The sequence below is a fragment of the Astyanax mexicanus genome, chromosome 6 (genome assembly GCF_023375975.1).
Source record: "Astyanax mexicanus isolate ESR-SI-001 chromosome 6, AstMex3_surface, whole genome shotgun sequence".
Lineage (NCBI taxonomy): Eukaryota > Metazoa > Chordata > Actinopteri > Characiformes > Acestrorhamphidae > Astyanax > Astyanax mexicanus.
In genome coordinates, this window is record NC_064413.1 from 30,640,683 (window position 1) to 31,217,398 (window position 576,716).

The window sequence follows — 576,716 nt, forward strand, 5'->3', positions numbered from 1 at the left end:
GATAATTTTTACTTTGATTGTTCCCTTTTTGCATCATATAAAATAGTAGGTTGAACTATGGTATCATATTTTGTTACAAGATGCAACAATGTAAAAAAGGTGATTTTTTTCAGAAATTCTGATTCTGAAAAGCTGAAATGAAAACTAAAAATGTCGAAAAGATGATGAAATACTTTTTAGTCTTTACTGTGCTAAATGCAAAAATAGCCATTTTAACACCCAATTCTCTATTTTTATAATTTAATTTAGCCTAAAATGGTCAGACAGTTGAACTGATAAAGGCTACAGTGAAACAGTGACTGTATTAAGTAAGTTACACTGCGATATTTAATTTCTATAATTATTTAATTGGTTACAATGTTTAACATGTTTAAACAAGAACTTGGTTAATTATTGTATGAATAAAATGTGATGCTAAAGTAAACTTGACAGATCACTGCGGCCCCAGACCCCATGTTACCAAATGAATCTTTCAATTTGACATTTGATTCAATGAAACAGGGCGTTCTATAGAGTCGAATCACTAAATTGAATCGATCCTCGCGTCACTGGTTCCTCTCGAGGAGGGGGCGGGACCACTGAGTGGTTCGGGAAGAAGCTTCAGCCTGTCACAGCGGGACAGGTACGACTATGAGGCTCGCCAGCGTGACCGCATCAACCAATCCTGTGCGAGCACGCAGGTGATGGGCGGAGAATCTGACCAATGGGGCGGGGAGTTGACACCCTGCGGAGCTGTTGAACAGGCTCGGCGAGAGGCACTAAGAGCGCAGAGAGAGTCACTATGAGTGACAGCTATTGTAGCCAATCAGAGAACACAGAAGCGGGAGCGGCGGACCAATAGAATAAATGAATCTGAATGGGAGAGGGAAGAGATGAGTCTGCTAGATTAGTCTGCCACGATAGCAAATCGAGCTATCAGAGAGATAAGGCTAACTAGAGAGTTTTCTAGTGTTTCGTCTTTCCGCTTTTGTTTTGAAGCTAAATGTCGGGTTATGTTCAGTCAGAAGGTGTGAAGCAGTGTTAGGTGTAGAGAGTTGGATAAGTGGGTGTGTTTATTGTAAAGAAACGCGCTCTCTTTTTTTGACAGCTAGTCAGCTTATCATTTAATTATATTGCCTAGTAATAAAGTAACTTGCATTAGCTAGCTAGATAAAAATATTCTTATATGACTCCTCGAGGCACATTCATACACAAGAATGAGCAGGCAGTGGTGGTGGAAGAGTTTTCCTAAAACAAGAAGCTATTAGAATTAAGGTAGAGAGACCCAAGGTGAAATATTATTTCAGTTAAAGTTTTCTTAACATCCCCTTGAGTAAAAGTACAAATATATGTGTCATTATCCTTTTTGTAAGACCAATAGTTTTATAGGATGTTACTTATAATAGTCTGACACTGTTGTCTTTTAAAAACACAGAAGGCAAGCAGTTAACATTAGTTATTTTTTTTATTTTTTATTTGGATCTTATTTAATAAAAAAAAAATGTGTTTTTAACACAGATTCACATACCCATTTTCCTTTGCTGTACTGCATCTAAATATTCCATCATTTATGTTGATATAGACACTGGGAATCAATGTCCAATAAGTTCAAAACTGGTTAAACAAAAGTAGACACTGATTGTTGAGTTTGCTTCATACACTACTTTTTTGATATGCTATATTATTATGCACAGAGTATGCACAAAAATAATGTTAATACAAAAAAAAAGGTCACACACTCCAATATTTTATTGGACCACCTTTGGCATTGATTGATGCACGCTTTGTTTGTGGCATTGTTTTGATAAGCTTCTGAAATGTCACAATATTTATTTCAACCCAGTGTTACATTAATTTTTCACCAAGATCTTGCATTAATGATGGTAGAGTCTGACCGCTGTTCAAAGCCTTCTCCAGCACATGCCAAAGATTCTCAACGGTGTTAAGGTCTGGACTCTGTAATGGGCAATCCATGTGTGAAAATGATGATCTCATGCTACCTGAACCACATTATTTTTTGTTTTACAATTACAGCCCCATGAATCCTTGCATTGTATTTTGCATAATTTAGTGGAGTAAAATGTAAGTAAGATAATTTGTATTTTAAATGTTATGGAGTTCAAATAGAAATTCACTTAAATTTAAATATTTAAAAAAGCTACATAAAAACTACTTAGGTACTGTCCATTACTGGACAAATCCTGCTATTGACTGTATCAGTTTAAACGTTTTACAGTGAGATTCACTGAAGGTCTTTGTGGTTCTGCCTAATCTACTGAAATGTTTACCACAAGCTCCGGATGGAGGTCTTTTCTGCACCACAGAACTCACATCCTACTTCAGAAATACACCACTCAGTGTTCATGATAAACGAGACAAGTGCTTTATGGTCTGAAGTAGCCGTGGTGGAGTGGTGAAGACAATGAACAGTGTTGTTGAAGTCTCTGACACAATGCAGGCTCCCATCCTTCTTTCTGGATTCGGAGAAGAAAGTGCCATTTTACAGTTGATACTGTTGTGTTTTTAAGTTTTGGCTCTACTAAATGTAATTATAGATAGCTTGTACTTTTTAAAGGCCCAGCAAAGTCACAGCAAACAGAGAAGGTATTATATTTTTAAGTAAAAGAGTTTGATTGTTGATGTATTTTTGTTAGGCCATACATCCATGCATGAACATTTTTGTAATGCACATTAGCATTTACACTGTCCTTTTATCCAACCTACAGTGGTTAAGCCCTGCCTATTCACTTTAAAACAGAGGTTTTTCACATAATTTTGGCCTTAAAGGCGTAGTAACATTACAAGCTTGTTTAACTGTAAATATAAAAGAAAATGTTGGGAAAATAGTAAAAAGAATTAAGTATGACAGGGTTGGTTTTGGCATTTTAAGAGGACATTTATTCAGTACCCCTTGGACAAGGTACTGCTCAACACAAGGTACCACAATTACCTACTCATTCACTAGAGGCAGTGTACTATAGCTCATCTTCCTGTCACACGTGTTTTTGGGAGGCGTAAGGAAACCCACAAAAACGTAAGGAGAACACACATAATTAACAGTGATTGAAGCGGAAGTTGACACAGTAATAAAACACAGTAATACCCTTCATGGCATCAGCACAACTGTTTCTGCTGAGAGTGGCACAGCCTGTTCACTGTCACTCATTGTAACATTTACATTTATTCATTTGACAGTTTTTTTTAAAGCAACCTACAACCCAGGCAAGTACAACAGAAAACACACAGCTCTGACTAAAACTTGGCTTTGAACTATACCTTCATGTAACATTTATCAGACAGGTGGCCTGCTGCTAGTGTGAAGGGATAGAGTGCATGTATCACATATATGGTTATATAGATGTACTCAAAGAAAACTCAAGCTCCATCCTAAGATGCATGATCTCAGCCAGCAGCATGCATAATAAGGTCATATTTAGTTGATTGATACTGGCAACAGAAACCCTGAATCCTAGGTTGTGTGTAACGAAGCAATTATTTCCAGTCACACCATTTATTAACTGCCACTGCAGCGTTACATCAGGGTTTCAGGGATTCACTGTAATGATACCTCCGAAAATGAAGGTGCTTTGAAAGGAAAGAAAGAGAATCCTGATGCGCTTTGATGAACTTGTTTAGTATTCGCTCAGACTTTCTTTTGATCACAGCCATGGCATATAGACATGGCTTATGTTTCTCTGTAATGCACACACTAACCAGGCTACTTAGTATTGCTCCTCCTCTGTGTTCATCTAATATACTGTAGATGCCATTTCCTGTGCTTCTGAACAGACCAGCCTGCAGAGAAAGAATCATTTGCACAGGTCATGGCATGTCTGTCCATCATTATCTCTGCCTTAGTTAGTGTTGTATGAAACACAGTGAATAGACACAGAAAATAATACAACTAGGTCTGTCAGGATTATTATATTTGTATAGACAATATATTATTTTACAAATGTAAAAAATAGAAATAATAGAAATCTTTTATTGTCATTTCATGATATTAGTGTAATAAATAAGTTACACCCTCAATTAAAGACTGTTAAGCTTTTAATAATTTAGACTACTCATACATTGGGATTGGAATATGTACATACAGTACACATGTTAAAAGTCAGCATACCAGCTCATTTAAGTTAATGGACTTTACAGGATATGAAACTAATTCACTCTAATGATTCACTTTTTTTTTATTGCCAGAGCATTTTATGTATTTTATTATTTTATTTTATTTATATTGAAATAAAAATAGCATTTCAAGGAACATATTAAAAATTATTTAAATGAATAAATCACCTACTCCAGCTTTGAGTACTCTTCAAAGTGTCTGTACTTAATCAAATTGCTTTTATTGCTTTTAATCCACCTAATTTTGCAAATAAAACATGCTGTTTGTACTCCACTAAGAAGTGAAGATCATACCCTAAACTTAAAGAATCATTTTATACATGTGTGATGTGGTCTCCTTTCAGAGCAGATGAATCCAATTCCAGGTTATGTTCATAAAGAGAAAAAAAGCCCTTCCGGTCACAGAGCTCTCTCCACCGTTCAAATGCAAATCCGCTATTAATCACGAAATTACTGCGGACTCTATCACATTCCTTTTTGGCTTTTGAGCTTGCTTCATGATTCTTTGCTTTTACTACGAGTGAATGAGCTACAGGGGTCTGAGTTTCCCCTTCTGAAGTCTACATTGCTCCACCAGCCGCTCACGTTCAGTAAAACTGAGCCGGATCCTATTTTAGAGGATGTACATGTGGCTTAAGTATGTAAAGACGTGTGAGGTGGCACCCGACATGTCAGTTTTTAGAATATACATTAGGCTTAGCAGGGATGGTGGTTGTAGTACACTGGTACCATTAAACATAACATTCTGTCCCTTCTCCACTCAGAAATGCTTCTGCTTTCAAACACTAGATGCACTTTGAAACTGTGGCAACCTTCTATTAACCCTGGCCCTATATGCAGATTTACCAGCCATAACATACAGGAGTAAAAACAACTCTGCTGAGTCATCTCACTGGCTTCTAATCCTGTTTTTAAATAAGCCAGACAAGTTTTTTTTTATTTTATAAACTGCATTTTACATTATTTGCATTAATCTGTGCAGCCGCACAGGTTTTAATATAATGCTAATTAAGTATATTTAAAAGCATATGCTCTTGTATTTTGACTCAGTAACAGTGACTAAAGTGGAGGTCAACAGAGTAATTCCCTTCATTGCACAACTGTATCTGTTTCTTGGGTTCAAGTCCAGATACAGGTGCAGTTGTTCATGTTTTCAGTTCTTACCTGTGCTTTACTTCTGTAAGAAATGTATATAAGTATATTTGACATTTAAAGAAATAACAGAGTAGAAAAACCTAATAACTTTATCTAGCTTTTGTTATGAAAGGATAGCACACACTTCCACTGGTAAATTATAAATCTAAAGGTACATGGGTAGTGCATTTCTGCAGAAAAACATTGTATAACAGTGCTGTACTGATATTGACTTTTCATTTCTAACCTGTCTATCACCTTTCTGCATGTAAATCACTCTAAAAGAGATTTTCTTCAACCAAGTGTGTTCAAGTGTCACCAGAAAAAGGCCTGCTGAATTAGGTGACTGTGCTGAAAACTATTTAATTCTGGGCTGTCCAATCTTAGGGTTGTTAGAGAACATTAGATAACACACCGAATATGTCAGAGTAAAGCTGTGGAGAAGTGAAAAGCAGGATAAGAGTAAGTAAGGGTACTTACAGTGAGGCTGAATATATGCTTTTAATTGAGTATAATTTTATTTTCACTTCATAATTACCTGCTACTTTGTGTTGGTCTATCACATAAAATGCTAATAAAAAAGTTCCAAGTGGTTGAGTGCTATAGGGTCAGCCTTCTCTTGACCTCAGCTCAATTTAAAATATTTGGAATGTGGTTTAAAATGTTGGCCCCATATTACAATAAAATAAAGCAGAAATTCAAAACTGCCAGGAAGAGTAGATAGGTAAATATCCAACCAGCATTCTGATGCATTTTGTCCTTTAAAAACTGGACACTCATGATTAAACATTAAACAAGCCAACATGCTGAATACACCTATTCACAGAACATTCAAATAAATAAAACATTGCCGGGTTCAATGTTTTGAACTGAAATACATTAACAATGTTTGATGTTTTATTTGAACTGTGTTTTAAAAGTACCCAAAATCAGTCCAGTGTTAATTTTTGCTTTGAATGGAGTAGTAAAAAGCCTGCCCTCTGCTGACTGCTAGTCGTCTACTGTGATAAAAGGTATAGGTTGTGGTTTGTTAATACCTTGCTTGCCAGAATACAGAATACTGAATATTGAGCATATATCAATCAGTACCAAATCAAAATTCACAGTTTCACTATTTGAGTACTATCAGGCTGATCTATATATCAATATATTTATTGCTTGTTTAAGAAAGAATAATTATAGGATTTGCAGAGGTTTGAAGATTTGCAGTGTAAATAAAACACTGGGGATGGGCAGAAAGCTAAGCCCTAAATCCATGATTTTTTTTTTTTTTTCAAAATCTGCCTGTTGCATAAAACTGCATGGTTTTTAAAGGTGTTATCCTAAAAAAAAGAACAGGTGGTGCATTACACCACGTCCACTGCATTAATGTCAAGAGCAGTCGATAAAGGGTTGAGTTTGAAGTGTAGAAGTGAAAAATATGTGCTAGTGGAGTCACCATTACAGAATTCAGAATTCTCCACTAGGCTCAAAATATTGGTCGGATATCATGTATGGACATCACATACCTGTGCATTGACCTTTCTATGCCTGAGGTAGTCAGATTCTTTAAGACTGTTCAGATGTTTCTTTAAGGTGTTTCAGATCATCCCCAGTCATATCTACAGAGAATCTTTAACCTCTGCCCAGACTGTGATGATTCCCACAAAGCAAAAAGGCAATTGCTAAATTAACTACAACATATTTGATTTAACCTCGATTTATATAGCTTCACACATTTCTGACTTTGATCAACACGTTCAGAGTAGTTAAACATTTAACACATTGCCAGAGTTTCTTTTGAACTCTATGTTCCTTAACTGTTAAGCCATCCTGAAAAATGTTAAAGAAGATTGAAGAATAAGTTTGAAGAAGATTTGGTAATGTGAATAACAATAGCCTATTCAGGAACGGTTAGCTTGTGTTTTTGGTTCTTAATACCTAAAATGTTGCTGCTTCCCCTCTGACAGTCTATTTTCCCATTACAGCACAGTGTTACTGACAGCACACTGTCACACTTTACAATTCCAAAAACCTAACTTGCTCTTATAGCCTACAAACACTGTGGTCAGGCAAACAACCCTTATATAAGATATAACTGTATACTCAAGGGAAAGTAGCCCTGGTGGGCAAGACTACACACTAATGGTGAGGGTTGGGAGACATGTCTATTGGGCAAAATAAATATGCCAGGAGCCATTAGGACAATTATGATCTGTGTAATGTTCTATGTTAGGTAGACTGTACCTTATTTTTATATCATGTATCAGTACTGTTCAATATAGGTAATATTTATTGAAAATATGCGGTGAACTCTAGTCAAAAACAAAAAAATCATATGTATTCTGCAGATTCTATAGTTTGTCTTCACTCTATAATTGGGTAAAAGGGTGGTGTAATTAAATCTCTCTGTGAAATTGGCCATATTTGTTTATTTTGGTTACAATCAAAATATTCTTAAAAAAAAAAAAATTCTTTGAGAGAGGAAATTAACTCTCCAGATTTTGCTGTACATGATTAAAAAGTACCCTAGAAAGAAATATGTGTTAGGCTTAGCACAACTTGAACAATCCGTTTAATAATCAAATGATCAAATCCTTGTTGACTTATTCCAAACCACCTAACATAACATATTAGTAGTATTAGCATATATAGTAGCATTTCTCCCTCAAACAAGTTACATATTTACCATTTACACATCACACAACAATCTGAAGTACCCAATAAATGCATTCTATGGCATTTTTCCAGGTCCCCCCAAAAAAGTGACATTCCCTGTCTGAATGACTGCCACCCTGTTGCACTGACATCACCAATCATGAAGTGCAATTCTTTTTTTAGACCTTTATTCATCCTGGCAAGTCTTAAGAACAATTTAAGAACAAAGTAAAAAGAGGCTATACCTACTGTCAGTGTAACCTTATATGCGACAATAATGTACTTTGTCCATTACAACATACTCATAACATATATTATACCACAATTTTTTCCAACCCTGCAATGTGATTGGCTAAGTGTTGTTCTATGAGTGCCATTATCAGCCGGTAATGCACTGTAATCAAAGCTCTTCATGTATTACTCCACCACATATAAGTAACCTAACAACGATGCAGCACTTTCAATCCAAACAGCGCAGCTACAAACAGAGCAGCAATGGAACAATTTTAACTCACAGAGTGTTTATTACCAAACAGATTGTATTTTCTCATCCTTTTAACTCAAAATCTTTCAATAAACAGCAATAATGGAACTGCGGTATAATCACAATAATACACTCGGGGTTCGTGCTGTAACGTGTAATATTGGCACTGCTGTGCTGCGGTTGTAGGCACGAGGCCATAGGCCAAGTTAAATATAACTTCTGGGGTAAACAGTTTTGACAAAGCTCTTTGGAATTGGTTTTTCTTTTATTAGTGGGCTATTTGTTTTTCTTTTATTACTATGCTATTTGTTTTTCTTTTAATAATAGGCTATTTGCTTTTCTTTTATTAGTAGGATATCAGTTTAGAAATTACAGAGCTTGCAGCTGTGTCTCCTAAACACCATGTTAAATATGGCCTAGTCTGGTCAGACAACACTGACAACAGTAACTGGCTATTAACACCTCAGCTAACTCTGCTCCTTCAGCTTTCTCAGGGCCTTAGGTCAAGTTCCCTGAGCCCAATTTACCACCTCACTCTAATCTAAGGATTAATGCTTTCTGTACAGCTGATCTTGAAAAGATTCTTAACTGTGCCAAACCTCTTAGCTGAACCGTTGGCATCTGGGTGCTGGATTGATTGCTGTCCAACTTTTAAGTGTGCACTGATTATCAGCTTACTGTAGTATGATTGTGATTGGACCCAGTCTGAATAATCTCTGACCCCTGACTCTTGTTGACCTTCTAGTATTCACTCTTTATACTTGCTGGTACTAGCCACCTATTTTATTTCAATAATGTTTTTTTTTCTTTTTTACCTCAAAGTCCTAATTTCTTCAGTCAGCTGTATTTAGAGTGAGCCTTTATTACTCATCATGAGCCCTTAAGACCCATTTTCCAACTATTTAATGTTACTTTTGAATATCAACATCCCAGAAAGCCATATTGCTAGCTTTAGTACTGGTGCTGAAAGAAATGACAGGATTGGACATTGGATTCAAATGACAATGGGCTGGGAAATTAGTATAGCAGCTGAATGTGGCTTTTAAAGGAAGGAAAGGTGTAGCTAACTGAATAGCACTGTGATCCCTCGAGACAGCTGCTGAGGGACTAGAATTCTGAGCTCACAATGATAATTTGACTTCATTACTATAAAAGACAAAATTGGCACCTGGATTTAACTAAGTCAATGATGTGGGGTTGCTACAGTTGGTCAGGTTTAGGTTCAGCAACAATATGTGCTGAAAGAATAAGGTCAGCTGACAACCTGAATATACTGAATATAGACCAGGTTATTACATCAATGGATTTTTCTTCCCTAATGCTCAGGTATATTCCAGGATGACAATGCCAGGATTCATGGGGATTCACTACAGAGTTCAGACCTTAACCCCATTGAGAATATTTGGGATGTGCTGAAGGTTTTGTGCAGTAGTCAGACTTTACCATCATCAATGCAAGATCTTGGTGAAAAATTAATGCAACACTGGATTGAAATAAATTTTGTGACATTAAAGAAGATTATCGAAACAATGGCACAGAGAATGCGTGCTGCAATCAAAGCTAAAGGCAATATTAAGAGTGTGTGACCTTTTTTTTGGCTAGGCAGTGTATCTATAAACAAAACTTTTTTTCTAAAAATTAAAGCAGCATAGAATGTTAAGCTGCCAAAAAGTAAATGTATGCTATTTATTCAATGCAGTTAAAATACTATGTTAAGGTCAATGCATTACAAAGCAACACTTCTTTAGTCTTCTAGTGGAAAGTTTAGTTATGAAGCTTTTCCAGTGTTTGTTTTGGCAGATTAGGTCTGAGATAGGCGCTCTGTATGTTCAAAATTACTGTGTTAATGTAAATCCTGCTGATAGAGGTCACAGCAATCTGGAAATACCATAGGCATGAAGGGTAGTACCTGAACTGCAGCAATATTAGGTAGGTGGCACCTGTCACACTGGAATCCATGTGAATACACAGAGCCAGGGTTTCCCAGCAGAACACTGCTCAGAGCATGACACACTCTCTCCAAGTTCCCACACTTTTCTGGCTTGTATTCTTTTCACAGTCTATCTTGGTAACATCACTTTGCCAGGTAAACAGTGACACATTCCAGAAGGAAAATGTAACTCATCGAAACAGATGCTGACTTTGAGACCTGCATTTGATAACAGCATAACCTGATTTCAATATTTGAAATTTTACTTCACCACTTAGCACAATTTAATTTATAAGAAAAATAAACATTAATCATGGTTTCAGTATTACCTGAACTACAATGCATATAACTGAAGAAGATTGTCTGTGGAGAGTAGTTGAATATAAGAAGATTTAGATCTTTCTTTAGAGAGACAGTGTGTGTGTGTGTGTGTGTGAACGTGTGTGTGTGTTCTCTTTGTTCAGGGAGCTGTTCCTTTCATGGTGAATGTGACAGCAGGGACTTCTGTGCTTGGGGCTTTTGATCTTCTGAAGGAAATTGTGAGCATCTGTGAGAGAACCAATCTCTGGCTCCAGGTATCACATTCATGTATTCATCCACTCATTCATCAGTGTCTCCTTGCACATGCTGAAGAGGAAGTATAGTGACATTACCTGCTAAATACATCTACATTTCTTATCAGTTCCTATGACACCTTGGGCCCTATTTTAGCAATCTATAGCACACTGGTCATTTGCGTTTTTCGCAGATTGATTAATTGATGTGTCCTGTGTCTTTAGTATTTATGAAGGCGCAAAAAATGGGTTTATTCTATAATAACTTATAGTTACTGTGCACATTTTTAAGTATATTTTATTTTATAGTTGATTCCTGAAGGCTGTGGGCAAGCTGGTCAACTTTATTAGTATAAGTTATACTTTTGCCTATTCTAGCTTTTTTATTTTGTGTCTCATTACAGTACTCAGTAGTACAGTCAGTTTTTCAATGAGACTATACTTCAAGTACAACCAACATGCTAACAGTAGCATTTTGTTGCTGTCCAGTGTATCTCAAAAATAGGAACTCTATAGATAAGATGTAAAGATTAAAACTTCTCAACTTTCAATGGAAGTAAATGTGAAAAGTTATTTTAAAGTTATTTGAGATTGAGATATTTGTTTTTCATTGGATGGCATCATTTTGTCAGTGTACCGATTTGTAACAACACCCATTACATTACGAACCTGTATAGTGATATAAAACATTAAATAATACAACAATCTCAAAAAGGTTTGAGAAAATGTTACATTTTCTCAACATCAACAACAAAAAAAACAACAGTCTTACTGCTCATTCCATTAGTCCTAATTATCTGGTCTGATGTAACTGGTATTCTGCACTGCTGTAGCAGAAAAATAATGTTTAGCATCGCTCAGATGTCCAGTGATGCACTCCATATTTCTTCACACATTCACATTCACACATTCAATTTCATCATTGATTACTGATTCATCGGTAAGATGAGGGCTGACAGTTCTCATGCTCTGAACAAGATTTGAGTGTTTATCTTCACAGCCTTCGACTTCTCTGCCACCGAGATCCAGACTTTCAGTCGAGGTCTCCTGACTCTTTTAGTAGGACAGACTCTGTGTAGAAACAGAGTGCAGCAACAAGACGTAGAAATGCACACGGAGAATGATACAGAGACTGTCATGACTTAGCTTGTTCTTAGTGTAGAACTGTGTGAAAACAATTACTTTTTGGAAAAGTCTTTGTTGCATGATTTTGGAAAAGTATTTTCATATACTGTATTTTTCGCACTATACAGCGCACCACATTAGGCAGACTATCAATGAACGTGAATTTTCTGGGCTATTTTCATACATAAGGCGCATTAGATTAAAAGGGGCATTTTAAGAGACACTATAGGGAACTTATAACTTAGCAGGTGTTGCCGCTGGGTGGTGGTGGGAGGTAGCTAACTAAGCTAAGTAAAGCTAAGCTAAGTAAACAAAACTGTGATAAAAAATATTTTAAAGTCAAACAAGCGCTGGATGGTAATCTAGACAATCTTATAGTGACTTATGTGACTTATAGTGGTAAAATTATGGTATATTAATTATAGTTTTCAGAATATATTCTGTGACCAAAATCTTCTTTAGTTTGTGTTTCACTGTTAAACAGTTTCCCATAAATTTACACTGAGACCATGATTAAACATCTATCTGCAGCGTTGCAAGTATAGAGACCCTGCAAGGTTCTCCCTCTTGAGAGGTTAATGAGAAATAGAGATATTATTTCATATATTTCAGACAGCCCTGAAGAGCTGATGTTGAAGCTGTTTCTTGAGCCACTGCTTTGGTAAGAGCTACCTCTGGTGGTGAGTTGTGGTTAAAACACCCACAGTCAGCTTTAAGCCTGGCATTCAAATCATTGAAAGGTAAAGTGAATACTATTGATTGATTTTCTCGTCATATTGGCATCATCTACAAGAAATGTGGGATTACATACATTGTGTAAATGATTTTTTAAATATTTGTTTGACTTTATAAATGTTAGAGTAGACTTTAACTTGCTAAATTGTAACATTGAAGGAAAATGAAACAAGACATAAAAAAATCTTTTTTTTTAATTGCCAGCTTTTTTTTCAAAATGAGACAAATGAGCTTCCTTTTCCTTTGCTATTGGGAAACAATGCTAGTAGAGTAGTTAATTCGCTATTAATAGAAGGATAAACAGTATATGAAATGAGGTTAAAAGCACATACATTGCAGATTAAAATAATGTGCATATACAAGCATTAAGAGCAGCAGCACTGTTGAAAATAATAAATTATATTCCATTCAAAATGAATTCTGTCTTTTTTTCTGCCATGTTAAAAGGCTGATTGTCATCTATATTTGCATTTTCCACTAGAAATGAAAACTTTACGAGCACCTTCCAATTTTTTTGTGCACCTACCAATTCAGGAACTGGTATTTACCATAATTTTCATACTGCACAAATGCAGCACAAGCTTATCTGCATCTGCAGAGTCATTTCTCCATAGTGAGGTTCATTTGCTAAACCTTTATTGACTCTGGTCAATAAAGAGGGCCAACAGAGGGCGTTTTATAGTAGACTGACCTGTTTTTGTAACTCCTCAAAATAACCATAATTACCGAGAGGCTCGTCTACGAAAGGAGTTGTGTAAAGTTGTGCGAATGACTGGAATAAAGCCTGACCACGTCTCTAAGCTGCTGCTCAGAACAAAGGTTATGTTTAGAGCTGGAGTTTTGGCAGAAGGAGCATTCGGTTAGCAAGTGGTGCCTGTAGTGCTCCCCACAGCATGCTCCTCACAGTGGAACACTACACACTGTTTTGGAAAGAGAAAGTTGGTCCTGAGCTCTAAGATCTAAAACTAGGACTGAAAAAGAAAGGAAAAAGTGTGTGCATGCTTTCATGCATGTGTGTAGTCGCTCTACAGATCTACAGAACTGAACTAGCAGTGAGTTACATGCTTCCCCCTTGTAGTATCTCGCTTTTATCTGTCTTATCTGTTTGAACACTGTGCACCATGCAGTGCTGCTGATCAAAGAGTGTGTGAGGAAGTACATCTCCATTGTGTTGAGCTAGCTCAGCCACACAGAGGCAGCCGACTTCATCATCAGGCCTCAGGTCAGCCTGCAGGATGTGGGCTCGCTGCTGAACTAAATCAACATGCAATAAGAGAGATGTGAATGTAGCAAAGAAGGGTGGGCTGTATTTATGTGGTCCAAATACACCAAACCACACACACTGAATTGGTATTGTTTTTTTTTAAGCTTAGTTTTAATGAGGTAGGACATCAGCACATCCAGCAACCTCCAGACTACACCATTGTTTTTGAGACCCCTAAATGAAGAAGTTTGGAAATTCCACTGGGAATGTGCAGAAATTCACCCAGCAGAGGTGCCAGACCTGTGGTTCCTTAATCTTTAAGAGACTATAAGTGCTTTCCAAAGACTAGGCTGCAACCAAAGTAGAATGGGTCCTTGATAGACTGTCCTATGAAGACTGTATCTCAATAGCCTGTTTGTCACACATATAGAAAAGTATAAGTAAGGTTTCATGGTGACATTGCATGCGAATATCAAGTGATTACACTGAGGTGCGAAACTCGTGTGCTGTCTCTTACAATTTTCTAATATAATAATTTTAAAAATAAGCTCTGCTCCGAAGGCTTTATTTTCCACAGATTTTCATGTTTCTGTTGTTTATATTAATAAAAATGTGGGTAACTGAGGGTCTGGAAGGATATATCAGTTGTGTCCTTCAATACTCTGACATCCAACTTGCAGTCTGTGTCCATTCTATAGTTCAGAGCTATTCAAAATGTAAGGCACACCCCCTAGTGGGGCGGTGGAATTGCAGGGGTACTCAGTCATAAAACTTTTTTTAATTATCTAATGGTAAATAGTTCAAAATATTGTCACATGGGTAATTTAGCATCATGTGTTCTCAACTGTTTGACATATAGTGACTCTCCGTGAGTAGCAGATATGCCAGACAAGTTCTGGACAAATGGGACAACTAATATGTTTACACACATGCTGCAGCATTTTGGATATTTACACATTATTTAGCCCAAGTTCTCAAAAAAGTTGTAAGTGAGCCTTGGGAGAAAAAGGTACCTCTGCTAAAGCAAGCGCTTTGGTATCAAAAATAGGTGCACCTTAAAATACACTAAAAAATACATTTAGGAGCAGGACAGGAATTAAACTTAGTCGAAGCATCTTAAATTGAGTTTTCCGCTGAAAGGAAAATACAGTCAGGATCCATAATTAATGAAGAATAATGAACAGTCACGTTTGTAAAATCCCCAAAAAGCTTGCTAAACGTCCCCACATGGAATCGAACTGAGACAGCTGCTAAACACTGTAGTAGAGCGAAAATGTGCAATAATTTCTTGCTCTCCACCCAACAAAGAAATGTATGGATAGATTGCTTTACTCTGGTCAGCTTGGTCCACTTTAGAACAGCAGCAGCATCCCGAGTAGAAGTGCCAAAGACTCACTCCAGGCCCATGAAGGCTATTCTGAGTTCAGTTCCACAGACAAGGCTATTTACAGACCTGTGTCAGCATCATGGCTACTCTCCCCCAGACAAAAATCCAGTGGTTTAGACCTAAAATAGTGTAGTAGAGGAACAATGGCAGCTGAGTGGAGGAGGGAGTGAGGTGGCGGGTAGACAGCAACAGAGAAGCGGTGAATCTGACGCTTTTCTAAAGAGTCAGTACAGTGTCTGTCTGAGTGAGCAAGGCTCACATTATTGTTGTGGAGTAAACGTGTGTGTGTGGAGTCTCTGTGTGCTGATTGGGTACGTCTGATCCACAAAGCTTGCAACAAAGCCCCGGCTAACTGCTAGCCGCATCTGAGGTGAAAGCTCTCTCCAAACAGGCTCACGCCTCAGGAGACGCACTCTAAAGCTGAGGTTTTTCTGCTCAATTAGATGACCATCTGCCCCCTGCCCCTATCTGCTACTGAGCGCATCACTTCTGGCCTTGTGGGATCTATGTTTCCAAAAGGCAGCAAATGCTGTCTGCTCTGCAATGGACTGAAGAGGGCTTTCTAATTATTACAAATTGCTACAGTGGCATTATTGCACTCTATGTCCAAAAGTGTCCAAAAAACCCTTCCAATTAAAAGTAATCTTTTTTAAGGTTCACTTGGTGCTGATATGGGTTTAATTGTGCACTCACAGTTTGTATAATATCCATGGAAATACGATGGTAATAGAATTGGATGCCCTGAAGCAGGTGTACATAAGCCTAAGCTGACCATGCCCAGTGGCAAGCCTGCATTAACTCTATCCAGGTGCACACATCCAATCACTCACTGATAGGAAGCCTATTTAACATAATAATTTCAGTTTGTTATCCTGAACTAATCATTTCACATTATTTAACATCATTAATTGGTGATGTCCTGATGCAGTCATATTCTAACAGCAATGTTCCAAAATCTAGTTTAAAGAATAGAGACTGCTGTTGCAGAAATAAACCCTCTTCTTAGCCTTGAGTTGGAAAGAAAACTTCCATTTTCTGGAAATTTCTAGGATTGCATGAGAGAGTGAAGTCTTAGTTAAGCTGGAGTTACACTACACGACTTTTAGCCTGATTTTAACCCAAATTTCAAGTTGTGGCACATCTATGCTAGTTGGCAGTCGGAGCTGACAGTCAGAGTGAAAGTCGGGTAGTATATGATGATAATAATGTTTGCTCGCTTGTCCCCTTATAAAACGTTTCGGTCTTTAGAAATTGTAGCATTTTGAATTTAGAGAATGTTATGCAGGAGTGATTAATTCAGTTCTTAGCAATACTACAGAAGCATTAAATATGGTTATTACTGAAGAATTTTACAGCACAACAATAAAAGGTCTGTATGGTATCATTACATATTTTTAAACAAAATATTCTTACCAAAATATGGAGTAATACAATTTGAAACTGTGGGATTTATGTAGTATGTTCTCTATATTCTTCCACAAAAAAATTTAATCTATAAAACACTTACAGAACATCACACAGGCCCAGTTATAAGTTGTGACTTCAGTTTAATTATCCAGTGAACCTCAGCTTCACACTGGCAGAGAGAGTTGTACTGCTGTACAGCTTTACTGGATAGATAACAAAATGATAGGACTTGATGTTATATTAGTAATATTGTGTTAAATAACTAAATTGCTAGCTGGCTAACAAGCTGAGATTAGTGTAAAGTAGTCAACTCAATCGGTCGTTGACAAGTGACATCACAGTGAAGTTCTATTTGTGTATAGCGCCATGTTGATGTTTACCTGGCAGTCAGCCTTATTTTACCTAATTTTAGTTTACTTTCCATTTTAATGCGGGCTTATATTCCATCTTCTAAAGTAGTTAATGTGATGTTTTGGATTAGCCAGGCTAGCACAAAGACGAGTTAATGTGTCTTGTTAAAACTGTATGCAGGTTCATTTCTGCTGAACTTCACGACTATATCAGAGCATGATAATTTAACACTGATTATTTATTTGTTTTGAATAAAATGTGTTTAATTCTAGGATTGACATTTAGGGCTCTATTGATGTTTTTTACAGCTAAAATGTGTAATATATTGGTATTGGGTAAATGGGATGAAAATATAATACAAGTGAAGCCTGCGGAGTCTGAACCTCTAAAATCTCTCACACATGAAGTTGTTAAACCCAATGCTTATGAATGCGCTGCCTTTGAGAATTTGAGTTTGAGAATATTTTGGGTTTGAAACCTGTTCTTACAAATAAATTATATTAAAATACATGAAGGGTTTTGTAAAACAAGTAATAGTTCACAAAGACAAGGTATTAGTTCAGGGGTCCACAGTAAAGCGTAAACAGTAAAGCTCAAGTGAAATTAATTACAGCTTACCTTCACTGTAAGGCCAGTGGGAATGTGTTGTTTTTGGTGCTTCAGCTGAAATGGAAAGAAGTCTGTGGGTTTTGTAGCCTGGTTTCAGAAGTGTTTACAGGTGTAAACTTCACACTAACACCACCTTTTAGTATTTATCTGCAGCTAATATTACTATAAATACTGCTGTCGTTTTGAAATGACAGATACCTGATATAGTCATGCGTTCTCCGCCTGACTAAACCAACTTCAGCCTCATGACTTTTTCTTTCTTATTTATATCTCGTTTTGTGCGCGCGCGTTTACTGGCGGGGGGTGGGTGAAAGCCCAGGTGAGACCACACTCCTGAGCAGAACTCTGCGCTGTTATTATCGCTGATTACTGAAGCTTTCTTTTCAGTCTCTTACCTCAGACAGACAGACGCTCATTTCCCGAGTCCGCCTCTGTCTGAGACCGAGATAGGACCGATTCCAAACGAGCTCGAGCCCAAGACGAGACCGAGACCGCGGTCTCCATACTACAACAATACATTTGAATGCATCTTTTTTAAGGGACTTGTTTTTTCTTTTACCTTAACTTTCCCGTTCCAGCAGTCCCGTCATGCTTCTACTGATAAATATTTACTCACTCTTTTTTTTATCGAACATAGGCTTGCCAATGGAGAAATTATCGTTTTAGCGCCCCCTGCTGCTCTTAGTTTTAGTTTTTGCTCTTAGAGTTCAGGACACTGTGCGACTGTCTTGTTTCTCGGCTGCATTTTTTGTCTATAAAACGGTGGTAGCAAGTAGGGTGAAACCCAGGCCGTTTTTGAAAGAATTCCTCTGCATGCGTGCAAAATCCTCTGCCTCTTCTTTCTTTATATATATATATATATATATATATATATATATATATATATATATATATATATATATATATATATATACAATATATATATACAATATATATATATATATATATATATATATATATATATATATATATATATATATATATATATATAACACTTTTATGCACTTTTGAAGGTAGTATTTTTGTAAGTTCTTTGTCTTCTCTACTCGATGTTAACAACACGGGAGCAGACATTTTGGATTCTGGCTCCTAAACGCAGCCGCATGATTGGTCTAGCGGGAAAACAATAAAAAAATAAAAAATAAATGCTGGATTATTTATGAAGAGCTTTTACTGTCGTGTTCTAAACCAATTGGTCATATTAATGGAGTAAAAATTGATAAGTGCCCCATACATGGGAACATCAAATTCAGTGGCCATTGTAAACGCACATGAATGAATGAGGTTTTTCTGCCCGTATTAGCAAGATACACAACAGAAATTTGGCATGATACACATATCAATATTGTATTATTGAAATAACGTCCTGGTTTGAAGATACTGTTAAAAAGTTTTAATACCCTGGTATACAGTATTACCATTATACTATCCAACCCTAGTCTAGAGTCTCACTGGAATAACTGGGGCAAGGCAGGTTGGCTTATATACCCACTTAGACAGGGTGCCAGTCCATCACATTTATTGACAGCTAGGGGACTCTTTAGTATAGCCACTTTATTTACCACAATAGACTCAACACAGTCAGAACTGGAAATAAGGATCAAAAACACAACTTAAAGGAGAAATCCAGTGTCAAATGGACTTTGGGTGTAGAGAAACAAGACGAGTAGAATTTTTTGTTGAATGGCTGACCTCTATTTGCTCTCAGCATTCCAAAATACAGCGCTTTTATAGCTGATGCTCCCAAAAGGATTGCAATACTAGAGATAGGGGCATAGTATTACCTTTGTAGAGAAACTGATATTTTTACACCATTAACAAGCTGAAAGAAGCTCCACACCTTATTGGTAGATTTCCAAGAACCCTGACATTTAAAACGTGGCACTGAGACAGTGGAATGAAGTATATTAAAAAAGAATAAAAAAAACTCAGACCCCCATGTTATCCCCAACTTATCTAAAGAAAGCCTGCTGCTTTGCAATGCTTAATGCTGGGAGAATTTATACTCCTTTAGCCCATCCCTGATATTTGATTAAAATGTATTCTCTCCACAGTGTCAATATTTCCCTACAGGGATAATTAAATGTGTGTGTGTGCAAGGTGTGTATGCTGCAAAGTAAGTAAGCTTTGTGTGAACTTTTGTGTGAACAGTTGGTGCTTAAACTTAAAGTACCTGTTCGCATTCATTAGAAGCAGTGTTAACAAACATTTGTACTATAGCGTGTTCAAGTAGTCCAATAAAATCCTTACTGGGCACGGTTCCCACAGCACCCTCCACACTAACGTTACATGCCCCAGTTCAGCCTGCCCTGCCAGTTGTTCCGCTGTTGTACTGCTGTCATTCTCTGTTTGATGTACTGGTGCTGTTTATCCCAGTCTGTACATGGAAAGTTTTGACAGTTTCTGTCAGCAAGCGTTATCCATAATGCGCTTAAAATGTCAGCAAGTTTGACATTCTGCTAACAGGTTGGTTTCCCAGACCACAGAGAACGAGTGTGAGAACGCACCTCAGTAACAAAGTAGTGTCTATTATTCATGCCTGAAGTTACTGACTACTCAGGAAAGGAATGTTCTTCGGGACTCCTGCAGCCCCGGGTTGCAGCTAGTGATTAATAACTGTCAGTTACTTCTTATGACTTATGGAGCAAAGATGTGACACATTTGTCAGGCTAAACGTGACAATAAAGCTGAAACAGAAATTAATATTGATGCAGACAAAGCGAAATAAGGTTGGCAGCAATATGAACAGAGGTTACATGTGTTTAAATTAATCTGCTAACAACACAGGTTTTTAAAAGAAGGTAAAAAAAAAGCAAATATACACACCAAAATCAAAAATAAAAAGCACCCAAAAATAAAAAGCACCCAAAGGAAGTTTTGGATTGTGGTGCTATTTGAAAGGAACATAAAGGTTACCAGGAACAATGACTGATAAAAAAAATAGACATATCAGTCAATATATATTGAGCTGCATGTTCAGAAGTATAGTAAAATGTATGCGCAATGCAACATGACAAACATCTCAGCACAGAGGTGTTGAGATTTCTAATGGCGTCCTGCAAAATCTGTTCCATGTGGCTAGAAAATCTGAATCTTGAAGTGATGCTAATATGTCCGATAACATCCTACATATTTTCAATCTGGGAGAGGTCTGGTGATGCGGCTGGCAATGACATAACATCTGTGTCTTCAAACCGAACTCTTGAAATAGCAGCAGTATGTGGACAATAAAGTAAAGGTAGGGACACTGATTGCAGGCCTTTATAATGTAAATTAGAGTATAAATTAGGAATCATATAAAATTTCAGTAGAAAAGTGGGTATATTAGGTCTCCCAGATCCTTGTATGGTGTGTAATATGTCCTTAAGAACATCCTGCTTCCCAGAGCCCTACCATATGACCTTTCTTAAACTCTTCCAACTTTTCGAATTGCTTTCATACTCCCCTCTCTGAGACATATATGCTTTTTGATGAGTGTATATAAAGAGCAAAACATGAAATGCAAAATGATACAAATCTTACAATTATTAGAGTAAACACTGTACATAAATGTCTTTAATCATAAAAGATTTACAATATATTACATAGAAAAAACATAAAAAGAAAGGCACATTTTGCTTTTGTTTTCCACATCATGTATAAAATAGTACTACATCTTTGGAAATTCTTTACCAAAATACTGATTTTCTGTACACATGATATTCCATATGCAGGGCTGTTTTCCCTTTTTTGGCTTTTGCAATGCGCTGATATTGGTTTCCACTGAAAACCTATTTACACTGTGCTTATTCTCTCTGGTATACATGTAAAATAAAAGTCTTTGTTAAAACGAAGTCAAACACACACCACTTATTCATACAGATGGAGTCAGACAAGATTACATGCACCCACACAAGCATACATACACACACATACTCAAACACTTAAGCACAAACACACTTTTTCATAAAAAAACAGTGCTGAATGGATCTGTACATGTCATATAATCTCTTGTGAATACCTGCTGGAGTTGAGACGTCCACATAAAATCATTGGTATTAAAAACACCAGCTATGCATAGGTAATCTGATAAAGTGCATTAACTCTTAGGTTATGAGACACAATAATAAAAAAAAAGCTTTAGGTACTTCATTTCCCCATGGCCTTCACCCTGAGGCCTCCAATACACTCCAGTACCCAACACACACTCACCCAACACACATTAGCTGTAACATACTGAATGTATCCGGATTTCCAGTTTCCGCTGTTTGGAGGCAGAGACTCTTTCTTGGGAATCACATGAGCTGCGCACAGATGGACCTGGTTGGCCACCAGTCAGAGTGGCAGACAGAACAGTCCAGGGAGGCTGTAATTGGTCTCTGTCTCTCTCTCCCTTCTCTGTTTCTCACTTGTCATCGCTCACGCTCACAGAACAGTCTTCCGGTATCTTCTCCGCCGAGCTGCTGCGGGTGGACAGCTTGTCCAGCTCATCGTCCATCTCCCTGAAGCGCTCGGCCACACACTGCGCTGTGAGCCGGGCCTCGGGGTCGTGGTCCCAGCACTCGTTGATGGTGGCACACACTAAGGCCACGCCCTGCAGGACACAGACAGAGCAGATCACATTTCTGTTCTGCAAAGCTTTTTGCTAAACTGTTATTGCCCAGTCCAGACCCCAGAAATTACATAAACACAACCCACTAGCATTAGCCATTAGAAGCTTAATGCAATGGCTACTCTTTCTTATTACTATTTATTTAGCTACAAGCTAACATAAGCTTGTGACTGCTAGTGAACAGAAGGGCCATCCAGAGGAAGTGCTGCTGCAGGTATCATCTGCAAGATGGACTAGGGAGAGGGCCATATGCAGTGACCAGCAGGAGAGCAAATGAGACATGCAGGTGCTAGCCAAATGCTAGCATAATGGCTAACCCTACCAAATTCTGCTTCAATCTATTAACTGTAGCTAGATAACCGTACACCGGGCAGAGTGAACAAAGAGGGTACCTTGAGAGAATAGAAACATTAACCAGTAACAACCATTACAAAAAGGTTCGTTTTGCAGTGTTAAAAGTTAGCCGAGGCTAGGCTTTGCTAGGCTATGAATTTAATTTGTCTGTGAGTCGCTGCAGTGATGTAACCAAGCCAATAAAACTTTAAAAGAGAAATTAGTGTATTTCTTTCTTAGGCAAAATAACAGGGTTGTAAATAGACTGCTGAACCAAAATAACATACTTACAACTTCATGTTTTATATTAAAGAACAACTCACTATACAGAATAAATGCATATTATGGCACATTTAATACAGTGGGAATTAAAACGTGCCATAAGGCCCTCTGACTATACAGCATTTTGCCTTTCCACCACTATTTTAACCCAAAAGAGCCCTGGTGACACACAGTATATGTCACAGACAGTACTCTGTCCTTTACTTTAAGTTACCATAAGTTCATAAGTGACATACTGAGCGCATCACAGGACAGTGTGTGATCCTGTGATCTTATTTACAGAATATATGAGAGCTGGTTTAGTGCTGGAGACAAAACTAGCTAATTTTAAAAGTGTAAATGTAGCTTCTACAGGTCTGTTTCTTTAAACCAATTCAAATGCTTTAATGAAAGGGTTTACATTCCATATAACTAGTTACACAAACTACTGACACTAAATTTTAAAATATAAGTTATGAAATTGTTGTTGTGTTATTTATGTTACATCAGGAATTTAATCTTTACAGTAGTGTGCCCACTTTATCACAGTAAGGAAAACATGAGTTAGCTGTTTAATTATTTTAACAATAATATTTTCATCATTTATCAATATTCAGAACTGGGTCTGGGCTTTTCTGGGTGTAGGAAAAAAGCATGTTCTATGTAGATGATGTGAGCTTAGTTTAACTTACAAACATTTATTTAAGCAGAGATGCCCAAGTGTGTTTTCAAGGCAAAATCATACAATTAGTCCAATACTGCACAATAATACATTTTTCATAGCCTATAAAACTCTGTAAATGGATAAAATGGGTTTTTCTATAAGTCTTTCTCTTATTCTAAAAAATAACTCTAAGATAACATAAAATAAGGATCCACTGTGCAAAAACACAAAATTTATATTTGGTGTCCATGTCCATAAAGTTTAATATATTATGCATTTCTATTTATATCAGGAGCACATAAGGGCTTGACTGTATTCAATGTGTCTGAAGTCCAGAATAGGAACATTTCTATACAGCATGTATCGAGGCTTGTTCCTGGATTTAAACATATCCTATATTTCAGTATTCTGTGGCATACAGAGACATACCCCTCACCTCATATCAGGAATCAATTCCAGTTTTTTATTAGGCATTGTGTGGTTGCAGGATGAATGTCCTTTTGTCATATTAGCATAAAAAATATAATATAAGTACAATATTTTATTAAAAATTGAATATGTTTTTATTATATTAGTCATTATCGTGCAAAACATGAATTTGTCACTGCTGATTTATTCAGTTTTTCTTAATGTTCAGAAACATTTTTGTTTTGCATTTCACTGTGATCCATCTGTGTAGAGAAACTTGTGGTTGTGATTCACAGTCATACATATGCAGATGCTTGGCTTTTGAGGAGTTTTAAGCTAACATGAACATCCTGAACATGAACATTTGTTTAAACGTCTTTGCATATTTTTCTGCTGCTAAGATACCAATCAGTAAAGTTATTACCAGGTTTCCAGTAAATGGGTATCAGTTTCTTTTTCAGACACTGATGATTCTAATCCCTGTTGTGGATTTCCTCCTGCTTTCCAGTAATCGTCTCAGTAAAGAGGAGGGCATTAGCTGCTCTCAACACAACAGTTTGAGCTTCTCTATGCAGTATTTGTGCTCAGTTTTGTGGTGAAGTGTAGTGTGTTGGTAAATGGCCTGAGGCTCAGCTCTCTTACCGGATGTTTTGTCCAGCTGTTGGGGATTTCGGGTCTGCCTCTGTCTCGGAGCACGTTGTCCTTCATGCTCTCCACACAGGGGTGCTCTCGCACTTTGGAGCCAAACGGAGGTTCATAGTCTTTCACCTCTGTAACACACACAAACATAGACACGATTAATTGCACATAGAACTACTCTTTAGGTAAAAAGTGCTTTTTACTCTACCAGATTAGATTAGTTTGGCTTTGTGGAAAACCGTGGAACTCTACTTTGGATGTAGCGTTTGGTTTGCTCTGGCACCTTCTTCTTACATGGGTAACCGTACAGCAAATACAAAACATGACCGGGGAAATCGGTTTCCCCAGCAGAGAGCCAACAATAATAACAATAATGAGAAGTTATGATGGTGAGTTGTTTGTTTTCCTTATGAAAACAAATTGGGGGAAATATGGCCTAATGGCTGGACCATGCCAAGAGAGCACGAAGCAGCAGTGTTCCAGGGTACTTTTCCAAAACCCTGTGAAATGGAGCTCACAGCAGCTGCAAGACCATTTTCTATAACTCCGTCCTGTCCACACACACACACACATACACACACACACAAACACACTCTGGGAAAAGCTTAAATAATGGCCCAGGGTGACAAATCCGCGACAAAGCAAAAGGATATAGCAGAACATTGGAACATGTGTGCTGTAACAATACCCAGCCAACATCGAACCCATTCCCACAACTGTAAGTGGAAGAGTGAGTTTATTTTGGAGAGTGTGTTCTCGACAGGAGACAGAGTGTGGTATGTGGTTTTTGCCCTGTGCTGCAGGCCCACGGGAAGAGGCCTGGCCAGCATGAAGTCCAGGACAGGAAGTGCAGGGCTGTGATTGGACCCCTGCAGAGAAGCTGACTCCACAAGCGGACGCATCCTGTTTTTGACAAGTGGATTTCCCCTGTTTCAGCGCTAAAACAAAATACTCCCACCACACTCGCTATTTCTGCCGCTGTGCTTCGGCTCTGGATATTGAAGTGTATTGAAGGTAGCATGGAAAAATCTTACCTCCCACACAGAGGGCAGCTCTACACACAGTGTGGCAGGGGAGCTGCTTTCTTGAGTTCACCTTAATGCAGGGGTGTCAAATCTGTCTACACTGGGCCAGTGTAACTGCAGCTTTTCATTCCAGCCAAGTAAAAGCACATGCCATCCGTTGTTAGACAATTCAACAGCTGATTAAAGCAGCAGTCCTTAAGATTTTTTTAAACTAAAATCAAAATCAGTACTGTTCCTGAGTGGGGAGAGGAAAAACTATTGTAATAAATGGCATCAGTGTGCTTCTACTGCCATTCCTGCAAATCCACATATACAGTATTCATTCTAAAAAAAGAGTTGTTGCTTTTGCTGTTTACCTGAGCATACATTATGCTACTAATGGTGCTGATACAAGAGCTACTGCGAACATAGAGAACCAATGTAACAGGTTTGTTACCCTTGCCTTAAGGACATCATATAAGGTGCAGACAGGTGGGAGTCAGTTCAGTTTAGGGCCCTGTCAAATCTGTTTAAATTATTTTTTTCATATTTGTTTTGTATTGCTTGTGCATATCAATGAATTTGTATTGATACCATAAATATAACTACAGGTGTTTATACACCTGTGGAAAATGCACATCTGTGTATCTATACATATATAGTTTAATTGATCAGTTTCTCCACAAGAGGGCAGATGGTAGTGCTAAAAGTTTTGATGCACACTATTTAAAAAGGAGTGAAATACACCTGCAATGAACATGAGCATGATTGTGGCCACAACATGAATATATAAAACACTATGCAATGGTGTAATGGAAAAGCGTCCAGGTGTTTCAAAACACAGCGGAAAAAAATGTATTTTAAAAGTCTCCAACTTTGTAGCATTTCATCATAAAATGATCTGTATTCTTTCTTTGTTCAAGTGGTATGTCTTCTCTGCACAAATAAGAATAAATCCTTCTCAAACCTACGCCTTCTGTTCAGTGGTTTTGTTCGTTGGAAGGCTGATTCACTGAGCCTAATTTCACCCTGCATACGGTGTGTTTTGCTGTCTATTGTGTCTTGTCTGTAATTTGTGTGTAAAACTCACAGGAAAACTAATGTCCTGATTGATAAGAATCTTTGGGGGTACTCTTGTGTTCTGAAAAATGCAGTTAATAACTTTTTTATGCACTTTGTTTACTCAAAGCTTGCCTGTTCAACATTATTCTCAGTAGACCATGGTGGCAAATTGTGTTTTCTTTGCCTTAGGTTCCACAATTCTGTCTGAGTTTTTCACATCACGAAAATAAAGTAAAGAAACAAAATGGATAAACGCTCCCTCCACCTTTTTTCTTTGCATTGAGAGCTGTGGCCTGAGCACTATGAGTGTACTCGCTATGTGAGGAATGCCGTGGTTTTGGGAACAGATGTCCTGCGGACTGAGGCCTCCCTCTTCAGGCCCTGTCGGCCCGCTCTGGCAGAGTGAGCTGGGGGAACAGCCTTTTCCCTTTTAGATTATCCGTCTGAAACCCCACAAGCTTGCCTGTCTGACTCTGCGTCTGGGAAAGTTAGGATGAAAAAACAGGGCTTGATCCTTAAGAGAGTTATTACTGTTGTTTTTGTGGCTTTATCAGGTATAGTTGCATTACAAGAGGCAACGAATTATAAATTTTCCATGTGTCAACAGGGTTTAATCAATACTAATGTTTTTTTCTGTTTCATTTTATCTAGACATTTGGAAACAGGTGAAGGATATTTTAATAAAATAAAATAAAATTCCAATACATTTTTAAGTAAAGTAAGAAAATACTTTAAAAAACTGAATCTGTTATAGACTGGTGTCCTGTCTAGAGGACATTCCTGCCTTGTGCCCAATTATTTTAACTAGGCTTTGGATCCATTGCAACCCTGGCCAGGAAAAACAAGGATAAGAGGATGGATGTAATGAACATAAAATGACAAAAGACTATCCTTATGTTACTGTTACCTCCACAAATTATTCATACCTCCACAACAGGTTGTATGGCTTAAATCCAAAAGAGAAAATGCTAACTGGTTTAATTGTTTAAAAAACTGTTCACTTTAAGAATTTCTTACATTTGAAACTGTGGAGGAACCCCTTAAGGTGCTTTGAGTAAGCGTACAGAAAAGGTTTTTAACAGAAAAATGGTCCAGAACTTTCTTAAAGAAGAAGACAAATAATAAGTAAAAGAAGAAGACAAGAAAAGGGCAGCAACAATGTTTCAGAATGCAGGGAACGTCTCAGAACTTTTAAAGGCAGTTCTGGCATGAAGTCAAGTACACTGAGCTATTTGAGAGTGTACAAGCAGTGTGTGTGATTGTGTATTAAAGAGAAAGAAGCCTGTACAGCACTGCAGTGAACCTGAAACCTGTAGTGATGGATGGTCTGGGCATATGGGGTGCTGCCACCTGCCTCACAGCTGCTGCCTTCCTCCCCTCCACCTCTCTGAGTAAGGGAGCAGTCTGGTGTTTCTTAGGCTGGCTGCCTCTCAGCGCTTTCTGCTCTGCTTTACTCTGTCCAAGCCAGGGCCACACCCCATGCTAATTCAGGACATGCTAACAACAACACAGCCAGCCAGAGCACAACAGAGCAGCGGCCACAGGTTTCCATCACTCCCTCGTGGTACATGCTGTGCCTGTCTCCGGGCAGGAAGCGCCTAGTGACTTTTGGAGATTACAAGGGAGCTTGAAGTTTCTGTACACACCTTACAGGACCTGACTCTTCATGTGTAGAGGGGTTTAGTTACTTTCAGAACTTCAGAACAGAATGTCTTAAATATTTCTGAAGCTCACGTCAGGATTAGATTTCATGTCTTGGTTTCCCATAGCCTCTTACTCACCTTTGTGGCATGTTTTTACTTTCAGCCAGCCTTAGAAGACACATTAATTGCCAGTGATGACAGATGCCTGGGGTCATTTTATAATGAATGTGTTGCGCAATGTGTCACACTTTTGTTCTACTTCAAATTTATTTATTTTGTTACCTGAGACTCCTTGTACAACTTCTAAGACATTGACACTGTTCCGACCTAATCTGAAATGGTGTGTATATTTTCAGTTTTAGGATAAGTGGAAGGTTCAGCGCAATTTCTACCAGGAGACTCCTATGCATGTCGCTCATATCTCCACCAACCACCAGCATCCTCCTTCATAAGATACATAATACTTGCACACCTTCTCTCCTTTCTATCCACTGCCCGCAGTTTGACAAGGCCTTCACCAAAGACTTTAAATTTACAATAATTTATAGCTTTCACATTGTTAATACCATTGGGATTTTTTCTTAAGGCACACTTGCCTCTGCAGTCTTCCTGGTAGAATCGCAATAGCATTCCTGCAATAAGCATTCAAAGAAAAAGTGTGTGGCTAAAACACTCTCATAAGAATGTATTGTAATGTGTCCTTCATTTTTTATTTTAAAATGTTCTTCACTTTAGATCAAATATTTCTACATTGATCCAATTTGGCACATCATAAACCAATAGCGAAACACCATAGCAACTGCCTTTCAAACGCTTTGCAACACCATAGCAGCCACCAAGCAACCATGTACCAACACCATAGCAACCACCTGAGATACCCAATTAGCCCCATTTGCAACGAACTTACAGTTTTTGAAGCAATTGCTCACAACACCAAAGCAACTACCTAGCAACTGATTAAAAACATCACAGGAACCACCTAGAAAACATCATAGAAACACATGCAAATACCAGATTTGCCCCAACAAAAACACACCATAGCAACCACCTGTCACACGCTCACAGGAATTGCACTCTATAGTGCCCATATCAAGAAAAGTCTGCTTTTCTGGAATAAACGTTTGAACTGAAATGTGAGCACTGTTTTCATTTTCTAAACATACATGTAGTGCTTATTCCTATGTCCACAAAGTGGACATTTTGGTACATAAACTCCTAAACCCATTATAAGAGCACATGTATGCAGGATAAAGACCGTTAGCTACAGCAAAATGAAAGCAAAGTTTGGACTCTGAAACTTTAAAGCTGGAATGTGACAGGGTGTCTGGCTGGAAATGTTGTGGGGTCTGCAGATAAGCCCATAGTAGCAAAGTAGCGAGGCTCCTGTCGCCCCTCTCAATCACACGGAGAACATGCTGGGGCATGTGGGTAACACAAGCCTGACACTGGGACGGTGTGCTTGACAGCAAACATACGCACATACGCACAACGGCACGCACAAGGCCCATTAAAATAGCTAACACCAAGGCAGAAGCCATGCCCTGTGAATGCGATGACCTGAGAGAGCCTGAATGCCAGCCGAGCTCATGGGAGATACTGACTTCCACATGGAGCATAACGTGCATCATCGAGAAGCTATAACAGCTTACACAGTATCTATCAAGCTCCTGTTTCAGTAACTGCACACTTATAAATAAAGGTTCCTAGAAAGGGTAATAATTTACACTATTTTGTTAACTTCAATTAGTTAACTATCCTGGAAAACTATCTTTTAAAAGATTTTATATAAAACTAAAAATGAATATTGTCTCAGCATGTCTCAGTTTCCAAACCCATAAAAAACAGTTCTAAAATGAAGACAAAGTGGATTTTTTTTACATTTTAAATGAGCTTTGGCCCAAAGAAGACAACATAATTTTTGAATGTGTTGACATGACACTGCTTTAACTCTAACACAGACTGGTATGTGATTTCTGAAAGTGTTTTAGAGCCCAGGAAATGTACTGAATCATTGCTGTTTTTAATACAGTGCCACCTGAAGGCGCAAAGATCACCAGCATCCAATAGTGACCCCCAGCCTTGTTCCTTGTGCACAGGGATCTCTCCAGATTCCCTAAATCTTTTGATTATTTAAGTGCTGTAGATTTTTTCTGTTTTACATCTTTGCCTTTGAGAAGCTCTGCCTGTCTAAAATACTCTTTTTGTATAGCCAGTCATGTGAGGTAGCTGCAAACTGTACCTAGTGCAGCTTTTTTTTTCTATTAGTACTGCTTTCCTCCAGCTCTTTCTTGAGATGTAAAATGGTTATGCACATTTTACACAGCGTCCCAACTTTTGAATTGATCTATACAAATCTATCGCTATGGATGCATTTTTTCTGCAAACATATATATCTCAATAAATACTATGTATTGTGGATTTGTATTTAATACTGAAATAATATATATTTTTTTACCACATTGCCTACCACTACACAGAATCCTTATTTAGTTTATGTAATGGCTAGAACTAGCTGTCCACTGTAATTTTTTTGCAATTTTGAAGAGATCATAGACATAAACACATATGTGCTTGTGCAACCACGCATATGCACACCAACTCTGAAGAAAACTAGAAGGATTCTTTTTCCCACCTGACCAAAGAAGGATAAGAAATCTGATGGTCGATTTCACATTCTACACATTCCTGACATTCCAGCAGCCGAGTGAACAGCAAGGCTACAGAAGCACCTCTGTTCTGCTTTAGAGTGATGAGGAGAGGCTTTGGAATAACAGGAAACGGCAGATCGGCCTAACCCGTATATGGGTTGCAGTGGGTTTACTGTGCACAGCTCTGAGACAATAGCCTGGCAGCAATGGCTAAACAAAATGCCACAGCCTAATGGGAGAAATAGCTAACCTATTTCCATCCACTCTCTCCTTGAGGGGCAATGAGTGACTCCATGGAAATAGAACTGCATTCTTTTAGGGTTGTTAGGGATGCTGGGCACAAAACTATGCTTACAATGGGTTTCTTGTTCTCCACACAATGCCACAAATAGCACTACATGTTGACACTCTCGTACTACCCTGTTTAGCTGGTGATGGATGTATTGATATTATTGAACTCACCTCCAATGGCATTACATCTGGAGGTGAGCTCCCACAGCACTAGAGCCATGGAGTACACGTCCGTCTGCTTGAAGGACTCAATGTTCTCCAGGTTGATTCTTGACTCCAGCACCTCTGGGGCCATGTACCTGGCTGTTCCAACCTGTAATGAGGAGACAGAAGCATGGGTCAATACATTTCCTTCCTTTTGTAGTCTAGACTCAACACAAGCGTTGATCTCCTTCTTGAACTTTAGGAGTTATCACAAGGAGGATAGACAGACTGCTGTATACAGTCAGGAGACTTTTCATCACTAACATGAATACAGTCTCATAATTGTATGGAAAAATATAGCATTTGTTAGCTATATTTGTTAGCAAAAGCAAATGGCTTGTGTTCATTAATTTTGTGATATCCATCAATAGTGTATCATATCATACCGTACATAATAATATAGTTATATATTTTTTTAAACCATATTCTGTCTTGAAATGATGTCTTATATTTTTTGTGTTTGAAAAAAACAAACAAACAAACATATAATTGCAAAAAAAAAAAAAAAAACAGAAAAGTAACAGCAACTGTGATTATGGATATTACTGAAACGTTTGCAACCCCGCAGAAAATGTTCTGTGGCCCACACACAAAAAATAATATACCATTTAAAGTCTTAACCAGTACAGCACAACAATCAATGTAGCCTATTTTTTTACTCAATTCTCTCCCTACTTCATCAAAGCACTTGCAATGCTCCAGATATTAAAAGTCAATGCCTCTTTTGATACATGTGAAGTCATCCACCACCTCTTATCAAACCGCCAACAGCAATACAAGACAGGTAACATGCTCAGAAGAAAGTGCCAGATCCTCAGATCCAACACAGTGGCTAACAGACACCTGTGCTAGCCAGCATCACAGTGGGAGTTATAAGGGGAGGGAGCGCCATCTAACCTCCCAGAGAGAGCATGGCAAATTGTGTTCTCTCGGGCTTTGGCTGCTACTGTATCAAACTTGACTGCCTTGTAATGAAAGACCCTGTTTTTAACATTTATTCATGATGGGTAAAACTCTTACAATAAGATTGAACTGTTTCACACAGACTTGCAATACTAATGCTAGCGCTAGTTGATAATCTTCTGTCAGCCATGTGACTGCATTATGCCAAAACAATAAGCACAAGTATCGTTTGTTTGTATTGTTTCTGCAAATAATTAATCTTAATTTTGCATAACAGAACACTTTTTTTGACATAATGTTGTCTAGCAGTACCACTGCTGTACCAGTGCATGACCTACAGGTTAAAAACCTCAGTTTTATGGTTTGACAAGCTTCACAGAAGCTTATTTAGTTGCTTATTCATTCACTCAACACCTCTGTGTCTTCACATTTGCAGCCTGTGAATCACAAATCAGCGCAAACACAAAGAACAAAGGTCACACACGCATCGAGACTAAGAGATGCCTGAGGGGACTTTCCCTGCAAGTCATAACACGGCCCTGCCCTAACTCTTACACTGACACTGTCAGCAATCTGAACAACTTTACTTAGGTAGGTATCAAAGAAGTGCGTCACCCTCAAGCCTACCTTCATCAGGACTAAGTATGTGTGACACGATTGCACAAAATGTGTCGGAGAACAACACCATGAATCGAACCTCATAGCAATGCTGTTGTTCGACCACAGTATATCTGGCCACCCACAGGGTAAAATCCAGTTGTGTTTCTCATGTAGACTGTTGTGGTGTGGTGTGCTAGATTGGACAAACAGAGCTGATTTTAGCATAGCTGTTATAAGACAATTAAATTTTTAATTTAATTTTACTAAATTGAAGTTTTTCATGGTCGTAGAGCTTGATGTCAACCCATTCTGCACAGAATTTCTGTGCTGTTAACCCCTACTGCACAGAATTTCATTTGAAATAGGATGTTAGAATTTTTACAATCATTGTCCATTTTATCAGCTCTACTGGTTATGTTGGAGCACTGGTACAAATGGATCAGGTACAGCAGTGCTGCTGGAGTTTTTAAACACCACAGTGTCGGGTTCTGAGTGGTCCAGCAGGCTAAGCGTTATCGCTGTGATCAGGAGATCGCTGATTCGAATCCTGTTCATGTAGCTTGTTATCGGCTACCAGAGTCCTGATAGAGCACAATTGGCCTTGCTCTCCCTGAGTGGGTAGATGGCGCTCTTTCCCCACATCACACCAAAGGGTGATGTCAATCAGCACAAGGCGCCTGTGAGCTGATGTATCGTAACTGAGTCCCTGAGCTTTCCTTCAAGGTCGCTGGCTAAATGTGTCAGAGAACAATAACAAAGAGGGGATGGCTAACTTCACATGTGTCGGAGGAGGCATGTTCTAGTCTTCACCCTCCTGGTGTTGGGGCATCACTAATGATAGTGGGAGTCCTAGTGAGTGGGTTGGGTAATTAGCCTAGTAAATTGGGGAGAACATAAAAAAATATCAAAAAATAAACACCACAGTGTCACTAATGGACTGAGAGTAGTCAATCAACCAACCAGAAATATCCAACCAACAACGTCCTGTGGGCATTGTCCTGTGGGAAGTGTCCTGTGACCACTGAAAAAGGACGAGAGGATGACCAACACAAACTGTGGAGCCACAGATGTGGCTTCTGTCTCTGTCTTTACATGGTGGGCCAACTAGGTAGTAGTGTTTAATAAAGTAGACAGTGAGATGACACAGTGTTTAAAAACTCCAGCAGTACTGCTGTGTCTGTTTCACTTGTGCACAGTCAGTGTCAGTGTCACTGCAGTAGGGAGAAAGACATATAGTAATCGGGTCTATATTATAATTGTAATATTGTGCAATACTGCTATCACAAGCCATATCCCAATGTAATCATGAAAAAATAAAGTCATATTGTGGTATTTTGTCTACATCATTCCACCCTACTATAAGCGCAAACTTGCCTGTCCGCTGTTGGCCAAGTCATCCACAGACAGGGAGTTGTCCAGCCGCAGGCCCAGGCCGAAGTCACACAGGCAACAGGTGAGGTCATTCTTCACCAGAATGTTAGAGCTCTTGAGGTCTCTATGGATGATAGGCACTTTGGGCCTTCCACACAGTGTGTGGTCACTGTGGAGATGGGCCACGCCCCGGACCAGCGAGCCGCCCAGCAGACGCAGGTCCTCCCAGCTGATGACGTGGCGCGTGAGGTACTCCTGCAGGTTCCCGCGAGAGTGGTAGGCTGTGATTAGCCAGTACTGCTTCTCCACCTTTCTCTCTTCGGCTGTCAGGAAGTGCAGCACGTTCTCGTGCTTCAGGTCAATGTCAGAGAAGATGTCCTTCTCATTCTTCCAGGAAGCATACTCCTCATATGGGAAGATCTTGACAGCTACTGTCTCAAACTGCTCTGAGGAGCTCTGTTTCAGCTTGGCCTTGTAGACCTCGGCAAAGCGGCCCTTGCCCACCTGCAGTTAAGAAGGGAACGATAATGGTTAGTTATAGTGTAAAAGAGCAGATATAGTGTGAATACTGTTATAAACCGGATATAATTTACATTTGAAACAAACTACATGTCAAAATATTTCTCCAATACTTTTGGGATAAGTTGGGGCTGATAAGATGGGATGGTGATCATTTAACATCCTTCCAATAATGCTCCAAAACCTACTAGAAAGCCAGCCCTGGACAGCATGATTATTCCATTGTGTTAAAAAAGAACTATTCTGCTACTTGCAGTTGTGAGCAAAAGTTTGGGTATCTTTGGTCAAATTACCTTTTTTGCTATTATATGTAAAACACTTTTCATTTTGGCATATGGCTTTTTTCATATATTTTTATATTGTTATTTCAAAGCAGCTATTCTTACCTGCAGGTCCAGTTCTATGGGCAGTGGCTCTGTGTTGTGGTTGAGGCTGTTGGCGTGTGTGGAGCTGCTGTCAGAGCGATCGTCGTCCATCATTATAGCACAGGCATCGCTGCAGTCCAGAGGTCCTTTGGGACCTTTGCGCTTCAGTGGCTTCTTGGTTTCCCACTGATTGAGCTTGCGGCGCCGTTGGATGCGGTACCAGTAGAAGGAGGCGACGACAAGAATGGCCAAAACCAGCAGAGGCAGCAGACTGACCAGAATCACAGACACCACTTGGTTCTCTATGGCTCCTGGTCCTATATCTGGAGACACAGACAGCAGATAGTTTTCATAAATACCCTGTTTACCATCAGTAATATTTATTTATACTGCAAACTGTGCCATTAGGAACAACTGTCATAATAATTATGACAGCAACTAGGCTTTTCACGATAATTATGTTATCAAGTTACTGTACACTATATGGTAATAACATAGAATAGCCTATTGTGTTACTTCCATGTTTGTTCATATAGGATAGTTGGTATTTTTAATAGGCATTATGAATGGCCAAAAAGCATAAGCATCCATGACTGTAATTAAACTAAAGGTCATTGCTCTTTAAAATAGTGTAATAGCATCTATAATCAAATAAAAGTAGTTAAAAGTAACAGACCAAGTAATTGCATTATTTTCTATTATATTATCGATATCAGTTGCATGTAATGGTTTTAAAATGAATATAATATAATTTATCACACCCATATCTGGAGCAATATATCATTCAACAAAATGCAGTTATTGTAGCAGGTAAACATCAACCAAAAAAGCTACAGTGCAGAGAATCTTCAAATATGACCTAACTGATTTTATCATGAAAGACTCTTTTTATGACGAAAAAAAAAAGAAATTAGTTATATAAGTCTGAAAAAAAACACTTTAATTGGATACTGGAGTACTGGTTTACTGGAATACTGATTCAATTAACCATGTTTAGCAGCTTTATTTATGAGAGTGTAGTTTGATACTGCTTAAGATGAAGAATCTACACTAATATGCTCATAATCCACATTCTGTTTGTGTTTTTGTGGGAGGTAGGAGGAAAGGGGCTACACAGAAGGCCTCTGTTCTGAGGGACTGTCTCCATCCTTCAAGGAAATTTGCCATGCCACTCTGTCAGCCTGCCAACCCGAGGTCTGGCATAGCACCTTAAGCTCTGCAGGTTGAGTCTGGAAGCAGAGGCAGACTGCTGCCAGCTATCGGGCAGAGAGTAGAGGCAAAGCTCAGTCTGTCTGCATTCCTCAATCACACACACAGAGACTAACACACACACACTTAAACATACACACATATTTAAAGCACTACCATCACTAAGAGACAGACATAAAACACTCTAAAATAGATACCCGTCTGCGGAAAATTTAACATGACAATAAAAGGGAACGCTGTCTGGAAACGAGAGCAAAACAAAGCAAACTTGAAATTAAAAAGAGCTCCATGGGACAGACTGAAATGTGCAGTCATACAATTATACACTCACTATGTGTGTGAGTGTGAATGTGTAGCTCTTTCTAACAAGCTAGGCAGTAAGGCAGTCATGTTCTCTAAAGCCCCTGACTCACAGGTTTACTCAAAAAAGCCTAATTGCTTCAACATTCTCAGTGGGTTCAGAATAACAGTTCAGAAGTAAAAAAAAAAAAAGTGTCTCGTTTCTCATTAAAATGAAGATCCTTCAGACGCAACTTCATGTGAAAACTATGAAGATAAAATGGAAGACAAATTAACAGCTGCAGAGAAGCTTCGTCTTAAATTAGGGTCAGGTTGTAATGTTAAATCACAGCTTAAAGCTGAAGACATGTGTCTCTTTGTGTCTGGCAGGCTGTAGAGTTTATACAGATTAAAATACAGATAAGTGATCAGATTCCTAGATTAAAGAAATTTGTCTTCTTCTGACAACAGTGTGGGATCTCTCTGAGCACTACAGTGCTCTGAAGAAGGCTTGGCTACATGTGCTGGCTGATCTACCAGTTATTTTGCCAATTAATTAAGTGATGTTTTTTTTTTTAGGTTCATAAATTAAACTGTATTTCAGTGAACAAAGTTATTATGAACAGATGTGTCTATCAGGATAATACTACGTTTCTCACAAGAAATGTGAGGATTGATTGACTATCTATTGATATTAGATGATTTTTAGCCCAAATATGTGATAGTTTAATCAACAATGAGAGTTGGTCAGCTCTTGTGACCTCATGCTAGATGCTAATATTTGTAGAATGTGTAAAATTTTTGTGTAACCAGATACCCATCTCAAGAGTACATTGCTCGGCCCAGTAAAGTGAATATCAGAATACAGCAGAGATAACAAACACCACAAATGAGACTCTGAGCTCCACAGTGCACTATTATCTGCACAGGAATGAACTGGCTCTCACAGCTGGTGATCAGTGTTGAACAACATTTTAAATGTGGTTAATCTCGAGAGACCTGCACGATGGTGCCTAATCAAGTTTGCTTGAAAACATTCAAGTTAATGTACAGCTTGTAGCATACTGGAGAGTTTAGGTCATTGTTATTTGTTTGTTATGGTTACAACTATGACTAGTTTCACAGCATGACTAGCGCTGTAAATGTGTTTATCTCTCTTTTTTGCAAGAAAACTCTCCCCCCTTCTTCTCTCTCTCTTTCTCTCTCTCCCTCTCTCTCTCTCTGTCTCTCTCACCGTCTCTCAGGCCAGCAGTGACTCAGTCATGTCTTTAGAGCATCTGCTGTGTGACTGGAGGCCTGGATTCCATGCTGTGGGGGAAGAGAAGAAAAATCTGCACGGACCAGACCTGTCAGACACACTTCCACACTCTTCTTCTGCCCTTTCTTCTCCTTTTCCCTCAAAATAACCTGTGATAAAAGATCAAGTGAGGATGAACAATCCATCCCCACCATCAGACTGACTCGGACACTTAGTAAGAATGACGCGTGTTGTATAATAAATTCTTGCTCCTGAGTAAAAGAGTACAACAGATACTGGTGAGGCAAAAGAAGCGTAAAGAGATACAGAAGCAAAAGAAAAAAAGAACCATTTAGTAATTTAAAGGCTCCTTTGAGTTGCCATATACTTAGTATATTTTCAATGTCACATGAAAACAAATCCTTAATTTTCAATAGTAAAAGTAATTTTGTAGCATTTTTATTGGTCATTCTAAAATTCTGAAACGATGTAAAAACTAATTATTTTAGATATCAATTATCTGAAAAAAATATAGCGTAAATAAAATAAGGTACGAGATACGAGGTTTTAGTGTAACAGCATTGATATAGAACCGCTGTCTTATCTGAATAACTCGCTTTTCTACAGCTTAGAATACTGGTGTTCGTATGCTGCTGCACACCCCATTAAAACAATGGAGAACAAAAAAAACAAACAAAAAATAAAAAGTAAAAAGATGATGAAAAGAAGTGAAAACAAACCCAAAGAGAGAAAACATGATGAAAATTACCAGCATAAAATCTATTTCCCCACTACAGTCTGGAACTGTGACCACATGCACTAACAGGCTGCAAAGGCCTAGTGTGAAATTTGTTATGTGTGAAGCTGTGGCTATAAAAACAGTGCTGAATGCCACTTTAGAAGAATAGTCCTGAGACGCTTCCAACAGCTATAAATCCAGAACGCTGCTGCAGTCCACATTACATTTGTCACTCTTCCTATTGAAGCAATCAAGTTTACAACTCCAAAAACAGGAAAATGTGTGTAACTGACACAGCACAGCGCAACACACTCTCTCTGATAAGCTTTATGGGTTGCTTATTAGAAACGAATGTAGATTTGGTGGAGCTCTGAAGAGGAAAAGCAGGAATATATGCTCATGATTCATTTAGTGATATCCATCTGTGATCCAGCCTGCATTCAGAGCCAGATTCATTTGGGCTGTCAATCAGGATCACTGTGAGTCAGTGCGCAGCTATTTGCAAGGCCCAACATGTGCTGTTCATGTCGTATTAAATTACTAGTATATCTTGATATATACATTTTGTGACTGGTGCATATTTAATTTAAATGGCTTACATTTTTTATAATCAATTTGTATTTTAATGTAGAGAAAAAAGAAGCATGCTATTAGTTTTATTTAAACAGCTTTACAGAGTGATATGATTGTCAGCTGTGAATACTTTTATATGATTGTCAGTTCCTAAAATTCACATTTTTTAAACTCACAGAAATCACACTCATTTTCCAAATCTTCTGTGAAATGAAATGCTTTAGATGTAAACACACTTATTCAGAACTGCCTGAACTGACGCTGATCTACAGCAATGGTCTTTTCCAAGGTTACGTATTGGCAGAAATGTGAAGATATGATACAGGGGTTACAATTCTATATATTGCAATATAATGTGATATACTGCAAATATTTAACTCAAATTTTAACTGTCATAGTGTAAAAAACATGACCAAAGACATTTATAAAACCTGATTAAAAGAGAAGTTTAGTTTTTTTTTTTTTTATAATGACAATGAGATCTAACAACAACGGATGCAACACTGCTCTCTAGTGGTCAAGGTATATACAAAACACAAAGTAAAACACTGTTTAACACCTTTACATGTAAACTAACAATTTATAATAATTAATAATCAATAATAATGTGTTTTTGCAAATCAATATAGGACAGTTCTAATGATTTTTTTCTCTGTATAGAACAATTGCTGATACTAAATTGCTCAAACTAAAAGTTAGGTTATAACAGTGAGCAGGTGGAGACAATAAACCTTTCGAAAGACTGAAGTACAAACACAAAATTCCAGATGTGGACACTTTTCCCTCACGTCAGAGGTGTCTGTTTGTTACAATATAAACACAGTCACTAAGTAGCAGTATTTTATCAGTGGAATTTTGGAACGTCAGCATTGTTGATATACTGGTTGGGCTCTAATTTCCAGTAATGCTGTGTAAAGTATCTGTGTGTTTATAGTGAAAACAAGAGCTGCAAATGTGATTTTCCTCTGATTATATTATAATTATAATTGTAGTTACATTTGTTGCTTAAACATGCTGGCCTTGTTTCTTCATAGTCTGCTCTTAATGTCTAATAACACTCCTCCATTAGCATTAAAGACTGTATAACTCTGGCTCCAGTCCATGTATAGTTATTGTGCTGAATATGCTATGGCTGGGAAATGCCAGGCATTTCTGGAAAGGTAAATCATGGCTCCGTTCCAGTAAATAAACATGGTCTTTCTGCACGTCCTCACTGAGGGAGGGAGTGAGGCCTCCTCCTCTGTCTGAACCTCGAGGAGCCTGGGCCACTCTCACACATTTTACACTTTACAAACCTGCTTTCTCAGAGCTCTACAACAAACCAGTGCACAGTGCACAACACTAAAAGCTATCACGATGCTCTGCGCTAGCTTCTGTAGTGTTTATGTTTACAAGTGTTTTTTTTTTAAGAACGTGAAGAAGAGTTTTGGGAATGTGAGACACACTGTGTACACCTCCTCAGTCCTGTTTACATTTGGGAACACTGAGTCAGAGCATGCCCAGTGCAGCCAGCTGCTTGTCTATGTGGTTGTGATGCCTCTGCTTTGAGTTAATAGACAGGAAACCACATGTCTGAGATCCTCCGCTTCATGGCCTCGCAACAGAGCCCGAGCCAATCTGCCTCAAACAGGCCAAAACACAGCTAGCTTCGCTGCAAATGGGATGTATTAAAATTTTTGTATTGCACACGAGGAAAGTACTATGTACAGACACAGTTTTTGGTCAAGAGTGCATAAACAAAATTACAAAAAATGTCTCTTTTTCCAGTGCAAACGCAGTTAAGTACATCATTTTGTTAATGTATTTAGTGTAGTTGTTATAGATCACTTCAGATCTCTTATGACCTGAGAATAAAGTATTATTCCAAAAATTAATAGCCAAGTTAAGTGCAGTTATAATCTGGTGGCTAAGTAATTAATTTCAACAATGATGTACACTAGGGGTGTGCCATGATGTATTGTACACAATAATGTCATTATACCTTTTTAAATTATAAAAAACTCCACATATTCATTATAGTGGTATTCTGTCTATGCAGCCTATGTTGGATTTGTTTTGCTGTGTAGTATAAAGCTTTAAGGGTATGTTTTGTGTATAATAGTTTATGTTATACAGGTTTTGTTTATACTGGTACTGCCATTCCATCTTAATAACTCGCATCACTATTGCACTATTGTTTTGTGTCCCTTGTGTCACGTATTTCTATATCTGTGACCTTGTTGTATTGTTCATTTAGTGTCTTTTATTCTTTTTAGTGATATTTTTATCTTGCTGTACTTGTTTTTTGGGAAGGAGAGCAACATCATTTCAATAATCTGTCCTGTACGTATGCAGTATTGACAATAAAACTACTTGACTTCACTTGTTTGCAGTTTATATACATGCACTAAAAAGTTAATTTTATGCTACATTATTTCTGTTACACATTGCACTTTTATACTAATTTTTATACAAAAAACTTTACAGATTGTTTTGTTTCTTTTTAATGTTTTATTTTATAGCAGTATTACATTCTTAACATTAATAAAATGGCATGATATGGTTTTAGGGACATAAACTCTTTGAGGCAACTATACCACTCAAACTATGAACTAACATGCATACTACAGTCAAGTTAGCTTTAGAAAGCTGGTGGGTGAGTGATTGTAATCAACAGAGCTGTATACCAAGTGACAGTAGCAATATGACTTTTCAACACTGTCAGTTACCATAGATAAACTACAGATTACAACTGAGCTACATATGCAAAGCACCATGCGCTGTTCTGAAACAAGCTACAAAAACACAACGTGGGCTATGACTCATTGCACAACACAGCACCAGAATGCATCAAACAAAATGGTAAATTTCGACATCACGACTGTATCAAAACCACTATGCTCACCCACACACTTACAGACACATGCCTACCCTATCTATACAGACTGTAGACTGTGGTGTGTTAGTGTTCACTGTGCTGGCACTAGTGGATCATATAAAGAAGAGTGCTGCTTGGGTTTATAAACTGCAGTGTCACTGCTGGACTAAGAACAGAAAAAATATAATACGTGGAAATTTGAAAAAGATACGAATAAATATAGTGAGAAACTTTAGGCCATTTTACCCGGGCAATGTAGCCTAATTCATACAGCAGTCTCATGATGAGAAAGACATGTGTAGTGCAGATAGAATGATGAATGAGAAAAACAGATCAAAGTAAATCTTACTGTGAGGGAAAACCAGGTTTTCATTGCACTCTTCGCCGATGCATGAGCAGATGAAGAGCTGACCACTGTCTGTTTTATACTCCTTCATCTCACACGTGGAGCTGTTATAGTCGTCCAGATGAACGCCATACATAGGCTTGGATGGGAGATGACATACTGTCTCAACTGTTTGGTTGCCCTCATACCTGAAGGAAAGCACATTCACACACACACACACACACACAAAAAATGATTAAAGGGATTATATAAAGAGGGAGGTGCGCAGTATAAACACAGTCAGTCTAGGATATTTTCACATCTAGGCAAACAAAATAAACCCTTTAGAGTCTAAAAAACTCTCCAACATTAATTTAGTTAAAACTTTTTGAAAACAATGTGACGAATTTATGGAAAATAACAAGTGTGATTCATTTGAAGGAATAGTTTAGTCACAAATCTTGTGAGGTTTGCTTTTTTTAGATTGGTTGCATTCATGCACATTTTAAACTTTTTAAATAAAAGCACACTCTGGTTTAATATCTCTCTTGGTGCAATTTCTTTGGGCAATAGTGAACACAGTAATTTTATTTGGATGTGGACTAAATCTACTGTATTGAGACCATGCTTAAGAGGTGGTTGTGGTCTAGTCGCAAACAACCAAGTTCTATTGTAGTGAGAACACAATCACTATAACTCGTCTAAAACACAGGATTTTCTTTCTTGCTCCTGCCTTAGACAGTTCTGTTCTCTCTTTACTTATTGTTTTTTGTGACATATTTTGATGCAACTCTTTCTTTATCATCTGTCCCACTAACAGCAGTCCTAAACTTTTTTTTTTAGTATCTGTGATAAAGTCAAACAGAAAAAAGCAAAACAAAAAAACTGTGACTTACCAGATTGCCACGCACACCTCATCACTTCTCTCACAGATAGATGTGATGCTGCAGTTGGCCTGGCAGGTGCCCGTGCCGTTACAGGAAGAAGGCTCCCTATCGCAGAACTTGCACAGCCTTGTCAACTTAAATATCCCAGGAACCATCCCTCCTGCAACACAATAGAAGTGCAACATACATTCAGCACAATCGAAACTGAGATGCAGCCCCGTGCCACAAACCTTTCCACCACAGACTGTCAAACTTACTGACTGTCAATTTCCCTGAATGTAAACAGTATAAGCATGAATTTGTTCCAAATCCAGTCCACACTTTTGGTATGCTCCAGAACTCTAGTTTCTCATTCGGTTAATTAGCATCCCACAAGCCTTAATTACCTCCTCTAAGCTTGTTGTGAGCCAGAACAGAATGAAATTGTGGTCTGGAGGTCCTTGGGTACTGGATAAGGATCATGTGCATTCAATATCGTAAGTTCTATCTTCTGGAAGTGGCATATCGACATGCTGGAGGGGGGCACAAGTCTGTAGAGCTTCAGTATGGCGTGCTAAAGTGATCAGTATGATCTTGCATACAGATCTCCTTGGCCATCTTTTCTATCTCTGACCTGTTCACACATGTCCTCCTCTGTGGAGCATATTCAAGCTCCCTCAGGCACCACAAAGTGAAAAACAAAGATTTTGAAATGGTTCTTGACATGCATGTATGGCATCTATAAACCTTTAAAAGACTATTCATTTATCTCATTTATTAAGGTGGTTGTAGAAAAAAATGCAAAACTTTCAAGACAATGTATGATTTGACCTACCAGAAAGTTATCCCAAACATTTTTCCTCAAACTGCGAATATAATACTGCACTGCCCATATATGCTTGGTCTCCTGGATTGAATATGGATGCAATTTCTGCTAAAATCACAGTCATTTCCACCCAAATACACTATCCACTGATGGTGTTAATGCTCTACTATGACACATTTCATACACATGTGACACTCTGGTTTGGGGAATGCTAAATACCCTCATTTACTCCAGAAATTCAATGTCCCATCCATCTGGCCTCCACTATCAGGCCTCGCTTAAACGTATTCATGGTAATTCATGTATTTTTTCAATGAGCATGCTCGTCAGTGTTCAGCCTAACTCTCAAGATAACAATGTATACAGGTATAGGTGTTCCCAAGCCATTCCCTGAGATAACACTTCCTGATCAACTTACAGTACATACAGATATCCCATTAGTATTTTTAGGCTACATATATCTTACTAAAACATGTTTTTTACTTCAAGACAAAATTGACAACCATGCCCTACTCACACACACACACACACACAAATACACACACAAACTTACAGCATTTTTCTTCTGCTTTAACACAGAGCTAATGACCACACATTAGCTCTTACAGATACCACTGACAAACCAATTATACTGAATGAAGCAGTCTGAATCAGGTGTGAATAAGAGGTCTGGTGTGAATCGTTTCTCTGGCAGTAATAAATGCCAGGAACAGGCAGGGTTAATCAAGACAGCTCCAGCAGCTGACCACTTGTGTCCATGTGTGTATACGTGTATGTGTGTGTGCACGTATTTGTGTGTGGGTGGCATATGCAGTCATTAAACAGTGTAATGTAGCTCTCTACAGCAGCTGTCAGCTTGTGTAATAAGCATGCCTCCCCTGATAAAAGCCTTCCTCTGCTCTGATAAAAGGCTTTCCCTGCTTCTGGCTGGCGGTATGGGAAGCCACTGGGGTAAAACCATCACAAGAAATGGGGTCCAACGTATATAATAAGATATATGGCTACTGTAAGCAGTAAACTACATTAAAACAGTGTGTAAAACACACACAAATAGCATTCTTTCCAAGTAACAAACAGCATCAAGGCAAAAGAAAATAGAAAGAAGCACATGGAGCTGCAGAGGAAGCCTCTGATGTAAAAGGAACTACCAATCCTTAATATTGGTACAAACTACCTTAACCCAAACATGTACAAAAGTTTAAAACAATTATATAGAGCCTCTTTTATACATGCAAACGTCAAAACTAAACTGTGTAAACTGTTGTGAGAACATCTAATGTGGACAAACAAAGTGACTAAGTGAAACTAAGTGCGCACCAACTATCAACAGTCATACCAATAACACAAATTTTTAGGACTTTTAGGGTTTTGACCCACAATTAAATGTAATAAAATATATTATTGTCATTTTAAGCCATTTTCTGCCAATTATAGTATAATTAGTATAATAGCATAATAATGTAATTACAGCCTTTACACTGGAATTGCAATATAGTGTAAAATGTCATAAAATATCATACATAAATATAAACTGATATTTTTGAACACATGCCAGCTCATTCATGTTAAGCAAAAACAACTGACCATATTGAGGTCACAACAAATGATTGAGATCATGTTCATTCTTAATATAATTATTGTGACACGCCTAACAGATATTACCAGACAGAGCTGTTTGTGTGAATACAAATGTCCAAAGACCTTATTCTGCCAGCCCTCTAGTACAAAAGTGCAGTTAATGTCCGAATGTAGCCTCTGTGGAATTGAGAAGGTGATTTTTCACAGAATTCACAGTATCATGTCGTGTCTCCTGCATGCACTACACTGGCACCACCCCTTGTCTAAACTCTTGTGAGAAAATATGATATTCACAGATATTTAAAGTCTAATGCGGACAAACAAAGCTAAAAAAACATTATTTTAATTTGTTGTAAACACAAAATGTAAGTGAGCACCAACTCCATATGTTTTTGAACACAACAGATTATGTTAATGTACCTCTGTAACTACCTAATTTTATTTCAGAATTTATCCTGCTACTTCTATCAACAGTCATATCAATAAACACCAGTGACCCAGTTCCACTGGCAGCCATACATGCCCGTGCCAAAACAGTGTTTCCACCATGATGTGGCATGCTTTGGATCATGAATCCTTTCTTTTCTTCACCATATTCAAGATAATCTTGATTCCATCTGTCCAAAGAAACTGGTTCCAGAACTGTGCAATTTTAGATGTCTGTATCGGTCTAATCTGGCCTTTCTGTTCTTGAGTGGCACCAGTTATTTACATTCATGAAGATGTTCTTTGATTGTCTGATATTTATTATGCCAGGTAGTCCAGCCTTTGTGCATTTGCTAAGCTTGCCAGTGCCTTCTTTCTGTTTTTAAATGAATCAAATTGTTGATTTGGTCTAATAGGCTTCTCTAATAGGTTTAATATTATTTTAACCTGGATCAATATTAATACCAACACAAATCCACATTTTAAAGCAACTCTACACCTTTTCAATAATCTGAAAAGGACATTTGCAATTTTATCAGCAATTTGTGAGTGTAAATTTTGCAATGTTTCTATAATGCAAAAAGCAGCTGACATTTCCAAAGTGCTAAAACATACAAAGCAGTTCCCGCAGGAAACAACATATAAGGATATGACATCAGTGATACTCTAATATAATCCCACATTCCATTACTGTAAGCATCACAACATCCTTCATGAAGTCCAGTTTGGCTCCATAACCATCCTCTGAGAAATACACTGGCGGGGACTTCTTCAGGGTAAATTCAGGGTGTTAACAAGAACATTGCTGAACACCCCACCCCATCATTACAGACTTTTTCCCAAACACTCCAGTGTATCAAAATCAAAACAAGTTCAATTTCTCTTCCAAATACACATGCTTTCCAGTTTTTTCAAAAAACTAACCAATCCAAATCCACTTGGCTTCTCAAACCCAATCAATCATACTATATCATTTTGCAATTTGTAGACCAAGCTTACTCTGAGCTGAGGGAAGCAAGGCAAACTTAAAAACAACTGATATTGATCAGACTTGATCCCAGTCCACCTTCTTGCAAATTTTTATCATAACAAGGTGATTGAAGCCGAGTAATTTTTAAGGGTGTGTAATAATCGAGAGGAAAGGTTTTGGTGTGGTCCTTTTACCAAAACAAAAAGAATCCTTAACCAAAGAAGAATCACCATTGGCTGTGGAGAACTTTGTGAAGAACCTTTTACAGGTTACAGGTGTCTTCACTTGATGACAAGAATCTTTACCAATTTAGGGTTCTTCCCATTCTAGCTACACATCTTTATTACAAGCATGGCTTTTTGTGCAATCAAAATGTGGTTCTTTTATGGAACTAGAATCGCAAATATAGATATTTCTTAACTAATTTACACAAAATACGAAAAAATAACCAAATTCCAGAGGGATTATCGATACTTTTTTCACCATTTGAAACAGCATTATTCTCTGTAGTTTGCTAAGGCAGTGAAATACCATTTATAGCGCAATTGTCTTTTGTTGATACTGTATCTAAAATTGCCATAAAGCATACTGAAATATGGGTTTTTAGTCACATCATCCAGTCCTGTCTATGACCTGACAGTAGATTAGCCACAGCTAATCTACTCTCACTATATGAAACTCTAAAGAGATCACTTCAGACTACAGCAGGATCACTCTGTTCTCCCTATGTCTCCCCCTTCCTTTCATGTGTCCCCTCTCTACTCCTCCCATTAAAGGATGGACCAGGTGACCTGCATGAGGAAGGAAGAACAGACCAGGCGGAAATTTGGCTTTCCTTCCACAGCTAGAATAATAAAGCTGGATAACTTTTACTGCCTCTGCAGAGAGGTATAAAGTTACAATGAGCTGATTCAGATTTAACTTTGACTCTTCAGGAAATTATTCAGTACAAAATTACCATTAATATGCAATATAATGAATACATGGTGAACACATGTTGCCATTACATGATGATAATACAATAAAAAACAATGGAATTATAACAGATATAGTTAGGCATATACCAACATGTTTGGCCACAACCAAACCCTCCACAAAAAATTTAACATTAACATGGCCAAATACCAAATATCAAATACAGTCTCTTTTTATAAAATTGCATGAAATAAATAACCTAAACGTACTTTTGTCTTGCAAAGAAAACAACTGTTACATAATTACTTACATAATTACCCTACAACTAGACTTCATTCCTGTCCAGGAAACCGACCCTTAGATGGTTGATTTAAATATTTTTTGAACCCTGAACATTGTAATATCCAAACAGACATAGCAACAAAGCACTTGAAATAGTTTAGTAAAAATCATTTTATCAAGTATTAAAATCAGTTTCCAAATAATTGGTGCATGGGTAAATTTTGGTAAATTTGAATAATTTCAACTGCATTTCCACACTGCTGCACTTAATGTTTTAAAGTGTCTGAATGTCTATGGATCATGTGGTTTGTGCATGTGGTTTGACTTCAGCAGGAGCACCACCACAGCATGCAGGGTGATAGCAGCCCTACGCGTCATCTAAGCCCCATCACCCCTCATTCAAAAAAGCCACATCTTCCCTCGCTCCCCTTTGTGCAGGAAGAGAATGTGGATGGAAGCCTCTGGATCAGTGGAGCGGGCCAAGACGGGATTGTGCCCGCCACGAGTAGAGGAAGACTAATATGGTCAAATCAGATCCAGCCACTTTGAGGTTACGTGACCCTTCTTCTCATCCCTAAATAGCTGTTCCTCAGCTCCGCACCCAGAGGCCCACAGAGGCAAGAGTAAACATGGGCTCAGACTCACACCCCCTTCTCAACTGGTCTGAGCCTTACACTACTCTGAAGGCCTACAAAAGAGCTCTTTCAGCCTGAAACCTCTGCTCTGCTGCCTGCACTGAAAACCCATTCACTCAGAAGTCCATCACTACTAATCTTCTTATGGGACAGCATAGAAATGAAGTCCAGTAGCCTCTTCAGGTTTCTCTAGATCATATTTTCAACAGGTGAAAATATGCGTTTATGGGTGCTAGCTGGCTTAAGGTGCAGCATTGGCAGAAATGCAAAGTAGGGTGTTGGCGTGATATAAGTTTTAAGATAAACACATCGAAAGAGCTGCAATAACATTGTGAAAAACAGCAAACAGGGGGAGCACTTCACACTGCAGACTGTGCAAATATAACACAACTAGGCTGGAGGAAGAGCGAGGTAGATCAAGGTAGAGTGTGATAGAGGTCCATAATGAATACACACACCAAACACCATACTTTCTAGCCTTGGAAAAACAAGTAAGTTAAAGTGAGGTAGAGTGAAGTAGAGGTCCAAAGTGCATGCAAAAACCAAAGAACTTCTTAACAAGGGAAAAACAAGTGAGGTAAAGCATGATAGTGTGAGGCAGAAAGAGGTAGATATCCACAACCAATGCACAAATATAACAACCTCTTAGCCTGGGAAAGAAGAGTTAGATAGAGGATGATAGAGTTAGGTAGAGATCCACAGTGAACGTACACACCAAACAACCTTTTAGCCTGGGAAAAACGAGTGAGGTAGAGCATAATAGAGTGAGGTATAGGTCCACAGCGAAGGTACACACCAAACAACCTTCTAGTCTGGGAAAAACAAGTGTTTAAGAGCATGATAGTGTGAGGTAGAGGTCCACAGTCAATGCACAAACTAAACAAATTCTTCGTCTTGGAAAAATAAGTGAGATAGCGCAAGGTAGAGTGAGGATGAAGTCCACAGAGGTCCAAGTGTTAAAAAAATGAAGTAGTTTAAACAAATTAATCTTAATTTACCACGATTTACATCAATATCGGGCTATTTATCAGTGGTAGTGTACAACATATTTTCGTCCAACTCGTATATCACTACTGCAGTGAGTGGACATCATGCCGCCTTTGAGTAGCTTGGCAATTGACTCAGGGGGTGTGGTGCTGTAACTGTAAAGGCCTAATAGTTCAGACAGGCTGTGCAGAGCTAATGATAAGTCTAAAGGGTTTGGATACTGTCCTAAAAAGGTCAAAACAACTGACAGAAACGGTAGGACTTTTATCTCTGAAAAACGTATGCTTATCAACATCAGTGCAGTCAAGTTTGCATTACAGACAGACAGACAGACAGACAGACAGACAGACAGACAGACAGAGGGTGAGGCAGACAGACAGACTAGCCGAAAAACATGTAGATAGCCAGATGAGCAGATATAGCCAAGCATACACACTTTATCAGAAAAGTACCAAACTGTGTAGTTCTGCATCCTTCACAGGCAGACTGCATGACTGCACGTCTGTGTATATCCTAGCTCTAAATGGTCAGTGCTGAAGGTGGAAAGGGAGAAAACAGGTAAAGCAAATGGCAGTGTCTCAGCGGAATGCATTACGCCCACAGCCAAAGGCTCTCTGATGTAATGAACTATGTGTAACGGCTAAAACAAACAAGAGCACTGCCACTGCTACTGCGCACAGGCACAGCTCAGTGTGTGCATTTAAAAACATAATACATCAAATGAACTGAGCAGTGCAATACTTTTCCATTTCTCAGAAATACAGGGTAGATCTGGCTGAATGCACGTGTGGACATTTTTACATCATCGTGAAAAGTGCAACTGCATCTAATGACAACATATTTACAGCCTGTAAATCATACAACTCTCTTTGTTCACTTTTTTTGAGTGATGATTGGGTAATTATGATCTAGGAGCGAGGAAGCACCTGTCAGGAAAAGGCCAGTTTAGGGAGAGTGACATATGGAAAACCAAGTGTTGAAAGAAATATCTTCTGACAACCAAAGCTTTGCCCATAATGTACTAAGACTCCATTCATTCCTAGTCACTTTAAGTGACTAGTATTTGGATTGTACACTGATAAGATTTTAGCCACATACATTTACATTGATAGTCAAATGAGATTCTGTTAGACTAAAATACATCTGCTGTGTGGGACATAATATGCAAATTCATCCATTGCACTGCACTTGTTATTGTAGTTTCAGTTATACTGGGAGGAGTTTTGGTTGTGTCTTGTAGATACAGATGTGTGATCTTTGTACTGCTTTAGACCACCTCCCGAACAAGTTTGAGCAGTTGGATTTGCATTTATCTAAATTTAAACAGTTTTGAGAGCATTTACACTTGCATTTTTATGTGGTTTGGACTTATGCAGATATAATCCTGATACTCAAAACACATGAAGTAACCAGGTGTTAACGGTGTAATTACTGAACCTTCAAAATCCAATCTACTAAAACAAAAGAGATCCTAGATTCATGCAAATTGTTGTTTATTATAGAGTTTGCTATGACAGACTCTGTCTATATGGTCAATTTATCACTTACATTTAATAGATATAAACCCTGTAATACTAGTTATAATATTTTAGTATAAAAAAAGTTTGTCACCTCAAAATATGTGGTAACAAGCAAATAATCTGGTTAAATTAAACTTAAATAAAGACTCCAAATAAAACTATGCAAAGCAAATTTTCAGATTAGATTAACAAAAACATAAATTAAAATGAAACATTCACTTTAAATTAAAGGTGCAGGATATTGGAAAAGCACAATCTTTTTTTCTGTGATATGATATAAAAATACAGGTGTTTTCACTACATTTCACCAGAAGTCAATGATTCAACATGTCATTATATTAATAATGCACTCTGAATACCTAACATTGGAGTAAAATAGCAGCAAATGACAATGTTGGCATGATATATTGTGCAGACCAAGTTCAAATAAACTTGAACACTAATTTCAAATTCTAAATCTAAATCTAGGGCCTTTTGTAGTAGGTAATAAAGTTTCTGAAGATCAACATAATATATGGAGACCTTTCAAAACACAGCATGATGAGAGCCTACAATTTCATGATAATACATTCAAATGCACAGTGCCTACACTAAACTGTGCAGAATGGTTTGTAATAGAAATATTTTAGGAGCCATGTAGGCAAAAGAGAACCCATCAGCCTTGTCTATCACAGACAGGTTGCTATTTAAGAAGGGAGCTGAGGCAGGGAGGGCCTCATTTGATATAATTAGTGCCTAACTCACCTGTAATCATGGGGTAAAGAACTGGAATTAATGACAAGGGAGAGGAGAATAAACAAACAGCTCACACCATTTGAAATAGGGACAGGGCGTCTGGCTGGAGCTTAAATGTTTTCCTCTCTATACCCTCAGAACTAAAACCTCCCACTAAATACAGTAGAGCAAGAATGTAGAGGTTGGCTAACCTTCAGCATCACCATTTCTATACAAACACGTGAGAAAAAACCTGTGCTGCACCTACTATTACTATACAGATCTAAATCACAAACACATCTGAAGGCAGTGTAAAAGCTAGGGATATATTAGAATGGGTCAAAGCTTAAAGATAAGTATAAATTCAAAGAGTAAAATTAATTAATTGATAAATTCACTATTTGACATTATTTTACTATTAAATTATATTTCTCTGTGAAATACAAGACTTCATTGCATTTAATTTACTTAGAAAGTCGCAAGTGGGAATGATGTCACGCCCCAGTTGATTTGAAATAATTTTCAAAAACCAGTTAGCTAAAGACATATTAACATTTTTTATGGCAAATGCAGCCAAAATAAGTACTACTTTTTGTTATTTTTGTTAGTTTTTAAGCAGTTCCAGGTAAACAATGCATTGTACAACATTTTGCACAACCAAACACTATAAAAATATGTCCACAAATAGAAGCTGGACAGTGCTGTGTGTAGGACTGTTTTAATGAGACACAAATACACAGAACCGCTATAAAACTGTATAAAACTACTGCTTTTACTATTGTTGATGTGCGGTGCAGCAAACTTGGATTCCAAACTTAGGACTGGTGAGGGTCTACTAGCTTTCCAACATAAAACACAACATTAGTATCTAAAATGTAACTATTAAAATAGTTTCTGGAATTTTAAAGGCAGACTCTAATTTTAAGGTCGCTGACTGAAAATAGGTTTGGGTGAACAATTTAAAAAAGGCAACACAAGACAGACATGTCTATGTATACCTGCGGCGGAAACGCCTTGGGTGTTTTATTATTAGCCTAGCATGCTGAATAAACCCCCTCATAAACAACCTCCTGCCCATAGCATGTAGCTGCAACTCAGCACTAAACTCCATTACTCCAGTGAGCACCTGTGGAAATATGTGACTTATTACTTATGTTGCGCAACTTGGGCTTCAATATGAGCTACAGGGAAATAAGCAGCACATAGTATCCATCTCTGAAACATGTCCACCATAGGCTTATACCTACTGGACACAGTAAAACCAGTCTGTTTATAGAGAAGAACATAGTAGGTAGCTGTGCACTGGTTCAGAGGTGCTCTGCTGCAGTGCTTAACAGAACTACTGTTTACTGATTTTAATTGAGAAAAAATATGTAAAAACATTTAGTTAGGTTATTTTAGCACTTGGCCTGTCACAATAATTATATGGACATATTTTTTCCTGACCTTTGTAAACATTTCATATATTACAATATCTGAATATTATTAATAATTGTTTTGCCCTTTAAAAAGAAAATAATTAAATGTGTTATTATGCTACTACTGTAATTTATTCTTATATGAGCAGCATAAAAGGATCTTTAAATGCCAATAATATTGTTTAACAAAATAATTCATGGAACATTATATTGTCCATAAAATCAATTATTATTACACGCATCTTAAACACTTTAATTGGTTGCTATTGCATTTTTAACAGTTTCTTTGAGTATTTTAGCTATATAGTTGTGTCCAGTGTAACTTAGTAATTTTTTAAAAAACATCTCTTATTAGTGAACTCCACACCTGGACTGTTTTTTTTCCTCTTCAGCAATTTGGAGTATTTCCAAAAGATACAAAACTTTAAATATATTTGTGAGGTAAACATAAATGCACAAATTTTACTTATTTTTAGTCATACACTTTTTAAAGAAGTGTCTTGTTATGGTTTCAGCACCTGCACAGGTTTGTTGTTGTTCCTTTTGAGAAAATATTTAAATATGAGTATATTTGAGAGGAAAATGGGGTCTAGTTTTACTCAGACTCACTTTAAATCATGTATATTTAGTAGAAATGTGATTATTCTGTGGTTTCAGCACCTGCATGCATTTGTTGTTGTTTCTTTTGAGTACTTCCAGAAGATACATAAACAAAAGTATATTTGAGATTCAGCACCTGGATGAATTTGCTGTAGTTTCTTTTGAGAAAATATTTAAATGTGAGTATATCTGAGAGGAAAAGGGGTCTAGTTTTACACTGACTATAAACTTTAAATCGTTAACATGTGATTATTATTCTGTGGATTCAGCAGATATAGTGGTTTGTTGTTGTTTCTTTGGAGTAATTCCAGATGTCTAGGCGATGCTAAGTTTCCTCAAAAGTTTCTTTAATCAAAACTCATTTTAGTCACTCGCGTTACGTTAAAATATGTTTTTTTGGTGGATTCAGCACCTGAAGTGACCATCTGTTGGCCCAAAAAGAGCAAAAACAGCCCTTATTATAATACCACAGTTGAGCCTCTGAGCTCTGTCTACAGCTCCTGGTGTCTTCTTCCACTGGCTAATTTCTCCTGCAGTTCACTGAAGTAAGTTAGGTTAATTAACGAGTTACTCAGCTCCTGAGGAGCTTCTATCGCCTCATACTTTTACAAACTCTTATTAAAGCTGTTTTTTTTTTTCAAACTGCCGGAGCTATCAAACACATGAAGACATGAACAGTCAGTTACTTCAGTCCAGCCTGCGCTCTCTCGCTCTGCCCAGCTCTGAAGCTGAAGCTCTCTGAGGAGAGTACGTTAAGAATATGAAGAATATGAAGAAGAAAAAGTGTCAGAGAAGCGGACTTACCGACTCCAACCACGGACACGAACACAGCGGCCCACCACAGCACCAAACACCGACACGACTCCATCACTCAACTTTAGCCCGTCCGAGCCTTCATTAATAAGAGGCGAGCCGTAGAGTTAGTAGTAGTGCGAAGTAAAGCGGCGCGCGCGTGTGTGTGTGTTTGAGAGAGTGAGTGTAAGTGTGTGAGCGCTCTCTCTCTCTCTCTCTCTGAGGAAAAGCTCCTCGGCGCTCTGTGGGCTGAGCCACTGCAGCCCCACACAGGAAATCTTTGAGCTAGGGCAGGACTTTTCCTCCTCCAGCCACCCTCCCGCCCTCCGCAGCTCCACACTCTCTACCCAGCCTGTAATTACACGCCCCAAAGTCTAATTTAGAGAGCACTACTTTAAAATGACACGTTGACGATAATACACACACACACACACACACACACACACACACTGGAATGCAAATGGCAGTGAATTTCATTGTCAAGTGGCTGTAGCTGCAAATGAATTAAATATGTAACATCAACTAAATACAATCCTGAGAGAGTTTATCAGTTCTTGAGAACTTTGAGCATCATCAGAGTTTGACCCAGCTGGCACACAACCGACTTTTAGACATTGAAATGCGGTTGAAATATGATTTAAGTAAGGTTGAAATATGGTTTGACTGTTGTGTAATAGTGGGTAATAGGCCTGTCACAATAATTGCAATATCGATTTATCGTACAATGAGAGAAACATGACCTCTATAATTTTTGATAATCGTAATATCGTCTATTGTGTTTATTTGTATGTTTGTTCACACATATAACAGTAAATAAAGTAGGTGAATAAATAAGTATATAGTTCCCAAACTAATTCATCATTTAATAAATGATTCATTAAAATTTTGTTGTCTTTAAAAAGTGTATATTTGCTTTTTTATGCTATCCTGTTATGAAAACAAAAATATTGTGTATTGCAATAATTTCTGGGACAATGTCGTCCACAACATTTTTTTCATCATGACAGGCCTAGGGGGTAACATTCTTTATACTCTGTAACTTCACTACAGTGATGTAAGATTATTTTTAAAACTCTGTTAATCATAGGATTTTCTAGTTTTAGTGAGCCATGGTAACATTGAAATGCCAGCTGGGGATGAATAAAGAGCTAATAAACAAAACATAGAAAGCAAAAGAACACATGTGGCATGAATAATTAAGTCACATAATGAGACATGGGGTGTGTGCCAATTGTACACTACAAAGAATACTGTATATGCTATATGCCAATCATATAGACTTTATAATATAGCAGAAAAAATACCAAATACCTTACATCACCAAAAGCCATGCAGGTGTATTTGTTACCACACAATGACTACCGGTACCTACTTTATTTTCATTCAAATTTAACAACAAAGAAATTTTGGTTTTTTTGGTATGTCTCAATGTTGAAAATGTTATATGTTCAAAATATATTTCAAACTGTAGCTTTTAAAAACAAGACAAACATACAGGCAATTACAGTACATTTACACAATCAGAAAAAAAATTGGCAAAATGAATGAAAACCATAAAAAAAAAACAGTATTATATATATATATATATATATATATATATATATATATATATATATATATATATATATATATATAATGTACCATGCAAACTGGACACACCCATAGACAGCTTAAGAATAATACGAGAGAGTGAGACAGAGTGTGAGAGAGAGAGACACCTACAGTATCAGAATGTAATGGCACTTTTTAACACTGATAAGACACACTATTCACAGTGAAACAGTGATAGTGTTAATGACTGGCAGCAGAGTGTACTTTTTATTTTTGTTTGTCTCCTTTATTTGAAGCAAGAGTCAGAGAGTGAGAGTTAGCAAAAGAGAAAAAGAAGGAGGGAGGCGAAAGAGAATCGGAGTGAGCAAAAGGTAATAAGAAAAAATAAATGGAGAGAGAGTTAGAGAATGAGAGAGCTAGAGAGAGGGAAGAAAGATCAAAGAAAAATACATAAAAGAGAGGGGGAAGCTAAGACAAATGGCTAAACAGAGGGAAAGAGATACAAGAGAGGTTGAGAGACTCAGAATGAATTAATAAGAAACAAAGGTAATGATAAGTAAGAAAGAAAGCAAGAAAGAAAGAAAGAAAGAGGGGAAGTTGACAAAAATGTGGGGTATCCTCTCTCTCTGTTTTGGATGAGCAGTCCTAAGGCTCGAGCTTGGCCAGACAGACAGGCCCGAACATGCTACACACACACCTGGCAAAGCGCCACCCAGCCTGCCTCGCACACCCTGCCGCTGAAGATAAAGGCAAAAGAGGAGTCACAGAGTCTGCAGCACTGAGCGCACGCCAGCAGACAGCAGCACTTGATGTGGAACCACAGGGAGTCAGAAGGCCACATTGCTGCACATGCTGCCGGGAGCTCTGAGGTCTGCTGGTGCTCGATTGCAGTTTGGGCTCGATCATGTCGAAATATTCTCTGGTGTTATATAACAGTACTAACAGCACATCTCTTTCTCCCTTTCCATACACACATTTCAACATGGTTTTACCTCCATCCCTCCACCTACGCACACTATTTACACAGTGTGTCCCAAGACTCAGCCCCTAACAGAGTCACACCCTCCCCTCCCCTCACTCCATCACCTGTGGACTCATGTCCACAGCACTCTGTGTTACTCCTCATCTCCATTAGGACCCATTAGTCTCCACTCATTATTCCTCACTTCAGCTTATTCAACTCCACTCTCTGCCAGGGGTGCATTTCTCTGAAGTGAGAACACCCTCTTGGCACAAGTGGAACAGGTTATGAAAGATTCTGGGAATCTGTTCGGACAGACAGAGACGGAAAGACAAAAAGAGTAAATAGAAACATCAAAAAAAGTTAACGAAAGAGAGAGAGTAAAAAGAGAGAATATGGGATACGTTTTTTGGTAGAAAGATGCAAAAAGATTGAACTGTGAAGCATGGCGGGGGTAGCATCATAATGTAGGAACTTTTTTCTCAGTGAGTACTGGAAAGCTTGTTACAACTGAAGGATGCATGTGTGATGCAATATAAAGGTGGACACTATCAGAAAGCATCATTAAAATAGAAAACTTCACCTTTCAGCTGGACAATGATCTCAAAACCCAGCTCAAAATAACAGTGGTTGAAAGTTATCATTCATCCAATATACACAAGCTGGTTTAAATATTCCAAAAAATGAGAGAAAAAAAAAACACTTGTAAACAGTAGACAATGTTGGTAAAACTCACTCCAAAAGGGACAGTTCTACCAAATATTATGCTGCATTCTTGTCACCTAAGAAGTGTAAATTTCAGAGCTGGGAATGACATCACGTCCCAGTTGCCATTTAGATAAAACAAATAAAATACTTTATAGATTATCAAAACTTGTTGACAGTCCTTTACTGGTGTTTAATGGTGAATTAAACCAAAGTATATCCCACATTTTATGTTTCCGTTAGCATTGTCTTTTGTGTGCAATATTTTGCTCACCCAAACACCTTGAAAACAAGAAAACATGTCCACATTTAAATTTGGACATTGGACCGCACTATATGTATACAAAACAAAAATAGATAAAAGTGGTAGTAAATTGTAAAATACTACTGCTTTTTTTTTACTACAGACGATGTTCAGTGCAGCCATCTTTGCTCTTGGTCTTGGGTTGGTGAGGCTCTCGTGGCTTTCAGAGTAGGAATTTTGACTTTTGACCAGTTGGAATTTCACACCAGGAATTAATTGGAAAATGAAAGATCAAATGAAGCACAGCATTAGAGGTTAAAGCAGCATTTTCATTTTCCAATTTTTATTTTTGTATTTATTTGTTTTGTGTGAGATTTGCAATCCAGATAAATATGATGATGGAAAAAGGGATTAACTAATTTTGCAAGGCTTTATAAAAACAAAAAGAGAAATAGAGATCTATTATTCGTAAAAGTGAAGCCTAATCTATACACTTTTATGAATAAAGGTGCTACAAAATTCAAAAAGTTCTTTAAGTGACTTAAAACAAACAAAAAAAATAAATTCTATGCATTGAGACATCTTTATTACAAACCATTTTTGTATGTGGTTCTTCTATGGCATAGCTTAAAGAACCATTTGAAGCTCTTTCATTTTTAATACTGTAGTTCCCCCCATGGTCCCTGAAAGTCTCCAGATATCAAAAGAGAAGGCTGTATTTAATAAGAACTAGAATATCATTCCCTTTCCCAAGCTCCATCTCCTCACGCGCTGAGTGAAGACGTTTCAACCTGACAGGTAAATTATTAGCCTCTGATGACACATGGCGGTTTTATTCTCTTTCAGCAGGTGCCCTCAGGCTGTCACACTGTCTGTAGAAACCAGCCTGACATTTCACTGTTGATGACAGTGCTGCCACAAACATATCTAAACATATCAAGTGTAAGCTCTAAATGACTGGGAGGAGCAAATGCGCTACTCCTGTGTTTCTATTACACTTTATTTCATATCAAAGCTCTCCTCTGAAGGAGCTGTGAACTTTATTCCGGTTTATTCTTGGCACTCAGAAGCTGCATAGAGGAGTTGGGTTTCTGTTGGCGTGCTTTGCTTTGACACAGGCACTCCTCTAGTATCATCTGATCCAAGTCACCAAAGAAACGACGCATCATTCATACACGCCGTAGGTCAGAGGTGAAAGCCAAAAGAAGCACTCTTACTTACCAGTGAAGGATGAGTCCTATTGTTCTGGAGGATTGTGATAAGTGGTTCCTGCCAGAAAGTTCACTTGATCCTCCGCATTGAATCATCACTGTTCCTGAATGGTTCTTTACTTAGTTCTAGAATGTTAACACTGATGTTCTTTACACTTAAAAAAACATTCAGTTTGAAACTTCAATAAAAAAACGTCTTTAAAGGTTCCCTAGGATAGAGACCTAACACTAAAAAACAGGTTGATCAGAAAAGGACCAAAAGGAGGAGAAATTATTATTTCTTACTTACTTCTGAGCAATTTGTATACTGGGCAGCACAGTGGCTTGGTGGTAAGTACGTTTATTGGTGGTAAGTCCCTATCTGGGTAGAGTTTCCACATATTCCTTGTGTCCACATGGGTTTCCTTTGAAGATTCTGGTTTCCTACCAAGGTCCAAAAACATGCAGATTAGATGAACTGGCCACTTTAATATGCCCATTAATTGGTTATTCTAAATTGCCCTGAAATTAGTCACTCTATCAAAATACTAAATGTATTTTGTTTTTTGTGATTAACTGTAATTCCGCAAATGTTGTTCTAAATCACTGTAGGGTGGGCTTTGATTAATTTTAGCAAATGTCAACCCCCCTCCTATGCCTTTGTGTGTAAATATGTATGTATGTCTGTAAAATGTGTGTCTCTTTGCCCAGATATGGATTGGGGTAACACTTTATTTGGATGGTCCATGTAATGATGCTTAACTGACATTCAACTAACATTCAACTGCATATCTGTTAAATGCAATTAAATAACAAGGCTCGTAAAATAACTTTTGAGCTGCCATATATTATACTTAATATCAATACGTTAAAAGAAATGTAAACTACTCAATAAATGCATTTCATTTAGCCAAATAAATGAAATTATACACAATAACAAATCTAACTTTTTAGTAACATAAAAGGCCCAGTCTGTTATATTTTCCTATAATCTAACATACTGTACGTAGACACCCACTACCTCTCAAGCTCTTTACACAGAGGTTGTCAGGTAGTCACCCCCTCAGCGATTCACTGAATTAAGCCCACAGGATCTCCGGGAGGCTAAACAGTGAGGTCTGGCATCCCAGACCCACCTCTTCCAAGCTCCTCTTACAAACCTATAATTAAACCTCAAAACCACAAAAGTGATTACTGTAGGGAAAGGGGTGCTTATACTTTTTGTATGGGACACAGTGGCTGTGAAGGGTCATGAGCAGAAAGGAAAACAATATAGAAGTAAAGAAAGCATGAAAGTAAAGTTTTGATTACAAATGTGAACATTTGTGCTTTTTAGCAACACCATAGCAACCACCTGGGAAACCTCAGCAACCATCTAGCAATGGCTTTCTGAATGCAGTAATGAATGCAATCCTCTATAGGTTAAAGTTCTGTAGTGGAGAACATGAGAACAGTCAAGGGCAGGATAAGAGGCAGTTTTATGCAGCAGCATACAGGTCCATTTATTCTCATTTCATAAATTATGTCGTCTAAAGTGCAGAAACTACAAGCTTACATTTGTAATGAATGACCACATCGCTTTCATATTACACCAAGAAACATGAACTGCATGGAAATAACCATTCCAGCGAAAGAAAAACACAGTGCCCTGCAAACTCACATCTATATTACATACAGAAATGTTTTACACAGAGAACAACACAAGATGATGAATGGTGGGAAGTGGGGAAAAGTTTATTGGAGGAATAGAGCCTGGTTCAGGGACATGGAGGTGGTGGCTTTATGCTGTAGGAGGGCAGAACCTGGATACTATGGTTTACTCAATATGCAGGTCTGGTACCCTGAAAACGTTATTGGTGCTGCATTATAAATTATTTTAAATAGTTTTAGTAGTGTAAGTAATTACTAAGCGATCTCACAAAATCTTATATAGTTTTATTCAGGAGAAAATGTAAACGTGTATAGTAGTAGTTTCAGAGATAATCATTGTTTAAATGAATCTATAACCATTTTTATCTAATTGCCTACTATCAAAGTTTTTAAACCATCTTCAAACAATTGAACTGTCACAATAAGTGTAAATTCAAGTCATGTTTTTGATACTGTTACACTGGAGCTACAGATATAATGGTCTCCCAAAAAAGGCCTGTTACTGTCATAATAATTTAACTGAATTAGCAGACACTAGATAAAGAAAGCACAAATTGTTTTTTCTTTATGTCAGCAAAATTATGTTTCTGCAGTAAAATTTAAAGTGGTTATATCCTTTTCCCTCTTAACCTCCTACCAGAACAATATTATATTTATGAGATAAGCATGCACAGTGCCGGTATACTTGCAAGAAACTATATTGCCAAAAGTATTCATTGACATTGGCATACAGACTGCTTCTATAGTCCAGTTGTGAAATTTCCTTACTAATAAATATTCCACAGTCAACTGTCAGTGATATTACAACAAACTTACTGTAGAATCAATTTCTACACACCTCCAAACTTCATGTGGCCTTCAGCTTAGCTCAAGAACAGTAGAACATAGAGAGACTCATGGAATGTGTTTCCATGATTGAGCAGCTCCATCCAAGCCTTACACAATGCAAATGCTGGAAGACATCGTAAATGAATTTCCTAGGGCAAATAACAGTAAGAGTATGTTAGTATGAGTATGTGTATGTTCCCTAATATTTTATATATATTAAATAATAACTGATTACACATGTTGTGGCTTTATCACAGCCAGGTTAATAGGTCTATAATACTTTAGTGTCCTATAAATCCTAAAACATTCTCTGTATGTTACACTGATCTGCAGGAGTTAGAAAGTATGTTTAAGTGAACCTTCCCAGCTGACAATTTTAGGTTAATATAAAGTTTTCCTGAACATTACAGTTAGAGATCTTAGAACATATTTATTTAACAGTTGTAAACGTTCAGGTAACATTTTTATCTTTCGGAATGTTACTTTTACCATTTTCATAGTGTTAGTATTTGTCTAACTGGGAACATTATGTGAGAAATGTTTTTAAATGTTGTTACTTATTTATTATGTTCTCTGTTTTTGGATTATCTGATCAGCTATGGGTGCAAATATATATATATATATATATATATATATATATATATATATATATATATATATATATATATATATATATATATATATATACTGACATTTCTTAATGTCTCTAGCTAATGTGCACCATTCATTTAAACTGCATACACCATCAGCTACACACACAGTAACGACTATATTCATATGTACTGGATACACACATAAATGTACATATTAGATACACACAGATTAGCTATTATGTACAAGTACACACACACACACACACACACAGAGCTGTTGTTCCCAGAATACAAATCCGTTCTTGTCCCATAAAAATCCTGCATATAAAAATATGGGAACAGAAGTTGTGTTCATACTGAGGGGCCTCTAGAGAGAGTGTGGAGACTCATCCTGCAGTTTTTAAACTCCACTCTGACACAGGGGTCATGCCACCACTCACTCATGTCCTCTGTCAGGCCTTCAGGCCAGAGATGAAACACACTCAACTTACTGACTTTCGACTTGTGCTTAACTGACTTTATAAATACTGCAAATTTCGCTGCAGTTCTGCTGTTAAATCGTGATTCATCACATTTTTCCTTCTTATCACTAAAAACATTTAATAATGGATATTATTTAAATCTAATATAAAGGAATTAATGTAAGATAATCACAGAGGTATTTTATGTATAGTTAAATAATTTGTTAAATTGCATCTTTTTGAACTTTGAATACAGATTGCATCAGATGAAAGTAACAGCATCAATAAAAAAAAAGAAGAAAAAAGTAATGATTAAACAGGTAAAAGGGGAAAAATGGCATCCCAGGAGCAGTAATACATGCGGGGGTATCCATATTTAATCCATATTTTAATATAGATAAAATGTAATTTACCTTCTGAAATTCTGCATAGTAGTAACTACATAGATAAAAAATAATAATTAATGCTAAAACACTAATATATCACCACGCTCTGTAAAAAGAGTAAATTATGCTCTTTTTAATCTGTTTTTAAATGCAACTCTAAACACTTAAAATTTCCAAGCAGAATTACTTTATGTTATGTTATATATAAATAGTAAACTTTAAATCCTTCAGATTTTAGAATTTCATTCAAAATGTATGTTTTTTAAAAGCATCATTCAGTATTTACTGTCATACAATACTTTTTATCCAATTAAAAAAGTATCCAATTAAATTGGTATCAGTGATATGTGATAGCAGCACTAAGTAACCCAGAACACTCTTGATATGAACTTTAAGCTGAAACCTTTTTGGTGAGCTCATTTTAGCTTCAATGTTTTGAGAGCTCTGGTGGTTAGCAGGCCGTTGCTTCTCTGCAGACACTAAAGACCACTTCTCAAACTACTTCAAATAAACAGAGCAGACTATTGTTCTCTGAGTTTCTCATCTCATCTCATTGTCAACCGCTTAATCCGTGAAGGGTCGCGGGGGGGGGCTGGAGCCTATCCCAGCAGGCATCGGGCGGGAGGCAGGATACACCCTGGACAGGCCGCCAATCCATCGCAGTTCTCTGAGTTTGGGAGAGAGCAAAATAGACAGTAAACAAAAGAGAGAAGCTGTGTTGATTGATATACTAAGTTGATGCTTTGAAAGCCATGCTGGTGCTTTGTGCCTTCCACCAAATCTTAATGAATTGTGAAAAAAATAATCAGAGGAAATCAGATTTAGATTTCAGCCACAGGCAGGTTCTGATTATGCTGGGTAATTACAGGCACTCTGAATGTGATCAAAACACATGATAAGTTTAAGCACAGGATGGTAAGAACATAACCGAAATGTGCTCACAGTTAAACAGTTTATAAATCTTTTAGCATGTGGTTAGATCACTCAGTCAGACTTTCATCACTGGAAGCTGGGTGGCCACTTCACTCAGTTATCACTCAGCAAAACCAATGACTAAACATTTTGGTCATCAGTAATTAGGATTCAAGGATTCAAGGAGATTTTATTGTCATTCGCATCACATGTGGTACATGAGGTGGAACGAAATTGTGATCTCACGATCCAGTTTTACACCCAAAGAGCTGTTATTAATAGATATATAGATAAAAAAAAGAATACAATAAAAGAAATAGAATATACAAAATAGATAGATAAATATCCCAAAGAATTAAAAAAATAAATAGAGAGTAGAAAGGTTCAGCAACATGAAGTCCAGAGTGCAAGTGTGCTATAGCAGCATGATAATGTGAATTAGAGCAGTGGAGATAAAGTGTCTCAGTGCAAGTAAAGTGACCATGTTGGTAAACAGTAAACAGTAATTTGTCCTTGGTGTCAGTGCAGTGTGTTTGTTAAGTGGAGTTTAAGAGTCTTACAGCTTCCGGAATGAAGCTGTTTCTGAGTCTTGTTGTTTTGCACTTAATGCTCCGCAGCCTCCGGCCTGAGGGGAGTGGGACAAAAAGTGCGTGTGCTGGGTGGGTGGGATCCTTCCTGATGCAGGTGGCCCTTTTCCTGCACCTGGAGGTGTAAATGTCTGTAGTGCTGGGGAAGCTAACTCCAACAATCCTCTGTGCAGCCTTCACCACCCTCTGCAGTGCTTTCCTGTCTGCAGCAGAGCAGCTTTCATGCCACACATTGATGCTGGAGCACACGACGCTCTCCACCACACATCTGTAGAAGGAGGTGAGGACTGCGCTCCCGAGTCCAGCTCGTCTCAGCCTCCTGAGGAAGTAGAGCCGCTGATGTGCCACCAACATGTGGATTTTCCAACCCGTGGAGCTAACCTGCTCGATTGTGTGTATACTAACATTCCCGGTTCGTACAGAGCAGAGCCCCGCCCCCACTACGGCTACTCTGATCATATCACTGTCAAGCTCATCCCAGCATACAGACAGCTCATCAGACGTGCCAAATCAGAGAAGAAGCAAGTTACAACCTGGCCTCCAGGAGCCATCTCTGCTCTTCAGGACTGTTTTGAGCACACTGACTGGGACATGTTCAGAGAAGCTGCTACCTCTGATGACTCCATCAACCTGGAGGAGTACACAGACTCAGTGACTGGCTACATCAGCAAGTGCATTGAGGATGTTACTGTCTCCAAAACCATCACAACCCGCCCCAACCAGAAGCCGTGGATGACTGCAGAGGTGCGTGTGCTGCTGAGATCCCGAGACAAGGCCTTTAAGTCAGGGGACAGGGCTGGCCTCCGAACAGCTAGAGCCAAGCTCTCCCGGGGGATCAGAGAGGCAAAGCGCACCTACGCAAAGAAAATCCACGCCCACTTCCAGGACACTACTGACACTCGGCGCATGTGGCAGGGCATCCAGACCATCACCAACTACAAGTCACCCCCCCCTGCTTGTAACAGTGATGCCTCCCTTCCAGATGCACTGAACTCCTTCTACGCAAGGTTCGAAGCACAGAACTACACGACAGCATGGAAGACTACACCTCCTCCAAACGATCACGTACTGTGCCTGTCCTCAGCTGATGTGCGGAAAACTCTACTCAGAGTCAACCCACGGAAAGCCCCAGGACCAGACAGCATACCTGGCAGAGTGCTCAGAGGATGTGCAGAACAACTCACGGATGTTCTCACGGACATTTTCAACATCTCTCTGAGTACTGCAATCGTGCCGACGTGCTTCAAGACGACCACCATCGTCCCTGTGCCGAAGAAGTCTCAAGTGTCCTGCCTTAATGACTACCGTCCCATTGCACTTACTCCCATCATCATGAAGTGCTTTGAGAAGCTGGTCATGAGGCACATCAAAAACCAGCTCCTGTCCTCACTGGACCCTCTGCAGTTTGCGTATCGTCCAAACAGATCAACAGACGATGCCATCTCTACTGCGCTCCACCTGGCTCTCACCCACCTGGACAACAAAGACTGCTATGTTCGAATGCTGTTCATTGACTTCAGTTCAGCATTCAACACCATCATCCCTCAGCATCTGATCGGAAAACTGAGCTTGCTGGGCCTGAACTCCTCCCTCTGCAACTGGGTTTTAGACTTCCTGACTGAGAGACCACAATCAGTCAGGATTGGAAACAACACCTCCAGCACCACCATACTGAGCACTGGCGCCCCCCAGGGCTGTGTGCTCAGCCCACTGCTGTTCACTCTGCTGACTCATGACTGTACTGCAAAGTACAGCTCAAACCACATCATCAAGTTCGCTGATGACACAACTGTAGTTGGCCTCATCAGCAAGAACGACGATTCAGCATACAGAGAGGAGGTGCAGTGGCTGACGGACTGGTGCAGAACCAACAACCTATCTCTTAACGTGGATAAAACCAAGGAGATGGTTGTTGACTTCAGGAGAGCTCCAGGTGTCCACCACCCACTGAACATCAACGGCTCTGCTGTGGAAATTGTGGATAACACCAAGTTCCTCGGTGTTCACATTGCAGAGAACCTCACCTGGTCCCTCAACACCAGCTCCATAACCAAGAAAGCCCAGCAGCGCCTCTACTTCCTGCGGAGACTGAGGAAAGCACATCTCCCACCCCCCATCCTCACCATGTTCTACAGAGGGACTGTAGAAAGCATCCTGAGCACCTGCATTACCGTCTGGTTTGGGAATTGCAACACCTCAGACCGCAAGACCCTACAGCGGATATTGCGGACAGCTGAGAAAATCATCGGAGTCTCTCTTCCCTCCATCGCCGAGATCTACACCACACGCTGCATCCGCAAAGCCACCAGCATTGTGGACGACCCCACCCATCCCTCACACGGACTCTTCGGTCTGATGCCGTCCGGCAGAAGATACAGGAGCATCCGAGCCTCCACTACTAGACTCTGCAACAGCTTCATCCACCAGGCAGTCAGACTTCTCAACGCACAGAGACAGAACTGAACACCCACCCCACCCACCACTCACCCAACACACTCACACAAAACTAAACTGTACACCCCCCTCTCTGTACACCTGCACTCTTAAAAACTATAAACTCTACCTCAGTAACTGCTGTGATTATATATGTTCTATATGTTACAGTATGTCACACATCTCTGCACCTTATCCCCACTATACACTTATTATACCGTATCGGTACTGCACTGTCCTGTCTTTAAATTGTCTCGTCCTTTGTATTTATTGTATTTATTGTTATTTAGTGTTATAATTTTATAATTTTATGTTGCACTGTCGTCACTCCTGCACTTTATGTTGTCTATTGCTTGTTGTTCTATGTTGCACCATGGTTCCGGAGGAACGTAATTTCATCACACTGTGTACCTGTACTCAGATGTAATGACAATAAAAGCCTCTTGACTTGACTTGACTTGACCAGAGTGGAAGTGTTGTTGCTCCAGGTGAGGTTGCTGGTCAGGTGCACACCCAAGTACCTGTAGCTGTCAACCACTTCCATCGCAGATCCTCCAATGTGTAGGGGGAGGTGGGCATGCTTGCCCCTTCTGAAGTCCACAATCATCTCCTTTGTCTTTTTTACATTGATGCAGAGGTTGTTTTCTCTGCACCAATCCTCCAGGCAATTAGCATGGAATTACCGCGGTTCTGTAAGGGGCACAAAGAAAGAGAGACAGAGAGAGTAAAATTCCCATTTACCAAGATGCTGCAAATGTAGAAAATATCTGAATGGGAATTGGCAATATTTCAGAAAATTGTTTTAAAAAAGTTACATACAGTTCATACAGGGTGTTACAACATTTCGTGTTTTTTTTTCATTTATGGATAAGGAAAACAGTGCCTTTTCCAAATATGCATACTCCCAGTGATAGCTGATAGTTCCTAAGCTTTTGGTCTACTTAATCCCCCAAGAGCAAGACCACTCACTGCGAGAAGCTAAAATGGCAACCACTTCCCCCAGGAACCCCCTAGAGATCAACCAGGTAAAGTACCCTTATTTATATTTATACACTTAAAGAATCTCTTTAATTTCACCAGTAGTATTGGTGATGTGGCTAGGTCATCATCCCACAGTTGAAGAACACTGCGGGTTTGGGTCTTTCTTTGTTCTACATACATACCTAAAAAAAAAAAAAATAAATAAATGTCTGAAGGGTTCTTTGTAGTGATCCAATAAAATACCCTCATTTGTCTATCTTATGATTGTTTCTAATGAATAGTTTCTTCTCTATTACATAAATATAATATGTATATATATATTTTTTAATGTCTTAAATGATGACCATGAAGAGTTTGTAGCTATCCGGCCATTATCTATTATCTTTAGCTCATGTAGTCTCTTGAGGAAAGAAGGCTGTAAACGTGTGAAACGTGCTTTACCTGGAAAGTGAAGAGTAGCGTGTGGTGGCTAGAGACAGGAGTACGCATGCTGTAGAGATTCTGTCATCTTTGGCTAACAGTGGGGATTTTCTCTGTCCTCCATCACCCTTCACACTCAGTCTGTGCCAGTGACCCCCGCTGAGTGCGGAAACAGGCTTTTCCAAACAGTAAGCAGTTTGTGGAGGAGGCTGGAAAGCTGATCTGAATGCTGCAGACAGCAAAGCAGGAAGAAGGACCTTCTAGCTTCTGGACGGGAGGTGACCAGTGTTGACTTCTTACTCTCGGACCTAATGATTGCTTGTTACAGAACATTTAGAGATAGTTTATCACACACAGATTACATCCAAGTGTAGATTAAAATGCATTTTAATGAAGAAACACTATTGGCATTGCAGTTTAGTCAAGTCTGGTTTAATCCATGTTCAGGAGACCATGCCTTTTAAGAACATTATCCCTTAGAGGTAGGGTGGTCGCAGAAATCTCCTCATTATTTTTTTTAGCAATTGTGTTTAAGAGGAAATCTAAATTTTTTTCTGAAAATACTCAATGTTTTTTGGGAATAGTTAAATGTATTACACATGAAGTGATGTAAGAAATAAACAAGTCTAGCAAAAGTTCTGCCAGGAAACTCTAATGCTACGTCACTTAATTTCCCAACCAATCACCAGCTTCAAATAATGTGCCTAACATAATCCATCTTCTCAATCCATCTCCAGGGTGGTCCAGTCCAGTTGCCCATGCAGGGGCATTCCAAGGGTCCTGACATGACGAGACCTAAGGGCCTCCACCAAATACTTCAACTTACAATTCTGTTATGTATCAAATAATTTAATATTATATGTGTATTTTTTATGAGTGCATGAACCAACCTGGATAGAACGCCAGCTAGGAAATTTCAGCCAGTTACAGATACCAAGTCAACACCACCTAATGCACAGTGCTTTTATCTTCGTCCCTGAACCCAAAAATCACAATGTTTGTTAAGTATAAACACAAATTTGGGATATGAACCATGCCTCAGTTACCTGAACTCCTGATCTTTAGTCCTATATCCTCCAAAGACCCGGACTTTTCCTTTTTTTTGTATTTTTTCTTTCTCCTAGCTATTTAAGATTAGTAGGACTTAAAACTAGTATAAAAACTAAACTGTTCTTGCAAAAAACAACTTCTTGTACAAAAACATCGTCCTCATATGGGGACAGCAGTTTATTTTAACATATAACATTATCCTTGACATTTGTGATCAGTAGGACCCAATTTGTCCAAAGACAAAATTTTAGTTTTCTACATTAAGTAAATAAACTAGTTTCAAACATAAAATTCAATGCAAATTTTCACCAAGCCTATGTTTCTCTCTGGACTGGCTGTAGAAACTTTTGACTGGGATTCTCATCATCTTGTTTTTGATCAATTGAGTGTAATGTCATGTGACCACTAGATGGTACAGATAGTGTCTCTATTTGAGGCCAATGGGCCAATGCTTAAAAAATATATAAAAGTATCATGGTGCACAGAAGCAGAAATGTAATGTCCCCATACGAGGACTGAGGTTCTCAAGAGGATATATACCTCCCAGATGCACCTCAGCTTTGTGACTAACAACCTTGCACTCACCTCCCCGCCACCTCCCTTATCTTCATCACTCACCTTAGCAGGGGCTAAGCTGATTATAAATCTGCATTATAAATCTGAGTTCATGCCCCCTCATCACTCAGGCATCACTTAAACCAAATCTGCTTTGGTTTGCAGTTTGTAAATATCAGTGATGTATAAATGTCTGCAGGTGTCTGAAAGGGTTAACAACAGAACCTATCACTCTAAATATGTGTTAAACTGGGGCAAAAGGCTTTCCCCCGCAATTATTTAAACCAGTATCACGTCTGAGACTGGTTCTATGATTGGAGGCAGAAAGCTGCTGTTCGATGGCGGCTGGTGGAGTAAACTCAAAGTCTCAGCAAGTCTTCATGCCATCACAGCTGCAGTCTTTGACCATAGTCTATTGATAGTGAGCCACTCCCAGAACATATGGAGGGTTAGGCCAGCTGTTCAAGTGTGCCATATAAGCCCAAAATGAACTGCACACAATTTCCGAAACCATAGAAACCATTCTATAGTGCAAGTATAGCTATTTCTGATTGAACTCCCCAACAGTAATTAGGATCAGAGAGCATATGGGAGAAATGAAGCAAGATTCTGCAATCTGTGAATGTGCCTTAACGATCTCAAGGCACCCATAAGAAGCAGGGCCCTATTTTAGCAATCTATAGAAGAGACATCAATTGTGCACCACACAGCTGGATTTAGAGTGTGTCTGTTTGTCTTTGGTATCGTAAGGGTGCAAAAATATGCCTTACTTGCTCTTTGCTTATTTGCACAGCAGTACAGATGTTCTTCTGTATTGTAAACATCATCTGCAATTTTCTTTAAACAATTTTAACATAAACCTACCTCGATAATTTTTGGATATGATAATATTCTTATGTCTACAGTTCTGATTTTAATGTAATTTTATTTCATTTTCATTTATCTCTTAGCTTCTATTGCTTTTTAGTGCTTTTTATTCCTTTAGTACTTTTAACTATATTATTATTATATTTATTGTTTTACCTTCTTTCGTAGTGTAATATTTGTCAATAGTCTTTTTTAATCTCTTTTAATTTTTAAATGTCGTACATGTGTTGTCCTCACCGAGTCAAATTCCTTGTATGTGTAACATACCTGGTAAAATAAAGTGTCTCAACAGAGGAAACTGACCTGTGTGTTTACACTGTGAATGTGCTTTTTTTCTGTCCCAATATTTCTAACTAAAAGTTGTAATTGCATTTTAATTGGGGCGATCAATGTATTCAGGCATGTATTTCTGATGACTGTGTTTATTAGCAATGTTAGCCTGGCATCGCCCATTCAAAACTACAGAAGTACACTTTAAATATCAAATACAGATTTTCTGATTAAATGCATCTGGTGTAAGTGATGAATTACAGTCATCAAACTTTTTCTTTAATGTCGGGAGACTCAACATACCACCAGACAGTTATGTGGGTTAGGACTACAGTGTGGTGTGTGTTGCAATGATCCTAATAGATACAGGAGGTCTCAAACTAAAAGAACCCCTCAGCTTGTGGATGTGGATGACGTTGCTCAAAAACCCCGTTTTCAGGGTTGATCCAGGGGAAGCTCTGCTGGGATGGGGTGGAGTATTTCACTGGGACAAACCCCAGAGAAACCCCTTTTAAAGGGGGGGAGAATGCGGCAGCTTGGGTTTGGGATCTGGCAGACGCTGAGCGTCCATAATGAGGAGCAGGTCTGTCATTAGAGGATGAAAGCAGAGGCTCAAACCAGAGAGGGGATAATTACAGGGCCTGCTGACGATGGTTGGAGATACAAGACCCTCACTGTGAGGAAGTTCAGGACTTAGTGTTTACGATTTAGAACAAGAGCTTATAAAATGTGGTTGAAGTGATGTACATAGTTTACAAAAAGTCTTCTCTTATGTTCTGGTACAAAGAGGAAAGAGCTCCTTATGACAAAAGACGTACGTCAAACATTCCCAAAATCTGCTGAAGAACCCAGAGCAGCATGACTACAGGACCTACATGAGCTATAATGCAGTCCGTCATCATACAGCCGGTAATAAGAGTTTTTAAAGGGGTCGTGTCCTTCATTTATTTGCATTTTATTTTCCCTCTGGGGTTAACTGTTGATTTTATGTAACAAAAAACATATATTTATATTTTGTTTATGTATTCATACAGTATCAATCGAAAGTTTGGACACACCTTTTCTTTTTTAATGTGTTTTCTTTCTTTTTATGATTTTTATGAATTTACATTGTAAATGTAATATTGAAGACATTAAAGATATACAGGAACACATGCAGAATTATTTTGTAAGCAAAACGTGTGAAACAAAACAAGAATGAGTTTCACATTTTAGATTCTTCTAAGTACCACATTTAGCTTTGAGGACAGATATGCACATGCTTGGTATTTTAATCTCAGTGTCTTCATCAAATCAAATCAAATCAAATCAAATTTATTTGTATAGCGCTTTTTACAACAGGTGTTGGCACAAAGCAGCTTTACAGAAACATGATTACAGGACAAAGAATCAGGCAAAACATTACACATAGAAAATACAGAATACAGAACCCCCAGTGAGCGCGGAGGCAAGGAAAAACTCCCTCAGAGCTGCAGGAGGAGGAAGAAACCTTGGGAGGACCAAGACTCACATTAAAGGGGGGACCATCCTACCACTGGTCAAACGGCTTTTAAATTAAAATTTAAAAAGTCTTTTATACATCCATATAGGTTTTATGTACTCAGGAGTGTAATAGCGCCACTAATGGCTTGGATGTAATCTGTAGTGGAGAGTAAGATGGTCGATGAGCAGCTGATCTGTGGTGGTGGTGGAGAAGAGCTGACTTCAGAAACTTCCATCAGTCTGGCCGGACAGGAGACGCGAGAGCCTGAGGGTCCAACATCGGTATCGGGTCAGACAGGTGGGCAGTCAGTAACTCGGAGGAAGGCAGAGAGATGGAATTAGTTTTGACTGGATTTATGCAAAACTAAAAATCAGGTAAAAAACTAAAATTCATCAGGTAGAGTCACCTGGAATAGTTTTCTCAGAGTCTTGAAGGAGTTTCTGGAGGTGCTGAACAATAGTTCAGGTAATTAGGGTTAGATCAGGGGATTGTGGAGGACAAACACTTTTTTGTTTACTGTGTAATTCCTTATGTGTTCCTTAATTGTTTTCATGGCTTTACTGTTAATCTACAAAGTAGAAAATAAATTAAACGAAGGAATAAAGAAAAACATTAAATGAGAAGGTTTATCCAAAGTATTGACTAGTACTGTATATACAGTATATGCAATTTGTTAAGATTTCAGGCTTCATTTTACTTATTAAATTTGTTAACTGTTAAATCTTCAGGCTGTTTTGCAGGTGGAAATTAGATATAAAAAATATTTGCAGAAACATAATAACAATAAGTGAAATTAAAGTAAGAACTTTTTTCTGCTATATTATACTGTTTTACAATTCATTCTAATGCATGTTTTATTATTTTAAAAAAATCTGTTGATAATAATTAATTTTAAAAATGCTTGTTTTGCTTTCACTGTGTTTGATGTCTTCGTATTTTTCCACATCGGTTTTGTTTTTTAATGTCTGATGTCGTATTTTATCCCTGCTCATGTAAAGCACTTTGAATTTGCCACTGTGTCAGAAACGTGCTACACAAATAAACTCGCCTTGCTTGTATTCAAGTAATAATGCTTAAATATTACCAAATATATATTCTCAATACTTAAATATTACTCACTGATTTTTAATAGAGTGGTCAGGTTTACAGTAATTAAGTAATTGTGACATCGCTGCATTCAAATGAAGCTGCTGTCACGGCCCAAAGATCCCCTCCTGGCCGATGAACAGGCACGTCCCATCTCTCCACAGCGCTCCAGGCAGCAGAGGGCTGAAACTGAGCCATGGTGTGGCTGTGGGACAGGAAATCCCGTCAGGAAAAGCAAGGATCCAATAACCTCTGGCCCAAAAGTACAGGCCCCGTCCCAGCCCAGCCACTGTCAGCTATTACACCATAATGATTTACTACTGCAGAGGCCTCCGTCAGCCCGTCTTATCTGCTGCAGAGAGGGGGAGGAGGGGGCTGTAATCTCTGCCCAAAAAGAATAACAGCTGATAAGTCTTTTGCTGGGATGTTGTGCTTGTATGTGTGTAGTGGGAACACACACATGGATGACATTTATAAAGTAAAAACCCCGGGGGGTGTTATGCTCTTAGCCCCCACAGGAATGAAGTGTAACCAGATACAGTAAGTTGTATGCTGAAATACTAGATCAACCACATGTTATGTACTACTCTCTGTGGAATGGTAAAACGTGTGATACGGTGCCTCGTTCAAATATGCCGAGGTATTTCCTCACCACAGATGCAGGAATTCAGTGAGGAGACTGGAAGCAGACCAATCAGCAGTCACCTGGATGGAGCTATTGCGAGACCGCAGCATTCCTCATTCTGCTCAGAATGACACAGTTCTAATTAAACCTTAATGGCATTTCCAATAACACGTCAGGCTACAGTGAGTTATTGAAAGTGTGAACGCTTGCCATTTGTAAAGTCATTTATTCACACTTATCAGGCGGGACATTTAGAATGAATTCTGTCTTTTCAACAACAGCTTCAACAGTCATTTTCTAAATAACTTTAATACAAATGGCAGTGTAGTTCTCTTAATTGAACACATTCTTGCAGTGGCTGCTGTTTTATTCAGCTGAGCTGGTCTCTCATTTCAGCTGTTGTTTCAACTACATCGACAGTGGTGGCTCAGAAGTTGTGCCCTTTCCAGTGAATAACCATAGAGCAACTATTTCTTACTTTTCTCTACCATTTCTTATTTTCTATATTTTTGTAAGCTGTAAATTGTGTTTTCATAAATGATCAAATCTAAGTCTAAATAAAGCAAATATTTGCTTTAAAAAAAACAACTACTTGTCTTAATAAACAAATTATTTATATTGCAATGTGAACAAATGTATACATACCATCTGTAGATTCTCTATAGTTATGATATTAATAGATTTAAAATAATATATGTGTTTTAATTATACAATTGATTTAAATGATGACAATATCTCAGAGCAATTCATAAATTACTTTATTACAAATGCAGAGATTCATTATTATTTAACTGGTCAAACTTTGAATTTTCATCTTTCTAAATTTCTCACTTGTAGAGGTCAATATTCAATAAGTTTAAGGAGACAAAATTGTAGAATGATTTTAACCATGTGGCAAAAAATGTTCATCTATACAACATTATGAAAGATGTCCCTTAGAGTCATTTGGTAAATGTATTGTAACTGTGTTTCTTGTATGTATACGCATTTACTGGTTTTGGAGTTTTTGTGTAATATTTATAGAATTTTATATTTTTCTAAATTCTAAACTCTAAATTCTAATAACTGATTGCCCAAAAGGAAGAAATAGTTGATGATATATATTTATTCATCGGTTGGACTGAGTGGTAAGAGCACCAACTTATTAATGGGAGGATTGTGGGTTCAACAGACAGATTTTAAAAGTTGGCATTAATAGACTCTTGAGCATGACATCCTAAACCTCTCGGCTCCCTGTGCACTGCAGCAATGGCTGCCCACCGCTCAGGGCACATGTGATCAAAATTCAAAACTTGCTGTGTATGCAAATTCTTAATATAAGGTGAAAAGTGAGTCAAATGTTCTCTTTTCAATCTTCTTCTTATCTGTTTCCTCCTGGTTAGGGTCATGGTTATGAATGAAGAATGTCTGACGAATAACTGTATATAATTATATTTTAAAAAGGCTTAGTAATAAGTGAACTCTCCAGTTGTGAGGTACTACAGTGTTCTTCATTACATGTTGGTTACAGACTGAGTAGCTGTGGACTCTCACCACCATGTAATGATGCTCATTGCCCTGCAAAAGCCCAGTAAAGTATGGCCCCGCATAGTGATGATGTCATTCCAATGGGCCTATGCAATCCCCCAAGGGGCAGTGAAACACAATGCTCTCACTCTGTCATTCAGTGACTAAGTGTGCAACATACACACACACACTCTCACACAGTCCAGAGCGGACAGGAAGTGCTATGTTTTGCCTGCCGGTTGAGGGCGAGGCCAGTGAGGCCGCGGATGATGTTGTTATCTCTGGGGAAAGACTTAAATAGGACCCTGCAAATAAGCTGAGGATGAGTCAGGAGTGAACAAATGTTTAGGTAAAAAGGGATTCCATGGTTCATTAGCTTCATTCTGTGAGGTAAAGAGTCTACACCAAACGAAGCCACAATATAACCCTAATAATCTCTGTTCATTTTCAATTTTGTGTAACAGGAGCAAATTTTCTAATAAAAAAAACAAACCTTATGTTTGTTACTTAGGTAAGTAACTACATTGAGGTATATAAGACATGGGATAGAAGTTAGTATCACAGAACCTGATCTGACCTGCAGGATATATGTGTGTGGACCTCCTGCATGTTCCATCCATCTGACTCCCATCATCAGGCCTCACTTAAAAGCTTGTTGTTGTAAAAAGTACCTGAAATGGTGATAGAGACACTCAGCATCCCTATGACTGAACAAAACGTATATTTTCTTTATTATCCCACAAGACTAGAAAGTGTTAGTACGTACAGCTCTGGAACAAATTAAGAGACCACTTTAGTTTCTGAATCAGTTTCTCTGATTTTGCTATTTATAAATATATGTTTGAGCAAAATTAACATTGTTGTTTTTTTTTATAAAGTGCAGACAGAATAACCCTGTTTTTTGATCACAGTTTTTATGCATCTTGGCATGTTCTCCTCCACTAGTCTTACACACTGCTTTTGGATGCCACTCCTGGTGCAAAAATTTAAGCAGTTCATCTTGGTTTGATGGCTTGTGATCCTCCATATTCCTTTTGATTATATTCCAGAGGTTTTTAATTTGGTAAAATCAAAGAAACTTATACTTTTTAAGTGGTCTGTTTTTTTTCAGAGCTGTATGTCATTTTACATGTGACAAATAATTATACAGTATTAAAAAGGGAAAGATTAATGTATTAAAATAGTCTAACTATGTTTAGTGTAAATGTAAATTTGTGTAAATTCAGTATTCAGTATTACTCTAGATTTTATTCATACAAAACTTTGTATCTACGTTTATGATTAAATAAATATACACTTACACAAACGCATAAATAAGTGCAAGGGTTTTATGTGAAGAAATGTGTACTAAATAAAATATAGATTACAATAAACATAAAGAAAATGATGCTTGCTCTGTATTATGTTGCATTGGTAGTTGGCAAATGTAGACATTTTGGGATTTTGCCATTTTACAGGCTGCAGTTAACAGTATTCAATATAAAATGTATTTGTTTTTAAAGTGATCACTCTTAAAGCTGTAGAGGCTGTTATTATTCAAATCAGCTAGTTCTAGAGGCCACTGCTGATACATACAGTATCACATGTCTGAACACTTCCCTAACCATCATGTTTAGCCGGAGCCCTTCACTTCCCGTTTTAACTGCGTCCCAGTAATGATGCAGCAGTTTCAAATGGTCAAAAAGGCTGCATGCCGACAGCACGTCTAAAGCCACAAATCTGATTGAATAAAAAACAGCAAATCTGCATTGCACTCAGCTGTCTAAACACAGTCAAAGACATGCAGCGTGTTTAAACAGCTGTAAACAATGCAGCAGGACCGCTCCACCATTGAGCGGTGTTACACCGGACCACGGGGAACAAGCTTCAGACGAACAATGACTGTGCACATATTGACATTACACTTTTCCAGGGTGACATGCCCAGGCCAGGCGCCCGGCCAACACAAACATTCTCCTCAGAGTGAATCACTGTTTCCAATCACACCAATCCATGCTGTTGGCTGCTAAAGACAGCTAAGGGCTAGGATTTAAGTCAGAGTCAATTAGAGCAGCTCCCATCTGCAACGGGGTGTGGACAGAAGAAAAACACAATCAATTTGCCAGCGCCGAACACCAAGGTTCATCACGTAGACAGCTTCACTCATTCTCCTGCAATGTTTCTTCTGATTAATATGGGGAGAGGCCTCTGCTCCAAGCCTCTGAGGAGCTCTGCGGAGTGCTGAATATAGTGTTAAACGCCTGTAAATAATTCTGCTCATCATTTCAGCGACCCTGTTTATTAATATTATTATTTACTTTATATAGTATCTTTCAAGGCCTCAAGAACACTTCACAACTACACTAAAATGAGTACTCAAGCAATTGCTACTGATGTTAGAGTAACCAATTCCAGTGCAATATACATGAACCAGTTAACCTGATCTCTATGGAGATTTCTGGACAATGAGAGGAATATGAGGAGTGAAAAGTTAAGATATAAAGTGCAGAAAATGGGAAGAACTTGGAAACTCAATCCAGATAGGGACCTGAACCCGAGACTCACTCCAGTGCTGAGAAGTGAACATCCTAACCACCAATCCTCTGTGGTTACACCTGTTTACAACTACTGATGCATCATCACTGGGATGTGGTTAAAATGGGAAGTGAAGGGCTTTGGGTAGACATGGTGATTTAGGGTGCAAGGAAGGTAGCCAAATAAAGCATGTCAGTTAAGGTGTCATGTCAGGTAAGCTAACCACCCTCATGCTTATACTGTAACTGGTGACTTCATGTATTTTCAGTATCAGGATTATACTGTATCTGGATAAGACCAGGAGACGAACTGAGAAGTATCTGAGCCATGCAAAAAAACAAAAAAAAAAAAACACAGACAGTGTAGTTCAAAACCTGGACAAGCTCCAAAACCTGGACTCCAACCCCCAGCATGCATCTGCCTCTATCATGTGTCTGGACTTAACCAATCAGCTGGCCTTCTCACGCTCATCATTGCTGGAATTCTAGGATTGTTTTCAGCTCTATAAAAGCCTGTCTGTTTTGCATGTTTTTTGGAAGTGCCACTGTTACTGTATCCAGGGACATACTGAGCGTTATATTACTGTTAGTATCTCTGTGTTTGACCTGTTTTTTTTTTTTTACTATTTTTTTTTGTCTTGCCCTATTTGCCTTGTTTATACTGTTCTGTTTTTTTTTTTTTTTTTTTTTACTATATTTCTGGTTTACTCTTTTGTCTAGTAATTTGGCTTCGGTGCTTAGGTTAACTATCTCTCTGGTTATGACCCTCACCTTTTTAACGACTACACACTCTGTTTTTGTCTTTTTTAGAAAAGCCTCATCTCATTTTCACTGTGTGCATCTGACACCAGTCTGTCACGGTAAAAAAATCAAATTTCATTTAACTTAAAACTTTAGAAAAGACAGCTACTGAGTGTATGTTTTTAAGTTGAAGCTGATAATATTTGTTACAATGTGAAAAAAAAAACACTTTCCTCACTCAGGGTTGATATCACTTCTCTCTGCACTTCTGGTATACTCTGTTCTGCACACACAGTCTGAAGGAGGATGGGGCAAAGACTCAGATCAGGTGTGTTATCTGAGAAACCTAATGGCTTTAATATCAGCTGCTGAAACGATATGAAAATCAAGACTGAAATGGCATCTGTTGAAAGAGTCAGTAGCTCAACAGCTCAGCGGAGTGAGAAAGACGAGAAGAACTCAGCATAGATGAATATGAGGCCTGTAAAGAGGGGAGATCTGAGAGAGACACAGTGATTGGTGGAGAAAGAAAGAGAGAGAGAGAGGAAGAGGCTGATTGAGAACTAGAGAAAGTGAGATTAGGTAATTAGAGAGAGAGAGAAAGAGAGAGAGAGGAAAGAACACATTCTGATGATCCGTCAGTACAATATGATCTGTTTGGGTCACACCTAGAATTTCCCTGGTGAGACGTTTCCTCGAACCGCTCTCAGGATACAGACCAACTGTGTATGGGAATGAGAAAGAAAAAAAATCGGGTGTGTATCTCCTCTCTCTCTCTCTATCCCTCTCTCTATCCCTCTCATACTTACACACACAAACATATGCAGTGATCTCGCAACGCAATCTCAAGGCAAACAGGAGAGGCTTATTTGTTCACTGGAACACACAGAGGAGATAAATAACATCATATTTATTCATTCAAATGAGTGAGACCATGTGTTTGTTTATGGAGGGCAAAACCATTTTTATGTAGCTCCAGAGAGAAAGAGAGAGAGAGAGTGAGGGAGAGGAAGAGAGGGAAAGAGAGGGGGAGACAGACTTTAGTGTGAAGGAAGTGGATGAAACCCTGTCTGAGGGGCTACAGCGTGCTGCCGTTAGCTTGGCATCTGCAGACCAAGTGTTTGAACAGCTGGGCTGCAGCCTGATAGTCTCAACAGACAGTAAAAATAGTGTAATATTTCACTAAAGTCACTGACTTACACAAACCAGAACTGTCAGCCTTGGCAGGCAAAGACCTGGAATTATGGAGCAATTTACCAAATTCATGTTCAAAACTAGGGCGTTGTAATGGCAGGAACCTGGCAATAAGGTACATATTACGATACAGGGGTTACGATTGAATATGTTTTGATTTATTGCGATAGTGATCAAATGCATTATAGATTATAGATACTAGGGTTTCAAATAATTTGAAAAAAGCTGAAGTCATTTTACCCAAGTAAAAGTGAAAAAGTACTGATTTCAAGTATAAAAGTAAAAATATTGGTGATGATATTGTATTGTGAGATGCCCTGTGATTCCCACCTCTATTTAGTACAGTAAGTTTCGCAGTGCGTGTTGCAAAATTTGTGTCAGGCAGATCTATCCTGGCTCTGATTGATGAACGACGGGATGTTTAACAGTCTGTTCTGGCATTAAGTTCTGTATGTCAGAGCTGAATTGCTGAAACAGTGGAGCTGTGTCTGATCAGTGACATCTGATGTTGTTTTCTAAGAGCTGATTGATGGGTAAAAACGTCTTTTCAGTGTATGAATGTTTGTATACTCATAAGGATAAAGATGCAACAAATGGTTCTCTAAATGATAAAATGAAAACGCTTTTGGTTCATTAAAGAATAGTGTTTTTAATAGAGATGTCTGAGAGTGAAGAACTATTTAAAACCTTAACTTCTTCATTATTATTGTTTATTAAAGCTCAGGTTTACATGTAGGGTGGATGCTAATTTACAATGTAGCAACATATTTGAAAAAAAAATACAAAAAATAAGGAATTAGAATAATGACAAAACTCACTTTTTTCCAGCATACTGGTAGACCAAAAACCTATAGACAGATATATTTAGTTCAGTAAAAACTATGGAGACTTTGAGAAAAATCGAAATAATTAGAAAGGGTTTCATAAAGTGTACCCTAGAGGAAATGCAAAAGTCATGAGATAGCATTATGTGAATTAATCAGAAAACACACCTGAATAAGTTAACTTGTAAATTAGGCTAAACACTGGCCAGTGTGCTCATGACAAGATAACAGGACTGAGTGGGGTCAGATAGTGGAACATTTCATTTCTAAAGTTGTGGGGGTATTTAACATTTTTCGACCCAAAATGTCATGTAAATACTGGCAATAGATCATAAAGGGCATTACCTCACACAGTACAATAGATGGTAATGATTGTGACTGGCAGCATCTGGCAGGAATTGTCCATGCAAACAGACAGCAAGAGAATCCGGCAGAAATTACAGCCGTATTCAGTGCAGGATGTGCACATACATTTTTTAGCTGGCATGATACATTGCCAAATTCTTATGACATGATACTGATTCGTGCCATATTAGTTGACATGTGGCATGTCAGTCAAAATATTTTTAATTAATTAATTTTATAGGTTCTTTACATGCTTTACTTGACACATCTCTATTATAAACAATGTTCTTCTGTAGAATCTAAAAAAAACTTTTATAGGCCCTTCTACTCCAGAGCTACTCAACAGTAGCCTACCTGCCCTTTCTGCAGGCTTGCTTTCAGAGCAGCAACCTTTCTCCGTTTTCAAAAAAAGGTGGAGTGCACCCAGAGTGTGCGAGTGTGTGTGTGTGTGTGTGTGTGTGTGTTGAATCATGCAAGGCATCGTAAAGCATGTTTAGTGCAGTATGTTCTTCAGTGACCCTAGTCCACCCTACCAGCTCTACCTCAGCGCTCTGGTATGCAGCGCTCATAGCCTCCTCCTCTCTCTCTCTCTCTCTCTCTCTCTCTCTCTCTCTCTCTTTCTCTCTCTCTCTTACTTTACGCATTCATCTTTCCACCAGACAAGCAGCCTTTTAAATCAGTTTATTCCACTTCCTGATTTTATAGCTCTGCAGAGAGAGTAGGGTGTGCTCACAGACGGTACGGGTTGTGTGGCAGAAGGTGACTTGTGGTCAAGTGCTTCACATCTTAGTCATGCGAAGCAAACAGTCTTGGAAATGTGCGAGATATAGGAGCAGAAACGAGAGACAGACACTGTGGAAGTGGGAAGGAGAGAGAGAGAGAGGGGTAGAGAGAAGGGTGTGAGAAAAATAAATTCTTCTACATGTGTGTGCGTGCTGTGTATGTGTGTGTGTGTGGTCAGTGCAGGGGGAATTCAATAAGCCCAAAAAGCCACCGATCGCCACAATGTTTTAATGGGTGTTCCTTTAATAAGCATCAGCTCCACAGTCTAGACTCCTTACGACTATGTGTGTATTTACGGCAAAAGAGCAGCATATGGACACAGATAAAAAAGAAGAAGGAGAAGAAGAAAAAATGGTGGCCATGCCCGTTACACAAGAGCTAGGTAGGCGGAACAGAAAGCATAGGCAGAAATCCACACTGAACTCCTGAACTCTGAAGTCTGAGGATCCACCGCAGCTCCGGAACTGCTGGGTTTTGAGCCGAGAACTGCAGATCACAAAAGCCAAGCTTGATCAAACCGTCTGCATAATTCAGGAGGACAAATCTGCTTTAATTAGTGTCAGTCTTTAATGGTCAGGTGACTCCTTGGGGTTTGCCAGGAGAGTCAACCTGCTAATTAAGCTTTTTCGCCCGCTTCACTTTCTCACCACCCCGACGTTGTTTTCAGAGCATGCAGGAAAATGAAGTGTGACAGGCAGAGCTTTATTCAGGAGTATGTGTGTATGTATCAGTACTTGGCCTGTGCAGAATAAGACCTGCTAAAAAAGAACCAAAGAATTGTCTCACAGTAGATACAACTATTGAAAACATGGACAAATCTTGGGAAATGAATCCAAAACTGTCCACAGTATTTTTAAATGCAACAAAAAATGCAACCAGAATCTGTGCAGTGGTGAGTACTCATTTGGTAGTCCCACCCCATCTCTCTTTATCCAAACCAGGGCCCTATTTAAGTGATCTATAGCACAACAGTCTTCTGCATGGCTAAAATTAGGCAGCTGACTGTTGACTGTTATCATGGTTTTAATTTGTCAGTGGCGCACCTGTATTTCCCGCTGTCAAGATTGAAACCCATCAGAAATTTACCACAGAACCAGAAGCAAAGCAGATTTTTCCACTATAATAATAGTGGGCGGCCCACCGGTAGACACCCTATCCACCCTCCAACCCAACATCACAGTCTAACCACCACAATTGAACTAAACAATCACAAATAAACACCACCATAAACACCACAGCAAACATATGCCACTCATTCATGTTTAGCAGGCCACACTGAACTCATTTATTCAAATATATTCAACTTTTTTATTTGTCTTTAAAAGTGAGAAGGAAACAACATCCTCTGCTCTACCAAGCTTCCCACTGGGAATCCTTATATCTCATATCCTCATATCTCAATCATATCTGTGACTTCTGATTCTAAACCGATCCACAAAGAAGAAAAGCTCTACTAAGGAAAGCTTGACTGAGGTCATCTTATTTGAAAGGCTAAGAAAACAAGTCATTTTTACATTGATAAGAAGCAGAGTGGATTACACACCACACACATGGGAATGGGTACAGGGACAAAGGGACAGTTACATTAGAGTTTAGGGCGGAGCTGAAGTACACACACTCATCCTCCCTGTGATGCTCGAGCCCTAATTTACAGCAGATGTGCTCCTGAGACACTCATTCAGGCTTGACTTACAAACAGTACAAATCATAGACTGTATATAAAGATGGCCGCCGTGCCGCCGTTCCCATTCATTCAATGAAAATGAAGCCAAAATCTTCCGCCATTTTGGCGATTCAGAGACCAGAGTCTGCACAGTAGAGACCAGAGGAGGGAGAAAGACTGTGGAGAGACCGCCTACTCATTTAAATAACCCCGCCCCTGAGGGCTGCCTCGCGGTCACAGACTGCAGAGCGGGGCGGAGCGGAGCTGACGGTCTGTTATTGGTCCCGCCCATAAGCAACCCTTTTACCATAACCACACCTTTTTTGAATAGAGCCGAATAAAGTTTTAAAAAACGAATTCTGTGGGGATATAAAAATTTGACAATATAAGCGGAGGTTACACTAGCTGTTGCATTTAAATAATGGAGGTAGAATTACAGTATATTAGAAAAAAAACGTGACTGAAAGTTGTCTGTTTTGCCATTGAAACCTATGGGGATGGGTGGAGTTACACAGCTTTCTGCAGCCGAACAGCAGGGGGCGCCCGACCTGTGGTGGCTTCACTTTTAAGAGACGATGCTCTGTCCAGCTATATACAGTCTATGGTACAAATACATATGAACCAAAGAAACAGTCCCCCTTCCTGAAATTCCCTTCCTGAGGTACAGGAGGACAGTGCCAGTACATTGATAACGTCTTCAGGAGCCCAGTGTGAGTGAGCAGCTTCCACTGGGACAGCTCATTGTATACAAGAGTCTTACATATAAAGGAGCTAAAAAGGCTTCTCTGGAGCAATGCCATAGAAGAAGCACTTCTGAAGAGCCTTTGAATGGAGATTCTTTCAGAAACACTTTGAGTGAGAAACACTTTAAAAAGTAAGAAGGACTTTTCCAAAAGTTTTAAAGATTTTCTCTATATAAACAAAATGTTCTACCTTATTCAAAGTATTTCCAAAGAAAGAAAAAGTTTAAAACTCTTTTTAGATTTTAGGCCTGAAACATACTTCATGCAGGACACAAACTCAACCCAAAAACAACCCATTTCATAACGCAACTCAAGTGCATGCTGCACATTTTGAGCTTAGGCACAAGTGGGCGCTACAGCAAGAGTCAAGCTGTCTTGTACTGTTGGCATTCCTTTCTAGGCAGATGTCATAACGGTTTTCCTATTACTATTTACTGATTTGTCCTGTATCGCCTCCTTAAATATTTTTTACCTTAAATACATAAATGTCTTTATTCCTATCAGCAATATTTGCTGCTACTCTCAAAAACTATAAACTCTCTACCTCAGTAACTGCTATGATTATATATGTTCTGTATGTTACAGTATGTTACATATCTCTGCACCTTATCCTCACTATACACTTTATTATACTGTATCGGTACTGCACTGTCCTGTCTTTTAAATTGTCTCGTCTTTTGTATTTATTTTATTTATTCTTATTTAGTGTTATAGTTTTATGTTATCTTTACTCTTGCACTTTATGTTGTCTATTGCTTGTTGTTCCATGTTGCACCATGGTTCCGGAGGAACGTAATTTCATCACACTGTGTACCTGTACTCAGATGTAATGACAATAAAAGCCTCCTGACTTGACTTGACTTAAAAATGTTTATGTTTTTTATGTTGTTTAATTTTTAAATGTTTAACGCATGTCGAGTGTGTACACCAAAACCATATGTTTAAAGCACGTCGGCTGACATTTGTGTTTCCATGTTGCTGCATTCAAGTTGTGTCGTTTTTATTGGAAAAAAAAAGTTTTCCATAAGAACACATGAATTTGGAACACTGGATTTTTTGATACCACACAAAACTGTGATGTGAAAATATGGCCGGACAGTTAATCAACTGTAGGATTTCAGATAATATAATATGTACATTTGCATGACAGCTCTAATGGTAACATTGTTTTTAAACATCTATAATCGACTCAGATTTTTTAGCTTAAAAAAAAACATAAAAAAATACAATTAATAAAACTAGTTGTATGCATTTTTTCTAATTTCCCACACAAACAATATGAATGGAACTGTTCAGATGAATGAGTTTCACCTTTAACAAACCACCGAAAAAAAAAAGTTTCATAAATCAGTTTTTTTTAAATGGTTGTTTTTATGAAGGTATCTCAGTTTGTACTTGTTGGGTGTTATGTTGGTTGTCCTGAAATTTGCCTTGATCAAAAAGCACTTGAAATACTCCTTAAACGACATGCTAGATTAAACTGTTTAGGCTGAATTGGTAAAGGCATGAAAATGCACTGGATTTTGTGACATCATAAAAACACTGATTTCAAAACAGGCTGGTTTTGTAGATTTAGCATGAACTGTATAGACTAGTGAGGTAATGCATGGTGGTAAACCTTTAAGAATGTGTAGTTTAAACAGTGACCACAAACACTTTAACTACAACAATATGGGGATAGTTAAGATCTCCATTATATGGGACCTTTAAATGTTTTTCTCTCCCAGTAAATACAAACCATTAACCGTTAACATTTTAAACTCTTGATTTTAATAGTGTATCCTGAGCTTACTGCAGATAACAGCAGTTTAGCATCATGCTTACATCATCCACATCTAATTTGTGTATAACACAAACTCTAATGGCACTTTCCCACTCATTTTGACTATGGTGGGTTAATGCTGGGCAACCCTGGCACTGGTCTGCAGTAATCAGCAGGCTTCTACTGGTATTTGGCGTATCAGTGGGCTTAAGTTAACATTCCGTTTAATTAGCTCATTACCACACTGCTCAAACATCACCCTCCCCCAGGACTATTACACAGAAAATACTTAATACGCTGCCAGTGCCAATGGAATGTTCCAGCAACTTGGGAAAACACACTGCACACACACCCTCAGTCATACACACACACATACACACACACACACACACACACACACACTCCTATGACGAGCTGTATGGAGTTAAAATCCAAAGATGAGGCAATGGCGAAAGCCGTCCCATACAATTCTGTGAGAAAACAAACAGAGGCCAAGGAAGAGCTATAATTCTCTCATCTCCTCCCTCTGTAGAGCTCTGATCCTGAACACTCACAGCCTCCTCTACACTCGTCCACATGGGAAACATGCACCCCCCCGGCCTCACACGGTCTTGATATAAAGGGCTGGAAGACCTGGGGTTGAATTTGCGTAAGAGTTCCTTTTTAAAAAAAAAAAAGGAATTCTCATGTTTTTTTTTTTAAGTACTTTCTATTTGTTGTAGCATGTTTTTCAGTAAGATCTCATTTAATCTAGTAATATAGAATCTACTAAAAATATATATATCACTAAAATTGTACACCATGCATATTGCACGAGTTATTTATACTGTATTTATACCATGTACTCAAAGAAGAGTTGAGAAAACAGTGACTGTGTTCCTGAAGCCTAGGCTGCAGCTAAGGTGGGTTGCATTTTTTTATCCACTACATCATAAACAGCTGTTCCAAAGCGAAGGGTTCTTTGTATACAGCAGAGAAACGCAGCCAACATCGGAGCTATTTGAAGAACTAAACTGATGTGTCTTTTGTGGCTCTCAGGTTCCACAATTTTCCACAATGAATCCTCCAGAGCAGAGTTCATTTTGAAATTTAAAATTTATTTCAAAATTTTATCCCATTTTCTCCCCAATTTACAAGACCAATTACCCAACACACTAATTTGGACTCCCCTTATCACTAGTGATGCCCCAACACCAGGATGGTGAAGACTAGCACATGCCTCCTCCGATACATGTGTAGTCAGCCACCGACCTTTTTTTAAAACTGCTGTTGTTGCAGCATTGCCCAGTAGCATCACAGCGTGTTTGAAGGACAGCGCAGCAACTCGGTTCCGATACATCAGCTCACAGATGCCTTGTGCTGATCGACATCACCCTTTTTGGAGTGAGAGAGCGCCATCTACCCACCCAGAGAGAGCAAGGCCAAATGTGCTCTCTTAGGGGTCCAGCAGGTGATACAAAGTACATGAATGAGATTCACATTTTTATATGATTTAAAACTATTTATTTGAATTTATTTCTAATTTTAATCCCATTTTCTCCTCAATTTACAAGGTCAATTACCTAACCCTCTCATTAGGACTATCACAAGTGATGCCCCAAAACCAGGAGGGTAAAGACTAGGGTATGACATCTCCGATAGCAAATTACATGAAAGAGATTCGCATTTTAAAATGATTAAAAATGGTTTATAAATTACTTATGCAAAGAAATTAAAAAGCACAAAAGTATGGTGGCCCAGCGTGTAATGTCAACGAACTGTTCCATATGTCTGGGTTGTATCAGTAATTTGTACAGATGCTCAAGAGGTACTGTAAACAATACAAGTGCATATTGCATGATTCCTGAAATGGTCTTTTAGATACTTACAGTAGGTATACTACAGTATATTACCTACCTTATTCCCTTATATAACCACAGGTGTATAAAACCAAACACCTAGAGTAGTCATGCAGATTACTTATACAAACAATAGTGAAAGAATCTGTCACTCTCAGGAGCTCCAACGTGATTCAGTGATAGGATACAATGTGCAACAAGGATGTGCCAGTCATGAAATTTCCTCACTACTAAATATTCCACAGTCAACTGTCAGTGCTAATATAACTATGAATGACAGCAACAAAATGTAAGGTCACATAAATGACAGAACATAGTCAATGGATGATGAAGCACATAGTGCAAAGAGGTCACCAACTTTCTGCAGAGTCAGTCACTTACAGACCTCCAGACTTCTTGTGACCTTCAGATTAGTTAAGAACAGTAAATAATAGAATAGTTTCATGTAATATTTCTTGAGATCAGGCTATGTTGTCACGCACATGTTATGATAAAAACAGCTGGCTCAAAATACACTGGGCAGGTGCTGAAGTGCAAGTGCAAGAATGTTTTTGGAGTTAATGTTGGATTTTTGTGAAGAAATAACCTAGACAACTTAAGCTGTGGATGCACAATAATTTAAAAAATGCTTCAAATGCAATTCTACTGATCTGATACTAGCAGCAAAGCGTCCTTCTGTACTGGAGAAGCATAAAATCCTCTTTTTTCTACTGAGTGGGAGTCAGCGGAATGCCCTTCTCCTCTGCCTGTGTCAATACACAGCTCTGCGCCTACTCGCCACACACACTCACACACACACACAGCAACACTGTTTATGCCTGTTGTCAGGGCTGGAGCCATAGCAACGGCTGCAGCCATCTGAGCCTCCGTTAAGCTAGCCATATCTGGATAGAGAGCATGGAAACATGAGGAAAAAATACGAGCGTCTGCATAAAGTTCCACATTCCAGGGAAATATCAGAGGGGAAGAAAGAGAGCGAGAGGAAACAGCAGGAAAAAAGAAAGAGACTCAGAAAAGAGGACGTCGGTGCTTGGCCTATTTGTGTGTCTGAAGAGTGAGTGAGTAAGGGAGAGAGAGAGAGACAGTAAGATAAACCTTAATGACCTTCTGAAAAGAATCAAAATCAATGAAAGTCCATGTGAAGTGGAAATTCACCACGATTCTACCAGAGCCCAGTACACTTCCCACAGTTCAGCCCTGCGGTGGGTTTTTGAATGGGCCGAGTGAAGCACGCAGACGGCCCGACTAGTGGGAGGTCTAAACTCACCTACTCACCTCCAGTTTCCCTCTAATGGAAACACAGCAAGCATCCAAATACTCTTACACTGACTTCACACACACACACATCCACTCAAACCAGGCTCTATGCAGGAGAATGTGGGAGGTTCAGGTGTTGTGCAGCAGTTTTCATATTGAACATATAATATACTGTAATATACTACCCACAGGTTTATTTTCACCATTGTTTCTGTATTTAGTCGTTTATATTAAAAGTCAATTCCAGGGCATTTAGGCCTAACAACTGTACAAATACATTTAAGCACAAGTTTATTTCCTAGCTGTGTGGGCCAGACTCATTGACCTCAGAAAGCAAAATGCAAGCTCACATTTTCCTAAACAAACCTGCAGATATATACAGTACACACACCAAGAAAAACTGTCTTTTTGAACATAAACTTACTGTCAGAGAAATGCTGCATTAAGGTTTCCAAAAGCAGTAAATGTCTAAAAAATTGATATCTGACTGATATGAGCAACTCTTGATATTTATTATGCTATACATACAGAAGTAGTGTGTTTCGCATGTGTAATGTGACCCTGTCAGATGTCTAAGCATGTAGATTGTAGAGGTTCCTAATGGTGTCCTGCAATAATCCATTCTATTCAGCTTGAATATTCTCACACAGTTTCTGCAGATTTTATGGTAGGAGTGGAGGGTTGATAGTAGGGCTGTGTATTGGCACCAACCCGATACGATACGTATCACGATACAGGGCTCACGATGCGATATATCATGATACTGTAAAAAACCTCATACAACCATATGGATTTAATCTAAATGGAAAAAGTTTAATTTGTAAACAATCAGAACGGTGGGAGCTCCATTAGACTTAATAACAGGTGGCATCCTATATCATGCCACTTTTTTCAACAGTTTTAAACACTCTGCCTTCTTTATTGTGGAAGCCAAAATGAGCCCACACTTCACACTTCATGGATCAAGATAGATCACAGCACTGCCACCTTGCGGCCGGGTGAATAAACAACACAAAAGTAACTACTGTCTGCCATCTAGCTGCCGGGAGTTTAATAAAAACACACATAATAAAAAAAATCGATACAGCGTTTTTTAGAATCGATACAGTATCGCGAAACGTAATATCGCGATATTCAACTGTATCAATATTTTCTTACACCCCTAGTTGATAGCATGTCCTATAGCATCCCACACAATTTTCAATCAATGCCATGGCGATGCGACAGGCCATGGAATAGTATCTGTGTCTTCAAGACAAGCTCTAGTGATGGCAGCAGTATGTGGATGTGCATTGTCCTGTTGCAATAGAGAAATGGAGTGTGCGTTCAGAAAAGATAGGTACACTAATTGCAGGATGTTAAAATAACATTGTGTAACAACAAACCGTTGACCTTGGCGCAGACCACAGTGACTGCACACACTAATTTACTGGTCCCTCAAGGCTTCTGCACTTACCCTATTGTTACCATGACCCTGATTTGGACTATGCCTTTGCCTCTCTTGCCCAATCCAGACCAGGCTCCAGGAGAAGGTCCAGTTACCCTTTTCTGAGCAGAGTATTTACTCTTGTTGTACTTGTGTTTTATTGAGGATGTTTTGGGTCATGTTTGTCAGGACCCCAGGCCTGTTCGCCTTGGTAGACCCTAGCAAAAGCATACATACAGGTCTTAAACAGAGCCAGGGGCATCATAAAGATAATGTTTATAGTAAAGCCACCAATATTCTGTAACGCTTAGTTCATCAGCTTCTTTTAACGCACATAGTTTCTCTAGCACTGCTGCTCACTCCCTGCTCTTCACTCCGTGCACAGTAGCATTTACAGACCCGTCCCAAATCACACCCTGCTGTCTCAACATGCAACATGCAGCGCTATAGAGTGAGAGCCTACAGGGCGCAAGCGTTAAGACAGACACAATTTTTGAGACGCAGCCCCTTACTCCACATACAGCCTCCCGTCCGCACACTGCATGCTGCCTGCTGCCAGTAACTGTATGAACAAATCCAGACATTTGAGGGAAAAATAAAGGAAAGGTCTGCCCCCAGAGTCAGCCATAGCGCTGTTTCAGGTATCTGTCTTTTCAGAACGGTAGCAGTAGTTTATAGCAGAAGCTGCAGATAAATATTATGCTGTTATTGAGTTAATTAAGTTAGACTAATATCAGCTTGTTAGCATGATTCAGCTATTTAAGTAAATACTGTTACTGACAAATATCATGCTCCCTCGTTTTAGTAACTAATCAACAAAGCTGTACATCAGTAATATTCTCTTTGTATGAAGGTGATGTTTATGGACGGCTGAAATTTAAAGTTTGGCCTGTGTAATGTTCAGAGGAGATCAGAGACCTCTGATACCTTAGATCAGAGGTCCTTTCACTAATATCTGATCTTTAGATACCCAGGCAACGCCCCTGGACAGAGCTGCTGCTGCTCAGCATTAAAAGGTGGTTCAGGCATGCGATAAGGTCGGCCCCCTTGTTGTCTCCTGTAAGAGGTGTATTGGTCACGACCAACTGGGAAAGGATGCAGGGAAAGACCCAGATCATTTGCTGCAGGGATTGTATTTCCCAGCTGGCCTGGAAGCGCTCGGGGATCCCCCAGCATGAGCTGGTGGAATGTGCTGGGGACAGGGGCGCCTGGGCTTCTGCGCTTACCCTATTGTTACCATGAACCTAAAAGGATAAACAAATGATCTTTATTCGAACAATTCTGAGAGGCTTTGGAGGTTAGATAACTAATAAAACAAATAAAATGTTTGTTAAAGGTAATTAATAGATATGCAATGTTCTTGACAGAAAAATTTCACATTTATTAATAGAAACCTGTGAAACAACTGCCAAAATGTCCTGTTCTAGCAGGTTTAACTTAACCCTCCTGTTATGTTCCGGGTCAATTTGACCGTTTTATCAACATATAATATGAAAATGGTTCATCTCAAATATTTGCAACCACCCCCTGCAAAAACAAAAACTAAAACAAAATTGCAATATTATATTTCAATGTTATGTAAACTATTGTTTTATATGTTGGTCTTTCAAAAGTAATAAAGTAATGAAACATTAAAAAAGTTTGAACACGTATTTTTTTATGAAAGACAAGTGAATTATCCTCAATGAACCATTACCTGTCAGAGGTAAGGAACACAGTTGCACTAAATATTGATAGAATAATTATTAACGGAGTTAGTAATGAAATATTTACACTGCCTGTTAGGATTTTTTGGGGTTTTAGACATCTTTTGGATAATTAAACATGCACCGAATCAAATTAACCCCGGAACACCATTGCTGTTCCTGACAAATGAACATAACAGGAGGGTTAAGTGCAGTAGTCAAGACCATGAACATTTCAAGAGGTTCTGAGGTCAAGCTATGTGGTGCAATTTCATACAATCTCAGATAGCCTTTGGTCTTCATTATATACACTTGGCCAATGTTGTGTTAATAAGGGCCTACAACCAGTGACCCCTCCTTTTCTAAACGCTCACTCCTGTGCAATATTCCAACATGGCAAAGCTTGTACACATACTGCTGCCATTTCAAGGGCTTGCCTTAAAGACAAAGATGCTATGTTATGGTGAGCTGCATTACCAGACCAATACCCTATTAAAAAGTGGGGGATGTTGTTTGGAAGCATTATCAATACTCCACCCCTACTGCAAAATCAGCAGGTACTATGGGAATATTTAAGCTGCACAGGAAATATTATCATAAGGCACTATTAGGAACCTCTACAACTACATGCTGAGACATCTGGCATGTTGCATTACACACTACTACTGTACTTTATTGCCCACATCATTTATTGTCCCTGGTAACCTATCTTATCTTTTTTGAATATCATTGCAATCCAACATGAGGGTTTTGGCTTAAGAAAGAACTGAGAAAGACAGAAAAATGGCAATTGAAAGAAATAGAGAGAGAGAGAAGGCTATATAAATTAATGAAGAAAACAGTTGTTCAGGCTCATTGAGACATACCGGAAAATTAACTGTGGCATCTTGGCTTCTCTGGCCATTTCTCTCCATGCTTTCTCATCCATAGATTAGTGCCAGAACCCAGAGACAATACGAGTGCTGGGCTTCATTGGGTTAGTCCAGGATGCCAGCCGAGGTTGCTCACAACTCAGTAAGTTACCATAGAAACATTCCCCCAGGTTTCCAAGACTCTCCCAAGTCTGTGGTCTGCAGGTAATCGCAAAAACAGCTCAGCCAGCTGGCGAGGAGGCTCTGGCGAAGCTGCCAGTCTCCCTCTCACACTCACTGCTGGCTCACTGGCTCTGTCCTAAACAAATCGCTGCACTGCCTTCTACAGCCAGCTCCTCAAAGGTCTTCACAGGCTGAGCTCTGAGCTCTCTCTTAGAGAAGCTTGGCCTGTCAAGCTCTTGGCCTGCTCTCTGTTCCACTATAAAGGCTGTAGAAGGTGAAGAAATGGAGTAATCAAAGGAACAGATGTATTAAATTTCAACGATTTATGAGGAATGACTCTTGGCTCATACAATATTTTACATAAGGCGCAGGTCATGAGGTCTATCAGTACAATATACGTACTGTACGTCCAAAGGTTTTATGAATGCCTGCTCATCTAATGTTTCAAACGCCCATTCCCATTTCTCATTTGTACATTTACTACATTTTATTTATGCTTTAATCTGACAATCTTATCCAGAGTGCCTTACAAGGTTGTTCCTAAAACAGAGGTGGGCCAATGTAATATTAGGAGTCTTGCCCAAGGACTCTTATTAGTTTAGAGCAGTATAGTTACCCAGACCAGGAATTGAACCCCAGTCTGTGGTGGTGATATGGTAGGTCATAAGCAGGCAGTGGTGTTATCCACTGCGCCACACCAATCACTGACCTCCATTTTAAAATATCACACTTTAGTGGAAAGTGGTTAAAATCCTTACCCAAAGAAATGGGACAACCCTTCAAATAAAATGATAAGTTTTCAAAATGCCTTTCTTATAGCAACTTCAAAGCAGCACTTTGGTCAAGTTTAGGGCATTATATCTCTTCAAATGTAAGGGAGGCAATTAGGAGAAGCAACAATTATATATTATAGTCCACTTCTAATTCCTAGATGACATGGAGCTGGAGTTAGCTATTTATTAGCTTCTTTTCAAAATTACCCGCTCTACTCTAAATCATGAAGCACATGAAGGACAGAATTTTTATTACATGTTATGAAGAAATGCATTGAAACTACATTACACGAAGATAATGCAATTGTTATTACAATGTATCACTATCTTTCTTGGTGATTTCTGATAACTCTCTCATTATAGAGGAACATGTAACCCCAACAATTCACCCTATCCCTCTATCTCAACACAAATAAGGACACCCAACCCTTAAGTGGTAGGTGTAATGGGTAAAATGGGACTGGATGGAGCACTACCACTCCAGACAAGACAGTAGCTGTCTTAAAGCATAGGCTGCAGCCAACTTAGTAGAACTGGCATATTAATATATTTTGGTATACATTCTCAAAACCTAGACTGCATTTCTCTGCTTCATACGAAGGGTCCTTCACTAGAGTAACCTTTTTTGTTGTAGTGACAGCTAGTTTCACTGCTCCACAGCTCAATGTTGGCTAATGCTTGTAATTGTTCATAGTGATCTTAGGCTAATGTGCAGCTGCTTCAGAGCATCCCATTCTACTGGCAATGCTTCTCTATGGAGATTTTCCAAGCTTTGTTTGCCATTGTCAGAAGTGGGTACACCTTAAAGTGGCTGAAATCACCAATAAGGAGGGTTGTCTTCATAAAATTTGACATATTTGGGCCTACAAAATCTTGTATTTGAGCTACAACGTTTTTTAGCTGTTAAAATATTAATGTTAAATGGTTGAAGTTAATATTTATCTTATTTCTTGATATAGAATGATGCAGCATATTGTCAAATGTTTAAAGTGTGTCAGGGCCTGAAACTGTGGGTTTGATCTTTGCCTTGGTTTGGCGTGTTTTTCCATTATTCATGTGGGTTTCCAATTGGTGCTCTGGTTTCCTCCTACCTCCCAAAAACACACATGGTAGGTGAATTGGCTATGCTAAATTGCCTCTAAGTGTGAGGGAAGAAGTGTGTGTGGGACTGTGCTATAGACTAGCACCCCTATCCAGAGGGCCCAATAATTCTGGGATAAAAATACAGCTCTGGAAAAAAATGAGGCCACTTTAAAATGATGAGTTTCTTTGATTTTCCCAAATTAAAAACCTCTGGAATATAATCAAGAGGAAGATGGATAGTCACAAGCCATCAAACCAAGCTGAACTGCTTGAATTTTGGCACCAGGAGTGGCATAAAGTTATCCAAAAGCAGGGTGTAAGACTGGTGGAGGAGATCATTGCAAGATGCATGAAAACTGTGATTAAAACCAGGGTTATTCCACCAAATACTGATTTCTGAACTCTTAAAACTTTATGAATATAAACTTTATGAATATAAATGCTCTAAATGACATTAATGTTAATTTTACTCAAATATATACATTTAAATAGCAAAATCAGAGAAACTGATTCAAATGAAGTGGTCTCCTAAATTATTCCAAAGCTGTGTCTGCAAAAAATATGAAATAAAAATGTAAATAAAGAAAAAAGTTCTCAAGCTTCCTGATAATTGCTTTGGCGAGCACACCCGACAGACAGACATGCATGCTTCCTTTCCCTTCCTACAGAGGCTTCACACTAAGCTTGTCTGGGCAGGTAAGAACAATCAGTTTTGACTGCATGTGTGTGTTTCTCAAATCCAGAAAAATGTTAGGTTCGGAAAAACTCGCATGTGGGAATAATACTGTACGTTCAGTTATTAGCAAAATTGAACAGCAGGCTGACTGAGTGAAGTTCAAACGGGTAGCAGCTGCCGATTAGGAGCTCCTGAATCTTTACATGTGGCGATCTCATCATCTTACTCTATATCCTGCCTTTCCTGTTGTGATCCTTTGAATGGTTCCACTTAGACAAGCTTATTGTGCCTTTGACTTGCACTCCTGTAATTTACCCAGATTTCCCATGGATTCTGAGCTGCGGCGAGATTGTCACGGCCAATGGGAAAAGAACAAGAGAGCCTCTGGAAACTGGGGGAAGGCAAGATGCTGGAAAGTGTGCTAAAGGCTGCTAGGATGGGCAGTCATTTGATACAGGAAGCTGAGTTGCTGTGTGATTTATGAGGGACATATGCTCCACATGTCAACAAGAGTGTTGTGTATACAGTCATAGCACACATACCAGAGCCCGGCACTTCTCTGCACCCAGCGCTCTCTCTAAAGCACGGTTTAAAGCTGGCCTCATTAAAGCACAACAGCTCTAGCTAGCCGTCCATGTATTTAGGAAGACGTTTGGTAAACTGATCTGCGGACTAAAGAATGTTTCTGCCTCAGGCATTAACACTTCCACAAACAAACCAAATAAGGGAATATTTAGGCTGTCGACAGAGATAAAAAAAAAAAAATCGATCTTCTGGAAAGGAGAACAGATCCTCTACTGTACGAAGAAGAATGTCTCTGGCTTCTTTGCTGCTCCAAATGTCAGATATGAAGATGAGTATTGTATGCGCAGGGCGGGGAGGCTGATGGGGTTTGAACGTAGGGAGGAAAGGGCAGCAGGTCAGCAGCAGGCCTGAAACAGTCACTTGTGTAGAAGAACAATCTCTCTATCGATCCGTCTCGAGCGAGTAGGAGGAAGCCAGGCGTGGAGGGTCATTGGCCACTGTACCATGGGGCAGGGTCTACTGACCCCTCATTCTTTCCGTTGGAGTGTCGTTTCTTTCTTTCTATGCAGTCTCTATACTTCACTATACTCCCATGTAGGGGACGGCAATTTAATGATATATTATCACGATCGATAACAATTCCACACTATTGCCGGTACTGAAGAAGGGAATACACTGCTTGCTGATCGTGCTGTACACGAACCCCAGAGCTTAAAACAAACTGAAATTACAATGTTTTATCACTTTTTTTGTACTCAACTTTAACATTCTTCTAATACTTAATTCTTCAGTGATAAAGAACTGTATAACTGCAGCAACTGCATGTATGTACACTATCTACACATTTAATCCAAATGTTTGAGATAACATTTGAGATGATACATGTAGTAAAGTCATGCACACAAAAAAATTGTATTGAAATTTACCTCACTACTGAATATTCAACAGTTAACTGTCAGTGCTATTGTAACAAAGTGGAAGCAACTGAGAACAAAAGCAACTCACTCAATGTAAAATGATGGTGGAAATGAATGCTAGCTCCATATTCCACCTCAGCAATGTGTGTGCGTGTGCATGTCCGTGCATCAAAGAGAAAGAGGGAGAGATAGATTTAATCCATATATTGGTATAAATAAAAAATAAGTAATCTACCTTCTAAACTGGACAGCACATAAAAATAAAGAGATTAAATTGTTTTTTGAATTATGGGAAAAAGCTGCAGCGAAAGCTGCAAACTTGAAAAAATGATTCATTTTTGTAAAGAAAAAAAAAAAATAATATATATAAACATATGTATTATACAAAGTGTAATGTGCACTGTATAACGTTACATAATTCCAGTCATGAAAAAAAAGAGTTAAGTGATGGTATAAAAGGACCATTTTGGGTTTCAGAAAGAACAATATTTGCAATGTGGCATATGTGACTAGTAAAGTGCACAGTATTTATAAAAAAAGTATGAAAAAAAAAGATTCAATACTTGGCTACATTCATGCCATAACAGTACAAACAGTTCCTTAAATCCAAATAATGCTCTTCCTCCAACTTAACTCCAGATTATGCTGACAGCATCATCGCTAATGCTGCACCCAATTAACTTGTTCTTCTTGTAGCTGTGTGAGCAGAACCGCATTAATTAATTCAACTCTGAAAACTGTAGCTGGCACTTTCAGAGTGTTTGTTGTCTCTGAAGGGAGAGAAGCTTAGTACTGCTGACTGGCTACAGTAATAGTTTGATTGGTTGATGTCAGAAAGGTCTTTATTTATTACTAATAAATAATTACTAATTAAGTTCAGAAGTTTAGGATTCATTTTGATGAGTCAATATATATATAAATAGAAAAAAATTAGAACCTCCAGACTCTGGTCCCTTGATTTCCAAATTAAATGCAAAATTTACTGATGGTCAGTTATGATTTGGAGAAACATGTCATCTGCTGGTGTTGATCCACTGTGTTACATTAAGTCTGATTTTTGGGTTTTCAAGCCATAATCATCAACAATAAAAGAATTAAACTTAAAAAAAGTAACTTTTCAATGTTATTCAAGTTTTTTGAGATGCAGTAGTCATACATTTAAAACCTTTTTAACATTTAATTTAAAAACAAACTTAAGCTATTTGTGCATGAGCCTTTTATATGATTTTAAAGCAAGCCTTCTTCAAACATAGGACTATACTGCTGTTGCATTTGTCTGTCACATCTTGTCCGAAAGCATATATTTAATCGAAAAAGTGCTACATATTGCAGTGTTTAAAAAACATCTGTACTATAAAGTTGTTGCAACATCAACATACACTAGCTCCATTCTCCATTCTGCTCTTACTCAAGTGGGCCTATGTACAGTATATGTGAATATGCTGCAGATTTAAAGTGCTCTGAATTTCTGCATCTATAGTCCCCTCAACTGGTCTCCTAGTGAAATTACACCCAGACGTTCCTACTACTGAATATACAGTGCACAACGGCTACTACTCAATACTGCCCCATTACTCATATCCATTTTCCTCTATTTAAATAATAATAAAAAAAAATCAATGACCATTATTTTAAAATATCTGTAAAATAATTACTATAGTGTAAGCATTCGAAAAGATACGATACGTAGAAGGTTTCTATATAGAATTCTCCAAATACAAAATCCTGGAAAACTTTTAAAATTGCTACAGAGCCAACTATAAAAATATTTTAATCAACATCAAGTCTTACTTTGTAGTAAAATCAGAACATAACATACATAACAAAAATGTATACGTTGCATTAGGTTACATAATACCATTTGTATTTGTTATGTATGTTATGTCGGTTGGACCTCAGGAAGAATAGCTGCTATTGCGAGAGCAGCTAATGAGGATCCAAATAAAACAATAAATAAATCTTTCAAATGTAACTAATGGCATAAAAGAACCATTTTAGTTCCATGCAAAAAAAAAATTACAATGTGATATGTAATCAACTTTATTATCTAGTCAATGTTAGGAATGCCTTCATCAGGTAAAACAAAACAAAAAAACATTAAGGCATCTGAATGGTCCTTTGAGTTGTCATGGTTCCATATAGAACCCCTGCATTTACTAAAAAGTGCTTAGAGTGCACTCTTTTAAAGCATTAAAATGGTATATTACCTGTTTTACTACTAAGGGTTCTCCTAGACTTCAGGAGGGGAAAAGTGAAAACTTTTTAGTTTTATATATAATTATCTATAGAAGTGTTTAACTCAATATAAAGAACCATTCTTGGTTCACCACTGGAGAACAAAGTTATATCTTATAAGAATTCACTACATGGAATAATATTTACAGGTGGTATATAAAGGCCTTATAAAGGCTATTATAAAAATATTAAAAGAACACCATAAAAAACCTATAGTGTGTTATTGTGCTGCAGTTCTGGTGCATCTGCGGTTATATTCATGAAATAAAAGAGATGCGTCATGTAAAAAAAGACAAGTGAGCACAGTGTTATTTTTGACCTTTTTTATTGAAAGCTTCATTGAAAGTAAAATAATAAAACAGAAGTTTAAACTCGACATCCACTGATTTACAGAAACTCTCAGGATCACGACTCAAACACACGGGAGGCATGAATGTGCAGCAAATAAAAAAAAAAAATAGCATCCTAGAACTGTTTTCACTTTCGTAATCCTTTCAACAACACTTGTACAAATAAAAAGATTTTTTTTTATAAATAGTCTTCTATTTCCTCTGTCAATAAGTTAATTTCTTATAGAGGTTTTGCTGTTTTGGCTGAATTTGGTAGAACGTGATTTTCTTCTTTTTTACTTTTTTTTTTCCCATGCTGACACTACATGACCCTCCCATTGCTAAAGCCGGAGGTCTTTGATAGGTCAATGAACACATTCTTACTACGTGATTATCTGTGACAGTCGAACAGATCTGAAGACACAATGTGAGACTCCATCCTAACGTCCAATGAAATGTGCAGTGTTACAAAAGAGGAGCAGGCTTCATCAGCAAGAGCACTGCAAAAGCCAGCAATGAGCTTTCTCAAACAAACGATTATTGGAAATCGTTAGCTCTAAGAATAAGACGTCCTTCGGAGCTGTGTAGAAGTGTGTGAATTATTTAAGTTGGCTGATTGTTGGGTTTTACAGTGTGGGAACCCCATTAGGAACCGAAGAGTACAGTACACTAACTGCAGGCGGCAGTACGGCAGAATGAGAAGTGCGTTTGCACAGGTTCGAGCAGCTCCCTACATATGTGCCATGTTTAAAGACTCATTTATGCTCAGTGTTTATTATGGATTGGGACAGAGTCATTTATTGGTCTGTACTTTGCTTTTATTTCTTCCGTATTTGTGCATGTTCTCTGGAATATCACTGGATATGGATATGGATGGAATGAAGCAGTACCATTGGAAATTGTTGGGGCAGTGGACCCAAGAGTTCCAACCAACATGGCCACTGCCACATAAACACTACAAAGAAAATACTCTGGTAAAAAAAAAACATTACAGATATGGACAAAGCCTTTGATTCGTATACATTTAATCTGCATTTAACCTGAATCCGCATGTTGCCTGAAAGCATTAAAATCCCGACTGAATGGAGCAGTATCACTGGAGTCAATAGCTTTCTTGTAGAAAAAAAAATCTTTTGACTCTGAACTGCCCTGTAGTGAACATACAGTACTGTTTATCATCCATTCCAAAGTAAAAGACACAGTGATGGCTCCAACATTTAAAACAGACATATTCATTTTTGAGCGTAAAGTGAGCATAAATGAGCCTTAAAAGGGGCTTTCGGGCCCTTTAGAACCCTTCATTACATACAATTGTTCTCTGATACGTGTGCTGTAAAAGCTGCTGCACACTTCCTAAAACCTTATGTTCCTTATGGTTGTTGATTAAGCAGCAGTATGTAGCATGTAATCTCTTTCCATGTGCCACTCTGGCCCTCCAATACTGAATGCTTGATAGCAGCAATTACATGATAAAATGAACTCTCCAGAAAGGCAGTAGAAAAAAAAATGAAAAGAATCAAAATCTTTAGCTAAAGACCAAGTTTCCTTTTTTAAAATATCTTAATTATCCAAGAAATGTGTAAAAACGTGTAGCTGTAGTGTGGCCTCCACATTGTATCAGAGCTATGTTTAGTGTATTCTTGACTCTCACTGATGAGGCGTTACAATGTAGCCGACATATTATCCTGGTCGAGACGCATGGTAAAAAGGATTCATCATATTCATCACCCCTCAAAAAGAAGCTCCCACATTCCCCACAGTCCCCACCCCCCACCCCAAGGCCCACAGCCCAACCCCAAATACAACATACTTTATTCAGATCACTCAATGGCAATATTTTTTGATGGTATTTCTCTCTACGGTACTGCATTGTCTCAATCTCAATCAGCAGCTAGCAGCTAGCTTTAGCAACATCAGAAAGGGGAGAACACACAAGCTGCGTTCCAAAGCCAAGACTGCAGCAGAGGTGGGCTATGTTTCTTGGCCGCTACCTCACTGAAGGCTTTTCCAAACTGAGGAATCCTTCATAAGTAGCCTAGAAATGTTGGGAGTGATTTTGAGGACGCAGCTGATGTATCCTTCACACTCACCACGAGTCCTCTTTAGACTCTTTAGACCATTTCTGTGACCAGTAGGCTACTGAGAAACTGTCTTCATAGGTCCTACCATGACGGCAGTCTCAACTTTGAATCGCAGATATAAAAAAAAAAAGACACTTGTCACTACAAGTCAACCAGCATAGCTGTTAACCTCTGCTGTTGACCTCTAATAGCTGACTCATCACCATGTTACCCAGAGCATGCCTGCTAAGGAGCAGAACGGTTTAGCACCCAGAGATCCCCTCTGTAAAGAGACAATGAGAGATGAGCTTAAAAAAAAAAAAAAACAACGTGCATCAACAAACCAACCAACAAAACTCTGATCATACTATGTGTAGAAGAGAAATAGCTTCCTACAGTTCAGAAAAGAGGAAAAAGACGTATAAGGATATCACTCCTCCAAAGAAAGTTACTTTAGAAGAACCTTGGAAATAACACTAACCGTGAAAGAAGCTGTGAATGAAGGAATGTGTTGATGTAGCACAATAAGAACGTCCACCTACATGTCACTATGTGTATTTAAACTCCTTGTAGAGCACATGTGAGTTAGTGTGATCAAATCATGCCGTCCTATTCAACATGAAATCAAGACTAACATCCACTAACCAAGCCTTTACTTTATTCTCATATGAAGATTAACTAATTTGCAAAGCTGATGTGAGAGCATTAAGGATGGCATATAGCCTAAAACTACGGGAATGTCAAGTATGTCTTTCTCTGGTTTACAGATTTAGCTCTTCATTGCTTTGTAACAAGGCACTAGACTGGAGTAACCACCTGTTTCCACTATGATACATAGCTGTTTCTCACCACTTCCACACAGTGAATTTATGATTTTGCTAGCAGTGGGATTTTTGCCAGATTTCAAAATGGTTTATAGTGGTATAATGAACCCACTGGGGTTGAAGAATAGCTAGTCAAGTCATTGTTTCTCGATTAATAATATATTACCAATAATACGGCACAGTTAAGAAACTCATTTTCTTCCTCCTGTTGTGTCTAACTGGTGGTGATTTCTGTGTCCATCTGTGTCCATTTTTGTAGAAGTGACCAATGGCCAGTTAGGAAATTACTAAAGACTTAGTTAACATTGTGTAATTGTGGAATAATTTGTACTTGATGTAAATTGCACCCGAACAGCCAATTAAATGTTTTTTTTTTTTAAAGAAAACTCATGATTTTAAGTGATTAACAAGTTTACCAGTTTCAATTTAGTTTTAAATCATATTTTTAATTATTCCAATATAATGTTTAGCTGACTAAAGCCCTATACAGGCGGGGTTCGTTTCTCAGGGGCTCCTGGGGGGTTCTCTGTGATTTTATTTCTGTCCAAAACGAACGTGGATGTGTTTATCTCAGACGTCCTCTCAGAACATTAATTCCACGATTGTCAGGAAATTTTAGTCCTGTCCAGACTCACATCTTTGATTTTCGTCATCTCGTGTTTAACAAATTAGCTTTTTTCCACTGCCACACACCTTAATTACACTTTGGGCGCGCATTTCCACGGAGGTCCACATAAACACAACAGTGAGTGGAAATGGGGGAGCTACTGAACGCGATGTCATGTGACAGAGAAAGCCAAAAAACTAAGTACAAGTGTGAAATATCTTTCACAGTTGTCCCCCTGAGAAACTAATCTTGTCCGGATAGGGTTTAATATTACTTAATATCATTTGTCCAACAGATCTTTATGCTTAGTCGGGCAGATCTTCAGCATAGAACCCGAATATGATACAGCGATAGCGTCTTTACAAATCAGCCATGTGTTATACATGCTTTTAATGAGCATTCCAGCACAGCACTGTCCTTAGTCCTTAGAGATTTCCTAAATGTGTCCACTGGTCAATTTCATACAAAACATAGGCAAACATCTGCCAAATGTAATGTAAAAAAATGAAAGAGATGCAAGTATCCACAAATTACAGATCTACCAATTGGACACGGCATGGCATATATTATCACAAAAATATAATCTGAAACATTGAGAAACATCCAAATTAAATTGTTGTCGTGTTTGTCAACCCCAAAGAGTTTAAAGTGGGACTCTTGCATCATGGCATCACCTACTGCACAAACTGTATATTCTAGCACACAAGAGCAAATTATTTATTTTTTTCCCCATCTGCGCCAAAGCAAAGCTGAAATTCATCTCTCAGGTAGTTGAAAGCAGTTGGAAATTCCTAACCTCTTCATTATATGGTTTCCTCACGGTGGAACAGCGTTAAATTGAGGTAGCTAACTGCAGAGAGTTTAAATACACACAAGTGAGCCTGTCCTACTTTGGTAAAGTCTGCGTATGACGTGTTAGCCACACTGGGTATGTAGAAGATTTCCTTGATGATGACGATGCACCCGTGCACAATAAACAAGACTGAAAGCGCTTGAGTCAGTGAGCCGGTGCTGCCGTGACAGAGATATACAGTGTCCACATGCTGAGCTGAGAGGAAACAGGGTCCTCCTTCTGCAGCTTCTCTGATGCCATCTGCTGGGGAGATGCCACACTCAACACGCAACACACACCATCACTCTGCATCCGAGTCTGAGTTCAGAATGATTGGCAGAAAAAGCTGCAGCAGTGGAAGGAAGTGGAAGAAACCCACAGCTACCCTCCATCCCACCCCCCCACCCATTGAAAGTTGAAAGTACCAGTTTGGCCATCAAGGTCAAACCAATACGTCAGAGACACAGAGACTACAACAACAAGGCCAAAAAATATCAGATAGAAAAGAAATCGATCTACTCCACTGTCTCTACGGGGTTTCTTCATCTTTGGTATAAAATATGCCATCCATGGGCTGCATTTGATCCACAGCTAAGAAAGACTAAAGAAATTGTCAACAATTTCCTATTACTATTGCTTTTTGCACACATTTTTCTTTATTTTTAATTCAAAAGCTCCTATCTACGTACTTTTGCGCTGCCAATATATTTTTTTGTCCTAGTTTTTTGTATTTTTTGTATTTTTTTTTTCTGGCAATGAAACAAGCAAAGCAGGCTGAAAACACCTTAAAGCTCATAAAAAATATTGCAGATAAAAACAATAATGCCATTAAAAATGATCTGCACTACACAATAAACTGCATTTCCCAGGATGCAGTGGTTAACATTTTTCTTTTTTTTTCTAAAAAAATGCAACTCTCTTTAAACACATCACTATAATTTGACTGTCCTCTCTTTTAACACAAAGTCGCCACGGATAATTTAAAACGTCTTCACAAGACCTCTCTCACTCCTCTGTACAGGTACTATTACAGGGTGCTACTCCGCCCCAGGCCTCGCATCCCTCCATTAGTCCATTCAGACAGTTTGTTGTTGGTGTTTTTTTTTTGTAGTTTTTTTTTTTCCATTTTTTCTTTTCAAGACGTTCGACTGGGAAAAGTCTTGGACGTTTCTCAAAATTAAGGCAACAAAGATGATAAAACATTGATATTCTCTAGAAAACTAAAATCTAACTCATAAAAAATGAAAAGTAAAAGTAGCTTAGAATCTGAGGAAGACTTTTTTTCACTCTTTCATTCTTTCTCTCTCCCTCTCTCACAGAAACATGCTTCCTCGTCTAATAGAAAACTCACTGTAGCTGAAAACCTACCTGCACATTCAGAAAATAACTGGAAAACTTTGTACTTGTTTGAATTTCATCACTTCATGAAGGAAACGTTTTGTAAAGTTGTAGATTTAGCCATTTAGCTCAAACTCCAGGACTGCATATCTTTCTCTTTTTAAACCATGATGGTGGCTTTTAAAGGCTCCTCCCACTTCATCCAGGTGTCTGATATAGTCTTCTCCTCCGTCTCCATCTTCTTTTTTTTTTTTTGGTGCTTGTGCAAAGGCGGACACAAACGTTTTCTGTTCAGCTTTTCCTTTCGTCCTCCTCGTCCCCAGCACAGTCCCCCAATCTCAAGGCAACGCAGTCACCCAAACACCCCCTCCTCCTCCTCCGTTATCTGACCGCACGAGGGAACAGGAAGAACACGGGCCGGGGAGGAATCAGCCAGAGTGGGGTGAAAGAGATTGAAACAGAAAGAAATGTTGAGAACAATACCGACTCTGATAAAATAGAGAGCAATAACACTTGAAATGGGCATGCACACTCTTAAAATTCAGGTGCCAAAAAGGGTTTCTGGAGTGATGCCACCAAAGAACCACTTTTCTATTTCAGTAGATGGTTGTTTAAAGAACTGTTTATGTAAATGAGATGTGGGGGATGTGAAGAAACTCCACAGAATAAAAAGGTTTGGCACCAATTCATTGTTTTTCTTAACTAAAATGTTTTTTGTGAAGAACCTCTGTTTTTAAGAATCATTAAAAACAACAAACATGGTCAGTCTTTCTATAAGTAGATAAGAAGATTCTTACTTAGCAGGCTGGTAGGAGTAGGTGGGTGCGTGATCGTTGGAGCCGTCCACACACAGAGGCTGCTGCTGTCCACTGGCATCCTGGGAAGAGGGAGGGACGCTCTGTGGAGACGCCTCAGTCACCACACCCTGAACAAGAAATGTATATATAGAGTCCATTTGAGAATCATGCGTTTGAAAATGTAAAGACAGAAAAGACCTGAGACCAAATCAAGCACTTGAATACATGCTAATAGGATTCCTTCATGCATTCAGTTGCTTTGAAGTACAGGTGCTACCACCTTTATGTTTAACATGTCCTTAATTAGGTCTGACTTAACAAGTACAGCTCTGGAAAAAATTAAGAGACCACTTACAAATTATAAAAAAAAAAATCTAATAAAAAAGTTTCTCTGGAATATAATCAAGAGGAAGATCACAAACCATCAAACCTACCTGAACTGCCTGATTTTTTGCCAGAAGTGGCTTAAAGTTATCCAAAAGCAGTGTGTAAGACTGGGGGAGGAGAACATGCCAGGATGCATGAAAACTACCACTTATTATTGATTTCTGGACTCTTAACTCTTTATGAATGTGAACTTGTTTTCTTTGCATTAGTTGAGGTCTGAAAGCTTTGCATTTTTTTGTTATTTCAGCCATTTCTCATTTTCTGCAAATAAATGCTCTAAATGGCAATATGTTTATTGGAATTTGGGAGAAATGTTGTCAGTAGTTTATAGAATAAAGCAATGTTAATTTTACTTAAACATATACCCATAAATATCAAAATCAGATAAACTGATTCAGAAATCTCTCTAAATGGTCTCTTATTTTTTTCCAGAGCTGTACATTATATGCCAAATTATTTGTGGACAACATATTTTCTAGTCCCTGTAGAGTACTGTACTACCAACAGAATAGGATACTCTGGTGCAGATAAACATCAACCTTTTGACACTATGCATGCCGAATACCAGTTGTAGGGGGAGTAGAGGGGTATAAAGCCCAGAGTATTGTGTTGTGGAGCAGCGGAATGATGTGTTAAGGGTCTGCATGCAGATGTCATTGCTGAGCCCTACCTCTCCTGTGGTACCTACATGAGCACCCCAGAGCAGGTGGCATTCTTTTTTCATTAGCACCATTCAATGGTTTCAGGCTCAATACCACCCCACACCACTGGGTGGCGAAAATGGAAACGATGCCACCTACCCTGTAATGCCTCATGTGCGTACCACAGGAGAGGTAGGGCTCAGCAATGAGTAAATGGATTTCTCACATTTTGACCTCACTAACACTTTTGTTGGTGAACATACAATCAAAATGTAACAGCAATGGTCCATTACTTAGTTACAGTCATAAAACACTGCATAGACAAAATTATTGGGACACCTGCTCATTCATTGTTTCTGTGTGAAGGAGTTCTACTATGTTGGAAACCTGCCGTAAGAATCTGATTGCATTCAGTGGAAAGAATACGCAGTAGCACAGTAGCACTGTCCACAATCATTTGGACATACAGCTCTGGAAAAAAAATTAAGAGACCACTTCAGTTTCTGAATCAGTTTCTCTGATTTTTCTGTTCATAGGTATATGTTTAAGTAAAATTAACATTGTTTTTTATTCTATAAACTACAAACAACATTTCTCCCAAAATATTGTCATTAAGAGCATTTATTTGCTGAAAAGATGCAGAGCTTTAAGACCTCAAACAATGCAAAGAAAATACATTTATATTCATAAAGTTTTAAGAGTTCAGAAATCAATATTTGGTGGAATAACCCTATTTTTTAATCACAGTTTTCATGCATCTCGGCATGTTCTCCTCCACCAGTCTTACACACTGCTTTTAGATAAGTTTATGCCCCTCCTGGTGCAAAAATTCAAGCAGTTCAGTTTGTTTTGATGGCTTGTGATCATCCATCTTCCTCTTGATTATATTCCAAAGGTTTCTAATTGGGTAAAATCAAATAAACTCATCATTTTTGGTGGTCTCTTATTTGTTTCCAGAGCTGTGTAGTGTTTGCCCAGATTGCCACTTTCAGCCTCATTTCTTATTCCACATGTTAATGTCAAGGAAATAAGTTGATTCAGTAAATTCACTAAATCTACTTTAATTATTCTGTTAGGAATCTGATTGTAACAGTGCGTTCTTGTCTGTTTGTCTGGTTCATGGCTGGTGGTTCTGGTTGTAAAGTCGATCGATCATACGGCTCTCAAATCAGATTTAAGGGCAGTTGATTCTGGACGGAGTCTCATTACATGGCTACCGTCTTTCATTAGCTGGCCATTAGCATTGATTTCCTAGCAACTGGATGACCTTCGTATTACTAAACTAACATAAGGCCTCCTGTTTCAAATACACGTCTGTCATTTCACTTTGGGAAATGATATAACTGCACAGATTTCATCACTGTATCCCTGACAACGGAATTCTACAGTGACACACATTCATGTCTATCCCTGATTACGATTAATATTTCCGAGAAGCTGTGTCAGAGCGCTGGGGGAAAATGAGAGTACTAGTGATTCAGTAATGTTCCAGACTGGTGAAAGTCACATAATTACAATTTCAGACACCATGCTTTAAATCCAGCTGGTCTTCATTAACTCTTCAATGACTGGAGTTATTAGTCTTGTTTGCCATAACATTGAAATGTATAGATTTACATGATTATTAACATTGTTGCCATGACAGGATGGACCCAAAACAGGAAACAACAATTGTAAATATTAAATGAATAAGCTGGAGAAATATGATTTCTGTAGTCTAAAGTCTTAGAAATGTGTTGAATAATCTTTTTTATTTTAAGTTAAGTTTGTGAAAGTTGTGAAAAACAAAAAGCACATTATTCTGATAATGCACACTTATTTATAAATTATGATTTCATTTAATTACATAAGGCACTTCCAATTTTAGGAGAAATTAAAGAGATAAAAACATTGCAAACATGTAAAGAATGGTGATTAAAACATAAACACCCATTCAGTATTGACTGAACCTTTAGAATCCGCACTTTCAGCAGAAGTTCTCTGTTTGTTTCATAATGAGCTGCACTATATGGCCAAAGAAGATAGAAGAACAGAGAATTAATAAAGTTCTGTCCTCGCTGTGCTCCAGGAACCATCTCTCCCCCTCAGGGAAAGCTTTCCACTAGATTCTGGAACACTGCTGTGAGGATCTGAGAGCATTAGTGAGGTTCAGGTACTGATGCTGGATGATTAGTTCTGGATCACAAACGCCACTCCAACTTATCCCAAAGGTATCGGATGGAGCTCCATCATTCCAGAGAATACAGTTCAGCTGCTGCACAGCCCAATTTATACCACTTTAGCTTATGCTTGGCATTGGAAAGGGTGCTTTTAGGCTTTATGAAGCTTCCATTTCTAATGTTCACTGTGTTTCTGTGGAGACTATACAAGTTATGTGTGCCTGTGATAGTGGTTGATGCAGCTTCATGTAGCTCATTAGATTTAGTAGATAGTATTCACAGATCCTGAGTTCACAATACTTTTGAGTTCTGATACTATGAGACATGAGATACACAGTAACCCTAATGGAACAAAATTGTAACTAATACACAATACATTCTTAGAACCTGAATGTAAAAATGACTTAATTGTGCAAAAATTATGCAATAGAAGGTTTAATAAATATAAGTGCTCTTAGAAGTGATTTTAAATCCACGCTTTTGGGCACCAATTTGGTGATAGGACAGACAATAATCAGAATACTTGGTTTCTATGCCCTTCTGGGATGTTGGGCCAAGCAAAGCCATACTTAAATCAAGGAATGGCTTTTGGTACAGATCAGGTTTAGACATTTGTTTTGTCTACCTGAATGGACAATTCTATCCAGACACAAACAGTCACAATCATTAGCACCTAATGTCTTCTATGATGTATATTCCTCGTACACATGTGACATTGTAGATTGAAGAATGTTAAATGCTCGTAAAACTTTGGACATTATATGTCCTATCTATCTGGCACCCATTATCAGGCCTTACTCAAACTCTGGTAATTTACGCTGTTTTGCTATGAGCGCAACATACAGCTCTGTAAAAAATGAATCAGTTTCTCTGATTTTGCTATTTATAGGTATATGTTCGAGTACAATTAACATTGTTGTTTTAAACAACGTTTCTCTCAAATTCCAAATAAAAATATTTTCATTTAGAGAGTTTAATTGCAGAAAATGAGAAATGGCTGTAATAACAAAAAAGATTCACAGCTTTCAGACCTCAAATAATGAAAAGAAAACAAGTTTGTATTCATAAAGTTTTAAGAGATCAGAAATCAATATTTGGTGGAATGACCCTGGTTTTTAATCACAGTTTTTGTGCATCTTGGCATGTTCTCCTTCACCAGTCTTACACACTGTTTTTGGATAACTTTATGCCACTCCAGGTGCAAAAATTCAAGCAGTTCAGCTTGGTTTGATGGCTTGTGATCATCAGCATTTTTAAGTGGTCTCTTTTTTTTTTTTTTACAGAGATGTATATACAACATGTACAAGTGCGGTCCCAAGCCATCCCCTGAAGAACATACTGCTATCCCATCACTTTTGGTGGTAACCTGCTCAGATGTTCATATTTAATATCGAATAATCTGTAAAACTCTACTGCACATTAGCTCATCCTCTACAGTTTAAAATCACATTTAAAGAGCAGCTGATGAGACGGCCGACAGTACACAGTATACTACAAGCACTGGCGCAGAGTGTGGCTTACCTCCACTGAGACGGCTGAGGCAGGCACCGCAGTGTACTGGGGAATGTAGGTTCCCTGCATAGGAGCTGCAGCAGCCGCCGCAGTCATGTACTGCAAACAGAGGAAGAACACTCGTCAGGGCCAGTCAGTGTAGAGGATTTACTGGACAGCGCAGTGCTGTTATCTAGCCATTCTTTCCCCCATAGTATTGCACTGCTTTGCAGTGACGTCAGCTTCTTTGTGCTTCTTTAGTGAATCCAGTTCAACTCTCTGTTTTTGATTAAGTCAAACGACCCCTTAAACCTGTGTCTTGTTATTCAGATATTGAGGCTATACATAATGCAACTCGTATGAATCATACAGTACACGTTACGCAACTGCTATGAAACTAACGTTTATGTTACGCAGTTATGAAGGTGAGGAACTGAATGTTGGCTAAATAGCAAGTCTTTAATATTTATGGATTTAATCAAGCTGTCAAGAAGCATCTGGCTGTGAGAATGAGGTGGATACATTACATTACTGCATCCTTATTGTGCAAAATAATAGACATAGACAATTGTAAGGTTGTACTGTAAACTGAGATGATGCTTGTGCTGTTATCACTCAGGTTTGTGGATAATATTTGGGAGTGCCCTCGTGTCTACGCTACCTCCTGGCTCTCTCCTTTTAAATTGTAATGGTTATGGAGTCATTTGCCACACATTAGTCACATTATCTGAGCTCCTTAAAACTATTATCTGTATGTTCCTTGCCACTCCAAAGTTTACTCACTGGAGGTTTTGTAGAATTTTCTGTTTTACTGGATTTCTGTAAAGCTGCTTTGCAACAATGTCAGTTGTAAAATGAATCTGGTCTGTGAATAGACTCAGTCTTCTCTGTGATGTCCTGTAAGTTCAATTTGTTTTGTCCAGATGTTTGGCTTGTAGTATATGGTGAAGAGGGAGATACGTACAGTGCCAGTGGTGCCGAGGGACAGATGGTTCATCTGCTGGGTGAGGGGCCCCATCATGTTGGCTTGCTGCATGGAGATGGTGTGGTCCATGGCTGGCGTGATCACAGCACCCTGTGGGTGGGCACAAAGGCACACACACACACACACACACGTACAGCACAGGTCAGACCACATGGAGAAGGTAAGAGGAAATTAGTACCCATTCAGTTTCATGTCTGCATAACCTTCAGAGTTAATGCCCATAATGTAATGCATGCACGCTCCCCACAGGCTCAAAACTCTCTCTCTCTCTTTCTCTCTCTCGCTCACTCTCTCCTTTTCTGTCTTTCACACAACGAAACGATCCAGATCACCCCAGCTGGGCCCTATTAAAGAGGCCAGACGTGTGTTGTTCCACTCCAACAAATGAAATAATGCGATCCAAATGCGCGTCATGCATACTTCTGCAGAGATGATGCATTGCTCACTTAGCGGCGGTGCTCACACACACACTGCGGCAGTGTTTACGTTTCAGGCATGCTGCTCCACGAGTGTTAACACATGTGAGGTAAAAGACAGACCGAGCGTCTGCAATTTGTAACTGCTCACCCCAGACTTTGGTTGCCTCCTTGCGTGAGTGGTGATTGGTCTAGCAGAACCGGGGTAAAGGATGCGCGCACACACACACACACACATTTATGCTCATGTCTTGCCCTGATTACGATTAATATTTCCATGGGGGCTCTTGGTCAGGCAGTTTGTCAAAAAGTCGTTAGATTCTGACGTTTGAGCAGAGGAAGGTCATGCCTGGAGAAACCACAGCTCTGTCCAAAGCATGCATTATTAGGAGTTTTTGAGTGAACCTGCTATACGTCTGTTTAGATCGTTTCTTCATGTGTGTGCTACACAGGACTTAGTGTTTGGTCCTTTGGAGCTTCTTCTGAAGTGTCAGTGTCGATTTGAGTTTAAATTTACATTTACTTTAAGCGTTATGCTTTTTGAATGATCAAAAAGGACAAATTCGAAAAAAAAAAAAAAAAACTGATGTCAAGTAGGTGTCATTTTTTATTCATCCAATCCACATAAGGCTGTTTAAATAATTATGTTGTCCTATCATTGCTGCATCACCTGCTGCTATGTGTAACAGAATGATGATTTTAGTGATGTGCTGCAGATGCCAAAAACTAATTTGGAGTATTGGGAAATTTAGTCATGGCTGCATAACACACCCTTTAAAACCTGAGCTGTTTAGAAACACACACTTCAATGAATGTGTTTATTTGGTTCGTGTAAAGATGACTAAAGTAGTGCAGATTTATGCTGTACAACAAAAGGCCTTGCGTCACTTGAAAAGTACACATGTATTTTGCTTGTGAGCATCAAGAGGCAGGTTTATATTTTAGAGCCTGAGACTGCCATGTCAGGTTTCTGACTGGTCAGGAAGCCTATCACTTACATGACTGCCAGTGCTGGATTTGCCTCAGGCTGTGTGATAGCATCTGCTGTTGCTGGCTGGGACTGGTTTGCTATGGCTTTCTGTAATCCAGTTGGAGCAGTTCCAGCTAGTAGGACTAACTTCATTATGACGTGGAATACGGGAAGTGGGTGATCACAATGTACTGCAAAATATCTACTGATAACTATTTAATATCCTGCTTATATTCACATGCTTTTTTTGTTTTACAGAGAAATAGGTTGTTGGGAGTGGGTTTAATGCACACACAACTTTTAATGTCTGTATACTTATAATTAACTTGTTGTTATCATATGTTTGATTCGCTGATATTAGTCAGATAAAACATTTTTGAATTCTTGAAGTTGGCGACTTTGTACTAAGCGACGTTGACAAGGGCCAGCCACATTGTTAAGGCCAGTCGACTGGGCCAGAGCATCTCAGACATGGCAAGGCTTGTGGGGTGCTCTCAGTCAGCAGTAATGAGTGCCTGAATGGGCAACAGGGTGTTAGGAGCCCAGGGCTCATCAACACTAGGTGGCATTGATGACTATCCTGTTTGGTTTAAACTGACAGAAAACTATGTGGTACAAGTAACAGAATTTTTTTAATGATGGTTACGAGGGGAAAGTGTCGGTATATTGTGCTTCTGACCATGCTGTCCATAAATGAAAGTGCTTACAGTGGGGATCCTGAGTGGAACACTTATCTAAGCTTTGGATTTATCATTGAAATATTTATAGTTCATTTCTAACAGATGCCACACTTTAGGCAGTTACAGTACTGCTTTATTCATTCCCATCATTCAGCCCTGTTTAGGCACAGAATTGGGAGTTAGTGTTCTCCTCCAAGTGTGTTCAATGTTAAGTGTGTGAACTGCCCTATCCGGACGGGATTAGTTTCTCAGGGGGTCCTGGGGTAATTTCTCTTTTATGCAGGGTCCTCTCTGATTTAATTCCTGTCCGGATTGACCATGTATGTGTTTTTCTCAGACGTCCTCTGAGAAAATTACAGGCTGAATTACCTACTGTTTTTCACACTTAGAATGCGCGTTTCCACGGAGATCTACGTAAACAAAACAGCGAATGGAAATGAGGGGCTACTAATGTTATGACGTGTGACCGAGAAAAGGCAAAAAACTCACTGGTCCTCCTGTTTTTTTCAATTGCAGTCCAGATGCAAGAGTTTAATCACTGATTAGAAGTGTAAAATATTTTTCACAGACGTCCCCCTGAAAAACGTATCCTCTCCGGATAACGCTAATGATGCCCAATGATATTTTGGCTGGCACAATAGCTTGGTGGTTATCATGTTTGTCTTTCAGTGCTAAGTTCTTCGGTTCAAGACCCTATCTGAGTGAAGTCTCCATGTCCTCCCTGTGTTTCTCCCAGGGTTTCCTCCCACAGTCCAAAAGAATAGAGAAATATATAAGGGTAACGTCTCATAACTTCTAACATTTCAAAAGCGGCAAGTTTGGCACAATGTCTTCAGAAAGCTTTATAGAAGACCTCATATGCTGTTATCCAAATTATTAATTAGAAACTGGAAATGAGGTTGAAATGGGACAAAATTGGGAAAACACCATACCAGGTTGCCCTGACATTTAATGACGTGAATAGCCAGGTATGTAGAAGGGATTCCACCAGAATACACTATGTCATTTATCAGGCATTCAGACATTAATGTGAATGTCAATTCGCCTAAACATTATTGTATATTAGATAGATCCCTTCATGGCAACAGATATTCATAATGGCTATAGAAACATGTGACCTGCTACATTGCCCACACTGTGTTCAGACATAGTTTAAAGAACATGAAGATGAGCTCAAGATGTTTATCTGGTCTCTAAATTTCTCAGATTTTAATTGGACAGAGTGACTGTGGGATATTCTGGAAAAGCAAGACTGGGCAATGGTAGTGTCATCAAATAACTTACAGGACTTAAAGAATCTGCTGCCTTTGCCATTGCTGGCAAAGGCTTAATTGCTTTAGGGGCTCAGCAGTTAGAGCACCAAGTTATTGAGGACTGACTTGAGGGTTCGATACCCAGGTTTGGCAAGTTGCTGTTGGGCTGTTGATGGCTTCCCACCAGGTGTGTATGATTACTGGTGTGTAGGTCTGTGTTCACTGCATGGATTTCAGAGGCTACATTCCCTCTGTGTAAAAAACATGGTGAATATGGTTGTCTCTTTTCTTGTCTTGTTTTCTCTTGCTAGCCAGTCGGTGTTCTCCTTCAAGTGTATTGCATACTGCTGTCCAACAATGTTGTGTCAGCAGCAGTTCAAGATATTGTGGTTGGCTGCCTTCACATTTCTTAGCCTTCATTCTGCCTGCAAGAAACTAGGAGCATTCCTTTAGAAGTCTTGCAGAGTCTATAGGTTGGATCTTTATAGTCTTTATCTTATTTTTTATACTGCAAGAGAAAAGAAGCATAGCTTTTCTCTGGTGAATGCAAACTTCAAGTTGATGAATTTTTCATATGCAGTACATTCAATACTCTTCACATATGTTCAATATGTATCATATGTGGCCTAGCTGTGAGCATCCTTGAACAGTCATATAAGTGAAACATATTTTCAGTCAGCTACTGCAGTGTTTTTTTTTCTTTCTTTTTACAGTTGAGTGTTTCTTTAAGAGCCTTCAAGAGCCACGCACAAATGTACACACACACACACACACACACACACTCATGCACACGTGTGCTCACCATGCTCACACACACTGTTCTCACTCGTCTCTGTGTGCGTGTGGTGCTCAGCTGTGCTCGTACTTTCATTACGCGTGTTTAAAGAATAAACTGTGCAGACACTCGGCGTCAGAAGAGCTGCGTCTTTAATCTAGGCGTCAGAGCTAAACTGCTGGAGCTGCACGGTGTGAGCTGTGCCTGTCATCTCCGCAGCGCCAGCGGCCTTCAGCTAACAGCTCAACCCCACCCCCGACAAGCTCCCATAATGAGAGGAGGAAAAAAGAGATCCACTTGGAATAATTCTCCACTCTCATTTACAGCCATATCAGTGAGGGACTTAGACAGATGATTAAGGGCTGTGGGTATGTGTGTGTTGTGTGTGTATTAATACAATTCCCCACAGGGCCTGCATGCAGAACCTGAGCAACACTGAGAGAGGATTTCTGCAGAAAAGAGGGAGCGCCTCACTCCTGTTTCTTTCTATTCCTACACTCTTTCAAATAAACGTGTTTATTTTTTATAAAAAGGTTTTTATGTGGCAGTGTAACAGAAGAACCACATTTGGTTCTGTAAAAAAACCTTTTCAATTGATGGTTTTTATTTTTAAATGACATATTTGTGCAACCAAATTTTTTTTTTAACATTTAACCTCTGCATTCTTATAAGAGGACAGTAAATTTTAACTTATCTTTACCACAATACTTAATTTTTTAAATTGTTGATCCTTTGGCCTCATATGGAGACACTGCCTGTTCCACTTAGTAATCGCATGACAACATTACAATCAGTTAAAAAAACAAGATGGGTGGAATCCCAGTCAAAAGTTTCATTGAACTATCATTGAATTTTATGTTTAAAATTAGTTTATTTACTTACTGTACAAAGCTAAAACTTTCAACATAACAAAAGCCAAATTAACTATGGGTTGGCCATGATCTGAAGCATACCACCTCATCTGTGAAACATGGTGGCGGTGTGTCATGGCTTGGGTATGGGTTGCTGCCACATGTACTGACACATTTATCTTTACTGATGTCTTCATTACTCCATATGTGGACGAGAAAGCTTAAGGTAATAGAAGTCCAAAAACAAGCACAAGCTGAAAATAGCTGCATTAAGCCCCAAACAAACTTCACACAATGCAGATGTTTGAATAATGCAGATTTGTGCATTTTATAACACAATGCAAGTGTAAGCTGCATTCTGAGTGTTGCCACAAGGAAGGCTGCACAGACAATCTGTTTGGTCCAAACATTATATTGCCCTGAAATGAGGAGGTCTGTGAAAACAATTTTGAAATTGCAACATGATAAAAAGCTGAAATAAATAAAAGGAATGTGTACTTTAATCGTGTTTGATTGCTTGTTCTTTTGAAAGTTTGAACTGTAGGATAGAGGGAGGGGTATATCAAGGAACAATTTGACTTTGTACCAAACATTACAGTGGGAACTGTCGTATCAAAGCCTTTTCTTAAGAAAGAATAATATATGTGTCTTTAAACCTTTAAATAACTTTTTTAAGTGCACCGAGTGGTCCAGTGGTCTAAAGCACTGTCACTATGAGCGGGAGGACGCAGGTTCGAAACCCCCCTCATGCAGCTTTGCCATCAAGCTGCCGGCGCTCAGAGGGAGCAAAATTGGCCCTGCTCCCTCCGGGTGAGTAGATGGCGCTCTCTCTCCACAGCACTAATGGGTGATGTCCACAGCACAGGGCGTTTGTAAGCTGATGTACCGGAACCGAGTCACTGCGCTTTCCTCCAAGTGCGCTGTGATGGTACGCTGCAATGCTCGAGCAGCAGGTCGAAAAGAGACAGTGGCTGACTTCATATGTATTGGAGGAAGCATGTGTTAGTTTTCACCCTCCTGGTGTGTTGGGGCATCACTAGTGATAGGGGGAGTCCTAATGAGTGGGTTGGGTAACTGGCTATGTAAATTGTGGAGAAAATGTGAAAATTTTGAAATAAAAATGATTAAAAATAACTTATTTTAATGGAAGGATTTTCCCCTGAACTGTGTCTTGTCTGAGATCCATTTAAACTGTACTCACAGACAACAGCCGGAATATTCCTTTAGCAACAGAAACATGACATACAACTTTAGTTTGACCTCCAACTTGGACTCCTTGCTGTCAAAATGATTTGTTGCTTGGGGTCCGAGACCTGGACACACAGCCCAGACTGGAAGGGGTCTCCAGTGACATCAGAGGAAGGGAAGAAACTGAAGCCAAGAGGAAAAGGAAGTGGCCCTGTTTGTCCCTCCGAGGCAGCAATACTGAAGAAAACAGACTTCTGAGGAGGATGTTTCATATCAATCTTGAATATGTTTTTTGCGAGGATGAAAATAACATGGTGCACGCGCGCACACACACACACACACACACACACACACACACACTTATTTAAGCATGGAATAATTTCTATGACCTGCACACGTTGTCAGCATTATTTAGTAATTACTCTCTCCTATTCATTCCCAAACAATCAGCCAACCCACTCACACACACATGCTTACAGCGGTGTACAGTGCAGTACCTGCCAAAACACAGCCACCTTCTCAAGCCCCTGCAAACAGAGCGCGTTGTGCAGAACGGCGGAGATAAAAGCACTAAATCTTTATTCAAACATTTGTTCCTTTGTCTCAGCAAATGGCTGTGACTGGCAGCGACTTAGGGAAGTGTCTCATTTCTTTTCTTCCCCACTCCGTCGCCGTTTCGCTCTAAGCGGCTTTGCAGTAATGCACTACGGCGGTGATTTGTTAATGTTCATTTCCTGAGAGGGATTTGGGGACGATTCACATAGGCATTCTTCTTCTGAATAAGATGTAGGGGGAGAGTGTGTGTGTGTGTGTGTGTGTATGAGCACTGCACTGCACAGTAGATGGACTGTATGTGTAAATGCATAAGTGTGTGTGTGCAGTGTAGTCAGTGTGTGTGGTGTGTGCTGGGAACCACACAGGCATACTGTAGTACTGTAGATAAAACTATGTAATGGTACCTTCATGGTGAACTGATGCAGAACAGGAGTGATGGTAATCATCAAAGGAAGAAACACACACACACACACACGCACACACACAGACAGAACAGAACAGAGCAGAACAGTGGCCGGAGACGACAGCACACAAGAGAGAGCCTCCATTGTCTGCTGATCTGCTTAAATCCTCATCTCCAGCTCCAGTCGCTATGGTCACGTGTCTCCAAGGTAACAAGGTGCCAAATGCACACAGCTCTCTATGGTTACAATGCCTACCTCTCTCAGACACTTTTAATTGCCTGCCTTCTCGCTCCACACAAGAGAGTGGGACGAAAGACAAAAAAAACAACCAAAAAAGCCCCAAAAACAACAAAAAATATTTTTTCCCCCCTCCGCCTTGTTTTCTCTTTCCAGGATTTTCAAACGAGACAGGGATCATCGCACGGACTCCGACAGCCTTTCACAGGAAGTTGCTTTTTTCTTTCTTTCCCTGGCGGCGGAGGTCTTATCTGTCGAGTTGCCAAATAATCAGACAAGAGGATTTTGTTACAAAACATATTCACAACACTCCCCATCAAATCTTCACCCTCTCTGAAACAAAAAAAACACCCAAGACATGCAGACACTAACCCTGCACACATCATTACCCAGTTAGACAGAGGGACAGACAGACGTCTGCCTTGTCTGTCTCTCTCTCTCTCTCTCTCTCACTTTCACTCTCTCTCTATGGCTCAATCCCATTTCACCCCTTGCTCCTACCACTTAGCCCTATCTCTCCGTTTTGTATTTCACAACTAGGGGTAGTGAGTCCTGATTCTTGTTGGGATGGAAGGGAAGAGTCAGGGCAGTGTCAGTGCTACATGGACCTCCAGATGAAGACCTTTTTAGAGGCACTATCTACACTCCACTCCTACACAATTACACAAAACCTGCAGAAACTATGTGAATATTCAAGCGGAATAGGAGGGATTGTCAAAGGACATCTTTAGGAACCTCTCTACAACATATTGACATGTGTTACACTACTTACTAATAAATAATATGACCAAACATTCTCCAGATCAGTAAAAATCTTGAGTCATTTATTTTTCATGGTCTTAACCTTCCTTTTTTTTGCAACTATTGCAACCAGTTCGTTCACACTTTGCCCTCATCACTTAGCCCTTCCCCTCCATTTTGTGCGTTCACACCTCGGGGTAAGGTGTGAGTTCACCTTGGGATAGAGCTGTAGGGTTAATTCTTAGGGCTACACGCATATGCATATATATGCAACCAAAATTGCAACCAAGTGTAGTCTTTAATGTACTCTTTAATGTAGTTATGTATTATGTATTATGACCCTTTTCTTTTATAACAGAAAACAGCTAGCAGTATGTCTCAGTAGATAGCTAGCTAAATCACTTATTGCACCTTAAATGGTGCATCAATTACATTCTGTTACCTGAGGCTGCCACAATATTTAAGGTGGAAGGGCAAATTTTATACAAGAACTTAAGTCACTAGTAGCCTGGTAATGAAGCATTGTTCTTTTTTATCTATTTATTTTGACGATGCATCAGGTCCATGGATTTCAAATGAGATTGGGCCCATGTCTCTCTTTCTCTCTCTTCTTCTCCCTCATTTCCTCCATGTGTCCCTCTGGATCTCCAAGCACAGAGCTTTGCGTTTTGATTTCTTTTGCAGCTTACGCTTCCCGAGCGCCTCAAGCATCTAAACCACCTGAAGCGGCTGACTGAACACTGAGCACTGGACTCTTAACTAACGATCAATCATTCGTCTACAGCAACATAGATCTGGAGCTCTGAAGCACAGAGCGGAGCTCAGGTACAAGGCCGGTATTCAGCAGGCAAACCTCCAAACGTGTGCTTGGTGGTTAACTTCCCATGCCCATACTCTCAGGAAAAAAATAAGTGTGTGTGTTTGTGTGTGTGTGTGTGTGTGGGCGTTTGCATGCATATGTGAGGTGAATTTTCCAAGCCTCGGGTGGCAGGTGTCCTTCCTGCATCCTTACTGTGTGGCCAATCAAGACGACACAAATGGGAGACACGGCGTGTTAGAAAGAGAGAGAGAGAGAGAGAGAGAGAGAGAGAGAGAGAGAGAGAGAGAGAGAGAGAGAGAGAGAAAGAAAGAAAGAAAGAAAGAAAGAGAAAGAGAGAGAGAGAGAGAAATGCAAAGGTTTGACAGAGACCAAGACAGAGAGTCAGCGAGTGGAGGAGGTCAGAAAGAGGTTCTGGATGTCTGATACACGAGAAGATGAAAAAGTCACACACACACACACACTTTCTCTCTCTCTCGGCCCTCAGAGCCACATACACATGGCCCCTGCACTTTCTCACATAAACACAAGGGGGCAGAGCCACCACTTCACTTTGCATTCCCAAGTGCTTCTCTGTGGCACTTGTCTACATTTTCATGTTCTCTCTCTTCATACACTTTATACATACTCACACACACACGTGAATGCACTGCACAGTATATTGGTCAGCCATATCATTAAAATCACCTGCTTAATACACACACATATATTGTGCTGCTAAAACATCTTTGACCTCTTAAGGCATGAACTCCAAAAGACCTCTGAAGGTTAACAGGACATCCTTAAAAACCAGATGGGGCCTCCTCTATAAATCACATCGATGAGCCACCTTAAGAACCCTTGAGCTTGTCGCCGGTTCACCGATTGACCTTCCTTTGACTATATTTGCTAGGTACTGACCACTGCACACAAAGAGCAACCTATGCTCAGAACCTCCAGTTGAGTAGCCATCACAATAGTCACTCAGATTTTCATTTTTGCTGCTTCCAACTGGCTGCTCAGGTCATTGCTGCCTACTATTGTATATCCCAACCTTTGACAGGTACAAATGTAATAGAGTAAGTAGTGTTATTTTTGGAACTAAGATCTTGGGTTCAAGTCCTTACCTGGGTGGAGTTTCTATGTTTCACCGCTACGTCCACAACTGAACTCAGGTTATATTGTTGCCCTGGTGTGTAAATAAGTGTACGTCTGTATCAACACATGTATGGATTGGCTCTCTGACGCAGTCCTCCAGATGAAAATTTCATTTCCGGTTGAAAATATGCTTCTCAGTGTGTATTGGCTAAAGGATAAATGTGTGGTGTGTTAGCTGCAAAGCACTCTGGGTACTAGACAGGAGCTATATAAGTATAGTATCTTTCACTGACTTTGTCTGTCAGTGTTATAAACAGGCTGATGAGTATATACAGCTATTAATATAGCTTTTATACACTAAAGGTGTGCAAATAAAGGTATTATTATTGGTAAAATAAATATTAGACTGGCTTTTACTCGTTGGAGCTATGAGAGAATAAAGAGTAGTTTCCAGACTCTGACATGGCCAGCTTCTAGTTGGACTAATGTCTTATTTAGTTGCACTGATGTTTTGCTGTTTTATATCATCTAATCTTGTCTCCTAAGTCATAACGCTACTCTGTTTAGTTCAGTTTTTTATTTGACAACATATTATGGTTATATACCGCAGTTATAGAGAGATATTTGCATATATTGTGATATAGGTCTGGAGAGGGTTAAGCTAAGAGGCTTAAAGTGATTTCATGATAGTGCTGTAAACGTGAATTACTGTGAGCCCACAAGCAAAAAATACCCCACTATCCCACTGTCCCTTTAGACAAAATCACAATCTTAATTTATTGTGATTCATACTGATCATGGGATATGTAACATTCATCATTAATCCCTCATACATACAAATGTCACATGTTTCAGATGGTTTTTTTTGGGGTGTTTGAATAAGTATATGCATTCATATCATCCAGCATTTTTGTTGACCTACCGCAATCTCTGCACTGAGCATAACACATGCCATATTGCACAATGTAGCAGTAAACAATAAAATGCAATACAGCATTCTATCTATCATACAGCCTCGTCACATACGCACGCGTGCATGCTGACACATTCACTCTCCCATACACACAAGCGCACACACACTAAAACAGATACAGCAGATGGAGGGAACTTACAGTAGGTTGCATAACGTACTGTTGGTGAGGCATCCAGGACGTACTCTGCACCTGTGGGGAGAAAAGAGCATTTCCTCAATTTTCCCTCCTCTTCCTCCTCCCTCCAAAACCCCCAGACCAGCGGAGGCAGCGGCCAGAAATACCGGCTGATAATTACAGTGGGATCGGAATGCCACGAGGAGCAATATTGTCTCCTAATTACAGCAGCGCGGCAGCAGTTTCATCATCAAAGCTCAGTCTGGCCCAAAATCTCAACTTTCATCTCCCTCGCCTCACCGCTCAGCTCATAAAGCCCTACACAAATATTCCTTATTATTGCATTTGTGCTGTAACAAACGCCTCTATTGTTTTCACAACACGCGAGGAACCCAACGAGCAGCAAAAAGGCTCCGCAGCTAAAGTAGAGATCTGCATGAAAAGGGGTAGTCGTAAAAGGGCTCGCCTAAATGTAAACGGTGAGTTATTTTCAGAATGCTGTGCTTTTTGGCCCTCAAAACTATAATAATAAACATTCTTTTTGGCTATTCATTGTATTTATAATATTTTAGACTACACAGAAATCGTATTTTCCCAGCTTAACCACTTTTTATTTTCACTTTTTACTTTTTACATGCATGCATCCACCCTGTTATAGCAAGCGGCATTTCAGGGTGGACAATAACAGGAAGGACGAAAGTTTAGTGAAAATTTGCATTTGATAAAAATGTAGTTAATTAGAGTTACAAACATTTTGAATTGTTCATGGTGTCCTGGTTCTATTTCAAAGATTACAAGTACAAGTATTATTTACTGTGATTTTCTTTTTCTGCGACAAGGTAGGTATAGCTCGGTATGGAAATAATATGGGACAATTTAAGTTTAAATTAAAGTGGCAGTATTATTTTGTTTCTAAACTGAAAGCAGAAGCATTTCTGAGTGGAGAAGGGACAAAATATTGTGTTTAATGCTACCAGTGTGCTAAAACCACAATCCCTGCTAGATCTAATACATTCATTCTTAAATCTGCAGTGCTGGGTCGCTTTTCACGGGAGTTCTTCTGGCCACATTATGCGTTTTATAGTCGTATAAAAAAACAAAGTAAAAAAAAAAAAAAAAGAAGGAGTGAAGTTTCTGACTGAGTGCGTCCTCTCTCTCTGACTGAACGTAGCCTGGAATCAGATTCATCCTCTCTGGAAGGAGACCGCATCACACCCGCCCAGTTTAAAATGATTCTTCTGCATGCTCGGTGCAATTACCCATTCTCACCAGAGAGGGCCCTAAATCCCTAAATGTATGAAAATACAGCATGTGTCTTCAGTCCCTTAAAAAAAACAGTATGAATGTGATGTCACAGATGTGAAAGGTTTCTTTCTTCATCCTTTTTATCTTTTTATAATTAACCCTCTATGGCATGGTGTTGCTCTCAGGAAACATTTCTTGGTAATTAAACAATTTCTTTATTGTTCATTTTTAATGTAATGTCTTAAGACAAAAATATTTTTAGCAACCAAAGCCACATGGGACGTAGTATCAGTAATTGATAAGATAAATATAATTTAAAATATAATATAATATAATAATATAATATAATTACCTTTACCTTTAAGATATATAAAATATGTGCATTAATATGTAATGAAATATATTGATTTGGTTTTAAATTACATTTTTTTTATTTACTTCTTTAAACAGTGTTTTTTATTTGTTGCCTTATGACATCATTATGCAGTCATGCAGTGCTTGTTTTTTCTTATAAATAAATTCATGCCACAGAGGGTCAAAATGCCTAAATTATCCTGAAGCATCTATAACATAAAAAAAAGAATAATTTTACTTTTCAGACAAGAAAAATACCCAATTAAATTTAATATTTTGTAATTAAAAAAATCTTTAAAAAATAGTTCTTCAGTGTTTGTATGAAATATAAACAAAAGTCCTGCAGACACAAAAGGCATCTTATACTGATATTGACCCGCGTGTTAAACTGTACATTCCTCATCCTTTTCCCCACAGTGAAGAAGTCTGTAAGAAAAGCTGTGTGGAGCACTGCACTGGTGTGATCATCTGGCAGTAAGTCCTCTAAGGTGTGTAAGCACACACCTCATCTCTCTCCAGCTGCTGAAAGATTCATGCCCTCACGCTTGCTCCCTCACTCTTACTCTCTCTCTCGCCCTCCCCCATTTAAACCTGCAAGGGATACAGTTGTCTCTTGTTCCATTCTTTCAAAGTTTAGGGGAGAAATAGAGGTGGCGTTGCATTGATTTCCCGTCAGCTCGGGTTGGAGTCATTTCTCTGTGTTCACTGCAGTGTGTGATTCAATATTAATTCACTGAGGCTGGGTGGGGTGTATGCATATTATATCACAATACTCAATTAGGGGATACTCTACCCCTGTGACAAACGAAGCAACATCAGCGAGCGTGTATGTTGTGTTAATGCAGGTGCTCTTTGGGGGTCGGCTCTCTGGTCCGTGTGTGTGTGTGTGTGTTTAGGAATGTGAATGTGAACAGGGTGTGTAAGTGTGCATGTGCAGATGTGGGAATGAACAGAGTACAACAGTACAATTTAACATATGAATATACTGTAATAACAGGCAAGCAAACAGTAGTCTGTAGCTGTTCTTTACATTGCGTAAAAAAAACATACATTGACTTCTTTTAAAAGTTGGTAAGTTTTTTCCTCTATAAGGTCACATGAGAAATAGCTGAAATAACAAAAAAGATGCAGAGCTTTCAGACCTCAAATAATGCAAAGAAAACAAGCTCATATTCATAAAGTTTTAAGAGTTCAAAAATCAATATTTGGTGGAATAACCCTGTTTTTTTTCACAGTTTTCTTGGCATGTTCTCCTCCACCAGTCTTACACAATGCTTTTGGAAAACTTTATGCCACTCCTGGTGCAAAAATTCAAAAATTCAAGCAGTTCAGCTTGGTTTGATGGCTTGTGATCATCCATCTTCCACTTGATTATATTCCAGAAGTTTTAATTTGGGTAAAATCAAAGAAATTAATCATTTTTAAGTGGTCTCTTATTTTTTCGGAAGCTGTATATAAGTTTTTAAAGTGATTCTTGAGATGGCAGCAGCACGTGAACGAACATTGTCCTGCTGAAATAGCAAACCAGAGTGTGCGATCAGAAAAAGTAGGGCCACTGGTTGCAGGACCTTATTAACGAATCTTTGAGCTTTCAAAGTGTATATAATGAAGACCAATGTTGATCTGGCATTGTACAAAATTGCACCCCACTACAGGACACCACACCTTCAAATCGTTGATTTTGGTGCTAACCATGTTACCTCCACATACGAATTGGCTGGTTGTCTCCACTAAGACAAAAGCGTGACTCGTCACTGAAGATGACCCACTGTCAATTTCCAGTCACTCCATAACAGTCTGGCATGACGCATGACCACCCACCAAGTTTCATTCATTATTTCGTTATTTTTGTACAGTGTTTGCATATAAATTGCAGTAAATGAACCCACCTACTCAGTAGGACTCCCCACTCACTTGCAATACACAATGGTAGGGTCAGGACAAGCGCATGCCTCCTCTGATAAATATGATGTTAGCCTCTGCCTGCAGAGCATTACCATGCAGCATCACTCGACAGCCAACACGCTCAGAGGAAAGCACCAGATCCCCAGCTCTGATATAACAGCCAACAGAGGCCTGTGCTGGTTGGCATCACATCGAGAATAACAAGGGGAGAGAGAGCTATGTACCTACCCAGAAAGAACATGGCCAATTTTGCTCTGTCTTTGTGATCCTTAGGCCAGAGTCTTAGTGTTAGTCTAAGTCTTTGTCTGCTGAGCCACCCAGAGCCCCGCAGACTGGTGTTTATGCTGGGCTTGAGAATCAAACCCAACACCATATTGTTGTTATCCACTACACTACGTTAACTTTTGCTTGTGTTTGAATATATGTGTACGTACAGTAGGTCTGTGAGCAGGTTGTGTGTATGTATTTATGTATGTATGTATGTATGTATGTATGTGTGTGTGTTTGTGAGAACGTTGAGGGCAGGTTGTCGTGAGGACAAGAGGAGTTGCAAGATCTAAAGGGCTTAGCTTCTTCCCAGCTCAGCACAGTGTGTTGTTTAGTTTAGCTTAAGCCAAATCAATTAAGAATGCTCATTGCTCACAGTCAATGTTTGCACTTCCTTCCCCTCGCTCCCTGCCCCACCCCCCACGCTCCTTTCTGTTCAAGGCTGGAGCAGAGTGTTAATAAGCTTTCTCAACATGGCAAACAAAGAGAGAGATAGAGAAATAATGTGTTCCGCCCCCACTTGTGCTTTGTGTTTGTTTAGAGTTGCGTGCATATTGTCTGAGTGTGTGTGGTTTTGCACATTTGTTGAGCAGGGCTGCGTATTGGCAAGACTCTGGAGATAAGATACGTATCACGATACAGGGTTATGATTCCATATTTTGTGCTTAAAATCTATCTATTAAAATCTATTTAGCCAATAAGAACACTACGACCTGAAGAAAGACCTATCAGGGAGTTTGGTTTCTAAACGAATCAAGTATATTAGCAAGTCTTTGGATGTTAACCGTTTATTAAAAATGTTCTCCATTTTTTGTGAGAATCGATATAGCATTGCAAAACAGAATATTGCAATACTTCAACATATCAATATTTTCTTACACCACGATACTTGAGTGTATATATGCATGTGCACACTCGTATTTATATGTGTGTGTGCGCCTGATCACAAGCACATGACCTTACCTGATACGTAGAGACAGGCGAGGCAGCGATGAATGGTGTGATTGATGTCTGGGCGATCATGCGGTTGGTGGAGATGCTGTATGGTGAGGAGTAAAACCTGTAGAAAAATACACATACACACACACACACACACACACACACACACACGCAAACACACACACACACACACACACATGAATCAGTCATGCCAGTCAATCAGAGTAAACAGGCTCTTGATTTACAGCAGAATCAAGTGGGCCTAAATGAGTAAAAAGGCTTGAGGCTATTGTTAGGAGAACCAATCCTCATCTACTCAGTTGCTGCAAATAATCTGCATATATTTAAATATTTACTGTTATGTTAGGCTTAGTACAGATCCTAAAAAATATATGGTTATGTTTAGAAATTAGCCAGTAAATGAGCCAGAACATTATAGCCATTATAATCATGACCATATTCTGTATAAAATAAACTGTGCAGATTTTCTTATAACAATGGTGCATGAAAGGATATGGGTTACAGTTTGATGTTAACCGAAAAAAGTCTGTCCCTGTAGTTAGATGGCTGCTGCTCTGGTTTTTCAGGTGGTTTCCATGATGTTGCTAGCTGGTTGTCATGGTGTTGCTAACTGGTTGGTAGGGGGTTGCTGTGGTGGTTGACCCAGATGGTCCCTATTGAGTTGTTGAGTGGATACAAGGTGGACATTTTTGTGTTGCTAAGTGATATTTCAGTCAGTAGACCATGATGTTTTTAGCGGCTGGTCCATGGTTGCTGCTTAGGGGTTACAAAGTGGTTGTTGTGGTTTCCAATGTGGTTGGTTTGATGTTTATAATGTTCTTTTTTGGTACATTGGAAAGATGCCAACACTTCTACACCCCATTCGTACCTATGGTAGATATTTTCTTTAAATCCTGATTGACTTCGCGAGGAGTTACTTAAAAAAATCCAGCAGAAAAAAAATATATAAATGTGAAACATTTTATTTTATAAAATATATGCATAATTTCTTAAATGACATAAAAGTCATATGTTTGCACAAAAAAAACACTAAGCAGGAGAACATGCCAAGATTAATGAAAACTGTGATTAAAAACCAGGGTTATTCTACCAAATATTGATTTAAAATATGAATTCTTAAAAAACTTGTTCTTTTTGCATTATTTGAAATCTGAATGCTCTGCATCTTTTTTGTTATTTCAGCCATTTCTCATGTTCTGCAAATAAATGCTCAAAATGACAATATTTTTAATTAGATTTTTTCAGAGCTGTATATATATATATATATATATATATATTTTTTTTTTAATGAATAAATGTTTTTTTTTTTTTTAGTTTCAACTCGAATAATAACCAATTCTCACTCTAGTTATATCTCACTCTAGTTAGGTGTGACCTCTATTAATTCTGTATGTAAGAATGTGTGATATGCGTAAGTGAGGCTGCTTCACGGTGCAAAAGTCTCCTTTCAGCACGCTGGCAGTGGAACGCTGGCCCGTGACTGTATTTATCATTGTGTACCTAGAGCGGACATGTTTCATCTGCTAGGCCTGTTGCTGTGCTGTATCGATTGGCGTGCCTGGCGGCTGAGTAATGGAGCGTGGGGAGCGAAACGCTGCCCCGGAGTTTCCACTACACACACCCAGCCGTCGTCACACACCACAAGCAGAGTGACAACACTGTGTCACAGTCGTCCGGATGGAAGAACGCAGCCAATTATGGGGATATAAATGCAGAGGGAAGGAGGTGGAGACGCTTGTTTATGTTTGTGTGCTGGAGGCGTGTGTGAGTCCGCTTTGAGTGTAAAGCTCGGCTGTTATTTACGCCGACCATTATCAGCAACGGCGTGTCATCAGTAAGACGACATGGCCCATTAAACAATTAGAGAGGCCTAATTGGGAACAGAGCATTGGTAATACTGGAGCGGGGGGCTAATTAGGCTACAGCATGATCCGATCATATTGGGAAAACTGAAATGAAGAGGAATGTGCCTAAAACAGACAGACACAGAGAATCAGGACACACAAACACTGTTTCCCGGCCCCCTGCAGTGTTACAGTGTACGGCTACACTGAAAATGAGGGCCACCCGACAACGCAGTTCCGAGTTTAAATAAAGGTTTATTGATCGGCGGATTGATTGATTGACTGAGCTCAGGGCTCACTAATTCACAATCTACTACTACACACGCTCCACAGGCTGCTTCTCTGTAGTAGCATTTGTAGTGAATACAATTTCTAAACAGTCATGAAAACATTTTATCACACAAAGTCTGTTATCTCATAAAAGAGGTTGCAGTATGAATCGCAGCAAGAGCAGCAATGGGTTTTTCTCATCCAGTAGGTTTTTGTGAATTTCAAAAAATTGCCTAAAAACCTGAATGGAAAATAATATTTAAAAAACATTATAATCATAAAAAAAAATTAAGCTAGGACGAGGTGAAAAAAACACATAAAAAAGTTTTTTTTTTAAAATAAACAATGATGTAATAAGCATCTCCTTTCCAGAAGAACATAATATTTCCTCAGATTGCAGTATATACACAATATCAATCAGCTGTTTTCTTTCTGCCACGGAAACGTGGCTACTGTTTCCATACAAACTACTATTTGTCAATTTAGTGTGTTTATGTCTTGCTTAATATTATTACCATATTATATGTTAACATTAATTCAATTTAATTCCAACTTTAGTGCCTCCACATTTAAAAACAACTGAATAAAACTCTTTATCATTAAATACACTGACATGTCAAAACTCTTGGGACAGCCTTTTAAAACAAAGAGTTTGCAAACATTAAAACAGGCATCTGTACACTTTTAATGTATCATGACAAACATGTGTTAGTTATAAATTACTTCTTTAACCAACCAATTAAATGCTTTGTCATATGGTGTGTTTGTGCATGGAGTTCATTTAGATGCCATATACATGACAATGAATGAGTCCCGACAGATTTTCTGCTAGGTGAAAGTCAGCTCTGCATAGACATATGTAACTGTAACATATTGAAGAGCTAGTTGTAACAGCCTCTAAAAAACTCTAAATACAATTCAAACTAATACCAGCATATGTTGTATTGTTACACCTTTTTGATTAATCTGTGCATATATAAACATCTATAAAGAGAGCTGGGTATAGCTCAGTAATTGTATTTGTCAGTGTATGTATACTTTTACCAAGAGTATTTTCTTTTTTCTCAGTCTGAAAAATCTCAGTGGAAATAAGTAAATAGCACATGCGAGATGGCAGCAAAACAATTACTGACCGATGCTGAAACTGAAGGATTTAAATAATATTTATTTTATAGCTTATGTATTTTGTGGCTAGATGTGTTAAAAAAAGATATATAATAAAAAGTATCATTCTGTGAGATTATTGGCTGGTTACTAGTTTTCCCATTATCTGATTATCTAAGTGCGTGTACATTCTTTATAAGCAGATTACTAACAAACACGTTCTGCAATTCTGCAATAATTGTAGTATGAACTGTGAAACACAGTCATTGTGATTCAAATTCACATTTACGTTTACATACACAGTTAATACAGACAACAACTAGTGCACAAAATAATGTAAAAATAAAATAGGACTGCATTTCTTATCCATAGTATAAAAAACATACTTCTTCCGGGTCAATCTTACAGCTAACTCTGTCTGCCTAGCAGTTCCGAGGAGTTTGTAAGTTGTGCAGGGCCTTGCTCTGTCTTTGAGTATGAATGTGAGTGTGTGTGTATGTGATGGTAAGTGCTGTGTCAGGCTGCAGAGGGAGAGGGGTTGTATCTGTTCCCCGGAGGGCACTGTGGCAGGCAGAGCTGAGGGCACCGGGGCCGGAAGAGCAGGCGCACACGGGCAGGCTCACATTTCCCTGACTCAAGCAGCCGCATCCAGCCTGCAACCCATACCTGACGAAACGCTTACACCCTGCAGTGCAACAGTGGCACAAACACAGATGGGACAGGACAGCTTCTGTGTGTGTGTGTGAGAGCGTGTGCGAGTGTTTGAGTGTGTGTGCGAGTGTTTGAGTGTGTGCGCCTGCCTGCAAGTGTGTGAGTAAGCCCTTGCGTGTGTAGTAGTGTGTATACAAGGGGGTTAGACTTGGGCATTAGTCATTACGCCTCAGACTTTGCTACCCTTGCTCTAAGACTAGTCATAGTGTGACAGCAAAGGGGAAAAATGAAGAAAAACTACTGAAACAAGGGCTTTTGAGGAAACAATGAAGTTAAAAAGAACAAACAAACAAACAAACAAATAAATAAAGATCACTCACCCGTTCTGCATTGCAGCAGGGTCGTAGGGCAGTGCCATTCCGCTCTGTAAAGCAAGACAGACATAAGAAACAGTGAGAGGCTGTTCTTCGTTCTTGTCCACCGACATCAAGGTGTGACAGGTGCTGTAAAATCTACTGAGTAATGCGGGCTGAAGAGCAGGGGTGTCTGATAGAGCCCGGCCAAATGCTCTTTATGTCTTTAAAAGCACAGGCCGAGCCTTGTAGTGGCGGATCTATTACCCAGGAGAGCCGATCGGCGCGAGCGGGCTCGCCTGCCTTTGATACGACGCAAAGTTATTTGGTATTTACAAGGCTGCAGGAGGCATTGCTCATGTTGACACTGCCGCGCTGGCTAAGTGAATGAGAGCAGAGGGCTGCGCTACTCGGCCCGCATTGGACCGGAGCAGATAAATAGGCCTCGTATACCGCAAGCTGCAGGGTGCCAAGCTCTCGGCAGGAGGGGAAAACACAGGGACTTGTGGGATAGCCCGTGTATGTGTAACTACTGTAAGCCCTCATTTCTAGCTGTATTCAGCCTTCTGTGCAAAAAAAAAAAACAAAAAAACACAAACACCTGTGTTAGCCGGGCCAGCCAAACGGCCTGCAACGCTGCCAGGCTGTGGTAATGGGGCTCAGGGTGGGTCCAGCCTTGGCTGGCATTTGGCATGTTTCCCCAGACCATCTGAATGCCCAGAAAATGCCAACGCTTCCCCCTTTCGGCCGTTCCTCCGCAGCCGGGCCTCTTCCAGAAAGCCAAAGGAAAGATTAAAGGACTTGAAGCGGAGGCAGAGAACTTAAACAGGGCCAGATGTGCCTGTCATTCAAGACAGCAGCAGCCCCCCCTGCCCCCACCCCCATCCCTTTCTCTCTACCCTCCAGCACAATCTAAGGGCACCCTCAGCAGCAGAAGACTCTCATCTCTCTCATCACCTTGCCTCCGCTGCCACTCTTTACCTCTCAGCTTTTGTCCGAGAGCCGTTGCTGCCTTGTTGAGCCGAGGGCCTTTTCCAGCCCGTGCATTGGCTGCTTAACCCCTCAAACCACAAGAACCTGTATGTGAGCCCACACTTCAATTCCTCACATACTCTTTAAAATATAGGCTCCTAAATGGTTGTCGGGTTAGATGTATAGTTCTAAGAAAAGCCTAGAAACTTTAAGTTGTAGAGAATTTACATTATGCTTAAGCTTTTTGCCACTTAGAAAAGGTTTACAGAAGTTCACAGAGGTTCACACGTGTGTATTCTCTCATCAATACAAGCCTTTAAAGCAACAGTTTTTAGGTTTTGTGGTTCAGGGATTTAGAGAACTCTTAGGTGAGATTGTGTAATGAAAAATCTGTGTTTTTAAGTTTATTGTTTTGCTCATTTTCTTAATTTATAAAATGCTGATAAAATGTAGAGAGCAATTACGTCCAACAAACCTACCAGAATACTGTTTTTAGAATTAATATATTAGACACTGTGGGACTGTTGGCCCCTTTTTTTGACGACTTGCTTTAGGGCATGTCTGTGTGTATTTGCTATTGTAACAACAGGATAAGTATGTATTGCACAGCTTGAACTGTGAATAAAGCAAGTACTAAATCTCTTAATTAATTATTGGTGTGTTTTGAGCAAAACATGGAATAAACCAACCAGCGTGTCACTTACATGTATGCATAACAAGCATATACATGCATCGGGCACACGAAGAGATAGCAATAAACATCTAAAGGTTGATGTCTGTCTAGGTTAATTTCAGTCAGTGGAGCACCTGTGTTTTTTGTTAGAAAGATATATATACAGTTGGCAGGGTGTATGATAGCCATGAGCATCACGATGCGTAGGGTCTAAGATAGGGCCGTTTACGTTTTTTCCTGCTGTATAAACAGCGCTGCTTGTTTCCACCTTATGTTTCTGAACTAAATTTAACATCAGGTTTCAAGGTGAGGTTTTGAGTCCCTTAAATAATTCTAAGGAAATAGAGAGGTAAGAGACAACACTTAAGGAATTACCAAAGGGAACTTCAACATGTAAGGAAACATTTAAGGGTTTTTGACAATCTACCTTAAGAAAAATCTTAGATAACACTTGAGTTTTTTTCTGCAATACACTTAACTTTAAGGGGTTGTTAAGGGCAACCTTAAGGCAAACAATGTCCTTAAGGTGTTATATTCAGCAATTGATAATAATTTAAATATTTTGTCTCCTTCCTTCCCTGGAATACTACTGCTTTCAATGTAAAAGAAATCTATAGGAATGTTTACAAGGGAATCTCTTTAAAGAACCCCTTCTTTGAACCTTACATTTATTAGATTGCAGACAGTATGAACACAAGATATTTCATGTCCTGTCTACATAACTGTTCACATCAAAATGATTAAAAAACATCCTGCATTCCTGAATTTCAGGCATGTGCCTGAAAAAAAAACTGGGACCATAAGTATTTACCATTTTGTCATGTTCTCACAACACTTAAAAGATACTTTGACACTGAGAATTCTAAGCAAAACGAAGTGTTTCAGGTGTTATCTTGTTTCATACTCCCTGTGAACACACCTGCTATATATAGTGCTCATAGACCTCACTGTACTTTTCTGCATTAATGCTGCATCACTGAAGAGTACTGACACACAATACAATGACAGACCCTGGCTTTTGGACTTGTTGATAATAACAGTCTGGATGATACTTTTTGTTACTGGTCCGGAGCTCAAAACATTAACTTCTTTCAAAAAATATGTGGAACACACATTCATTTTACTACAATACACATTTCCAGCTTTGATTTGCACCGCTACTATGCACACACTGTTCTTCTTCTTTATTCAATGAATCAGTTAACATTATTAGGGAGAAATATGTGAATTTCTTTCAATATTGTTTTTTACCTTTATAAACATTTTTCTCATGCATTTTTTTTAAGTTTCTCTGTCCCTCTTTTCTCCACATCAACCACACCTTTTGTACCAAATCATAACTTTAATTACCCATTGACATCACCTGTGTGAAATTACATCATTACTATTTTTTTAAATCTAATTTCTACAGCTGAATTGCCCCATCCCAATTTTCTGGACTGTGTTGCAGGTCTAAAATGAAGGACCTGTTGTATAATAACAAATGGAATAAAACTGGGTTCATATTGTCAGCAACAAATACATTTGTAAGAAGTAAATGTAAGAAACTTATTTATTGGTATTTAAAATATTTACTTATCCTTTCCATATTTTTTTCAGATTTTGGGTTGCAAAATCAAAAATGTAAAGCAGTTGCTTAATAAAAAAGACTGATTGAATGATTCACACAGGGTTCAAAAAGTCAAACTGTCTATCAATAGGGTCTGTATGAAAATCCACACTTTATATTTTTACTATTATAACCATGTACTGTGCAAAAGTTTACTATCACTTAATAAAATCTTAATTATTAACATTAAACTTATTACAGCATAACACTGAAAGTTAAGATTAATTGTTAGCATCCAACACAGGTGAGTTGTTGTTGGGATTGAACACATTCAGGAACTTGGTCTCAGACTGGCTAAATCTAGGACCAAGACCAAGAAGATGTCAACAACTTCCTTTAAAATGAGAAATTCTGGTATTTTTTTATGTATTTATGCCTATTTGCATCTGTTCTTTTCTATGGTTCTGTTATATGATGCTTTTACAACACAATATATGGTTTTAAAAAAACACAATACATGGTTTTAAATAGTATATGGTGCTGCTTTAAACCTGTGCACAGTACTATATTTGTCTTGTCATAAGTCCTGCATTGATGAGCTAAGCTAAATCACAATGACCACTAAAGATGTGTCCACCTAATTTTGTAACTGTCCACTTGCTTCAGTAAATACTATAAAAAATTGTGTCCAAATGATTGTATATGCTGGTATATTAATGATTTGCTACATATATATATATATATATATATATATATATAAATATATATATTGGCAAATAGGTAGTAGAAGCTTTGAAGTATTCCATAAAGTGAGAGTAATGAACAGGCAGTGTAGTGGTTAAAGGTCAGGAGGGGAGAGAAAGATGCTGAGGAAGCGTTCACCTCTCCTTCCCGTGGCCACGGCCTGCCGTTCTGGGGATACTTGGTCTGATTCTGCCGCTTCTTCTGTCCTCCGTCCGCAAACTTACACAGCAGTGGCTCCGTGGGGGCTGCAGATAGAGAGAGAGAAAGAGAGAGAGAGAGAGATAGAGAAAGAGAATGGAAGAGAAAAAGTATAAGTCAGCTGGTCTGCAGAGCGAGGGAGCGAGCGTGACTGCTAAAGGTCAGCAGCAGTAGGCCGCTGGAAGGGTGATGACCTCAGCAGTGCTGGGTGTAAGTCGGTCCAAACAAAAAGGAAATGTTACACCTCGGGAATCCGCACAAGCCCAGAGAACCCCCCGGAGAAAAGAAGGCAGCGCAAGCCCCCCTTTTGAAGTCTGATTCCCATCGCGTTTCTTTTCTCCTTCCTGCATTCATCCAGGCCCACCCGGCCCTTTCCCTCCCTCCCTCCCTCTCGCCCTCTTCTGTGCTGAGATGCCGGGGCTCCGCTCTTGGCATGCGCTTCCTCCAAAATTCCGACATCAAAACGAGCTCACTGGCGCGCCTTCAAAGCGCACGGCCTGATATTGTTGAAATAATAAGCGCCTTAATCGCGATGGTAAATAACTTAAACATTATAATGGCCGCCGCAGTGACGGCCAAAAGTGATAGCTTCACAAACGCAAAGCGCTATTTGTTTTCTGTGCTCATGCACAGAGTGCACATCATGCAGAACAAAAGAGTGAGAAAAGAGCGAGAAAAGAGGTGGGAGAACGCTCTTGCACAAGTTCAGACGGGTCAGTTCACACCACTGAATGTCAATCTGGAGACTGCAAAATGACTGGTTTCGAAACCACTGTATTTTAAAGCAGTTCCTGGAACAAACACTAAACATCTTTCTCTCTTTCTCTCAGGCTCTTTCTCTTTCTCTCTTTTTTTGTGATTATGAATTTGTATTACTCCTAGAATCAAGACAAATTCTTGATCTCGAAAAGGAAACGAGAGAGAGAGAGAATCCAGTTATTGGTGACACTTTTATAATTAGGGTACATTAATTAACAGTACTTATATATAATGTCTCAACTAATTATTACTTGATTCTAGTTAAGACGATATTTTAAATCAATGCACATGTTTTATTTAATGGATCTATTCCATTGCATTTTAACACTTTAAGCATTAAAATGTAGTAATACTTAATAATGTCAATTAATAATTTAATAAAAGGCTGAGACATTACTTAAATATTTCACAATGTGTGTATATATCATACATACTGTTTTGTGAAGTGCTGACCAGTGATGTTGTGGCAATAAATTGTAATATTTTTTTAAACACAAATGAATCATGTTACCAAGTTAACAGAACCTGGTGATGTATTGAATTTATTTAGATATATAAACACTGTATCACTACTGTCAAGGTCAGAAGGTAGGTAGATTTCGTTTAATTTATGCTTACAGATGGATTAAATCTCATAACTAACTTTTACTCTTATTACAATATTACAATATTACAATACAGTAAAAAAATATAGTCTGTTTGACATATTTTGTGTTGTAGGAATGATATATTAATAATATTATATATAATATTATATATTATACCATAAATTTAATAACATTTTTCTCCTTCCAACTTCACTATACTTACGTCTTCAGTTTAAAAGAACTGCTGTTATAAGTAGCTGCAGTAAATCCAGGAAACAATAGCACAATTGCTTTGTAAAATCTTTAACTCATGCTTACATGCTATACCTCTTTTACTATGAGCTCAGTTTTCACACACACACACACACGCACACACACACACACACACACACACACATCAGTGATGATTATAAGAAATACTGCCGGCAGTAAAAGATACTATTATGAGTGCCTGGAATACTTTGAACCCCCTCCTCCCCATGTTATTTTTTTCCTCTGAACAAATTCCTGCGAGCCATGGCTAAACTGATTTTGTTTCCCTAGCAACCAGAAAAACTCATTTCAAGCGAACAAAACTTTCAGTATGATATGATCTGGAAAAGAGCGCTGATAGATGCAGGAGAGCCGTTTTTTGCTCTGTGTGGTCCAGACAACTCCAGTGACTAATCCAGCCTCGCAGCTAAACGCCTTTACGCTCACCTCCAAAAGAACCTCAGCCAGGAAAAGAGAGAGAGAGAGAGCGCTCAGCAGCGTCAGAGCCTCAAACACTCTTTCACCTGCACTCCTTCAGTTACAAAGAGGACAAAACAAAAGCGCTGTCTGTCCTCTGGGACACGCTTCCTATTTCTTCCCCGATCCACATGCAAATGCACAACAAATATACGCTCTAAGCACTGTGTTAGCAGGTGTTCTGCACCCAGCAGATTCTCTGTGATTTACACTTTACACGCAACCTCAGGATTACATTTCTGTACACTGTGCACTGCACAACATAAGGTCACCCACAATTACTGCAGTAACAACAAGTGAAAGTGCTTTCAGCACACAGCTTTATCACAGAACTGTGGCATTTTATAGAATAAATAGTTACTAGTGGGGTAGAGATTTGAAGACAACACTGGACAGAAAAATGCAAACCAGGGATGGCTAGAGAAGAGGATTGAAAAGAAAAGAAGGGGTGGAATCAAAAAGGAAGAGAGAACAGATAAGAAAAAAGAAAATAAAGGATGGAAAGGGCATGGAAGAGAAAAGGAGTTAAAAGAGAAGAAAAGAGAATAAAAGAGAAGATGATGCAATGGAAAGGCATGGAAGAAAAGTGAAGGTGATGAGAGGCAACAGATGAAGATTGAAGAGAAAAGGGGTTGAAGAAGGAAGAAAAGCAAAGGAAAGAAAAGATGATGGAAGATAAGAACATGTAAGAGAATGGATATCTGAAATTAAGAAGACAGAAGACAAACAAAGACAAGAGAACTGAGGAGAAAACATAGAGGCAAAAGGGGGAGAAAAGAGAAGAAAATAGATGAGATGATGAAAGAAAAGAGATTGACAGAAAAGAAAAGAGAAGAGCAGAAAGGAGAGAAGGGTTGGAAAGAAGGTAAGAGGATAAAAGAAAGAAGATGGGATGGCAAAAGATGGAATATAAGCATAAAAGTTGGAATATATGGAAGAATGGAAGCAATAAGGATGGAAGAGAAAATAAAAGAAAATAATAGGATTAAATAGAAAAAGGTGAAGAGACAGGAAGACACGATGATAGAAGAGAAAGGAGACAAGAACAGACAAGAAGAAAAGAAGAGATGAGGACTGAACAGAATATTAGAGAAGAAAAGAGATAAGAAGAGATGCAAAGAGAAGATAATAAAAGAAGACAGAAGGGACTAAAGAGAAAAGAGGAAAAGAGAGAGGAAAGGAGAACAAACAAGGGTTGAAGAGAGGAGAGAAAAACTACTGAGAAGAGAAGAGAAGAGAGCAAATAAGGGAAAAGAAAAGACAGGGACTAAAGAGAAGAGAAGATAACAGAATGAAAGAGAAAATATATGAAGAAAAAAACAGAGGGAAAAATAGAGCATACAAGGATTGAAGAGAGGAGACAAGACTATAGATGAGAGAAGAAAATAAAAGAGAAGATCAAGAATCATGGATTAAAGAGAAAAAGAGAAGAGCACTGGACAATGAAGGATTGAAGAGAAGACAACAGAAGAGAAGAGAAGAGAAGAGAAAAGAAGAGGGAAAATGATTAAACATGGGAGACAAGGTATGAAGAGAGGAGACAAGGCCTGATAAAGAAAAGAGATGAGGACTAAATAGAAGAGAGAATGATTTAAGAAAAGAAAAAAAGAACAGATGAAAGAAAAGATGGGTGGATGAAAGAAGGGATGAGACGAGAAGAGAAGAAAAAGAGGTTGTGAATGTGTGTACGGACAGTCTGAGCTGGCAGATAAGAGCCTCTTGATCACAGCCTCTTGTGTGTGAGTGTGATGAGAGAGAGACAACCTTTCCCCTTTACCTGCATGAGGTGCGTAGGTCTACACCTGCAGCTCTGTCATCACATTCATATTATCCCCCCCCCCCAACACACACACAAACACATACACACACACACACACTGTCCTGCGCTGATAAGACCTGTGCACAAGCACTTCCATTGTGAGAGCCACAGAGAGAGACAGGGAGGGAGGCAACAGAGCAGATCGCAGCTTTGGCAGTACGTTCAAAATGTTAGCGCAAGCAACTCTCCCACTGTCTCCCCTGGTCCATCTCAAACAATAGGACAATGAGATGGGGAGAGAGAGAGAGAGAGAGAGAGAGAGAGAGAGAGAGAGAGAGAGAGGGTGATAGAGGGAGAGTGTGTGTTTGTTTCAGCTGAGAGAGTGAAAAAGCCAAAGCCTTCGCTTTAAACTCTTTTCCCAGCACTGTGGGAAAAGGACTAACTCTGAAATAACAACCAACACTGTCATAAAGCAGCGAGGCCAAATAACTCAGGGAGCTGCGCAGAGCTGAGCGGGGCTGAGCTCAGTTCCTGCAGCCCGGAGGAATAACCGTGGCCATTTTACGAGCTCAGTCTCTGCCCGGATTTCTCTAGGCTCGTTTCTTTAACTCAGGTTGCCCTCAAACTTAAACTGCAATCAGCAGTCATGCATAGTTCGTCTAAAACCAACCTGCACTACTGATCTCTGAAATCTGACCTACCATATAACGCACACATACACTCAAAGGCCACTTTATTAGGTACAATCCTTTGTGGTATAGATTCAACAAGGTGCTGGAAACATTCCTCAGAGAGTCTGGTCCATACTAACATGATAGCATCACGCAGTTGCTGCAAATTTGTCAGCTGCACATCCATGATGCGAATCTCCCGTTCCAGCACATCCCAAAACTGCTCTATTGGATTGAGATCTGGTGACTGTGGAGGCCATTCGAGTACAGTACAGAACTCATTGTCGTGTTTAAGAAACCAGTCTGAGATGATTCGCGCTTTATGACATGGCACATTATCCTGCTGGAAGTAGCCATCAGAAGACGGTACACTTTAGTCATAAAGGGATGGACATGTTCAGCAACAATACTCAGGTAGGCTGTGGCGTTGATACGATGCTCAATTGGTACTTATGGGCCCAAAGTGTGCCAGGACAATATCCCCCACACCATTACAGCACCACCATCACCAGCCTGAACCGTTGATACAGAGAGGCAGGATGGATCCATGCTTTTACGTTGTTGACACCAAATTCTGACTCTACCATCTGAATGTCGCAGCAGAAATCGAGACTCATCAGAACAGGTAAAATTTTTCTTCTATTGTCCAATTTTAGTGAGCCTGTGCGAATTGTAGCCTCAGTTTCCTGTTCTTAACTGACAGGAGAGGCAGCCGTTGTGTTCTTCTGCTGCTGTAGTCCATCCGCCTCAAACTTCGACGTGTTGTGCGTTCAGAGATGCTCTTCTGCAGACCTCGGTTGAAACATGTGGTTATTTGAGTTACTGTTGCCATTGTATCAGCTCGAACCAGTTTGGCCATTCTCCTCTGATCTCTGGCATCAACAAGGCATTTGCGCCCACAGAACTGAATCCACTCACTGGATATTTTCTCCTTTTCTGACCGTTCTCTGTAAACTCTAGAGATAGAGAGTAAATCCCAGTACATCAGCAGTTTCTGAAATACTCACACCAGTCTGTCTGGCACCAACAACCAGGCCACGTTCAAAGTCACTTAAATCACCTTTCCTCTCCATTCTGATGCTCGGTGTGAACTGCAGCCATGTCTACATGCCTAAATGCATTGAGTTCCTGCAATGTGATTGGCTGATTCGACATTCGTTAATAAGCAGTTATAAAGGTGTTCTTAATAAGTGGCCACTGTACAATAAGGGTACATTAATTAAGAGTATTAAGAGTATTGACATTAGCTAAGCTATTAATAATTATTACAATTGGTTTAACTAATGTCACAATTCATTATTATCTACAACATTTTTAAGCATTAGAATGTAGTTATGTTTCATAAAGTTATATCTAGTGTCAACTAATAATTAGTTAAGGGATTACTTAACCATTTAACAATGGTTTATAACTGCCATAAATACTGTTACTTGTGACCCTTATTGTAAACTGTTAGCTTGATATTTATGTAATCTGTATTGTACTGTTTGTATTGTGCCTCATTTCTGGACTGTAGAAATCTCATTGCTGTCAGGCAAAATTCTTGTATCTTAATTTAGAAAATTTAAGGACTCTTCCTGTAAATTTGGCAACTTAAAGGTACAACTTAAAGTTTTTAGGGGACACTGCAAATTGTGATTGCTTATGGAAGATGCACGTGTAGAATTTTGCACATTAATAATATATTTAAATATTATAATATATTTTCCTACAAAAACTATTTTAATCTTTGTTATGTAAGTGTATACAATTCTTATATCATACTGTTTAAGAATACCATGATGAATGAACCAAAAAAATGCTCCTAAATAATATAAAAATAAAATGAAACATTTTACATCAACTTTCACTATAAGTTAAAGTTTCCCTTCTACATTTTTCTGTCTTACACTTTCTTCTAAAGAAGGGTGGCCTTTTACAGATACAAGTTTGTGCATGGCACCTCATATATAGAGAGGAAGACTACTCTTCTCTACAGAGAGAATATAATACTCTAAATTTTGGTTTTGTATCAAAATGCTAAATATTATATATGAAAAACATGTCATGGTTTTGATGTTCTTTCCCTGCTAAAACTCAACCCTCTGGTTTTCATATTTATGTCCTGAAACTGTACAAAAACAAAAACACACACACAGCACTGGCAAGCAGGAGTGCACTGGGCTGGTGTGTAAAGAGGTGTAATGATGGCTGGGAGGTCGGCTGTGCTTTACTGGCAAAGACTTTTAATAAATCTCCCTGTTTTTCCAGTCTGCCCTCACTATCACACTTAATGAAGTAAACCATGACGTGATCTCTCCAACCACTGCAGGGCACACACACACACACACACACTCACACATATATATCTGCACTATCACAAACATGCCAAATGTTCTCATTAAACTGTTTTCAGCTATAAGTCTGAGACAGAGTGTAAATCCGACTGTTCTGAAAGAAGTGAAATGGACTGGCGGAAACATAAAGATGGATCAATCAAATTCTATGACTAATTTTATTATACTTAAATAATGAGCATATTCTGCTCCCATGACTGTGGAAATACACATACTTCAGATCCTTCAAACCTTTAAACCTTTAACCCTCAATCTTCAGACTGGCAAATTTACAGAAAAAGGAAAAAAAAACTTAACTTTCAGTGGAAGTCAGTGTAATTGTTTAACTTCTTGTATGACTTTTGACTATTGACCTATTCATCATAAAATGTAGCACAGTTTAAAGAACAATTGCCAGATTTACATTATGACAGTATGACAGATGGAGATGATACAATTGGAGATTTGTCAGCTGTGGGACGAAATAAACTTATCATCCAGAAATTGCATGCACCCAAAAGGGATCATCTGACAGGAATCAGGACCAAGATTGGCGGTTTATTGCCAAAAAAGGGTGAGTGCAGTTATATACGATGCCAGATCATCATTGGGTCTTTATTACAGGCACATTTACAGCCCAATTTTACATTGATGAGATATTGCACTGAGTGGCCGTTTCTTTATGTTAAGCGCTCACTCCTGTGAACTATTCCAAAAAGACAATGCTTGCCTTAAAGACACAGATAACACACCATGGTCAGTCATATCGCCAGACATATCCCTGATTTACAATGTGTGGGATGCTTTTGGATGCGCTAAAAATGTGCAGTAACTTCAAGAATACTCAAGCTGTATTGTATGGATTGTTGCAGGACACTATTAAGAACCTCTACAACTCAATGTTGACATGTCTGACAAATAGCACTGCAGTCTGTGTGGTGAATCAATGTACGGTAATACATGCATTTGCATTCTCCCACACAGTCTCACACACACACACACACACATACACACACACACACACAACCACAAACCCACACACGTAGAGGCATCTGTGGTGAATTGGTGTGACCGCTGAATTGAATCCCCCCTCAACATCTCAACACACTTCTTCAAAAGACTGGTGTGACCTACAGGACAGAGAGCAGTGGGAAGAAAACACCCTGTTCACATACTTACTTGCTTGCGCATGAGTATACCACTGCATGAGACACATTAATGTGTGTGTGTGTGTGTGTGTGGGTAAGTGTTTCTATAACATTTACCCAAGCAGACAGCTCTAACCACATGTATTTCCAAGCTGTTTATTAACTCTGGGTCACAGCACAGCAGATATTCTAATGGGGAGGGAGGGTGGGATGGAGTGAGGGAGCGAGGGATTTAGAGTGGGGGGTGGGGGGTGCAGATGAGAAGATGGACATGTGTTTCTCATCTGAGGCCAGCCGTCCAGCCTGCCAGCTCCCGCTGGGCTCCCACAGACCTCCAGCCCTCTCTGTGTGCGGCGTGCATTCCTGCAGCCACGCCCAGCCCCGGCACTGGACGCACACTGGATCCCCTCTGGACCAGCGCTGGGGCTGCGCGCTCCCAGCCGTCTCCACTTCGCTCTCAGTCACTCATCGTTTATCCCTCTCTCCCCTCTTTCTATCCCAGCCAAAACCAACTGTGGGCAGAGTGGTGGTGAGGGGATGAGCCTGGCTAACCGCTACAGCATTTAGAAGGGCTCTCCCACTGAGAGACGGCCTTTTAGACACACAGAGGATCAGTGCTTCTCTAATGCAAGCTTCCAGCAGAAAGAGATCTATAGTGTAGTTTTCCTCTTTATCAAAATCTAACGTACAGTTTTTAGAGTGCTACATTTAAAAGGTTCTGTTCTATACAATCCCACAGATGTATAGTACAGCTAGACTTCTGAATGGTTCTTTCTGAAAAGCCACTAAAAGCTAAATCATAGAATGTTATTTGTTAAAATGGCTACAAAAACATTGCCTAGTAGCGGAAACATTGTTTTACAAAAGTTTTATGATGAGGTTTTGAATAAAAACATATATTTAAAATTCATTCAAGATGGCGCGGCAAATACAGGATGTTTTCAGACAAAATAGGACTAAATAAAATTACTATTTCACTATTCTCAACATATCACATTACAAAAAAAGAAGAAACAAGTACAGAAAAGCATGGACAGGGCATTATCTTTTAGTGATGAAGCTACCACAGGTCAACTGCCTCTACTGGCTGGTTGCAGTATGATGTGTAGCTTCACCAATCGCCAAATATTACAATGACAAAACAGTCCACTCCAACATTTTCCATGTGCAAAAATTTGGCACGTTTTTAATTTGAGTTTAAAACATTATAATGCTGTATCACAAGAAAGTGGGGTTACATTAGAGGCTGAATTACATGGAGTAGCTGAGTTGTAATAAAATGGCCAGTGTGATCTTACTAGTTGTTAGCCAGAAAGCAAACATTAGTGTAGTTACACAAGCGGATCTCTGTTAGAACTCATATTCTTCTTTAGACTGAGTCTGAATACCATATTTAAAACATTTTTTTTCCTCTTTTAATCGTCATTGGCACACGTTGACTCTCTTTTCAAAGGTCAGTGGCTAAACTGGAACTTTGGTTCTTCTCATCAGCTAACAGAACTAATGGTGCTGAGCTCTGGTACTGTAGTTTGTTGAAAATGCAAATCATTTTGTAATAAAATACCTGTTTTATGCTTTTACTGTTGAAGCATTACACATACTGAACACTGTAGGTGCCCAGAGGGAAATTCCACTTCACCTCAGACCCTTTAGGCCCTTTCGGCTGCTCTGTGAGCTCAATGAAGGCAGTCTGAGATGCTTGGTCTGGGAGAAGGGGTTGGGTCTAATAATCAAGTTAGTAGGCTTGTCTGGCTCTGCCTCTGTTCTCTTTTACGCAGACTTTGGGTGCAGGTTTTACAACATGGCAGTCAATTTAAGCTTCATCTTTAATATAAGCAAACAAACACCAAAAATGTGTGGGGGTTAACTGCTGGTTTAGATAGTAAATATAATGGATGTGTTTGTGTTGTACTGTGGTGTCTTTCACCATCACGTAAAGTAATAAGTGTCAGTGGGTCTCTCTCTCTCTCTCTCTCTACGATAAATCTCAACAATATTTCCCATCAAACAACTCTGTCTGACTCTGTTTTCAGAGACTGAATTATATAAGGTCATTTTGGAAAATTGGTGGAATTCCTCTTTAATGAGCCGAGTCTAAAACCACTGAGTTATTTCTAAAAACATTCTTGAGTCTAGGGTATGGATGCTGCTTGGCAACCTGTACCACTGTTAACAAAATAAGCTTGTTTATTGGGGTTTTGAAGTTTTGTAATAGTTTTAGGATGATAAAGCTTTAAAATCTATAATACATTGCAGAAAAACAATCACAGTGTATATACCTCCATTTTTGGTTATCTACATTTGCATTGTAGATCCAAGTGCAATAATAAAAAAGCAAGCCTTACCACCAAACACACTGCATTTAAGGTCAACAGTGATAGGAAAAATATTAATTGAAAAGAAAACGGCTTGCTTCATCTTGAGCAAACAGAGAGGCTCAGATCTACTCCACTTCCATCTCTCTAGTGCAATGTCAAACAGAAGAAGGGCCCCGGTGGTGCTGAGGTTAGCTGCTGCTTCTGCACTATATTAGACAGCGTGGAGTCAGATTCAGAGGGTGGAAAAAATGGCTGTGTTTACCAACAGGCAGAACGGTGTTTGTCCTGGCACAGTGTGTTCTGTGTGTTCTCTTTTCTCTGCATGTGTGTGCGAGGCGTGCGTGGGAGGAGTGTGTGACCCTGACAACGCGGGTGTCTACACACCGCCCACACACTAATAGCAGCCGCTGCATGCCTCTGTTCAAGTGCCAGCGCTGCAGAACGCTGCGCGGGCCGAGGACGGGTGGTGCACACAGGCTACAACACACACAATAGAAAACACAGGCTTCAAAGCGCACACTAGAAAATACAAGGCCGAAAACACAAGACAGAAGACACATGCTAGAAAACACACAAGATAACACAAGACATGCTAGAAAACCTACTAGACAACACAAGACATGCTAGAAAACACACAAGATAACACAAGACATGCTAGAAAACATACTAGACAACACAAGACATGCTAGAAAACACAAGATAACACAAGACATGCTAGAAAAAACACTAGACAACACAAGACATGCTAGAAAACACAATAGAAAACACTAGTAAACAAGACACACTCGAAAATACACAAGAAAACAAGACACATGCTAGAAAACAAACTCAAAAACACAATAGAAAAAACAAGACACATGCTAGAAAACAAACTCAAAAACACAATAGAAAAAACAAGACACATGCTAGAAAACAAACTCAAAAACACAATAGAAAAAACAAGACACATGCTAGAAAACAAACTCGAAAACACAATAGAAAAAACAAGACACATGCTAGAAAACACACTAGAAAACACAATAGAAAACACAATAGAAAACACACTAGAAAACACAAGACACATGCTAGAAAACACACTAAAAAACACGCTAGAAAACACACTAGAAAACACACTAGAAAACACAAGACACATGCTAGAAAACACACTAGAAAACACACTAGACAACACACTAGAAAACACAATAGAAAACACACTAGAAAACACAAGACACATGCTAGAAAACACACTAGAAAACACACTAGACAACACACTAGAAAACACAATAGAAAACACACTAGAAAACACTAGTAAACAAGACACATGCTAGAAAACGCACTAGAAAACACAAGACACATGCTAGATCAGCGTTTCTCAACCTTTTTTCTATCACGGCACCCTTTAAATATATGCGAGATGTCAAGGCACCCCAGTTTACGGACGGGGGGGGGTGCTGGCGCAGTACTTCAGGTGAGAACGAGGGGTGTTGCTGGCGGAATATGAAATAAAATAGCGCGTGCATCACGTGGGGGGACAAAAACTTTACAGTGTGTCCCAATTTAGGGGCTGCATCCTTCAGAGGCTGTATTCGAAGACAGATTGCGTCACAGCTGCGCAGTAATACACCGCCTCTGTGGGTCGCATCCTTCAGAGTATGCTGCCTGTGAATTGGGACACACCCCGACACGAGCTGACTCTGGAAAGGAAATATGCACGTGAGGCGCAATATTTTGACGGCACCCCCGATGAAGCCAGACGGCACCCCAGGGTGCCGCGGCACCCTGGTTGAGAAACACTGTGCTAGATAACACATTTAAAAACACACTTGAAAACACATGCTAGAAAATTTCCCCATTGTGGAATTAATAAAGGATTATTTTATCTTATCTTATCTTGAAAACAGAAGACACATGCTAGAAAACACACTAGAAAACACAAGACAGAAAACATGCTATGAAACAAAAACAGAAGCTACAAAACACTCTAGCAAAAAAAAATAAAAAAAACACTAATTTACTTATTTGCTAAAATAATCTAGAATATTTGAGCTTCTAAGCAGGTTATCAAATTCATTAAAAAGACAAGCTACAACGCACATGCAAAACACAAGCTAAAAACACTAAATACTACACACACTAAAGAGAAAAGCTACAGTGCACAAGCTAAAACAAGCTAGGAGCATTCTAAACAACTAATACATCCAGTGCACTCATATGTAGGTACCTTACACAGATTAAATAAAACACCCCTTGCAGAGCCCAACAACCAACTTTTTCATACAACAGCTGGTGAGATGTGTGTTCCTGCACTAGATTAGTATGAGCAGCGTTTTGCTGTAATAATGTGTCTGATCCTGGTTCTATTCTGCACACATCTTCAATCATAAAGCACAGAGCTGTTTCTGCATAACAACAGTTGTTTATTTGTTTTTACTTCTTCCCCTGCGGACACGGAGGCGCTCATCTCACTGCTCAAGAATGCAACACATACGCAGGACATTTGCAAATACATCTGAAATACACACGCTTCCTTTATGAGGACCACAGGGCCTGTAGCAGAATACAGCTTTACAGCCTTCACATGTATTTTGTTACAATCCGGGATGGATGGCTCACACACAAATCTAATTCACGCAGTTTTCCCCCCCTCACATCAAACACAGTCAATCGGCACAGACGGGCATTGTTTTAGTTCTACTCTGGAGATATGAGGTTTTGTCAATTCAGTAAACAGTAAGCCAAGCTGGGTATGTGCAAAAATGTGGCACTTAACTCCGTTTTTTTTATTCTATTACAACTTTAAACACGTCTACAGTGCGTTTTATCTCAGTTTAACACCAATAGAGTAGCAATAGAGCCATAAAACAGTTAGATAGCTGGTTAAAATAACTTGCTAACTATGCTAATGAATAAATAACTCCCATAATCTCACCTCAGCATGTCTCTTACAGTTATTTCACCATCATGGCAAACAGTCAGATAAATGGTGGCTGATACAAATTCAATTCAATATCACAATCAACTAAACATTTAAATTCAATTATGATAATTTAATGATTGTTTTAAATAATAACAGACATGTTTTTTTTTCGTTGGTACAAGCTGTTTAAGTTGCTCAGTCGGCCTGGTTTAAAATGTTTAAAATGTGGTTTTACTCCAAAAATCCTTCAGTTCCGCAATGTTTACTGTAGTGTTTACAGAAAATGTTTGGCCCTAACATCCATATAGAGAAAAATAAATAAATAGAAAGAAATTAGGAAAGTTCTGTACGTGTGCCATGTGTGTGCCCTTTCATCATTTTAAGTTCATAGTATATCTGTAATTTATCGTAATGAAAAAGTTTGTTATTCTCATTTGTAATTACCAGTTGGATTATTGTAATAACAGATTAATCTCCTCTGTAACTGCGAGTTGTACCAACAGTAGCAAACAGGCTTATTTTAAATCAGGCAGATGCACAAACAGCCCAGAGGTCCTTGGGAAGTCTGTCTTTTGCTCAATCGCTCAATCAAGCCGATATAGAGCATCCCAGAAGGTGTCTGGGAGCTACTAGCAATTTGTGGGAGACTACCGTGACTTCTTGGACAGGTGGAATGTCTACAAAGTGGTTCTTTAGCACTTAGAAAACACAGCAATGGAATCATAAGGTCATGTGTGGGGCATAAATAAGTGAAGTTCTGCACAGTTTAGACCACCTGCAGAGACAGTGTAAGAGCTGATTTAGAGAAAGCTGAAAGCCTGGTTCAGCTTTAGCTCTGTCTCTGAATGCCCATGTCCTGGATTGGGCCTGTGAGAGACAGCAGTTTGCTCTGAGCCCGGATTTGTTTGTTTTGGGCCAAAGAGGGTAAATACCACTGGACTGTTTGACATCTCCTCTCTGTGGAGAGGGAGAGCACAGGAGATGTGAGCTAAAGAGAGAGAGAGAGAGAGAGAGACAGACAGGGAGAGAGAGAGAGACTGTGGGCAGAATACAAACACTGTATAATCAGCTTAGCCTCCCCACTTCCTGCCTTTTAATGGGCTTGCCTCGGTTTGCCTGCCTGTTGTTTGAGCCGAGAGATGGATCCTATAGCTCTGCCTTCAGAACACACCACTGTGATCCAGCTAACATATAAACACACACCTCACACACACAACAACCATCCGGAGAGAGACAGACAGACGAACAGGCAGACAGATGCATAGAAAGAGAAAGAGTGTTAGAGCAAGAACAAAAAAAAAAGAGACCTGTCAGAGGAAGAGATGCAGACAGACAGAATGAGAGACAAGGCCAGATGTGACAAACAGAGAGATCTGTGAGAGATAGAAAGGAAGACAGACAGAAAGCAAAAATAGAAAAAAGAGGTGTATGAATGAAAAAGAGCAACGAAAAGGAAACAGAGACATGTGAATAAATGATAAATTGAGGGAGGGAGAGAAAGAAGAAAAAGAAACGACATAAGAAGACAGAGAAGCACAAAAAAGAATGAAAAGAAATTAAGAGCCCTATCACAGAGAGAGAAAGAAAGTAAGAAGGATCACAAACCAATCAGATTCAACCAAATTACAAAAAAACTCTACGTACTACACACAGAACAACAAAACTACATCAGCTTTTATGAAGCTCAAACTAAATCTTATAGTTACAGAGAATTTCAGTGCTATTCGTTCATAAACATCATAAATGTCAGTACAGGGTGACAGACTACCTGACCACTCTGACTGATCCCAAACTAAGGCCCACCCTGACTCAAGTACAGACTCAATGCCCACAGCCTGGCCATAGAGGCCATCAGACATAAGTCCTTGCTGCCCAAAAAGCAGAGACCTGTGCCCGCAGTGCTCACAAAAAAAACCCTAAGTGTTCCAGTAAGCCAGAGCGATACTAGCTAACGTATCGCCCCATGTAGCTTGTTTTAACATACAAAGGACACAGTCTGTTATACTCACCTCTGAATGGTGAAAGAGCTAGTGCTTAGTGCGGATAGTGCTAATGTTGCTCCAGCAGTGTTAGCTGGGGCCAATAATACTTACCTCTGAACAGGGAAATAGCAGTTATGCTACTCCAGCCCTGAAACTCTTGTATAATGCTACACTTCAGCAGAGTGGCTTTACTGCTCCTTACAACCTGACTGGTAAAATTCAAACATAAGGTGCACTGGATTAAAAGGCGCACTGATGATTTTTGGAAAAATTAACAGATTTTAGGCGCGCCTTATAGTGCAAAAAATATGGTATCAGAGTAGGACTGTGCTCAGATCTAAAAAACTTAAATATATTCTTAAATATACCAGCACACTCCAAAGGAAAATGTCAGGACCTCTGTCCATGAGCTGAATCTCAAGAGAATGTGGGTTATGCAACAAGACAACGACCCTGAGCACACAAACAAGTCATTCCACCAAAGAATGGTTAAAGGAGAATAAAAATAAAGAGAGAAGGAGAGAGAGAGAGAGAGACAATAAGAGAAAGAGAGAGACCTTTCAGAGAGACACAACAGCAAAATGGTAATTGACAGAGACAGTTAAAGATAGGGAGACAGAAAGAGAGATATTGCGAAAGAGGGCACCAAAATATGAGCGACATGGCACTGAATAGAGAGAGAGAGGTTAGGGAGGGTGCGTATTGTCTGTGTCCTCTTCTCAAAAAGTGCTACTTCTGAGCCAAGTCTCTGCCGATGTATCAGGGGCGCGTTTACACTGTGTTTAGGAGGAAATACATTACTGTATTACTGTATTACTGTCCGCCTGAGACACAAAAGAGACCTGTCATTAAAGAATGAGCTGTCTTGTCCAATTCTCTTACTGGGAATAAAAAGAACAGTAAAAAGCTCCCTTCATTTGGCAGGTCACTGAGGATGAGGACGTGTGTGTGTGTGTGTGTGTGTGTGTGTGTGTGTTGGTGTGTTTTTGTGTGTGGGAAATCAAATCAGTCTGATTTAGACATGCATGAGTCATCCACCAGCTTCAATTAAAGCTTCATAAAGAAAAGCACATTAGGAGGTCTTAATGGACTCCCCTCTCACAGGCTAAACCCTGATGTTGTTGGCTGCTATCTCCTTCCAGGTCACACACACACACACACACACAGCTATTAGAGCACTTCAGATCAGATTCCTTTTCACCCAAGGATCGTTTTTCTTTCGCTCTTCTCGCCATTAGAATTCTATCTGGGATAAACGTGATAATCTGGGCTCGTCTGTTCGTCACAGCACAGCTGAATCAGTAACTTACGGCTGAAGATAAACACAGCATCAGCTACAGAAGTGCAGTTCATTTCGTGAAGGAAACACAGCATGACGGTGCAGCTTAAGTGGATCCCACTTCCAGGCAATTTTTAAGCTGATGATATGTGGTGACCTGGTGGTTTAGTTATTGCTAGATGGTTGGTGTGGTATCACAGGTGGTTGCTCTGGCGTTGCTAGATGACTTCTATTGTATCATGGCATTGCTAAGAAGTTGCTATTGCTCTTTTTTTAACCAAAACATGTGAAATCAACCACCATCTCTTTTCAAATTGATGTCAAATGCGCTTGGAGGAAAGCTCCAGGTGACTAAGTCCGATACATCAGCCAACAGACACCTGTGCTGGTCAGCTTCACAATGGGATTAATTTGGGGGAAGAGCTCCATCAACCCACCCAGAGAGAGCATGCACAATTGTGTTCTCTAACCCTGCGTTCACACTAGAAGACGATAAATCGCTCATGTCACCCTGCGTTTGTCGCTTGTCAGTCACCATCCAGTAATTTTTATTCCTGTTTGAAAAATATACATTTTGGAGGGAAAATATGGTGATAAATATGAGGAATCGCTTGGCCACTTTATTTTGCAGCTATGATTCCCGAGCTTGCTAGACTCTTGGCCGTTTCTGTATGGTAGGAAGGAAATGCAAAGGGAACCAAAATTCAGAGAGCAGAAGCTTTAGGACCTCGGACCGCCTTGTATGTGACAGGTTTAAAGAAATGCTAAAAGCCAGTCAAGTTAGAATGCCGTTTCACTGCATCATAATTAATTTGCATAAAGTTGAGAAAATTTCAACTCTGTGTCGCTTGTCACTCTGCCACTTTGACGCTTGTCGCCTCAAACGTGTCGCGGCGACACATCGCTCCCTGCCATAGAAAATGAATGGTCACCTGTCGCGTTGTTGTTTTCCAGTGTGAATGCAGAGTAAGGTTGCTACTTTGATCACTGATGGCAAAGTAATGAAATTGTTATAGTATCCCAGGTGGTTGCTATGGTGTTACTAAGTGATTTCTATGATACTCCACACTACAGTAGTGTAGCTATATAGTTGCGTGTTTGGATGGCTGTTACCAGGGTATTTATATCATTGCGAAATAAGAAGTGTGGTCAACACTTTGCATTCCATTCATTCCTTTAAGAATTCCATAAAAAATCTGTAAAAAAAAATCTGGTGCTACTTGGAAACTGTACCCCTAATTAAAACGCTGTATACAACCTCCAATCACACAATCAGACTAAAGAATCTAGAGGTGGTACAATATTGATTTATCAAAAATCCTGCAAGTTTGAATAAGAATATAATTGTACTTAACCTCAATCCCAATTTTTAAATACTGTTTTAATGTGTCTCAAATGCTGTGAAATGAGTTTAGCTTTCTTCTGCATTTCAGATGTTCTGTAAGTTATTATCACAATGTCAGAAAATGAAACGAAGACAAGTTCATCCTCCCCACAGCTTCTCATGTTATATTGATCCTTACTAAAAATAAAGCCCACCATCACATGTATATCATGTAGTCAGGAAAAGAACATAAGCTTTACGTCCTAACAAAAAAAAAAAAAACAGCAAACGTTTAGCCCTGCAGTGGAAATCCTCTCTTACTCTGTCACTGAGAATGGTCCATTAGTATCAAAATGGGGTGTCAAAATGGAAGAGAATTCATGTTCTGTTGGTGAATAAAAAAGCAGGATGCCAGTATGTGTTAACAGTGTGAGCCAAGATGCTTTAGAAATGGTGTCTCACTTTAAATTTGCTCCTTTCTAGGTCATTTGAGTATTTTCACTAAACACCTGGTCCACCTGCCCTTACAGGCCAAGGGTTGTGTGTGTAGGTGCACGTGTGTGTGTGCACACATGAAGTTAATCACAGTACACAGCTAGATCATGGCCAGGCTCTCCGAGTGCTCAGGTCAGAAATAAAGTGTATGTATGTGTGTTTGCATTTACACAATGAAACATATGTAGTTACTCCAATCAGACATCATGCTTTTAATTAGTAAAACTGAGGATGATACATCTTATAAACATGGGGGTGGTGGTATCACGGTGTGAGCCGGATTTGTTGCATTTTGTCCAGGATGGTTTGCCATCGTTGATGGAAAAAATAATTCTGAGTTATATCAGCAAACTCAAAAAGGAAATGAAAATAGTCAGGATCTCTGTCTACGAGCTGAATCTCGCGGACTGAATGAACACAAGACATTTCGCCAAAGAATGGTTAAAGAAGAATAAAGTGGATGTTTTGGAATGGCCAATTTAAAGTCCTGATAGCAAGCAATTCATGGGAGGAAAAACACCAGTTTAACAGAGTTGAAGCTGTTTTGTATGGAGGAATGATCTAAAATTCCTCCATGATTATATGCAGGACTAATAAAAAGTTACTGGAAACATTTAGAGGACACATCAGTTACTGAAAACTAAGATTCACACATTTTTTTCCCAACTCCCAGGTCAATAAATTAACAAGGAAATCTAATATTTTTTTGATTTATTTGATTTGGTTCTTCTTATCTATTGTTAGGAGTTGTGTGAGAATTTTAAGTAAGTTTTAGGTCACATTCATACAGATATACAGATATAAAATTAAGGAAATCTTAAAGATTCACAAATTTTCTAATGCCTCTGTACACATTGGTCTGTATTTTGTATGAATTGGAATCCGAGCAGCAATGTGAGAATGTGTGCTATGTCTGGAACTGTCGCCTCCATACCATGATGTCTTTTTCAAAACATCAGTGTGAAGCCAGAACTGTGTGTTCCAGCCTGACATGATCGTGGAGGAAGCACACAGGCTTGAAGGCCTTCCTGAGATTGAGGTTATGGGAGTAATATGTGCACCTTTATGAGCCTTTTATAAGCCAACTATTGGACTCACCAGCAGGGTCCCCAAAGCATATCTGACCACAGACAGACAAGAGGCACCATTCTTTACTTCCAGCATCCATATAAACCACTCTCTACCTCAGTCTCTCTCACATCTCTCTCTCTTTTTCTGTTTCCTCTGTCTATTTTCTCATTTACGCTTAGTCTCCCTCTCTCCTTCTCTCTCTCTTTCTCTCTGAAGTACTAAACTGTGTATTTTTAGAGCCTTCCACTTCATGCCTCTTACCATATTGGGAGTGGCAAATGAACTCCTGGGCAGCGCAGGCACACACACACATATACACACACACACACACACACACCGACACACCGACACACACACACACACACACACACACAAGTGCTTTTGGCCAGTCAGTATTCTTCAAACCCATTTCGCACCACATTTTACGGCCCCCTCTACTTTGGCCATCTTAGATTAAGTTTGGAGTGTGAATGAACAATTAGGCCGCTCCTGAAACGAGGGCAGTAGGAAATAACCTGCAAAAATGCACATGCAGCCAGTTCCTGCTCTATTGGGTGCAGGTGTTTTCTCTGTTCTCTGAATGGGGGGTGGAGGTGTATCATGGCCCATTACACACTGCAATAAGGCCAGGCAAAATAAACTGCTTCATTAGCACATCCCTCCAGCAGACCCCCCCCCTCCCTCCCTCCCTCCCTCCCTCCACACACCCTCTCAGACGTGTGAAGTGTGTGTCTTAAACACAGACTGTCCAAACAGCAGACGTCAGTCAGCAGCATGCTCCCAGCGCTCATTAACGCCTCTGACTAGACACACACACTCAGGGACACGCTCTCAGAGAAGCTGATCTCAGCCTGCAGGACCTTACCATAGCCTTACAGCCTCGCACATGCAGAGCACACTGCTGTGTTAACCCCTGAACGCTTGTGGATGCCATAATCTGCATACTGCTTGAACTAGAGTTTAGATCGCGCCCAAAAAATCCAGCCCAACCCGGCCCGAGCCCGTGCACTCTTTAGCCCGAACCCGACCCGACCTGCTCCATTTTTGAGCCCGAGCCTGATTTAAACAAGACATTTTGTAGTAAGTAGAGCATTAAAACAGAGCTTTTAAAAACATTTTCAGGCTGTTTGAATGAGCAAAATCTGTTCAGAATGATGTTAAAAAACATTGCAACACTAAAGAAGCATAGACTGATCTCCCTGTCTACTCTAATATAATTAACAATGTTTAAAAATATAAAAAAAAAATGGTGGGAAATCTCATTGTGTTTGGGCAGAGAATCTAAGCTCTAGCTTAAACGTTTGCATGTATTTGTCACATATTAGCCTGTGTCTGTCCTGTGTTTTTCCCTCTTTTGGTTTTCTGTGCTCCTGCCCTGTTTTCCTGTCTTGTGTTTCCAGCCATGTGCTTTTTTGAGCACATGGCATTGTTTTGTTATTGTTCTGTCTCCGCCCTAGCCCCGCCCTAGCCCTGCCCAAGCCATTAGTGTTGTCACCTTGTGTCTCATTTGTAACTCCGCCCCCTCATTACTTCCACAGGTGTCCCTAGTGTGTGCCTGTGTATAAATACCTCATGTGATCCATTGTTCTCTGTCGCACTTTTTGTTTGACCGTGTCCTGTTAATCTTTCCAGATCGTGTTTTAATGTTTTGTTTAGCCTCAGACCTGTTGTGTTTTTTGTCTTCAGTTTTCCAGGTTTGCTTTATGTAGTTAGTTTCTTTGTTATTTTGGCCTGTTTGTTTCAGTCTTTTAGTTTATCTTCTGGTGTATAGTGTTTGTTTCAGTAACCTTTTTCTTTATAGTTCTTCCTTAGTGTTTTGTTAGTTTATTTTGTAAATATGGAGAATAAACCTGACTTGCGCTTACATCCTGCCTCCTCCATGTTACAGTATTAAAAATGTCTTTAGAAAGGCCAAAATTATACCAGTGACACTATTAAACACAGTAACCTTTACAGGGCTGATGGGCTGCAGCATCAGCTGTAGCTTCGCCTCACTTCTGTAATGCTTACAATGGCTTCTTTCCAGTGATTTTTTTTATGTACTCTAATATGCCAGAAACCAATAGATAGCAGTATGCCAACTGATGATATGAACAATCAAGTGGTATCTCAGTGAATTTAGGATTTAGGAACAGCCACACATGTGTACATTGTGAGGTATTATCTTGTGAGGGATCTTCAACACTGCCCAGCATGCTCATGGCAAGGTGATGTGAAGATTGGTTTGATAGTTAACATACCTAATTACACAGTGTCACGTGAGTGTACTGCAAATATTTCAATATAGAAGCCATTATCATGCACTGAAATCAAATCCACATTTAAGAGAAAAGGTCCTTTATCCATATCCATATGACCTTTGGCATGCCACCGTATTTAGAAGAAAATATTGGAATATTTATTTATTTATCTTCTAAGTCCACTAATTAATCCATCTATCGATCATTCTTCTTCACATCTGCTTCTTTCTGGTCAATGTTTCATTGGATCCAGAGCCTTCCCAAAATGAACAGGGGCAAAGCAGGAGTACCCTGTTGGCAGGGTGCCAGTCTATCACAGGGTACCATACACTCAAATCCCACTATGGGCATGCTTGTTTTTTTGGAGGAGGCAAAAAACTGGAGTAACTGAAGAGAGGATTAAACCCACTTTACCAAGAGATTCCAAGCATCCTAACACCCAAACCAGATCTACAGCCCTGTCTGGACGGGAGTAGTTTCTCAGGGGGTCCTGGGGTATTCTCTCTTTTATGGGGGGTCCTCTGAGACTTTATTTCCATCCAGAACAACAATGTATGTGTTTTTCATAGATGTCCTCTGATAAAATTACAGGCTGAACTACCTACTGTTTTACAACTCCATGGTCCTCTGGTAATTTTATTACCTACTGAATTTTGTCACCTCGCATTTAATAAAAAGCTATTTGTCCACTGCTACGCACTGTAATTACACCTTGGGCGCATGTTTCCACAGAGATCCACGTAAACACAACAGTGAGTGGAAATGGAGGAGCTACTGAACGCGATGTCATGTGACAGAGAAAGCCAAAAAACTCACTGGTCCTCCTAAACTAAGAGAAACTAATCCCGTCCAGATAGGGCTTAATCGTCTTGTTCTATAACTACAAGTGTGGCGGTATCCTTTACCATCCCCACCACCATTGGCCACATATCCAACTACTGGGTCTACTTGGTTTTGGATCTGGTGTTTTATCCTTTCAACACCTGTGTTTTTTAACCTACCAAAAATCAAGAATCATCAGTTTTGCCAATCTCAATAATACAGTAAACTGCAGACCCCTCCACTTTGCTAGATTTCTTCACCATCCTTCTGCACGTTTTTCATTTCAAGCTGTTGGTACTGCAAGCTTAGCCTCAGTTGTCAAATTTGTCTAATATTCCTTTAAAGCTATAGTCCTTTCTCCCCACAATCTGAATGATGTGCCTCTTCATCGTTCCACACACATCTGACACCACTGGCATCCTTCTGGGCACCATCTCTATTCAGGCCTCTCTTACACATGCTAAGCTTGGCCACCTCACCCCTTCAAATCTTTCAACAACTCCTTTTCCCCTGGGCAGCCTAAGCCACACTCTATACCACACTTTTTCCAACCACAGAGACACATCTTCAGACACCTCTTCAGATCATCTTTTGGTCTCTCACATTTGTCCTTGCTCAGATGATCAGATTCTCTGCAGGGTCCCTTCTCACACGTCTGGATACCACGTGGTTTCAGGCCCCTTTTCTGCAGACTTCGCTTGACCCCTTCACCTCATCAGCTTTCTAGCTTCTCTTCTGAGCCACCTTACTCCTATAGATATGTAATGCCTTTTAGTCACTTAAAAGCAATAAATATAGATTTATCTATATTACTAACAACACTGATTTTGAGATATGTGGTATCTAGGGCAGAACAATATATGGTTTCAGCATATACAGTAGTGTAGACACACAATAACCACATTGCAGGATGTGCATTGTAACATTCAATGTCAAATTAAATCAAATGCATAATTATACAACTTTTTATAAGCTTAATACTGTAGTTTGAAAAATTCGTATGATTTGTCTACAAGTGACAGATTATATCAGCCCAATTTAATCTTGGATATAAAAAGTGTTGGCTGTCTGATAAAATCTGTTGAAAAATTCTGTATTTCTTTTTAATATTGCCATATACAGCTCTAGAAAAAAAATAAGAGACCACTTAAAAAGGATGAGTTTCTTTGATTTTACCAAAGTAAAAAACCTCTGGAATATAATCAAGAGGAAGATGGAGAAGACGGATGATCACAAGCCATAAAACCAAGCTGAAATGCTTGAATTGTTGCACCTGGAGTGGCATAAAGTTGTCCAAAAGCAGTGTGTAAGACTGGTGGAGGAGAACACGCCAAGATGCATGAGAACTGGAAGGAAAACCAGGGTTATTTCACCAAATGTTGATTTCTGAACACTTAAAATTTGCAATAAACAAAACATAATAGGAGTGTAGTGCTATTTGATACAACAAATAGCATGCAATACATGTTCAATCGGGGAAAGGTCTGCCAATAGTACAGTTTCTATGTCTTCAAGGCAAGGCAAGCTCATAAGATGGCAGCAGTATGTGGATGAACATTGTCCTGCTGTGAACTGGAGTATGTGTTATGTTTAGGTAACTAAAGGTAATTTGTTCACGTTAAGATAGTCTGGCATATATTACAATGCCTATACTTTTTGCAGTTCTAGTGCAGTGGGGTGGAGGGTTGAAGAATGGAGGTGTGTGTGGGGGGGCGATGAATGTTAAGGGGTTAAGAAATTAGATGATACTTCCAGAAGCCATATTTTGCTCCTGCTGCCCTCTCTTTCAGCAAACAAATCCTCCGAGTGGAAGAGTGGAGTGTGCTTTTCTAGATTGATTTCCTGAACTCAGAGGCATTACTGAACAGACTGGAGCACCGCTTAATGGGTCACTCCATCTCACACACACACACACACACACACACACACTTACTTTCATCAGAGGGACCCGGCTAGGGAGCCACATCAGTGTGGTCTAGCTGAAAAGCCACAGATTGAGAAAGGAGGAATACGGTACATAGGGGGTGTTGGATAGAGGGGGTGTGAGAAAGACAGAGAAAAAAACGGAGAGAGAGAAAGAGAGAGAGATGGGGGTGCATTATTGGTTAAGTGTACAGAAGCGTCACAGAGCCCATGGGTGTAGGATCTGAACGAGATCCGAGTGAAGTGTAAGCAGAACTGAGGAATTCTCAGACCTCCCCAACAGAACCCAGAGATGTGTGTGAGTGTGTGTGTGTATGTGTGGGTGTGCTGAATTGTGTAAGGGGGTCACAGCATTGCACTGTTGTAATCATTATCTCCCCCAGCATCAGCATGTTGCCTAAGTGCATGAGTAATTATGAGGACTAGGTGTGCAGTCCAATGACTCCGCTGTGGCCTGTTGGAACCGCCACGTAAGCTAGAGCTAGTCAAGCAGAGAGAGAGAGAGAGAGAGAGAGAGAAAGAGAGAGAGAGGGCTCTGTGTGTTTAAGATGAAGAGTGCAGTCAAGCAAACACACACACTCAATATTTGTATATCTTGTCCTTGTCAGTATACATATTGGACATATACTATGAATACACTGGTCACTGCATGCAAAAGTTAGGCACCTCTGGTGAATATCTCAACACCTAAAAAGAAAAAAAAGCTGTAAGCAAATGTTTGGGCACACTGCATGGTAAGTACTTAGTACTTTGTGGAAGTACTAGAGGAAGTACTGGAGAAGTATGTAGAACAGGGTATCTGCAGTTGTCAGGAAATTAAATTTAACACCCTTTAAGCCTTTTTAGTACCAGTTAAACCTGTGCAATAACAAAATGGCAAAAATCACCTAGCATTATTGTTAAGTTCATAGACTAGAAAAAGCATGCAATCCTGTATTTACTGACAAAATAAAAAATAACAGTTTTACACAAAACACAAATGGAGCTTCCTGTACAAAAAAAAAGGTCCAATGCAGAATAAGGGTTATTCAACCCCCATGCTTACTGTACCACCACTGCTAGGTAAAAACAAGTAATGAATGTACCTGAAAATAGCTATATTGCCCCTGGTTCTGCTCTGTTCAGTCTGCCATTAAATCAGCAAAACTTCCTTGTATACCAAAAAATTTCCCATATAAAAATAGTGAAATACAATGTGTGAAAATAAAACAAAAACTGCATCTACAGTCTACAGTATTTTTAAGCCCTTTATGTGATGGATTTAAGATATTTTATTACACAGTAATATATTTTTAGATAAGCCCATGGCTGCTAATTGTTAAGACAAGGTTTAATAAGTTATAAAGTTTTACCTGTTTTTTTTTTTTTTTTACAATTACTGTGCACCGCCATAGCCCTAAGAAACTAATTAAGATGAGACCTTGGTAAAGTTATCTAAGAGCTTCTGAGACTTGCTTGGGCTGCTGAAATCTTTACATGGTGCTTCTTTCCTTTTTTTCCACTGTAAAGAAGTTAAATAAAATAAAAATAATAAATATATATTGCTTTTTATGTGGAAAACAATGGTTCATCCCTAATTACACACCTTTTAGAGAGCAATTAATCTTCTACATCTGATAATTGTATGTAAAAAGATACCTGTTTAGGATCAGTGTCCTTAACAGGTATTACTAGTAGACTATCTTTATTTAAAATGCTGTGTAGTCCAAGACTAGGCTTAATCCCTGTCTGGGGAACTGACCTTTAATTACTGTATTTGAACCTTAATCTTAACCTTAATACTAGATCTTCTTAAATTTTCTTAGAACTTTTAACATTTAAGATAAAAGTTAATATTATTCATTCTTGTAAGAATGTACTAGGAGCAAACTGTACTGTTTAAAAAAAAAAAAAAAAAAAAAAACTTTAATACTGTCTTACCTCAGACTAGCTTCTTCACACTTAGTCCTGGACTACATAACATTTTCAATGAAGATTAAACGCTTAATATAGTCAATGACTAGGATTAATGTATGTCTAAAATTACTTTAGTGCGGACTATAAGGCACACTTAAAATCCGTTAATTTTCCCAAAAATCGACAGCACACCTTATAATCCAGTGCACCTTATGTATGAATTTTACCAGTCAGGTTGTATGAAGCACTAAAGCCACACCACTGAAGTGCAGCGTTATAAGGATGAGTTTTCAACAAAGTTTTTCCAGAACTAAGGCTGGGTGCAGCAGCATTACATTAGCCGCTAACCACAGCTCTTTGTCGTTCAGAGAAGAGTATATCGAACTGTAGTCTGTGTGTTTGCAGCGTTAATACAAGCTACTTGGGATGAACCTCTAGCTGATAGTGCCCTGTTTTTTTTTATTCTTGTGTAAAATAAAAATTACATTAATCACGTTCTTTATTTAAAATAAAATAAAAGGGGAAAACATCCTATAGGGTGATTTTTTTTTTTCAAACTACACTCATTCCAAACTAAACTATGATTGTTATTAATAATATTATTAGCATTATTAGTCATCATTATCCTCTGTGACCAGTTAAACAACCATACAAAGTTTTCAAGGTTCCCATCACATTGTCCGTTTTACAGGCATGTAGTGCCTATAAATAGTTAAACACACACACACACACACACACACACACACAAAGAGAAACTGAAACGCAAAGCAAGGAGTATAAAGACGTCGAGTGCTACGGCGGGTCATAAACCTGTCTATCCTAATCTAATGACCTCCAGATCCTGCAGACCCTGCAGTAGACACAGGTGCGCAACATGCAGGGAAAGCATCTCTATCAGGCGTAATTTAATAAAGTACGGCTCTCGGAGAGGAACCTTCACTTTGTGTACACTACACACACACACACACACACACACACACACACACGGCGGTACGCTCTGACACAGAGGCGGAACGCAAACACAACAGATCCATCATCATTTTCTGAAGCACAGCCGCATCAGTTCCACTCGATGCCTAGCAGTCTCTCTGTTACATAGAGGCAGAGGGAAAATCAATGAGCTGCTATTTTTGAGCGTTAAACCTGGATATCAATACATGCGGCGTTTCATTTTCAAGGCTGAATCCATTACAGTGCTGGAGGAGGATGGGTTTTTATCCCTGACTTTAGGAAGGCAGCACTTCTGGGCAGGGTTATAAATCATATCTCGCGGCTTCTCTTTCTGCTCGTGCTCTTTTCATTCCCGCGGCTTTATTGGAAAACTTTTTTTTTTCCATATTAATTTCTCCTGTAGCCAATGAGCGCTTGTGTCAACTGACAACAAGTCATTGGGTATGATAACCTGACGCCTCCTTCAGACACACACACACAAACCAGCAAGCAAACACTGGCACACACACACACACACACACTCGGGTAAAGGCTGTAAATTGGAGGTTGATGGCAGGAGGAGGGAGCAGGCAGGGAGTCTTTTAGTGAGTGAGAGAGAGAGAGCGAGAGAGAGAGTGCAGGAGAGAGAGAGAGAGAGAGAGAGAGAGAGAGAGAGAGGGAAGAGATGAAGCCATCCATCATCCACCTGCCTCTGTCTCTGACACTAGGCATCACAGTGCACACTGCAAATCACACACAGCTACTGCTGGAGTCACAGCTTGTGCTCTCGCTTTCTCCCTCTCTCTCTCTCTCTCTCTCTCTCTCTCTTCTCTCTCCGTCTAACGTTCTCTCTCTCTCTCTATCTTCGTTACTCTCACGCTCTCTCTCTTTCTTTCGATCTGTTCTGTCACTTGCATTCACACTAGCGGACTTTCTTTCCCCTTTCATTTAAAAATAAACAGATACTAACAGACCTTCCCACATCCAACGCTGTACACACACACACATCTCTCTCTTTCTCTCTGTTCTCCACATGTTCTCCTGTCCTCCACCTGCAGGCAAAGCTCCAACCTGCCCAAACCTCTCCTCCTCTGCTAAGCCAGCACCCCCTATGACAGATTAGAAAGAACGAAAAAAAAAAAAAAAAAAGAACTAGTTCAAACACCATAAAACAGAGCACAGAGCCAGGCCTGGGAAACTACACCAGGTGTTCATCATGTGTTCATGCGAGTGTGTGTGTGTGTCTGACATGTAAAGCTCATGGTGTTTATGTTTACAGACTGGCTTCAGAAAGCTCTCTCAGGCTCACACCGGATCTGTGACATTAACACTGTGACTGGGTCACAATGCTGGAGCTGAGGAGCATGTGAACATACAGCCTTCTGACCTAACCGGTATGAGGTCATTGTGGCTCAAGCATTAACTGACCTATCCATGCTTTGGTCACACATCACAAACATGTTCTTTCTTAGTGATTGTAGATGTGGTTACACTAAATTTAATAGTGCTCGCAGAAATTCTATATAAAAAAAACTAAGCTAAACAATTTTTAATGTTTTATGGTACAAATGTTAGAACTAGAAGTGTTTAAAGCAAGGCTATGTGACATTATGCAGCATTTTACCCTAAAATATCAGCTTCAAAATCACTGTGATGCTCAACCAACCCTCCAGACTTAAACTTTGTTACTGCACTATGTTACTCTGGTGAAGCAGGCAGGAAAACATTTGTGAAAACTGCGCTATGTTGTAACATTTCTGTGACATTTCTGGGCATATATCAGCATGTTCATGTCAAAATGTGTTTTTTTTTTTGAGGTGGCTTTATACACAAATTACATTTTCAGCTATTGTTTGAGACCAGGAGCAATAAATACGATTTTTTAAATAATGCTGCTTTAAATTAAAAGTTTACTTAAAATTTAATTGCTTAATTAAACATTGCTGGAAAAATAATAAACAAAATATTAGCAATTTACAAATGCATTTACCTTTAGAATAACAAAGCTTTTTGCATTACAGTAATGTAGTTTAAAAATGAGCCTTAATACACAGTAATTGTTCAATGAAATGTTCAGGAGTGTGTTTTCTGTAGGGGTCAATCAAAATGTTATCATAAATATTGTTTTTGAATGTTGTAACAGATATTATTTTTTTTTGAAGATCTTTGTCTGTCACTAATACACACAAATATATCATGCATACTAATATAATTGCACCATTTTAAACAGCTAAAAACAAATGTTTAGTTAATGACAGTGGAAAAGTCATGTTTTTTGGCAATTTGTAATGCCTGTCCAGTTCTTTTTTTTTTTTTTTTTTACTTTTTTAAACACCAATAAGTCTCATCTTCACCTTCATACTCTGCCCTGTGTGTATGGAAATACTGTTAATTGATGAACTGTCATTGTGTGTGTGTGACTGGCTAAAACACTGGTAACATGCATTTGAATGCAAACAAACAGACACAGAAACACAATGGGACATATTTAGGTCAACAAAAATTATTGAGGTCACTGTCAAATATTGTTAAATTGATATATATATATATAACATAATTATCATATCAAGCCTGGCTGTAGTTAGCATGCATCTACACCAGTTCGAAAACCAATAAATTGCCACCATGTTAATACTAATGCAAGAGCAACCTTTCACACACATGTACTAGGAAAAAAACAGTAAATTAATGAAAATAAATACATATTATCTAAGAATACATAGCATTTTTGGGAATGAGCATAGGTAGAAAAATTGGACAGCTGACTAGTGGTTCCAAAGTCATTGTGAATCTCCCCTTTTTAGTAGCTATGTGAATAGAGTAATAGAGTGCACAGTATTGTATTGAGTCATTAGAGAAAGAGAGAGAGTGTGTATGTGTGTGTGTGAGAGAGAGAGAGAGAGAGAGAGAGAGAGAGAATGACCTATATGCCTCTCTACCGGGACAGTGGTCAATTGCATTGCCTAAGGGCTATAAGCCACAGGTGACGTATGGGTCAGCTGGGATTTGATCTCTAGACCTCTGCAGTGTTTTTACCGATGCAGCAATGTACATTCTGAGCCGTGAGCCGTACCTGGCACTCCTGGCGGGGTTTTGAGAAACTTGCCATTGAAATGCTGAATCACCACATCACATTTCTCAGTGGACTCCATCCTGAGAGAGAAAGAGAGACACAGATAAGAAGATTGAAGGAGATGTTGAACTTTCGTACATTCAGTTATGAACTTTATAAAAGTGATGTAACATTGAACGTTCTCTTTACACTGGATTCTAATTATTACAGACAGTGCCAATCCTGACCTTTATTCAGTAATGGATAAAAAAAGAAGCGGAGCAAATGGGCTCATATTTACATCCAGCTGGGAAAATGATATACCAGAGAGAGACAGAGAGTGAGAGAGAGAGAGAGAGAGAGAGAAAGAGAGAGAGAGAGATGTATTTAGTGTTTGTCTCTTGCTGGCTGGAGTCTTGATTTAGCCCTGCTCTCTAGTGTGTATCCTCTCTTCTGTGAGGCCCCATTCAGCTCTGTTCACCCAATAATGGCTGAATGGCTAATTGGTTGGCTGGGTTGCAAACACACACACACACACGGACACACATACACACAGTGAGTGGTGGAGCATGAGTCTCTGCTGGGATCTCTTACACAACCAGTGACCCTGAACACCAGCCAGCACGCCCCACACGTGCCACACTGACTAGAGTGGGTAGAAAGAAGAAAGGACAGAAAAAAGAAAGAAAGGAAGGTAGAAAAAAGAATGAAATAAATAAAAAAAAGAACAAAACAAACAAAGAACTGGGCAGACATATATTTCAATCTCTGCTAAAAGCTTTCTGTACCATTCAATGCTGAGTCCAATGACGATTGTGAAGATGGCCACTTGCAGCACTGACCAACTCCCCCCACCCACTCCTAAGCTCCCTGCACATCTACCTGTACAACCAAACAGTTCAGATCAGTCCAACTCCAATCAACCAATCAACCCCATCAGCCACCTGCTCCTAAACATCAGCCGGCCTTTATGAGCCAACTGAGATGCTAGAAATGTTGGGTTTCAGAATTTTGACAGCTGATCTGGGAATAAAGATACTGGTATAAAAGCCCTTTTACTGCTACCAGACATTTTGACATTTTTTCAGTTTGGTCAAAAACAAAATAGGAAGAGTTAAAGCTGCCATGAACCACAGTCTGGACCAAAGGATCAAATTTATTTCTGAACCAAAATGATGGTCATGGTAAAGATAAACTGAACCAAAGATAAACTGATTGGATTTATGTATGTGCAATGTGAAAGCAATATTTTGATGGGCTAGACTGATTAATTACATGAAGCTTAGACAGGCTGTTGTCACGTATTAAGAAACACGTGACACGTGAAGAAAAAGAGCTAATGTTGTGTCGGGGGATAAATTCAATGCAACACCTGGAAAAACAACTTGTTGAACTGACAACATTTTACAAACCAACCAACGTAAAGTATAGGAAGACTCAGCTAATGAAGGTGATGATAACAAAACATATTCATAAAGTTTTAAGAGTTCAAAAAAATCAATATTTGGTGGAATAACCCTGGTTTTTATTTACAGTTTTCATGCATCCTAGCATTTTCTCCTCCACTAATCTTACACACTGCTTTTGGATAACTTTATACCACTCCTGGTGCATAAATTCAAGCAGATCAGCTTGGTTTGATGGTTTTTGATTATCCACCTTTTTCCTGATTATATTCTAGAGGTTTTCAATTTAGTAAAAAATCATAATTTTTAAGTGGTCTCTTATTTTTTGTCCAGAGCTGTAAGCCAATAACTGCTACGAATGGGCAAGCCTTCACTGTCCCATTTCAATACACTGTGTTTAATTAATGTAATGACTAGTGCATTGAGATAATTATTGCACAAAAATGTGATTTTCATTGGAACACAAACAAGTCACGAGAGGCTAATTATGGTTTGGTTTGATGGATTGTGATCATCCATCTTCCTCTTGATTATATTCCAGAGGTTTTCAATTTGGTAAAATCAAAGAAACTCATCATTTTTTTAAGTGGTCTTATTTTTTTCTAAAGCTGTATAACTACAACAAATATACATACAATCAAATATATAACGCAACCAACACGATTAACCTTTAGAAGTGCGAATGCCCTAAATTTTTATGATGACAACTAGGACTGCTATGAACTGGTGAATACAGAGTATATGACAGTGTGTGTTGCGTTCTACCTGGCAAAACCGACTCCTCGGCTGACTCCGCTGGCGTCTCGCAGTATCCGTGTGGAGATGACGTGTCCGAAAGGCTTCAGCATGTTCTCCAGCTCCTGCTCATCCATAGACACAGGCAGGTTGGAGATGTACAGGTTAGTGGGGTCCTGTTCTTGTTGCTGTGGAGAAACAAACACATGGGGTGGACCATTAGTCTAGATTTCAGTGAGGATATCCATATGCTCAACATTCATTCAGAGACGGATATACACTCTTGATCAAGGGCTCAACAGTAGAAGCACAGTAGACATGGGTATCAACCCCAGCTAACAACCCTGTTACCCTGTGAACCCTGTGCACTCTGAAAGCAATAAAATCGTTCACTATCTCTCATGCAGAAGATGATGAGGCGCTGGCAGGTATGACCACCAGCAAGCAGGCAGACTGCATATATGTCAATATTTAGTCAATAGGGGTTCACAATCCTGACATAACCTCTTATATCATTTGAAAAAAAAAATAAAACATGGGTAAATGCTGTTATACTCAGAATCTGATGATGTTTATTGTTTATCACTTATTATTTTATCATTACTCACTTTTTGGAGGGAAATCCTATTAAAAGGCTGAATAAAAAACTGATCTAAATCATAAAAAAAATGTCAAAAACCCCTGTCCCAAGCTTAAGAAAAGTTCAGCAGTCACCGTTTCTGTTTTGTTTGGGTTATTTGTGGGGTTATGTGACTGTTAATCTGCTTTAGCTTTGGATAAAATGCTATTACCTCTTTTTTAATGAAAAAAAAAAAATCTTCAGTAGGAATCAAAGCCAGTTTTGAGTTTTGAGGGACTATAAATACCCATTATCTGATTGGTAGATGCTGCGATGTGTCACTATTCTTTTGCAAAAGTTAAGCAGAGCTCTGCTTGATCTTGTTGGTGTGTTGTATTTGCCATCTTCTCCATATTTTATGTGCATGCACAGTTATCAACAGCCCAGCACTTAACCTTCATAGCCAATGCCATTTCACATTCTTTCTGCCTTAAAGAAACTACTTCCTGTATTTGTGTACTGTATATTCTCACAGCTGAATTTGTGAGCATGTTTCCATAGGTTTTAGGCCTGTTCCTATGTCTTAATTATCCCCTCTGGTTTCAGGCCAAGCTCTGAGCTGAGCTCTGGGCCGAGCTCTGGGCCGAATGTTGGACGGGGGGATGATGTGCCCACAGGGAAAAGAGAGATGTGACTTGCTGAATGTGAAACAGGGGACCAGAAGAGCTGGGGTTCTTTCAGACTGGACGATAAGGTCACCCCTCCACTGCTGAAACACATACGGTAGCCTTGGTGAGGGCCACTCAGGGAGGGACCACCAATCTAGCTAATGGGGGGAATGGCTAGAGGAGAGGAGTGCACAGACCCGGCTGCAGAAACATTTTAAAGGGGGGGCATTGTATTTTTTCAGGGGGGCACATTTTTTTCAAAAAGCCTTTTATTTGCTTCAAATTGAACAGCGGCTCTATGGCGACTCCAGTGCCGAGAAACAACAATCTGTCAATAAAATCCCAAAATCTAAACAAACAAACAAAAAAAACAATAGTGCAGTGCTTTGTTCATTCAATTAAATTAAAAGTCAAATATATGCAAAAACACATGCAGTGAAAAACATAAGCACTGATGTCAGAACACTGACTGAAGTAAACATTCATGCTAGGAGGGTTAACTACAACAGCTAGGGAGTACAAGGAGCAGAACAGAGAACTGTTCTGCCTGCAAGAAACCTAAGTTTGTGCATGTGAGGGAGGAGGTGTGGTGAGCAGAAAGAGGTTTACTCCACTTTTAGTAGAGTGGCAGACGGCGTTTGTGTTTACTCCAGTGTTGACTTCAACGCTTACGTTTCCAACTGAAATGAATGGTGCTGCTTCCTGTCCATTCTCATGTACTCCAGTGTCACTTGTTGTCCTCTTATTTGTTTGGAAATAAGTCCGAATATCCATGCCACACGAACAACGGTGAGCGTAGCTGTTTCTCAAGTATGAACTTTAGTCAGTGACCCGCCCCCCTCCAACTGTAATTGGCTAGAACGTTGCCTTCCTTCACTGATTGGTTGAATTGTATGACTGACAAACTGAGATAGGAAAAATAGAAAGATGTTCACTCAGAGGTGAAAACAAAACAAAACAAAAAAAAAAAACATATACGGCTTCCAGTCCAGTCAGGGGGGGCATAGCTGACTCTGTGGGGGGGCACTGCCCGCCAATGCCCGCCCATGCCGCCGGGTCTGGGAGTGCATGAATACGTGCACTAAGAGCTTAAGGAGATAGTGTGAGTGTGTGAGAGGGAAAGCAGGGGCGGAAAAGAGGGAAGGAGAGGATGTTAAGCAAAATGACTTGCCAACAAAGTGTGCTTGGACACTGATAGAGTGTTATCTAGTGGAGAGGCGGAGGGATATGTCGATTTATAATGTTGAGGGGCAAAGGATTTTGGCTTCCCTTAACTAATAGTAAAATATTAAAACTAACTAAGAAAGTAAATGCATTACCATACCAAAGCTCCATAGGGTACCAATGGAAATAAACAATGTTTTAACTTTATTAGACAGAAATAACAAGCTCGGAACATACATTGCTAACCTGTCATATGCCAAAGTACTACATTTAAACTGAATTCAAGTGCCACTGTAACAAATTTATCAAAACTTTGCCTTGCAGAGATTTTTAATTGTATAGCTGATTACTGGTAACTACTGTAACCAGCCAGGAGAAATAGGCAGTGAAAACTTGAGTGATTCCAATGAGGACCAAATCATTGTTCAGTTTTTTAAGCTGTTCCCAGTCAGCAGTGGGACAATATGTGGATGGGACTTCTGAGACATCCGTGTATTCATTCATATGGACAATACTAGCCAGATGCTACCAGTCACGACCATGTCACCTTGCCATGAGCACAGTGCCATGGCCAGTGCACAATCTCACTCACAAGATAACACCTCGGAACATATACATATATATGGATGTGAGCATTCTTAAGCCATCCCCTGAGCTAACAACTAATCATTGGCAATTGGCATAGTGCTGTCTCATGTACTGTGAAAACATTAGAATTTAATCCAGTATGGTATATAGACCTGTCAATTGCTGCTGGTACCATATTAATTTTAGGGCAATTTTAGCTATCCAGTGTAGCAAACAGTGTAAACAACTAGTTTACAGTTCTTTGTGGCTTTGGTTTTATCCATCTCTGTTGTGTTATTAAACAAAACTTACTGTTTATACTGCTTACTGTAGACTTGCACTGTCATACCCACTTTAATTCCCCGTACAGCTGTGACATTTAAAGAACTATGGTAAGATGAGGGTGCAGGCTTTTAAAGCAAAGACTAAACAGGGGGCAGGATATATGGAAAGACAAAGCGACGGAGAAAGGGTTGGGAGGGAGCGATCAAGAGCGAGACAAATATCGAGTTAGAGGGCAGTAGAAACGGAGAGATGGAGCGAACCACGAAAGCCGCCCGAGCAGGATGGAAAGGGTTAGTGAGACTGATAGCTTCCCGCTGGGAGTTAAGAGTGCTATTTGACGTGCATGTCTGCAGATAGCAGATTGCACTGTATTGCGGCGAAAGGTTCACATGCATCCCAGCCCTGCAGGGGACAATTACCCCTTTATTAAGCGAATGTGATTAAAAGAGCAACAGCAGTGCTTTTAATGCCACGTAAAATGGCACAGTGCTCTTCACAGGCCAACTGTTCTCTCCACCCACTCCCCCTATCTATCACGCCGTAATACGCCGCACCTCTCTAATAATGATATTTGAGTCAATGCCTTACAGAAAAAAAGACCCCGAATCTAATATATTTGTCACTCTATTCAAATCTTAGACCCGGAGATGAGTGACAGGTTGGAGGATCGTGCCAGTTATGAGGAAGGGAAATACGTTCTGAATGTCAATATAAAGAAGAGCAAAGAATTCCTAAAGAACTGACTTTTGCCAGAAGTATGAATGATTTATGAATCTGAAATGAAAACACCGCCTCTTCCCCTCAAGGCCCCTGAACAAGATTTGAAAAAGGATGGAGTCTTAAAAAAAAATGCCTTCTGAGGATAAGAGAGCTTCTTAAGTTACTCTAAAACCGCCCCGCCGTGATCATGCTTTGCTTTAGCGTATCTTATGTTGCGATTCTGAAGCTGTAAGTGAACATAATGCACGTAGGTTACGATTATAGCCTGCAGACAGCCTATTCTTATTGCTCCTGCTCTCTGAGCTCCGGCTATTATGTGCTTCACTCCGGAATATAAACTGCGACGGCTTCAATCTCGGAATGAAAGAGTGAACTCTTAACTCCCCCAATTCTCAGATGCCACCTCCGGCATCAATAACCTTCCTTTTTCTATCCACCTTATTCTGTGCGACAACGAGGAGGGGCCATGTTTGTTTACTTTACGGTGTTGGAACGTGTGTACCAGTGGACCAGGCATGTCCTTTTTGATATTTAATCACACATATGTGCACATACAGTACCAGTTAAAATTTTGGACACATTTTCTTTTTTTTATGATTTATTTTTTTAATTGAAGACAATTAACATTGTGTTAAACAAAGCAGAGACTGTTTTAAACTTTAGATTCTTCTGATAGACATGTTGAGCACACTCTTGGTATTTTAATCTCAGTGTCTTCATGAGGTAGCGTCACCTGTAATAGTAGTTTTCTCAGCATTTTGAAGGAGTTCCTGGAGGTGCTGAACAATAGTTGCTGCTTTTTTCCCTTCACGCTGTGAAGCTTCAGCTCACTCATTTCAAATCACCATCTCAGTTGATCAGGTTTAGGTCAGGAGATTGTGGAGGCCAAAACCCTTTTTTTCATTTGCTATGTAATCCCATATATATATATGTCCCTTAATTGTTTTTGTACCTGTAATGTCATACAGTAATCCACAACGTAGAAAATAAATTAAATAAAGAAAAAATGAGAAAGTGTGTCCATGTTTTTGACTGGACTGTGCATCACTTCCTGCTGAACTGATCATACAAATGGTTGGTGCTGAAAACTGAGGTGACACCTTCATTTGAAGAGAATAGGTTGTTTGCATAAAATATACATTTTGCTTAAACTACTTATTTAGCAAAAAAACAAAGAGTGTTAGCTTGTGCTCTGCTCCCTCCTACACACAGCACAGCAAATATTAATATGAAGACGTGGTGCAAACGCTACAGAGAAAAATGTTAATGCAATCATTACCCCACGCCCTGACAGTTCATAAAACAGAATGCCAGAGTGAGCGCATATTTAAAAATTACAGCTGACTCTGGTGTCACAGAATGTTAGGACCCAGTTCTGTCCCTGTCTCCGTCACTGCCTGTGTGTGTTTGACGAGCTTTCAGTGAGCATATGTGAATGTCATTAGACCGGGGACATTAGCCGGACCTCTGTCTGCTCTGACCAGTCTGACCGCTCCAATTTTAAACTCCATTAAGCTCTCGCTATTCGGTGTAGCACTTCTTCTACTAGTAAGCAGGCTTAGTTGCCTTGAGGCTGCATGTCCTTGAGACAGTTGTAATGCTAGTAAGAAAGAGATGTGCTGTCCAAATAACCTATTAATAGTTTATGAATAGTTAACAACTGCGTTATAAATACTTAATAGCTTCTAAACCCCTCCGCCCCACTGGAATTGCACTGTAAAGCTGATCAGAGGTGAAATCAAGGTCAAAACCTTCCATGCTGTATAAGATGTGTTTTAGGATAGTGGTTCTCAATGTGGGGGGAGATCATTTCAGGCCCATATTTAACCTTCAGGCTTTATTTACACTACATTTAGAAGTGCTCTAAATGTGAGTGTAATGTAGGGCTGCAAAATATATCGTTTATGCATCGTCATCGTGATGTGCACACGCACAATAGTCACATCGCAGGACGTGCAATGTCACTTAAGGCAAATAAATCAAACACATCATGTTGCAATATTTTGATTCTTGACACAAGAAGTAGATACACAGTGCTGTCTCTGTGTCTGTGTAAGTGACAGGCTGCAGCTGCCTGAGAAGCACAAGGGGGGTGGGGCAGGAGTAAACATGAGGTTACTGCATGGCCTTTTGGTATGGTTGGGCACATGCTCATAAACGCACGTGGCGAAAGCTGTGCACCTCAGTCCGACATAGTTTTCCTCAGATGTTTCCTGTTAGAGCTGAATTCACGCTTTTAATCCCAGAAAATAAAAAAATAAAAATTAAAAAACGAACTTTTTAAAACTATTTAAATAATTGTCTAAAAGGCTAATTACTGTACTGTGGCGTACGGGTGGAGGCAGGGCTGGTAACGTCATGGGCCCTGCATTGTTTATCACTGCGATATATATACTCGAAAAAATAACATTTGCGATGCCATTTTTTAAAAATATCGTGCAGCCCTAGTGCAATTGTATCACGCCTTCTGGTCTCCCTCCTCAAACCACTTCACAACAGTTCCCATAATCCTCCTCTTCCAGGGGACTCTGACACATGCCAACAATCAGCCATTAGGAAATGTTCCCACAACTATTCTCTACAGAGTAATGACCTGTTTTATCCATGTGTAATTACTATGCTGTATTTTAAGCCTGAGTCTATTTGCCACATATCTTTGCAAAGTATTGCCAACTCTCCAAAGCCACATACAGAATATTTCTCTTGTTTTTTCTCATGGCTAATGATCCCTGTTGTTACTGTGTCTTTTTCTCCTTGTTGGTTTTGCTCTTGGGTTTTGTTTGCTTGGTTTTGTTAATTCTATTGGCTTTGGCCTCTGTCTATTTTGAATGCTGTTGGGTTATTGGTCTTTTTGACAGATTTCTCTGCTCACACAGTTAACTTTTATCCATTTTATCTGTGAGCATTACAAACTACATTTTGTTTAATTCACAGCAGGTAATGAACAACCTTCTCTTTCTCTCTCTCTCTCTTTGACCATCGTTTACAATTATAAGAAGCATCTCTTTTCTGTAATCTTTGTTCAGCATGGCTATTATATAGCCTCCTGTTTGTCCTTCAGTAGGGCATTACTCCTGAGGATAGACAGAGGACAGCTGTGTGTGCTCGCTGAGTAAACTCTAGATCATGTGAATGACCAAATTGAACTAAATCAGATTTGCACAGTAATTGGGATAGTGGTCCTTTTTACTTAGACCAGCGTAGACTTTGTTTAAACCTAGACTAACTTGCACAGTTATTAGCCAAGCAGCTTGTCTAACAGCGGATGTCTGCCTATTAGTGCATTCAGCTTCTAAATGTATGTATATATATTTTTTTCCTATTTTTCTCCTTATTATATTTTTTATTTTTCTAAAAGTATCAGTATAGAATTGCAGATTTTCAAATTAATTCAGCCAGACAGTTAACATGAAATTATTAAATAATAAAAAAAAAACTATATGTTATATGCTTTTTGTTTGCTTTTTTTTAATTACCATTTGAAAATCCAATTTCACCTCCACCATCTGCTTCATGATTTGGCTACTGGTTACTTTATGCAGTGAAAAAAAAAAGAATAGCAGAATACACTGTACACTATGTTTATTGTTCAGTCAAACTATAAGCATTAATTAAACATACATTTCTGGAGCCATATTTGTGAGCTTCTACTGGCCTTTGTTTTTAAAGCAATGTTTTGTAACACTTTTACTTTTAAATAACAGCTCTAAATTTAGGCTAATTATTGTGCACAAGAATCATTTTCATGTAAAATCCTGTAATATTACCTCTTTCAATTCAGGTGCCAGCTCTGTATCTCTTTGCTTGTAAAATGCACGTGTAAAGTGTCTCCTTTAGGGGTGACATCAAGAGAAAATGACCCTTCTTGACTGTAGCTAATGAGCTAATGAGGAAGAAACACCAATTTTCACACAGTGCTGCTTTAAACTCTAGTATAACACTAACTCAGAAGAAGCGCATGGTATAGATCGTGGAAAAACAGGCTCAGAAGGATTGGGAACCACTGGTTAGTAGTACTACAAACAAAATATTAAACTTGTGTCTCAAAACAACCTTCTACATACTAGAAATGTTCTGTTTAAGTGGTTCTCAACCCTTGCCATGGAGGCACCTGCTTCTGAAATATTCCTTTCAAATAATAAACCAATGATTCCCTTCCTGAGAGGAACTAGGCATGTAGGAGCAGTGATATTAGCAAAGCAGACAGGACAGTGGTACCCCAGGACCAGTTTTACAAAGAACCAAAGTTCTACATGAATGTTCAAAGAAAGAACCATGTAGTAGGAACTTATCCAGCATGTCTGTGGGTAATCCAGACTCTCCATATTGTCAAGAGTGAGTATGGACTCCAGGGCCATTCCTCGAGAGTGGCACTTTGTTCAGAGCCGTGTTTGGATCCATGTTTCACACTGTCTCTCTCCCCGAGGATGGAAAAAGCCTCACCACGCCCGGCTATCTCCCACACTGCTCCATTCATCCTGCATGGGTTACAACCAGCGCTAACAACACACACAAGAGGCCCATGCTGAGCCCATTAGCCGGGAGGGACTACGCGCTCTAGTTGGAGCGCTGCCTGAGGAGGCCAACAGGGAGGATTTGGAAGCAAAGCTAGAGAGCCATACAAACATTACCGACACAATCGGCGAGAGCTGATTCAACCTATTAACTCCCATTACAGAGGAGTACCAACATTCCCAGCTCTAACTGGGTGGCGTGCGGGGGTGTCTCATTTAATGAGGCATGTCTTTGTGCCATTCATTTCAGATTTGCGAGATTTAAAAGCGGAACCACCGTGATCCCTTTCACAATTCGGCAAATTTGAGTAATTAGCGAGAAAATAATGGGACAGAAAAGGGCAAGGCTTTTGGGTGTTGGGGTTCACATGGGTGAAAGCACAGTCACCCTAAAAACAGTGTTTACAATGTTTTTACTGCATTAATATGGTTCACAAAAAGATGTGCTATATTTTGTTTAAGTGTTATTGTAATATTGGCATTCTGACATTGACATTTTGACCCATATATTGGCTTTGCAGTCAAACTTTGTTTCTAAAAGTAAGCTAATACACTTTTGCCACATTATATCTGTTTAAATGCATCTGCTCTAATGATATTTAATGTTCTCACAAGCAAACTATCAGACATTTCAATAGAAACAGTCTTTAAAATGTGCTAATGTGCCTTAAACCTCCGCACTGTGCAGTATTTAAACTGCTAATAATGTTAATGACATAACTGAGAAGCAGCCTGGCTTTCTATTGGGTGTTTACAATGTTTTTACTGCATTAATATGTTTCACAAAAAGATGTACTATATTTTGTTTAAGTATTATTGTAATAATGGCATTCTGACATTGACATTTTGTTGTTTGACAAATTCTTATTTAATTCAAATGTTTCACCAAAAAATGTCAAAGTAATGTAAGCCATTTTTTTTTATCCTGACACATCAAAAGTTCGATAATGTGGTTAAATAGACACCCATAGCCAAAAATGTTGTATTTTTTTTATTTGTAATGACCAAGGATGAATATTTAATTCTATATAACATAACCATGCAGGTCTACATACGGTTTTCCTTGTATATAAAGAACCTTTTTAACCAAGCCAGGAATCATTTGAGAAATCCAAACAGTTCTATATGCAACCACTGTCTTTGCTAAATAAGCCGTGAACAAGCCCAGTAGATGTTTTTACTATGATGTAAGAGCTACAAGTTCTGCACTTAGTCTCCGTTTATGTTCCACAGTGTGAAATTACATCACAAAGATGGGAATCTATAGCCTTATATAAAGACAAAGACAACAACATTCACCATTTGTGTTGGACACAGATGGAATTATGCCTTGGCCTTTAATCCTTTCATGCAGTGAGCACAAACACACACACACACCGTGATACAGGGAGTGCTTGTGCCTGGAGTGGTGGGCAGCCATTACTGTGTTGCCCGAGAAACAGGGAGGACTAAGAGCAAATCGAACCCACAAACCTTTAATCAACAACCCATTGCTCGGTCTACTGAGCCACTATTGTCTTCATGATAACACAAAGGACTATTTAGGTGTATGGATGTGAGGCTATTGATGATTAATGATTCTTTATCTGTCTTAAAATCCTGCAGTGCAGTATAAGTAAATTTGGTCAGCTCATCTTTAACTATACTCGAGTGTTTGCTTAAGGGTTCATTGGTTCAAGAAATGGTTATACTGTAAATAGATGTCATATGAATGATCTCAAACTGTCTGAATGTCATATATGCCATATACAGGTCTTTAAAAGACGTTTTAAGAAGGGTTTCCTTAAGCTTCAACTGAAGTACTATACAGAACCTTGAAGCTAACTACTGGTAACAGGGTCTTAAAAAACCCACATATTGCCATTGCAATCAAACTTTGTTTCTAAAAGTAAGCTAATACAAAAATTACACTTTTGCCACATTATATCTGATTATATGCATTTGCTCTAATGATGTTTAATGTTCTCACAAGCAAAATATCAGACATTTCAATAGAAACCGCCTTTAAAAGGTGCTAATGTGCCTCAAACGTCCGCACGGTGCAGTATTTAAACTGCTAATAATTCCAGTGACATAACTGAGAAGCAGCCTGGCTTTCTATTGGGTGGTTAAGAAGGTGCTAAAAGATGGAACTTCACAGATGCTATTGATTCCTGGTATGCTAGCGCCTGCAACTTTAATTAGAACTGCCATCAACAGCTGTTCTCTCATTTAGACCTAATCACTGCATCAGTGCCACGAGCCAGCTTTAAGGGCAGGAAAAACCCTGTACAGTTATTGTGTGTGAAAATGATCAGAGAGAATAGAAGATGGAGATGATTATAGTGCACCTGAATTGAGACCTAGGGAGTAAATATAGTGTGCGAGTGTGTGTCAGCGTGTGTGTGCATGCGTGTATGTGTGTGTGTGTGTGTGTATAAGTGAGGTGTTACTGTAAGTGAGGATGTAAAGGTGCTGACACTGTGAGTGGCTGCACTGCAACCCCAGCTAAATCCAAAAATGGAAGGCAGAATTGGTTGCTGCAATGCATGCTTGTGTAGAGAGATATCACACCATTCTCACCTCTCGCACTTCCTTCTATTTCTCTCTCTCTCTCTCTCTCTCTCGCTCTGTCTCACACACACACACACTCGCTCACTCGTTCTCTGGAAGCCTGCATTTGTTTCTTTGCCTCCTTTGCTCCTTCGCTCTCGAGCTATTCCCTGTGGCATTCTCAACAAATGGTCACCATAAAGATTAGCAGCCCATGACCCACAAAACATGTGTATGACTCAATGACTGCGAGCTCAAGCTCAAGCACAGGCTCTCCATATCTCTGCCTCTCTCATATTCATATTCACAGCCTTTCTCTCTCTCTCTCTAGCTCTCTCACACACTCGCGCTCTCTCACCACACCCCCCTCTGTCTGTCTATGGCACCCATCCATCACTCTCATTTCTCAGCCATGTTTGCTGGGAGCCAGATGAATTTATGATGCATTACCTTGTTAAAGCGGCACAACTGGCAAGGGAGAGCTTTTGTGTGTGCAATAGGTGTGTGTATGTGTATGCAATATGCGTGTGTGTGTGTGTGTGTGTATGAAAGTGTGCGTGCAAATACATTCATACATGCAATTTAGAATACAATGCAAATGACTGGCTGAATAGGCTGGTGTACAGTGTGTGGGTGTTTTTATTGTTTTAGAAAAGAGAATTTGAACAAAGAAATAAATAAAGGAATATCATATAAAGAGCTTAGCAATACAAACACATCAGTGTGGTAACGCAGAAACGCAGTGCTGTTATTCATATCTACACCTGTACCTCTTTCTGTATCTGTATTCAGTTTTTAAGTTGAATACTTAAAAGCTGAATACAGCTTTTAAACACAGCTGAATACTGGCTTTAACATAGTACTTAATTGGTCCTTATGTTTGAATGGTTTAAGAATGATGAATAACACTGACCAGTGAGTGTGGATTATTAATATGGAGTGTGAATATGAGGTGAATATATCTGTAAAAGTATTAATTTAGTTCATTGAAGGACGACATCAAATACGCTCCTGCCCTCCACCCCGTGTTCAGTTTGTGGTGTACAGTATATGAAGTGTTCGCTCTGTTGGGAAGAGTGTATTTCAGTGACAAAATATGTGAATAAAAGATATTTATGTAAATGATTATGTATCTTTGGGTCTGTTTGTGTTTTAAATATGCTCTAATTGAACTGAAAGTGCATTTCAGCGAGAACATACAGTGCCATTCTACATGTCATGGAACAGGAAATAGTGTCATAAATAGTCCCATAACTATTGCCAAGTCTGTGGAAGCAACAAAACCCTGCACTGACATGTGAGGCCTCCTGCATTAAATGTGAAAGTGATTTCTCTCAGAGTGGCTTGTCGTGTTCACACGGACAATTCCAGCCAGACACTGCTGACCATGATCATTACCTCCCACTGTGCAGTGCTGTCTACTGTGGGTGATAATGCCTTCTATGACACTAAAGCCTGGACAACTTCAGAAACGGAATGTCCCATCCATCTGACCCCCACTATCAGGTCTCCCTTAAACTGCTTAAATTGCTTTGCCGTGAGCATGCTGGAAAAGTGTGAGTGTTCACTCTCACTTACAAGATAACACCTCAGGACTTATACAGGTGTGTGCATTCAAAGGTCATCCCTTGAGGTAACACTCTGATGATCTGTTCACATACCGCTATTACATGATTTTTAGAATATCAGTGTGAATATAAGCATGTGTTTGTAAATTATTTTACTGATTTTCGTATTACAGGATTGCATTGAATCCTTTCATTTTCTCAAAAATCGTCAGTGCGCCTTTTAATCCAGTGCGTTTAATGTATGAATTTTATCTGTCAGGTTGTAAGGAGCAGTAAAGTGACTACGCTGAATTACAGCGTTATACAGGAGTTTCGGGTTTAGTTCTGCAGCAGCATTAGCATTAGCTGCTAACTGCACTAAGTGCTAGCTCTTTGGCTGTCCAGAGGTGAGTATTATTGGCCTGTACTCTGCTGCTACGGCACTGTAGGAGCAGTATTAGCATTAGCCGCTAACCACAGCGCTAGCTCTTTTGCTCATCAAAGGCGAGTATACTGGACTATAGCCTGCACGTTTCCCGTGTTAAAACAAGCTACGGGGGACAAACCGCTAGCTAATATCGCCCTGGCTTAGTGTAGCTCTTTTGGGTGGCACTAAACGCTAACCGCTAGCTGCTAGTGCAAGCAGAGATTACAGAGTATCTTGTCATGGTGTAAAGGGTTTAAAATAAAGTGTAAAGAAAGAAAACATTTATCTGTTTATTGCAAATAATGCATTCAGGTTCAGTTCCAACCCTTATCTGTGCTGTACATACATGTGTGTGTATGTATGCATGTGAGTGTGTGGTGTTACTGTGTTCTTACACTCATGAATTTGTATGTGTTTATAGTACAAAGATATCGAGAGAGAGAGAGAGAGAGAGAGACAGACAGAGCAAGAGAGATATGCAGTTAGTCCAGAGTAATCCATCACAGAGTAGCAGTGGCGGCCCATCCAGAGCAGTGCTGTCTATCAGGAACAGAGCAGAGAATTAAGGCTAGAAACAGACACACGCTGGCATGAGAGCGGGAATCAATCACAGAATGAAAAAGCGACACAACAAGCAAACTCTCAAAACAACAAACACAAACCCAGCAAGAACAGAACCCTCAAAAAACCAGCACGACCTTCCTTCTTTATCAAAAACCTTTCTGCTGATTACTGCCGTTACTGGCGTTAATAGTTAAAAAAATAAATAAACAGGGTAATCAAAACAATATTCTGGGATTATTCGTGATTAATCACTCTTGTTCTTCTTCTCAAGGCTTACACATTTAAAATGAATATTTTATGTACGAATGTACGATTGCCACACTGAATCATTTATATTATTAGTGTGTCTATTTTTAAAACAATTGTTGCTGTATTAACTACAACATGTAACGCTGTGTGAAGGACTGGACGAGGAGAGCGGACGCTAACGCAAGTATCATTTATTAAAGAACAGAAAACAAAACATAAATCAAACAGAAACAGGAGACTAACAGACAGACGGGATTTAACACAGCCGTGACAGACGTATACACGCACAAGAACCGACAGAAACACTAGTGACAAAGATCCTTAAATATACACACAAGGCGGGAAGGAGAACAGGTAACACCTGGGGACTGACTAATGAGGGGCGGAGCTACAAATGGACACAGGTGAGTGGAAAAACACTGACAGAACACAGGGGCACGGGTCACGTGGGACAACACAGGCACGAGGACAGACAGGAAACAGGGCCAGGCGTGACAGAAGCCTCCCCCTAAACGCGCAGCTCCCGAGGCGCGTAAAAACGAACCCCGGGGGCTGGCGGCGGGGAGAGGCCGGGGAAAACACGAGACGAAACCGGGGACTGAAACGGAGACAGGACAGAGGACAGAGACTGGACGAAAGACTGAGACTGGACGGGAGCCTGAGACTGGACGGGGAACTGGACGGGTGACGGAGACTGGACGGGGAACTGGACAGGAGACTGAGACTGGACGGGGAACTGGACAGGAGACTGAGACTGGACGGGGAACTGGACAAGAGACTGAGACTGGACGGGGAACTGGACGGGTGACGGAGACTGGACGGGGAACTGGACAGGAGACTGAGACTGGACGGGGAACTGGACAGGAGACTGAGACTGGACGGGGAACTGGACAGGAGACTGAGACTGGACAGGGAACTGGACACTAGACAGGGATGCAGACAGGACAGGACTGGACAGGGGAACAGGGACAAAAACATTAACTGGGACAGAAACTAGCACAGTGACGGGGACAGGAACTGAGACACTACTGGAAACGAGTACTGGGACGCAGACAGAAACTGGAACTAAAACAGGAACAGACACAGGTACAAATACAAACATAGACGGAAGCCCAGGGCTGGGAAAAGTCAACGTCTGAGGGGCCAGCCTGGGCAGAGTTCGAGGGGCTGGAGCAGGAGACCTCGCTGGCTTAGGGACACAGGGCCTAGGGCCAAACTTTGGTCTTGAAGCAGGTACAGAGTCAGAGGCGGACGGAGCCACGGGTACAGGGTCAGGGACAGTGGGTACCACATTGGTGGCAGGCACTGCTGGTGCTGAAGCAGACACGGAGGCTTGAACAGCTGGAGCAGACACGGAGACTGGAGCAGCTTCAGCAGACACGGAGACTGGAGCAGCTTGAGCAGACACGGAGACTGGAGCAGCTTCAGCAGACACGGAGGCTGGTGCAGCTTGAGCAGGCGCGGCGGCTGGTGCAGCTTGAGCAGGCGCGGCGGCTGGTGCAGCTTGAGCAGGCACGGCGGGTGCAGCTTGAGCAGGCGCGGTGGCCGCTAACACCAGGACTGGAGCAGTAGGCGAGGCTGTAAAGACCGGACCGGAGCTTGCTTCTGGATCAGGAGTAGCAGAGCTGGAATCCGGCCGGGCTGGAGAGCTGGAAGTAGGTGGGGCTTGAGAGCGCGGTGGAGCTAGCAGGCTAGCTAGCTTAGCCGGAGCTTCAGAGAGCGGCTTCTCGGAGCGCGGAAGAGCCACGGGAATCACACAGCGTAGCGTCCCATCCGCTGGCTTCACGGAGTACGCCGTCTCAGCCGGGAGAGTCAAGGAGCGCGGATGAGCCACGGGAGTCACGGAGCGTGGCGTCCCATCCACGGGCCTCACAGAGCGCGGCGTGGAAACAGGAGGCGGCCAGTAAACAGGTGCGGGATCAGGCAGCGGAAGGCGGGTTGGTGCGGGGAAAGGCTCCTCGTCCTCGGAGCTGCTGGGAGCACAGCCAAGAAAGTCCCACGGCTCCCGGGTAGCCTGGCCTCCTCTGTAAAGAGTACCGAGGCTAACCGCACCAACCCGTATCGCCCCCCCAAAATTTTCTCCGCTCCGGAAATCTTCCACCGGAGAAAGGGAGCGCTGAGAGCGCCGCCGCCCACCTCTTCTCCTCCGGCGCCGGGAAGTGGAGGAGTTTTCAGCCGCATACTCCTCCTGAACGCCGCGAGAGAAGGGAGTGGGTCGGATAGCCAGCCTGGATCCAAAAAAAGGATTACTTGCAGCGTCCATATTTTCGGTCGGTTCTTCTGTAACGCTGTGTGAAGGACTGGACGAGGAGAGCGGACGCTAACGCAAGTATCATTTATTAAAGAACAGAAAACAAAACATAAATCAAACAGAAACAGGAGACTAACAGACAGACGGGATTTAACACAGCCGTGACAGACGTATACACGCACAAGAACCGACAGAAACACTAGTGACAAAGATCCTTAAATATACACACAAGGCGGGAAGGAGAACAGGTAACACCTGGGGACTGACTAATGAGGGGCGGAGCTACAAATGGACACAGGTGAGTGGAAAAACACTGACAGAACACAGGGGCACGGGTCACGTGGGACAACACAGGCACGAGGACAGACAGGAAACAGGGCCAGGCGTGACACAACATGTGTGATTAATCTTAACTAATTAACTAATACTTAACTATAATTAGTTAATAATTAACTAATTGCATTTTTGGACTTTTATAGTGAGTATTTGAAATTGAACTTATGTAAACAAAAGTATGCATGAAGGATTGGCAAAATGGAATGATATTCACATTAGTGCTGTAAATACCTTAAGAATTAACTGTATTAATCAGAAAAATATTCAGTGATTAATCATTATTAAAATCATTATTTAGAAGGGGGAAATATAATTGTGTAGTGTGGTGGTTTGGGCTAGACTAGAGTCTTTTTTTTTTACTTAACTATAATAAATCAGGGTAGTTTTAATGCTTTAAAATGTAAATCTTTAAATGTGCTGAGTAAAAGTTTAACAGGGAGCATCAGTTTATATGAAAGTGTGCTTGTACATGTGTGTCTGTCAGAAAGAGAGAGAGAGAGAAAGAAACAGTGACAAAGAGAGAGAGAGAGAGAGAGAGAGAGGAATAGTAGTGAGTGTTAGTTATGAGATTTCAGCATACATAAAACATTATCTACCTACATTCTGAACGTGACAGTAGTGGCAACATGTTTACATCGTTACAACCGTTAATAAGTCGCCATGGGTGGTAAAATTGGTAACATGATTAATTTGCATAAAAAAAAATTAAAGTTGACAGCAAGAACACCAAAGTGCACTTTATATAAAATATTAATCTCATAAAGAAAGCACTGCAAAAAAAATTGAAGCAGATATGTTTTACGCATTATTACCAACAGCATGTGCTTCTGATGATTACGCGTTCAACTGCGGATGACCCAATACTGAACCACACTCACGGAGAACACTGTGGATTAAAAAAATCTTCTCAGCAAAACAGAGTGTGTGTGTGTGTGTGTGTGGGATGGGGGGTGGGATTGGTTGGTTGGTGGGTAAGAAGAGAAGAAATCATTGTGACAGTTCTGGGTGAGGGACTGCAGCAGGGAGAGACTTAAGCGAACGGAGCAGGGAGCATTTTAAAAATGACACCCAAGGAGGCCTTTTATTTGACGTATTGCGAGAGAGACTGCAACAGAACGCAAAGCCTGTTCCCAAGATCAAAATGAAATGATTTTCCAAGGCAAAGCAAAGCCTCTAAAAGGATTAGATCTTGGAATTATGCTGCCATTCCATCTCCTCAAGCCTGGTGTGCAGACACGCATGTGAACAAATGCGAACATTAAATACAGGTATTATCCACAAATCAACCTCCATCGCTATGTGTGCGGTGTGAACGCGCTATGCGGACAGCTCATTGGAAACAGCTCGATAGCACACTTACGGCTTGTAAAATCACTGCTGGTAATAAAGCCGGGAGTTCTAATAGCAATCATTTCGCACGGATCTGCTCACGTAGGACTTGTCGTCTGGGTGCCGCTGACAAAGAAACGAACGGAGCGTCAAACCAAGAGAGAGTATTCAAGATGCAGAATGGTGTTCGTGACAATCTGCAGAAAGCAGTGGGAGCACTCGTAGAGACGGTGCCATGTGGAGTGCCAGGCTCCCCTCTGATGTCAAGCAATCTGCTTCCGACTCTCAGCTCTCAGGTGGTGGCAAATTTACTAAAATTTACTATGAGTGGCATCATAACCCACAGGCTCTGCCAAAATGCGCTCCTCTTTTGTTACAGAGTAATCGGTTTCTTAATGGCATGCTCTCAAAAACAAATGTTGTGTTCATCAAGTTAGATTTGAGCCATTTTTTAATGTGAGTCTGAATTAGATGCATATCTAAAATGTAGCCATACAACTGCAAAGAAAATATTGGAACTGGAATATATGCATGCTTAAATATGTCCGAATCTGTTCACACTATGACTAAATCACTTACAAACTGTAGTATATTTTTATATTTTATCTTATTATACTGGCAAAGTCTGGTAGACTTTCTGGCATCATTCAAAGCAACAAAAAAATCCAAATTGGACATGAATAAAGTACTAGAGACCCAGACTTAAATAACAGCATAAGTGCTCTATCAAAGGTGACTTGAGTCAAAGTTCTTTAAGCTTTAACCACACTTAAATGAAAGTTGTAACTTAAGTATTGCATGTATTTTATTCTAAAATGTACTACTCGAGTACTGAAAGTACTAAAAGTACAGTATTCTTTTTTTTTATAATTTTATTAAAAATGTTTATCCCATTTTCTTCCCAATTTACAAGGCCAATTACACAACCCATTCACAAGGACTCCCCCTATCACTATGCCTCCTCTGATACATGTGAAGTCAGCCACAGCCTCTCTTCGAACTGCGCACTCGGAGGAAAGCGCAGCGATTCGGTTCAGATACATCAGCTCACAGACGCCTTGTGCTGATCAACATCACCCTTTAGAGTGATGAGGGGAGAGAGCGCCATCTACCCACCCAGAGAGAGCGAGGCCAATTCTGCTCTCTCAGTGCTCTAGCAGCTGATGGCAAGCTACATGAAAGTACAGTATTCTGATATGTACTTTTCACAGAAAGCAGTGTAAAGTTCTCACAGTGACATGATAAAATATTACTATCACGTCCCGTGGAAGTTAAAGAACGCTGCACTGACCTGCATATCAGTCTACTATGTCAGTTTACTATACTATGTCAGTACTAATTTTGTCCAGTAGTGTTTAATTGCGTAAAATTCATAAAGCACTGTAAATATATGAATTTACGTATTGTTAACAACAGTTTCTTCAACAAATATATTATTATTATTTTTTTTATTCTATAAATACTGTCCAACCTGGCAACGGATGCTCCAAAGATCACATTTATGGGTGAAGCATTGATTGCTCAGTAACTTCCCCAGAAAGCGCCGCACTTTCTTTAAAGGTCCTGTTATGACTGTTCTGAGGCCATGCAGTTAGTGAACCTGTCAGTGCCTTCTGAATCACAACCTTCGTAGCATGCCTGCAAACACACACACACACACACACACACACACACACTGTACAAAAAGAAATGCACTCCTACACAGAGCCTGCTATGTGCACCCTTGCCATCCTGGGCTTGTGATGAGGGCTAATGGGAGTCAGCTGTGTGTTGTAATTGGTCAGGAATGTAGATGGGGGTGCAGGACGACAGGGCTTTTCCACGCCACATCAGCTGGCTGGAGAGAGCAGGGGCGGCAGCAGCAGAGCAGGCCAGGCCCAGCCCAGGCCCGGGCAGAAGGACCACGCGCTCTCTCTACGGACCTTCGCTATCCTCTCCGTGACTGAAACAACACAGCGACACTGTTTGGCTGGACACCCAGTTCTGAGCCTGCCTCACAAATAACGTAAGGCCTTGGCAGCCTCTGCTCCAGCGCAGCCACCGAACAGCCTCTGGCGCAGTCACGCTGAGGTCAGACGCCTCTGGGGAACCATTCAGCTCCACAGATTTACCAGAAAACCAGCAATGATGAGAACAGTTCTCATATTCAGGAGAACTGCATTTTTTAGAAGTAATACAAGAGAGCTCTGGAACAGCAATGTTTCATATATTGCTCCTCATATGCCTTAGACTGCAATCTTTGAGGTCATTCAGTAGGATCAGGATTCTCCTGTTTTATATATCCAGATTCTGCTTTTAACCACCACGGACGAACCTACAAACACAGTTTGCGTTAAAAAGAAACAGCTCGTTTTTAGTTAGTTACGTCTGTGATGTCATCATTATACAACACAACTAGACCAATGTTTGAATGGCTAACTCATTCAAACAAAAATTATATTATCTGCCCATTCACACTGATGAATATGCGCACGTCATCATAGAATTGCATAATTTGTTTCCTCAGATGAGACAAGTGTGGGAATGCAGTTCTCTCTTTCCTAGTGGGTGTCCTGTGTGTTCGCCGGGTCCGCTTTGCGTCTTCCAAAGGGATCGATTGTACACGTCTTCAGGGGCGAGGTTTGCTTTTCTCAAGTCCTTGGCGATCACATCTATCCAGAATTTCTTCTTTCTCTCCCGTGGGCGGCGGCCATCAATTTCCAGTCACATCACGGTCCTTGCGACGGATCCCTCGCCACCACACATGGCAAGCTTGGGAATGTAGATACCTGTTTAAGTTGTGAGGTGCTGTCTTGTGAGTGAGGTTAAACCTTTGTCAGCAAGATATTTGTCTGGAAATTATTAATTGAGTGTTAGCGAGGCCTGATAGTGGTGGACGATGAAGCGGACAAAGAATTCAATTTCCGTAGTTGTAAATGAAGACATTTAACATTATTCGTTCCCCAGAGTCATGTTTGTACTGGGAATACAGTGGACAGCACACTGGTCGGTAATGATCATGATCAGTGGTATCTGTCTAGAATTGTCCATACAAACAGACAAGTAACTGCAACAGCAGAAATTGCACCTACATCCAATGCAGGAAGCCCAAAGGAGAGGTCTGCACTCCCGCAGGATCAATGCTTAAATCTTGATCAATGTATTCAGCACTGAGAATAACTCAAAAAATGTTATTCTAAAACAAACTTCTTGAGAATAACAGATGCACGACTGGCACTCAAGAAAAGCTGCAAAGAAGAAAGGAAGCAGTTTAAAGTTTATAGCAATGTAATCAACAAAAAACCCTCAAGATTTTATTGACAAATATGAAAGCGGAGGATGGACTGACACACACACACACACACACACACACACACACACACACACACACACACACACAAATAACAATTTCAGCATCTCCAATTCACCTGACTGCTTTTGTTTGGACTGTGGAAAGAAATAGGACAGCACCATCCAGTGCTTTATTGCTGTTTTTATAACTACTTAAGTGCTTTCAAAAATGTAAAGAATTTATTCAGATAAGGTCTACAGACGGGAGTGGCAGAAATGTGTATGTGGTGGGCAGGCGCAAAATTAAAACAAGCGATTTTTGGTGGGAGCGTGCAGTAATGGGACTAAAACTAGCAGGAGCTGGCAGGAACAGGTTTAACAAAGCAGTCCCAAACAGACCTCTAGCCCAAAGGTGAGCGCTACGTTCTTTAGCTTCACAGAACGTGGCACACTGCACTAGTCCAATGTCCCACGACATTTAGTATGCCAGTGTTTTTCTCTTTTGCAGAAAGTCTGAAGCAGAAGATGTGGGAGTAACACAGTGGAAGACGTGAGAGGAACTGATTAAACATGTGTTGTTCCTTGTCGATAAGCGAATGCATCACTGCCTAGCCAAGGTTCAGACAAAGGTTCCAGACATCCAAAAGGAATGCATGAAACTGATTTTTCCCGATGTTCCCGAGGATACCAATCCAACCGAAACAGTTTGTTCCATACATTTCAGCCCAAACACTTTTTTTATACTTTTATTTTCCTCAAACACGAAATAACACAGGACAGCCCATTAAAACAGTAATTATTTACATTTACACTGAAAACTTCACTAGGATTTATATTTAGTAAGGCCTGAATAGCCTTAATTATTTGTTGTATGATTTTCACAAGATGTTGGAAATATTGCTTTGAAACTCTGGTCGAAGCTGACATGATTGCATTATGCAATTCCTGTTGATTTATCTATCATCAAGTCAAGGAAACATTCCTTACATCATTAAACCACCATCACCAGTAAAAATTGCTGACACAATAGAATTTAGGGTCCATAGATTAATATTTTGCCATTAATTTACAAAATGTGTGCAGGAGATTTAAGGTTTATATGTGAGTACATGTCCGTGGTTTGTATTGTATTTAAAGGATATGTGCAGAAAGCATGATTTGTTAGTGTGACAAAGACAAAACAGATAAAGAAAATACTGTACAAAACAAAAGGAAAGTGATAAGTAAAGGTTTATACAATATTTACAAATGAGACTAAACTCAAGCTCAGCCTGCTGTCAACACACATTGTCACTTCTTATTACATTGGAGAGTTCAGGTGAAAGCCTCCTGCACAAAACTTGGGTCGAACCAAACCATGACACCAAGGTTTACTAGAATAAACATATCTTCTCAACATTACATCAGTGTACACATCCAATACTCATTGTTCATTGTGCAATGCAATGACCTCATTTACCCTTGTCCTTTTGGGGTACACGACTGGACGAATATTGTTCTTATTTGCAAAAAGTAAATAAAAAAAAACTTCTAAAAAAAAAACTTTACTTTTAAAAACACTCAAACCAGCTCAAAACTGATGATCATGAATACACTCAAAATTATTCAGATCAATTGATGTGAAGTTTACCTGAAGCTGCTGGCTCATATCTGCATGATTTTATGCAGTGCACTGGTGCCAAACAAATGGCTGATTAGATAATGGCATAAATGAGTAAGTGTAAAGTGCTCAATGAGTGTGTATCCCTGCCTGTTTAAATCTAATGAGGTTGAGATTTGGAAGATAAAGAAATATGGCTCTGAGTGGCTCAGCAGATTAAGGCGATGATACTATGGTACTGGCAATTGCAAGTACAAATATTGGGCCTTGGGGTAACTGGCCTCCAAATAGTGGAAAAAAGAAAAATATAGATATATTTAAAAAATGCATAGATGTATATAGAATGCATCACAGACAGTGTTGGGAGTAACGGCGTTAAAACTAACGGCGTTACTAACGCCGTTACTTTTTTTCAGTAACGAGTAATCTAACTAATTACTATGACTGTAACTATAACGCCGTTACCATTTCCGACACCCCGTTACTGCACGTTACTTTAGCAGCTCTAAGAACTTTTTTTCTTTTTTACTTCGCTTTGCCCTGGTTAACCCCTCCTCTGTCCGGTGAACTTGAGCTTCTGGCCGCTGTGCCTGTGGTTTGGCGTGGTGAAGTGAGGCACAATTGTGACGATTTGCGTGCTCTTATCAATTCAGTGATTGCCGAGGACAACCCAAGTTCCGAATTAAGGACGTTAAGCTATTTTTAGCTGCTCCGGTTTTTGTGGTGCTGCTGCTTTCTATTTTAGAGCTTAGATTCTCTGCCCAATCCCACCTGACCTGAGGACCGACCCGAAATCAGGCTCCTATTTTTATTTTATATAAAGCTCTGGTGTGATAATCACAATGTTGCTAAGTAACCAATTATTATTGTTCACTAAAGCGAACGAAATAGCGAAAACTGAAAGTGAAAAACATTTGTGTTAACTGAATCTAATAAAAACGGTAATTAAAAGGAAAAACATAACTATCTCGAACTGTATTTTGTGTTTATAAAACTAACTAAAACGAACTGAAATTACTGATAGAATACCCTCATTTTTGTGTTTAATTTATTTATAAGCGCTGTTGTACAGCGGAGTTGTTCAGCGGGAGTTGTTGTGCCGAGCGCGCGGCACTCGTGGTCCTTAGTTCTTGTGTAAAGCGCTCGCGCTAGCAAGCCCACCCTAAAATGAACAGAAAAAATAAAAACAAAATAAAATTAAACTATAATAAAAATGAAAAATGTAATCATGTAGCTCTGGGCGCACGTGAACGCCTCCGCGTTTGACTTGCAGCATTGTGTGTAGCTGTTCTTAAAAATCATTTAAATTAAATAATAGTTCTATGCTTCTATGTTACAGTGTTAATTAACATAATTCTGATTATATTTCGTTCATTCAATCAGCCCGAAAACAGACAGTTTATGGGGCGGATCGGGTCGGGCTCATAATGACAGTTTATGGTTCGGGCTTGGGCAGAATGTGCACGGGCTCCGGCTGGGTCGGATTTTTTGGGCAGGATCTAAGCTCTATTCTCTTTTGGTGAAGCTGTTATATTAATACCATTTTAACGGGCATTAAATTGTTGTTTTTGTCCATTATTTTGTTTTATATATACATATTTCTTTTGAGTGTGGCTTGGTTTGTTAAATTTCATCCCAGACGCGTTTTTCCGCTTTTTTCAGTATTACAAGTTTTAGTAATTTTCTTTGGTTGTGTGGAGAATTTCGTTTTATTTTTTTGAAATTCGTTAGATTATATTTTTGTCAACATTTTGGGTTTATTTTCGTTTGTTATTTTTTGTTATTTTTCTAATAATAATAGTAAATGCATAATTGATTTCCTTTTTTTGACGGGCGAATAATAAAAAGTAACGCGATAGTTACTTTTACTGGTAACTAATTACTTTTATAGTGGAGTAACTCCGTTAGTAACTCAGTTACTTTTTTGGAGAAGTAACGAGTAACTATAACTAATTACTTTTTCAAAGTAACGTGCCCAACACTGATCACAGAATAGTACAGACATAGAAATCCTTTAGGAACTGTCTGAAGAACAAAAAGTGTGATTACAAACATCTTCTTTTAGCCTTTTATCTTGGCTGAAAGAAAGAGAGTGAGTAAATGGTGGCAGGTCCTCTGCTTGCCAGCACCGTGAGGGACGGATTCCAGGAGGAGACACAGGCCACAAGTGAGGAGGGTGGGAGGGGGGTCTCTGAAACACCTGGCCAGGGGCCGAGACTTGGGCAGGCCAGGGCCGTTAAATGATTCATGCTGTCTAGGTAAGAGCGGAGAAGCTGTCTCTGTCTCCGTGTCTCTGTCTCTGCCAGCGTCTGCAGGTAGCCTTGTTATGCTAATGTCTGGGGAGGCTCTTTGAAGCCGCACTCATCTCAGAGATGGCTGATGAGAGGCCCTTTTTATGCCTGTCCAGAGGGACTCATTAGCGGAGAAAGAGAGTGGGGGGGGGGGGGGGGGGGCATCACACCGGGAGAGATGGAATGATGGAGTTGCAAGAGAGCAAGAGAGAGAAGGAGAAGGAAAGAGAGAGAGCAAAGGGGAGATGAGAGAAGGACGAGGGGGGCTTAGGAAGGCCAAGCTTCCTCCCTCAGCATATGTGGACAGATTATTATCATGCAGCATATTGGCAGCGATACAGAGCGAGGCGAAGATGTCTCTCTTTCTCTCACTGCGGACTTTCAGTGCACTGCGATGCTACTCTGACGCCAGGCCAACGCCGGAGCGTAATGCGACTCTCGGAGAGAGGTCCCAAAAACAGCACTGTTAGAGAATACTCACAAGAGCGAGAGCGGTGGAGGCTGCCAGCCATTCACAGAGTTGCGTGCACTTACATTCGACAAGGTCACTTGAGGTAACTGGAAATGTAGGACGAGGCGAAGACGTTCTGCCAAGGCTGCCTCTCTTTCTCATTTTCTCTCGCGCTCTTTCTCTTTCTGTCGAACTCTTGTTTTCTCTCTTTTTGACAAGGCCTTCCTTTGCTTTTTTACAGAGTCGGTAACTAGTTGGTGTAGATTTGCAGGCATGTCCAGGCCTAGCTGGGGTTTAAAGCCGGTCAGGGATGGGGTATTGCAGAGAGCCAGTCAAGGACAGAGAAAGTGAGAGAGAAAGAAGGATAGACAGACAGAAGACAGTAAGACAGAGAGAAGGGGAACGAGCAGACAGAAAGAAAGAGAAAAAGAGAGAGCGCACAAGAGAGTAAGCGAGCGAGAGAGGATATCTGGGTGAAATCGCCTCAGCCTGAGCTGCTTTAATAACAAGCCTAGGGCCAAAGGAACACAGCCTCAGTTCCACACCATCGCCACACTTAATAACACTGGCCTCCATCACGGACACTCCGAGAAACCTTAGCAATTCTCCTTTCCTTCTCTCTCTCCCTCTCTCTCTCTCTCATACTCTCTCTCTCACTCTCTTTCGCCCGCTCTTACCCGCTCATACTGCAACCCTGCCTCCTCGTCTTCCAGGGAGCCTGGATTTTTCATTAAATAAATGCAATAACCAACGAGCCTAGTGGATTATCACTGAAAAAGCACTTTTTGAGATATGAGAGCAAAAATGAAAAATGAAAGTTTTTTTTTCGGCGGTTGCAGAAAGAGAGAGAGAGAGAGAGGGAAAGAGAGAAAGAATGCATTTCAAGCAAATGGCATCTGCTGTCTGGTCAGACAATCATTAGTTAAAGGATAGAGGAGAGAAAGTTAATAAAAGCTCCGGAGAGGCGAAAGTCAGCTAAGAAGAGTTCATGAGAAAAAATTTCCCACAGAGCAAGAGGACACTTACATAAACATCACATCCTGCACTGGAGTGCCGAGGCTCAGAAGTCGGACTACAGGGGCGAGAGGCTGGGGGTTACGGAGAGAGCAATGCATCCCCGGGACGAGCCATTGGTAACCAGAGAGGATGACTCAAAGCCCCTTGGGCTACATGCAATGTGTGTGAGTGTGTGTGTGTGAACGCAAACTACACAGCTGGCTGAAGAATCTCAAGCATGTGAGGTTCGCTTTCCTTGGCTTACACTAGAGCTGGATAAAGCTCATAACATATCATTTACAGCACTGATACTGTAAGGCTGTTATGCATTCAGAGCTCAGACTGTTCAGAATATGAGGAGGTCAGTAAGCAAAGGCTGTTTACTTGTTTGCCGTTGCGTGGGCAAGCTTTCAAATGTATTCGTGCAAATCTTCTACATACAGTAGGCTACATATGTTTAACCAATGACCCTAATGTCATGAGCAGTACAGAAACAGATAAATGTTTGAACAAACTTGCCTTGTGTTTTTAAAGACTCTTTTAGCATTATAAAGATTCTGGCATGTAGGCTTAAGCATACAGGTTAGGATAAATATATGTGACAAATTAAGTGAACGTTTTCAGAAGTCAACATATGACGTGCTCAGTATACATATGACTAACAGCCAGTTGGCTTCAACATGTATTCTACATGCATACATCATGCATGCATACTAACACTAGCAGTAGAATGGGTCATAATAAAGACCTCAAGACGTTTAACAACATGCACTCATGATCACAGAGCACTCTTTACCCTGCAAAAATGAATTTCAGAGAGTTGGCCCCAATCCTATTTTAATTTTTTGGATTAATATTTCTTATCATTTTAAGCAAGGCCACATGGACTTTGAATTTACCATAAAGATCATCTATAAAGCAGCACATCTGTCAGCTCCATACATAATATTAATATTATCTGTGAATGTACCTCAACATATCTTACAGTTATTAGCCCACCATGGACAATATAGGTAAGGGTAGGCACATTACTAAGATAAAAACCTATGTTTTTATTTTTAAAAGTACCCTGATAGGTTCACAAAGCTACAGCTTTGGAAAAAAAAATATTTTACCTCATTGAAAACCTCTGGAATACAATGAAGAGAAAGATGGATGATCATGAGCCATAGAACCAAGCTGAACTGCTTGATTTTTTGCACCAGGAGTGGCATAAATTATCTAAAAGCAGTGTGTAAGCCTGGTGGAGGAAAATATGCCAAGATGTATGAAAACTGTGATAAAAAACAGGGTTATTCCACCAAATATTGATTTTTAAACTCTTAAAACAATATTAAAGTTGTTTTCTTTGCATTGTCTGCATTGTCTGGATTAGTGTAAAGAACACTACCACTGGAGATACACATTCCCTTATTCCCTGGTGTTCTACTCTCTGGCAGTCTGAAAGATGAATCTGGGGTTGCCAAATGTCAGAGGAACCCTACCTGCCTGAATGAACAGTGGCAACTGTAACATTTGATGGTGGAGGGGCTCAAACCTCTCTGAATACTGAAACACTGACTGCAAGCTAGACCTTAAGGCCTAACATCAGATCCCAACTTCATAAATGCAGTCATGGATGAATGGAAGTGGAGTTCAGAGTTGTGTCTGGGGTCTCCCATTGCCTTAGCCATGCCCATAGCCATAGCTGGACCCCTGTTGACCCAACACATCTAAAGAGTATAGGAGGAGATGCTATAAGTTCCTGAAATTGAGATTTTCCAAAATCAGGTGAAACACCTTTGTATATAGAGCATTTAGCAAAGTTTTGAGTATTTTTAGAAGCGTCCAGACGTCTGCCTGTTACTGTCAACCCCTGTTACTATTCTCTGGAGTAATAATTAGAAAATGAGGTGCAATTTCTCTTGCAGGCAACCTGGAAAACAAGCATGTGTCCCAGGCTCGCAGTGGCTTGGCACTGAATAGCCCATTCAGGTGAAATCCCACAGGAAAGACATCATTTCCCCGCTGTGTCCAATGTGACAAGCGGGCAGTTCACAAACACAGGGCCATCTCCTGTTTCAGCACCATGCTCACGACCTTATTTTTCAGGCGCCCCATTTGAAATGCCAAGGTGCAGGATGTTGTGTATTGAGGTGCCGGTGTGTACGTGCGTGTCTTGTAAAAAGGCCCAGCGGGTTAAAGGGCGAAAGGGTGCTACGTGCCACTACTTCAGGCTGATCGATGGCTTTATCCGGTGGGCCATACTTGGCGCAGGGATAACTTGTTGCCATGGTTATTTCTGTGTGGAAAGCAAAGGGATTAACCTCTTGGGAAAGAGATGGCTCTTACTCGCTCAGTGGAGAGGCAAACAAAGCAAAAAAGAACAGAGAGAGAGAGAGAGTGGGGGGGGGGCGAGAGGGGGTCTTGATGTTCTGTCCATCCTCGTACAACTCCCCACCCATTTGATTCCTTTGAGTGCTGACTTGGTTTGGAAAGATGTGGCACTATATAAGTGTGTAGGACCGACTGAGTTTGTAAAGCCAAGGTAGAAATGAGTGTACAGTATATCCCACATAAATATTTGTGTGTGTGTTTGTGTGTGTTTGTGTGTGTGTGCATACTTGTCTGGCATGATTGTCAGGTTATTTTAACCATTGAAAGCCTAGGATTGTTATTCACTTATTAGTTAAATAACTTATGCAGAAACTATTAAACATGATTTGATAGATGTTTGGTTAATGCATGTTGTGGAGTCCCACAGGGTTCTGTTTTAAGGCCTATTAAAAACTTAAGCTAATTATAACAACAATGATTAGGAAATTGAAAAAAGTGTGAGTGTGGTTACACCCACACCTTTAGCCCTATCCGGACGGGATTAGTTTCTCAGGGGGACATCTGTGAAAATTATTTCACACTTCTACTCAGTGATAAAACTCTTGCATGCGGATTGCAATTGAAAAAACAGGAGGACCAATGAGTTTTTTGGCTTTCTCAAACATGATATCACGTTCAGTAGCTCCTCCATTTCCACTCGCTGTTGTGTTTGTGTAGATCTCAGTGAAATTGCATGCCCAAAGTGTAATTACGGTGTGTGGCAGTGGACAAATAGCTATTTAATTAAATGTAAGGTGATGAAATTTAAAGATGTGGACGGGAAGATTACCGGAGAACCACGGAGTTCAGCGAAAAACAGTAAGTAATTCAGCCTGTAATGTAAAAAGAGAACGTCTGAGAAAAACACATACATGGTCGTTCTGTATGAGAATAAAATCACAGAGGACCCCCCACAAAAGAGAAAATTACCCCAGGACCCCCTGAGAAACTAATCCTGTCCGGATAGGGCTAATGTCCTATTTTTTTAAGTATGCCTTGTTTTTGCTTGAAGTGAAAAAAACATTTATTTGAAGAAATATATATAAATATCTGTTGTTCATTCTACCCACCATATGGAAATCTTACCAAACAGTGGTTGTTATACCGTGGTGTGAACCGAACCGCAAATTTCTGAATTACCATTAAACCCTTAGTATTTACAGACATTTACACTCGAATTCCAATGTCTGTACTTTCCTAATAATGAAATATTTCTTGCTTTTTAAAAATATGTAACTGCATTGTATTTCTACAACCCACTCTCTAGGACTCACCCTTTTACTTGCACAATGCTCCCGACACTAAGAAGGTCAGGATAATTGCATGCCTCCTCCGATACACAGTAAATGAAGTTATAATGGTATTGACTAGGGGAGAAAGCACCATTTAAGAACCCAAAGAAAGCAAAGCCAATTAGTATTGGCTCAGTATGATATTCAGTTTTCTTTCCCTTTCTTTCTTTTTTTTAGTTTGAAGGGAATCGACTGAAAAAAACAAGACCAAGTATTTCAGTGAAGTCCAGGCCTTATTCCATTTCTTTTTTTGAATCATGAAATAATGGTGGATTGGACAAGAGCGATGAGTCAGTGTTGATGGGCAGCTGTTGATGGGAGTGTGGGTGGAAACACATTGAACATGCTAGCGTTTACATTCCACTGCTTAATTAACACACTACAGGCTATAATGAGAGATTAGCACACTAGGTGGAACAATCTGTAATCCTGCACCTATAATTTAGAGACTCATTTTAATATTATCGTCCTCTGTGGACAAAAGTGCCGGGACACCTGCTCATTCATGGTCTTTACTGTCCAGGGAAGACTTTGTACTAGGATTTGATTGCGATAGCGACAGGAGTGTTTGTGTGGTTAGGTTGGTCTTGTTGGATAATGATCACCTCCCAACTCCACAATCCCTAATCTGATGCAAATACTTCTAGATAGGTACGAGACGAGCTGTGTAGGGACTTTTGCACATCTGTGTCTGCAAAGGATGCATCTCAAAGTAGCTGATTGCATTTTTGAGAATACAGGGGTGTCCACACACATTTGAGCATTTAGCGAATATATTACATGTCAATAATGTGACAAGTGTGTGTGTTATTAGTGGATAGATTGGTGTACTGCAAGAGCTTGACCTACTTTATACATCACAAGTGTCATGGCATCATAGAGATCTTTGAGTTTTATGCAAATCCCAGTCATTTCACAAAAAAGCCTGTGAAAGAACAGCAGTCCTGCCAAGGCCTGTTATTGAGCCCTGATAAATCGTGTCTAAATTTCTCCTATCATTCGTCCTCTGTTTGGAGCAGGCCTATCAACAGGAGCAAGAGGGACTCAAAGCGGTTATTCCGTGCAGGCATGAAGGCCAAATCAGAGTGAATAATCTTGTTTCCTTTTTTCTCTTACTTTCCCGTGCTGGAGGAGCCATTATGCACACCACAGTGGAAACTGAAAAAAGTAATGTTCAATTTACCACAGACACTTTTAAACCCATTCAAAAGTGTCTGTTAGCAACAAAGCTAGAGCATGAGTTAAGGGGACACTATCTGTTCGCATGTTTGTGTACCCCAATGCTGACAGAGATGCAAATGCACTCACAGCTGGTCTAGTCCTTGTAGAGAAGCACTGCCAATAGAACATTACTCTATAGAGCAGATAATATGGACTTACTGGCACCATGCTTAATGCCAAGGGTGGACAAGAGAGGTATAAAGCCCCCTGCTTTATCCTTGATCTGTGGGGCAGTAGAACTGTGTTCTCTGGAATGATGGTGCGCCTCTAATATTTTTGAGGTGAGTTGGTTTGGTTTGGGATAAGCACTCTAAGGGCATATTCATACTTAAAAATCTGGACTAACGAACGTGTGTTATTACTTTTATGCATTTGGTCCAGTTAGTTCTGGTTTCACAATGCAGTTTAGTAAGCTAAAGAACTTTACTACATTCTGCTGCTATCATCATATACAGCTCTGGAAAAAAATTAGAGACCATTAAAAAAGGATTTCGTTGATTTTACTAAATTGAAAATCTCTTAAATATAATCAAGAGGAAGATGGATGAGCACAAGCCATCAAACCAAGCTGAGCTGCTTAGATTTTTGCACCAGGAGTGGCATAAATTTATCCAAAAGCATTGTGTTAGACTGGTGGAAGAGAACATGCCAAGATGCATGAAAACTGTGATTAAAAACCAGGGTTATTCCACCAAATATTAATTTCTGAACTCTTAAAACTTTATGACTATATACCTACAAATAGCAAAATCAGAGAAACTGATTTAGAAACTGGAGTGGTCTCTTAATTTTTTCCAGAGCTTTATGTGTGCTCTGTCTATCTATACCTGACATTGGTTGGTTTGTAGTAAGACGTGCATCAAATGAAATCATGTAGTCAGTTCTGAGTTGCTAGTTACACAGTCTTCACAAGTGTAATTTGTGTGGATTTTGGCATAGCATCAGTTCTTTTTCTTCTTCTTTTGTTAAATGGGTGATGATAGTCTGTCAGTCCTCAACTTCCTGTAATTGGTTTAAAAATAGTCCAAACCATCCAAAAAGTGTTTTCACACCAAACAAACAGAACCATGGTTCGGTTGATCCAGGCCAAAACTACCTTTCTTTAGGTCTGACCAAACTTTGGGTCACTATTCTGAAACGTGGTTTGTGGCAACTTACACACTTTCTATTATGGTTTGGATCAAATGTAAAAGCTCAAAGGTCAGGATGAAAGCACTCTAATTTTTTTTGCTAAATACAATTGAATGCGCACCAAAAATACACATACACATTCCAGTGAAATTGACAAAGTTAAGTCTTAGCTTAATTTCATTAGCTTAATTTCATTACAGTGTACTTTCAAGAAAGCTACATTCCAGTTTTAAGGGGTGTTTATGAGCTGAAATAAGCTGCAATATTTCGTACAGTGAGAAGGTCAGAGCTCTGGTTTTTACTTAATTTGTCACCAACTTATTTCTTTACTGAAGAGAATTTTATTTAAGGTTTAAGCACTTTATTTTGTGTATTTTGTGTTTATTTTCTAAAATTGTGAATTGTGGGGTTTATTTAAATATAATATTGTATTTTATATATTTTATAATAATATATAAACCCTAAAACATAACATTGAGATAATAAGAAATAATAAGAAATATACATCTATAAAGCTAATTCATAAAACCCTAAAAGTTGTGTCTGGTTTAATTCATTTATCTGTAACTATTCATTAATAATACAAGTTGGATATTTTATTTTGTGTTTAAAATCTGAACACTAATTCTTAACATCGAACCCTAGCCTCACCCGCTATAGATATATAGAGAAGTATCACCAGATAGTGGGCACGAGTGCTACATCTACAAGAGTGCTTTCTCTGGACAGTAGAGAATGTTTCTCCAACAAAAGCAGGGCAGATTTTTTTTAATGCCCTTGATTTTGTAAGAAACAATGAATGTACAGGTCTCCTAATATCTATGTCCATATAGCATATGTGTGTTTAGTTAAAAAGGCTACAGTTATTGGCTGGCTCTCTCCCAGTCTTTCTCTTTCTCTCTCTCTCTCTCTCTCAGCAGGACTGGTATCAGCTTGGCAGCACAAGGTTATTTAGAAGTTGTTTGGAAAGGGCGAGAGTTGGGCGAGTCAGCGAAAAGCACACAGCACCGCGGCTAAATGGGCTCAGATCACCACAGAGCCCAATGAATTCAGCCTCATTACCATCCCACCCAGCCCCCTGACCAAGGACAACACATGCAAATCCAATCCCCCTCACCACACTCGCACAAGCACAGTATAAAAGCACCCACGCTCAACAACAACATACGTGCTAACACACATTTATCACTGTGTAGGGCTAGGCTGACCTCCATGAAATCAAATTAAAACTAACATTTACAACAATCCATGTTTTCCAAACCCAAATTTTAGTCATTTACAATCCCTACCCAGCAGATAGGATCCCCCCAATTACCAATGCTATGAGGGCTGGGAGGGTGAAGGATAACATATGCTTCCTCTGATTCATGAAGCCATCACTGCATCATCGTCTTTTGGAACTGCCAAAACTGCACTGGAGAAACTAGAGAGCTAAATACGTGTGGAGGAAAACACTAACTACAAGTTCAAATATTAATGCAAGTGTAAATGCATAGAACACACTTAAGCCCCATCCAGGACACAACAGACACAACTGCAGTGTCTCAAACCACTTCAGGAGGTTCTGAAATGTATTTAAAAATTTGCAATATAAATGCTTCTGTCTCTCCAAGACTCATTTGACAACTGAAACCTATCCCAATACAACCAAAACACCAGTGATAGTTGTGATGCAATGAGTAAATTTACAGCAATATTATTCCAGTGCAAATGCATTTCGTAAAAATCAGGTTTTGGGCTGGATGATATAGCCGTTAATTTATATCACTATATATTATGAGTGCGTGTTAGTGCGTGTTATTCAAGGCTGCCATAGCATAATTGTTAATGCATTCTCTCCCAAACTGATGGGCTCAACATTTATTTCACAATTCATTTCTTAATTTTGGCTGATAGGATATCATTCTGATATCGGTTTAAACAGCAAAGCCACTGCCTATGATGTATGTCATCATGTACCGACACTGCTAGCAGTGATGTGGTCCAGTAGAGCCATGTTTAAGTCAAAACCAAGACTGGGTTAGTTTCTTGGATAGGGATCAAGCCTAGTCTTAGTCTAAGTGGGAGTCAAGGCCAAGACTTTTATTAGCCAGGTCCGAGTAAAGATCAAGACTTTTAGCATTCAAATCTGAGTCTGAGTCAAGACCAAGACTTTAAGTAGTTTACTGCAAATCATGACAAAAGTTTTAGTAGTCAAGTGCAAGATGACCAAGACTTTTAATAGTTGGTCAAGATCAAAACTTTTAGTAATCAAGTCTGAGTCAAGATCAAGACTTTTAGAAATTGAGTGCAAGTCAAGACCAAGACTTTCAGTAATCAAGTCAGAGTCAAAACCAAGACTTTTAGTATTTTACTGACAATCATGACCAAGACTTTTAGTAGTTTACTGTGAGTCATGACCAAGACTTCTAGCAATTGAGTGCAAGTCAAGACCAAGACTTTCAGTAGTCGAGTCCAATTCAGGACCAAGACGTTTAGTAGTCGAGTCCGAGTCAAGACCAAGATTTTTTAGTATTTTACTGACAATCATGACCAACACTTTTAGAAGTTTACTGTAAGTCATGACCGAGACCTTTAGCAATTGAGTGCAAGTCAAGACCAAGACTTTTAGAAGTCGAGTCTGAGTCAAGACCATGACTTTTATTAGTCAGTTCAGAGTAAAAAAACAAAGAATTTTAGCAGTCGAATCCAAGTCAAAACCAAGACTTTTAGTAGTTTACTGACAATCATGACCAAGACGTCTAGCAATTGAGTGCAAGTCAAGACCAAGACTTTTAGTAGTTGAGTCTGAGCTATGACCAAGACTTTTAGTAGTTTACTGTGAGTCATGATCAAGACTTTTAGTAATACATATTTTAAATGAATTTTTGCCCAGTCCTAGTTTGGATAAAATATATATGCTAGTCAAATAAAGTGATGTTTTCAACCAAGAAGTTTCAACAATTCTTGCTGATTTTATAGTCCTTCCTGAAATGCACAATCGCATGATACAGTGCATGGATGACACATACATGATAAACACTACACATTTGCCCGTTTTCACCTCATCCTTCAAAAATTAATTACTGCTCAGCCCTCCTCACATTACTTCTCTCTCTCTCTCTCTCTCTCTCTCTCTCTCTCTCACACACACACACACACACACACTCACTCCCGCAGCGCTGTGATGTGATGTGAAGGTAGAGGTCAGCGCTCCTTCAGCTGGTGTTGTGTGGGTGGGTGGTGAGGTTGTCAGGTCAGGGTAGAAGCATGAGGGCTCATCTGCCGCGGCCTTATTCCAGCCATATTCATTCTAATCAGTGATAGACAGCCGAGGCCCGGCCATTAACACACATTTATTCTAATGGATGCAGAAGAGCGGTTAGCCCGCATGCTAATGGGTGGTGTGTGTGACAGCGCGGTGCGCCAATGGGCCAGCAGGGACGAGTGTGTGTCAGTGTGTGTGTCAACCCTGTCTCACTATCAAGGCCGCCATCACAAGTCATAAATGTTAATGCATTCTCCCCCAGATTGACACACACGAGTGCCCTTGTGCAAGTGTGCACTCGTGTGTACATACACATGCACACAGAGAGAGACACACACACACACACACACACACACACAGAGCAATTGAGATCTGTTTCATGGGAGGAAGATGGGGTCAGAGGATGGGATTGGGAGGGGGGACAGAGAGGGGTTGCAAACGAGAAAGAGAGAAAGAGAGAGAAAGAGCTATAAAGAGAGAGGGAGATGAGAACGAAAGGTTACAGCTGTTGATTTGTGCTGTGATGTTCTGAAGGTCTATCTCTCTCTCTCTCTCTCTCTCTCTCTCTCTCTCTTTCTTTCTCTGGCGGCTGCTGTCCTCAAACTTTGATCAATGGCTTTTGCTTCCGCCTGTAAATCTCCTCCACACCATGCAATCAGTGGAGCAGGCTAGGTGCAATCACGCTGTCCTGCAAAATACCGTCCACTCGCCCGCTGCATGTGCAAGCAATCACCTGCACCCGAAACCACTCAAACTCCATCATATACATCCACTGTCAGACAAATGGTGTTTCCCAGGGAGTCATAGTAACAGCTAAATACAGTGAGTGACTCAGAATGGCTATGGGTCATCATCATCTTTTTGTCTTGGCGGAGACCATGGTGAGCACCAAGATCAAGAAGGCTGGATGTCATGGTGTCCGGTGCAATTATGGACAATGCCAGATCACCTTTAGTGTTCATTAAAGAAACTCTGACAGCCGAACGTTACATTAATAAGGTCCTGCAACCAATGGTCTTTTCAATGGGTGCCGCCACCATTCAATCTGAAGGTGAGGTGTCTTCTTTACATTTCATAATTATTCTTCTGGACCCCGCCCTCCAACACACACACATTTAACATAAAATATTAGTTTACTTAGAGCTGTTTCTATTGCTCCACAAAATAATCCACTCCACTTAATCGATAGGAGAACTGAAAGTCAACAAGTTACTGCAGCATGTGTGTGAAACTGGAGGAGGTAACTGCAGCCACACTGCCATCTTACAATGTCCAAACAATGAAATATTAGCCTTATTGCTGTATTCCTAAAACAATAGGGAATTCACAAAATACACACTTAAAGTATTATTGGTGATACACAGTGTCAGATTCATTTTATTATCTTTGGAGTGGGTTTAAAAAAAGACTGACAAATATATGAACAAGTTGAATTAGGATTTGAATTGTTGAATCTGTTAAAGTTTGTCCACATGCTGCTGCTTTACTTGAAGAGAAAAGCCCTATCTGCATGGGATTAGTTTCTCAGGGGGACGTCTGTAAAAAAAAAAATATATATATATATATATATATATATATATATTTTACACTTCTACTCAGTGATAAAACTCTTGCAATTGAAAAAACAGGAATACCAGTGAGTTTTTTTAGGCTTTCTCGGTTACATGATATGACGCATTCAGTAGCTCCTCCATTTCCACTCACTGTTATGTTTACGTGGATCTCCGTGGAAACACGGGCCCAAAGTGTAATTACGGTGCGTGGCAGTGGACAAACAGCTAAAAACACATATATGGTAGTTCCGGATGGGAATAAAATCACAAAGGACCTCCCATAAAAGCGAAAATGACCCCAGAACCCCATGAGAAACTAATCCCACCTGGATGGGGCTTAAGATATTACGCTACGGCCAGACGCATTCCAGACCTGTTCCCGATTGAAAATGTGTGAGATGCTATTGAATGCGCTACAATCATGCAACAATCATCCCAAATTCAACATCCACGAGAAATGTGAGAATATTCACGCCGCATGGGATGGATTATCACATTAGGAACCAGTAGGAACCTCCACAACTCCATGCCAAGACATCTGGTATGCTGTGTTACACACTGCTTTTCTTATTGTAGGCATTGCCAATAACATAAACTTTTTTTAAATAATGTGTTGCTCCTGGTAACCTTTATCCTTCCGAATAGAATTACAATCTGATTCCTTCTGGGTCCAACTATCTTTGCACCAATATCTTTGCTGACGAAAGTACAAGCAGTGCTGGTCTTCTCGTTTGGAGGGACGACAGCACTTTATTACCGAAAACGTTCTGAAGCTTTTTCCATTGAAGTTCTTCCTTTCATCTTCATTACACACCACACTGCTCCTCTCCGTCTTGATTGGCCAAAAGGCTACGTTATTGAGTCCCTGAGAAATTAAGCCTTCTTTCATCACTTACTCTTTCACACTTACACAAACACACACACACCCTCAATCTCTCTCACGCACTTCCTCTAATGCTCCTGACATGAGTGCTCTGATATTTCTCAGTTATTGTGACCCTGATAGTCTTTTTTTCCAGTGTATACACACACACACACACACACACACATACCCCACACCCGCAACGCACTGCTCTGAGGCTTATCTGTCATGACCTCGGATTTAGAGGCAATAGAAAATGATAAAGGATATGAAGGACGTGCTGAGAGGCAGTGAAGGATCACACTCCTGCTATTGAACCATGTCACCAAGCACTTCCAATACACACGCGCACACACACACACACACATATCCAGACACACACAAGCACATACACAAACACATCAATCAAAATGACAGCTCTGAAAATACTTACAATTTCAGTGAAGGATAAAAATAGATAAATATATAAAATATATAAAATAAATAGTTAAACAGATAAACCAAGCAATTTCTTATGGACTTAAAATGAGAACAGTAATATTATCTGATCATCAGCTCTGATCATCTCATATTTCTAGACATTTCCTGTAAATCCTGACTTAAATGACACATACAGAAAGAGAGGTATGTGAGGTGTGAGACAGTTCTGTTACCCATCGACCGGAATCAATAAAGATCCGTGTCAAAACCAACAAAGACCCTGTTTAAAGCTGATCAATTTAAGTATCAAGTATCAAGGTTAGAGAAGGGTTTAAATGAAGTCAAGACATATTGGAAACTGAATCAATTTTGATATATCAAATCAGATGCATTTGAGCCACACATTATTGTGACAGTGTGAAACTTTTATGCTTATCTGCTAGGGTTAAAAGGGCAACATTGAGACCTGATGGTCACCAGTTTGATCCCCTGGACTGGCAGGAATCTTTTCTATTTAAGAAGAAGTGCTTTTGAGCAAGGCACCTAATCTTTAGGTGTTCTCCAGGTCACAGATGGGTAGAATTCTGTTGTACTGACCTGGACTGGGATAAGTGATGTACTCTTAAGAGTGGTATCTAGTTAGGGGCATCTAGTTAAAAGTCTTACTCTGCTTTTACCATGAAAGTTATAAATGTTAGCTTTACATATTCTATAAATATGAGTTTGAGTCACACTAAAACATTCTCCCAAATTCCAAATAAAAATATTGTCATTTAGAGCATTTATTTGCAGAAATAAGAAAAGGCAGAAAAAAAAGATGCAGAGCTTTCAGACCTCAAATAATGTAAAGAAAACAAGTTCATATTTATACGTTTTAAGAGTTCAGAAATCAATATTTGGTGGAATAACCCAGTTTTCATGTATCTTGGCATGTTCTCCTCCACCAGTTTTACACACTGCTTTTGGATAAGTTTTGGTAAAATCAAAGAAACTCATACTTTTTAAGCTGTAAGCCAACAACTGCTACCAATGGGCAAGCTTTCACTGTCCCATTTCAATACACTGTGTTTAATTAATGTAATGACTAGTGCACTGAGATAATTATTGCACAAAACAAGTCACAAGAGGCTAATTATGTAATTGTTTGCTGGATATGACCTTATATGCTTATTAACATACCAGAATAGCAATTAGATTTGAAGCCGACTACATTGTCGAATGTTTGAGGATAACATTTAATCTAGTACTGCTGTAAATACAGTAGGTGTTAACAGTGAAAATAATAAAAAATACAAACATTTTAAAAACTTATAAAATAAGAGCAACAGTACAATACAATAAGAAACATACTAAACATAAATTAAAACACAGAAGAATAGATAATATATATGGCTATAAAAAACGTATTATACAACGTAAAGATCTATCTGTAAATGGAGCAGTGCAGTAGATGTTGCTAATGGTCATTAAATAATTAACAGAGCAAAGTGCAAGGTGCAATGACATTGATTATAAAAGTGACTGATGTGCCATATAAATATAAATATAAATATGCATATGTTACAAAATAGTTCTGAGAAGTGAATATGTGAATACCCAATCAGGAGTAACTGTACTTGGGGACAGGTTGGGGAAGTGATGGTGTAAAGAATTAAGAACTAAGTGATAGAATAATGTCCATGTAGTGTGACTGGATTAAACTCAGTCAGCAGCAGCATCCCGTCCCCGATGGGAGGAGTTAATGGCAGCTTACTATACTATACAGTTTGCAGCTCAAGAAAGACCAATAAAAGAAACGGTCTAAACAATCTGAATTTCCCCTCATCTTTCTCCCAGGATCAGACATATAAGTATGCTTATATATATATATTTAATGCCCATCAGCTCCACTGTACAGCTCTTGCTTTGGGTGAATTAGAGCACTGATGTAATGTTGACCAAAGGAACAGAATGATACAGTGTTCTTTAACTTCGCTTCCATTATAAACACACTCCTATCAGTTGCTACGTAGCTGCACAGCAGGCGGTCGTCCAGACTTGCGGTGAGCTCATGTATGGCTTAAAGCCAGAGAAGTTACCCAAACCCCTTCTGGAAGGCCCATGGCAGACGCAGTGAGATGAGCTCATGTGAGATCCGGGTGCCAGAAGACCACCACAGCCCCTGTAGTTACTGGCAGGTAAACAAAGCAACAGAAATGAAATCGCAATGCTGGTTATATGCAGAAAATAATTACGTATGTTCCAATGATGTAACCATTAATGCCAACATACTACTATGCATCCTTACTGTTGGTATGATTTTTTAAATGTATTTGGCAACAACAAACGTGCTGATGGTAGAGAAGGTCATGATAATTAACGTACTGACTACAAAAAGACAGAAGAGGCAGTGGAATAAAAGTTTAAAAAGTGATAACATGAACTATTAGCTACTTTGACTCCAGTAGATTTCCAGTGATATCGCTCCATTCCATCCTTATCCGTGAGTTTTCAGAGATCATGCACAAATACAGACAAAATAAACAAAAAGTACAGAAAATAGACTTAGTCTGTATCCATATCTGTATTTAATGTTAAGCAGAAATGAGTAATTAATGAGCAGAAATGTTCAAAAACAAGTTGGACTAAAATCTCTTTAAGTCATAACGAAAACCTTTTAAGTTAATGATTCATCACCAAATTTTGGATGACAATGGTAATTGGCTATTTTAAGCCACACCCAGCACTGATCCTTTGTTTTCACCACTGTGTTCAAGTAAAATAATATTAACAGATATTATTCACAGCCCACAGCAATGAGGAGAGTTCTCACAAGGTCACAAACCAGTTTAGAGTCTAAAATGTACAATTATTTTAAAGTAAAACCGGAAAGCTTCATGTAATGTCTGTGTAACATAATAAATAGAAGTGCTTCATCATCCACGGTTTTGTCTGTGTTTAATCCACCTTTCCCCCCGACATCTGTCTATTATCTGTGCATGCTATCGAGTACAAAGTTCTAGTGCCTCTCTGACACTATGAATTAATTATATCACATCAGTAATCAATAAAAAACAGCACATCAGTTCAAAGTGTTTACCACTATACACACACAGCACATGCAAAGTGATTTAACTGCAATGATTTAAATATTTCATGGTGGTCTTCACTCTCCTAGGATTAGTTATTAGCTACAGTTACTTATCCAGCAGCATTATCAGACATACCCACATTTCACACATCCGCATGGCCTTATGAACATTTATTGTTAAATATACTCTGCGCTCTATGCTCTCCATGTCGTGAATATTTTCTGTTCAGGAAAAAATCCAGTACAGTTATTCAAACTCATTTAAGTATAGGTTTAATTAAAACTGGGTACTCATGTGAAGAATCAGTCAGAGAAATAGTCTTAGAAATGTTTAAATGAGTTTTTCGCTGCACACAAATATGGAAGTTATTGCAAGTCTTTCTATGTGAAATGTTCAAATAAAACAGCACAGGGAAATATTTCAAGCCAGCAGAAACAGCCATTAAAGATGGCAAAAATAACCAGTGTAAGATGAGCATCTCCAAGCTCTAGAAGCAAACATTCTGTATGTAAAACAAAGCAACAATGGACTTTAAGGTCAAATATATGTTATATGGGACTGTAAAGGGTCTAAATTCCTTTGGCCAGATTTCTAGATCAGGACTACAAAAAGTTGTCCGAAAAGGGAAAATCATCAATTCGCAAGAGGGTCTTTGTTACGCTGGCCAGACACACGACAGACACTTGCAGATACCAAACACAGAGTTTATTAATAAAGGGGCTAAGCTTATAGGAGTAGTAAGGGACAGGCAGGGTCAGTGTTGTAAAAAAGCTAGATAACTAGATTCTATACTCAGCAAGGAACAGAGCAAACTGAGAGGTATCAGAGAGTCAGGGAAGTCTGTTGTGAGTGTATGCTGGGAATTGGAGTCTTTGAGTTGTTCAGAGTCTAGAGCACGCAACTGAGACCTGAGCATAATAATTGGACTCCTTGGATGGTATTAGATGGTAAACGTAGAATGTTGCCTGGTCTGATTAGTCTCATTTTACACTTTGCATCATATGGGCAGCTGGGGACATGCACATTGTCAACCAGTAGATGCGCAATGCAGTGAAACAAGTCTATGATGCTCAAGACGATTGCTTGCCTGTAACTTAAAGGACTTAAAGGATCTGTGGCAACATCTTGGTGCCAGATACCACAGGACACCTTCACAGAGGTCTTAAAGAGTGAGCTACTTTTGGGGACTCCATATGAACAGCAGCCTATTAGTTAGTGTATTTATCTAAAAAATGTGTTAGTTTAAAGGATAAGTGTATCAAAAATGTTTTGGAACATGCTCATATTTATGAGCTTATGCACTGTTGAATAAAACCTTCACACCTAATTTTTTATTTAGGATTTCTTTGCCTATTCTGAACTCTGTTTTGGAAAGCAAGCATAAATCTTCCACTCGTTTGTAGAGCAGCTGTCCAGCGACTTCCCTGCTAAGTCCATATTGACGTGATGTCTGGGCATGGAACTGCAGGGTTTTTGGCACGTACAGCATGGGATCTGCCGTGGCTGTCCATACCGCGCCCTAATGTATCTTAGCACGGGCCGGCCGCCAGAGCTATGACCTGCCCAGGGTGGGTTTGGAGAGATTTCCTGCCCACTTCCCCAGTCAAAACCCCATCCATCAGTCTGTCCATCAGTGGCGACCTCGTATCAGCGGCATCAGTAAGCGCACCGTTTTTAGATCAAATGGAAAGACGCCCTGGTGTTGTTTCTGCGCATGTGGAAGAGGCTGAAGCCAGAAGATCAAGCAGCGGTCGAGGCATTAATCACTGCTGCTGGCTTTCCTGCTGCTGACTTCCTGATCTAGTGGGAACCACCCATTTCTGAATTATATAACAGCTGATTTATGGCTGGTGAGAAGTCAGATTCAGTGCTTTGTCTTCTTGGTCTTCGTCTTCTTGAGTTTGACTCGTGTTAAGTATGAGTGGTGCAGTATATCTTGCAGGTAAGGTGCGTTTAGGGAAGTGTATATGTGTTTGTGTGTGTGTGAGAGAGAGAGAGAGAGAAAGTGAGAGAGAAAGTGAAAGAGAGTGAGAGAGACAGAGAGAAAGCTAAGATCCTTCATTTGTCTTTGTTTAGTGCCAGATGCTCTTTGGAGCCAATCGATGGGCCTCTTACCCAAGAATCAGTTCTAGGGCTGGGAAAGACTGGAGAGCAAAGAGGAGGGTGTGTGTGTGTGTGTGTGTGTGTGTGTGTGTGAGAGAGAGAGTGAGACAGCTTACGAACACACACATACACACTCATGTCCTAGAGTTAGCTCATCAAAGCTGCCCTTTGCAGCAGCCGTGCTGTCCTCTCAGCAGCCTGACCCGAGCCTCATTCAGCACAGGAGACAGGAAGCGGGGTGAGTCTGGCTGTGCCACACACTGGACTCTTCCAGACTGTTCCGTAACTCTCCTCCTCCACCCTCCTCCTCTCTCTCTCTCTCTCTCTCTCCTCCTTCTCTCTGTCTGTCTCTCTGTCTCTCTCTCTTAGCCTAAAAGAACATGCTGTTCCGCCAGCAGCAGCTGTTTCCACAATGCAATCCCATACGGAGTGAAAACTGTTCTCGCCATCTCTCTCTCTTTCTCCCTCTCTCTCTCTTTCTCATGTGCTCACAATCATGCTTTATCCCTCCATCACTCTCCCTTCCGTCACTTCAAACAAACTCTGACTCAAAGGGATCCGAAATGCTTTGCAAAACAAACCTGGCACTTCACGCTCACACGCCGGCTTCTTAAGCAGAGCTCGTCTGATGATGTGCAAACTTTACTGATCTCAAAATCAGTGACACATGAAGCACATTGTGCTAGCTTGTGTACACTCTCGCACGCACACTTTTAAAACACACAACATGACCTCAAACGGTTGAGGTATTTCAAGAAAGGGTGTTTAAAAGGTTTGACAGCTCAGGAAATGGAGTCAAAAGAGCATAAATATTGGATTATATTATAATAAAATTCTTAAAGAACTGGATCAGAGACTCTGTAAACTCCTTGGAGAGAGTGAGCATTATTAAATACACTGCGGCTTTAACAGAGTATGAAGAATACACAGAGACTGACTGCAAGATTCCAGAGAAATCAGGCAGTTTCTAGAGTGCAACCACATAACGTACGTATCTACTGTGCAGCAGGGCCATATTTACTACTTTCAGGTTGCATCCGTTGCTGACACAGATAGCTTGTGTTTTTCCTGTAGATAAGTATTGCTTATGTAAAAGGAATCTCTGGAGCTAATAAACATGAACTTGTTGACACCATGTCTAATGCCAGGTGTATGCCAGAGGGATATAAACAATGGAGGTGAAGCTCCATTTAATACTTCTGGGATGAGTACTGAAGAAGATAGAAATGAGTGTGGTGAAGATCATGTGCCAACCTGGTTTCACTAATGCTCTGATCTTTAAATACAATCAAATCCTCACAGAAATGCTCCAATATCTAGTAGAAAGCCTTTTCTGGACAATAAAATACATTTATTGCAACAAAAGCAGGATAAACTTTTTTTTTATTAGAAGAAACAAATAATGATCAGGTGTCCCAATACTTTTCCCCATATAGTGTATGTTAATTATGTGACTAACAAATTACATACAGTGCATGATTAGTAAATAATATATGCTATGCAAATGAGCAAAAATAACAAGGTTATATGGGTTAATAAAACAGAATAGCATGCATGATATTCAATCAATCCTGCTATATTAAAAAAAAAAAAAAAAAAAAAAAAAAAAAAAAAAAAAACAGCATGGACTGCATAGTTGATTAGCAGCAAATCCCACCATGTGCCAGCATAGCTGGAATACAATATATTATTACAATGATTTAATTGTATTGAAGGCAAAGGTTTATAAGTTATGGAGATTAGCAAATCATATATTGTGAATTATTTGTAAATATTTCACTTACGGTTATTAGCAAAGGAGGTTATGTCTTTTATGGAAACAAAAATACATTACTCTGATATTAAACAACCTTGTACTGTGTTCACAACAGAAATGTTCTGTTATATTAAAGGCCACATTTTTTTTTTGCATTTATTACTGTTAAACATGATAGCCATTATAAAACTTTTTCTCTTATACTGAATGGTTTATGTTATTAAGAATGTCTCATTTCACCCCTTATTAAAAAAAAGTATAATAATCAATCCCCTTACTGCAGGACTGGATGACATGGCCCACATTTACATCACAATATATTTTTAAATTTTGACCAATATCATATAATTCTGACATCGGTATTAACAGTATAAAAACACCGCCTGTGGCTTTTGTCAGATCTACAAAAGCCTACAATATTCTGCCCTTTCTGCACAGCTTGAATACAGTGAACTGACAGCAGAGCCCAGTAATAAACATCAGTCACTGACAGATGCTACAAATAAGTTTTTTTTTTCATTTTAATATTGTAAAAAATGTGTACTGTGATATATACTGAATACTGAATTATTGTCTAACCCTGCCTAACTATTGTTATATATGTTTGTGGATTATTTAGTTTTTACTGCAAAATACCTTTTTTGTATCTTTATTAAGTAACAGCATTATGTGTGCACTTGAATTTTACTACCCAAATATGCTGATCCATTTTAGCTCAGCCAGTGTGAACATGCACACTTTTTTAACTGCTCTGCCAGCAGTTTTAAACAGGGGACATCACCAGAGCCCGTGACAGGACTGCAGCAGAGACGTTCAGTATGACAGGGCTAACTAATGACTTCTTGAGCAGTAAAACCACCAAACTGTGCAGAAATGTGGCCCTTCAGGACAAAGTTCCCCTCCCCTGGTTTAGACTATGGAGACTATGGGGATTAGTAAACCATACATTGGGCACCATTAGCGGATGATGTATAGTGCAGCCCTGGGGTACAGTGCTGTGCTGCGCAGTCAGTGTAGCGGGGGCTCACTCGTGGGTGCTGAGGGAAGGTGTGGGAGAAAGTTGGGCTTGTGCAGACACCCTGATGTGCCTGAGCAATGGGAGAAATCACACATGACAGGAGCGGCTATGAGCCGAGACTAACAGATGAGACGGGACGAGACGGCAGCGTGAAGACGGCCAGATGAGTCAGAGTGATTCTCTCTCTGTCTGTTTCTCTCTCTCTCTCTCCCTCTGTCTCATATTTAAACTCAGACATTTGGGAGATTGGATTCTCATGCTAACACCTGGATGGAGATGTATGTTCGTCTACTCAGCGGAGCGATGGAGTCTGCTAGCCTTGATTGGGTTCTAGGAAAAGGCTCAGATGATGCGTCTCACACCTTTTCCTCTATGTCCTGCTCTGTCTGCCTGTATAGCCCACAGCCTCCACCCAACACACACAGATATACACACACACACACACATTTATAAAACACACACACACACATTCTAGGTCTTAGGCTCCCCCTTCACTTCCTGAGTGCATCCACTAAAAGCCCTTCCTTCCTCACACAGCTGCTAATGCACAGCTAATGAGATTGCTGAGAGGCTGATGGAGGCTCAGAGATACTCACATTCAGACTACATCACCCATAATTCAATTGGCTTGCTACCTATTGTTGGAGGAACCAGGGGTTTAAGAGCATACTGCTTCAACATGCAAAAGCCATCCCCCTCACACAATTTCTTCATTCTAAACTTCATTTTTGGTCTGAATGCAGGTTTTATATAAAACACTACTAAAAATAAAGATACTAAAATGATTTTTAGGAGAAATTCATAGAATGACCCCACAAATTATCTACAATACCCTAAAAATCAGGACATTGTCCGCTCTTACATAGTGAGTGAGCTCAATAGACCAATCCGTTTTCTTGGTGTGATTTACAACTTACTTTAAACCTCTCTCGTGTAACAGTGCAGAGCTCAGATTATATATAGACATATATAAAGAAACTTTACATCAAGTGAATTCCAACAGTTAGTTTTTCTTTGCTAATAATGTGAAATTTCCCCTCAGAAATATGCTGAAAACAGAAAACTGTTATTCTGCTATACAATAAGAAGGTGGGATAACATTTAGAAATAAAGTGATTGACAGGAGACCTCTCTAAAAATTTAATAGAGCAAAGAATGACTGTGCATGTTTTTAGACCTGCCTGGATTACATGGAGGTCCTTCTACGATAGGATGACACTCTCACAGCAGCTCATTGGTTAAACTGGATTCAGAGTTTTACAGGAAAATATAACAGAGCTCCAGACTGTTGAAATATTAAACTTACTGGATCAACTGAGTATCCTGTAGAAAATAGCTGCTTTAGGCAGCACTGTAAATTCAATGAAAGCAGTCTGAGATACTTGGTCTGTGGGGAAGGTGGTGGGTTTATTTCGATTGTAACTGGACCAAGAAGTACAGGTGTAAATGTTTTTTCTCACTCACACATCTCTGTTCCAAACATGATTGATCATGCTTCTTCTGGTCCTTCTGGTTCTTCTTTGGCTTTGCTCAAATAACTTTTTAAATCACTTGTTTTATATTCTTAACACTGTATATCAGTACCTCAGCACCAGCAGCCAGAAATCGACTATTAAGTAACAAAACTCAGTCTATTCTCTTCCCTTCTGGGAACCTTAGGGTTCATCTGTCTTACTGGAGATGTTAACCACACTTCCTTAGCATGATCGAGCCATCAATCTATGTGAAGTGTTATGTTTAACATATAGCGATGATAGATGTGAACTAGCCACATCTCGCTGCCTCACGTTTCTGCTGCATCAGGTTAATTTATCAACACATAGCAGTGCGCCAAGTGTACAACGCAAAAAAAAAAAAAAACAGATTCTTAGAAAACAAAGCACTCCGAAGTTTTCCAACAACAAAACAGCACAATAACCAGCTGAAGATGTGAATGACAAAACCACCAGAACAGCGAGATGACAATAGGCTTGTGGGGATTCTTTTCGAATTGGACCCTGTTGAGGCGCAATTGGGGTTTTGCTGCGGCGTCGCGGAGCAAAGAAGCCGCATTATGTTATACAAACCATCAGAGAGCGAACGGGAGAGAGGGGGCCACCATTTTGCTCAAGCGGAATGCGCCTGGCACTTATTGCTTCCCGGACTCATTTCATTGTGTCGCAATAGATCTCCTTTATGTTTTCCTTGTCCTGATTTCTGTTTTCTCCATTACTTCTCCCGGCTAGACGACTACAAAAGACAAGGCATCTGTTTTCAATCACAGAGAGCCCCCACCAAACCAAAAGGCAACAACATGCGCGTGTGTGTTCGCACGCACATAACACACAAACACATACACACACACACACACAAGCGAAACACAGAGCAATCCCAGGAAAGGGGGAAATACACTTCACTGGATATTTAGGGAATGGGAATTTGATGTCAGCGTAGGGAGAGGAAGGGTAATCACATCTTTTCCTTTTGTTCTCCCTCGCTCCCTCCCTCTTTCCGGCCTCTTCGTGGGAAGAACAATTTCGCCGCAGTGGTGCTTGGATTTCAAAACACTGCGCGGTTTTGGATTACATTGCTTCGCAGCTATCGCGCATGAAGCAGAGCCACTTTGGGGAAACACGCTAGTTTCCTGGCTCATGTAAATTTAACATGGCTTGATGAGTGGTAATGAGAGCAGTCGTGGCTCCCGCCTAAGAGGTCCTGTGCTGGTACAGCGTTTAACGTTACGCTCGGTTAGCTAAAGAACGGGGCTAATTCGTATTCCAATAAGCCGTACAATGATGCTGTTTGTCTTTAGCTGACTGTGCCATGCCCTCCGGCGCTCTTCGAGATGGAAAATAAGCCTGCTGTCTGTCCCAAACGCACCCAGAGTCTCTGAGTGAGAACGCCGACCTTGGCTTAGCTCCTTCCTGTCCACATAAAAGAGTCAAGCAATTAATAGGAATTGAGAGTGATTCATTCCTTTCAGTGCTACGTCGGTTGCATCACAATCTAGCTTTATGCTGCTAAATGAAGCCTCTCAGCAGACGACCTGTGCACTGCATGCTATGTGACTGTGTGCGATGGGTGAACTCATCTGTTTTTTACTAAAGGTAGCGGAAACTTTAACCCTCAGAAGTCAGGAATGATTACTTTCGTTCGGTATAAACTAAACAAAAGACTTAATGTATGTAATGAATTACATTTGTGTTCAGTTCACATGCAGTAGCAAGAGCTGGAAATCTAAATATTGAACTGCATAATGGTTTTCAGTTTATTCTGACATCAAGGACTGGCAACACTTCACAATAAATATCTGTACATTAACTATTCATGACTGTAGAACCTTTACCATTATGGTTATACAACTACTTTAAAAGGTGCCACAGAATGATTTTAATAATATTAATCATTTCTCTACATTGTCACCTTTTGCCAATCAGACTTTTGCCTTATACCTTTGAAGCTAAAGAACACTACACTAACCTGCAGGATATGTGTGTGTGGGGCTTTCTGCATTAAATGTGGACATGCTTTCTGACAGTCACAATCATTATTATCCACTGCACTGTTCACTGTAGGTGGTAATGCCCTTCTATGACATATTTACCGTACACATGTGACATTAAATGTGTGGATTAAAAATGTCATTGCACAATGTCCTGCACAATTTAAAAAAACAAAAAAGTCCCATCCATCTGGCATCTACTATCAGGCCTTGCTTTGATAAACGGCCAGTGTTCTCACTTACTCACATGATAACACCTCACAACATAAACAAATGTGGGCATGTCCTTTGAGGTAACACTTCACGCTCAGGGCACATACTGCTATCCCATGACTTTTGGCATGTCAGTGTAAGTTGTCCTTTGATGTATACACAGTAGATAATTTGCTTAATTTTGTTTAGGGTTGAAAATACACAGATACTGTTTTACAGACCCATTTACAACTCTTGAAATAAAACATGTTTTTTTTTCCTTTTGTGGTGACTGGTGAATAATTCCATGAGCTCAGCCCTGATTGGCTGCTTTCAGGAACCATGTGTAGCAAAGCTTTTTTTTTATTACTGTAACAGAACAATTATAATTATTTCTCCAAATTGTACCCCCACCTGCAAACATAATGAGTCAAGTTAAACATAATCAGTCAAGATATTACATAAGACTTTAGATTTTTTTTGATATTTCAAAAGGTTTAACAGTCATGTTTTGATAATCATATGATAGGAGATTTTGAACACAATTATCAATCTTTCCTTTCTTTAAGTCTGACAGATGAAAAGATGCTTGTGTATCAAATTTGAGGCCTGGATCAAAGTTCCCTCTTAGGTTTTGTTCCATATCTGTTGTATAATATATAAAACAGTAAGTGGTCCATTTCTACAATGTAATCACCAGTCAGATCAGGAGAGTCAACCCAGAACAACCTCTGACTTTCACTCATTAAGCTGTAAAACGTTATTGACTGACCAATGCCTGGAGTCCAAGAGACAGTCGTTTAGTCTCTTTTTAACACTGAGCTGTTTCTCAAATTGAAATCATAAAATACATTCTCCTTTTCTTGGGAACACAAATATGATATTGATTGAAACATCAGGATCTGCACTTCCAGAAAAATCTGTTACAGTGGTCTGTGACTGAGAACACAATGAATGCTATCAAACCTAATATAAATCATGGTTATGCATTTAGACAATCAGTCAATCAAACTTTACCTGAATAGCCCTTTTCAAACTAATCAAATTGGAATTCCAAGTGCTTTAGAAGTGAAAAAAATATTCATTCAAATAAGTTCAAAAACTATTTTCAATCATGCACGAAGCCAAAGATGGATGTGCTGATGTTCCCATTAAGGCTACGATCATATTTGAAGGCTGAGGTGATTAAAATCTTATTTTATCACACTTTAGCATGTCCTCAAGATGCCATGTTGAAAATTATTTAATTAATAACTTTATTTCATAATTCAAACAGTAACACGTCACTTTTTTAGAAGAAAGTTTGAAAGATTGGTTCACATTGCATACACAGATAAAGGTCAATTACAGATTTATTTTTTTATTAACGTAAATTAGCAAAGCAGACAAATCCAATCTGGGCAAAAAATCTGAATTGATTAATGGAGTTTGTAATGTGAACAAAATGAATTGTGTGAAACTGGAGCGTTCTGTGTTCTGTAGAAACATGTTACTACCGTTATTGCTTATTGCTGAATGCACTGTAATAAGTTTACAATAGGTTTCAAATATGGCCATTAACATTCAAAACAAATATTATAATTATTTATCAACCAATGAGCCTTTCCAAGGAATAACTATATCTATAAACCATTCTCCATTCTCCCTTTGGAAGAAATTACTATTATTTATTTTCTTTACTATTGTGAATAAAGATTTTTAATAAAGATTTTTTTTGCTGTAATGTAAACAAAAAAAGACTAATTAAGAAATAAACAATGTATGTTTGTTCTTGGAAAGGTTCAAATAGTGATTATGTATTTTCACCACTAGATAGATTGTGACAAAGAGAGTACATTTAATGTCAGAAATTGTTGTTTTTCCTACAGGGCGCCTGCAATAATTAAAATATCTAAGGGTTAAAACATCACATGATTTCTAAATCCTGAAATACACAGATACAGCCTTGAAGTGCGTTTTGAAACACACAATGGACTAATAACAGTTGATTGCAATTAATAACAGCTGACAACTGTGCAGCCTACCAGTCTAATACACTCTGAGCACCACAGAAGCGCTGATCTAGCCCGTGTTTTCAGAGGGGAGCTCATGCTAATTACTGCTAATTAACTGCAGAAGCAAGCCTACATGCTGAATTCTCATAAGTCGAGGTTTCATGGTGTACTCCGCGATGCTGCAGTAATCAAACCGCCGCAATTACTAATCAATACCACAAGCGCCATAAACCTGCTAAATGTTCCGTAACCGCTTGGACTAAAGAATCACAAATCTGACGCTAAAGCCGTCTAGCGCAAAATGACCCAGTGTAATTTGGAACAGTTATGTGATTATAAGCCATACGTGCAATAAGTGACTTGATGAAAATGGAGCCCTGTAAATCAGCTGATTTCCCCTGTGAGTGCACTGTACTCTGGAATTATTACGCCTCATCAGACTCAGATATGCACACGGATATGTACTCCTCTTCTCTGTTTCAATATGTGTGTGTGTGTTTTTATTTCTTATTTCCTACTTCGTGTCTCTAGTGTGTTTTCATGAACATTATACAGCTCTGGAAAAAAATAAGACACCACTTAAAAAGTATAAGTTTCTTTGATTTCACCAAATTGAAAACCTCTGGAATATAATCAAGAGGAAGACGGATGATCACAAGCCATCAAACCAACTGCTTGAATTTTTGCACCAGGAGTGGCATAAAGTTATCCAAAAGCAGTGTGTAAAACTGGTGGAGGAGAACATGCCAAGATACATAAAAACCAGGGTAATTCCTACAAATATTGATTTCTGAACTGTTAAAACTTATTATATGAATATGAACTTGTTTTCTTTGCATCATTTGAGATTTAAAAGCTTTGCATCTTTTTTATTATTTTAGCCATTTTTAAATTTTCTGCAAATAAATGCTCTAACTGACAATATTTGTATTTGTAATTTAGGGGAAATGTTGTCCGTAGTTTATAGAAAAAAACAACAATGTTCATTTTACTCAAACATAAATAGCAAAATCAGGGAAACTGATTCAGAGACTGAAGTGGTCTCTTATTTTTTCAGAGCTGTATAGGATTAGGCACTAGACAGTCCTATTCTTTTGTCAGTACTTACTGTATCTACAGGGAATAGGTGTGGGGTGTTAATGCATACGAGATATATGTAAGAGCTTGTGGGCCCTATCTTATACACAGCATTGGACACGCCCAGGTAACTGCAGCTCTCAAAGGGAATGGCAAGTGACATGCTGATTTACATACAAAACACACCCATGATTAATTAGGAGAATTAGTACAAGTTTAAGCGTTTCGAGCCAGGCAAGGTGTACTTTTCCCGTTGTTATGATAGCAAAGACACACTGACACGCCCTTAATCAAGCTGCACTGTGTGGGGATGACGTCATGCCTAAAGGTCGCTAAAATAGGGCCCTTATCTTTACGCTGCATAAAAAAAACAGTTTGCATGTGTGTTTAGCAGGCCTGTCAATCACCCAGCGGTAGAAGTCTCAGCGACAGGTGCAGTGCAGACTCCCACAGCTTTCACTTCTGCCCTTATGGTGTTGGAAGGGACTCTATATCTCTCTCTCGCTCTGTCTCTCTCTCTCTCTCTCTCTCTCTCTAATTAGCAGTCTGACCTTGGCACTTGGTTCTAGTGTCTTTAACTGCAGTGACCTCTTTCTCTTAATTTTATTATTTTGTCTAAATATCACAGGAGAAGGCACAGCTACACAAACACGCTGTGACCTGCATAAACTGCTGACTTTAATATGAATTCTAGTCTTATACAGTGTATTTAAATGACCTTGAATCTCCACACGCAGAGTAAAGCAATGAAACATGTGCGCACTCAAATGCATAAACAGCCTTCTGCAAACATCCATCAGTTCCAAATAAGTGTGAATAACAGCAAAACCAGCTAAATTTCAGCAGCGGAGAAAAGAGGAGCTACATTATTAGCCTGTCGGATTCCTTTCATTGTGCTCTACACAGCAAAACATGGCTAACTGCTCAGTGCTGACCTGTATTTCAGATTTGCAAAGCCACAGGAATGTGAAATTCAAAATGATCGGCAACTAATTACTACTGCCATAATTGATCAGATGGTGAGTTTAATTTTTGTTTAAATAAAATGGGGATACATTTTAATAAACTGTGGAACAAAAAGACACTGACTAAACATTTCAATTAAAATTTAAAAACATTTTGGCCACATCAACCAACCCTTTTTACAAAAAAATCAATTTTTAAAACCCACTTACACACTTTTTTTGAAGGATCTGATTGTATTGGTTTATTTTATTTTTATTTTTTTCCCCCCATTTTATGCCCAATTTACACGCCAATAACCCAACCCACTCATCAGGACTCCCCCTATCACTAGTGATGCCACAACACCAGAAAGGTGAAGACTAGCACATGCTTCCTCCGATACATGTAAAATCAGTCACCACCTCTTTTCGAACTGCTGCTGATGCAGCTTTTCCAAGTAGCATCACAGCGCACTCGGAGGAAAGCGCAGCGACTCGGTTCCAATACCCTTGGCTCACAGATACCCTGTGCTGATCGAAATCACCCTTTGTAGTGATGAAGGGAGAGAGAGCCATCTACCCACCCAGAGAGAGCAAGGCCAATTGTGCGCTCTCAGGGCTCCGGCAGTCAATGGCAAGCTACATGAACAGGATTCGAACTGGCAATCTCCTGATCATAGTGGCAGCTGGAACCCTCTAAGCCCTCTAGTAATGTTTTCTTAACTGGAATTTGTTCTTAACTAAGAAATAAATGTAGAAACACTCCTTAGGCCCTTATTTTCATGCGTGTCAGGCTTCTTATCAAAATGGCATATGAGTTACCCCTTGAAGAACTTTCCAATGATGATTCGAGAAAAGAGCACATTTGAAATGTTGATTTATTTGCAGAAAACGATGCATACGTTATATCAAGGTTATTTTAGATCCAGAACTGCGATATATATACCTTACGGTCAAATCAAGTTCCCCCACATGTGCTGGTATTTTCCACTTAGGGCTTTTTAGCCGCTGGGACATTTCAGCAAGAGCTGACAGACCGGGTGGGCATATTACAGCCATCTATCAAAGGTGCTCTCCCCTTCTCCCTCCTCTGAACCGCCCTAAATATGAACAGATATTTTCTGTATTTATTTATGTTAATGCAGCATAAGTAATCCTTTATCTGACCATTAACATGTAATGGGAACAGTAGGTGGATGTGTTCAACAAAAACACAGCAACACCAATCATTTCACCCTGTTTCTGCAGTGACTTCCCACCCGGTCAGTCATGTGATCAAAAGCCCCAGCATCTGTATTGCTCCCATATTCCATCTACATCTGAAAGCCTGAAACTAGAATTGCAAAAGGTAAGAGCGTTTCATTCCACAAGTCTAGGAGACAGCCGTTACAACGGCCTCCTCTTCCAAAGAGCAATTCTTCACCCCCAATTGCTTCTTCTATACATCTGTGACATGTGGAGAATTAACAAGCACATTTTCCACACTGCTATATTGCTATATAACAGCCCGGGGGAGAGTTTTGTGCTGCTCTGCAGTGAGAACAAAAGGCATTATCGGGCACAAGCGCATACTGAAAGTAATCAGCTGCACTAATTAACAGCCACGATATGCGCTTCACAGTAAACACACTCGCTTACACACACGGACATACACAGTCCTGCACGAAACCTTTCCACATATACCTTCAAGAAACATACACACTCTTGCTCTCGAGCTATCTTAAAAAAATACTAGAAATCAAAACACTTCAGCTCACATTAAATACTGAAAAAGAATATTTTAAAACATCTAAACTCTCTTTAGCTTTTCAGCGTTTGTGAATAAAGTGATATGATTACTTTCAAGGCTACATTCTGCGCTTATATGCACTTATATGGCGAAATACTATATGATGCAGTATGATGAACTCTTAACAAAGTGTCATCTTAAACTATCATTATTTATTCGTAACAGCATAAATAAAACATATCGTATAATTAAATATACCACAGTTAGTTCCGTCCCTGCAATGAGATTGGCTGAGTGGCATTCTTTGAGTGCCATTATCAGCCGGTAATGCCCTGTAACCAAAGCGCTCCATGTATTACTGCACCACATACAGGTAACCTAGCAATGATGCAGCACTTACAAGCCAAACAGCACAGCTACAAACAAAGCAGCAGTGGAATTATTTTAACTCGAGGAGTGTTTATAACCAAACATCCTCTTTAACCCAAAATCTTTAATCAAGTGATAATGGAACTGTGATATAATTAAGCAATGATACATTCGAGGTTCGTGCTATAATGTGTAATATTGGCACTGTAATACTGATCTAGGGCACTCAGTGCAGTGCCAGAGTTACATGTTACAGCACTCCCTCTTGTATTATTGCTGGGTCCAGTTCTCAAAGTGCAAAAAACAAAAACAAACACCAAAGCTACTTTTTCGCTATCAAACATATTTACTGTGTATATGTTGCTTATCAAATCGATCACACAGTAATAAGACTCCACAGGCTCAAACCGCACTTAAACAAAACTTAGCCAGTCAGCTTGCACAGCCTTAAATAGCACAAAACAGGACGTGTTGTGATGTCACCTCCTGCCATTTTGGAGTCAGTCAATAAAAGTCCCTCCAAACAAACACAATATTTTCTCCGCTAAAGAAAGCCATGGATGGTATCTACTACAGCAATCAACTACAGGTAGGTGTTTTTTTTTTTCTTCTTTCTTCCCCCCGTCCATTTTGAGTTTATGTAATTTAATATGGATTGTTAAAGCACATCTCAACAAATTTGTGGTCAATAAGAATACCAATTATATCTACATTTATATTAATCATAAGAGAAATCATTTTTTTTCCTGCTGGTTTTATTTTTTTTACTCTCCTCTTGTTAGTGGTTAACCTCCAAAGCCACAAAACACTTCAATCATCAATTAGTAAATGTAAAAAGTTTGTAACAAATTTGTGTATCTAAAATGTCCCTTTTAAATGGCAAGGTCTGTATTTAGATCTAGTCAGAGAACAGCTGTCCCAGGCCAGTTCTGTTGTATGTTTTGTTGTTTAACATACCCTTACTGCAAAGTGTTACACATTTCTATGATATAATATGTACAAGTGTTGTCTCTCCAGAAAGCAAGCCATTGTCACACGTACCACCTATATACAATCTTTTTTGGAAATGACCTGTTCAGATGAGAACATGATTTTTTTTTTCTTATATACTGATTGACATTTTTGTGACACCTACATATGTTAGCATACGTATAGTTTTGTTTTTGTTGTTTTTTTGGGAGGGAAGAATATTTTGTTAGCCTGGCTGTTTAACTAAAGTAACCATGTGTCTTCTTTTTTTTTTTTTTGCAGATATGTCTTCTTTTATGGATGTAAAGATGTGTCCTGCCTGGATTTTAATATTTTTAAATAAAAAAAAAATTATATTATTTTTTTTTTTTTAGAATTAATTTTTTTAAATATACATTGGTATAAAAAATGTTCATGTAAAAGGTGAAATATTTATTTTATATTTTATATTTATTTTGTTTATGTATTAGTGAGATTTAAAACAGTTGCGTGATTCTGGTGCTACACACTAAAGCTATTTACGCACAGTTAAGTGTTCACTGTTTCCCTGGCTTGGAACTCAATAATAATGATTTGGGGTAAAAAATCTCTTAAAATGGACAAATATATGTACCTTTTTTAGATGCCAAGTACCTTAGACAAGTATTGTGTTGGTCTGTTTTTGCCTGTCCATCTGAGGGCATTTTTACAACACCCTTTGTACTTGAGTCCACACTCAGGGCTATTTGTGTCCATTTAGAAAAAGGGTGTGTTTTTGTTTTGTTTTGCGTGCAGTTCACACTGGGCACTTTTTGCAGTGTGCTTAGTGTAGGCACTCCATAAGTGGAGTTATGTGTCATAACTAAGTTTTGGGAGTGATCCACGCCCTCACTCCTCCCACTTCCATCCCTATTTAAACCGTCACTTCCTCTCTACCTACTCATTGAACAAACCTCGCACCCACCTCCTCCCCATCTTCCTCCTTCTTTAATTTTATTCTCTTCTCATGTTTCTCTTCATGAGAGGGGGGGCTTCGGCTTCACGCTTTACAGCGAAGCTGCCCCGAACTCCATCCCAAATACTCTGAGTTCGCTCCCCCTCTTCTTCTCTGCCCAGTCAAGGGCGTGGGTCAATACTAGCAAAATACAAATATTTGGATTGACTGCCTTTAAAAAGCTGAGGATTCTTGACAAGGGGATGCTTTTAGTGCTGAAACAGCAATTGGTGTTTTGCATCAGTGACTTTGTGCATCTCTGTTTAGACAACAATCTGCCATTTTTTGGCAGCATCCAGTGACTACTGGTAAAGGACTGTCCAACAAAACTTTCCAGCAACAGCTGAACTCCCGATTGAAGATTTTACATTTAAAAAAAAGTTGAAGCAACTGTGTAGGGGTGTTTAATAGGGTGGACAGTGAGCATACACAGTGATTAAAAACTCCAGCAGCACTGCTGTATCTTATCCACTGGTACAAGCACATCACACACAACACACCATCACCATGTCTGTGCTGAGAATAATCCACCACTCATAATTGCTGTTTTTACCTAAAAGCTGAAAAAAAAAGTATTGTTAAAAAGAGGCGGTGATTTTTTTTAGCAAACAATTAATTGGTTAACAGCTTTCAGCTGCAGCTATTGGAAAATCCTGCAAAATAAATAAACTGAACCTTGGAAATGGATAAAAAAAAAAGTCAATGCTCATGTTACTGTTTTCTTGTCTGCAGCACTTACACAGCATATTCAGAATTTCATTCGAATAACTGGGAAAAGACACAGACATGGATAACTCAGTAACTATTAAAAGTAATTTCTTTATAGAAATTACAAATTAAGACAGAGAGGGTGAGTATTGTTTCCTACACCTTAAAAAGACTCTTGGAAACTGGAGAAAACTTGGAGTTCTGGCTGACCTGCATGTTAACACCTTTACCTCATCTTAATTAATATTGAACTAAGTATCAGTTTCAGCAGGGAAGTCATTACCAAGGAGAGAAAATCAAAATGCTGCTTGTCTGTGTCATACAGCACTGCTGGTGGGCAACTAAAAAATAAGGTTTTCAAAACTTTTGACTAGTATTATACATTACATACATTACACACATTCTTGCATAGTCATTCTTGCACACACAAACACACCTCCCTTTGTTACTCTTATCATATCTCAAAAATAGTCATTTCTGTGCCTTCAGGAGCAACTTATAATAAAAGAAGAAGACACAGCTCTACCTCTCAAATTACCTTTCTGCTGCTGAGAGAAATAAACAGCACTGGACACAGACCTGTGAACACACACTCACACACATACAACACACCCTCCCACAGACACACAGACACAAACACACAAACAGAAATGTATTCCCACCATACAGAGTTAATTGGTATGACTGATGAGGACAAATTGAAGCTGCACTGGTTTGCAGACTCGTTCAGTGGAGTAATGACAGCAGTTCTCAGTAAAGAACTCAAAGCACGTTTCCGTTTCAAATGCTCTGAGTGCTCCACATGCTCCACATGCTGGTTTCTCAAGGATCTTCCAGCACAGACTCTCTGTGAACAGAAACTCTCTGTAAAGCAGAGAGTGATCTCCACTGTGCACACAACAGGTAAACTATCAAAAGCATCAAGTGGGAAGTGACTATGGTAAATGAGTGCTTAGTAAGCATGCCTCTCCCTCTTTCTCTACCATACACACACACACACACACACACACACACTCTTTCCTGTCTACTGTCAGTGTTTCACACCATTTGGACCAGTAAATGTAGAAAAAATGAATGTTATAGCTCTGTCCTTTTCCATTCCATTCTTTTCCATTGTATAGAAATGAAGCAAGAATGTCTGCCATGTTGCCAAATTTGCAAATTTGAAGTTGATGTAATTTGTAAGTGTGATGTTATAATAGTAAAAGTGCAATTCATGTGCAGTATGTTTTACTATAACTCAGCTACTCCATGTTCCATGTAATGAACAGAAAGGACATGATGCAGCAACCTAGAAAAGAAGCTAGACCTGTCGTGGCTTTATTTTATACCACTTTTATAACACTAAAGCCCGACACGGAAGGGTTAGTTTCTCAGGGGGATGTCTGTGAAAAATATTTCACACTTCTACTCAGTGATAAAAGTCTTGCGTCCGGACTGCAATTGAAAAACCCGTGGGTTTTTTGTTTTTCTCGGTCACAAAATTGTGGTCAGCAGCTTCTCCATTTTCACTGGCTGTTGTGTTTATGTGGATCGCCGTAGAAACGCGCACACAAAGTGTAATCACGGTGCGTGGCAAATAGCTATTTTATTAAACGTGAGGTGACGAAACCCAGAGATGTGGATCCAGACGGGAATAAAATTACCAGACAACCACAGAGTTCAGCGAAAAACAGTAGATAATTCAGCCTGTAATTACCCCAGAACCCCCTAATAAACTAATCCCGTCCGGATAGGGATTAGGATGCTTTTGGACATTTTAGAAATAATATGACCTAATATGGCCTTTTTAAAATTAATTTGATAGTGTTTTATATTTTGTAATACCCTGCAATTGTCCTCCCTGATAATTCAGCCACCTGTTACTTTAAAACACTGCCAAATACATAAAAAAAAAAATATATATATATATATGTATATATATATATATATATATATATATATATATATATATACGTATATATATATATATATATATATATATATATATATATATACGTATATATATATATATATATATTGCCACAGAGTATTACATTGAGTTTTCATGTTCTGTTTTTTTTTTTTTTTTGTAGTTTCACACTGCAAAACTAAACTAAACTGTTTTACTGTCTTGGAAGAACTATTTTTGCTGCTGTAGAGACTACATAGCCAATAACAGGACATAGAGGACGCTAGAGCATACTTTGGTAGATCACAGCAGTAAAAACAAAGGACTGAAACTAAGTCAGACTAAAAAACGCTGATACTCAGTTTATTAAAACATGCCTGGGTGACTGAATCAGTCCCAGTCCTGACGCAATCTCTGGAGCTGTAAATACTGTTTCAGCTGTTTTCAGTGCACCCAAATATCCAAAATATCTGCTGTCCTGCAGAATGAGATTCTAAAATTTTAAATAGTTCATAGTACAGCAATGCAGTAAAGTTAAGGCCCCCCACTGGCAATACATTTCCAGCTCTTCTCTAACATGGTGCAGTAAGAACCCTTGTCCAAAACTTCAGGGAGGGACAGTGTTATCTGTTTGTAGAGAGCAACAAGCAGTGTGCTAAATCACTTTGGGAGAGCACAGAAACAATAAGATAGTGACAGAAAGAGAAATTACTACCCGGCTAGCAGAGGTCTTACCGGCCGGCAGATCATGCTCTCACCACTCTCTTAATGCATTTCAAAACCCAGTACAAGAAGGAATAACAGCCGGGGTATAAAAGAATCTTCCCTGTGATTGAAAACAAACTGAAAATAATGAAGAAAATCTTCTTAACCTAAAAAACCCATCATTTTCCAATGTTCCTGTTCCTAATAAAACCACTTCACACCCCACCTGCTGAGCTAATACAGGACCTCTCCACACGGGTCAGCTAACTGCTTTAACAAGCCACATTAATCAGTGACTAAGTGACGGCTGTAGAACTGTCTTGGACTATCTATTTAATAGAAATGGTGAAGTATCGCTTTATTAGTTGTATTAATTGATTGTTCTGTATAAAATATAATTATATAGTAGTCTTAGAAGTATAACCCAGTGTAATGCACACTTGCTTACACTTACAGGCTGCTGTCAGACTGTACTACATGCTCTCTTTACAGTTTCTTCAAACACAGAGTTTTCTGTTCTTCTGTCCAAATGTATTGCTGATTAAAAACAATGTTTCAGCCACAATATTATTACCACTGACATTAGAAGTGAATATCATTGATTATTTTTGTTACAAAAGCACATGGACAGTCAATGGATGGGAAATATTAAGCGGTTAAAAAATGGAAAAGTTACTAAGCCACTCTGACTAGAGACATACTATAATGACCACATGACATGGGCACCCAGGGCAAACTGTTGAGGGGGAAGACAGAAGGCTGCAGCATATACTGGTGAAAAATAAATAGATAAATAGTACTTTGGTCCCTATTCCTTCTCCCATCAGTCTTTATTCATGCATCTTAAATTCAATGTTTAGTTTTGACCTTGACTTTTTTCATTTTAATTACAGCCTGCAAACCCTTAAAAATCAAGGGATATAAATTCCGAGCTGTGCTGGTGGCTTGAGCTTGACAGACTAATGTTTGTGTCAAAGCAATGAAAACAACATTTATGGATTTATTCACAAAGACTTTAACTTACAAATAAAGCAAAACACTTGTAAGCAACAAAAAACAACTGTGATCAGATATCAGAGCAGACAGCATATTCTGAGCTTTTTATCCAGAAGGATACACAAGGCTGCAGAAATATAATTGCATCTGTTTCACCATCTCAGCTTCCATTACATCTCCATATGGTGCTATTACCTGGGTATGATGCATAACCAGACCAATAAAAGCCCTCCATTTTTGGCAGGAATGAGATATTTTCAGCACAAGTCAGTTATTTTCTTATATGGTCTTATATGGTCACTTGGTAAAGGTGAAGGTATGTATGCATTAGTTGATTAAGAGCCAAGATCCCACACTACAGCATAAAGATCAAACTATTCTCCTTAACATTAAAGTTACAATATATTCAATTTTCTATGTTTATAAAATAGGGATATACATGTCGGGTCACATGCACTAAATGTGGATTCTGTTCTGTTTGCACAGACAATTATAACCAAATGCCACTGGCCAGGATCATTTTCATCAATGGTGCTGTCCACTGTGGGTGGTAACTTTATAAATGGAATATCGCATCCATCTAGCACCCACAATCAGGCCTCACTCAAACTTTGATCATTTGCGCTGCCTTGCCATGAGCATGCTGACCAATGTTCAACATCACTCAGGAAGATAACACCTCACAACTTACAGAGGTGTGAGCATTCCAAAGCTGTCCATGAGGTAACACTTCCTGAACAGTTTACATACACACTGCAATCCTATGACATTTGGCGTGTCAATAAACAGTCAGAGGTATCAAATCCTTTATTTAATAATTTTCATATTTTTCCAGTACTCTCTAGTAGTGACCCATTCATAATCAATAAGTCTGCCCCTGGCCTGAGTGCTGAACTTTTTTAATGGCTCAACACTGGGTCCATGCATATTGCAGTATATATATTTTTTAAAGAAAAAAATATAGTCTTAACATTGGAAGAATAGAAGTCAATGTAAAACTATTTTATTTCAACTCATTTTGGAGCACTTCCATTGGTCCATTAATCTTAAAATTAGCACACAATGCAAAAATGCAATTTTGTTAAAAAGTAACAATTCAAAAAATGTAGATACAAGATCTCTGCATGACAATATGCTTCTCTGCTCATAAACGCTGTGTTATGGCCCAGTTTTCCATTTTTGCACTGGGTCTTAAGGTTTTGAGGATTTGGGTCAATGGAGCTGTTCAGGCATCAGCAAAAACAGGCCGTTCCTCTTCGCAGCTCAAAACCGAGCAGTCAGCACTCCTCAACTCCTCAACAGAGAAATCTGACAGTAATTCACTGGAAATGCACAGTCTGGCCACCTCTTACTGAATGTGTATTCTGTTCAATGAGCTATGGAGCAGTCGAAGAAAGCAACAAGGCCTGTTACCGCTGGGAAGCAGACACAGCAATCAAAAGAGAACACCTTGTAATTCAGCGTAATAGGCTGAAGGGGGAATAGCACTGTGATCACCAATCAGAGGGAAATAGAGGGAGAGAGAAAAGAGGAGAGGGTGGGATTTCATCGTCCTCTGAGCCTTAGGCATCAACAGCTCGGTCACAGTGGACAGGCATGAGATGATTGCTCAAGTTATCCAATCCTCTCCAGTGTAAACACACGCTGTCCTCACTAGCAGCACACTTCACAGTTTAGAGAAAGGCAGATCAAGGATATGACCTGTCAGCCATTCCACTAGCAGTGTTTCCACTTAAGCTCTGAGATCTTTCTTGGTAACATTGGTTATTTTTATCTTATTTAGCTTGGATGCATTTCAGCACTGAAACATATAAAATAGTGTTTGAACATACCATTCATTTCTGTAATCCTTTAATTATAGAATAAAGAATTTTAGATCAATTCAAACACAAACCTATTGCTTCAGTGGTACAGAACAAAGTTTATTTTTCTATTATATATGAAACAGCTGTTCAGCCATGTCCTTTGTTTGTCTAAGGTTCGTGTTTACATTTCAAATGTGCTTTAAGGCCATATGTTTCTGTGTTTATGTTGTGTTCTCGGTCTCCGCCTCAATCCTGCTTTATCTTCAGTCTTCACACCTGTTTTCAGTCTATATAGCCCCGCCCCAATGCTACATACAGTATATAAGGCTTTCCAGCATGTCCTCTTTGTTTGCCCCAGTATTCATGTTCTTGGTTTCTTGTAAGTTTATTTCTGCTTCCTCTTTCCTGGACATTACAATATGCAATAGCAATATCCCCAACATTTTGGAGTGAAGACTAGTACACATGCCTCCTCAGATACATGTGAAGCCAGCCACCACCTCTTTTTAACTGCCGATAATACAGCATCACTGGGTAGCCAGTGTGCTTAAAAGAAAGCACCATATCTCCAGCTACAATGCATCAGCTAATAGATGCCTGTGCTGACCAGTCATACTCGAATATTATGATCACTCACCTAATAGTGATTATTTCTTTCCTTTGCAAGAATACCCTAGGCAAAAGTTACAGCATTGACTGCAGACACTAATGCATATTCCAACTGCAGCATATTCCAACTGAGGTTCCTTAAACTTTGTAGTTATATGTCAGCAACCTGGGTGAACCTGCTGATCCAAAGACTCTCAGATGTGCTCCATTGGATTGAGATTGGGCAACATTGCAGTCCAGGAAAGGACACTAATTTTATTCCTGTGCTCCTGAATCCATGATGGATGGATGCATGTATGGATGGATGGATAGATGGATGGATAGATGGTAGATGGATAGATGGTCCAAGATTATGCCAGAACCCCCCCCCCCCCCCCCCATTGACATGTACACAACCACTTTCACCCTGCATGTGGCTGATATTTGTCCCTTGGAGGCTTTTCTTATAAGTTTTCAAGGTGTTTTCTTTCAGCTTTATGCAGCACAAGTTTTTGTTAACTTGTTCAGTACAGTGGCTTTAGAACACTACACAATGTTAGCAATTATGCAAAGTATAGCAAAATGCTACCACCCTTTGCTCAGTACCCTATTATTATGCACTTTCGGACATTAGTCAAATAATTTCCTTTGATCATGACAATAATTCTGCACTCTGCTAAAACCTAATAGTTTGTTTACATATTTATAAATGCAGCAAACACAAAATACATTGAAATAACAGCATATTCAATGAGCAATGTTATATAATGGTATATAATGCATAAAATAAATTGATAGACCTTTATTTTATGGTACAGTCAGTACCTCAGTAAGTAAAGTCTAATTAAGTGTTGTACATACTTCATAGTTTTTTGATGAGTTACTATGTACTCTTTTCTAAGTTTGTAAATACTATTTTTTTAAGCACTAAAGATTTACTACTGTTCAAGTACTGCTGTACATACCTGTTAGTTTTACTGGTAGTTACTACTGCCTTACTGGGTAAGTACCATAAAATCACTAGTATGTACTGACTAATAAATATCAGGTACTTACCATACAAAAAAATATATTCTAAACCTAATTTATTTAGTGTTTTGTTTGAAAACACCAGGTACACTAGACTGTAATTTTAAATTTGTTCAAGGATGTTGAGCATGCTTAACAGTGCTTTAGTTGCTTGCAGGGAGCATTAAAACAAGAGAAGTGGCCTTAATGAAAACACCTTCAGCAGGACTAAGCCAAATACTCCTTCACTGTGCCTGTATTTAATTCAATAAGCCTGAAGCCAGGCCATTTAGCGCTTTTAATTGCTGTTCTCTCATTGTGTGAATGATGGATGTGGCAATCTGCAACAGCACCGCGTTCTCAGAACAGCAGCTACAGTATATTAGACATGGCAAAATCATGGGACGCAATACTAGTTTCAATGAATAATCCCAAAATAACACTATTACCATTTTCTTTAGGCCATGTAAACATGAAAGATTCCTTAAATTCAACTAAATATCCTGAATGTCTGTCCAAACCTTAATCTTAACAAATCTAAACAACAAAAAGAGCAGGAGAGTATATACCTCTGCAAGTCTGCCTATTTCACTGTCTGATTTTATGTCTCTCTCTCTCTCTTTCTTTCTGATGGCTGTGCATCTTATTAGTGAGAGAAGACAGTCAGTAGTGGGTGTTTGGCTGTGAGCACTGATGGGCATACATTTAAATATGAATTATGATAAATAAACCATCTGCACACTGACAGCTCAAAATCTTATGAATACTACAAGAAGTTTAAACTTCTTTTTCTCTTTCTCTCTCTCTCTCATGTTAACTTAAGATGGTCTTCATCCTAACCATTTTAAAGCAACATTATGCAGTGGTTTATCTTATAATAACACCTACACTGTACATTGATGATTTACAAACTGTAATAAAGAGAAAAGTGTCTCTACTGTTGCTACTCCGGGCTTGGCACTCTGCTAACTGAATTATGTAACTGGTGAAACGAACAGCAAAAGGCTTGCTGTGTAACCCAAGTCATATATGTGTACAATCCTGCAATATTAATATGTTACTCTACACACAAGCATGTCAGTCCATTTACACTGATCATTACCAATTAGATTAGATTTGAAGATATAATCCTAAAATTCTATTTAAAAAATAAAAACTAAATTCCAATCCAGTATTTCTAAAAGCTTAAGGTAATTCTTCCCTAAGCAATATAATCATTTCTGATAGAGATAGACCAATTCATGTTTTTAAGGCTGATATTTATAGCCAGTCATCTTTTCGGAATGAAAGGTCGATTATGCTGAACAATAGAGAGCGAGGCTGTGTGCTACATTAAACTAAAGCTTTATGGCTGTATATTTGATGCTGATTAAATGCTGTTTGCACTGCTTGTTTTGTGTGGGTAGTGGTGTTTCTTAATCCTGTTGTGGGTATCGATGTTTACTGTGCTGGGCTCAGTGATGTACTCTTGACAGGGGTATCCAGTTGTGGATAGCTGTGTTAAAAGTTAAAAGTTTAGTTCTGCTTCCTCCATAAGATACATTAGTAACACATTCTTCTGTGAATATGTAAGTTTGAGTCAAATATGGTAAAAAAAAAAATACACCAGGCAGATGAATTCAGAACATGGGTGAGAGACAAAAAAGCCAAAGTCTCATACTGCAGCATCATGCAGGAACCTGGTCTGGCGAATATGCGAATATGATCTGAGGTTAGTAAAATATGGCCTATTCGCCACATCCCATAGTTTGGTTAAAATAAGGTAAGATCAGTAGATAAAATGTACTTAATGCTTGAATGCTTTTTGTGACTTACCTTGGCCATCTGGGCCTGCACTCCACTGGCCTTGAGAGAGGATACCGCTTTCTGAGCTGCTGCAGGACTGTCGAAATCCACAAAGCCATAGCCTACTCACACACACACACACACACACACACACACAGAACAAAAGAAAAAGAGAAGAAAGCTGAAATTTTTCTACACCTACAGTAAGAGGCAAATTTTTAGTTAAGAAATGTGTGTGTGTGTGTGTGTGTGTGTGTAAAGAGAGAGGTGATTAAGGGGCTGCAGTAGGGGAAGCCATTTGGCTCCAGGCTCAGGCTTGTCAAGCCTTTCTTCAGTAAAACGACAAGAGGATCCAGCCAGGCTTTACACAGAGCGTTCAGCTAGTCGCATTCATTTGCTCTCTCTCTCTCTCTCTCTCTCTCTCTCTCTCTTTTTCTCTCCCCCTCTCTTTCCCTCTCTCTAAAACAGCCATCTGTGTTCAGAACACATGGTGTAAACTTTCAGCACGACACATGTAAATACTGAGAAACAGAGCAGCGTGCAGAAACGTGCAGATGTTCCAGAGACTGCAGATGTGTCAAAAGCCCTTCAGAAGAGTGTGTTAGAGAGCGAGAGATGACCAGGGTGTGCAGAATCCCCCACAGGTCAGAAGGACAGCCCTGCTTCTGGTCAGAGAGAGAGCGGTGAATGTTTCTGAGGATGTTGCCCTCCCGGGTGGAGCAGCGGTCACCAGGAAGTTGGCAGGGACAGAAGGTCCGAGTTGAAGAATGCAGTGATGTGAACTGTACACACAGCGATACGCCCAGTTTAACTGCACACAGGAACGAGCCAGAGAGAAACCAGAGCCTCAGAGGAGAGAAAACAGACGTAAGTGTGTGTGTGAGAGAGAAGAGTGTGTGTGTGTGAGAGAGAAGAGTGTGTGTGTGCGCATAGACATCACGCATGAGATTTTGGCTTACAAGGTCCATTTGGAGAGATTTCTAATTAAAAGCATAAATGCAATGCCTCGAGTGACTACACACACACACACACACACACACACACTCTTCTCTGATCCAGCTCAAACTCACACTCTCTCTAATGATCTAATGACAGAATTTCTGCTAAGTATTTAGACACACACACGCTGCGATCCCTTCATCTGCACAGAAATAGAGGGGAGGTGGGAAAACAGAGACAGGAGAGAGAAAGAAAGAAAAGGGAAAAAGACAGACATGTTGGTTTTCCATGTCACACCATCACAAATGTTATGAGTAATCAGGATGTTTGGCAGCATAAAACTGTGACAGTCATATTTCCATACATTACACTTACGCAATTTAACTTTACGCAAGATGACGTAAGCTACCGTGATAAGGAGCTTCAACAAAAATCTTTCTCCTTTTAGCAGAATTATAATTTTTGTGCAATTCAGACACCCTGAGCAAAACAAACAGTGCCCATCCTATGAGGGCTGAAATGTCTGTGCCATCATTATAATGTTCACCACATATCTGGGAGCACAAACACACCAGACAGTTCTGGAGAAACAATGAAGATCCAATTTTTTGGATTCAAAAGGCATCAAAAGGTGTCAAGCTTGGATCATCCACAGGGCCAGTGGTTTCTAGTCACAGGTGAACCACGACTGAAAATTGCTATTGATTTATACAGGCTGGAAACTTGTATGAGGTAGAAAGATAGTATATGATGTGTAGAGTAGTATAGTATTTAGCAATATTCTGATATTTTAGCTCCTCCTTTTTGTGATTTTTGTGTGTTCATTCAAATTGTAGGCTTTTTGCATTCAGATATAAAAATGCACATATGAAAGTGCAGATATGAAATAGAGAAAGGGGGGAGAAAGAAAGGGGGATTCAAACGAGTAGGAGAAAAAAGTTTGAAAGCTCGAAAGCTCGAAAGCTCGAAAGAAAGAAAGAAAGAAAGAAAGAAAGAAAGAAAGAAAGAAAGAAAGAAAGAAAGAAAGAAAGAAAGAAAAAAGGACTGGAATAAAGCATCTAGAAAAAATATTCAGAAAAAAAAGAATTTGTGAGAGAGGAAAAAAGAAAGAAAGAAATCAAAAGAAAAAAATCTAGAAAAAGACAGTGTGACAGATGAAGAGTGAGAGAAAGAAACTAATCAAGAGAAAGACTACAAAAGAGAGAAAGAAATAGAGAAAAAAAGACTGTAAAAAAGAGAAAAGAGTGAGAGCGAGAAAGTCTATGTTGCCCTATTAGCAATGAAATGTTATGAAATGCACACAAATATTTATGTTCTCTCTCTCTCCCCTTTTTTCTCCTCTCCCTCTCTGTCCCACCCCGCCCCTTTCCTTTTACTTTCTCTCCATCCAGAAAAAAAAGAAAACTTTTGTTTTTTATTTTGTTGCCAGCAAGTCCATAATTAAGCAATATGCATAATAGGTCCTATAGCGGCGAGCTGTAGCTTTGTGGCTGGCTTGATGCTCAGCATATGCTGGAAACACAGAGATGGGGGCGTTTATGAGCATATGTTTTTACATAGCTCCGTGTAATTAAGAATGCTCGCGCAGCAGGGCATCACTGTGACTGTCCTAGTGCCGATTCGCATAAACTGTTATCCGGCAAAGTGAGAAAAAAAAAAAAAAAGAGAAAAAAAAAAAAACGGAAAAAACACAGTGCTGCTGGAGCTCTGATGTGCACAGAGGAGCTTTGAACTGTGACATCAGTGAACGAGGCGCAGCGGCAGTCTTCCTTTTATACAAAAGAGCTAAATCAATGAGCATCGGGGTGGTCATGTGATCCCCTCCAGCCCCTGCTTATGAAATCCAGAAGTTGTTCTGACCTGGCGAGAGCAGGATTCTGCATAATTCTTACCTGTGGCAGGTCTTTACCCGTCAGCTAGCAGCAGAACAGGTCGTACAGCACACCTGCCCATTCATACGACTCAGCCGAGCCTGACAGAACTGTAACGTGTGAATGAAATGATTTTGTTCTCCTTTTTGTTTAGTTTTTTTCTTTCCTCTCCCCTGATTCTCTTTACTCTCTTCTAATAGGCCCGGCTCCCAGGGCTCCTGGCACTGGGCCCATCAGGGTGGAGGGGGTCGGCTAGGTGGGGAGGCTGAGGAGGGGAGGCTATCTCTGGGAAAAGGAAGTCCTCTAAAGCCTGAAGAGATTTCCTCTGTTTCCTTGCTTTTCTGGCCTGCTCTCTCTCTTTCTCTCTCTCTCTCTCTCTCTCTCTCTCTCTCTCTCTCTCTCTCAGTTTTAAAGACCTGTTCACATGTGGTTTCTGTACTAAACTGGACTGGACAGTGCAGCCCTTTTAATAAATGCATTCAGCTGCTTTAAGTCACATCCATTGCTGACACTGTGGTGCAAATGCATTCACACACATGCAGCTCTTCCTTGGAGCAGACAACCATGAACCTTCTGGCACCATGCCTAATGGCAGGCATTGGGTAGAGGAGTGTATAGCCCCCCAGAATTGAGTTATGTAACAGTGGAACTGTGGAAAACATATTTTTTGATAAGTTGGAGGACTGTGGATGAGGTGGGATGGTGTTTATCCAACATGCTCACCTCCTCAGTACTGCACTGCTACAGCCAAACCTTGAGAAAGAAGTAACTGCTCTTCAATATAATCAATGCATTCTACAACCCGAAAAAAAAAAAAAAAGTATTTTACATTTTCTTGACTATTGACTATTAATTTACTGCAAACTCAAGAACCCAAGACATTTCATGTGTTGGCAAACCGTTGGCAAAGTTCTGCAGTATAGAGATGCTGTGCATTCAGACAGGCCACTTTAAACTCAAAACAGAAGCCTCTTGTTAGCCATGTTCAGAGGAGGTGTCAACTTCCCTAGGCTTAGAGGCTTCTGAGACAGAGTATCACACAGTAGAAATGTGGATTCTGGTCAAATGAATCAGTAGTTCAGGTCTTTCTTGAAAGTAATGGTCGCGATGTGCTTCTGAGCAAGAAAAAAGGACCATCCACATTGTTATCAGCAACAAGACCAAAAGCCAAAATATACTGACGCAATGGAACTAATGGTAGCCTTGATGCAAAAAAGTACATTAAGATCTGAGATCAAGAGGACATCTTTTCTTGGGACATCCATTAATTTTGCAACAAGACAATGCAAACCACATGCTGCATACATTACAAAAGCATGGCTGTGGAAAAAAGAGGGATTGGGATATGTTAAGAAAATAATAGAACTTCGGAAAGAATATCTGAGAATGAAGGGCATCACTATGAAGTGGTAAACTGTAATTTTTTGTAGGCCTTAATGCAGGACTTAATGAACACTAACACATTAAACAAAGCTGATTAGATAAAACATTCATTATCTTTGGTTTAAACCATCTGCAATAAAATGAAAGTCAAAGCATATGTATGAAAAACTTTTTTTTTTTTTTTTGCATTTTTCGTATGGTAACAACTTGTCTTCTAATATGGGGTTGTGACGTCAGTGAATGAATGAAATACATTTTTTTTATCTTCAGCAATGTGACTCTTAATGGTTAAACATTAAGCAGTCCACCTCACAAAAAACTATATTATTAAAATACTGTTATTCTGAGATAATCAGTATATCGAAAGACATTTCTTTTAAATAATTCACAGCATCTGTGTTACTGAAGAGGATAAATATTTTTATATAAGTAGATACCAGGAATTATGGATTTATTGGTGTCATTTTCACAGATTTTGACAACTATTTATTTGATTAGCGCCACCACATGGATTAATGAAGCAGTAATTTAGTAATACAAATTGTAAGCTTTAGGGAGTCTTCAATAAAAATATTAATATTTGATGGCATATATTGATAATGTATTGCAAACAAAAAAGATATACAGTATATCACAACATTGACAATAAACTCTAATACTTACTCAATGTGAAAGAGGTGCTGAATAAAAACACATGGGTGCATACACACAGACACACACAAACACAGAATAAGAAAGAGAAACAGAGAAAGAGTGAGAGAGAAAGAGAGAGAGAGAGAGAGAGAGGGAGCTGGAGAAGCTACAGTCCCCAGCAGATTGTATCCATGGCAGAGTGTCTGCTGGAAAGCGGATGTCTGCCATATCATCGATTTCAGTCAGACACCTCCCTCACCCAGTGGCTATTTTTAACATACCCTCACCAACGCTCCCGCCCTCTCCCCCTTGGCCTGCACTTTTTACATCAACACAGGAGAAACCCTGCTCTATTTCATGCCACCGCTAACCCTTTTAGTCACGCTAACTCTTATCCGGCTGGAAGGGCTACTCCGACAAGCACTCGAATGCTCATCCTGTTGTAAAGATTATCCCAACAATCACCCACACACTTGCGCTGCTCCAGAAGCCACTCTCCACATCATGTAAACGTTTACTGCGTTCTGAAGACCGGCGCTGACGTCACATAGACACCGCACACTTCCCCGGTGCTAAACAAGCCAGCCGAACGCATTAACTGTTTCAAATATTTGGCTCAGCGGACTGAATCGGTCACATTAAGACGGCTTGTGAAATGCCAGGCACCACATCAAGCGTGTCTCGGACGTCAGGACTTCAGTAACATTGCTTACCTTTGCACTGGTTGGTGTTTTTGTCGAGGATCGCCTTTGTTGACACTATTTTCCCGTACCTGGAAAAGACAGCGAAAAAGACATAATCAGCAAAACATGGCTGCTAATGATCTGTCTATAATGGTTTGCTGCTCTAATATGAAGCATTTGCTATATATGAATGTGTGTGTGTGTGTGTGTGTGTATCTGTGTGTGTCTGTGTGATTGCAGGGGTAATCACTTTACAGCTTTATGCTAAAGGCAGCATATTGAAGCTCCCCCACACTCTTGCTCATTAAAAAGTTGGGCCCACCTCCAGAGAAAGGAGGAAAGTGGGGTTTGGGACAGGTCTAGATACCCATTCCTCCTTAATTAAACCCTTTACCACAGAGTGTTTATCAATATATCCACACACAGTCCAGAAGTAGGAAACTTTAAAGTGAGAGTAAACAAGAGTAAGGGGAGGTACAGTTTGGGCACAAGATTTAAGCTGCAGACCCATGTGAATTAATTAGATGCTCTAAAGCTTTAAAGCTGCGTGAGAGACTCCCTGCTTTCTTCTCACTTCTTCACCTCAACTTAGAGAAGTACGACTCTGTGCAGCCACAGCACATTCTACACAACACCTAGTATGTGGTGCAGGTGCCAGACAAATGGCATAGGCAAGGCTCGGCCAATTAAATGTGCTAAAATGTGCTGAAGATTCACAAATGCAAAAAAAAAAAAAAAGATGTGCCATGCCACACCTTACCATAGATTGAATTTTAAAAATACGGAAAAAATCACTGGTCACATTATTGTACAAGTGCCAATAACCGATTAATTTATTTTTGCTCAGATCAGATTTAAATATCTTGATGGTTCACAGTTATAAATGTAAGGATACATTCACACAGCAGGTAAAGTGTTGTAAATGTGTTTTGTGTTTGTTTTTTTTAAATGTTCAAACTTGCAAACATTTGTTAACACACCTAAACAGACACACATTTTCGAATTTCTAAAAAGTTTTGTTTTCATTATTAAACAGTTTGGTTTATCCCTGACAATGTGTTGGAGCTCACTGTCAGAGAGCACATTTGATTTGTGGTATTTTTTATTTTTTTGTGATCTTTTGACAGTCTCATCCATCCTGCATTCTTCTGATGTTGTTTAAACAGAAACATCATCACTCCAGATATTTTATGACATTTTAGTCTGTTTCTCCATTATCTTACTACTGAAACCCTCTCTCTGCTCTCACCCATTTCCCCTCCTTTTTTACCTAAACGTCACACAAATTTAAATCTATCTGGATGTTGCATTACCATATGTTGGATTTGTATTCAATTATAGGGTAACATTAGAAAATGGCTCAAATTAGAATTAAAAAAGGCCGGATAAAGTGTATTTTTCGTAGGCCTCTCTAATGAAGAAATCACGAAAAATGTAACATGTTTAAAAAATAACATTGATTACAGTTTTTCACAAATGTTTAAACGCATTTCTAAAAATGTGGCTCAGTTTCTCAAAACTCTAAACACAAACCAAAATGTTTTAACTGCTTTGTTAAAACTCCACAAATCTCCAGCAAAACTGATTCCTTCCATCAAAACAACACACACAGCTATTTATATGCTTATCTCTTTACATTATCAAATAAACACTGACAAGATAAATTCAGAGCACTTTTATCAGAAGTATTAGGTTATGTTTTTGACTTCATGAGGCCACTGTACAAATTCAAATGCACACAAGTCCATGAAAAGATGTTGGCTTTCTGTTCTTTATATTTATTTGGTGCGGTTTAGGACCCCCCATACAGCATGTACAGTACTACATGTATATGAGACACAAAACTACTGTATGTAGTTTTGTTGCAAAACTGTAATTTTCACTTATGTAAGTACAATGAGAAACATGACAAGGAAAATTAGTTCACATACAAAGAGGTAACTTCAGAAATATCTGAAGGTCAGTGATTTTTAGGTGACCAGTGTGTACTAAATGATGCAATTTGTGCTTAGCGATTTGCAAAGCTGTGATTTAGAATGATATTTGAGTGAGAACATGTGGAATTGTGCTTAGAGTTTAGCAGTTTGGAGTCACAATGTTGACACATGAGCTTCATGTTTTTGAATTTGTGTGCATAGCTCCATATTTTGTGTGTATACAATGTGGAAAAAACTGTAATTGGCTTTCTTGATGCCCTTTGACCTGGTTCATCATTAACAGCTCCAGGCATTAAACTCTATTAAAATATAGATGAGTTTGTTTGTCTCAGTAACTGGTTGAGAGAGATGTAAAAACTGGTTCATACCTGACGTCACAAAAGCCTGATTGTGGCTGATTTTCTTTTGGCGCATACAGTGTTTGAGAAAGAAATTTTAAGCAGAAGGGAATAAAATGTCTGTTACAGTTATTTGTTCATGGATTTTCTGCTCTGATAAAATCATTTGAGTTATACAATTTAAAATACTTTGGCAGCAAAAAGTGATTACTGTAATTAATTTACAATAATTAATCATAGAGCATGTAATACATTAGATTTTTTTTTATTGACTGGCAGCACTAGTTTTTTGCCCTTCACACTGCTACACAGATAACAAATTAAAATCACAAACGATGAAAAAGATCAGATTTGGACTATTTTTGCATGCTGTGTGAATGTAGCCATAGCGACCCATATCTTTCTGTAATGTAAATGAATCTGTCTCTGTCTCTGACAGACCGATATGTTTATGTGCGTTGACTCCAACAGTACTAAGTGCATTTGTACAGGCAAATGTATTTATACAATTTGATTCCATCCCTCAGTATTCTTATTGCATGCCCACAACCTGGATAGTATTTAATGCAAAAAAAAATATCCAATTAAAAAAATCATATTTTATTAGATACTGTAGAATACACTGCAGAAGAAAAAAATGTTATATTAAATATGTGTTAATGGAATGCTAAAATTTAATATCTGAACTTTATTCACTTTATTACTCCATTTGTAATCATATAATTATGGGTTTTGCTGCAGCTGTTTTGGTCCCAATGCGAGTGTGATTAATGTACTCGAACCTGTCCAAACAAAGGGTGAAACAAAGGGTGAAAGAAAGGGCACAAGGGGAGAAAAGGAGCCAGAATCTAAATTACCCAGACTAAAAAGTGCAGGTGTGAAAACGCCCTAAATGTGCTGGAGTTGGGTTATTTAAAACACGGTTATTGACACTTTTAGCTCCTTATAATTGGCACAACAACAACGTCACATCAGTCTGGACCTGCTTGCCGGAAGGCTTACAGTATTTTGGAGACTAAGTGGCATTCTCAGCCACACACACCAGTTATTACCAATAATAAACATGCACAGGTATCTACATGCTGAGCGCTAGGTGCTAGGTGCGCCCCTCCCTAACCATCCCTCACTTTCGCTCTCTCCCCTTCTACCCTTCTTCCCTCCCTCCTTCATCAGAGAAGGTAATAAAGTTCCTTATCTGCTCTGTATCCGCCAGCAGAAAAGGATGACTGATATAAGAAAGACACTCCCAATGTGACTTTTAATTAATGTTTAATGCGTCTCCTTCCTCCAGGTAAGACGAGAGACTATATTACGCCACTTTTATAGGGATGGAGGCGTTTAATAAAGGTGGGATCATTTCTCTGTCACCACGAACAGCGACGGCCCATCAGGCTTTCTGCCACCGACGTCGCAGAAATGGCAGCTAATTCATCTGAATCGCTCAAATCTCTGGAGACTCGGCTTAGGGAGGGCTTGGCGCGTGGAAAACGAAAACGTCTCGAGACATTTTACATGTCTGAATCATACGAGGTTACGCTGATGATATTCTGACATATTGTCTTCAAAACACAACGGAAGGAAAAATGCAACATCTACACCGCTGTGTTTCGCATAAATATAAGTCTGCGCCGTCTTGCGATTTGAAACGGCGGCTGAGTGTTTCTGAAATTGGGACGTTCACGACTCGAGGACGGTTGAGAATGTTTACAGAGACAATGCTGATGTTTAGATTTTTGCTTCATATAATATGGTGTGTCAGTAAACACAGCATTTGCCTGGAGGACTGGCTGCAACCACATAACAGAAACTCGCAGACAGGAAAACAAGTGACTGCGTGGGGAGTGCGTGGGGAGAGGCTTGCTCCAAAGCAACGTGAGAGAAACACGTGCCAACATCTGAGCATTCTGTTCGGCCTGCAGTCCTCCCATCTCGACAGGCAGGAGTTAACCGAACCTCAGATATTTAAATAGAGCGAAGGTGTTGAAGGCGTTAGGCAAAGCAGTGCAGGACTGGCTCCACTCCCGAAAGCAGTTAGAAATGGGATCATGTGACTCTTTGAAAGAAGCCTTTGCCAAAAGTAAACGAAAAAAAAAAAAAAAAGCATCCTGTTCAACAATGAGCCAACAAAGACTCAGACTCATGGCCCCTCTCTTTATAAATTGCTGCATGGGCAAAAGTTCTTGGCGCTTATAATTATGCTGGACAATGACCTCTAGCTTCCTGTTTTGGTATTTGCATTGCTTTAACTTTGTGCCCCACTCTGTGCTGCTCCCGACTGCATGGTTAAATAAATTTGAAAGAATGATAAAAAAAAAAAAAAAAAAAAAAAAACAGAATTACAATACTGTACTGTGTAACAAGACAATTCAGTGATGGAATGAGCAACTAATGCCAAGTCAAACTACTCAATTACAGCCCTGATTTTCTAGTTGCTGACAAGCTCAGAGGCAAATCAGCAGGGACTTGGTTGCTATGTATGAACTCCTGAAACTGATTGCAGATGCCTCACAAGACAAATGTTTAGCAGGTTTAATATCTGGACATGTTGGCAACTTTAAGTCCTGTAGTGTGAAAAGTGTTGTGACTGGAAGTTAGTGCGGTTGCGGTTATTAGCTGTAATGAAAATACAAGGACAAGTATAGAAACAATGTGAAGAAAAAGCAGAGGGAGGAGTTACTGTATTTCTCATCCGTATGTGTTCCTTTTCTGTTTTGCTGTAATTCAGTTTCATGCATTTTAATTGCATTTTTTCTTACACTAATCCAATTATAATTAAAAATATGTGCCATGATGTGTTGCATGTGTTTTGGCTTATATAAAGTTTCTCTACAAACTGCTCTGTAGAATGTTATTCCTTTAGTTTTCAGAATGCTGATTATTACTTAATGTACTGGGCTCAGTGATGAACTCTTGAGAGGGGTATCCAGTCAGTTTTAAAAGACTTTCCTCAGTTTAAACATGTTAGTTTCCTAACTTTATACACATATTTAAGTTTGAGTCAGATACAAAAAAACACCTAATTGGTGAATACACACAAACAGTTATGACAAGGATCTATACCATGTACAAGTAAACCATACCATAAAGTTACTGAATGAAGAACTGCAGAATGTAATATATAGGCTTAGATTGGTCAATTTCGGATATTAGATTAGATATTAGATTAGATATTTTGGCTAAAATCATCTAATTCTGATTCATATACAACCGAATTTTCCATATCTATTTTCAACCAAAAATTTGTTACCCTTTTTTGATAATTACATATATACTGTAAAAAAATACACAAATAAAAGTGTAAAAAAAATATGCTATTTAAAATAAAAAGAGGAGCAAATTCAATCTAATGTTGACAAATAAATAAATAAATAAATAAATCTCTACTAGGCATTATGTCACAGTAAAGTGGGTGGGAAGGGGGAGCGGCTTATGATTCACATTTCTACTCAAATGGCTGGTTGCCATCATTATTCATTCTTTCTATTCATTCCCTGTGATTATTATTCATTCATTCGTTCTTTATTATTCATTCACATCTTTTCTTATCTGCTTCTTCCTGGTCTAAGTTGCAGTGGGATCCGGAACCCACCCAGAATAACTGGGTGGAGGGCAGGAACAGGGGGCAATTTAGCATGGCCAATTCACCTACTGAGTGTTTGTGGGAAGAGGGAGGAAACCAGCGTACCCAGAGGAAACCCAAGCGGACATGGGGAGAACACTGTGTCGCCTGTTATAAATATAAGCAGTCACTTGGTTTGTAAAAATCAGAGGAAAATATGTGCATCATTACACCCATACTAAAAAAAGAGTAATAATGAAGTAACTGCGCTTGTCCTGTTAAATCAAAACACTGGCACAGCCTTTAATGGCTGGTCTGCAGCATTCATCATCATGTAATTAACTGGCAATGATAGTTTACTGGCATTGTATTTAATATCCACGCAAAACACTGAAAAAATGTTAAAGGCTACAACAAAAAATACACTGTGCAAAGAAGGCATTCTACAGCTGTCATATGAAAAAAGAACAGTAGTCTCTAAGCACAGATTACTTTAGTCAGACATGAGTTTAATAGACACTGACTTGTTCTAGGGATCATCTTTTCTTCAAAAGAATTTAGTAGGACAGTATTCTGTTTGAAGCTGCCACATTTTGGAATGCTTTTCAAACATCGGGTAACATCCGGTTTCCCACTATTTCAGCTGCTCCAATATAAATGTAAGTTGTGTAAGTGTAAGTTGTCAGTGTCTGAATTCTACTTTTTCACTTGTTTGATCTGAATGATGAAATCTCTCCAAAAAAGTCCTGTCAGTGAGTTATCCTCATAAATGTGTGGATCATATCATATCATGTGTCTAAACAATGACCAGTATATATATCGTTTTAAATAAATAAAATTAAAACAATACTAAGGTAATTATATTTTTTCTTAATTAACATAATTTTTTGGAAAAACAAAGCTTTGTTGGAGAGGAGAGGAGAGAAACAGGAGATCAGATGAAATGGGAGGAGGTGGAAAGAAAGGAGATTGGAAGAAAAAAAGGAGAAGAGAAAAGGAGAGAAGTGAAGAGGAAAGAGAGAAATCATCAGATAATATATGAAGAGATGGGAGGAGGGGAGAGAAAGAGGAGATCAGGTGAGAAAAGAGGAGAGGAGTGGAGAAGAAAAAGGAGAATAGAAAACAATAAAGAGAAGGAGAGGACAGAAAGGGGAGATAAGGTGAGATTGGATAGAGTGGAATGAGAGGAGAGAAGAAGAAACTAAAGAAGAAGAGAGAAGAGGATGAGAGGAGATAAGTGATATGAAGGGGAAAGAGAGAGGAGATCAGATGAAATAAGAGGAGGTGGTAGAAAAAAAAATAGGGGATCAGATGAGATGTAAAAGAAAGAAAAAGAGGGGAGAAGGGTGAAGAAGATAAGGAAAGAAGAGGAGAGAGAAAGAGATGAAAAAAAGGGAAAAGAGGGAAAAGAGAAAAAGATAAGGAGAGAATAGGAAAGAGGAAGAGAAGGAAGTAGATGAGACAACAGGATGAGAGAACAGGAGAAGAAAAGAGAGGAGAGGAAAATAGGAAGACTATATATACAGAAAAGGGAAAGCAATGGTAAGAAAATAAAAGGAGGAAAAAGAGATCAGAGGATAGAAGAGAGGAGAAGAGAAGAGAAGATTAGAAATGATAGCAGGTGCCATGGCAGGTGAGATGAACAGAGAAGAAGAAAGTAAAGGAGAAGAGAAGCGGAGAGGATCGAAAAAAGGGGGACAAGAACAGGAGGAGAAAAGATTGGAAAGGAAGAAAACAGAGAGGATAGGTGATGATTGATTCAAGTGATGATTCTCCACATTCTCTAATCATAATCTACAGTTCTATTACACATCACATTTAAAAAATCCTGAAACACAATACTAAAGTACAGTTTATACCTTTTCTAAACTACATGTCTTACTCCAATGCCTGATTAAACAAACAGATGAGTGCAAATGTTCTGGCAACGGTCAGTAAGTTACAACACAGATGTTCTTTAACGTTCTGCATGACATATGATAAATATCTTAATAGCTTACATGCTTTAAGAAGAACATGACATGTCTGAGCCCAGCATGTTGTGACAAAGCATGCTAGGAACAATTCCCAGTTGGTTGTGTGCATCACCAGGACCAAAATTGTGTTTTTTTGCACGGCGCTCTCAGCTGACGTGTGAAGTGCTAATGACAGCTCTCAAAGGGCCCTCACACACTCTGATCTGTGTGTTTATGTCTCGTAGAATGCTGGCAGCCGCGGGTGCCGGGCCGTTTGATGTCTCGTGCCGTGAGATGTGAACCGACATCCTCCGGTGTCTTTCAACTCGCATCCAGGTGTGTGTGTGGTATCTCCTAATTGGCTACCAATGCAGCTGTCTTGTCTGACGCTGCGCTCATCATTCGTGAGCACAGATGAGCATATGTCTGATGTTTGTGCAGCCATTTGCTCTGAAGGGGCTTTCTGACTTTACAAGCCTTCACAGAATGAAAACTATGCAGCAGGAGTGGCTGACTGATGTCGAGCAGTGGCTGGTGTGACTGGTGTGAGCAGCTTTCTAACCAGCAGGGCAAACCTGTGGCTCAATACGTGTGAAGGTCTTGGGATATACACACTGACATGCCATTGTGTCCCATGATTTGTGTCATGTTCCATGAACTAAACTGATGGATATGCGCCTGGGATCTCATGCATTGAATGTGGGGATGTGATTTCTGCCAGAGTTGCTTGTCTGTTTACATGGACATTTCCAGTCACAATAATTACTGTAACACTCTACCACTGAGCTGTCTACTGTGGGTGGTAATGCTGTGCAATGTATTCCCAGTACATGCATGACACGAAAAATGTCACATTTTAATCTTTTATCTTGCACCCACTGTCAGGGTTCACTCAAATATTGCCTTGCCATGAGCACAATAACCAGTGTTCAATTTCACTCACAAGTTCATACCTCTGAATGTATGCAGGCGTGGGCACTCCCAAACCATCACCTGAGGTAACACATTTTACAATCAGTTTGGATTTTGCGATACTTTGACATTTGGCATGTAATTATTTACTTAGTAAAACTCTAATACTACAAAAAACAAATAACATTTAAAACAGAAAAGTAATGATTTTACATCTCTGGGTTTATTAAAACATTTTCAAATTTCACCTGATAGGAGACAAGTGTTATTTATACTTATCTACTTATCATCATATTAACACCTGGGGCCCTATTGTACACCCTGCACAAGGCGCATCGCAATAGACTTTGCTATCTTGCACCCTGTCAATAGTCTAGGTGTGTTCAGGTACAGTTCTGGCGTGTTGCAGTTTTGGCGGCAGAAAATACAGGTGCACCACTGACTGGAATGAACCTAGACAACAGTCAATCAATCAGAGTCCTTTCCTATAGGTGCGCCATGCCCAGCACGCGTACACCAATGCTCGTTAAAAACAGACACAAGAACGCACGGCAGAGAACAGTCCCGAATTTTATCTCAACAACAAACAGAATAAAGCATAAAACAACATCGCTGTTCATTTAAATAAGCTGCTGGTGCACTTTCACAGTGTGAACGTGCAGGTCACCCTCCTCTGCTGAGATGCACAAAGCATAGCACCGCTAAGATACGAATGTGCCAAAGTCAGAGTGCACCTGCCTCTTAAGGGAATGGAAAGTGACACACTGATTAGATTGTAAATGCTTTAAAAACCACTAATAAGCAGTTACAACACATCAATTGAAAAGGCAATGTTGGTAATTTAAGTATTTAGAAAGATCTGAAGTTTGACAGAATAACAGAATGTGTGGAACCACATTTGAAATTTTTCAACTCACTGTTGCCATTTCTATTTATGTGTTGTTGTTATATATAACAACACCACACTTTTTTAACTGCTTAATAATGGGTTTTCAAGTATTTGCAACCTAATTAATAACCATTCATAAAGCCTTTAGAAAAGTAGTCTTATTTTAAAGTGTTACCAAAATAGGTGTCTACAAACTTTAGGACGTGTAAAATATAGTAAATATTGGCAAAAAGCTCTAGAAAGCAATTGTACTGAACAGACTGAGCAGAAGGACAGACTAAAGAAGACTTAACCTGAAGACACTTCAACCTCCCTCTCCTTTCCTCCCTCATTTACTGCAGATACCTGCAAGCACAGTGGCAATCATCTGTTTCAGAACGGGTTAAGATGCCAGGGAGGTGCTGCACTTGAGTCAAAAATAACCCCAGCACAGTAGCTGCTTTGAATCAATGCCTGCGATCCCTCTAGGTGCCTTTGAATGGAAGCTTCATTATGTAGCTACGTGTGTGTAGCTGTAAAGCGTCTCAGGAGTGTAAAGTCATTCCAAACTCCCACAACATTCTTTCAAGGTAACACGAGACTAGACATTAAATATCCTTTTCATTGTCTATGGTCTAAGACTTATTTAGAAACATTGTGTGTATAAACTGAGGTTGCTTATTTATGTATGTATGTATGTATGTATGTATGTATGCATGTATGTATGTATAGATTCATGTTTACATAATTTTAAAAGTAGCAGCTAGCTGCCCTTTTAACTCTATGTATTTATTTTAATTATTGTGATAAAATGTAATTATGTGATTTCAATAAGCACTGCAATACCATTGGACAGATTTAAAGGATGCCTCGGTCGTAAACAGGACATTATGGGCTGTGCATCCTTTAAAGGTAAACTGAGGAGATATGTTAATAACATTACATAAATGTAGTTAGTCTCCAGCTTTACTGTATGTATTTTTGAAGTAGCAGCATCTAATTTTTCCCACTCTTCACCGTGTTAACATATGTGCATCATCATAATCACAAAACATGTCATAGAACAAAATCTGACATTCTAGACTTTTTATGTGGCAAACTGGACATTAAATTCTTGTTTGTCACACTATTCACCTGGTTTGAACACTATTCACTGTCCAATAAAAAACAAGTATCTCCATTTTTGGCGATTTTTAGTTTACTACATAATTTGAATAGACAAACTGTCCCTTTCACTTTGTCAAAATTTCTTGATGAACGGACCAGTAGAAATATTTAATATATATATATATAAATATATAAATATAAATATAAATATATATAAATATATAAAATATAAAATACTTTAAAATGACCTGAAATAAACCCTCTTACATTGACTTCCATTGAAAGATAGAAGTTTTTTTGGAGAAACTTTTTGCATACTTTTAGCTATGATATTTACACAACATAACTGTGCCAAAATTGTGATGAATTTATGCAGATTGATCCCTTCATTACAGACTCTGCTAGCAATCGGCTTGTTTTGAAATAAATAAACAAAGGCGTGGGGTCAGGGGCCATATTATCCATCCAGAAAGAGCAAGGATGATGATAGCCTATGGCCAACCGGCCACATATCTTTGGATATATCTATCAATTTCCTGATGACAGGACTGGGTAAGGCTCACTTCAGAGTGCCACATATCCACATAAAGGCCATAAAATAACTTACCATCCAAACAAATTTAATAGAATGGCAGATAAAAGATTCTTTTAACAATCAAACACATAAATAACACACCAACTAGACGTCTATCCAGAATATTCTGAACTCTCTGAGTGTGTGAATTCTCAGACTTTTTAGACCAACAGTTCAGACTCCTCCATTTCCACAATGAGTGATCTCTTACATGACAAAAGCCAAAAAGGCTATTTCTAAATAAGAGTGGGCTAGTCCAGTGAAAACACTGCCCTGTCACTGGTCATGTCACTAGCTGTGGCAACAAGTTGCGTGCTGTAGAAGTCTGAGTGAATCTAGCCGTGTGTTTCTGAAGTCTGAATGTGAGGCCTTCCCCCAGAGGCCCCATAGCTCTGCTCGGAATATGGCAGCAAAGCACATCAGGGAAATTCCTCCAGTCAGTCAGTTAGTCAATCAAGCTTGGAGAGGGAGGGAGAGAGAAATCTCAGCTGCCAGTCTGTGTGGAAGTTAGCTGTATCCCTTTTTCAGCTTCAAAAAAATATATCAAGAAAATAACAGCTAGAAAGATATTTTTAAATACAGTGGTTACAGTAAATTTAGATGGCAAAATAAGGGGAAGGAAAAATACAGGAAATAAAAAAATATAATATAAAAAGGAAAAATAATAAATACATGCTTTACACATACAAATGAATGAATTAACTATACAACAAACAAACACACCTACGCAACATGTTTCTTTACTCTTGTACTAGAAATGCACTGAATATTTGATAAATGAAATAATTTGGCTGAAAATGGCAAAAAAGCACTTTCAGTGTTCAGACAGAGAGAACAATGAATAATAGTAGTTTCAGCAATCTCCTTAAATGCTTTCTTAGCTTGATGCATTACGATATTTCGACACTTCTGGTCCCCTTATGGTTGTTTTCTGAATAAAGAGCTGCTCACTGCATCAGTTGAGGTTAAATAAATTGTTTTAAGTGAAACATAATCACCCATGCAGTAATTATACAATGGGAGGCTCTTATCTATTTGATAAGTTAAATCCAGTTAAATCCAGGTGGGGACCTTTTGGTATATGTTATATGGCATTGTTTACTCTAGGATTTTTTTTTTCAGCAGCAGCAGGTCCACACTCCATCCCCTTTTATCTCAGACTTGGCAGGGAATATGGGGGGAGCCAGCAGGGAGCCAATAAACACCAGATTCAAGCTAATTTATACACTCCTTACAAATCCAACTAAACTAGAATCCCTTATCATGCTTCCTATCTTTTTACTCAGTTGCTACCTCTTTGAAAAAGGGGCTGTTTATCATCTGAAAGATACGAGCTGTACAGGACTAGGATAGTAATGTTAGCTGAAGTTACTAAGCCTTAGCATTTGATGGTTTACCAATAGACTGACTGTATTTCTCTGTGTAAATTTCAGAGTGCAGAGTGGTGTATTGTAAATGTTTCTAACTTAACGTTAGTTAGTTTAAACCTTCTCTCCTCTCTTTGTCTTCCTTCTGCATCCAAATAAAAATAATTTATGACATTTCATAAAATTTGGAAGCAGCAGCGACAATGTTATTGCAGCAACAGGCAGACACTGCAAAATACATGTAGTGGAAACACTCTGTTGTGCTTTACTGGTATTTACTGGTAAAGCAAGACAAGTACAATGCATTTTAGCTATTTATTCCATGCAATGATTAATACATGATAAATACATGATAAATGAAATGTATGAGAACCTGCAAAAAAACATACACTATATTCAGAAATCAACCTTTGGCCAAATGTTTCATTGTTTTGTTAGGCTTAGGTTTTGGTTCATTTTAGTGCATCCCTATTATGTACCCATCCTCATACACACAAACACAAACCAGCACATTCAGCCAGTGTGCTGGGTTTTGTTGGCAGGTTGCTCAAGGCAAACAGCAAAACAGCAGCAGCGGCAGCAGCAGTGGCAGTGGCTGACATAAAACCACTGAACACAATTAGCCAGTGTCCGCTCAACCACTGCGTTACATTACATTAGTCTCAAAACCATAACGAGGCTCTGTGAAATGTGATTATTTGATGTGCAGTAGTGCTGTGTCCTTTAGGGTTCATTCAATTAGACGCCAACTTACAGAACGGAAACGATAAAGATAGACCTCTGAATATGTGCTTCAACAGTGGCTAGAATTTCTCTCTCTCTCTCTCTCTCTCTCTCTCTCTTACTCTCTCTAACACACACGTTTTCTCTCACACAGTTCTGAGTCCAGCTGCATAATGAGAAAACACTAATGTGATGAGAAGCACATGTTCACCCAAGGCTCGTATTAAAAATTCATAATTCATAATCAGGCCTTTTGTGATGTGGCTGTGGAGTGTTTTCAGGGTTGTTTGTCTTAGTAACTCAGTAACGCTCCCAAAACCTGACCTCTGCTGCTCCATTTTAATAACATAAAAAGGAATGCCCTTAAAGTGACACGGCCAGACTTTCCGGAGCTGAGCCTCGCTGGATAAAATTTCAGTGTGTAAACTCAGAGCCAGATGTAGTGCATGTACCAGCTAGTGCTGCACAAAACACAAAAAGCCTTAATGTGACCACGATATGCATCTGAAATTATACTTCAGTTTACCAACGCTGCTGCTTATCACGCAAACGGCACATAGCCCCGCCCTTTAACTCCACGCAGGGTTTTCAGGGCGCAGTGGAGCCACAAACAAGCTTCAGACAAAACAGAAAATGAAAGTAAAGGAATGAAGCACCAAAACATTGTAAAAGAGAGTAATTCTACGTCTGCTAACTAAAAACACATGCACATACGGTCTTGACAGTGTCAACAGTAGTATTCTGTTAGCTAATGCTCTTTCTTTCAGCCTGTGACTCTGTCTAGCCGCTCTGTCGCCTGCCTTTGTAAAAAAAAAAAAAAGTGGAAAGAAGACTTTTAATTTTTAAAAAAGAAAGCAAAAAAGAAAAATGTTTTTCCTGTTAAACCAGCTGCTATGAGTGTTTGAATATCAGTAAAATGATTTGAGTGTGTGATTGCCCACATTTCTATTGTTCTGAAACCCAAACACAGTTGAGTCAAACAATTGACTAAAGGCTGGCAACTATACATTTCTTTTGCAGTTTGGATGAGAGAAACACAGTGCCACACAATGCAATAAATTAAATGTGTTTCTGTAAAAACTACACTCACTGAAACTTTTTGCCAGACATACAGATATTAAATCAAAATGTTTAGCCTAATCTAGAAGCAGAAACCAGGAAAAAAAAACGTCTCACTCTTCTGAGTGTATTAAAAGTAAACTTTTTTTTGTATAGATTGTAGTTCCTCTATAATTTAGGAAAATTGAGAAATGTCAATATATCATCTTGCAAATAGTATTGCAACACACTGCAGTACCTACACTCCATATCTTGATGCATATCGTCAAGTTCTTGCCAATACACAGTCCCATTTTTTACTGTTTAATTTACTGTGGAAATACTGTGGTATAACATGGTTTGTTACATTTTTTGTACTCTTTTGTATCAGTTGCATATTTTCTTTTTTATTTCTCATTTTCTCCTATTTTTCCCCCACAATATATCGAGCTAGGCCAATTGTCCCACCCATTCAGCTGGTAGTCAGCTGTATATCCCCCATTACTAGTGATGCCACAACACAAGGAGGGTGAAAACTAGCACATGCCTCCTCCCATACATGTGAAGTCAGACACTGCCTCTTTTTTTGAACTGCTGCTGTTGCAACATTGCAGAGTAGCATCACAGCGCACTCGGAGGAAAGCGCAGAGACTCTGTGACCAGGATTCGAACTAGCAAACTCCCGACCACTCCTACGCCCTACACCAGTTGCATATTTATCAATTTGCGCATTTTCCAATTGGTTAAAAGTGACTTTACAAAAAGAAAATTGAAATATCCTGCCTAAAGGGTTTCCACAATGCAGCTATGAGGTCTGCTGTGCTGGCTGGCTGAGTGTCACTTTATATCATGGTTTGGTTATTTCTACAGTCTGGTACTGAAGTGATTTTACATTGCAGCTGGGATGTTTCCAGAACTGGCCATGTTTCAACATCCAGGCTTGGAGTCCTCCCATGCCTTGCCTCCCCAGAGAGCCATGCCTACACAGTTAGATTGCTAAGCCCAACAAAAACTGGATGGCTTATGCATTTTATATATACTAAATCACTGCAATGGATGGGCAGCCTGTCCAAGGGTACTCCTGTTTGTGGCTCCAGTTTAATTCTATTGTGACTCTGACCAGAATGATGTGGATAAGAAGATAAATGAATGAACGAATGGTGTGCAAACTCAAGTTAAACTTATACATAACGTAGTTAGTAATTAGTGCATGAATACCTCAAAACTTGGGAACTATTTTACTCAGTTTTGGAACTTACACATATGTAAGCATGTATGCATTCACATATTTACAATAACAAGATCATATCTGATTAAATAAGTCTTCAAAAATCAAATCAAACATTTTTTTTGTCTTACACATGTTAAAGAAGAAGTATATTATATCTTCCAGAAAAAAATATTAAAATTCTTAAATCTGCTCTTTTCTACAGAACATTCTTTATGAATGCTGTTATTTCTGAGAAGGGTTTATGCTTTAAACTTACTGCCTGCAGGCCTCTGAAAAAGGAGCAGCATCTATTACTGGTCCTTGTCCAACTAGTCCACATTACAGCTCTGCATATTTGATACAAGTTCAGAGTCTGAATTAGACCCTGCTGTTATTGATGGCTTCATTTTTTACAGCGTTACGTTTGAAATCTTCCAGTTTCAAGTACATTTTTCTAAACGTCAACAACTGATTTCTTTGAAACACGAGCATAACACAAAAAACAGGAGCCTGCTTTTATTACATTGTCTTTCATATCAACAGCAGCTTGGTTTGCAGGTTGATTGGGAATGTGTGCTAGCAAGTAAAAGTGATTACATCTGTCTTTTTTCAAGACATATTTGTTAAAAAAAATAAGTGCATATGCAACTATATTAACATATACTGGTTAGCTGTTTTGCACAATGCTGTAAAAACAAGAAAATTATCTCTTTTTTACTTTTTGTAACAATTATTACGATCACATGTATAGAATATAATTGATGAGGGTCTTGAATGGGTAGGAGTTGCCTGGGGCACATGAATTTCGGGGTATTTTTTAGGTCATGTATTTGAATTGTAGTAATAAACAGAAATAAAAAAAAACATGTTACACTAAAATAATGAAATAAACTAATAAAACATGGACAGGAATTTGACTTAGCTATTCCAAAGCACAAATGCCCATTACTCATATTTTTTTTAGGTGACTTACTTGTGTGCTTACTTGTTTGTTGCATTAGTATCTTTAGATTTAATTAATGGACTGTTGTCCTTAAATTGATCTGTAAAATAATTTGATACACTTTGAACTGATTGTTTTCTCAATGACTGCAAGACATTCAGGACCATGATGCTCCCTTCACCATGCTTAACAGATGGGATGAGGGAAGAACATTTTCCTTGATGCATTGTGGAACTTCATAGTGGTCTTTGGTAAACTTCATATGGGCTACAAAGGTATTTTGGGTTTAATGTATGTTTTGTTTTGAGAGCATAAAGCATATACAGCATAATCACACTCTCTATCTCTGCTATCTGTTGTGGTGAAACAGTTTAACGTAAGAGAAATGCACTTCATAACATCTGAATGAAACAAGGTTGTACTGAGGAGACATGTTGTTTTGTTTGGATGCAGAGTTGTGTAAGCCAATCAGAGAAATGGTTCATGAATATGTATAGCAGTGCATGCAGTGCCCTCTGAAAACAGCACAAGCTTTGCAAAAGGGCAGCGAGGCCCTGAAAATCAGTACTGGGAATACTCGAATGCACAAAAGCAATTTGAGCAAAGGACTGAATTAAAAGTGTTTAATAAGCTACAAGGAACAATTTAAATCAAACAAAAAATAAATAAATAAATAAATAAATAAATAAAAATAAATGAATAAAGCTATTAATGGTACACATTTAACACTGCAACATACAGCCTGTGTCAAATTTCACACCTGTGGCTTTGTGTGTGTGTGTATTCATGTGTGTTGAAAACACAACACTAATGCATTTCACTGTTCAATACGTTCCTGATGTTCTAGTGCATTGTTTGTGACATATTGCGGAACGCAGGTGGATAAAAGAGCAATATTTCACTGTTATTGTGAAATGTTTTGTTATCATGATAAACAATCTGTTTTTCTGAGCACATTGTGGACATTTTCAGCACTTAAGTAACATTACACGAGAATAATTAGTTCTGCTTAACTGCATGCAGTGCATCAAAAATAATCGCTATGTTACTGTTAGCAGTTTTACAATCTGGCACCGCTTGTTGTTCTGCGCTGTGTCAAAATATATTAAAACGCATCATTTATTAGGTAAATGTCTTGATATTTTGTTTCTTTGAATAGATTTTTTTTTCATATCACTTACTGGAATAAAAACACTGAAATCAAAGGATTGTCAACATCATATATGGACTGTAATCCATCTGTTTCTCTGCATACTTTATTATCCTCCCTTCACCTGTTCTCCAATGGTCAGAACCCCACAGGATGGACCACCACAGAGCAGGTATTATTTGAGTGGTGGATCATTCTCAGCACTGCAGTGACAATGATTGACAGTGACAGTGACAGTGATTGACACATGATGTGTTAGTAGTGAGTGTTGTGCTGGTACAGTAAGAGTGGATCAAACACAGCAGTGCTGCTGGAGTTTTTAAACACTGTGTTTAAACACTTACTGCCCACTCTATTGGACACTCATCCTCAGCTGCTTCACCTTGTACAGAGACAGAAGTTCATCTGTTCTTGTTTGTGTTGGTCTTCATTTGTGGTCCATTCTATGCTGTCCACAGGAAGCTGTTGTCTGGTTTATTTCTGATTGTTGGAGTATTTCCCAGCAGTGACGCTAAGGTGTTTAAAAACTCCAGCAGCACTGCTGTGACCTGTGCACCTGAAAACACACACTAACACACCACCACCATGCCATAGTCACTGCAGTGCTGAGATAATCCATCTAAGTAATAGGTGCCCTGTGGTGGTCTTGCATTGTTCTGACCAACTTTATACATTTACAAAGAATTTTCATTTAATATAGGAAACTAATTTTTTTTTTTGTAAAAATAATAGTATTTGTATTTAACATATTTGCTCTGGAATAAAATAAAAGACCACTTAAACACTATTTTACCAAATTGAAAACCTCTGGAATATAATCATCAAGAGGGAGATGGATGATCACAACCATCAAACCAAGCTGAACTGCTTGAATTTTTGCACCAAGAGTGACATAAAGTTATGCAAAAGCAGTGTGTAAGACTGGTGGAGAAGAACATGCCAAGATGCATAAAAACTGTGATTAAAAACCAGGATTTTTCCACCAATTATTGATTTCTGAACTCAACTTTTTCAAATGAACTTGTTTTCTTTGCATTGTTTGAGGTCTGAAAGCTCTGCATCTTTTTTGTTATTTCAGCCATTTCTCATTTTCTGCAAATAAATGCTTTAAAGGAATTTGGGAGAAATTTTGCCTGTAGTTTATAGAATAAAACAACAATGTTCATTTTACTCAAACATATACCTATAAACAGCAAAATCAGAGAATCTGATTCAGAAACTGAGTGGTCTCTTAATTTTTTCCAGAGCTATAGATTGCTTTTTGTATTTTCAGTTTTTTATGGCAGTATGTGACACACATGTTGCATTACAGCCGTGTTTTAGCTGGTCTTTTCAATAATGAGACAGCAAAGTGCTGAGGACACCGAGATCTCTCCTTTAGATTCTGGACCCATTGTGGCATCAGCTCTCCACGTCCAAAGGGAATCGCAAAAGAAGATCTCCAAAATGTCAGCCTGACAACAGCACTTCACTCAGCCCTCTCTGCCACCAAGAAGCAGACACTGGAGGACACAGGGGGGTCACCGGACTCTGTGTACTATGTGTGTGTGTTAAGGGACACAGTTTTAGAGCGTTACAATAGAGCCTAGTGCTTGGTGCCCAAAGATCTCGGTGGGGTTATGCGAAAAGAAAAGTGGTGTTCAGGAGACTTTTTCGCTGAGCCACAGCCGAAGAGAACCCCGAGGCGAACCCTTTTGACCTTTCCAAAATGTTACTGCCCGTTTGGCACGCCGGCCGCACCTAATGAAACTTTTATTGCCATGAATATTTTATTCCAATCCCGCTTCAGGCCTGGGGCAGACCCAGACCACAGCAGACTAAGACCTTGGAGAGCGAGGGGACAGCCAGGCAGGTCTGCAGAGCTCAGGAGAGGAAAATAATAGAGATTTGTAGAGATTTGACTGCATGATATGCATAAACTGTAGATTTAGGAATCACTCTTTTGTTTCAATTGTTCCTTGTTATGTTAAAGAAACAATATGATAGCAAACGCGTAAAATAGCTACTGTAGTCCATTTAAAAAAAAAAAAGAGGAGAGAGTTGTCTATCCTACATTTGCCCCTCCTCTCTAGATGCAAAGCTTACTCGGGTTGCCAGGTTGAGGAAACTGATGCTACACGAATAAGTGCAAGAAGTGTTCAAGAACTGTTGCAATGATGATGTACATCGTGACGGACAGCAGCTCATGTTAGCGTGCAGCATTTGCTGGTTGCCATGGCTTCCCTTTGCTAAAGCTCAATACTTACCTACCTGTTAAGGATCAAACAAATCTGGCTTAGAATATGTCTTGTAGTCCTTCTGGGCTCTAAGTTCTCTGTCTCTATCTCTATCACTGGTGCTAATATTTACTCACAAATTTTTGCCTGCTACAGGGTTGCATTCATGGCAACCCAGGGTGTGAAAACAGGACCATGGAATGGGCAGTGGGTGGGATCAGAGGCTAAAATTCACACAGTTTAAAGAACATACTGTCAAAAGATGTCAGTGCTTAAATTGAACTTTTTCCCTTAATATATAATGACAAGTTCTGATCATTTTATGAGGTAGCACAGAAAATATAATACATATTAGTCCTCCAGGGTTATCTCATGTGGTCAAGATTCCACACATTTTAAGGCTAAATTCCAGCAACATTCTGAATCTCCCAGGACGCCGAAAACCCTAATGGCCATGTGAAGAACAAAACATATTAATCAAGTAATGGTTTCGAGAATTCAGCTGGAATTCCTCTGTTGCAAATGAACCCACATTTACTCCACTCAAGGTCCAGCTTCACCCCCCACACTCTGTTCCTGCAGTGGGGAACAATGAGATGATGTTGAGAAATTCAGGGTCATGCAACCCTGGATAAAATGTCTTAGGCTTTACAGGCCAACCACCACCACTCCCCTTCCTTTACACACACACACACACACACTCACAAATCTGTATGATTCATTATAAGAACAGATTATGCAAGCTGCCCTCTGGTCTTCATACAGCGTTTCACAACGACTTATCTCCCAAGACTAATGAGGCTGACCCTTCACTGCCTTATATGCGCCAAGATATTCTTGGAATTTTCGCTCATCCGTGGGCTTTTCTTTTCTTTGCTTGCGTTGGAATAGAACATGCATGTGTGTGTGTGTGTGAGTGAGTGAGAGCAAATGAGAGGGAGTGCATACGTGTGTGTGTGTTTTTGCCTTTGTAACTGTAAATGGGCATAGAGTAACTGGAAGGCACAGAGAGCGAGATGGGGAAAGAGACAGGGAGAGAAAGAGAGAGAGAGAGAGAGAGAGAGAGAGGGAGAGAGAGAGAGAGAGAGAGAGAGAGACTCACGGTTGGCAGAGTTTGATGAGGTCCTGGTCTGTGGTGCCAGGAGGCAGGCCTCGGATGTACAGGTTGGTTTTGCTGAGCTGCTCCGCTGCACTGTGGCTGCTGCTGTTGGTGCTGGGGCTGGGCGGAGCCATGGGAGGAGGGGGTGGGGCATAAGACTGCTGTGAGACACAAGAGAAAGAGATAGAGATGAATGTCAGATAAACTGTAAAACTGTAACAGCACAAAATGGTTACTGTAATTTTTAGAATATTTCTTTTTGTAATTTTCTGGATTTTTTTCTTGTAATCCATGCATTATGAAATATTTGCACAACATAAAAGAAGCTGATATTTTCATATGGAGTTAAAGTTACTGAATACAATGCCGCACCAGTGGATTATATACATATAATATGTATATAAATATATATATATATATATGACAAATGCACATCAGGGATGTCATCCAATAAGAGTGTTTTCTGTGTAATGTTTAAGTAATGATCAGTGAGAGTGCTAACATTCAGAAGTATGTCGCCCACAATCATGTAATAGAGAAAAAAATGAGCAGTGTTTTATTTGTTGTTGTGATGGACTTTAAGCTCGCTTAATTTCTGCCATCAGAAGAGTCACAGCCGGTCCACGTTAGCCACAATAAATCTGTGTGTAGGAAATGACAAGTGCTTTTCTTTCACATCACAAAAGATCCATTGCCTCTATATTATTATTGGATGTTCTGTGATTTGAGTGAATATGTTTGCCCATCAAGTAAATGCAACAGCATTGATAAATCTGGCTATTATTAGATCTTTTACAACTAGGGTTGCACAATACATCACTTCAGCATCATCACAATATGTGTCATATCACAGGATGTGGAGTGTCACACAGAGTCAAATTAAATATTGTTCGCATTTGCCATGATATATCTAGATATATCTGTTTTTGATATGCAGCATGTATTTTTAATATCACATGTTGGATCATTGACGTCTTTAGAAGAATCTAGTAAAAATCAAGCGTATTTTTTTAATTGCAATATATATTGCAGAATAAAATATGGCAATGTCAGTATTTTGCAATATTTTTCAGTCCTATTTACAAAAAGAGACCGTATTGAGAAATGTGCAGCCCACACAACATTAGCATTTACTAATCTGTTCTTAGATAAGAAATTATGGTCTTTTTCTATAAATTCCTGTTGCTATAAATGACTCTCTAGCCATTTATAGCAGCATTTCACTGGCAGAGACTGGCCTGTGAGTAAGAACTGTGTTTATGTGTGTGTATGTGTTGGTGTGTCTGTGTGTGTGTGTGTGTGTGTGTGTGTGTGTGTGTGAGAACATTCCACTGAGATACACTATAAATAAAGCACAGGCTACTATACGGCACTGCTATATATAAGTCCACCCATTCACTCCAGTAGTAGCTGCATCACAGTGCATGAAGCACAGGAAGAGCCTTTTATGGAAAATGACATTCAGGCTTTCAGAAATGGCCATGCTTCTAAATTTGTGACTGAACAGGGTAAACGCAGGAGGTGACGTGCACTGGAGTGTTCAAAATACAATGGTCTTTTTATGCCCTTGTGTGCTGAAAATATTAGATTCCTGAGTAAAGAACGGCGGGGATATAAAGAAAATGTAGATGTTAAATAAGCCATTTTACGGTATGTAATTTAGTCAGAGAAAATTGCTACTTCAGAGTGCAGATCAATGGAAAACGACGTCTTTTTTAAAAATATTACCATCATTGCTCTGCTCTGCTACACTGCAGCACTGCTGGAAGAACTTGGAGCGGACCCCCTGTGGAGTTCCCTTAACGTGCATATGTGTGTGTGAGTGTGCATGTGTGTGAGTGTCTACCTATCCAGGCATTGTAGAGAAACCACAATATAAAAAAAAAAAACTCCATACCTACAAATGTTACTGTACAATGTCACAATCAATAGAACAGGCCTTATTCTTACAAAATGTTTCAAAAGTGTTGAATATTTTTTTCTTGTTTGGTCTGAAAATTTAGACTTTTCATTTTGGTTTAAACCAAAATAGCAGACAAAAAAGTGCCACAAACTAGAACATACGACTAAAAAATTCACTCTAAAGGGTTGCTATATTTAAGAAGAATGGCAATATATGTCACAATATTTATTAAAGTATAATATTAAAGTAACATTTCATATTGTAACACCGAAAACACAACATGCGGTATATTTAAATAGTACATATCTAACTGTATATCTAAATGCTACCTACCAAACTTTTGTCTGGAACAACTTAACCATGTAATATTGTAATGTGTAACTCACATAATACTTTTTTTTTTACAGTGGAAATGATAGGAGTTTTTATGGGTAATATTAATAATAGTTAATATTGTACCACAGTACTTTGCTGCAGATTTGTAAATTTACAGAAAGATTTAAAAGGCACCCCCGCCCCCAAATTTCTTTCTAGTAAACAGGATTAGCTACATTTCACAACTACCCATGATATATTTAGAATAGTATTGTTTCTTTTTTTTTTAATAAAAAACTTCTATTACAAAATATTGCTCCAATAGTACCAAAATGTTAATGTTTATCTGCTTCAGTAAGTCTTATATTTTGGCACTCTTCCAAAGCGACTAGAGAGCCTGTGTGTGTGTGTGTGTGTGCATGCACATATGAGACATACAGTTACTGTTACTTAAATATCACAAAATCTCTACAACGTAAACATACTTAACTTTAATTTAAGGTTAGTGTAAAAACAGTTAATTATTATTATTTTTTTAATCTAAAAATAAAGGATTTTTTTTTAGCCATTTTTAAGCATTTTTAAGTATTTGTCCATTCATCATGAAATCTTGGCACAGTTCAATTTGAATGCAGCACCAATATATAAACACTTAGTCATTTAATAAGACAAAGTCCCTGTGTGTGTATGTGTGTGTGTGTGTGTGTGTCTGTGGTGAAGCCTCTGTCTTTGTTTGCGATAATCATTGGCTGTCACTGCACTGCACACTGGCAAGTCTAGCCTGATATTAATCTATTACCTGTACTTCCCCACAGCCTACAATTACCACAGCCTGAGACAGACAGGCCTATCGGAAGAAAGACTGGCACGCTCTGCATTAACGTTATTCCCTCTCCACTGAGCCTCAGGCTACTGCCATGAATGAAAGCATTCAGCTCTCACGAATATAACACACACACACACACACACACACACACACAGGCTTACACCTAAAGAGAGAGATGAAATGCAGGCCAGACGCGCAGCATGTGTGGATGTAAAATGAAAGTCAGATAAGATCTGTAAATTGTAGAGAAGGGGGAAAACCTCTCTGAACAATGCTGTTATAAGACAAAGCCATATTCACACCAGTGAATAGTAGGACCGGAATAGTATAAAAACTGTGTCTCTAATAGTGAGCCCCATTTTAAATAGCGGAACAATTCAGATAATGGATAATATGAACTGATATTTTAATTAGGGATGTCTGGTATTTCAAGCTGATATATGAGAAGATTTTTTTTTTTGACTCCTAAAGAGAACTGTTGACGCTAGACTACTTACCTAAAAGATGTATATGTATGTGTATATATACATATTTGTATATGTATATACAAATATATATATATATATATATATATATATATATATATATATATATATATATATATATAATTTGTGTTATACACCTTGTAATTCAATGTTTTTAGTTTTTTCCTACATTGTAAATTAATACAGAGGTCGTACAGACTGTAAACATCCAGACTGTAAAGGAACATAAGGAACCATGTAGTAAATTAAAAGTGTAAAACAAACCAAAATACTCTGTAAGGTGGCTGACTTTTACCTGAGGTGCTGTTAACGTGTGGTTTCTAAGGCTGGTAACTATAATGAACTTTTTCTATGCAACAGAGTGAACTCATGGTATTCCTTTCCTGGGTCTGTCCTGATAAGAGCTCATTTATTTGTGACATGAATATGAATTTTACAGGGCCTTCAATTCCTAAAGTATTTTTATAATAATAAAAAAATAATAATAAAAAAAAAATGAATGAAGAATGAACACAGTATTTTCTTAATTGGATGGCCTGCCTACCTATTAGCCTACCCACCCCATGTATTTGCCCACATGCACATGCTCTGTATGTGCATTTCTTTGTGGAGATACAAAGAAGGATACAAAGAAAGATACAGATACAAATCTGACTATTCGACGTTAGCAACAGATCCTTTTAAACCCTGTAAATTGTGAGTTGGGGTTTTAATGGACCACATCAATGAGCTTTAGTTGCTCTTGGTTTGTGTGTTGTTTATTTTGGCACATACTGACCACAGCATACCAGAAAACCCTCAAATATGTGGCTGATATTTGACCTTCACTTTTTATCTCAGATCCTTATCCTTTTTTCCTCCTAATTTCTTCCCCATTTTGCTCCCAGTGTATCTAGGCCAATTGTCTCACCCATTCAGCTGCTACTTAGCTGTATATCCTCCATGACATGTGATGCCACATCACAAGGAGGGTGAAGACTAGCACATGCCTCCTCTGATACGGGAAGTCAGCAACCTCCTCTTGCTGCTCGGAGGAAAGCGCAGCAACTCGGTTCCACAGATGCCGTGTGCTGATAAACATTACCCTAGGAGTAATGAGGTAAAAGAGTGCCATCTACCCACCCAGAGAGAAAAAGGCCAATTGTGCTCTCTTAGGACTCCGGTAGCTGATGGCAAGCTACATAACTGGGATTCGAACCAGCGATCTCCCCCTCATACTGGCATCACTTAAGACTGTGTATACTTCCTATAAAACTACATTCACAAGTGCTTACAAGCTTCTCAATGTCTGTGGTTTTAACTTTTCTCTGCAATTGCGTCAAACTGTTTGCTGGAGCCAATCGAACGCCATCTCCGCAAGGAGTATGCCGAGGCCTTAACTGTCTAATACTGTAATCCAACTCTTGACAGATGCAGTTGTGGATGAAGATTTAATCAATGTTTTTCACTTTACCTGACAGTGGTACTAATGTTATGGCAGAACAGTGTACACTCAACCACTTGCCCTCAGCTCCACACACAGAAGCAGCTCTTGTGTAACACTCAGGTGTATAAAAGCCAGGTGGAATTCATAAATACCACAAGCCTGGAACTATAGACACAGACATGATTGACATGCCTGAGACGGCTGGTAGCGCACACACCTACTCCCGCACACACACACACCTGATCTAAGTACCGAGGGAAAAAAAAAAAAGAAAGCCCTTCAGTGTCTTATCGGACTCAACCGGCCTCATTTTACACAGCAGGCCAGGGCCTGGCCTCCTCTACGTGACGGCAGGATGGAGGGAAGGAGCAAAAGAGAGAGCAAAAGAGGGTCTGATCAAAGAGCTCGCAGAGGAAACCTCTTTCAGCCAATTTGTGCAGCTGTCAGGGTCCCGGCGATAGCACATCGGCGTGTGTAATATGTCAGGAGGCGTGATGGGGGAAGCCTTTGAAACGTCAAAAGTGCTCACTGCCTCCCCCAGCACACAGGCCAGGATTAGTGACAGAGGGGGAGTGTGGCACTACTGCTACGACAAGTTGACACAAGGCTCTAGCTCTAAAGCACATACGTACACACACACACACACACACACACACACACACATTCACGCATGTCCACGCAACAGAGTAAAAAAGATACAGAGCCCACAGACACAGCAGTGCTGCTGGAGTTTTTAAACCCCTCAGTGTCACATTTGGGCTGAGAAATGTACAAAATTAACAATTTCTTTAAATTATCCAGCCTAAAGCATCCTTTGGGAAGTGTCCTGTAACCAATGATGATTAGGACTAGAAGATGGCCAACACTACCTGTGCAGCAACAGATTCAGCCTTTACACTAGGGCTGCACCGTTTAAGCATCGTCATTGCGATGTGCGCATGCGCACTTAAGGCAATTAAATCAAACACGTCATGTTGCAATGTTTTGATTCTTGACATAAGAAGTAGATACACAGCGATGTCTGTGTATTGTTTGGTATTCCCAGTACAAAAATGAGACTGTGGATTAGGGTTGGTCTGGTGCAACAAATAACACAAATATTTAATACAAATAAAACAACCACACCGTTTGAAAGTCTAGGGTTCAATTTCTGATCTAAGTGATTATTATACCAATAGTCACTACAATGACCCATTATTATAATATGAGTAACCTTGTTAAGTCACTCTGGTGACTCAAAGTGTGGAAGAAATGTTAGCTAAATGTCCTGAATGTGAATGTAAATGTAAGGAATGGTAAATGTTCCATTCATCTGGCACCTCTACAAGGTCAGGCTCTTAACTATAATAATTCACATCACCTTGCCATAGTGATGCTGACTAGTGTTATCAACCTCACGTACAAGATTACACCTCACAACTTATACAGGTATGAAAGTTCCTAAACTCTCCCCTTAGGTGATGCTTCATGATCAATACTGATCATACAGCTCTGGAAAAAAAAATGAGAGACTATTAAAAATTATAAGTTTCTTTGATTTTAACAAAGTGAAAACCTCTGGAATATAATCAAGAGGAAGATAGATGATCACAATCCATCAAACCAAGTTGAACTGCTTGAAGGAGTGGTATAAAGTTATTCAAAATCAGTGTGTAAGACTGGTGGAGACGAATATGCAGAGGGTAATTAACCAGGGTTATTCAACCAAATATTGGTTTCTGAACTCTTAAAACTTCATGAAAATAAACTTGTTTTCTTTGCATTGTAAATGCTCTAAAAGACAATATTTTTATTAGGAATTTAGGAGAAATGTCTGTATTTTATAGAATAAAACAACAATCTTCATATTATTTAAACATACCTATACCTATAAATAGTAAAATCAGAGAAACTGATTCAGAAACTGAAGTGGTCTCTTAATTTTTTCCAGAGCCATACTGTAGATAATGGATGCATTACACTATGTGTTCTCTTGTAGTTTTAATAGTGCTTAACGTTTTCTACATTTTATCGAGTCGTTACAGGATTGTTTAAATCATCTATTGTTTCATTGCTCCTTTAAACTAAGCTCAAAGTTGCTCCACCTTAATTTGAAAATAAAATGAAAATGAAGTATGTGCTGATTAGTTTTTAACAAGGGAAACTAAATTAGGTTTTTCTATGGTCACACTAAGGGACACATTTTAGTGACAAATGTGTGTTATGTAAATTATGTGGTGTATCTAGACACTATTTAGGTACAAAATGCATCTTAATTCCAGGTGTAAACAGGTTAAAATGTATGATGTTTTCATCCCTTTCCCCTTCTTCCCCTTCTCTCTGCTTTCCATTTGTTCTTCCCAGGCTGTTTAAGCAGGACTTGCCTGTCTTCCCCCAGCCTAGACTCTCGGTCTCTTCCTCTCAGATGGGCTACTATAACGATAAACACTTTCGTTACCTCCTCTCCTCTCCTCTCTCCTCTCTTCTCTTCTCTCCTCCACCCCCTCATCCACCCTCTCATCCTCCGAGGATAAATCTGCCCCTCCCTCTGTCCCTCCCTCTGTCCGCAGCTCCAGCCTGCCCGCTCCGCTGCCCTGTGTCTGTCTCTATTTAAGAGTGAGTGATGTGTGCGCACATTATCTCCTCTTCGCACACTCAGATAGCCCCTCATTTCCCTAAAGAGTCCTCCAGTCACCAAACAATTAGTACTTCCGGGAGAGCACTCCAAAATGGGTTTCGAATGGCCGCTTCTCTTTCAATCCCTCCGTCCCTCCAGCCTGCCTCACTTTCTCTTTATTTCTCCTCAGCTGTTTCTCAGAGAGAGAGTGCGAAAGAAAGATAGAGAGAAGGAAAGATCAAAAAATGAGAGAATGTGATGGAAACATAGGGACGGAGAAAGAAACTTCAAGACAGCACAGAAAATAGAGAGCATAATTAGAAAAAGAAATAACCGAAAATGAGAGAATATGATGAAAAAATTGGGATGGAGACAGAGATACAGACACAGCATAGAAAATAAGAGAGTGCATGTTTTGAAAAAAAAAAGAAATGGAAAGAGGAATGGCGAAAGAGTAAAGAAAGACAGAGTAAACAAGACAGATAGAAAGAGTTTGAGAAAGAAAGAGGGAAGGAACAAACAGAAAATGAAAAAATATGATAAAAAAATGGGGATGGAGAAAGAGATACAGACACAGCACAGAAAAAAGAGAGTGTAAGTAGGAAAAAAGATAGAAAGAGGAATGGTGAAACAGTAAAGAAGACAGAGTAAAAAAGATAGATAGAAAGAGCATAAGAAAGAAAGAGGGAAGGAAAGAACTAAAAAATGAGTGAATGTGAAGGAAAAAGGGAGATGGGGAAAGAAAATTTTAAGACAGCACATAAAAGAGAGCATAAGTAGGAAAAAAAACTATGGAAAAAGGGAATGGTGAAAGAGTAAAGAAAGAGTAAACAAGAGAGATTGAAAGAGTGTGAGAGAGAAAGAGGGAAAGAAGGAATTGAAATGAGAAAACGTGATGGAAAAAGAGAGATGGAGAATAAGCTATAGATTTAGCACAGAAAAAACAAGAGTGTAATTAAGAAAAGAACAATTATGGAAAGAGAAATACTGAAAGAGTAAAGAAATACAGAGTAAACAAGACAGACAGAAAGAAGTAGGGAGAAAGAGGGAAGGAAAGAATCGAAAATGAGAGAATATGATGGAGAAATGGGGATGGAGAAAGAGATACAGATACAGCACAGAAAAAGATAGTGTAAGTAGGAACAGAAAAATGATGGAAAGAGGAATGGTGAAAGAGTAAAGAAAGAGAAATAGCACAAGAGACAGATAGAAAGAGAGCATGAGAGAGAGAAAGAAAGCAAGAGAGAGAGAAGGAAAGAACAGAAAATGAGAGAAATCTTATGGAAAAAGAGGGATGAAGAAAAAGACTATAAGACAGAGAATTAAAAAAATAAAAAGACAGCACCGAAAAAATAGAGCAAAAGTAAGAAAAGAAAAAAAAGAAGAGAACATAAGTCAGAGACAGAGAGAGAGAGAGAAAGAGAGAGGATAGACATGGCTAAGAACCTGGAAGAGATGGAGAGATGAGGGTATTGTTATTAGCGTAACATTACCCTTCTGATTCAGGCAAATGTGATTAAACTCAGGCTGCATAACAGATTCTCATCACATCCTGAAACAGCACAGTTTTTAATATTGTCCCAGTGGAGCATGTACAGACAACTTACACTACTTTTCCCTTCACATTTTTTCTAATCACTTAGTGCAGCTGCTTTTTCATCACTGAAGGTACTTTCTATACTATATATTCTTTTTTTATCAATAATTATAGTCAAGCACAAGGACAAGAGTACGCAAAAGGAAGCATTGTCCGCTTAAGAGACGTTCCACACCCCCTTAAATAACCCAACAGCTAATAATATACCAACAATCTTTTATAATTTTTTATTTTTTTTTTGTGTTTCAAACATCTTTGTTTGCTCGGAACAATAAAACAAGCTTGGTAATTGTCAGTAGAGTTTTTGATTTGTGCTGTTAAATATCAAAGTTATTGGTCATAATTATCAAATGAAGTCTAACAGATGTTATGATTATAGTGGGTGCACCCCCTGCGATTCAGTCTAAAGATCTATTCAGGATAGATCAGATTGGACTTTGATGTACATTAGATAAGAAATGTCGGAATACTACTACATTTACGCACTGACAACTAGAGATGTAAAAATCAATCGGCTATGTATTGTTTCTGATTTTCAGACAAATAATGCAATGATCCAATTATTATTAACAGCCAGCTCATCTCAACCTGGCTGGTGTTTGTTTTTTTGCTTTTTCTGACTCAAACACTTCAGAAAATGTGTCTCATTGAGAAAGGAGGATCAAAACTTTACAAAAAAACTAACCGGATACCCCTTTCAAGGTTATATCACTCAGTCCAGTACAGTGAGTACCTTTTAGCAAAGCAACACAGCATAACTAACAAACACCACTATCCACACAAAATAGCAAACGTTGCAGAGCAAGTTTAACCATCACCAAAAGTACAGCATCAACAGTCGAGAGTTCTACAGCATTTTGAATGAGGTCGACTTAATATCTTACATTTTAGAGACAGTGCATGGCACATTACATAAGCTCTGCATGATGACGCTTTACCAAGTTTGCCTAAGGTGGCATCTACAAACCCCATCCACATAAAAAATGACTTTATGAAAGAGCAAAGGACATGTAACCCCATTAGTGAGGTCTGCTAATCCGTATTTGTTCTGATATTTCATGTTAGTCATGTTTTTCTCAAGTTCTTTTACAAAGTCATCACTACGACTTTATCCAGAACTGGGCAAAAAGCTAGAACACACATACACACACACATGCAACCTTTTCAGAGGTCAGCAGTGAGCGGTGCACGGTGCCGAATGCTGAGGACAGTGGGGACAGAGGCCGCTCTGATCTTCCCTTTTCCACTCTACCCGCGGGCTTCCTGGGGCAGGGGAAAGAATGCCGGCTATTTTGGGAACAGGGCTGAGATCCGTTCCTTCCGGAAAACAGTAGCCTGAAGGCCTGAGGAAATCCCAAAGACCAAACTGTGCAGAACACACACACACATCATAGCATACATTCAGTCCATTTTTACACACAACACCGTCTGACCCAAGAATCCATTACTGCACACATGAGCCCATTAGCGTCTGTAGCGGAGCTGCTGCAAGTGGCCATTAAGGCCTATAGTCAATAATCTCCTGCATTACAGTCCACATCTTTGAACAGATCTTGTAAACATTAGGCGTCAGCCATGGGTATAGTGGGACGGCATAGTAAACAGGCCTTCATGCAGCAGGAACGAAAGAAAGCAAAGAGAGGAATGTTCCAGAACAGGAAAAATAAATTTCATCTAAAATTATAATTCCTCAAATAACCTAAAATAGTTTTACATTTCTCTATTTTGACAAAAGAGTAGTGTGTAACTGTTTCTCATTAGCTTTAATGGGATTTAATACTCTGTACTGCTTTATCAACCTCAGCAGTAGTTCACAAATAATGAATAAGTGGGGCAAAGCACAAATAGGTCCACAGGCAAATAAATATAGTAGAAAAAATGGAACAATATGTGATGCATATCCTCCATTCATTTTTAAACTCTAAAGAATTTATCCAGCAGTGCAACAACACAATACAATGTATGACACTATATTCCTGTATAATAATTGTATTATTATTATTAATATAAGGTGTTACTATTATAAGGTGTTACATCAGCAGACAGTTTAGGAAACCCCACCAATGTATAAGTTGCTAGGTTGTTATCTTGTTAGTGTGGCTAAAAAAACTGGCCAATGCAATGCAAGGTGAATTATGCAAATGGAAATTTTAGTGAGGCCTTCTGTATGTCTTTAAGCTATTATTGTACAGCCTGAAATACAAAGACTTTCCCACCAAAAAATAAAAAATAAATAAATAAAAGAACACTAAGCAACAGTGGTTAACCACGGCCATCAAAACTGGCTTCTCAGTTTGGGCCATATCTGTCAAACTTCAAATAAATGAGGAAAAACCTCTCTCCATCTCTATAATAATGATAATGCTTCTGTGAGACGCCCTGCAATGCGCTGAAATATTTTTTGGCCACTTAAGCATAAAGACAGGCATGTGAATCTTGTAAAAAAAAAAAAAAAACAGCCCAATCTGATCTACTCTTAGATAGAGTAAACTTTTCACTTTGTGTCAGAAGAGGATTGCGCTCTGAAATCCAGGAAAACTATTTAATATTATTTGATGTGCTTATTTAGTATCTATCCTGTCTGAAGTCCTGTGCATTATGGGTAGGTCACTGCAGGTGGCATCGAAGGCTATGTGGTCCACTTGTAGTGGTTTGATCTGACCTGATCTAATCTACTCTAAGATAGAGTAAACCTTTCATGTGGTGTCTGAAGTGGGATAACGCTCTGAGATTCAGGGAAGCTACTTTATATGGTTTGACTTGATTATTTATCCGTATCTCTCGAGTGTCTGCAAGAAATCCTGTTGGCTGCATTTGTGGGTTTCAGTGGTGTGTTGTTCAATGCTGAGTTTATTGTCCAGAGTGAAATTAAGGTATTTGAAACAGTCTACCATTTTTACTGTTTCACTGTTGATGCAGACTGGTTATGAATCATGTGTGTTCGTGATTCTTTAGTTTTACTGATGCTGAACACGAGAACACTCTGTTAGTGTTGTTAGTGTACCAGTGTGTAAGATGGGAGATGGAGTCGTGATATGCTGAGATGGAGTTACTGTCATTGAGTGTCATCAGAATATTTGAAACATGTGGCAATAGGTGTGGGACACAGTCATTGGTGTAAAGAGTAAAAAAGGAAGGGGCTTAGGACACACCCCTGTGAGACACTGGTGTTAAAAGTGGTGAGCGATGATGAGACTGTACCTATTTTGACGGATTGTGGTTGATCACCAAGGATATTGTGAAGTTTTATTCCGTATACAATACCTTAGAAAACTTAACAAACTGAATTATGAAGTGCATTATGAATTTTGTGAAATGTTACACCTCCAGCTTCTGCACTTCTGGGCAATGCTGGCTGGGTTATAATTTCTTTTCTACGAGAGTGCATAAATTAGACATTAACAATTAGGCCTGGGCGGGCGGGTATTATCACAGCGTGGGCAGACTTTTGAGTACAGGAGAAAGACGGCTGTATGAGAGGTCACCTCCCACCCAAGCCTTTTACTTTCTGACCTTTGCAAGGAATTACGCAGTGCAGTAGACCACACACACACACACACACACACACACACACACACACACACACATATATACACACATTCAAACACACACACGCTTACTTAGAAGGCACCTGAGTAGAAGTCTGCACTACTTCTCTCTTTTTCTTTCTTTCTTTCTTTCTTTTTTTCTCTCTCTCAGCAGGAATGCAGGGACAAACAGACTGGCTTTAATTTAGGTGGAGCACGCAGCTCCAGAGGCTCAAACCACACTCCAGCTCGTTAGCGTCAGACCCACGCTCCTTTAATGTCATAAACAAGTTACACAAACATTCGTCCAGACAGGACTAACAACATCCTCCACTCTGGCCTCTTCTCACGGCACCAGCGCGAGAGAGAGAGCGCCAGAGAAAGAGAGAGAGAGATAGGAAAAGAGAGCGAGAGAGAGACAGTTCGTCTAGCATAGATTCACACTCCGTGTGCTATCAAACTCATCCCACCTACACAGTAAAGTGACAATCTGTACCTTATTCCACAATGACTCATTCACATCTGCGGTTTCACATCGGCATTCCCAAGGCGTGAATAATCAACAGCGCCACATTATATTATTATGAATATACATACATATGCAAATTCTACTTAAGCATATTCAACATGTAAGCCCACCTCCTTTGTGGCCGAGGTCACGGTTTAACTCAGCTGGAACGTATAGGAATTGTGATCGTTTAAGCTCCTTTAAAGCAGTAATGGGAATTCTATGAGGAGTTTCGCACAAAGTTAGGCTCGGAATTAGAACTGTCAAAAGGTTAGGATGATTGCAGAGTTAGAGACTGTGAGTTCGCTTCTGTGATAGCGGCAATCTTACAATATTTCCATATGTGGAAATCTCTTTTCCTGCGACACCCCCCCACCACCATCCCCCCGACTTCAGGGGCAAGCACCTCATATTCAAATGTGAGGAAACAATCAGTGTCTTCCTCATTTCCATATGAACAGGAGACGGAAAGCTTGCAAGCAAATCCATGGCAGTCCATTTTAATCCGAGAATGACTTCTTCCTGCATTGTTATGAGAAACAGTCGTCCGGTGGCACTCGCCTCTCTCTCACTCTCTCTCTCTCGCTTACTTTCTCTCTCTCTTTCTCTCGCTTTCTCTCTCTGTACTCTCTGCTCCCAATCTTCCGGCTGAAATTAACATCAGAATATAAAGCTTCCTCCGACCGCAGCATCGGCAAGTCGAGTCGAGTCCTCACGGGCACCAGGCCTCCGCAGACCACTGTTGCCCCGGCAACAAAGAGAAGGACAAGGAAGGGCCTTATCAATCAATTAGAAATGTCTCTGTATCTGCTCGGGACAATGAGCTACAGGGTTATGACTCCTCCTTAGTTTATCAAATTCATTACAGCCCTGCCCGGAGAGCTATCACTTTTACTTTAGAGACGGATCTGCAGCCGTAATTCCCTGCAACAACATGTACACGCATACTGTATGTGTGTATCTGATTACATTATCCCTTAATAAAACACAGAGTTTTTGATACATACTAATGAGCGCAAAGATAAAAAAAATCACCACGACCACAGGCAGGCCAAAAAGCCTCTCCAACCTCCCGCAAGAACATTATTCCTAATGGAGATCTCCGGGAAATCAGTGCAGACAGAGTAAGCGAGGCTTAACTTACTTTCCTTTCTCTTTTAAAACGAGGGTCATATACAATTCATTTAGCCCAAGGAGAGTTTACTTCCTGACTGTATTAAAATTCCTCCTCCGGGCCTGCTTTTACAGCCAGCTTTCCAAGAATTCCAGTGCCGACTCAGTCCCGGGAATAGTTTAGTGTTTTTTTTGTCTGTTCAGGCTGACTGAGAATCATCCTAATTGCCATCACATGGGCATGACATCTTGGTGGTGGATCTGAGGGTCGACCTCAAATTAAAGGTACTGTGGAACAGAAATAAAACCTGCATAAGGTTTTTCTTGGCATAACTGAATAATGAGAGGAAATGCAAGTAGCATCGTAAATCACAACAAATCCTAGTATGTAATGATCTGCTTCTATTAGGGCTTCATCGATTAGTTGACATAAACAACAATATGGATTATTAAAATGTGTCGACACACAACAGTACATTTTTATATTGACTAATCGTTAATTTATAACTGCACCACATAGAAACACAAAGAGGGGTAGGGCTGCCCAGTTACTGAGCTCACACTTAGCTTGGTCACCAAAAGTGTTCAAACACAACAGTTTACATTACTTTTTTCTCATTTGAATCCAACACTCTGCTGTTTATGTCATTTTGAAGCGATAGAAAAAGCAGATAAAACTAGGAACAGCAGTTGAAAAACCATTCACACAAGAAGCAGATAAAGGGCACATTTACTGCAGTCATACCTTGCATAATTTTATTAACACTCACAAAATATCCAATAGACAGCCCAAAAAGCTTTTCAAGGATGAAAACTAACTGATCAATGGCTACTTTTGGATAATGTGAAAGGGTACAAGGCTAAAAAGCCTAAATGTTAACGCTAGCCGAGCAGGAGAAGAACTGAAATATCAATATCTTCATACACACCTAATGTGGTGTACTACCTTCTCAAAGCTGACTATGAATACATAATATGCATAAATACAAAAAAACTAATCTTGAACTAGTCAGTCTTCACTCAGAATAAAACATCTGCATGACCTCTAAAGACTCAAATTAACAGATACTAATTTTGTTCATATTTACACACACTTTGAAAAAAAACACACACTTAAATAAATGTAAGGCATTTATGAGAAAAGTGTTTTATGATGGGCTTAAACACAAGTTCTTTCAACTCATTTTTCATGAATAAGACTCTTTCATAGATTAAATGTTTGAGCTGTATTAAGAAGAATTTAGCTTTTTGTTTTGATGGTAGAGAAAATAAAACGACTGTTCTCAAAACAAAAATCAGTTTATGGCAGAGGCATGTAGGCTTTCAGTGAAGCAGTTCAAACCCCCCCTGCAGAAGTCGTAAAACTTAAACCCTCGGCCGTTTCGCACTGTAGATTTATCGATGCTGACATTTAAGACGCATTAAGTGACGGCCCAGTGACTCTGCAGAAACATATGTGGCCAAAGACACACTCGGGAGTGTTCGGCTGTTAACTGTAATCTGAATAAAGCATTCACACACAAGCAGCCGCAGTGCATTCAGGTGTTACCTTTGATTTCAATCTACACACCACCCTCCAGCACACACGTACACACACACATACACACACATGATGAAGTGTCGCTCGCACGCCACCTGTGCTTGTCCTTCTCACCACATTGAGTCATCAGCTTTCCAGTCGATTAGTCAAGCGGCATCAAGCGCTGTCACATCACGTCACTGAAATATGTGCTAGAGTCCGCTTGTGGTTCCAGATGCTGATCTATAATACAAGGTGAGGACCAGACAACGATTCCTCACCTTTGCTCCGATTCAGACGGATTCAGATGGACAGAACGTTCACGACACCTCAACACAGATAGATGTCCACGCTTCAATGTCACCCTCGCAGTGGGTTACCGCAGCGGCAGCAGAAAACGCAGCCAAGTTGGACAGCGAGTCCGAGGCGGGGAAAGATACGCAGTACGTGCAAAGTTCATCACACCCAGCGAATACGACACTGTGGGCCCGTAATCAATCAACCTGTTTTCACTGCTAACTTTTCATCACTCTGCTAAATAGGTGTCAAAGCAAGCGTATCGAGTGCACTCCTCACTGCTAGAATTTATTGGGTACCGACTGATTTAGTGGATGCATCGAATTACCGTGAAAGATTAGCACTATTCATTTCACCCACCTTGTCTTTTTACCATGCAGGGAGGGGTGCTGAAAGAAAGAGTGACATACAGAGGGGGGTAATAATATTTTCACTCTTGAAACATGAGGAACAAGAGCTGACACCTGGGAGTTGGAACGTGAGGACCACTGTGGTTTGTACTGAATACTACAGGTGGCCAAAATGGCGGCGGAAGACCTGCTAATGTTGAGGGAGGAGTTTTTTGTTCATCGTTGTCATAAAACTGCTTTGTAAGAGAACAAAGGTGCATAATTGTAAAATATAGTACGCACATAAGCACATCCTTGTTTCTACACCAGTCATATAGGAGCACCTATAGTGCTCTTGCATCTCTGCATACTTTATTATATTTCATTCAGTATGTTCTTCAATAGCCAAAAACCCACAGGACCACCACAGAGCAGGCATTATTTGTGTGGTGGGTCATTCTCAGCACTGTAGTGGTGATGTGTTAATGCGTTTTTTGCTTGAACGAGTAAAGCAGATACAGCAGTGACCCCTGCTTTACTGGTCCACCTTGAGACCTTCTGTTTCTGATATAAAGTCAGAGACAGAAGCTCACCTATTGCTGCACAGTTTGAGTTGTTCATCCTCTATTCTTTCATCAATGGTAACAGGAATCTTGCCAGAGGACGTTGCTCACAGGGTCCTATGTGCTGGATATTTTTGGTTGGTGGACTGACTCAATCCAGCAGTATAGTGTTTAAACCTCCAGCAGCACTGCTGTGTCTGATTCACTCATACCACCACAAAACACACTAACACATATCTATCATTTTAGTATCACTGCAATGCTGAGATTGATCCATCATCCAAGTAATAGTCCTGCATGTAGGGCCAGGCATAGGCTAAAGGGTAAAGCCCAATTAATACTTCTGCTTTAACCCTATGCTGTAGCCTATGCATATCCAGCTTGAATGTGTTATGCAGCAGAGCACGTTTATACTTCTGCGTGCGCATATCAGCGGCTCTGCGTCTCTCTGCAGTTTAAACTGTGAATGCAGGAATGTGTGGGAGGGGCACGGGGCCCGGCGCACCAATCACCGCTGCGGGTGTCCATGTCGCACAACGAGTAGTTACATTTCCAGAGTGGTGAGCGTCGAGCTGCATCGTAGGACACGGGTCGGCAATTAGGTTTGGCCGCAGGCCAGATATTTCCCAATCCATTACATGGCAGGCCACAAAAAAATATTTTTTTTTGGGAAAATGAAATGCAGTGGAATGGAGTGGTACAGACTAGTAGCTCTCCAGCCCAGAGGGTTGTTAAACCCAATTGCAGAACAGTTGAATTCAAAGCAGGTAAACCCAAGAAAAAAGGAAAAAAATAATAAACAAACACACCACTCATGCGGGATCGAACCCATGTCATCAGGATCGGGGTCCAATACACTATCACTGTCCTGGATAGTGAATTGGGACACGACTGGGAAAAAAAAACGCCCTTATAAGGAGACAAGGGAGCTCAAGAACGGGCAGAGCAACTAAAGTCACGCAAGCACGACAGAGAGACAGGGAGAGAATGTACACAAAAGCTTGCCAGTGAAGTGTTGGGAATCTGGTTAAGTAGTAATCGTCTAATATCCCAACTTAACAAATGTTCTTGACATTGAATACTACTTAATCATCACAGCAGTGTTTTAGTAGAAAGCCATACCTGGTCGAGAGAGACAGATACTCCAAGTTACTAAAGGAGGATAAACTTTATTTTAATACCCTTGATGTATGTGTAATACCAATGCCTAATCCATAGTACATAGTGCGTGTATATGTAGTTTCTATAGTGTCTTTGATAAAGCCATTGCTGCTTTAGGGGCACTGTATCAGTGCTGAATCTGGATGGCATTTTAAGCTTGGTCTATGCAAAGAGAATAATTTTACTGTACCACCTTCTCTTCTACTGCATGCTGTGTGTGTGCATTTTAGTGTGTGTGTGTGTGTGTGTGCGTGTGATACAGTATGTTAGCATGACTGTCCACCCACTCAGCAATCATTCAGAGATACTCAAGACACTTAATAAGACCCAGAGAGACAGTCAAATACAAGAGAATGGTTAGGAAATATTCCTCCAGTAGAGATCCACTTAATTCCACTATTTATTGGTTCTGCCCTTGCCTGTGCCCTAAAATATGGTGTATCTATCCAGTGCTATTATAATATGTGGCGTAAACCAAAGCAAAATTCTTCATTTATTATTAAAAACACACTAAATCCCTTCACTAATAAGCTGCCCTTTCTGGTTAGGCATTAAATGGATGTTCTTTCTCTTCTCCACTAAACGAGAGGAACTGTGAGGTTAATATCGAAATTAATTCACATATAAAAACCTAACCTTTTCAGCCTAGCTAGCATCTGACATGGAAAAAAAAAACATTTTTATCTTCTTTTTTCTTTCGTCCAGTGTGTGGAGGTCTTAACAGTCAGCGGGGGTTTTCTTTTCAAATTAAAATACTAAAATTCCACACGAATGTCTTATTTAAAGACATAATTATTATGAATTTAGGTCATGTCCCAGTGCACTGTGTGAGCAACCCTATTACAAAGTTAAAAGGCTGAGGAAAAGAAATAAGTAACAGGATAGACTAGAAACCAGATACCCTTTCTAACAGTACGGTCAAGAGAACACAGGCTTCAGTAGGGCTACACATGAATTGTGAGATTTAATTTAAAAGAAATCTTAAAATGTATCCATGTTACATTGTTATAACAGTGTGGAAGGATCAACAGGCTTTGTATCAGTATCGGCAGTAATATGGAAAACCAATAATTTAGCCGATCTGGTCAGATCATATGATCTATAATTTGCTTAAGGTCTCGACAAGACTCTTGCTGAACTGCTAGATGGCAACACACAGTGTTGAAATCCACTCCAAGAAGATAATGTTTTCATCACAAAAACGCATATATCTTGTACTAAAGCCTATTCTTAACACCTCTAACAGGATACGCCTCTTAAAAGTTAATTACTCAGCTTAGTACAGACCTAGCAAACTGCTAACAAAGGCAGTTCTTCATGTGAAAGCACAAATGTCAGACACTCATTAACATAATTTCTAATGATTTAACCATCATTAGACTGTCATACAATAAAAAGAGCTGCAAACTATCAGAAAACATAAAAAAGAATAAATACAACAAAAAAATGGACATACAGAGTTTTGTTTTGACAGCCTGTGAAGCCCAGACAGCTAAGTAAAAATGGGAGGTCAGTATCCTTATCAAAATACAGAACAAAACACACAATTATAGTGAGACACAGCATAATTTAATTCAGGCCTCTCTGTCCCAGAGCTAATTGCTAATGTGTGGTGAGAAAATTGACTGATGTCAGAGTGCCAACTAGATAGTTCTGCACATGTATACAGATAGGAATAAGCACATTAACAGCACCTGAAACATCAGCACACGAAGGAGCTTTATTCTGTACTGATATAGGCTAATGATTAAGGTTTATAACGGTACTGAAAAGTCACTGTTCGGTTGACACCATGGTTTGGACCTCATGATTCAGTACAATATCTAGTACTTGTTTTTTTTTACACCCCTACTAATGACACAAATGTGATTGAAGAAACTATTTACAGACTGATACAACTTATGACTTTATGAATCATTTTAATATTGGTTAACGACATTATGTATTTGAATAATTTAATATGATTGTGCATTTGTTTGAAACTGAATTATTGGATTTATATTATTGTGTTTCATTAATGTTTACTATAAATCATGATGCTTTATGGGAGTTTTTGTGCCCTCAAAAACATGTTCCAATTCCACTGTACCATTCAGACACTTAGAGAAAAATGGCCAACGTACTTAACAGTGCCCTTTATAGTAAAAAGGGAGCCATATCGATCACAGCCATAGTCATTCTCCATTACAACACCATAGCATTACCAAACTGTCGGTTAAAACATCACCTTCAAATTTAAAAATGGCAATTTTGTTCTTGACACATTTTATTAGTTAGAGCTTCTGTATATAGTGTCTAATATATGATATACGGTCTATACGGTTCTGTATAATAATGAAGGTACATTCGCTGAAAGAGAATTCCCTGCTGGTGGCATTATTAACTGTATCCAACCAAGCAATGCAGCACACGGCTTTACTAAAGCAGGCCCTGCTTTCTAAGGGTTAAAATGAAGCCTTGTGCCTCCTGGACTGCACTCCTGCTGTATTCAATTCAGCCTGTTTGTCCACCCACTCAACGTAATTATCTCCAGAGATATTTGTGTTCCTGGACACAATGTGATCATTCAGACACACAGCCAGGCCTGCATCTTCACTTAATGCAGCCACAGCTTGTCTTTGTTTTAAACGTCTAACAGCGATGAGGAGCGAGAGAAGGGAAAAAACAATTATTTTTTTGCATAATAACGGCGACATTCACACATACAGACACACATAAACACACACACACACACACACACACACATACACAGAGGCAGTTACGAGTAACACCACCTTCCCACTGAGTCTCTCCCTTACTGTCAGAGTGCCAATTACTGTATAGGCAGGTAACATCCGTTTGAGCCGGGCTTCATTCCACACAGCCCATAATGAGTTACACACAGCGTGATAGCCCTGTTTAGTAGAGCACAGTGATAAGTCAAGGCATCACTCCAGTGCACTGATGCACACACACAATCCACCTCACAGTCATGCTGCACATCATATTTACAGAACAGAAATATGTGATATACACTGTGTTTTTTTTACTAGATTCTGTGTTCATTTTTCAAAGTTTTCAATAATAATTAATAAAAATAAGCACTGTCACTTCATACGAGTCATTCTATCAAACATTCTATGACAATTGCATCTGCAACGATTGATGAGCTGCAAGAAGTACAATAAATACATTGAATAAAATCTCACATGTCCAAATTCACTAGTATATTTTATACATTTTAAAAACAATATCACTGTATACAATATCAATCAAAGTATAACTATATATTTTTTGCATTCTTATTTTACATTCTCAAACAGTAAATATAACCTTATTAAAATTGCTGTCCTACCATCCTATCACACTAAATTGTTTTGCCTATAAATGATATACTGTTTTTTTTAATCACATGCCAAGAACATTTTTTTATTATTATTTTTTTGTTGGACATGTCAAGCCAATAAGCTTAACCCAACCACCCACTCACACATAATATATATTTATCTGAAACCTTGAGAGAACTTGACCACTGGGATAATATGTTTTATTTCATTGAATATGACAAGCATTTTTTATGCTTGAGGTGGGAAAAATAAATATTTTTCCTTTTTTGTATGAAGACAAACATATCTGTCATACTGTGGAGAGTAACAGAGAGGGATATTTTTCTTTCTTCTATATAGTTTTGAAGATACATGGTTTATATCATCGCTGTCCAATGAAAAACTCTCCAAAAATCTCCAAAATGGCAACTTTACACGAGAGAGATAAAACCAACTTAGAATTCAATGGGATTCAATGTAAAAAGAGTTTATGTCAGTTAATTGTAGAGCATTTTTATTGGTCCATTCATCAAGATATTTTGACACTGGTAAGGAACAGTTTTTTTTTGTTTTCAAATTATATAGTAAACTAAAAATCCACAAAAATGAAGATACTTGTTTTGTTTTTTTGGACAGCGACAATATGCTTAATGACACACAAAACAAAATGTCATACAAAACCTCATATGTCAAAATAGTACCTTCACAGGAGGTGCAGAAAGATATGTTTTGTACATTTATTTAGTTACCATTAATAACAAAAAGCATTTTTGTGCACAATATTTTTCTCTACTGTCAAAGTTCAGTTAATAGTTGTTGTTTTTTCTGCTTCTCACCAATTAAATAATTTAATAAATTCAATGATGCTGAGGTCTGGACTCCAGGGTGGTCATGCCATTGTTCTGATAACAGCAGAATCTTCCATGTTTGATTTGCTAAATATTTTTGATACTGTTTGATCAGCTCCACATTCTTTCACTTGGCTGAAAGATGATGGGTGGTTTTAGATTGTACTAATTTCTGTCCCATGACTTTTGTCATGTCAGTGTATAGAACCATTTCAACTGAAAGATTTGGCTGCTTAAACGATGATAAAGTGTTCTTTGCATTTATGGAAAACGTGCAGTAATCGATTCTATATCACACTAAAGATGTTCCACTGTCATTATTACAATTATAAGTACTATATAGAACCATTTTTGCTCAGAGGGTAGTAGTGGACAACAATGAAAAAGTATAAGAGAGTGGGACTAATAAAGCAGTGAGAGAGAGAGAAAGAAACAGAGAGAGAGAAACAGAGAGAGGTACAGTACTTTGGAAAGGTCTTTTCTGTTGTTAATAATTGATTCTGTAAAAAGAGTGTGTGGTTTTAATTGGCGGTGAGGGATAATCTTGGCACGCTCTTCTGGGACTCTCTTTTCATCCAAATTCCAGGAACTGAGGCTGCAGTGGGCTGAGGGTTCAGCACCCCTACTGTAGGTAAGAGCCAGAAAGCATCTGAAATCGAAAACCTACCTGGAAGCACTCAAGCTGTGTCTGCACTCTGCAGCACCATGAAAACACCAACCACTTATATTTAGCCAACACACTCCTCCAACTTAATCAGCGGCTCGTTCAAAAGCAGCCTAATGACACATTTAGCACACCATTATAACACCATTATATTTCATATCTGTACAATAAACACACTTTCAAACTCCTCTACTGACCACTACACTACACACACAGTATGTACTGTACTGAATTTAACTCCACTATAAACATTGCCTTAATAGTTCATCATAAATTATCCAATTCATTTTTAATCTACAGTCAGATAACAATTATTAAAGTAGTTTTCCTCCGTTTGACACAAAAAGCCTCAGCCACTTGTACGTACTCCTGCAGCTCTTTTGTAGCCAAGCAACAAAAAAGCCCCACTAAAGACCAGGATAAAGACCAGGCCTGATATGGACCAGATAACATCTTAGAAGAGCCAGAGAGGCTTTGAAGATTCTCTGTCCTAATAAGCTAAAACCCGCTGTAAAGAACCGCAGATCACCCTCAGGTGCATCTGATTCTACACTCCAGCCAACAGCAGTTCTGCATCAAGCCAAGGAAAAACACAGAGCTTAAACAGAATTATGAAACATAAAATACAAGGAGTTAAAGATTATAAAACAGCATATTAACTTGTTTTCAGTGTTCTTTATTAGCTCAAGACTAACATATTAGCTTTAGCTTCCCAAACTGAAATCTGATACAGTATATGACTATATACACTGACATGCCAGTGACAAGTTAAAATACATTAATTTGTTGTGATGTCCCAAGATTTTTGTCATGTCTAATGGAAGCTATAAAACACTGACATTGCCTGAACAATGTGGATGTTATTTCTGTCACACTTGCTTGTGTTAAATAGAGACAAATGGTCAATAGAATAGGACTCAAACCTATTGAAACCATGTCTAACACCAGGTGTGGGCTTAAGAGGTTTAAATCCCCTCAATAATGAGATATAATATATTGGAACTGTCTTCTCTAGAATGAGGGTGGCCCATCTTGTACCTTTGGGAGGATTTTGGAGTTGGGGACGATACTAAAGAGCCACATTTAGACTGGTGACTTTGGGATGGGTTAAGGGGTTGGAGAGTTTGGGATGGGGTAAAGTGGTGATCATCCACCATCCTGACCTCAATAATGTTCTTGACTAATGATGAACACAATCAAATTCTTGCAGCAATGCTCCAAAATCTAATATAAATCCTTCCATGGACAATAGAAACAGTTATTGCAACCAAAGCATATTCAAATGTTTACCTCTAATTCTGGGAGAAGTAATGCATGAGAAATGTCTCAGTACTAATAAAATGTATACCAGCTTTTGTTTCTATGCTACTAAGAAATCAGTCTGAATGGATTGGGAAAAACTAAGCCCAGCTATTAATTTCTGGTTAGTAGAATATTTTCGGAACATTTTTCTTACTGTTTTTTGATTGTTGAATCTGTCAAGTGTTCTTGATGATCTAAGTACTCTTTTTAAAACATTCTGGAAATGTCGTTTGCTACATCACTTGTGTCAATGTTTTTTTTTTTTTTTGGGAATTATACTTTTAACATTTTCATAATGGTAGTATTCATATAGCTGGGAACGTTACTTCATGATATCTATTATAAATGTCACACGTTGTAGATGTGTGCCATTTTAAAAAGAGTCTGTATTTTTATATAATGTTGAATCAGTATCATATAAATCTGAACCTATTTTACACATCCTTATTTACAGTATAAAAATATAGTGTAGCAAATGGTGATGCCACTGTATTGTATTAAACTCAATTATGAAATGTATAATTTATTACGTGGTGTTAATCTACAATCCCATACAGAACAGTGTTCGCACATGTGTGTGTGTCTTTGCCTCTCTCTCTCCTCTTTGTCTTTGAGCTGTTAGCCATGATAATCTGCAGATGTGGATTGGCCCACCCTGCTGAATTATGCAAACCCAGCTCAGCCCGGGCTCAGGAGTGCAGAGGGAGACAGACAGCTTCTGGCCTCTCTTTTGAAGATGAGAGCCTAACCCCCCCCACAAACCGGCCTGTCTCTCTCTCTTTCTCTAGCACTCTTTCTCTCTATCTGTCTGTCTCTCTCTCTTTCTCTCTTTCTTTTCACCTTGCTGCCCACTACACCACCATTCATCCAACTCACCATGAAATATGAAACAGGGACCCTCAGCCTTGTTGCCAAGACGCTCGCTCCATGCTCCCCCTCTACATTTTGTCTTCACCTCCCCCGCGCCCTCTGTTTTCTCTTTTTTTCCCATCATCCTTCTGCATCTCCACCTTGTACTACACATGACTTAGCATGCCCCCTGCTCGGTGTGTAAGTCTGACCCAGATCCTTCCTGTGCTCAGGCTGTTTAAGGCAGGGATAAACAGCCGGCGCTGTGTGATTGAGCCTGACATGCTTGTAAAATGTGTTCAGAAGTCTCCGTGTCAAATGAAGGACGTTCAAGAGCAAAGCAAAGAGATCAAAGGCCTAAGCGAGAGCGCGGACGCTGAACTGCTGAAGACTATTATATCCTTAAACTCGATGATTGGGTTGGAGTTCATCTATGAATATTTCTTCCCTTTGAGGAATTGTCTGTTACTAGTAGGAATGGGTTATATGGCTGATAACTGCAGTAAATCCAGGTAAACAGGAGAAATTATTCTCCCTCGTAAAGCATATTGTGATGTAACTGCTAAATCCACTCGCTATATACCCACGTTTGCACTGCCGACACAGATGTACAACTGCACACACAGCTAGTCACTGTAGTCTCTATAGAAAAGCATCACCAATAAAATAGAAGATAGAATAGAAGCAGAAAACTGTAAACCTGTTTTTTTTTTTATTCAATTTTTTTCCCATTTTCTCCTCAATTTACATGGCCAATTACATACCCCACTGACTAAAACTCCCCCTATCACTAGTGATTCCCCAACAGCAGGAGGGACATGTGAAGTCAGCCACTGCCTCTTTTCAAAATGCTGCTGATGCATCATTGCCGAGTAGCATCACAGCGTGCTCGGAAGAAAGCAAAGCGACTTGGTTCAGATACATCAGCTCACAGACGCCTTGCGCTTCGGACATCACCCTTTGGAGTGATGAAGGGAGAGAGCGCCATCTATCCACCCAGAGAGACCAATGCCAATTGTGTGCTCTCAGGGCTCCGGTAGCTGATGACAAGCTACATGAACATGATTTGGACCGGCAATCTCCCGATCATAGTGGTAGCGCTTAGCCTGCTGGACCACTCAGAGCCTATGTATTGCCTAATGTAATCACCCAACAATCTGATCTCAGTAATGTTCTTGTCACGTAATACAATCTAATCCCCACAGCAATGTTCCAAAATCTAATAGAAAGCTGTCTCTGGATGGTAAAGAGAGTTTTTTCCCCACAAAAACCGAATAAACTGCTTTTACTTTTACTTAATATTCTTAAGTAGGCTTTCTAATATGTCTCTCTATAAAGTGCATTATCCTATTGCCCACCACTTTGGAATTCCTATGATTTTAAGACCCACATGGTTTTTTATTTTATAAAAACCAAAATGTGAAGAACAGTAAGAAACCAAAATATAGGGTCAGTTTTCTACACAGTGATTAAGCCTAGTCATAGACTACAACTTTATTTGAATAAAAATCTCCATTATAAATGATGTGCAGTCCAAAACTATGCTTAGTTCCTGTCTAGGAAACTGCCTCATAGTGTAAAGTACTTAAGAAAAGCTGAACATCTACATTATGTGAAAATTCCTAAATCATTCAACTTTTTGATGTTGGTTTGTATACTTGTTTTTTACTTCTAAATTAATTACTTAATTACTTCTAAATCTCTTTGTGACTTATTTGTGAATTATTTGCTAAACTAAACATTTTGTGACATTTGTAACTTGGATATCAACATTTTTCAAGTTCCAAGGAGGACATTTCAACTCATAATAATTACATATAATCATACATATAATCACCAACACCTTGTTCAGGATGGCTAAATCACATACCAACAGTAATAACAACAGTAGTATAATACATTTTCTTTTCATATCTATCAGTTTGTGCATCATTAAATCAGTCATACACACAGTACTGACCAATTTCTCTTCAACATCTGTGGATAAGTTTTCATGAAGTTTGGAATTTTTGCAAAAACACGGGTAGAAGATTGTCAAACCAATTGTGGTTAGCTAAAATTGTTATTAAACAAAACAGGTAAATTAACTAGGAGTATAGTCAGAAGTGAAGAAGTTTTGCTTATGGCCGTATATGATTTTTAAAATATTATTACTAATAATGTTCAAACTTAATCAGATACATGCTATCAATTAAACAAAAGTAAGGCTAGCAAATGGACTGAGAGGACAGTTTGAGAGTGGCTGACTGGCTGATTTATACATAAAAGGAGCCATAGGATGAATCAGGACAGCCTTGATTTGATCACGAACTGCAGTAAAATAATTTAGAGTCTGGGTGATAAGAGATAAGTAACAAAAGAACATCAATAATATGAAAATGTCTGAATGCTGGGAACTGAAATACAGATCTTTCGCTGCTTTAACTGAATACATAGTGCTTATTGATTACAGCTCTCAGATAAAATACAGTCACACTGAATAAAATAGAACCATTTCCACACTGCTCCACTCATACTCACTCTCTTATTGTTGCATCACTTGGCACTGTCACTTTTCTTAGTGCGCAGTAAGGAAGTAATATCAACACGCATGCAAAGTAAAGCCATATTGCAGCTGCATCATCTGCAGTGGTTCTGTAAGTGAAGTGAAAATTGACCCCACTGTGGTGTGATTTCTAATCTTCATAGTTTATACAAGTCTCAAAATACTCATTTCTAAATTAATCTCAAGTTCCCTTATTAATAGCAGAAACCTCATCTTAATCTAATAACAAAGCATGCAGCTTTTAATATGCATTGCTCTTCTTACACTAAAATGTACATCTACAGCTGGGCTGACTGTGCTAATTTGAGGAAATCCCAGTCAGATCTGTAACAAATTACATTATTGAACCACCTCTAGTACAATGACTTCAGCTCAAACAGTGCTTAAGACAATCTACTGTCTAAAATCACATTAAACCTGCTGCAAAAACACCATTTACTAAAGGAAATTACTTTTTTTAAAGGTTCTCTAATGTGTTTGTAGGGCCAAAGCATGATCCATTGACCGTTAAGCAGTTGAACTTTGCAGAGCTGTGAGAGCTGGACTCTGTACACTGACTTGTAGGCCGAACTCATTTATCCTCAAACTCCAGTTTAAGTTTGCTAGGCTGGAGGAATAAACATGGCAACGTTTCAGCAGATCTAAGCATAATTACACCACAAGAGTCACTGCAGAACAAAAAAGCACAACTCCAGCACAGTAGCCAGCTAACAAAGACCCAACAGCATCCCACAAACAAAACAGTGTAGATAAAACAATGGAGATAACACAATGTTAGTGTTTTAGACATGTAAACAAAATATAACATGAGCGAACAATGAAAAATGTGTAGTCACTGTTTAGGCTAGCTGGGCCAAGCATAGACCCATGGATGTCACGGATAAGTGGTGCTTTACATCTTAGAAAGCGCTGTCAAAATCTTTTCCGTTTCTCAGTTTCCTAGAAATGTTTGACAAAGTCAAGCCAAAATGTCTAGAATGGAAACTGTGTTTTAACACAAAACTTTGAGCATGATATGTAAAATGGCAGTTATTGGGCAAAGTTTCAACAAGTAATTTATTGAATTTATTCATATTAATCAAAACTGAGACCACCTTTTCTGGTCAGACCTCATTATTGTATAGATAAATGAGGCATCCCTGGTGAGATCAAATGCTTAGTTGATTTTCTAATTGTAAATAAATGTAACATAATTTACACACAGCATGCTTCTGCACATTTTAATGCACAAAATGTAACATATTTTGGTAAAACTACTGACTGAAGCTTTACTGTTACATCCTACTAATGCTGGGGGGCTTTGTACCCCTCCAGCCAATGCTTAGCCTTGGGCATGGTGACCTTAGGCTAATGTGCAGCTGCTCCAGAGCTTCCCATTCAACTGAAAATGGTATTCTATTGAGAGTATAAAGTACAAGATGTGTGTACACAATTATATCCACATATACAGGGGTTGGACAATGAAACTGAAACACCTGTCATTTTAGTGTGGGAGGTTTCATATCTAAATTGGAGCAGTCTGGTGGCCAATCTTCATTAATTGCACATTGCACCAGTAAGAGCAGAGTGTAAAGGTTCAATTAGCAGGGTAAGAGCACAGTTTTGCTCAAAATATTGCAATGCACACAACATTATGGGTGACATACCAGAGTTCAAAAGAAGACAAATTGTTGATGCACGTCTTGTGGTGCATCTGTGACCAAGACAGCAAGTCTTTGTGATGCATCAAGAGCCACGGTATCCAGGGTAATGTCAGCAAAACCACCAAGAAGGACGAACCACATCCAACAGGATTAACTGTGGACGCAAGAGAAAGCTGTCTAAAAGGGATGTTCGGGTGCTAACCCGGATTGTCCAACCCCTGTATATTCATATACCACAAAACAATATAAACATTTATGTAATGTTGTGTAATGTAGGGGCTGATGATGTAGTGGGTTAATACAGTATAGGAGTTGATATGGGTTAATACTGCTGTTATTTAGGTGAGTAGAAGTGGTCAAAACAGGCAGGTCACCTTCCTCAAGAAAAGTCTATCAAACAAGCCAGTAGGCATATCTTTTTGTGACCCTGCATAGTGATCGACTCATTAGCTGGGCTGAGCTGGGCCAGACTGTGCTGACTTTCTGCACTGTGTGCTGTGTGTTTGTAGCCTAATTGGGGTTGGAGAGTTAAACCCAATACTTTTTTTTTTTGCTGACCTCTTCTTCTGCCCTGCCCTCCACTTCCAAGGTTGACTCCAGCTTCACACACATACATACATACATAACTAAAGCCAGTCCTGAATTTCAATATGGGCTCTAATTGGCTCATATGGGTCTTGTGTCCATAGAATTATGTGTGAGGTCATTTGTATGTAGCTCAGGTGCATAGTTGCAGCACACATGCAGACACATACAGCACCGGTCAAAAGTTTGGACACACCTTAAATTCAGTGAATTTAAACATTCTCTGCATTGTAGATTAATACTAAGATCATCCAATCTATGAAGAAAAACATACTATATAATAATCATTTATAGTAATTTAGTATTCAGAATCAGAATATGTTTCATATTTTAGATTCTTCAAAGAAGGCACTTCTTGCTTAGATGACAGTTTTGCACATCTTGACTGTATTTTCTCTGTCGGTTTTATGAGGTAAAGTCACCTGGAATGATTATCAGTTAACAGCTGTGCTGAACCTGTCAAAAGTTAATTACTTCAATTGTTTAGCTCTCTTAATGTGTTTGAGAGCATCAGTTGAAAAGTTGTAAAGAAGTAGAGTTGGTATACAGTGAATAACTCTATTTAAGTAATGTTCTAATCCATATTATAACAAGAACTATTCAACTCAACAAGTAAAGAAAAAAATGATTTTTAATAAGAAAAAAATTAAGAACTTTGAAAGTATACTCATGTGCAGTTGCAAAGACCATCAAAAACGTAATGATGAAACTAGCTCTCATCAGGACCGGGCCAGAAAAGAAAGACCAAAAGTTAAGTCTGTAGCACAGGATAAGTTTACTTGAGACAGAGGCCATAGAAACAACAAATTAACAGCACCCCTGCCTAAATATTTCACTTTACTTGAAGTATTTGGTTTGTTTACCACTTTAAGTTAACTAGATGATTCTGGATGACTTCAGTATTAATTTACAATGTAGGAAACAACGAAAAGAAGAAAAGCATTAAATGAAAATGTGTGTCCAAACTTTTGACTAGTACTGTATGCGCTCTCACATGCTCTAGTTCCCACCCCACTTAGGCAGATGTGGCAATCCAGCCATCGCACTGTAGCCATGAAACAAGCATGTACCACACACCTCCATTAGACGGCCCACCAGCATGTGAGTATGTGATTGTGCGTGCGTCTGTGTATGTGCTTCCGCTCCATTTGAAGTGCATGATGGGTTTGATGGAACATCTGATACAGCAGACGCGGCCAGCAGAAAGAGCTGCGAAGTTTAAAAGAAAGACGCATGAAAAGTTTAACATCCTTTCCAAGCCTACTTCCTCTTCCCCGCTGCCACACGAGGAGATGAAAGGGCTTTACTTTCACAAAGGCTCAGAAAAAGGGGGGCTTTTTTCCCACATGCCACAACTTCGGCCAACTAAATGCATCTCATCTCGGCAGCAGCATGAAAGGATGACAATCTGTGTGTAGGTGATGGAATCGTACCGGTGCTGAAAAGGACACCTCCCTTGAGTTGCAGCCAGGCCCCTGGAGGCCCCGTGCAGCACAAGGAGCGTAAAAATGCATATGCATTTTTTGAATGCCAGTAAAATATAGCTTTGGAAAAGAATTAAGAGACCACTTCAGATTCTAAATCAGTTTCTCTGATTTTGCTATTTATAGGTATATGTCTGAGTAAAATTAGCATTGTTGTTTATTATACTATAAACTAAAGAGATTTCTCCCAAATTCCAAATAAAAATATTGTCATTTAGAGCATTTATTTGCAGAAAATGAGAAATGGCTAAATTAACAAAAAAGGAGCAGAGCTTTCAGACCTCAAATAATGCAAAAAACAAGTTGATATTCATAAAGTTTAAGAGTTTAAAAATTAATATTTGGTAGAATAACCCTGGTTTTTAATCACAGTTTCATGCATCTTGGCATGTTCTCCTCCACCAGTCTTACACACTGCTTTGGATAATTTTATGCCACTCATGGTGGAAACATTCAAGCAAATCAGATGGCTTCTGATCCTCCCTCTTCTTCTTGATTATACTCCAGAGGTTTTCAATTTGGAAAAAATAAAGAAACCCATAATTTTTAAGTCGTCTCTTATTTTATTTTCCTGAGCTGTATATGCAAATGTTTGGGAAATATGACCCTAAAATAATAAAACATTATTTAAGGGTATTGTTGTGATTTTCCGTAAACAATAGGCTGTTTTTAAGACAGTGTGAACAGTGTGATTATGACAACATTACTATGTCACCTTTTACTCTGTACGATACAATCTGGCATGCCCCTAGTAGACACCCCTTCTATTTAATACATCTACCTACATTCAATTGCATCCATAGCTGACACAGATGTGCAAATGCACACACACACAGCTTGTCTTGTCCCTGTAAAGAAGAAGTTTTGACCACGGAACTGGACTCTCTGGAGCAGGTAAATATGAACCTGGAGGAGGAGTTGGGGATGAGGTGGGGTGCTGATCATCCGACATACTGATCTCACTTATGCTCTTGTCACTGAATGTAATCAATGATAAAAGACAGACAGTTATAACAACAAAAACAGAATACACTATTTTAACAACTTTGATTTTAGAAGAAACAATAAATGAGTAGGTGTCCCAATACTAAGCAAGAGCCAATACTATGGTCCTGTCTTGTTATAGGGTCCATATTCCACATTTCATTCTAGGAGGGAAGTGGAAATGAAGTATATTTTTGAATGGGCCACCAAAGTAGACCAAGGACGTGTTTTCCAAGCACATGATATGTCTTACAATGTCACAACATCCTACCACACCCAACATTTCCCCACCCTGTGGTGACAACAAAACAGCAAAACTGAACATCTGTGTCTATTTACATGACAGATCCAGCACTATAACAGGTTTTTCACTGCACATCCATTCAATACAGATACAAGTATCACACCAGAACTCCAGTGTTCAAACGTGAAAGAAACAAAATTAAAAAAGCCAAACCTTCAAACATCCTTAGTTGAAGTATGGCCATTGCTGAAATGGGCAAATGATTATTAACTATTGAAGCCTTACTTTTGATTTTAATACAAATGTGCTTTATTATATTGACAAGGACTTCATTTAAGCTTTTAGAATAAAGGAGCACTGCAGGTACTACAACTTTTTCTGTTTGCTTTTGGTTGTGTGTTTAAAATGATGTGACTATGGATTTTATTGAAGCCTGTTTTATTTACCATCTTAACTGGAGTGCAATTTAAGGTGGAGTGCAAAATATTTCTAAAAACACATTTGGTAACACTTTACTTGGCTGGTTCAACTGCATGTCTACTAAATGCAACTGAACCGAAAGAAAAAAAAATAAATGTTTCTGTATTAAATGTAACCCTACACCCATTTCTAACCCAAACTCTAATTTTAACATTTTAGGATTGCGTTTGGGATTAGATTTCAAATTTAGGTTAAGGTTACGGTTGGGGTTAGGTGTAGGGTAAGATTTTAGTGTTAATTAATGGTTAAGATTAGGGTTAAATGTAGGGTTTGGTTCTTTTTTTAAATAATTTACACATAGGGTTCCACAGTGGTGTGTAATGTTAGTTGAATGTCAGTTGAGCATCAATGAGGCCATGAAATGGACCATTTAAGTGAAGTGTTACCCACCGATTTTGTCACTTTAAACAGAAAATACAGAGCTCCCTTTAGGGCATCCGCTGATGAATAACTGAAATCTTAAGGCAACAGATGAGACTAACAGTCGCTAAGCAGCGAATCTTCAAAATGCGTAATTGTACATTATTTCCTTGACAAAAATTAACCTGTGACAAAAAGTACCTGCTTTCTTGCATTTTACATAGTATATGTTGACTGAAATCCCTGATATCCAATGGTATTCAGCTGTTGAATTTGACTGTTTTTCATATTCTTGATGTAAAATACTGACCAACACACACATTGCACTGTGTCTGATTCAAACAGCAGTCCAGGGTGTGAAACTCCTTATAGAAGGGGTGCTCAGTCCTTATTGTGAAAAGTTTAGCACCAGTAATAATCTATAATCAGGATCTTATATCCTATATCTCCAGAACCAGTGTTGGGCACATCTATCTTACAGTTTCAGTGAATGCTCATGGCTTAGCTAAGCTAAATCAGTGTATATGTGTTAAATTGAATTAATATGGTTTGTTTCTGCAGCCTATTGTTTATTTTCTTAGACTCAGACAGACAGGGTTTCATCCTTAGTTAGTCTTTATATCCCACATTAGTCTTTTTTATTTAAAATATAAGGAAAACTCATGTTTCTATTATACGAGTTCTTTGAGCTGTGAGTTACACTGAATAAAACAGAAAACCTACAGTGGAGGATTTTAACTGCTAACAGAGGACAACTATATGACCCGGCTACAGTGCCGTGTGACTAAGGGCAGTTGAGCACACACAGGAGCTTAATCATTCATAAAACCAGCGAGGTTAATAAAATATGCAGGGCCACTCACCAGCACACTGCCAAAGTGCCCCTGTAGTGCCTCGGCTTTTAAAACTCGCCGCAGCAAATTAAATGAACATGTCTATTGTGTAGGCTGCAATGTGTGCGTGACGGAGCAGTATGTGAGAGAGAGAGAGAGTGAAAAAGAAAGAGAAAGAGAGACAGAGAGAGTTGTGCTCTCGCACCAAGTGCCACGCTGTGTGTGTTGCAGCTTAGAGGACAATGTCACACAGCCTGTAGTGTCTGTACCACTAATCCTGTCAGGCTTTTATCTTCCCCTTCCTCTGACACTTAAACACACTCCCTCACCCCCCCACAACACACACACACGCGCACACACACACACACACACACACACCCCGCTTCACTTTCTTCTCCGTCTCTCTGTACTGTGTGTATCTCTTGCTTTCCATATACATCTCTCGTTCTTTAAGTTTCTCTTTTTCTTAGAATCCCTTATTTTCTCTGTCTCCCGTTCTTTCTGCTTTTCTTTTTCTTTCACTAAGTGTCTTTGTTGTTGTGAATGTCTATTTCTCTGCCTGTTGCCATCTCTCTCAGTGCCTCTGAATATATTTCTCTGTCTCCATATCTCTGTTTATCTCTTTCTGTCTCCATCTTTCTTTTTCTGTATGTAAACGTCTATTACTTTCTCCATTTCTCCTTCTCTCTCTCTGAATGTCTCTGTTTTTGTATGTCTCTTTCGTTCTCTATTTCTCTTTTCCCTCTTACTGGATGTCTCTTTTTCTATGTCTGTATTAGGGGGGTGCCTTCATATCCGATGCAATAGTAAAATGAGATTTTCATTTTGTTGCAGCAGTTTATTCTTGAAAAAAATAATAATAATTCAGTGTTTTGTCATATTGCCAAGAGTATCATTGTCGCGAATATACCATGAAATATTGTGATATTATTTTAGTGCCATATCACCCACCCCTAGTATATACATCTCTCTCCTTCTGTGTCCATCTCACTCCTCTATGTATGTGTCTGTCTCTCTACTCTACTATCTTTCAGTCACTATTTTTTTCTTTTTGTTTTTGACTCTAACCATGTCTCTGTCTCTTTCCATTTCTCTAAATGTATCTTTGTGTCTGCATCTCTCAGTATCTCTCTCTATCTCTTTCTTTGTGTGATTCTCTTCAAGTGTATCTCTCTGGATGTTGTTTTTTCCAGACCCTGCTTGCTCTGAAAGTTCAGTATATATGGTTAAATGTAAAAGCTGTTTTAAAGTCCAGGCCAGCCTAGTTTACCAGCTCCTGCTCCTCCTGATATCGGTGTTTCACAGTGAGTGAAGTTCTTCTATAAGAATTCAAAGAAGAAATAATAAGCCCCTCCACACAAATATGTCCAGAATCGCTCCTAGGCATGGACTCATTAACTCAGTCTGTTTGATTCTGTTTACATCTGATCATTTCATTTGTCTTGTGTATTAGGAATTTATCTGGATATGGTCAAGCCACAGATAAATGTTAACAAAGAAACAACAACAAAAGACTGCTGTTGAACTGGACACTAAGATCTGACTTCAAAAAGATACATTTATTGGATTTATCTAGTCGTAAACTACATACTGCTATGACAACAGGCTCTCACACCACCTGCTTCCAAAAAGACAGATGTAACACACATTTACAGAAGAACGAATCAACTTTCCTGTACAAACCTCTTCTCCAAATCTCAATCCAGATTGGTTGCTTACTCACTCCAGCGTGTCCTACCCGCACAGTCACAAATAGGCAGTGACTATAAGAGGAGGAGACAGCACACTTTTGAGTGTCATTAGCCACTCTCTTTGTAGCCTTGAGCCTCTGGGATGTGTTTGGACAGGAGTTTGAGTGGCCGCCACGCAAATTAGCCCAAATGAAAGCATGTGGGCTGAGCAAATTAATTCGAGCGGAACGCAACAAAAGCGCTGTTTACATAAGCTAATCCCAGGCAGTGGGCTAGCTTTCAGGCTAGCTCCAGCAGGCTCCGCTGCTACATGGATATCTGTAGTTATTAATCAGCCATCTCTTGAGCGCTCGGCAACCACAAAGTCTTTATCTTATCGAGAAAACAACAAGAGAAGCCAGTCCTTTCAGATGGCATCTTCGGCAACGTTTAGAGGCTGAACAAAAGAAGCCAAAGCAAACGGTCTTCCCTAAAGCCTTTTTTAATGTATGCCTCTGACGCACGCCCGTTTCCGCGTCCATGCGTGGACAATCGGACACGGTTACGGCAGGTTAAGAGCGCCGTGGTTCTATCTGATTAGAGCGGGCCTCTCTCGTGGCCCCTGCTGCAGAAAAGGTGTGCATAAATTGTGGAGGAGGAAGGCGAGCAGGGAGGTTGGACAGTGAAATCCCTCAGGAGTGTGTACTCAAGGATTTATGACGCCTTGCCTCGCCTGCTCTGTCCTTGGCTTTGACTGGGCTGTTTTCCGAGGGAAAAGGTTTCCAGAGTGTGTCTCCTGATTAAAACGCAGGGGAAAGAGGGAGGGGGTAAGAGGGAGGGGGGGGGTTGTGACAGGAGAGAATGAAAAGCCCCATACTGGAGTGCATTCGAAGGGTGCCATCACCATCCTTCCTCTGTCCCTCCCTCCCTCCCTCTCTCCCTCCCCCCGTCTCCTTCCTGTGCGGTCCTGGCGCACCAGGAGCAGCAGAAATGCTGTTGTTTATCTTCGGCGGAGATGACAAGGCCTGTCAAAATCTGTTGCCGTGTGACATGATTAGCGCAGATTGCTAAACACGTCTAATCAACTCCAAACAGCGGAAGCTGATACCTTTGAGCAAACGGGAAGTGTACCTGTAGCACAGCACCTGTACTTACCTACACTTAGTGCTCAAAGCTCATTATTCAAGCTATTACACACACACATACACATATGCACGCTGATGATGCCACACTGCATGCACACACACACACACACACGTCTTGTTTGTGCTTCATGCTTCACCATATGCCTATAAAACAATCGTCACGGGTGTATTTCACTAATTTTAAAAACAACAGGAGGTTTTTATTGCATGTATACTGCTATTGGAAATCTCATATAGTACAACCTATAAACTGCTGTACTGAATTCATCGTGTTCACATTATTTTACAATATTTTTAGCCAGTGTTTCAACTACACATTTCAATACACATTTAATACAATTGACAACCAATGGGGAAGGTGTAACATTCACATTTAGTTCTCAAAGCTCTTTACTCAAGCTGTTACACACACACATGCTGATCATGACACACTGCATGCACACACAAACAGACACTCATCCTGTATATGCTTAATGTCACCAACCCATTCATGACACAACCAAATGCCTATAAAACCATCATCATGGGTTCACTCATTTTCAAACAATTCAACTCGTTCACTCATTTTCAAAATAGTACAAGGTTTTTAATGCATTTAATGCATGTATACTACCTCATATAGTCCAACCTAAAAAATGCTGTACTGAAATAATTGTATTCACTTTTTACTGTTTTACTAGACTTTTACCTAGTGTTACACCAACACATTTCATCTGATACAATTGACAACCAATGGGATATGTTTAACATTCGCATTTCGTTCTCAAACCTCTTTACTCAAGCTGTTACACACACACATGCTGATCATGACACACTGCATTCACACAGACAAACACTCATTCCTTTATGTGCTTCATGTCACCAACCCATTCATGTCACAACCAAATGCCTATAAAACCATCATCACGGGTGTATTTCACTCATTTACATTATACACCATGTATGCTTCTCTTGGAAATCTCATTTGGTCCAACCTATAAAATGTTCTACTAAATTAATTATGTCACATAATTTTACTAAACTGTTAGCCAGTGGTACAATTACACATTATATCTGATAGAATTTACCACACCAATGGGGTAGGTTTGACATTTGCATCTAGTGGCTCATAGCTCATTATTCAAGCTGTTACACACACATGGTGATGACGACACACTGGATGCACACACACACACACACACACATATGTCCTGTTTATGCTTCATGTCACCAGCCCATTCACCAAACACCTAAAAAACATGAGTATAAAGCTAAAAAATACTGATAATTTGTGGATATACTGTACAGGACTATCATCCACACTAATATACCAGTTCAGGTATCAGTGAGTTCAGTTATATAAAAAGACGGGAAAAAAAATGCTAACTTCAATATTTGTCTTTTTCCAAGTCCTCCAAACTGTTTTAAAACAACTCTTCAAAATAGATAAGCACTCAATAAATAATAACTTTCCTTTATGGATGCACAGATATCTGTCCTTGTCGATACTGAGGTCAATACATAAACATTTATAAAACTGTTCCATTATCTTTTTCCATTCCAAAGAAACATGTATTTCTTTTAAGACTGGATACAATAAATAAACTGCAAACAACAATGAATATGTCCTGCAAATATCAGATAGGCACATCTATCAAATCTAAATATTAGTCTAATATTACTGATATAAATCAAATATGGGCATGCATGCCAACTTCAAATGTTCATATTCAAATGTTCTGAATGGAGAAGTTAATGTTAACAATCCTACAATCTTATGGTTTATTTTAGTAAATAATGAACCTTAGTAAAAACCCGTACTCCGAGCTTATGAAACATTTATTTAGTGTAATAGTGATCTAGAGAAGTTTCATCTAATAACCTGGTACAGGAAAATGGTATTTAATCGTGCACAGTCTGACATGGACATTTCACATCAGCAGTGAAGACAAAAAGATTGTGCAAGATTAGATCAAAACTATAGCATTTAGTCAAGAAACTGATTTATTCTTTAAGCACCTTAGCTTACTACAATTTGCAACATTTAACTCTCTTTAAATACTTACTTTACAGTGTATTGTGTGGAAATAAAGCTGAACACTTGCTTCTGCTTCACTAATAGCATCAAAAAATACACTTTTAACTGCAAAATATAGAGCTATATAGTACCGCAAAGATTTGTATGAATCAGGGGCAACAGCTTTCTGTGCATTTTGTAAGAGCTCAAGAGCATCTCAAACGCAGGGGCAAAATTAAGCTCAGCAAAGCTGCTCTTCCAATAACAAAATCATTAGATGCAAGACGTGAGTTTGTGGAGGATTTTATTGCCAAGTGTGCAGAATTAGACATAACACATGGACAAATGAAGAAGATACATTGTTTCATAAAACATGCGGACAGAGACACAGACACACACGCTGCCACAAAATGAACGCTGGTCTCATCAGACTCACCTGACCTGCCCGAGTTTTGAAATATGGGACGCAGTTCTTAGAAAGAACCATGGCATACTACAGTGCATACAGACTAGCTGTGTGTAATATTATTGATTATTCAAACCATTACGCCAATTATACTTATTATTTATATAATTATTTATCAAGGAATATTATTGTCACACGTATATTGTAAAAAAGTAACATTTTAAAAAGTAACTTAAGGTATTTAATCTACATATATTTATCTTGCAAATCCTGCTTATCTGGTCCTGTTTGCAAAATGTGGTATGAATTAATTGTGTTTCCATTATCTAGCTAGACATCACTAAGGCCCCATTCACACAAATCTGGATATTTTTAAAAAGAAAGGTTTTTGACTAGACTGAGACACACCTATGGCTAGTGAAGCTTTAGGCTTTTAGGCGGAAAGATGGAGAACCATGCTGATATGCTCTGATCAGTCCCTGAACTCCTGCTCTACTCATGGCTTTAGGTTACTCCCCCTGTCTTTGCCACGTATCTCCGCTCCACAGGCTTTGTCGAGCACTTAACTCGGAGAGCCTAAAAGCTAGCAGTGTGTAAAAATCCAAAAGTCAGGCCCTTTAAAGGAAGAGAATCCATCAGCCCCTAGTTGTTACAAAGTGGTCCTTTATTAAAAATGCAGCAGGTCCATTATTCTAGGACCAGAGCCTCTCTCCTGCTCTATCTAGCCCACACACACAAACCAGCAGTCTGGTCAGGCTGCTCTAGTTTAGCCCCACTCTGTGGCTAGAGTTATGGATAAAACAAAAAAAACTGTAAATAAATGTGACAAATTACATTTTAATTATATCAGGTACCAATTATCATCAAAACAATAGCTATATCCAGAAAGAATCAACAGAAAAATGGTGGGTAGTCATGCCAGACTGTCATGAAGAGACCGTCAGAAAGTAGTTCTGCTTTTGTCTTGGTGGCGATGACCAATGAATTAGTATCTGTGGAGCACAATGAAAAATGCAAAGATAACAACATATTGATAATTTGTGTCACGTTTTAAAGGCCTGGTAGCATGGTGTGGGGTGCAATTTTGCACAATGACTGATTACTTTCATTCTTCATTATAGACACTCTGATAGCCCAACATTACGCTGATGAGGTCCTGCAACCAGTGGCTCAATCTTTTCTAATTGCACATTCTGGTGCACTATTCCAACAGGACAGTGCCTGTTCACACACTGCTGCCATATCAAGAGCTTGTCTTGAAGATACACAGACATTCCAAGTTGCATTTTAGGTACCCCTGGACCTGGACTTGGACTTGGATTTGTTTTATATATATACATTAACTGACCTCAACATGCCTTTTTAAATGCATTTAGTCCCCTAGGCATTGCTAAAATCACTTTCATGCTTTTACCAGACATGGATATACTTAAGAGTAGTCGGAGGTGAAATGAGTTTTGATGGGAGCCATGATGCTCCTTCTCTTACACACTGAAGGCATCCTGTCCAGGAGGGGAAAAAACACTGCCCGTCCACACTAAAAACTGATTGGCTGACTCACAGACTCTTTGCAGAGAACAGACCAATTAAAACCCTCTCTATTTCACATGAATATGTTCACGAGGTAAGCGCCTTTCTCTCCCTCTTTCTTTTTTCACACACGCAATGAGAATAAAAAGTCTGTGTCGCCTGTGTGCACGTTTGTTTTTGGGTCACTTGTTCTAAATTCCGGGAGGTTTTATCTGATTGCGGGCATCAGGGAGCCGTTATTGATATGCGGTACACTTCCGCAACTTCCGGGAGACTTGGGACGTCTGGATACAGATACTATACCATGACCAGTCACATCGCCACACCTATCCCTGATCGACTCGACTTAGACGACTGGTACGTTGTGTTACACATGCATTACACACTACTACTGTATGTGTAGTTCAATAATTAGGTCCAAAACGATTTCATCATTTACTGTTTCTGGTAACCTTCATATTTGCCTACCAAATAGCAATGCAATCCAACACTTCCTTCTGGGAGCAACTCTATTTGCAATTACTTCTTTGACGATAGGTATAGTTACTATGGTTCAGGGAAATCTCTGATTTGTCTAAACTGGTCAAAACTGGTCTCCGACATGTTCCAATATACACACCTCCCCACTGATACTCTTCTACCAAGCCATTATTTCTGCAACAAGGGCAGTTTTATATCCTTCTATAAGCGTATGCTAGTATGTTCCTATTTTCTCAGTCAACCCCACCCCTTTGAACAGATGGCTGGAGAGAATGCCCAGGACACAGTGGGAGATCGAGAGAGAGACAGAGCGAGAGATTGAGAGAGAGAGAGAGAGAGAGAGAGAGAGAGACCCCCACACACACTACAATATGGGAAATGAACCAAAAAACACAGCACAATATTACTGCTTTATTGTGTTATGAGTTTTGTGCCTTGTGTGCAGAAAAATGCTGTGTGAACGTGACCTGCAAAGTGGAGAGTAAAAAAAAGGCAGATAAGGTATACTGCACTGAAACTAGAACACCATGTGACACTCTCCAACCCCCACCAAGAAAATGCTTGCTGTAAGTAACAAGATTTGCATAATTTATGATTATTTATTTTTCTTTGCTGCTATTGATGTACAACATTAAAGACAGGCTTCAAAGCAGGCCAAACATTTCCTCTCCTGCACATTCACAAAGGAAGTAGAGCAGGAATGACTGACAGATAGAGAGAAAGAGAAAGAGACAGCGAGAGAGAGAGAGAGAGAGAGAGAGAGAGAGAGAGAGAAATGAGGCATTATATAGCCCCAACTCATAAAAAAGTTATATCCTATCTTGTGCATACAGATAGCAGCAGCAATTCTTACAATTAACAATAATAACAATCACATTTGGGTACATTAATACTGTTTGGAGAACAACTGATTGAATCAACTTCCGTGTTGAAACATGTAAATGAAACCATGTATTATGTTATATAATTTTAAACTATAGCTAAAACACCTACAGCTCAGACTAGACCCTGATTAGTTTCATACTAGACCTTGATTAGCAAACCAGGCCTGAGGAATTTCATACATTTTTATCATTCTTCTCAGAACTTGTGCTCATCAAACATCATCAAACATGACCTCCTCTAAAAAACTAAAGAGACAAAATGAAAGTAATTAATGCCCACAAAGCAAGGGAAGGACATAAGAAGATAGACAAGCACCTGCAGCAGGTTTCTGCAGGTTACAGTGTGTACTACTGTTAAAAATAGCTATTCAGGGGAACTGTGGAGGTTAAGATGGGTTGTGGAAGACCATGAAAGCCTCTTGTTTTCAATTGTACTAGATATGTACACTAACATGCCACATGCCATGGGACAGGAACTTGCACTGTATGTAATGCTGCACAGTCTAAAAGATATGCATATGGGATCTCCTGCATTCAACACGGATGTGATTTCTGCCAAAGTCGCTTTTCTGTTTGCCTGGACATTTTTAGCCACTCACCACCAGTCACACTCATTACTACATACTGTGCTGTTCACTGTGGGTGATAATGACCTATCTGAAGTATTTCTGGTATACAAATTACACTGTGGATTGAGGAATGTCCCACACAACTTTGTAAATGAAATGCTCAATAAATATGGCACCAACTATCAGGCCTCACCCTATGACAAGATAACACCTCACAACGTATACATGTGTCAGTACACGTTCTGAAACCCCCAAGTTATCACTTCACAATTATTTTAATTAATTTGCATACTGCTATTCCATGACCATTGGCATGTCAGTATAATAAATTCTGCATAAAATGTATTACATTTGCACTTATTATTAATCTATTTATATTTACCAATAATTCACAAAGATTTGAAACGTTTGAAGAACATCCTTATGTAAAGCGGATTCCAGATTAAAAAGCTGAAATGTGATGTGCTTAGGGTGCGTATTAGCCCACTAATTTGTACAAGATCACCTGCATGGATCAGTAACACAATTAGGTGAAATTTGTAATTAAAATCCTCTAGAGTAGCACGTGCCTCAGATGCGCCTCAGAAAGTTCCAGCACTCTGCACAAACCTCAAACCCTCCACTAGCTTTTCACAGGCAGGCACACTCAGGAAGCATTCTGCTACATGTAAACTCCTCCAGTGGGACAGCAGCCTGACGTTTATCAGGCTGCTGTCCCACTGGAGGAGTTTACATGTATAATTCATACAGCACACATGTTAACTTTGTGTATCTGTGCAATATGCTTCCAGAAAATAACACCTGTGCTGAATCAAATTCTCATTTATCCCCACACAATCCCAAAGAGCTCAGAGGCAAAGCCTTAACCCACAGAGGAGAGTGCTGACTACTACTAGTCCAGAAATACCAAACAGTCACAGTGTCTGCATAGAGTATTCACTGATAATAAGAGTTTAAAAAGAGATTCAGTCATTTAAAATCATTTTAAATACAATTTACTCCTCTGTCCATATATTGATTATATAATTAAGTTGCAATTTACTGTTATATATATACATTCAGCCTAGAGAAATCCGCGCTAAATTCGTGCTGAAGTTATAAAGTGTGTTTCATCCTAGACTGCATAGTCCAGGACAACCAATCACATCAGCACTTATTTACATTCTTATAGCCTACCCCTAACCCATTAGCAGGGTTTCCATTTCAACTTTTTCATAGGAAAAAAATACCATAATTCATGTTTTTGTCCTCAAGATTATTCAAAGACATAAGCTTTTGAGTTAGCCACAGCATCAAGCATAAAACTAAATCTTAAAAATGATCATATTTTAATGTCTTATTTTTTACGTTGATAAGAATCTTTGTCTTACTAAGCGCTTATGCTCTTAATCAGTAAAATCTCTTACTTGCAGGAGAATGTTTTACTTATTTTAAGTAATGTGAATAAGCACAAAAAATAATTGTTACGTTAGATTATGCTGATTCTAATTGTTACGTTAGATTATGCTGATTCTTGTGTCCAAATTTAAGCCAACAAATCAGGAATTCACTTGATTTAAATATTACTTCACTTTTTCTTTATATTTGCATACATAATTGTCAGATATTTTTGCTTAATATAAGCATACACATCTACATTTACATATATGTTTTGCTTTTAGCAAAATCATTTTTACAAGTTTTTTTTTTTTTTTAATCTTGACAAACTGTGATGTTTGCAGTTTAGAGAAGATGGGCAGGACGAGCGGTGGCCCACCTAATGAGGGCTGAATCTCCAGGCTAACCCTAACCCAATAATATCCACCTTTCACTCGGGAGCACAAATACACCAGAAAGTTTAGGGAGAGCAGTTTAGAGCCATTTCTCAGAAATACTTTGCATTTCCACATTTTAGAATGTTGAAAGCAACATTTAAACAGCTGTGTATCATGATCAAAGAATCTGAAGGGTCAGTCATTTATTTAATCACAGGCCACCTGTGTCAACTGATAAAAGAATCTCTACACCAACTAGAAACTTATAAAATGTATAGAATAGTACAGGGAGTGCAGGGTAGTATAGGGTAATAAAGAAAATATAAGGCAGTGGGCTAATGTTTGGTTTAAACATACCAACAGTTAATTGATGCACTGTTTAAATGCTGTATATCAAACAAAAATAATTACACTAATGATACGTTATTTATTATTTTTTATGTACTTTATCCTAGTGTAATAATTATTTGCAATGTACATGTTTTTTATTCCATTCAGTATTTTTGAATTTGCATTTTCAAAGTGCTATGAAACCTTGATAGATGGAGAAATCAATCTGTTCTACACTCTAAAAAAACAGAGGTATTATATAAGTACTTTTTGTACTCAAAGGTACACTCTTCATAATTGTACACTCAATGGTACAATATTGGTCTTTACAGGGTCAGATTTGTTCCCTTTGAAGTACAAAGTCATTCCTAACAGCAATAAGTACAGATTTGTACCGTTTATCCAACCAAAATGACATTCATTTTTTTTTTATATCACTGTACTAATAAACAACATATATTTTAATTGCACATTTTTCATTTGAAAGCCAGACAATTTTGGATCATCAAGTTTTTTTGACACATATTCAGTTGATGATAATGTTTATAATCTTCATAATCTTTATAATCTTTACTGGCACAAAAAACATGGGTACAAAAAAGGACTTTCACTGAAAGGTACTTTTTTGTACCTCAATGTAAGGTACAGCCCCAGCGACAAGCTTTATACTCTTTTAAGTACAAATCTGTACTTATTTTTCTTAGTGTTTAGAGAAGAAAAAGATGTGGGAAAACATGGTACATAAACAAGCCCAAACCTCATAAATATAAGATAAATAAAAAAGGTAAAATCCAGAAGTGTAATTTAACACTGCATGTTAAAGTGAAATGGCTATATGGAATTTTTTTATTTCATGACAATAGAGATCCTAGTAACAGGAAAGATCATTAGCACCTTGTGAATTAACACATGCCAGTGGGCTTAATTAATCATTCAATTAATACGTGTTTATAAAAAGAAGGGAGGCTAGTGCTTTTTCCTCTTGGTGAAACTGCAGGTCTATGACAGGAATGCTACAAATCAATCTCCTAATTATCCACTTGTGGAGTAAACAGCACGTTGCCATGCAATAATCCTGTGTGACATTGTGGGCAGCAGAACTCTAATGAGTGCCATACATAACGTTCTCCTAACGCTGTGGGAATGTTGCGGACATGCTGTGTGTCATCCCACTGCAGGCCAGTTAGCGTGCACTCACGCTGAGAGCAGAGATTTGAACGGACCGCTGGATGTTAGTTCTGCTACACAAAAACTGACCCCTCTCAAAGTGTAAATGTACACACACACATACTCACACACACACACACACACACACACACACACAATTCACACACACTCACATACACCCATGCTGCTGATTGAATGGTTGAAGGGGCCCCACAGCCTTCTGTTGACACAATACCAGGGGGGAATTACTTCCCTTTAAATCTATTTCATATCCCACTGGTGTATAAGTGCTGTCATGGATACCTCCCTCTGCATGCACTGTGCATGAGCACACACACACACACATACACACATGTACACACACAGCTCTCCATGCATTCATCCATGTTCTGTTAAGCTGGCTCTGTTATGGGGGCACACAGCCTGGCGCTGCACTGGTACTGTAGGCAGAAACTGAAGAGGCATTGTAATCTCCACAAAGCAAATTCGGTACAGAATGTGATAAAAACAATATTAATAAAAAAATAGAGCTAAAATCTAGGGTTGTTTGTAACTTCAATTGTTATTTTCTTAGCAAAGAAACCTATTAATACGAACAAGATTCTATGTCATCTTTGTTTCAAATCAGCATTTATTTTATTGTATTGTATGTTTTAGTAGTGTATTCGGATATTTGAAAATGTTTAGATTCCAATTCCTATGTAGGATTTGTCGTAATCATTTCTTAATAACAGTTCTTTGCTTTTTATAAGGGTGTGGGTGCATTGCTAAATCATCATTAAGCTATTATATCATCATTATATCATTAGCAATGAAATAGCCTTAAATGACAATAATGCTGTTTATCTAAAGTTAAGTTATATGAGAATATTTTATCATTTTGTTACATTCATATATTTTCTTATTGTATCAACAACATGCTTTAACCCATTAAAATGGAGGCATTTTTGTCAATTTTCTGCATAATATTACATGCCTATATCTTTAGGAATTTTATTCAAGCATTACATATAGGTTTCAGCGTTATTAAAAAATGAATTGTATTGTAATAGAAAATATTAAAAACTGTCAAAATACAAGGAATAAAATCACATCATTTTAAAAATCAATATTTAATTTAATTCATTTAGTGTAATCCAAACATTTTGTTTCATAACGTTTGTCTAGTTTTTATGTCTATTTTTACATTTATTTTGGGGTTGATTCCTGCTATTGATCTGCAATTGAGTAGAATGAGTAGAAGGAGGACAGGCAGTGTCTCCAAATGTCATGTAGGAGTCTAAAAAGTCCTCAAAGTTTTCAGAATGTTAATAACTTATTTTACTGCAGATCATCTACTCAGGCCCTTATATGAGCCAATGCCTGTTAAAGGGTTAATGAGCTTAAAGAACACTGACCTAACTGTAAATTTCATTACACAGTGTAAAAAATCCTTTTAAATTAGATGTTCAACAACAATATAATAAAAATTATAGTTCTCCACATAAAAGAACCATCCACTGTTAATGTTTCTGCATGTAAGAACATTCCCATAAATACTGTGTACTGTAAATACTTCTAATAAATATCAATATGCTTTTTAACAGCTCTATCTCTAAGTGATTATTATATTGTATTAACAGAATTTAAGAAATATACTGAATTGTGATAAATTTCGGCCATATCGTCCAGCCCTAATTTTATTTTATTTTTTTTATTTTAAGTTTGGGACAGTATACTGTCCAAAAAATTATTATTGTGACAAGCCTACTAAATCCAAAAACAGGCATTTGACTGTAAATGATACCCACTGTCAGCTTTTTTCACAGATCAGTAACAGACCAGACATTCCACTAGTGAACACTGTATTCTCACTAAGTACCAGAGATAACTGGGAGTTACCCAGTTAACAGAGGGAGAGAGGGTGAGGGTGAGAGAGAGAGAGAGAGAGAGAGAGAGAGAGAGAGAGAGCGAGCACAGTGATTGTGTGTCAGCTGCTTCTCTTCCCCCCACATGATTGATTTCCCCTGGAGGAATGCCTCCACTCTGAGAGCATGCCGGAATCAAGATTAATAAGAGGCCATTTAAATCTCCAGTCTCCCTCTCAAATACACACACACACACATATACACACACACAAGCCTACAGTCTTGCACACTAACATGGGGCCCTCATTCTTCACAGGCAAAGGCAAGTATCTGAAATCTGAAGCGTAGTTGGACTCCGTGCCAAGAGCGCTCCCCTTCTCCTCCAATAATCTCCAAATCAACAATCATTCCCAGACCACGCCATTCTTCCCCCTCGCTAATGCCAATACTTGGCTCTAATGAAGCCAGCGGAAACCAATTCCCTCACACAATAAGAGCGTGAATACACGCTATAAGTAGACAGATCTGATATGTTCATCCATAGTGACAGTGGGGTTTTTTTTGGTTGTTAATTTTTGGTTTTTGCTTTTTTTTCTTGCATAAAATGAGATGAGAGACAAACAGATGAGTCCAGGGATCGGGCCTTGCATGCGGAAAGGTTCTAGGAAATTCACAAGACAGCAGAAAAGGGATAAATTTAATTTGACTTGACCTTGAAGGCTTGACTCATGAAACAGTAAATGATGGGCCTCAGAAAAGGCCAAAAGTGCAAGGTGACTAGTGAGAAGAGGTTTAGCAGTGTGAGGTTGTTGAACCATTTATTCCAACCTTATACCTTTTAGGTAGGTATAAGGTTGCCTACACAGTAGAGGCTGATGTGGTTTTAGAAACACAGTCCTCCAATGTTTAAAATTTAATAATTTAGTAAGCTGTGTCAACTCTATCTGACTGGAAACGTGTTGGTACGTAGTATTGCAAGATGCTTCATCAATAATAGGAAGTATTCAAACCTTGGATTCAAAGAATGCAAAGGATTCTGACATGAAGGAATGTCAATCTACAGAAAGATGAATTGGCAGGCAAAAGCAGATGACAGACAAAATCTAACATGACGGAGAGGGCGATTGTATTATTTCCCATGTCTGCATGATGCCAGATTGGCAAGATCTATGGATTCCCATTGTAATACAGAACCTCACCAATGCAATGTTTTAATTTTGCTTAGGGCACTTTGTCAGCTTTGTCATACAGCGAAAAAGACACTCCATTTCTGAAATGAAGGAATGCCAACCTGTAGAAACAAGGCAACCGATGGATGGAGCAAAGGAAATTTAAAACAGCGAAGAGTCTAATCAGTGCATTGTATCCTTTCTATGTTAAAATATTTGCTGTATGTAAGAATTCACATCATTTTACAGAGCATCAGCAATGCCCCAACATTATAAGTTCAGTTATAATGATGCATCAGTTGTTCAGACAAGAAACTAGCCTGTATGCGACACTGTAAAAAGGATGCTCTATCTAGGGTCACGGAAATGCAAACAAATTCAATGTTTGCCGCAATGGATTCTGACATGGTGGAAGGTCAACCTGTACGAATGAAAATCCAAGATGATGAAGAGACAAGCCAATGCGGAGTATTCTTTCACCGGTCTGTATGTTGTTGACAGATTTGCAGAATATAAGAGTTCATATCGTCGTACAGAGCATCACTCAGACTAGAAAAGTGTCTGTATGCAACACTGCCAAAAATTAAGGGTCAGTTGAGAGTCAGAAAAATTTTAACTAATTCAACTTTTGCAGCAATTAATTCTGACGTGGAGAGACGTCACTATTAGAAACAAGGATTGGTGGGCACAGGCAGATGACGGATAAAAAATCCAAGATGGCGCAGAGGCTGATCCGTACAGTCAATTCTTTCCTGGGTCAATCTGTCGTTGTATGGCAGATTGTCATGGTTTGTCTTCTAATTTATCAGGCCCAATGAATAATCATAACAAGTCTTAACTCTGCCCCTGCTTTAGCCATGTACACACCTTCCACACGAACAAATTCTAAATGCGTATGCATCTATACCACTCTATCGGTATGGCTTTTTTTAGTGTGTAGGCTCCTTGATTTGCTTGCCTCCATGCTCTTCACAACCAATGCATTTCCTAACCCTAGTCTTCTCCTCAATTGCTTTACTCCCTTAAGAAGAAACAAGAAACCTCATCACTTGCTTATTATTGCCCTTGGCCTTGTCAGTCTTTCTCTCACTTAATTACTTGTCCATCGCAGGTGCCAACTTTTTGAGCTGTTTTTTTTTTCCCAGGAAGGATGAGAGATAAAGACATGCGTAAAGCAGAGTACAGAGTCAGGTAGGGATCACCAGCAGTGTAACAGCGCCTCGATCAATGCGTGGCAATCAATTCTCCACTTCAGAGTGGTGTAGGGCTTCAAGAGATGGATGTTATTATTCAAGTCCACCATTAGAGCCCCACTGTGATGCTGAGGGGACAGAATTTGTGAGTATGTGTGAGTGTGTGTAAATGTGTTTGTGTGGTGCATCTGTGTACTGATGTATGTGTGTTGTGTAGTGTGTGGGATGCAATTAGGCTTGCCATTCCTGCTTGTGCAGGCTCTTGCCTGGGCCAGCAGTAAAGTGGAGTTTGATCAATTATCAAATGCAGGAGATGGCAGCAAGATATCATATTCAAATCACATGATATGGACGATAGTTCCCAAACCCTCCACCCGCCCCTCCTTCTAGGGAAAGACCCTAAAGATAAGCCAAATGAAAAACTCTGGAGAGCCCATGCACAGTACCTTAGTCTGGAGATAGTGAGGGTAGTAGTAGGTGTACTGGGGGTACATTGGTTGCTGTTCCAAACGTTTGCCCATGTAGCTGGAATCCTTCTGACCGTGGCAGGGTACAGATACTCGCGTGCTTGGGTCGGGACGGACGGTGGGAAAAAAAAAGAACAACTCCAAATTGCCCCCCACCCCTGCTGACTGCTTCCTGGACCAGAGGTGCAATCCGTGCAGGCAAAAAAGAGGCAGCAAACAGAGGATGGAGATTGGTTTGAAAAAAAAGAGAGAGAAAGATAAAGAAAAAGAGGGAGAGAATGAGAGGAAGAGAAAGGGAAACACAGAGAGAGAGAGAGAGTGATTGGGAGTGTCACAGGGCTGTCCTTCTTCTGTCTGTCACTGGAGTGTGTAGGAGTTGCACTCTTCCAATCTTCTCGTACGGAGAAAGAAGAGGAGCTGATGTAGAAGATGGAAAGTGAACGGGACAGCCGCAAAAAGAAAAAAAACGGAAAGCAGGAAAAGGAGCAGTGGTACAGGAGGGAATAAAAAGGAGGCGATGAAGGAAAGAGAAGAAGGAGGAGGTAAAGGAGAAGGAGAAGAAGGAGGAGGGGAAGTATAGGGGGGCTTTTTTCAGCAAAGATTTCTACGAAAAGCTGGCTGTCGCTATTCTCCAGCTCATGCCTTGACTTTGTCTCCCGCTCTGTGTCCGCTTCCCTTTCTCTCTCTGTTCCTCTGTCCCTGGCTCTCTCGCCCGTCTGTGCAGTGTCAGATCCTGCAGGAAGCTGTCAGATATCCCAGGCACACATATAGACACACACACAGGCGCTCCGCTCGGCTGCGTGCTCCGCTTGCACTGTTCTGGCTGTCGCGCACAAAGAAGGGATACGGAGGAAGATGTGAATGCACTCTTGAGACACAGTCAGTCAGTGAGACCAAACCCTTCTCAGCTCCAGTCCGGCTTTGGAAACGCTGAGGAAAAAACAGAGCAAACTCCTGAAAAAGGGGAAAATCCGGCACTTATCCCAGAGCAACACACAAAGAGCACACAAACGCACACTCCTTCTTCTCCCAGCGTCTGCCCGGCTGATGTCTTCTTCTTTTCCCACGGCCTCCTCTCGCCTCCTTCCTCGCTCACCCGTGCGAATATGCGATTGTGAGTGAGTGTGTGTGTGTGGCTGCGTGCGAGAGCGAGTGTGTGTATATGAGAGTATGTGTGTGAGGAGCGTGTGTGACTGAGTGAGTGAGTGAGGGAGTGTGTGTATGTGTGTGTGCGTGCGTGCGTGCGTGCGTGCGTGCGCGCTGCCGGCTGCTCCACACTGTGGTGAAGAGTTAAAGGCTCGGCTCGGGCAGCGCACAGATCCCTCCTCCTCCTCGGCCTGGTGGGCGGGTCTCGAGGCAGGATGTAGTACTGTCTGGCTGGGGGTGTGTCTTAAACGGCCTGTCTCCCTTTCGCTGGATAGGCTGCCTTTCCAAAAAGCATGCACGCTACAGGGCGGGAGGGGCTTGGAATAAACGGAGGAGGGAGAAAGAAGGAGAGACACAGAGACACAGAAAGTGGCAAGGAGCCGAGGCCCCCTACTGGTAACTCACAGATTGCACACAGCCTTGTCTTGTCTCATCACATCCAAAGTCTGTCTTTTTTACCTTTTTTCCCTCCAGCCAGTTTAGCACTTTTGCAGACCTGTAAATTAAAAGAAAGAGAGGATGTATTTTAAATTATTTGCTTTCTATCATACAACACTCGCTTACCTGCGGAAGATAGTAGTGGCTGCTGCTGATGTTGTGACACACTGACACACTGCCATCCATGCATACTAGAGCAGAGAGACTTGGCCTTAAATAGCACTTACATAAGACTCTGCGCACTGACGCTCTAGTCTACTAAGAGGCCAAAGCTTTCACTGGAGAAAAGACAAGAATGCACTGGTGTTCTTGTTCTATGGCTAAACTAATTTACGGCCCACCAGTGTTGCTAAGTTTTACATTTAAAACATTTAATAGATGTTCTTATCTACAGCAAGAAACTACACACTTGAATAACACGATTTTACTCAATTTAGGATTAGACTTACCTACAGACAGGATACACATAGCATTCTATCTAACCACTCACCAACTATCATCAACTATCAGTGAGTAATCCAGCTCAGAATAGTTTGCCGTTTCTCTTTATCTGTGCAGACCTGTCTGGATTACATTTACTTAGTAAATATCAGCACATCGTTTAGCTGTTTCTGTCGCTTTGGAGTAAAAGAGAAAACCGATCAGTGGGGCCTAAATTGGAACTCCAACATTGAGTGAGAGTTAAAATTGAAAAATAAGCCCTAATAATACTAATAAAAGGATACATAATTAAAAACTTTGTGCATCTGTAAAAGGTGGGACATTTCCCATGATTTCACCACACAGTAACGCTAGACTGGCCAAAAAAAATAGACCCGCCCTAACTAAGCTGCAGTCTAGACTTTGGAACGCTGCTAGTCAAATAATCAGTATTGTTTTACTTTGCAATACTATAGTGATTTTCAAAAACACAGCATTGACTTTCAATTGTAAGTTTACACATACATATGGCTGTAAGACAGTGGTTCATTTAGTGTTGTGTTCAAATCCCACCCACTAGATAACAGTGTTGTACTCCGTCATTCGATCCCACTGTTCTGATTTTCTCTTTAACTATGATATTTCCTTTCTAAAATTAGATAAAAATATTGCCTTGCTTATGGTATTGCAATATATTGAAATATATTTAACCATAACCCCTGTATCGTGATACGTACAGTATCATGCAGTTAAGTTCTAGCCAATAGTTAAGTTATGTTCTATTTCAAAAACTAAGGCAAGACAAAAAATGAGGCAAGACAAGTTCGCCTTTGCTATAATAATTCTGCTTAACCTGCACAAAAATAAAACTACTGATAAGAGAGTCAGGTACAGTCACTGCAATACTACATCAAAACCTGATTACAACTGTCATTACACATTTAGTAATGGCGGTCTTCCTTTGCACGGAACCTACTTACACTCAAACGATTAGTCCATATAAATTCATTTGTAACAGCACCACACTACACAAATTGCTGAGGACAGAAATGTTGTGAGAGAGGTGAGAATGGGCTCACTCATACAGTTTACACTCAACTCAGTCAATACTTTACAGATTTAAGCATCTTCTGGGCATTTAAAGGCCTTTAAACTCATGTTCAGATGTTTCTTTCATTTTAAAATGAGAGAAGACATGGCAGAAACATTTAACTAATTGACTAATCCAAAAAATTAGCATATGATTAGTCAGCTACCAAATAATCATTAGCTTCAGCCATAGCACCTACAATACCCTACTCTACCTAAATTATAAAGGGATTATGTTCAAGATTCTCGATTGGTGGCTTTTATAGTTTTTTATTTATTTACTTTGGCCAATCAGTGCTCTGCAAGGTTTAAACAATGTTTACAATAAGTGAAAAAAATGTACTAATGTATACCCAACAATTACTTAATTGTTTAATGTTGTGCAGAGCTGTATTCCTTCAAAGGATTCATTTTATATATTCTTTATAAACTGTTTTTTTTATCTAAACAATAAAGCTGTACATGGATTAATCTTAGCATTTTTTTTGTTTACTAAACGACTGGCTGCCTTTTTCTGCGTAACTTTCACTAAGATGACTAGCTCTACTGAGGTACATTTAAGACTAGAATTAAACTGTTACTGTTCTTAAACCCTTACATTTTTTTCATTTTCATTTACATTTTGATCAATATTAATCTTTAAAATAAATTACTGATACAATAAGCTCTGAAATATTCATAAATTGAGGAAAGTTTGGGTTTCATAAGAGAATTTAGTTTTGCATGAAGAAAGGAGCACAAGTGCAGCACTCATCACTATGTCTGGAATGCTGGGGCACACAGGGAGGGTGAGAGAGTGTAAGTGAGTGAGAAAGAGCGAGAGAAAGAGAGAGAGAGAGAGAGAAAGAGAGAGAGAGAGAGAGAGAGAGAGAGAACAAGAAAGATATATTGTGGAGGGATTCCAAAGCAAGCATGGCACACCAATGCCAGGACTTTGAAAATGTTGATAAAATTCTCAGAAAGATAACATTTAGACAAAGAACAGCACGGCAAAGAATCCCTTCTACAGACCAGACATTTCTCAAAGCTGAACACTTACATATCAGTCCTTTATATATTTTTTAGACAGAACTATCTTATTTATTGTTAAACTACCTGATGAACCATAATTTTAAACAAATGCAGCCTTATTCCAGATAATCCAATCAGTCCAAAGCATACCCAAGCATAGCTCAGTTGTAATGTTAGCATAATTTTGTTGAAATGTAACAAAATATAATGCAATTGTTTTAATAAATGTTAGCAATGAATAATCTCAAAATAAAAACACAATAATAAAACCATAAAAATGCAAAACTTAAAGTGGAAGTCCAGTTTCTAAACTGATTGCAGAAGCATTTCTGAGTAGAGAAGGAACAAAATATTGTATTTAATGGAACCAGTGTGCTGGAACAATCATCCCTTCTAGGCCTAATATATCATTCTAAAAACCTTTGAATGGTGGAGAGAGCTCCGTGAGTGATGATAAATCTGTTTCAGCACGCTCTCCCTCTCTAACTTAACATGAAATCGGATTCATCCGCTCTGAAAGGAGACCGAATCTAAATCCCCCAAATCCCCAAATTTACGGACATCAGCTTTGAATTAAACAAAATATTTTAGAAAAATTGAATTGACTAAAACTAGACAACAATTGTGTTTCTGTCAACTAAAACTATACTAAACTAAATAATAACTAAATGAATACTAGAAACTATTTTACATATTAGTCAAAATAAATATTGCTGTACAAAAAGTAAACTTGCACCAAAGTTTAATTGTTGTCTGTAATCTGTAATCCTGTAATCGCGGAAGCTGCATGGGAGTTATGGTGGCAGGGTAACTCTCTTTAGCTTTTAAAAGAAGCAGAGGCCTTTAAGGTGAGATCTTCAGTTACGCAAACACAAAGGAGCTTAAAGATGTTCACCTTATCCACCAACATCCCCTTGATGCATAGAAGATTGTGCACTGTGCTCCCCTCCTGAAGTTCCCACAATGATCTTCTTTGCTTTGCTGTTACAGAGGGACAGGTTGGAGCACCACATTGCTGGGAGTCTCACTTATTCCTGTATGGACCCTCATCACTGTTGTTGATGTTGTTGATTACTGTTGTGCCAGTGGCAAACTTGATGAAGGTGTTTTTGGATGAAGTCATTGTTGAGAAGAATGATGTGGTTGTCCATCCAAACCAAAGTTTATGTTTCTTATGTTACATTACATTTGATTCAGTAAGTTCTGATTCCACACTGCAATTTAGCATGGGTTGCATTCCTCTATAATTAACAATGGTTGATTTGTAGAAGGTTGTGTATCAACTAGTGGTAAGTTGTCCATTTGCTAACTTGCCTTGCCAGGTGTTGTGCAGAATTCTGCCTTCCAGCCAGAATTCAACTTCCTTCAGGTGCACAAGTAAAACAGATTATCTCTACATTACTTTTGTTTGTGTTTATAAACATGGGTTAATCTACAGTTACATTAGATATAGGACTTACATGCGTAATCATCTGTGCCCATACTTCTGCATGAAGCACAACCAAATTTGGTCCTTTTTTTCCAGATTGGGGTTTGCAGTAAACCTTTTATGTCTGCTGTTTTGGTTCAAAGTTCTAGCTGGACCAATCAAGGTACCTGTGAAATCACCCCAAGAGTCCGGAGCAATCGGACACAGGTGTATGTTCCTTTCAGGTATTTGAATGCTGTGTGCATTGCAAAAGAGATCACATCATCTGAATATCTACTCAAACAGTAAGAAAACAGATGGAGAGTTCTGGTTGCTTCATAATATCAGCCAAGATCAATCTCTCAGTGCACTTTATAACTATGAGTGTGAAAGCCATGGGTCAGTAGGCATTTCTTTAGAAAGGGGATGACGGGTTTGACTTTAAGACAAGTGGGGGCGGTAGTCTGTTTCAGGTTTAAGATGTCTGTGAAAGTGGCAGCCAGCTCATTGGTACACTTGTGTAGGACCAGTTCTGTAAATAATCTGGCTTTTATGTAGAAAGGAGCAAGCCAGGGGTGGATAGCTGAGGCCACGTAAATGTTTGGGACACAGACAGTGTTCAGATTAAAGGGGAAAACTGGCGTCCATGTTTAAGTTGCTGACTTTGCTTGTGTAATCAGTGATTGTATGAACACTTTGCCATCAGAGGTGGACCGACAATGATTGTTGGTATGAGGGTAAGGCTGGATACAAAAGTGCATCATCATACAAGGCTTCTGTAATGTTATGCATTGTTTCTCAAGATAAAATCAACATTACTTTTTGGAATTAACCTCAGTTAAAATGTTCTTGAACTCCGAGCACTTGCTAAATTTCCATGCAGATCTGCATTATGTTAGCAGAGTTAGTTATAGCACTGCGGTTTTCTGATATTCAATTTACTGTGCTGACTGAGGTACTCTCAAGAGGGGCATCTAGTCAGTGTTAAAAGTGTTTACTCTGCTTCCTCCATACTCTCCACATTAGTTTTACATATTTATACCCTACAAATATGTGAAAATATTCAGCACTCTGGGAGAGTATCTACACTGGCGTTAATAGGGTTTGCAGCCATGCACGAGGTCTAGCTGCTGGAAAAATAAAAACTGCAGCTCCCTGTAACTTTGTGCAGAGCTGCAGTAACTCACAAAATGTGGATTATACAATCCAACCACCTCTCAGTATTGACTAAATTATTGTCTGACTGCATATTTGGGCTGAAAAGCTGTCGATATTGTTACAGAGTCAATCAATCCTGCCATCACTACTTGAAACACTGTGTGTCAGGTGTTGAAGTTGAAGTATGCTGCAATCTCTGTACTATGCTTACTGTATTTTTTTGCAAAACTGGTGCCACACTTTAACTTATGTCTTGCAACTTTCAGGTTTTCGCTGTGGATAGACTTAAAGGCTGCATCTCAAGCTTTCACCAGACTGTAAACTTCACTGTTCACTCACGTCTTTTGGTTTAAATGTGTGCAAAATGCAAATCACTTTTTTTACAAGTGTCCTAAAGAATCCAGTGAAAGATTCTGCGTATATTTTTGACACTAATCAAAAAGTCCATACTGGCTGGAGTTCTGAATATATCCCAAACATTGCACTGAAAACAATCCTCTAATGATGATTTTGCTGCTTTTGGCCAGACTTGCATTGTTTTCACAGTGTCTTCAAACCATTTAAGCAGATGCTGGTATGTGGGTCATCAGCATGTGCTCACTCTTCCCGAACAGAAGGATGGTGTTGGGGAGGATGGTGCTGTAGATTTTCTTTATGTTCTAGAAGACACAGTGCATGTTTAGAGTGTGTTCCTCTGTTGTTAACAGAAGACATGCTTTAGGTAGCACAGTTCTGAGAGCAGCCTGACTGGAATCTGGCTATAAATACAATCAAACCTTCACAACATTGCTTTAACATCTAGCAGAAAGCCTTTTCTGGGCAGTAGAGAGTGGTACTCAACCAAAAACATGATAAACTCTTTTTTAATAGCGTTGATTTAGGAAGAAATTATTATTATGCAAATGTCCTGACACTTTTGTTCATATATTGTTTCCAGTTTGGCATAGGGCTCGGTTTTTCCACAGATTTTTAAAATTAGTGTAATTTTGATTCACAATTTCCTAACTGAATGTGTCACACATTGACATCAATATATTAAGCTAGATATTAACTAATAGTTTTGTTTGGATATAAAATTGTACTCTCCTACAGAGACACTCAACCTAAAAATAGTAATAATAATGATTAGTATTCAAATCTTTGAAATAATTCTTATTCATCTGAAACTCGAATCCTTCAAGTGGCGGTTGATTAAAAAATAATAATAAAACCCACTCTTGGTTTTGCATACTGTATAAATTGTAATACTTTACTCATATCTTGATTCTTCCACACAATGTTGGTCTCAGACCACTAGGGCTGGCCCGAATAGCGTTTTTTGAGCTCCGGATATTCGGCACTGATTCGAAGCGAATATTCGAATATTCGTTTTTAAAAAAAGAGGTAAAAAAAGAGGTAAAAAAAAAAGAAAATCACGGCCCCCTTAAGACATATTCACCCCGGATTTTTGGTGTTTTTATCCCGGATTTTTGTTTTTCACCCCATATTTTTTCTGTGTTTTTAGCCCAGATTTCTTTGTGTTTTCATCCCGGAATTTCTGCTGCCGCACACCGCGTCTTATCTGCTGCGTAAGAATAAATAAAGAAAATAAATGATGTAATTACTATTATTATTAGAAAAATAACAAACAAAAATAAACCCAAAATGTTGACAAAAATATAGTCTAACGAATAAAAAAAATAAGAAACGAAAAACTCCACAGGACCAAAGAAAATTACTAAGACATGTAATACTGAAAAAAAAACGGAAAAAACAAATACGCGTCTGGGGATAAAAATTAAACAAACCAAACCACACTCAAAGAAATAAATGTATATATAAACAAAACAAAAGAATGGACAAAAACAACAATCCGTTAAAAAAACTCATTTAAATCCATTAAAAAACTCATTTAAAACAATCACAGGCTTTTTGCGCAGAATAATAAAAGTTTCGGTTAGTTTCAGTTTCAAATCATGAAAACAGCTCACCAAAACCTCAACCTATCCTTTATATTTGACAATATTTGATTAACTTACAGGTCCTTACTTATTTTTATTTAACTGAACTGAGTTGTAAATTATTTATAGCCTCGCGCTGAATTCATCTCCCGCTGCGAAAGAGAGAGAGAGAGAGAGAGGCGCAGCGCATTTTGCCTGATTTTAATTAACAGTACATTTGTTGGCTTTAGTAAGTTTAATAACATTAATTTTAGTATACTTGTCAGATCTTATTTATAAAAACTTTTTTTAGAAGACAGAGGTTATTCTGCGCGCAATGCCGCGCCGCTGCGCCAAGCACCACTTTGCGTGCCTGACATTTCAGAGTGCTGGACGAGATTTTAATTCATGAATTAATATATTTAATATTTTAATAAATTTGCCCTGGTGATAAGAAACGAATGCTAACATATAGCTTTATATTTCTGTGTATTTCAAATGTTTTAAGTTTTATGTAATTGACGGGCAGCACCACGCGCCAGATTGACAATGTGCTTTATTTTTCAGATATAAAAGTGAAATTCAGTTAAATAATAGCAAAGTTAACTAAAATAAATTTATGTTCAGTCAAAGTTATTTTCTCTTTTAATTTTCCATTTCAAAACTCCAGCATTTGAGTGAGAATAAGCATCTGTTGAAATTTTTAAACAGCAGAATGCCTAGTTACAGTTATTTAGTCTGTGTACTAAACATAAATATAAATCCTTATAACTGACAGAAATAAATATAACTAATAATAATTTATAGTTACAGTGCAGATTTTTAAGTATATATATTTTTTCATAGTTGATTGCTGAAGGCTCTGGGTGTGGTTTATTTTTATGTGGTAAAGATGTGATGGTATGGAGTATTTTGGAGCGCAGGGTGAGCAATCGCGCTAAGCTTTTTTCCGCCGCCAAGATAGAAACACGCCAGAAATTTACCTCAACACACATCATTTCCAGACCACCAGGCCCATCGGTGTTAATATATTCCAAAGTCCAACGCTATTTTAAGGACGCGTGCAAGGCCTAAAAATAGACTGTTGACGGGTGGCAAAGCGCCACGCTACACGCCTTGCGTGGGGTGTATGATAGGGCTCTTTGTCTGTATGCGCAAAGTTTAAAAAAAGTTCATTCAGCTGCTAAAGTAACGTGCAGTAACGGAGTGTCGAAAATGGTAACGGCGTTATAGTTACAGTCATAGTAATTAGTTAGATTACTCCTTACTGAAAAAAGTAACGGCGTTAGTAACGCCGTTTATTTTAACGCCATTACTCCCAACACTGTCGTCTGGATTAAACTCCCGCTCCAGCCAATAACAGTTCAGTTCTGTCCCGCACGCAAGATATTCTGACGGGACCCGCGAGAACAGAAGTGGTTAGAGTGAGGTGGAGCTCTGGAAAGTAGAAAAAAAACGAATATCCGAATACCAAAATTAAAAACCGAATACCTACTCAACGAACGAATATCCGAATACCCGAATATTCGGGTCCAGCCCTACAGACCACATCTGATTTCTGTGTCTCAATAAGTTCCACAATGGAGAAATGTGTGCAGACATATACTGTATGTTAGGATGACCGTTAGATGGGTGGAAGCTATTCAGGAATTTGTGAATCCTACATTTGATGCTTTAGGTTTTTATTATTTACTAATGAATGTATAAATATTGGATCATTCAAATAAGGATCGACTAAATAACTAAATAACCATTTTTTTTAGCCTTAGATTTGCATACTGTATAAATTGCTGCATGTGGGCTACTGCCTACTCGTGTTTGTCTCCCACACAATGTTGGTCTCAGACCACATCTGCACTACAAGAAGTTCCACGCTGCAGAAATGTGTGCAGACACATATGTTAGGATTGCTGTTAGAGGGCTAGCAGCTATTCAGGCATCTGTGAATGCTGAAAGCCTCTCTCTCTCTCTCTCCTCTTCCCTGCTGAAGGATTTGAGACTAGCTGGAGAGGTCTGGTGTCACCGCACTGGCATTCATGTGCACACATACTCAGATTAAGGCGAGCTGTGGCAGCTAGCTGTGCTCTTCAGAGCACCTTCCAAAGGGAGCAGGAAATGGTGTCTGTGACTCAGGGGTAACATTCTCAGCAGCCCAAAGAAACAAAAACGTGAAAAAAAAAGACCTTCTCATCTAGTCAATGCACAGCTGGGAAAACAGAGCATGGCGGCAGCTTGTTTTCTTGGGCACACAGCAAAGACACTGGATAACTGTGCCACAGAGAGGAGTGTGGAGGTCTGAAGAGTCTACCTCCGGATAGTAAACTAGAGTTTTGATAGGCAATACATTGAGCTTTAGACACAATATTTAAGAAAAAGGCAAAATATTGTAATATTGTGCAGGTTAGAGCACAAAAAATCGTCTGTTTTATCTTCAAAAAGAATGTGAATGGGTTGATTGTGCATAATTGGTTTGGTTTCTAGAGAAATTAAACTCAGCAGAGTACAGTATTGTGAAAATTATGCCCTAGAAACATCGCAATTAAAGGAACAGCATGATAATTGCATTTCACCATCACAGACAACACAATCCAACGCTGTTTACTGAGTCAATGGAATAGCACAAAGAGTGCAGCAGTGGTATGTTTATTATTTATTAAATATATTCTGTTACTTTTGTGACACATAGTTAAATATGCAGTATTTAAATGTGTAACATGTTGGGTTTTCAACGTTTTAATTCATTTCAAACCATATAATCAGCGTTCTCTTAATCATATCAAGATATGAGATTTTATGTCATATAGTCCAGCCCTAGGAGTATTTAGCAGCTGCATGACATGTTAACATGGCAAAGTTTCTTAAATCATTTCTAAAACAGGCTAGTTCTCTAAATGTTCTATAAACAGTTTCAATAGAACAGGAGTACATTCTCAAAGGAACAACAATACCTTATATGTTTGCTGTGGTTACATTATTTATTTTCATGTTTGTGCTGAAATTAATCATGTTATTTCATTTTCCTTGTTCACAAAAAAAATACACTATATGGACAAAACTATTGGAACACCTGCACATTTATTGCTACTTTCAGAAATCAAGGATTTTAATAAATAGTTTATTCTACTTTTAATGGAGTATCTGTCACTATTGTTCAGAAATGACTTTCCACTAGATTTTGGAGCATTGCTATGACTATATAATCCCATTCAGTGACAAAAGAAATAGTGAGGTTAGGGTTTTGGATGATAACCACCCCACCTCATACCAAACCTCTTAACTTATCCTAAACATACTAAGTAGAGCAGTTCAATGCTTGGTCATGTAATGTACCTATTATAGCCAGGATACTGTTATGCAAAAATATACAATTTGGCTAGCAAAACTAAATATCTTACGTATGCATTTGAAAGTGAAGATACACACTAAGATGTCAAAATGTCACAGGACACGGGACAAGTGTCATTTTCCATGGAGGTGAATATATATATTGATTTCAGATGATTTTGAGATACAATACTGTGATTATCCAGCAACTCGCTGGTATGGGCAACTTGTGGGTCCAGTTGACAGATCCAGGTTTTTAAGGGGTGTTCTCCCTTCATTCAACTGGAAAACATTACAATGCAGCCAACAAGCCAATGTTTAGAAATCCAGCATGAACCCAACAAGGTCATCTTGTTTATATAAGCAGACTCCTAAATGCACACAGAGGAGCTGTTGAGGTGGTTTCTGGCCCGCTGAAGAAGTGGCCTGCTCCCAGACTTTCAATCAAATCAAGTTCTGTAGCTTGTGAAATAATTTCAGATCCCCAGAGTTCGGAGGTTATAATCATGCTAAGATTCACAAACTCGGGGAACAATGCATGGCAGTGTACCTTTAACCACCCACAAATGCTCTCAAGTGTAAAAACGTATTGGAAAGTTTGAAAAAGCACTGAGCCCATACCTTTTTTCCCCCTCGGTTGTTTGCAAACAGCAAGCCACAGATGTGAAATGATTCAGCGTGGAATAAAGCACAGATTGGCGTAGGCGGGTGAGTTTGATAGCAAACTGTGTCTGAAGTCATGCTAGACAAACTAAAGCTCTCTCTCTGTTTCTCTCTCTCTCTCTCTCTCTCTCTACAGTTCTCTCTCGCTCCTTGTCTTTCTTATAGAAATGGTCATCGCAAGAGCTGCTAATGCTGCTGTTCAAACATACACAACATGCAAAACTTTACACAGCATCATACAATGTGTAAATTTTATGTAAGTTGTAGGTGTTATCTTGTGATTAAGGCTGAACCCTGGCCAGCATGCACATGGCAAAGTGATATAAATGATCTTATATAAGTCTAAGTGATAGATTTAAAGTTGTGCAGGTAATCAGCATTCCTCCATCCTGTGTCACATATTTACCAGAAATACAGCTCTGGAAAAAAATAACAGACCACTTAAAATTGAGGAGTTTCTTTGATAGTACCAAATTGAAAACCTCTGGAATATAATCAAGAGAAAGATGGATGATCACAAGCAATCAAACCAAGCTGATCTGCTTGATTTTTTGCACCAGGAGTGGCATAAAGTTATTCAAAAGCAGTGTGTAAGACTGGTGGAGGAGAACATGCCAAGATGGATGAAAACTGTAATTGAAAAAACAGGGTTATTCCACCAAATATTGATTTCTGAACTCTTTATGAATATCTTTGCATTATTTGAGGTCTGAAAGCTCTGCATCTTTTTTGTTATGTCAGCCATTTCACATTTTCTGCAAATAAATGCTCTAAATGACAATATTTTTATTTATTTAGTTTATAGAATAAGAAACTGAAGTGGTCGCTTTATTTTTTCCAGAACTGTACGTCATAGAAGGCATTTCCACTTGCAGTGGGCAGCTCAGTAGGTAGTAATAATCATGACTGACTGTGTCTTGCTAGAACTTTACATGTGAAAAGACATGTGCAGTATTCTTTAACATACACAGTACATAGTAAGACACAATACTAGTTTGTATCCCATGATATCTGGCATGCCAGTGTAGATCTGAAGATGATGGAGGGTTCAAGTTGCTAGGAAGGGTTTTTCATATCAGCCAAGATCAGTCTCTCAGAGCACTACATCACTTTGAGTGTACAAGTGATGGGTCAGTAGTCACTCTGGTATGTGATGATGGATTTTCTTTAGGACAGGGATGAAGGTTTTGGAGTTAAAGGATGTAGGGGCCTGTTTCTGCAAGATGTTTAAGATGTCTACAAAAGTGTCAGGCAGCTCACTGGCACACAATTTCAGGACTCAACCTGTAATATCACTGTTTGAGGGCAGGGCTGGATTGGGCAGCTTTACTCATTAGTTCGTAAAAATAAAAAAAAATGCAATTGAATGATTTGTTGTCGAACTTTGAGCATCAGCTGAGATTTCACATTTAGAAATGAACTGCAGAGCATGTCATTAATGGCGTTTGCTAGCTCTAATATGTTTTGATGCTCACTGTACTGGGTTGAGGGTATGTGTACTCTTAAGAGGAATATCTGGTTAGTGGTGATAAAATTATTTAATCTGTTGCTCTATGATGCAGTTAGTATTACGTAATCTACCATATGCTAGCTTCAGTCTGATACGGTAAATAAATGACAAAGAACTGTCATACTCACATACTGACATTCAGCACTAGGATTGGATTTCTACATATGCTTCAACAGGTTTCTGTGACTGGGAGTGAGACGACTGCATTGTCATTTGGTGATTTAATGAGGAACAGCAGCATCTAAACTAAAAACCACGGATTATGTGATTTGACCAGCACTCAGGTAATTAAATCTGGACCTTGAGTGTAGTTTAAACTCCTGGAAACAAAGAAAACAGCTGATGTAACTGATTGGTTGTAACTCCTTACTAGTAGTAAACCTGGAGTGGACAAACACTCCACAGTCAAAGCCAAAATCAAAAAATTGTGTGTCTGCATATAATGTTATCATTTAGATACTGACCACACCCCATCACTGTTGAAGCTACTACATAACAGAACTACAGGGACATCTGTGGTTCAAATGTTTCTCCTTTAACCGTCGCCTGTCTCATGCCAGCTCTCCCAACTCAAGTCAGAAGGAGAGCGTTTTATCGCTCACCGTGCCTTGTTAAGTCTGAGGGTAGTCAAGGTTCATTTCTCTAAGCTATGTTCCTCATGCATAGAATCAAAGCCATAAAGTTTTATAGAGTTCCTCTCATATTGTACAAGGCAACCCACAGCATTGCCACACTTCACTGACATAGGGGCACATTAACCTACTGCAGACATAAGCAGCTCGAGAACACTTTGTTCCTCTTATAATGCTTGATTCAATTTTATACTTCCTTCAGTATGTCTCCAACTTACTGGCACCAAAACTTGAGGCAGAGAGGGAGTGAGAAATTGCATGCATAAGCTTGTGAATGTGTATGTGTGAGATGATATCTGCAGATGTGTGTGCACAGTTAGGCCCAATCCCATTTCACCCCTTGCCCCTACCCCTCTGTTTTGCATGTTATGACTAAGGAAAGTGTGCCCTAGAGGTAGGGAAATTACGGAATTTTATTGTATCAAGATAAAAAATGAAGATGTTCTTATTCCATCGAAAACATATTTTTAAGCTTAAAAAAACATTGACCAAATGTATACTGAGTTACAGAGATCAAAATTAGAGTATAGAATTGGAGTATAATTAAATAAAAGTCACTGTAATTAGTATGGGTATAGAATGTAAAGTGTTTTTTAAGGATCTATCACCACTGTAGCATTTTTTCTGTGATCACATTTACTATATTGCCCTGCCCTAGGGAGCCCCGATATATTTGCGACCAAACACAACCAAAAACACAACTGTAGTATTTTCTTTGTTAAAAAATATTATAACCATTACAAGGATAAGTAAATCTATGGACAAGTAAACGTCCATAGATGGCTAAATGTCCCCTTCTCCAATAAAATGTGTAATAGCAGTTACTGGGGTTGCTGCTTTTAAGGTGGAATGAAAAAAAAATCATTCACAGAGGAATTAGGGATGGATGATAATAAACAACTGTCATATTATCCTTTCCCCTACTTTCTGAAATATGATGCTCTATATTCAGCAGCGAGACTGCTGAACTTTATTGCTCCTCTGCTATCACAACAGTATGGCCGAATATTTTATTATATGTTTTATATATATTTTATATTTATATTATACTATGTATCAGGTTCCTGAAAGGGAGTCCCATTTCTTTAACCACTTCCCCTTGTAACTCAGCAAAGGGGTAGAGACACAAATAAGAAATGGGATTGGGCGTTGAGATGAGAGAGGCGGAGATGAGAGAGGTGGACTGAAGTGATGATCATCATTCCAATAATAAATTACACCAGACATCACTTTATAACAATACAAACAAGTCAGTGTCACATAGAGAAATTACTGTCACAATTATCCAGCATACATTTTGATTATTTAGCAAACGACAGACTATCTATTAGCAGAAACATGCCATTTTGTGATGTGTCGCATTCATTAAGCTAGCCAAGCTCAGCCGAACCTTTCATTTGGGACTAAAGATGGCATCCAACAGATTCTTTCCATTAACCAACTGCAGATTAATGAACATAACTCGGCACACAAGCGTGTCTTTTCCATTTGCATTACCATCTAAAATTAGAAGCCTAATAATCCATAAAAAAAAAAAAACACTCCAAAAAAAACTCTTGATTTCTGATGAACAACAACAAAAAAGAGGCCTTCCCTCTCACTCATTTACACTCACACACTCTCTCTCTCTCTCTCTCTCTCTCTCTCATCAGGTAGAGGTGTCTCTGGCGGGAGGCAGCGGGCCTGGTCTAGCGTGACTGACAGGAGGGGCTCCAGACACTGGAAGGTAATTAATTTCTGTAAACGACCGCCACGTCTGTCAGCTTTTATAAACGAGCGTTTATGTGTTATGGACGATTTAACCACCCCGCTGAGAGGAGCTGACAGAGACGAGTGGAAAGGAAAAGGGAACGAGGTGAATGCAGCAGCACAATGGCCGTGTGAATAGAGCACCGGTGATGGAATGATACCACCACTCCATTTCAGTACTAACGCCGGCACTCATCAATCACTTCCAAATCATGACGCCTCATACTCTCCAACATTCATCACGCAACAGTGGTGTCAGTGCATGGCCTTTAAAGAAAGAGCATGATGTGTGAGGTGTGTTTTTTTTTTAGTTTTGGGAACTCGGCAGATAGAAGGATATATTAGACACGGCGGTAAACAAAACATAGTTCATCAAACATTATCCAACAATCAACACTGCAGAGCAGTACAGTCTGTAGGAAACATTAACTGGGTTTTCATCCAACTTTTTGCAGATAAAAAAAAAAATTAGAAATAACTTTTGTTTCCATCCACTACAGTCCATTCACCAAGATTATATGATAAAGGCTACCATGAATAACACTAATGATTGAAACAAGCAAAACAGAGACACATAATTTAGCTTTGTTGAACAAAAATAGGAGAAAAAAAAGAGGTAACTGAGTTTTAGTTAAGATACTTGCAGCATACATTTCTAAATGTAACTAGGCTCTGTAAAAAGAGCTTAGAGTGCTTTTAATGAGTGAGTTGCGAATGAATAGCAATGTTTTTTTTTGTAAAATAATAATCCTGAAAACACCTTAAAAAAACCACAATGGACTTTCTTTAGTCTGCTTTGCTATGTCCCTCATCCAACCTTAAACATCATCCAAAATATGTGGGTGGACCTTAAAAGAGCCGTGCACGAAAGACAGCCCAAGAAGCTCACAGAACTAAAAGCCTTTTGCACCGAAGAATGGTTAAGAATCCTTCCGAAAAAAGCTGGAAACATTAAAAGCTGATACAAGTAATGTAATGCTTTTGCTCTGATTGTTTTTTTTTTTTTTTTTTTTTTTTTTACTAAGCAAATTTGGTAGCTGGAACCAGGCACTTTTTAGTACCTGCTTGCTCATGGTTCCAGGCAAGCCAAGTACTCACTAAAATGTGACTTGTAAATTTTACAGAGCAATGATTGACCAGAGAGAACTGTCACTCTATTTAATGCCATGCAGACATCCAGCACAAACTAGCAATTTATTAAATGTCCAAGCTCAGAAAAGCAGCTTGCAAATTTTGCTGCATTCTTTTAAAGAGGTACAGTAAAGTTTAGTAGTGTAGGTGCCATGCAGCGCAAAAGTACAAATACTTACCAAAGATGGTGTAACTCGGTTCAGATCATGCAGAGTGCTTTGGGCCTTTATCTTTTTGGTTATTTTGGAAATATAAAAGATGGAAGCAAATAATCTTAATTACTTTTGTTGCTTAATAAGGTTACATACTTCTCTCACTTAAGTCTGCGTATTATAGTTTATTACACAATAGGGTTAAGGGGTTTGCTCAAGGGCCCAACAGTGTCTACCCACCAAACCCAGGTATCAATCCCACAAGCTTGTCACCATGGCCTGGTGCCCTAACCACTGAGCCACCACTGCCCAATAACAATTCACAGTAACATACTGTACATTCTGCTTGTACAGGGTGAGGGTGTCCAAACTTTTGCATGCCACTGTACATCTACATATATTGAATGCATCATACAGGCAACAGAACACTATCTCAAGGTCTAGAGCTAATGTTTTGTACTGTGCCATCTGATGGCTGTTTCTGTTGTCTGTCAACATGAAGAGCACGTCAATAAAATGCCAATGCCAGTGAAAGCAGTGCCATAATAAGGCCTAAAAAAGAGTGCTTTGTACATCACAGATCATGGACCACCGCACAGCAGCAGATGACTGACGTTTACTGTCAAAGACTTCCATTAAGACAAGGACATCAGCATGACCTGAGAGGCTGCCTGCTAAAGTAGCCACCATAAAAAAGGCCTGTTCTTATCTTATGGACAGATGAGACAAAGATGGAAAGTGATGGAAAGAGGAGAGTGTGGAGAAAAAACACTATGCATGATCTAAAGCGTACTGCCTCGCTGTGAAAGATAGTGACATGGGCATGTATTGCTGCCAGTGGAAGCAACTTGTCTTTATTAGCGATGTGACTGCCAACGGCAGCAGCGGGATGAATTCTGCAATGCACAGAAACATCTTAACTGCTCAAATCCAACCAAATGCTTCAAAACTCAGACAGTATTCCTCTAGCAGCAAGATAATGATGTATAATATACTACTAGGGAGCTTTCTTCTGACTGGAGAAGTTTATCACCTAATGCTGGCATGCCAAACAATGTCACAGAACAGCACAATGAGCTTGGAGGCTCATTTTATTAGCAGTTGCTTTTGCACTAATTGTATTACGCAATGTCCATTACTTCCATTTGTGAGCTTATATTGTGTCTTATATATGGTAGTGTACATTTACAAAGCACTTTATTTAGCGATAATGGGTAGAGCCTCCATTTGCTCTTAAAATCACTTCAATTTATTGTGACACGGATTCCACAATGTTGAATCCAAACCTGTGTGCGTGTTTATGACTGTATCACACAATTTGAATAGTCATATAAACATATATGTTTATATAAATATATATTATGACTATGAAAAATATGGGCTTCATGTCAGCATTCTAGGACCAATAACTCAGGATCAGAACAACCTACTGGCCTAAACTATCCAACCCTATCCAACTATCTGCCATGAGCTATTAGCAAGATCAGTGTCTGAACGCATGTACACACAGCCTGCAGGTATATTTAGAAACGTGGGGAGGGATGCTGTTCTGTTATATTGGTCTCTGTGTCTCTACAAGTGCCCAAACACAATAGGTTACGTACTTACTCACTAAATATCAGCACAATCCATCGTTCAATGACTTCTGGACATTTATTCTCCTGTTTTGCAGTTTTTGTTATTTTGGAGCATCGGGGAACTGGACTAAAAGTCCAACACAGATTGAAAAAAAAAAAAAAAACAGTAGGGATGAAGCTGCATATTTCTGCATAGAAGCCCAGATTACACTAATATATACATTAATTATTTAAAAATGCTCTAGATTATCAATTTCCAATGAGATTTCTGAAATGTCAACTGCCATGTGTCTTGAGCAAATTCTCAATCTAAATATGGTTAAACATTTACAGTTTTTTTTTTTTTTTAATGAAGACCAAGGAACATATACAGGATCTCCTGCAAACAACAACATCTGGCATAAGGGATTATATTTCATTAACATTTTATAATTCTATGGCAAATAATAAAATTATCAAAATATCCAGCCAAATTGGCATTTGGTCCTGTTGTCAGGCAGTGGTATATTATGTTTTGAATCAGTAGATTCAGCAGCAATTCGATTAAAAACTGACTTCACATTTTTTTTTACCAGGTTAGTGCCAATACATATGCCTATCCAATTCCTGAGAATTTTTACATCTAAAAACATTACCTATTCTACCACATTCCAAAAGTGTTCTATTAGATTCAAATCAGGTAACTAGGAAGGTTTAGGAAAGTTAACAAATTAAAAAAATACTAAACCCATTGATTTGTTTTTAAAAGCAGTTTTAGATTACTTCTGCTTTGTGAAATTGTGAATCATCATCCTGACTCATCATCAACTTGGCATTAAAATATAATGGGTGAATATGCTTGTGCTTACTACTGCCTCAGCTTTCTGTTCATGGCTGACAGAAGTAGAACCCAATGTGGTTTTCTGTTGTTGGTGCCCATCTGCCTGATGGTTTGAGAAGGTTTTCATTCTGAGATGATTTTCTGCACACACACATTGACCCTTCTCTGTTTACCTCTCTCTCTTTTTCCTCTCTCTTTATTACACCACAGTAAACTCTAAAGACAGTTTAAAGTAAACTCTAAAGACAGTTGTGCTGGAAATTCTCAGCAGATCAGCAGTTCTAGGAATACTGAAAGCAGCCTGTCTGGCACCAACCATCCTTCCAAATTTTTTCCATTCCATTTTGTTTGTTTTGTTGATGTGAATGGTATCTATGTGATTTTCCAGACTGCACTGTTTTCACAAGATTGGCTTAATAAATAATCTTAATGAAAATCATAATGAATCAATGGGAGTACAGATGTCTCCAATAATAGGTGTGCCCAAGTGTATGTTTGTGTACACCTGTGTTGCGCTGTCATCTTCTTCCTTGTGTCGCTCCAAGTAGTGACATCAGTCGTGCAGGTCTATTCAGAAGTATGCCTTCATAAAGGACCAATTTACAAACTCAGTAAACACAGTAATAACAGGCAGGGAGCTCTGAAGGAATGGAAATGAGTCAATTTGCTGACACAGAGAAAGACCTAGTGCCACTGCGGTAATGTCAAATAGTGGCACATGAACATTACTCCTGACAAAAGCGTTCCATTACGGGGAATAAAGGAAATTACTGAAATGCATCACTCCGAAATGTGACACATAACACCGCCACCCTCCGTGGGTGCCTCCGTGTAGTCCTGTGAGTTGGGGCATTGCTTGCCTGCTCTTTTTTAGTCGGCTGGAAGGAGCTTTGATGAGGGGTTCACACTCCAGCTCCTCTTAAACAGGAGACGAGTAAAAAGAGAGAGGCTGGCCCCAGTCCTCCCCTGTGTAGGCGCCCGGGGTAATCAGGCCCGTGAAATGTGTTTTCCCTGCTGATTACCGAACAGCAGGGGAGAGAGAGCAGAGCAGAGGCCACGCTTGCAGTCCTTCACTCCTGAACGAGGAGAGACGGAGTGAGGGAGAGGGGGGGGGTGGACGGTGGGGTGAAGAAAGGGAGGGAGAGAAGGAGGGAGAGAAGGAGGGAGAGAGGGAAATACAATCCACTCCAAACATGAAAAGGGCAGCTATTGAGGAAATGCACTGCACAGCTGGACTGCATATAGCAGGAAGAAGAGGACTTTATAATAAACTGTCCTTTATATTTTTCTATATTAGCCAGACTGAAGGATCTTAAGGGCTGGAAAAAACAGGCTTTCTTTAGAAGCCCAAAAATAAACTGCTGAATGAGAAATGGCCTTTTGATGGTAATAACAGGCAGACTGTCATCCTGCAGCTGAACTGCTCCACTACTGTATACACTATATGCTCAACACAAGTGGGGTAGGAAGTCATTATTCATATGTTCTTATACATATATTAAATAAACTAAGGTCAAAATGAAAACGTCTGCATATGTACGTATAGCTTTTCCATCCTAGAAACGTGTATCCAGTTAGAACTGTTCACAGAGGTGTATTGATAGAACCAGACATCAACAGCCCTCTCACAGAATGCTACTTCACACAACGTCTGAAATATGAGATATTGTTTTAGAACATGTTTGGCACAAAACCTATTTTTGCGTCTATTTATGGCAGTCAAGTACAGGCAGAGTGTAACAGAAAGTAAAAAAAGAGTCATTATTGTCTCTGACTATTATCAAAAATAGGTGCAAAATGTAGTTTTGATCAATTATCTGATCAGAACTTTGTGACAGCAGTGTAATTCATAAAATCATACAGATACAGCCCAGCATCACTGTAAAACTCCAGTGTTTGTGCTATTTGAAAATGTCCAATGTCATTGCTCATTGGTGTCAAATGGGCCTCGTCCACACATAACAAGGTATTTTGAAGAACAGAAGATTTCATCTGCATTTTTTTTTCATGTGGTCAGTAAAATGGGTTATTTATGAACTGTTTTAGTGTGGTTTGGGTGAACAGAGTGTGGTTTGTGGACTACGTAAGTCATAAAATACACAACAAGACAATGTGTATGTTTAAATACTATTCTTTTACCAATATACAATGCTCTACATAGGTTTATAATACATTATTTTTGTATCTTACATTGTAACATATGGATTTGGGGTTTCTTCCTGATCACTTTTTACGAGGTAATAGCTTTCCATTTTGGACTAGCATGCCCATGCAAGCATTTTTGTCTATGTGTAGAAATAATTTTCAAAAAGAGGTAAGTAAATCCAGATTTTAAAAATATCCAGATATATATGGACAAAACCTCAGAATGTGGCAATTATAATTAAACAGTGAGTCTGTACAACTCTGGTGATAATAAAAGCATCTTAAGATGCATAAGCTAGTTAATATTAATAATAATTGTTTTAATGTTGTTGTATCCTCTGTGGAACAGTCTGATATTATTTCCCCATTGTTATTTGTCTAGGTTTTAGCTGTTAATACTTCAGCTGTCTGGAAGATCCACCCTACAACCCAAACAGCAGAGAAAAGCAGTTTACCGAGGGCTTCTGCTTTTCCACTTGATGGGTTTAACAACAGGGTAGAGACTCCTTAGGCACAGAAGAACAGGAAATAAACTCCTCCTGAACAGGATGTTGTTAATTTAAACATCCTTTCCCTGTAATATCATTTTGCCATTTACATAACCCACATCATTCCCCAGTCAAGAAATATGTGACTCAGCAGACAGCCGAGGGACAGCGCATCACAACACACCAACAAATAATAAACTGCTAGAAAAAAAACAAACATATTACATACCCTATATGTCCAAATATTTGTGAATGCACCTTCTAATGAATGCAAGTTGAGTCCATTGCTGACACAGATGTGCAATTCACACTAATAGCTTGTCTACTCCCTGTACTGTATTGCCAATAGAATTGACTTTGTGAAGCAGATAATCATGACTCAGGCATGGACGTGATATTAGATAATAGTGTGGATGATGTGGGGTGATTATCATTTAAACATGTTACACTTAGCATGTCAACACAATTTTCATCTCTTTTTTCCCCACATGATCCTTTTCATTTATTTCTATGTGCACTCATCTACTATACTTCTACTCCACTGATACACACTCTTTCAGTTATACTATCTCAGGGCAAGTGCTCAAAAACAAATTCTCTGATATTTTGATGTAGACTCATCCATCATTTCTCCCAATCTCCTCTCTGTTAAAAGCCACCAAACTGCAAGTGCCATTTTAGAGCAGGTCCTCTATTTTTAAAAGCTATATTGACCTGCAATTGTTTATTGTTTTTTTTTCATCTGTTGTTTCTCCCATTTACTCCCATTCATTTTTACACACACCCAGGCCATAGAGTTTCTGTGTCCTGACAGCCACCAAACATCATGAACTTCTTCAAGGCAGATAGCTGAGCTCTAATCCACAACACAACTGACCTACACTTATCTGTTTTCTGTTTTTTCATCCATTGTTCTTTCATTCACTCCAATTTATTTTCACACATGTCCAATGCCTAGAGATTAATTTTCTTCAGAACCACCAAACTGCATAAACCCCTTTGGGACAGGTCCTTAAACTCATGTTAACCAGCAATCATTTTATATATATATATATATATATATATATATATATATATATATATATATATATATATATATATATATATATTATGCCTTAGTCAATTACATGTTTCAACATTTCTACATATTTCTCACATACCGTGCCCACCTTGTATAAAAGACAGACTGTGTGCTTCCATTCTACCAGAGCTACATTTTTCTGCAGCAGGGCAGAACTGAAATTTTGATCAGTGCCGACTCCCCACACAGCTTTGTTTTGTGGATATTTGACAGCTCCCCCAGGGACCTTCATGCCATATTAATGGCAAGAAATATGGCCACTTCCACTGTAATTATAAAAGCACTCCAGGCAGACACACTGCATCATAACTCACCCGGACTCCCTTCATGTTCCGTACTGTTTTTACTTCAGGGCAAGGAAAAGCATTATCAGTTTCATCAATGTCTTAATCCTTATCTTTTTCATTAAACACACCTCAGCTAAACTACTGCAACTGGAAACCGGATTGCTGTAAACAGGAGGGATGTTTGAGTCTGAGGAGGGGAAAATGATGAGCGATTTCTTTCCATCTCCAGGAAATTTGTTGCAGCCCAAACATTTGCTGGTGTTCACTAAAGGAGAAAGCTTTTAGAAGCTGAACACAAATGGGGCATCAGAGTGCTTGGCATTTGTGCTGAGGCAGAGCAATTACTGGATGTGTTCTCCTGTTTTCTGACAGTGCATGAGAAACAACGAGTCCACAGGAAAGCCTTAAGGCTTTGTAGAGGAACCACCACTGTCAAGAGGAATAGAGCTGTGCTCCAGCTGGACCAGGAATACAACCTGAGAGACAGAGAGAACAGAGCCGACCGGTAAGCACTTAGGCAGAATGAGTTTCACTTCGCTTTACAATGCTTCACATCTCTCTCCCACACATCCTCTCACCTCGCTCTATCAAATTTCTATCTATCCAGCAGGAATAGCTACTATCTCCTCAAAAAAACTCCTATTTTTGATATCAGTGCATATATTCACTTCCTCCTGCCAAGCGGTTCTGCCATTTTGAGAAAAGATAAATGCCTACCTCTTCTTTTTTAGATATATTTTCCTGAAGAAATGACCAAACCTCCAGGGAGGCGGTTCAGTCATAGTGGCTTTCATGTTCACAGCAAAAGAAGCTTTATTTCATTATTTCTCCATTTGGTTTCCTCTAGGCTCACAATTACAAAAAAAAAAAGAAAAACAGGCAGATAGGGTCATTCATTTTCTACACACAAACACACACACACACACACACACACACAAAAGATTCTCACATTGCATCTGAAGATTTCCAAACTTCCTGAACTTCCTTTACGTAATCTTCTCTTGTCTTTGAAGTGACTCTGATTAATAAGTATCTGAGGCCTTTTGGGATTCGTTCGCAGCGTATGTTGAAACGATCATCAAAATACTCCTAACTTGTAAAGTTAGGCCTAGTTCTTCTCTCAGAGGAATGTTCATGTTGTTTCCTTCCTCTCCAGCTAAAATGTGCAGCTTTCTGTGCTGCAGAAGGCACTGAAGAGCATCTGTGAAATTGTTGGCACCCAATTCTGAAAGATATTTATATCCCGATACATAATATTATTGAATTTCCAATTTAAATATAAACTGTACGAAGCCACAATTTATGCTCTACCTCATCACACACATTGACAGGCTAGAGAAGCCCATGGCGTTCTGCCTTTTGTGCTTAGCTTGAATGCAGAGAACTGATGGCAGTGCTCTGTAATGAACATCCGTCTATGACACATGCTGCTAATATTGTATAACTTTTGTATATAAATTTTAGACCATTTTTGATAGAATGATGTACCTTTATTTGCCTAAAAATGATGAAAAATTCATAGGCGACAGTCACACATGCCAGAGGTTATTTTCAGAAGATCCTAGGCTTTTTAAATATTTCTAAAAGAGTAACTACACTTAAAGATTTTTTATAGTAGCTGTTATTGTGACATGATTAAGATATTTGTCTAGTTTAATTTCAAATGAAATAAAAAAACTGCATGTTTACAATGTAATCCTCCATAATTTAGCAGTTTACAAATCGACCTTGATAGTGTCTCTCGTCTTAGTTAGTGTAATTTAGACTTGTCTCTATCTTATCCTTTTTACAATTGAGGTTCTGTTTTGTGATTTTGTTTTTGTTTTGTTTTGTCCTGTGTTGGAAAAAAAAGAAAGTAAAAAAATGCATGTGCATTTTTATTTGTCAGTATACATCTTTTAATTTATGACTACTTTTATGAAACCTACAGTAGCAGATTAGCCAAAATAAAGCTGGCTAGAGAGTAGGGTTGCAACGGTATGAGATTTTCACGGTATGATAACCGTCTCAGAAAATACAGCGGTATTACGGTTATCACGGTATCACAGTTTGTTACATATATTATTAAACTGACCCTTAAAGAAATTACAACAAAGGTTTTTTGTTCAATTAACTATTTATTGTAGAAACCTGGAACAACTATATAGATAATGTCTCCTTAAAAAAAAATAAACTGTACACCATTAGGTGAAGGAAACCAGGTTTTTCCACTACTCTTAAGGTCATTAAGGGTGTATATAATTATATATATATATATATATATATATATATATATATATATATATATATATATATATATATATATAATATATATATATATATATACACACACACACGTGTCACACATTACATGTCCTCTAAGAAGTAAAGATCCTGTGTTTAAACTATTCAGTACAATTATTTAAGTTTAAATTATTTAATATCTGATAAACTGAGCCTGGGTCAGTGTCTGATCAACAACTGTTGTAAACGTCCGTTTTACTGCCAAGTTGGTATATAACCAGATAGAGGGGATTTATTTCTGAGTCTGGTTTTAACACATGAAAAACAGGCACGTCAGAATTTGAAAATTAACGCATGTAAATGAATGGCGTCTTTCACATCCAGTCCGGCGAGCACCTTTACACGGACACGTGAATCCGTCGTAGCACACACTTCACGCCTGTACCTGCGTGCCCAAATTTCGGATAACTCAGCGCTTTTGCGGGCGCTTACCGCATGGGTTGTGCACGACTACAAAGAGATTTAATTTATGTTCAGATTAAAATTATAAACTAAACACATACTTTGCGCTGCACGGCGGGGTGGTGTTCTCGGAGATGGGAGAACAGGTTTGACGTATGTCCACCTTTAGCTGTGACTTTACGGCCACATTGATTATAAATCGGATAACCATCCTCGGGTGCGTTCGGCGGGTCTCTGAAATAGTCCCACACTGCTGATTTTAGTTTAGCCTTTTTTAGGCGGACGGAGATTTGTTTATTCTGATGCACTTTCTGCCGTTCTCACCGCTGTGTGCTGAGCAGCTGAAGCGGAGCAGAGATGCGCATGCGCGGGTGAGTTTCTCCGCTGGCTTGCGTTTTACCGGTAATAAGCAAACACACACGGTATGATAACCGTGCATTTTAATACCATGGTATACCGTGAAACCGGTTACCGCTGCAACCCTACTAGAGAGTAAATAGCTATGGTAACTGTCCTGAGAGCTGTATTAGTTGCTAATATCCCAAAAAAGAATTATGTCACTTTATCGGTAAGACAAGCAAGTTCTGCTGTGACCTTCATGTCTTTACATTACTCAGATCTTTAGTTATAAAGCTTAAAACACTGGCATGTAGCTGACAGCTCAATGCAGGCCTCAGATTCTGAGAGATACTGCATTATCGAAAATGTGTTTACATTAGGGGTGGGCAGTAAGGCTCTAAAATAATATCACAATATTTCATGTATTTTCACGATAACGATACTTTTGTCAATATGACACTGAATTAGATTTTTTTTTAAATTTGTATCATTGCATGCAATATGATATGGCTAACTGAGATATTACAAAAAATAATTTTATCAGATTTGTAACAAAAGTCAATGATCCAGAATGTCATGATACTAGCAATGCACTCCATATATCTCCATATATCCAGTATTAAAGTAAAATAAATGATACAGGATAGATATAATCTGTCTCTAGTAGATATATAATGGGAAATGAGAACCGTGTACATTTTTCTTTTGCTAAAAACGGCAAAAAAGTAGTACGCTGATGTGATAATTAGGAGTGGGTGATATGGCACGATATTTTAGGGTATAATATCGTTTACCATATTCAACATTTTTGGCGATATTATCACATACAATAAGATATGGCACACCCCTAATTTACATCACATCACTTTTATCTAAATATTTTCTGTTGCAATAAATATTGTTATTAAATTACTGTCCAGCTCTATGGACACCCGTGAAAAATATTACGCTCCACAGCTTTAGCTTGTATATCATACAAGCAAAATATTACCTCTAGTTCAGGTAAATCTGAAAAAATAAAATAATAATACATACAAAACATAAAATATAAACATAAAAAATACAAAACAAAGCAGTTATAATCCTCAACTGTTAAGGTGAGCCCGGTTGCTGCTTCCATGTGAACCACAGACTGCAGCCTGCAGATAATAAACAACTGTTTGTGTTGACAGAAAGAGGTCGAATATAGCAATAAAATGAATGCAACTGCAATCATTCTCTGTCACTGGAAACCTGTTTGTTTGTTTTGCAAAGCAAAATATGTAATTATTCCTCTAGTCAGACCTTTGTCACCTTTTATCAGATAACTGCCTTTGAAGAAGTTCTAATATTTCACCTGGTGTCAATCAGACCTGATTATGCTAGATTTCTGCTTTAGAAAACTCTGCACTCAGCAGTGACTTGATTTCTGATTATATGAAAGGGCATTATGTAAAATACAAGCCAAGCAAGTATCCAAGCAACACATTTATCACCTTAAGACTTAGGACTTCTTTCTTTTCCTTCTTAAGAAATATCAGGCGTGAACATAGCAGAAGAAGGAATGATATAAAACAGGACATGCTGCTAGCCTGAAGGCACAAAAGTGGTTATCAGAGGAGTGAGGAAAAGTCACGGAGAGATAGAACGACAAAGACGAGACGGAGTGACAGGAGAAAGATGAAGAGTTAAAGGGAAGGAGGGAGAGATTTAGGAGCATGTCAGGAATGTCAAGCACAATGAATAGCTGAGGAGCCACTGCTGGAACAGGGCTAAAACGGCTTTATCGAGGCATACAGGCACCACCGCCACCATTTACATGCTAGTTTAGTTCTGGGAATTTAATCGCTTGGTGATTAGCACAGAATTTAACCCTGTCAGAGGAGATTAGGTACGAGAGTGCTTAAGAGCACATTAGGTTTAGTGGGATCCTTGGGCTTCTGCAAAGCGAATGGGGGCTGCTACATTAAGTTTGCTGTTACACTTCTTTTATTATTTCACTTGGTTGTGCACACAGGAAAGAGGGGAGCAGATGCATAAATCAGACTTCAAACGGGGGGGAAACGATGCTGGCAGCTAGCTGGAGGAGAGCATGAGAAAGCCCCGAAATGTCCTATCGTGAAGCAGCTCATTCATCAAGCACTGAGAGGCTGGCTTCAGCCTGAGGCTTCTGCAGTAAGAGCCCAGGCTGCCTCTCCCTGCTTTGTGTTTTGAGGATTTTCAGGGCCGGGCTCACATTTTAGTGAGGCTGATTTCTGAAGGTGTTTAATTAAAACACCCCAGAACAACCTGAAACTGACTGAACTGTGCACTGCCACCATGAATCACGCTGTGCTGCACTCGGTGCTCCTGCTGCGTGCAGAGGCCTGGCTCGGCTTCAGCCGGGCTCATAACCTGGCCTCGCTTTCGTACGGCCCACACTTGCCATCTCACCCACACTGCACTTGAACAGCAGTGCTGCTAGCCCGGCTGAATGCAGTTCATCACCACTGATCTGGATATCACCACACCCAGACCTTTCAAGCAGGAGGAGGGATGCACACTTCAGAATGTGCAAAACTTTCCTTAATAGTTTTCAGCTAAAACAAGAAACCTCTGGACAAGATCTTCCATCCATCCTTCTTCTTATCTGCTTTTTACCCCGGTCAGTGTGGCGGTAGGTCCAGACCTAGCCAAAAACTCTAGGTGAAAGGCAGGAATTGCCTCTGGACAGGGCACCAGGCCATCTCACACACCGGTACCACACACCAATTTACTCACACATTCAACACCTAGGGGAAGTTTAGCGAAGCCAATTAACCTGCCATGTGTTTTTGGTAGGGAACCAGAGCACCCGAAGGTAACTCAGAAACTCTTAACAGACAGTGACCAGAGCCAAATCAGACCTACAGTCCAATCCCCTTGAAACTCTCCGGCACACACAGTACCTGATGCAACACCATCATGACCTGGACTAGACTCTGGACGCTTTTACACTGCAGGACCAAATGGTTATTAAACCTGAGGCCATGGCATTCCACCAAAGCAGACCCATTAGACAAGCTAGGGTTTCTTTTTCTGTTTGCTGTATTGATAAATCTGAACCAGGAGGTGCAGAAAATTCACTTCCATGTTATCAGATTTGCAATCAGAGTTTGTGTAGTAGAGACCAGAAGAAAACTATCTGTTGGAGTTACTGTTGACACTAGAGAGGAAAAAAAAATTAAGATAGAAAATGTCCTGTTTTGTCACTAAACCCTATGGGGATGGGTGGAGCTACTCATCATACTGCAACCAGCCAGCAACCAGAACGTGGTAGACCTGCAGTAGCTTCTTTCTATAGAGATATTGCACTGGCCATGCTTTATACAATCATTGCTTCCATCTAATTCTAGCTGTAATGCAGCACCCCTACATGAAGTTGATGCTCATGACATGTGATTCCAAACTGTAAGCTGTGAAAGAAAGTGATACTGGAAAGTGACATGGCATACTTTATATGTCAGAGTGTCAGAGTGTTGTCACAGTGCCAACTTGGTTGAGTAAAAACGTCTATCACTTTTCAGCTACAATATCCTCATACCTCGGTGCAAAATTAAGAAGTAAACTAGATACTAGATAGATGTGGCTGACTGACTTCATTTGGGGTGAGGAGAAACTCTGGCAGAGTTACTGCTTAAAAAAATCTTTTAAAAATCATCTGTCAGCAGAGAACGAACCTCAAGCCAGTTTTTCTAATGCTGTTAAAAAACATGTGGGTGTCTTGTTAAGCCAACTGGACTTTTTGAAAGCTTTCTACAGTGATATGTCCATCATAACTACTTATAAGAATGACATGTTAACAAAATCAGTTCTCTCAAAAATACTTTAATTTGAGAAAAGTTCCAAGTGAAGCCCTGGACACTCAAGCTCGACTATAACCAACTTGGTTCAGAAAACTGCATGGAATAGGCTGAGCCAACAGTTTCAGTGGAAAATCATTCCCCTGTGTCCACAACACATTTTCCTGACATGTTCTAGTGGAGTTTGACAGAAGAAATTCTCAAACATGAATAAATTTGCCAGTTGCCTCTTGACAGTTCATTGGAGCTGATGTGGTATGTCAAGAGTTTAACAGGCAAGGCTTATAACATAAATAAACTGAACGTTTTAATGCCTGAATCGGAAGAATGCTGATAATGTAAGTCTGAGTACATTTTTAGTAGAAAGAACATTAATTTGAGGAGCAAATGATAACACCATCAAAGCTCCTGATGCAATCCTGTGCAATGCAGTCTCAGCCCGAGATTTTTGTCCAACACATTTTGAGCCAAACGTTAAGATAAAGCCAAGTCTTCCCAAAAGACACGGCTTATCTGTGCCTACTGCTGTCCAACAAAAGAATACATAATGCAACAATGTTTCAAGACAGAGCCACTAATAAACATTTACACTAGAACTGGGCGGTATAACAGAAATACTGCGTACCATGTAGGGCTGTAACAATTAGTTGACATAATTGATAATGCCTCTAAATTCTATTGTCGACTTATCATTTGTAACTGCACCACACTACACAAAGGCCTGGGGACAGAAACACATTGGAACATGCAATGGAATAGGAAATATGCTTATAGGAGGCTGGTATTGAGGGGATGGCAAAAATACTCGTTGACAAACTAATCAACTGCTTGAAAAAAAAATCTTCTAAAATTGGAAATAAAAGCCTCAGTCTGCTGGAACATGGCCATGCTGCCTGTTTAGCCTGTTTAGCTTAGCTGAATGGCGACAAGTTCAAACAGTCTTTCTGTAATTCCAAACCCAGTAGCTGGACTTTGCTCTCTCTCTCTCTCTCTCTCTCTCTCTCTCAAATAGAGGCTCCAGTTTGATTGAGCTAGCTGAGCAAAGGCTAGAATTAGTAAAAATCACCAAGATGAGACAACAACAAATGATCAAGATGACAGGAGTACATTCAAACATTGTAAAGATTGGATTTCTGTGATGGTAAACTAGACTAAAGTCTAAGTTTGATGAAAGGGCAGCACTAGAGGTTCACATACATTATCTCCCAAAAAAATTAATACATATATATATATATATATATATATATATATATATATATATATATACACACTACTTTAAAATAAAATGGACTAGCCAACTGCTAGAGACACAGGGTACTGTCACATACAGAGATGAGGGAACCGTGGGTCCACCTCATGCCATGACATGCAGCCATGGTCTGCCCCAGCTAGTACACATTGGACTAATTAGGCAGCTGGCATAAAACTCTGGCGATAAGAAGGCTGAGACAACACAAAAATGAAGTGTTACAACTAAGGCTGTCGTTATCTTTGTTTGAGTTTGTTTGGGTGTTTTGTTTCTTCCTAAATGAAGGTATGATTTGAGCTCATTCAATCCCTGTGTTTGTGTCACGCTAAGCTTCTGAACTACCGGGTCACAGTGTCCACGCCAATAACCCTAGAAAAGAATTATAATGTTACAGCATTAAAAGTAATGATATGCTAAGGCAGGTAAGGTTAGACTATGCTACGATATACCATACTTTGCTATTTAGCTTTTGTGAGCTGCCACATTCCCATTAAACCAAGCAATAAACACAGAAACCACCTTCTGGTTTTCGCAAGCCCTTCATAAAACCAAAAATCTGCGTCTTTCATTCAGGAATAAAACACTTGTTGTGATCCTAAAATCCTACTTTGTTTTTTGATCGTTTTCACTTTCAACATAATGAAGGATGTGGTTGTGTGGAAGCCATATAAACATAGAATAAGTTGTGCTACATGCGAAGCTTATGCTACTCATGTCCAGTGATTACATATATATAAACTAGGTCTGTCACAATATCTGTTTTTATTTGGACGATATATTGTCCCAGAGATAACTGTAAAAAAAACATAATACTGTCATTTTTTTAAGGTAGTCTATTCTATATAATATTATAACAACACAATTACCCCCTTTTAAAGAGCAATGAGCTTCTAATTATTAAGAATAATTTGATTCTGGAATTGGAATATAATTTGTTTAAAATATCCTAAATCAAATAATATTGGTTCATTTATGTCAATTTGCTCTCATTTATAAGAAAAAAAAAACAAAATAGGCAATATCAATATATAAAAATAATATTGACTGATTTCATGCCCATGTATTGTCCATACACTTGTAAGTATTATGTAAATATCGAGACTGGCCTATTTCAGAGGGTATCACAATTTTTTAAAAAGTGGATACCGCCAGACTTCAATTCACACATTAAATAACGTGATCTTTGGACTAATGGGGAAGTTCATACTGGAGGCAAATTTAAGCTGCCACCCTTACATTCAACTGAAACTCCAGAACTGTGATGAAATGAGCTGTGCTGAGCTCATTTTTCACTAGTTAAGCTGCTCAGCTGCTCCTCTTCCCCCTGCTGGTGCCAGAGATTTAAGTGCTGTGTAGGAAAATAACACACATGATGAATTAGGAGAAGGCTTGCTTTGTGTGATGAATTAAGCAGAAGGCGAGGCCCGCATGTGTGAGTGTGTGTCCTCCAGTGTGTCAGTGCTCCTCTCCGTGCTCTGCCAGGGCACCAGCAACAGCATGGGGCTGACTGATCACCTGTCTTCGAGTCTGCTGGAGGGGTCTCCTCCTGCTTCACATAAGGTCGTTCAGTGACTTCAGAAGTTTGGAGGTGCCCCTAACGTGACTAAGCACTTTTCCTCCTCATTCTGCTCCCTGCTCTGCTCAGACTAATTCACTTTAATAAATGGCAAGTCCTCCGAGCATGTCAAGGCATTATCATTAAAATGAAGGATGAACATGCAATAACAATAAAGCCAGGCACTGCCTTCTCCATCGTCATTTTCTACAAAATCAGCTTCATGCATTAAAACATTATATACTGGGTTTCGGAAATACTGTATGCCTGCATGTTGGATTAAGTTCCCTATTTTGTGGATAACTATAGAGAGAACACAAATGGTAAACATGGCTTTCACGTGGTACCAGATCTTCCCCTACACATAGTAAAGGACATCATATTTGTAGAAAGTGTAAAGGTAGCAAACCTCTTTAAACTGTAGACCTGAAAGACAATCTTGTATCAGGATCGGCCTCAAAAACACTGATTAGTCCAGCTCAAGTAACAACAATATTCAGCTCATGTTGGAATTTGCTAATCAGGCAATTAATCAATATACTGAACATAAGCACGAATAGAACTAATGGGAAACTAATGGGAAACCTAAAAACAACATAGATGGTTAGCAAACCAAGTGGAAAGGCACAGCCAATAAGGAAAAAAAAAAGACGCCAACAACGTGTTACACCCATTTTTTACCCGATAAGGTTCAACTGAACAAACTAACATTCATCAGTTATATTGAAAAGCCATGGTATTTTACTGAAACAACTAATTTATTGTTCAGGAAAATCAGTCAGAGAGAAATGATAAAAAACCCAACAACAGCAGTTCTCTGAGTGGAACAGTTTTAAAGAAAGCCAATATAATCTAGCCTGTTCTGCCAATCTGTCCAGCTTGATCCAGCATGAGAGCCAGTTCTTCGTCTTCATCTTTTAGTACACTATGTAAAAAAAAAGGTTCTACACAATCTGGTCTCATCTGGTCATATGCATGTGTAAATTCTATTACTGTGGTATTTAATTTATGTAATAAAGTATAAAGTATGAACAGTAGAAGAAAGTATCAGTTAAAAAATGAAGTGTGGAGTAAAAACTGAGAAACTCTCCACAAGTCTCTCCACAAGCTTCCCCAGAGGCAGGTAAATGATGGCAGTGTACAACAATAAGTCCAACTTTTTCTCAAAGTCTTTTCAAAGTGACATTTTTATGAAAGGTATTCTCTCAGCATCTATCAGTTTGATGCAGTGGAGCTGAGCAGGGTAACTGAGGTTGAGGGCTTACATTAAGCCAACCTGCATTGCAACAGCAAATGCCACGTTGCCCAAATCCTCCTGTGAAGTGCCCATATTTCACATGATTTGATTTTTGTTGCCTTCATGGCCATGCTGGAGAGTTTCCAACTACAAAAAAACATAATTTAAAAAGGCCCAAAACTTGTGATTTCTACTCTGAACACTGTGGTTTCTTATGATTTCTGCATCCTCAGAGTTATAACTCTGTAACATCAGTTCACCATGTTAGTGAAGAGAGAGTACAGAATACTACTGATTCGAAAAATACAAATTTGTAGTAATTCCAAACGCAGCTTTCCACATCCTTTAACTTAATCAGATCAATGATTCAATATATGTCAATATTACATCCATGGATTACATCTACTCTACATGAAAAAATCAAATAATTAATCTAACTAACTTTAGTTTGAATTACATGTAACACAACATGCCTGACATCTTATTACAGAGTTTCAGAGGTTTGTAATGTTAAAGTCCCACGGAAATCCATTCAATGCAGTTTGAAATATTCTTAAGCAGTTCCTGCTAATTGTTAATTAACACATTATCTTTTTCAGTGTATAAGCATAGTATGCAACTTGCCAAATCAGCTTTTGTGAACAAAACGATTTGCATGACCAGTGCCCACTCATGGCTGGCATGGCCTCTAATCCATGCCAATAGTAGTGGAAACAAAGCAGAAGGTATAAATACTACTTAAAAAAGTGCTTACGGGTGGAATGCAACACTCAAGCTAGACAAAAGGGACTGCTGCAAGAAATGTCCTTCTACCTGTGTGTGTTCTGACATAAATCACACATGGAAGGAAACCTCTGCCAACAATAACAACAACCGGAAGAAGATACTTTATCAGAGGTTACAGCATGGTGCCCACAGGATGCTGTTGGATGAATATTTTGGTCGGTGGACTATTCTCAGTACAAGAATAACCTGGGGAGTTTAAAAACTCCAGCAGCAATGCTGTGTTTGATGCCCTCTTCTCAGCAGAGTACACATCAACACACCATGACCATGTCAGTGTCACTGCAGATGGTCTACAGACCTTGTAACATACACCCTGTCATTTAGGTCATGTGACCCCAAAAATGTGGGTAGTATGGTAATATACAATATTTTAATAAAAGTATATTCCCTCTAGTAATATTCAGCACAGTATCATTATTGCACACATATACAGTCGTACTGTCAGATTTTCTGTTAATGTCTCTTATCAACACAGTTAATCCCTTGATAATCTTACTAGCAATGTAACTCAGCCAACAAATAAAAAAGAAATAAAAATAAACACAGAAGCAAACAAAAATAGTAAATGCATGTGCTATTACCAAAAAAAACAAGAGGGGCTAAATACACCGATTTTAAAACTAAAAAAGGTGAAAAAAAGATTGTACCTCAGAAGAATTAATGCTTGAGGGGTGGCTGGTAAATCCTGCGTCTGGTAAAACTGGCAAATCCCAAACCTTTCACTCATTTGTGCGACCAGCTGTAGCCCTCCTGCTCTAAGGGTCTCTAGTGAGAAAAGAAACTAACATTTACACAATCAGAGGGCACTGCATGGAGTAATGGTGTTGTGTGATGATGCAAAATGTGGTGTGTTGTTGAAGGACATGTCAAATGCACACTGTATACCAAGCAACTAACACTTCCATGGCAACTGATGTGACAGATGTACAAACGTGGTGATATGAGGCAATACTTTGGATGGTGTGGACAAAGGTTTGGCAATTTTAGCAAAAACAGTCTGATACGGACACATGGGCTATGTTCACATTACATGCCTAATTAATCAATTCCAATTTGAGCTCAGATTGGATTAGGCTACCTTTGTGCCTTTTTGCAGTACATTTTGATGTAAGCAATGACCTATGTATAGCTATTGTAATGTGCATAAATAGTGAGCTAAGTACAGTAATATAAAAAATAAATGAGTGTCAGAAAAATATTACCTGAATAATAACTGCAGAAAATTACTTTTTTCTAAATTGCAGGTTCTCCAACACTGTAGACTCCTCCACTGTCAGAAACAAATCGGTGCATCATGGTCCTCCACATTCCCTGGCAACTGCAGGTAAACATTTTGTTAGGTAATGGTTATGGTTCCCAGTCTGTGTGGTTTTTAGTGTGTGCAGAATTTACTCAATAGGCTAAATACTAATAATTCAAGCAATTCATGTTTAATTTGCAAAGTGAAATACAGAACATTCTGTTCATCAGATGTGAAATACAGTTTTTTTTTTCAGCAACTCTAACACAGAACATTTTCTTCTTATTTAATATTTTTTATTATTATTTTCTGTTTTACCTTTTGGCTTTTTACCTTTTTATTTATTTTATTTATTTCATACTTTTATAAAAAAAATAGCTTCCTAAGAATGAATGAGTACTCAAATGTAGCACCGACTTAAGTGTTGACTATTGCTATAACTCTTAGTATTGTACTTCTCCAGTTTTGAATGACACAAATACAATAAACTGTAACTGGATGTAAACTGTAGGCATATATAAGCTAAGTAAACTAATCCCAATCAGCAAAATCAAATCTCAACCACTGTGAAAATCAATCTCACTAGCTAACTAACCTAAAGTAACTTTTCTAACATAACTACAAGTTTGTTTTTTAAGTTATTTTACTAACCAACACAGTTAGCTATCAGCTTGCTAAATAGCATATCTAACTAAGCAAAAAAATTAAAAGACAGTGCTACCAACTTCACCTCAGTCAGACAAGTAAGTTAAATAAACCTAGCTAACCTAGCTATAAATAACTAACTAACCAAGTAAATTCACCTCAATATCCCCCACAGCCAGTGCTACCAACATCATCTCAGATAACTAACTTAACCCAGCTAACCCTAGCTATAACTAACTAATTAATTAAATTAACCTAAATACCCCCCACAGCCAGAGCTACCAACATCACCTCAGATAACTAACCGATCCTAGTTAGCTAACGCTAGCTTACTAGGTTAACTAGCTAAGCAAGTAGTTAAAGTACCTAGATAGGTTAGTTAAATGACCCAGGCTAGTAACTTTAACTACCAAAATGAGCTAGAGTTAGCTAAAAAAGTAATTCTTTACTCATACTCTAAAAAAACAACATGTTTTCAACTTCCCCAAACTGAATTTTAAATTAATTGGTAAATTAACTATTTTACAGAGCTCAGTTTGTTGCTGACAGGTTAGCTAGCCACCCACCTTCCTATTACGAGGCTGAAGTTGGTTTGAGACAGAGCGCTATGTGTGAATGGGAAATCTCTTAGGGCCAATCATGGAGCCAGTACAGGGAGAAAGTTCCGCCTCTCAGTAGAAACAGCCAATCAGCTTGCTGGTTTTACTTCGCGCGGAGCAGAGCCATAGAGCCTCTCTATGGCTCTGGCGCGGAGGAGAGTCAGTGTGTTTGTGGAGGCGGCTGAGCCCCTCCCCCCTCCCTTCGCTTTATTAATTAAGCAGCAGGATGCAGCAGCAGCTAATTTTAAAACAGTTATGGATATACGGCGATTTTTAAAGGTAACGGAGTTAACCATGTAAACTGTAATAAGATAGATAAGTTTCTGATAGTTGGATAAAATTACACGTCTCTGAATCAAAACACACAGATCAAACTTACTGTGTGTTTAATAAACTGCAGCTGTGTTAGTCAGTTATCTTAACTTTGGAATTAGCTAGATAGGGAGTCAAGGTTTAAGAAAAAAAAAAACTATATTTGTAATGTTCAACTTTCTCTGTATCTGATCAGCTAATCACTATTTCATTTTCAAACTGTGTGTATTAATTTAAGATTGCAGGACTTACTAATTAAAATCCTTTACTGAGTTTACCCTTAACCCCCTATGGAGCCTAAATTAATCCTAATTAACTGCATTTAAAGCAGAGAAAGCTCTAGAATATGCATAACAGCGGGAATATGCAGTAGAATAAGCAGGAACCGGGTTGAGAAACACTGCTGTAAGGTGACTTCTGTTCATTTGTAGTTCACAATACGACCACAGTAAGACCACATCTACTGACGTCTAAAATCTCTATGAAACGTAAAGTTACATTCTGTTTCATAAAAGGACACCAACATAAGAAGTGCTCTCAGTAAAAAATAAAAGGAACACAGGACCCAATGCTACTAAGTTTTTTTAAAGAGTAGAGAAAATGTAAATATATACAACATACAATACATAACAATAATAATATTAATAATAGTAATAACCAAATCTGCTATATTATTTTAAATATAAGGTGATAACTGATCAGTCTTTGTCATATGTATATAATTCAGACATTTCACACATAATTTACATAAACAACAGTAAATGTAATGTGGAGTAACATGTTTAGGTTGTAAAGTCACCTGTACTTGGATGTAACTAATAATAAACAGAATACAGAAAAAAGGGATTATTTGTGATTAAAAGTAATTCCACAAATGTTGTTCTAGGAAACTATAGGGTGGGCTTTGGCTCATATTAGCAAATGTGTCCCCCCAATATCAAACCCGCTTCTACGCCCTTGGCTACAATAATAAAAATAACACACACATAAAAACTAGTAGAAGGCTAAAAGATAAAGTAGCTAAAAATAACACTAAGAAAAGGAAGTACACAGATAAGATGAAATAAAACGTAAATCAGGAAATAAAATTAATAATTTAACAAAAATCTAAAATAAATTAAAATATTTTTTTATTATTTTTTTTTAGCTATGAATCTAATAACACGTATTTAACGATTCAAAACATGAACTGGTCAAACTCAGGCAGCTTTAATTCTTTTTTTAAAAGGGGTTTTCTAAGCCAGGTTTAAATAATTTATATTTATGACAAAAAAAATCACTTCTGTTACTGGCACTCATTCCTGTTACTGAAACTCTTTTTTGTTACTGGCCCTCACTCCTGTTACTAGCACTCACTCCTATTACTGTCACTCACTCCTGGTATTGTCACTCACTCCTGTTATTGTCACTCACTTCTGTTACTGGCACACACTGCTGTTACTGGCACTCATTCCTGTTACTTTTTATGTTTTGAGCATAGACCGTGAATAGCTGGACAGAGCATCGTCTATCAAAAGTAAAGGCACCACAATTTGGGTGCCCCCTGCTGTGTAGAAAGCTGTGTAACCCCTGCCATCTCCATAGGTTTTAATGGCAAAACAGACAACTTTCAATCACATTCATCATTTATACATGTAATTTTCTGGGGACAGAAATGGCATCGATTTGGCAGAATATGCCTTAAAATTATTTAGTGACACAAGTGAGCTGAGCTTTAGAGGTCCTTATATTGAATTTCCCGTTTGCTGGTGCCCTGTAGCTAAAAGCAGAATTTCCCAGTTTAGCAAAAACTCTAGGATTCTGACAGGTAATCCAGTCAGTAGAGCAGCTCTGTTAATTACTGTTGTTTATAGAAATCATGAGATATGGTTGATGAGGTGTTAGATGGAAAAGACAGACCAAAATGCTAATTATTTTTAGTGTTGCTTTTAGGAAAGCCCAAAACAGTGTTAATAGATGTAATGAGAAAGAGAATTTAGCACTTACCCAGACATGTGCAAATACTGGAGTATAATGCTGCATTCATGTGCTGTCTAAATCATCGTAAATGTGAGCTCCCTACTGGGAAGTTGAACATGAACACCCACTCAAGTCATACTTTTTTATAGTGGGATGTTCAGAAATCATTTTGTTACTAGAGTTTTTGAGTGATTTTCAGAGTTTTAACATGGCAAAAAAAACTGAATCAGTAATGTACTGTATAAAATACTCCAGCCTAGAACTGGGCAGGGCATGGGCAGGGACAAGGACAAAAACAGACACAGGGCCATGTGCTAAAACACACACAATAAAAACAAATAAACAGATAAAGACAGAAAACAGAGCTCTGACAAAGTGTAGCAATTTTTAATCAGAATTGTTTAACTGTTTCGCACACCAAACTGCAGTGGTCACATTAATGGCAAATTTATTTAAATCCTAGCTGACACACCAAATGAAAAATTAATATTTCTGTTGCACACCGTTTCACACCAGGTCAACTAAACATCATGCCAGAAAATGTAGCACAAGTGCACAATGTTTTTGACACAAGGTGAGGCAATGCACTACAATTTAACATTCAACATAGATATAAGTAAGTCTTGCTAAACTGGTGAAGCAATTTCACCTGAAACCAGCCCACCAGCTCATGTGAAGCACTACAAACCCCATCTGAAATTAATAATGAATCCAGCAGCCAAGCAACCTCTATTCAAAATGTGCAAAAGCGTCTGTGTTTTATTTGAAGTTGTTGAAATCGAACAAGATGCAATAGCCCTGCTTCCAGCTGGGACAAATAGCATCGGATTTTCCTATTTGTTCCTCGTCCTCTTGACTTTGACCCCGTCTCAATCTTTCTGTGTAGTTCAGCCAATATTGTGGTTACTCTAAATTCCTGCATGTGAGTCATATTGTGCGCCATGTCTTATGGGATATTGTCTTCCCGAAAATTTCCCTGCAGCTTGGAGCCCATTTGGCTGCCCATGAAAGACTGCATGTGTGAAGCCTTACTCATATCCACCCTGATTCACTTCCTGAGAGCCCATGCAACAGCGTGAAATGACCCAAGTGCCTCCAGTCCCAACCCTACAGCATTGCTTTCCAATATAACTGCAGTAAAACACACACAGACACACACACACACACACATACACACACAGATCGAAAATTACACTTTCGTTGTCCTAGTCCAAGTATCCAAGCGTGACAGAGTAATGCTAGAGGAATTCCAAACAACATGACTTCTGGGAGCTTAAAAGCCCAAAGAATATTTGGGGAACTTAACTGCTGTATTGCAGCAGTGACATATTATACTCATACTGTTCCCATAATATTCTCATACTATTCTCATAATAATGCAAGCTTATAAGAAAAACTTACTGTACATTTTAGGAAATAATATATTAATCTAATGTCTTTTCATTGCTTTTTAGGCTTTGTCGTCAGCCCACAGCCCACATCTGGACCCTCACAGTAAGGCAGAGGGAATGCCAACACCCTAGGCAAATGGGCAGGACCAGACTGGTGATGGGGGTGTGAGGGAAAATAACAAAACACCGACTTTTAAAAGCAGCAAGGCAGCCCAACTGGGTCCTAAAATGTTTTGTCCATCAGGGTCTGTGGTGGCACCAGGAGGAGTTAAACGTGGGACCCCTCTGGGTTGTACACTGCACACCAATGTGAGATTTAGGTGTCCAAACTGGGTCTCAGAAACAATACGCATACAAATGCAGCGAGACCCACGTTCAACTGGAACCCACCTAACCCATATTTTAACCGTGAACCTGAATGTTGGCTAGGTTAATAGCACTTAGAAGCCAGTGTTTGGTTAAAAAGGTGAAAGGTGATGCAGAATTAATGCAGAATTAAGTCTCCTAGTAGATGTTTAGCTGCAGCTTTCATTTATATGCAAGCTATAACCCAGTTACCTGTTGCTAAAATCAGGACTTCCTAACCCAGTGTCCTCCCGCCCAGTCCATGTCGGGCCATTTCCTCCTGCCGCAGACACTCACACACACACACACACAGGCGGGTGAACCGGCTGCGGATTCCTAAAAAAAATGGTCTAATAATGCCTCTAATAAAGTTGTGTTTCTAAAACTCAATATTTTTAATAAAACTGCCTCCAGTTTTTCAGTTTCCACTTGTCATGCAAAGAGAAATGCAGAATTAAACGAGCTTTATTTGTCATTTTCCCTTTTGTGTACAGCAGTACAAGCTGATTGCTTACTGTCTGATCATAAAAAACTGCCTTTCAAAAGAATAATCTACCCCTCTACACATGCTGAGAAGATTCCCTTTGACACCAGATGATTATTTCAGCTCATGTGTCTTTTCTTGACTCATAAAGGGGCTATTGCTCCCGCTGCTTTGACTGCTTTAATTACTGGTTAACCCAAACGCATGATCACTAAATAACTACATGACAGTTCATCGTCTGGAGGATGAAGCAGGCTTTCCTGCAAATCCTGTACAGTCATGTATTTGGAATGAATGGAGGTGATTAGCAATAGTTTCTGGATGGATGGATGCATGGATGCATCATGGATGCATCATTTTAAGCACAGGAAAATGAATAGGAGTAGGAAATCCTAAAAGCCAATTTCGTCCCATCTATTTTTGGAGCTCTGTGTTTTGTGTTGTGTTCTAATGTAAATTAAATAAATAAACATATAAATACCAACTAGGGCTGGACCCGAATATTCGGGTATTCGGATATTCGTTCGTTGAGTAGGTATTCGGTTTTTAATTTTGGTATTCGGATATTCGTTTTTTTTCTCCTTTCCAGAGTTCCACCTCACTCTAACCACTTCTGTTCTCGCGGGTCCCGTCAGAATATCTTGCGCGCGGGACAGAACTGAACTGTTATTGGCTGGAGCGGGAGTTTAATCCAGACGATGCGGGAGCAAATTAATAAATAGTTAAGAAAACTGTAATAATTGTAAAAAAAAAAAAAACCTAAAGAAAACTCTCAACGCGCAGGATGGACCGACACACACACGCACACACCGATGGTGTTTGGACTGGGGTAAGGAAGGGGACCGCACTATTCAGCGCTGCTGTTTTAATAAATATATAAGTAAATTTGAAGCATTAAATGTAGTTTATTTAATTTATATTAGGAACGTGGGGCGGGAGCGGCAGAAATGTTTATGTGGCGGGCGGGCGCGGGATTAAAAGAAGCAATTTTTTTGCGGCGCGGTAACCAGACAGAAACGCGGGAGCGTGGAAGAGTGGGTTTAAAAATCAGTCTCGCGCAGACCTCTATTATACATGATAAAAAAAAATGCAGGCTCTTCGAAACTGATTTATATAATAAAACGTAAGGGGTAATGTGGCAACAGTAGGGGCTAAATCGGTTACAAAAGCCTGGCCTACAAAAATGATGTCTGAACGAATTTCCTCTTATCTAATATAATTTAAAATGGTTTAAAAATATAAAATAATTTCTAAGCAAACAAAATATTTAATATTGAGCTTATAGCCCAAGTGCAAAAATACAAAATCAGTAATACGGCTATGCCCTGCACAATCCTTAAACCGAAATAGACCAAGTACAATAACGTCATTAACAATGACTTTCCTCTACTCTAATATAATTTAACATGGTTTAAAAATATAAAATAATTTCTAAACAAACGAAATATTTAATATTGAGCTTATAGCCCAAGTGCAAAAATACAAAATCAGTAATATGCCCTGCACAATCCTTTAACTGAAATAGACCAAGTACAGTTTACAATGACTGTCCTCTAATATAATTAACAATGTTTAAGAATATAAAATACTTCCTGAACAAACGTTTTTTTTGTTTGTTTTTTTAAGCAAATAGCCTAAGTGTGAAAACACAAACAGCAATTTACTGGGCTGGCTTGCGCAGCGGAGAAACCGTGCAGCAGCCTCCTAGCCTGCTTATGCAGCTGATAAGCCGCGGTGTGGGGCAGCAGAAATTCCGGGATGAAAACACAAAGAAATCTGGGCTAAAAACACAGAAAAAATATGGGGTGAAAACACAAAAATCCGGGATAAAAACACCAAAAATCCGGGGTGAATATGTCTCGTCGGTCAGAGCAAATTGAACATTTTTCAGTGGATTAAAGGGGCCGTGATTTGCTTTTTTTTTTTTTTTTTTTACCTCTTTTTTTAAAAACGAATATTCGAATATTCGCTTCGAATCAGTGCCGAATATCCGGAGCTCAAAAAACGCTATTCGGGCCAGCCCTAATACCAACACATTTACAACAAATGTGCAGTGTACATATGTGGGGCCCACATTAAACAAAATGTTGTGGGGCCCAGTTAGGCTACCCATACTTGACCCACATGGGCATGTTATCTAAGGGCGTGCCAATAACTGCTATTTTTGTTTTTGGCAGTGCTGATTTTTTTTATGTATAAAGTTTTAGTTCACTCAATTTGTGCATTTTCTGAAAGAAGTGCAAGGCTGTCAATGTTCTTAGTCTTGTGAGGTAGATTTAGTGGTGATAATTATACAACTAGTAAATCGAATAATGTTTTGAATGTGTTTAACTGATTCAATGTACTATAGTGGTGCATTTTCTAAAAAAAAAAAGTGTAGGGCTGTCAGTATTCTTAACCTTGTCTGTAAACTGGATATTTTAGTGCATGTGGTTTACATGTTTTACATTTATTGTGGTTATAAGTTAATCACCAGTTTAAATAGAATCAGGTTCTGTTTACACACTGTTTGCTTCAGTTTGATTCAGTTTACCCATGTGACGCATTTTCAGCAAAGAGTAAAGGAGTGACAGGATTTTTGGTAATTGCTGTGAATTAGATTTTGTATATATGACTTCAAGATTCGCATGTTTTTTGTTGATAATTACACAATCATTTTAAATAGAACCAGACTCTTTGGTTGGTGTGGTGTAGTGGATAATACCACTACCTGCCAGTGAGCTACCCTATCATGTGGGAGACTTGGGATCAATTCCCACTCTGGGTGACTATACTATACTCTACACCAATAAGACTCTACACCAATAAGAGTATTCCTGTTACCTTTGTAACAGGAATACCCTTGTAAGTCACTCCAGATAAATGCTGTAAAATAAAATAAAAATGATTCTCTGTTTACACCATATGCTTAACTGATTGAAAAAAGTGGAATGGTGACAATATATTTGGCCATGACAGTGAACTGTTTTTCTTTTTATATACGAAGTAAAATTGCACATGTTTTTGGTGACAATTATATAATCAGTTTTAAATAGTTTAACTGTTTACCTGATTCAGTTTCTCGCTGGCTCGCTAGACATTACCTACTATCTTGATGATACTAGATTGTAGTAGTAGATTATTTTTAGGACATTCTTGTCATTGTATTCAGCTGTAAAAACAACTCCCCCTGTTCCTATGTTCTTCCAGATCATAAGACAAGCTAAAGGTAAAGATGAATGGATGGGTACAGCATGTGCCAGGTTCATACAGTGCAGCAACTGTTATCTCTGCTCCGAGGTGCTCTAGCCCACCCGGATGAAAGTCAAGAATTCCAGCTATGCGGGACGGGACGAAAATAACACTCTGACTGAGTTGGTGCAATGAGGCAACAAGATAGACGTCAAAGTAGGCTGCAGGTCAGGGGAAAGTGCGGTCTATTAAGTGGGAGTGCGGCAAAATAGAGAGGAGCTAAAGGTCACAGTCACCCTGTACTGGAAGGCCTGTCACTTGAGCTCTCGAAGAAGGCGATGTAGCCCGCCAGTGCAGCGATTTAATAGGATTGGATCTACCCACCAGCGCAAAATTACATGGATCCTTTATTGCAATTTTAAACACTAGCCCTGGAGAATACAGATGGAGAGAGTGGGAGAAAAAAAACGAGGGAGAGGAGGATAAAAACACAGAAAATCAATAATGAACAGCTAACACAAACATAATCAGAAGAGCAGGCCAATATATTACTCATGACTAATACACGCATCACAGGCTTCAATTCAATTTACTTGGAGGAAAAAATGAAAAAAAAGGGAAAAAACATGGAAAATAAATAGAGCGCCTCATTCAAATTCATTAGAACCTGTCCCTGAGTGCCTTCTGAATATTCCCTTTAAAATACCGACGCACAACACGACAAATTCTCTGGCAGGGCGGAGTGTCGGACACTAACTCAGAACAGATGAAGCTCACACACCGCCGCCTTCTAACTGCGTGACTCAGTCGCAGCAAAACAGATTCATCAGGATAATGATAATAATAAAAGAAATTTGAATCAGTGAGAGGCAGTGTAGCGCGAAGGCGCCAACGATGAAGTGTGCGTGTTCGCCCGTGCCATTGGTGCTGGCTGCTCTCCGCACTGATGTTTTAATAGGTGCAATCCCTCTCCACTCCCCTCCCTTGTCCGAGCCGGTGTCTGGATTACTTCATAATCCACACTACATTATGGCGCGTATGTTAATTGAAAGACAAATGAGTTTATTTGGGTGTAATCCATCACTATGACACCAGGCTTGAGGAATGGAGGGTAAGCGAGAGGTGGGAGGGAGGAGAGAAGCCAGCGAGGGAGAGAGGGAGGGAGGGTGGAGATGTTTGACTTGTGCCTTTGTACTACACCCAGAGTCATGCGCCAGCTGGATCAGAAGTATCTTTTGCAGAAAGTACACCAAACCCCCCAACACACACACACACAGTGATATTTATACAAACATTCTTTAATTACCACCCACCCTGTACTGCATGGATCTGTAGTCTGGTTTAAGTTACAAATACAAAGTCAGACCTATCCACCTGCAGGCTGGTGGATATTTTAGAGCAGGAAAAACTAAAATAAGGGCAAAAAAAAGAACTTAATGACAAAGTTGACTCGCTATTTTTGCTGTCCTGCAAAAACCTTCAAAAATCGTAATTTTTGCTGTTTTACTGAACTCTGCCTCTACTGATTTGAGAAACTCATAATCCTATAATGCATATCTCTGTCCCTGACATATGTTTCTAGTCACCTGATATTTAATCATCATGCTCTCTGGTGAGAATGTGTAATTGCACAGAGCATGGAAAATAGTACTTTTAATGCAGGTTAATATAAATAAATTGATTTGTGAAAGTATGTGTTTTTGCTTTTTAATTTATAAAATACTGCCAACGTTTGGTTTTGGAATGAATGTATTAGACATAGCAGGGATAGTCGTTTTAAGACAGGGAGATCATTTATTAGAATATTATTCCCCTCCAAACTCAGAAAGCATGTGTTTTTTTATTATATTTTTTTTATTTATGAATACTGCCAAAATGTAGTGAGCAATTACATCCAACAAACCTAACAGACCACGTTTATTTTTTAAATGACTGTATTAGACGTTGCAGGGATGGTCATTTTAGGACAGGGAGACCAATTATTGGAATATTATTCCCCTCCAAACCCAGAAATATCATTGCTTTCAATTTAAAAGACAAAGAAATCTTAAGGATTGCTGCTTTAAATTAGTTTTTAGCCAATAATTTAGCTGAGTAATTTTGCCGGCTAAAACATGTACTTTTGTAATTGTATGGTAGATGAAGGCTTTTAAAACCCTATAAATCTGTATATAAAAGTGGTAAAGTGGTATTTGAATGTTTTCTCTTACTAACATTCCACCTAGCACTTTCAAATGAGCACCAAATGAACCACAAACCACAGTGGGGGGATGTTAAATCAGATTCCAATACTGAACACTGCTGAATATGTAAAGATAATATAGTTTGTATTTAGCTTGTTAAATTGAATAAGGAATAAGGGCTTGTTAGTTCAAACTATGAGCAACAGAGGATTTTTTGACTCAAGGTAAAGGTATTTGCTCAGAGAATGTGTGTGCGTGTGTGTGTGTGTGTGTGTGTGTGTGTGTGTGTGCTGGAACAGTGGTCTCTTGTGGCTTCTCTCCTCAGCTCTGCTGAACTCATCCCCAGCCTGCAGTTCTGAGCTGAATGGAGTAGCAGCACTCTCCAGTGCCTCATTTGCCGCCTTTATCTTTTCACTCTCCATAAAACATAATCAAATATGCCGACCAACCTCACATTCAGCCCCATTTGGTGATGCTCGTTTGCTCTATAGTTCAGTTGTGGGAATATAAACTACAGTTCATTGAATAAATGCATTTTTATCTCTTCGTTTTGCTTGAATTAGAACTTCATAGATTTTTTTGGATCAATGTTTTTAAAATCATCAGTCATCTCACTCTTAAAATCAAAGGCGCAAAAAGTGGTGGTATGTGAGTGATGGCACAGAAAGGACTGCTTGTGGAAATGAGACAGGAATTTGTGGAATCTTAATCAGTTTATTGAAATGTTATCATAGAACCATTATTTTGAGTGAAGAACATAACCATTTCAGAACCCTTATGTTTATGAGGGTAGCTGAGGCAAATTGTTTGTAGATATTCTTTATTTGTTACAGAAAGTGGTTCTTCTGTTTCTCTGCACACCTAATGGAACCACCACAGAGCAGGTATTATTTGGGTGGTAGGTCATTCTCAGCACTGCAGTGACACTAAAATGGTGATGGTGTTTTAGGGTGTGGTGCACTGTGTACGAGTGGATCAGACGCAGCAGTGCTGCTGGTGTTTTTAAACACAGGGTCCTGTCACTGCCCACTCTATAGCTACATTCACACAACAGGAAAAAATGGTCTAAATCCAATCTTTTATACATCATATGTGGCTGAGCTGTATCGTGTGAACACAGTGAATCTGATATTTTAAGTTCTGATTGGGTCACTGCAATATGTGGTTTTATAATACATATCTGATTTGTGGCAATGCAACTCTGTCTGAACAGCCATATTGGAATTCATGCAATTCATGCAAAATTTAACATTGACTATAAAATGAACAGAGCAGTGAGTTAAGGATTTGAGGTAAAATGTTAAAATGAGGTAAGAGAGCTCGTTTCCTAATCGGATTTGGTCACAAAAATTTGGGCCACTTTTACCTGCTATGTGAACGTAAAATATTAGACGTTCCTGCCTAGATGCTTCACCCTGTAGATGTAGTCAGAGACAGAAGTTAATCAGTTTTTGCTCAGTTTGTGTTGGTGATCGTCTAGTCCTTTATCAGTGGACAAAGGATGCTGCCCTTATGGCACAGCCCACACGATGCTGCTGATGGAATATTCTTAGTCCAGCAGTAACACTGTGGTGTTTAAAAACTCCAGCAACACTGCTGTGTCTGATCCACACGTACCAACACAACTCACTAATTCACAAACACAGGACCGCCATATCAGAAATCGACCCTTATGCTTTTATGCTTTTATACTTGGTCGGTGTTATTTTTCAGTTAAATACATGTTTTTAATTGTCATTACATTTCTTCAACTAAATGGGCCAAAAGTGGCTGTCTTGGATGATGCCAATTTTATAAATGAGATGTGTGTTTGTTGTATTTTTAATAGTTCTATTTAAAGAAATGTTATTAAGGGAACATAGATATGAGCCAAGTACCATAACTATTTTAAAACTCATATTTTAATAAGCAAAGCATAGCGTAGATAAAGTGTGTATAGTTTCAGCAGAAAGACATGGACGTAGGTGTGGGTCTTGGTAAAGGCAGAAGTAAACCTCGCAAGAAGGTTAACAATAAATGAGCCCAGGCTGCTGTGCAGGACAGACACACTTCACATTTTCCACTTACATTTCCTCACACACCCTGCTAATAACTACTCTTCAACATTGAGAGTAGCTCAGTCAAACTGCGCCTACCTGCCAGCGTCATGTTGAGTGTGTGTGTGTGTATATTTAAAAGAGATAGACTAAGAGCTACCTAAAAAAAAATACAATGAGTATATTATCGATTTATTGTACAATATATAGATAGGAACTTAACCCCTTAACAGCCAGGCATTTTTATCAATTTTCTGCCTGATGTTACACGCCTATATCTTGCAGATTAGGATTTTTTAGACAAGCATTTCATAAAAACATTGTTTAATAAGGAACATTAATGAAAATCCTAATTGTAATTGCAATAATGAAAGTAAATATTTTTAAAAATGTAATCTGCAACTGTTAAAATACAATGAATAAAAAAAAAACATAAAATTGCAGCTTTCCTAAACTTAATTTTAAAATCCTTTTTTTCTGAATACAAATCAAACAGTTCACATCATCCAAACCTTTTGTTTTTGTTACAATTGTTGTTTTTATGTCTCTGTTTAAAACAAAACTTGTGGGTTGAATCATGAATTCAGATGCTAATCTGAAATTATGGTATATAAGTGGGGTAGAGAGATAACAGGCAGCATCAAGTGTTCTGTAAGATGTTTTCAGAAAAAATGTTTTTAGAATTTGAATAACTTATTTTATTGCTGAGAAAAAGAGGCTTTTGTATCACCTAAACATGTAGCTCATAAATGGGCCAATGCCTATTTTAATCATTTTTGTTGACCTTGATATTGCCTATTACACTATATTGCAATAAGTATTCTCTTACCTGCATTGCAATTTTTTATGTAAAGCTTGGATGCAACTGCTTGGCCATGGAAACCCATTCCTGAAGTTCTCTACACTCTATATTATTATTCAGCTAGTCTGAAGGCCATATGTTTAAGTTTAGAGGTCTGTAGAGCTTGGAGGTCTGACTCTACAGAAAGTTGGTAACTTCTGTGCACTATGTGCCTCTGCATCCACTGACCCGGCTAAATTGCTCTGTCATTTTATGCTGACAGAGAGAATTCCTTTGTTTCCAGTCACTTTCACTTTTCGTTATAATATCACTGACAGTTGACTGTGGAATCTTTAGTAGTAAGAACATTTCATAAATGGAATTGTTGCACAGGTGCTACATCCTATCACAGTACGACACTGGAGTTCACTGAGCTCCTGAGAGCGATCTATTCTTTTACTACTGTTTGTAGATGCATGCCTAGGCGCTTGCTTTTATACACCTGTGGCCATGGAAGTGATTGGATCTGGTGTTCAATGGTTTGGATATGTAAACGAAAACTTTTGGCAACATAGTGTATGTTCTTCCTAGCAGGGAAAGATAGCAGATTAATGAATGAGCTAGCATGTTAGCTTTGTTTACAAGCATCTTCTCATTTATTGAGGATATTTAATTGCAATTCCAATGTTTGAATATTCATAATATTTAAGATCATTGATCTTTAAAGGGTGTAAATATGTTATATAGCTTACAGAGCTCTGGAAAAAAATAAAAGACCACTTAAAAAAGAGGAGTTGCTTTGATTTTACCAAATTGAAAACCTCTGGAATATAATCAAGAGGAAGATGGATGACCACAAGTCATTAAACTAAGCTGAACTGCTTGAATTTTTGTACCAGGAGTGGTATAAAGTTATTCAAAAGCAGTGTGTAAGACTGGTGGAGGAGAACATGCCAAGATGTGATGATGAAAAATGTGACTAAAAAACAGGGTTATTCTGCCAAATATTGCTTTCTGGACTCTTAAAACTTTGTGAATATGAAATTGTTTTCTTTGCATTATTTAAGGTCTAAAGGTTTTGCATCTTTTTTTGTTATTTTAGCCATTTCTCATTTTCTGCAAATAAATGCTCTAAATGACAATATTATTATTTGGAATCTGGGAAAAATGTTGTCTGTAGTTTATAGAATAAAACAACAATGTTAATTTTATCCGAACATATACCTATAAATAATTAAAAAATAGTAACTGATTTAGTAACTGAAGTGGTCTCTTAATTTTTTTTCCAGAGCTGTATATTAGCATTATATCAGTGACATAAATGGTCAATAATGAAAAAAATCATAAATCATTTATTGTAATTATTTCTGGAACAGTCAGTTGCATATAGTTTTTGTAACAGGCTTACCAACGAGACAGTAAGAAAAAAATAACAATGTTTACCTATTTAAACTTTTACAACACCACACTGGCACACATGTATTAAGTATTATATCTGGTTAAATAATGCTTAAGCATATCCACATGAACGTGTGAACTAAACTGATGAGCATAAATATGTTTTATAGCTCCTGTTTTACAGTCTCTCATGCACACAAGAGAGAATTAAATGGTTTTCTTCCTGATTTAGAGCTACAGGTGTAGCTTTTCTCCCACATTAGCCACCCTTCATACATCATAAAATCATATCCTCAACAACACATGGCCCTACTGTGCGAACCACCATCAAACAGCTGAGACACTGATAAAATTTATAACTAGATTGAAAGAAATGTTTATTGGATCAGTTTTGAAATTTGTTCTGCTGACGCAAGTGCAAATTTCACAGTGAACGGCAATTACTGGAGCCAAGCGCTTCAGAAAGCTGGGATTAAAGAACAAGTCCCAGTATTTCAGTGTATACTGTTTTTGTTCCTTCATTAAAATACTGTGTAAAATAACGTTAGTAATAAGAATACTAATACTAACATTATTATTAGAATCATTACTAGAAAGCTAAGGTGGACTCCACTTCCAGGCAGTTGCTGCATTGTTGCTATGTGGGTTTGGTATTGGTAGGTGCATAAGGTAGCCATGGTTAATGTGGTGTCCCAGGTGGTTCACATGGTGTTGCTAACAGAGTGCTATATGGGTAATGCAGTGTGGCGAGGTGACTGATGTGGTATCCATGTGGCTCCAATGAAGTTGTTAGTAATTATCAAAGTGTTATTTTGTGATTGCTACGCAGTTGTTAAGATGTCTCAGTGGATTTATATAGTGGTTGCAGTGTAAGCATTAGCCACTGACTACACTAAACGCTAGCTCTTTCGTTGTTCAGAGGTGAGTGTGTTGGCCTTTTGCTAACTGTAGCACTGTTGGAGCAGCATTAGCATTGGCCGTTAACCTTGCTAGGTGCTAGTTCTTTTGCCATTCAGAGGTGAGTATTATTGGACTGTAGCCTGAATGACTACTGTGTTAAAACAAGCCATGTGAGATAAACCACTACGAATAGCGCTGTCAGGCAGCGTTTACTAGCAGATAGCCGCTAATGGTAATGCTAATGCTGCTGCACCAAGCCTTAGTGGAAACCTGGAAATCTACACTTACTGTAAACAAACAGAAGCACATTACTCACCCAAATAAACAGTTTTCTGGTGAGAAATCATTGTAGATTTACATCCAGCGCTCGTTTGACTTTAAACATTTTTTTAAAAAGTTACAGTTTTGGTTACTCAGCTTAGCTATACTTAACTTAGTTACCCCTCTCTTATTCAGCAGCAAGACCTGCTGAATAAGAAGAAAAATCCTGTTCCTTACTAGTGTCGCACAATGTGCCTTATAATGTGATGCGCCTTATGAATGAAAATAGACCAGAAAAAAGACTTTCACCGATGGTGTGCTTTATAATCCAGTGCCCCTTATAGTGCGAGGTGGAGTGACGATATTACCTCGAAAACTTTATGAGAGAAATAACAATAAAAACAATAAAAAGGAGCTGCATAACTGAAGCACTTAAATGGGTTTACAATAGTTAATGTAAGTACTGAATAAGCCACTATTGTAACCATTTACATCAATATTCTATAAGCTATGCATTCATAAAAATATGCACTATTGGTGTACATCATACAGAAAACAAGACTGTTTTTAGTGGTTACTAGTGTCCTACAAATCAACCATGTTAGATATTTCTATTTTCTAAAGCATATAGAAGTGTATAGATCTGTCTGTGCATTAGGGAAAACAAATGTGATGCATTCCAAACTTCACAATCGCTCAGAGTAATACGCCAAGCCCTGGTTCTCCCTTCTTCATGTCTGGTGTCCATTTAGCATGCCTGGGGGCCTCTTCACGTGCGCGTTAGTATGCCTCTTCTCGGAAATGGGGGCTGAGGGTGCAGCATGTTTTGATGGTTTGCTCCATATTTGGTGCATGTTTCACTTTATTTTTCATTGCTCCTGACTGGCTCTTTTATAGGCCTGCCGGCTGGTCCCCAGGTTGTCGGCGGTTGGTGTATTATCAGTTTAATACATGTGTTGGGCCCGCTGTAGAATGAGGTGTAGCTTGCAGGTCATGGAAAGCTGTAACCCTTGTATTGTCCACATTATTCTGAGTAATGGCAGATTGAATGGATCTATAAAGTTGCGAAGGGAAGCACTCCATGACCCTGTTTGGATCCAGATAGGAAGAGCAGCAGCAGCGATGCTTAATGCTTAATGCTTCATTCTTCCAGAAATGTTTCAGAGCCAGCTGAAATGAAGCATGGCCTATTATCTGTCAATGGGTGGCTTAGTGTGGTGGCTGAAAAATGGGGGGAGAGAATGAAGTTGTCAGGAGTAGTTGTGGGGGCAGAGAAAGCTACCTCTGGCCACTTAATCTAATAGTCTGAAAGCGTAAGGGCACATCTGCAGTTCAGTGTTGCAGTCTCGAATGGAGGAACAGTATTAATTGTCACTTTCTGTCCTTGGTCTTTTGGCAGCAGGACAGCCTGTGCAGGAGCGGGCTGAGACTCATTCGCTTAGACAGTTAGCTGTGAAGAGCCGACAAGCTTGACAGGCTGAGACAAAGGAGAGTAGAGTGTCAATATTAGACAGTAAGTACAGATCACCGAAAGGTCTTCAAGCTAAATGTGCTTAGAGGCACACTGCACTTTGGGTCACTCTTGTATGCTAAACTAATGCATGCCAAAAAACAATAGACACAAAAAAAACTGTGCTGTTTGGCCTAGTGCCCTGTTCTCCATCAGCTGCTGAAGCACATAGCTGCTCACAATTAAAAGCTCAGTGCTGTGACTGAAGCTGGGCAGGGTGTCAATGTTTATACTTCTGGAGACAAAAGCTTGCCGGTGGCCCACTGCACCCAATGAACCGATAATGAACAGGTAAAGTTGAATACATTTCATTCCACTGTTACTATGCTTAAGACTGACCCAGAAACCTTTAAATCAGTGGCCATATGCATACTATTATTTGCATATTTGTGTTTTTGTTGTATTGTACATATAGTGTCTCCCACTCATTTAGATTATATTTTTATTTCTTTTTATTTCTATTTATATATCTATTTCACCCCCACCACTACTGCACCTTGTTTTTGTCTCATGTATGTCTATTTGTGTCCCTGCTGCTGTATTGTACACATAGTGTCTCCCCTTTTTCTTTATTATCCATTATCCTTACTTGCTGTAAAATTGGGAAGGAGAGTAACGTAATTTCAATTCTATGTATGTCCTGTACATATGCAGCATTGACAATAAAACTACTTGACTTGACTTGACTTGACTATTACACTATTACACAGTATGTGCTGTGTATACATACAGTACCCATCAGCCATAACAGGCAAACCACTGTTCTGTGAAGAACATGAATTATGAATTATGTCATTAATTTGGCACCTGTCTAGCAGTGGGATATGTAGTACTAAGCAATTGAACTGTCAGTTCTTGTTGTTTGTGTGTTGGAAGCAGAAGTAAAGGATCTTAGGGAGTTTTCACACCTGTAGTTGGTTTCTATGGTCCGGATCAGTTGATGAGTTACCTGGAGCGTTTCCTTCCTCTGTGACATTTGTGACGTCCAAAGGCGAGTTCATTTCAATTCATGGGTAATCATGAACTCTTATGTGACTGCTAAATGTATTGAACCTTTTCTGTTTAGCCCCCCTCCTAAAAACCATTCTGCATGGACACTGTGAATCAAGCTGAGTGATGTTTTAATATCATTTAGAAGTGAATGGCAGGCAATTTTATTGAGACATTCTTTACATATATACATATTATGTAGGTGTAGTAAGTAGGTGGGGAAAGGGGAGTGAAATGCAGAAAAGTGTGTTGAAAAAAAAAACAAAATGATTTTGGTATTTATATGTGTAAGTTTGAGTAAAATGAACATTGTTGTTTTATTCTATAAACCACGTGCAACATTTCTACCAAATTCCAAATATAAATATTATCATTTAGAGCGTTTATTTGCAAAAAATGAGAAATGGCTAAAATAACAAAAAAGACGCAGAGCTTTCAGACCTCAAAAAAATGCAAAGAAACCAAATTCATATTCATAAAGTTTTAAGAGTCCAGAAATCAATATTTGGTGGAATAACCCTGGTTTTTAATTACAGTTTTCATGCATTGATTGATTCCAGGAGGTTTTAATTAAAAACAACTTGTTCAGTTTGTGCTGCATTGATAATGTCGATGTGGCCGGCTTGAGGATCCCACTTCAGAGGTTGTTCACATGGTGCTTTTTGTAGTCCATTAATAGATTGTTTCAGATATTAATGTTCATGTAATCTTTAGTACATATGGTTGTTTTTAGGCATATTCTAAATGCATTTTGAGTGTAATCTTTGTGTTACATTCTATTCCTTGTAACAAAATATGTTTTTGAAGACAATTTTTATATACAGTATGTGGGTATCCATGCACAGCTCTGTACACATTCAATTCAAGCTAATTTAATGGGCTACTTCTCTCAATGCTCCAGGCCTATAAAGTAGCAAAGATTCTTTATACAATGTGTGGAAAAATTGATTTTTAACTGGACAAAATGTCTAATTAACACTTTAAATGCCCTTCTTACTGCTCTTATGATGTCTGAAGCTCAGTAAAATTACTTTGGGACCATGGCCCATTATCCAATATCACTAGCTTTATTCCAGACTAATTAACTCCTGCTTCTTGGTAATAGTTTGTCTTAAGCATCTCCTCGCTTCTACTTCTCCACCTCCTCCTCCTCCCTTCCTCTTCAGTCTAGTGCTTTCATGACCTGCTCTTTACAATTATATCAGTGTTTCTGGAGGCGCAGGGTTTTGGGAATGGTTCCAGAGCATCAGGTGTTAAGAATGTCAGCCTCGCTAATCTGTGTGAGCGAGGGTTTTGTGTGGGGGTTAGGGGGGGGGTGTTCTATTCTTCTGCTCTTCCGGCGGCTTGTTAACTTAATTGCAATCAAGGTATCAAAAGAGTTTGGTTGGTAGGACAGGATTCAAGCCAGACAGCATTCAAGGTGGAGAGACACTCGAAAAGAATATGCTTTGCAATTACATTCAATGGTTTAACGATGCCGAAACGCTTGCTGGTCTGAAATTATTATTAATTAGACAACACTCCGAGCAACATGTAGCAAGAACAAAAGTCTCCTATGGGCTGACAATCAACAGAGCAAATTTGCTCCTTGATGCACGTAGTCCTTGTCTTACATCAATAGACGTCTTCCCATATGAGCGCTGCTTTGTCATTTGCAACAACGGCTCTGTCAGATGCATAAAGGACACGTCCAAAAATGTTTAGGCTAGCATGTGCTGAGCACAGGCATTTCCCCCTTATACTGATGTCCTACTTCTGAAACCATGCAGAAAACAAACAAGATGGATGATTATCCTCCCAATGAAGTCCTTTAGCTGCACTGACTGCACACTGGGTCTGTCAGAACCGAGGCAGGAGTGAGAAACGAGTGAAATCGTAGGTGTAAAGCCTTTATTCTACGTGTTGAAGCATTCTTCTCCTCCTCAGCAGAGTGCTGAAGTCAGTAAGGTTTGGCAGTAATGAAGGCGAGGCGTAAAACCAGCCCAAGATAAACAGAACATGGGCCCCAGCTAGCACATGCAGTACTGTTCCCAGAGCTGACAGCTGCTTGTGTAGTTCTCTGCTTTTACAGAAATGTTCTCCTTCACAAAAGGATTTCTCAGTATTTTATCTTTCTAGAAGGTAAATAGCATCAGGATTTTGGGTAAAAAGAGCGTTTATGAAAGCTGTGGGTCCACAAACAATGGATCACAAAACCAGGTTAAATCAAAGTACATACTGTATTAGTGTTCCCATAATGCGTATAAAAGTTGTAAGGGACATAGAGGGTCATACAGATGAAATATTAACCATTTACTGTCTTTACTAACAAATCCAACAAAGGAATGGATTCATTTCTTAACTTCGAAATATACACCTCTAACAAACAAATACAAAATAAAAAGGAATGAAAAAGGAAAAGGACTATGGCACTGGGGGCATTGTAAGGGTCTGTCTGAGGTCTTGTTTTCAACCCCCCTCCAATCACACACCATCAAAGAGGAATTAGTTATGTTAAGTTGTCCACTGGGTGTATGTGGTACCCTTGATAATAATAATAATAATAATGATAAAAAATCGCAATAACTTTGCTAATTGTGTTAACGTTTATACAGAAAAATATGCTTACCTTTGATAATTGTACCAAACTCATCCATACATGTAGAGTGATTTACTGATGTGAACTAAAAAGGTATGCTACTGAAAGATGCAGTGCACTTTACTGGATTTTATATTTTTGGATTTTGACATGCATCTACCGATTTGTAACAATGGGACAATCATCTGCAAAAAAAAGTTAAGCAGAGCCTTAAAGGGTTACACTTTTTCTGACATCCTCACAAAGCATTCCTGTGCACTAGCCAGAATATATATATATTTACTTCCAATAATGAATTAGCAATTTCTGTATCTGTCAGCTTGTCCAGAAATGCATGTTTCTAACTGTGCATAAGATTGAAGAGTGTCCGGTTTATACTTCATTGAGTTATTGCATTGTCTGGGGCGTAACCGGCACAAGTGGCCTTTGTTGTTTTGTGTGTTTATACTTCTGTGTTCATGTGTCTGCGGCTCTGCTTCGCTTTGCAGTTTAAAGCATCAAGGTACAGGTGAGGGTGAGAGTGTGTGTACTAAGGAACTAAGCGTCATTCTGTGTAGGGTACACGGCTACATGGTGAAGGTTTGACGCAGAAGTGTAAATTACACTTCCCAACTGCAAGGGGAGCACACTAACAAAAGACAATAGGACATTCTTTGCCAAAAGTTTCTTTAAACCAGTGTTCATCAATCCTGCTTTTTAACATAAACACTGCAACTCTGAAAGGCCTTGTTAATAAACTGATTAGTTGAATCACGTGTGCTGGGAGAAGGAAAATCAATGAATTTGCAGGACAGGGGGGCGCCAGGACCAGGATTAAAGAACACTGCTTTATACCATCAATCTTTTTATTGAGAAGCATTTGTAACAATCTAAAGGATAAAATAAATAAAGTAAACATGTTACACTGTTTAATACATTTTGAATAAACAATAGTAAAGTCAATAGTTTGAGTGTGTCCACATTACTATCCTCATTAATCAATTTAAATCTATTCGTTAATCAGTATCTGTATGTAATGTGGACAAACCCAACACCTGGTGACACAGCAGCTAACGACAACAGCACAAAGCACATAAATACAGGTAAGGATACACACACAATCTGATCTGACTGTTTACATTAGTGTCACAGGCCCATTATTCAGATACTTATCAAATCTAATGAAAGTCTTTTATATTTGAATTGTAAAGATTGGGTTTAAGATATTGTGAACATAGTGCTATACAGTGCAGTTTATACATAGAGGTAAATATGTATTTGATCACTGTATTTTATTACCATTAAGCAATAAAGATAGACATTATAATGGTCTGAGAAATTGTAGGCCGTTGGTTTTCCAGAACGTCTGCCAAGTATGCTATATTATTCTGGTGCTTTTGGCTCTGTCCGTATCTCTCTGGTCTCTTCTGATCCTCTGGAGTGTCCTCATTTAGGATTTCACAGAACCCACATCCTCCTCACACTGGGACAGCAGGATGAGCTGAAAAGTTTAATGACATCATTAACATCAAAATGAAAGCTGGATTCATGGGCAGCAGTAATTAATTTCATTGAAGGCCTCAGCCCCTCAGCAGTCGTGGGTCCAGGACATTCTTCTTTCAGGAGAAATGCAGAATAGAAAATCATTTTTAGTCTGTGAATGGATGAATAGGCTCTGAGAATTTGCCCATGGTGGACACAGCAATGCTCCAAATTCCTTCAGAATTAATGCAGAAATTTCAAGTGGAGTAAAAAAATGAATCTCATTAAATCTGACATTAACAAACTCAAGTAACTCAAACATAAAAACGAAGGCGTAGTAAGGATGGCAATGTTGAACAGCTGTACTCTGAAACATGAGATGTGTTTAGCCAGAGGGAGATACAAAAAAGAACACAGCAGAAAAGAAGAATGGAAAAGGTTAAGAGCAGAGCGATAGAATGACAAAAAAAGCAGACTGTGAATGCTTTCCTTAAATCCACATAGTTACATTTACGATTACGTATTTTTACTGTAAGATTAAGTGTTTATGGCAGTTCTTAGTAAATGTTTAAACACAAGTAACATCCTCCTTATTTCATTATTTTTTTTCCGTCGATTACGTTGACTATACCCACAAAGCCATGTCTTCATTTTCTTTAATTCACATCCTCTAATCTGCCTCTTCCATGGTGGGCCCTGAAACAGTCTGAAATCATTAGGAATACCCAATGGACTCGCCACTAGTCCATCACACAGCACCACACACCCATTCACTTACACACTCACACCTAGGGGGCAATTTAGCATGACCAATTCACCTACCATGTGTTTTTGGGAGTCCCCACAGGAAACTCATGTGGACACACCAAACTCCTCACTAGAAAAAAGCATTTCCTAAAGGAAATGAATTGAAGAATGGTTGTAAAGCTAAATTGATGTCATCCCATTTTGTAATGGTGCTGGTAAAAGGTTGTTAAGTAGTTACTAGGCAATTGCAATTCTAATGCTTAAAGGTTGTTCTGGTGTTGATTGGGGGTTGCTAAATGGTTGCAATGGTATTCGTGAAAGAATGGGTCTCTCTGATGGGCTCAGTGATAGAGCGTGGTACAGTGATAGGATGCCACCTGCGCAATTGTGAAATTTCTGCATATGCTAAGGTGCACACCTCTAAAGTTCATATGGCCTTCAAATTAGTGCAAGAACAGTACATAGAGAGATTCATGGAATGGGTTTCCATGACTGATCAGCTGCATCCAAGCATTTACATCACCAAGCGCAATGCGAAGCATTGGATGCAGTAGTGTAAAGCTAGTCTAAAGCTTTGGATGAGTCTGGGTTTGGCAGTTGCCAGAATGGGACTCGTTTTACTGTATTGTGTTGGGCATTATTATGGTGTGATGTTGGTTTTCTGAAATTGAGCTTGGACCCTCAGTTCCAGTGAAAGGAACTTTTAATCTCTTAGCCTACCAAGAGATTTTGAACAATTTCAGGCTATCAAATTTTGAGGGAATGGTTTGGGGGACAGCACCTTCCTGTTCCAACATGACTGCACACCAGTGCACAAAGCAAAGTACATAAAGATAGGGATGAGCAAGTTTGATGTAGAAGAATTCGACTGGCCTGCAACTTGATCTAACACCTTTGGGATGAATTAGTTTGAAGACTATGAGCCAGGCATTCTCATCAAACATCAGTGTCTGTGCTTCTGAAAGAATGGTCAAAAATATCCATAAACACACTCCTAAAACTGTTGAAGTTTGGATAATATCAAATTAAACCCTATAGAATTAGAATTTCAGTCAATATCATATGTGTATAAAAGTAGACAAGGGAATAATTTTGGCAATATAGATCTGTGTATTACTTTATTTAGCTCAAAAGCCCTATCCGGACATGATTCGTTTTTCAGGGGGTCCAGGGGTAATTTTCTCTTTTATGGGGGTCCTCTCAGATTTTATTCCCATCCGGATTGATTGCTGAACACCGTGGTCCTGCAGTAAATTTAGTCCCATCATGTCTGAGTTTCGTCACCTTGCATTTAATAATATAGATATTTGTCCACTGCTACGCACCATCATTACACTTTGAGTGAGTGTTTCCATGGAGATCCACGTAAAAACACAACATCGAGTGGAAATGGGGGGGGCTACCAATGTCACGTGACCGAGAGAAAAAAAAAAACTCACTGGTCCTCTTGTTTTTTCAATTGCAGTCCTGATGCAAGAGTTTTATCACTGAGTCGAAATGTGAAAGAATTTTCACAGACATCCCCCTGACAAACTAATCCCGTCCAAATAGGGCTAAAGGAAATTTTTATATTGCAGTAGCCCAAGGTACTGACAATCTAATAATATTTTACAATGAATTATAAGCAAATAAAGAATGATACAATAAAATAAAATCTAAGTAAATATCATCCAGTTTTTGAAATGTTGCTTTGTGGTTGCTAGGCAGTGGTTGCTGTGGTATCTTTATGATAATGTATGGGTGCACAAAATTTGGGCCTTTTTTAATTTCCATTGGAAAAAATCTTGCTCTGCAATGTTCAACCATACTAATAATTCTACTGTGGGGAAACCAGTCGGATGCACATTTCACAAAGCTCCAGCACATGCGTTTAATACAGAGAGCAAAAGGAGTGATTAGAAACAATCTCATTCAGTGGACAATCATCTCCTTACCCCTTTCTCTCTAAGTTGCCTTCTATCCCTCGTTTTCTAATTCCTTTTAGCTGTAACTCTCCGTGCCTGGGAACGAAAGGCGCTGAACAGCTTGGTCTGTTCAGACTGGATTAAACAGAACTTTGAAAGGCAGAGCGCATCCAGAGAGACTTTGAGAAGAAGAAGCTGTGATGAAGTCACTATGGCTGCAGATGTTACAATTATCAGAATGAGAATAATACACAACTGCTGCCACATTTTCCTGCCTGATGGAGAGAGACAGAGATAGAGAGAAAAAGAGAGAGAGAGAGAGAGACTTCCTGCTTCACTTGCCAGGCCAAATGCTACAGCCTTTAGCAATTGTGTGTGTGTGTGTTTGTGAGAGGGAGCACATGTGTCTATGTGTTTGAAAAAGAGAGAGAGAGAGTGCGAGTGAGTGTGAGAGTGTACCATCGCGCGTGAGAGAGAGGTCTTTCCAGATGGTCCATAGAAACAAAACTAATTTCCGCTAATCACAGCTTTGGCTTCGGGACTCCCTGCATTCTCCCTTTTTCCTCCTGCTCCACATAACACTGGAAAGATGTAATCTTAAAACAGCTCCAGAACAATTCCTGTCTGATTTGTCACCATGTGTTTTCAGCTCTGTCTGCATAGTCTTAATTATGGCACAGGTCACAGCATCCACACACTCAGCCCACGCCATGTCTTCCACTGCAGCGAGAGTGCAGACAAAGAGCGCTCCGAGCAGAGCGTCTGCACTGCTGTAATTAGCAGGTCATTGTTGTCTTTTTCTCTGCCGTAATAACTAGCTAGAGTAAATATTGCCGTCCTGAAGAAATGTGAAGTGTTCTATATTCATGAGAGAATTTCATAGTCGACGTTTCTACAGTTCACTACTGAACATTTTAAAAAAAATCTAGATTTTGTTTTAAAAGGTTTGAGGCTCATTCATACTCCCTTATTATTAACACTCCTATTGTATCTGTCACTGTCTGCATACTTCTATGCTTGCTTTATGTTGGCATTGATGTTAAGCAATAGAGGGCAGTTCAGGGTCTAACATTTCTAGTAACATACTCCGAGACAGTGGAGGAGGTTGTGATAAACGTTTTGATGTAACACATCAACAAAGTATTCCATACACCATGTAAGTGTTCTACCAATTTTAATGCATGTTACAGAAATACATGTCAATTAAAAGGCTGTAATGATTGGTTGAGCAATGGCATAGCTGATCAGCAACTTAAAGATTTAGGCATTGTAAGATACAGTGCAAAGCCTAATACTAATCCAGCATTAGTATATTACAAGCTATGATGTTAGCTGGATGTTTAACGTTCAGCCTAGACTTAAATGTGATATAAAAAGAGGGAAAATTTACTGGTCAAAAACAAGCCCAGATCTTCTTCTGGTAAAATCCATTTTTTCTTGTTGTTTGTGAAATACAATAGGCCTCGGGGCACCGAGTGGTCCAGCGGTCTAATGCGCTGCCACTATGAGCGGGAGGTCGCAGGTTCGAACCCCGCTCATTCAGCTGTGCCATCAGCTGCCGGTGCTTAGAGGGAGCAAAATTGGCTCTGCTCCCTCTGGGGTGGGTAGATGGTGCTCTCTCCCCATCACACTTAAGGTGGCGCTGGGCGGCACGAGGCGTCTGTGAGCGGATGAATTGGAGCCTAGCCGTTGTGCTTTCCTCCGAGTGCGCTAGCTGCTCAGGCAATGATTCATCCGCAGCAGCTCGAAAAAAGGGGTGATTGACTTCACACGTGTCGGAGGAGGCGTGTGCTCGTCTGCATCTTCCAAGGGTCACGGGCGTCACCGGTGATGGGGACGCACAAAGGGGTGGGACAGTTGGATATCCAAATTGGGAGAAAATGGGAAAAAATCTAAATAAAATTATAAAAACAAAAAAACAATAGGTCTCTCCGAGTTGTATATGCATGCTGCACATGAAACTGTTCCTCAACCTTCATTGTCTGCGTCAACCCATGAAATATCATTATATATATTAATGGCCTCACCCACCTTGGCTCGGGATCACCCACAGACAGAGCTGAAGCTAGGCTGCAGCAGAGCCGACACTGTCTCATCAGCTAAAGAGCTCACAGCTCTGTTTACACCAGTTAGCTAACATTAGCTATCTTGAGAAAGTAACTATAGGTTTACATCGGCTCTCCGGTGGATTTTGTGTTTTACCGTGACCTTAAATATACAATAGGGAAGCACGATTTGAAAAGGTAGCACAAATTGACAGAACACCGGTCAAAGCGGGTGCTGCAAAGATTTTTTATAGAAAGTGGAGTGAATATAAGTATTGTTTTATTTGTATCATGTTGAAATGTCAACTCTACGTAATACTAAAGAGTCAAAAATACTGTTCTCCTATGTTACTACATTAATGGGAGCAAATAGACAATGTTGTAAACAACTGTAAATGATGCTGTGCCATTCCTTCCTGTGTCCATATGTTTCTTCTTCCTTCTAACCATGTGCAAATGGTCATGTTTTGCTTTAACTGTTGGCCACCCTCAGGATTTACAGTGGAACTGCTCTGCTCTATCCTTAACTGTAAGCTGTTAGATATTGTGCATAAATACAGACAAAACGGCTTCATCTATATCCATATGTAATGTTCATTTTATGTGTATTTAACATTAAGCATACGCTGCTTTTGTCACTGATTCCTCCTTGCAATTCAAATGTAAATTACACTCTGAAAGCTGCATTTTCTAATAGAGTATCTCTTTTGTTCACCTTTGTGCAGACCTCTAATTGAGAGCAGTGTTATTTGGTGCCATAGAATTCATTTATTGAGTATTGCAGTTGTTGTTCTTTGGTTATAAATACTAATTGACTTTGGTTGGGGTGAAAGTGAGCAGATGTGGATTTACAAGCCTGTTTACAACCCTGTTATTTTGCCTCAGAATAAATCACCCTGTTGTCACCCTGTTCTTTTCGTTTACAGAGGGCTTATGACAAAAAAAAAGATAAACTCTGCTTTTATATGCTAATTTATGGAGCACAGTAGTTGCAAACATGAACTACCCTAGAATAGCATTGTGCTGAGGCTCTGGAATGGCTAGCATTAGGCCAAGCACTCGGCTAAATCTTCACTTTCATATAGTAACAGTTATAATAAGCTTCTGCTGATGGCATTAAATTAAAAACTTTTGGGGTTTTGTAATTGGCCCCATTTACAGGGCTTTGCTTTTTAATAAGCACATTTTAAACAACTCTTATTATTTAACTATGCCAAAGAAAGTACAGTTTGGAAAAAACTCCTGATGCCTTTTTACTACTGTTTTCTGTTTTCAAGTAGAGGATAATGGTGCTGAATTAAAAAAATAGCTTAATCAAAGTATTTGGGTTAGACTGGAGAGGGGCACAGTTTGTCTAGACAAGTATGTCTTGCGTGTGCTGCATGTAATGTACTATCTCAGCAGTATGTTACCTGAGGAGATGGCTTGGGAACACCCACACCCAAGTGGCGTGTTGTTTTCTTGTAAGTAACGTTCAACACTGGCCAGTGTGCTCATAGCAAGGCGACACAAATTTATGAGGAGTTTGAATGAGGCCTCAGTAGCACTCAGTTTCCAGTTATAGTGCAGTCATTTAACATTCCTCGACCCACAGCGTTGTCTGTACAGGTAATGCATCATAAAAGGCATTACTACCAACAGTGGACAGCACTAGCTATAGCACTAGTTATATATGCATACGGTTCAAGAGACACTTCCATACCCCACAGGTCAGTGCAGTGTACTTTAGCTTCTAAGGGACATGGAAGAAAAAAAACATGGGACCTTATATATAAAAGCTAGCTTAAAAAAAGTACTTGGGTTAGACTGGAGGGTGGCAGGATTTGTCCAAGGTTTGTCTGTTGTGCTTTCCTTGCCATAGTAGCTAAATGAGCTTCCAAAATATCTAAAACAACTGCTTTAAAGGAGAAAAATAATACCATAATTTTAATAAAAGTAAAAGACTTCATATAAAGCTATTCTGTAGAGACAAATTATGCACTAAAAATAGGTCAATATAGAGACAGGGATGCTATTCAAGCTTAAGGCCAGTGAGAGGTAACATGCTAAGCTTTTTATGAGATACTTCTCCTTCACTCCATTGAGACTCTTCTTGGTAATTGTAGTTTTAAAAAATCCTTTATTGTACTGTTTTTATTTCCTTTACTACTACACTTTTAGCTCATTCTCAGCACAGCATAAATAGAAACCTACCTGAAAGGATTAAAGTGGACTCAACACTGACCTTGGTGGTTGTAAAAGGTGGTGAAAGAAATCATGATAAATAAACCAGAGATGATCCTAAAACATGAGAGACTGTACATTAATTTACATTCATCAAAAAAATAATTGCAGTGCTATTTGAAAGGAACATAACGATTGCTAGGGACAAAAAATAATAAACAATTTAGACTGACATGAGTAATATGTATTGAGATACACATACAGGAGCTTGATGGTTAAAAATAGTGGTTAAGATTATAATGAATCAACCAGATGATTCAGAAGTACTGGGACTGGCCATTCATTTTACACTCATAATCAAAATATGGTATAGTTTTATCAAGATGGAAGTGCAGGTTTGCAATACTATTCAAAAGGAAGGTTACCAGGTACAAAAATTATTACAACTGTCAACTGATATGGGCAATATTTATTGAGCTACACATGCTGAAGTAGGATATAATGCATGTGTAATGTGTAATGCAGAGACAGATCTGCATGGAGTTGTAGAGGTTCCTAATGGTGTTTTGCAATGACAGGAAAAAAAACATAAACATAAGTTTCAAGCATAATCTCAGCGGGAGGTAGCATTGAGTCTGTTCTAAGTTATTAGTAGTTTCAACAAATTCTTCATTGTACTGTTTGTTTCTATGCTGCTACCTTCTCAGCTTATTCTCTGTAAAGCTGAAATAATTTAAGCGTAGTCAATGCTGACCTTGGTGTTTAAAAATAGTGCATTTTTGCATGAATAAGACAGGTCTCCTCAAAAGCATTATTTCTGTTTCATTTAAAATCCCTGTTCCATCCACTCTTTTGGATGGTATTCTTAATGCACATTGGACACCGCTGAAGGTAATGTCTTCTATAATAAAAGAGAGATTCATTTCCTTCCTCGGAGTAATTGTTTGCCCTTGAACTCCTCGGCAGTATTGCCTTCCGTTTGCTTTCTCAAGTTGACACCTCAGCTTCCACAAACATTTATGTTTATCTCCGTTAAATCGCTATTAAACTGTCCATGACAGCTTAGTGCGAAAACAGGCTGATGCACATTATCCCCTACAAGCGCACGCTCACTGCTGCCTGCACACACACAGAGACTCCAACTCATTAAACGCCACCAGTCACTCGATTTAAAGATAATTCTTGTTAACATCCCAGTGACAGTAAAGCAGGGCTGTAATTTGCCAGCAGGCTGAGTGAATTCACCCATAAAATGCTAATGCCTCGAATTCAGCCCCTTAATATCTCTCACCAGATCTTTACCAGAGGTGACATAGAGGAGATGGAGCTGTAGTATGATCAAGATAGGGCTGTATCCATTATCCATCAGTGACGTATAGAGAAAGTGCTCACGTGGCTTATCGTTTACAGTAACGATGCATGTCTACAGCTACAGTGCCTGAGAGATATCAGTCTACGGACATCAGCTTTCAGAAGGTAAATACAGTCCGGCTTTAGCTGTCGGTTTTTGTTCCTGACACACATACACACACACACACACACACACACACACTCTCCCTGCAGCTATGAGCTATCTCCTCTCTCGTAAGTCTTCATTAAGGAACACCAGGGCCCCTAGCTGGATCACAGAACAGCAGCCACTGCCAAGACCAGTCCCAGAGACAATTAGCTCATGTTGTAAAATAACGTGATGTTCTGTGTAGCTCAGAGGCAAAAGCACATGCAATGCTGAGGAGCAAGAAGACACTACAGTAAGCTGAACGAGCGAGCAGCCTTTGTTGTGGTGAGCAGCAGCACTTGGCAGTATGATCGACTCCTGTTTCAAACCATTCTCTTAACCCTTCCAAGCCTGGAAACTGTCATTATGCTCTAAATGTTATATGTAATTCATTTAATTGCATATTCATTCAATCAGATTGAATATACATTAAGTTCTGTATTGACAGGTTTAAACCTCATCTTCCATCTGATTTCTGTTTATTTTTCTGTTCGTCTGATTTTTTTTTTTGCAAAACAATACAAAACAAGTACCATATTTTAAAATCCTTTAATTTTCCCAAAAATTGTCAGTGCGCCTTATAATCCTTATATATGAATTCTACCAGTCAGGTTGTAAGGATCATTAAAGCCACTTCGCTGAAGTACAGCATTATAAATGAGATTCAGTTCAGTTCTCCAGCACCGAGACTAAAGCAGTATTGGCCACTACAGGGCTAGCTTGTCTGCCGTTCAGAGGTGAGTATTATCGGCCTATAGCCTGCTGCTAACCCCAGCTAGCACTTCTGAAGCAGCATTAGCATTATCCAATAACCACACTAAGCGCTAGTTAGCTCTTTCGCTGTTAAGAGGTGAGTATTTTTGGCCTGTATCCTGCGTGTTTACTGTGTTAAAACAAGCTACATGGGATGAATCGCCAATTTAATGTAACGGTGGGCTGTCAAAGTGCCTGTAATGAAGGCCAAAGGTGATCTTGAATCATACAAAATCACACCATACACCCTCACACTTTCTGTGTGGGTGATTTCTTACAACAAACTGTTTGTTGGTAGTTGGTTCATAACAGGCACTTTGACAGATCAGCATTACATTATTAAGGCCCTTCAAACAGTGGCCCTACTTTTTCTTAACACTCACATAGCATAGTGAAACCGGCACTGTTTGCAAACCTAATTTTGAACCATTTAGGTTTCAGAACCAGGACCGTTCATTCGCAGCAAGAACCAAAGGATACTAGGTTCTTCAGCGTGAACTGTGACCGCTTCTGTTCACTGCCACTGTGCAACACCCTCTGTTGATGTAGGATAGTTTACTGAAAAGCGCCACGGGTCTTATAAGCACGAAAAGAACTGGTTCAAGCACTATTCCAACAAGATAATGCTCGTCCACACACTGCTGCCATCTCAACGTCTTGCCTTGAAGACACTGATACTTTAACATTGCCAGCCTATTGGTGGATAACACCACCACCTGCCAGTGAGCTACCATGCGGGAGACTGGGGTTCAATTTCAGTTATAGAGACCATTAATATGTACGAAGCTCATATTGAACCAGAAAAAAAGAAAAGCAACACAAAAGGCAGCTTCATATACAGTATTGTTAAATATATATAATATATACATATTTTTTTTTCGAGGTGTATCCTTTAGAAACATACTTTGTATCACATTTTCATGCAAATCATAAATAAATAATTCATAGGCTGTGTCTCATAGTGTTATGAATTTTGTAATACTCAGTCAGCATGAGTCAGAAATCCTGTGGTGAACAGTGGTGTATTTCCAAGTGAAACACAGTATTGAGGACATATTAGAGATTATCTCAGATAGATGTAAGCTTTAACTTGAATGCTTAAATCTATATAAACAAAAGTATTGGGACACGTGCTTATTCAATGTTTCTTTCAAAATCAAGGGTGTGAAAAAAGAGTTTATCTTTCTGTTGTTGGAGTAACTGTCTTTACTGTCTGGTGAATGCTCTCTGACAGATTTTTGAGCATTGTGGAGAGGATTTGATTGCATTCAGCAACAGAAAAGTTTGTGAGAATTTATACATTCTGTATTTAATCTGAAATGTCAGAACTATAAGCTGCAGCGCTAGTTCTAGCAGGAAACTGCAGTGCTTGTTACGCAAATCTCAACCAATCACCAGCTTCTACACCCTATTCTGCTTTCAGGCGTTGTTTCTTTTCCCCTTCTTCCTCTCTACTGCCTCCAGTTTGGTCCCACCGGGTTGGCTCCGCCCCTGCCGTCTACATACGGCAGGATCTGCAAGCGTCCAGATGCTGCCTACCTGGGCCAATGACGGAGCCTTCGCCTAAATTTTTATCGAATACATTGTTAGTGTAGGGTCTCATTCCATCATTTTTTTCATTCATTTTAAAATGAGACAGTATGAATGAATGCCATGTGAGCTGTTTTTTTTAACTAATGCTATTGAACTCTTACCTCACACTTGGTGATTGGGTGCCTGGGCAGTTTTACCACATTAAAGCCCCAGAGTCCGCTTTATATCATAAAAGTTTTTCTGAACATTTTCTGCAGACAATGGGAACAGGTTCATGTGCAGCACGCATATACAATTCAGATAGACCTATTGTATTTCACAAAGTGAAAAAAGTGGATATTAGCGGAAGGAGACCTTTGAAATACTATTGAAACTAAAATTATTATTGCATGTTTGCCTTTTGAGTTCTGGTAGAACCTTCATTCTGGTCTGATCCAGTAGATCTCTAGTAGATTTCAGAGCGTTGCTGTGAAGATTTGATTGTATTTAATTGGATGCTCACTTCATTCTCCGCTTCATTCCCAACTCTCCAACTCATACCAAAAGTGCTGGATGGAGCACCATCATTCCAGAGAACACAGCTCAACTGCTTCACAATTCAATTCAATTCTGGTCAAAGACTGGCATTAAGCATGATTTTTTATTTTATTATGAAGTGATGACTCATGTTTATTAAGGTCAGGAACAAGCCCCTTATAAATAACAGTAAATATACAGATGAGTTAAGTCAGGTGTGTTTGAGTAGGAAATGTATAAAACTCTAAAACTCTGCAGGAATCCGTATCTCCCGGACTAAAGTTCCCCACCTTTGAGCTTAAGAAACTTCCAGTGACTTTTCTCAACAGTGACTAATCCAAACTAATGAAACTTTTAGACCGGCTGGGTGTCACAAAAGCATGCCACAAGAATCAATGTGGTCAGCAAGTACCGGAGATGTTAACAGTGTGAAGAATACTTTACTGTCTGTCGCTGCAGGCTATGAGAACATGGTCTTCAGCTTCAAGTAGATAAGCTGATGTTTTATGTTTTTCTCTCAATAGAGAGGTTGGCAAAGAGAACAATTCCACTGCTAGCAACAGATGACCCTCCTGCTTTAAACTCAGCGCTAACTTTTAAAGTCACCCTCCTCCATCATCTGCAAATGCTGAGTGTCTTTCTATGTTTGAATTGCCAATGGAGCTTGCATATAACAATGTTTTACTGTCAACTTTTGTTGCTGTACAAAAAAATGTAGGAGTGCCTGTGAACCATGTGAAAGCACTTTGTGTATAATATAATATGCATTTCTAATTGATTGCAATGCTTTTTGTTCTTGACCAATGAGCATGTTTAGTCTTTCCAGAACCTTAATGAAAGACAAAATCAACTGAGCGAGAGACAGAGAGAGAGAGAGAATTAAGGACTAGGGAAGCACGCCATGCTGTGAGGTTGTCAGGAACGTCGGTATACAAAGGAAAATCCCCCTTCAGCCTTTAACAAAGCCAACAGTCATTCAAGATAGATGTTAACCTTCTGCTGACAATGAAGCTAACTGTAATCTTCTGGCAAGCTTTGCTTGATTCTGTCATCTTTTACCACACGACAAGTCACTGCCCCTGCCACATCCTACACACACGCTGGCAGAGGCGTGGGTGGGACAGGTCACACAAGAGTCACGCAGAGATAAACAGCATGGTCTGCAGTCAGACAAGACTAAACAAGCAAGTGTACTGACATGTGATCTATTCCTGAGATTAGCTGTGGATGTACTGCATTTCAATCTAGGGCTGCATCAGGTAACTGAGGAAAACAGTCGCCGTGAGACAACTTGCCTGGGGCAGCAAAGTGGGCCTGCAAACACCAAAACAAACCCAACACCCTAGTTTTTCATTTTCTGTAGGAAAATCATACAGCATTGTAGTGTAGTGCAGAATTTCAGCACAACACTGCATCTAAACATCTGTCACTGAGGGGCCTTAGACCCTCATATGGGCTTTTCTCTTCACTATTAGGCCCTTTTTACACATGGACTTTTACAGAGGAATTTAATACTAAATAAATTGAAAAGGATTAAGTGTAAACACAAGCCAGAGTGGAAATCCTGTTATTTCCTGAATTAGAGCCTTGCACAATACCCAGGTGGGGAAATGCAATGTAATGTCTTTTAAAGTCAAATGTTTCTGTGGCAATTTCAATTCAATTAATTTTTTACCTTTGTAAAATTGTATATGAGTGTAAACACTCCAAACTGCAAACATTATTGTCTACACAAGCTAAACCCACTTCCACTTCTGTTTGTTTGTGTGAGAGAGAAATAGTCACATGGTGCATTTTGTACATAGTTCACAAATGAAGAAGTAGTTGACCATGTGCTGAGGATGTTACATCCTGTTTACTACAAGTTTCATGACGAGTGTGAATGTGCAAATCCCACTAAAATACCAGGAAGAGCTGCTTGTGTGAATGACACCAGCCCAAATCTTACAGATAAAACTAAATAATTATATCAAGAGCTAAAATTTGTGAAAAAAGCTTTAATGAAATTTTAGAGATTAGTCAGTTTACAGTCAGAAGCTCATAGTGAAACACATAAAAATAGTCTTTTTAAAAGGATAAAAACTTAAAACCAGTGACAGAGTCATACTTCCATTTTCTTTCTAGATTTTTCTTTCTTTTAATGAGAGCAGGATTTTAGCTCAGTAATCACATTTCTCAGCAAATGCATACACTTACGCTTATTTTTTTATTGTATCTGGTTTGTCAAAGTACACATGCGAATTTATTTGGAATTAATTTAATTGGAATTAAGCTTGTCTCTGATTTTGCAGCAATGCCGAAATGCTTTATAAAGTGCAGCTATGTATACTATTTGAGCCATAAAAAATTCACGATCAAACAAAACAATCCCTTTTTGCCAGTAAAAGGGGTTCATGCTTACTAAAAGCTAAAGCAGTAAGTTTGAAATGTATGTAATATACTTTTGTAAGATTATTGGCTGGTTGCAAAGTAGAAATTACCCATTAACCTAGTGCACTTAAATGTGTTGTTCATGTTACTGAAAAATCTGAATTTTGTAAATATGTAAATACAGTCCATAAAACTAATGAAACAGCCAGGTTAAATAGAGATAAGCAAGTTAATGACACACAGGTGTAAACAGTTAGAACTCTGAAGATGATGATTGTGATACTGTGATTGGAATAGAGTTTTTAATGTAGTAATTGTCCATTGAGAGAAACTTTGGAATTGGAGTATGTAGTACAAATGCATGCCTTACATTTACATGTAAGATATGACCGAATCATGTTTCACACACACAGATGCACATTTTGTATAGATTCACTGTGGTGAAGTTTAAGAACACTCCAATCTTTTGAGAAAAATCCAACCTAATATAGAGATAGATAGATACTTTATTGATCCCCGAGGGGAAATTTTGGACATCCAGCAGCGGGTATACACAGTACACAAACGTAACTAGGAAGGATAAGATAAAACAAAACTTGTGTATGTGTATAACAATTTGTATTTGTAAACAAATACAAAAAATACAAATACAAAAAAAATATATAAAGTATAAAAGTACAAAAGTACAGTCAGTAGTGTGTAATGGAGATGGAGAACAGTGCAGTTGATGTGCATATTTAGATAGGTGACACAAGTCACCGTCCATGCATCCTCAATAATGTGGGACGAGCAAAAACAGATCCAGGTATTTGAAGTGAACTTTGCTAACTGCGAACTTTTAAATGGAACTGTACTTGGACTGCAAATTATGACGTTTCCTGAGCCCACAAGAATACAAGCATAGAAAAGAATGCAGATTGAGAAACGAATTTAATGAATTTAAAACCACATTACATTTGCCACTATATTCACACTCACAGCGTTTTGGAAAAATAATTTGGAATTATATTTAGACATTTGAAATAAGTGCATCACAATTTGAAATTAGGTGGAGGTGCAGTTTTTGTATGCCAATCTGATAAGCTGCAAAATATCACACGTGTGGGTGGAGCATGGACAGGTCGGTTATTAGTTTGGAAAGCAGCTGTACAGTACCAGCTAGTTTTACACCGAAACTGATCATTGTATTCTATGAACAGGTAGCTGCCCTCTGGCTGGTGTTTGTATGAGTGTGTGTGGCCATGCGGCTGCCTGTGTGGTAGATTCAGGGCCTCTGCATAGCTGAGTGGCAGGCTGGTTATGCAGGAGATTCCAGGTGAGAAGAGAGAGGCTGTCAGGTGTGGGCAGCTGCACCCAGCAGAGCCCCAGCGCCTAATGACGGCTACTTTAATGAGAGTTGATACATGATGAATGTGGCCATATGGTCAGACAGCCTGCCCGAGCCAGGAGCACACTTATCTTTTAGCATTTGCCGAGGTAAGGGAACGATCCGGCTCCAAAGTTACTGGAACAGCAGGGAGAGGATGTGACCTTCAGTCGTCAAGTGGAGAGACTCTGTTCCACCTACAGTTCACAGAGGTCTGACTGCCATAAATGAACTCTTAGAATGTTAATCTACTTGGTATATGAGCTATTAGTGCTGACTCTAGAGTAACCTGTAACTCGGTGGGTGATAGTTAATTGCCATCGTTTACACTGTTCCAGACCAGTGAGTGTGAGCCATGAATTCAAGCTTACTCCTCTACACTATTTAATTATCTCTTAGAGTCTTGGAAGCGGAAATACGGTGCCTTGGCTTAAAATAAAAAATGATGGGCTTGGATTTGATTGGCTTTAGCATGTTGCACCATAAAACAGCTCCTAAAATCAAGGTGCTACACCAGTTTGGTTAGTAGAACATTTTCTGGACATTACATTTTATGTTCTTAGAATATTTAATCTGTCCAAGTTTCTGGATGTACTTAGAACTTTTTATTTAACGTTTTCAAATGTTCTAGTAGCATTGTTCTAGTAGCAATACCACTTGTGTCAATGTTTTAATTTTTGTTTTAGGAACATTACTTTTATCATTGGATGCCAAGCTCTGATACATCATCCAACAAATGCCAGTGCCAGCCAGCAACACAATGAGAGTGGTGAGGAGAGAGAGCAGTTGTGCAGTATGGCCAGTTGTGCTCTCTTGGGCTCTGGCTGCTGATGGCAAGGCAGCAAGACCTGGGGATTCAAGCTCAAAATTCTCAGGCCATAGTGTCAGCTCTTCACAGCCATGCTCTTATAATAGTGGATGTCACTGCCTCATGAATTGAAAACATACAGTAACATTTTTCTCTTGATGTATTAAACCCAACATGGGCTCTTTCCTGCAAGTGCCTGCAAGACCCAATTTATTATTCTAGCCATCACAATTAGAGTGAAATAGAATAACCGTCCAGAAAATGATTCAAACTCAGTGTAAGTCTTTAGATATGGGCTGAAAAGTCATTTGATTAGATTACTTTTAGTAATGAACATTTCCACTTATACAATGTTTGCAAAGCCAGTGGTAAACTGAGATGCTCGGACAGTTTTCTTGCAATTTGCATGTGATCATATAAGTTTTGTGGCAAGTGGAGCAGACCTATACCTGTGTTTCAGGGTTCTTTCGGTCGGTTATCTCCTTGCTCACTTTAAGTTCGGCTGTAATAGTCAGACCTTCTAGAGTCATTAGCCCCACGCTGATGATGTCTCTGTGATATACTCCATACATTCGATCAGTACCAAGTGTCATGGATCTGAGGTGTGTAAAGGGGAATTCTGAGCACAGACATACTGGAAGAAACATTAGTTTGATGAACACTGTTAAAACCCTTTTTCCTTACCAAACACATGCTCTATTTTAGGTTGATTATAAGTTAACCTTCTCTGTAAATTAAAACACTACTCAAGGAAAGTTCAAAAGTTAGCATTTATTTAGTTTTTACTGAACATTGTAAAGACTTACATGTGGCAGTAACAGAGTCTCTCAAACAGAAGCACCTGTACCAATGAGCCCTTATATAGGGGAGCTTCCCGCCCTTTGGAGTGGGACATACCACTCTTGAGCTAGGGCAGGGGGGGGGGGTATTATAGTGGTGTCTTGTTTGATTGGTTTATGCTTTAGTATGTATATTGTGTGTCAGAGGGGCTAATGCTTAATAAAGAGGAAGCTCCTGGAGCCAGTCAGTTAATGACCCTGTAGTTGGTCTGCCAACTGCCATTAAATGAAAAAGAAAAAGAAGAAGAAGATTTTTTTATTTCTTATGTTCTATAAGTTTTATTCATTTGTTTTCTTTTCTTGTTTGCTTCTATGCACTGTAAATATTTGCTGTAAATAATTTCATCTCTTTAACTTTTGTCAGAATAAAAGACTGCCAACCTGTACGGTCTAAAGCTGATGGTCATATTGTCCCATTTACGAGGCTTATTTTGTTCCAAGGTTTCTTGCTGTTCACTTGTTGTCTTATCTTACAGCAGCTTTGTGAGATCTGTTGCAGATAGCACTATACAAATAAAATTTATATGGTGTATAGATGGTGTATAAGGTCCAATGTTTTTTTAAAAAAGTATGTGTAAAATATGTCAATTTAATGTGTTTTGAACGGTAGAAACTTCTACATTGACATTGACATCTTAGACCTTTACCCTCCAGTTATGTTCAGCGGTAAGCTACAGCAATAACTGGTTCAAATAAATAAATGAATTTTTAACCACCTGAATGTAGAATCTTGTTTTCTATTAACATCCTCTTTAACTCAATTACCATTTCAAGTAAACATGCTTATTTTTCTAAACTTTAAAATTGGGAAAATTTGACCACAACATAATAATAAGGTTCTTTACTTACTCATTTATTTAGAAAAAAAATGTTTTTCTATGGCATAGCTCACCTTTATTTTTAAGACTGTGTAGTAATTTAAAGATGGAATGGTTCAAAAACTCCTGTATCTTAATAAAAAAAAAACATAATAATCTAATTCCCTATAATTAAATTTGACAAAGCTCTTTGCAAGAAAAGCACGGCTTTTCATGGCTTGAAAATTTGAATCTCTTTAAGCAGTTCATAAATACCTAAAATCTCTTGCTTCCGAACTCCAGATCGTAAAACATGTCACTGTGCTGAGCAATTTTCAATTCTGCACTTTAACAGTCTGGAACGAGTGCTCGTTCATTAAAAGAGCAATTTGTTCACTCAGCCACGGGTGACCAGACAGGCACAGCGACAGTGCTGGTCTAATCAAACCTTTCTATTTGCTTTTTATCCATTCTTGGATTGATTTGCAAATGACTGACTGAGCTGATGACGTTACCCACCTAGCCGAGCACGTTTCATGCTCCTGTGCCTTAGGACTCATCCAGTCAGAGACGGAAGCCCGTGTCGGCACGGTAATGCATTTACTGTACTATATATGCTCAAATGGACAAAAAGCACATGCTCATGGGTAAATGTTAGGTCTGCATCCAATTATACTACATCTCCATTTCACAGAAATTCACAGCCATATATTCATAGTGCATTGACTGTATACTGGCTAGAGAGATGCCTAGAGTTTCTTGCAGGCTGTGCAGCTGTGGAGTGATATACTGTGCATCGCATATGGTTCCATTAAAACCTCCATATCCAAGAGCATCCATGAGACTAAATAGCATTTCAATCAGATCAGAGCTGTCCTCAATCATCTCTCTCTGCTCGTCTCAGATCTCCCCATAATCCTGTTTAGTCAGGCTGTGTATGTGTGTGTATGTGTGTCTGAGAGAGAGAGACAGACAGAAAGACAGAGAGAATAGTTATAGAGAGAGCAAGAGAGAGAGAGAGAGCGCGAGAGAGTGGGTGCAATAGAGAAAAAGAAGAGAGAGAGAGAAAGTCATTCAGCTGTATCAGAGTGGCTGAGGCCATATGCTGTCCCTGCTCAAATTTCCTAGCTTGCCTGTTCTGGCCCTCTGTGCTTCAGAGGGAGACACACGCTAAGGGTATGTGAGTCGAGCCACATTGTCCTCTCACACCAGATGTTATCACGCTCACTAATTGGCTCAGCAAAAACAAAGGAAAGGCTTGGAATGCCCCTTGCTCACAATGGCAAAGCACAGTCCCATCGCACCCAAGCAACTCTCACTGGCAACTCCAGTTAAAAAAAAACTCCCTTCATCTTCTCCAAAGCATTAGGGGTGTGATGATCCACGCATTTTCCAGTTCAATGCGATTTCCAGTTCTGAGGTCAAGGCTAAATTGGATTTTCAATATTTTATTTGTTGAAAATGTCTCAACTCTGCAGAACTCTAATTAAATATCACACAGATATCGTTGGGCACTGAACTTTCTCAGTGCCCACAGTGCCAGCCCTCTAACAAAATAAGCCCAAGGATTTGAGAGTGGGTATGTGCACAGCATAAGCTCCTCCCACTCACAGCCCACTGTACTTTATCTGATAGAATTCCCTGAGATGAATAACATTGATTATTACAGTTGTTTTTACAAAGTAGCTAAGGTGGACAATTGACTTTGTCCATACTGTGTTAAAACAAATATTGCCTTTCCTTTTTTTCTGTGTTTTTTCACTAAATTTACATTTTAAAAAATGTAGATTAATACTTACATACAAAAAAGAGAACATCTTGGCTGGATTTTCACCTGGAATTGCTTTCAGTTAGAAGCTGTACTGATCTTCTCAAGAGTTTCTTACTTGTTTTTTAACCCTCTATTGCATGTTGTTGCCAGTGTTGGGCACGTTACTTTGAAAAAGTAATTGGTTATAGTTACTAGTTACTTCTCCAAAAAAGTAACTAAAGTAACTAAAAAGAGTTACTAACGGAGTTACTCCACTATAAAAGTAACTAGTTACCAGTAAAAGTAACTATTGCGTTACTTCGCCCTGTAAAAATAAATAAATAAAGAATAAATAAAGAAAATAAATGATGTAATTACTATTATTATTAGAAAAATAACAAACAAAAATAAACCCAAAATGTTGACAAAAATATAGTCTAACGAATAAAAAAAAAAAAAGAAACGAAAAACTCCACAGGACCAAAGAAAATTACTAAGACATGTAATACTGAAAAAAAAAACGGAAAAAACAAATACACGTCTGGGGATAAAAATTAAACAAACCAAACCACACTCAAAGAAATAAATGTATATATAAACAAAACAAAAGAATGGACAAAAACAACAATCCGTTAAAAAAAACTCATTTAAATCCATTAAAAAACTCATTTAAAACAATCACAGGCTTTTTGCGCAGAATAATAAAAGTTTCGGTTAGTTTCAGTTTCAAATCATGAAAACAGCTCACCAAAACCTCAACCTATCCTTTATATTTGACAATATTTGATTAACTTACAGGTCCTTACTTATTTTTATTTAACTGAACTGGGGTGGGTTTCCCGAAAGCTTCGTAACGCTAAGAACTTCGTTAACTCGTACTTAAGATTGATCGTTAATTAAAGAGTGTTTCCCAAACCCGTGCGTAACTAAAGTACTACGTAAACTCGCTCGCAGATTAACGAGTGCTCTGACCCAGTCGTTATTCTTAAAGAGCTTCTTTAGGGGATCTCGACTTGCAGTTCAGCACCTTAAACACCAGGGACCGCCAATTTTGAAGAAGAAAAAATATTATTTCCGTGGTTGAACAATTATATTATATTACTATTAATTATAATCAATTATATTATTATATAATTATCAATATTATTATATTATGTTATGTTATGTTATGTTATGTTATGTTATGTTATGTTATATTATATTATATTATAATGCCAACTGTCTGTGGCTTGTAGTATAACTGGGCATACTGGAATTGACCAATCAAACCCACGAATAAATCATTAAAATCCAGATTAGCGATGCTAGAGTTCTTGACATTAATGCAGAAATGCAATCAGTGAATTCCTGCAGATGATGCTCACGGTTTAAGCAAAGCTGCAAAGTAGGTCCGGTGCAGGGGACGCCTGCGGTGTCTTTAATCCCACCTATACGTTTTGTAAAGGGTATCGGTGAATGTGCAGGTAATATTTAATAATATTCCTTATTCAGGTGCTTCTAACCAACATTGTGGCTGTTCATCTGGGCAAACTCTGGGGTGTGTCAACTCGCAAATATATAAGTACCAGTCAAAAGTTGGACACGTCTCATTTAATTATTTTATTTTTTATTTTTTTACATTGGCGATTAATATTAAAACCATGAAAACGATTAATTGACGCATATGGAATTGTCTAGTAAACAAAAAGGTGCATGGCCTTCACAATCCCCTGACCTAAACTCAACTGAGTGATTTAGGATGAGCAGGAGCCTCATAGAGTGTATATAAAACATATTTTGGCTGGTTTAAAAAAAACAGGTACATACGTATAAGTATTATTATATTATTTTTATATAATTTATTTTTTATATATTTTATATTATTTTTATATAATTATTCATAATAATAATAATAATAATAATACATTAATATTACTATCAATATTACTATTAATAATATTAGTATAATATCTATTAATATAATATATATTAACTATAATAATTTTAAAAAAGTAAGAAAAGTTTAATGTTTTAAAATAGATTAGATTTTTTATTATTTATTTAGTCATATGTATCTTTAGGAGTATTTTATTAATGCCAAAGTACATCCTTTTGTAATTTAAATTTCAGAATATGTATAATGTTGATGATTACAACACAGTTCTACGTTTTTATGGTCTAATAGTGAATAAATACTGCATATATGCAGTGTTGAATCGATATTTGTGGATCGATTGAGCGCTCTGTGTCGGGGGAGGAGTTAACAAAGACGTTCTTTAACCTTGTTCGTTAATTTTCACGTTGCGAAGCTCTTTGGGAAACACTCGCAGAACTGTCTCGTTCTTTACTCACGTCATTCGTTAGTTCGTTCGTTATTCGCTAAGGTTGATCGTTTTCGGGAAACCCACCCCTGAGTTGTAAATTATTTATAGCCTCGCTGAATTCAGCTCCGCGCTGCAAAAGAGAGAGAGAGAGAGAGAGGCGCAGCGCATTTTGCCTTATTTCTCTTTATTAATTAACAGTACATTTGTTGGCTTTAGTAAGTTTAATAACATTAATTTTAGTATACTTGTCAGATCTTATTTATAAAAACTTTTTTTAGAAGACAGAGGTTATTCTGCGCGCAATGCCGCGCCGCTGCGCCAAGCACCACTTTGCGTGCCTGACATTTCAGAGCGCTGGACGAGATTTTAATTCATGAATTAATATATTTAATATTTTAATAAATTTGCCCTGGTGATAAGAAACGAATGCTAACATATAGCGTTATATTTCTGTGTATTTCAAATGTTTTAAGTTTTATATAATTGACTGGCAGCACCATAGGCGTAGGAACCGGGGGGGATGGGTGGGACATGTCCCACCCAATATTAGAAACAGTTGGATTTGTCCCCCCCAAAAATGACATCAGTTCGCTCAGATCAGCTGTATTATTAATGAGGAGACAGACCGGACCAATCACGGAGCTGGTTCAGGTATTAAGTCCCGCCTCTCAGTAGAAACAGCCAATCAGCTTGCTGGTTTTGCGGCGCGCGGAGCAGAGGCAGTTTGCTGTTGGGGAAGCCCCGCCCCCTCGCTGTGAGATTTAGCAGCGGGATCGGGACGCAGCAGCTTCAGCTGATTTTAAAACAGAGATGGATATACGGAGATTTTACTAAAATAAAAAAAGGTAACGATAGGCTAACCACTTCAACTGTGATGATATGTTTCTGATAGCTGGTTAAAATACACGACTCTGAATCAGCACACAGATTAAACTCACTGTGATTAATAAACTGCAGCTGTGAGAGTGAGTTAGTTTATCTTTGGAATGAGCTAGATTGGGAGTCAAGGTTAAAGAAAAAAAATAAACTATATATGTAATGTTTCCCTGTACCTGATCAGCTAATCAATTTAATTTTCAAACTGTTTATTCATTTAGGATTACAGGACTTAGCTATAATGAACGAAAATTAATTTAACTAACTAGTTATCTAGAAGCTGGATGTAGATGATCGCCAGAACTTAGTACAGTACTTTAAGTTGGTAGTTTAAAGCAGTTACTTAACCCCGATCACTGCCCTAAACTAGTGTTTTCCACCTGATCCAGCTGATCAGCTAATAAACAGTCATTTACTGAGTTTACCTGTTAAAATTCTTTAGCCCCCTATGGAGCCTAAATTAATCATGTATATCCACCAGAGAGAGCTCTAGAATATGCAGAACAGTTTTAATATGCAGTAGAATATATAAGAACTGGGTTGAGAAACACTGCTGTAACGTGACTTCTGTTCATTTGTAGTTCACAGTAAGACCACTTATCCTGACGTTTGTAAAAATCTCTATGAAACGTAATTACATTCTTTTACATAAAAGGACACCATCTTAAGAAGAGCTCTCAGTAGAAAAAAAAATAAGAGTGCAGGAGAAAATGTAAATATACGACAGAATTGACAATATTATTTTAAATATTAGGTGATAACTGATATTTTTTGTCATATGTATATAATTCAGACATTGCATGCATAATTTTTCTAACAACAGTAACTGTAATGTGGAGTAACATGTTTAGGTTGTAAAATCACCTTATAATAATAATAATTTACTTTTAATTAAAAGTAATTTCCACAAATGTTGTTCTAGGAAACTATTGGGTGGGCTTGGGTTCATATTGGCAAATGTGTCCCCCCCAATATCAAGCCCGCTCCTACGCCCTTGGGCAGCACCACGCGCCAGATTGACAATGTGCTTTGTTTTTCAGATATAAAAGTGAAATTCAGTTAAATAATAGCAAAGTTAACTAAAATAAATTTATGTTCAGTCAAAGTTATTTTCTCTTTTAATTTTCCATTTCAAAACTCCAGCATTTGAGTGAGAATAAGCATCTGTTGAAATTTTTAAACAGCAGAATGCCTAGTTATTTAGTCTGTGTACTAAACATAAATATAAATCCTTATAACTGACAGAAATAAATATAACTAATAATAATTTATAGTTACAGTGCAGATTTTTAAGTATATATATTTTTTCATAGTTGATTGCTGAAGGCTCTGGGTGTGGTTTATTTTTATGTGGTAAAGATGTGATGGTATGGAGTATTTTGGAGCGCAGGGTGAGCAATCGCGCTAAGCTTTTTTCCGCCGCCAAGATAAAAACACGCCAGAAATTTACCTCAACACACATCATTTCCAGACCACCACGCCCATCGGTGTTAATATATTCCAAAGTCCAACGCTATTTTAAGGACGCGTGCAAGGCCTAAAAATAGACTGTTGACGGGTGGCAAAGCGCCACGCTACACGCCTTGTGCGGGGTGTATGATAGGGCTCTTTGTCTGTATGCGCAAAGTTAAAAAAAGTTCATTCAGCTGCTAAAGTAACGTGCAGTAACGGAGTGTCGAAAATGGTAACGGCGTTATAGTTACAGTCAGAGTAATTAGTTAGATTACTCGTTACTGAAAAAAGTAACGGCGTTAGTAACGCCGTTTATTTTAACGCCGTTACTCCCAACACTGGTTGTTGCCATATGGCAACAAATTCTTTTTATGAGTATTTTCAATAGAGAATGACATAATATCCACCACTTTTCCCATTGTGTGTGAAAATGGGACTTTACTTTTGAAATATTTATCAGTTTGATGACATCAGTTAATCAGGAAATCCTGTTTGCCAACCCTTTCCATGTGGATGCGCCACACTGTGTTGTGAGAGGTAAAGTGGGAACACAGTAAATAGCAGCATTTCTGTAATGTTGTGATCCATATTATGGTAACAACTACTCAACTAAATCAAGAAAAAAATACTTTAAGAAATGAAGCTCAGTCAATGTGAATACAAAGAACTTTAAAAGAGCAGTTGCAAAGACCATCAAAAACATTATGATGAAACTGGCTCTATTCAGGACCACACCAGAAGAGGAAGACCAAGAGCTTCTTCTCTTACACAGGATAAATTAATCAAAGTTACCAGCCTCAGAAACCACAAGTTAACAGCACCCCAGATAAGAGCACCTAAATACTTCACATATTTTTTTGGTTTGTTTAACACTTTTCCAATATGGCGCTCAACAGCATCAACGTGACAGAAAGAACTGAAGAATGACTATGATGTGTCTGGATGCTGTGGAAAGTGAAGGCCTCTAGTGTATATTTATATAGACAAATATACAGTATAAACAGTTACGTTTACAAGTATATCTCTATTCTAAGTAGGTATTTAAGATTCAGGCAGAAATAAGAATGCACTGTGACATAAGCATTTTTTATAGCAAAATTCAGTCATTTTCAGTCACAAGAGGCAAGAATTGAAACAACAACTTATGTTTAAAAAAATATTCAGATACGTGTGGACAGGACTTAGAAGCATATCTGTGACACACTTTAAAATTTTCATTACACTGTCCAGAACTTTCATTTTTTGATTTCCCTGTACTGTACAGAAACTATTGCACTCTCAGAAAACTCCAATACTTGCCTCAGTCCACTCAGGCAATGAGCTTTCCGCATGAATGGCCTGTTCCACTAGGCCGAACGTTCTCTCCTGTTTGTGAGCGCGCTTGGTGTTATCGCATGCAGGTGCAGTGAAAAGAAGCATCAAAAACCTTCGGACAGACCTTGTGGACCCGTGAGAGGATCAGTCTCTCGCTCTCTCAAGTGTGAGAGAGCTGTTCTCCATTTTAATTCAAAGGCATTTTACCCTAAGATCAGTTTCTCACAGATTGGATTTCCTCCACCGTCCTCAGGTTTCTTGTTATTGTAACAATTAAGGTATTTTCACAGCCATCCTGTGCAGACGGAACTGTTAGAGCCATTAACGGGGGTTTGAAAGGGAAATAAAGTAGGAGGCAGTGGGGAAAAAATGGGCCACTGTACCCACGTAATCTGTATTTCTAAAGAAAACATTTGGACGGAGACTATTCCTCAGTTCTCACTTCCCTCTTATTTTACTTTTCAAATCATTGTTTTGTATGGAGGTAAATCATAAGGCAGAAACACCAAAGGCTATTTAGATTACCTAGTTGGGCTTGGAAAAAAGGCTTTCCGCAGGTCTTGGTCTCTGATGTTGTGTCAGATACTGTGTGCTGCCAGATGTGGTCCAGAGTGGTCCAAGCTTGGCACTGAAATGTTATGTCTAAGTCTGTTCTGTAAGGTACTGCAGTGCTCCCTTTTATAGTGGCTGCATGCTCTTATTATTTCCAGTGGATTTACTCTGAATGAAAATACAGTGTAACAAGACTTACGAAACCCGACAGTTTTCTTGCCAAGCTTTGCCTGGTTTAGGAATTTAGGTAAGTGTAAGTATAATGTAGATTTACTGTAACTGCAACAAATCATAGAATATATTTAGATTTTCTGAGGTATGGATTTAGCATGCATGTATTGGGCTACCATCAATCATTTAGAGTGAGAATACATAGAACACTGTGTGTTCTCAAATTCTAGGCAGTTTTCCAGGCACACATTATGTCTTGGACCATAATAGCCCTACATTTCTGTACGTTTTCACACATGTTGAGTAGAGCATGCAAATACTGTAGATCCAAAACATTATAATTCAATTCAATTCAATTCAATTTTATTTATATAGTGCTTTTTACAACAAAGGTTGTCACAAAGCCGCTTTACAGGAAAAACAGGTCCACGCCTCTTATGAGCAGCACCACAGAGATGCCAATTTTATGGTGACACAGTGGCAAGGAAAAACTCCCTTTAAGAGGAAGAAACCTTGGAAGGAACAAAGACTCAGTCCGAGGAACCCATCCTACTCGGGTTGACCCGCTCAGTACAAACAAACAACAAACATGATATAACATGATTATGAAAGTCCATGTTTGGGCATGCAATTAGTTTTATATAATCCCAAACATGCAATGAGGGGGACAAAATAACTACAGACAGCTAATACAGGATAGTTAATGATACAATTTTTCATTGTTGTATCCAAAAAACTTCTAGACTATGGTAAGCATAAGGTAGCCCATACCACAGAGGCCATTTTTAAACCTTTATTGTCAAAAAACACAAATGTAAACATAAAAATAAATATTTTTTGCTTACATATATATACCTAGATGAAAGGTCAAGAGGAAATTATTACAGTTCAAAGTTAAAACATCTATCAAAGAGTCATAGAGCAATGTTAACCCAAATCAATCCAAATTTTCTGGATGTAAGATAAAGATTTGAATCTATTATCTTCTTGTTTAAAATGTAACATTCACATTTATTTGTTTAGAAGAAATCTATGGTCTCCAACCCCCCCGAAGGAACTCACTTCCTGCAGGTTTTAAATCCAACCCAAATCTACCACCTCATTCAGCCAGTCAAGGCCTTCAGGAGGCGGTAATTAGTTGAAGCAGGTGGAGTGGATTAGGGTTTGATTCAAAGTCTGTAGGAAGGGAGCTCTATGGGAACAGGGTTGGAGACCACTGGTTTAAACTAATCTAGACTTAGAGGTTTCTGAAGGTCTGAGTCACATGAAGTGTCACCTGGGGGTTTGCTTTCAGCCTTTTCTTTCAGAAGATAACTCACCATCATTTCCATCAATATCTCTACAGAGTTAGCAATTGTTATTAAATCATGTTATAGTGTGCTTTTTTGGCTCTGAAAACTAAAATCATGATTTAAACTACACATAAATCATATTTTCCCAGCCTGAACACTTATTTTCACTGGTTTGCATGTGTTCACGCTGTTATGGCAGGCTGCACGACATGGTGGACAATAACAGGGCAGATTTTAGCGAAAACTGGCATTTGATGAAAAAGTGGTTGGATTTGAAAATTTTCAGTTGTTTATGGTGACCCTGTTCTGCTTTAAAAATACATTTAGATTTTATAAAATTATTCTAATCCTCTTGATATTAACCTCAGCTAAATATAGAGACAATATGATAAATATTAGGTAAGAGTAATATTAATAATTGCTAAACATGCAGAAAGTGTTCTCAGTCCCTTGAAAATAAAACAATATAAATGTTGTGATGTCACTAATGTCAAATGTCACTTTCTCAAAGGGATCGTCAGGCAATTCTCTGACATGTTTAAAAAGCTTAAAAAAAGTTAAATAATTAAAATGACAACTCTAAAACTCTGATGCTTTATAAAATAAAGAATTGTTATTTGCCCATGTAAAAGAATTATTTAATTTTAATCAGGTAAAATCCATCCCATATCAAAGAGAAAATACAAGATATACAACTCTGAAAAAAAATAAGAGACCACTTAAAAATGATGAGTTTCTTTGATTTTACCAAACAGAAAAAAAAAAAAAAACTCTGGAATGTAATCAAGAGGAAGATGGATGATCACAAGCCATCAAACCAAGCTGAACTGCTTGAACTTTTCACCAGGAGTGGCATAAAATTAATCAAAAGCAGTGTGTAAGACTGGTGGAGGAGAACATGTCAAGATACATGAAATCTTAAAACCAGGGTTATTCCACCAAATATTGATTTCTGAACTCTTAAAACTGTTTTAAGGTCTAAAAGCTCTGCATTTTGTTTGTTATTTCAGCCATTTCTCATATTCTGCAAATAAATAATAACAACAATATTTTTATTTGAAATTTGGTAGAAATGTTGTCTGTAGTTTATAGAATAAATGTGTAAAATACTGTACAAAAAGTTCTTTCCAGTGGAGGATAACATTCCTCTGTATTTATAATATTTGTGTTAATTCAGAGTAATTTTAAAAAGAAAACAGTGATGCAGTGTTTGTACGAAGTGTAAATAACTATGGAACGTTATATTGATCATGTGACCCAGATATCAGTGTTAAGTCCAGGTGTAGCTCATATTCGCAGTTTTGCATGGATTGAGCTCACCCTTCAGATGTTATTGTTATTTCTTTGTTAATGAGGACAAACTATTCTTCAGTTTCATAAAACTTACATTCTTTTTTCATTCTTTTCTGTTTTTTAAACTGAAAAGCTTATATAAGTGGACCAATAGGGACCAATACTGGTACTATCTGTGTACAAGAAACCATTTTATTGCTGATTGTTGATTTATTTCTGCTGCTTGAAGAAATATAGCCTTCACTTGAGTACTTCCATTGTTAGTGGAGGTTTTCAGCTCACAGAGAGCGTGCTATTCAGATGGTCGCAGAGATCATTTCTGAATATGAGAATGGAGCCAAATGGAAAAGAAGGAAATTACACTGAGTGCTGCTTTAAAAACTGCTTGAAAAGAACATGATTCAGTATTGACAGAAAATGTCCTTGAAACCTGCACAGGTTTTGTACTTGGTACCTATTTTATGCTGATATGAAACAGACTAGTGGTAAAATTATACTTTATTATACATTTTGAAATGGATGTTGTTGTCACGTCTGGTGCTGTTAGCTCCTCTGTCCCTTCCACACCAAGCTCTAACGGAGGTTCTCAGGTCAACAACTACACTACCCAGAATGCACCATCCGCTGACATCACGCACTCACCTGATCACGTGACACCTCACCTGCTTCCTCCAGGAAGTCCCGAATACTGATTACTGGCACTATAAAGGTGCACGCCAAACAGACTACCACGCCGCGTATTGTAGGTTCTCCTCTTTACAAATCGTTACTTTATCTCTTGTCTCAGTTTATCTTGTGTATGACCTTGCCTTTGTTTTCTCGACGCCGATTATTGCCTTTGCCTCTGATATTGGATTACTTGTGTATTACCTGGACTGTGTTCTCACTACTGCCTCTTGGTTTACCTCTGACATTGGATCTCTCGTGTATGAACTCTGGACTGTCTCTCGTTTACGGTATGGTTTTGTCTACATTACTCTGTTTACTGGTGATCACCCATTTCTCTGTATCGACTCTGATTACATCTGTTTATTCTTATAATAAACACATTTTGATTTTATCAGTATCTGCACGTGTCTGCCATTCTGTACATACCATGACAGTTGTAGATCTAAGAATGAATATGTTGTACGATTGGCAAAGCTGTATGAGATATTTGCATGTGAAGTTGGATTGTGTGCATTCTCTTTAGAAAATATAGAGAATTGGCAGATCATCTTTGTACAGAAGTTGGCAGCCAAACATTATGTTAATAAGGTCCTGCAACCAGTGGCTCTACTTTGTTCTGATCATTCAAATGTTGCTACTATTGCAAAGGCTTGCCTTGAAAATGCTTGGGATACTATTTGATATGCAATCAACAATCCATTCCTACTGCAAGGGATGGTTTATTTCAGGACACCATTAAGAACCTCTAAAACTTGCAATACACACATGTTACACATACATTACACACTATGTTTGTATGTGTTAAATGTTATATTATTAATTATATAAACATATTCATGCAAAAATTAACATGCATAATTAGAATTTGAGAAATCCAAAAGTGAAACCAAGTAACCAAGCATGTGAACAACATATGAATTGTGCAATACTGTTCTACAGAAATCGTGTGTATTCTGTAAACAGTCAGTCCTTGTTTTTGTAGGTGTATGTTTACAGAGGTTATTACTTTGCTGCAAAGCACAGCCTACCAAAATAAACCTTCTATTCTTGACTTGTTACAACCAGACTGTCCAGATATCCACTAGCTAAACTATTTCAGAATAAAACACTTATTTTTAAGGTATGTGTGGAACATTGTGGATAACAGTAGGATCGAAAAATTAGTCTCATATAGACATCTAATATAAAGTATTTAACTTTGGTTGGGATAAAAAATGCACAGATGCTGTTTTAGACTTCCTTTAATGTTTTTGCCTTAGAATACAATACAATAATAACACAGGAGCCACATAGCAACACTGAATAGCACACCTTAGATTTATTTTCAGCACTGTTACATACAGCTCTGGAAAAAATAAGAGACCACTTCAGTTTTATTCTATAAACTACAGACAATATTTCACCCAAATTACAAATAAATATATTATAATTTAAAGCATTTATTTGCAGACAATGGGAAATGGCTGAAATAGCATAAAAGATGCAGAGCTTTCAGACCTTTCAGAAAATCAAAATCAAAGTTCAGAAATCAATATTTGGTGGGTTTCATCACAGTTTTCATGAATCTTGACATGTTCCTTTCCACCAGTCTTACACACTGCTTTTGGATAAGTTTATGCCACTCCTGGTGCAAAAATTCAAGCAGTTTAGCTCGGTTAGATGGCTTGTGATCATCCATCTTCCTCTTGATTATATTCCATAGGTTTTCAATTTGGTAAAATCAAAGAACTCATCTAAGTGAGTTTTTTTTTCCAGAGCTGTAGATGCTAAGGTCAGTTGACTATGGTAAGCATTTAGCTTAGCATGGTTATTCACTTGATAACCTGATTTTCACATGTCTTTTTTTTTTTCACATGCCATATTTGAGCCTCCCTTCAGTAACACTAGCACATGAACAGTCATGGTCACAAGGCCTGGTTTATATAGCAATCACAGTCTGGCTGTGATGTTTAAAAACCTTATCTCTGATGTTTAAAAACCGCATCTCCTGAAGTGGTTGCAGCATTCTTTTTATACTGCTGATTAAGTTGTCTTAAGTTGTCTTGGTTAGTTCGTTGGCTGTATGGAAATTTTAGGGAGGGTTAATTGCATGAGACTGTTACATCACAGTTTTGGGGGTTTGGAATTGGCCTGTTTTTAAAACCCTGTTTTAGGTCATATAGGCACTTTCTTTTTTTTTTTTAGTAAAGAAACAACAGAAAACAGGGTTTAAGGTTCACTGTATATTAATTACATGTAGTGGATTCCCGTTATCAACTATGCTATGATACACTATGCTATGCTATGCTGTGAGAGTGTAGGAGAAAGAAAGTGAAAGAGTGACACAGACAGCTGGATAAGTGGGAGACTGTTGCGAAGGAGTGAGCGAGAGACAGAGAGAAAGAGAGTGAGAAGCTCAATCCAGCTGCTATGCTGGCAGTAAGGTTTAGGCCCTCTACGGGCTGCAGTGGGACATTTCACTGTAAATCACCGCCAGCCATGAACAAACCCCAATGGCAGCTCATTATACGTCAGACCGTTCGGGCCCATATTACCATGTGACTGCACAACTTATGTGTGACGAAACCTGAACAGAACAAACATGTGAATGTTATGAGATGAGAGACACTGAGAGATAGCACTGCTACACATCACATCACTCTACCTCAGCAGGGTTCAGTCCTGAATGTTAACACTGCCTCCAGCTGGTGAAATACAGCACTACACTTCTACAAGGTGGTAAAATGTTACATTTATAGCTCCCAGAACTGCAGTTACTGAATCACAAGCAGAGGTGTAGCCAGGATCATAGTGTACCCTAGTGCAGGAGATGAATAAACACAAGAGAGAGTGAGAGAGTGAATAAACACAAGAGTGTTATCTGGTTGTTTATACACTCTTGCTATGTCTCAACCGTTATTATACTGTTATACTAACAGAGGTTAAAATTCACAGTACCACAGTTAAGCATCTAAATAGGTCTAATGTTTTACCAGTGTCAACATTTTTACTGTAAAATTCATCAGGATTTATGCAATGAACCCCAAAAAATGACTTCATAATTCTGATTCTTCACACTATTTCACTCCTATGTCATTTTAAGCATTTATATTATACTTCTCTTTGTTCTTATAAGATGCAAGGATTCTGATTGTAGTAAATATTGTCGCTGTCACATAAATGCCTTGTATATATATATATATATATATATATATATATATATATATATATATATATATATATATATATATATATATATATATATATATATATATATATATCCTTTTTGACTATTTTTCATATTTTACATAATGTAAATCAGATAATAATAATAATAATAGTTTTATTTATATAGCACCTTTCATACATAAGATGTAGTTCAAAGTGCTTTTCAATATAAGATCAATATACAAGATAATTACCAGAGGTACATTACAACAAGGTAAACAAAATAATAGGAAAAGTGAATACCAAAAAAGAAAAAAAAAAAAAAAAAAAAAATTATCAGCAAAACATAGAAACAATAAATATAAAATATAATTTATAAAGCTAGTAGAAAGCGAGGGTATATAGATGTGTTTTAAGCTGTTTTTTAAATTGTGTAATATCTGGTGACTGTCGAATGTGTATCGGTAGAGAGTTCCAGATTTTTGGTGCATAAAAACAGATAGTTCTTTATATTATTATGAATGTGAAGAATGTACATAGTAAATTCGCCAGAGTTAAATCAACACTGTTATTGTTAAATTAACACTAAGAGTGTAAAATTTTAACACTGTGAAGTATACTGTGTACCAATAGAAATGTTTAAAATGACTTGGAATAAACTCTTTTTACACTGACTTCAATTGAACTGTGTTCAATTAGTTACAATATCTCATTCTGGCCCTGTTCCATGTCTGTCCTGTTCTGTCTTTGTGTTTTTTCTTGATTTATAGCTCCACCCCCCTCGTTACCTGTCCTCAGGTGTTCCCAGTTTCCTTTCCTGACTTGTCTGTAGTTATAGTCCTGTGTTTCCTGTTTCCTATGTCAGTTCTTGTATGTTTATGAGTTGGTTTATCCAGTTTCTATGTTCCCCATGTTTCTTTGTTAATTTTGTTCTTTATTTGTTTATTTATCTCTTTTTAATAAAATGACTTGCATTTGTGTCCGTTCTTCGCATTCTCTTTTACCCGCTGCACCACAATCCTGACATACAAGCTTTTTGTATAGATGCTAAATGAATACCAGCTGAATACTTGCCTAAAAATAGTTTAGTCTAGCAGGTATTTAAGTTTTTTTTAATAAAATAATTAAAGTAGTATATGCATATTTTTTTATTTATTTACATGCAGGGGATGCACATTAGAAATCAATTTCCAGCATTTAAAATGTTAAAATACATTTTAGGCTAAATAATTTTCACTGTAATTTCTTATAAGTTATAGGTTTAACAGTTTAGACTGAAAGACTCTGTTTACTCCTGGTTACTTAAAGTGAGATGTAAGGATTATATCTGAATACATATATAAGTGTAAACACAACCACTAGCTGGAGACATAAGTGTAAAGGCATAGATACTAGGTACATGTCATGACCAGGTGTAAACAGGGTGAGACACTCAGTTTTTAAAAAGATAGTTGGGTGAATTATTAGAGATGATTTTTAAGGATCAGTTCTGTTTGTAAATACACTCAGCCTAAGTTAGCATAAGCACTGGAGCAAATGAAGTGATTGGCAGGGATGTGGGACGCTCTTTTAAAGGCTGTCATCTGTCTAATCAGAAACGCTAATTACACCTTATTAGCTGCTCACAGAGGCACGCACAGAATGGCTGAAATGCACTGGAGCGTATGCAGGGTAGGATGCTGCACTGAACAGACTGTTAAAACAACATGCAGGAAATGCATCTGATTCATGATTTGCGACAGTAAGCAGTGACAGCAGTGCTGATCGCAGCAGGAACTTGGCGCAGCAGGGGGTCCGAAAATGATTAAAGAAAGGGATTATTTCCATGCCATGTTGCCCTGTCTCCTGAGATCGCTAGGTGTGTTATTTTTTTTTTTGCTTTATTCCTCTCCGCTTTTCCTGTTTTAATCAGCAGGATCTATTTACAAAGTCGGTGTCTCATGAATAATTCCACAACCACTTCGGGACAGAAACAGTGGAATTTCACAGCGGCCATGCTGATTTTCTGTCATGAATCATTTAACAAGGGGCAGTGTGGGGAAGTTTCTGATTATTCTGTTTTTCGCACTATAATGTATACTATATATTGTGCAGCGTAGGCCTCTGTTAATTTTCTCTTTTTTACAGCCCTTATAATTACACCACCATAGCAGGCTGTAATTGCATACCAGCAAGTTTTGGGTCATGATTTATTGTATGGAGCAGCAAAACAACAATTAGCATAATAGCTTTGGCAAGCTTATGACCTCCTATATTGTGCCTGCAAATTGCTGATTGGCATGTAAATTATTTTCATATTCTTCGGGTAAATAGAGGCGAATGAACAAGGAGGGTAAATTTGATGTTTCAAGTCGTGATTATTTTCGTAATTTGTTGTAATGAATCTCTGGATTGTTCCGAGTGCCAGTAGTGCAAATGAGCACTTAATTTAGAAACTAACATGGACATGCATTTTAATGGCATCATTTGCATACATTATGTTGTGCTAAATGTGTGTACTAACAAACTGGAGTGTGCGGGATTAATTGGTAGACTGACCTGCTAAACACAGTTTAGGAGATAATGTTGGCACATACTTATCCTCTCTGCTTTTCCTGACTGCTCAACTTTAACCCTTCAAGTGCTCGCTCTCTGCCACCTCCTAACTGAACTTAGAGGTGGATAAAGACACTTGAACCCAAATATAGTAAAGTATCATGATAAAATAATGACTGAAGCAAAAGTCAAAGCACCTGCATTAAAAGCAAGAATTTGTCTAAATGTACCAAATTAGCTGTGTAGGTAGGTTAAGTTTGCAGCATGATGACACAGCAGGTAATCTGTGTAAAGTTTTGGGTGTATTACTAGATATCCCACCCTGTAAAAACTTAGTTCAGGGAGGAACCTTATGTTCAACCCTTGTGCCATAGAGCTGCTGAACTGAACTCAACACTGCAGCGTTGAGTGTAAACTCCACCCGAGTACAGTTATAGTGCCGACCAGAGAACCACTATCAATATATGTGATCAATATGTCTTTTCCACAAGTCACAGGAAAAGTGAGATGTCTGTTATCCTTCATACAGTCCCTGATCCAGTCTCTACAGATGTGAAGAGGTAAGTATGGTACCTTGTGAAGGACTGGTGCTCTGTGAGTTCAACGCTTTGTTTATCTATGTTGCTCATAATTCTAACTGCATTTAGCTATACTTCACTTTAACTAACATTTTTAACTATTTATTTCTCTATTTATTCTATTTATGTGTTGATTGATTTTTTATATTTATTTACACAAAAAAAAATTTATTCACACCACAGTTTGGATCTCATGTTTGGTATAAGTACATAAATACACAAGTACACAAGAACCATGAACCTGGTAACATGAAGGTTCAATCTGAATACACATACAGTACCATTATATCTCTATCAAATGCACTGCACATGAAGATTACCTTTATGTATGTGAAATTAGTTGAAGACAAATAGATTTCAAACGAAACTTGAACCAAACATTTGTTACATTTAGAATGTTCACATAACTTTTAAAAAGTTCACGCAGCATTAATCTAACCAACTGGGTGTGCTCCACCAAAGTTACACTGTGCACTAGCAGCCATTTCCGAATAGAACTGACAACAAAAGAGACATCATTCTCTCTATTACAAATCAGAGTACTGTCAATATGATTTTAAAGCTGTTAAGATAATTTTGTTGTACAATGTTATTTCAATGTATGTTAACATTAAAAAAAACGTTCTTCTGAAATGTTGGAGATTTAGTTTCCAAAGCAACAGTGTAAAAGAAAGCAAATTACTTATTTTTTCTTTCCTTCTTTTTTTGCCCACCATCTCTCACCTTGTTACACCAAGGTTACACTGAGTTTCACCAGCCTGTAAGATCTGATAATGTCTGATCTAAGAATATGGTGAGATGCTGATAGGTGTCTGAGAAATTCTTTCAGACTTTCCTCGTGTGGTAATTGTCAAGTAAGACACTGCTTGGTGAGCATGTTAATAACCAAAAAACAAACGAACAAAAATATCCTAGACCTTGAACATTAATAGCTCCTCCACTTTCCTAATATCATCAACATCTATGCCCTTTTGTTTACAAATGAGTTTAGCAAACACAAGTGCTTGCACAAATTAAATTCTCCAGACAGCGTGCTCACAGTGCATTCTAATGAGATCAGCGTCATAACATTTAGCCTCTGCGCTCTGACAGAACTGAACACTGGCCTAGTAACTGCAGAAAGCCTTTGCTGAAAGACACAGTATCTGCTCCAGCCCATAAAGATCATCAAGTTCAAGGTGTCTTTGACGAGAAGTCATCACAGGAATTAATTGAATCAACTCTCAACTCATGCGGCATTAAATAGATTCAGGCGTAGCATAATTAATAAAAGGATTATGCGGCCCATTGACATTACAAAAAGACACAGCACCCATTGAACTGCTAAATATAGAACAAACTGAAAATATGATAAACAAGTGTTGTCTAAATGCTTGTTTACATGTGTAAATATATCCAGGCACTCCTTTCAATAAGTAGCTTCAGCTACTTTAAAGTGATTTTTTTTACTGAAAGAGTTATTTAACTGTGCACACAAGGCTTGCATAAGATTCAAAACCCTGACACTGACCTACAAAGCCAAAAATGGACCAGCTCTTTCCTACTTGATGACAATGGTCAAAGCCAGATCTGTACCAAGTACGGCTCAACTCGACCCACCATCCGTCAAAACCCAAAGAAAACAAACATCCCGACTCTTCTCTGTGCTGGCACCAAGATGGTGGAACAAACTTCCACTGTGTGTTAGAACAGCAGAGTCACCTATGGTGGTGATAATAATAATAATACAATTTTCTGGGGTTCTAAACATTGTCAAAGCTTGATGTATCGCTTGATCCTAGTCTCTGCAGACTAGCTATGGAATTGGATTTGAAGTGTACAAGAAAGCACTGTACTAAGTTGCTCAGAATAAAGGTGTCTGCTAAATACAGTAAATGTGAATGTAAATAAGACCATAAACAGAGCAGAACAGATAGAAGCTAATATGTATAAGATTAGCCAAATAAACCAATGAAATAAACATCTTACCTCAACATGTCTAACAGTCATTTGCCCAACATGGGCAATACAGGCAAGGGTAATTGCCTTTTATATTCCCTGTTTTACCCTGCTTTTGAAAAAAACTGAACCGATGCACTCTATGTAGAAGCATGGTCTAGTTTAAATCCCGCCCACAGAGAACACTGATAGGTATACTGGGCACAAGATAGACTATTTAGGATGTGTGGAAAACTACGCTTTCTAAACAGAATTGTTTTCTCCCCAATTTAGCTGATTATAGTAGCAGTGCCTTGGTCCACTTTTACAACTACAATTAATTTTGTATAGTAATAAAAAAACAAAACAATTTTATGCTACAAGTTCTGGAGGTGGGATCTTTCTGGTGATGTCAGCATGTTCCATATGTGTGACCTAAAAAAACACTAAGAGGCAGGACAGTCCTAACTTGACCCACCCTAACTTGATTCCACACCTAGACACTTATTTCAATACTCAATTTATAGTTCTGCGTTGAACCTATGCCATAGTCTACGTATATAAAAGTGCACTATGCAGCAGAGCGTGTTTGTACTTCTGTGTGCGCGTATCAGCAGCTCTGCGATGTTCTGCAGTTGAAACTGTGAAGGCGAGAATGTGTGGGCGGTAACACAAGGCCCGGCAGACCAGTTTACAGCTGCGATTGTCCGTGTAACGTGACATGTAGTAACATTTTTGTGACAAGTTTGACACAGAAGTATAAATTGGGCTTTGCTCTGTCTCACTTGTTTGCTCTTAAAAGTATTCAATTAAGACTGATATACAATGTTGTGATTATGTAAATTGTGGGTATTACCGAGCTGCTATTAATATGGGTTTGAAGCCCACAAATCACAGGAGAGGTGGGATGTTTGCATCTAATATGTTTGGGACGAGTTGGACTGGCATTTTGATCCAAGTTAATACATATTCGTACTCAGTAATGTTCAACATTGCCCAAAGATAGTATAATGTAAAGTGTACTACCAGAAAAGTAAAGGCTGTTTCAGAAAAAAAAGCATTTGATGATCAGATGTCTACATCATTTAAATTTACAGGAGACATTTTTTGGACATGGATGAAGTGTAGTCTTGGTCAAAATTGATGTGCTCAAAGTGAATCATGTCTAAGGCATAAGCTTTGCTCAGATCTGGGAAACTGGCCCCATAGTGGTAAGTACAGAATCATTAATGAAACATGTGGTAGCTTCTTGTGAAGCATCTTCAGAAACAAACTTGTCAAGAGGAAAACACGATGGGATCTGGGAATAAAGTATACTGCTGATGCAATCGAGTGGGATTAGGGTGTATTTACACTTGAAAGATTCTTAGTTATCCACCAAAACTGTGTTTGACAGTTCATCCACCACAGAAGTTGCTGAGAGTAGCATGTGGACACAATTCTATAATTCCAGCAAAATGGAGCCCCTTTTTCTGAGCTTTTATCTGGATCAGAGCGACTGCAGTTGGTTTAAACTGTGATAAACAAGCAACTACAGCATGGAATGAAAGCTGTTTGTTTCTGACAGCTCTGGCAGAACACTGTGGTTGTTGCTGGAATCTGTGAAAGAGCCTTTCAGCAGACCTACCTTCTGTTTACTGAGGGGTGTAACAATATACTGATGGCAGCAGAATACAGGCCAACTACACGACCGTGTACAAGTCTTTTTGTGTCAGTAGTATTTTGAAATTAAATAAATATTCAGATAGACCATGTTTACACCTGCTTACTTCTTTGAACTAGTATCCGAATTGAGTTTCTGCATTTTTACACAAGCATTTTTGCATTACCTCCTCATTCCATCAGTATGTCCTAATAAACCCACACTTTCACAGGACTGGATCAAGGTTACTATAATAAGCTCAGCTAGTTCATTATTCATTATTGTAATGTTGCTAAATCAAATAAACAGGACTTTAACAGTACATCACAATCTTAAATAAATCTTATTCTTATACCCCTTACCATATATTGTGTTTTATTAGTCTGCTGGGATGTTAAAAATCATAACCTTCCTAAAATGAGTTACTGTTTTTGGCCTAAATCATCTCCTCATGATGCTGCATGTCCACCTGTGGTACAATTGCCTACAGAATAAGATAATTGCCTATGTCAAGAGTGATATTTAAGCTTATTTATTTTATAGTTAATAAAATGTGATTCAGGCAAGTTTAATAGCTTACCAGGATGGCAACTACCTTCACTGAACTAATTTCCACGATTTAGGTTTCGTCCATAATTTTTAGTATCATATAAAGTTAATTTCTTATTAATAACGGATATATAAATACCATAAATATTACATAGTAGTTTAGTCTTAATAGTGCATTTATTAATCTTTTTTTAATCTACATGTCAGTAAAATATTTAAGTCCATAAGAAATCCTCTATAATTTGTGGCTATTACAATTTTAAAACTGTTTTATATAATTTAGAGAAAAACAAATACTGGGATGTTGACTGGGAGCACTGGGATGTTGATATTTTTAATTGTAGATTTGTAACTTGTTTTTTAGGTTTATGAAAAACAATAAAGAAAAAGTGGCTAAATTAAAGAAAACCTGTATTATTTAAAAAATTATTATTATTATTATTATTATTATTATTATTATTATTATTATTATTATTATGTTTTTATTTTATGTTTTATTAAATGTAGGAGCCTTTGTTTTACGGCGTTTATAAAGAGGACTTTTATGTTGAAAGTCTGGTCTGTCATTAGCTCGAGCTTCACACAGCTTTGAAGATGGCCAGCAGCGACAGCACAGCGCCCGCCGAGCCTGATAATAAACAACAGCCTAGCGACTCTTACGATAAAAAGTGTATTTTCTGTAAAATAGTGAACAGGGAGATGGACACTGAGCTCTTACACAGCGTAAGTCCAGTCTGCGCTCTGCTCCTGACAGGGGGCTCAGTCTCCTTTCTGAGACCTACCTGTCCTCTGTACTCTCCCCTGATGACTGATACTACAGTTACTTCAGTAATAGTTCACATTAATACATTAAAATGCCTGGTGAAATTATCCAGTGTTTGACTTTTTTGTAATGTTAATGTAATGCATGTACATTGGGTTACCTCTATCCATTCATCTCTGTTCCTGGTGGGAGTGACACCGGTTGGATCTGTTTGTTATCTTGAGCATCACAGTCATGCAGTTAATCTCTTTAAATAGTTTAAATTCAAGTGAGATTATTTAAGGCTACTTTTCATATTACAAGCCATATTGCTCAAATCTGATTTTTTGCTCAGATCGGATTTGGCTATCTTAAGGTTCACATTCTCAAATGTACAGTACAGGCCAAAAGGCCAAAAAGTCTTCTCATTCAAAGTGTTTTCTTTATTTTCTTGACCGTTTACAGTGTAGATTCTGACTAAAGGCATCAAAACTATGAACAATGTACAATGTACTTATGTACTTAACAAAAAATGACCTGGCCTCCACAGTCACCGGACCTGAACCCAATCCAGATGGTTTGGGGTGAGGTGGATCACAGAGTGAAGGCAAAGGGGCCAACAAGTGCTAAACACCTCTGGGAACTCCTTCAAGACAGTTGGGAAACCATTTCAGGTGACCACCTCTTGAAGCTCATTGAATAGATGCCAAGAGTGTGCAAAGCAGTAATCAGAGCAAAGGGTGGCTATTTTTTTTAATTATTTCACCTATTTTTTGTTAAGTACATAACTCCACATGTTTTCATTCATAGTTTTGATGCCTTCAGTGAGAATCTACAATGTAAGTAGTCATGAAAATAAAGAAAATGCATTGAAAAAGGGAAGGTGTGTCCAAACGTTTGGCCTGTACTGTAAGTGATCTGTATCTGTGTGTAATGTGAACACATCTGTCCCTGAAACGCCTCACATGCGCACATTGATACGTGTATAAACATTGCCTTCTTTACCAACAACGAAAAATGTCATATATCAGAGAAGACTCGTTAGCAGCTCATATGTGGGGCATCTTTTGCTGGAGCGGAGAGTAAACAGCTGGTCTGAAGTTTATGCTCAGGTCGAGGAGGTGACAAAAAGGCCAGATGGCTTTCTTTTGCTGTTTTTGACACATCAGTCCTATCAATGCATTAAATGCACTTTGTAGCTGAACTGGTGCAATTAAACCAGGTTTAACCATTTAACCAGGACCTGGGACCCCCCCGTACACACAGGGCATTTTCCTCAGAATATTAAAATGAATCATTATGCTGTATGTTCACATTTGTACACTTTGTATTTTCCCCTACATTGCATCCACTTATTTTATTCAAGTGTTTCTATACTGTGTAAATTTAATATGTATATATCTCTATTCAGATTTTAGGTGCTGTCTCCGTATGTATTTAGACATCTGTGCTTTATTTTTATATAGAGTATATTTGTATTATATCTTATATCTTTCATACAAAGATTATAACTTAAAACTTGATTGAAGACATCATGTTATCATTGTTTTCATTTGTTTGAATTGAGCATTCTCTGTTTTCAGGATGAAGAAATATCATGTTTTAGAGACATAAAACCTGGAGCTCCCCATCACTATCTTGTTGTTCCTACAAAACATGTAGGGAACTGTAAATCGCTCAACAAGGAACATATTCCATTAGGTAAGAACACAACACTGGCCGATTTAATCCTAGACCTAGAGCTTTTCTACTGCAGTGTCAAGATTGCCACATTATTTAGGTTAATGTAGAATGTTTAGTTTTCTAAACTCTGTGGAAATTTGTCTCTTCTTATATTTTTTTAGTGGAGAAATTGATGGAAACGGGAAAGACTATTCTTCAGAAGAACAATGTCACAGATTTAAATGATGTCAGGTACTTTAAACCAGTTAAATGTTTAACAATTTTACACTGCTCTTCAGATATGCTTTGTAATGTAAGGTGGTCGGTTGTGACGGGGATCATTATCTTTGTGTTGTAGGTTTGGCTTCCACTGGCCTCCGTTTCACTCTGTTGTACATCTGCACCTTCATGTGCTGGCACCTGCCAGTCAGATGGGCTTCATGGCTCGCTTGATCTTCCGCCCGGACTCCTACTGGTTCATTACGGTGAGCTTGTAGATATGATCTGTGAGAAATTTGTTTGAGGTTCCTTAATTTAAACCTGTATAGGAAACAATTAAGGTGCTTTAAGGAACCATAAAGAAAGTTAGAGCATCAAGGAACCTTCAGGAAACATTTTCCTTCTAAAATATGTTTTAAAGGTTCTTCAAAATGTGTTAGTGGGTTCCTCCAATGTTCCTCAAGGAACTAAATAATTTTTTTGGAATTAAGATTGCACAATCGTTAAAAAGTCTTGAAAAGTCTTAAATGTATAGAAAAGTATATATTTTTAAAATATATTTTAATACCTCCTACTTGTCTTAAAATGCCACAGTCCATAAAAACAGGGTTTTTTTTTGCATTTAATTTAATAGTTTCCAAATTTAATCTTCAAGTTAGTTTACTGATTTAATGGCAGACTGAACCAAGTGGAATCAAATGAATTATTTAAGGCTCTAAGCAGTGCTAATTTTAGGTACATTGTTTACTTGCTATTAGTTGTATTTAAAAAGTCTTAAAAAGTCCCAAATTTAATGTCCTTATACTTACAGATAACCTAAATACTACATTTTGTGTGTTCAGCTATTTTTAATTGAAGCACTGCACTCCCTCATTTCTGGTGCTTGAGGGCCTCTGCTCTGCACATTTATAGCTTTTCTGATCCTAGCACATCTGATTTGGCTAATCAACTCATTAAGTAAAATGTGCAAGACAGGATGCCTCCAGAACCAACATTGAGAAACACTGACTTCAAGTAAACATTTTTAAATGTAGGTTATTATTATGATCCAAAAAAAAATATTTGTGGTTGCCCACTGATGTTCAACCAAGCATTTGTTAAATTTTATCAGCACAAACACTAGTCAATACCAGAACGCCATGTCGTGCCAGTGTGCAGACTTGACTTGTGATCAGTAATGTCTGTTTGTCTTTTAATTTTACGATTGCAGTTTTGCTGTGTGTGAGCTTTTGTCTGTTTTAAAACAAGCAGAATTATTTTTAATTGAGTTGTGACGGAATGAGAACCTCTTTTGTTTACAGCTGCGCTAACAGAATGCTGTGGTTGTAGGGAAGTAAAGAAGCCATTCAGCTAAACCCGCTTCTCCCTGTAGTAGGACTGTTTTAGTGCATTTATTTTGGTGAATGCAGAACCATGTTTTGTTAGCACATTTATTAGCATAGTATCTGAGCAGAACATTTTCTTATATCAGAATGTTAAAAGGGGAGGAACACTGAAAAGTGTTTCTTTTTCAGCTGTTCTCGCTTAGTGTGGGATTACTGCTGTAAATACAAGGCTTTATGAGGAAATGTGAATTATTACCAGTAAGGTTGTGTCTTCTTGGCCTTCACAAACAGGCACTGTATGGATGTGCCTATCTCCAATAGATTCTGCTTTTATGTATATTTAATGATGTATTTTTAGACAGTTAGTAGCAGTAGTTTCTAAGTTATAACTAATAGCAGCAGGTAAGTGTAAATTAAACTCTGCTTAGTCCAGATGTCAGTAGACTGGAATTATCAAACTCAAATCAGCATTAGGGTCTTTAAGTGTTACCATAGATTGAGGTCAGATCACAGACAAATCACTCCAGAGTTGAATCAAGAACAAGACCACCCCTTCTCTAGGTTTTCGATGCAGTTGTGTTTGGTTTAAATCTGAGTGAACCTAGTTAACACCTGCCCAAACAAAACAAAAAAAAAGTTGAAACTTACAAAAAGGCAAAGTAAAGTGCAGGTGTAAAAAAATGACCTTAGAGACCAATGCACGGTTCCACCATACTTCTTAGTGAAATGCACCTCATCAAGATATTTAAGGCCTTATCTTAAATGAGCATTCAGATTTGTGTTAGATCTGAAATTGACATGTACCCTAAAATGAAACCTAGGCATAAAAAGCTTTTCATTACATTCTTTTGTTGCTTAATATGAAATACATTAATTACCTAGCATTTAACTGACGGTCTTACGGATTGACTTACAAGGTTTATCGGACAAGAGTTTTTGGGACTCTTTCCTAAAGATTCTTATAGTGCTTTTCCATCAAAAGAACTCCGCTTCCTAAATCAGTTCTGTTTGGGCTTATAAGAATCGTGGAGCTTTTTAGTGAATTTTCACCAGTTTTAGTAGAACCGCCAAAATGTCACATCATACATCATTAACAGAGGGCATTGCACAGCGGCGGTGCTCCCGTACAAACAATCATGCCCACAGATGTTATCATGGTTCGTGCTGAAGAACCGAGTATTCTTCGGTTTCCGCTGCAAATGAACATTCCTGGTTCCAGAACCGGTTCAAAATTAGATTTGCGAACAAGAACAGTGCCGGTTTCCATCGATGGAAAAGCACTATTATTGGTGTAGTGCAGCATAGCCACCCAGACTTGGAATAAATCACCATTCCCCACCATGGTGGCAGGTTTTTATTGGTGTTATTTATTGGAAAATGATAACATGTCTTTAAATGTATCAACAAAACCATGTGCTGTGGTTAAATGTTATATTTCCAAGTTACAGGCTGACCAGTTACTCCAAAGACTGAACTCAATGGATTAGGAGGAGTAAGAAGGATCGCATTGCACTGGAACTTTTTTGGAACTCTAAGTGGACATGCTCTGTGGACTAAAGGTGATGCGCAAGTGCCTCTGGATTCTAATGCTTATTTAGGCATGTCTTGCATGCTAGACAGCTTGATTCAGACAAACTGAGTAATCTTGCAGCTACATTTTATTTTAATTTAGAAGCAGAACTTGAGTTGCATAATTTTGAACATTAAAGATAACTGCTTTATTTTGTTTGGTGAAAACATAAGAAAAATTCCTTGATTGCACTTTCTAACCTGTTATTTTAATTTAACTAATTGCCAAGTCTACTGATACATTAGATACACTGAATGTATCTGACACGGGCTTACTTACACAGGAAATGCTCATATACAAAACAGGATTTTCATTCCAATTAAAATAAACTTAATCTAATTAACATTAGATGTAAATTGAAAATGAAACCCTGTCACAAATAAAAAAAAATGGCAGTAATTTCAGATATTTGGTCCTTAGTTCTTCTCTTTTTTGAATGAGAAATGAAAAGCTGAGTAGCATATACTACATAAAAATGTTGTTTTGTAAGTATGGATTTATATCATCACATGGCTAAATTTTACTGTAGTATATTAACATCCCTAAAGTGTACTAGTACTTATGTATGTAATGCCCCATGACTGAGCTGAATGTGTGTGAATCGGTGTACGGATAAAATTACCTAAAGGATTTAAAGGATCTAAACACAATTTACATCCTTTCAGTTTCACTCTTTTACATTAGGCTGTTATACTGCAGCCTGTGTACTGTACATCAGAACATGAATGATTATTCTAATGTTAAAAGTTTAAGTGTAAATGAATTTAATATATGTGTGTAAAAAAAAAAAAAAAATGTAATTAAATACAACATACAAACTGAAAGAATTTAATTGTGTCTAGTAGTGACATTTACACAGATTTACTATGAATCCATCATTTGTTTTAAATTGTGTCAAAATATTTTGGATAATGTGCTCACAAAGACAATTAGCTTAAAACAGCACCCTAAACAAAACCCATTCCAAAACATGTTGTACTGTTTAGTTTAACACTATCAATGTGTGCTTGTGTGCCCAGAAACAGCAAAAGTGTTTTCATATTTTCCTTCATCAGAACATTTCAGACCGCATTAAGATCTGGTCACTTCATGCTTTAGTATTAGGATTATATCAGGAAAAGGCAGAGCAACATTAAAAATGTGAGTAAAAAACCATTGAAGACACATTGAAAACAGATACAAATCCAATCACTTATAAATACGTACAGCAGTGTAAAATCATCCTTTTCTCCAAGACACATTCAACAACCTAAACTCTTCCTAGTACAAACAGTAATTATTAACAGTAATAAATGAGAGAATTTGATTTCTGTCTGTCAAGTTAGTGTAAATACATGTGGCTAAAGATTCAGTGCACTTACTTGTCACATAATGACCAGGTGCAAATTGTATCTCCTTCCTTCAAACAGTCCCCAAGGCCTAAACAGTCATGGTGATACAGCTAAGGGATTTTGCAAAACAAAATAATAACAAGAGTGCTTGGGAGGTAGTCTTAGCCTCTTTGTTTCAAAACTGACAATTTCTCTGTCTAATAAAGCCAGTTAAACCAGACATCTGAAGCCTAGAATAGAGGTGATCTAGTTTCTGGTCATGTCATGTGTGAAAAGTATTTATATATTTAAAAATGTATGTTCATCAATTTCCATCTAGGTATTTCAGCACCCCATCTAATAAGTATTATTGCCTGAAGAGGAGCAAGTAGTCCTGACTTGTGCTTTGCAGACAAGATACGGTTATATTAAAAACCAATAGATTGTCTTTCTTGTGTCTACCATCAGTGTTGGGAAGTAACGGATTACATGTAACGGCGTTACGTAATCAGATTACAAATTATAAGTAACTGTAATCCGTTACAGTTACTGCTTCAATAAATGGTAATCAGATTACAGTTACTCTGCTAAAATTAAAGGATTACATTGCGGTACTTTCCTATTTTTTTGCTCTTCCAACACTGACAAAATGCAAATAACATTTTGCGGTGAATCGCTCTGATATGACAGGGAACTGTCTGCCCCTTCTCCCATCTCGCTGCACACACACACACACACACAGGGAGGAGGGGCAGACAGCGGCTCCGCACACACAACGAGACGAAATTAACTGACATTTTGGTCAACGAATAAAAACGAGACGAAAATTTTGGCAGGGACGAAATCCAATCAGAACTGATTTAGTTCTGTGAAAGGTAGTGACCAGTTAGGAAGAGATCCAATCACTGCTACTTTAGCGAAGGTGGAGAGGCGGGACAAGCGGGGTACTCATCCAATCAGTACCTGTTTTTCCTGCAGTAGCGCTGCGCGCTCAGTTACAAACCCGGGAATTAACCTGTCGATACTTACGGAGCTCGACTGGAAGTTAACTCGACAGTGTTCAGCAAGGAGAGAGAGAGGGGCGATATATTTCTCCTTTGACGTCGCAAAAAACAAGATAACGTGTAAACCGTGTGGAGCGACTCCATCTCCGGTAAAAACACCACAAATCTTTCAGCTTCTGCAGACCAGAGTCCCACAGATCTCCATGCAGAGATCCGCGTTTTAATACTGATGTTATTTCATGAGCTGATAGTGTGTTTAACTCGGCAGTGCACTAAAACACAGAACTGATACAGAACTCACTCATTAAGATCAGATCATCTGTTTAGTCTCACAGTGGGAAAGATATAGCTAGTGTTAAAGCAGGAACAGGTCAGAAAGAAACTCAATAATATATCCAAAATAAAACAATAAAATAAGTGAATCTATGAACCCAAAAGTCTGTGTAAAGTTCCTTACAGCACTTTCTCATAAGTTTCTCACTTTAACTCATGAAGTCTCTCAGTACATCCTGAGAGCATCTCTACAGGACAGTGAGTGAATGTGTGTTTTTGATCTCATTTACAGACTGTAGCTCCAGTAGGTGTGCTGGGGTACTGCTGGAGATAAAACTAGATCCTTTAAAAGCTGTTTTTGCATCTACAGCTCTGTTTAAACTATAATTTAACTATTCAGTTGTTTTATGACCTGATTTCTAGAGCAAAATTTTAAATGTAAAATATATATAGTCACACACCTATAATAATAATAATATACATTAAATCATATATAAATATATTTCACATTCAAACATTAACAATATTACTCAATTGGTTATTAAACGTTTCATTTCGTATACGTGTATAGTTAATAATTCAAGGGAACTGATGAAAAAAGCATTTACATTTACACCCTTTACATTTTAGTCGACTAAATTTACTGTAATTTTAGTAGACTATATTCTTATGACATTAAGTTGACTAAAACTAAGTCGACTAAAATACTGAATTGTGACTAAAACTAAATGCTATTTTCATCACAAAACTATGACTAAATTTGTTCAAAATTTGTTGTCAAAATGAACACTGGTGGCAAACCTGCAAGTAGATAGCTTACAGTTGTTGTTACATTGTTTGGTTTTAAATTGTTTTATCATCAATTTATAGAAGTGTTTCATAAAATTGTTTGATGAAATTGTTTCATAAGTATTTTTATAGAGTGATTGAAAAGGCTGTTTTATTTGTTTATCTATTTGTTAACTGGAAAGAAAAATAAAAGGATAATATGCAATATGTGGTTGCTACATTCATTCAGGCTTAAAAAAATGACAATATTGTAAGTAATCCAAAGTAATCAGATTACGTTACTCACTTGAAGTAATGTAACTGATTACGTTACAAATTACATTTTGAGTGATGTAATCAGTAATCTGTAAGGGATTACATTTTAAAAGTAACCTTCCCAACACTGTCTACCATAAGGCTGATCGAGCATTCACATATAGATCAATATTCACACAGTGCATATTAGGTAGAACTTCACATCAAAAGCAGCATTTCTGAGACTAGGCTACAGCCGAAGTAGGCTGTGTTTCTCTGAAGCTATGTCATAGAAGGCTGTTTCAAAGTAAACAGACCTGTGTAAATGGCTGAGAAATGCAATGATGTACACCCTTTCATGCCCTAAATTATCAACAGTTCTCTGTGCATGCACAACCTGAAAGAAACCAAAACAACACTTGAAGTTGTGTTGTTTCTGGTGATTTCACCATGCAGACCTCATTAGACTGTTCTTCATAGGACAGTCTTACTGAGGACCTGTGCACTACATTCTTTAAAGCTAGTGTGCTTGTGTGTTTAAGGGAATAATGGGAATTCCTAACAACTAGTAGACAGGGGGAGTACTGCATAATTCATTAAGATTCATTGGGAATTTTTCTATTTCTTCTTTTTAAAAGTAGAAAGCACAGGGTTAGGGTTGGTTCCTGTCTTATTATTATTTATATTATTTTCAAAGCATTAGTGCAAGTTGTATGTAATGTAAAGTCAGTTATTGGATTAAAAGTAAAGAAAGACATCTCTGATGACTCTCCAAAAAAGAAACTGTTGACCCCTGCTGCAGGATCAAGCCAGATGCACTGGATGTTATTTTGCACAGCCAGCTCTTTTGCATGCTTATGCAGATCGTCTTTGCATTGATGCATGCTCACGAAAGCAGCGAGATGAGCACTTGGTCGTCTCGTCCTTGCCACAGCATCTCCCCTTCAAAGTGCACCAGCCCCTGCCTCCGGGCTCGCAGCAGCACTCCCACCACCTTGTTAGAGATGCTCACGTAATGTTCAAACAGCGTTCCAAACTGCACGGCTGCCCTGCCGTCCTCTTGGCTCTCGCCGATTTCTCGGATGACCTGACACAGTTCCTGCACCTCCCTGCTCACATGGGAGTGAGCGTCCTGCCCTCTCTGCTCTGTTTTGGAACCCTCCGGAGGCCTGCCGTAGCTTTGCTGACCCTTCTGCAGCTGCACAGCCGGTGCCTCATTGTTGCTGAAGGGATTGTGTTTCTGATACTCCTGATGATCACTGGACCATTTCAGCCAGCTCTGTGTTAATCCTTTAACTGAAACATCACCGGGGTCTGCTCCGTCTTCACATGGCTTGGCTGCATCCTTTGTCTCCATAGTTTATTTCACAGCCATTGAAACCCCCTTTACAACAGTTGCCTCTGGAACAAAACACACTGTTAGTGATTCATTGGCTCTGAATAGGGTGCATTCATGTGTTATGGGCCAGCAGGTGATACAAGACTCTGGTTATGTTGTGTTTATTTACACTGCTAATGGGCACATATGCAAAACTGAATAAATTAATTTATCTTGGCCATAAGTGTAATATATGGAGTTTATGTATAAACATCATACAGTCATGTAAACAATTAGGATCCCTTGTCTTTTTAACATTTTTAAATAATGTTATATGTGATGTTTTGGATTGAGAGGTAGAACTTATCTAATTACAAAAACAAAAAAACAATCATTCATACAATGACATTAGGACACCTCTTACCACTTAAAAAGCCAAAATTATTCTGATGATTAGAACATAGACAGGATTTTGGAGGAGCCTGTCTTGTTTAAACCTCAGACATTTAGGCTCTGTTCAGATACAGATACAAATATGTTTCTCGAATATGATCTGTTGACATGAATGTCTGTACTAAAGTAACAAACCAATCTGTATGCACTGCAGAAATAATGACATAAACATTAGTAACTAAACATATGTGCAGTGGCGCAAAAAGGGGGTATGCAGCGTATTCAACACATAGGGGCGCTGCACTACAGGGGGCGCCAAATCGATGCCGGAAAATAATTTCTAGTCGGCATTTTCTGTAAGAGCTGTTGGTTCATGTATGATAATAGAATATAATAATAATATAATAATATAATAATAATACACAGGGGCGTGGCGTGGCCTGGGCTTCCAGTAGCCCCGAATCGTTTTACTCAGCTCAGCTGTATTATTAGTGAGGAGACAGGCCGCTGTGAATGGAAAATCTCTTGACGCGAATCACGGAGCCAGTTCTAGGATAAAGTTCCGCCTTTCAGGAGAAACAGCCAATCAGCTTGCTGGTTTGCGGAGCGCGGTGGGCTAGTAGGGAAGCCCCCGCCCAAGCCCCCCCACTGCCTCGCTGGGGAGGATTTTTGAGGGTTTTTAAGTTCTTGCACCGGGTTTCAGCACTGATGTTAAAACATATCTGGATATACGGAGATTTTTCTAAAAGAAAGGTAAATGAACTAACCATGTAAACTGTGACGAGATGTTTCTGATAGCTAGTTAAAAAGACCCGTCTCTGAATCAAAACACACAGACCAAGGTTTGAAAATGTACCTGATCAGCCAATAACTGTTTCATTTTCAAATTGTTTTTATTAATTTAGGATTGCAGGATTACTGTAAGCTATAATTAACGAAAATGTATTTAGCTAACCAGTTAGCTATAAGCTGGATGTTGTCGAAAGCCAGAATTTAGTATTATACTTAGTTTAAATTAGTTTTTTAACCCTGTTCTCTCCTCTAAAATTGTATGTTTTTCACCCGATCCAACTGATCAGCTAATAAACTTATATAATCAACTGGGCTGAGCCCCGGATTTTTAAATACCCAGGCAACGCCCCTGATAATACACATCAAAAAACAAAAACATGCACTCATCAGGCGCCCATACACTCCTTCTCCACCTGCAGGACAGGTGCTGTATTTACAATATAACCGATCATAACAAGTAAGTAAGTAGATGGTGAATCATAAAACTAATACGTTATAGAACAGGGGTCAGCACTGTATTTTATATTACATAACTGATATTCTGCATCTTGAAATCATTTTTGAAGGGGGGGGCGCTGGTAGTATGTTTGCATACACCTCAAAAAGTATGTAGGTTTACCCCTGCATATGTGTATTGTTGGATCCAAACACTTCAATCGCTCTGGACTTGATGTAGTTGTTACTTATCAAGCTGTGACGCAAAAAATCCAGGCTGAGAAACATCTGTAAAAATCCAACTGGATTTTGCACAAATTGGATATTTTTCAGTCTATATTTAAAAAAAAATTAATCAGTATACAACCATGATGTGCCAAAAATCAAATGTGGGCTGGCAGTCTAACTTAACAAATACATACTGTTGATAGAGTCCTCAAAAACATAACCTGTGGTCTTCCAACTGTGTTCACGAACATACATATCAATATTAACACACATTCTTGCTTTCTGTTTGCTTTATTTTGTTTATTTGTGTTTATAAGTCACTAAAGTGTACCCTGTCACCTGGTGGCCCATATCACCTGAACCTACGTTAAGAGATCCAGCTACAGTGATCCTTTAAATTATGTATCAGGTAAAGTACAGCCAACAGCACTGTAATCACAATTGTCTTTGCTCTTAAATAAAGAAATTGTTGCAGATGCATTATTTTCACACTGTAGTATAAATATCTTGTAATGCAAAAAAGCAATCTACTGAAGATTTAAATAAATATTTTCTGACTTTCCATACATTTAAACTCTCTTAAAGCAGTAAACAGCTCTAATTGAACAACAATGTTCAATTTACTAAAACATCTACCTATAAATTGCAAAATCAGAATAAATGATTCAGAAACTAAAGTGGTCTCATTTTTTTCCAGAGCTGTATATTGCAATGCAAAAAAACAATCTATTGTCAACAATATTTAAATAAATATTTTCTGACTTTCTCTAAATTTTAAATCTTTCTTTCCATTTACAGTCGATGGAAAGAATGTATAGCAAATAAAAATTTAAAAAATGTTGCAGATGCATTATTTTATTTAAGAAATACTGTAGCTCACACTGCAAAAAAATATTTTGTCAAAAAGAAATTCCTGACATTTCTTGACTTTCTATAAATTTTAACCTTCTCTTTTCCTGTACAGTAGATGTGAGCAATGTATAATATTTTTTTATTGTTGTGTATGCTAATCCTGCCAAAAACAGAAACAAGGACGCCTCGAAAATGTGAGAATTAATAATACATAAAGAACAATAAATAATAAAATAATAAAAACTTTCATTTTACCAAAGTGCATTTTTTGCCCATATATGCAGCAATGTGCTGCCAGGGACAATATCACTCCATACATTCAGTAACTAAAAAAGGTAAGAATATAACTAAAAATATGTAGTGTATGTATATGTAGTAAAATAAGAGGCGTATAAGATCTGCACTAAAGTGCACAGACACTATACAGAGCTCCGAGAGGGTGGATATAGGGGGGGAAAGTAGTGAGAATGAGAAGAGAAAGAATTAAGGGAAACGATAAGAAACAGTTACATCGTTATGTTGTGTTCGTTGGAAGTAAAGGATTAAAGTAAGGAGAGTTTTCTTACCCTGCTCTTTATGAAGAAGAGCTGCTCCAGTGACAGGGCGCTGCTGCTGCTGCAGACACTCACACACTTTCAGAAATAACAATAAGACAGAACTGCACGACTTCTGATTGACCAGTGAAAAACACACCCTCAGACATCACTGTGAAGCTGTCCACTTTTTCACCTGCTTTCTTACCTACGCCTGGGGAGTCTAAATCCGATTAAGAGACACATTTAGAGCTGCTACTGAATCCTCTCGAAAGCAAGAGTCTGTTCTGGTCGTTTATTCTAAAAAACAGCACGAAGACAAGCAAGAAAAGTCCAGAGACTGAGTGAAGAGTGAGTAAAGCCTGTGTCTGAGTTGTGTATTCTCCTGGTTTATAAGGTTAGTTAACGTTAGTTAGTGTGAGTAAAGTCTGACAGCAGGGCGGAATATAGACATGTACACATAGACGCCGCATCGATTGACGCCGCCTATTGGCGCTGGCGTATCAGTGAGGCCGCCATATTGGAGGAGTCAACCACGCGCCCCAGTTATTAGTACTGAGGAAGGTGAATAATGCATCTATAATAATCACAACTCTACCAATTTATACCCAATTTCACACGGTTTGTTTTGTTTCTAACAGCAGAGATGTGATAATGATACAAGACGCTGTCTCACATTACAAATACGTGTTTTCATGTTGAAATACTTTAAATTATGCTCTTTTACAAAGACAGACATCTGGTATAGCATATAAATAAATGTATAAATGAATTCATTTTATGTTTATATGTACGTACACACACACTTAATACACTTAACCATACCTGTCAAGTCTCCCGTTTTGGCCGGGAAACTACCGTATTTTACTCCTCTTTCCCGCCGTCCTCCCGTATTAGTATTTTCCCGTAAATTTCCCGTATTATATTAAGATTAAAAAATATATATTATTGAGGAGACAGGGCACTGACCGCGCTGTGTCTCTTAACCAATCGTGGAGCCGGTTCAAGGAGAAAGTCCCGCCTTTCAGGAGAAACAGCCAATCAGCTTGCAAAGGAGAGTCAGTGTGGTGAAGCCCCTAGTCGCTGTGAGTTCAGGCAGCTAGTCGGAGCTGCTGATGTTAAAACATATCTGGATATTCAGCGATTTTTTTTAAAGAAAGGTAAGGGTAAGCTAATCATGTAAACTGTGATGAATTTTTTCTGATAGCTGCTTAAAAATACTCGTCTCAGAAATAAAACACAGATTAAACCTTTTAAAATAAAAAGATTACAGCTTGTGACTCAGTTTAACTAGAAATGTGGAGAGGACCGAAATTAACTGAACTGATCAGGGGTTGAGTAATCAAAAGAAAGAAGTATTAATTAAAAATTATTAATTGTGTAGGCCACTTAGGACTAATTTTTACTGATGGAATATATCTGGTCCATGTCCTTTTAGTAAAGGCTCATAATACTATTTCTAGGTCACATACAGTCATTTTGCAGAATTTGTGCACCCTTTGTTCAATTTTAAATCTATTAAATAAATAAAAAAATATATAATATAAAAGAGTGCATTTATGGCAAAAAAGACATGAAATCTTAACTTTTTTTATATCTAGAAAAGGATTTTTAATTTGGCTGTATTAAAAGAATGACATATGTAGGAATGTCCACAACATTTCAGATTCTGATAATCTAATTGTAGTGTGTAAGTGGTTCACATGTGGTTATTTTAGATTTTTTGTAAACGTGTCTTAAAATGTAAGGGATACTGAACCTTCGTTGGGCTGGTGGGACGGCTTTAAGCGGACAGAGGAAAATATCCCTTATTTTTAAATCTAAAACTTGACAGGTATGCACTTAACACATTAATATGCCATACCATATTTCTGTCTGTTTCTTTGTTAAAGACCATAATACAAAGTATTTCAGGAAGAAAGCACATATTTGTAACGTGAGACAGCGTCCTGTATCACAACCACATCTCTGCCGTTCATAACAAACCAAACAGTGTGAAAATCGGGTAAACATTTTCAGTACTAATAAATGCACTGGAGAGCATGGTTGACTCCTCCAATATGGCGGGCAGTGTTCTGTCGAGTTGTACTAACTTGTCAAACCGTGCAACGGGACGATATAAAAAATGCTCCCGACAGAGGAAGATTTGGATGTTCGGATAAGCTACATCACTGTATCAGGCAAAGTTATGGTCATATAGGTGATTAGAACCCGTTTTTTTAAGTTTATTATGTATATATTTTTTATTTTCCATTTTTTTTAAATTACCATTTATAGCTTTGTAACATACAAGCAGGTGCTTTGATGCACCAAAAGAAAACAGAATTATCATAAAACACATGAAAACATAAATAAGGACGATTGGCGCATGCGCAGTGCTGTTAAGAAGCACATATCGGTGGGTAGCATAACTCGACAGAACACCGGCTGCTACTCCAGGAGGCAGGCTATGCTGCATATCTCTTTGTATACATGTCTTTGGGGCGGAACCCGCTGTGTTGTGGTTGAAGCTGCTGCGCTCACCCGGACGAGCTGCAGCACTCAAACATGGCGCTGCACTGTGGCAAAACATGCCGACAGTATTTACTCCATTTAGCTCACGATAACGTGGACTTCAGACTCCCGGTACGGAATTTAACTGTTTTAAACTGTTCAGTCTGTTAATGCAGGTGTTTGGAGATGTCTGTTTTGTGAGATGTGATGCTGTAAATCAATATATTATTAGCTGGTTTGGTTAGCTAAGCTAGCTAACCTAACATTCTCAGGCTGAGCTTCATTCACTGACTGTTGATGAATAGCTGTATTTACAGTGATAAGTTTAAGTAACTCTGTGTGATTTTTCTTTCTTTCAGGAAATTAAAGCATTGCTGTCCCTCAGGGGTCGACAGTGTGAGCCTTCAGAAACCTTCAGAGAAAAGGTGGAGTCATTCCTCTTTATTTAATTAATTAACTATGCACTGTTGTTTTAGATTTTGTGGATGTCAAAATAATAATAATAATAAAAATAATAATAATAATCTTAATATTCTGTGTGAGCGATACATACATAACAATTTTAGTTTTAGTTTTTTAATTTTAGTTTTTTTACAGCACCATCTAAAGTCTTGCTTAAGCGATTTGTTTCCTTTACATTAATTTTTTTTATTATTATTATTATTTTTTTTTTTTTACAAATATTAGGCATTCCCTTACCTTACAGCAGCTTCTGTCCTCTGACAGCTTCTATATAAAAGATGTACAAGATGTCGATTATCCCATTTTTATGTGTCAGTGATTTTTTTTTTTTTATATTTTACACTTTTCTTAACTGAAATATAGGGATGTTATATTTGCACTATGTTTTATGTAAAAGCTGCATGTAAAAATGTTAAAATTAAATGTAAAGAAAACAATAGCTTGCGCATCAGTTTTAAATCATGGTTCACCAGTCTTATTCACAATGGGTTGGTGTGCGTGCTAAACTACACAAGATGTGTCTTTGCTATCATTTACGGATATGATTGGGTGACCCTTGCTTTAAATGGTGCTGCTTGTTTATGAGAATTGTGCATATATTTTAAAAATAATAAGATTATAATTTTGTTTTTGCAATATATCTCAACCCAGTCAAATGTTTGAACGCACCTTCTCACTCAGTATTTCTTTACTTTATTTATTTTCTACCTTATACCCTCCTGTAAGACGCTGAGAAGTTTAAAACATATTCTGGTTTGTTTAACACTTTTTATTAACTACATAATTTCGCATGTGTTCCTGCATAGCTTTACTGTCTTCAGTATTACATTAACAATGTAAAAAAAAAAAACATAAAAAAAAAGAAAACACACTAAATGAGAAGAGGTGTGTCCAGACTTTTGACTGGTTCTGTACATGAGTAAGAAATGAGGGTAGCCTGGACCACTTAATAGAAAAGCTCCCAGCATTAAAAAAGAGTAGGTTGGATGTGTGGTTGGATAAAGTTTAATGACTTAACAGAAAATGCTTCCAATATTAAATCAGTAGTTAGGATGTGTGGGTAGCCCACATCACTTATCAGAAAATGCTCCCAGCATTTAAAACAGTAGCTAGTTAAAAGGCTTTACACTAGATAAAGGAACATGGTTCCACTGATTTGAATTTTAACCACAATTTTTTTTATTGAAGCCAGGTGCTGATGTTTATATGATTTACTTATGGATCAAAAGTGACAGGGGAGCTTTATATCCATGGTAAATTCATGCATTGCTGCTCTCATGTGTTCTATTCAACTGGCAGGGCGTTACAAAGCTATTTATGCTCAACAAAATTTCGCTGATTTTTTTTTTCACAGTCTCCGTTTTGGCGACTGCATGGCTTGTCTGAGGAAGATGTGCGAAGTGTCATGTCACGGACTGTCTGTGCCAAGTAAGTCTCATTCGTGTTATATCACACTAAGCGGTTATTCACTTTCAGTAATGTGAACATTAGCACAGTTCTTCCTACCTCAAGGCCACCTTGTGCAAGATATCATAACATAATATTTGCTATATATTCAAATATTGATAGTAGTATTTGTGAATGTAACTGCAGGTTGTGTGATGTTTTTATGTAAATGTATGTTTACACTCATTCTGGGCCTGGAAAATCTATTTTAAGGGTGTGTTTTAATATGTTGTGTAAATGCATTCTATGTTTTTTTTTCTTTTCTTCTTAAGGTCTGTGTTTGAGCTTTGGGGTCATGGGAGAACAGCAACTGAACTGAAGTCATCATTGATGGAATATCCCAGGGAAAGCATGGTTTGTGTTTTTTGATTTAACAGTTTAGTCCACATTTAATATGCTTTTTAAAATTAAATCAGATTTTTTTTGTCCTTAAACCTTGATGTATATTCCAGGCTACCTTTCTACAAGATCAATCAACATACAAGATTAATGTCTACACTTTCAACAAGACACTGCTGTTCAATGACAGAATAAAGAAAATAGATGTGAGTACGCTGATATAACCACAACATTGCAGTTTTTTTTTTTTTTTTTAAATCGTTGCATTATTTGCATAGAAGACCACTTTTTTTTATCTGTGTGACCTCTTAGAGTAGGCATGGAGAATGTCGTCAAATCCTTACGTTCTTAAATAGTATCTTGAAGCTGCCTGTTTTTCTTTGTCTGACAAACTACAAAAGGAATAATAAAACTGAGCTGTGATGTTTTTTATGACAATGAAATTGCTGTCACTCCACAGGCCTTGGATTACCTGCCATTTCAAGGAAAAGTAAACCTGAAGGATCCTGATCACATTTTCTGTTTATTTGAAGACTATGGACTAGACCCAAATGACATCCCAGAGGAGCCACTCTACTTATATTTTGGAAGATGGGTGAGACCCATTTTTTCCAATATTTCTCGCAGTTTATTAATTTTTAATTCCAATAGTTTGGATGAAGTACTGGAGGCAGGCAGGGGATGACCTAATTAGACAGCAAAACAGGAAGTGCCAGACTGAACCACTTGTAGCCCTTATGATTAGTATCATGATTAGTAGCTAAAAAAACACAGGGTGTGTTTATGGTAGCAGCTTTTTGTTTTCATGTCTTTGTTTTACAAGACTTACAAGGTGTCCTCTATGATTCAGGCTAGAACTAGTTGATTGGGTTCAATATTCAGAACTATGGTGATATTAGGCAAACATACAGCTGTATGGAGTAAGACTAAAACTTAATCATTGCTTATTAAATCATATGATCTTAATATTAGTGTTAAAACATATTTTGATATATACATGTTCTTTTTTTGGGTTACATTGTGGGTAATTTTCCCAGACAGTGACTAGGCGTAGTCATAGACTAGAACTTCCTTTTAATGGTAAATCTCCATTTAAAATGCTGTCTATTCCAAGACAAGGCTTAATCCCTGTCATGGGAACTGTCTTGTTTGTTTTTGACATGGATTGTTAAAGCTATAAAATTAAATATTGCTATGGCTGCATTGCACATAGCACATGTATTTACTGAGCAATCTATAACTACATAAAATGCTGCTCTAATGGTGACTAGTTTTGAAGCTTTGTGTTGTGTGGTAGTGTATGGATTGGGACACAGCCACGCTAAACTAAAGCATCATACAGAGAGGAAGTTAAATCACAGGTGTGGCAGGGCAAGTCTGCACCCTCAATGAAGTCTGCAGATGTTAGCATTGTGATGTTGGTGGAACTAGTTGGTGATATTAGAATTTGACCATTCATAAGGCAAGCTGCAAGATTGCATACAAAACAATCATCTTGTGACGTTGTGTTTGTATTGTATTCTCATTTCAAACTCACCATCTAAAAACAGACCGATCTGCTCAGGTGGTCCACTTGTTTAGTACGCTCACAATTACTCTAAAATGAATTGTCATGTTAGTGCCTTTTGTTAATCAAACTAAAGCTAACAACCATAAACTCACCCTTAGATTAGATGAAACAGGATTGTGGGTCAGTTTAATTTTTGTTGAGAATCAGCATCACCTTAGAAAATTTGCATTTCTTTGGAAACGTTTATTCTTCCAAAAAAGACAAAGATAAAAAAGGAAACTACAGTAGTTTTTTATTACTATCTTGGATTGGGAAATATAAGACTAAATTTGCATTTCAGTATTTCGCTTGAACCGTGCCCTGTCTTTAGCAGCATTTGGCATCATATTTTTACCTGTTTCTTTCTTTTAGATTTCAGATGGGCAAAGGGAACTGATCCGCTCTCACAGTGTGAAGAAGAGGCACTTCATTGGGAACACCAGTATGGACGCAGGTCTTTCTTTTATTATGGCAAACCATGCCAAAGTAAAGCCTCTGGATCTGGTCTATGATCCTTTTGTTGGAACAGGTGAGGAAAAAACTGTGTAGCAAATGACAGTTGGCTAACCTATGAATTACTTTTTATTATTTTGCCATTTTATTTGGACAGATACAAAAACATGTCTCATAATTTTTTAAATATGAATAATTTAAAACTACAGTAGATCAAAACCCATTCTGTTAGTGTGATTTAAAAAAAAACAAACATGATAATGCTTCAGGAGCACAATTGCTGTGATATGTTCCTTTGACATATCATGAATATCAAGCCCTGAAGCAAAAGTAGACTGTACAATTGTAAGACAGGGTTTAAGATTTTCCCATTGCAGTAATCCATTGTGGATTTTGAAATGTGTATACAGTAAAATAAACCATCAGGATGTAGAAAAGAGTTTCTACTTATGACTTGCCTGTGAAGGTCATATTTTTGCAAGATGTTACTGTACAGTAGAACAGTGAATCTCTCCAGAGTCACCAGAGTTCTTCTTGGTGGTCTTTTCATGTCAAACAAGGGTTTATATGAGAAATCTTCTGAATGAAAAGCTTCTAAAAACACTTGAATACAATTAAGGCTGGACGATATAGCAGAAATTGATATCAAGACACATCTTTTCTCGTATATATTTATTTACTTTGATTCAAGACAATTTAAATCACGAAATGAGCAGTATAAAAGTCACCAACATTGTTGTACAGAAGCACTCACTGATCTGAGCTGGGTGATATGGTATACATTTTATATCACATTATTTGGCAGATTTTGCTATTCTGTTATTCCAATTCTCTTTTATGCCTGTACACTGATTATTTAATTGTTGCTGCATAAATTAATTCATAATATTTATAGTCTGAAATTGAATGTACAGATGGGTCTATTAATGTTTATTTAACAACTATTATATCTTCGATATGCTTATTGTCGATACTGTAAGAAAATTTATGGTGATGCTAAAATATTGATAAATTGTCCGACTGCATGTATAATTATATAGCATTTTCTGCTTTGTAAGCATCAATCATTTAAATGGTCAGAGTCCTAATTATATTATTTAAAAAAAAAACATTTAATCAGCTGGCCATTTCTGATTCATGTTTATTTTAAACAACCATTTCTTTAACAAGCTATCAAGATAATTATTTTATTTCTAAATTGATGGCAAATTATTTCACTTACAATCCAGTGTAGTGATGAAGGTTTCTGTATCTCAAACAAAAGAGTTGTCATTAGTCATTAGCATGTTTGCCTAATAAAGTAGAAGACTAGATTACTAAACTTTGATCCAGACATGACTGTAGGGCCTTCCTGTCTCAAGAAATGCTGCCTATTCAGACAGTATTCTATGTTCAAGGCACAGATCTTTCTTGTCCCTTGAGCAAAACAAATAATAAAATAATTCTGTTAAAAGATTTAACTCTTAAGTAGTGGAGATGAGTTAATTTTCTTATTTTAAATATTCTCACAGAGTAAACTTTTCCATTCTACTGTATGTATTAGCACATGGTTTTCTTACTTTTTTGTTTTCAAAGCAGAATACCACTTTAATCTCATTTGCAACTAAAGCAGAATTGTGCTTGGTGCGTCAGTCTGTCTGAATGATGGAGGAGGTATTGCGCTCTTTACTGCTCCTCATTCCCTCTTAACAGAAGCCAAGAGTCTGCATTTCTCTCTGTAGGTTATTTCTGACTGCTCATGGAAACTAAGTTCCATAGAATCAATCCTGTTTTTTCCATCTCATCTCTAGCTGGCCCACATCTTTCCTGACCTCAGAAAGCTTATAGCTGGTGTCATCAATCACATTAAAGAATAGTGTCTGTGCAGTGTGGAGTTTCACTCTCCTGCCTGCCCGTGCCGTGGCTGTGTATATAGCGTGCTGTGGTGCCTGTCCTTTTGCCAGGCTTTATCATAAGCGTCTGCCTTCACTATTTGAGGTGTGAGATCTGCTGGCCAGATGTGCTAATTTACCACCAGCTTCAGTGGAAGGGCCGGGCATGTCTGGGCAGAGCTCTGCTTGCATGCTTTAGATAGTGCAGTGTTTACAGCTGGAAAGGAAATATCTAAATTAAGAAACTGAAAACCAAAGTGCTAATGATCCCATTTTATGACTCTGTGAAAAACAGACTATAAAAGACCACCAGTTTCTTGGGCAGTTTCTTGATGTCATTGTTTGCTCTTTTTTTTTTTCTCCCACCTCCACTCTAGGTAGCCTTCTGGTTGCGTGCTCCCACTTTGGGGCGTATGTGTGCGGAACAGACATTGATTACAACACCATCCATGGAGTAGGTAAATGAGGTCTGTTTGATGTTTGAGGATGAATCTCAAATGGCTCTTTGGTAGATATATAATGGGTAATTGTTTGTTCTATTTAGTTCTATTTTTTAAAAGCCATTTGAGATTAAGTAGCAGCAAAAGCTGTATTTAAGATTTTTTGCTTCAAAATAGCTGTCAGCTGTTCATTATTAGAGCCATCAAGATACTAAAACATGCTATATTCCTACAATGTCCAATGAAAAAAAAACAAAATCATGATTTGTACTGGAGAAAGAAACATGTTTAACTTTAAATGGAAGTAAAAGTAAAATAAACATTTACCAAACAATTTTAGACCCTTTTTATTGGTCCAGAATTATCACCAAAATGCAGATAAATGTTGTTCATTGGACAGCAGTAATATGCAATGGAGGAAAAACTCTATTGACAGGAATCAGATATGTATCTTAAAATGATACCACAAATGAAAATACCACACACAAAAATATTTCAATTCTGATATTTAGAATGAGATTTGTATTTGCACATCTCGATTAGATCTGGATCAGGTTTGAGCCTATCTGAGTTGCAGATAATGTTAATAATATAAACAAACATCTTGCAGGGAAGGCAAGCAGAAAGAATCAGAAGTGGCGAGGTCCAGATGAGAATATCAGAGCAAACCTGCGTCAGTATGGGACCGAGTTTTCATATGTGGATGTCATGGTGTCGGATGCCTCTAAACCTGTATGGAGAAGAGCAGAGCTGTTCGATGCCATAATCACAGACCGTGAGTTTATCTATGCACAATTACAAGATGGTGTTTTGCAATGCTTGAAAGTTAGCCTTTACTTGGTTTGAAGGGCTTTTGGGTCTGTATGTAACTTTATTGACAAAATATTATAATACATAAAATAATATAAACATGAACAGCACAAACAGTGCCTGGTTGTTTAAAATCCTCAGGTAGGTGCACTTTTGTCTGTTTACTACAAATCTGTTTCTTGGCTTATTTGTTCAGATTTTAATAATTTTATTGAATGCATCAGAACAGTAAAGGGTCTGGTATTTGGTAAGTGGTTCTTAAAGGAAAATTACAGTACACTCAAATTCCAATATGTTTTAATAATCTAGCTGGTTTGGTGTGAAATGATGCATTTTTAGACCAGAATCTGATTTCCTTACGGTAGTGGTGATGGGAAACTTATAGCAAAACTAATAATAGCATTTAAATTGTGTTTCTTAGTCATATTGCACATTTTAAAAGATGTAATATTGTGCAGGATGGTAGTAAATAAAAAAGATGTTTTCAGTACTTTTCAACATTTGTGCACATTTCTGTCTTTAGTTGTTTTAGAAAATAGTTATTTTAGTCCAAATGTTTGTCATTGTGTAAAAATAATAATTAAATTATAATTAAAAAATAATTATTATCCTAATAAAATCCTAATAAATATATAGCCAAAAAGTTGGTATTTATTTATTACAAGAAAAATGCCTGAACCAAGTGAATTTTATGCGTAGCGTTGTTTTTGTTTGGCAGCTCCTTACGGCATTCGTGAGTCAACAAGGAGAACGGGTTCCCACAAAGAAGTTACGTCTCCTCCTGATGACTTGTAAGTCTGTCTGTCAGGTCTTATCATACATTTTTAATGTAGCCATTTAGCACTCACTTTATTCTTGAGCCATTTGTCCATGCTGTATTGACAATGTAAGGGAATAAATATGATATCATTTAAATTTCACTTTTTAAATATTTTGATTATGGATTTGATATTTATGAGTTATGATATAATCCTTTATAAGCAGCATTTTATTTTGTGAATACTTATACATTTTATTTGTAAATGGCCCTTTAACGATATAAATTCATTTATATATATATACATATATATATATGTATATATATATAAATGAATGAATGAATGAATGAATATCGTTATCGTATATATATAGCTTGAATTTAAGATGAACTTGAATTTTTGCACCAGGAGTGGCATAAATGTATCCAAATGCAGTGTGTAAGACAAACAACAATGTTCATTTTACAGATATCTATAAATAGGAAAATCTGAGAATCTGATTGAGAAACTGAAGTGATCTCTTATTTTTTTTCCAGAGCTGTACATATCTCTATTGATTCCTACTGTGTTTGTGTATTCCCCTTCAGTTCTGGAGAGAGTCATGTGCCTGTTTCCATGGCCTACCACCTAAGTGACATCTTTGCTGACCTGCTAAATTTTGCAGCCAATCACTTGGCCATAGGTGGACGGTTGGTCTACTGGCTTCCAGTTTATAGACCAGAGTAAGTAAACATGATTATTCCTCTGCCTCTGTGCCGTTCATCATAGTAACAGCATATGGAATTGCATGTTTTATCAAAGGTGGACCACTAGGGGGCAGTCTGGCTCTTTCTGATTATTGCATACTGTCAGCCTGCTGGTGCTGAGCTGGGTGCTAGACGTGCTGAGGCCTGCTGGCTGGAGAGCAGGTGGAAAAGAGGGACATTCCGCTCAGCTCCTGCAGTTGCTGACTACACACAACCCTGTCCACGCAACCTGCAGCCTGCAGCCCACTGATTATAGGGCTGAGGAGGAAGACTGTGGAGGAAGGCCCCTCAGCCTGTGATCTGAATTACAGTCAGCACTTAGCCGATCTGTCATATACAACCAACCACAATCATCGGAACCCCCTACTCTACCCGCTCTTTGTAGAGATATGCTGTCAGGTCTGCTGACGTGCAGTAATATCTTCAGCCTGGGTTTTATATGCAGCATATGTACCTGATCCCATCTCATCCTGCGTGAGATATTCAATGCCTGGTGCCAAAGCTAATCCATACTAACACACACAGACGGAGCTGAACTCTAGCATAAGGTCAGGGTTTGGGTCCAGTGGGTATCCTGTTAGCATGGAGCTGAATGTGTGGGGCTCAGATGACAGACATAAAGGGCTTTGAGTGAGAGCAGTGACCACACAGACCTCAGAGGAGGCTAAGCCTCTGTCACAGTCACAGTAGGATAAGTGATGAGGAGCTGAGGGTATAGTTTGGCTTAGGAAACGGCTGCAGTTGTGTGAATTGAGGTCATCATTCTACGTGAAGGGTATAAATACACTCATCGTCAAGGAAAATAACACCCAATTTTTTTGCACCCAGTGCTATTCAGAAGAAAGAAAAAAGTTACTAGGGACAATACATGGTTAAAAATGTAGACTGATATGAGCAACCCTATTTACTGATCTACTCATACAGAAGTAGTTTGCAATGTGGCATGGCAACATGGCAGATATCTCAGTATGGAGTTGTAGAGGTTCCTTATGGTGTCCTGTGATGATCCATTCTATGCAGCTTGGATTTTCACAGGCAGCTCCTGCAGATTTTGCACTAGGGGTAAAGTGTGGCCAATAGCATTCCACACATTTAAATTCACAGCTCAAAATCTGTGTCTTTAACCCAATTTCTTAAGTTGGCGGCACTATGTGCACAAGCATTGTCCTATTGGAATAGCTCACTGGAGTGTGCGTTCAGGTAGATTGATGCTAGGGCCACTGGCTGAGGGACCATGTAGTACCTGTAATGAACTGTAATGACCCCAGGTCTCTTCTGGACATGTTATGCATGATGACAAACCATTGATCTTGCCACTGATTGGTCATTGTTTTTTACTGAGACAAAAGCATCTTCATGACAGTCCGGCAAGACTACCTTCCTAGTTTTATTCCTCTTGGTTGAATTCAACAATTCTTTTGACAATAAATATATACTGCCTGTCCAAAAAAAGTCACACACTCTAATATTTTAGCTTTGATTGCTGCGCGCATTCTCTGTGGCATTGTTTCGATAAGCTTCTGCAATGTTATAAGATTTATTTCAATCCAGTGTTGCATTTATTTTACCAAGATCCTACATTTATGAGGGTAGAGTCTGACCACTGCACAAAGCCTTCTCCAAGACATCCCAAATATCCTCAATTGGGTTAGGGTCTGGATGATCTCATGCTCCCTGAACCACTCTTTTACAATCCCAGACCCATGAAACCTGGCCTTGTCATCTTGGAATATTCCCAAGCCATCAGGGAAGAAAAAATCCATTGATGGAATAACCTGGTCTATATTCAGTATATTCAGGTAGTTAGCTGACCTCATTCTTTTAGCACATACTGTTGCTGAACCTAGACCTGACCAACTGCAGCAGCCCCAGATCATAAACTTAGTTAAATCCAGATGGCCACTTTTTTTTTTTGTTTTTGGCCAGGCATTGTAAATCTCTTATATCGGCAAGATTTAAAAACTGCTAATTTGTGCCTGCAAGCAGTCCAAATATCATTATAATTTTATTATAACTGATTTTTATTACTAGACTCCATTCACCACCTTCAGGACAGTGTAATGTGACACCTCAGCTGAACCAAGAATAAGAAGTAAGCCCTAAAGCAGCTGTACTGTGTCCAAAAGGGGGCACTAGCACCTGCTGGTTAGTGTTATTGTTCCTCAGGCCTCTATGACTGACTGTCTCTGGAGCAGGGGTTTGTGTAGCAACACTGTTGTTTATAAACAGTGGTGTCAGAAGAGGGGACGACTGCCGCAGGAATCTGGGTCTGCTGTGCCGCTGGGCCTCCAACAGTCAGCGGTGTAACCAGCACCGTTTCCCCTCGAAGAACACACGCGGGCCTGTGGGGTGAGCTCACCATCGACCCCCACACCAATTAAACACCTCCGCTGCTGTAAGGAGCGCAGCCTCTGCTGTGCATTAACACACTGCGGCTTCTTGAGCTCGTTAAGCTGTTTCCTCCTTTATCTGTGCTGTAGCCGTTGCAGTGTTCCAGCTGCTGCACTTCCAGTCATTTCCATTTTTTGGTCAGGATGAAAAAGCAGTTCAGGGGTGGTTCTCCAAAACCATTTAGTGAAGTTAAGCAGAAAATGTAACACCACACAAAGCTGAGTTTCCGCTGTCTGCTTGGCACGCAGGGTCATTAAGTGTAATGGCATCCGTTACGTCTGTTGTAAAGCGCTGTCTGTCATGAAGTCTGAGAAGTGAATTTTTAAAAAAAAGTTTAAGTAAACTGTAACATTTTAGATTACACGTTAAATAGGGAATTTAACATTAAATATATTTCTAAATGAAAATAACCTTTAGTAAGCTGTTTCATGCAATCTTGGGTGGAGGTACTGCTATTTCACGACCCACAAAGTGCACTGCATTGGGAAGAAGTGATTTAAGACTGGTCTTGGGAGAGTAAATGCTGTGAGTAGTAGATTTCTATATATATTTTTTTTTTTTTTGCACAATGCTTAGATAAATTTTAACTTTATAATGAGTAAGAAAAAAATGTAATCAAATTTATTTGTATAGCATTTTGTTTTTTACAACTAATGACATTAAAACATTAAAAATAAAGAACCCCCAGACTCCTTAAAACATCTTAAAAAAAACTACTAAACTTAAAAAAAAAAAAAAAAACTACATAGGTGAAGACAGCTCTTCTTTGGCTTTCTTCAGACTGCAACAGTTATTTTCAGAGCTCAATTAACCATTTATATAATAATAATAGTAATAAAATAAATTAGCTCTTTCCTTGTTTACATAGTGGGCATTTAGCAGGCAAACCCAGTAAAGTTACTGAAATTAATTTAGAGTTTGTATGAGTACTCTTTTACTCTTTAGAACATTTACAGTTAACAATACCATGATAATGCTGGTAACCATGATCATTTTGCCCACCATAAACAGGATATAATTTAATTTTAATAATCTAATCTAATTGGCACTATGTAAAATGCAATTGTGGGCAACAGGGCACTGGCACCCAGAAAGAGATTTTTTTTTTCCTGGCAATAAAAAAGTCTGGAACTTATTTAGAAGATAATCACTGTTTAAAATGCATTTGCATTATTATTACTATTTTTTTTTATATTATTGGACATCTACTTCGCTGGTCATGATTGCTGATCATTGCTGTCCATTTCCCTGTCCACTGTGGGTGGTAATGCTATTAATGATGTATTCTTGGGAAACGTGAGACTGTGGATTGAGGAATGTTAAATTCCCTCACAACTTCAGAAATGGAATGTCACATTCATCTGGCACCCATTATCACGCTCGCTTTTCCATGTGCACGCTGAACAAGGTTTAAGCTTACTCACAAGATATCACCTCCCTACTTATACAAGTGTTGGCGTATCCCATGACCTTTGGTATGTCAGTATAAATATGGCATCCCCAATAAAAGCTGAGCCCATGAGCCTGTTTGTTGCTTTAAGGAATATCCATTAATGTTGCGGATCCTAAACAAGCAAATGCATGAGGAGTGTGAAAGAGTTCCTCTTGCCAGTGATGTTTTGGACTTTGCTCAAGCCTAACAAACACCAGCTTGCTTAATGTGCGTCCAGGCCTTGAAAGAGCCCGGGCACCACGAGGTTAAAGCCCAGCTGAATGTAATCCATATGTAATCCTGAGTTAATCAGTTCTCATTAGGGCATCCAGCAGCCTGGGACTGGTGGCATCCTTCCACTCTGACTCACAGCTCTATATTCTGAAGAGCTGTCAGATGATTTCTGTGGAGAGCGCTCTCCCTCTGGAGTGGCCTTTCCTGGAAAGAAGCCGTGTTTGATATTTCTCCTAGGTGACAGCAGTACCACCGTGTAAAGCTCTGGATGGAGGTGTGTGTATCTTTCAGTAGGCTGTATAAACACTTTCCTTGGTAAGGATCACTGAAGGAACAGCACCTTCTTGCTACCGTGAATTAGGCCTGAAGTAAGACAGCTTTAATACGCCAGTTCTGAGGTCAACATGTGATTTTAAGTTTTTGATGATAAAATAAGCCTGAAAATATTTTAACCTCTGGAATTTATAAAGCCCCTTTCACTTTTAAAACCCGGGACATTACAGGAATACTTTTACAGGTAATGAAAAGGTTTTGCGTCATTCACCTCTGGAGCTTTTAGATGTTTTACCGGGACACACGTGTTCATACTTGCACTGAAAGTCACAGTAAACAGGACGTGACATACTCAGCATGGGCCCCTAACTGTTCCTTTCTTTCTGAATCATGTACAAAAATACATTCCTGTGAACTCTCTTCTTTTCTCTTTTCTGTTCTCTTAAATGAAGAGCTGCTTCTTCATATACCAAATACTCTGCCATGTTGTTTTCACTCACAGCTAGCTGGTGGTGACCAGAAGAGCCTCAGTTTCAGTCTTGGTTCCTTTTGGTCTAAGGTCAATTTCTGTCCATCTGTCACCATTGCCTCGTTCAAAAGGCACTTCCATGTGGATCTCTGTAAAGCAAGGTTTACACTGTGACTTTTAAGCCAAATAAAGCAAATTAGAAATTACAAAACAATTAAAAAATATTTATTGACAACTTAATATTTTAGTATCCCAACAGAAAAACCAACACAAAAAGCACAGTACATTTACCTCAGCAGTGCTATTTGTATCATATACAGGGTGAGTCAAAGGTCGCAGGACATCTGTTTTAATATAAAAATAATCAAAAGGAAACAAAACAAATGAGATATTAAGTAATGGGTAAATGTGAGTCTGTCACTGCTGCAGAACAAATCTTAACTGAACACACTGCAATACATTTGCAACGATTCGTTCTTCAGTACAAGTTATTCAATTAGTGCTTTTTTATTTTAATTTTATATTTTCATTCTAATATTTCTTGTTGCCAAACATTGGATTCCTGTAGTTTATGATATTAAAGTTTTTTCATGTATGAAATCTGCTCATTAGGGTTCAAGCACCGAAGGTGCGTAGAACCCTATTGTTTTTGCTAAGATTTTTCTTATTATTATTATTATTCTTTTTCTCCTGTAAAAACAGTTGTGCAGCCTAAACCGTAAGTCATAGAGAAATGAAACTTGGTAGGTAGATGTAGGATCAGTGCATCTCGGTGGACAACAAAAATGGCACCAATTGGTCAAGTGGTGGCGCTATAAACAAGGAAATTCATTTTTCACAATTTTCTCAATAACTCAAAAACCATAAGACCTACATTCAAAATTCTTTTTTTGATGGATTCCTTGGGTCAATACCAACAACTTTCCAATTTGGACCATGCACTTCCGTCTATACAGATTTTTTGCTAATTTGCATAATATGCAAAACCTACTTTTGCAAACTAGTCCTAGGAATTTTGACCAATCCTGGCATGTTTGGTATCAAAACACTCGTGAGAGCATGCGCTTCAATATTCATTAAGAAAAAGTTGAAATATGTAAACAATATGGCCGCCATATGCAAATTAGTCCTTCCGGATATATGCCCCATTCACTTCAAGAGGTAAATTTGGAGCACTGTTTCTCAGCAACTGTGCAACCTAGCAAGTTGAAACTTTGCATGCAGAATCTATCATACAGCCTCTAAAGGATGTTCAAAGGGCAACTTAATCAATCAACATGGCTGAACACCATCAGCCAATCAGCATTCAGCAGACATTTTGGCAGGCTGAATGTTGCCCAATCTGGATGATATTTGGCAGTCATGTTCAGGTGGAGACACTGTAGTGACCTGCAAAGTGCTGAAACAATCCGGCCACTGGGGGGCGCTGTTCCAAAAAAAACGAGTATATGTCAATCATGCTGTACTATTTTGACATCTAATTGTTTTTGCCATATTTAGTACAGTGGCTCTGACAAATTTCTCAATACAACTATGTTTAAAAAGTGCTTTGTTCATTCATAATTGCTAATTGTTTGAAAATAGCTATATTGAAACTAGTCTCTGGATATTTGGCCTATCACCTCCATTTCAGTCTTGCTGCACACTGTAGAGTCTCTAGGTAAATGTTCATTAAAAACATTTGTGAAAATTTCACATACAATACTCTCCAGGCATCAAGCAATCTGTGCGTCCTTGGAATTTCTAACCTAAATTGCTGTAACTCTGCAGTATTTGCTGTAATCTCACAATGTTAAAGACCTCTGTACAATATCACTCTGATGAAGCGCCATTTAATACAGAACTAGATTAAGAATAACTTTGTCATTACATGTCATATCAGAACATTCACTCCTTTGTGCCTCTTCTCAACATTAATAACAGGTGAAAGACTTTTGATCATTTCTAAATGTGACAGAATGTCTCCAATTGTGTTAGACCTTCTTACACATCACCATCCTATGCTCTAGTAGGCACCATTGTGCTAGTTGGTGCTTGATGAAGCGCCATTTAATTCAGAACTAGATTTATAATAACTTCGTAATTACATGTCATATCAGAACATTCACTCCTTTGTGTTAATTTAAACTTGTTTGGTCAAACATTTCAGCTTGTTCTGCAAAGGTTCAAAGGTCAATCTGAATACCACTTTGTGAACATTCTGGTTGAAGCCACCTGATCAATACCAATAACATGTAGACGACACCTTTTGACTAGTTCTAACTCACTTAATGAATATCCTACAAAGTTCACTAGAGTTACATGTGAATTTAAGCACTGATCAGGTTGAAAGGCCTCTGCTCAACATTAATAACAGGTGAAAAACTTGATAATTTCTAAATGTGACAGGGCATCTCCAATCATATTAGACCTTCTTACACATCACCATTCAATGCTCTAGTAGGCACCATTGTGCAAGTTGGTGCTTGAACCCGATGATTGCCGCTTGCGGCTATATTTTAATGATTTTTTTTTTTTTTTAAATCCTCATAAAAATCAGCAAAACGTAATAGGAAAGTCTAAGATATCCAGTTTTGTATAACCTGCTGTGACATTAAAAGTAATGTATTAATCCTAAAAGTTGGAGAAGCAGAAGGGTGTGAGTTCAATCCCCTGGTCTGGCAGGAAATTGAGTTTTGAAGAAGTAAAGAAACAGTGCTTTCTTCTCTTTCAACATTCACAGCTGAGGTGCGCTTGAGCAGGGCACCTAACCCTCGATTGCTCCAGGTGGCGGCCAGGTGTGGCTGCCCACCACTGTGGGTGTGTGGTTAGTGCCCCTATTCACTAGTGTGAGCGTGTGGGTGTTAATGATATATATGGAATAAATGCTGTGGGTAAATTCAGCTGTATTGCTGTGCCATGGCTATAAAGTAAAGTCTTAATCCTTACCTTGATGGATGTTTCTATTAAAGTGGCAAACCCTTTGCATTGTATTGAAATGGTTACACTCTTAGTGTAAATTTCAGTTTGTGTGCTAACACACACTTTCACCTACATGCATGATTCCTTTCACCCCACAGGTACTGTGAAGAGATGGTCCCCTTACACCCCTGCCTCACACTCATCAGCAACTGTGAACAGACTCTCTCCAGTCACACATCACGGAGGCTCATCACTATGGAGAAAATCAAGCAGCCCGAGGTTTGTGTGGGTGCGGGTGGGCATACACACATGTGAAGGTTTTTAGAAGAGACCGCATTTAAGATAGATGTTTACTGTTAGTGTTAAGAGTAGCGCTTATGCTCTTTATACGTGAGGCTCTGAGAAAACCCCAGCATCTGGTAGCGTTTGACTCACTTCTTTTTTTATACTACACTTTAATGACTTAATCACACATTGTATGGAAAATAATCCATCTTTTGCATTTGACAACCGCTTCACTTCAAAACCCCAAATTGTTCCCATAAAGACTGATGTGAATCATTTACACACACATACACAGATGCGGAGGCCTGTTATTTTATCTGTGCAGACTGGCATGTGTCTGAGGCTCCATCAAACCTGGAACTCGTGAGCTGAACGTGTCACATTTTCATAGCCTGTGCTGCTGCTTACTGCACCCCTATTTTCAGATTGCTTTCATGTGATCTTGGCTGCAGCGCTCTGTCAAGAATATTTATATTTTTGCTCAGAGTTAATCGAGCATCTGTAGCCACTTTTTTATAACTGATTATTTTTTTTCCTTAGTAGTCCAATATTAGCCCTTTAATAGAGTTTTTTTTCCAAGAAAGAAAGATGTCTAGCATCAATTTAAACAATAATATTTTACGATGCAACAATAAAACAATTGTTGGAAGTTTTGCTTCTGTAAACATCTTGACAAATGTTTATAAAATATAAAGTTTAGGACAAAATCAATTCGGGGGGAAGAAAAAAAAACATTGCAAGGATATTTAGCATGTACTGTTGTGAAAACTTGGATGCATTTCAGGAATCTAGTGGTGGTCTCTAGTATAAATGAATGCCATTTAAACCATTTTTTTGTGAAAAAAATGCTCCAGTGTTTCTGTATAGCCATGCTTTATTTCACTGAATTAGTGGTCTCTGAAGAAAGACAGACAGGATTACGACTCTTGATCATGAATATTTATACATGCAAATATATCACCTTTGATTTGGCTAACAGCACTCCAGCAAAGAACGTGACCTGCCGTCATTACACAGTCAATTTTACAGCTCCACAACTCAAAAGGACAAAATGTTTTTAGAGATACAGCCTTAGTTGTAAAGATATAGCAGTGCTAGGTTCAGTTAACCCTTAAACTTCGCTTAACGTCAGGCTTAAGAAGAAGAAGATTTAACAGAAGATTTAACATTTGTATCCAAGATTGCTGGCATCTTGTGGAATCTATTATTCACTTGACCTATGCATTTAGAAATGAATAAATTACCACACAATTTTATCCCAGATCTACTAATAATGATTGGCTGATGATTTAGCCAATTCTGAGAGCTGACCAGATTGTGCTGCAAAGCCACATTAAAGGAACAGTAAAAATCCTTGCTCTGTGTACTGATAGAAATGCAGAGAGAACCCGTCTGGTGTTGGTAAAGTACATTTCATCTTAAGAGACAATCCACATAACATGAACTCTAGACGGGCATGTGCATCGGCCGTGTCTGTCTGATATGCTATATGTAAATTACATTAAATTACATTACAATATATTACATTTTGCAGATGCTTTTGTCTAAAGCGACTAACAATAGTGATGTACATAGTATTACACCAATATCAGAGCCGATACTGATATTGGATCGGATCGGCCCTGTCTCTAATGTATAATATATAAAAAGTATATCTCTACTGTTTACATATAGGCATTGGATTTGATGTGAATCCAGATGTATGTTATGCAGTTGGGAAGAACGTCATGGTGGAAGCAATGTGACTGTTAGTGAAGTGCAGGGTGCAGAGTAATTTTGTATGGGGTGATGATGCAATATTTTATGCAGTGAGATGATGCACTGCTACTGGATGTTAAGCAGTCTGATGGCCTTGGGGAAGAAACTGTCTCTGAACCAGCTGGTGTGTGATAAGCTTAAAATTAGTATCGCAGCGTTAAAGTGTTGTTGTTTTTGAGTTTTTGACAATTTCATGTCAGTAGAAATGGTCCAAAATAACCTGAAATTAAATGAACATTCGGAGTAAAGAGTTTTTTTTTTTTTTTCTGTAAGGTTGCCAATATGCAGATGTTTTCTGTGCGATAGCAACAGTTTTCATCTTTTTTCAACTAGTTTCGAAATTGCTCAATGGTGTTGGATAATGTTCTGTTTTATAATGTATGACATTATTCCCGGATATTCACTTGTAGGTGACAGGGAGATGGAAAGTTGAGCCTGTTTTGTAGCACTGTCAGATATACAATGTGCTGTTAAGTTGTTTGAGAAACAGTGGAGCTCCGCAGTGTAAGGATCTAGGCAGCGTCTGCATTGCTCTAACTCTGTCAAACAACACTCAGCCCAGAGGAGGACTTGGTTCTGTCCTCCCCCTCAGTCACACACTCTCTCTCTCTCTCTCTCTCTCTCTCTCTTTCTTTCTCTCTCTCTTTCTCTCTTTCTCGTCCTATTTTGCAGTTTTACTCCACATCTCTCTTGCTCTTATTATAATCCTTGTTTTATTCGTACTGAAATCATGGATTAGGGCATGCTCTGGGAGCTGATTTTGTGGTGTAGACCAGCCGTGGCGCCAGAACAATTTGCTGGATGGGCTGCCCGTCATATGCGGGGGACAGAACATGCCAGAAATACATTTTTCCTCATAAGTGAGTTAACATCGGACAGCTGAGACATACACAACTAAGCTGATGAAACACAACACCAGCAAACTTAAAAAGTCTAAACCATAAAGCATCCTCGGCTAAAGCTTACTGCCATAACTGCCATTAACAGATGTTTATAGGCCATTTATCTTACCTTTGTTGTTGAGATGTCCAACAGTGGACCTGTACTCTGATGTGTCTACACAGGTTATTTATATGATTACCTAAATTTACAACCACTGAATATGATAAATTTTTCACTGTTTTTTTTTTTTCCTTTTTTTCTTGCACTCTTAACATTTAAGAAAAGTTAACCTACTGTAATCATTTCTACTTGTCAAATACATGTACATGTGTGTGTGTGTGTATATATATATATATATATATATATATATATATATATATATATATATATATATATATAATACACACACACATTTAAATGTCTAACCAATTATAGCCATTATTAGTACAGAATTTCTCAATACTGATGTATAACAACATTTAAATAACATGTTGTTTCATGATCATAATTAATAATGCATCATATGCATTGCTATAATGGGTTATGCATTTTAATAAATATGTTTATTACTGTTTATAAGGCCATGTGAATTTTTTATGTGTTATACATGTGTTAACAGAGTCGTATAAGCATGACATTCATAGAAAGTGTTACCAATATTATAATTAGTTCATAACTAAGTAATTTACACAGAGGGTCACTTACTTTCTCTAACCTGAACTGTGCATGTTTCCTTAGTGTGCTCAAAACACTACAACTCTGTTTGTGCTTTTTTAGGTTTGTTCGATTGTGTTTGACTATAATTGTGAATATCTGGGTAATTTCAGAGTTTAATTGATATTTCCATATTCCGTTCAAAAGAGCATAGAAAGATTTTTTTTTTTTTTTCTTCAGAGTTCATGACCTCATCACCACAATGTGCACATGAGCAAAGGTCACATTGCAGGATGATCAATGTCACGTCAGGCCAATTAAACTTAAAAAATACATGTTGTGTTAAAACTTGCTTGATACAAAAGGACAATTTACATTGTTCTCATTTCCCATTTCCTTTTCACCAGAAGTATAGATTACATCTGCCCAGTATTCTTTATTTTGCTCTAATCTGGGATGCACATATGGCATTATTAGTATCACACAGTATCAACATAAATAATATGTCATTTTTGACAATCTGAAACATTTTTCTTAATTTTTATATATTGCAAAGCAGCAAAATATAGCAGTGTCATGTTTTTTTTTTTTTAAACCTGTATCGTGCATCTGTGATACCATACACTGCATTGTATCACTCCTGGATTATGATGTTGGGGTAAAACTGGGTTCAGGCTCACTGGATGAAGGAATATAAGGGAAAGACTGGGTAAAGGTGGTGCTGATTATTCACAGTGCCGGAATCATCACTTCCAGCTTTCCGTGTCCCTGGCACCTCGTTAGGTACTTCCACTCTGCTCTCCTCCAACCGGCCCTGCCTAACAACCTGGCGTGCGCCCCGCACAGGAAAAACTGAGGAGCTTAGGGCTTTTCTGTCATTACACTCTTGGCTGCGAGCATGTAAAGGAAAGGTACACTCAGTGAGATGCTTACCGGAACATACACAGCTGTTGCTGGTTAATAGGTGTATCGTAGTAGCGTTTTAAGCACTTAATAACAAAGGGTGTGTGATATCGCATCTTACACAATAATATTGTTAGAATTTTTGCCCAAATAAAAAAACACAACGCGAAATACTGAATGTTTCTACTTTTACACTAAACACAACTTTATCTTTTATTATTATTTTGTTTTTTGCAATAGTCTTTGTGAAATATTAATAAAATATTTTTCATTGTTTTCGCCAAGGATTTTATTGCAAAAATAACCTGAAATAAAAATGTACTAAAATTGATCATTATGATTATTCATGCAGTTGCATAAACAGCACACTCCCATTTTTTTCTTAGATCAGAGTAATCAATCCAATAAAGAGAGATGGATTTTGGGTTATTTAGTTCATTTAGTTCATTGTTAGTAATTGAATCTTCCAGTGCATGTATACTCTTAACCAATGCATTTTCAGATTTGTCACTCTGTGAAAACTGACCATGGCATCGGAAATAAGCAAGCAGCATTTAACCCAACCCAAGATGACAACAAAACACTTTCCTAACAACACTGAAACAGAAAGAATGAAATAATCTTTATCTTCTCGCTGAGATATGATTTCACTTGAGAGTTTGTGTTAAAAAAAATGAAATACAGTGGAAAGTTTGTGTTTAATGTAATGTTTGTCACATCATATTCTGTGAGATTGTTGGCTGGTTGCACAGCAGAATCTAAATATTGCCTGACTCTTTTAAACGGAGAGGTTTACTCTCATCTGATTACCTAAAACTATGTGAACGTGTTAACTCGTTTATTTTAACATTGACGCATGGTAATGCAGTCGCTAATTTATGTGTAATGCAGCATGCAATTTGACCCATGAATGACTTTTTCAGACTGGTTTCTGTTGTTTTCTTCAGGTCACTGATGCGCTAGCACAGTTGGCAGACCCACGTTTCAGCCCATACCAGGGTCATAACTCTTTCAGAGAGAAATACTTCAGTGGCATCACCAAAAAGAACGAAAAGGGCAACGACAAACCCGCCACAAAGGAAGGTGAAGGATCTTAAAAGGAATCAGGATTTTAAAAGGATTATAATTGTATGGAATTCTTCCTACTTTGCATTTTACGTTTTACTTTTTTAAAAACACACACACTGCTGCCGAATATGCCTTCAATAAAACAAAAATACCTCACCACTTGTCGTTCGTCTGCTTTCTTTCCCATCTCACCTCAGGCGAAAGTAAGCTCAAGAGAGCTGGTTGTATTTATTGCTGCATTAACTTTGAGTATTTAGATAAAGTGTGAAGGGGATTTAAGTAATCCCCATGACTCAGAGCGGACAGCGGTGATGTAGAGGCGGTTTCACCTACTGTACATTGGGGGAGGATGATGGACTACTGTTTCCTGTTGTATGAACTTAGTTAAGACACCTGATTAATGAATCGCTCTTAAATTTAGCTCCAAGAAAATCATCTGGGAGACTTATGTTCAACATAAATTGGATCCTCTAACATTAAGCTAAGCATTTGCATGGCTTTGGTTGGAGATAAATTTTATATTACAAATAAAACAGTGCACATCCAGGTGCTTCTGCAAGGATTCACTTCAGACAGAGGTCATTTCACATGTGCTTACATTACAGACCATACATTCCAACTGTCTCAGAAAGCTCCTCTGCCGTTCTTCTTGTTGTTTTCATTGATATAATTCCTGAGCTGAATGGATCTTGTTCATGCTTTTCTTTGTTGATGTCTGATGGTGTGTTGTTGCTTCTAGAAGCTTCAAGATTCTCCTTATCTGTCTTCAGAGACAGTAGCTTTCATCAGCTTGTAGGGCGTTTTTAAAGGGTTCTCTCAAAGCTGATCTATTTCTTGAAAAGCATATTTTATTTTATATTATTTTGTGGCAATAATCAGATACATTTTGTGCCCATGTGTCAATTAGGCATGTCACAATAATTGCATAATCAGCTCATTGTAGAGTATTTTGACATGGCCTCATTATCATCATCTCAATAAAGTCCATTATATTTTCTATAGCAAGATCAGCTTGTTTACGTGAATGTTTGTTAACTTTCTTTACAAACAGTGGTTTTTTTATGTTTATGCCATTTATTTGCCATAATAATGTAAGTAATTATTGCTCTTTAAAAGGCTGAAACTGCATAATTCTGCTACTATATTACAATAATATCAGTGGCATAAAATGGCCTTAACACATAAGAGCCCAGACCCATTTTTGAATATTGATGCCAAATTAAAATTTGAGTTATGTAGCACATGACTGTAAATATTATATTGCTAATTGTATTAAGACTAATACAATTTCATAACTTTAATTTTAAATTTGTTCCAAAAATCAGGTCAGTACTAGTTAGAAAGAACCCAAAGATTTAATTAAAGCATGAAATGGTTGGAATAGACCTATAAAACCTAAAAATACATTTTAAAAGTTTTATCTCCAGCAATGACCCAGCACACCTACATTCTGGTAAAAAGTTAAATTGATGTTAAGTGCTGCAAGGATCTTAAGAATTGTTTTAAATGGTCTGTGACACATAAGTTACCATGGGTTCTTTTGGGTTAAAATCACAGAAATTCATTTTTTTTTTTCGCCATCATTCAGTGACAAAATATCGTACAAATAAAAATAGATAGGTCTTGTGTGCGCTGTTTAGAATGATCTCTTATTAGAATGTTTCACAGCTTGGGCTAAAACAATAACTGGCAAAAGCGGTCATCAACATCTTGACTGTAAAGATGTTCTAATGTAGACATACTATCTTTAAAATTTCCATCTCACAGGCACAGATAAAGTAAAAAACAAAAAAATAGATGTTTAGTGGCCAATTGGACCTTATAGTTGCCACATTAGAATATTGTAAATATCAGAAGAAACTCTAACAAGGACCAACAGAAGATCTTTTGTGGTCCTTTACATTTTTAATGATGGTTCTTGGGAGAATCTGTCTTTGTATACAAGCTGACAAGTTGGAGACCCGTCAGACTGCCTGTGCTGACCCCAGTCCACCACTAAAAGACAACAGACATACAGTACTACTAGAGCTTGGAGCAATGGCAGGTCAATCAGAGTCCCTTTTATCATGTTACATCATGACACATGTGCATAAGGTAAGCATGCACTGTTCACCTGGGGAAGTGATGGCTTCAAGTTGAACTGTGGGAGAAGGTGTGATGCTCCGAGCGATGTTCTGGAAAGTGGAAAACCTTGAGTTTAAATATCAGATTTACATATGCCACCTACCCAAACTTTCTTTATGTTAGTGCAGTGAAGGCTGGGGTTCAATTACTGGTCTGGGTAACTATTTTATGCTGCACCAGTCAGACTCCTAAAACTTAAAACATTAGCTTATTGTAATACAAGTAATCGTGTGAGTCGCTCTAAAAAAAGAGCATCAGTTAAATGCTGTAAATGTAAATGGATATACTGGAAAGGAGGTGGTCTGATCCCAGGCTGTTCCACCTAAAAACAGTATTTATTGTATCTCCTGTTGACACCTTGGTGCCAGATATTGCAGGAAACTTTTAAAGCTTTTGTACATTTCTTGCTGGCATTATATAGTATATAGATTTACAACATATTAGGCAGGTGATCATAGGCTACCTTCACATTACCAGGCTGAAGTGACTCAAATCTGATTTTTGCTCAATTTGGCTCGGATCTGATTTTTTTCATGGCTGTGTGAACGTGCTAAATCTGTTTTTTTTTTTTCAAAACAGATTTGAGTTACTTCCACATGTGGTCCCTGGACATGCCACCTGTGTCTTTGCTTTTACGCATGCACTACGTGCTTCTCTCTCGTATCCACACATCTCTTGGTGCAGCTGTGCAGCTATAGCTGCAAAAACAGCAAAAGCAAGCCACCTGGGCTTTTTTATCCTCTTCGATCTGAGCATGAACTTCAGACCAGCTGTTAACTCTCCACTCCAGCAAAAGATGCTCCACATATGAGCTGCTAATGCATCCATTTCTCTTTATAGAGCTATAAGTAGTCTCTCAAATATGACATTTTTTGTTGTTGGGGAAGAAGGTGACGTTTATACAGGTATCAATGTGCGCATGTGAGGCGTTTCAGAGACAGGTTCGTTCACATTACACACCGATACAGATCACTTATATTTGTGAATGTGAACCATCAAAAAAAAAAAACGCATTTGAGCAATTTCGGCTTGTAATGTGAACATAATTGATCATAATTGTTTTCGCTAATCAATATATAATTTTACATACACACATTTTCTAGAGGAAGTTAAAATATGTATTAAATGCTTTACACATGTCCCAAATTGCCCATGGTAGAACATATTTAACATAACCTTATAATCTGATGTTGCCTAAAAAGGCCCACATCTGTTGATAACTTCCATTTTAGCTTCTAAGTGTTTCTTGTGGCCCTTGGCTTTTATAGAGCTTAAAATATCCTAATTGATGTTAATCTGCAATACCTCCCCTTTGTTTGTAAATGGGCTGTGCAGTTTAAATTGGGTGCTCATGAACAGCCAATAAAACTAATAACCGGCAAAAACAATAAGCACATGCTCCTTAGCATAGTATGGAGGCCAGTGAGACTGCTTTATTAGATGCAGATGGTAGCAAGAAAAAAACAAATGCTCCTCCTTCACCCACTCTACTAGATGTTTAGGGGAAGATAGGAACAAATAGCCCGGGCAAGACCAAATATCCACCCTCCAGTTCCACTATTCCTCACAGTTAGTCAGCAGCTTTTGTGTTTTCCAACCACGGTTTACGTGTGGCCGTGCAATTATTCATCTCAGAATTCTCCACCTCGACTCTTTGTGCGTTATGCTTCCGCAAATGTTTATCAATGGGCTATTGCTTCACCTACACTGGCTAAACGAGAGGCAATTCTTCAGTGCTGGATGCAGGGTCTTTTTCGGTGTGCACGGTTTCAAGTTCCCAGTCTGGCTTTCTGGTATATGCCATGAGGACTCCCCCTCTCTCCCTCACTTCGTCTCATGTAAACAAACAGTCCCTGCAGAAGAACAGATGTGCCATCCAAGCTTGTTGTTTTTTTCCAGGGCCACTATGGAAATTTGCCATCATGTAACAACTACCGACAGGTTTCTTCCAGACACTGATTAAGATACGGTGGAGTTAATGAGGATAATGCAACCAAACCATAACTACTTCCAAAAGAGTTAAGGACACTGAGAAAAATGTAGATCAATGCAAAGGAAAAAAAAAACTACAGTGAATTGCAATCTAATATTTTATTCACAATAAAGCATACATACAGCTCTGAAGAAAATTTAATCCGCATCAGTTTCTCTGATTTTGCTATTTATAGGTATATGTTTGAGTAAAATAAACATTGTTTTTTTATTATATAAAATACTGATGACATTTCTCCCAAAGTTCAAATAAAAATAGTAATTTAGAGCATTTATTTGCAGAAATAACAAAAGAAGATGCAGAGCTTTCAGACCTCAAATAATACAAAGACAATAATTTTATATTTATAAAGTTTTAAGAGTTCCGAAATCAATATTTGGTGGAATAACCCTGTTTTTTATTCACAGTTTTCATGCATCTTGGCATGTTCTCCTCCACCAGTTTTACACACTGCTTTTGGATAACTTTATGCCACTCCTGATGCAAAAATTCAAGCATTTCAGCTTGGTTTACTGGCATGTGATCATTCATTTTCCGTTTGATTATATTCCAAAGGTTTCCAATTTGGTAAACTCATCAAAACTCATCATTTTAAGTGGTCTTGTTTTTTTTTTTCCAGAGCTGTATATCAGATGTTGAAAGAGAGACATTTTATCATTCCATGAAAAACATTCATTCAATTAGAACTTGATGGCAGCAACATATCTCCAAACAGTTGAGAACAAAAGATGACTGGAAATAAAAAGAGCATTTATTTTATAGAAGCAGAGTTTTAGAAGCAAGGATGGGCAGTGGTTTTATTCCAAGTAATTTTTATGTATTTGTATTGTTCCATTCATTCATCAACTGGCAGATTCGAAATATAACAAAAACAAAATTCAGCATAAATTGAGAAACAAGGTTTTTGCAGGACAGCAAAGTTATGTTTATTTGATAACAAGTTCTTGAAAACATGAAATATGATACTGTAATTTCTTTTGTAGAACAAAACCAGTATTACAGTAAGTTTACTGCGACCACTGTGAAATGCCGAGTCAGATGTAGTGATGGGATGGTTCGGCATGGTTAAGCAAGAGGCACTAGGGGTGGACTGATGTGGTCATCACTCCCTCCAGGCCACAGGGAGGGCAGGCGGCTCTAAGTGAGGGGTAATTAAGTCCCTCAGTGTTCCCCTGCTATTGGTTGTGACTTTGTTGGATATGTGTGTGGGGGGAATCTCGGCTAAATACAAGGCAAACATAAGCCTCTGTTCACAAAGAAAAGACAGATGTGTGAGATCCTCTGATGCATTTTGTTTCTGTCTGAGGAGAATCCTGCCTTTCCAAAGGGCTTCTCGGTCTTCTGTGAGGTCTGCAGAATTAATACTGGTGCTTATGGGAGCCTATTTTTTTTAGAATTCATTAAATCTAAACAAATGGTGCTGCAAACCACAGTCCGGACAAAATGACCAAGGTTTGGTCCAACCAAATAAGTTGATCTCCATCTGGATCAACCATGATCCTGTTCACCTGCATTTTGACCAGTTTTTTTTAGATGGTTTGTTTTTGTGGCAATCTGTCATCTCCCATTAAACAGCAGATGAGAAATTGTCAAACTGGCATTGTGCCAAAAGATGAATTACCTTCCCTCTTTATGCTTACAATTTCTGTATCTATTGTAATTGTAGATTATCCTATGAAGCCCCTAAGGTGAAATTATGTTAAAAAAAAATAATAATACATGGCCGTACCTTATTAAAACATGGAAGTGAGATCCTCAGGTGTGGCCATAACTTATTAAGGCTTAGGAACAAGTTAGTTTAATGGCTAAATCATAGCCATTAAGGCGTGGCCACAAATTTGTTTTGTTTCACATCTAACTAAGCAAGCAGCTCTCAGGGTTTGTGCACAATATGACTGCGTAAGGAAGGTAAACAGGTCTGCATACTGTCTGAGCCAATCAGCTTTTAGTATGCAAAAAAAGCTTTTAGTCTCTTATACTTACTCACTGTAAGAGACTCCAAAATTTCACCATAATTCATTCCAAGATTAAATTAAGCATTGGTATCTCATTCCCACACATATTGATTAATATGTCGTGGCCATTACTGCATTACTTTTGATGTCACTTTTGGGGCTCGGCATTGTTCCTTATTTAGAAACAGAAATAACAAATGTATACAAGGGTCAGCACAGACAGATTTCTGGCAGGGGGGCGCAATTCAGCCCAACACCCAGAAAAGAATCTCTCCAAATAAACAACATTCTACAAACCAATCAATTTCAATTAGATGCACCCCATGTAGATGTTGATAACAGGACATAGCAAAGTTTTACACTACTTGCAGTGTAAAACCAAAAATAACCAGACCAAATATATATAGTGTGACAAACACATGCGACTTGGTTCAGATTCTGGTTCAGACTTTCCAGGTCTGAAAACACCACAAAATTATAGTGTAGTTTAAGACTAGGCTTAATCGGTGTACACTCAGCCCTCAGGGAGAGCATGTAAAGATGAATGCTGCCGTTATCTTCTCTGGTAAAAGAGAAATGATGGCTTTCTCTTGGATGTGGTTATTTGTGAAATAGACACCAGTTTGTGGCAAGAGACCTATACCCTCAAAGACAATTTCCCAAGCCACACTGCAGACAATAGCGCCTAATTCTAGTACACAGAATGCTTTAATTACTTTATGCTTCTTGTCTTAAGCCTTATCAGAATGGGATTAGTAATGGCATTTTTCTACAGGATGATAACAAAACAGGACCAGAAACCACAGGATGAGTGACTGAGATGGGAGTGGCTTGATTTATGTACTGCTATCACCTCCAAACTCTCATATCTCCAATCTTAAAACCCACGTAAAGTATTTTAGCTTGATAATTAGCAGCTACATGCTCATAACACATATATATATATATATATATAATATATATATAATTTGACTGTAGAGGTCTGCCACACACTTGACTGACCAAATTCAAGTGTATCTGTGTCATGCATAATGAAACTAAATGTGCATCTATATTGAAGAAAAACAGGACATTTTTACAAAGGAAATGATGGAATATAAATTATTTAAATGGTATTAATATAATCTGAGGTTATTTTTACAGCTCATTATATAGCAAGTGTAAAGGCACCACAGTCTTGATGCTAAAGTACACAGTCTGTAAAAATGACTGACATGGTGCATTCAGATAGCATTAAAATTACTGAGGAACTCTGCTCATAATTACTTTACCCCATCTCACATTTAAAATTAATCCAGTCTAAGAGGGGCTCACTCTTATTCTTGAGGATCACAAGTTCAAGAGCTTCCTCTCGCCATTATTTGGATCAATGCAGTCTTATCAATGCAGATTATGTCTCACTTCCCTCCTCAAATAGAGCAAACAAATGCCAAGAGTGCTTGAGATTTAAAATGAAGCCCTTAAGTCTGATACTGTATATGTCTTTTTGAGAAAGTACAGATCCCTCAAGAGCACATGTCTCGCTTTTTAAGATAGAACACTGGAAATGGACAGGGTCTTTGACCGGCAATACTAACAACTCTATATCCGCTTCTGATTTCACGGAGCGTTCCCCAGTTCCAACAGTATTATACAAGTAAGGTCAGTTAGTACCAGGAGTGTCTGTTTTATTGCTCAGAGATGATATTATTAGCACTTAAATCTCAGAGTTACACAAGAGTAAGAGACTAATGAGTGATAAAAAAATGCATCACTGATATTAATAAGCCTTGACAGATAGCTGTAAAGGAAGTAAGAGGAAATGTGGTTAAACATCAGGCAACCACAATGAGACAGACCCCAGTGTATGACCCACCATTCTGGCAGAAAAATAAAAGGGGGCCAGCCACTTCTTAAGAGAAGCACATTTCTATTACCAAACATATAAAGCAATTCTGACTTTGCTAATAGTTAACAGCAATTCCAGGGAGCCACAAATATTCATAATCAACAAATATTTTTTAGACATACTAACTGTATTGTGCTATGAGTTCCACAGTGTTCTGGGAAATATACCAGTTAACACGGTGGCTAATCTATCTAGCAACCTACTGAGCCATCCGCTGCTTTCATCCATGCTTTGTTTTCCCTTAAACTGTCCCTCTGGGCGCCGAGTGGTCCAGCGGTCTAAAGCGCTGCCACTATGAGCAGGAGGTCGCAGGTTCGAACCCCAGCTCATGCAGCTTTGCCATCAAGCTGTGTTAGAGGGAGCAAAATTCCCTCTGGGTGGGTAGATGGCACTCTCTCCCCACATCACTCCTACGGTGATGTCTGCAGCACAGGGCGTCTGTGAGCTGATGTACCGGAGCCGAGCCACTGCGTTTCCTCCAAGCATGCTGGCTGCTTGGTAATGCTGCATCAGCAGCAGCTCGAAAAGAAGCGGTGGCTGACTTTACATGTATCGAAGGAAGCAGGAAACAGGAGGGTTAGTCTTCACCCTCCTGGTGTGTTGGGGCATCACTAGTGATAGGGGGAGTCCTAATGAGTGGGTTGGGTAATTGGCCGTGTAAATTGGGGAGAAAATGGGAAAAATTAGAAATAAAATTATTAAAAAAAAAAAAACTGTCCCTCTATATTTGCAATGATGCATCATATAAAACAGGAAAAGAAAAATCAGCAGCTATAAGCCTCTCCATTATATTTAGCAAAACACTGCTGGGGATATAAACGAATTACAGTAGAAATCAAATGTTTACAGAGCAGAAGGTGTGAACTTCGAACCCCTGTTTCTGTGATTGGTTCAAAGAATGTGTTCAGTCAGTTTAGCATGTCACTTCATTGCATTATAATTAAAACATAGCATATAGTTGAGAAAATCTGAATTTGTCGCTTGCTGCTAAAACGTACCTATAGAAAATGACTGGTCGCTTGTCGCTCTGTCACCTGCAAATGTGAAGCAGGGTCAGTTGTAGGACCATGGCGGTCTTTTGATGAATGCAATTATTTGTGTATATATATATATTTATATATATATATATATATATATATATATATATATATATATATATATATATATATATATATATATATATATATATATATATTTGTGTATATATATATGTTATTTTTCACATCCTAAAAAAAGGGGCAAACATGGACAAAAGAGAATGTATGGACTTGTATCTGCATTATGTTCTTTATTCCTGCTGACCAGCGAGATGTTTCAGCCAGTAATGATCAAAAGCCAAAAAGCTGTTTGTCTTCATCTCTTGTCACTGTTTTTTTCTTTCTTTCAAAAGCAGCAACTATTCCAACTGGCTTGTTACAACCTTGCTTTGGTTTCCCCAGAATAGTCTCTTCCATCACCAGCTCATGTACCAACTGCTAGCTTCAATAGCAAAGTATTGAAAACTGCCTGTTCAGCTTTGAAGCTGAGAAGCCCGCTGCATCCAGTACCATACAGTGAGTTGCCAAAACAAATGCTTGTCCGGCATGCTGGCACATAGAGTGAACCTAATAAGGCTCTACAGTTGTACTTCAGGCATTCTGTATGTTTACTAATACCCTGTCCAATATAACTTACTGTATATTTACTCTTTTTCAAATGCAAGCACAGCAGAAACCATGGCAAAACTACAGTGTGTCAGTTTGATCCAGAGGATGTGGCCCTTTTAAAAAATGATAAAAACCATTAGATCTAGCCATTCTTTTTGAATGTATAGTTCCAATGCATGGACAAATCCCTGGTTCAGACCTGTAGAACTGCAACGTATGCATTAAAGGTCTGGCATGATGGTGGTAGAGTGTTAGTGTGTGCTGTACTTTCATAAGTGGATCAGATACAGCAGTGTTGCTGAAGTTTTTATACACTGTCTCACACTCATTGTCTCTTGTGTGTCTCACAAAATTCACCTATATGTTCTGTAGAGCTGAAATGGATAATGAGTGATCACAATGATATGCTTGATTAGTGTACATAAGACAATTCCCCAATAAATGTAGAGGAGCTTTTATGTACTACTTGGAAATGGCATCTTCCAGCACGCATTAATCTCCTGCTTTGCATTCTGAAGTGTTTGCCGTGAGGGTCGTTGGGTTTGAATTTCGGCGATGTGCCTGAGTGCACACAGGGAGGGTGCGCTTGTGCTGCTGGGGTGTGTGAAGTGTGGGGAGGCATAGCCGCCAAACCAAGGCTCTCACGGCTGCCTTGCACAGTGGAATGCACTGCCGATGAGGGTGTGAGTTAGCCAAGGCCAGGAAATACGCAGAGCGCTGAAACCTTGTTTTCTCTTTCACAGCACCTCAAAGCTCGTCACCCTTATCAAGGCAGGTAAACTTGTGCAAGTAAATATGAAGGCCCATGAAGGCTTCTCCTGGCTTAGGCAGAGTCACACCTGTCCACGTTCCACAGGTGAGAGAGATGCCTGTGCTTATAGACTTGCTATATGAGAGTCCGCGTGCTTGCAGCCTCTGCCAAGATCTAGGCCAAACATCCTCTGTTGCAACCAGAAAGGAGAGGGTTTGTCCTCCGTGAACCCATTCAGCTTTTAATAGATGGACTTGGCTGTTGGGCACGTGAGGCCAGATGCTGTTCAAACAGGAGGAATGCCTACAAGAGGGTGGGGAAGCATCTTGATGTAGGTGTTGATAGAACGTTTACACAAATCCATCATTTTCACGATTTGAGAAATTTGTTTAGTGGATATTTGTGTGCAGATGTTGACAAAGCCTTATAGTTTTCATTAATGCATTCATGAAAGCCCTAATTAGGAAAAGTTTAGAAATGCATCGCATGTATTTCCACGAACGTCAGTCTACTGAATCTATGCATAATGAGGTCCGAGAGTCTGGGATTTGATCTGTAAATAAACAAGACTGTTGAGAATGTTGAGAAAATCAAGAAATTTAATTAAAAAAAGAGGAAAGATGTGATCTTTACCATATTAACACATTTGTACCAAATAGTGCAAGGGTTCAAAAGCATTTCATTAAAACTTGTGTTCCCACAACTCCCAGGTGGGTATAATCACTGATCACAGGCATGATAACATAAAAGACTTATTAAAGAAAAATAAGGACATACAAAACATTTGTGAGGTTATTGGACTCCAGCAAACACTAGTGAGCACCATTATATCCAAATAGAGTTTTGGAACAGTGGTGCATCTTCTCAAAAGTGGCCTAGAAAACTGTAACTCTTTCAGGAAGTCACAAAAGAACCCAGAACAGCATTTTGCATTTGCCAAAAAACACATTGTTTAACCCAAAGCCTAAAGAAATAATCTTTTGTCAAAATTTGATCTTTTTTTGGATTCGGAATCGGCCATAACAGCATTCTACAATAGAGACATCATACAAACAGTTAAACATGGTGTTGGTTGTGTGATAATATTGGAATGCTTTGCTGTTTTATGGTTGAATAATATAGAGAATAATACATTCTGATCATCAGTTTATATTCTGATTCACAATTGGGTTATGGAGAAAGATAATGATCTCTATTCAGATGCTGATTGTGATTATGATGCATATCCATTCATCTTAAAACGTACAGATATGTTTCGCAGGTGAAATGTGTCAATCAGAGAACAGACCACGCAATATTGTCATATTATGGGCTGTCACTCATTTTTCCTTATTGGCTGCATGCCTGGTAAACTAACAGTGATAGCGGCTTTACTCTACAGCATCCTATCCTATCCAACACAACTGCTTCAGTGCTACCAGTTCCCAAACTCCGCCTTTTTTACTGCATCCAGGAAACCTGTAAGAAAATCATGAAGAGAAGCACTTCAAACTGAAGTGAAAAAAAAGGCAGAATAATATGTGCTGCTGGAAAAGGATGGATTAGTGTTTGGATCCCGCGGCTATGCTGATGGAAAGGAAGGGCTCGTATATCATTTCGCTCTCAGCAGCCCATTCGCACTCATACAGACTTATGCTGTCTGGGAGCCATAGCATGAGCCTTTCCATTTTCACTCCTTCTGAGAAGTATTGAACTCTACAGCTTTATTGATGTTGGCTTCCTGTAATGGGCTTCATTTCTTTCTTTTTTTCATATGTGGAGTGCTCACAACTCCAACTTTCCACACTCCAAATAATTATTTTGAGGGTTTAACATCGCTCTTCGTCATTGCTTGTTAGACTTCTGAACAGTACACAAGACCCAACCGCGGCACAAAAGCCTTTTTGTTGAGTTGAGCTGAAAAAAAGATTAATTATTACGACTTTAGTGTGTGTTATTGATATATAGCACATGGATTCTTCAAAATCGAAAGAAAATAGCAAACAGGAAACAGAGGCAGGAGTTTCAGGAGCAGTCTGTCTGAGGTAATCAGAAGATGTATGAGCTCAAGTGATTCCCCGGAGCAGGGAATCATCAAACTAATAGCTCACTATTTCAACAGTTCTCATGGTTCGTGTGGAGTGATAAAATTGACCTAGTGAAAGAGGTCTTCTGATGATGTATTAGCATGAATGAATGATCTATTAAACAAGCAGGAAGTGTGATTATTTTAGCTTCAGTCACTGTAGCTAAAAGGTTTGCTGGGGTTTGAAGGAGCCTTTACCTGATTTAGAGAGTGCTGATCTGGCTTTATGACATACTTAGCACCTCATCACCCTTTTCCAGATGGAGCAGATGGGGTCTGGAGCCTCACTAACCACACATGTTACTTTGCTGCCCATGGCATGTCAGATCCTCGTTATCAGGCCTGTTCATGTGCACTGATCTAACTCGTAAAATAAAAGGCTTTGGGTTTTATTCTGATAGTTTAAGGAGATGGAGATTCGTGGAGCACAGCATCAGAAAGCATGGTGGAATCATACAGCCCAATTCCTAAGCATGGTACAGTTATTTTCTGGCCTGACAGCTGAACTTAAAATCCATGTTCAAAATGCTGATGCTCTTCCAAATTGTTAAATAGCAACCAGCTATTTACCCTGAATGAAGAAAATGGTAAACTTCAGCAAAGTCCCTCAAAAGAACCCACTGATAATAGCAAAACCGATTGAAAAAAGTTAGAAATGTGTAATTAAGGCACACAGTATCCTCATCAGCTATATTGAGCTGATGATGTAGTATTTTCTTTATGTAAACAGTGTTAAATTAAACTCTGTGGAGGACCACATTCACAGCTTAATGCTAAAACCTTTACCAAGCAGGTAAAAAGCTAAACTTAACCTACACATCAACCAAAACCTAAACTTAACCTATACATCAACCTAAACTTAACCTACAGTCTGCTACTAACCCCGGCTAGCACTCCTGGAGCAGCATTAGCATTACATGCTAACCGCACTAGCCATTTGGCCATTCAGAGGCATGTAGCCTGTGCGCTTACTGTGTTAAAACAAGCTACGTGGGATGAACCACTAGCTAATATCGCCCTGGTTTACCGGAACACTTAGGGTTTCTCAGTGTAGCGCTGTTGGGCAGCAGTTAGGCAGCATTAGCGGTTAGCCGTTCCTAACAAGGGCTGCTTAAAATGTGCCTTATAAGCCTTGTGTATGAAGATAGACCAGGAAATAGACGTTTATTGATCATCCGCTTGATAATTAATGCAAAAAATATGGTAAATTTAGCCCAAATCTAATCCTACAGCTAAACCCAAACCTTAACCTAAATTTTACCTACACCTCTATACTATACTATATACCCAAATTGTACCTAACCGTAACCCTACCCAGAATTTAACATTTTAACAGTTTCTGACGTGCCATCCAATAATTCCTTTTTGAAAGCTCCATACTGAAGAAATGAATGGTGAATTGTTTTCACAATTCTTCTTCAAAAGTGACTCACTTATGGTATCATCTCTATAGAAGCATTTTGAATAGTGTGAGTTTTTTGGTTGTTTATTTGATGGATTGCACAGTAACTCATTCTACCTCTACCTCCAAAAGGTAAATGTGGGACTGTGAAAGACGGTGTGTGCTTCCAAAAGTCATGCATTACTTATACTTGCGTCCAAAATGGAACAGTTTGGGCACTAAAGGCAGGAAAAAACTGAACTATAATAAAAAAGCAGACATGGCAAGCACTGCAGTCCTGCTGAGATGCCATCTAATGCCATGCCAGGATTCCGGGTGAAACAGGAGGGAAATGTCGCATTAAAAGCAATTAATTAAAATACGGATGTTAAAGCCATTTAAATGTTTCCGTTCTAACGTTTCCTGATTTTGTCAGGGCTGTTAGGATAAGAGAACTTTGTGAAATAGCACACGGACCCTAACCTCAAAACAAAACTTCACACGAAACAGATTCTTTAAAGAAACACTGACTGAAAATGGTTGTTTAGTGGCATCACTCCAAACTCAAAATAATATTGTTTACTGCTTTTAGACTGTGTCCAAACTGTAATATAAAAATGCTTAAGTTTCAAAAATCTGTCATCAACAAATATAGTTTCCAAATTAAGTTATGTAAATTACAGACCCACAAACTGTTTGACTGACAGAATTATGACCCCAGGCTTTAAATTCTGTCTTGCTTAGAGGGTATTGTTTCTGAATCAAACCGCATTTGTGTTGCCGATTGGTCAGCAGCCCTGTCATTCATTATTCTTGTGATTATTTTGCTGATATTTAAGGTTAGTAGTTACATGTAATGCAAAGCTTTTGTTAAAAATCAGTTAAAGGCCTTTCCTGTTTACCCTTTCCAAACAAAGTATTTTTTTTAATTCTTTAAGAATCTACAAAAGGGCATTATTTCTAAACGTATGCTTTTCTAAGCTTGTAGAGACAGTCTGTACATTTTGGTATTTGACGATTTGGACATCTCTCTGGTGCGAAGGTGTAAGTTCACAGAGCATGTGGAAGAGCACTTTTAATGCAGGTTAATGTATATGAAGGGCTGTGCAAAATTCAGGTTTTATGAGTATATGTTTATGAGTATGTTCTGTTCAGTTTTGATCATTTCTTAAGTTCTGTGATAATGTAGAGAGCAATTATATTTAACAAACCTACCAGACCGCTCTGTTTTTAGAATTAATATTATATATATATATATATATATATATATATTAGTTGTAGGGATGGTTGTGCCAGGACAGCATAAAATTAATTCTAATATTTTGTTTCCTCCTGTCTCAGGAATACTTTTGCTTTATATTTATAAGAAATAAAAACTTCAGGATTGTTGCTTTAAATAATTAAACCTGATGTGTACATACAACATTCAGGTGAAAGAGCTGAGACTCGGACAAGCACTGATAAAAATAGTAATGTCCCAAGCTTTGTAAAAAACAAAAAAAAAAAACAAGCATCATCACAGAGACACAGTGGTTTAATGCTACTGAAAGATCTAGTAAACATCCCTTCAATGCCCAACACGCACCTCTGAGCACAATATCTGTTACTGTGTATGAAGTGATGTTATGCTTGTTAACATCTCCAAACCCTCTGAACTTTAAAGCTCTGGCTGGGTTTTAGTGCACTGGCCAGGGAAAAAAAAGATTTTCATAAATTCTTATTTTGGAAATAGCATTTATCTAATAAAAATCAAAAGAGCTGTGCTCACAGTTATTAATGATAATGTGTGTGTTGTATGCAAGGAATCAAAAGCTCTTTTGTGTTTTTTAGGATCTGGTTTCTTCAGTAATTCTATTAAACAGACAAATGTGTGTTAGGAATCTGGAGGCTGTTCAGTGTTGGAAGTTGAACATGATGTGCTCATTTTGTACTTTTATTTTATTATTATTTATTTATTTGGTTGACATTAGTCCTCAAGTGTCTCTCTTGCTTCAGATTCTGTTGCATTACAATGATTTTGATTGACATCAAATAAATAATTTAATGAATAGTGCGGAGAACCTTTTAAAGGCTTTAAAAAAATATCTTGTTATATAAAGAGTTCTTTATGAATGTAAAGATTCTTCACTCACTTCATCCCAGCAGGATCAACTCCACACCCTCAGCAGCAGGCACCCAATGCTTCCCAATGCCTTAGTATTTACACCTGTTTCCAGTTACCTGCTCGCAAATCTCCTCTTTATACGGTCCTCAGTATATCTTTGCACAGCATTACACCTCTGTGATTTTGAGTGTGGTATGATTGTTGGTGCCGGATGGACGGAATTGAATATTTCTTCTTTATAGCTGCTGTTCTCTTGAAATTGTAAGCACAAGTGGAGTTAACTCTAAGCATCATTTCTATGAATAAAACAGTTATTGTTAAAGAGACAGTGTTTTGTGGATCTCTTGTGTTTAGACATCTCTTTGGTAAAATGTTAGAATTGGACCAAGCATGAGGTAGAGTACTTTTAAATTGTGCATTGTGCTCTCATTTCAGAAAGGATGAATCTGGAGATTTTTGCAATAATTCTGCCTTGCTCTAGTTTAGGTTGCCAGCTCTTCAGTTCTAATTCTGTGATTCAATGGTTTATTGATGCGTGGATGAACAGGGGAAGACTGAGTTTACCATTCTGATATCTCCATGTTTGCACTAGCTCTTGTATCAGCATCATTAGCAGTACTGCAGTTATCCAGAAGAAAAATATATTGTGGCTAGAAAAACCCACAGAAGAACCTATTAGACACCCTGTTTTACAGTAAATAAACTTGGCTTTGTACGTAGGTCTGCAGAAACACAGGATATTTTGTCCCCTCTCCACTCTTGCTTTCAATTTAAAAGAAAAACTTAAGGACTGCTGCTTTCTTGAAAAAGATGACAAGATAATGGCTACAGTAACTCAGATAATCACAACTGTGATAAACATTAATGCAACATAATGCACAAAATGCCCATCACAGCCTGCAGATTCCATTTTTATCAGCCAAGAACAGAAAGCTGAGGCTGCACTGGGCATAGGCTCATCAATACTGGACATGTCACGTTCTTGTCCTGTTTTCCGTGTCCATCCCATTCCACCTCTATTTTTTTCCTTGTTTTCCTAGTCATGTGCTTTATTGCACACGGCTCTCTGTGTTCTCCTTGTTTCTTCCCTTGCCTTCAGTGCTCCCACATGTGTCATTTGTAGCTCCGCCCCCTCATTACCTGTCCCCAGGTGTTTCCTGTTTCTTGTTCCTTCTGTGTGTATTTATAGCCCCTTTGTTTCTGTGTTCTGTTGTCGGTTCTGGTACGTTTTCTCATCAGTTCAGGTTGCTAGTTCTTTTTTTTTTTAGTTCTGTTTTGTTTTCTGTTTGTTATTAATAAATAACTCACATTTGCGGCCTCCTCTGTTTATCCCTGTGCTGCACCTAATAGGACAGTTAAATTGTAGCCTGGCCTCATGAATCCCTATTTGCACAAATGCTTGGTGGAAGTGCTGTAGTAATGTGGAGAATGTGTTATTGGGACACTCTGGGTCGCTAATTCAACCAATGTGAACATGACTTATTCACAAAGAAGAAATTTACCTTTGTACAATGTAATGCCTGCAGCTAATTATAAGACCCAGCCAAAATTCTCAAATATATATAAGAAATTAAAAACATCATCTCCTCAACTTAGGTTTTAGATGACATGATATAAATTTAGTGGAATAAACCTTTAGATGACAGTCCGGTAATGCATTTAAACTCCTAGACTGCACAGCGCAAGTCAGTGTAAGTGCAGCAATCATGTGGTATATAGTGGAGTACAGCAATGAACCCAAGTGACTTACATTAGCCAACTAATGAAAAATGCTTTTCTCTGATGTAGCTCCAATATAAACGTATTAATCATGGTCCTGTTCGTCCCATTAGCATCAAACTGATGTGGCACTGAGCAGGTGAAACTATGTACTTGACTTATGAGACATGCAGTAGCAGCTTATAAATATTTTCTCTGCTCTCCAACAACTTGCGTGTGTTTGGCGTTAATGGGTTATTCATTCTGTAAGTTCTTGATGAGGTGGTCTGACTCATGCTTTATAGTACCTGGACTGTTACCCTCCATTCTAACAAGAACTGACACTTTTGTTTCATTCCTGTCCAGCCAGCTAAAAATCTCTTAAATTATAAGTGAGTACAATTTACTGATCTCATTCTTCTCTGGCTCGTATGCCGGGTCAAAACTTACATTCTTAAGAAAAAAAAACACACTACCAGATTCATAGTATGGAAACAAGACTTTGATAAAAGGGATAACTCACATTTACCTCTAGACAGATGTATCAATCACTTAACAGTAAGAAGTTAAGGTTTATTAGTTCATCCCACGTAAAAACATTCAGAACAATACAGGTAAAAAAGGAACAATAAATAAATGTAGCTAAGTAGTGCTTATAATACATCTCTAATACAATTCCAATAAAAATAGAAACTACAATATATCCAGTATTATGAGTATAGAAAATATATGTGCCTATTAGTGGGTATAAATATTTGAAATATATATTACGACAAATACATTATGTACAACTCCAAATCAGACACAGAAACACTTTGGACATCAAAACATAATGAAGTGATTTAAACATTTTTTTTTTGTTATATTTTATTGCAGACTGTATGAACCCAGGTTATTCCCATGATATATTTCATCTGCTCACCTTTATTATTACACAAACATGAAACAAGTTCAGGAAAAAAACAAGCATTGTAAAGCATTATAGCACTTTTTGTTGTTGCCATTCTTTCTTTCACTCCTTTGAGGACATAAAGCGATAAAGTGTTTCAGGTGTTATTTTGTCCTATTTTCCTGTAAACACCTCTTAAAATGTGCAACAGAACAGAATTATCATTGTCACATTATTCATTTCAAACTTCCACACACATTCTCTATAGGGTATACAGTAGATAAATTCAGTATTTTTTAATCTACAATGTTCTGCATTGTAGATTAGTACTAAAGTCATCCAAACTGAATGAAGAAAAACATATGAATTATTTTGTACACAAAAGTGTTAAACAAACCAGAATATGTTTTATATTTATATTTATATTTTGCTTAGATGGCAATTTTAACAGCACCCCAGGTAAGAGTCCACATGTCCAAACTTTTGACTGGTACTGTAGGTCAGGGCTGCAGGCAGACCAGTCCAGTACCTGTACCCTCTCCTTCCGTAGTCAGACCTTTGTCATGTGTGCAACATGTGGTTTTGCATTGTCATGGAAATCCCTATTTTTAGCAGCAGTTATGAACTGTTTTAGTGCTTGTCAAAGGTTCGCCAAACAATCTCTTACATGCATGTGGTTCTGTCAGCTATTGTTGTGTGACTTTTACACACAGAAACTCATCCCACCACCTTTTTAAAATATTATTTTCACTGTTGAGGGAGAAACATGCAAAATCCTTCCTTTGAATAGTGTAATATTTATTAGTGGAACATTTCTCATGCAATTGTTGACAAACTGGAGATCGTCTGCCAATCTTTGCCTCTCCATCTGTTGATATAACCTGTTTAAAATCATCATTATTATGTTTTTACCATTATTAGCCCTACATTTTCTCCATCCCAACATTTTTGGAATGTGTTGCAGGCCTGAAATCCAGTAATGGACCTTTATTAACGAATAATATTAGGCTGCTCAGACGAATCATGAAATATCTTGGGTTCATAGTGTCTGTAATGAGAAAAGTCAAAGTAATGTAAGACATGTACATCACTTTTAATACATGACCCGCTCTGAAAAGTAGAGAGGTCTTCAGAAGTGGCCAATTGTTTGGTCTGACAGAAAACAGTTAGCGCCATAGAGAGCCCTATAGCTCTGGGCCTCACTAAAGGAGAAGCAATCCTGCAGTTTTCAGAAGTATGTGTAGGAAAGCAGTGACAGGCTTTTTAAGCTTCCACTTTGATGTCCTTCCCCCCTCTGGGAGTTGAAAGGGTAATGTGAGAAGCCAGAGAGCACAATGCTGCTCTCACCTGCACTCTTTGAAGATCCAAGAGAGCTAAGTATACCCAGGACATCTCCATCAGTAGATCCACAGACATGCACTAGTCAAACTACTACAAAGTCTTTGAGGTAACATGTTCCTCAGTGCTCCTGTTACAGTCTCTGTTGTTTAGGATGAGAAGGAGGTCATCCCGCTTCACGGCACGAACGCTTAGCCTCCGTATGCCATTAAAGCCGCTTGAAGCTTAGCTTCTAGGCTTCTCTTCAGACCTACCAGGACAATTTCCTTTAGTTACCTCAACAGCTTTACTTTAGCATCACAGAATAATGACCTCAACCTCAACTTAGCAACAGTCTAGTGATGGGGTATTCAAATATGTGTGTCATAGAAGTCTTCTTATGAAATTTCCACCCAATCTAATGTCTGTAGAGGTCGAATGAGTAACATACAGTAAATCGCATGCAGAGCATAGTCCTTAAAATTCAAAATATTAAACTGTCTCTAGTACAGGAAAGGCTTTCTATTATATGTTGTAGCTATGCTACATTGGATGGAGTTCCACTGCTTCACAGTTTAGTACTGTGGGGGTTATACTAGGGGTATAGGAAAATATCAATATACTGAAGTATTGCGATATTTTGTTCTGCAATATTGTATCCATTTTCAAAAAGACAGTATCAGTTTAATAAATGGTTTACATTCGAAAATTTTCTGATTTCATTTACGAATTTCCCTGCTTGATCTGTCTTCAGATCCCATTGTACTTTTAGTCATTTTGTATGCATATGATGGTGTTTTATATACTACAGTATTTTTTTTTCTAAAATGTGATTAAAAAAATTGCAAGACATACTGACTTGTAAGTCCTGCATTGTGCTATGTACTACATTGCCAGATCCTCTTACCTCTTGCCACATTATTGTGCCAATAGTTTCATGTTTATATGCTCCAGAGATTCCTATTCTATTGGTGATACTTCTCTGCAGGGTCTAGATAAGCTATTTGGGTCCATTTGTACTGTATCTATTAAGTACCTCTGATCTAGTGACTGTAGAAAATTACTGGCTTACAGGAACTGGTCAACCAATCAAATCTGTAATGAGACAGGGTCTCATTAGCAATTAGCCAATTATATATAATGACTTCATCAGTCATTTTGAGGATAAACCTCTCTGTCTTCATGCTAATCTGGCCACAGGAGGGTGTTGGTGGGTCACAAATACTCAAATACACACTCGTCACTGAGAAAAGGACAATCACAAATCCTCAACAACTCAAACCCAAAATGTGACATTGATGCACAGGACAAAGCATGAGTCAAATCAAACAGAGCCAAAACAGACAGACAGACAGACAGACAGACAGGTGAAAAAGATACTCCTCCAGGTCAGAGCAAGGTCATCAGCCAGGAGAAAGACAAGTGTCTCTGCATGAGGTAATTCCTTAAAAACCACACATGCTCACACACACACACAAACACACAGACACACACAGACACACACACACACATATCATTTCGGTTGGCAAGGGCCCATTGTCAGTGGAAAGAGGTGCTGATGGGTTCTGTCCCTCTCTGGTAGGGTCACAGAGGGCCTTTTCTGAAACAGAATAGGCTATGCAGCTGCCAGCGATTCAGGACCATCAAATATTCATTTGTATTCATATCTGTGCAGGTTTCTAAACACTCACCTTAACAGTAGAAATAGTATAGTAGTGTCACTGTTGTAACCAAATCTCATATCTCTGAACTGGTAACACAACAGTGCAATTCATTCTAATTTAGAACAAATTTACTTGCGTAGAGCTTTTTTACAACAGCCATTGTCACAAAACAGCTATACAGAAATACAAGTCCAAGCCCAAGGGCAACAATACTAGCTTGTCTAGCCACCATATTTTTGCATTATATAACTTATATTAAAAAGATTTTTACGCTAAGTTAGAATATCGCTAAAGCTGTGTACAAAAACGTGTTATTTCAATACATTATTATCTTTTAAGCTGCAGTACCTTTTTACCCTGGCACCTCGTTACCACAATGATTAATCTTTTTTAGGCTTATCCTAAACATTTTTTGACTAAAATATACTCCCTATAATCTGCACAAGTGTCCAGCTTGTCTAAAACAATGGCAATTCTCATATAATTTGGCACTCTTCAAAGAGCTTCTGAAAACAATGGCTGTGCACTGACCTCCCAGCACTGTCTAGTTTGTTTGCACTCCCATGTTAATGGTGGATGTCATTAGAATGGTAGTTGGTGCAATGACAGCTATGATCCAATTCAATTCAATTCAATTCAATTTGATTTATATAGCGCTTTTTACAACAAAGGTTGTCACAAAGCCGCTTTACAAGAAAAACAGGTCCACGCCTCTTATGAGCAGCACCACAGAGATGCCAATTTTATGGTGACACAGTGGCAAGGAAAAACTCCCTTTAAGAGGAAGAAACCTTGGAAGGAACCAAGACTCAGTCCGAGGAACCCATCCTACTCGGGTTGACCCGCTCAGTACAAACAAACAACAAACAAATAACAGAACAGACAAACAAATAACAGAACATACCCATACCCTGTAAATAATCTTAGTGGGGAACAATCCTCGCTATCATATTTCTGAAAATAATCTGGAAATAATGACCACATTAATCTGGTGTCTGTGCTGTATTCATCACCCATAACTCTCTGCTGTGACCTGTATGACCGTTATCTCCTCTGGTGGGTCTGCCTTGCTCAGGTCAGTCCCTCTGTCCTCTCCATCCTCCGGCCCTGGCAGCTTTCACCTTTGACTGACTCTAGCTTCTGGCAGGCTGACAGCCCCAGTCTGTCTCCACTGGACCAGCCTGAACCAACACTGGCCTAATCCCTGGGATCGCCTTCCCCTCATGGGGATACAAGAGTGGATCAACGGGATGGAGCTCCAGGAATCTCCTCTTTTAATCTCAGCACAGAACAACGCATAGCCATGCATAGCCATGCATAGCTGCACTGTTATTAGCACAGACGCTGCATTAGCAGCAGAGTTTATTAACAGCGTCAACTGGTGTGAGATGGTAGCTATGTGTGTTTGTATCACATGCACTAATTAGCGAATGTGTATGTCTGCAGTGTGTACTACTGTTATGTCTTGTGTGTTTAAACATAATAAGACACACTGTGACCTTATGCTACATTCCATTTACCTCAGAAGTCAGATGTCAGAGCTGGGAATCATGTTATACTCAAGTTGATGGCTTTTCAGACAGGCGTATGCCACCAGTGTTATATGGCAAATCCAGCCAAAATATGTCCAATTTTTTATGTCCCAGGTTATCATTGTTTGCATTGCCCTGGGTTTGTCGATGTCAACTGATAACGAAGCATTAAAGAGTATTTTGCACATCCAAACAACCTGCCCAGATAGCATGAAGAAATAGCATCGGACATGCAGAATTGGGCCAAACATAGGTTATATTGGGCCAGTGGGTTTTTGGCACAAGCGCTGTGAGCCAATTACCATATTTTACTCAGAAAACGGGGTGTTGGCACAAGCCACTTGGACCGATTATCATATTATATTCGGCAACTGGGGTGTTGGCACAAGTGAGTTGGGCCGATTACCGTATTATACTAAACAATTGTGTTGGCACAATAAGCTACACTGCAAAAAAATCCATTGGCAAAAAACTAGATACAATTTATTTAAATTGAGACATAAATGCTTAAATAAAGCAAAAAAAATCTGCCAATGGGCTAAGCAAAATTTTCTTATAAAGTATTCTAAAAATAAGCAATGACAAAGCCTCAAAATGAGTGACATGAGACTCAAATCAAGCTAAAATATTTTATTTTCTAGCTTAAATTTCTACACTTGTATCAGAATAACTTGACTGGTGACTTTTTGTGTTTAGTTTGAGTTCAAATTACTTAAAATAAGGTAAAAATTCTAAGTAAGACTGAAAAAGATAATTATTTCTAAAATATGTAAAACAATCCTACATTTACAATGCTTAGTAAAACTAAAAATCTTATCAGAGCAAGAAATAGCATTTATTTCTTTGAAACTAGATTATTTCACTTGCTAAGATTTCATTTTTTGCAGTGGAGGACCAAATTTGGTCTGGATATGTGCCGAACAGTTGGGACAGAATCTGATCTTGATTCCAGTCTGAATCTAGCTTCGATTGGCCTGAGTGATTTTTCCTATCTGGGTAGAAACATGTCCATAGGCAGATGTTGGACAGTACTGTGTGTACACAAATATGTAAAGTGCTAACAAAGTGTATAATACTACTGCTAATTTGCAGCCATCTTGGATCCTGGTTGGTAACTTTTCAAGTAGGAAATCTGATGTAGGGGGTTCCTACTTGGAACTTCCAAAATATTGCAGACATCCAAATTTGAATGTAACACAACATTAAACTAGGAAAACACTGTAACAACAGACATGAAACACTGGTGGCATTTTGGCATATATATTTGATGATGTCTTCAGTGTTCGTGTATTTAAACAAGACAAAGGACCATTCGTTTAAGCATATTATCATAGACATTGTTGAGATTCTGCTACTACCATTTTTTTCCATTTACAGAAGATCTGCTATAGAAGACAAGCTATATAATGGGCTCTCCCAACTACATTAAAGACATTACAGGAATGGCTACACTCTTTATTTAGTTTGGACATGCCCAGACAGCATTAACAGGTGCAGCTAATCAGACAAACCGAGTAGCAATAACAGATCAAGACCACAAAGAGGTGTTGTAGGAGCTTTGCAATCAGCGATGCCTTCCTCAGTAGCACACTGACCGTGATAAACCGCCTGCATCTGCTTCATTTCACCACCCAGGAGCAGGTCAGAGAATGAATAACTGATAGGGAGGATTTAGTAGCCATGTTAGACACATCGGTGATAGCTCTGCTTTCTCTCCTCTCCTGCTGCCTGCCGCGGAGATGGATCTTCAGAACCAGGGATAGATCCTTGGAGGAAGACTCGCGTGGCCTGAAGCTGCTGACTTTCTGTTTTGGAGTGCTAGATAAGATTGGGTGTGATGGAAACATGTTGTATGTGGAAACCCCCTCAAACACTCAATGCACTAGCAAGTGGCGATTTCAGGCATGAGAAGCATCTCAGGCTTTTAGTGTCATATGTTCACAGACAGGGTGAGCTAACACTGGATACAGCGTCTGACTAGACCTGTCACTTATCCTACACAGCAAATAAAATGTTTTTGAGTTGTTTGAAGTTGTGTTTGATTTACTTTAATGAATTGTTTCAATTTCACCCCATATTAAAAGTAAATGTTAAATTATTTCGTAGTATATTACACAAAAAATACATCTTCCCTATTGAATCCTGGCTCCAATTAATTGCGTAAGGAGCATTTCCCACTAACCCTCACTCACCATCAGCGTGTAGTTTTCAACTCCACAAGTTTTTTTTGTGGAGTTTTCATCAGAATTTGTTGTGTAAAATAAGCATAAATTCATATGCTGAGAGAACCACAAACAATACTTGGCACAGACAAAAGATACTACTAAAGATTATGGTTATATATAGGGGTGTGAACGATCTAGAAATCAGGTGAAGCAGAAGGGTGTAGTATGTGGTCTCATGTTGGTCATATGTCAGATGGATTCTGGGTAATAGAGTCCGGCGGGACAGGTGTGACACATTGCTGTTTAAATGGGTTTAATTGTAATAATATGCTATTTTTAAAATTATTTTATGTATCATATATAAATGGTCTTACAATGATAATAATATAATTAATATAATAATAAATTAATTTCTTGGACAATATACTGTATCATCCAGTATCATTACAGACCTATGGCTGACTCCCATGACTTTCACAGTTTTCACCGTTTCTTAAACCCATAGAAGCAAACTCTGACCATGGGTGATGGCCTGGCAGGCAGATGCAGCACCTTGGAAGACAGAGAGTGGAATTTCAGTGTGTGTGTGTGTCTATGTTTGTGTTTATGTGTGTGTGCACCCTCCTTCTCACCCTGGTGCCCTATGGTTAATTGGATTGAGGCAGGGATTGCTGATGGGAGGGAAGAGTCGTGCTGCACTGTTATCAGAAGGCCTCAGCAGCATTGCCCTGATAACACAAACGCTTCACTCCCCCGACTCTAACCCATCAGCACAGAGACGAGCTCTCTTTCACAAGACTGGAGAACACACACACACACACATACACACACACACTTAAAAATACATATCCCTGTATTGAGAAACCTTATCTCTCTGAAATTGTAACTTACTACGCAAAAGAAGGACTGTTTTAATTCATTCAGTGACATATTACTGAACTGGATAAACATATAACAGAATGCACAGTCAGAGCCATAAGTATTTTGACACTAACACAATATGTACTTTTTTGTCTGTACTCAAGATCCTTCAGATTTAATTCAAGGAGTTTATACAAAAAAAGTTTATACTGAATTAAACATGTAGGAGTGATGGAGTTGTTTTACATAGCTCCACCATTTTTATAAGCTCAACTTCAAACAAATGCTATTATATATAAAGGGGTTTACTTGATTTTGATGCAAACCACTAGTAACACATATACTCAAATAGATTAGACTTATAATATTTTATAACATCCTTTGGACAGAAGAATCCAAGATTAATGTTAGTATGAAACTATAGCAGGAATTGTTATATAGAATATAGAACATGTATCAGATGTTAAAAGTGATACATTTTACCATTTCATTAAAAACATGAACTCATCCAGCAACACATCTAAAAAAAAGTTGGGTAAAATAAAATAAAAGGCTAGACATTGAAGTTTTACTAATAAGAAAAAAAAAAAATTTAAGCAATTTACAACTAGCTCACATGAATAGGTATAAAAGAGCATCTCGAGAGGCAGAGTCTCTTAGTCTCTTAGGACACAGGTTCATCATTCTGCAGAAAAATTATTGTTTTCAGGTTTTATTTATCTCATTTTACTCAGCATGACTTAGAATTTAGAATTCAGGTTTATTATTATATTAGAGACATACAAACATATTTCCTACTTTTTTCTTCTGTAACACTCCAGAGAAAACGAAGATGAAGAGCGATGAGATACCTTCCGTGTAGCTGTTGGTAGGTTGTGCTGGGGAGGTAACTCACACTAAGACAGTTTTATATATATATTTATATAGAAAAGAGCTCCCTGTGAACCTGCAATAAATCTGCTTTAGTTGCATAGTCTCTAAACCTTTGACTTTTTGGCTTTAGAAATATGATAGTGCCTATAAGTTTTGCTGTAATAGTTATAGCATAAAAATAGTAAAAGTAAAAATTGAAAAAAGATAAAACTGCTGTAGGATCCTGTGGCTCACTGGTAGATGATGTGTCTCATGAGTCAGAGGTTATTGGTTCAAGACCAGTCAGGAGCCCTGCAGCATGTAGGACTAGTGATTTTGAATATTTCTGAATTTGAGAAGGTAAGATTTCACCCCAAGTGGTGCTTTGCTTTGGAGATGCCATGGCTCAGTGGTGTAAAGCACAGCTGACTGCAGACACAGCTATGCCTCTTGGTTGTAGGTTCAAGACCAAGCAGGATATCCACAACATGTAAAATAACTGTTTCTTTATGAGCAAAACCAAAAAGGAAACCCCAGTGCTTTGGCTTAGTACGCTGCTGTAGGATCTTGTGGCTCACTGTTAAATGCTGTGCCTCACAATTCAGGGGTTGTTGGTTCCAAGACTGGTCAGAACTCCAACATCATGTAGGACTATATCATGAAACATGTTTGCATGTTAGTGCTCTAAACCATGGGATTGTGATCAAGGGAGTCAGGGTTTGAGACCTAAAAGGGACATTTTGGCATCTACTCAAAATCTGAGATATATATGTTTAAGGAACACACAGTAACTGTGGGATCCTGTGGCTCACTGGTAGATGCTCTGCCTCATGATTAAGAGGTCACTGGTTCAAGACTAGTCAGGATCTCCACACCTTGTGGAAAAATGCATGCGTGCAAACAGCAGTCAAAGGTAGCAACAATCCCCACACCAGGGGTCATGTGTGATGGGTGGACAAGGCCTCACCAAACCTGCAAAGGGGGAGAGGAACTACCCGGAACTACCCTTTCCCCCTGGGGTCTCCTGAGAGATAGCCAGCAGTGGTTATGGAGCCCAGGGCAAGATTTTTTTTTTACTTAACCCTGACAGGGACCTGCAAAACTCTACCTTTACCTCACACTTAGCAGCAACAAAATTAACCAACCTACCCCGCCTTCTGCCTTCTCCTTCCTTAAACTTTTCCCCTCTCCTAAGCCACTTCAGCTTCACCAGCATCACCACAACCAAGGCTGCACCACACTAAGTTTGAACCAAAAACCTCCTGCTCATGAGGCTAAGCCCTTTACCTCTACACCTCCCAGGTTCATATTCAGCTGCCTATTTATAAGGGCTTCATTATAAAGGTTTTATTATGTGTTCTGATCAGGATTATCTACTCAATCAGTCCTCTTTTTCTCAAACAGTCCTAGCTTATACTGTGCCAGTCGGAAGGTACGTTTTACCTTTTAACATAAAGAGCAGAGAATCAGTAATGGATGATGTAATGAATTGTTTATTTGGCTTTTGTCAATATTAATAATAAATCTCCTAAAAAAGGTAGCTGAGCATAATTCCAGGTGGTGTAGAGGTAAAGGTATTTGCCTCATGAGCAGGAGGTTGTGGGTTCAACTCCAGGGTGGTACAGCCTTGGTTAGGATAGCCCTGAGAAAGATTAAGTATTTGAGTGTGAAAAAGAAGGGGTAAGAAAGAGCAAACAGAAATGCATGTTTAATATATCATTGATATGCTTCTTTAGGAAGTTTTTGAAATCTTTGACAGTCTGGTTTAGTACGTAGTCTTGAAAGTGAGACATTTCTTTTAGCATTACAATAAAGTTATATAACTAAAGCAACTATTGTCATAAATGTCTTCAGGGTGGTCTTTACACTTACAAGGAGACCCGTGACCCAATATTGCACCCCAGTGATTGAAGCATAGTAGGATCTGACACCAGAAAAAGAAAGTGCACCATGTCATAAGAATTATTGGAGAGGCCTCCTAACACAACGTTTACCTACAGTATGTTTGTCTGATGACTGAACTTTAAGTTGCTCTGGATAAAATCATAAAAAAAATACATGTGTTCCAAATCCAAAAAGATTGTTTTAATATGATGTTTTTAATAGCTAGAACACTCTGTGCCCTGTATTCCAAAAGCTCTGTAGTGCTAAGATCAGTTTCTTTAGATGATCATTGAGCAACAGTGCTTTTAGGGAAGTCAGACCTGACTGCTAATGAGTAAATGCATTCAGAAACTTGTGGGAGCGCATGATGTTCTGATAAGACAGCAAGCTATCGGAGTCTCCACTGTGTCTCTGACACCAAGGAATGTCATCAGATAACCAGCTGCGTGAAGTGAGGCAGGAGCGTTATTCTCTCCATAGGGGGGCAAACTGCTAAACTGTTACTTTCAGAGAGTGGCCTACACAGTTAGCATAGATACAGTAATAAAAAAAACTTTACTTTACTTCACTTTAGCAATTAACTCCTTAAATCCTGTACATAGGCCTTCACTTTAGTTTGTTCACCCTCATAATTTCATAACTAATTTATAATCAGTCTATCGGTTCTATAGGCCCTAACATGGAGCCCTGTGGGACTCACAAAGTTCATAGAAGTTTTGCATTAATAACAGGATAACAAGGGTAACCTAAGGTTCAAAAGGTTAATAAGTGAGAAAGAGAAAAAGACAGAGCATGAAAGCACCAAGAACCCCCGATCTCAGTGCTGTCTCGCTACATTGGCCCCACTCTAGACAATGTGCAGATATTCCAGCAGGATTGATGAGTTCTGATTGAACCGAGAAAGAAAGAGCCTGCACTCCCTAGCCTAACAGCTACTTCATTACTGTAACAAATGGTTGACACTTCGACAGCTGCTTGTTATTCTTAAATCAGAAACCTTTTGTCGCAAGTAGCGGCAGACCCCCCAACCCCCTCCCCACCTTTAATCCATAACCTTGTCAATATTTATCATTCTTAATATGTGGAGCTCCGGAGTGTCTCGCTCGCACAGCCACAGTTGGGCCCACGGTCAGGCGCTGTACCACAGTGAACATAAACACCATGTGGGAATGCAAACAAATGCTCCGTCTCTCTTCACTGTTTCCACTTTCGCTCAGAGCCACGCTCCGCAGCTCGCTTCCGCACGGGATTGTATTACAAAGGCCACTCGGACAAAGCTCTCAATGAACTCCTCGGCTCTGGGGTTGAGACTTTTGGTTAAATAAGCAGAGGGCAGATGGATTGAGTTTGCAATTAGGCAAAGTAATTATTCTAGTAGCATAAAGAGAAATGCTGTAGACATATGTACATCAGGATGTACACCAGACCCTTCCACAGGCTGGATGTTTGAAATTCTTGCTCAGGACAGGTGATTCTGCTGATCAGCAAAATGTCAGTGGCTCTGTTTCATGCCTGAGACATTGCTAGGTAGTTTATGTTTTTAGTAGAGTCAGTGTAGAAGAGCTTAATTGCAAAAAGGTGACTTTCATCTCTGAAATGAACCTTCAATGGGTTCCACATATGCATTTTTAATTTCTATACCTTTACAATAAATTTGCAAGATTTTCAATGCAGGTGATTGATGAGGTTTTGATGATGGTGTGCTGTGCCTTTTTTTCTCCACACATAGCGTTGTGTGTTCCTTTCAAACAATTACATTTTTGTTTCATCTTTGCACAATATATTTAGCCAGTATTGCTTTGGAACATCCAGGTGTTCTTTTGAAAACTTCAAACATGCAGCATTTTTTTTGGACAGCAGTGGCTTCCTCTATGGTGTTCTCCCAAGAGCTCCATTCTTGTTTAATGTTTTTTTTCTTATTGTGGATTTGTCAACAAAAATGTTAGCATATGCCAGAGATTTCTTAAAGTCTTTATCTGACACTCTAGGATTCTTTCTCACCTCGCTGATCATTCTGGGCTGTGCTCTTGCAGTCATCTTTACCGAACCACCACACCTAGGGAATTTAGCAACAGCGCTGAACTTTCTCCATTTATAGACCATCTGTCTTACCATGGACACATGAACATCAATGTGTAGGGTAATTTACCACAGCATGAGTGAAGGTTGTGATTGGAGATCACCACACCTTCAAAGGCTTTTAGAGATACTTGGGTAACCCTTTTCAGCTTCATGCAATCAACGATTCTTGAACTTAAGTCTTCTGAGAGCTCTTTTGTGTGAGGCATGATTCACATCAAGCAATGCCTTTTAAGAACAGCAAAATCAATTCTGGTGTGTGTGTGTTTTATAGGGCAGGGCAGCTTTAACCAAAATATATTTCTTGGAGGAAAAGAACAATTGGTAAACGATGGGTGACAGAGGGCTGCAAAGGATACATCAGTTGCGCCCTTCAATTCAGTTCCAACATTGACTACATTTCTCAGCTACATACAAAAGATACATCAGCCTTCTCTGACATTGTGGGCAAGAAATTCAGCCCACCTAAGCTGCAGACTAGGCTTTGGAATGCAGCTACTGATTAATCCTGGCAATTAATAAATGAACTAAATCAGGTGTGCTTAAGATGGACAAATTATTTTACATTGACTTAAATTAAAAGTAATGGCTTTTTATTTTTACTTTACCTGATGTGTGTTTTTTTTTAAATGACAGCAATGAGATGTAACATATAATAAATTTTTTGTATAAATACTGTGTGAGAATAATGTTGACACGTACAAATATTTTTACTTTTTGTAAATTTAGCAAACATTTGTGCATAAAGAACGCTCCTGTTAGAGTTACACAGCTTCCACTGTCCAGGCTCCTCTACTGGCCTGATAAAACTTTCTGATTTGATAAGAACTCAGCCTCAAACGAGGGGAGAAATTACTTAATGTGGACGTAAAGGTACCTTCACAATAGAGGTCCCCACTTATAATCCCTAAATCACTAAACCTAAATTCTTTTTATTTCCCTTTTAGCTACTCTTACTTGCATTTTGACCAAAATGGAAATTGAAACTTTGAATGATATTTAGTTGTATATTTTAAAAATATACCAGGATACATGCTACTAAAGAACACTTTCTGTAAATGGTATATATGAAGGGTTCATACATTGAACATAAAGATGCTGCTGCTGCAGTGGAGCTGAGGAATGCCCTCCCAACCCCCTCCTCGACTGTAAAAGTGGTTTAGATCCAAGCTTTCATGCCTTTGATGTCTGGCACTCATCAGAATTCCTGGGATCCATGACTGATTAATCATATTTGCAGTGAAGGATTCTGGGAATACCTTCTGGACGGACCATACAGAAGTGATCTCTTCAATAGGCACACACACACACACACACACACACACACACACACACACACACACACACACACACAAACACAAAGCTATTTCTGCAGCTATATGTGTTATGTAATGCCACAGGGCCTGTCATTCCACAGGCAATATGATATTGCTTATTGGGATTTTCCATGGTAGCTTCTTCAGAGTGATGCTAATCACGTCAATTAATTCAGCAAAGGCACAGGCCAAAGTCACGTCGGCTACATGGCCTTTTTATCATATGGAATTCATTCAAGCCTACAGTTCACATTATGTTTCCAGAGATATTAATCACGGCATCATTCCAAAGCAGAGTAGAAGATGATGTTCCTTTCATCTTCCATGAGCGCAGACGATTTGTTTAGATCTGATTGAGAGGTCATTCAGTGAGTTTCTCAAGTAGGCCATATGTGTATATATGTGAGTTCTTTTATCAAACACAACCAATGAAATAGATTAAGTAGGTAGGGTCCTTTTTATTGTTTATTTTCTGTGCTGGTAAACATCCAACCTTTCCAAAAAATGTCCAAAGAATCTCCTTTACAATTGCAAGCCAATTCACATTGAATGAATTGCTGACTTCCCATATTTTTCCGATCAAGATTCACTCATGTGTGGAACACATTGGCCGAGGTGTCAAGATATTTAGCAGGGACAGGAAAATCCTTAACACATATTTCTCGTGAATTTGGGTGCCATATTCCTGCCTATATGCACCTGCTTCAATTTGGAAATCCGTGCTGGAGGTCTGGACACATGAATTGCCTTAAGAGTCGACAGATGTCTTTTGTAGGGTCATTGCAGATGGTAGTGATTTCAGCCAACCGGATTTGACAAAACACCTACTGCATCACACCTTTAACCAATCACCTTGTCAAAATGTTTTAGACCCTATCCAGTGCAAAAAGCCAAGAGTGAGCATATTGATGATACATATAGTTAATACAACTCTTTGTGAGGAGGATGTTTCCGAGTTTAAGCAGCCTTGAGGTTTCATTTAACACAAGACTGATCTAAAGACACAAATGTTTACTCACCTCATTGCCTGAAGTGACCCTTACAGAACAATATGGTTTACCCAACATCAAAGTTTCACTGGTTGTTATGTCTGTTCTCTTGCTAATATTTCTGTCATCGTCTCAGATGGGGTCAGGCACATGACATAGATACCTAAACACACCCAATGACTGTAAATACGAGGCTGAGCAGAGTACAAGCCTGGACAGCAGATGCTTGGGCTGAGTCCCTCCTACTTTACTATGGGCCTGATAAATTAGACGCACGTTGGGACAGTGTTTGGACAAGGTAATTCACCAGGCCAAATATATGGTCCCTGCAGGGCTTTCTTGAACCATATGTCCTCATTACTTGATTTATCAAAATGGTGGTATCCACAGGAATATTATAAATCTGTGGCCCCTTAAGTGGCTTGGAGTGATTACGACACACATCTAAAACTGAAGTTTCTCACAGAAGACAGCATGTTCATAAGATTGTACAACAAAGGCAACAAAGTCTAAAGGCAGTAACCAGGAGTTTATGGCAAGCTAATGCCAGCCAAAGTGAACCTAAAGTGACCTGGACCTTCTTTAGTAAAAAGACTAAAAAATAATGTTAATAGTCCGACATGTATAATATCATATTTCTGTGCTAACTCACAAAATGATCCAGAAGTGTCTTCAGAATAAGAAAACATGCAAGCTAAGTCTAAACTCTGGCAGTGCGTTAGACAGTATGATGTTCTTTGAATGTGAAAGGCCAATCCCTGTTCATATGACCTTTCCTATCACTAGTAATGCCCCCATCATTTGGAGTGTGAAGACTAGCATATGCCTCCTCCAACAAAAGAAGGAAGCCACCCCCTCTTTTTGAGCTGATGCTGATGTACTGTAGCATCATTAGGTGGCCAGCATGCTTGGCGGACGCACAGTGTCTCAGCTCTCATACATCAGCTAATAGACACCTGTGCTGACTGATATCACCTTGGGAGCAATTATGTGAGGAGAGAGCATCATCTGCCCATCCAGAGAGAGAGCAAGGTCAATTGGGCTCTCTCTAGTGCTGGCTAATGCCAACATGCTACAGAATGCTAATGTGAACCGCTACCAGGCACAATGGAGGAACAGGCAGAAAGGGTGCAGCTGCTACCTTGGCAGCAAACATCATGCCAATACAAAAGTTCTTAAACTTGTTATGTCAACCAGGCAAAACGCTTGAGCTTTGGATCTGGGTTGGAGGGTTGAATTTTGAAATTGGACTGTGTTAGACATTTTACACACTTACTGATATTATGTACATACTGTTCACTTAAAGACTCAATTTCAGCCTTAAATTAGTTTGAGAACCTTTATTATAAATTGCATAATGTGGATCTAGAGGAGGTCTCGTAATTAAAAGCAGAGTGTGAAGATGAGGGCAATAAAGCTTTATTGCTTGAGTCATTGTAGCAGTTCTCTCCAGTTAATGATGTATAAAGGAGCTTTGATCATCCAAGCCAACATAAAGCTGGGAAAAGGACATTTGCTGTATAAAATCTTATTCATAAATTCTTGTCCAAAATCCACTGTACTGCTAAACGTCCTGGGTGTTTTATAGTAAAGGAGCAGGATGATTAAATAAGCAAATACATGGCCGTCATTTATCTTTTTTTTCCATCTGTACACTCAGGGCATTGGTAGCAAAAATCACTACCATGTTCACTCCAGTTGAAAATTCATCTTGAATGCCAAAACTTTAGGATCAGATTTTGTTAACCTCTCAATGCCTTACATATAGCTCCTTTAGGGGCCTTTCTTAAACATTTCCATGTAGTGTTGTGTGCTATGTAAAACAATAATTGATGAATGCATGGCTATTAAAAACATTAAAACTTTGACTAATGTTTGTCTGTTTGAAAATGATGTCATGTGTTGTTTTTCAATTCATCACAATCTGCTTTTAACTTTGAACAATAACACTCCCTTCACTATGTCAAAAGGGCTACAAGCAATGACCAAAACATTAGGTAATGTTACTGCCAACACTATTAAATATTAAGAATTTACTTTAATGTGAAGCTGAACTTAGTGTACTTATGTGCAATGTCAGGCACATAAATCTCAAACATCTAACTTGCATTTAATATATAATTAATTTTGACTGTATTGTATAATTATTGCTGTTTTTATAGCTGGTGGTTTTGTTTTTTAAGCTCTGGTATCATTGCTAGGTTACCTGTGTATGTGGCAGAGTAAGTGAGAGTATGTGAGACATCTCTCAGCCAATCATGTTGTGAGGCCGATTGTGACAAAACAGTCCAATGTATAAATAAAAAGAATACACCCTAATTTAGCAGTGATTATTGCTTACCCTGCACATATCAAAGAAAGCTAGACATGATGCCACATCATTCTTTTTATAAAGCATTATAAAAATGCCATTACATTCCAGAAGTCTGGAAGTACTGCTGCTTCATAACCATATTTATCAGACAAAATATAAGTTTGGACAAGCTCATCTATTACTCTGACATATTTGTGAAAGATCTTTTCATGCTCCAGTGCTTTTGTGTTTGTATTTTAAACATTAATTGATGTAGTTGGAGAAAGTGAGAAGGTTGAACTGATTCTTTTTATTAGTGAGTATGATGTATAAAAAGCCTGGGGGCTACTCTTTCATTAGAAAACTCAGCCAAATGTCAGAGCCTGAAGAAATTAATAGAAACCATAAAACATGTGCCATTACCGTGGACTTAAAGTTCTGGCAAACTTTCAGATACATATTATATTAATTTCTTTTTTTTTAATTCAGCAAATGCTTTGCAGATGTCTCCTGAGCTTTGTACTTAAGCAGAACTACCTAATGGATCACTATAGAAGGGGTAAGAGCATGTTCAGCTGTCACAGTGAACTTTAAGTATTCAACAGTGGCTGTAGCCTTCACTATCAGCATGGATAAAGTGAAGCAAAACTTCTTACATTGACCCCTGAAACTCATAAATTACTCAGTGTCTATGGCATCATAATTACAAAGTTTATTAACTATATGGAATAAAAGAAAGACAAAGTAATAAATATAAAAAAGACAATGCCGAGTGGTCCAGCGGTCTAAAGCGCTGCCACTATGAGCAGGAGGTCGCAGGTTCGAACCCCAGCTCATGCAGCTTTGCCATCAAGCTGCTGGCGTTAGAGGGAGCAAAATTGGCCTTGCTCCCTCCGGGTGGGTAGATGGTGCTCTCTCCCCACATCACTCCTACGGTGATGTCTGCAGCACAGGGCGTCTGTGAGCTGATGTACTTGAGCCGAACCGCTGTGCTTTCCTCCAAGCGTGCTGGCTGCTCGGCAATGCTGCATCAGCAGCAGCTCGAAAAGAAGCGGTGGCTGGCTTCACATGTATCGGAGGAAGCATGTGTTAGGTGTGTTGGGGCATCACTAGTGATAGGGGGAGTCCTAGTGGGTGTGTTGGGTAATTGGCCGTGTAAATTGGGGAGAAAATGGGAAAAATTAGAAATAAAATACAAAAAAAAACAAAAAAAAAACATCTGAAGATAAAAATTGATACACAACAATTTGGTCAGAAACACAGGAAACCGATCCAGGATATTTAAAACTGTGTCTGTAAACAATTATGTAGCAAAAATACAGTGAATACCTGGATTAACATAATGCACTCCAGTATAAATAGAGATTAAAAAGGTGCCCTAGAATGCTCTGTTATTTGCAGTGACGGCAGAACAGACAAGCAGACAAGACAGAGGGGCAAACAGACAGACAGTGAGAGAAATAAAAAGAAAAAGACAGGCTGACAGTCTTTGGCACAAATAGGCAGACAGACAGATATTGTAGTAAACAGGCAGACAGACAGTTATAAGCAAACAGTAAGGCAGACAGACATACAAAGATGCATGCAGACAGACAGAAAGACAAACTATCAGAGGAAAAAAGCAGCACAGATAGACAGACATATGCAGACAGACAGACAGACAGACAGAAAGATAGACAAACAGGTAGAAAAAGAAAAAGGGAGACACAGAAACAAAGCCAGACAGACCAGCAGAAAGAAAAATTCAAAGGCAGGGAGACAGACAGGTAGGCAGACAGAAAGTCAAAGGAACAAACAGGAAGACACAGACAGAAAGTCAAGGGAACAAACAGGAAGACAGTCTGTCAGACAAACATAAAAAGCAAACATACAGACAGAGGAACACACAGGGAGACACTATAAAGTCAGAATGTGTGGGTCTGTTTTCTGTAGTTAGGTGACGTTGTTTTTTATAATAAACTTTATTTATATAGCACCTTTCATACATAAAAATGCAGTTTCAAGTCTTTCACAATGAAAAGTACAAAACAGAACAATTAGCAATATTAAACAAAAACAATGAAAAATTAAACGTTTGATAAAATAATATAAATTAAATAAAAGACATTATATATTAAAATAAAATATAGGATTAAATAAACATAAGAATACAAATAAGAACAACTGAGTCAATGAAATAAAAAAATTAAATATAAACAAAAAAGTAAAAAAAAAACTTGTTTTTAAAGCTAGTAACACTTGATGCTTGTCGAATATTAATTGGTAAAGAATTACAGATTTTTGGAGCGTGAAAATGAGGACCTGCTTTAGCAGTTTGTTTGTGCTTTATCCTGGGAATATTCAGTAAAGCAGCACCTGATGTGATCTTCATGCTGGTTTGGAATATATTCTGTCAGACAGTCTGAGATGTATGTAGGTGCTAACCCACTAATAGATTTATTAACCAGTAAAATGATTTTTAAATCAATCCTGAACGACACAGGCAGCCAGTGAAGTGAAGCTAAAACAGGTGTTATATATACAGTTCTGGCAAAGAATAATAAACTGTTTTTGTTACTGACTCAGTTTCTCTGATTATTAGGTATATGTTTGGGTAAAATTATATATATATATATATATATCCTCCTAGGACCTGAACTCTTGCATGGCATGCATTTTTTATTTCTCTTTGCTATGTGGGCTAATTGGCACCTGATTAGTGTAAAAACAAAGAATTATCTTTTTACATGATGTAGTTTCTTAGAAAAATGATGTCCACATATGAGGACTTTAGTTTTATATTTCGATAAAACACAATGAAATCACAATTAGTAATGATGTGCAAAACATTTATTTTATGCCTGAACACAGCAGCATTTTTTGCCTGAGTGCAAAACAAAAGTAGAAACAACAATTGTGCCCCTCTGAGCAATATGGATCATTTTAAGTGCTGCTTCAACATGAAGAAATAACAAAGAAAAAAACAAACATTTTCTATTTAGTGTTCATTTACATTTCTGAACAATTGCATTAACATTGCATGAAGCATGAAACACTTGAAGTGCTGCTTCAACATGAAGACAAAGTAAAAAAAATAAAATTTGTATTTACTGTTTTACTGTTTTTTTTTATTTCTGAACAATTGCATGACGCATGAAACATTTGAAGTGCTGCTTCAACATGAAGACAAAGTAAAAAAAAGAACATTTGTATTTACTTTATTTGTATTTAGTTTTTTTTTTTATTTCTGAACAATTGCATGACGCATGAAACATTTCATTTACGTTCCAATACTGCTACTTGAAACTTTTTTCCCTGTGGGAATGTGTTTACACTTATGTGTGAAATGCTGTGTAACAGTTGCGATCTCCCTGTAAGCAGAGAAATACCTTGCATGTAACACACTGCACTCGAGTTTTCCCTGAGCAGCCTTTTGCTCTGCAGCGCGCTGCATTCTTCATGTTTACCATCTCTGGCAGATGTGCATTGGCCCTTCTGCGGAATGAGACATGGGGCACTGCCTTCACTGGACGCTTTTTCCCTTGGAATAACACGACTGGGTCATCCTCTTCTGAAAAGTCAGAGCTGTCATTGGCATGCTGAGCCAAGAATGTCATGGCCACTTCCATTCGAAATTCAAGGAACTGCATGATGTTCTTTTTTAGCGTGCCACATACAGTCAGGTCTTTGCGGTACAGTAGCCAGCTGTTGGATAAAGCCAGATCGGTAAAGTGCATCAGCATCCGCAGTGTCCATTTCTTTGTACGGCCACTCATGCGATAGTAACTCATCATTCTATCGGCAAGGTCAACTCCACCCATCTTGGAGTTGTATTCACGGATGATATTTGGTCGCGAGATGGTCACATATTGTTTCAGCTTTTTGTTCCATCTCTGGCAGTTGTCTTCTGGCTCTCTAGCATGAACAGAAGACATCATCAACACTGGTTTATTGTCATACCATTTCACCACGCAAATCTTTCCATCCTCAGTGGTAACTTGTGCTGAAGTACCTCTTCCATCCTTTTTCATTGTTTTGTCAGTTGGTAGCTTCTGTACTGCTGCATTGACCCGATTCTTCATAACTGTACCAGTTACATGCATCTGCTTCTTCATCATATGTTCCATGACTTGGATGGATGTGAAGAACCGATCACAGTAAATGTTTGTATTAGGATGCAGAGTTTGAGACAGACGATCTATCACCAAGCCTCCCAAACCCAGATCCCCTGGTTGTTCAACCTGCTCAAGGAGTGCATCTGCACCTTGATAAATGTCAAAATCCAGCACAATACCATCTGCTGTTGCACACACAAAATTTTTCATGCCAACTGGATTTGGTTTCATTGGCAGATATTGTCGCCATGGACAAGCTCCTGTGAATGGAATCATCTGCTCATCAATGGAAACGCATTGTGGTCGAGCTTGAGATTTGCAGCCTTTCAGAATGCGGTTCAGAAAAGGCCTCACCTTCCAGAATTTATCACACTCTCTCAGATCTTCTGGAACATCATCATCAATGAGCACTTTGATTGATCGCCTCAGTCTGAAAAATCTGTCACGTGTGAACTTTTCAGTGATGGCGGGCAGTTTTGTAGTTTTGGACCAGTACATCCTGATTGCAGGATAGGGTACGCAAGACATCAAAATACAGGCACCAAAAAAATGATAAATTTCATCAGTTGATGTGTTGAGTGGGGCCCCACTTCTAGACAGTGATGTAGCATTAGAACAATCTGCTATCATTTTCATTAAATCTTTATCAATATACTGTTCTATGTAGTCCAGTGGGGTCCAGTTTTCTCTGTTCTGCACAGTTTCCTCCTCATGCTCAAACTGGGCTTGATTTGGTGTTAGTGGAGAAGCCCGCCATCGCATCCCACGCCCCTCTTTGACCTGTTCTTGATGGCTTGGTCCTGGTGTTGTCTCTTCAGGGACATTGTCTGAGACATCAGCCGCATCTTGCTGTGTCCGAGAGTGACGTCTAGAAGGCTGTGATCTGGCAATGTCACGATCGGAGCGATATCCTTCATATTCATCACGGTGACGTTTACGTCCCCTGGTAGGCTGAGAGGGTTGTGGAATGGGGTCCTCACACCCACTACTGTCCTCCTCACTGCTGCTTGGCACCTGTTGTGGGGGTTGATAGTCAGTATCCCCCACGAGATCGTCGATGTCTGACAAATCTTCCACCTCTGAGTTGTCATCACCCATTAACTCCAGTAACTCCAGTGCTTGTGACAGAGAATACCGCTCTGGAAAATAAAATCATGAGAAAAATGTAAAAAAAAAAAATGTAGATTTATTTATAAAACATGCTAGATCTGCTTGTACTGAAGTAAAAAATGTTCTACCTAAAACATTACAAAATACAATTTAATTCTTACATTATGTTGTTAGCATATATGACGCCCTTTCAACTAAACTAACAAAACTAAGAGAGATGTAGATTTATTTATAAAACATGCTAGATCTGCTTGTAAAAAACTAACAAAACTAAGAGAGATGTAGATTTACTTATAAAACATGCTAGATCTGCTTGTACTGTAGTAAACAACTTTTTTCTACCTAAAACATTACAAAATACAATTTAATTCTTACATTATGTTGTTAGCATATATGACGCCCTTTCAACTAAACTAACAAAACTTAGTCCGCAAGTCCACATATGTGGACATCATGTTTAGCGACATGGTAAATCGTTACAGTTGCTAACTTTTGTAAAATTTGACTTTCATAACAAACAGTGAATGCTTTTATACATATCTGATCAAGAATCAGCCACAAAATCTGATCAATTTCTTTACCTGGTCGATGTTTGTATCGGGAGTTCCCATCTGAACTTCTGGGTGTGTTGTCAGCCATCTTGAATCGAAACTCTAAGGTGTTAAACTCTTCTGCCACCACTAGGTGACAGTATAATTGCTTCATAAGAGGACACCAGACCCTTGTAGAGAAAGATTTATTGTTGTGGTCTAGACAACCCAAAATGTGAAGTCCACACATGTGGACGCCAGGTCCTAGGAGGATATATATATATATGTTTTGTGTGTGTGTGTTTGAGGAGTCTGGCTGCCACGTTCAGTTCCTCACAGAGCGTCATCAGCACGCGCCGGTATGAGGTCATCGCTGTGCGCTGAGGGAGAAGCGCGCGGCAGTATTTGAACGGGTGTTGTTTTCGGCGCTGCTGCTCTGAGAGACTTTTTATCACAGAAAACCGAGCAGACCGACACCAACATGTCCACCAGGAAAGCGCCGCGAGCAGCGCTCAAATCTCACATGAGGAAGAAGCCCGATATCCGCGTGGGGAAGAACGCAGACCTAATGGTGAGTTTATAAACAGAGCGAGGAATCAGTCACTTCACCAGCACACCCTCCTCTACCCAGCCACCCATCTATTTACTGTCTGTACATCTAAACCCGACAGAACACATTCAGATTTGGGGGAGAGCTGGGCTGTGACCGAAACGGCTAACGTTACATACTCCCTCAGTAGAGCTGCGCTGTGTGAGGAGAGACTAGTTAGATCACTGAGGCGCGGTGAAAACACACACGCACTCACACACACACGCACTCACACACATGACTGGCTAAACTGTGCTCAAAACTCAAAACTGTAAATTACACAGATGAACTGAGCTCTGAATCACAGTTAGTGCGGCTCTGTTTTTTTATAGTGTAATCTCAGACTGTTCGGTTACGTTGTTCATAAACGCAAGACTCACATTAATGAACTACAGGGGAAATATAGAAAATTAACAGCGTCCAGCGGCTCGCAAGGTTGCCAGATTGGGCGGGCTCGTGCCCTATTGTTCTGATGAAAACCAAACACAGAACTGCAGAAGACTGTTTACTGTCCAGTAAACTTGTTTGGAAGATTTGACTAGTCAGTGTTGTAGATAGAAACTAACCTGGAGAAATAGCACAGACAGAGCTAGTTGTTTGTGTTCATTATTTTGTGTAAATAGTTACATTTTAATTTATTTAACGTTTTTTTTATGTATTTACTTTTCTGATTGCATAGGGTCATAATACGCATGTGTATAAAATCACTGAAATACAATTGGTGATTGTTAATCGGTATATATTTAACCCCCAACATGCCTTGGCTCATATATAGGCTACATATGTGTGATACAAAACCCCTTTTTTCTCCAGTAAATTACTGAGGGCTTTGAAATCTCCTACAGGACACACCCTGTTCACTCTCTACTTTTGTATTGCAGTTATGCTTTTTATCAATGTTCCTTATCAATCATGAAAGCTTTTTATGTAATGCTCAAATAGAAATCCTCAAGATTTAACGATATAATGTCAGGCAGACAATTGACACAAATCCTGACCTGTTAAGGGGTTAATAAAGTATTTTACATCAGGGCCATATGAGAATAAACACTGTTATCTTGTAATGCTGAACGCGTTACCTGAATGTCAATGTAACAATCTGGCAACCCTAATGGCTCCCGTAGCCATGCATTCTGGGAAACACCTTGTGTAGTATGCAGCCATGGTTCCTATAAATCATGATCCATTATGGGAGTTTATAGTGCCTCAAAATATGCTCAAATTCCTCTTTATGATTCGAACACTTAATAGGTGTAATCAAGTACTGCTCTAAAACATAAATTGGGATCCAGCCCAGGTTTTCACTAAATTATATATCTTTTTTAATTATTCATTAAAACTGTGAAATCTGTTCAACACGAAGCTTATAAAGAGTTTAAACTTACAAAAAATAAATCAATTATAGATTCTTATGGACATAATTTAAAAGTTTGCAGCAGAAAGTTTAGCACAACTGTCTGAGGCAGCACAGTCTGTAGCAGGCAGAATACACTCATAAACATGAAGTTAAATTAAAAAATTAAAAACATGATGTTTGATATCTTATGAACAGAGGATAAACATATTTGTATTAGATACGGTAAGAGACCTCCTTATTAATCACTGAGGTGGAATTTGATTTTTCCATTATGTGCAAGTACACATGCTTACAGATGTAAGAAAAATAATAATTCATCCCGAGGGAAATTTAGGTCCAAATCAACACTGTTAGTGTTAAATTGACCATGTGAATGATAATATTAACTCTGGCAATGTTAATTTAACACTAACAGCAAATTAGCTCTGTGTAAGGGAGTGAAACCTGTCCAAATAAGTCTCTAATGTAGTACTATAAAAGAAATTATAATAATAAGTCTTCAGTGCAGATGTACATGGTTGGATGAATAAATACAAAATACAAACATACAGTACACTGTATGTCCAAATTTGTCTGGACTCCCCTTTCAATGAATGGACATTTTATTTAAGCTGTATACATTTGTAACAGAAATGTGTAAAAAGCTTGTGAACCTTTTCTCACCCAATGTCAGGCATGTGTATAAATCTGGAATGATAGTGCTTAAAAAAAGATAAATCAACATAAACTGATTCCATAGATTCACTCGTTTATAAACAGGTTGATAAGGGACCATTTTTTTGTGCAGGATTCTAGCGGTTTTATTGCGGGAAAAGGACACAACACAACACCAGTCACTAAGCATAACTCCTACTGCTATATTAGCAAAGATTTTTTATTTCATATCTGTTAAATGCCATGAATATAAATGTTTTGTAGTTGTATTGGATTACACATCAAACTCTTAATAAACATTCTAGTCATGTGTAATCATCTCTACAGGTGTTGCCAACCTCACTATTCTTAGTAACCTTTTTTAATGAGTTGCACCATCTGCTTGGAAACATTTTCTGGTATTTTGAATGAGTAGCACAGTCACATTTACTTGTAGCTTTGAAGGTCACTTTGATGTTGCCGTTTTACTGCTTTTCAGTGGAAGCATTAACTTTATACAACCCCTGGCAAAAAGTATGGAATCACCAGTCTTGGATGAGCACTCCTTCAGACATTTCATTCTGTAAAACAAACTCTGATCAAAAACATGATACAATAATAAGGTCATTCCAAAGTGCAACTTGTTGGCTTTCAGGAACACTCAAAGAAATGAAGAAAAAACATTGTGGAAGTCAGTGAATGTTACTTTTATTGACCAACCACAGGGAAAAAAATATGGAATCACTCAATTCTGAGGAAAAAAGTATGGAATCATGAAAAACAGATAAACAAAAGATGATTCAAAATACATCACTAGTATTTAGTTGCACCACCTTTGGCTTTTATAACGGCTTTCAGTCTCTGAGGCATGGACTTGATGAGTGACAAACAGTATTCTGCATCAATTTAGTGCCAACTCTCTTTGATAGCAGTTGCCAGATCAGCTTTGCAGGTCGGAGCCTTCTTGTGGACCATTTTTTTCAATTTCCACGACAGGTTTTCAATTGGGTTGAGATCTGGACTATTTGCAGGCCATGACATCGACTGAATGTGTCTTTCTCCAAGGAATGCCTTCACTGTTTTTGCCCTATGGCACGATGCATTGTCATCTTGGAAAATTATTTCATTATCTCCAAACATCTGTTCAACTGAAGGGATGAGAAAACTGTCCAAAATGTCAATGTAAACTTGTGCATTGATAGAAGAATTAACCACAGTCATCTCCCCAGTGCCTTTGCCTGACATGCAGCCCCATATCATCAAGGACTGTGGAAATTTGGTTGTTTTCTTCAGGCAGGCCTCTTCATTAATCTCACTGGAACGGCACCAAACAAAAGTTCCAGCATCATCACCTTGTCCAATGCAGATTCTTGACTCATCACTGAAGATAACTTTCATCCAGTCATCCACAGTCCATGATTGCCTCTCCTTAGCCCACTGCAGTCTTGTTCTTTTATGTTTAGGTGTCAATGATGGTTTTCTTTTAGCTTTCCTGTATTGAAATCCCATTTCCTTTAGGCGATTTCTTACGGTTCGGTCACATACATTGGCTCCAGCTTCTTCCCATTTATGCTTCATCTGTTTAGTTGTACTTTTTTGGTTTTCAAGACAAATGGCCTTAAGTTGCTTGTCTTGACGCTTTGATGTCTTTCTCGGTCTACCAGTACGCTTGGCTTTAACAACCATTCCATGCTGTTTGTATTTGGTCCATATCTTGGATACAGCTGACTGTGAACAGCCCACATCTTTAGCAACCATGCGTGAAGAGTTACCTTCTTCAAGAAGTTTCACAATCCTCTCTTTTGTTTCAAGAGACATTTCTCTTGTTGGAGCCATGGTTCTTGCCACTCTAATTCGTCCAGCAGCCCTCCAAGGTGTCATGACTGCAGGTGTTTTTAACTGCCGACTAACGAGCAGATCTAATCTGAGGCAGGTGTCCATTTAGGGAAAGGAAATTGACTGGGTGTGTCCTTATTTTCTACCTTCAATTTGAGTGATTCCATACTTTTTTCCTCAGAATTGTGTGATTCCATATTTTTTTCCCTGTGGTTGGTCAATAAAAGTAACATTCACTGACTTCCACAATGTTTTTTCTTCATTTCTTTGAGTGTTCCTGAAAGCCAACAAGTTGCACTTTGGAATGACCTTATTATTGTATCATGTTTTTGATCAGAGTTTGTTTTACAGAATGAAATGTCTGAAGGAGTGCTCATCCAAGACTGGTGATTCCATACTTTTTGCCAGGGGTTGTAGTATATGAATATATAAATACTGGTGTGGCGGCTTATTTATTGTTTCCTCTTAAATTAAGTGTATACTAGTTTTTAGATCATTGCTGTGAGGATTGGTTCACATTCAGTGACAAGAACTTTAGTGAGATCAGGATGTTGAATGATCACCACCCCAACTTATTCCAGAGTTCTACCCCAGCTCTATGCTGTGGAGCTTTATACACTTCTAGTCCACGCCTGGAATTAGGTATTGTGCCAATTGGTCCAGACAATAGATTAATCTCTACAGAGACTGGACAAGCTATTAAGCTAAGCTAAGTTTTAATGTGTCAGCGATCGGTGTGGCTTAAAGTAGCTGAAGCTGACTGATACTCTTTTTTTCCTCTGCTATTCATCATGCTAATGTGAAACATAATTTAAGTTACTCATGACCTCTAATGACCTGTTCAGTTTTACAGATGAATACTCCTTGAAGCTGTTTAGGAATTCAGATGCTGAGAAACATTCAGACAGGGAAACATTCAGACGGTGATTAATATTACCCCCTGGGCAACAGCAGTTAAATTAGTGTACAACATTGTTTGGTAAGTTAAAACAAATTGTCCATGATTAAAGAAACCTCAAATTTCCGAAGGTGAGTCAAGTGGACAGAACCAAAGGTTTGTAAGATGGCATTTACCCTTTTTGGATCAATCAGTGTTTACACAGTAGGAAGTGTTATTGGTCTTAAAAGAACAGGTCAGTTCTGTGAATGGGGGAAACTGTACCAGCAAGTAATAGGTCCTAATTAAAAGGCTATTGCAGCTGGCTGTGCTTTATTGAGACTGGAGGTGGAGACCCTCCTGAGATGTAAAAACCCGCCTAAAAGGTGCATTGCTTTACAGGGGTCTAATCCAGTCATTAAATGTAAAGAAAGAATGAAAGGAAAATGAATAAAAGACTTTTTCATCATTTATGAATATGTACCGGCCTGATCTGGTTTCCTGGTTTTAATGGAAAATTCCTAATAAGACCAGTCACACGTTGCCTTACATGCTGTTCTAACTACATTTCTGAAACTACTGGTCTTGGATAGTTTTCAGCAGTGGCAGCATGCCCACACTCCACACCAGTATGCCCCTAATAAATTAAAGGTAACGTATATGAGCTGTGCATGGCTAGGATAGTATTTAGCTGAGGTGGCTTAGCATTTGTTTGTTTACCAACAGACTGGCTGGCTTTTTCTGTGTAAATTTGTCAAAGTCACATGTCACATCACTGTGGCTTTCTGTGGTCTAGATGTGTTTAGCATTTTTATGTAGTACTGTAAAAATTCTGTGTGGCATGTCGTGGTGCACTGAGTAAATGGGCAGTACTCGGTTCATGAAGCTGTTTGTGTTAATGCATGGTGCCCGTGCCACGGTGCAACAAGAAAAATTAATGATAGCTAGTTTAATTTACCTTTCTTTTGACTCTCATTTCCCTATCTTCCTTATTTCTTTATCTTTCATCACATTTCCTGCAGGTCTCATAGTGGTGGAAATTACAGTAAATCTCAGGATACAATATCATCACAATATTTGCCATGATACCGTTATTCTTTGAAAACTCGATATATCTGTAGACAATTCTCCATGACAAATTGTGGGCATCTGTGTTAAAAAGAGGATAGAATTCTCTTAAGAGGAAAATACCAGGAATTGTGTTTACTGGTTTCCACTTCACAACATTTGACAACCAATATTCCTCACCACATGGAATAATGAAGCAGAAGCTTGTGGTGACTCTTGGGTAGTTAAGTGGGCCTGTGTTTTAATAAATATAATGGTTATCTGACACCACATATCGATACAATCAAAATGATATGACGTATCTCAATATTCATATATTGTACAACCCTGGATCTCTCATTGCAATAATTGGCTGCCATTACAAATATTTAGCGGAAATACTGAAAATAGTATTAATGAATGATCCTGTGAAACCAACAAATTCTTACATCCTCAGATCTTGTTGAGTAAAATGAGTCAGTTTTTGGTCAGTTTTAGCCTTGAAGCAGCTCTTTAGTTGCTCATGGTTGTAAGTGCTGCCTTACGGGCGGGGCAGTGGCTTAGGACCGGCCTTTGTTCTTTTGGTGAACTGAGATGGACTCGGCAGCATTTGATGGTTGATTGAACTTGAAAATAATCAGCTTCATCCTGCGAGGAAGCTGTGAAAGTGTCTGTTTTTCTTTTTCCAGATTTTCTCCAAACTGTGGACCCCCTTTTTCCCCTAACCACAGCTTTTCCCCCAGTGTAGTAGAACCGGAGAGCAAGCACAAATCAAGACTGTATTTATCGCTGTGTTTAGGAAGCAACGGCCAAGTCCTCTCGGCATTTCTCACACCAGGTTAATGGAAGTTTTCTCAAGTTGCTTGGTTTGTTTACTGTAATTGTGCAATGGCTTGCAGAAAAGCAGTTGGGCAGAAACCAGTGGCTGCTTCTGGAGGTGTTTATTGAAAAGCTGAAGTTCAGAGCGAGTGTCAGGATGTCGTGTTAGCCCAGTGTCATTTTCTGCTGCCGTTTAGAGTTTTCAGGGTAATTTTAGTGACAGTGTTTGGCTTCAGTAGAGCTTTTTGTGGTTGTTCAATAAAAACATGAACATATTTTTTTCTCTCCATTTGAGGAGGCCTCTACATTCTAATGAATGGCTCAACAGTGTAATGACTGAATGGCGGAACAGTTCTTTTCCCCTTTTTTTGTTTGGAACACTCTGATTTGTATGGCAGACTGAGATCATGACACTCTTAGGAGGCATTCGATCTGTTTACATCTACAGCTTTGCTCAAACATTTCTTTTCCCCCTTTTCTTTTTAGTGCTGTCTACTTCTTTCCTGTCTGAAGTTTCCATGTGTTCTGTGTGTATGTAACGTGTATGTGCGAGGCGCTGGAGAGAGCCCTCGGCTTTAATCAGTTCGGTCGAGTCGTTATATTTTGGCAAAGCTTTTGGCACGGTGCAAGTTTATGCTTCTCAGCTTTCATTCTCCTAAAGATACTCTCAAGACCAGCTGTTGGAGAAATGTTCAGACGCCCCAGAGATGACCTACAATTATGAAAATGAGGTATTAATAGATTTAAATTACATCCAAATGGCCATGCAGATGCACACTGAAATCATTAACTGTGTTTAGAAAATTTGTTGGACGTGGTTCAGACCCTCTAGACACTTCATGTATAGTTGGATGTATGTGCACATAAGACACACACAAGAGGCGAAGGGTATATAAGCCCTTTGACTGTGTGGCAAACCAATAGTGAATCCACATTCACAGATTAACTCCATCCTGAATCACTCCTGAATCGAGTCCACAGTGAGGGTCAGGGATAACGGCAAATTATTATTCAGCCTTGAAAGCTGTGCTTTGAATTTCACTGATGTCATTAGATGCATTAATGCACACATGTTCTCCGTGCTCCCGCATCCCTGTAACTTGTTAGGAAACCGTAAAGTGGTAGAGCTGCTTCATGTTCAGAGATATGCTCTGTTATTTAAGAGTTGCCTATAATTACTAACCGAATAAGCTTCTAATATTACTTAAAAATAAACGCTTTATAAACTGTACAAGCTTTTGCTTTTTACACTCTAGCAGACAGTAGAGCTTTGGTGCTGGGGTTTGGTTAATTGGCATTCACCCCTGCTTTATTTGCCAGACTCAACATCTACATTTAAATCTGTCTAGAGCATGTGTGTGTGTATATTATAAACATCCCAATCCATTTTTGTGACTTTTTAAATGGAGAGTATTGGCTGATTCAGATATAAGTGTTCATAAATGATAGTTTTGGTCAAACTAATTGGTGCTGCCTATTAATGCTAAAATGCTAAAAGTAAACAAAATGACTAATATTATGTTTTGTCTGATTCTCTGTCCTGTTATCAGATTTCTGTAAAGTTGCTTTGCTGTTGTATATCTATATATCTTCCAATGCCTATATATACACACAATGTTAACTTACAGAGAGCCTAGACACCCAAGTATACCTTCATAATTTCCAACTAATAATATTACTAAAATAAAAAGTAATTGGCCAGTGTTGGCCAGTTGTAGCGGTGCAGCCAGCATCTCTTTGTAATTTTATGGCATGCAATAAAATCAGTTTGAAATATTTGACACATTGGCCGATATTATTCAGATTTCATTGTGCATCCTTACTGTTTATATAATATGGCATTCAAGACAGTTTTTTTTCTTCTGTTTAGTTATGTATTTAAAATGCCAATTTTAAAGACAAATCAAATTTATGCAACAAAATAATAAAAAAAAAACATCCTATGATTTTTAGTAAGTCATTTATCGGGTAAATGTTGAGATGTGCACAATGTTGCGTTAATGGCAAGTCAAAGAGATAGCAATTGAACTAAACCGAACTAAAGCAAAAGTTATGAGAGACCTCCAGTGTAGACACCCCCCACCTCTACTTTAGCCCCTCGTGACTAGACAGAGCAGACAGACTAGACAATTTCCTGGTACAATCCTTCATAGATGTGAGGATCGGTTAGCTGTTTGGGAGGGGAGCCATGACTCAGGAGGAAAGCTGGAGCTTTCATCATCCTCTATAGACCCCCTACTCCAGCTAGACCAGACACACAATTCCTGCTGTATAAAGCAGGGTAAAGCACTGCCAAACCTCGCTGAGATGGGGCATACGATGCACAATAGCACCCTAAACAAGTTCAAAAACTTATTTAATGTGAACATGTTTCTGTTTATTCTTACAAGACCAGTGATGATGTAGCTGCACTTTTAGTCCACAGTGTATTTTCTAAGCTTTTATTATTTTTGTTGTTTACACAGGTCCAGCTGAATCTGCTTCTCGTCTTACACCGATTGGCAGAAGAATCCAGAGTGAAGGCCTTTGAGGAGAAAACAGCCACTATCAAAGTTCACCATGTCCAAGCTGTTGCAAAGGTATTGTGTTCAGTCATGTTAAGAGACCCATCAATGGTTGACACTAACGGTGAATTTACACTGCTCCGACGCGACAACGCACAGCGACGGATCCCATTCATTTTCAATGGGAAGCGCCGCCTCCGTCAGACGCAGTCGCGCGGTGCATCATGGGTCCGACGCGTCGAGAGCGGGGGATGCGATGCGATGAAAAGTTGAGCCGAGCTGAACTTTATGCAAATGAGTCCGTCCAACGCAATGCGTCTATCCAATCAGAGAGCAGGTGTTGGCCTGTAACGCGTCCTCAGCGCAGCGCATGAAAACATTTTAGTTCCGCTTTCAAGCGTCCAGAGAAGCCTGGAAGAGAAGTTTCAGGCTTCCCTGTTCTTTATAAAATCCCTGCTGATTCACAGGGACTCTGTCAGCGAGGAGAAAGGCTGCTGTGATTGTTGGAGTCTCTGGTGGGTTTTTTAAATATTAATATGTAATTTAATTGGAAAAGTTTGCTTTTGTCCGCTTATATAATGCTCACTAGACAGTGTAATGAAGCTCATTCAAACATTTATATCTATAAAGACACATTTATATTTATTAATTATTGGAAATAATAATAGCTTATATAAAAAAGCATTTCCCATTTATTAAAACGATTCAATTGGACGACGCAGGGAACGCCTTTGTCACGCCCACATGCGACCGGTTGGAGGGGGGTAGTGCGACCGTGTGCGTTGTCGCGTCGGAGCAGTGTAAATTCACCGTTAGTCTACATTCACACACAGAAGGTAGAAGTGGCCAAAATCTGATCTTTTTTGTCATACAGCTCTGGAAAACCTCAGTTTCTAAATGAGTTTCTCTGATTTTGCTATTTATAGGTATGTGTGTGAGTAAAATATAAATTGTTGTCTGTAATTAATAAAATAAAACATTTCTCCCAAATACCAAATAAACATATTGTCATTTAGAGCATTTATTTGCAGAAAATGAGAAATGGTTGAAATAACAAAAAGAGATGCAGAGCTTTCAGACTTCAAATAATGCAAAAAAAAACAAGTTCATGTTCATAATGTTTTAAGAGTTCAGAAATCAATATTTGTTGTAATATTCCTGGTTTTAATCACAAATTTCTTGCATCTTGGCATGTTTTCCTCCACCAGTCTTAAACATTGTTTTGATTAGGTTTATGCCAAGTTTGCTGGTGCAAAAATTCAAGTAGTTCAGCTTGGTTTGATGGCTTGTGATCACCCATCTTCCTCTTGATTATATTCCAAAGTTTTTCATTTTGGTAAAATCAAAGAAACTCATCATTTTTAAGTGGTCTCTTATTTTTTCCAGAGCTGTGTATGACACAGGTGTGTTGTGTGGCAGTGTTAATGGCACAAACTACATTTAATCAGAATTTCAGTTCAATTTGGGGCACTTTTAATGTGCTATTCTGATACATATCCAGTTGACCGCAGTGTGACTCAGTCTGAACAGCCAGATTGGAATTCATGCAATTTTAACATCAAGAAGAAAAACCTCATAAATGTTTGGGGAGATGTCTCTGTTCAAACTTAATTAGAATAGAAGGATTGCTTCACAACTACTGAGTAGGTCAGGATACGGACAAAAAAGTAACTTAAAAGATAGCAATGATGAAAACCAAGGAAGTGTTTTTAACATATATGGTCCTAAATGGACCAGTAGGAATTACAATTAACACTGACAACTACACCATAATTTACTATTCATTCACACTTTCTGGTATTTTTCTTTTAATTACCAAAAGTGAGAAGTCCCAGATTGTCTCTTTTTACTAATATTTTTTTTAAATGTTAAGTGTTTTAAACATGCCAGACAGGTCCTGTATCTTGGCAATGTACCACTGAGATGTACCAGAACCATTATTTAATATCTGGTTCCCCTCAGTGTCCGGCTTTTTTTTTTTTTTTTTTTTTTTTTTTTAGCTGGATTTGATTAAGTTTCAAATGCATAATAATCTAGTCAGACTCCACTGCTAACAAGCTAGAATAGCACCTACAGTACGTATGCATGTCAGAATAAAACGCAGCAACAGATTGGTAAGATGTACACATTGTATCTGTTTATTTGCTGGTTTGTTCAGGTTATTTGTTAAATGTAGAAATGGTTTCAGTTTTTCAAACTAATTCAGGTAGCTGCTCAGGAACATGTCTTGTGAATGTTTTGCTTTAACTCTCGCATGTTGTCGATGTGAAATCATTCTTTCTGACGTAAAGAAGCCTATTTACATTAGATGTAGTACAGTCCAGTGACATTCATATGCACATGCTTGTGCTGGTGTTGTGTGGCTGTGAAGAAACAGTCTGGTTGCTCTTGTTAAACAGCTGTATCATATAAATGGGAACAATTCCTACAGATCAGATTGAAAAGAAAAAAATAATAGCAGACTGATGTCAAGAAAGGAAATATCAATTCATAAATGTGAATTTTTGAGAATTAAAATTCAGTTTTTTTTTTTGTTTTTTTTTTTTGTTTTTTTTGCATTTCAGAATCTGTTGAAGAGCACAAGAGGATGAGACAGAAGAAGATTGAGTAACCCCTTATTTAAGAGTGCTGTTTGTACAAAGCAAGGGCCATGTAAATACATTTTTAATTAATTTGTTCCGCTACTTTAAGTTGCACCTCTTGCTTACAGATATGCAAATGCCCACCGATATATCCTGTCTAGTCCCTGTAGGGAGGTATTGCCAAGTGAGTAAGACTCTCTGGAGCAGATAAACATGAACCTATTGACAGCATGTCTAATGTCAGGTGTGAGCTAGCGGGGTTTAAACCCCCATCCTGAGGTGGGTTGACCATTCAACACCATGCCCTCATTAATGCTCTTGTTGCTGAATACAATCAAATTCACACACCAATCCTCAGAAATCTAGTAGAAAGCCTTATCTGAATATTAGAGAGTGAGTAATGAATTGTTTTAAACAGCATTTATTTTGAAAAAAAACATTGAATGAGCATGTGTCCCATTAATATTTTTTACTTATTATTTAATCATTTAAAAATTGTCCCCCTTTGCTTCAGTAACATTATCTACTTTTCTTGAAAAGCTTTACACTACATGCTGAAACATTGCTGTGAGGATTTAATTGCATTCAGCCTCAAGAATTTTAATGAGGGTCCGGTACTGATGTGGGTTGATTAGGACTAGTTCACAAATACCCCTTCAAATGAATCTAATGGAGCTCCATCACTTCAGAGAATGCATTTTCAATCATACCGCTAATGCTAATGCTAAAACTAGTACTTTTACAACATGGGTCTTGTTACCATATTCAAAACATTTATTCAGCACTACTTTAATAGAACACTGCTCCTTACACTGTAATAAGAGCACTGTAAAATAAAGTGTTACTGAAGTTTGCTCCCATGAGAGCCTGAAGCTGCATAACGCTCCAGTCTTAATGCTCCAAGTCTGGTACTCTGTGTTCTTCCCACCAGGCTCACCCCTCAATGGACCCAACTGCACCAGACTTCCACAAGACCCCTTATGTTCAAAATGTACTTGTCTAATTTTATGTCTAGCCCCAACCTGTGAACAGTCCTGACTCCCAGCTGCAGTCAATCACTGTTTGCTCTTTATTAATGCTGATCTTTTGCTTTTGGTTGGTGTTGAGAAACAGTTGTGAATAAGATTGTTTGGAATATCTGCAACCACATTTTCTTTTTTTCTCTTGAATTTGCACATTATTTCTGTGTAATATCTGCTAATAAATGAAATTTTACAACTTAACTTTGTCTCGTACTTTACACTGCATTTACTACTATATACTACTAAGTAAAATAGTTCTGTATAATTCAGAAAAAAAGACTCTTTGACTTGATGTGAAAATAGTTCTATTAAAAAATGCTTTTAGGAAATTTGGAAAATATAAACTATTACATAATTTCAGGGGTATGACCAAATTGCCCTTAAATATTGTTCCTAAAAGTATGGCTTTGTAAGAGAGGACTTACTTGGCCCGTAATAAGCCGGATGCCTGAAACTACCTGGTGTTTCTCTGCCTTATTGGGTGTTTAAATGAACAAAGCTCTCTGACCACAAGATAGTAAATGTTTAGGTCTCTGTTCGTGTAAGCCCTGTGTCCCACTGATAATCACATGACCTGGAAACCCCCCATCTCTAATCCCACTGTCAGAATTAATTGGGTGGTCTTTGCTGTGGTTGCTGTTCTTTGCTGTGCTTTGCTTACAAAAACAGTAGCTTTTGATAGCATGTTCCTAAAAGACCAGAATGTTATCTCAACCTCTGGCTCCACCTTTTTATCTTAATCCAGCAAGCATCTGTGTTGTACACTGGAAACAGCAGCTTCTTACCATCAGCTTATTCATCATATGTGTTGTCTGCTTACAGACAGAGGTCAGCCAGAGACAGATGAGTTTACTGTGGTCATGACCTGTCCATCCTTCATCACCAGTAGAGGGCGATCATGCTGAAAATACAATGTCAAGATTTCATTAGTGTTAAGTTTTTTTTTTTTTTTTTTTTTATGACTTTACTAATTATCACAAGCATGAAATAATGAGGCCTAATAGCAGTTGTTCAATTGTTTCACAGGAGTGGATGTAAGTTTTTAATTTTACATGGTTGTATTGCAAATCTGTGCTTAAAATAGACATTTGTACATTTATACATTTGAACTTTTGAAAATTTGAACAGTTTATATAGGTTTATATTGTTTGTCTGCTGGGTTTTGAGGCTAGGGTGGGTCATATATTGTGTGAAGCCTTAATTTTTTATTATTTACTTAAGGAAATACCCTTTACCAAAATTTACAGCAAGTAATTACATATTGAATGTTTGATGCCCTGTTTCTGTACATTCTTAGATGACTGTGTTCCCTCAACAGTATAGTTGTTTTAGTACAGTGTGCTAAATAAAGGGAGTAAGCAGTTGTGATGGAACAGCCTAAGCAACACACTGCATATGATTTTGCCCAATGAATGCAGTAATAGGCATAATGATAAACCTACCTGATTTGGGAATTGCTGATTATGTATAGTTTTAAAAACATGTTTTATTACGTACCAAAATATCTGCTAATGTTGCGACTTAGTAAATACCAGTGTATAAATTTATTTTTTCTATACCCCACTGAGACATATTTAGTTTGTTAGAGAGAATTTTATTTTACTTTACTTTTATTTTAAAAATCATTTATGTGCTTTGAATATTATCTATTTCTTTCTTTTATTATTGTTAATATTGCTGTGGGTGGAGCTCTAGGTTACTGAGGAGGTGCTCAGGAGAGGAGGGGCTCTGTGTAAGAGAGTGGAGAAGCTAGAGGGAGAGAGAGCCTGAGTAGAATGAGCTGGAAAGAGTGGTGCTAATGGCTTCGTGTAAAAACAGCTCTAACACAATACAAGGGCAAATAAAGTTGCAAGAAAAACGAAGAAAAGGTCCACAGAGTCAAGTTTGTTCAAAAGTGCAACACTAACACTTAGTAATAAGAGTACATTAATTAACTACCTATGACTTATCTATGTCTTAAATAATTATTAACACTAGTTAAGACATAAATAAATAATAATAATGTGTCAATCATTATTTACTACATTCTCAAGCATTAAAATGTAATGTTTTTAATAATGGCCTAACTAGTGTCTATCAATAGTTGAGATCGAGAGACCATTTATCAGTATTTATTACTGTACTGTACTGTTAATTGTGACCCTTAATGTAAAGTTGCACTGAATATTTTATAATCAACTATTTAAGGTCATTCTAGGACAGCTCTTCTAATTGGCTGCCCTGTGAAGTGCTTCATATCAAAACCAATCCAGGCCGAAGTATTTCTTTAAAACTTGAAAATATATGAATCAGCCTCTGTAGGCTGAGAAGGTGGATACAGCTAAATGTTGTGTTGTGCATGATGTTACAGAAACAGAACAGCCTGTTCTGCCATTGTATTGTTGTTTCTAAATGTTTGGTCTATGGAGTAGGAGCTAAAAAAAACCCTCAAAATAATGATGTGATTTCATACTTTTTTCTTTGGCTCTAAATCTTTTGAGGCTTTGAGGAGCAATAATGGACACAGGATCACCTGGTTGTCAAACAAATGGGAAAATGATTGAAAAGTATAAAAACAGTGTCCCTCAAACTAAACTTGGAAGACATTTGCATATTTCTTTTTCTAAAGTCCATAACCTTTAAAACAAACAAAAAAAAAAAACCAAAACAATAAAAATAGGTGAAAATCATACCTTAAACAGATCAGTGCTCAGCCTCCTCAGTGTCAAGACATTCTAGAAGAGTTTTCACAAGGAATAAAATCATTACAAACTGGTAAATTATTTAATGTGCCAACTTCATTCGTGAGGTAACAATTCAGGAAAGGATGAATATTAATTTAAATGAAGTTGACCATACAAAACATGAAATACATGAATGTATATTACACTGCATTTTAGTTCAGTGTGTTTTTCTAGTTTATGTTTAGAGATGATGCACATATTCCTATAAATTGAAGTTTTTAATACATTGTTTTATAAATAATAAATGTGACCTGTGTTGGTGGTTATTTTCCTAAATATTTGCGGTCCAGCACTACTTTTTTTGTGTAATATGCAGCCCCACAAAAAAGCAAAAGACTTTGAACCTTTATTCTATTGTTTGTGTAGTAGTGCATCACTGATATGGCTAGAAAATGTGAATAAGAAGATACATTGTCATACATTGAAAAGAGAATGGCTTATTAATCAAAATGGTTATACTTCAGACCTACCTCTAAATAATCATCATGAGGTATCACAAACTTTTGGAATGGCCCTCACATGGTTTCCTGACTTTAAGAAAATAAAAAATAAAAAAACCTTAACAAGCTTTAAAGACAACTTAAGACTATCTTAGAACTAGATGCCTTCTGACTGTTAACTGCTATGAAAATTATTTGCTTTCTTTTTTTTTTTTCTAGCAACTGAGGCTGTTTTTTTTTTTTACTACTTTTACACTTATAAATAAATGTGTCAATGGTGAGCAAACACTTATATAAGACTGAATATTGCTGCTGTCTAATAAAAATAAGTATCACCATTTCTGTAGATATTTAGCTTACTGCATAATTTAATTCAATCAATCAATCAATTAAACCTTTATTTTCACTCGGTAAATACACTGAGGGTAACCTTCATTTTCAATGTAGCCAAGCTTACATAGAGTAAGGGATAAAGGGATTGACACTTAAATTTAAATTATAAAAACAACTAAACAATGTAAGATTTAATTACGAAACAATAAAATAATTTAAAATAAAAGGATATGCAAACAGGCTAAATGTAGAGCAATAAAACAAAGAGATAAATACGTAGAATAATAAAATATAGACATAGTAAAAAAAATGATAATAAAAATAAAGGACTAAAATAACCACAATTATAAAAATGTAAATGATGGAACTAAAATAAATAATAATAATAATAATAATAATAATAATAATAATAATACAATATAAAATATAAAATAAAACAATATAAAAAAAATAAAAGGAAGAAAATAAATTAAATAAAAATGTAAAAGGACAAAAGTAAAGGCAGTTACAAAACAAATCAAAAGATGAAATGAATAAAATAAATAAAATAAAAGGGCTAAATGGTAAAACATAAAATTAGATAAATAAAAACAAAATAATTAAAATGAATAACAAAGTAAAAGAAAAACTCAACTAAAACAGTTACAGGCTGTCTGAAGGTGGTTAGATATTAAAAGTTTAAAATGATTGAGTGACAACAGCGAGCTGAGCTTTAGAGTTTCTTGTAGTGAATTCCAGCTCACTGGTGCACTGTAGCTAAAAGCAGATTTTCCCAGTTCAGTAAAAAAAATTCTAGAAACCTGACAGGTGATCCAGCCACTAGAGCAGGTCTGATAATTAATGGTGTTTATAGAAATCATGGATGAGATATAAGATGGCATATGGCCAGAGAGCAAGTTATAAATGTATATAAGCCAGTGTGTTTCTCGTCGAGCTGCTAGTGAGGACCAGTCTACTTTTTGATACAATCTGTAGTGGTGAGTAGTGTAAGGGTCACCAGTAATGAACCTGAGCAGAATGATATACTGAATCCAGAGGTTTCAGGAACACCCAAACTGTCTCTTACACTCAAAATTGTGTCAAAATGTCTTAATGAATGAATAGAAATGAATAGAAATTCTCAGAAAGTACTTAATAATAAACACTTTACATTTACACTTGTTTCCCAATGGACAGCAACAATTTAAAGATCAAACAAACATGCACAATTACCAAATACATTATGTCAGTATCACACCTGTAATAGTAATTTTGCGAAATTGCGAGACCTTCAGCCGTTGGCTACAGAACTGCACAGCTGTCACTTTCCTGTCTTATTTTATGTGGCACCTTTGTATTGTCAGAAGTCTTTAATCAGACCGTAGGTTTTTGTGACTCACACAGTAAAATGAGCTAAGGGAACAGTTTCTGCCTCCCCAGTTGGGTCATATCCACTTTAGAAGGTGATGATGGTCTACTCGCTCCACTCTGTGCCTCATATGGCTCATATACTAACCGCCCTAACTCTGCCCACAACAACGCAGAAGGTGTGAGGATGATTTCACCTTAGAAACAGAAACTCTGTTCATGGTGAGGATTCCACCTTCACACCTGTGTACACTGTGGGTATGCCAATGTCATGCCCTGTGGCCAGAGAGAGCTGAATTACAGAGGGAAAAAGCTTCCTGATGTCATACAGGCACAAACAAACCGAAGTGTTAGCGTGTGATGTGGGAGCCAAGTACGAGCTTTACCATGAGCAAAACAATTCTGAAACTCTACTGAAGCTCACTACCAGCAACTGGAAAGAGCCCGACAGTGGAACACAGTCCATGTGATGTTTCTCTCTACTGGAACAGTGCTTGCCTGAGCCGCTTAACTGCCCGGTCTCTTGGAGCGCCCTGCAACTTCTGTTTCTCTCTGTTGCCTCTTGCAGAGTCTGCATTTTCTCAAGGTTCTTTGTGGCCTGCCATATTCGATGCTTATTTTCCGTTCTTATTTTATTCCTTCATTGGAGCAGCTCGCGGCTGTTACTTCTCTCGATCCCAGGCTTGAGTAAAAAGGTGTTTCTCTGTCCACAAATAATTTATTACTGCTTATATAGCTTATATGAAATGCTTTATTTGTTTTATTTTGTGCAGACTTCTTTATAGTGTAGATTTAGTAGTATAATCTGGATTCCAGTTTAATTTTTTTCATAGATACAGAATATAAACAGAAGTTTGGGGACACCTGCTCATTCATTGATTCTTCTTCTTCCAATAAGTTCATTTTTTTTCTATTGGCAATACTTCTCCTTCAGTGCTTACAGTTTTCTCCACAACGTTTGAAACATCTACAGCTTCTTGCTTCATTCTGCACACATCTGGGCACATGTAAGACTTCTTTTGCATGGTTAACATGATTTTATATTATTGAAAACATCAGTCGCAGCTTTTGAGTAGTAGTGTGTAATGTTCCACTTGTTGATGACGCAAAAGACCACAAAACGCAGCAAGCTGTGAATGCTCTGACATGCATTTGTGCTTTTTATCTCGGTACAGTTTTCTGGTAGAGCTACACAGCTTTTTTTTTCTTTTCTTTTTTTTCTTCTCCTGAGTGTGAGGGTGTCCCACTAGGCCAACTAAAATATGGTCAAATGTGGTTCTTTTTAAGAGTGAAAAAAACATTAACAGATCAGTCAGATAGAACTGAATAGATATCTGTTTCTGAAGGTAATGAGATGTACTGTACGCGCCTAAACAAACAGAGCATAGGGGATATTCCAGGCTTCACTTCACTACAGCACTGGCATTCAAAAAAAAAAAAAAAAAAAAAAAGAAATCTCAGTGTTTGTTTGTTTGTGTGGCAGGTACCATCATACAGGCGTCCCAGCCCGGGGCACGTTCAACACCTGCGTATTTACACAGCTGGACATTTACAGAGTCTGTTCCAGGTGAAGAACTTTAACATACTGCCTCACTTCACTAGTTAACCCTCACTGCTGGCGAGCTCACAATCGCTGTCATTTCACAACTTTTCACTCTTTGCAGTTTTCGGTCCATCCGCTCCTCTGCCAGAAAAACATCTTGCATGGCTGGTCTGCTTCTAATATAGCTTATGAGGTCTTGATTTGTTTTCCTTGTCCAGAAACCCACATTGCTCCAACTCTGCCCAAGACCCACTCTGTGCAGATTTAATTAGATAACCAAGTGAAAACACTGAATAATTGAAATTGGACATGGTGTTGGCTGGACTGCAGTCTCCTGTGATGTTTTTTAAAAAGCTGTTTTCTTAGTGATACAGAATGTGTGTGAATGTCTGTCTGAGTGTGTCCGAGATGAAGCTGTGAATAGGTCTACCATCAAGCACGATCACAAACTCTATTGAGGCTTTATTACCTTCCTATACTGGTAAAAGTGTAAGTTCCTTGAGGAACCTTTGGAAGTTCTTCACTTTAAAATTGTGAAAGAGCCCCTAAAAAGGTGCATTAACCCATCAGTAAATGTATGTAAGCCCACACTTCAGATCTTCACTCTACTAAGTGCATTTCAAATATATTAAACACAGGTGCATAGGCCCTAAAATAGAACCCTTTGGGGCTCCACAATATATGCTACACCAAATGGTCTCCAAGTATATTACAATAGTTTCCACATTGGGATTATTGCTTAATTTCTAAGAAGAATTTATAGTTTTTTTTTTTTTTTTTCCAAATTGTTATCCCATTCTTTCCCCAATTTACTCGGCCAATTACCCAACCCACTCATTAGGACTTCTCCTATCACTAGTGATGCCCCAACACCAGGAGGGTGAAGACTAGCACATGCCTCCTCCGATACATGTGAAGTCAGCCACCGCTTCTTTTCAAACTGCTGCTGATGCAGTATTTCCGAGTAGCATCAGAGAGTGCTTGGAGGAAAGCGCAGCGACTCAGTTCTGATACATCAGCTCACAGATGCCTTGTGCTGATTGACATCACCCTTTGGAGTGATGCAGGGAAAGAGTCCCATCTACCCACCCAGAGTGAGAAGGGACAATTGTGCTCTCTCAGGGCTCCGGTAGCCGAAGAAGCATTTTAGAAGAAATAAGAAATTAGGAGGTTCCTCCACAGTTTTAAATTGAAAAACTAAAAAAAACAAATCCTACAGAAACTTACACTTTTGACAATACAATTATTGTTTTGTTTTTTGTACTTTAATTTTTGTATTTTTCTTTTATAAAGCGTTTTTTTTTTTTAAGGTTCCTTTAAGTTCCACAGATTCAGAAAATAAAGAACTCCTTAAGGAAATTTTACTTTGAACAGTGTAATGATCAGAAGAGATTATGCTTGATATTGTGGACTATTCTGGCTAATAATCTGATCTGATAGTATTACATCAAGTATTTTGCCCAGACTAAAATCATTTTTTCAATCCAATTGTTCGATCGTAAAATTCCAGTTAAACCGAGGAGTCCATTAGCATACAATTGTGCCACATGAACATTGAATGTAACAGCACGCTTGTGTTATTCTTAGTATCTAAAGCAGCCGCTGCGGTTCACAGATGGCAGAGTCTGGTTTTAGGAGCAGAGTAACAACTGTTTACTCTGGTTTGACCTCAGGCAGAGAGGTGATGTAACCAGAGCTGGTAAATTCCTTGGACAACATCCTCTAATAACAGGGTTTGTAATATTAACATGATCTACTGAGGGAATTAGAACAAGCACGATTCAGGTGCATTTGATTATGAGCTATTCCAGATCTTCATTAGTTATTGGAGGTCGAGAACATTTAGGGGCCCCGTCTGTCCCTTCTGCTTTCTTTTCATCTTGTTCCTAGTCTGCTCGCTTGTTAGACTGATTGGACTGATAGGCAGCCTTGCAGAAGCAATCTTCTGCCAGCAGTAAGTAAAGACTAGTGGGCTGCTGCTGAAATGCAAGGAGGGAAAGATACTTAAAAAAAAAAAAAAAAAGACACTTAAAATTTCCTTTTTTTTTTAAACAGCACAGCTATAGAGATTTATTCATTATTTTCTTTTTATACTATTTTTTCTGAATGGATTTTGCATTAAAAAACAGCTGGAGTAAAAGCAGTAAATAATAATAATGAATAATGAACAAGTTTTTTATTACATATTTAGATAATAAAAATAAACAGAGAAGAAGTATTAATTCAGTGTACACATGCAAAGCAAAACAGAGTTCTCTACAGAAATAACTTTTTGATCTTTATCGATGTAATTGCTGAATTTAGAATATTTCGAAATATTATATAATACAGATTATAGAATATTTTATAATACTTTGTTGTTTTTTTATTGTGTTAGGGGGTGAAACATTTATTATTTTTAGATTGAAATATAAATAATAATAAGACAAAGAAGAAGAGCACATTTTAAAACATATGTTACTTAACATCTCAATTTAAAATATTATAAAATATAATCGGAAATGAAATTCATAGTTTTTTTCCTCATTATTTCAAATTTATAAAATGAATAACAATTGTGTTCTGAGAATGATTATATATTTTCTTAATTTTTCTGGCAATTAATTAATTTACAATTATACAGATATTATGCAAGATAAATTTAATTCAAATTAAATTTGATATAAAAACGTGTAAATCGAGGAGCCGCTCCCATCTCTGTCATTTGTGTTGAGTTTTGTTTTCCCTTGTGAATCAGTCATTAACATTACAGACATCCTGTGGTAAAATGACTTACTAATAGGTCAGAAACATGTGTAGTCCGAGCCATTCGGATGCCTTTTTAAGTGGGTTGAACACTTTTCTAAGCTCTATATGTACACTAAACACATGACATTAACTTCCCCTAAATCAAAGGCATATCTGAAAGAAGGTGGCAGCACTGTTTCTTTTTAAAATCAAATATCATCTTCATCTTCAAAGAGAGAGGAAGAAAATATGCCGTCAAATAGACTTTCTGAGGATTTCACATATATGAGAAGTAGATTTGTCACAGACCAATCACGACTGAAGGACGAAATGAAAAACATTTACTATACAGCCTGCAGCATGAACACAATCGTGCATAAATTCCAGGCTGTGATTTTTTTTTTTTCTATAGGCCTGATTTCTGTTCAGTGTAGAAGCCAGCAGGTTTGTGTTTGAGCAGATGGGAGAGAATTGGCCGTGTTTCTCAAGGGATGAAATTTACTCTGCCATGGAGCCTGGTCCATGTTTATCTTTAAGCTTTATTGGATGTTGATGTTGGCCCAACGAGAGGACCTCTTGTTTAAAGGCTATTTTTAAGGGAAGAACAGTGGGGGTAAGTTCTTGGATTTAAGAGAACTATTCTGCTGTCTCACAGAATTCTGTACAGAGGTAAACCCTATAATCCCCAGTGAGTGAGCTATGTTTAAGTAAGGAACAGTGCAGTTAGTTCCCAAATAATGTGGAGAATAACCACCGAAAATGAGGATTTTAGTCTAAGTATAGGTTTGTGTTTCAGTTATAAGTGGGACAGTTGATCTTTGATATATTCACAGTGGTCCTGTTGAAGTAGAGGACTATTTTCTAACATATGATCAAGAAATTTCATCTAAAAAATGGGATAAATTACATTCCATCCTTAACCCTTTGTTTAAGATATGATTGAGTGACTTTTTGATGAGACTTTTCATAAAACCAAATGTGCAAAAACTATAATAAAGATGAAACCAACGGATTCCCCATGCAAACCTTTACATTCTCACCAAGTAACCATAGAAACAAATGTACAAAACACTTTTTAAGGCCAAATATTATTTTTGCTGTGCTGGGTGTTGAAGGGTTGAATGACATCACGCAGCTCGTGTAAAACACTAGATGAGGACGGCGAGCACCTGAGCGCTGTTTATAGATGACTCATGAGAAAACAAACCACAGGCCCAATTGCCCCTGACTGAGGCTGGCACATCTCGCTCTGTTCGCTATTTAGCGTAAAGCAACATGGACACAGGGGCCCGCGGCAGCCTCGCCTGCTGGCCAGTACAAGCCTGGCTTCTGTGTCCTCAAGTTACCATGAGTAGAACTCAGAGAGCTGACACAGTTGCCACAGCACAGAGATGTGATCCTAACACCCCACCTGGCCTCACCTGTTTGGGGTAAAATCTGTGTCAGTGTAATATGTTTAGACATCACAGGAGATCCTCTTTAATAGGGATTTAATTTCATTTTTCTCCTTACCCTCATGTCTGTCAAACACCTGCTATGCTTTTTCTTCTCCTCCACATTTGTCTTACAAAGAAGGTCAAAAAAAGATTTTGCTGCTTCTTGACTAACAGTGTTGCCAGATCCTCCTACTTCAACCTCTGGAGCTACTGTAGGCCTGGTTTAAAAGGTGTGAACCTGCTGAGTTTCCCCATTGTACATTGTTTTAACTGATTTGAAATAAATCTGAAAGTCTTTACCCCAATTACGAACTTGGTTATTTCACTTTAGATCCGCTGAAGTGAGGTACCGAGGCAATATGGAAAATGGTTCTATGGCTTCTTCTTTTTATCATACGTTGCTTTTGCATTTCTAGAAGTGTTCCTAAACCCATACAGTGATTTTCAATACAGAAAATGCTATTCCTGTCCCTAATGCAGTATCATCTGAGAGCCTAAGATCACAAGCACAGGGATTTCATCAGATTCTCTGAATCTTTTGGCGATATCTTGTAGATTGGGTGGGACATTGAACGTTTTTGCAATGTTTTGCTGAGGAACATTTTCTGAAATTATTCCATTTATAACAATATACTGGAATTCAGTCTGTACACTGAGATGAGGTACAGAGGCTGAATAACAAAAACTGAGAACATTGCAAAAAATTTAAGGTGTACAGTATGTCCTGTGATTGACCTCTTCTTAATATAAACTGTGTGAAATAAAGACACTTAAGCTCATTATCTCTCTCATAATTAAAGTAAGCAAAATTTAATTGTTAACTGTTTTCTTACAATAGGTTGTCTTAAATTATGTATGATGAAACCAGTTAATGCATTTCACACAGAGAAAAAATATAAGAACACATCTAATGTTAAGTAGTGTTATTTCAGTAATTTTTATATCACTGTAATACAGTGGAGGAAACCTGAAGGACTGCAATCAACAGTGTCGCATGTCTAATGGAACTACACCATGGAAAACATTACCATCCACAGTGGATAGTGCAGCGGATGGAAATGATCGTGACCAGCTGTGTCTGGCTAGAATTGTCCGTGTGAACAGAAATCACATCCATTTATCCATTTAATGCAGGAGACACTTCATAAAGATCCCACAGGTCAGGGACAGGACAGGTCTTTAGTTTTCAAAGGACATGGAAAATAATGAGACAGGAACTTAAGTGTTTCCTGTCAGTGGACAGGACTTTTGCTTACTAGATTATTAAAGACTTAATTATCCTAAAAATGTTTAAATTAGATGTAAGAGCTTCTTAAATGTATGAAAGCGTATATGTCGTATAATCTGGAGCTCTGGTAAAATTAAAGAGCATTGTGTTTTAACACATCGAATTTTACAAATGAAATGGTTGGTTGTAGAGCAAGATATATGATATAGGCAGTTGTGGTTGGTGTTGCAATGCTAACACTATATGTTTTCTCTATTTAGTGGATTTTTTATGGATTTTTCTTATGCTACTTGAAGTCATTTAATAGCAGTCATCATATATGCTTGATGAATGAATGTTTCCTTGGTTGATCTTTAACTATTCGCTGGTAAGACAGTTTATGGGAAGATGTTTAGATGGTCTCGAGTTCTGATCCTTCCTACCCAATCCTGTTGCTTTGGAGAGCAATGTGATGATGAACATCCTCTATCAGTGAATGCCATCTCTGCCTCTGTCAGCGGTGTCTCGCATGGTCAGAGAAAGGCTGAATGCTCGGTGGCTCCTTTTCAAAGCATGTGGCAAAAGCATCCCACAAATTCCTTTATTCTCCGTCTTTTGCATGCTATGTTTATGACTCCACTTAGAGTCTACCCTACGTATTCGCCTTTCTTCATATGCTGCAAATGAGGTCAGATTGCAGTGACTTAGAAACCACGGCATTTGGAGCGAAGACCATGATGAAGAAGACACTTCACCTCCTGGGAAAACATTAAAAGTCATTGAGTTTGTGTGTTCTGTAAGGATGTGTTGAAGTATTTATCAGTATGTAGATAATTTAATCAATGTATTAAGCATTTACCCTTTAGTAGAGAACGTCAATGAGTTACGCTGTCTTATTAAAGAAGGTTTTTGAAATAAACTTTACTGATGGATTAATTTAGGCTGATTTGCCTCAAAATTTGACAATCTTGTAAAGTCTTCAGATGTCAGGGTGATCGTAAGCGATGATCTTAAAAGATTCTAGAGTTTATAACACAAGCTTTACTCCCCATGATATCCTACTAGAACAGTCTGGCACCCCTGATCGGGAATCAAACATCCTATAGTGTGGAGTGTGGGGGTGGGTTTGGGGTGGATTCTTTGGTGGTCATCATGACGTTGACCTCATGACTGAAAGACTGTCAGCCAAAGAAAGCTGAGCTGAGCAGCTGTACAGGGTGTATAAATGGTGGATTTAAATAATGTGAACTTCAAACATGGTATTAACAGTAAAACAAGTATTTTTAAGTGCACAGTATACATATATTTATCTTCCTATAGCTATATGTTAAACATGTGTGCAGTGTATATATGTTTGTGTTATTTACACATGTGTGTATTCATCTCCATATCACATTGCAGTACATAAGAAGCCCTGCTGACTTTGCTTTGTTTCACCCATGATTTCATTCATATCCTTTTCTTTTTTCATTGCTTTTTGGCCAGAAATCGCTCACAACTAGCATAGCTATAGTTTGTTTACATCAAGTTTGTAAGAAACTCCCGCAAGGGGAGATGGTGTTGTGTGGGGGGTTAATATGAAAAATGGCTGAAAAATGTGTGGTGTCACGTTTTTAACATCAGTTAAGATTTTTTTTTTTAATCCTGTAGTGTGCGCCAGGCATTAGTCAGAATGAGCCGCATTCCTATATATCTGAGTATCTATTGAAGCTGTTGATGCTGTCGATGCTATCAGCAGATGAACAGATAAGGAGAGCTGAACATTCCATTTTCACAGCCTTTACCTCTTCGCGTGACCTTTTAAAATCAGATCATTTTAATTACAGGTCATAGGGTACATATGTAGAACATCAGTAACTTCAGACATTTTAAAAGGAAAACTGTCAAATGATGGCAAATCATAAGACCTACAACACATGATGAAGACAGTTCTTCCATAATGATTAAAGTGACTATAATAAACACACTCTTCAGTTTGAAGCATTGGGAATAATTCTTTCTGATGAATTATATTAGCTGAATAATGTTTAAGTCATTCAGCAACATGATTTTTTTTCTTACAAAAAATTGAGGTTGCTCTGTTCAACACATCTGGCAGTTTGCAGATTAACAACAGACCCATTATATGAATGGGCTTGATCGGATGACAACAAACAAACTTGACACTGTAAAAACAAACATAACTACTTGCATCACTGACTCCTGGCTAAACCACAGAAAATATCTTTCTGAAATATTGCCCAAGATGTCAGCTTAGTCAGATCACATGGTTTTATTATAACCATCCACAAACACATTTTTAGCCTTATCTTAGCAAATCAAATCAGTAATATGATGGCATTATGAAGTTAATATAGATCACATTTGTACAAACATAAACTCTGTTTTTCTGTAGATTTTTAAAATACTAGTACTTTGCTTTTTGTCAAAAGGTGGATATATTTTACATCATATTGGGCTTTTCTGGAATATCTGCAGATATATTAATGTTTAATGTTCAATAAACGTTCTTCAATTTTTGTAGTTGTTTGTCTTTGTTTTTTTTTCAGTATTTCAGTATTATACAAAAATTTTCATTTTGGTGCCTCCCTATTAAATATTTATTCTTTACATTTATCCGCTTATTTATTTGCTTATTTTTAGTTTAATTCTAGGCCCTCTGGTCTAGATGAGATGAGATCTGCATAACTAAGAAATAATGTTACTATAGAACTACAGTCTAAAAGAGTTGAATTTTGACTTTTTGACCGTGATTCCGCTAAATTATTTCTCTGCAATATTGTATAATGGCCATGGAATAGCCAGAACAAAGCCAGAACATATGGAGGTATACCATAAAGAATATGGTAACACTGTTCTCTCACGATGATCGCACTCTTTCAAGACCAGAAAGCATTTCTATATACAGTTTAGTACTTTAGAAACAGCATTTCTAAAAAAAAAAAAAAAAATCTGGTACTGTTGCATAATGCTTCATACTTGTCTTGATTTGACTTGACACAGTTAAAATTCTTTTTTATTTTATTTATTTACAGCTTATTCCATGAAAGGAAATACAAAACAAAGAATGCACTAGTAGTATTGTACACTCAGTATCACAGTTAATTAGAAAACAGCACAAAAATAAATATATCTTTACTATAAGTGGAAAACTGCATTTTTCTATCAACAGTAGTCTTCCCAACTATGGTGTTGCGTTGTAGAGATGACTGATTTTGTGGTGGCTCAGATAGGATGAAACAAGGTCACATGTAATGGAGAATACACAGTTTTTTCCCTTTCTGAAAAGAATGAGTAGTATAAATATCACTGCACACTATGTTTACAGATAGAAAGTATAAAGCATATATTTATTCTTGTGGGGAGGACAGAGCAAAGCATGGTTACCATGAAAATGCCTGCCAGCACCTCGGAGGCCCACTTGGAGTAAAGCCCCCTCTTACAGAAGACATACTGCCCTTCTGACACAATAAGGCCTTTTTCAGTTAGTGCAGTGGAATGCTGCATTTTAATTTTGATATTAATCTCAGTATCTCTTTCAAATCTTGTTTGGGTAGACCAGTCACTGAGACAGCAGTAATATCCGGCAGTAAATACCTGTCTACAACATGATGGCGTTCATATAAAGGTACTCTGCAGACCATTGTCTGGGGATAACACCCCCCCACCTATAGGGGTGTGTGGGCCTGTCTCTGGGGGGAAGATTTGGGAGGGACTAGGGTCTTCTAAATTCCTCAATGGGAATCTTGTAGGCAAGCAAGATTTCCTGAGTAATTCTCTGAAAATAGTGTTTAATCCATTGAAGCCACCCCCCCAGAGAGCTCAACAGACTCTCTGCGGACGGCAAACTTTATCCTGCTCATAGAGAGACAGACACACACACACACACACACTCTACACTGAAGTTTAAACACCAATAAGAACACACAATTAATCTTAAATAAAGCTATACACGATTGTCATTGTGCATTGTTTTGTGTACTATTAAGATGATAAAAACTCTTTAAACTTTAAATTGTGAAGTTTTTCTTTTTAAGTAAGTTGACAGGAAGTTTGTTCTAACCCATCATTAATAACTTTAATAGAGGAGCACAGTCAGATTATGTACACCAATAAAAAGATGACACCTGTAAGCTTAACTACCTTTATATTTTTAAGTAGATAGTTTTAAACTTTAAACTAAAAATGTTTTGTTATATTTACACCCCCAAATTTTACATAAACCTGGTCCACTTAAAGCAGTGAATAACATTTTTGTGAATTGATCACGTCAAAATGCAACAGTCACAGTAGAATATCACACTGTTGATACTTGTAAAACTGGAGCACAGCACATACATATCAGACTTATTATCAGGTCATCAGATTTCATGTTGCTGCACAAACAAGACTTTGTGACTGTATTTTTTTCTGTAGTTTTTATTTCCACAGACAGGGAGCTGAAATTGAAACACAACAAAGTGAAAGCAAACCTGGATCTGAGCTGAGCTGCCAACACACAACAGGACTCAAAAGAGAGGAGTATAAGACCTGGGGAAGAGAGTGGATGCTATGACATTTAAACTTACCTGACTAAAGTCTTATGTTGCTAATCCAGGGGTCCTACCTATCCCAGAAGTTTAGGGAGCATCCTGCATTTATATAGGGGCTTTCTAACTACATTATGCAAATTATGCAAATTAATAATGCAAATTATGAACAATATCCCATTAATCAATCACCACCAACGCCCACCCCTTGCCAATAAATAAGAAAGGTGCATCTCCATCTAACCACATAGAAAAGCCAACAAAAGCACAGCAAAACAAAACAAGGCAACACTATCTCTCTAAATAATTCCAGTGGAAAGTAATCCCCATAGTGATGATAACTTGTTAAAACCTCAAAACCAGTGCAAAAAGTACAATGCTTATTATTTTAGATGTGATTTGCTCTTCATTTTTCTCACTCAGCTAGTTTTAATACTAGACAAATGACAATAACTTGAATAACTTAACTTAACATCTGCTATTCACCTGATTTTCCATGAAAACAATGGATAGGCCATCTTTGTTTACTTTGTGTCAGAACATCTGGTGCTACAGTCTGTTAGGTAAGATTAGCCTAGCTAGAAATCTTTGCTCTAAATAGCTCAAGAAAATGTTAGGCCTGTAGGAGTGTTGGGTTAAAACAATTCTAAAAGAAATTCTATCATAAAAGAAGAAGAAAAAAAGACATGGCAAAAGAAGGTGAAATATGATTGTGTTCTCACTTTCATTTGTTCTCAACTGCTCGTATTTAAGTCTCATATCTATTGCCACCATTAGATACTACTAGGAATGGTAAACTAATTTGCATAATATGAGACAGACTACTGCTATAGCTGTATTTTTTTTTCTTGGATATTTTGGTATCACAGTCCCTTAAATGAAAAAAATATATTATTGACATTTATTGTATGAAACATTCTCGAAGGCCCAAAGTTATCCTACATCAAGCTGCCTATCGGCATTATTTGATCCTCTGTTGGATATTGTCACCGCCCCCTGAGGGGGTTAAGTGCCTTGGACCCACTGGGGAGCGTGCAATTAACTTTAGTTGGTGCCCTGCATTGCTGAACTATGACCTTATGTTTCCCACCCACAGTGAAGGGCATTTTATCACGGCATTAGTGTTAATGAGCTTTTATTTTGTCGCCTTGTCCGTAGTAGATCCTCTCCTGAGGACTCCCTGATGCTGTGAAACATGTGATGTGAGGAAGCAGCGGGAGCAGCAGGAGGAGAATGGGTAAAGAAGGCATGTTAAAAATGTGTGTAGTGGAATGTACCTTTTTATCGCCCCAGAAGGAAGCCCTTATGGATCTCTCTTGCAGGATCTAATCTAATCTGGGCATACTGTGGACAAAAAATTGGGTAACAATACTACTGAGAGGAAACTGAGAAATTAAAGCTAAATGGTAGGGTGCTTGTTAAATAACATAACGCTACGTTCACACAGCAGGTGAAAGTGTCCCAAATCCGATTTTCTCAACAAATCTGAAGTTCATTTTAGTCTGTTCACACCATGTTTATAACGTGACCCATATCAGACATTTGTCTGAATATTTCATGTGGTGTAACTTTGTAACCAGAATGCACAAAAAAGTAATGCTTCACGGGAAGTTTCTGTTTCATACCAGTGGTTGATATTTGGGCTTATCTCCGAAAATTAGTTTAATATTCCTATATAAAGTACACTTTATTGTTCAGCCACATACCCTGCTTTGTTCTGCATCCTTAAATACTTAAGACTTCATTTTTTAAGCTTTTTGTTTTCCTTTGATGCAGCTGCAACCTTCCCTTGTTTGGCCATTTCATTAGAAACTCTAAGCAAATCTAAACGGGTTTTCCAATATTACTGGAACAGAGAAATCACCCCAAATATTTGGGATCTGTTACCTCCTTATCCTCCCACTGAAACCCTCACTCACTCTTGTTGTCCATTTCCCTGTCTACTCACACCCTTTTTTCCTCTCCTTAACAAAAAAATTCACAAAAATTCTGATATTGCTGTTCAGACAGAGTCGCTTTGCCGCAAATTGACTGTATATCGGATTTCGGTTACACATATTGAAGTGGCCCAAACTGGCCCAAATTGAATAGGTCAAATTTAGTGTGTTTCTTGTCATTCACACTGCCACACACATTATGTCACTAGTGCAAAATGTTTTTGCCACATTTAAATTAACATCATGAGAGATGTTTAGTTGTCGATTTCCATAAAATTAAGCATAGTTTATTTTTTTTTTAAACTGCATTTTGTATACTAACTGCCTGTCACAATTTTTGCATTATCGAGTTATTATATATGATAATATATGGACATGACCTTAATCATTTTTGCTGAACTCACTATTGTCTGTTGTGTTTATTAGTTGAGTCAGTATGTTGACTTTTTATTTATAACCTTGAAAGGATTTTATTTTGCAATTACAATGTTTGAAGATTGAAATTGAAATTGTACTATAATAATTGCATAGTGAAAATTGAATTGTACATAATAAACTATAAAAATAACTATTAAATAATACAAAATAAAGAAAATCATGATTACTTTATTACATTATAATTTTGAAAACTACACAAGTCATACATTGAAAATTATATAGATATTTATTTATTTAATTTTTTTGAAAACCCTAATTTTGTGGATTGTGTAAGAGTCTATGTTTGGCCTGTAGCCTTTTGTTCATTCATATTTGTATTTGTTTGCTCTTTAAAAGAGTAAAAGCAGTTCTGATTACTCAAATACAAACATAATTGAAAGTGACTGCTCTTCACAACAGGACCAGAACTTTCAACAGAGGAGCTAAAGAGTTGCTCTGCTGTTTTGGCTGAAGTGTAATTAGCTTGGTTGTCCAAGAAATAATGTGAGTGCATGCAGGAATCTTGAGCTTGAAGGCAGTGCCGCTGCTACCTGCCGGGCCTGGAGAAAGAGCCTCTCCACAGAGGCGGCCCGGAATCGCCGTCCCGCCGCTCTGCTCTCATTACTCTGAGGAGCTCCTGCTGTGGAGGAGGGGGGCAGACACCCCTTCATCAGCAGTGCTGGGAGGAGGCCTGGTATTTACACCACAGTCCTATGGAAGGAGACCGCCGCTCCTTAGCCATCCCGCATCCACTCATTGTTTGCTGGGGACAGTGGGCGGGTGGTCCACCTTTATTCTACAGGAACGCACAGAGAGGGATAGAAAAGTTGGTTCCCACGTGCCTCTGTGCTCTATATGGAAGCTTTAAGCTGCCTGCTCTCAGGGGTCTGCCTACTGAGGAGATGAAGCACAGCAGGCTGATGGGAAACTACCCTCCCTATTTCTTCCCCTCATATCACTCATTCTCATACAAACACTCTCATTTTCTGACTTTTAACATCTTCTCTAGCTGGTTCAGTATTCTCTATGATGTCTATTAACTACTGATTTTACTTCTTGTGTTTTTTTGTTGGCCGTCAGTGCATGCAATAACCATGAAATGTGTAATCACTGCATGACTTTAACATAAATACTTTTTTAATGACTGTCAGGCCTAAATCTATATATTTTGTTTCTTAAAAATGGCAGCTGTGTAGGAGAAGGACATTTCCAGAACTTTAGGTGTGAGTCAAATGATTAGATTAGTTTTTGACTGCATATTCTATTCTAGAGGTAACAGTACCACAAGGGTACATTAAAATATCCCAAAAACATTGTGTCAGATGTTGTATACAGTGGTGTCTTTAAGCACCTAGCATCAGGAACATCTTCATTTCTTCCAAAAGTCATGTGGCTGGAAAGTCTAGATCAGCACATGTGCAGTAGCCAGAACAAAGCAAAAAAATAAATAAAAAAATAGCGCATTGATTGCCCAAACACTACAAACTACTCATGTGGTTTTAGTCAGATTTTAACTATTATTTAAAAGAAGTTTCTGAAATGGTAATATGACCTTCAATTTTGAGTATGTTGGTCGCTACCCATTTATAGAAATCTAGGCTTTTGTTACCTTTAATAACTGCTGGATGGTGTTGAAATGATAACTGCCAAGTGAACAGAAGCTTTCATAGGACTCTATGCTTACAGTCTTAATGTTGATCTGGAAAAGGATTAAATTACATTTACAAATAAAGAATAAGGCCAATGCAAATTGTCTCAAGCAATGGGCCTCATTCTACATAATCTTCAATATTTTCTAAGAACGAAAAGAGTTTAAAAGAAAGGTTTGGTACATATGACCCAATAATGTTTCATACTGATACTGAATAAAAAATATAAAGCATGAATATACACTTTTAAGCATCCCTTAGTAAAGCTCCAGTTAATTTAAAATTGTACATTTAAAATATAGAGTCACAGAATGACACAAAATTACGCAAAATTTCTTCTCCATACACTGGCAATTTCCGAGAAGCTTTGCCGAACCGTTGCTATAGATCTTTGCAGCTCTTATTTGTTTATGGTCTTTATGACATAATTTTCCTTTTCACTGACTGATGTGTAGCATGAATCAGGCTGTTGGCCATTCTAAAACTTTCCAGAGTTTTTTTTTTCTACTTTGGTTGGCAAGGCTGTGCATTCTGCTCTTAGCTTCTATGCACATTTTTTTGCTACAGTATTGTAGAGTAGCACCAAAAGAGTGGATCACATAAAAAAGCACTTCCCCTGTAACTGAGGACAAGATAATTCCTGCAGTGCTCCAAACAGAGAGTCTGGAGCCTAAAGAGATAAAATACAAATCCTCACCCATTATTTCCCACACACACACTCACGCACACACACATATACACATGATGTCTTTAAATTAGACTTAAAGAGTCCCTAAGCATGTTGTTACCACCACCATGCTTAGCAGTTGCTTCAATAGTCTTTGGGTTGAAGTCCTAAATCTAAGTCCTTCAAACATATTTGTTTCATATATTTCCACAAACCTTTCTTCAGAAGGCTTCTTTTTTTTAACGTGTGTTTAGCTGCTTTTTTGTTTTTGAAGTTTTTGATTTGGGAGCACAAGCTTCTTTCTTGGACTATAGATCTTCAGTCCATGTTGAAATCTCATTTGACTCAAGAGACATTTCTGTTTTGTGTAAACATATGTTAATCTCATAATAATGCCTTACCTAATATATGTAAAGTGTAAAGTTATTACTCGTGTGATATGAAATTAAATCTGATTAGATTATTTCTTCTCAGATCTCCACTGATCTCCCTCCACTTTCTCACTGTACTGTGTTGGTCAATCAAGAGAAGCTACCAGATGTAGTCAACAATAATACCTAACAAGGGTAATAACCAAAGTTAACTAATGACAACAAGTTGAAGCATTTAGATAGCTCCCCTGAATGAATAATCTGGTGTATAAAGTGGGTGTATGTATATTTTTGATCCATATTATTGAAATTATCATTTCAACGCTGTGTTGTTTTCAGAAAAACCTCCAGAGATAAATCTTCTGCAACCAATTCTTTTGTTGTTTCTTTCTTATTAAAAGCATATGTTGTACACCTATTCCATACACGCCCATACACACACACACACATATATATATATATATATATATATATATGTTCCACACAAACTTCCCAATTCCTGCTTCTCCAACAGTGCATTAAACACGATCAATCACTGTCATTCTGCTCCCCTTCAAACCTGAGCACTTTACCTATGCAGTGCACGTCTGTGTTTGACAGAGTGCCTCTGTAATTTAGACTAGTTTAGACCTTACTTACAGTTGTTTTCTAACAGAACCCTCCTCCACACTCCTCCGTGTCCTGCTCTTTTGACTGAAATAACAATGGACACCTGGGTCGAATTTGCTGTACCTGAGAGCTGCCATCAAAGTCTATTTAATGCTTCATAAACGTTACTCATTGCTCAATGTTTATATCAATATGAAGTCCAGAGGCCTCTACCACTGAAATCTGAAGAGGCCATTACCACAGCCTGAGTGGCCCATTAGCTTAATGGCTGTCTAAAGTTTCACTCGGGATGTATTGCTGTTATGGCTGAGAGCTTTGCGTTTCCCTTTTTACGGCTCCTTTGGATTCACAACACCCAAGAACAGGGCAGAGAAAAACAAAACAAACGTAAAGGTAATGGGACACAAGCGAGGCACAGTGGAGATCAGTGCTGAGACAGCGGACCGCCCGAACACTCCGCAGAGGAGGAGAACGTGTACTCTTCATGTCCAAAAGCCTAATGACTGTCCTGGCCATTGTCCATTGTTCTGAGAGCTGCCTTGACCCTGGAGCAGACCTTTGGCCTCCCTCTCCAGCTGCTGAATGTGGAACAAGAAAGGGTCTGTTAGTCCAGCACCTCACCTAGACGTTATTGTGTGGACCACTGCCATATGGACTCTTCACTGTAAAGGTTCAGGCTTCCATTACGATTCCACCAACACTGTTTTGTGATCATTAAAAGAATTGTGCTTGCTTTACAGAAACTTGCGGAGTAGCATAAGAGGAAAAAAAAGCTGGGGTATAAATCAAAGGCAATTATAACCTCCTGATCAGTTTAAAAGGGGATAGATTATTGGATTTCAGGCAATGTGCTGACGTGCGAACCTTACAAATTTTTCTGAAATCTAATTTCTTCTGAACAGGCCTCAAGAATTAGTGTAATTACAGCCTTGAGACGATATATAACTCATCAATGAAGGAAAAAGTTAAAGTAAATATACTTTTACTCATTTTGGAGGTATGTGGTATTGAGTTGGAAAGCTCTGTATTAATTCACCAATGTTGAAGGTCTTCGGCCTTCTGAATCAATGTGAAAATATTGAAATATATTAGAGATACAATACACAATCAGTGCATCATGTTGGCAGCATTCACTGGCAGTGTTTATTACATCTGTTTGGTGACTCAACAGAATGCCTGGCATAGTCGTGACTCAAGTTGTGAGAGAGATGTGATTTGCGGGTCTGCACACTTCTGCTCTACCTCATCTGCTCTACCTCATCTGCTTTCATTCCCTCGTGCCTCTCCTCTCAAATAAATTTACAACCGCCGCAGCATTGAGTTACTGCAAGTGCTCATTCCGGTAAGACAGACTTCACTTTTATCACAAGTGACAAGAAGGTTTCAAAATGTCACTATCAGAGCCCTTGTTTGCCCCTCACTTGTTTGACTCTGCAGACCTTAAATGGCAGTTAGTTCTTACGGCAGGAAGCGAGCAGAGCCACCGCAGACTAACCTCCCAGCTCCTGGGTCAGGTCAGCATATGTGCCTAGACCAGGAAATGGGGGGTCTAAACATCTGATACTCCTCTTAAAATATCGGAGGTCCACGGTGGCTACTTGAACCTTTACCTCTACCCCCTCCTCTTATTATCATAATCGGAGGTTAAGACTTCGTTGGATGCTCATTTTACAGTGGTAGTCAACTTAGTCAACTCTGATCAGCTCTGATCATCTTAGACATATTACAGACTTCCCACTGTTGTATACACACTGGAGACTGTGTTATATGTTAAAGAAACCTGTCTGTTGTTCATGACACTCTTGGTTCTTAATCCAGACAAAACACAACTATGAAACTTATGAAACTATGAAAATTAAGTGACAATCAGTTTCTGTAAAGTAGCAAACAACTGTGGCCTGTCTGCTTCTTTGTTGTGATTAACAGCAGTTCACATGAACATGTTAGCATATAGCTGTAAAGCATTAGCCAGAACAAGTCTGGATCACTTTGACTCAAATAGTCTCAAATACTCACTGCCTTGATAAACCAACTGCATGAGTACGATTAGATTACGAGCACACCAATCTTCAAATTACGTAAAAGTTAACTTAAAATTTTATCCCTACTTAGGATAAATTAGCTGAGGTTGACTAAACGTAACTGAAGGGAAAAGTCTGAAGTAGAATACACTGGATAAAGCACCAATATCAAAAGATCCTTAAACATGTTTCCTAAAGATCTTGAAAACTAGCATATGCAGGATTTGTTCCTTAAATCAGATCTGTTGTTGAGATGATTGTCTGTATCGTTATTTGCAAGTGATCAAGACTTGATGTGCAGAGAATGGTGTAATATTGAGTATTTGACATGGCTATTGTTTGTCGCATTAAAATCTAGTAAGAGCACCCAGAGCATCTAGAGTGAGATGCATCTATACAAATCCAACACTAACCGCATATTAAAACACTTCTTAATGTGCTTTTATTTGCATAAATCTAATTTCATATGTTTTTTGCTGCCCACACTATCTAAACTGAATATGGGTACAACCTAAATATGCCAACAAATGCAAGAAAAATGTTAGACATGTGATCCTAAATGTTCACAAAGCACCAAAGGTATATGCAGATATCTTCATAGGATATTTTTGATTTACAAGCCCTCCAACATTGATGGGAATGAACCAGCCTGACACTGATGAGCGAAGGTCTAAAAAAAGAACTTACACCAAGTCTTCCCAGCCTCTGTGTGATTATGACACTGGTGTGGTCTTCTTTTAGGGAAGCTTGACCATTTTATCCGGCTACGTTTATCATTGCCTGCGGTAGAGTAGATGGGAAAGTCACGGCGGAGCACTTATCTTTTAGTGTCCCCCTTAAGGAAGCTACTTCTACACAGCGACACTTGCACTGTTGACCCTGCTTGACCCAGTCTCCCTACTCTCCCCAATGATTTGGACACAGGCCACTTCTGCAGGCACACAAGCTGCTCGAGCTATTTCCAGTCTGCAGTAGAAGATGACTGCATGTGAGAGGGGCCCAAAGTCTGTAAGATTGCCTCAACTGGTTGTAGAGGTTGAGCGCTAGATACATTGTCTCTATATAAAGAGAGAGCTCTCGTACAATCTCCCGTCCCAACACTCTCTTAGCCCGGCTTCCGCTCTGGACTCTGTGTGTATTTGGAAAAAAGGTTGTTGGGTTAGACTTGCTCAGCACACAAAGGTCTGGGGGGGTCATGACTTTTGACCTTGATAGCAGTCACACGTCACAGGGCATTTAAGCTTAATGGACATTATGCAGACTCCCTGACCACTGTATGCAATGAAGTCAGAAATCAGAAAATGTCATGTCATTTGATCTATATAAACAAAATGACAGACTGATCAAAGTTTAGGACAAGAGAGTTTAAGACTCCTTGGCAATAAAAAAAAATCATCAGGCAACACATGGTTGCCATCTATAATTAACAGAAAAAACTGTATTTTTTCTAGCAGTCTGAGCACACAGGCTGTCAATATCCACCTATTCAGTTTACTGTGCAGTTTAATTTATTGCTTTTTAATAAGGCACAACACAAAGCAGCCAATCAAATCAGATGTCATTTACATCATTCTTAAATACACTGTCTTAAATACAATAGTCTGTTTAAGAAGAAGTTATAAATGATAAAAGTTTAAACATTCCATGCTATTTGATCTATATAAATAAGTGTTACAAATACTGTGACTACTCAAACTTCATATCAGCAGCAATTAGCCGTCATCTTCTAATCTAAGCAAATGTCTAGGACTCTGACCATTAAAATAATTGATGACCACAAAGCAGAAGAACATTATAAATAAATAGCAAGCCATTTTCAGTCAATTTTCTCTTTAAAGTTTCTAATATAGTTCAGAAATTGGAGTTAATATGAACAGTTGTGGTGAAGTGTTATCTCTCTCTCACACATTATGTCTCTGTACTGTTGTTTTGTGGGTCGACCAGAGGAGAATGGGTTTCTCTTGTTTCCTCCTAAGGTTTCTTCCTCTCAATGTAAGGGAGTTTTTCCTTGCCACTGTGTCGCCATAATAATTGGAATCTCTGTGGTGCTGCTCATAAGAGGCGTGGACTTGTTTTTTTTTCTGTAAAGCTGCTTTGTGACAACTTCTGTTGTAAAAAGCGCTATATAAATAAAATTGAATTTAATTGAATTAAAGTTGAGGTCTAGAAGACCAAGAACTTCAAGAAATGTAACCGATTAAAAGGTATTACTGCTGCAAAACTCATATCAGGACCAACTGGTTCAGAGACAGCTTCTTCCCCCAGGCAGGCAGGCTGCTGAACAGTCAGTAGGGGAGTATCAGACCACAGTCAATCAAAACGCATCTTATATGTTTCAATACAAAAGATCATATCTTTACCCCATACTAACCCACCACCTACTTAGTCACATACTTTTAAAAATTCACATATGTAACTGACAATAAATTATCTCAACTGATTTAATCAAATCAAACTAGCCCAAAAAAGTATAAAAGACTGAACACTAAAAATGTTTTAAATATTGACTTGTTCTCTTTGTTTATGATATAATTCAAAGGGCTTTATAGAATTTAAATGGGAATACTGACATTCACCTGTCAAGTAAAAGAAAAGTCAGCCATTACTGTAGTGAAACACAAAGAGAGAATAGGGAGGATCTTTTACTGTATGTTGGATGAAGTTATTTGGAATATCCCGAGCAGAATAGTGTCTGCAGACCAGCTGTTAACACTGAGGCGTTTGGGGCTATGATAAATAGATAAATCCCTCTCTCTGAACCAGCTGCTGACTTTGCTGGACTTTCTAATGGTACAAGTGCTGATATTTCTGCCACAGTTTAATATACTAATTAATATTATTTTGAGGAGATGATCCCAAAAAGCTGTTTAAATCTTAAATCATGAATGAATCACTTAACAGTGGGAGTATAAGTGTCTTAATTTGTGTAGAATTTAGTGATTAGTGATGACGTATGTATGATACATGGATTAGATAGGACTGTTTTACATATGCATGTTTAGTTAATAAAATTTGATTTTTGTCATTTAATCCTGTCCTAAGGCTGCTGCTGCTGCTGCTGCTGGGTTGAGGCATATGCTGCAGGCACACATGATCATCAGTTTTGCTCAGCAGATTTTTCAGTTAATGTGTTTTTTTCCTTTAATACCCTCTGATCCAGAAGCAAGGCCTCTGACCCCAGTCAATGGTTGGATAACACTTCACTTCAACATCTGCAGCACAGCTACGCAGAGAGAAACAGAGATCACTGGGGTGGTAGAGTTCTCATGTGCACAACCTAAAAAAATATATATATCCTTAATGTTTATAGGCTTTATAAACTTAGTGTAGTATATATACCAACTGTGGACAATATTGAGCTTTCTATGTAATTATTTTATTTTATTATAATCTGTTTGTTTTGGAGAGAAATGCCTGGAATCAATTTTCTGAAATTATAAATGTATACACAAGGTCAAAGATATTTAGTGATAAAATTTAGCAATGCTAAAAGATCCAAAGTACAGTATCTGTTAATCTGTTAACAAGCCAAGAGGAAGTAGGGTTGCCACGTTTCAGAATTTAAAATAAGGAACGCCCACCACGGCACCCACAGCAGTGGCATGTTTATTTTGTGCTGGTGTTTTTAGTAAACCACTTACTATAATATTGTATGTAATGATCATTGAACACTGTTTTCCTCAAAAATATAAATGGGCCATTCCACCGAATGGGTGTCATTTGCTTTTTGTTACTCTTCTACTGATTGTTTCTAATCTTTTACTGATCTTTTTTCAACTCTGAATCTAATAACACATATATTTACCTATTTTAAATACGTAATGGTAAATTTCAGGCAGCTTTACCTAATGTTTTTTACAAAACTCATGTGAAATTTAAAAAAGCTTATTTAAAGGCAAGTCCACTCATTTATTATTTTTTTTTCTAAAGAAAGTCTTTATGTTAAAGAAATGTTTAACTGCATGTTCAAATAACTGATCTTTATGACAAAAAATGACTCCTGTTACTGGCACTCACTCCTGTTACTCTTTATGTTTTGAGTAACACTAACAATAAAATGTATTTTAAAGTTATTTTGTGTGCACATTTCCTGGGGAAATAAATGTCACAGATTTGGTGGAATATGCCAAATATTTTGACACAATATTTAAATGTTTTCTCTTAAGATTTTTTATTTATTTATTTATTAACTGTTAATCTATTAGTTTGCCTTGTTCTTTAAATGGGCTTATATGATATTTATATTGGCTTTTAATACTGTATATTAAATAAATTATCCTGATCCATGCTGTCTGATGTCAGACAGCTCCACATTTTGTATTGTGCCCTGAAAGGCGCAGGGTTTCAGAGCAGCGCTGGGGTGTATTTTAAACCACTGAAGATTTATCAGTTCAAGCAACTGTATATAAGTACAAATATACTGTAAGCTGGATGAGTCTGGCCAAGGTCTGAAATGAGGCCTAAACTGTCAGTACTTGAGTAAAAACTGTCCCTGAAATGACATGCATATGCAGACTGATATTTTTTATGCATGTAGGCTCCAAAGATCCTTGTGTTTATAAAAAAAGACCCACCCATCCCACACTTACCTCACAAGCAGAAGAGGGTTGACATATAAATATATATTTTATTATTAAACCAAACGCTACAACAATTCATGAGTAATTTATCAGAGATTTAAACTATGTTACAAAACGTTAATTCAACTCTAATTTCTGTATTTTGGTCTCTTGTGGTCAATAAAGAGGTACTGTCCAGCAACATTGCAAAGATACATACATTTTCAACATACTTTCTTATAAGGATCTTAGTCTTAGTCACTGACGGCACAAAGTGCATGTATTCAGGCCAAAAGGCACATAAAATACAATCTGACTTTCCACATCAATGTTACACAGCCCAAATCTGAATTCTGGCATACCTTAATTGTATGCAGATTGATTTTTTATAGTCTGGACAGCCAGAACCCACATTAAATCAGATTTTTTTTTCATCAAATTGATGAAAAAAAAAAACAGCCTGGTAATGACAACAGAAGCATACAATACTTCTAAATTGCAGGATTTTGCACAAATATTATTGAGTTTTTTTGTTCAATTTTTACCAGAATTGTCCTGCTCCACCAAAGTTACATAGTCCATTGGCTGGCATGCCAGGCTGGGGCAGGCAATTACATAGATGCAATACACCCCTATTATAACTCTGCTGAGCCTCAAAATGATTCTAAATCTGTTATTTATTTTTTAAATAATTAAAATGGTACATAATGTTGCTTTAACAGACAACAATTTGGGGTCAAGTGTACTATTTTCACATTTTTATGGATTCAGTTTTATTGCTTTACAAACCATCATCTGACATTTCACTCTAATCATGTCCTGTTGTGAAATAAAGTTTTCACTCCAGCACTTTATACCCACAAACTAGTTCTAAGTTTCTGAACTGCTCTGAATAAGGTTATATACTAGGACTCGACCTTAATGGTTCCTTAGTGTTAATGGGAGCCCCTATGGAGTTCAGGCATGTTTTTAGAGACTAAGCACTGACTCTTCTCTAGTCTATTATTCATTCTTTGCACTATTTATTTGTTCAGGGAATAAAGCACAAAATTTACAGCCCATACTGGCTCCATAATCCTTAGAAGAATTTGCAAGGCCGTAAAAAGTTTCACTGCTCCAGTTGCTGCTTTTCACATCCAGCCCCAGATGAAACCGCACTTTTTTCTAAAGGCTGGGGAGAGTGCTTATTGTTGTCACAATGACAACGTAATTTGAATCATCAGACAGTAAGATGTGGAGTGGATTTCAGGAGCTGCAGCTGGGGGAGGGGGGGGCGTGTTTATGAGGGAAGGACAATTTGGGAAGGCATCAGCATGTATCAGCACAATGTGTACTATTTTACTGTCAGCTAAATTGAACAGTAAATTCATGCTGTTCATGAAAAGAAATAGAGGAGTCTTTATTTGACTGGTGCTAATGATTTTTACTAAACAACACAAAGTTAAACATTGTAATTGAAGGCAAAGACAACTGGCACTACAATATTCATGATACAATAACTATTATTTTACTTTGCATAGGCATGCATTATGCTTACGTTCATCCTTTAACTAATTACTTCTATATTTAAAAGCCTTCATCCACACCATGTATCATATTGCCACTGTTTGGCAAAATAAGTACTCCAAACTCCATAAATTCACATTTTTAAAAAAATTATGTAATAAGGGCCTGCAGTGTTTCTGGTTGAAAAACCTCAGAGCACTATCTGGTCCAGGTAAAATAAACTTTGATTCATTTGCAACCTTGGTATATTTTGGCTTGTGTAAAAACAGTGATCACAATCAGGTGTGAAAACAAAACAAAGCAACTGCTCTGAAACCCACGAGTGGTGCTCTCAGTCTGCTCTTAAAAGATCTCCAAAGTGGTTTAATTGCGGTGCGAGTGTGATCCAATTTCGATCTTACCAAAGTTTCAAATATACTCCTTAGGTTTAAGCTGTTTGGGCAGCTGTTCAGGTGCAGTTTAATCTGATTTACTATCTAGATTATTACTAAAGTTATGAACTAATGTTATTTTTTATAGGATTATTTCACATTTCACAGTCAACACAATATATGCAGCACTTTCTACTCACATCAGCACAACTCTGTTCATCAGTGTGCCAGTGCAGACATCCACACCTTGTATTTCAATGGAAACTATGTGCTTGCAAGCACAGTGGCAAATTTTCTGCGTTCAATGTGAAAGCAGCTTCACACTGCACATGCTCGTGGTAAAAAAAATATATATATATAATGCCCTCATTAACTGATTTGGCCCGGAGAAATTAACTACAGGTGAGAAAACACAGTTAAACCTGTTGTCCTAAAGGGAGAAAGCAAACAACTCTGTGTCTCAATGTCTGGAAAAAAAAGAGACTTCACTTCAGTTTCTGAATGAGTTTCTCTGATTGTGCTATTTATACAGTAGGTAAAGGTTTGAGCAAAAGTAACATTGCTGTTTTATTCTATAAACTACGGACAAAATTTCTCCAAAATTTCAAACAAAAATCTTGTCATTTAGAGCATGTATTTGCAGCAAACGAGAAATGGCTGAAATAACAATAAAGATGCCGAGCTTTCAGACATTAAATAATGCAAAGGAAACAAGTTCATGTTCAGAAATCAATATTTGGTGGAATAACCTGGTTTTTAATCACAGTTTTCATGAATCTTGGCATGTTCTCCTCCACCAGTCTCACACACTGCTTTTGAATAACATTATGCCAATTTTGTTTGATGGCTTGTGATCATCCATATTACTCTTGATTATATTCCAGAGGTTTTCAATTTTGTAAAATTAAAGAAACTCATAATAATAAGTGCTCTCTTATTTTTTTCCAGAGCCCAAACAAATGATCATGTCAGGCTTTACCTTTTTTCTTATTTAGATTTAAATTTCCAATATAAAAATAAACTATAAGTAGTTAATGAGGAGGAGGAGTTTTACTGGCTTGGTATTGTATAGATGTGTGGTGGGAGGCATAGGCGTGGTAGTGGGGGGAAAAGTGGACCTGACTACCCAGGGCCCGAGTAGGAAGAGGGGCCCATGAAAATCCATGTTCCTTGTGTGTTGGCACGGATAGGGGCCCACTGACATTAAGAATGTACAGGGCCCAGAATTTGCTGCTACGCCCCTGGTGGGAGGGGTTGATAATGTATGGGGGTATATTTTTTATTTTTATATAACAGTGAAAACTGTGATTAATTTAGGACATGTTGTCTGGCGTCGCATGAAGAATTATGTTCTCTGCCATTGCCTGAGCACGTTTGTGCATTGACAGTGTCTTTTTTGGCCCAGATGAGATGAGACTGTTTCCAAAGCCCTCACTCTTATCTCTAAGGCAGGGGTGTCAAACTCATTTTGGCCGAGGGCCACATTGGCATATTGGCTGTCCTCCGAGGGCCAGATGTAACTTATAAATATAAGAAAATGTAACCAGATGTAATATATGTAAATGAATGTAATTACTCCTTAATGTTAAATAACTCTCAATATATTATTTATTCAATCAAATATTACAGTTGCATGGAAACAATGTTTGCTTGTTGCTCTATTAACATAAATCCTGTTATGAAATCCAAAAACTCCATCAATCAAGAACCAAACTATACAAGTGAATAGAAATGACATAAAATACAAGTTATATTAACTTTGATCAAAACGTTTGATACTGAAAAGAGGCTTAATAAATATAAAATCAAAAATTGTGAGCTGTGACAGATTTAGCATTTCCTCATCCAACCACTAGTGGGAGCTGCAGCAGCACAAGCCCACAGTCTTTACTGAGTCAGAGCTACAGCCCAGCCACGGGCTACAGGACTCAGCTGAGCCAGTCTGGAGCGTTTTTAAAATTTTAAGTTCTTCTGTGTATGAAATAAAATAACCCCACTAACCGGATAATACAGCTCTCTACAGTTCATATTTCAGCCCAAGCAGCTAACAGCAGCAGTTTAGAGCAGCCATCCCGGAGTCACTGCTCGGATTACATTATAAACAGGTCAGTTAGCGCGCTGCTAACATCAGGATGTTTATAACTACGGAGTTTAGAACACACCACGGCTGCAAGGTTAGACTGTTGAAGGCTACTGGAGACTATTAAAGGCTATTGGAGGTTATTGAAAGGGTTATTGGGGGCAGAAATCAGTAAAGGCTGGTTAGATAAGTGATTCACCTCCTCGTCCTTTGCTGAGGTGAAACTGCGACTAGCGATGTCACAGTGATGTTTATTAACCTCATTAAAACAGATTTTATCAGCTATTGTCTTATAAATATTTACACATAATTTATATCTCTTCTAAAAAGCGTTTATTTTCGTCAGTAACACAAAATGCATACCGGTCTTTCGCCTTGAAGCACAGCCGTCCGTCTGCATCAACTTTTCTTTTTCTGGATATTATGGGATAAACATGTCTCAATTCCACCCGCGAAGTTACACCTTCCCTCCGGCAGGGTTTCCACATCAATGACTACACTGCCGTGTAGTGGCAGTAAGCCGTAACTTTGCGGGTAATACAATCGACAAGCATTGTGGGAAATGTATTTTTTGGTCAAAGAACGCTTCTGACCTATTTATTATAGACACTAAGATTTTACAAGCTCTCGCGGGCCACATAAAAAGACGTGGCGGGCCACATTTGGCCCGCGGGCCTTGTGTTTGACACATGTGCTCTAAGGGAAAGGCCATGGTGATCCCACAGCCGTCAATAAGATGTTTTGTTAAATGTTCCATGCGGGAATAAAACAAGCCTTGTGGCCAAATGGTGCATCCCGAAACCTTTTGTGTGAAGACAAAATGAATTATATGTTCTAGGAGGTCGATTACCAGGGTATTTTCTTTCCCTCCCCAGCAGATTGTTATGTGAAGTGAATTCCATGATCACTGCCAATTCTAAATAATTATATATGTGTATTTGTCAGGATGGAAGATATATATAATATTTATACACACTTATTGCACCCCAGATTGCTGCAAAACTTGGCATACAGTTATGTCTCAGGCAGATATGTAAATGGTTGCAGGTGCAGTCTGATACTGGATACTTTTATACTGGATTTTCGGAGGCTCTCGGAGACTACTTTTGGGTAGTGTACCTCTTGCTGAAAGATTGCCGACTACAAGACATGCCTTTACAATGCACTCAAAGATACAGCTCTGGAAAAAAAATAAGAGACCACTTAAAATGGTGAGTTTCTTCCATTTGACCAAATTGAAAACCTCTAGAATATAGTCAAGAGAAAAATGGATGATCACAAGCCATTAAACCAATCTGAACTGCTTGAATTTTTGCACCAGGAGTGGCATAAAGTTATCCAAAAGCAGTGTGTAACCCCTCAGTATTGAGCCGAGGAGCAATTAAATAAAAGTGCACCATCCAGAACCTTTAAAATAAGTTGGGGGTGAGCTTAGGTGGTGATCATACAACTTCCTGACCTCTCTATCTTTCTTATCACTGAATATAATCAAGAAAAAAATTAAGAAAAGCTATAAAATCTAGTAAAAGGCCTTTCATGGACAGTAGAGACAATAACTCTAACAAGCAGGATGGTATAATTTGAATACCCTTGATTTTGGTATAAACAATGAATAAGCAGGTGTCCCAATACTTCTGTCCATAATGTATATTTTATATGTTTGCATTTAATGTAAAAAAACAGGGTTCAGTTGATCAACAATTTTAAAAATGCAAAATGAAATGAAAACTGAAAACGGTTTTATCTCTTCACTGAAATGAAAACAATATAAACTTTGGGGGAGGTGGGGTGGCTGGACAGCATGTCTGACATACCTGTTATTACTCTGCCTGGTCCATAACTTAATAAGGCATAAACCAAATGGATGAGCTGCAATAAAGCAAGTATTTACTTTCCCCACTACGAGGCTGTAATCCAATACAGCACAGCAGTGGAATTTTAAGAGTTGGACTGAGTCAGTGGCAGGATATACTGCCCTGTGGTGCTGCCTAATGACTTACAATGCAACTAAACTCACTAAAACAGAGCAATCTAGCCCGTACTGCACTACAGATAATAGAGGTATCAGTATAGATGAGGAGAGATTGGATTTACTTTAACAGTTAAGGAAATGCATTGAACAGAACAGCTAAAATGAAATTAAATGAAATATGATAAGAACTTCAACACCTGTGCATCTGTCCAGTCTCATTAAACATCAAGTCCTGCCATATTCTTAAGGAAGCCTTAATGGTATTATCAGCTAACAGATTTTGCAGCATATCCCAGCAAGCAGCATGTAGGTTTCAAACTGATGGTCCTTGAGTCAAAGTGTCTGTGCCTTAGTCCATCCCAGGATGGGAAGTAACTGCATTTAGACTAGACTAGCAGAAGCCCAGATATATTGCAGCCCCTGACAGGTTAACTGTATTATCACTTTGAATGCTCTCTGTCTCTCTTGTCCAAATTGCTAACACCGCTGTGGTTTCTGTGGGCATGTAGGAAAATATTGATATCCTATCATATTGTGATATTTTGTTTTGGTTTACTGTATCAATTGTACTCTGTTGTTAGAAACCACTGTTCTGATTGGATAGACAGTAAACTTTCTAGCCAATACCAAGCTCTAAGCTGTGGGTTGTGTACCAACAAATTTACCCACCACTTCATAATTTAACCTGCATTTTGCAAGTGGCAGGTGCTAATTCCACACCCTGCAATTTTTAAAGCACTGTATTGAAGAAAAAATGTCAGATTAGTAGGCCTAGTAGGCCTGTCCCAATAACAATTTAATGGATGATATATCGTCCCACAAATTATTTTTGTCATTTTAAGACCATTAAATACCACTGACATACAATAGCATAACAAAGCAATTATACCCTTTTTTAAGATTTAACATTTTTATTTAATCATAGTTTAGGAAATATATACTTTATTCTTCACCTTCTGCAGTCCACACTGTGAATATGGAGTTATTAAAGCCTTGGTCAATGCACGACTGGCTAAAATACTGCTAAGTGTTATACAGCTCTGGAGAACAATAAGAAACTACTTAAAAATTATTAAGTTTCTTTGATTTTACCAAATTGAAAACCTCTGGAATATAATCAAGAGGAAGATGGATGATTACAAGCCATCAAACCAAGCTGAACTGTTTGAATTTTTGCACCAGGAGTGCCATAAAGCTATCCAAAAGCAGTGTGTAAGACTGGTGGAGGAGAACATGCCAAGATACATGAAAATTGCGATTAAAATCCAGGGTAATTCCACCAAATATTGATTTCTGAACTTTTAAAACTATTGATAAAACTATCAATATGAACTTGTTTTTAAACATATACTCTAACATATTATTATAAATAGCAAAATCAGAGAAACTGATTCAGAAACTGATTAGAAACTATTTTCTTTCCAGAGCTGTATATGTGAACAAACATACAAATTAACCACATTTATTGTACGATAAATCAGTCCTAGTTTGACTGAATTTGCTAACTAAGTACATATGTACATTTCATTAAATACTCTATCTATAAATACACGTGTACACAGTAAATTTGTCAGTGTTAAATCAACACTGCTAGTGTTAAATTTCAACACTTTGCTGTGTGTGCATGTGCATATATACACGCTCCACTGTCATCCGAGGCAGGGAGAGGAGGTTTGTTTGTTTGCGCTGTCACGTCACAGAGGAAGGATGGGGTTTCCTTTGTAAGCTCTGCCAGTCTGTATGGTCATTTCACACCTAAGCACTTCCCTGTCACTCAAAACACAGGCAGCTAGACAACTTTGCCTAAATGACTACTGTCACCAAGACACTTAAGCAGACGGCAACAAGCTCCCTCTTTCTGCCAGCCGGTGGAGAAGCACATGAGTAAACACTCAGTGGGGTTCCTTCCAAACATCCTCCGCTGCTGTGTTGTTAATGGAGTTTGTCATCACAGCTGAAATTAATGTCAGCATCTAACTGGATATATACAGTGCCCTCCAAAAGTGTTGGAACAGTGATACATTTAAATTTGACATTAAAAGATTACTAGGAGACAAAAGATCAACATTTCTGAACCCACTTATTTTTCTTGTGAGCAAAAGTATTGGGACATGTAACTACAAGAGGTGTTTAGTTGCCCAGGTGTGTCCTGATACATTAATTATTCAAACAATAACTGAGCAACACCGCTCAGTTTCAGATTTGGGTTTTACCTGTGCAGACTGTGCATTTATAGTTAGAGGAGTAACCACCAAGAAAACCAGAGAACTGTCTATAGGTAAAAAAAAAAAACAACCAACTATAAAGCTGAGAGAAGATTGAAACAAATTGCACAAATGTAATTCCAAGTTATTATTTTGGAGCATTTCTGTTTGTCCTTTCATTATGAAATTTTTGACAGAATGTAAGCGCTGAAATAGCTAAGAGACTTAAAATCAGAAAAAGGGGCCGCAAGTTGTTTTTTTTGACAGCAACCATTATTTGTCTCCAGCTCATCCCAAATCACCCATCTCAGACGGGTTTAGGTCAGGGGATTGTGGAGGACAAACACTTTTTTGTTGACTATGTAATTGCATATTTGTCTGTAAATTGTTTTAATGTACTTAACATTAATCTAAAGTAAAGAAAATAAAGAAATAAAGAAAAATATTAAATAAGAAGGTGCGTTCAAACTTTTGAGGGGTACTGTACGTCAAGAACCAGTTAGCAAAACACATCGTTTTCTTTAATAGCAGAATACACTGGGTTAAGTGTAGAAATCACACAGACAGGTGTGTGTGTGTGTGTGGTGCAGCCTGAGCTACTTTATCAGTAAGCCACTGCATAACACACTCATACCTCACCATTATATCTGCTTCATGATTTGCTTACACTCCTTGGGAGAAATGTAGAAATCCTTGAATAAGTATGTTTAAAATACCAGTTATTATATGTAAACAAAAAGACCCTGAGTAACGTCACTGAACATCATTGCTTTTGTAAAAGAAAAAAACATTTCATAACCTATAACTTGGAATTTTGTTAAGTGTGGGTTGCCAGGTTTCTAAAGCTCTGGAACCTGACAGCCTGGAATCTGAGAAGCGTTTTTTTTTTTTTTTTTTTTTACAGAGAGATGCGATTAGGCTGCTTTGTTTGTGCAGGAAATCATTTCTGCACGCATTGACTGACAAAGGAAATCAACAGTGATAAGCTTCATTAAGAAACAATCTAAGAAATCTGAGAACTGTGATATAAGCAGCCTCTCTCAAAGCCAGAGTGATGGTTCATTTTCAGGATTGGAGTAAAGAAAACAGATAACTTGTCATCTATTAAACAGATAAACTGACTGTGATGTGTGGAGACAGTGTTTGCCAAACTCTGGAAGAGCATTTGTGTGTGGAAAGAGAAGAAGAAAAGTATGCATAAATGTTATTGTATTGTGAGGAAAGGGATGAAATTCTGTGGAAAGGTCAAAACCATTACGATTAGATATAATATCTACAGGAAATATAGGAAATATTATATAGTCTAGATAACAAGACTATATAAGATAACGTGCAGGCTGATTAAAAAAAGCTTACTGGAGCAATGCCAAAAAGAACAGCAGTAACTTTTTATTCCTTAAAAAAACTTTTACATTTTTGCACATTACAATAAATTCCTCATAATATGAATTAAATGATAAAAATGATGCATAGAACTTGTAGTTGAGCCACCTGTACAAATGTTCGAATGGCTATTTTAAAACACTGAGCAAAAATAGTCATACAACAAGAGCAAACAATACATTTTAGGTTGAGTCAGTATGAAAACAGATTGGGCTGAACATTTAGGTTAACGTGGTATTAGGGTTGAGCAATGTGGCCCTAAAATAATATCAAGATATTTTAGGCTATTTTTGTAATAACGATATTTTTGGTGATATGGCAAAACCCTGAAAACTTTTTTACAAATTTTAAGAATTTATACTACTGTACAAAGTTAATATTATATAAGCTATATAAAGTATTAATACAACCGCTATAAATATAACGTATTAAACATTTTATTATATTGTAAACAAAAGTAGTTCACCAAGACTGTGATTTTGTATAAAATAATAATAATGTAACAACATGAAAAACATATATAATGTAACAAAAAAGTCAGAATATTTAGAGCATGTAAACGTAAACACAAATGATTTTACAAAAATGTATCATTTATAAGCTTCACAGTAAATAGCAAAATTGCTTTTAGAATATAACTATTATTGTGACATACTTTTTTAAACTTATAATATTATTATTGTCTATAATATGACATGGCACCCCCCACTTGGTAAATTTGTTTTGCAAGGTAAAAACAAAGCCAAAATCTTACATTATTTTAAATTGAAACCTAAAATTGAAATCTAGCACAAATTTAATCATATGACTGTGATTTGACCGCAGTTTGATTTACTTAAAATACTCCCACACAATAAACATTTAAACCTCCTAAACTACAGCGCATAACAGAATACAGTCAGGTCCCGCTGCCTCCTGCCTGTTATTGATTTCCAAGAGATTTGACATTTTTTTCTGTTCTCGTTCATAGCGAGGCATGAAGCTGTAGTACAGGCCATCAGCATAATTACATCTGACAGGACACAGTACACACAATTAATCCTAACCAATCACATCTACACAAAGAGCGTATCAGAGCATTCATCTTCATGCCACACAACACACATTTACAGCCCAAAATGAAAAGAAGGGGTTTCCACCAGTCTCTGTTGACAGCTTCACTAAATAGAATCAAGTCTGCTGTCAAGCAGAGCATAACAACAAGACAATTTCTGAAAATCACGTCAGTAGAATTGGGCCTGGAACCTGTTACATTTAAGCATCTTTGCTTAGAACATTTAGACACATGCTTAGAGTTGCTGTAGAATCCTAAATATCACTTTAAATCTCATTTATCTCATTATATGTGAAATATTATAGCACTTTGATATGTGCATTGTATCTGCAATTTGATATTTAATTGAAACAGATAGTAGTGATCATTTAAAGTTCAGAGATTAAACATTATACACTGCATTCATCATTGTTAAAGGTATAGGATTCTTGAGGAACTTTTAGGAAATATTCCATTTGAAACTGTGGAAGGACCCATGATGGTGCTTTAAGGAACTTTAACAATTTTTTTTTCTTTAAAACATTTTAAGGGATTCCTTTTCAAGCTTTAAGAATCCATAAACATTCCTTTTTTAAGAATTAAATCTGTGGAGGGACACCTAAAAGTGCTTTCAGTACCAATTTTTCTAAAAATATATATATATATATATATTCTTGGGTTCCTCTAAGCATTTTATAAGGTTACCTAAAAGAAACGTATACTTTTAACAGTGTACATCACACTCAGCAGAAATCGCTGAGCAAAACATTGAAAGAATTGAAAGCTCCGGGGTGGTCAACTAGGCTATAATTACATATTAAGGTACTGAAAACCCCACTGCAAATTGGTCCAAAGTTCAAGGAATGTTTATATGAACAAAGCAAGCATCCCTTAAATTTGAAAAATGACTTATGGTGGGTGAATTATAAGTTCAGCTTTGTTTGACTGGTGGTCTAGCACAAACACCACCAAGTCGGACAAGCGTGGGAAGGCCCATTGCTTGGTTCATCACACATTCCTCCCCCCACCCACCTGGATTTTATGACCTAAACGGCTCCAATTACCCAGCCACTGACAGACAGACAGATGAGATGCTGCTCCGGGGGTCTGCAGGTAGGACAGCCTGCGAGAGGGGCACAAGGGGACGAGTGAAGGATGGGAGGGAGAGGGAGAATGATGGAGAGAGTGGAGATGATGGTGGAGAAGAAGTAGACGGCGAAAGAGAGCACTGACTGACCCAAGATAAATCTCTCAGCGGCCGAGGCCTGGCGAGGCCTTTGTCAGCCCATTAGCGGAGGCATCGTCATCATCAGGTGTTTTCTCCACCTTGTCACTGGACATGCTTTCCTCAACCTCAGCATCCCCATCAACCCGTCAACCCCTGCTGCTCATAGTCCTAGTCCTCACCAACAAATGATTTCAGCTCTTTAGATGTTCATACTGCATTTGCGTCCGAACACTAAACAGTGAACTGCTCTTATTTACCGGGCAGAAGGCCGGATTTGAAAAAGCAGCTGAAGGACAAACAAATTCATCTGTTTCCATTCAGAATCTCTGGGCACTGTTCGAGAATTTGTAGGGTTTAAGTTAAGAGCAACCAGTAAACTGAGCTTCGACCGCAACACAGGCAGAAGGACGTGTAGCTTTGTGTAGTGATTTATTGTCCTCTAAATTTATGACTGCTTTTTCTTTATGGTTTCCGGAAAAATATTCCTCGAGTTTTCAGAAAACGAGGGGGTTACAACTGGAATTTGTTTCAATTAAGGCAGAGTTTCAATGGGCTGTGGAAAAGGTGATGACAGAAGAGACCATGTGTTGGGACATGGAGAAAAGAGAAGTCTCATAACTCTTTGAGTAGATTAAAACAGTAACTCCATTGTCCAGCATCAATACGCGATTCCCACACCACTCCACACACACCCCCTCTCTTAGAACCCATATAGAGTACCAGAGCTTTTCAGCACAATATTCTCTCAAATAACAGCCATTCCTGTAAGAACCCCACAGTGCTTGTGACGAGACAGACAACACATAATCGTTAAGAGCAAAAACCTTCCAGTAGGCCAGTCAGGATGGCATATATTGGCTTGTGCAGTCTAGAAGTGCCATATCATTAGAATTAAGACAAAAATATGGAGGGAAGCGCTGTAAAAGTGGTAAGAGTTTAATGCACTTAATGAGTCGTAACATATTCAAGCTCATAAATGATAAACAGGGAGGAAATGCCATTTTTATCTTTAATATTTATCTTTTACCAGTGTTAAATCAACACTTTTGGTGTTAAAGTCTAACACTTGCCGTGTTGATTCTGCACTTAGAAGTGATTTAATACCAATTAAAAAAATGATAATTGGGCACACGGCAGAATTCCACTGCTGTAATTCACATAAGAGAAACTGATTTTTTTGTTATTTTTTTAACAGTGAAATCTAAAATTTAGACTTATACTGATCATGGTGGGTCCTACCTGGAATCATTAGGTTCCAGGCCGGAACGCCCCCTGCCATTCCATCACTTCATGAGTTCTACTATCTTCGCTCATCTTCAAATATTCACACAATATAAATAGGCTAAAAAATGTATTAGTAAATAAATAAACCAACAAAATAAACCCCGTAATCAGGGTGAGGAGGTGTTGATATGGCGGTGACGACTGCTATCGCTGCCCCACTGCTTAAAAAAAAATGCACTTCCTTTTCAAACGTGACTTTGTATATATCATCCCATAAGCTGTGTGTCACCACCCAGTGCTTAATCATCCTCTGTGATGATTGGAATAGGGTTAATTAGGCCCGTCATTAACGCCACTTAGGGCGCGTAAAAAGGCTGATCTCTGAAAGCAGAGCAGAGCGCGCGCTCAAATCCCTGCCACTGCTTCCTATCCTCTTAAAGCATCTGGTTACAAGGCTCTCTTTCCTGTTTATTTAGTCAAAGAACAAGAGAGAGCGAGAAAGGGCTCGGCTGGACAGCCCTTCAACAAGTTCAACAATCAGAGAAAAGCTCCTCATTGGAAACAGATGACAGTTCCTCTGCGCACCACCAGAAATTGGAAGAAAAAAAAAAAACGTGAGCTGCTGGAAACCAGAGAAACTTCATTAAAACTAGCCTCCAACCAGTACATGTCTTCATCTAACTCAGACACACCGTGCCATCCATATATAGGGAATGTGGAATGTTTGGCGGAAAGTGATCTCCTGCTGAGTGTTAATAAGTGGATGTGGTGGGCCTACTGAGGTACTGAAGATGTTCTAGATTTTTTTTTGGCATTTGAGATGTAATAAGTTGGGCATCACTTAGTCATCTGTCAGGCAGTATCACCCACCTTCGTCGTTCTGCTGCAGATACATTGTCAGACTATTGCTCATTCCTTGTGCGCCATATCTTATTGTTTTTCATTGTGAGCTCTGTTGTCTATCTACAACACGTTCAAACTGCATTAATGTAGAGATCTGATTTTCATCCAGTACAAATCTGTGATATCCAGAGTTTCTATAATTCTGCCAAAGTAATAATTCCACAGCTAATGATCCTATTCCCCAACCTGTAGCTCCTTCAGTAATAGTAGCACTGCTAACACTGACTGACTTAATAGAAAGGTAATGACAAAAAAATAATGTCATAATCTGAATGGGCAATGAAAATGCTACATTTCAAAATGCAAATTTTCTACCATAGGCTTCACTCTTAACCCTGATACAATATGAACATATCAGTACGATCCTTCAATCCAGGGATGATTTAAAGAAAGCAAACACACAGTTTACACTGTATGGATTTGGCAAAGAAAACAGGTCTAAGAAAGCTAATAATGAAGCTTAAAAATGAACAATTTAGAAAGTTTACAGAATATCTGCACTCTAATAAAGATGCTTTAATATGTTAAAAAAAATCAAGGCGAACCAACAGAAAACAACATTTATTTTTTGCTTTTCCAAACTAAAAAGAGCTAATACAAATTTCCCATCGAATAGCAACACTTTTTGCACTTCAAGACATTCTGTGACAAATGTCAATGCTAATTTATTTGTAATGCAAACAACATGGTAAAATACCCAATTTATAGCTGGTTTAGCTTTGAGTAAAAAGAAACATCTGAATATTTTCATTTTGTTTTGCCTTTGCTTAAGCCTTTAATTGCCTTTAATTTAAGAGTCTAAACACAGTGTTCATGAACCATTACTCTGACATTACTATTATACAGTATTCATACACGCTAAACATTAATCTACTCTCTACTCTTTTTGTCTTACATTTGCATTTTTTGAAATCTAACTTATTTCTATTTTTATGGACAACCTTTCAAATAATTGAACTCATCAACATTGCACCCATTGCTGGCACAGACACACAAACATACACACAAAGTTCATCTAGTAAAGTAAAGTATTGCCAATAGAATAAGACTGTCTGGAGCAGATACACATAAACCTATTGGCATCATGCCTAATGCCAGGTGTGGGTTGAAGTGGTATAATGCCCGCCAGCTGTGGAGCAGTGGAACTTTGCGGATGAGTTGGGAATGAGGTGAGATAGTGATCATCTTTGATTCAGCATCCTGACAATTCAAATACAGCAATACTTAAGTAGAAATCCTTCCCTAGAGAGAAGCAAAAGAGGGATACTATTTGTAAATGAATAAGCAGGTGTCCTAATACTTGTCCATGTCCATACTGTGTTCTAAAAGCAAACATTGAGATTCCTCTTGCTAGATCTAGTCCTCGATCTAGATGAGTCTTGCATAGTAGAAGCATGGTAGAGAGGACTGTACTGGTAGTATAAATTCCTTCTCTGTAAGAACTAATTCAGTATTCTACATGTAAGGTGAGATTGGGTGTTCAGGACAAGCTAGACAAACATGTAGAGTTTGAGGTCAGAAGAATATTACACCCATTCCTGCAGTTTACCAAGCTGCCTTGCATGTCTGAAGCAAACTAAACATCTGCTTTTGTTCATGTTTTACACTCGACAGGGAGGGAGGGCATTGGGGGGTGTAGTGGGCAGAAAATAGCACTCCAGTTAAAAATATGAAGGTTGGCTTTTCCTGTATGGCATAAGCAGAAAGGATTTAGAGAGAGAGAAGCGAGTGATACCAGTGTTGGGTTTCTCTGTGAGTGGAAACATCACTGCACGCTGCAACTGGTTCTGCACGAGCGGAATGCATTGAGGTTGAAGGCTACGGACATGGTCGACAGGGAGAAAGTGCAGAATGTTTTCTCCCCCCCTTGTTCGTTTCCTTGTAAGTCATGCTTGGTGACAATTTTCTGCTTCGGTATGGTACTCCCACTATAGCTTTGACCTATCCTTCCAACCACGCTATTGACTAATCACCTCCACGTTCACCGGCCTGCCAGGAAACGATGAATGGGCTGTTTTTCCATCACTCTCTTCAGCTCCCTCCCCACTAATTACTCATCTACAGAAAACAAACACTGGTTCCTGACGCTGTTAGCTGTGTTTTACGCGTAATTCTCCTGTGCGAGCGTGATTGTTTTACTCTCGCTGGGAAGAATCAGATGGTTTATGGCTGTGAACTTTCAGCCTGTCTCATTCATCTGGACGCACCCGGCTCCTCTCCCCAGCTGCTGCTGTTTTGCTGGAGCTGTAGATGTTAATTACAAGACCTGACATTCAGGCGGCCCCTAAAAATAGCAGTAATAATATGGATGGTGTTAACGATGAGGAAGTGTTGATACTGAGCCTGACACACGGAGAAGAAACGGCCCACTGTTTCTCCAGGTTGTGCAGCAACTGTGGCCATGGCAGTCGCGTGAACCCGTCCCAGTGGGAGGGGGTGCCCCAGGTCCCTGGGCACAGGTGTGGATTAACAGTGTTTGTTTTGAAAGCGATCAGCACGCCTTCACATCTCGCACTCTCGCTCCCTCTCTCCTGCAAGCACTCTCTCTCTCACTTGCTCTGGAATGTTTGGCATCTTCTACTCCTTGCAGTCTAGTGTGTGAATGTGTGTGTCTGTTTTTTCACTGCATGTTTGGACTGACTGCTATCCCAACATCTAAGCATTTAAAAGCCACTTACAATGTATGGTATAGGAGAAGGTGCGATGTCTAAACATGATGCAAATCCCAATTCCAGACATGCCTGGCTTTTCTGCACTAGAGCAGAGTGCTGGGCAGGCAAAAGTCACCCAGCACTGTGTTGATAGCTGCTTCTGATAGAGATGGAGATAAACTGGGATCTGGCCCTGGCCTGTTGAATGCTAGTTCATGGAGATGGCCAGTGAGCACTGCACTCCACACCAAGCAGAGAAGTTTAGTGAGAATATGGTACGGTTATGAGAAAACACTGTGTCATATTCTCAGTCAACCTGAAACTTCACAAAAAAGTTAAGCTGTTGCTAAAGTTAATATTCACACATTCTGGTAACGTTCAAAATCTCTGTACTTCATCACCCAAACCAGAATCCCATCTCAACCTGTTTCTGATTTATTGGCTGTCTATCTTTCCTGTCTGATACTGATGGAAGTTTGAGTGTCAGGCACTTTTGCTACCATCATCAGACTACCCAACATTTAGCTACTGCTACCTGCCCTGCACTAGTTACCCACTGTCATTCATTGCTGAAGATGATGTGCACTCTAAATATTTGCTACTATTATTATTATTATTATTATTATTATTATTATTACCACTATTACCATCATCAGTGCTTTTATTATTTTTATCACTACTACAAGTCAGCGATATATCAGTACACCTGAGCAAAATAACAGACTAATGTGAGACAACATGGATTTTTTATCAGCAATTTATAAGTGATTTTGACCAAAGGAAAATGGGTCCCACCTGTAAGACCTGTTTTTTTCTTACCACTGTTGCCCCTGATGGTTTGCAAACTTGGGGTTTTATGTTTAATGTGTTGTTTGACCTTTGTTTTATTAATTTTTGAAAAGCTGCTTTGTAACATCAATTGTAAAATACACTACAAACAATTTTGATTTAATGCGATCAGATTTCAGCAGAAGTCAATATTAAATATAAAAAGACACAAAATTTTGACTCAATGTAAAGCCCTAGTCCTGTTATAAACTTAGCAGGCGTGAACAACCGAACACATTAAGTCCAGTCAATTCCAGTGCAGTTTGTTGATTTTACGGAACCAGTTTAATCTGGTAATTACGTAATCAAATAAATTAGGAGAGTAGGACAACAACCTATCTAATACTGACTTAAAACCAGTTAAAGTTTAGAAGAGTAATGATCTGTACACCTCTATTAGTATTTGTCTGTAAGAAAAAAAATGCATGGTCAAAAAGAAAAAAACAAATGTTAAATATCAAATAAGCAGTAATAGGTAGATTTTAAAATTGGGTCTTAAAATTTGACGATCTCTATTAGTGATTCTTTTATATTCTGTTGCCATTTGTGCTGTGTGCTGGCACACAACAAAACACTTTGGGATAAAGAGGTCTAAGTCATATTTATGATGTCTTTAGAGGTCAATTATTGCATTCTTTATATGGAGCCAGAAAAAAAAACTTTGATTCTTGTTAATGGTGCAAGAAAATTCAACTGACAAGCAGAAAGCTAAAAGAAAAATGAAATGATCATTCAGAGTACACAGAGGACATCCCATTAGTGTCTGTAATCTGTTTTAGAGTTTTAATACCTGAGTATTAAGCGCTGAATCAAAGAGCAGGCCCTCGTGATGTAGGTATTGAACACATCTCTGCCAGTCAACAATAAAAGAGCATTTCTTTTTGTGAGGCTGGAAACAATGTGCTTGTAAGTTTCTATCTCTCATTAAGGTTGGAAGCTAAGTATCCTGTTAGACACGCAAAGTCTGCCTTAGTCAGAAGTGCTTGAGGTCCTGATGATCCACCACGACAAAGAGTTTAATGCTTTCCACAATCAACCACACACAAAAACAGGCTGGACAGGAAATGGCAAAAGAAGAAACTGTATCAATGACCTCCTAAATGGCAAACCCACCTTTAACTTATTATGTACATACAGTCATCCCTGAACATCTAACATCTGGGAAAAAGCCTGCTTGGAAAGTTGCTTGGCACTGCAACACGCTGCAAGTTAGTGGTATTGCTTTTCTCTCTCACAGAAAATGAAAACACTGTGTTTGATTGAAACATTATATTTGATATGACCACACAAATGTTCAATACTCTATTGAATGCTGGAGACAGTGTATTATTATTTTTTTAAAACTGACACACCCTTCCCTCTCTTCCAACTATTTCTTATTTGCCATCTTATATGAATCTTAGACAGAAACCACTGTCATCTGGGTGCATTTTATCCATTTTAGTATTGTTTATAGCTCAGCTGCACTGTTTTATAGGATATTTACACAAGAATGTAACAACCCAACATCACAATCTTTTCTTTTGAAATAAAATGACTATTTACGTATATGTATCTGAGCCAAATCAGAAATCTGATATGAAGACCAAAGAGAAGTCTTAGTAATTTAGAAATTCAGATATAGACACGCACAAGATAGGAAAATGAAGAAAAAAAAAAAAAAAAAAACATTTAAAGGTTTGGATACTCCAGTGAGCACTGCTGTATCAACTGTGAGAAAATACAGACTGCATAATACCACCCAGGCAAAGCTTAGATGACCTAGATGATGTTGGAATCTGCAGTTCTTTGGAATTGGCCTTAAGAGACATTCTTTTCTTGTGTGAATCTGTGATCCTTCTCAATTCAGCACTGACTTTTCTATTCTACAAAGCACTGATTAATCTAAAGTATGCCATCAAATACGGCTGCATGACATTATTTCCAGGAATTTCCACTATTTATATCCAAGTATATTGGACAGATATAATCAAATATAATAATGTGAATGCCAAAAGAAAAGTGTGCATTTTCTGTTTGTATCCAGCAGCAATGAAGTGCTCCAAAAATGTGGGCACACTTACTCATCACAGTATAACACAGTATATCAGTATGCCCCTTTATGATTTTTTTTTTTTTTTGGTCACTCTTAAACATTTCAGATCATCATACAAATTATCACTATTATTAAAATATCAGTCCCAGACAACACAAGTAAAAAAAAAATTTAAATGAAGCTTTTTTATTATTAAGGGAGAAAATTCCAAACCTACATGGCCCTGTGTAAATATCCAAAGATATTCAAGAACAAATTAGAAAGAAAGTAATTGAGATCTATCAGTCTGGAAAAAAGCCAAATGGTTATAAAGCCACTTCTAAAGTTTTAGGACTTTAGTGAATCACAGTGAGAGCTATTGTCCACAAATGGCGAAAACGTGGAACAGAGGTGTATCTCGCCCAGAGTGGCCGGCCGAACAAAATTACCCCAAGAGTGCAGGAACGACTCATCCAAGAGGTCACAAAAGACCCCAAAACAACATCCAAAGAACTGCAGGCCTTAATTGCCTCGATTAAGGTGAAAATCACTGCTGAGCAACATTAAGAACATTGCAAGCATTAAGAATTTTGCAAAAAACATCTTGATGATCCCCAAGACTTTTTGGAAAATGCTCTGTGGCCTGACAAGACAAAAGTTGAATTTTTGAAAGATGGTATCCCATTACATCTGGCATATATGTAATGCCGCATTTAAAAAAAAAAAAAAAAAGCAAAAAAATATATAATATCTACAGTAAAATATGGTGGGGTAGTGTGATGGCCTGGGGCTGTTTTGCTGTTTCAGGACCTGGAAGCTGTGATAAATGGAACCAAAATTTCCGTTGTCTAACAAAAAACCCTGAAGGGGATTTTCCGGCTATCTGTTTGTGACCTCAAGCTGAAACTAACTTGGGTTCTGCAGCAGGACAACCTCTGAATGGCTGAAGAAAAACAAAGTGAAGACTTTGGAGCGTCCTAGATCTAAGTCCTGACCTGAATCCTATTGAGATGCTGTGGCATGAACTTAAAAAGGCTGTTCATGCTCAAAAACTCTCCATTGTGGTGAAATTACAACAATTCTGCAAAGAAGCGTGAACCAAAAATCCTCCACAGCTCTGTGGATGACTGATTGCAAGTTACCGCAAACGCTTGATTGAAGCATTTAAAAACACTTTTAAATGTCAGCACAAAGAAACGATCAGCTGTAACCAATCGTGATCACTAGCAGGAAGTTCAGATGTCTTCGACTTGGCAAGTTATAGGACATAAAAAAAATCCTAATGTGTGTATGTATGTTTTGACACTGTATTTAATATGAATCTTGCATCATAGATAGAAACAAACAAAACTATCTAAAATTACTATTATTAAAATATTATATAATTCATTTATACACATAGTCTGAAGATCATCATACAGCATTAATCTAATTAAGTCCTGGTTCACACTGTCCCACTCATTAATTAACAGATCTACATCAATGGTATAAATGAAGTACATTGTGGCTCAGTTAGGTTGAGGATTCTGACCCCTCTGGGCCTCCATGTTTGCTCCTCTGCTTGAGCGTGCAGAGTGCAGAGGGTTTTTGTGGAAGTGGTTTTCAGAGTGGCACACCAAACTTAATGCAGTTAAAGCCTTACATATGTCTGTGATTGTGGTTGGACTGCAGAGTGAGAGTTGGGTGCACTAGGTACCCTGCTGTTTATTCTCTGCACCAACTCTAGCTGTTGATGAGTAAACTGGAGCATGTCTGAGTCAATACAGTGGTTTTAATAAACAACCTTTTTAAGACATTAGCTGGCATGAACTGTCTGTTTAACAGAGACATCACAATGAAGACTTTGGGGTGCATCTTTGAGATCGTCTGGTACGTTTGTCTAGTTTTCAGTGTGCACACAATTTCTAGATTTGAGTATAAGTAACTTATCTTTTAAATAATACATATCATCTAAAGAGAACATATTTGTATTTGAATTTCGTAGTTCTAGAAAGAGAAATAAAGGTTCTAAAGGTGGAGGTTCTTCACATTTAGATTCACATTTTAAAATTCCCAAACCAAATGGGACTAGTTTACATGTGGAGGTGGGATAATATAATTATTTGCAGAGATTCTTAGTGATTTTATTTCTACTAATTTCTAACTAAATTAGCATCACATTATTTTCCCAGATAGAGTTCTCCTGCATCCGTACAGAGTTTGGCAACTTTGACCTTTTGTTTTGTTAAATAAATAAAATAAACGCTAAGGTAAAATAAACAATGTGGGAATCAAAGCATGTGTAAATATCCTCTCAAATACTGTGGAAAAGGAGTTTTTACAGCTTTTCTGAAGGACGCAGAAAGTTTTATTTTACATGGCACAGATACAGTGGGTCAAATCTCATGTGTTGTTTAAACTACAAAACTAGAATCCAAAAGATTACCTGAAGGATTCCTCCGAGGCGCACTGCTTCTGCAGTTTTAGTCATGTTATTGTATAGCATAGGCTATAGCCTACATATGTGTTATAAACATGTAACTGCTAATTTACAAACTAAAACAGAAGTAGTTACTATAAGCAGCTCAAACAATTGGTAACAATCTTTTATTTTTAGAGGCGACACAAATCAGTGCACAAATCAAGTAGCCACTCCCATCTCAGTCATTTATTAAAAATACGTTATTACCTCTGCAAAATCCATCCAAATAAGGTTACATTTACACATTCTGATTGCCAACAAAAGTTTTAAACGAGCAAAACGAGGTTCTTCACAATTGATTACCCTTGTGCTATCTTTATTCTCAAAAACGTTAAAGAATCTCACAAGCCAACTGAGAGCGTATAAAAAAGCTTTGCAGATCATCTGCAATAAAGCCGCAGTCTGAAGAGTGCTCAGAGCCACAGGAAAAAAAACAGAGCTTGTGGTCAGGCTACAAACTAGTAACCCTAGACCAATCCTGGTCTATTTTACTAACTGTGACAAGCAGACTTTCTTGTTGGCAGTGGCTTGAAGGCCCACATCCTGCTGAATTTCCTGACTGGAGCAAAGAGTCCATAGATAGCATTACCCAATGTGCTGCTCAAAGCACAGACTTCAATTTAGCCTGGTGCTGCTGGCTACAGCAGCCATGGATTAGAGACGTAGATGGAACTGATATCACTCATGAGTGCATGTGTGTATTCAAGCTGGTCACTAATGCTGCCAAAGCACAGTTTCTCAATAGTGCCAAGGGCATACATCTTGAGAAACTTAATAAAGTCCATAAATTGTGTCCACCGAGTGCTGTGGAATGTATGGTATAGGCAGCAGAAGCCATGGAGAGTGAATGAGAAGCAGCGCGATGGTAATATGGAGCTCATTTTGTGCCAAGGTTTAAAATGTAATAACAGTAATAAAAGATCCCCAAGAAAAATATTACATTTTACAATATAAAAGAAATCATGCTACAAATAAATATAATGACAAATAAATATGTTTTGTAATTGTACTGCTGATTTTATTATTTAGCCAGTCTTTGCTCTTTTTTCTATTTGTGAATTTTGTTGATGCATGTTTTTGTATAGTGAATCCCACATTTGTTACCTTTTTAAATGTCTTGAAATAAAGTTTCCATCCAAAATGTCTACGGGTTTAGCCACATCTACAGTAACTCTACTAACTGGGAAGCATCTCCAACATGGTGAAATGTATTGGACCACTGTCTACCACATTCAGCTTTACTCTCTACCTTTGTTTAATTCTAACTTTTATTTAAATTAATGATTTACAAGAATTTGCGGCTTTAAACAATTGGTCAGTTTTGGATTAAGAGCAAGAATCTTCTCATCAAACTTCTGAACTGCTGACATTTTTTATGTAATCCAGCATTTCTATAGTATGTATTATTCTATATTTTACATTTTTTTATATTTTTGTCATGTCAAATGTTCTGGTATTTTGTCACCAAAAAAATAGAAAAAACACATTTGGTTTCATGATAAACCATGTTTAATTGAGATTTAAGAGAAGAGAATATTAAGAATATTTTTTATAAATCACTTGATGTAAAAGTTTTTTTTTTTTTAAGATTCCTCATACTTTTACATAACTTTATTACAAACAAGGTCCTGAATTGAAACAATAGTGGGTTTTCTATGGCACTGTTCAAAGTGCAAATTATACATAATCAAAGTATGAGTGTAATTAATTATTTTGTTATAAAATATTAAATAATATAAAATATTAAAAAACAATTGTACTGGAATTATAGAATAAATCAGTATAATAACATTTGTCCTGCAATTTAAGCAATGCAACAACATCCTATGTCAATAAGTGCTTAGGTAAGTCTCAGTTTACCTGTGTAACATCATTTTAAGACGTATGACAGATTGATGTATTGCTGGAGAACATTAGATTTCAGTAGAAGTCTAGGCTTCCAGTGTAGTGAGCACACTGCAGGGTCTGCGCTACAGAAGAATGCACTGCGGCTCCTTAAACGCTATTTAATCACACCAAGCAGCAGGCCGGCACTTAAGCTTCCCTTTCTCTCTTGCTTCACTTTACAATCGAGAGGCACTCGACGAATGTGTTTAATAACTTCAGGAAACAAGAGCACTTATGCAGCCCATCAATTTGGCTGGAGGTGAAAAAAGTAGCAAGGTTTCCAAATCCAGGAGATTTGGCTGTGGTTTTCCTAGATATGTGGAAACAAATTGAGGGGAGGAGGTGTACACACACGTGTGCAAGTGTGTGTGGGGCGGACAGGGGCTATCAACTGCAAAGTGAGAAGAAAAAAAAAAAACCTCACTTATCTGAAAGCAGAGGGGTCATCTGAGTTCTTCAAGGGTGCAGGAGGACAACAGGCTTCAGAACATAAACACTTCTCTTTAAGTGTCTTTTTGAATTTTTAAGTTAATCACACAGGTAATGAGAAAAGCAGAGAGAGAAATATGTGTAAGAAAGATGGAAGTGGAAAAGAAAACAGTGAATGCACATTTGAATCAGATCCCTAAATCACACAGCGTGTGAATTCTAATCGTTGAAACTGAAACAGAAGATGAAAAAAATTTAAAATGGTGCTATTGTTGTTAAATAAGTTAAAGATACTGTATTAAGAACCATTAAATAGATGTAGAACCTTTATACAAACTTTTTTTTTTTTACAAAACTGGTTATACAATTAGCACTCCTTAAAAAAACCCTTGTAGAACTTTTATTATTAAGAGTGTATGAAGAATTAGTTCTGGTTCAGGGTAGCAAGATATTAGTACTCTATTAAATGCAAAACATGCATTTTAATTCCCCACCCAGGAAACAGCATCATACTTCATCAATAAGTTAATATAAATAGCTTTTTGTAGATATCAGACCTCATTTTTGCATTGCATGGTGGCTTGGTGGTTAGCACATTTGTCTCTCAGGACTGGAGTCTATCTGAGTGGAGTTTCCATGTTCTTTCTGTGTTTGTGAGGGTTCAATACAGATATCAGTTTCATACCACAGGACTGTGTAAATTGTACAACATCCTTGGGTTTCTAGGAAGATGCTATACAGGAATGTTAATTAATTGATTTATTAATTAATATCTTAATTATTTCATTCATTTATCAAGATCTGCTGTTTTTTTTTAGCAAGTTTCACACCCAAATCTAAGTCAGCTCAGATCTAAAAAGTCTTACTAAACTTCATTATTGTATGGAACGGAATACACAATTTAATTTATTGCTTGGCAACCAAAAGTGTTTTTATTTCAGACTCTTTATATGCTATGCAAAAGATGGCTGATGTCTTAAAATTCACAATTTTACCTGCTATTGTATCATCATCCTCCATGATTATCTTCTTGGGGAACGCAATTTGAAGAAATGCATGTGTTTGCATTATTTCACTAAAATGTCCAGCCAACATGCTTATGTGGGGCTCACAATGGTTGAATGTGGGATAGATGGTGTCTAGATGGGTATAAACTCTGAATAATTAAGCCATTACTGTGACTCAGTTGGGCTTCTCAAATGGACCCCCATTGTTGGGTTCCATCTAGGCTCCATGTGCAGTGAACATCTTAAGTGGGGCCCATGTTTATCCCTCACTTTAAGGTCCCATTAAGGACCCTGATGGGCATTCACATGCGGAACCAGCATGGAACCAGTTGGGCTACCCATACCAGCCTCACATGGGCATGTTATCTGGGATGCATCCATATGAGGAGCCAGCATGGAACCAGTTGGGCTACCCATACCAGCCCCACATGGGCATGTTTTCTGGGAGGCATCCTAGACCACCTTACGAAATGGTTTTGTATCTAGTTCAAATGTCTCTTGGGTGCGTTTATACCTGTGTTAAATCCTGATACTCAAGACCAGGTGGAGTGACCAGATATAAACAGGGTTAAGGGCTTCTGAATGCAGTAGAATCAGATGAATTAGGTGAGGTCTATCAGGGTTGGGGCCAAAGTCTGCAGCCAAAGTCTGATCTCAAGGACTTTGGTTGGCAACCACTGACCTAAGGGTCACAGCCTCCTTCTGTGCCATACTGATTGAGGGGAGTACTGGCAAACAAGCCTTTAAAACCTTAAAAATGTCTATTTTAATGGCTATTTTAACAATAATAATGAAAAAACCTTATTGCATCCAGGTTTTGGTTCAGCTGTAATAGCCTAGTATTTTCTCTGAAGTGCTTTGTTTTTCTGTGCACAGCTTGAGGCATATTAGGTCTGTATTTCAGGTTGCACTAAAACTTCTACAGTCACGCTACAGAAGTCTTCCTTTCTGCTCAGCCATCCTCTGTCTTCTCCCACTGCCCTGAGATTGAGGAGGCTCCCCCAAGACCTGGCCCCATTCTGAAAGCCTGCATCCCTGTGCCCTCAGCGTGTAGAATGAGGGCAGGATTAACCCCTCTCAGACACACACTTCATGCTTATAATCCTCATCCCCTACACGGCTTCCATTAACAACAACAGTTATAGCATGTATATATACAGCTCTGAAAAAAGAAGAGACCATTTAAAAATGATGAGTTTCTTTAATTTTTACCAAATTGAAAACATCTGGAATTTAATCAAGAGGAAGATGAATGTTCACAAGCCATTAAACCAAGCTGAACTGCTTAATTTTTTTGGACCAGGAGTGGCAGGAGTGACCAGGAGTGGCATAAAGTTATCCAAAAGCAGTGTGTAAGACTGGTGGAGGAGAACATGCAAAGATGCATTAAAACTATGAATAAAAACCAGGGTTATTCCACCAAATATTGATTTTTGAACTCTTAAAACTTGTTTTCTTTGCATTATTTAAGGTCTGAAAGCTATGTATCTTTTTTTTGTTATTTCAGCCATTTCTCGTTTTCTGGAAATAAATGCTCTAAATGACAAAATTTCTATTTCAAATTTGGGAGAAATGTTGTCCATATTTTATAGAATAAAACAACAATGATCATTTTACTCAAACATATACCTATAAATATCAAAACCAGAGAAACTGATTCAGAAACCGAAACGGTCTCTTAATTTTTTCCAGAGCTGTATCAGTGTGTATGTGTTTATGCTTGAATATATGTGCTCATGCACTGTGTATTCTGTACTAAGAGTCTCCGTTTTATTGTAGACGTTAAGGAATGTGCTGCTCTTACGCTTGATTTTTTAAAATGTAAATCACTGGACTCAGGTTCTGTGTCAGGTTTGCTATTAAACGCCACATCTGACGTTTCTCGACGGTTCTCCTGGGCCGAAAACAGAGGAGTTCCTGACAACAGGAAATATGGAGGAAGCTGAGGTTTATTTACTTCTTTCTGTTCCCCTTCCAAGGAACCACGTAATGGCATATTTGTGTTTATGATCAGCGATGTGGAGCGAAAACCTGTGGTGGGTGGTGCAGGTTGAACCTGGGCACAGCAGGTACATGAAAGAAGGGAGCATGCGGTAGAGAAGTAGAGAGCAGGAAAGAAATAGACGGACACCTGCATGCAATTTCGGAAACAGAAACTCCGGGGTCTGAGCCCGGCTGGCACAGCGACTCCACATCATTTTTCAGATAAATCAGCTATAAATCCAGTTTAAATGCAGGAGCTCTGAGAATGGCAAAGCGGCATGGGGACGTTCTTGACCTGTGGCCAGTGGAACAAGCAGTGTTCAAACGAAGACAAAAATGTAAGCGGTTCCTCTTCTGTCTGGGTGTTCATGAGATCACTTCAGTCAAGCTAGACTATATGAAGTTATGAGGCCTTTTTTGTCATACCATCTAGGACACAATGGACAGAAATTACATTCCTCCAGGATCTTCCCAACTAACTGTACTTATTTAGTAGAATGCAATACAATTACCATTTTTAGAATGTTTAATCTGTTACATTTTCTGGACAGTTTTAGAATGATTTTACTTAATGTTTTGAAAAGTTCTGGTAATGTCGCTTGTGTAAGTCTTTTTGAACATCTACTTTTAACATTTCCATAATGTTAGTATTTATCTAGCTGGGAAAGTTATGTGAGAAATGTTCTATCAACATTGTGATGTAATCCATTATTATGTCATATATGTTCAGAACATTCCTGGAAGATTATTTCTGTAATGTTATTGGCTAACCTTCTTGAAATCTTTTTGAAACCTTTTTGCTAAATGTTCTTATAACATTCTCTGTAAGCTGGGATGGTACAACATTGAACAAACAATAAAATATAAAGTGCAAATCTGCAAATAAATTAAGTAAAACCAAACTAGAACACTACAATACATACAGCAAACATTAGACAATTTAACAGACATGACAGTGCAGTACCAGCACAGTATTCTAAATGTGTACGTATGTGACAGAGAGAGAGAGTGTGGTGCAATTACTGTATATGCAAAATGCTATGACTTACAGCTAAACACAGTCACCTTATAACATATGTGACACAGCAGTTACAGAGGTAGAGAACATACAGTATAGTAATTTGGTAGAACACAGTGTTATAGCAGCAAATAATCCTGATAGAATGAGAGTAGCTACAGACTGGGAGCAAAAGAAATGTGTCTGTGTATGTGATTAGTAAGAGGGTTTCAGTTCAGTCTCTGTGTGTTTAGAAGTCTGATTGCCTGGGGGAAGAAGCTGTTGCAGAGTCTGGTTGTGATCTACTACAGCTGAGAAGTGTTGCATAAAGTTCTCAGTTCTTTAATGCAGTTTAACTCAAATGTATTTATTTAGCACTTTCACAAAGAATGTTTTTATAAAGCAGCTTTACATAGAGCCAGGTCTGAGCCTCTTTTGCATAAGCACCAAGGATACAGGGGCAACTCCCAAAGGGTAGGAGAAAGAAACAATAAGGAGGAGGAACCATAATAACCATTAACAAAACATCTTCCTTTGGTTGTCACCAGACAGCACAACAAATACAAGCAGGAAGAGCAGGTTATGAATTATGAGGATATTAGTGAGTGTTGGATGCTTAAAAAAAAACTCATACACATAACTATGCAGTGAGGCAGGAATACTCTCATTAACTCTCTTTACATTAAGAAGAGACGAATCGAGTTTTTGGAAAAAGAACACTGACTGAATGGAAAAAAGAAACCTCAATCCATTCAGTTATTTTGTTAATTCAGTCTTTGCCAGAGCGGGTTGTCTGCTTACAATTAAACTTAATGCAAGAAGTTCAGCAAGGATACTGAGCAAGTACTCGATGTTAAGCCGTAGATATCGTATATATTCATCTGTGATCATGAAGAATAACAGGACAGATTGTTTCTAAACAATCTAATGAATATGTAATTCTAGAAGATGTCTCACCTGTACGAACTGGGGAAAAAAACATCACTAAAAAGCAAACAGTGGAGTCTTGGAACGAAGGAACAATTCCTCAACGCTTCTCCTGCCAACCACCTTGTGAGAGCAGCCTGGATTCCAGAGAAGAACTCTTCTTGTATTTAAGTTTGTGCCTTCGGGCGAAAATGTTGAATTAAATATCTTACATTTGAGCATTCAGTTCTGATTTCCTGACTACCTTCACTGAGCCACACACATTTTGCAGCTGGTTATTAGTTTGGTATGTGTGAGTCTTTCTCTCAGTGCTGTACCTGCTTTGAATTTGATGCAGATATCCACTTACCAAACCACACAGGCCTCCGCCGGCCTGGTATATACGGCCGGGAGCTTATTCCGTGCCTGATTCAGAGCAGTATCAAAGAACATGCGTCTGTATCCCTCACTTTTTTCTAACTTTCTTGCTTTTTCCTTGAGACAAGAAAAGTTTTTTTGTGGTCTACTTACACTGGGAAGTCTTCCTGAGCTCTGAGGATTTGTATGCGAGGCGTTTCATGTTTAATATTGGCCTTGTGCGGCTTATTGAGGGGACACGTGTCTGCTTCCTCTCGTCACTGAAATTTGGAGGCAGAACGGCTTGTGGCAAAATGCAGTGGCAAACTAATAAAAGAGCGCATAATTCATGGGGGTCCTGCAAGCATGCAAAAAGCTATGATGCATCATGGATAATACAGTAAGACATCCTTTTTCTCATCCCTAATCAACAGTAACGCTATGTTATGTTATTAGGTATTATTAGTGGTAAGCATGTTTGCCTCCCAGTACTGGAGTCCCGGGTTCAAGTCTCTACCTGAGCGCAGTTTCCATGTTCTCCCAGTGTCTGTTTAGGTTTAAAAGCATGGAGATCAGATAAGTTGGTTTGTCTAAACAAATATGTATGTTTTTTTCAACATCACAGAAAAAAATGTACTATAGAATTTACATTTACTATCAAATACAATTGTTACCATTATGAGACAACCTATAGGGCACTTTCTATTAGAGGAGCACATGATTTGGGCACTGGTCATGTAGGAGAACCCTACAGCTACAAAAATTAAGAGACTACTTCAGTTTCTGAATCAGTTTCTCTTATTTTGCTATTTATAGGTATATGTTTGAGTAAAATGAACATTGTAGTTTTATTCTATAAACTACAGAAGGCATTTCTCACAAATTCCAAATAAAAATATTGTCATGTAGAGCATTTATTTGCAGAAAAAGAGAAATGGTTAAAATAACAAAAAAGAGCTTTCAGATCTTAAATAATGCAAAATTGCAAAATATATCTCAAATAATGTTCATAATTTTTAGAGTTCAGAAATCAATATTAAGTGAAATAACCCTGGTTTTCAATTACTGGTATCATGCATCTTGGCATGTTCTCCCCCACCAGTCTTACACACTGCTTTTGGATAACTTTATGCCACTCCAGGTGCAGAAATTCAAGCAGTTCAGTTTGGTTTGATGGCTTGTGATCATCCATCTTCCTCTTGATTATATTCCAGAGGTTTTCGATTTCGATTTTTTACTAATCTCTTTTTTTTCCAGAGCTGTATATAGCATGACACTTGCTGGAAAGAGCACATTGGACGGGTGGTGAGGACCCATATCAAATTGTCTTGATCTAAAGGGAACATTAAGGGGCACCCCAGTAGATGCTTGATTCTTCTGAAAAGCTCCGCCAATAAAGGAACGTTGTTTCTTTTTTGCCTCTCTAGAGGGCATTTTAGGTTTTTAAAAGAAGTTGAAGAAAAGTCCTGTCCCCTAGGCTAAATAGGAAATGAATATTTTATTGCCCCATTTTCATATTTGTCATTGCTGATCATGTGGGCATGAGGGTTATCTTGTTGATGTAAACATAGATATTAAGAAAAGAAACCTGTCTAAGAAAGACACAACAGCAAAGTAGTTCAACTGAAGGCTTTAGGCCATTTCAATGGCATGTTACGGTCAAACTCCACTCTGGCCATGCTGAATCTCGTGAATGAAAGTTGTGAACGCCTCCACAGGGATGGGAAGGGTAATGACGGATGCTCCTGCATGGCTGCAGGAGAAAAGGGCATGCCTTCAGGACAGTGGCTGGCAGAGGCGATATGATGGATATGCTGGGTGAACATAGTGTACATTTCTGCTGGAGCTGGAGAGGAGCTGAGGCAGGGAATCGCACTCTTCAAGTGATAAGAGCAATGGAACAGTGCCTTCGATTGTACACCTAAAGTGTGTGGCTGAGTGAAGAGCCATGCAGGAATTTACATGCAGACATTACAACTATGAAAACAACAGCCCCTGCTTTCTTCACACCCTGAGAGACTCCTTGAATAGCCTTGGAGGGTGCAGTCTATTAAAATCTCGTATCTCGTTTTCCATTCATCTGTGCCATTTTTCACTTAATATGAAACTAACAACTGTTCTTTACATTGTGTCCAAATTTAATGATTAATGGACCAAAAGAGATTAACTAAAACTATGTAAAATAAATATTTTAAAAATTGACTACTGATTATAATTCTTTTTTTTTTTTTTTTGCTCTGTTGCCTCCTGTGGTTTTTGTTCTGATGATGATACGTTTCTGATAAGTGATCGCTTGCAAATCACAGTGGAAATTTAAATGGTTAAGATAAAGTGAATGGTAAAATAAAGTGAATTTAAATTTGTTTGATGTGAAAGTCAGAAGAGTAGTGATGATAGAACCATAACGATAGTAATAGGAACCAGTCCTTTAAAGAACATGCATCTAAAAGCTCCTTTGCAGAAATGTATTATATACAAAAAGCATGTTGCTGGATGTTTAAGACATTGCTTTGCAATATTTCTGAAAAAAATGTTTGATATGTAAAATATTTGAAAAGTAAAAAGCAAGTTGAAGTTTCCCAGACAAAATTCCAGATCAAGCCTATGCAGGATTTTGAAAGGAAATTTTAATTTAAATTTTTATCCTACAACTAGGCTTATTTCCTCTCTGGGTAACTAACCCATTACAAAATGGGACATTACAAAGCATTTTCAATAGAGACTTCCCATTGAAAGAAAAATTTAGTCTAGCACTAGGCCTAATCCGTGTCCGGTAATCCGACTCAGTTAAGAAAGCAAGCATTTCGGGAAATGTGGTATCAAGCTGTTGTTTTAGTGACAGTGTAAGTTAAAACAATGGTGGAAATGCCAGGAATTAGCTGTGGTTTTAATGAGTTTATGAGGCTTAAAATTATTTTGAAATCCAATTATGATAAAGAGGCACAAATAGATCATTTTAAGGAGAACTCTTTTTCACTTTTTCCAGAATCTGGAATTTTGTAATATTACAAATGTTATATAAAAAACATCAAGTGATATGTGGGTTCTCTGATAGTTTTAAGTAGTAAAAAAAGTGGTTGTATTTGTGGCATGTGCCAGACTACTCTAAATGAATCTGTTTGCCTCTTAATCACCAAATTATACTTATTTATTTATTTTATTTTATTTTAAAGATGCCATTAATGCTGCTTTGTGTGTTTGAATGAAGAAACAGAAAAAACATCCAGGGAAGTATCTTATCGAACCGAATGCTGAGCACATGGGAACTGGTGCGCACATCCCTGAGCATCTCTTTGTAAATCTTTGACAGATAAAAATTCTGCTTCTCTTGTGAGAACAAACTTTAGGGTAGATGAAAGATACTACAAAGCGTTAGTACAAAGCGGAAACAGATAAAGCCGGTGAGAATGCATTCTCCGTCACTTTACGTGCTCTTTCACTTTGTTGTGAATGTGTCTTGTCGAGTCTCAGTCAACCATAAACGTTTGAGAGAGGTTCTATCTTTTCTTCCATCTCACAGTTTTGTTGTACGTGCCTGATAGTGTGAGATACACTCCGGGGGAAGAAATAAACAGTTATCCTCTACATTTTACACAAGTCTCATAGATCTTGTACAGTTTGTAACTCATGAGTTTAATACATCAGAACTGGTTTAGTCTGTATCATTGACTGGGCTCCCAGTGATTCAAAGAAACTAATGAGGTGAGAGAGGATGATAAAAGGGTGGAAGAACTTATAGCCTCAAGAACTGGGCTTGAGGCTATCAGGTCAGCCAATCAGAGCACTGAGTTTTACTCAGGAACGTGTGGGAAATGGGGGAATACGGGCATAGTGGAGCAGAGTAGCAGCTACAGCAGTGCACTGATTCATGCAGCAGCAGAATTACAAAACCTTTTTTGTATATTTCTGTTTAATTATGTGCATATTAATATGCATTCTACTAAAATCATAGTTTTCCATTGAAAGATTTTTTTTTCCTTCTCCTGTTGCCAGTTGCCATTTTGGAGCTTTAATGATGGAAGATACAGTGCCATGCAAAAGTCTGTTTTCTATTAATATAGCTATTAGTATAGTTATAGTTAAGCTAGGAAAAGATGACACCTTACTTTGATTACTTTTCTATTTTTATCTATTGCAGCAAAAAACAATAAGGACTAAAGGAAAAGTTGGGCACACTGTTAGTACTTAGTGGTTACACATCTTTTTGTCAAATTCCTCGGTAATTAATTTGTAGAAGCTAAAAGCTGCTAGACCGTCATGCATGCACTTCTGTTTTAGGTTTTACCCACAGGTTTAGATTCTATTTTTTACATTGAGGAACTATAGAAATCATTAAATTTTTTTCAACTTGTTTGTTTCCAGAATTTGAATCCAGTCTTAATTCTACCTGTGATGTATTTAAATTATTATTATTATTATTTTTTTTTTTTTTTTACATTCTGCACCTCTTGAGCTCCAAACATATCTTTGCTGATTGCAGCTATTTGTAATAATCAGTCCACAGGATTTGTTTGCAAAATGCTTTGGCTTGTTTAGATGTGTTTTTTGTAAATGTCTAAATGCTGAATTCTGCAGGAAGGATGCTGGACAGCTTTTCTGATGACCCGTTTGTGAAGGTCAGGTGTCACTATAGTGTCACAATATTGCAAGTGTTTCTTGCAGACACACGGGAGTTTCGCTGTTGAATTCACTGTAGGAGTTTTCCTAGGCTTCAAGGCCTTGGTCCCCATCATTTCTATATATGTACAGCTATGTATGTAGTATATAATGTAATTTTAAAATAAAAGCCTATTGTTTGCCCCACTTGTAAACATCAGTTTTGAACATTTCATTCAGTTCTTGTGTTCTTGGCTGCAGCAGCTCTGAGTAAGGCTCAAACAGCTGGAGGCCCTGACATGCTGCTTCACAGTGGCTTCCTCTGATAGTGGTGAGTGGTGAGTGTTCACCCCCATGTCCTCTTCTATAACTGCTTTGGTTCAAAGCAGCAGAAGCAGCTGTGGAGATGAATGTAGGTAACCCCTGAGAGCGACCAGTCCACACATAGGCCAAACAGAGCGGTACGGCTGGTAACAGGCACAAAAGAATTTTGGATCTGTTGCAACTTTGCTCAAGATGTTTAGAGAAGGAAAGGCAAAAGAGCATAACGAGATGAAGACGGCCAGAAGTTTGATGAGGGCATCATAATCCACATCGTACTCATACGGGTGCAGCCCCCTCCATCTGCAGCAGCTATTCATCTGGCTGCAAGCAGTAGCACTGAAATATAATTTCTAATAATATAAAATAATTTTCCTGAATAAACATTTCCTAGCAAAGAATGTTTTTGTTATTTTTTTATCTAAAACATTATAATATTTTTGAGTTAAAGAGATTTAAGAGCATTAACAGGCTATTTCGTTCAGTTGAAGCGTAGGTGGCTCTAAAGTAAACATCTGAAAGGTGTCATCCCCTGTTATGCCTGTACTGTCTGATCTCTTTCTCTGGAATTTTCCTCCAACTTTGCCTCTCCACATTTTCACCTATCAATTCAGGAGACTAAAAAAAAAGAGAAAATTGACAAACTCCCAAAACACTGAACTTAGAAATTAGTGGTGCTTCAAATGGTGATTTGAGTAATTGGCGAAAAACCATTAATTGATGATTCTTTGGGGCTTCAAAATTTTCTTCACACTTACATCTCTATTAAAAACATGGCTCTTTGCGGACCCAAAGTGGTTCTACTACGCTATTTATGCCAGGTTTACACAAGTTTAAGTGACTTTCAGAGTTATGTATAATTGTACTCTTCACACTGTTGTCTTATAAGCGGGAATCTTTTAATGGTTTTGATTTGCACACTAACAACTGGCCAAATTACGAGATCTTTCACTTGTGGGGTTTCTGTTCAGTAAGAAACAAGTAAAACTAGTTGTTTGTTTGCTGATTTGCAGCAAACATATCCAGAAGAGAAGAATATGGATAAGAAAATGGATTTTTGTTGCTGTAAAACTCCACCCTCAGGTTCTCTTCAGCCCATGTCTTGTGTTCTCATATATTTGTTGGAGTCTTGTGAATAAATTGGCAATCACTTTGAGATTACTTGGATTGCGTCTTTCAGCAGTTCACACATAAAGCTCTGGAAAAAAAATAAGAGACCACTTAAAAAAAATGAGTTTTACCAAATTGAAAACCTCTGGAATATAATCAAGAGGAAGATGGGTGATCACAAGCCATCAAACCAAGCTAAACTGCTTGAATTTTGCACTAGGAGTGGAATAAAGTTATCCAAAAGCAGTGTGTAAGACTGGTGGAGGAGAACATGCCAAGATGCATGAAAACTGAGATTAAAAACCAGGGTCATTCCGCCAAATATTAATTACTGAACTCTTAACTTTATAAATATAAACTTGTTTTTTTGCACTATTTGAGATCTAAAAGCTCTGTATCTTTTGTTATTTCTGTAACGCCACAGACGGGAGTCAGACGCTCGCGGTAAAAACAAAACGAGGCTTTATTATAAAGCACGTAAGCTGATAGGGTAGTCCGATAACAGGCGTGGGTCAAAGCCAGAAAAACAACCAACCAAAACATCAGAGCCGAATCACAAACCGAAAACGAAACCATAAAACAGAAGCAGAGTTCAATAAACCAGAAGATCACAAAACAAACAGAACAAAAGGGTAAGGCAGAAACGTAGTCGAAAAAGAACAAAACAAAGGTCATACACGGGTAATATAGACGGAAGAAGAACGCTCAGTATATCGCTGGAAATACAGGGAAAATACCTCGCGACACGCGAGACAAACAGACTGATATTTATACTAAAACTAAATTACAAACACCTGAACACAGTCTAAAATTCCGGTGACGTAGAACGCCCGAGTGTGCCGCGGTTGGCTGAGTCCGAGCGCGTGGTGTTGACAGGGGCATGCTGGGAGGTGTAGTTCCGGACCGGGGATTGTCCATAGACGGGAACGGCAGAGTCAGAGAAAGGAACTACAGAGTCTGTGGCAGGCGTGACAATTTCAACCATTTCTAAATTATAATATTTTTATTTAGAATTTGTTGTCTGTAGTTTATTGAATAAAACAAAAATGTTAATTTTACTTAAACATATACCTATAAATAGCAAAATTAGAGAAACTGATTCTCAAGTGCTCTCATTTTTTTCCAAAGCTGTAGCAACTGAGACAGTGCCTCCAGTCTGTGAATCAAAAATCCTAGGCCTAAAATCATGTAGTGTAAAACTGGCAAGATATTTGAGGAACCAGATTTCATACTAGATAACAGCATTAAGGAAACATTTTAGATATTTTAGGAGCCCCAGATTTCTTGTAGCAACCTAGAGGTTCTGTGAGGTACTATTCTCTCTCTCTCTCTCTCTCTCTCTCTCTCTCTCTCTCTCTCTCTCTCTCTCTTTTTCTTTTTTTTTTTACAGTATATGGCATTGCTCATTGCTTTAAAGCATCTTTATGTTTAGAAATATAACAGCTTTATGTTGGCCTACAACATACCTGTGCAATTACACCGACATGCCAAATGCACCTACTATTGCCAGTGGTTCACATCACATTGCCATGATATGCTGGCCAGTATTTAACCCCACTCACAACTTATACAGATATATATATATATACAGATATTAGCATTGTCAAGCCTGTGATCTCATGACTTTTGGCATATCAATGTAAATATAAGTAAAAAAAAATAAGTACTTTTACTGTTACATTACCTATGTTGTGTAAATGTTATAAATAGATCACTCAGTATTGACTCAATAATACATATTAAAAATCCTAAAAACAAAACAAAACAAAACATTTGATCCTAACACTGCTGATGATAAACAGAGTTTAGAGTTTCTGCTCTCTGTCCCCCACTGTTATGGATATTCAGCTCAGAGCAGGAGGCGAATGAGTGATACATCCTCTTTCACCATCATCTTCCTCTGCTTATCTGCACTTATGCTGACTGACACTTCTCCATTGGCCGAGGACGCTCACTATCAGGTGCGTCAGCCAGCATGTAATTGCTATTTAGTCGAGGAAAAACTTTGGAACCCATTCCGGAAATGAGCTTCACTCAAGGTGCTGGTGGCGTCTAGGCTCTGCTGCGGAGCACTTATTGTGTCTAGCAGTCTCTGGCTAGGAAAAGTGCTGAAACAGGCCTGAAAATATCCCTGCAGTGATATTCCCACTGCTCCGAAATCAGAGGTCCATCCTCCAGCTCTGTCTGCAGTCTTGGTGATCAAGAAGGATTACCAGGACTTAAGGCATGCCGAGCATGAGTACATGGTAATCATGTTAATATGCTTTCACTGAAGCCTATGTAACATGTCCTCCTTTAATTTGATGCTCTTGTTGTGTTTTTTTCACCTCTCTCTCTCTCTTTCTCTCTCTCCCTCTCTGCTGAAAACTTGCCTTAATGGCTGACGTTGATGAATGCCTGTAAAGGATACGCTGCAGGTAGGATATGGTTACAGGGCTCGGTGGCGGAGGGCCGAAGAGAAGGGGGGGAGCAGATTAAAAGCTGCACGGGGAGGGCAGGATGTTTGTATTCCAATGAGGCATGACCCTGAGAGACTGGGGCAGGGCTCTGCATCCCTGCGGCGTGACCTTTGAACACAGGTGAGTGCAGCACAGAGCCCTGTCCTGCTCCCTGTTGGTCTCTTTGATTTCTCTCTCTCTTTATCTCTGACCCCCTTTTCAAGCCTCGCCCTAAATCTTTTTATTTCCTCTTCACTCGTCCATTCACCTTCCTTCCCCTTGTCCTCTCCTTTCACTCTGCATGTTTCTCACTTTCACCCGCTCCCCGTCTATCGGCTTTCTCCAGGAAACAGTGCTGTTCCTCTCTGCGGCCAAGCTGTGTCAGCGCCCGAGCTTCGGGATGATGACAGGTGTGGGTGGGTGCTGTAAGACAGCATTATCTGACGGTGTGTGCAGGCCGTTATTGAGCATCTGTACATCATGAGGGAGCATGTATGAGAAATAGAGAGGTGGTGAACTATGTTAAGAAACGAGGAAGTGTAATACAAGCTATTCTTAGGAATAATGACAACATCAAGACAAAGAAGACGAAGAAGAAGAAGACAAAAGAGACTAAGAAGATGAAGAAGACGAGGACAAAAACGAGGAGGACGAAGAAGAATGCATGTGGAAGGAAGCAGTAACTGTACTAAAGCAATACCAAAATACATAGTTATATATTTACCTAATAATAATAATAATAATAATAATAATAATAATAATAATTCCTGTGGATGAGAAGATCTGAGATGTCAAGATAAATTCACAAGCAATACAAATTGTTTTAAAAATGGTTAAAAACTAAAAATTATACTGAACATAAAAGGAAAACATGAGAAGTACTGTACTGTTTTGTTGTACTGTACACACTAAGAAAAATAAGTACAGATTTGTACCTAAAAGGGTACAAAACTTGTCGCTGGGGCTGTACCTTTTATTGAGGTACAAAAAAGTAGCTTTCTGTGAAAGTCAGTAAAGTAAAGATTATAAAGATTCTGAACATTAACATCAACTAAATATGTGTCAAAAACTTGATGATCCAAAATTGTCTGGCTTTCAAATTAAAAATGTACAATTAAAATATATATTGTTTATTAGTGCAGCGAGACAGAATACAGAATGTACCTCTTGGCTGGTTAAATGGTACAAATCTGTACTTATTGCTGTTAAGAATGACTTTGTACTTCAAAGGGAACAAATCTGAACCTGTAAAGACCAATATTGTACCATTGAGGGTACAATTAGAAAGAATGTACCTTTGAGTACAAAAAAGTACTCATATCGTACCTCTGTCTTTTAGAGTGTAAGCATTTTTATGGAAGGCGCTACTTTGAAGCATTAGTATAGAAGAGCCACTTTTGTTTTCCTAAAGAACAAAGAAAGAAACAAAGAAAGGCAGATGTTGTTTCACTTGTGAAACATAGGCTTTCTGTAATAGTTTTATATAGTTTTAAATATTATAAAATAGATCCACACTGCAGACTCTAACTAACTCTTTTATTTACCTTCTGAGAATTCTCCTCAGTTCAGTCACAATAGCGCAGTCTGTTAACGGCACCTTTAGGTCACTAGATGGCACGCTGTGCTTACAGCAAAGAATGAATTAGCTAAAATCCGATCCATTAAATGCACAGATCCCAATCCACTGGTTCAGCTTGGGACTTCCCTAAAATGAAGGTTGTATATTAAACCCATTAAACCTTTTCCTAAAACTCTGCATATGACCAAGAACCATTTATGGTAATTTATTATTAACTGCTTAAACCCTTGAACTATGACTTTTTATTATATCCCAAACATTATCATGGAAAACAATGCAAAGTGAGTTTTTTTCTAAAAAGTGATGAGAAGTGCAAATCTAGAACCACCAACAGTTCCTTAGAGTTCAGAAGGTTCAGTTACACAAACCCAGCGCTGTCATTATAAAACCCAGCAACATCTCGAAGTGACTCTTTTTTCTACACCTACTTGTGTGAAGGCACTGGGGAGAAGCAGTCTGAGAGGGGTGCTGAACTTGTCCTGGGAGTGGAGGATGAATGGCCCGGCTAATATTCCTGCTGGGGTACTTTGTGTGTGTGCCGTGCAGTAAAAGAGGGAGAGGACTCCCGGAGTCAGGAGGAATAGTGCGCTGTGGTGCACTTCAGGCCGTGTTTTTCCATCCTCATGCAACACCTCTCAGCACTCGTAAATCTCCTCTTCTTAACAACCAGCATTAAAACATCACAGATTAAATAGCTGCAGGATGACTCCATTGTTGATGCTAGAGAGTGGAAATCAGTCTTAATGGCTGGTCAGGCTTTTATCAGGAGTGTTTGTGAGATCCCAGAGAACCTGCTGTGATATGTGATGGAGAGAGGAATGTCGTCAAGGTCAGTCATTCGTAGTGGTGGCTTCAGTTTTCTAGTTTTTAATCCTGCAAGGAGGGGGGTAGACATAAATAGTGGAACACTCTCTTAGTCTGTTTTAGCCTAAAAGTCTAATGTGTGAGCTTTAAAACACTGTGAACTTTATGAGCAAGATTAGTCTCTAGCTATTCTCACATCTAGTGCACAAATGACTGGTTGGATAGGCAATTCGTTTTTTCAGTCAAGATGATGCAATGCTATGTGTTGCCTAGGCTGATTAGATAAAATAACTAATATAAGTTCAGTTAGTGTAGCATTTTACACAGATCATGTAATGTCATAGCAACAGTGTGCTACATATCACCAGTGAAATCCTCTCAATGAACCTTGCAATCCTCTCAATGAACAAATGCAGAACCATCCATATTTGTAATACAGATCTGTGAGTGACTGCATTAATGCAAACACATGTTCAGAGCAATACAAATTAACATCAAGTCGACATCTTTTCCAGGGTCGACAATGCAAAACCACATGCTGCACACAGAAAGGGTACAGGTACAGGACTGGACTGTCTCTGACAGAAAATAAGTGATATATATGAATTTTGAAATGAAAATTGGACAATTATGAGAGGCAATGGGACAGAATAACACCTGAAACAATTTATTGTTAAATATCATCAGTGCCAAAATGTATTTTAAACGTGCACTAAATAACTCGACTTCGAAAAAAGGCTTTAAAAATGGGAGGGATATTTTGAGCGGGACACTGGGTGATGTATGGGTTTAGAGGCAGGGGAGGAGGTAAAGCTGATTGGCTGAGCTGCAGCAGCAGCAGTGTGCCTCTGATAGCGGTGAGACCCAGATGGTTGGACTTTGTTGTGGCATATTGGCATATTGTGATGCGTCTGCTTACCAAAGTACATGGAAACATCATCCTCACCTATAGTACAGTTGAACCTAAGAGGGCGCTATAGAGGCGAAAATAACCCCAATAAAAGCGTTTTTTGAAGGTAAGGAAATGTTTATAAAAATGTGATCAAGACTGGTATGTTTTATTACTTCAAATGAACACGTTTTAGATATTAATGAAAATAAATATGGTTTAGGGTTTAGTGGCTCTTTAAGTGTGATCTAAAACTGTAAATCCCACTATGTGTCCAAAAATAACTGGAGAACTGGGGAAGAGCTCTCTAACCCAATGCCATCCACCTTCAACCTTCCCTGATTTTCATATTACCCAACTGGCACACTGAATGTTTTGACTGAAAACATGAAAGTAGCATGGCAAAATAATATTTATGTATTTGAAAATTTATTTGCATTGTCAGGCTGTGCAATCGAGGTAAAATCAGCAGGAACAGACTTTGTTTTTCTTCAGCTAAACATGAAGACAGTCATGAAACAACAAAGGCAACAGGCCAGTTCTAGCTTGTAAAATGATTACAGCACAGTAACTCTAATAACAAACACATGAAGTGGCTAATACACTTCGCTCAGCTTCCGTAGCACCGCAGTTTATTTTGGTAATGCGGTAAATAGTTACAATGTGAAAGAAACACACTGTCAATCTCGGAAACAGACCTTTT

General features: G+C 38.5%; 7 protein-coding genes and 1 long non-coding RNA gene across 14 annotated transcripts; 4 read left to right on the top strand and 4 right to left on the bottom strand.

Moving 5' to 3' along the window:
* Nucleotides 1-21,188: 21,188 nt before the first annotated feature.
* Nucleotides 21,189-55,207, bottom strand: tgfbr2b (transforming growth factor beta receptor 2b). The gene is made up of 8 exons (XM_007251820.4): nt 54,931-55,207; nt 43,286-43,436; nt 42,414-42,598; nt 35,192-35,493; nt 34,290-34,790; nt 31,380-31,521; nt 24,564-24,691; nt 21,189-22,237 (listed from the first exon to the last, which is right to left on the bottom strand). The coding sequence occupies exons 1-8, from the start codon at nt 54,992-54,994 to the stop codon at nt 22,049-22,051; spliced, it is 1,662 nt and encodes a 553-aa protein (XP_007251882.2). The 5' UTR covers nt 54,995-55,207; the 3' UTR covers nt 21,189-22,048.
* Nucleotides 55,208-100,587: 45,380 nt separating this feature from the next.
* rbms3 (RNA binding motif, single stranded interacting protein) lies at nt 100,588-351,288 on the bottom strand. 6 transcript variants are annotated; one of them, XM_022673722.2, is made up of 16 exons: nt 351,175-351,288; nt 350,620-350,737; nt 315,725-315,815; nt 263,279-263,436; nt 242,310-242,368; nt 236,801-236,892; nt 169,238-169,395; nt 167,088-167,167; nt 136,811-136,917; nt 132,762-132,805; nt 128,516-128,612; nt 123,806-123,856; nt 112,709-112,819; nt 111,775-111,864; nt 107,067-107,194; nt 100,588-106,654 (listed from the first exon to the last, which is right to left on the bottom strand). In XM_022673722.2, exons 2-16 carry the CDS (start codon nt 350,697-350,699, stop codon nt 106,651-106,653), a joined length of 1,350 nt encoding a protein of 449 aa, XP_022529443.2. In that variant the 5' UTR covers nt 350,700-350,737; nt 351,175-351,288; the 3' UTR covers nt 100,588-106,650. The 6 variants fall into 6 exon arrangements, with proteins under 6 accessions (XP_022529443.2, XP_049336723.1, XP_007251880.2 ...); XM_049480766.1 differs by lacking the exon at nt 123,806-123,856; XM_007251818.4 differs by lacking the exons at nt 315,725-315,815; nt 350,620-350,737; nt 351,175-351,288 and adding an exon at nt 314,153-314,546 and having other exon boundaries at nt 263,279-263,433.
* On the top strand, nt 315,639-356,852 carry LOC125802511 (uncharacterized). The gene is made up of 5 exons (XR_007439638.1): nt 315,639-315,715; nt 330,544-330,617; nt 338,694-338,826; nt 351,217-351,296; nt 356,182-356,852. It is a non-coding gene; the product is annotated as an uncharacterized LOC125802511 (long non-coding RNA).
* Nucleotides 356,853-414,152: 57,300 nt separating this feature from the next.
* Nucleotides 414,153-419,517, top strand: hint3 (histidine triad nucleotide binding protein 3). The gene is made up of 5 exons (XM_007251816.4): nt 414,153-414,318; nt 415,921-416,038; nt 416,182-416,251; nt 416,358-416,484; nt 418,992-419,517. The coding sequence occupies exons 1-5, from the start codon at nt 414,190-414,192 to the stop codon at nt 419,028-419,030; spliced, it is 483 nt and encodes a 160-aa protein (XP_007251878.2). The 5' UTR covers nt 414,153-414,189; the 3' UTR covers nt 419,031-419,517.
* Nucleotides 419,518-422,916: 3,399 nt separating this feature from the next.
* On the bottom strand, nt 422,917-427,826 carry si:dkey-29b11.3 (actin-binding Rho-activating protein-like). The gene is made up of 2 exons (XM_015606459.3): nt 427,308-427,826; nt 422,917-424,124 (listed from the first exon to the last, which is right to left on the bottom strand). The coding sequence occupies exon 2, from the start codon at nt 424,078-424,080 to the stop codon at nt 423,610-423,612; it is 471 nt and encodes a 156-aa protein (XP_015461945.2). The 5' UTR covers nt 424,081-424,124; nt 427,308-427,826; the 3' UTR covers nt 422,917-423,609.
* A 1,957-nt stretch (nt 427,827-429,783) lies between these two features.
* On the top strand, nt 429,784-452,047 carry trmt11 (tRNA methyltransferase 11 homolog). The gene is made up of 13 exons (XM_007251815.4): nt 429,784-429,899; nt 430,127-430,192; nt 431,584-431,657; nt 431,948-432,029; nt 432,128-432,220; nt 432,475-432,609; nt 433,936-434,092; nt 436,265-436,345; nt 436,938-437,102; nt 437,856-437,928; nt 438,483-438,617; nt 446,500-446,620; nt 451,771-452,047. Exons 1-13 carry the CDS (start codon nt 429,822-429,824, stop codon nt 451,918-451,920), a joined length of 1,410 nt encoding a protein of 469 aa, XP_007251877.2. The 5' UTR covers nt 429,784-429,821; the 3' UTR covers nt 451,921-452,047.
* Nucleotides 452,048-490,651: 38,604 nt separating this feature from the next.
* LOC125802532 (piggyBac transposable element-derived protein 3-like) lies at nt 490,652-493,326 on the bottom strand. The gene is made up of 3 exons (XM_049480915.1): nt 493,123-493,326; nt 490,784-492,570; nt 490,652-490,687 (listed from the first exon to the last, which is right to left on the bottom strand). The coding sequence occupies exons 1-3, from the start codon at nt 493,319-493,321 to the stop codon at nt 490,652-490,654; spliced, it is 2,022 nt and encodes a 673-aa protein (XP_049336872.1). The 5' UTR covers nt 493,322-493,326.
* Nucleotides 493,327-493,436: 110 nt separating this feature from the next.
* On the top strand, nt 493,437-506,538 carry cenpw (centromere protein W). Of its 2 annotated transcripts, XR_002650452.2 has the most exons (4): nt 493,437-493,642; nt 502,695-502,808; nt 505,298-505,385; nt 506,247-506,538. XR_002650452.2 is itself a non-coding variant. In XM_007251814.4 (3 exons), the coding sequence occupies exons 1-3, from the start codon at nt 493,553-493,555 to the stop codon at nt 505,322-505,324; spliced, it is 231 nt and encodes a 76-aa protein (XP_007251876.1). In that variant the 5' UTR covers nt 493,437-493,552; the 3' UTR covers nt 505,325-506,538. The 2 variants fall into 2 exon arrangements, 1 of the variants encoding a protein (XP_007251876.1); XM_007251814.4 differs by having other exon boundaries at nt 505,298-506,538.
* The last annotated feature ends 70,178 nt before the right edge of the window (nt 506,539-576,716 follow it).

What these genes read in the sequence shown, in the direction of transcription:
- trmt11 (XM_007251815.4), top strand. Translation starts at nt 429,822, where the DNA reads ATGGCGCTGCACTGTGGCAAAACATGCCGACAGTATTTACTCCATTTA. An exon ending in ACAGAATAAAGAAAATAGAT is followed by an intron (nt 432,221 to 432,474) that starts GTGAGTACGCTG and finishes GTCACTCCACAG; the next exon opens with GCCTTGGATTACCTGCCATT. An exon ending in CGATGCCATAATCACAGACC is followed by an intron (nt 437,103 to 437,855) that starts GTGAGTTTATCT and finishes TTTGTTTGGCAG; the next exon opens with CTCCTTACGGCATTCGTGAG.
- cenpw (XM_007251814.4), top strand. Translation starts at nt 493,553, where the DNA reads ATGTCCACCAGGAAAGCGCCGCGAGCAGCGCTCAAATCTCACATGAGG. An exon ending in GGAAGAACGCAGACCTAATG is followed by an intron (nt 493,643 to 502,694) that starts GTGAGTTTATAA and finishes TTGTTTACACAG; the next exon opens with GTCCAGCTGAATCTGCTTCT. An exon ending in ATGTCCAAGCTGTTGCAAAG is followed by an intron (nt 502,809 to 505,297) that starts GTATTGTGTTCA and finishes TTTGCATTTCAG; the next exon opens with AATCTGTTGAAGAGCACAAG.
- LOC125802532 (XM_049480915.1), bottom strand. Translation starts at nt 493,321, where the DNA reads ATGTGTGGACTTCACATTTTGGGTTGTCTAGACCACAACAATAAATCT. An exon ending in CCGATACAAACATCGACCAG is followed by an intron (nt 492,571 to 493,122) that starts GTAAAGAAATTG and finishes TTTATTTTCCAG; the next exon opens with AGCGGTATTCTCTGTCACAA. An exon ending in ATGCACATCTGCCAGAGATG is followed by an intron (nt 490,688 to 490,783) that starts GTAAACATGAAG and finishes CTCTGCTTACAG; the next exon opens with GGAGATCGCAACTGTTACAC.
- rbms3 (XM_022673722.2), bottom strand. Translation starts at nt 350,699, where the DNA reads ATGAGTGAAAGGTTTGGGATTTGCCAGTTTTACCAGACGCAGGATTTA. An exon ending in CTCATCAAACTCTGCCAACC is followed by an intron (nt 242,369 to 263,278) that starts GTGAGTCTCTCT and finishes TGTCTTTTCCAG; the next exon opens with GTACGGGAAAATAGTGTCAA. An exon ending in TGCAGGCCCAGATGGCCAAG is followed by an intron (nt 169,396 to 236,800) that starts GTAAGTCACAAA and finishes GTTTCTCCACAG; the next exon opens with CAACAAGAACAGGACCCCAC.
- si:dkey-29b11.3 (XM_015606459.3), bottom strand. Translation starts at nt 424,080, where the DNA reads ATGGAGACAAAGGATGCAGCCAAGCCATGTGAAGACGGAGCAGACCCC.
- hint3 (XM_007251816.4), top strand. Translation starts at nt 414,190, where the DNA reads ATGGCCAGCAGCGACAGCACAGCGCCCGCCGAGCCTGATAATAAACAA. An exon ending in ACACTGAGCTCTTACACAGC is followed by an intron (nt 414,319 to 415,920) that starts GTAAGTCCAGTC and finishes CTCTGTTTTCAG; the next exon opens with GATGAAGAAATATCATGTTT. An exon ending in ACTCCTACTGGTTCATTACG is followed by an intron (nt 416,485 to 418,991) that starts GTGAGCTTGTAG and finishes TCCAAGTTACAG; the next exon opens with GCTGACCAGTTACTCCAAAG.
- tgfbr2b (XM_007251820.4), bottom strand. Translation starts at nt 54,994, where the DNA reads ATGGAGTCGTGTCGGTGTTTGGTGCTGTGGTGGGCCGCTGTGTTCGTG. An exon ending in CGTGTCCGTGGTTGGAGTCG is followed by an intron (nt 43,437 to 54,930) that starts GTAAGTCCGCTT and finishes ATTGTGTTGCAG; the next exon opens with GAGGGATGGTTCCTGGGATA. An exon ending in CAGATGTAATGCCATTGGAG is followed by an intron (nt 24,692 to 31,379) that starts GTGAGTTCAATA and finishes TGTGTGTTACAG; the next exon opens with AGGTGAAAGACTATGAACCT.